This window comes from Pleurodeles waltl, chromosome 8 (genome assembly GCF_031143425.1).
Source record: "Pleurodeles waltl isolate 20211129_DDA chromosome 8, aPleWal1.hap1.20221129, whole genome shotgun sequence".
Lineage (NCBI taxonomy): Eukaryota > Metazoa > Chordata > Amphibia > Caudata > Salamandridae > Pleurodeles > Pleurodeles waltl.
In genome coordinates, this window is record NC_090447.1 from 1499816822 (window position 1) to 1500333984 (window position 517163).

The following is a 517163-nucleotide window of genomic DNA, read 5'->3' on the forward strand; positions in this document are numbered from 1 at the left end:
ATGAATTCAAGGTTTCAAAGGAACAGTGAACGGCGTAGGGGTTGCACATTTACATGTTTAGGACTATCGGTGAGAAAACAGGCATAGAAATCTAAGGACACAGTCAACTTCCGGTGTAAGTGCAAGGATAATTCTGAAAGTCGAACCACCACAAACGGGACTTTGCCTTTGAAAAACATGTTTAAACAGCATACAAAAAATGTACACGCGGAAATAAAACGATAAACTACGCTTATAAAAAAACATTAAAGGGGAAGCAAAGAATAAAAGGAAAAATAAATAAGGTTATTGAATACCGTGTAAATGAGCTTGGTTGTACTGTAGTGTAATAGCATTAACATAGCTCTTAGTACCGCTGGCGAGGCGTCGAAGCGCTTTCCTCCGGCCAGCCCGCAGCCCCGGGACCCTAGTTTAGTGTGCCCACTTCTGACTCCCGATTCACGGAGTGAAATGTTTTTGCTACACATGAGAACGCATCACAGGACGTCGCTTCTACACAAATATCTTTATAAACCGCGGCCGAGCTGCGCTGTGTAAAGCTTCTGCTATCGCAGGGTTACGGAGGGCACACAGGGCACCGATAAGCAGCCATGTCCGAGTTTCTGAACAAATATCTGCTTCCGCCTTGTGACTTTCAGGCGACACGTTGTGCAGATTAAATGTTATTTATTTACCCGGAGGGTTATCAGTTCGGCTGGCACTGATCAAACAGACTGGGGGCAGAGGGGCACTGCCAGGGCGGGGCAGGTCCATGCAAGGGGGGGGGGGGGGGGGGGGGGGGAGTGGAGGCTGCCAGGGCGGGGCAGGTCCCTGCAGGAAGGGGGGGGGGGGGGGTTGGAGGCTGCCAGGGCGGGGCAGGTCCCTGCAGGAAGGGGGGGGGCAGGTCCCTGCAGGAAGGGGTGGGGGGGGGTGGAGGCTGCCAGGGCGGGGCAGCCCCCCAGTAGGGTGGGAGGCATTCCAGGGGCACCCACCTGCCAGCAGCAGCGCCGCGGCTGTGATGCTCCTCTTGCTGCCCATGTCTTCCTGCGCCCTCCTTCTGCTGGCAGCCGCTCTCCTCTCTCTCCACCGCAGGCAGAGGAGCCGGGGCAATGTCTGCCCAGGTAAGCAGCGGCTTCCGGTCTCACCTGGGCCCGCCCCTCCCACCTGGACGGACAGCGGCTCTCAGCCAATAGGGCCCCCGGCTCCTGCCTCCTGCGCAGGGGGCTCCCACTATCGCAATGACTTTTAGAGGTGCAAAGGGCTATATTTTCTCTTCCTTCCGCACTTTCTTCCCTTGTTATTAGTTCTGTCCGTTTTGGGGTTCGTCTTTATGTCGCTCGGAGCACCTTGGCCCAGCTGTCAAGTCGTACCTTGCCTAGAGGCTTCCAGTTCTGCGGAAAAGTCCGAAAAAGTCAAAATCCGCAGAGAATGTCTGAAAACCTAGAGAAATGACAAACAGAAATAATTAAACTTTTATTGTTTAATGTGCAAAATACGAAACTTATTTCGCGAGACTGGCTTCAGTCTATGCATTTATTTCCCAAGTTGCTGACTATTTAAACTATAATTTTCATTAATTCTTCGATTAATTCTGATTGAGCTGCACGTCCCCTTTAATATGTATGTTTGTTTAACTGTCAATGTACGTTATTTTGTTTACAAATAGACAGACATTGTAACTCATTAATATTCACACGAGCAGTATGCATAATTTAAAGACTTATGCATGGTATAAGGAGAAAAAACAGACAAGATATAACATGTACTTTCATTTTGTAACACATATTGTTCCGCGAATTTTAAATGCTGTTAAGAAATGCAAACACGCGGGAGCTGTTTCCTTCTGTCTGAACTTGTCTTCAGTGAAATCCTTCATTTGCAAGTTTAATTCCCGCCTCCTGCAGACATCCAACACTAGGGCGTTCATTCATTATAAACCATGGCACAGGCTATTGTAATAGTGCGTACTAATGAATAACTCTGAACGAGATTTAACAGTGCACATTTGTGACATCATTATGAATCAGGAGGCAGCCTGCATGTTCATTAGGTAATTAAACGTTCCCCAGCAGGCAGACATGCTAAATTAACCAGAGATGCATCCTAAATAAATGTGCCTAGTGGCTTGCCCGGGTGCAGACTGTCACCGCGACTTTGGATTTTTGACTGGCAAATGAATCAATGACTCCTGGCCAAGCTGAGAGTCAGAAAGTGAGGGTCACAGCGAGGGTTGTGCACAGTTAAACTTCAAAGGGATTGAGGAAAATGGAGCATTTTGGACTGTCTACTCACATTAGGCGTCTCATCTTCACAGAGTCGATGCCTTTTTAGGCAATGACGTATCAGGCTCTGGGACGTGCAGTTTTGCTTTTAACAATTTAAGTATTTGCGAAAAAAAACAACATGCAAAATTCTCTAGGACTCAAAAGCCTGGAGGAGGCCCCCTCCCACCCGGACCCAATCAGAGGCCCGCCGGCCAGTGCACAGTGTACTGTGCTGACGGGGCCCCCTGGACTTTGCTCCCTCAGCGGGGGCTTCGGGGCCTTTGTTACGCCACTGCAGGATTGGTTCAAGCCCTCACACTAGACATCTGGGCAGCTGTGCTGCCCGCAAACCACCTTTAACCAAGGAACAGCTCTGAGTGAAGGCGTCAGACAAGACATTGTGCATTTTGGAAGCTGTGACTAAACCATGTAAAAAAAAAAAACTCCCAAGGTAAAGATTTTATATAATTAAATAAAAAAAATAGAAAAAAACACATGACTGTGATCGAGAAGGTAGAGATCGGGAGAAATACATAGGGTTTAACAAATTAAATAACCAAAAATGAAAAATCTAGTTATCAGTCGGTACCTTTATTTCTGCATGCTGCTAACGGTACTCTCGGAAATCATGTGCTATCTCCATTTGTGTGGCCAATTGCGTTTTCAATGTAGCAATGTGACAAGCCCCCCAGGGATAAACCGCCTCTACCCCTAGATACACTTTCAACCCCTGATACACGTCAGATGACCGTATTCAGGACCCCTGTGAACTGAAATATACACCATGAATCCATTTTCTATTAGCTGGCTGGCTACAGTATTTACCCAGCTTGAATTATCGATACTTTAAACACAATATGCACATTGTAAACATTATCAGCATTTTGAGCTTAACTTTGCTTAACTTGATAGGGACCCAAAAGCACTGAGAAACAGGGCTCGGGCATTTAACGCGGGATCGGGCCTTTAAAGGCCGGTAGAGCCCGCTACGGTGGGTTCTAAGGCTATAATAGAATACACATGAACAGTATAATACCTGCCCCCCAAGCCATTGCCATATTTTTGGGGGCCTGCAATAGCAGGAGTTGTCACACCTGTTAGAGTATGATGGTTAGTAGTGGGGGAGGGATTGTCCTTAGCAGCACTGGTACAGGGGGAATGGATGGTGAAAGATGCAGTGGCCTCTGACGAGGGCGTGACACATTTTTTTGCACCAGCTGGTAATTCTGGATGGTACTGCGGCCAGCATACACTGACACTAGATGCGCAGTGAATACACAGATCGAGCACAAATACACCCAAGGAGCCCTTGTTCTGAAGGCCAGCGAGCTGCGTCCAGCACAGAACTGAAAATGCAGCCCAGTGAAAAGCAAGTGTCATGTTCGTGCCCTGAGTTAGACAAAGCACTATAACTCCCTCAAGCTGCTCTGCGTGCCCTGCTGGTTAGCGTGTCTCCTTTTACTTTTCCATCTTCAGAGTGGGGCCTTCTGTCTGTCGCGGTCGTTCTGGCACCTTCCTGTCCCAGTGCTTAATTTGTAAATAATAATGTGCCGGTGCCTAAAGTTCTCTGAAACACAGGGCACTACAATTAAATGTGCGAATGCGGAATACTGAGGCAGGTAATCCTGAAACCACCTCGGGCCTCTTTATTCCATTTATAGTCACTCCCTGCCCCTTCAGCTCACTCTTGTAGCTTTCTGCTTTTTTCCTTTTTGATGCATTTCCGTTTTTCTCTTCCTGCGACTTTCCCATATGTGTCTTTTGCTCTCAGTAAATGCTTGAGGCAGAAAAAATAAGTGCCCGCCCTCAAAAATAAGCCCTGGTGCCCTGCGCCGGAAACCACCGGCTCAAATTAAGCACTGTCCTGTTCACAGGAGCACAGCGGGGCGGGGGCATTTTAAGGATTCAGAAAAAACTTTGAATGTATAATCCAAATTCAGCTCTTTCATGCCCTCTTTGGCCAGGTCACTGACAATGCACAGGCACACAGGTCCTAATTCTTACACCTAATATTCAGGGATAGTGACGTGATTTTTCAATGTTGTAACATAGCAGCTCACTAATCTTACTGCAAATAGTCTCCATGACACCCTACCTTTTCTCTAATGTGGGGTCTTGTTTTGATCTAAAATAAAGTTTTTAATGGATGTTGCATGAAAAATAGACACATTTCTCTGCAAAATGTCTGTAATAGACTGTCCCACATCAATCACATTAAAATAAATTACATCACTCAGATTAAAATAAACTAAAGGTAAATGGTATTTAAAACAATCTGTTTAAGAATTATTAAAGGTCATCTGTGCAGAAGAGAGCTGGCTCTATCGGGGCCCCCTGAAAAGCTGGGGCCCCGGGCCAGAGCCCACTTTGCCCATGCGTTAAAAGGTCTCTGCAGAGGGGTTCCTTACAGGTAGTGGAGGGCACAATGTGACTGCTGGCAGTAGCCCTTCGGACTATTTTTAGGTATGTGGAATGATACATTGGAGTTTTTTTGTTAAGGATTAAGGATTCCATGAGTTCTTCGTTGAAATCAGAGTTTGGTCTTTTGAAGTGTCCAATCTAAGATGAGGGACTTCTCAATCAAAAACGTGGTAGATTCTCTACCTCTGAGCCCAGTTTCTGTTAATTACATATAAGTTAATTACGTGTAAAAGGCAGCGCTTGCAAATGGTGGGTTCGCTGCAAAGCATTTTTTCTGACTTTTTGTCGCACTCAATGCCTCCTTGTTATACATGATTTCTTTGTACTTTCACCAGATTTTGATAATTCTTTGTTCTTTTTTTCCCTTTCTGTTGCGTGGTGTAGTTTTTGCTATTTTTGTTTTTTTCCTGACTCTGTGCCTATTATCCTGCTTGTCTCTTTTCTTCCTCCTGACATCAGGGTGAGTTTGGTGCCTTGGTGATTATCACCAACACAACCTACATCATCAATCAAGATATGCACAAATTGCCAAAGGGGTTTGTTGTAAACTAGTGGGTTTTTGCTCCTAGCTGTGACTATCTTAAGTAAACACCTCTCAGCATTTCATGTATATTATTCTATGCATGTTGGCACTGTGGCTACGGGCAGGAGTCGCACTTTCCTTTGGCAATCATGCATGGCACTCAACAGACCTACATTGTTTCAATACTTGACGCCAAGATGCCATGTAATCCAGCCTTACACTTCCACCCCAGCTAGTCCAACAGCAGACCTCCATCCTCAGAGCTGGACCCAAAGACACTGATATCAGACCCCCATCCTATGTGACCAGGAGGGTGTTCTTATATCAAACCACCATAGGGCTTTTGTTTGCATTTTTTTATATAGTGCGAACTCTGCTTAAGGACACTAAAACACTTTATATTAGCACCAGTTTCATCACAGAAGGTACATTTTTTTGTTTGTTTTTCAGGCACGGGGGGATCAAGTCATCTGCCCATAATCACAGGATGTTGAGCTGGCGCTGGGACTTGAACCTGCTGGTCCCCTTGTTCTAAAGTCGGCAGCTCTGGCTGTAACACCAAGGGCATGATTTAGATCTTGGCAGAGGGAATACTTTGTCGGAGACGTGACGGATATCCAGTCCGCCTCATTACGATCTCCATCGGATATCATGGGATCGTGATAAGGAGGACGGGAAATCCGTCACGTTGGTGAAAGAGTATTCCCCTCCGCCAAGACCTAAATCAGGCTCTAAGACCCTTGGTGCAGTGTTCCTGAGACAATTTGCTTCTCATTTTCTCTTCATGCAGACCCGGTGATAGGACAAATCAAATCAAATCATTAACATTTATAAAGCGCGCTACTCACCCGTGCGGGTCTCAAGGCGCTAGGGGGGAAAAAAGGGGGGGTTATCGCTGCTCGAACAGCCAAGTCTTTAGGAGTCTCCGGAAAGCGGAGTGGTCCTGGGTGGTCCTGAGGCTGGTGGGGAGGGAGTTCCAGGTCTTGGCCGCCAGGAAGGAGAAAGATCTCCCACCCGCCGTGGAGCGGCGGGTGCGAGGGACGGCAGCAAGTGCAAGGCCAGCGGAGCGGAGGGGGCGGGTGGGGACGTAGAAGCTGAGGCGTCTGTTGAGGTATTCCGGTCCCTTGTTGTGGAGGGCTTTGTGTGCGTGGGTGAGAAGACGGAAGGTGATCCTTTTGCTGACTGGGAGCCAATGCAGGTGTCTCAGGTGTGCGGAGATGTGGCTGTTGCGGGGTACGTCGAGGATGAGGCGGGCCGAGGCGTTTTGGATGCGTTGCAGGCGGTTTTGGAGTTTGGCGGTGGTCCCGGCGTAGAGGGTGTTGCCGTAGTCCAGGCGACTCGTGACAAGGGCGTGGGTCACGGTTTTTCTGGTGTCGGCGGGGATCCAGCGGAAGATCTTGCGGAGCATGCGGAGAGTGAGGAAGCAGGCGGAGGACACGGCGTTGACTTGCTTGGTCATGGTGAGAAGAGGGTCCAAGATGAAGCCGAGGTTGCGGGCGTGGTCTGCGGGGGTCGGTGCGGTGCCGAGGGCCGTGGGCCACCAGGAGTCGTCCCAGGCGGACGGGGTGTTGCCGAGGATGAGGACTTCCGTTTTTTCAGAGTTCAGCTTTAGGCGGCTGAGCCTCATCCAATCTGCGACGTCCTTCATACCCTCTTGTAGGTTGGTCTTGGCGCTGGCGGGGTCCTTGGTGAGGGAGAGTACAAGTTGGGTGTCGTCGGCGTAGGAGGTGATGATGATGTCGTGCTTGCGTACGATGTCGGCGAGGGGGCTCATGTAGACATTGAAGAGTGTCGGGCTGAGCGATGAGCCTTGAGGTACGCCGCAGATGATCTTGGTGGGTTCTGAGCGAAACGGAGGGAGGTAAACTCTTTGGGAGCGGTTAGCGAGGAAGGAGGCGATCCAGTCCAGGGCCTGGCCTTGGATCCCGGTGGAGCGTAGGCGGGTGATTAGGGTGCGGTGACAGACGGTGTCAAAGGCAGCCGAGAGGTCGAGGAGAATGAGGGCGACTGTTTCACCGTTGTCCATCAGGGTTCTGATGTCGTCTGTGACTGAGATGAGGGCGGTTTCCGTGCTGTGGTTGGTTCGGAATCCGGTTTGTGAAGGGTCGAGCAGGTTGTTGTCTTCCAGGAAGGTGGTCAGCTGTTTGTTGACGGTCTTTTCTATTACCTTGGCTGGGAAAGGTAGAAGAGAGATGGGGCGGAAGTTTTTCAGGTCGCTTGGGTCAGCCGTAGGTTTCTTTAGTAGGGCGTTGACTTCAGCGTGCTTCCAGCATTCGGGGAAGGTAGCAGAAGAAAAAGAAGAGTTGATGACGGTCTGGAGGTGCGGGGCGATGATGTCGTCGGCTTTGTTAAAGATGAAGTGCGGGCAGGGGTCCGAAGGGGCGCCGGAGTGGATAGAGTTCATGATGGATTTGGTTTCTTCCGTGTTGATGTGGGTCCAGTTGTTGAGGGTGATGTCCGGGGAAGCGGGTTCAGTGGTGTATGGTTGGGTCTGGTGTCCGAAGCTGTCGTGGAGGTCGCTGATCTTGCAATGGAAGAAAGTGGCGAGGGATTCGCACAAATCCTGTGAGGGCGTGACGGCGTTGGCGCTGGCGCTGGGGTTGGAGAACTCTTTGACGATGCTGAAGAGTTCTCTGCTGTTGTGGCTGTTTTTGTCTAGTCTGTCGGTGAAAGTGACAATGACCTGTAACGAGTGAAAAACTCCAAAATTTTAACTTTCTGAAGCATTTAGACCTCTGCTGTGTGATGAGCCTCCGTAAGAGAGGAGTAAGAGTTGCAACATCTAGTGCCTGCCTTTTAATATAAGGTCATCAGCCAGGGAGCTGTTAGAGTGAGGGACTCTGAGTAGAGGCAAGTCAACATGTATAGAGATTACATGTGGTCGGTGTGAGCTGTGTATGTTAAACAAGGTGCAGTGTTGAGCTTTACTATGTGGGAGCAGGAATGAATATTGGGTCTCCTAAGAGTGGATGGTAAACACAATGGAGGATGGCGGGAGCCTGCAAGGCAAAGATGTAAATTGCAGAAACAATTCTGAAGTCCTCTGAAGTGCATGAGGCTCCTTTGAAAGGACAGAGGGATACATGGGCCCCTTTAAAGCGCAGTTGCAGCCTCCTTCTTCTTCAACACTCGCCAACTACAAACAGATCTCCGTGCTGCCATTACTGACCAATTACCTCAACGACAACCAACTGTTCAACACCACTCAGTCTGGTTTCAGACCCACCCACAGCATGGAAACTGCCCTAATCGCTATCATGGATGGCATCTGCATGGAGAGACAGCGGCACTCATCCTCTTGGACCTCTTCACAGCGTTTAACATGGTCTCCCACCCCATCCTTATCCAACTCCTATACATCATTGGAATCCAAGGACACACTCTGATGGTTCAGCTCCTTCCTGACTAGGAGGACCCTGTCAATTACACCTCAGATGCCCATGACCTAATCCACGGAGTTCCGCAAACATCCTCCCGGAGAGCAACCATCTTCAACGCCTATATGATCCCTCTAGAGAGCATCATCCACTCTCACAACATCAACACCCTTTCCTATGTTAATAACACACAACTCATTCTCGTCTTCGCGGACAAGACACCCAGTATCCGAATCAAGTTCAGTGCCTGCATAACGGAACTTGCCCACTGGATGAAGACCAAATGTATGAAGCTGAACACTGAAAATACAAAAATCTTAATCTATGAGAAGAGCACTTTACTATAGGTCTCCACCTGGTGGCCAAGAGAGCTAGGTCCGACACCCACCACCACACTTGCATACCAAGAACCCCACGATCACGATCAACAGAAAACTCAACTGGACTGCCTAAATCAACTCTATCACTGCCTCATGCTTTCATACCATGAAGATGTTGAGGAAAATTTTCAAATGGCTCCTAAATTACACTCAGAAAACCATCATCCACGCTCTTGTCACAAGCAAGATGGACTATGGGAACACCCTCCATGCATGGATCAACAAAAAACTCACCAGAAGGCTGCAGACCACTCAGAACTCAGTGGCCAGAATAACTCTCAACCTCCCACGCTGTACTCACATCCCACCACACCCGGAGGAACTCCACTGGCTCTCTATACACAAATGAGCACAAATGAAACTCTTCGCCCACCATATCTAGGCACTTAATCGATTGCGGAGTTGCATCCTGTCACATGAGACATCAGTTCAGGAGTGGTGGAGCGGCTGCAGCTGTGTTGCTTTGTGTCACGTCGTTTTGTTTATTCCCCTGTTTCCCCCATGCCTCTGAAGCCCGGAGCCAGCGCCGAAGCCCGGAGATCAGGAGCCAGGAGACCGATTCTCCCTTGATTGTTAGCAGTGCGGCGTGACAGGCTCCGTGCGGCTGTAAGGGCTAGGGAGTAGCGGGGGACCTGAGGACAGAGACGTGGAGTGGCGTACCTTTTCCCTGGATTTTCCACAGCCTCACCATTCGGGCCAGGTCATTGAGCAGTTTTGACACAGACAGGAGGATTGTTCAGCATGTTCACGCAGTAACACCGAGGCTGGAGAAGGAGGCAGCAAAGCCACGGAGCTGCGGACTAGCGATGGCTAGAGAAGCTGAGAAATGGAGAATGGAGAGAGCTGGAGCAGAGGTGGTTAGCAGTGGTAGGGGGGGTGAGAAGGTGAGGTATGCTGTGGTGAGTGGAAGCGAGTTGAGGGTGCACGCTAATCTCACTATCAAGTGATAGGCACTACATAGCATGGGCCAGCATACCTCAACAATCACAAACCTTCCCGGCACCTCCTCTCATCCGGAATCCTACTTACTCAAATCCAACGTATACAGAAAATGAGATCTGGTAGTCGAGCCTTCTGCTACAGCACTTCTAAAGGGTGGAATGATTGCTACCACTCGTAAGAGCCTCTTCCTCACTTCTTGAATTGTGCAGGAATCTGTCTTTTGGAGTAGTCCTGTCTTGTGTCTCTTATTCTGGTAATAAGACGGCATGTTTAGGGCAGCAGCACCACCAAGTGTGGGAGACTAGGTTAACCCCACACGGCCTGGAAACTGTCAGTCTAACTCCTGGCTAGCCCGCACTGCCTCACCTAGCCCAATTAAGACAATGGTGATTTGTGGCAACCTAAACCTGACACTCAGGGAAGTCGTGGAAACAGATCACACCCCTTTCACTACATTACTCAGTGACTCACACATGCCAAGGCAGGACACGAGATGTGAACTGGATTTCAATGCATTTATTGAAGCAATTGCATCCCAGTGTAAAAAGCACTAACGGCGATGATAAGGCAGGTGAAACATAATACAGTGACCATCATTACAACCAGTATAAAGAGGATGAACAACCCCACCATTTATATGGTTCTAGAAAGTCTAGTGATTCCTAGTCTAGATCTGAAAGCATAGTGGTGGTAACCCATCTGTCTGTCCTGATCTAGGGGAGTAACCCTAACCCCATACCCAAATGGAATGGCAAGGGTCTGCCTATTGTCTGTATGGCAATCCTCTCAGGAAGCTGAAGAGTCAGCACCAGGATCGTCAAACCTGTCTGCAATATGGTGTGCATCCCAGAACGTCATGACTTTAATGCCCCCTACCCTCCTTAGGCCTATGTGGCATTTATATGATAACTCATAAAGAGTTTGTAGAACAGGCCTTATGTTATGTAGTAGTGTCTTGTGTATAGGAACTGTCTCCTTGGCAGGCAATACAAGTTAGTATATCATGTTTCGTACATAACAGCCTTGGACGAAACACAGAGGGCACACTGTACAATGTCTGATAAGAATGTACTGCATGAACTCCGTATTCTTGGAAAGAAGCTACATGATTAAAATATAAAACAATGCACTAAAAGCAGGCTTGCTAAAATAAATGAAAAGTAAATGAAAAATGTATATGTCTGTAAAAGGTGCAGGGCATGAAACCACACTAAAATATGGGTGTCCAACCTAGGCACTAAAGGGCCACTACAGCAGTCCCACTAGGCCATTTGTTTGGCTATATTCCCAACTGCTCAGGTACTGTACCTGGGGTCTGTGTGACTCTGTGACTGGCCCACACTCCTTTGCAAGTGGCGTCAGACTGTTGCAAATGACTCTGACAAGACGTCATGATAGCCCCAGTTAAAGCTATTGTGTTTCTAAGTTCCATACTACATTGAATCTTTAAAACATTGAATCTTTGCTTGTATATGTTGAATCTTTGTCATTTTTGGTCTTGTTTTCTCAGATAAATATTGGTCATTTTTCTAAACTGGTGTGGAGTACTTTTGTAGTGTTTTCACTGTGGTGGCACATTTGGTGGCACATTTGCTCCTGTCAGCATTGTTCTGGCTCACTTTCCATTTGTGCTCCAGTTGTTTGCAGTGGCGTTTCGTCAATCCGAGGTCCTCTGTGTAACAACTGTCCTGGGATCTAGATCTTGTTGTATTGCTGTCTTGGAGGGGGGCAGGGAGTCAATGCAGCAAGTGATTTTGTTCCAGTTTTGTTAGGCTGGTCTGACAGTGGTGCATGTATATTAGGCCAGCAAAAGGATGCTGAACTTGACAAGGTCATGGTCAGTCCAGGAGACTGGTGTAGGCTCATCGAGTTGAATGTTGTCAAAGGTGCACTGATAATTACCTTCAATATTACACCACTCAATTTATGTTCTATGTCACCATTGATAACATCACTGTAACATCTGAAGTGACATCATTGGTGATAACACAGTGCATGGCAGGGGTGCGGGTTATAGTTACTTTATGGCACAAGTTATAGTTACTTGAGAAAATATGCCTGGTGAACTTAAACAGGACAACATTTAGAAACTCAAAAGTTATACTTATAGCTTTAATTTATAATGTACGCAACACCTTCAAAGTATTATAGCTCGTACATTTCAAAACACAGTGGATTCAACCCAGTAGCCACAATATATTAGCTATAATTCGTGCCTTCTCCATGCACTGTTTATACCCTTCCAAATTATATCATTTATACCATCTACAATTATAACATTTACAACAACACTTATTAACAGAGTGCATGGTAGAATGGCAAGTTGTAGTTAATGTGCACTGTGTATGGAGCTGTGAGTTATAATTATTTGAAGGCGTTGCGGAAATTATAAATGAAAGGTATAATTGTGACTTTAGAATTGTTAAATTTTGTGTATTTTAAGTTTTGTATGTGTAGAAAGAATAAATAAAGTTGTATAGGGCCTCATTACGAGTTTGGCTATCAGACTGCCAGACCACCATGTTGGCAGCCATACAGACCGCCGTATTACAAGGTGCACAGGGAGGACCGACAAAAGCCAGCCAAAAAACCGACACAGTCAGTACTTTGGAGGGTTGGAAATAGGCAGTCCAAACACCAGCACCGACAGCCCGTCAACCAGCCACCGAACATATTAAAAGTACAAAGTCGCGGTGGCGGTCAGCAATGGAGGTCCGCCAATTGAGGTCCAAACCATAGCGGTTCGCAGTCAACAATGAAATTCACAACACCATGTTGAATGGATTTGAAAACAACACAGCTGACACACATTGCCACACTTGACACAACTGCAAAGCATACTATATAACACACCCCTTCACACACCACAATCCTTTCCATCTACAACACAACACACTGTAGCCAGAGTGCATTATAAAAAAAAGATAAAACCATAGAATAGGTACCCCTTAAACTTTCACTAAGCAGTTATCCAACACCCTCAACACACTCTTATCACATCCATTTGCTGCTCTTAACTCTATTTACTCCCCGTCACCTGTTTATTTCCCACCACCTATCAGTTTATTATCACCCCAGAAAAACCCTGTTTCACTGAAGATGAGTTAAGTGTCATGGTGGATGAAATCATTAGAGTAGAGCCACATCTATTTAGAGCCCAAGTCCAGCACACTACTATCGCCAGGAAAATGGAAATGTGGCAAAGGATAGTCAACAGAGTGAATGCTGTAGGCCCCTCCTCGTGCACAAGGGATGACTTCAAGAAGAGGTGGAACGAACTCAGGGAGAAAGTCCATTCCATGGCATCGAGCCACAAGCTGCATGTCCAGAAGACTGGCGGTGGTCCCCCACCTCCTCCCATACAACTCACATCATGGGGGAGAAGGTCTTGGCCATCCTGCATCCTGAGAGCTTGACAGGAATCCCTGGGGGGATGGAGTCTGGTAAGTCACAATGTAAAAATATCACCAAAATATTTTTCCATGCATGCTCACTGCTCACCTTTTGCTAACTTCACTGTCACCCCACTCAACAGCCCAGTGTCCACGTGACCATAGACCCCTATCTGGCCTCCAACATATGAACTAGAGTCACCTAGGGGAACAACATCTCTGTAAAATGTGTATGTAGTACTGAGATTGGCAGCACTACAATTCCCAGTAGGCACTGTTCCACTATTACAAAAACCAGAACAATGTATCCAACTCAAAATTACCTTGTTTGTCAACTCCCCATTGGAATGTACACACCTAAGAAGATGACACCAGTGTAGTGTGTGTACGAAATGCACTGACAGGACTGCTAAGGCTAGGATGCACTGGTATTGTCACTCAACTCAGCCATAACAGTGTCATATGCCCCAATGCCCCTTCTCCCTCTACTCAGCCATTGAACTGTACCCACCTGAGAGGATGACCTATATGGTGTGTGTAGTACTTGGAGTAACATGACTGCAGATCCTAGGAGGGCCGGTCCCTGTAACTCCAATAACCACGCCAGTTTCCATATGATATTGTGCATCTGTATGTGAACTCACAAACACAGTTTACCCACCTGGGAGGGACCAAGATACAGATCATGGTACACTCGGTGTGTGGCTACCACCTAGATCCATCTTGAGCAGTTATGCCAAGATGGAAATATTGTGGACAGGAAGGACAGCTCAACCTGTGTGCAAAACAATTTGAGACAGATCAAAGGCCCCAAGATGCATCATATGAATGGTATTGGCAGCAGACACATTCACAATGCACTGACCACATGATCACAACAATCACATATACAACAAGGTTCTGGGTCTGCCTGCATAACAGTCAACTTGGTCTTAAAATGACCTAGACCACATCCTGCCCAGCTACTGTTTAGCCAGCACTTCTGGCAATAAATAAGTCTGTGACCACCCTCCCAAGTGCTAATAAACTCGGACATTCTGGCTTGTTGACTGAAATGGAATTGGTATGTTACTCAAATGTCAGGTCAACAGGTCTAGCTGCCACAGCAGATACCGAGACAACTGAAGAGATTGCCACTTTCCCCATGTGGATGCTGAGGACAGTTCTGGCCGATCCGGGCAACCTGGTCAGACGACAACAGGGAGCCACACCGTGACCATATCAACCCCTAGTCCTGTTGCTTCAACATTTCAGGCAGCCAGTCGCCCCCAAACCTGTGTCCCGAGGACAGTTTAAAACATCTTGCACACTCCAGTCCAGGATCCTGAGTCACAGCAAAACACCTCTGACAATGATGGTCCTGGAACCAGTGGTATGGGACAAGCTGTTGCAAGGGTGCAGGTGTGTGGGGATAGGGTGCGTGGGAGGGATGTTGTGGGCCTGCGGCATGAGGCTACTGGGAATGGTCCTGGCCAGGACATCATTAGCCAAGTCTTGGGAGCCTACCAACAATAACAAGGCTTGATGGGCCAAGTACTTGCTGAAATCCAGGAGATGAAGCAGCTGCAGAGAGACTTCCATCGGGAAGCCATGGAAAAGTGGGAGGCCTCCAACACCATCTTGGCCTCCATAACAGGGGTGTTCAGGGAGATCAGTAGTACCTTGATCAGGGACAGTGAGCAACACAACACCCCTTCCTTTGGCCAAGCAACACCAGCCCCTTTAGCATCTGTGGCAGACTCTGGAAGGGAGGCACTGTCAGGGGAAGGACCCGCCTCAGACACCCTTGCCTCTGTAGCAGCAGACACCCCCGCAAACGGGGACGTCCATCTAAGCATCCAGCAGGTGTGGCTGGCAAGACATCAACCACTGCCAGCAAGTGACCTCTTCCTGAAGGAACTCCTTTGAGTGCCACAGATTCACTCTGTTGACTGTTCTGTAACCACTTTCCATTTTCCATGGTAGTGGACAAACTGGGCTTTGCACTTCAAATGTTGTGGCACCTACTAATTTGATTTCATCCACTTCACTTCACCTTTTTGTTGAGTCTCACAATTACTTCCTGTGCATATGTAAATAAACATACCTGTCACAAAAACACTGCTTACTACCATTTCAAGATTTTGAGATGTTGAATTGTAAACCGATATGATGGACATGAGGAAGACATAAGATGATAGTAGAAGGAGGGATATATCTCAGTTAGTTTCAGACTGAGGATAATTAGCAACACAATGACACAAGTGTCTGGTCATACCAAACATGTTATTACACAGTACAGCACACAGGCTGTTCAAAAGTGTGGACTTTCATAGCCAAGAATGGCAGACCCATATTGAGTTAGGCTAGATGCTCGACAACCTCTCCAACCTCAGCCTCAAACAGCTCGTCATGACACCAACCTACTCCGCAGAACACACACCTGACCTTATTTTCTCCGCCAACAATCACGTCTCTTTCAGCCACACCACTGAGCTCCACTGGACAGACCACCACTGCATCCACTTCTCCTTCAAGAAACCCACAACACCACCACCCATAACGGATCCCCCACCGCAGTTGGAACAAGGTCACCGAAGACCAACTTATCGCGATCCTCTCCCAGAACCCACCCATCAACACCACCGACACTGGTGCAGCTGCCCGCAACTTCAGGCAATGGGTCAACACCTGTGCCAATACTCTAGCCCCAATCAAGAATCCCTTCAACAGACGCACCAACAGAAAGGCCTCCTGGTTTACCGCCGACCTCCATGAATCTAAGCAAAGCTTGCGAAGACTCAAAAGAAAGTGTCGACAAGATCAGACTCTGGACAACCTCACAGCCTTCAAAAACGCCATCCGCAGACACCACCAACTCATCCGAGCCGCCAAGAGAACTGCCTTCAAAGACCAAATCAACAACAACACACACAGCCACAAGGAGCTCTTCAATGTCATGAAGGAACTCTCCAACCCCAGCTCCAACGCGAACAACATCCCGCCATCCCAAGACCTCTGCGACTCCCTAGCCTCCTACTTCCAACACAAGATTGCAGACTTCCACGACAGCTTCATCACCCAGGCTCCCCCGGCAACCACCAACACCACAGATTCACCCCCGACCAACCTCCTGCTCTCCTGGACCCCCATCAACAACAACGACACCATCGAAATCATGAACACCATCCACTCTGGCTCTCCATCTGACCCCTACCCTCACCACATCCTCAACAAAGCAAGCTCCATCATCACACCCCAACTACAGAAGATCATCAACAGCTCTTTCGAGTCCGCCACCTTCTCGGAGAGCTGGAAACACGCCGAGATCAACGCCCTCCTCAAAAAACCCAGGGCTGACCCAAAGGAACTCAAGAACTTCCTGCCTATCTCCCTGCTCCCCTTCCCGGCAAAAGTCATCGAGAAGGCTGTCAAAAGACAACTAACCCGCTTCCTCGAGGCGAACTGCACCCTGGACTCTTCCCAATTTGGATTCAGCAGCAACCACAGCACCGAAACCGCCCTCATCGCCACCACTAACGACATCAGAACCATACTTGACAGCGGCGAAACCGCAGCCCTCATCCTCCTGAACCTCTCGGCCGCATTAGACTCCATCTGCCACCACACTCTACGCTCACGCCTCAGCAATGCTGGAATCCGTGACAGAGCCCTGGACTGGGTCACCTCTTTTCTCACCGGCAGAACCCAGAGAGTTCGCCTCACCCCATTCCGCTTGGAGGCCACTGAAATCATCTGCGGCGTACCCCAGGGTTCGTCCCTCAGCTCGACCCTCTTCAACGTTTGCATGGCCCGCTTGCTAACATCGCCAGCACCCACAACCTCAACATCATCTCATACGCCGACGACACCCAGCTGATCCTCTCCCTCACCAAGGACTCCGCCAAGACCAACCTCCACAAAGGAATGAAGGCCAGCGTCGAATAGATAAAGAGCAGCTGCCTCAAACTCAATTCCGACAAGATGGAAGTCCTCATCTTCGGCTCCACCCCCTCCGCATGGGATGACTCCTGGGGGTCTGACACTCTCGGAACCGCTCCGACTTCCACCAACCACGCATGCAACCTAGGATTCATCTTGGACCCCTCACTATCCATGACCCAGCAATCCAACGCCATCTCCTCCTCCTGCTTCAACACCCTCAGCATGCTCCGAAATGGATACCCACCGAAACCAGAAGAACAGTCACCCAAGCCCTTGTAAGCAGCAAACTGGACTACGACAATGACCTCTACGCAGGAACCACAGCCAAACTCCCTAAGAGGCTGCAACGCATCCAGAACGCCTCTGCATGCCTCATCCTGGACATCCTGCCACTTCACAGACCACCTGAAAAACCTGCACTGGATCCCAGCCGACAAGAGAATCACCTTCAAACTCCTCACCTACGCTCACAGAGCACTGCACGACAACAGACCAGAATACCTCAACAGACGACTCTCCTTCTACACCCCAGCCCGGCATCCCTGCTCTGCCAACCTCGCCCTCGCAACCGTCCCACGCGTCCGCAGAACTACACCCTTCAGTAGATCATTCTTGCACCTTGCCGCCAAAACGTGGAACACTCTTCCCACCCACCTGCGCCAGACCAAAGACCTCCTTATCTTCAGGAAACTTCTCAAGACCTGGCTGTTTGAGCAGTAGCAGCACGTCCTTCCCTCTTTCTCCCACCTCCCCTCCTCAGCGCCTTCAGACCCTCACGGGTGAGTAGCGCGCTTTACAAATTCCTGATTGATTGAGTCAGGCTAGATATCTCAAAGGTACAATCCCACAGACCACAGAAGAAAGGGCTTTGTCAGACCTTGTCCCATAGAATAGGCGAACAGATTATTGGATATTTTCACTAGCTTGACCCTTATCATATACCAAAACCATGTCTGCCAACTTAACATACACCATGGCACAAACAGAGGGCAGTACAACAGTCTTTGATCATAGAGGACCACCCTATTACAATGACCAAGCATTTGGTGGCATGATACAAACCTATGTCAGTGATGTGGCACAGGCACTGTGGTCTGCAATGCGGAACCACATTGACAGCTACACAAAGGTCATACAGGAACATTTTCAACACAATGTGAAGGTAGAATGCATCAACTGCACTTAATGACATGTTTCAAGGCCAAACGATCACACACATGTGACAATTAGACCAACACACCAAATCAAGCAAGTGTTGTTACGTACTGCGCTGGACTTCTCACCTCCGGATACTGGGTTGGCGAATACAGCAAGTCTTCTACAGGTTCTGGATACTCCCAGATAAGGGGGACCCCTTCTAGTAGCCACGGTGTTGCTTGACAGGCTACGCCAAAGCAGACCGTACCTTCCAGAAGGAGTCCTAGAGAGAAAAAAAAAAACAACAACTTCAAACAGGAACTCCTGAAGAAAAACAAGAAAAAACAGGACTTGAAAACAGGAAACAAAAATAGGCAAAATCTCCCAAGGCAAAAAGCAGGAACAAAGAACAGGCAAAAATCTCCCAAGGCAAAAAGCAGGAACAAAGAACAGGAGCGAACAGCACAACCAGAAGGAAGTGTTTGCAACAGAAGGTGGAACAAGACTGACTGACTTGTATACTGAGAAAAGGGAAGTGACATCACAGGAAAAGGAAAGAACACCATCTTGAATTGGGAAGAGCCCATAGACCAGTATAGGAAAAATAAAGTACTATAAAAGAAAAACAGAGCATGCTGGGACAAAAACACGAAGAAGACAAGATGGACACAACATGGACAGAGACAGGAAAAAAGACCAGACAAACCCAGCATCAACAACAAAAAGAAGAAAAAAGAGCTACAGGTAAGTGTAGCGCGACCGTGAGCGAAATATATGCTTCCCAGAATGTGTAGTCAAAAAAAGTGGGGAACGGCGCTCCGAGGACCAGTAGCGGGTTCCACCCGCGAAAACAGAAAGAGACATCTTGTCTGAGCGCGGCATTACAAGTGTATTGTGCACTTCAGAATTCCATCCACCCACTGTCCAAGTTGCTTTGGTACAGGACTCATACACCCCATATCTGTGATCAACATTACCTGGATCAATCTATGTCCACTTCATCTGTCAGAACAGCAACAGCTACCTGCCAATATCACAACTCAGAAATTCCCACATGAGGATGGCATGATGAAGAGACCTGGATAAAACACAATACAAAGAGGCTTGAAAATTATGCATATGACCCAAACCTCATATCAAACTTCAGTAGATCCACTCACATTGCAATGAGACTGACACAAAGAAAGCAGATCATTAAAGTAGTAACATTTACAAGTCTGACTTAGCAAGCAAACCTTGGCTGTATACTGCATAGGATGAGACCCCCTATCTATTGGAAAAAAATACACTACTCAACAGATCCTGACCCCTAAAGTTCCACATACAGTCACAGCAATCCCATGACATTATATACTTACACTCAAGTAAAGTGGTGATTGATGAGCTCTGCCCCAAGTCTTCACATTCCTCTGTCATCCTCACTTGGCATTTCAGGATTCTCACCTGGTGGCACTGATAGCTCCTCCTCAGCTGGAATATATGGGATAGCTCTCCTCAGGGCAATGTTGTGGAGCATGCAGCAGGCCACAAAGGACACCTCACCTAGCTTTGTGCATCCAACATAAGGTGCAACAGGGTACACTCAAAACATGCATACACCAAAGTCTAAGGACTCAACATCTGGCACTGAACACAGGTACATGCACATTGACTCCCCCATTGAAGCCACACCACCTCCACCTCCATGGCCTTGACTTCACATTCTGGCACACATAGGCACAATGTAGCCTATGAGGAGGGAAAATATGGTGAGGTAGAGTGAAAATAGGTGGACATGAGGCACTTATCTGCTCTTCTGGTGCACCATAAAGCTGTCCATATAGTGGTAGGATCTCCTCCACTAGCCTCACCAGTTCCTCTGAAGGCAGGGAGGCAGTACACAGCAGATCATGCAGTGGAGACCTTGCTGGCAGCAGTGTCAGGAGTCAAGTGAGGGATTTTTCAGAACATGGTGGTCACGTCCGCCCCATATGCCGCAGTCTCTGCCGGCAGACACAGCCATTGGCCTGCAACCGCCACTGGCAACATTGTTAGCCTATGCCTGTGTCCACCCCGGTTGCAACCGCCATGACGACTTTTGCGGGTGGTTCCTAATGTCCAGTGGAGTAGGTCAGGCACTTGCCATTTTAGAGGCACATTATGCAATATATGGCTAAAAAAAAAAATCAGAGCTCTGAAAATGTTGTTTATACCATTGATAAATGCTTGTCCACCCATGTAGATCCTTCAACTTAAACACCATTTGTGTACATTGCTAGGCACATATGGCAGCTTGCTTTGGGACACAGTAACCTCCCGGCTCCCCCAACAAAGGTCATTTTAAGTCTTGGGACATCAAGTCACAGTCTGAGTGGCAAGTTTCATGCACAAATTGTTGCTGTCCAGATAGATTACTTGAACACATTTGTGGCAAAGCAAGGGGTAAGCATGTTGTTAATTCTGTGTTGTTTACAGTGGTGGTGCGTACTGTGTATCATGTCCTCAACCTATGACTTGCTTTCTCACAGTTTGTCATTGACATGCATTATGTATGTTGCAAGGGACAAATTGAATGATGGCTAAACTCATTACTTGACCTACATAGGTACCCCGGGAGAAGAAGGATCAGACATCATCCTGTTTACCACCACTGCCAGACCTTCAGGCCATGGAAGAAAGACACATTATCCAGACCTACTGTCTGAATAGGCAAACAATTGTGGATCTCTGTCATCATTTGGAGCCAGACCTGATGTCTGCCATTCATCATTCAAATGGCATACCACCCATCTCACAAGTCATAGCAGTTTTGCACTTCCTGGCTACAGGGTCCTTCCAAAATACAGTTGCCCTATCTGCTGAGATGTCTCAGCCTATGTTCAGTCATTTTTTGGAGGATGTACTCTCAGCAATGTTAAAACACCTGGACAGCTACATCCTGTTTTAGGGATTGTGCCCATGTGAAGGCTGACTTCTATGGTTTGGCACACATCCCACATGTTGTGGGAGCCATTGATGGTACACATGTTGCCTTGGTTCCAACGCATGGCAATGAACATGTCTATCGGAACAGGAAGAACTTCCAATCCATCAAAGTCCAAGTTGCTTGTTTGGCAGACTTCAGCAATTCACAGGTCTGTGCCCGTTATCCAGGTTCAGTTCATGATGCCTTCATCATGCAGAACAGTGCAATTCCACAGCTGATGTCACGACTGTACCCAGAGAGGGCATGGCTCTTTGGTAAGCCACTTATGACATGATTGTTTATACGAAATGTCTGCTGCAAATATTCTGATGAGAGGGACTCATGGTTGCACATATGTCCCATTCCATTACAGGGGACTCTGCATACCCAACCCGTCCACGGTTGTTGACATCGGTGAGGAACCCAACTACATCAGGGGAAGTCCGCTTCAACAATGCCCATATAAGAACACAGCATGTCGTGGAGCGGGCTTTTGGGCAAGACAGGTGGGGCCCTCCTCTACTCATCTGAAAAAGTATGTAAGATCTGTCCTCCCATTGTGGGCGGGTGCCCATTGGACCATGACCCTCCTATTGGCCCGCATTCTGGTGGCGGCCTACCCCGAGCTGGATGGGCATTTGAGGGAGGCACAGCAGTCACAAGTGAATGAGTAGACACACATTTCCTGCTTGTCCCATTGCCAGGTGATTGAGTGGGGTACTGACTGCTCCCCATGACAAATTAGGGATGAGCCATGTGTCACACAGTAGATGGGAGATTGTTTGTGTTGACATGTCATGTGTATCAAACTGGTGTACCTGGCCTTCTGAACCTGGTACCTGGTACAAACCTGGGGGGAATCCTCAACCAACTTTCTCAGCAGGGATCACAAATGGCTGTGTACAGTGATCATTCATGTACTTTTTGTTTTTTGTTGTGGGTGTAATTATTGACCCATAGATCACTTCCTCTGAAAGTCACAGACAAAAGGTAAGTGGGTTATGGATCAGTGTCCTCTGCCATGTGTTTGGGCATATGTGTACAGAGACATCTGCCACCCAGAAGCAAGTTATCTTCAGTGTATGATGGATGCTGGTGCCTCACTGCAGTTTGTGATGTGTTTGTGCCCTGCCTAAATGTGACATGTCTTACATGGCTACTGGTTTGCAGATGTCGCAAACTACTTTCCCTTGGTAAGTGAGAAATGTCCATTGAGTAGAATTATGTCCCATGACTGTAGCCAACAGTCCTTGTGCCTACATGTCAGCATGTATCCTTTGCGCTTTACTTTAGGAAACATCCTAAGTCTGCAATTTCATGCATCTTCTACCCATGTTCCATGTGATGGGATGATGTCTGTATTCCCTCACATATATGTGCATGAAAAACTGCTAGTGGAATAGTACATTTACAATGGTGGTCCATTTCATGTTGTGCCAGACAGAAGTGTGTCAGCATTGTTTATAGTCTGACAAATACCTACATGTGTCATAGTGTGTCATTTGGCATGTAGAACTGCAGTAGCAATGAGGGACATGACAGGTGGGCCCTGATGTGGAACCACTCTGTGTTTATCTATGCCCTTGATGTGGCATCTTGTGGAAAAGTGCACTGAACATGTTTAATGATAGAGAATTGTTCTACGACTGTTGTCATGCATCATGGAATGACTTGCAGTGATATTGACATCACAAGTGTTTGGGTTTGGGCATTCATTCGCAGACAGATACCAGGGTTGGCATGGCTAAGATGTGGATAGTGATGCTCCTTCTCATTGGCCAACAGGTTGGGGTTCTTCTCTTAGTCCTTGCAAGTTCTGTGTCTCTCCAACATGCAAGGTACATATGTTTACTACAGACACACTCAGATGATGTCATTGTAATGGGTGTCAGACATTAGTGGACTCTATCCTGGGGCTTCCTGATTCATTGTTGAGTGTATTCTGTAGACGTCTCTCCCTGACATATTGCACCTAACATAAATATTGTTCCTTTCAATGACACATGTGAGGCCTATCTGAGTGACATTGATACCAGTTGCTTGTGCTTGACTGTGTTGTCACTTTTTGTGCTGTACATTGTTGAAATGTGTCCATTGTGAAATGGGTATTTCCACGTCAGCTACTCCAGAATATTGCACTTTTGTATCTGAGATAGCTGAATTTCATTGGCATCATCTCAAATTGTTGGTACATCATGTAAGTGCTAACAAGATGTGTGCATAAACTTATGTGTGAAATATGGGATGATACTTTACAAAGGGATACTATTGTTGGCTACAAGTTAACTGGGGTCTGCTGCATGTGGCACAGCTGTGAGGATGGAGAGGTCACCTAGTTGTTGTATGGTTATTGTGGTTGCAAGACTTCAGCCATGCAACTGTATTTGTCTGAGATCCTGATAAGCCTGTGGGTAACTTTGGTAAGTTCTGATGGCAATCACACCTAAGTTATGGCACATGAATGTGTCACTTAGGTGAAAGTTTTTGATGGAGCCTATTTGACAATATGGTATTGTCTTGTCAATCAGAGTTGTGATTGAAGTGTTATCATGTACATGTTATGACCCTATTTATAATTATTTTTGCAGCATCAGCACAGGTAGGTGAAGGAGACGGGGCATAGCTGAGTGGGGAAGCATGTGGCCACGGGACCTTGGGTCAAGATACCACTGACACAGAGATACCCAGTGGCCAGGAGGGCAAGGCGAGTGCTGCAGCGAGATGGGATCTACATCCTCATTGGATTCCTCCTCCAGTGGCCACTCCTTAGTGGTGGTGGACCCATCGTGGACCCCCCAGTACCATCCTTGTGCGATCCCCCATTCTATCACAGCCCTTCCTGTTGCTCCCCACCTATTTGATGGAGCCCACTCACCCAAGAGGGTGGGCGTCTCCTTTGCTGCAGGCATCTCTGCCTTAGCCCGTTACCCCTGCTGCGGTCAGTGGGGAGGCTATTGACCTCCTGAGAAGTATCTCTGTGGGTCATACAGCCATTGTGAATGCCATCCAGGGATTGGCAAGTCAACTCCAACAGACTAATGCATTCCTGAAAGGCATTCATGGTGCAATGTCCGGCCTACAGAGATCTTTTCAGGCTCTGGCCTCCACAATGACGTCAGATAGTCACCCCCACCTTCTGTCCCCCCTCCAACTCCCTCTTCTCAGTCCAAATCCCCCCTTCCCTCACTTACGCAAAGCCCACAAACAGATCCTCATGCATCCACCTCAACAGACAAACGTAGCACACACAAACACAAGCACCCCAAGACACACCGGCATGCACACAAGCAATACCCATCCACAGACATAGCAACAGTCACAACTTTCCCTGACACCCCCACCAACCCCAGCATCACACACACAACATCAAGCATACCCACAGACACCACTGCAACAGTCACTGACATAGCCACCACACCTACCATCCTACCCGCAGACACCACCAGAGCAGACCCACAGACATCCACCCCAAGAACCACACCCGCAGACACCACAACTACAGACACACCTACATCGACCACGTCCACCATACCTGCAGTCACAACCCCACCACGGCATTCCCAAATGCCTCCACCCCCCAAGCCCAAAACACATAAACACCCTCACTCACCCGCCCAACAGACACCCACCACACACAAGCATACCTCCCATAAGCACACACCCAAGACATTCACACCTACACAGCCTACAACTCCCAAATTCCATTCCCCTTCTGGTGACCGTCCCTGTGTATCCAAAAAAGTTTTCTTACTTGACCATATTTGACCATAACCTTTGCCCTGTTTCTCCCACCCCCATCCCAGAAGGACCCCACCCAGTTCCCAGTCTGTCCCTTCCACTTCCAAGGCCTCCCCTGCCAAGTAGCCATTCCTCTCTCCCCGAAGAAGCACACCCCTCCCAAAAAGAAGCCCAACATTCCCAAGCCCAAATCCCACCTCCCAAATTGACCCCCCCCCCACACCCACAGAAAATCTCTGAGGTGCCTCCTGCCCACTTGATGCCCCTTCCTGTGGAGGTTGCATGGCAGTTAAGAGTGTGCCATTATTGGACTTGTTCATGGACTGGCAAATGGCCTTTGGTTTTTCAAGGTAATAAACCCAACAGTTGCTTTGTTTTGGGTACACCTTTGTCCTGCAATTCATTTTCTAGCTTTCTATTGTTCCTGAGTGACTTTGGTTGTGTGCCTCCAGTTGTGTGTGTTTGAGCCTGCTTGTTGCTCCACTTGCTGTTGTTAGCAGTATGTGAGTTTGCGTGCAGTGCTATTGTCCCCCAAGGGAAGGGTATATGTTGTGTGTATAGGTATGTGTGTGTTCATGCAACGGTGGTGTCATGGCATTGTACACTGTTTGGTATGGTAAGTATTTATTTTTGAGGATGTCCAATGTGAGCATGTATGGTGTAAGACTTACCCCCTTGAACTGGCTTATGTATACATGTGATGTGTGTCAGCTTGAGTTTTATATGTGCAGGCATGGAGTGTGCTACCTTTGTTTGTATTTGCCTGTGTCCATTTAGGTGTGTGTCCCTCGCAGATGGTTCCTGTAGAGGTATGTCCCATGAATTAGGAGTCATGTGTGCTTTGTTGACTTTCCTTTCCCAATTGTTTAGATGTGCATGGCAATTAGTTTTGGTATTGTTTGTCCTTGAGACCCGTGTAGGGCCATTTCCTGTGGACATGTTGTTTGATGGTCATATTCAAAGAGTTATATATCCCAGTGCAGTCTCCTTCCCTGTGCGTCCCAGATGATGGTCCCATCCAAATTGTGTAGGTATGGTTGTTATGCTGTATTTGCCTATCTGTGTTTTGTGCATGCCATTGTGCTGTGATGTTTGTAATGTATGTGTCCACTGCAGGGCTGTTTACTGGTGGTGTTGTTTGTGTTCTATGCCACATCGATATATATGTGTGTTGTGTGTGTGGACAGTCCACGGCCAGTGTGGAATGTGAGTGTGTGTGCTGTATTTGTATGCATGCTGTAGGTGTGTTGTTGTAGCTGTGTGTGAAAATGTTGTGTAGCCTTCCCTGTCCCTGTGCCTGAGCTGTGTGGCTTAGTCTATTTGTGTAGTGTTGCAGTGCAGTGTGAGTGTGCTGGCCAAATGTGCGTATTGTGTGTGTGTACGTGTCTGTGTTGATGTATGTAGTGAGTGTGTGTTGTATGAAACGTGCACCTGCTGCCCGTGGCATACCACCCAATGATGTGTTTGTCAGTGCTACAAGCTGTTTTTAAAGGTTAATGATACAGGCAGGCGTGTGAGCTTACGGTTGATGGCATCCATGTTGACGTTGATTTCGTTGTCTTTCAAAGAGCAGCAGCGGCATGATGTTTGTGAATGGCTTCATGGTGGCCCCGGACATGTAGAACTGCCTGGTGAGTGTCTCCCTTTATACTGTCTGCTTCCACCAGCTTCTACATGGTGGTTGGACCACCACGGTCACATTGGCAGTGTGCAACTTCGTAATGGATCCGGCGGAAAAACGGTCTCTGCCGGCCTATTTGTGCTTCCTTGTGACCGTGGTGGTCTGTGCTGCCTAGCTGTACCGGTAGACCACTGGCAGTCTTCTGTTTGCCCGGTCCGCCAGACCGTTAGCGGTCAGACCGCAACCACCAACATGGCGGTCACGGGACCACCAAATCCGTAATCAGGCCCATAGTAATTTTAAAGATGGGGGGTAAATTATATATAAATTTAAGGAGTAACTATCACTTTAGCCTTTCTTATGTGTGTGTTGTTAAGTTTGGTTTGTATAGAAAAAGAAATAACATTTTCCTAACTATAGCAAAGGTTTGATCTTTGTTTTTTTTCATTTAATTTTAATGTGTTGCAAATTGTAGTCCAGTTTCGTTGAGTGGAGTGTTATTAAGTGGAATCATATAGTACAGTGGAGGAGAGTGTAGTATATTGTAGTGTCGTAGAGTGGAGGAGAGTGGAGTAGAGTACAGTGGACTAATGTGTCGGAGTGCATTGGCATGTTGTGTAGTATAGTGCTGTGGAGTACACTAGAGTGGACAGGGTTAGCATACAGTAGAGTAAACTGTTATCAAATGGAGTGGTGTCTTATACTGTATAGCGAAATTGTGTGTTGTAGAATGTTGGAAAGTGGAGAGGAGTGTTGTACAGTGGAGTGTAGGTGCATAGAGCGGACTAGAAGGTTGTACAGTGTAGTGCAGGGGCATAGAGTGGAGTACACTGTAGTACAGTGGGGCAGTGTGTAGTGGAGTGGAGTGTTGTACAGTGCAATAGAGTGGGGTAAAGTGTCATTCAAAGGGGTAGAGTGGACTGATGTATCATAGGGTGGAGTAGCGTGTTATAGAGCAGAATGGCGAGGAGTAGAGTAGAGTGCACTAATGCACCTCACAGTGGAAAAAATTAAACCTAATACCTATATCTAAGGGCCTAACTCAGAACACAACAAAAGCGTACTTACAACAACATGGCTGCCTTTATTTTTTGTAAAGACAGTCATTAGCCAATCACATAATGCCTTGTCATCAGTATGAATCGGGGTAGTTTTGCAAAATACAATGGCATTTTATAAAAGTACCACAGCAGATATCACTAAGTTAAAATGCCATATAACTTAAAAATGCTTACCCTACTTCCTGTACTACCTAAAAGGATCTTCTGCACATCATCATGTATAATCCTGCCAAATTTCATGAAACTCCATGGCTCCAGACCCCAGTTAAAAAAACACATTCACCCACTCACAGACCCACCACCAACTCACAGACTCACTCACAGACAGACCCACTTACACACCCTCGCAACCACTTAAACATCCACTCACACACCCAAACAGCCACTCACAGACCCACAAAACCACTCACACACCTATTAACAGACCCACACAGCCACTCACACACCAACTAACACACTCATACACCCACTTACAAACTCACACAACCATTCACACACCCACTCACAGACCCACAAAACCACTCACACACCGACACAGCCACTCCCACGCCCACTCACATACCCACACAAGCAGTCACACATGCATTCACACACTCACCACACACTCACACGCCCACTTATACAACACTCACACACCCAGGTTACAAGGACATTATAGTTAGGGAATAGCATTAAAAACATTTAAATTCACTGAAAGACTAAAGGTTACAGAGACTTTATAGTTAGGAAATATTTTTTTGTTTTACTTAGAAATTCACTGAAAAAACAAGGGTTACAGGGAAGTTAGTTAGGTTCAGATTTTACACACACAAAACCATGGAAATTCAGCAGTTATATTTATCTCAAGTAAAGTAATTATAAATCACGCCCTCACCATGCACTGCTAATTACCCAGCATATTATATCACTCATAACATTTTCTATGACATCATTGATAATATCACTGCAACATTTGCAGTGAAATTATTGATGAGAAAACTGTGCATGATGGGTGTGCGAGGAACAGGAGGTAAGAAACAAAGAGAGTGAGAAAATGGACCCTGGGGATATGCAAGATAACAGAAAGAGAGCAGAGACAGCATCAGAAATAGGGAAAGGAGGTTGGAAAAGCATCATGGAAAGAGTGGCAAACTGGGGGATAAAAAGTAGACAATATGAATGACATAATGGAAAGAAAGGAAGACTGGGAAAAGAATGGAGAAAACAAGGGATGATCAGAAATAATGGAAAGAGATGGGAAGAGAGAGAGAGAGGGAGGAAAGAGACATGAAAGAGAATTGAGAGTACAGGGAGAAATGGAGTTCATAAACAGGGAGGGTAAAGAGAAAAATATAAAAATGAGATTGGAGAGTACAGAAAAAGAAAAGATATTTGAATGAGTGCATGGAAAGAGAATGAAGTGAGACTGGAGACTAAAAGAGAAAAAGATGAAGACCACAAATTAAGGAAGTAAGAGGATGGGAAGCAAGAGGTAGGAATAAGATATGGAGAAAGTGAGGGAGAGGGGAGATTTGCACATAGAGTGGCTGACATGAATATTTAATCTCTTTTAACCACACCCACTGCATGCCCATCACCATCACTCGTACATGGTCTTGCCTTTCAAAAATCCTTTGTTATCATTGGTAAATGCTTTCTGTTTGTTCCGTCTTAGGGCAGTTTTGTTACCGACTTGGCCATCGACCCTGTTACATGCACGTTAGCCAATACGTTTGACTTCAAGCAAAAAATTTTTTTCCTTTTGTGTCTCTTCTTTGCACTCATGCTCATGGTAGCTCCAACAAAGATCATAGGTTGTGCATAACTTAAGAGCGACCCCCAACAAGCATCATAGGTTGTGTATAACTTAAAAGTGACCGCATCAAGGATCATAGGTTGTGCATAACTTGAAAGCAACTCCAACAAGGATCATAGGTTGTGCATAACTTGAGGGCGACTCCAAAAAGGATCATAGGTTGTGCATAACTTAGGAGCAACTCCAACAAGGATCATAGGTTGTGCATAACTTAAGAGCAACTCCAACAAGGATCATAGGTTGTGTATAACTTAATAGCAACCACCAACAAGGATCATAGGTTGTGCTTAACTTAAGAACGACTCCAACAAGGATCATAGGTTGTGTATAAATTAATAGCGACCACCAACAAGGATCATGGGTTGTGCTTAACTTAAGAACGACTCCAACAAGAATCATAAGTTGTGCATAACTTAGAAGCAACCCCAACAAGCACCATAGGTTGTGCATAACTTAAGAGCGACTGCCAACAAGGATCATAGGTTGTGCATAACTTAACATTGACCCCAACAAGGATCATAGGTTGTGCATAACTTAACAGTGACCCCAACAAGGATCATAGGTTGTGCATAACTTAAGAGCGACCGCCAACAAGGATCATAGGTTGTGCATAACGTAAGAGCAACTCCAGCAAGAATCATAGGTTGTGCATTACTTAAAGGTGACAGTCAACAAGAATCATAGATTGTGCATAACTTAAACAGCGACCCCAACAAGGATCATAGGTTGTGCATAACTTAACAGTGACCCCAACAAGAATCATAGGTTGTTCATAATGTAAGAGCAACCCCAACAAGGATCATAGGTCGTGCATAACTTAAGAGCAACTCCACAAGGATCATAGGTTGTGCATAACTTAAGGGCGACTCCAACAATGATCATTGGTTGTGTATAACTTAAGAGCAACTCTTTAGGAAAGAACCCTCTTTCTTGCCATGGTTATCCCCATTTTCTGCCTGTTATCAGTGTGTTTGACTGTGTTCATTGGGATCCTGCTAACCAGGACCCCAGTGATTATGCTCTCTCCCTTTAAACTTGGTAACTTGAACCACATACACCCACATTTGGCATACTGGTGCCCCCATGTCAGTCCCTAGTATATGGTACCCAGGCACCCAGGCACCCAGGGCATAGGGGTACCAGGGGATCCCCATGGGCTGCAGCAAGTATTATGCCACCCATGGGGAGCCCATGTAAAATGTGTCTGCAGGCCTGCCATTGCTGGCTTTGTGAAAAGGTGCATGCACCTTTTCACTACAGGTCACTGCACCAGGTCACTGTAAGTCACCCCTATGGTAGGCCCTCCTAGCCCCGAGGGTAGGGTGCAACTACCCATGTGTGAGGGAATCCCTGCACTAACAGCGGTGCCCCAAAAAATTCCAGTTGTATTTTCCTGGACTTCGAACGCCCTTTTATGTGTGTACTGGACATATGTCACTACTTATGTCCAGCTACATAATGGTAACTCTGAACTTGGGCATGTTTGGTATCAAACAAGTCGGAATCACACCCCAATACTGTTGGCAGTATTGGAGGTATGATTCCATGCAGTCCGGGGGCTCCTTAGAGGACCCCCAGCATTGCTCCTACCAGACTTCTGGGGTTTTCTGGGCAGCCCATGCTGCTGCCACCCCTCAGACAGGTTTCTGCCCTCCTGCTGCTTGAGCTACTCAAGCCCAGGAAGGCAGAACAAAGTATTTCCTTTGGGAGATGGGGTAACACCCTCTCCCTTTGGAAATAGGTGTTACATGGCTTGGGAGGGGTAGCCTCCCCAAGCCACTGGCATGCTTTGAATGGCACATTTTGTGCCCTCCTCGCATAAATCAGTCTACACCGGTTCAGGGACCCCCAGTACCTTCTCTGATATGAAACTGGGCAATGGAAAGGGGAGTGACCAATCCCCTATCCATCACCACCCCAGGGGTAGTGCCCAGTGTTCCTCCAGAGGGTTCCTTGATTCTGCCATCTTCAATCCAAGGTGGGCAAAGGCTTCTGGGAGCATCTGAGTGGCCAGGTCAGGCAGGTGACGTCAGAGACCTCTCCTGGTAGGTGATCATCTGGCTAGCTGACCAATCCCCCTTTTAGGGCTATTTAGGGTCTTCCTCTGTGGTGGGTCCTCGGATTCAGCTGGCAAGATTCCAGCAGGACTCCTGCAACCTCTACTTCGACTTCTATCCACTGGAACCGGACTGGGCCCTCCAGGAACCGACAATCTGCATCCATGACGAAAACTCTGTTTGCAACATTGTTTCCACGGCTCCTTCCAGCTTCTGCAACATTTCCCTGGCTGTGCATCCTCGAAGGACAGCAAGTCTTCAGCCTGCATGAGAAGGAAGAAGGAATCTCCCTTGGAGTGAAGGAGTCAGTTCCCTGCATCCGCAGGCACCAACTGCAACGACGATGGGCTGTGTGGATCTCCTTTCATCCTGAGCTGCATGGATCCTGCATCACAGGTGGTGGTCTGGAGTGGTCCCCTTGGTCCTTTCTACCAGCTGTCCAACTTTGGTGAAGGTAAGCCCTTGCTTTCCGACGTAGGACTGTACCCCCTTGCACTGTGTCTCTTGCAGCTACCAAGGCTTGTTGGCATCTCCTCAAAGGGATCTTTAGGCTCCGTGTAGCCCCAGCCCCCAGCACTCTTCTCTGCGATGCACAGCCCTCTGCATGCTTCTCCTGCAGTGTGGGACCCTTCTTCAGTTGTGCTGCATGGGCTCCTCTGCGACTCCTGGTTCCTCATCCAGTGGGTCTCCTGTGGGGGCTGCCTTTTCTTCTGTGGGCTCTCTGCCTTGCTGAGGCTCCCCATAGGACTCCCCTTCATGGGTTGAGTCCTACTGGACCTTGCTGGTCCCTGGCAGCTCCACTTTTGCTTCATCCCGACCTCTGACTTTACCAAGGCTTGTTGGTGGTTTTTCCACACCACTAACCAACTGCAATCCCCCATCCGGCATGGGACGTCGACTGCATCCTCCAGGAACTCTCCTCTGGCTCCAGCTCTGCATTCCTGACCGTCTTCGTCCTATTGTCGACCAACTCCTGCAACCAAAGGCTGGTGTGTAGTGGTTCCTGCCCCCACCGGACACTTCTGTGACTTCTGGACTTGGTACCCTTCTTCAGGAATCCACCACAGGTTTCTTGCAGTCTTGTCTGGGAGTTGCATTATCTTCCTTTTACTCCTTTTGGGTGGTTTGGGGAAAATCCAGTAAGTTATTCCTTTCTTCCTAGTCGCTGGGGGGCACTGTGGTACTTACCTTTGGGGTTCCTAGTTCCCCAGCTCTCCTCTACACATTCTACTTACCTAGGTGGGGGTCCTGCATTCGCATTCCATTTTTTTTAGTATATGGTTTAGGCTCCCCCCAGGGTGACTATTGTCTACTGCTATTTGCACTGTTTTCTACCACTTTTTATGGCTATTACTGATTACTAGTGTACATATTCGGTGTGTTTACTTACCTCCTATTTGAGTATTTCTTATCTAGGGTTTTGATACTGTGTTACTGTAATAAAGGACCTTTATTTTCGTAACTGAGTGTTTTCTTTCATGCATGTATCACATGAGCTTTGTATGTGTCCTAGATGAGCCTTGGCTGCTCAACTACTCCTAGACAGCCTGGCTTCTAGACACTGCCTACACCGCACTAATAGGGGATACCTGGACCTGGTATAAGGTGTAAGTACCTAAGGTACCCACCACACACCAGGCCAGCGTCCTACAAACTCCAACAAGGATCATGGGTTGTGTAGAACATAACAGCGACTCCAACAAGGATCATGGGTAGTGTGTAACTTAAGAGCTGCCAACAAGAGGTGTCTCTTGAAGTCTTTTCAATGCTTCGCAGGGCCGGACTGGAACCCAAAGCAGCACTGGCAAATGTGTTCAGACCAGCCCCCATACGATGCATAGTGAGCAAGTGTGACTACTACAATGGGGCATGAGGGTTCTCCGCCCAAGAAAATTTGGGGAACATATTTTAAATTTTCACTATATTTTAAAGCTCTGCTGGACCCGTCAAACACTCAGTGAGTCTCTAGATTAGTTGTCTCCAAACCTTTTAATGCTGCGCCTAACCCAGTTGAAAAATAAAAATCACTAGGTCCCCCTCAGAATTTATCACAAATATTTTATAAAAATGGCAATGTTTAAATATGTCTAGACGTATTTAAACATTGCAGTTAAGTACTTTTACCTTTTTTTTTAAATGCAATAACATGTTTTGCTTAAAACACTGTTATCTGTGTAATGCTTCTTTAGGCCAGAGTCGGGCGGGCCCCCTGGGAGCACTTGAGGTCCCCCTAAGGGGGCCCGCCCCCCAGGTTGAAGACCCCTGCTCTAGATGCTTTACACGCCCTCCAAAGGGAGCTGGTAATCACATGCTGAGTAGGCGAAAAATTCAAGTTGCCTTAAAAGTACAACATTCCGATGCTTGTGCACAGCTACTTCTATTTCACTTTTTAAGACTCGGCAAAAAAAAAAATCTGCATATGTTGTCATAAACGCCGAGGAGCGTTACCTGTCAAGACAGGGACGTTTTTGCCGTCTTTTTGCAATCTGTCATGGGGGAATGCCAACTTCAAACTGTCTCTGAAAGAAGAGACTTTTTAAAGGCAGTAATTGTGGTCACGATCTTCAGTCAGGCAGCGCTGGTTAGTAGAGTGTTACTTGAAACATGGGATTCAAGGGCCTTGTGATTAAGGGAGTTAAAGGCTTTGCTTATTTTTCTGCACCAACCATGGTTTTGCCAGTGTTTGGTGAGCAGCACAGATCGTTTCACAATACAGGATGCTTAGTGCACCAGGATTTTGAAATGCACCAGGATCTTCAATGACAATGTCACTGCTGCACAAACACAGCATTCGAAGATTCCAATCTGTACATAAACAAAACAGTTCCACCCCCCCCAGGTAGTACGTCCTTTCTGTTCACGTCATCAAGGCAGCAGCGAATCAGAGCGCACTCAGCAGCAAGACAGACATGGTGAGGGGAGGGGGGGGGGAAGCAAGCAGAGCTGCTGGGACACACCACGACCATGCTCATAACCAGGGGCGCAGCTTGGTCAGTAAAATGGGGGGGCGGGGGGGGCAAACTTCAGATTTTCTGGCAATCCGGCTTTCATACAATGGTTAAACACGTTATACGAGAAGAAGGGTGCATGAGAGGGGCATACGGGGGAGTGGAAGGGGAAAGGAATGTGGGTCGGTAGGAGTACTAAGAGAGAAAACTAAATATTATATGGATCAATCAATCAGGAAAGAGCGGCTACACCCAACAGAGTATCTATTATTAGGACGATCTGCCCCCAGGGTGGCAGAAACCTCTAGGGCACCAGGGATCATTTTTTGTTTTCTATTTGTTTTGTTTTTTGTTTTTTTTAGGTGGGGAGCGACCCCTTAGGCAAGGGTCGCTCCCCTAGGGGGCAAATTTTATTTAGGCCATTTCTGCCCCCTTTGGGGGCAGATTGGCCTATTTTATTGAGGCCAATCTGCCCCTCAAGGGGGGCAGAAACCACTAGGCACCCGGGATTTTTTTTTATTTTTTTCGTTTTACAGATGGGGAGCGACCCCTTGGACAAGGGTCGCTCCCCTGGAGAGGAAAATTGTATTTAGGCCATTTCGGCCATTTTTTGCTACGCCAATCTGCCCCCAAGGGGGGCAGAAACCACTAGGCACCGGGGATTTTTTTTTTGGCGTCAATGTCACGCAGGGGGAGCGACCCTGTAGGCAAGGGTTGCTCCAGGGGGGGGGCTTGGAGGGGGCAGGGGAGCAAATTTAATTTAGGCTATTTCTGCCCCCCCTGGGGGCAGATCAGCCTATTATTAGGCCGATCTGCCCCCAGGGGGGGCACAAACCTTTAGGCGCCAGGGCAATTTTTTTTGTGTGTTTTTTTTGTTTGTTTGTTTTTTTAGAGATGGGGAGCGACCCATTAGGCAAGGGTCGCTCCCCTGGGGGGCAAATTGTATTTAGACCATTTCTGCCCCACTTGGGGTTAGATTGGCCGATTTTAGGTCAATCTGCCCCCAAGGGGACAGAAACCACTAGGCACCGGGGATTTTTTTTTGGCGCCAATGTCACGAAGGGGGAGCGACCCCGTAGGCAAGGGTCGCTCCCGGGGGGGCGGGTTTGGGGGGGTGGGGGATGGGGGCAAATTTATTTTAGGCCATTTCTGCCCCCCCTGGGGCCGGCTGAGCTAGAGGCCAAAATCCACAGGTAGGCACTTTGCAAAAAACACCTCTGTTTTCTGTGAAAAAATTTGATGTGTCCACGTTGTCTTTTGGGGCATTTCCTTTCGTGGGCGCTAGGCCTACCCACACAAGTGAGGTACCATTTGTATCAAGAGACTTGGGGGAACGCTGAGTGGAAGGAAATTTGTAGCTCCTCTCTGATTCCAGAACTTTCTGTCACCAAAATGTGAGGAAAATGTGTTTTTTTAGCCAAATTTTGAGGTTTGCAAAGGATTCTGGGTAACAGAACCTGGTCAGAGCCCCACAAGTCACCCCATCTTGGATTCCCCTAGGTCTCTAGTTTTCAATAATGCACAGGGTTGGTAGGTTTCCCTAGGTGCCGGCTGAGGTAGAGGCCAAAATCTACAGGTAGGCACTTTGCAAAAAACACCTCTGTTTTCTTTCAAAAAATGTGATGTGTCCACGTTGCGTTTTGGGGCGTTTCCTGTCGCGGGCACTAGGCCTACCCACACAAGTGAGGTATCATTTTTATCGGGAGACTTGGGGGAACACAGAATAGCAAAATAAGTGTTATTGCCCCTTGTCTTTCTCTACATTTTTTCCTTCCAAATATAAGAGAGTGTGTAAAAAAGACATCTATTTGAGAAATGCCCTGTAATTCACATGCTAGTATGGTCACCCCGGAATTCAGAGATGTGCAAATAACCACTGCTTCTCAACACCTTATCTTGTGCCCATTTCGGAAATACAAAGGTTTTCTTGATAGCTACTTTTCACTCTTTATATTTCAGCAAATGAATTGCTGTATACCCGGTATAGAATGAAAACCCACTGCAGGGTGCAGCTCATTTATTGGCTCTGGGTACCTCGGGTTCTTGATAAACCTACAAGCCCTTTATATCCCCGCAGCCAGAAGAGTCCAGCAGACATAACGGTATATTGCTTTTGAAAATCTGACATTGCAGGAAAAAGTTACAACGTAGAGAAAATTTGCTGTTTTTTTCACCTCAATTTCAATATTTTTCTTTTTCAGTTGTTATTTTCTGTAGGAAACCCTTGTAGGATCTACACAAATGACCCCTTGCTGAATTCAGAATTTTGTCTACTTTTCAGAAATGTTTAGGTGTCTGGGAACCAGCATTGGTTTCACGCCCATTTCTGTCACTGACTGGAAGGAGGCTGAAAGCACAAAAAATTGTAAAAATGGGGTATGTCCCAGTAAAATGCCAAATTTGTGTTGAAAAATTGGGTTTTCTGATTCAAGTCTGCCTGTTCCTGAAAGCTGGGAAGCTGGTGATTTTAGCACCGCAAACCCTTTGTTGATGCCATTTTCAGGGAAAAAACCACAAGCCTTCTTCTGCTGACACTTTTTCAATTTTTATTGAAAAAAAAACGAATTTTTCACTGTATTTTGTCTAATTTCTTGGCCTCCTTCAGGGGAACCCACAAAGTCTGGGTACCTCTAGAATCCCTAGGATGTTGGAAAAAAAGGACGCAAATTTGGCTTGGATAGCTTATGTGGACAAAAAGTTATGAGGGCCTAAGCGCGAACTGCCCCAAATAGCCAAAAAAAGGCCTGGCACAGGAGGGGGCGAAGGCCTGGCAGCGAAGGGGTTAAAAATATTTTTGAGGACTATTAAAACAGAGAGGGAGAGAGTGTGTGTCAGTTTTTGTCTGTGTGTGTGTGTAACAATTCCTGGTGAAATCCGACAGACATCTCAACATACCCGACTGAAAGCACCTGTATCCAATTATTTATCAGAAAATACATTTATTAGGGGGGTGTCACACCCCAACACCCCCCTTCAAGCTACATCCCTGCTCATGACATTACAAACACAGAGAATGGGCTTTAGGTCAGCCCTTGCTCATTATTGGACCGCTTTGTTGTATAACTTAGTTGATTTGATGGCTTTCCTTTCTTGTGTTTGCCCTGTCCAGTATCATTTCAGTCTCACAATGTTCTCATTGGACAAGTCGTATCCTTACACAGTATATCTTAGGGGATACCTATCTTTTTAGGAGTTACTTATTTTTTTTCTTTTTCTGCACTCCATAGGAGTTTATATGTTTCCTTGCTATCCCACATTTTTCTCCTTATTTCCACCCGCCTACAGTCTTTTCCCTTCCTGACCCTCCTGACCCCTGGTCTGCGTCCCGTCCTGCTTTCCATTCTGCTAGCCATGTTTTGTTTGTATTTATTTTGTTTCCAAGAGCCCAGAAGCTACAAAATGATGATGATCTGCTCACATGGTTTTCTGCCCCTTGTGTGCACTACTTCTCTTTTTGCACATTTTAATTTACTATTCTGCATGGCAATCCATCATGTTCGAATGGCAAATTAAACATGGCTACTGTGCATCATGATATACAGGTATCACTCCACTGTACACTGGATTGACGTGCCATGGGTGCTGCTGTCGTGGCCTCATATTACCTCCACAATTTGAGAGAGAGAGAGTGATGCCTGGTGCACATCACTGCAGTGACTAGGTGTAAGTTGGTGCTGCCTGGGGCACACAACGGGGCACCACATAGCATTGATTTGTCAACAGTGGGAGCAATTCCTAGAGCAGAACATCACAGTGAGTGACTGGGCAACACTTACTTCATATTGGTGTGTAAGGAAATGCCTCTTTTTGCATAATCAACCCCAAAGGTTTGGGATGACACTGCTGGTTCTTCGACTCAGAGTGCACTGAGGCCTGGTAACCAGACATCAGTGCCAGTGCTTTTACCCTTAAAAGTGTATAAGTTTGATTAGCTTATACTTAATTGGCTAAGATAACTCACTTATGGGTCCCTACTATATGGTACCGGAGTACCCAGGGCCTGTAAGTTAAAGTGCCTCTGGAGGGAGGACTGCCCTGCTGTTTCCTGGCCTTGATTTCAGAGGCTGCACCAAGAGCTGGGCTGCACCTTCTGATCCTTGGGTTAGCAAAGAGAAGACGGTGCTGTGGACCTGGCTTGTGTAAAAATCATCCCTGAGCCCCAGACAGGAAAGGTGAACTCCAAGAATCAGTTGGCTGACTTTCTGTTACAGCATCAAAGCCATAAAAGCGGAAGAAGCTTGTCCTGGCTAGTCAGTAGCCACAATCTTTTGACTGCCTCCGACCGTCAATGTGTAACTCAGACGAACGAGTCCCAGTGCTCAAAAGTTGTACCAGAGTCTGCTGGACATGGTTGAGTTGTCAGAGAGCAGGTTGGTCACCCAAGATGGACAATAGCCATCAACAAAATAATCCACTGTTTTCGTTGTGACCGGAGACCAGTAGTCTAGTGACAAGTGGACTTTTGCTGGAGCAAAAAAAACTTCAAGGGACATCGACCCCTGTGGCCAAAGTTGCCCCACCAGCACAGTGGACTGAGGTTTAGCCCCAGGAAGCCTCCCGTCACAGCACAACAACCTCAGCATCATACAGCATCATCACCCTCCGGTATCCCTTGAATCAGGACCACTCCATTAATGTCTATGGTGCTTCGCTCATAGAGCCTCGAACTGGACTTGAGACTGCTTTAGTGACAAGGTATCTGTCCTAGAAATTTTTACAGCTCCCCTTGACCTCCTCACTGTCAGAGTTGGTCACCGCAAAGCAGGCCACAATAGGTAAACACAACTTTATAGAAGTTTTACAAAGTTTCCAAAGTTTCTGCTATTCATGGTAGTTACCAAAGCTTGTTGGCTTTTTGAGTGAAAAGTAGTGATTTATGCTTTACTTAAAAATCTGTATTTCTGGAACGCTTCAAAGGATTTGTTTCACTTTGGTGACTACAAATTCATAAAAATAAGATCTATTTTTATAAATCGGTGTCAGATTTCTTTTGTTTTGTGTGACTTTCTTAATATGTTGTTTTAGTGCTTCTAAGAGCTTTACACATTTTCCTTTGTTTTAACCTGACTGCTCGGAGCTTCAGATACCCAGAGCTGAGCTAAAGATTTTACAAAAGAGCCTGGCTGGATACAAGACGGTAATGAGGTCTCACAACCACATCATGTATAATACATCACTGTCCTCACACGAAGGGCGTTTTCTCCATATGAGCATAGGGGCGTTGAACTATCTGCGAGCCGATGGCCACAAATACCTATGTCTTTTGGCAGGCAAGGCGTACTGCCGTCCTAGGCATGGTTTACTGCAGCGACCAGCTGCGGCTGTATATCTGAACTGCGCCTGTCTGGTTGGCTGGTATTTTGCCTGTGGCCAGCCTAACATGCGTAGTTCAGGTGTCCCCAGTCATCACTGTAAGTGTGCTGTAAGCTGTAAGCGCTCCATCGGAGACCAATGTGACTGTGTGTTCACCTGTACCAGCCAATCCTTGCACTGCTCTTATGCTGTTTACTATTATAAACAGCATGAGAGCAGTGCTTTCATTGGCTGAGGTGGCTAGTTTCACTTTCTGCATCCCCGGCATGCTTAGCACTTCAATGCAACCAGGCAGCATGCATGTTGCTGGTGGATTTTGAAGAGTTGGCCTGCAAGAGGATCTCCGACTCTGAGGCAAGATTAAGAACTTAAAGCATTGTGTGTGACATTCACTGTCAAAAACGTGGTACCCTCCTCCCCTTGAAATTGTCAAACAATGAGTAATTCATAAAACTCCATCAAGAGATGAGAACCTGGCAACAATCCAAGGCTATTATGGGGAAATTGTAATTTATTAAAGCAGCGCACGCCTGCAGCCTTTCAAACTGATAATCACATTTGTTTTGGGACATTTACCTGGAAACGCTGGAAGGTCTTTTAATACTTTTATTAAATGCACTAAATAAGATGTATAATTTAACTCCCTTCGGCGGGAAAGCTGGACGGCCACCAGCAGCAGATCCCTATAGGGTTGACTCAACATGAATGCCACCTGCTGGTCCAGTACAAATAGGCTCATTAAAACCTATTATAAAAACTGGTCACTGCTAAATGCTGGATATCAATTTGTCTTCTAATGGCTCCATTTATGCTTTGCTTTTCAACAAACAGCCTAGGAGTCTGGGCACCAGGGATGGTATCAGTGGGTTTTGCAAGCACGTCTGCCTGCATCTGATGGAGTGGGCAGAAAAGACCCACCGGACACCCTAATAACCTCGTCTCATTCTGATTACATCGGTACTGTATGCCTTATGAAATAGGTCCATGTATTTATCACTTAGGGCAAAATTACAAGTGGGCCCGTCAGCCTATTGTGGGTGAAAAGTCCTGCTTTCTGCCAAATTGGGATTGCATGTGTCCCGGTATTAACGGGTACATTCCCACCTGCAAAAAATAATATTAAAATCAGCTACTAAAGAAGGATAGAATTCAGGAAAAACATGTTATTACCCATTTCAAATTACAAAACTCTTAATCCTTTGGGGGAGGTGCGGTAGTATTGTCTTGTATTGGTAATACTTGGTGCATATTGCTGTTGAAATGTTGTTGCACTAACTACTAAACATACAACCTACTATAGCAATCTTTTAATTGGGCTACACTGATGCATTAACCAGAAGCTCTTGCATCGCAGAGAGAAGGTGTGTGCGCTCGGCAAATAGGCGTGATCTTCCAAAATTGCTGTGTATGTAAAAATTTCAAGGAGACCGACGCGCTCTGTGCAGTCATTAGATGCCAGACGGGCTAATGCCCCACCATTTCCTAGAGTCACCAGCCGCCAGTGCTCACATGGTGCATGCCAGTGGGCCTCACCAGCACTTATTGCAGGGGACCAAGTCTCTTCAGTCCTTCCTGCAGACAATATTCCCACTTGTCCACAAAGCTTTTTTGCCCACCTGTCCTTCTGAAGCCAACACAAGCCCAGGCATTTCTGTCCGCAGTCACGTCACCGGTGGTGATATTGGATGAATCATCCTAGTGGGGTATCTACTTGTCCTGCGAAGTAAGGCCCCGGGCATGAATAAGAATGTGCATCCTTTCTCAATCAATCAAAGCATTTGTAAAGCTCACTACTCACCCGTGAGGGTCTCAAGGCGTTGGGGGTGGGGGGATGGAGGGGTGCTGCTACTGCTCAGACAACCATGTCTTGAGGTGTCTCCTGATGGTTAGTAGGTCTTGTGTCTGTCGCAGGTGGTTAGGAAGAGTGTTCCATGTCTTGGCAGCGAGGTGGGAGAACGATCCCTGTTCTTTCAGCAGAGAGGCAGATGGTGGCATTGGTGTCCCTGTTTTAGGGGTCTGTCCGGATCAACATTGAGTCAGCCAGGATTTCCCCAACACTGGGAAACAAAAGGTACAGACAGACTCCAGCCCACACATGATTTGGTCCTCTCTGTCTCATTGTCAGCTTTTTAACTCGTTTGAGTGTCTTATGTACACTTTGATATATTTTAAACTCAACGGATCCCTCCTAGAATATAAGTAATGTGATCCATTCTGGCGGTTGACAGGGTACCACTGACTAGATCAGTGATTCCCAAACATTTTAGACCCATGACCTAATTTTTAGAATAACAAACTTTTGAGACCAACCTCGCTTTAATGGACATAAGGCGGGAGATTTTTTAATGTAACTAAAACATCGTGTGGTAGCACACTGTTCTTTACAGAGAAGCACATTTTTTAGTGAAATTGCCACTAAATTAACAGAGACATACAGTTTGCTCACAACTATATTGCACAAAATTATAATGTTTGGAAACTGGGTTTCAGTAAGTATTTATCATTTGTACATCACCAAGTAAAATGTCTTTGTTGTGATCCAGTTAAAATCTTTGTTTTAAATCACACTTCAGAATTATAAAAAACTATAGGGCAAATTTATGGGCAGTTTGTGCCATGCTTGCACCATGCAACGTGGTATATGTGTGGTGCAAACCATTAAGCCATACTATTGAAGCCACGCAAAACCACTTTGCGTGGCTTTGAATGGCCTCAAAAATATGGAGTAAGGCAAGAAGCGCAAACCGCTGCATTGCCTAACTTTTACCCTTGCACACCAGTCCCATGGTGATTGACGCATCACCAGATTCACCAAACCTGGTAAACATGGGAATGTCCCAAAACGATATGCCTCCCCAGGAGAGGCATAACGAGGAGAAATGTTATTTCTCCTTTTTACTTCCTCTTTCTATGTGTTCTACATTCTGCAGCACACATAGAGGAATATGCCTTTAGGTATTGTTTTTGTGTGTGGAGCAGAGAGTGCCTCTCTTGTGTGTGCCTATGTTGGCACTATGTAGCCCATTGTGCACTGTATGCCCTAAATAAATATGACGCATTCCTGCTCTTTCCCAGTGACGCAGTGCAGCACAGCAGGGTGACGCGCTGCATTGCACCACTTCCCCATAAATATGGGCCTATGTGCTTACTTTTCTCTTTGCTAACTGCTGGGTGTGTACAGTTCATTTACAGGTATTTACATGTTGTTTTTTGTAACCAAAAAAATGACATCCTACAGCCTTTCCTTTCGTGTGCCCTATACCCCAGCAAGATTATCACGTAATTCACTTTACTTTTCATTATCTGGCTGCAAATTGAGAGGCCCTTGTAAACAGAAATCCCCATGTTATAAAACATCAGCAGCAAATTTGTCAAAAGCCATAGCCTGACATTTGAACTCTGTCTTTGCAGAGCAGCAAAAGTGACAAGAATAATACAGAATTTAAAGGCATCTTTATTTAATTCTTGGACTTTCTGGACCCACCACAACTTGGCTCAAGACCCATCGTTTGGAAAACACTGCTTCATTTCTCCACTTTTTGCTTTGCGTTCTGGTAGTTGTGGTTCTGCATTTTTAAAGCACAGTAAACTACAAAGAAGAAGCTAACACTGAATGAAGTGCTGGTATGGACCAATTGAGTTCTGTGCCACGAGGGGTGTAGACTGCTCCTGCAGATAGTTATGAGATACACTACGCCCTGTGGGTATACAAACAATCCAGTCTTGGCTGATGAGGATGGGATAACTGGAGGCAATTCTTTTAAATTATAATACATATTAGCATGCTTGTATTATGGTCCTCATTTATAGGAATTTGGTGTAGGGCAGTTCAGCAAGTCAGCTTACTGCGCTGCCCTAAGCCAAAGTGAAAGGGCAGGAATGCACCGTATTTACGCAATACAGTGCTTTCCTGTCCTTTCCCCCTGCACAGGCGCCCTTGCAATGGTGCCTGTGTTGTCCCACAGGATTGTTTTTGTGCAGGACGGGGCACCTTCCTGCACAAAAACAATCCTGAGAGGCGGTTTCCTATTTTTATGTGTGCTGCAGAATGCAGCATATATCGAAAGAGGAAAAAATGAGGAGAAATAAAGTGGTATCCCTGTCATGCCTCACCTCAGGAGGCGTAAAGTTTTGACGCATCCCCAGGTTTACATGGTTTTGTAAATCTGGGAAAGCGTCAAAATCCATGGGTGTTGCATGGGAAAACCCATTGCATTGCCAATGGCATGTCCCCTCGAGAGCAGAGTAAGGCAACACAGCGATTTGAGCTGCCTTGCCTTACTCCATATCTTTGAGATCATTCAAGGCCATGCAAAATGGTTTTGTGTGGCCTCATAAATACGGCGGAGAGGTTTGCACCAACGGAGCGTCACAAAAAGTGACCCAATGGCGGTGCATGGGGCTCATAAACATGCCCCTATGAAACTGCTGCAGATAATATGCATTATAAATAGTATGGGCACTGGAGGACTGAATATCCTTCGTTGCCTACTGCACAGTGAGAGGTGAAGCTGATGTTAGGCTTTTGGCAGGCAGTGTAAGTCCTTCACAACATGAAAGCGCCTCGAGGGTCTTCTGTGCTCTATATATACAAGGTCCTATCTAACCAAAGTGCCCCGTCGGAGAAGTGCCTTAAAACTGTGCTTCAAAATACCAGATAAAAGTCCCAGTCTTTTCAAAGCAAGTGGAGTTAGGCAGCCTCGTTCATTTTACACCCCCTTTGAACTAAGATGAAATCTGGGTTTTTAGAGCAGGAGGTGCCATTTGTCCTGGGGTAGGGACTGGAAATACATTTCAGACTCAAAATCAAGATGAACAGCTCACTTAGACTTTTTACGACCAAGTTTAAAAATGAACAAATGATCTTAAAGAATTTTAAAAGAAGATAAAGGATGGAAGGAAAATAACAGACAATGTATTCGTTCACCAGCCCTGTCACTGGAGTACGCTTTTTAGGTTGAGCATAGAAGCGCGCACGCGCTGCTTTTCTGACTTATTGGTATGTATCTGGGCTTTTAACCACACCCGCCGCACACCCATCACTATCACTCATTTATGGGCTTGCCTTTCAAAAATCCTTTGTTTTCGTTGATTATTGCTTTACGTTTATCCCTCCTTAGGGCAGTTTGGTTACCACCTTGGACCCTGTTACATGCCTAATTGCACTTTTGCTGATAACTTTGACTGCAAGCGAACTTCTTTTTCCTTTCGTCTCTCTCTTTGCGTTCACAGCAGCACTTTGAATTGGCTCGCTTATGTCAACTGTTTTACTTTTTTATTCTCAGTTTGTGTGGCAAGAAAAGTCCAGTTAGGAATTTACAATGCTAATAGCTCTACCTCAAGCAAACGCAAGACTCAGTGCATTGCAAATGCCTGTTTTATTTTAGGAGGATGTGCACGTGCTTAGTCAAAATGTTATCACTCAGTGCAAGGGAGCCAGGGGTTGAAGCTTGCTCACACATTGCCCTTTGCTGTATGCTGTGGTGGGTAATCATTTTTGTGACACTGTTCTGCCCTCTAGTGGATAACCCAGTGCAGTGACTCGTGTGCAAACATTATATCTGCTATAGACTTGTTATAGATTCCAACTGAGACTCCATCTTGTAGTGAGCGTCATAAAAACATGAGATTGGCGCCCTTCATCCAACAGTAGAAAGTGGTAAACCCCTACCTCCTGTATGTTGATGATAATGTAGGTGCATACTACAGTCCTGTCTCTTGCCTGACCAATCAGTCTGTCTGCCCAGTGCTTAATTTGTGCCAGTGGTTACAGGTGGGGATACTCCGCCACTTATGTTTGAGGGCCAGCACTTACTTTTCTGCATCAAACATTTACTGCGACCAAAAGACACACGGGAAACACGGAGGAAGAGAAAAACAAAAAAGTGTCACAAAGGGAGAAAGCAGAAAACTGCAAGAGTGAACTGAAGGGGCAGGGAGTGGCTGTAAGTGGATTAAAGAGGCCCAAGATGGCTTTAGGCTTTAGGATTACGCTGTCTCAGTATTCGGTGCTCACACATTTAACCACGGCCGTTGTTAGTAAAATAGGGTAAAAAATTCTGATGCTGTTGCGGCACTTTGCTACACTAGCGTCAAAACTTTTGACCCTAGTGTAGCAAAGTGCAAGGAGGCCCATAGGCTTCTATGGGTGCGTCATTTAAACGCCTGCTCTGAGCAGGCGTTAAAAATGACGCCAAAAATGGCGCAGTGAAATCTATTAAATTTCACTGCACCATTTCATTTTTGCAGGTCGCCTGGTTTCGGAATGCCCCCCTTGCATTCATTATGTGTGACACAGGCATTTTTACGCAAGGGGTTACATAGTGGCACAAAACATGCATTGTACCACTTTGTAAATATGGAGAGGGGAAAAGGCCCCTTTAGCGTCAAATAAATTATGCTAATGCGGTGCAAGGAGCTCTTAAACATGCCCTTAAATATTTTGTTACTTAACATTTATTAAGAACTTCAAAACAGAGAGGAGAGAGCGGGGGACACCTCACCATACAATCAATCAATCAATCAGTGCTTGTATAGGGGAGAGGATGTAGCGGAGCAGTCAGAGCGACCGCCTCGGGTGCTAGCGATCGGGGTTCGATCCTCCGTGACGGCGCTACATCCTGTGATTCTGGGCAAATCACTTAATCTCCCTGTGCCCATGGACAGCGCCTTGAGACCCTCACGGGTGATAAGCCGCGCTATATAAATCTACATTAACATTTTACATTTATAGCCATCTACACACCCGTTAGGGTCTCAAGGCGTGGGGGGGAAGTGTAGCATATACTGGTGAGGTGGTTCTTAACAAAGCCATGTCTTCAGTTCCTTAGTGAAGATGAGGAGAGAGCTGGTTTGTCTGATGTGGAGGGAGAGGGCGTTCCAGGCTCTGGCTGCGAGGTAGGAGAAGGAGCGTCCTCCTGTTCTGGTTTTCCTGATGCGGGGTACTTCTGCAAGAGAGAGCTGGGCTGAGCGTAGGGTCCTGTGAGGTACTTGGAGGTTGAGTCGCTGGTTCAGGTAGGCTGGTCTGGTATTATGGAGGGCTTTGTGAGAGTGGGTGAGGATCTTGAAGGCGATCCTTTTCTCTTTGTGAAGCCAGTGCAGTGTACGCAGTGTGTTGTGAGATGTGGCAATGTCGAGGTAGGTCGAGGACCAGTCTGGCGACGGCATTCTGGAAGTTTTGTAGTTTGCGGGTGAGTTTCTTGTTGATTCCGGCGTAGAGTGCCTTGCCATAGTCCATTCTGCTGGTGATGAGGGCATGTGTGACAGTCTTTCTATGTTCGAGGGGGATCCACTTGAAGGACTTGCGTAGGGGGTGGAGGGTGCGGAAGCAGGTGGAGGTGACTGCGTCAATTTGATGGTTCATGCTGAGGTTGGAGTCTAGGATGATTCTGAGGTTGTGGGCTTGGCTGGTGGGGGTGGGCGGGTTTCGAGGGTGGGTGGCCACCAGGAGTCGTTCCACGCATTGGGTTTAGGGCCCATGATGAGTACTTCTGTCTTGTTTACATTGAGTTGTAGGGAGCTGTTTCCCATCCAGTTGGCGAATTCTTCCATGCCTTGGTGGAAGTTGTCTGGCTTTGTTGGGTTCGTTGGAGAGTGAGAGGATGAGTTGGGTGTTGTCAGCATAGGAGATGGTGTTTATTCTGTAGCTTCTGACAAGGGTGGCTAGCGGGGCCATGTAGGCGTTAAACAACGTGGGGCTGAGGGAGGATCCCTGGGGCACTCCGCAGGTAGTGAGTGTGGGGTCTGCGAGGAAGGGAGAGAGTCTCACTTGTACCCGACCATACCCGACTTGAAGCACGTTCCCAACTATTTACTACACTACATAATACATTTATTAGGGGGATGTTCCCTCCCCCCTCGCTACGCCCTCCACCATGGCACGAGAGCAGGGCTGTGAGGATGGAACTAGCAGTGTATTCTCATGAGCAGGGAAGCACGGGCGCTCCTCACACTACGAATGGAAAGGGAGCCCTCATGTGGTGAACAATGGAACAGCAGTGTTCGTGGTGAGGAGATTTTGCATTTAGTCAGGCACACAGGCGGTCAGTCTTATGAATAGAATGGAAGGACAGCGAAGAATCAAATGCAAACATTCTTGTGCAGAAAATGGGAAAAGAAAAGGAGAGTTTTGTGAGGAACGGAGGCGGTCACTCTTGTTATTAGATGAGGAACAGTCTGGAACCGCTCCTGTGGTGAAGAACACAAGGGGGGCAGTCATGGAAGAAAGAACGGAATGGGAGCACTCGTGAATATGAATGGAAACGGAGCATTCTCGTGCCGAGACAAAGAAAATAAACACCTACTGAAGAATGTGAGTCGCTCTAGCCATGAGGAGTGGAATGGAAGCACTTCTTGTAATGAGAAAAAGACGGACATTCTTGTGAGCAATGGAGGCGGCCGGGGTCTTGGGGGGAATGGGAGGAACCCCCCATGTCTTGGTGGAGGCGCTCATTCGGCGGGGTTATTCTTTGTGTAGTGTGCAGCAAGCCCCTCTGGTCTCGCCTCTGCTTAATTTTCTCAAGAGGGGACTCTAACGAGGGTCATCAGTTGTACATGACGTATGAGTGACTGTCTAGTGGTGTCACTGATTGGTGTGTATCTCCTCATTCAAGGCCTAGCACGAGGAAGCACGATAAAGTGCTATTATTTTCTTCTCTTCACAGTCCTAGGCCTTTCCTTCAGCGACATCTTAAGGATTTTGGGGGCCCTGGGCCTGCTGTGGGGGCCCCTGTTTGGAACAGCTTTCAATTTTATGGCAAGAATGGAGGCTCATATTATGCTTTCTCTTTTCCATTTAATTTAACAGCAGCACGGTCAAAACTACAAAACCCAGAAGGCTAGGAACATTAGCCAATGGGAACAAAAACGCAGTCCTTGATAATGAACCAATGAACGGTGAGAGCGCCCCCCTAGTAGTTATCTTGCCTGCGAACAGCCGTCTTTTCTTGCTGCTCACGGTCAAGATAAGTACTCTACATGTATTTTGCTTATATATCGCATGGTCGTTTATCTATAATATTTATTGTTCTTAAGTTTATTTATAACGCGCTGTGCACTCGTGCGCTCCTGACAGTCGGCTTGTAGCCGCATAACTCGTTCGTTTCTCTTCGCGCTTCGCTCGCGCGCTGCATTCCTTTTGAAGTGTTCCCCTCACGCGTCGCCATTTTCAATCGGCAGCGCCTGAGATGAACACTCGATATTATAGGCTCCTTTTTCCTCACCTTAACGGAGCATTTTTGCAGCGATTATTCAGCCCCCAGCTGCCTTTTACTCCGATGCCCGTCTCCTAACGAAGGCTTCTTCCTTTCTCCGATTACAGTTACTCCCTCTTCCCCACCCATAGGCGGAGTTTCAGTCTTGCTGCCAGCCAGTGGAAATGTTAGCCCTTTCTCCACTGTTTGAGGCACTGTTTTGTCTGGATACATTTTTTCATTATGGAAATTGACAGTTCACCTTTGGCTGACAACCAAAATGAAGAGGAGGAATTTGTTAAAGACAATTTAAATGATTTTATTCAAGTCTCAGTGGAACAGGCAGTTTCTGCTTCTATGGATAAGTTATCAAAAAATTTGGAAAAGTCTGTTTTCAATCTTGTGTCCAAGACGATTTTGGCCCAGTCTGCGGGGGATAGCAGAAAGCGCCCTTTACCCCAAAATTCCTCAACTATGGCGCTGTTGTTTGGTGAGTCTTCCTCACAAAAGACAGAGGATGTGGTTCCTCACAGGCCTCCCTTGAGGGAGGGGAATTCCAATATAAAATCGTCTATTAAATTTTCCAAAAAGACCAAACATATTTCCTCTCCTATAATAATTTCCAAGATTATGGACACAGATGATGAGCTGGGTGATGCAGCCTCGGAGGCTGACAAATCTGATGAGGACATTGATGATCCTTTTAGTGCTCCTCCGACGAAAAAGTCCAAACCCTCCTCCTCAGTTCCTTTGAAGCCTGTCTTAATTTCGGACTCTCAAGGGGTCCCTATGTTTGATCCAAGTGAAATACATCACCCTCATTCAACCGAATGGTTTCCCGCTGAACATGTGGGAGAATATGTTGCCTCATGTCTACGCACCCCTTTGGACAAACAAACCAGAGCGAAGTTACGCTCTGAATGCCCTCGTCCATCTCTCCATTAAAAAATGTCCTCAACTCCATCTATCGACCCTTCCCTACTTACTTTTTTCACCAAATTTGGCAAGGATCCACGGAAGGGGGTGGGCAAGGCCTGGTCCACCTGCCAAGACAAGCTCCTAGATGTGATTGGCCCGTTGACATGCATTTTTGACTTGGCGGAATCAGCCAGATTAGAACATGCCTCAGTTAATCCGAAGGAACTGTCTTTATGGGTCCAACGTGCTGTCTGCCTACTAGGCAAAGCTAATGTGGCTATAACGCACGAACGCAGGAAGGGACTCCTTCTAAAGCTGGACCCCAAATTGGTAAATATTGCGGTGTCTGACCCAGGTATTAAAGCAGAAGGTCTGCTATTCGGAGACTCCTTCATTAAGGAGCTTAGTAAATATGTGGCCACATTTGTGTCTTTAGACAAGGCCCAACAATCCTTGAGGAAAATGTTTTCCGGTCGTGTTTTTGCCAGGGCTGGCAGAGGAAGGAACCGCTTTGCCGGCCGTTCATATAACACCCAAGGTTCCCGTGCCTCCTACCAATCCTCGTAAATACAATTCCAAATACAACTCTCAAGCAGGTAAGTCACCCTTCTGGCCTTCCTACTGCAGAAGGTCACCTAAAATATTTTATTCCAAAATGGCAGACTATAACCACAGATCTCTGGGTTCTGAATACTATTCAGGGTTATGTCATAGAACTCTACTCAGAGCCCTTTCAGACAACTTTCCCTCATCCTCCATGTTTTTCTACAGAAATGACAAATTTGATTTCGTTGGAAGTCCAAGCTCTCCTTCAAAAACAATCTATTGTTCCTTGCTCTCCAGACCCCTCTGGGTTTCTCAGTTCCGTATTCCTCGTTCAGAAGAAAAACAAATAGGTGCGTCCAGTCATCAACTTAAAAAATTCAACCACTTTGTAGTCTACAGACACTTCAAGATGGAAACTATTTTCTGAGAATCTCTCTTACAAGGAGACTGGATGGTTCGTTTAGATCTTCAGGATGCGTATCTTACCATATCACTTCATCCCCAATACAGAAAGTTCCTTAAATTCCAATGGCTGGATCAGACTTTTCATTTTTGCTCTCTCCCTTTCAGTCTTTCTTCCACTCCATGGTGCTTTGCCAAGCTCATGAAACCTGTTGTAGCTTATCTCAGAGCTCAAGGAGTCAGACTGATAATCTATCTGGATGACATTCTTATCATGAACCAAAATCTATCCCTCACTCCAATCTCAAATCCTTCTTGTTTGCTCTCACCTATTCGACCTCGGTTTGGTTATCAACCTAGAAAAATCGTCCTTAATTCCATGGCAACATATAGAATTTTTGGGTTTCCTCATAGACTCTGTCTCCGCAACTCTTCACTTACCCTCGGCAAAGGTAAAATCCATCAAATCAGAAATCCTTTAGATTTTGCGCTCAACCAGATTCTCTCTCAGAACCTTAGCCAGAATAGTCGGTCTACTCTCTTCTTCGATCCAGGCTATTTTCCCAGGACCTCTTCATTATCGGGCTCTCCAAAGATTAAAAATCAGACATCTTCAAAAAGGTCTCGCTTACTCAGATGTCATCTCTCTGGACCAAGAATCTCAAATAGAGTTACAATGGTGCCTAGACCATTTGGACGCCTGGAACGGAAGAACCATTTGCGCATCAGCCCCAGATCTCGTATTGGAATCGGACGCAAGTCTTTCGGGTTGGGGAGCCCGATGTGGCCCGATTTCGACTGGAGGTATATGGTCACTGGAGGAGTCCAGGTTGCATATCAATTGTTTAGAGATGCTTGCCGGCTCCTTTGCAATCAGAAGCCTTGCAAAAGACAAAGGGGGTCATTACGACCTCAGCGATCTTTTCAAAAGACCGCCGAGGCCGCAGGAGACAGAATACCGCCATTGCCGGCGGTATTTCTGTCTCCCTATTATGACATTTCCGCTGGGCCAGCGGACGTTAACAGTGTTACTGTCCGCTGGCCCAGCGGAAATGTCACATCAACATTGCAGCCGGCTCGTAATAGAGCCGGCCGTCGCGCATTTCACTGCCCGAAATTCGGGCAGTGAAATGCGCGACGGGGCTATGCATGGGGGCCCCTGCACTGCCCATGCCAAGTGCAGGGGCCCCCAGGGGCACCCCAAGTCCCCTTACCGCCGGCCTTTCCATGGCGGTGTGTACCGCCATGGACAGGCCGGCAGTCGGGGACTCACAATCTCCAGGGCAGCGGTGCTTGCACGGCTGCCCTGGGGATTATGACCACCAGGCGGAATCCTGGTGGGAAAATGGAGGGGCCGGCGGTATGGCTGTGGCAATTCCGCCACGGTCATAATTGCTGGCGGAACCGCCAACATACCGCCAGCCGCCAGGGTCGTAATGACCCCCAAAGTCTCTTGTTCTGTTCTCCTCAGGATGGACAACATTTCTGCTGTCCGTTACATCAACCACTTGGGAGGCACCAAGTCCAAGCCCTTGGCGGATCTGGCAAGGAGTTTTGGGGGTTTTTGCCTCCAAAACAGAATCTCGGTACGTGCAGAAAATTTACTCTACACTGTAGCGGACTGGTACTCACGTCATCTTTAGGACTCAAGCGACTGGAAACTTCATCCAGACATTTTCAACTCTATTCATCAGAAGTGGGGTCCCTTCAAAATAGATCTTTTTGCTTCCATGCTCAATGCCCAACTTTCTCAATTCTTCAGTTGGCGCCCAGATCCATTGGCCTTAGCATCCGATGCTGTTTCTCAGGACTGGTCAACTTCTCTCAACTACGCCTTCCCTCCTTTTATCATGATCAGCAGATTACTGGCCCAAGTCAGACGCCAAAAAACAACTCTTGTCCTCATAGCCCCTTTCTGGCAATCTCAGGTGTGGTTTCCCACCCTTCTGGAACTCTCAGTAGAACCCCGTTCATTCTCCCTTCTTTCCCTCACCCTCACCTTCTCTCAAATCCCCAGGGGCTCCTTCACAACCTCATTATCGACAATCTTTTAACGCTCTCCGCTTGGAAAATTTCGGGAATTCTCTTTCAGTCCTGATTATTTCGGAAGCTTCAAACTTCATTAACCAATCATGGGCTCAGGGAACTAAAAAAGCATACAGATCTGCATAGTCCTTATGGGATAGCTGGTGCATGGGAAGGCACCTCGATTCCCTTTCAGGGGATGTGTCCCCCGATAGTCAATTTTCTAGCTGCTGAAGCTAGCAAAGGCAAATCATATCGTACTATTAACCTCTACTGATCGGCTATTTCTTCTTCTCATCCTTACATCAATGGAAAACCAGTAGGAGAGCATCCACTGATCTGCCGACTTTTAAAGGGAGTAAAATTTTGTAATCCTCCTTTACCAAGGTATAGTTGTCAATCTAGTGTTAAACCTTTTTGTGTCATGGCCTGATAATACACTTCTCTCATTGAAAATTTTATCTGCAAAGCTTACCATGTTGTTATGCCTCGTTTCTATAAAACGTCTTTCTGATGTCAAAGCACTCGATGTTACTGCTCGCCAATTTACTCCTTCAGGTGTTACATTTTCAGTCCACAGACGTACTAAAACTAATCTGTCTACAGTGTTCTATCCATATTTTCCAAACCAACCTAAGTTATGTGTAGGCCAATGTTTAAAGGTTTATGAATTAAAGACAGCCGATTTGAGACCGTCCGCTGCTTCCCAACTACTCATTTCCTTTAAGAAACCGTTTAAGCCTGTTTCCTCACCTACCCTTGCTCGCTGGGTTAAGTGGGTTATGTCCCTAGCTGGCATTGATACCTCTTCTTTTGGAGCCCATTCGTCCAGGGGAGCTATGGCTTCTAAAGCTTTTTGGGTTGGTTCTCATTTGGAGGACATTCTCAAATCGGCTTACTGGTCTAACGATAATGTTTTTAAAGCTTTTTATTGCAAGCCTGTTCCGCATGCTTCATTTTCTGTGATTAATTTGCTTTGAACAAGCATAATATGAGCCTCCGTTCTTGCCATAAAATATAGATTTTCCTAGTAATTTATGAAGGAAATTCTTAATTTTATTAAAGACACGGAGGCGAGTATTATCCCACCACACTTTATTTACTTCTGTTTTTTTCTCCCCCCCAACAGCATCTTCTACCACGACACAACCTTCGTCTTAAGGCTGATCCCACTCTTTGTTTCCAGAATCAGAGCTATATATTCTCCTCGAACCATCTCTTCATGGCTGTTCCAGAATCCGTGGATTTCTTGCAAAGCCTGTATCAAATAGTGAACTTTCTTCAAGGACTTTTTTCAGTTTTAATGGCTGTTTGTATCATTTTATCTATTGTTCCCATGTTTTTTACTTTCTGATCCCTCGCACAAGAAAAGAGGGCTGTTCGCGGGCAAGATAACTACTAGGGGGGCGCTCTGACCGTTCATTGGTTCATTATCAAGGACTATGTTTTTGTTCCCATTGGCTAATGTTCCTAGCCTTCTGGGTTTTGTAGTTTTGACTGCGCTGCTGTTAAATTAAATGGAAAAGAGAAAGCATAATGCTTGCCTCCGTGTCTTTAATAAAAGTAAGAATTTCCTTCATAAATACTAGGAAAATCTACATTTATGATCCAATTTCATCTCTTTCCTGTCCTCTTTAGCCAAGTCACTGACAATGCACAGGCGTGCTGTCCAAATTCTAAATATGTCTACATCTGACTTTCAGGGATAGTGATGTGTGTTTTCAATATTGTAACACAGCAGCAGCTCACTAATATTAGATAATCTCTGTGACACCCTCCCATTTCTCATATGTGAGGTCCTGTTTTGATCTAAAAGAATCTTTTTTATGGATGTTGCATGAAATAAACAATATTTTTCTTCAAAATGTCTATAATGGACTCTCACACGTTACCCACATTAAAAAATAAATCACAGGTAAACCGTATTTAAAACAATCTGTTTAAGAATCATTCAAGGTCATCAGGGCAAGACTCCCTGCAGAACAAAGCTGTCTCTATCAGGGGGCCCCCTGAAAAGCTAGGGCCCTGGGCTAGAGCCCACTTTTCCGTGCCTTAAAACATCTCTGCTTTCCTTCCCTCCATTCAGTGTTCCACTCCCTTTGGCCGCACTCACCCATCTACTGGTGGACACGCCTGCGCCCCACACACAGGAGAACAGGAAATGAGAGAGAAGCACACAGCAGTGCTATAGGTTTGAAAAACGACAACACAGCTGGGATATGCAGGTGCGACGATGAAAATGGCCACCTCTTGGGTTAACTTGAACAAACCTCCATTTGGCTTGTGTGTTACGATTAGGCAGTCCAAACTGCTTATAGTATCACATAGAAACGAAACACTGACTACAGAGGAATAAATCCATAAACCATTTTGTCTACAATAATATCTCAATTATTATTGGATCAAAGCTATTTTTATTATGCGCTATTTTTCTTTATATAGTATTTACAAAAATAATCCCAGACACTGTACGGAAAAAAAGGATCAAAGCCATTACTATACTAGGCATGTACTCTAAACAAAAAAAACACCTAGTTGTTAGCAAACATATGTTAAAATCAATACGCTTTTCCATGCAAATGCTTATATTACGAACTTTCAAAGGAGGACGGCTATATATATATATAGCCCAACTTGTTTGTCATCTGCAAGGTAGTCCATATTCTAAAGACTTATTGCCTGATGACCCAATTATCTCACACACACTGTAGATTGTGGCTGATGATCTTTTTTCTTTTTTGCAATGTCTTAACTTTTAATTGAGGACTCCTTGTATAAATGAAGGTGTTGATGCGTTTCGGCCTGGTTGTTATTGGCCTCTTCAGGACGGTATAAGGAGCGTGTGTTCCTTTAATTAAAGTGAGACAAACTCAAAACGTATTTGCCATCCACCAGGTGCTTAAACACTTGATTAAAAAAAATGGCTGAAAACCATCTCAAAATCAAATGAACCACCTAAATCTGCACATGCAACAGAGCAGTAAGAAATGCATTCAATATACTAGCTCCACATGCATACAGGTAATCACCAAAATAATCACCAAGTGTCTGTCAATGTCCACGTTGTACCTATGTGAAGTATACTAAAGCCAATGTATAGCAGAGTCCCTGAGTGGCCAATGAATAGGAAAATGGAGGACACCCAAAAGTTCCAGGCTACCAGTGCTTTGAAAAATCTCCTACATTTCTAGCACGTGGCATGGGAAAGTAGCCATGCGAAAAAGGGGTCAAAAACTCTCCCCATGAATTGTCCACCACTACTCAGATACATGAATGCACTCTGTGGGAGCAAAAACAAATGCATATAGCAATAGGACACAGATTAGGGAGGGGAGCTAAGGGAAATCAATCACCCAATCCGTTCGTAGCAGGCACTTACTTATAACTGAAATTAATTGGCATTGGATCGCGGTGCAACCTGTAACTCCACTCTATTTGCCCGCTTTAACAAAGTCACTCTGATCGTGTCCCAACAGGTCCACGCTGGTGTGCCACGTGTTTCATGAATGCACTGCAGTCACCGCATTACTTCCTGTCTTTCTTCGATGACATTGCGGGGCCGCGTACGAGATACTAGTGCGCTTGAGTGTCATATTTCAAAAAGGCGTACTGCCTCTGCCATATTGCGGTGTGCACTCTACATGGGGAAGTTGATTCCCATGGTGTGGTTCTACAAACGTGTTAAGGGGTAAGGGAATCACCTTGTAGGGGTCATCTTGGCTGACCTCATCCAACTGATGCATTTAAATGGGCTCCGTCTGTGTGCCACCATTATTAAAGATGCATATATCTATAAGTACAGAGTGGACTAGACCCAGCACTTTGCCACCAATATTTCATTCTATGGTATACATCATGCCGTAAAGGCTAAATACGTGTATACCAGTCTATTGAACACATTGCAAATTACACATGCACCAATTATAGATTGAAAAATATGCAGAGAGAAGGGTCCAAGCCAGACGCACGTACCAGGATTTGGTGATCTACTGCTCATACATTTAACAAAGCCCAAACTTCCTCATGATCATTCAATCCCTGGCAGACTGTATGGAATCTTGCTATCAATCTTGCTTCAGTTCTCAGAAGATTATTCTCTATCTGTGATTTCTGTACTGTCTTGGATATTAGATATAGAACAGTCCATTCTATATCATTTTCACTGTGTCCTGCCTCACTACAATGCTGTACCAAAGGCGTCCCTTGTGTTTTGCATTTTATGCAAGATCTATGTTGCAGAATCCTGTTTTTCACTAGCTGGGTGGTCTGGCCATGGTATACCTAATTGCAGGGACATTTCAAGGAATATACAACGTTTCTTGTAGTGCAGTTGGAGAAAACGTTTTGATGCCATATCTGTTCACCAATCACTACCTCTTTGCTGTTATTTGTAAGGTTACACTCTATACACTTGGTACAATTATAGTGTCCTAATATGGGGGTAGTCTTAACATTTGTGAAAGCAGTGGATCCCTCTTGTTGTGAGTTGTCTTATTCAAATGTTGGGGTAGGTTTTTATCCTTTTAAAATGAAAACAATAGTCTGAGGATCTCAAATGTTTTGATCAATTTGAGGTTAGAATTGATAATTCTCTTAATTTTGTTGCCAACTGAGGAGTAAGTCAGGACACGTTTGTCGTGTTTCTTGTGTTCTTTCCTTAGGAGATAATATTAATTCCATGGAGGTGAACCATGCTGTCTTCAACACATGCCTTACTAGTTTTTTGGACACCCCTTTGTATTAATTTCTTCTTAAAATTTTCACCATTCTCAAAATAATACTCTTTATGTGTGAAATTTCTGTGGATTCTAAGACATTGTCTGTGTGGGAGATTTTCTTTTAAAGCTCTACAGTGATTACTTTGAAAATGGGAAAGACTGTTTCTGTCCGTAGGTTTAGTGAAAAGATTCACTATGAGTTTGTTATGTTCTATGGTAATCCATAGATTTAAGAAGTTGAGTTTCTCTCTACTAATAGACATAGTAAAATGTAGGTCACTGCATCTTGTGTTTAGCAACAGGTGGAATTCCATTAGGACCTCGGGGTGGCCTTTCCAAATAAAGAAAATGTCATCAATATATCTATTCCATGTTCTGATATATTCTTTATAGATATTGTTTGGCCCATATATCCACAGGTCTTCAAAATAAGACATGTATATATTTGCTATTTCTGGTGCGAATGCACACCCCCTTGCTACTCCTTTTGTTTGTAGAATCAGCTTCTGCTTAAACAAAAATAAGCTCTTTTTCAAACAAAGAGTTGCGAGTTCTATGAGAAAGTCTGTTGGTACTTGATGGAGAATGGCTCTTTTATTCAGGATGTCCTTCATAACAGCTAGAGCCTCATCCTGAAGTATGTTTGGTATATAATGACTCAGGACCTCATTATGACATTGGCGGTAAGTCCCGCTTACCACCATGCTGACTGCCGCCAACATACCGCGGCGGCGGCGGTTTAGCGCTACCCATATTATGACACACACATAGCAATCCGTCACTATACAGCCACACACACAAGTCCGCCAGCCCAAAGGTTGGTGATAAACTGGCGGTAGCAAACCCCACACCGTTACATCAACAGAACTGTGCCCACAGCATTATGACCCACGAATCACCGCAGCGGACATTCAATGGCGCTAAACCATTGGCAGTACATACCGCCGCGCTCAAAATACACACAACCTAACAAAACAACACTACATTTTACAATTCAAACTACACACACCTGATACACATACACACACCACACACGCACACCAATATAAAACACACACACTACCCATAACCCTTCATGACTAAAAAAAATTGACAAGAGAGAGAGAGAGACACCAAGAGCACCCACAGAACCAGAGTCACAGAACACCATCACCCATACACTATCCACGCACCTTACAGCACACACCCTAACATATCACCCCACACACCCTCACACACACCACACACACTACACCCATGGCACCACAAAGACACCCCAGATTCTCTGAGGAGGAGCTAAGGGTCGTGGAGGAAATCATCCGGGTAGAGCCACAGCTATTTGGATCACAGGTGCAGCAGACATCCATTTCAAGGAAGATGGAGCTATGGCAGAGAACCGTGGACAGGGTCAACACCGTGGGACAGCACCCCAGAACAAGGGATGACATCAGGATGAGGTGGAATGACCTACAGGGGAAGGTATGTTCCGTGGTAGCAAGATACCAGATAGCTGTACAGAGGACTGGCAGTGGACCCCCACCTTCTCCCCCTCAACTAACAACGTAAGAAGAGCAAGTCTTGGCAATACTGCATCCTGAGGGCCTGGCAGGAGTAGCAAGAGGACTGGACTCTGGTAAGTCAACTCTTTACTACTTTCACCCCCCCCCCACCTGCATGCCATCACATACCCCCACACCTACCCTCACCCCCATCACTCCACCACCTCACATACACCCCACCATCACAATCCACCTATCCCAATACCAAGCCCTGCACTTAACACCAATGCATGGACCCCCATCACAGACCTACATGGACACACATCACTAAAGCATGCACATTAGAGACAATTACCTAGCCCACAAAATCACTACTCACACAAGGCAAAGCTGACAGGGCAATCACAACCATAGAGGGCAACATACCCATGCACAAGATGTCACATGCAGAAACAGTAACACTGCATTTACATCCCCACAGGTCCCCCACACAACGTCACCGGAGAGGAGGTGCCAGCAACATCCATTCCCCCCACGGAAGAGGCCCATAGTGATGACAGCAGCTCTGGACACCTGGATTTGGATGATCAACATGGCCCATCTGGGATCTCCGGGCAGTCGGGTTACCCAGGCACAATCCCATACCACCACAGAGCCTCCCCATCAGGAATCACCAGCACAGCATCCACCCAGTGGGCCCATACCTCTGTCCACAGGACACGACAATCAGCAGTGTGTCCACCACTACAGGGACCCCAGGGCAAACCACAAACACAGGACGATCAGGGACCTGTAGGCAGTGGCAGTGGGCACACTGTTCAGGGGACAGAGGCACAGGACAACAGGGAAGCTGGGAGGACTGTTGTGCGACAGGAGGAGGACAGGCCCAGGGAACTGACTCTCCAGGAAGCACTCACCAACATCCTGGGAGCATAATACCATTCCCAGGAGACGATGGGCCTGATAGGTCACTGGGGAAAGGGCCCCTGCCTTCACTGCTGTGGAGTTGGAGAGACTGGTGGATGGGGTCCTACCCCAGTACCGAATGCTGTATGGGCCTCCAGACCAACAGGTGAGTACACTGTGAGCACGATGCAAGGGGCATGAATGCATGGAGTGCTGTGTGTGAGGTGAGGGCCTTGTATAGTGTGGGGAGTTGGTGATAGGGTTCTGGGCAGCGTGATGCATGTATGGTGCACAATGTCTGTGCGTAAGGGGATGTGAGGGCCATGAGTGTAACAGGCCGGATGGTATGACTGATACCTTTTTCTATGTTTATTTCTCTGCTGGTCAGCACCCATCAGAAAAAGGGTATATGGCGTGCCATCGCTAAGGACGTGCAGACCCTGGGGGTCTACGGCAGGCGGAGCACCCACTGTCACAAACGGTGGAAGGACCTGAGACGCTGGGCAAGGAAGACGGTGGAGGCCCAGCTGGGGATGGCCTCCCAACGAGGAAGGATGGGCGCTTGAGGGCATCACAGCAGCCACAAGGGGGTGAGTACAGTTTCCCAATATACTACTTGTGCGTGGTGGGGTGGTCTCCTGGTGGGGGATGTGGGCTTGTGGGTGCCCCTAGGCCAGGCTAGACATTGCAGGGTAGGTCTCATCTTGGACAGGGGTCTATGGGTTCCAGGTATGCTGCTATTGGCGTTAGGTATTCCTGTCCATGGCCTGGTGACTAGCATTGTGACTGGTAGTGTATTGCCTAGTGCGTAGGGCTGTTCCCTGTGTGTGTGTGTGCCGTGTACGCCAACGGTGGTGTTGGATCAGCCATTGACCAAGTGTATCCTTTCCCCCCCCTTTTTGTCACCCTGTCCTTATGTGCATTAGCGTCATCTGGCGGAGGAGAGGCACCGGCGATGGAGGGAGCTGCATCCCACAGGGCCCATGAGGCCGAATCCACCGACGGTGAGGGCACCAGTGGGACAGGGGGTGAGGGGAGCACCACAGCAGGCACAGGTGGGGACAGTTCTGACAGTGATACCTCCTCCGATGGAAGCTCCCTGCTGGTGGCGGACACCTCTGTGCCCACCCCAACTACAGGTAGAGCCGCCACCCCCGTACCAGCACCGCCCTCCCAGCAGCCCCTCAGCGAGTTTCCTGTGCCCACTCACATAGGAGGGTTGGCATCTCCTTTGCCCCAGGCACCTTAGGCCCTGCCCCAGTTAGCCCTGCTGCCCTGAGTGGGGAGGCTATTGACCTCCTGCGATCCATCTCTGTTGGGCCGTCAGCCATAGTGAATGCCATCCAGGGACTGGGGGCCCATTTGCAACAAGCAAATGCATTCCTGGAGGGCATTCACTCTGGCATGGCGGCCCAACATAGATCAATCCAGGCTCTGGCTTCCTCCCTGATGGCAGCCATTGTCCCTGTTTCTAGCCTCCTCCTTCCAACTTCCTCTACCCAGTCCCATTCCCCTCAACCCCAACCTATACCAAGCTCACAGTCAGACCAGCATGCACCCAAGACAACACACAGGAGTGGCTCAGGCAAACACAAGCACCACACATCATCCCACAGGCACTCACACAAACGCCATCCAGATGTAGACAAACCAACATCTACTGCCTCCACTGTGTCCCACTCCCCTTCATCCTCCATCTCCCTCTCAGTAGCGTCTCCACTCACACCTGCATGCACTACATCCTCATCCACTACCTCAATCACCATCACGCCTATGACTACACACCCCTCACTGACAGTCACCACCCTCACATCCATGCACACGTCCCCTATGTCCTCTCCCACTGTGTCTGTACCTCCTCCTCCCAAAGTACAAAAACGCAAGCACTCAGACTCCCAACAGCCATCCACCTCACAACAGCATCCAGCCCATGCACCTGCTCCCAAAATCAGAAGACAGACACCTCCTACAACCACTCCCAAACCTTCACCCACTTTCTGCCCCAATGTCCCTAAGAAGCTTTTCCTCTCCACTGTTGGCCTCTTCCCTACCCCTACCCCCGTCCTTCACGTCGGGCCAGGGTGATCAGAACCCAGGCGAGCACCTCAGCCACCCATTCCACGGCCACAGTAGTCTCAACAGCTACTGCAGGTGAGAGAGGCTTCAGGGAATAAGCCATGAGCACTGAAAGTGTGCCTGCACCAGCTGCCAAAGGGAAGGGCAAGGAGGCACCACCAGCTGCCAAAGGGAAGGGCAAGGAGGCATCACCAGCTGCCAGGGGAACGTCAATGAGGCACCACCAGCTGCCAAAGGGAAGGGCAAGGGGGCATCACCAGCTGCCAAGGGGAACGGCAAGGAGGCACCACCAGCTGCCAAGGAGAAGGGCAAGGAGGCACCACCAGCTGCCAAAGGGAAGGGCAAGGGGCTTGCACCTGCAGGCAGGAAGGACAGGAGGCCTGGTGCTAGGACTGATTCTGAGCCCACACCACCAACCCTGGCGGTTCAGCCATCCGAGGCTGCAGGGGAAGGGCTGGAGCCTCTCCCCACCCCTGGCATCACCAACACCAGCACCACCACCAGCACCACTGCCAGCAGTAGCAGCCCCAGTGGGAAGCCGTCCGAGGCTGCAGGGGAAGGGCTGGAGCCTCCCCCCACCACTGCCTACACCGCCACCAGCACCGCCGCCAGCAGCAGCAGCCCCAGTGGGAAGCCATCCGAGGCAGCAGGGAAAGGGCTGGAGCCTCCCCCACCACTGCATGCACCTCCACCAGCACCAGCAGCCCCAGTGGGCAGCCGTCCGAGGCTGCAGGGGAAGGGCTGGAGCCTCTCCCACTACTGCCCGCACAGCCACCAGCACCACTGCCAGCAGCAGCAGCACCAGTGGGCAGCCGTCCGAGGCTGCAGGGGAAGGGCTAGAGCCTCCCCCCAACACTGGCATCCCCGACACCAGCACCACTGCCAGCAGCAGCAGTCCCAGTGGGCAGCCGTCCGAGGCTGCAGGGGAAAGGCTGGGGCCTCCCCCACCACTGCCTGCACCACCACTAGCACCACTGCCAGCAGCAGCAGCACCAGTGGGCAGCCGTCCGAGGCTACAGGGGAAGGGCTGGAGTCTCCCCCACCACTGGCATCCCCGACACCAGCACCACTGGCAGCAGCCCAGTGGGCAGCCGTCCGAGGCTGCAGGGGAAGGGCTGGAGCCTCCCCCACCACTGGCATCCCCAACACCAGCAAGTAGTGGGCATGTAGCCCCCTCCAGGACCAGTGGTGTTGTACCATCTTCCGGCTGAGGTGCCCCCCCATTCCCTGTCCCCCTGAGGTGCCTGTGTATTTTCAACCTGATGCCCCTGCATTGTTCTCTCTGTGTTGTTGCAGGAGTGAGGTGGGGCCTTCGCCTATGTGTGGTGGCCCTGTGGCCCACGGACATTGTGGACTGGGCAGTGTCCCTCCATTTGTATATATGTATATACTATTTTGATATAGAAGCACATATTTATACTATTTTATCTTATTACACTCAGTTTAATCAATTCCTTTTGTCCTTGCATTATTCCTGAGGAGTACGGGGTGGATATGTTATGTTATTGCATCTGTTTGTGTGTAGGGTGTTGGGGGTGGGGGTGTTGCATGTTGCATGTGTGTGTCACTCTCTTTTTCCTACCCCCTCCCTTGTGTGCTAGGCGGCAGTACTTACTGTGGTCGTCTTCGTCGGCATTGATGTTCGTAATGCATGAAGAGATATACAAGCATGGGGAAGATATGCAACTCGGCCTCCATGGTGTCGTGGTTGTTTTCTGAGTGTCCAAAGGTGAGTCCTTTGACTTCTGTGTACTGTTTCCGCCGTGCTTTTGATGTTGGTTCCGCCCCGGAAAAGGTGGCAGATAGGCCTGTCTTAATACAGTGGGCGGAACATTGTCTCCCGCCTGGCTGTTGGCGGTTACCGCCGTGGTGCTTGTTGCTACCGCCGTGGCGGTCGGTGTGTTAAAGTGTCTGTCTGTCTGGGTGGTTTCTGCCATGGTCATAAATCCTTTTTTTTTTACCGCCGGCCTCTTGGTGGTATTACCGCCGCTTTATCACCGACTACCAGGGTTGTAATGAGGGCCTCAATGTCTAATGATACCAATATTTCTTCAGAAGGATCACATGTTAAGTTTTCATACTTCCCTATGAAGTCCATTGGGTCACAGATGAAGGCCTTGATTTCAACTACAAATGGCTTGAGGAGGAGAGCAATGTATTTGGTTAGTGGTTCCAAAATGGATCCGCACTCGGGTATGATAGGGCGACCCAGAGGGGCTTGATTGTGAATTTTAGGTAATATATTAAAAGCAAGTGTCTATAAAGATGATAACACAGCACAAAATGTTCTTCTTCTTTTTCTTTATTCAAGCTTCAAGTACACGACACCTCCAGCAGAGCTCCTTCCTTAAGCTCCCTTTCTCCTCTTCTTTATGCAGTCTCCTACATTCCATATTTCACCTCATAGAACCTAAACATTCCATCCCACTCCCAGATTCACAAGACATCTTCACACATCTTTCCCCTTATAATGTTGAATAATAATAATTAAAAATATATAAAAAACTTTATACTTTAATACTATACACCTATACCATATTATATGAATCACAAAATGGAAATGCATCAACATTTAACACCTATACCATAATATATGAATCCAAAATGGAAATGCATCAACATTTAACTTTACACACATTCCTAACACTCCACACCGACCCATTTTCAAGGATCACTATATTATGGTTGATTTCTTTTACTTTATGAGGAGTTGAGTACTTACTTTCCCTTTTTTGGACAATATCCCCCTTCTTTATGTCGACCCAATCCCCCACACATATGTGGCATTGTTTGGCAGCCATTTTCCTTTTATAATACATAGTAGCTTCTCTTTGTTTCCCTTCAACTTTCTTCCTCACAAGCTCAGAATCCACCATCACCCTTCCTTTCTCCCTTAGCCACACGGGACACTCTTTCACTCCAGGCTCCCTACCTTTCAAGGACACAAACGGTGATACTCCTTTTACTGAATGAGGCATCGTCCTGTGGGCCCATTTTTAATTTGCGCATCCACAGAAGATGATTGGCTAGTGACAATTGAATATTCTCCATTACAATGCGATTCACCCTCTTGACTAAGCCATTAGCTTGCGGACGGAACAAGACAACCCTTTCATGAGTTATTCCCATCCTAGCCAAATAGTCAGTCATCTCCCCAGAGACAAACTGCACACCGTTATCCGACACAATCGTCTTAGAAATACCTTCCTCAACAAAAGCTTCTTCAAAAAAATCAATAACATTTGACGTAGTCACCTGCCCTACAGCTTTGATCAAAAACCACTTGGAATGACAGTCCACCAAAACTATTATGTACTTGCTCCTCTCTCCAAGTTTAGCGATAGGACGTATAAAATATATAGCCAACTTCTCCCAAGGTTTGCTCGGAAATGGCACCGCCCTCAAAGGAGGCTGCCGCACAACTTTAGTCTTATCACTATTTGCACATGCCGTACAATTACTTACAATTTCCTCCACCTCCCGATCCATTCCTGGCCACCAAAAGAATTGTCTTACTTTCCTCTTCATCATCCCCCTACCCAAATGGCCTTTGTGAACAATCCTAATTATGTGCTTACGAACCCCAACCGGCGGAAATAACTGTTCTCTTCTCATCAATCTGCCACCTTGTAAACTCAATTGATCTTTAACTTTAAAATAGCTAGATAACTCACCCTTCAATCCATCCTCATCCTTCCAACCATGCACAACTCTCTCCTCTACCTCATCCATGATTAAATCTTCTCTTCTAGCAAGTTCCCATTCTTCTTCACTAACCGCTACACTCCCCAAAACGTCTCCAATTTCCTGCACTACAGTATCTTCCTCCTCTCTTTCTCCTATTTTCACTGGCATTCTTGATAAACAATCCGCCACTACATTCTTCTTTCCTCGTAAAAATTCAATTTGGAAATTATAAACCATTACCGTTAACAACCATCTCGAGATTCGTGGAGTGATACTTCCTTCCAAACCCTTACCACCTTTGAAGATATATGTCAAGGGCTTGTGATCTGTTCTCAACTTAAAAGGTATATCCCACACGTAAAACCTAAAATTATTGATCCCCCAGCAACATGCCAAGGCTTCTCTCTCAATAACCGAATATGACATTTCCGCACCTTGCAACCTTCTAGAAGCAAATCCTACTACATACTCCACCCCATTCTTGATCTGCGTTAGAATTGCACCTATGCCCACCTTGCTGGCATCCGTAGTAATATAAGTTTTCGCCATCACATCGAAATGTCCTAACGTGGGCACATGTGCAATACATCTTTTGATATCGCTAAAAGCACACTCACATTGCTCATCCCATACATATTCTACATTTTTCTTCATTAGTCTCCTCAAGGGTTCCAGCACCTCAGAGAAATTCTTCACAAATTGTGAACAATATTCCGCCAGACCAAGAAATGATTTCAGTTCATCCTTACTACAAGGTACCAGAACATTTTCAATTGCAGTTGCAATACTTTTCTTCGGTTTAATTCCTTCACCACTCACAACATGTCCCAATACGCTGTCTAATTTGACGCTTTTCCATTTTGTATGGTTAAGCCATATTCTTCAAGTCTATTCATCACTTCCTCAACCAACAAGTCATGCTCCGATTCATTCCTCCCCACAATCATTATGTCATCTTGAAAGCATAGCATATGTTTCATATCTCCAAAAATATTTGTCATCACTCTCTGGAAAACAGAGGACGCCGAGGATAGACCAAAAGACATTCTTCTATAATGGAACGCCCCCAATGGCGTAGCAAAAGATGTTAAGTGTCTGGACTGCTCATGCAGCTCCACTTGATGATACGCGGATGACATATCCAGGACACTGAATACCTCACCTTTCCCTTCCATTGTTAGCATTTCAGAAATATTAGGGAGTGGTTGTCTGTCAACCCATATGTTTTTATTCAAGTCTCTAAGGTCAATGCATAAACAAATCTTTCCTCCATCCTTTGGCATCACTACAATTGGCGCTAGCGACTCAGAAGCTTCAATAGATTCAATAATGCCCTCATCCAATAATCTGTCTAACTCCTGTTTCAACGGGTCCCTCATCATGTAGGGAATATTGCAGACTTTATGAACTACAGGTTTAGCCTTGTCCTTCAATATAATCTTATGTGAAAAACCTTTCAGTAAACCTAACTTAGTAGAAAAAACTTTTGGATATTTTTCAAACAAATCTTGCCAAAGTACCTCACTAAGGGGGTCATTACAACATTGTTGGTAAAAGCCGCTTACCGCCGTGCAGAAGACCTCCAACACAGCGCTGCGGCAGTGGAATTCCGCCACGGTCATTATGACCCACTGCTCGGAATCTGCCAAAATTCAGACACCCACACAAGTCCGCCACACCAAAGGTCAGTGATAAACTGGCAAAAACAAAACCTCCACCGTCACGCCAACAGAAATACGCCCACACTATCACGACACACGAACCCACGCGGCGGTCTTTCAACCGTGGTATTCCATTGGCGGTACACACCGCTGCGCTCAAAATACACACACATTTACAAAACACCACCACATTGGACAATTCAAAATACACATGCCTGATACACATACACACACCACTCCCACACACCCATTACAATATAAAACACACACCCACAAACCCCTATGACAAAATTACAGAGAGAAGGCCAGAGAGAGACACTACAAACAACTACCAAGCATCCACAGGCACACAATACCATCACCCACATAACTTCCACGCACCTCACACAACACACCACTAAATATCACCCTACTTATCACTACACACACCACCCCACACATCACCCACACCACCCCATGGCACAGCAAAGACACCCCAGGTTCTCTGAGGAGGAGCTCAGGGTCACGGTGGAGGAAATCGTCCGGGTAGAGACACGGCTATTCGGATCACAGGTGCAGCACACCTCCATAGCTAGGAAGATGGAGCTATGGCGAAGAATAGTGGACAAAGTCAACGCAGTGGGACAGCACCCAAGAAATACAGATGACATCAGGAAGAGGTGGAACGACCTACGGGGGAAGGTGCGTTCCGTGGTTTCAAGACACCACCTTGCAGTTCAGCAGACTGGCGGCGGACCCCCACCTCCTCCCCCACAACTAACAACATGTGAGGAGCAAGTCTTGGCGATTCTGCATCCTGAGGGCCTCACAGGAGTAGATGGAGGAATGGACTCTGGTAAGTCAAATCTTAACTATTACATCCCCCACCCTACTTGCATGCTATCACATACCCCTACCCTCACCCTCACCCCATCACTCCAACTCCCCACAAATGTCCCAACATCACAAACCACACATCCTAACACCAAGCCCTGCATGCAACAACAAAGCATGGACACCCATCACCAAAGCATGGCCACTGCACATACCCATACACCCCCCTAAACCACCATCACACAAGGACCCACACAGGAATGCAAGCACTGGGGTACACGGTCACCTACCCATTACACACCATGGCACACACAGGTGTAATAAACATAATTTTATACCCCTGCAGGACCCCTACCCAACGTCACCGGACAGAAGGGTCCACACATGTCCACACCACCAACAGAAGAGGCCCACAGTGATGACAGCAGCTCTGTCCAACTGGATCTAGATGACCAGCCCGGCCCATGTGGGACATCTGGACAGTCGGTTCCCCTGACACAGTCACAGGCCACCACAGAGCTTGCCCCTCTGGAAACACAAGCACAGCACCCACCCAGCGGGCCCATACCTCTGTCCCCAGGACGCGTCAATCAGCAGTGTGTCCACCACTACAGGGAACCCAGGCTAACCCACCACCCCAACAACAACAGGAACCTGGGGGTAGTGGCAGTGGGCACACGGTCCAGGGGACGGAGGCCCAGGAACACAGGGGAACTGGGAGGGCTGCTGTGCGATAGGGGGAGGACAGGCCAAGGGAACCCACTCTCCACGAGGCCCTCTCCAACATCATGGGAGCCTACCACCATTCCCAGGAGACGATGGCAATGGTACTGGCCAAGTTTCAGGAGACCCAGCGGCTGCAGGAGAAACAGTATTTGGGCTTCAGGGAGGAACTCAGATCCATCAATTCCACCCTGGGCACCATCGTAGGGGTGCTGAAGGAAGTCCTCAACACCAGGAGGGACACTGTGGCACAACAAGGGGCCCCTGACACTAGTCTGGACGATGAACTGCCCACCACCTCCGCCGGCGCTAGTGGACAGGAGGCACCACCACAGGACCACCACACCAGCACCCCACCCCCTGCAGAGGGAGAACCACCTGGCAAACGGTCCCTGAGATCCAGGACAAAGACAGAGAACGATGCCAAGACCCCCGCCAATAAATGAGACCACCCTGAATGTCATCCTTCTGTCCCACTTTGTCACCCTGTCCATCCTCAAACTGCCCCAGCTCCACTTCATATGCCCATTTGGGCAATGCACCTGTGAGACTAATAGACTGGACTCTGCCATGGACATTCCTCCACCATCACCCCTCACCATTTTACAGCATTCTCCAATATTGAGCACTAAAATAAACACCCTCAAAGCATAAAACAATCTGGAGTCTGTCTGTGATTTCGAAATAGTGTATTAGCAATTACAGTGACAAAATGCTCTTTCAAATGTAATGAAAACATACCTATGTCACACAGCTCAAGTCCATGAGGAAACAAAGCAGATGTCACACAGTGGGACCCACATCTGTGAAATCGTAAGGAAAAGTAAAAACTCAGTGACCATACACTGGGTGAAAACGACAGACAGTAGAGAGGTAGTTGTGTTAAAGTACATGTAGTAGGCAGGTTTGTATTCTTACCTGTGTCTCACTGGAAATATTGCAGGATAACCGAGTTCCTGTTGTCGATGTCCTCTTCTTCTGCTTCCTCGTCTTCACTGTCCACAGCCTCCACAGCTGCCACAACACTGACATCTGGACCATCCTCCTGGAGAAAAGGCACCTGTCGTCCAAAGCTAAGTTGTGAAGCATACAGCAGGCCACGATGATCTGGCACACCTTCTTTGGTGAGTAGAATAGGGATCCACCTGACATATGGAGGCACCTGAACCTGGCCTTCAGGAGGCCGAAGGTCCGCTCTGTAATCCGCCGAGTTCGCCCATGGGCCTCATTGTAGCGTTCCTCTGCCCTTGTCCTGGGATTCCTCACTGGGGTCAATAGCCATGACAGGTTGGGGTAACCAGAGTCACCTGCAAATGGCGAGGGCAACTGTTAGACACACACTAAACTGTAGGGATATCCCCAGACCCAGACAACCATTCCCACTGACTTGCTTCCAGGTGCTCACCTAATAGCCACACACGGTGCCTCTGGAGTTGCCCCATCACATAAGGGATGCTGCTATTCCGCAGGATGTAAGCATCATGCACTGAGCCAGGGAATTTGGCATTCACATGGGAGATGTACTGGTCTGCCAAACACACCATCTGCACATTGATGGAATGATAACTCTTCCGGTTTCTGTACAGCTGTTCACTCCTGCGGGGGGGTACCAATGGCACCCATGATGTTGGGGATATGTCCCGGGGCATAGAAGTCACCTTTCACTGTAGGCAAATCCTCCACCTGAGGGAAAACGATGTAGCTCCGCATGTGTTTCAGCAGGGCAGGCAACACTCTGGACAACACGTTGGAAAGCATAGGCTGGGACATCCTTGATGCTATGGCCACTGTTGTTTGAAATGACCCACTTGCAAGGAAATGGAGTACTGACAGCACCTGCACTAGAGGGGGGATTCCTGTGGGATGGCGGATAGCTGACATCAGGTCTGGCTCCAGCTGGGCACACAGTTCCAGGATTGTGGCACGATCAAGCCTGTAGGTGATGATCACATGTCTTTCCTCCATTGTCAAATGCAAAAACAAATGCAAAAACATTGTCGACAGATCCACCAGCGGTCTGTACACCGGAGGATGCCGCCATCTCCTCACATGTCCCAGCGGACGGTGCCTATGAAGGACAACAGCGAGCACAGAGTCAACCAACTCAGAGGTAGGTACCCACAGCTTACAGCTTACACAGAACACGAATCATAATCCGAAATTTGGCCTGTATGAGTGTTGAGGCAAGGCCTAGGTATGTGTGACGCAGTGAAAAATTAAGCCATGTGGGCCCCTGAAATGGTGGCTGCCTGACCTGTAAAGTGGGACAATGGGATGTGAGGTATCTATGCTGGCGATGTACACCGTCGGGGTAGGCGGTCGAAGACCGCGGCACAATTCTGCATTGGTTAACATTGGACCCTATGGGTCCCAGGAGCCAATGACGATGTACGCCGGCAGTGACGGTACGCACCGCCGCAGACGTGACCGCCATTTTCTATCTGTTCAATCACTCGATACCTGATTTTCGACAGGAGATGACCTACACTGCAAGTGGTGCTGTGACCTCGGTCTGGAAGAGACAATGGCTTGTGCATCTGGGGAAAGGGCCCCTGCCTTCACATCGGAGGAGTTGGAGAAACTCGTGGATGGGGTCCTCCCCCAGTACACGCTACTCTACGGTCCTCCAGACAAACAGGTAAGTACACTGGGAGCATGCTGTATGGGCTATGCCTCTGTGGAGTGGGGTGGATGAAAGATGGGGGGGGGGGAGATTGAGGCGGGCATGAAACGACGGTGAGTGCATGTGCCACATGGCAAGGGTAGGGAAGGGGGCCAATGACTGTGACGGTGCGGACGGTTATATCTTCTCCTTTTTCCCTGTACTATTCCTGTAGGTCAGCGCCCACAAGAAGAAGGATATTTGGTGTGCCATCGCCAAGGAAGTCCTGACCCTGGGGGTCTACCACAGACGGAGCACCTACTGCCGGAAAAGATGGGAGGACATTCGCCGCTGGAGCAAGAAGACGGCGGAGGCCCAGCTGGGGATGGCCTTCCAACGTGGGAGGGGTGCCCGTCGCACCATGACCCCCCTGATGTTCAGGATCCTGGCGGTGGCGTACCCGGAGTTGGATGGGCGCTTGAGGGCATCACAGCAGCCACAAGGGTGTGAATACACTCTCATTCTGCTGATTTTGCGCACAGTGGAGGTGTCTGGGTGGGGGAGGTGGGCTGTGGGTTTCCCTAGGCCAGGGCGAGTGTGCTAGTTAGGTTCCCTTGTTCTGGCAGACCCTGTGGCACCCCACCCCACCTGTGTACAGTTTCAACTACACCTAGTCAGGCTCCTGTGACATCCATGTGTGCAGATGTCGGCCATAGCCTTGTAGGCCATGTCCCAGGGTTGAACAGTGGACCCCAAGTGCGCGGTGTAGTGCAGGGGGCTTCTGTGTCTGTTGTGTCCGCCAACGGTAACGGTAATGCATGCACTCAACATGTCTTTCTTCTGTCGTTCCCCCCCTTTTTGTGGTCTCCCTGTTCTTGTGTGCATTAGCATAATCAGGCGGAGGAGCAGTGGCACCGGAGCAGGAGGGAGCTGCATCTCACATCGCCCTGGAGGGCGAGACTACGGACTCCGAATTCACCAGTGGGGCAGAGGGCGAGGGGAGCTCCACGGCGGGGACAGGAGCTGACACCAGTGATACAGACTCGTCCTCTGATGGGAGCTCCCTTGTGGTGGTGGCCACATCTGTGCCCCCCGCATCTACAGGTACAGCCGCCACCCCCCTACCAGCACCGCCCTCCCAGCAGCCCCTCAGCCTTTGCCCCGTGCCCGCTCACCCAGGAGGGTGGGCATCACCTTCGCCCCAGGCACCTCAGGCCCTGCCCCAGTCACCCCTGCTGCCCTCAGTGATGAGGCCATTGACCTCCTCAGGTCCCTCACTGTTGGGCAGTCTACCATTTTGAATGCCATCCAGGGTGTAGAAAGGCAGTTGCAACAAACAAATGCATTCCTGGAGGGCATTCATTCTGGTCAGGTGGCCCTTCAGCGAGCTTTTCAGACTCTGGCCTCAGCACTGATGGCAGCTATTGTCCCTGTCTGAAGCCTCCCCCCTCCAACTTCCTCCACCCAGACCCAATCCCCTCTACCTCAGCCTATCCCAAGCACACCTTCAGACCAGCATGCACACACATCAACACATCAGGGAAGCTCTGGCAAACATAAGCACCACACATCCCACAGGCACTCACACAAGCATCACACACATGCAGACACACCAACGTCCACTGCCTCCACTGTGTCCCCCTCCTCCTCGTCTCCCTCCTCTCTCCCAGTCTCGTCTACACTCACACCTGCATGCACTACATCTACAGCCACTACTTCCATCACCAGCACACCCACCACCACCACACCCCGCTCACGTGCAGTCACCACCCCCACTACCATTCACACGTCCCCTGTGGTGTCCTCTCCCAGTGTGTCTGTGACGCCACCTCCCCAGATACACAAACGCAGCCACACACCCACCCAACAGCCATCCACCTCACGACAGCCTACAGCGCATGCACCTTCACCCAAAGTCACCAAACGAACACCTCCTACAACCACAACCTCTTCCTCCACTCCCAAACCCTCTCCAGATACCCGTCCCAGTGTTCCCAAGAAACCTTTCCTGTCCAACCATGACCTCTTTCCTTCACCTCCCCCACCCCGTCAGTCTCCTAGGGCCCGACTCTCCAGGTCCCAACCTAGCCCCTCAGCCACAACATCTCCGGGACCAGTGGTGCCTGTAGTCACCGGAATCTGGAGTGCACCGGGCAGCAGGGCACCCAGTGTGGCACGGAGCCACAGCACGGACAGTCCCGCACCTGCCAAACATCAAAAGTTGGCCAGTGCCCTGCAGGAGAGAGGGAAGACTCCAGCCACCAAAGCCGCTCCCAGGGGTACAGGTGGGAATGTGGAGTCAGCTGCGACACCTTCCAAGGTGGGGAAGGGGTACAAGAAACTCAGCAAGTCTGGGAAGAGCAGTATAGCGGAGAAGACAGCCATCATCCCCACAGCCCAGGAAGCCACCGCCAGCACCAACCCTGCTGCCCAGGAGGCCACCCCCAGCACAAGCCCTGCTGTCCAGGAGGCCACCGCCATCATCCCTGCTGCCCAGGAGGCCAGCACCAGCCCTGCTGCCCAGGAGACCACCGCCAGCACCAGCCCTGCTGCCTAGGAGGCCACCACCATCATCCCCGCTGCCCAGGAGGCCACCGCCAGCACCAGCCCTGCTGCCCAGGAGGCCACCGCCAACTCCAGTCCTGCTGCCCAGGAGGCCACCGCCATCATCCCCGCTGCCCAGGAGGCCAGCACCAGCCCAGCTGGCCAGGACAGGACCACCAGCACCAGCCCAGCTGGCCAGGACAGGACCGCCAGCATCAGCTCCGCTGGGCCATAAGGGACCGCCAGCACCAGCACCGGTGAGCCATAAGGGACCGCCAGCACCAGCCCCGCTGGGCCATGAAGGACCGCCAGCACCAGCCCCGCTGGGCCATAAGGGACCGCCAGCACCAGCCCCGATGGGCCATGAAGGACCGCCAGCACCAGCCCCGCTGGACCAGACAGGACCACCAGCAGCTGAGTGACTGCCAAGGACCCCGCAGCCACAAGCACCGCTGAACAGGACACTGCCGCCACAAGCACCGCTGAACAGGACACTGCTGCCACCAGCACCACTGCCAAGGACACCGCCGCAACAAGCACCGCTGAACAGGACACTGCCGCCACAATCACCGCTGCCAAGGGCACCGCCGCAGCAAGCACCGCTAACCGATGAGCTCCAAGGGCACTGACGCTACTGAGTCCGTCACGAGCACGATGAATCACTCTGGGCACAAGGCCCCCTCCAGAACCAGTGGAGAGATACATCCACTACCTCAGTCCTTGGCAGGATAGAGCACTCTGGGCACAAGGCCCCCTCCAGAACCAGTGGAGTAAGGCATCCACTGCCTCAGTCCTTGGCAGGATGAAGCACTATGGGCACAAGGCCCCCTCCAGAACCAGTGGAGAGATACATCCACTACCTCAGTCCTTGACAGGATGAAGCACTCTGGGCACAAGGCCCCCTCCAGAACCAGTGGAGGAAGGCATCCACTACCTCAGTCCTTGGCAGGATGAAGCACTCTGGGCACAAGGCCCCCTCCAGAACCAGTGGACTAAGGCATCCACTACCTCAGTCCTTGGCAGGATGAAGCACTCTGGGCACAAGGTCCCCTCCAGAACCAGTGGAGACTGTTATCCACTTGAGAGACTGTGGCTTTTCACTACCCAGGATGGTACAGTGGGCAACCCACCCACTGTAGAGACTTGAGAGACTGTGGCTTTGCATTCCCAGGATTGAACAGTGGGCAACCCACCCACTGTAGAGACTTGAGAGACTGTGGCTTTGCACTCCCCAGGATGGACTTCAATGGAGCACTACCTGGACTACTATTCTTGGTGTATGTATTTGTTTATAGTGTATATATATTTTAGCGTACTGGATTTTAATATATTACAATGGTTACACTCATTTCCTTTTGTCTTTACATTCTTCCAGGGGATTTGGGGGGTGTAACTGTAATGTATTTTGCTGTATTAGTGTGTGTGTTGTAGTGGGTGAGGGTGGGGGTGGGGGTGGGGGTGTTGCGTGTGTGTGTCCCTGTTTTTTCCCTCCCCCTCCCCTGTGTTGTAGGTGCAGTACTCACCGTGGTCTTCGCCACCGGCGTTCGTGCTCCTGGTAGAGGAGCAAGAAGATAAGGGCTGGCAGGATCTGGAGCTCGGGTTCCATGGTGACCGGATTTCTCGTGGGGTGTGTAGAGGTGAGCGTTTTCCCTTCGAAGTCCTGTTTCCGCCGTGTTTTTATTTGTGGTGAATCCACCCCGGAAAAGGTGGCGGATTGGTAGGTAGTGATACTGTGGGCGGTACATTGTCCTCCGCCTGTCTGTTGGCGGTGACCACCAAGCTGTTTGTTTGTACCGCCGTGGCGGTCGGAGTGTTAAAGTGGCTGTCTTCGTTGGCAGTTTCCGCCATGGTCGTAATTCAAATTTTTTTACTGCCAGCCTGTTGGCGGTCTTACCGCCGCTTTAACACCGACCGCCAGGGTTGTAATGACCGCCTAAATTCCTTGCTAGCTTCAGTTAACATCACTGGTTCCTTCGCATTAGGATTTAAAATTATGCCCAGGTCCTTTTGATGACGCCACCCTAATAAGTCTGTTCCATAATCAGTAATATACACCCTTCCATAGACAGCCCTATCTTTGAAGGTAATTGTCATCCATTTAATTCCCAGAATTTCTATTCATTTTCCAGCATACCCCACAGCCTTTATATCCGGTTCATCAAGTTGAGAATTTTGTGTATTTGGCCATTTCGATTGATATGCCTCCCTAGAAATAAGTGTAAACAAACTCCCAGAATCTATCAGTACACTGACATACACATTGTTCAGACTTAATTGAGCATGTGTTTTTTTCAACTCATCAGTACTCTCACTTCTTATTTGCGTCTTCTCCATTGTTGAACCACGCACACATTGAACACCCGACATACTGTCCAGAGGCTCCCCATTCACAGTCAAAACTATCTCACAAACATTCTCGCACCTATCTTTGGTTTCTTGATCAACTACATGAATTTTCTTACCACCACTCATCTCCGATTTGAATCTACACACTTTAGCAAAATGCCCTCTTTTCCCACAGCTTCTACATAATGCATTTCTTGCTGCACACATTTTACTGGAGGCAATATGTCCCGGAGCTCCACACCAGTAGCATTTACTCTCTCTCCAATAAAATTTTCTCAGGCCCTCAGTTCCCTCATTTTTCATTTTTCCTCCTTCTACACTCGGTACACTCCTTCTATCCCTCATATTTTTGTTCAACTCAGACTTATTTTTTACCTCTTCAACAGTACAGTATGTTCCTCGCGACGGCTTATCAAATTCTTGCAACCACATGGCTGCATGTTCCATTCTTTTTGCAATCTGTATGGCTTCTTCCAAGGATGGATCCTTCATCACAATTTTTCCCTTATCTATTTTTCATAAGAACATCTCACAATTTGATCTCTTATCAATGAGTCAGTCAATTGTTCAAAACGGCACAAATGATGCCATATCCTCATCGACCTTCTGCACTCTTGAAAAAAATTTGGGGCGTTCCAAAACTAAATTTGTTTTAGGAATAAATTGACTGTCCAACATTTGCACTTACATATCAAACACATCCATTGGTTGCCCATCACCCATCCCCAAAGACACTTCAGGCAGATCCTCATAAATTCTTCTCCCTTCAACTCCCAAATGATGCAAGAGAACAGCTTGCTTTCTCACTGGGCTATAGCGATCACCCTCAATTGCCAAAATGTAAGTTAAAAACATCTTCTTCCATTGTTTCCACGTTATTGGAGGTTCACCCGGAGTTGATAGAAAAGGGGGTGGTGATGTCATGCTTTGATCCCCATTGTATTGTATATATCCTCAATATATTGTCTCTTTTACCTAAATAATATAATGAATACAAAAAACTAACACAAATAATTAAAATAAAAAACTAATATAAGTTATTATAACAAGCTAAAAAAAAAATATATAATAAACTCCTTTTAGTCTTCTTTTTATGACTGTTTCCTGCTATTATTCATAGTCCTCTTTCCATCTTCACTTCCTTGTTTCACTTACTGGATAATGAAGCTCGTGTTACTTCAGGTACTGTGCTGTTGTTTTAACTTGATTAATGCGCGCATTCATTTTGTACAATTTCCCTAGCTCCGCAACATTTAAAGTACTTGTTTTGATCCTCTGTATTTTCTTGTATAAGCAGCGCCTCGCTGTGCGGCCGCACTCGAGCATATGTAAAACGCTGTTACACTGCTGCTCTCGCAAGGTAACTTCACACGGGCGCGCTTGAGTGCATGGCAACCGTTGCCACAACAGCGTGGCTACTCTACTCTCGAGTTTAGCAACGGTGCCGCACGAGCGGAGAGATGTCGGCCATGCTCTGTTGCTTATTAAAAAAAAAACTTGCTATTTTAAACGAGCGCACTAGACAAAAGCGCATCCAAAACGCCTCAGCAGTAGTTTGTCGCCCATCCAAAATGTTTCAATTGTAGCTTGCCAAAACAAAGCAGCGCTGCACGCGTTTTCAAAAATATGATAACAACAATAAATAATACGTTCAAAGTGAACGTCTGTGATTGATGATCCTCAACAATGTCATTAGGGTTTCAATAAAGTGGTCCAACAGTACGCCAAGCTATAGCCATTAAATAAACTTGCCTTCATTCTTTAGGTTCTACGGTTTCAATGTAGATTTGGAAGGACAATATTTCCAGGGGTGGGGGTGTCCCTTGTAATTAATCCGCCCCCTGCGCAGACTGTTCCCTCATCGCCAGTATAAAGATGATAACACAGCACAAAATGTTCTTCTTCTTTTTCTTTATTCAAGCTTCAAGTACACAACACCTCCAGCAGAGCTCCTTCCTTAAGCTCCCTTTCTCCTCTTCTTTCCCCAGTCTCCTACATTCCATATCTGACCTCATAGAACCTACACATTCCATCCCACTCCCAGACTCACAAGACATCTTCACAATGTCCTTGCATTTTTTGTATTGAGAAAAATCAAATTCCTTGTCTCGTATCCAGCGCCTCTCAAGGGGTGTTTAGTGATTAAAGTAATCTGATGCTTTAGATCTATCATAGGGTTATCTTCAAGTCTCCGGTTATGGTTGATATTGTTCAATTCTTTGAGGGCTTCCTTGTCATATTTCTCACTATCCATTACTACTATCCCACCTCCTTTATCTACTTGTTTAATCACTACATCAAGGTCAGTTGACAAAGACTGTAGTGCCAATTCCTCCTTTTTTGTTAGATATTTCATTACATATTTTTGTCTCTCATATAATGCGTCAACCTCTCTCATTATGGTTTCCTCAAATATCAATATTTGTGGAGGCATATTTGAGGAGGGGGAGAAAAATCAGATTTGTTTTTTTAAGCCTGTGAAACGTTCTGTATAAAATTCTAAAACTGCAATCTTATTTTTTTAAGAAATTGTAGAGTTTCTATTTTTGAATAAACTGGATCTTGTTGTTTGGCAGGTACAAAGGATAATCCTCAGTTTACGAGTGATATCCCTGCTTAAAACAGTATTTTTTGGGAAAAGTTATATGTAGGAATTTCTGACATTTATACCGCAGGTTGGGTTTCCCACGTGTTTCGATTTCCCCAGAGAAGGAGGCTCTTTCCCTCCCTCTCCCTCTTCTGGGATTGCCCCTATCCCCCTTTTGTTACTCCTTCCTGAAAAGGTTCTTGTCTAGTTGGTTTGTAGTACTTGGGGAGAAAGGAGGTGCTTTAATTCGAATCTGAGTTGGAATCTGACGAGGTTTCGCAAAAAAAGTAAATTTTCGTCTAGATCTATCATATGGAAGTAAATTATTTTGAGAGTGGGGTTTGTAGAAATTCCCCCCTCAAATATGGGTATGTTGATTCTATGCTGAAATGTTTAATATCTTTCACCACTTTTGTAGTTTTCTGATTGATTGTAATATTTTTAAATTCTGTTATCTGCTTGTCTACTTCTTCAATTAGCATCCGAAATGGAGTCATCTTCCAGTATCAATATCTGTAGAACATCATCTTGTTCGCTTCTTTTTTATGCTGTTTCAATGGACAATGCAAGCCAATTGCGTAAACACTTAGGGGGTCATTCTGACCTCGGCGGTAAAAGGCGCTTACCGCCGGTCAGATGACCGCCATAACACCGCCGCGGCCGCAGTAAACCGCCACGTCATTCTGACCCGCAACTGGCAAACCGCCAAAAACCTGACATTCACAAAAGTCTGCCACACCAAAGGTCAGCGCAAAAATGGCGATGAACAAACCTCCACCGTCACGCCAACAGAAATACGCCCATACCATTCCGACCCACAAATCCACGTGGCGGTCTTTCAAACGCGGTATTCCATTGGCGGTACACACCGCCGCGGTCAAAATACACACACACATAGAAAACTCAGCCACATTGGTCAGTTTGAAACACGCACACCTGATACACATACTAACACCACTCCCACACACCCAACACAATATAAAACACACACCCACATCACCCACAAGCCCCTACGACCCGAAATTATTGACGAAGGCTAGAGAGCGAGCACAGAATAGACAATCCCACAACACAGAGGCACACAACACCATCACCCACACAGAATCCACGCACCAAACACCACACACCACCACACGCACCACACTCATCACCACAAACGCCACCCCACACCTCATCCACACCACCCCTTGGCACCCCAAAGACACCCCAGGTTCAGTGACGCCGAACTCAGGGTCATGGTGGAGGAAATAGTCCGTGTAGAGCCCCAGCTCTTCGGGGCACAGATGCAGCACACCACAATTGCCAGGAAGATGGAGCTATGGCAAAGGATAGTGGACAGGGTCAACACGGTGGGACAGCATCCACGCAATCGGGAGGACATAAGGAAGAGATGGAACGACCTACGGGGGAAGGTGCGTTCCATGGTATCAAGGCACAACATTGCGGTGCAGAAGACTGGCGGCGGACCCCCACCTACTCCCCCCGAATTTACCGCATGGGAGGAGGAAGTCTTGCACATCCTGCATCCTGAGGGCCTCGCAGGAGTAGGCGGAGGAATGGACTCTGGTAAGTCAAATCTTCACTACTGCTTCCCACCCCCACCCCACCTGCATGCCAAATCATACCCCCACCCTCACCCCCCATCACACCAACACCTAGCAAAAGGCTCACCATCACAACCCACCCATCCCAACACCAAGCCCTGCATGCGACCACAAAGCATGGACACCCGTCACCAAAGCATGCCCACTGCACACACATATCACCCCCACAAGCCACCCTCACAAAAACCCTCACAAGGAAATGCCTGCACTTGGGTACACGGACACCCACCCATTGCACGAAATGCCACATACAGAAGCAATAACCATACCTTTATACCCCTGCAGGACCCGAACGCCACCACACCGCCACGGAGGGTCCATCCCACCCCCAGAAGAGGCCCCCAGCGATGACAGCAGCTCTGTCTCCCTGGACCCAGATGACCAGCCCGGCCCATCGGGGACCTCTGGACAGTCGGTTCCCCACAGACAGCCACAGGCTACACCAGACCCAACCCCCTCTGGGAACACCAGCACAGCTCCCACCCAGCGGGCCCATGCCTCTGTCTCCAGGACACGTAAATCAGCGGTGTGTTCACCACTACAGGGCACCCAGGTTGGCCCACCACCCCAACAACAACAGGGACCTCGGGCAGTGGTATTGGGCACACCGTCCATGGGACAGAGGCCCAGGAACACAGGGGAACTGGGAGGGCTGCTGTGCGACAGTGGGGGGACTTGCCCAGGGAACCGACTCTCCAAGAGGCCCTCTCCTCCATCATGGGAGCATACCACCGCTCCCAGGAGACGATGGCGACGGTACTGGCCCGGTTCCAGGAGATCCAGGAACTGCAGGAGGAACGGTACATGGGGTTCAGGGAGGAACTGAGGAACATCGGTTCCGCAATGGCCCTTACCCAGATCGTCACCCTTACCCAGATTGTCACCACATTGCGGGACCATGTGGCACCCCAAAGGGCCCCTGTCACTAGCCCAGGCCAGGAACAGCCTACCACCTCCGCCGACGCTAGTGGACAGGAGACCCCCACACAACGACAGGCCACCAGAACCCCACCTCCTGCAGAAGAAGAACCACCCCGCAAGCGGAACCTGAGATCTCACAAGAAGACAGAGTAGGATTGCAAGACCCCCGCCAGCCTAAGATACCCCCTGATGTCATCCCACTGTCCCACATTGTCACCCTGTCCAACCTTGAACTGCCCCTGCTCCATCCTTCCCCAGGCATATGGACAATGCACCTGTGCGACTGAGAACTGGACTCTGCCATGGACATTACTCCACCCCCACCCATCACCGTTTCCCAATCATGTACCTATATGTAGCACTTAAAATAAATCACTTATTGCACTTAAAATAACAGGAGTCTGCTTGTATTCTTAACAAATGTATTACACATAACGGTGCAATAATGTCCAGTTACTTTGTGATGACAACATACCAATTTCAATAAGCTTTAGTCCATGGGCAAACAAAGCTGAAGTCAGGCAGTGGGTCATACAGCTCTGAAAAGGGAAGGGAAAGTCACAAATCAGTTAACAGGAACTGGGGGGAAACACAGACAGTGGAGACACATGAGGCCTTAAGTAAATGTAAAATGGCGTGGGTGATTCTTACCTGTGTGCTACTGAAAATATTGTTGTATGACTGTATCCCTGTTGTCCGTGTCGTCCCCGTCGTCTTCCTCCTCTTCACTCTCCACAGGCTCCACAGCTGCTACAACACCACCATCTGGACCATCCTCCTGCAGAAAAGGCACCTGGCGTCGCAAAGCAAGATTGTGAAGCATACAGCAGGCCACGATGATATGGCACACCTTCTTTGGTGAGTACATTAGGGATCCACCTGTCATATGCAGGCACCTAAACCTGGCCTTCAGGACCCCGAAGGTCCTTTCTATGATCCTCCTAGTTCGCCCATGGGCCTTATTGTACTGTTCCTCTGCCCTGGTCCGGGGATTCCTCACTGGGGTCAGTAGCCACGACAGGTTGGGGTAACCAGAGTCACCAATTAGCCACATACGGTGTCTCTGTAGCTGTTCCATCACATAAGGGATGCTGCTATTTCACATGACATACACGTCATGCACTGACCCAGGGAACTTGGCATTTACATGGGAGATGTACTGGTCAGCCAAACAGACCACCTGGACATTCATCGAATGATAACTTTTTCTGTTTCTGTACACCTGCTCACTTTCTTTGGGGGGAACCAAAGCCACATGGGTCCCATCAATGGCACCAATGATGTTGGGGATATGTCCAAGGGCATAGAAATCACCCTTCACTGTAGCCAATTTGCCCACCTCAGGGAAAATAATGTAGCTCCGCATGTATTTCATCAGGGCAGACAACACTCTGGACAAAACCTTAGAAAACATAGGCTGAGACATCCCAGATGATATGGCCACTGTTGTCTGAAAAGACCCACTTGCCAAAAAATGGAGTACTGACAGAACCTGCACCAGAGGGGGAATCCCTGTGGGTTGGCGGATGGGGGACATCAGGTCTGGCTCCAGCTGGGCACATAGTTCATGTATAGTTGCTCTGTCAAGCCTGTATGTAAGTATGTTATGTCGTTCTTCCATTGTCGACAGGTCCACCAGCAGTCGGTACACGGGAGGATTAATCCTTCTCCTCGCAAGTCCCAGCGGACGGTGCCTAGGAAGGACAACATGGAGCACAGAGTCAAGCAACCCACAGGTTCGTTCACACAGCTTGCACAGTACACGAATCGCTATGCATTGAAAGGCTTGTATGAGTGGCAATGCAAGGCCTAGGCCTGTGTGACGCAGTAGAAATCATGCCATGTGGGCCCTTGAAATGGCGGCTGCCTGACCTGTGAAGTGTGACAGTGGGATGTGAGGTCACTGCGCTGGCGTGGCACACCGTGGCGGTAGGCGGTCAAAGCCGCGGCGCAAAGCAGCATTGGTTAACATTGAATCCTATGGGTCTCAGGAGCCAATGACGATGTGCGCCGGCGGTCGCGGTACGCCGCGCCACGGTACGCACCGCCGCGGGCGTGACCGCCATTTTCTATCTGATTAATCACTCGAGACCTGATCATCCACAGGAGAGGACCTATACTGCAAGTGCTGCTGTGACCTCGGTCTGGGAGATACAATGGCTGCTGCGACTGGGGAAAGGGCCCCTGCCTTCACTTCCGAAGAATTGGAGAAACTTGTTGATGGGGTCCTCCCCCAGTATGCGCTACTCTACAGTCCTCCAGACCAACAGGTTAGTACACAGGGTGCACGTTGAATGGGCTATGCCTGTGTTGAGTGGGGTGTATGTAAGATGGTGGGGAGGGGAGCGAATGAGGAGTGCAACGCACGAAAGATGAGAGCATGTGCCACATGGCAAGGTTGGGGAGGGGGGGGCCACTCACATTGACCAGGCAGAAAACTGATGCGATTTCCTTTACCACCCTGTACATGTCACATAGGTCAGCGCCCATCAGAAGATCGACATTTGGTGTGCCATCGCCAAGGACGTCCGGGCCCTGGGGGTCCACAACAGACGGGGCACCCACTGCCGAAAGAGGTGGGAGGACATCCGCCGCGGGACCAGAAAGACCTCCGAGTCTCTGCTGGGGATGGCCTCCCAACGTAGGAGGGGTGCCAGCCGCCAATTGACCCCCCTGATGTCCCGGATCCTGCCGGTGGCCTACCCCGATTTGGATGGGCGCTTGAGGACATCACAGCAGACACAAGGGGGTGAGTATCAGCACATTCTGCTATCTTTGCGCACAGTGAAGGTGTCTGGGTGGGGGAGGAGGGCTGTGGCTATCTCCAGGCCAGGGCGCATTCTGTAGGCTAGGCCCCTCCGTTAGACACGGCCCTGTGCCCCCGCCCCCCACCTCTGTAGGGTGCCAAGTACAGCTATCCATGGTCCGGCCTCACCCATGTGTGCATTTGTCGTCCATAGACCTGTAGGCCTAGTCACAATAACTGAGTAGTGTACCTCGATTGCGCGGCCTAGTGCAGGGGGCTTCTGTGTCTGTCCTCTCCGACAACGGTGTTGCCAATGCATGCACTCAACCTGTCTTCATTTCTCCCCCCCCCATTTTCTTTGTCTTCCTGTTCATGTGTGCATTAGCATCATCAGGCGGAGGAGAAGTGGCATCGGCGCACGAGGGAGCTGCATCTCACATGGCCCCAGAGGGCCATACAACAGACTCCGAGTACACCAGTGAGACGGAGGGCGAGTGGAGCTCCACAACGGGGACCCGTGGAGACGTCAGCGACACCGACACGTCCTCGGAAGGGAGCTCCCTAGCGGTGGCGGCAACATCCGTGCCCACCGCCACAACAGGTACAGCCGCCACCCAGCGCACCAGCCCCGCCCTCCCAGCAGCCCCTCAGCCTTCGCTCCGTGCCCGCTCGCCCAGGAAGGCGGGCATCTCCTTCGCCCCAGGCACCTCAGGCCCTGCCCCAGTTACCCCTGCTGCCCTCAGTGAGGAGGTCATTGACCTCCTCAGGACACTCATTGTTGGGCAGTCTACCCTTTTGAATGCCATCCAGGGTGTAGAAAAGGAGGTGCATCGGAGCAATGCATACCTGGAGGGCATTAATTCGGGTCAGGCTGCCCATCAGCGATCTTTCAACGCTCTGGCCTCAGCACTGACGGCAGCCATTGTCCCTGTCTCCAGCCTCCTTCTTCTGACTCCCTCCACCCAGTCCCAGTCTCCTGTTCCTCTGCCTATCCCATCCACACCATCAGACCAGCCTGCACACACCTCTACACCCAAGGGCAGCTCATCCAGACATAAGCACCACAGATCCCACAAGCATTCACCCAAGCAACATCCAGATGCAGACATGCCAACAGTCACTACCACCTCTGTGTCCCCCACCTCCTCATCTCCCTCCTCCCTCCCTGTGACGTCTCCACTCACACCTGCATGCACACCACCATCAGCCAGTACTTCCATCACCAGCACACCCTCCATTACAGTCCGCACACGTGCAGTCACCACCCCCACTGCCATTTACACGTCCCCTGTGTCCTCTCCCAGTGTGTCTGTCACCCCCTCTTCCAAAGCACACAAACGCAGGCAGCCACCCACCCAACAGCCATCCACCTCACGACAGCCTCCGTCACAAGCACCTACACCCAAAGACAGCACACTTGACTCTCCTACAACCACATCCTCTTCCTCCACTCCCATACCCACTACACCTACCCGTCCCTGTCCTTCCCAAGTCCTTTTCCTTTCCAACCTTGAGCTCGTTCCAATCACTGACCCACCCCCTCCATCTGGTAAGAGTAAAAAAAGCACCTCAGCCACCACCAGCCCTGCATCTACTGTGACCATAGTGCAGGGCTATTGGAGTCCACCAGCTCCTAGGGCAGGAACATCGGCCAGCAGCAAGGGGACAGCCAGCCCACCCCCCGGGAAGAGGACAAAATAAAAAAAGGCCCGGCGCGACAAGACTGAGACGGCTGCCACCAAGGACAGTAGCCTTGCCCCGTCACCTGCCACATCATCCAAGGGAGGCAAGGGCCACAGAGCTTCAGCGAAGGAGGGCAAGGGCAGCAGGGCGGAGAAGTCAGGCAGCAGGCGAGCTGCCCAGGAGGGCCCCACCAGCCCCATTCCGGTTGTGACGGACGACACCCACGGGCCCAGGACTCCATCACAGGAGGGCCCCGCGACCGCAAGGTCGGATGGCGACTGAGCGGGAAGTCTTGCCCAGGTCTGGCTCCCTAGACACACAGGACAAGCATCGCTGAACAGGGCCCCGCCATGAGGAGCACCGCTGAACAGGGGCCCGCCGGGAGGAACACCGCTGAACAGGGGCCCGCCGGGACAAGAACCGCTGAACAGGGGCCCGCCGGGACAAGAACCGCTGAACAGGGCCCCGCCGGGAGGAGCACCGCTGAACAGGGGCCCGCCGGGACAAGAACCGCTGAACAGGGGCCCGCCGGGACAAGAACCGCTGAACAGGGGCCCTCCGGGACAAGAACCGCTCCGCTGGGCCCGTCTTCTCAAGCACCGCTCCGCTGGGCCCTTCCTGTCAAGCACCGCTCCACTGGGCCCCGCCGTCTCAAGCACCGCTCCGCTGGGCACTTCCTGTCATGCACTGCTCCGCTGGGCCCCGCCGTCTCAAGCACCGCTCCGCTGGGCCCTTCCTGTCAAGCACCGCTCCGCTGGGCCCCGCCGTCTCGAGCACCGCTCCGCTGGGCCCTTCCTGTCATGCACCGCTCCGCTGGGCCCCGCCGTCTCAAGCACCGCTCCGCTGGGCCCTTCATGTCATGCACCGCTCCGCTGGGCCCTTCATCTCAAGCACCGCTGGCCCATTGACAGTGCCGGTTCTGTGTCGAGCAGGGCTTCACGAAGCACTCTGGGCACCATGCCTCTTCCATTAACAGTGGAGTCGGTAATCCATCTGATGGACTGTGGCTTGGCACTTCCCATGATGGAACAGTGGGCAAGCCACCCACTGTAGAGACTTGAGAGACTGTGGCTTTGCACTCCCCAGGATGGCACAGTGGGCAAGCCACCCACTGTAGAGACTTGTGAGACTGTGGCTTTGCACTCCCCAGGATGGGGCAGTGGGCATGGAGGCCCCTCGTGGATCTGGCATCAAGGACTCATGTGGCTGAGGTGCCCCCCCTTCCCTTCCCCCTGAGGTGCCTGTAGTTTTATCATCTGATGCCCCAGCAGTGTTCTCTCCAATGGTATCTGGTCTCCTGTGTGGGCTTTGCCCATGTGTTTGTGCACATTGGCCCACGGACTATGGAACTTTGACGGAACTTTGACGGACTATGGAACTTATTGCCTATGTATATATTGTTGACTATGTTCATTCCTTATTTTTGTATCTTTCATATAGCATATTTCCCATACCTTTAATGGAGCTATTTATACATATATTTTATAGATCATTTTAATTGTGTCTTTGCATTATTCCGGTGGGTTTGGGGGGTGTCACTCTGACTTGTTGCTCGGCATTGGGGTGTAGGTATTTGTGGTGAGGGGGTGGGTGTATGGCGCATGTGTGTGCCCGTAAGCTTTCCTCCTCCCCCCTCCCCTGTGTCGTAGGTGCAGTACTCACCGTTGTCGTCTGTGCCGGCGTTCGTACTCCTGGTAGATGAGCAGGTAGACAATAGCTGGTAGGATGTTTAATTCGGGTTCCATGCTGTCCTCATTCCTCGTGGAGTGTGTATAGGTGAGCGTTTTCCCGTTCGTAGTCTGTTTCCGCCGTGTTTTTATCGGCGGGGCTCCCGCCCCGGAAAAGGTGGCGGATTGGTGAGTTGTGATAGGGTGGGCGGTACATTGTCTGCCGCCTGCCTGTTGGCAGTGACTGCCGCGCTGTTTGTCTGTTCCGCCGTGGCGGTCGGAGTGTTAAAGTGGCGGGCTGTGTTGGCGGTTCCCGCCAGGGTCAGAATTCCTTTTTTTGGACCGCCTGCCTGTTGGCGGGTTGGCCGCCGCTTTATCACCGACCGCCAGGGTCAGAATGACCCCCTTAGTGCCCACCCCACTGAATTGTGCCATGTTTTGTTTATCGTCTGTGAAAATGATAGGAATGTTTTTGTCTTGTAGTCCTCAAGGGATGGTATTATTTTTAAGGTGCTCTAATAGTACTTGGGCATGTAGGTGAGTGTGTATCTGTTTTTTCTTCAATCTTTTGAGTTTTTCAATACTCTCTAACTTGTTATTAGTTGGAGTATCATTACGTCCATTCAATAGGGATGGATTATCCAACAATTTTAAAATCTGTTCTTCAGTATAACTCACTGTTAGAGGTTCAGACATATTCTGACTGCACTGTGTATGGACTGAAACCATTCTCCTATATGCTCTGATATACTTATAGGGGGAAACACCTATATACCAAAAGTGTAGCTAAATTTCTTCAATTCATGCCCTCACACCTTACTAGGTGTACATTACGGTCTAGAAACACTAGAGGCCACTCAACTTCACCCTCTAAAGCCTTGGGCAACTAACCATGTAGAAACTAAATGCCGACTACAGAGGGAATAATCCATAAACCATTTTGTCTACAATAATATCTTAATTATTTTTGGATCAAATCTATTTTTATTATGCTCAATTTTTCTTTATATAATATTTACAAAAATAATCACAGACACTGTACGGAAAAAAGGGTCTGATTTATCAGTCAGGAGATGTGCCAGAGAACAGAACATGTTATGCCAATCTGCAACACACCAAAGCTCCCGTGCCCCACCTTCCTCTTTCCACTCTCATAAGATAGTACAAGGCGACACAAGGTGCATCTGAAGCAGAGCACTCAAATCCAATGCACAATGTTTATTAAAAGCATTACCAGCCAGTCAAGTGGCTGCTTTTCATATTTCATTTACTAAAATATGCCGCTTGCAAGCCTGCTTCCTTGGTCCTATCAGTATCTAAGTGAATGATTATTTACTGGTAATCTTTACTCATACTTTTCGTCATCACATCCCTTAAATATGAGGCCTATCCAAGTCCAGGACAGAAGCAACCGTCTACTGGTTTACCTTAAATAGAAAAATGGAGGCCCTCACCAGTGTTTGAGGACGTCAATACCCAGTTTGTCACAGGAAACCCTGGCCCAGATTTACCCAAGGATTGCCTTGTACTAATGTCACACAAGCTGACACAAGGGCAACACAATCCCTAAGTCAGATTTACCACAGGGGCCACTTGCATTGCTTGGTAAACCTGGAATAACGGAAGGCAGTGCCATTTGCTGCCTTGCGTTACTTAATTCTGGAAAGGCGTTCCTTGGGCGGAGCGTGGGTCTTCCCATGCATCTACCCATAGATTTTGGCACATTTGCAGATTTACCATGTGTGGTAGAACTGGGAATATTTCAAAATCTACACCTTCCCAGGGGATGCGTAACAAGGAAAAATATCTTTATCCTCTTTGTTTTCTCTTTCTATGTTTGCTAAATTCTGACGCACACGTCTAAAGAGGAAAAAGCCTCAGAGGATTTTTTGGGGGCAGGATTCCCTTTCTCTTTAAAATAATCCTGCCTGCAATTCAGGCATCCTTGCACCATGGTGTTAGGGTGCCTGTCTTGGTGCAGGGCAGAAGATTGTGCACCAGTGCAGGCAAAGAGTAGGAATGCTTTATATCTTGATAATAATGGCACATTCCTGCCCTTTCTGTTTCACACAGCGCAGCAAGCTGTCTTGCTGCGTTGCGTGAAAGAATGATCAATCTGGGCCCCTATTTGTAATACCCCCGCAATATCACAACAGTTAAAGACCTCACGAGAGGGAGTGAGGAATTCAGGACTGTGACAAGGAAGTCTTTGACATAGTGGCGCAGCAACAACTCACTAGACATTCCACTCATTGATGTAAAAATTCAGCTTGTGCACGCAGGAACCCATTTTTACTCCTAACAGCTGGGTGCACGGCTCATGCTTGCTCCCAGGGTGGACTTCTTAGTGTATTGCAAAACTTGCTCTTTGCTACAGTACACAGTGCAACTTGCTATTCTTCTTTAATGTATTTACTGGAATGCCAAGTTTTGAAATGGTTTTTAGGCCACTCCTAAAAAAAATCAATTCTTAAGAATATAGTTTTCTTTTGTGACACTGCTCTGCCCTCTAGTGGAATAACAGAGTGCAATGACTTGGAGGCAAGAATTTTTGTCTGAATAAAGTAGTTCCAGCGTCCAACTGAGAGAGAGAGCGTCCTCCCCAGCCTGGGTACTCATAAATGACTATGCCATACATGGAGCTTGGTCTTACACATCTGCTCTGCGTATAACTGCAAACTCAACATTCCAAATGAAATCCATTCACCACACTGAACACATACGTCACAGTTCTACAGAGTCCATCAGAAACCAAAAAGGTCCTGTCATCGCTAACAAACAAGACACTACATCTCCCCCTTGTTTATAAAAAATATATTTTTTTACAGATATATATATATTATAACGCCTCCAAAAGTTGTTGTGGAGATCTGACTAAACACCCAGATCATGTCCTCTGAGGCAGTGAAGAGAGAAGAGAAGCATCCATGACTGGCACCGGTGATGTAGGGTCAGATGCAGCCAACGCGCTCTCTACAATCTTAATTGAAACAGACTCATCTTTGACATCAGAAACTGGTGAATGAGGCAGATGCCTCACCTAATGTACTTTCCAGGACAGTGAGCAGTACGTCTAGTTACAACTTCAAAAGGTTCGGCATCAAAGGGAGCATGAGATTTGTATTTTCTCTGGTGTTGCACCAATAATCGATCTCCTTCATGGAAAACAATGTTCTTGTCACATAAGTGCTTGTGGGCGTATACTTTCATATTTTGTTTACAACACAAGTCTGTTCGACGTAGATCTTTTGTTGGTCCATTGTGATAACTTGGTCTTAATGGCTCTCCCGAACATCAGGGTGGCAGGACTTACAGCTGTCGCTGAATGAGGAGTCGACAGATAAGCTTGAAAGTAGTATGGAGAGCTGACTTCAGATCAAGTTTATCCAAGTTGGCGTGTTGGACAGTCTTTTTCATAAAGCTTTCAACAACACCATTTGCTTGTGGCCGCAGAGGTGTGCTTTTCTGATGCTTCACATTAGGATGATCAAGAAAGTCCCTGAATTCTCTACCGTTGAGAGGGGGTCCATTGTCAGACTTCAGAATTGAAGGAACAACCCATATCTCAAAAATGCCATCTAACTTCTTGATGACTCTTTCTTAAGAAATGGACAAGAGATCTTTTACTAGTGGAGAATGAGAGTATGCATTGATAATCACCATCAGGTGATGTCCATTGTCAATAGGACCAAAAAAAAAAAACGCCATTCTCTCCCATACATATTTTGGTAAATCCAACATGTTTAAGGTATGTTGAGTGATTTCGGGAGATAAGCAATTGTGCAAATGACATGCCTCCAGCTACCTTTCAACTCCCTTGTTAAGATGAAGAAACCAAACTCGGTATCCTAGCGCTCATTTAGTGGCAACAATTCCACAAAGTCCTTCATGGGTCACTTCAATTACTTGTTGTCACCGACTCTCGGGTATGACGATTCTTGAATGACGTAAGACTATACCTCAAGGGCGGCTGGTGAGTTTTGAAAGTGGTGGGGCATAAAGGTTGGGGATGAGTGTTAAGTCATAAGTGAGCAAAGCAAACAAGCCCAACTGAGCAAAGATGGGCTTGGGCAATAGGGGGAGGCCCCTCCCCCTAAAAAAATATTTGAAAAAAAGAGTGGTAATGGGGCATTTTGAAGCAAATTAGAGAAAGCAAAAAGTCTAATATAGCAATTGTGACATCTAGTCTTGAAATATTTAAACCCAATAAAAATAGCCCCATATCTTTCCACGTAAGGGATTTGCTTGATGGTAGACAGGTAGATGGCAACTGATCTGCTTACATGACATTTGAACATGTTGACTTGGGAGATAACATTGTTTACTCCTTGGGGACACCTATGCCAATTGCAACATCAAAACTCCTGTTGAGTTACCCATGGTCAATTAGGATGTGAACTTGTGGAATTTTGTTATTACACAGTTAGAATTCTCCTTTGGCTGCATTTTACAGCACAGTTTTGACTCAGGTGAAAGGGTATTTCTGGATGGACAAGCTACAAAAGGACCACTGTGACAAAAATCCTTTATTCTACCCACTATGACAAATCTATGGTGTAGGAAACTGGCCCTTGTTGCAGCTACCCCTTCACCTTTTGCCTGATATCTAACGCTAACTTGACCGAGTGTGTGCTGGGACCCTGCTAACCAGGCCCCAGCACCAGTGTTCTTTCCCTAAAACTGTACCATTAACATTGTGTCCACAATTGGCACACCTCTGGAACACAGATAAGTCCTTTGTAAAAGCTAGCAGTGGTACCAAGGGCCGTGTGGCCAGGGAGGGTCCCAAACGGCTGCATCATTTGTTGTGCCACCCTGAGGGACCCCTCATCAAACACTTGCACACTGCCATGGCAGATTGTGTGTGTTGGTGGAGAGAAAAGGGCAACATTAACATGGCATCCCTCTCAGGGTGCCATGGCCACAAATCACTGCCTGTGGCATAGGTAAGTCACCCTTCTAGCCAGTCTTACAGCTGTAAGGCAGGGCGCACTGTACCACAGGTGTGGCCATAGATGCATGAGAAATATGCCCCTACAGTGTCTAAGTCCATTTTTAGATAGTGTAAGTGCAGTATGGCCATATTAAGTACAAGGGTTGGGAGTTTGTCATTATGAACGCCACAGCTCCATGATGGCTTCACTGAAGGCTGGGAAGTTTGGTATCAAAGTGTTGGATTTATTGTAAAAAGCACACAGAGGGCATCTTAGAGATGCCCCTTGTATTTATCCAACCCTCTAGTGTAGGGCTGACTTGTCTGTGCCAGCTTGCCACTAGCGGACAAGTTTCTGTTCCCATGGGGTTAGAAGCTTTGTGCTCTCTGGGGACAGGAACAAAGCCTGCTCTGGGTGGAGGTGGAGGTGTTTCTTGGTTTGGAGGACAGGGACCAATAGGGTTAGGAATGTGCCCCTCTCCCCAAAGGGACTGGGCAGAGGACGGGTGTAGCCACCCTCAGGGACAGTAGCCATTGGCTACTGCCCTCTGACCCCTGTAACACCCCTTAATCTAGGATTTAAGGGCACCCCTGAACCTAGCTCACTAGATTCCTGGCGGCCTCAAGACAAGAAAAAAGAAGAAAGACTGCTAAGCAAAACTCAGCAGAGAAGACTCCAGACACCAACTGACTTGGCACCAGCCCTACCGGCCTGTCTACAGCTTCAGAAGCCCTGCTGCAAAAAGGCAACGCATCCTTCAGGACTAGTAACCTCTACAAATCCCCAGAGGACTGCCTGCACACCAGAGGACCAAGAAGTCCTGAGGACAGCGGCCCTGTCCACAAGAAACTCCAAGAAGGACTCCAGAACTGCCCGGATCTGCGAGTCCTGCCCACTCTGTACCCGACACCCACAGCCTGTGTCCAGTTGGCCCACTGGTCCAGAGCAGGTCCCCAGGTGATTCCAACCTTGTGTCTAACCTGGGTTGACCCCTCCTGGACAACACGATGATGCCTGCAGCCTAAATCCAGAGGACCCCTAGAGAACCAGACGAAGATACCCGACGCTCAAAGGTACCCCTGCACCCGCAGCCCCCTGGCCTTGGGGAATTTGACCAATGGTCCAGCAGCATTCAGCAGGTGATCCTCCTCCTTGTCTAGCCTTTGGTTTTCCAGAACAGACCCCCTCGACCCAGCCTGCAGCATCTTTGTGACCCCGATTGAAAAGCATTGGGAGCCCGATGCTGTGTTTGCACCATGCACCCGGCAGATCCTGTGATGCTGAGGGTGTGTGTTTGGTGCTAACCTGTTCCCCCCCGTGTGCTCACCTAAATCCCCCAGGTCTGCCTTCCGAAGTCGCGGGTACTTACCTGCCAGCAGATCTGTTTCCGAGTGCCTCCAGTCTCCATAGGTTCCCATTCTAAATCCAGCACCAACCTTGACCTCTGCACCCGACCCACCCCGTGTTGCTGGTGGTGTAAACTAGGAGTCGTCTTGAACCTTGACCAGTGGACATCCTAATCCCCAGAGACTGAAACTGTAAGTCGAGTACTTACCTCAAAAGTGCACCCCCCACCCCCAGGTCTGTTCTGAAAATTGCCTTGTCAACTTTTGAAAGTGAAAAGTGTTACGTGCCTGTAAACTGTTTTATGTGCCAAACCCAAACAAAGTACAATTGTTTGTTACTTGTGTTTGATACTTACTTTCAAATGTACCTATCTGCAACAATATCCTTTTGGTTCTAGAAATAAAGTAACAAAATATATTTTCCTATATAAACACATTTGCCTGTAGTTTGTCATTGAATGTCAGCCTCATTTCTTGACTGTGTGACTACAACAAATGCTTTGCACTACCCTCTGATAAGTCTAACTGCTCAATCACACTACCACGAAAGAAAGCATTAGTATTATCTACTTTAGCCTCTGTTAAGCCTCTGGGGAACCTGAGGACTCTGCACACTATATCTCATTTTGATATAGGATATACAGAGCCAGCTTCCTACACATGGACTCCGAGGAAGCCTGAATTAGGAGGAAAGTGTTTTCATTTATAACTGCTGCCCCATGAGAAGCACTGCCACCCCAAGAGGCAGACAAATACAATCAGATCTGGTTTACAAGGCTGCAGCTGTAAAATTAAAATTGTGGGTTTTCTTAAAGAGTTCAAAACGCATGGACACAGCCTAAAAAAAAGGAGAAACACTGCTATTCATTAGCAACTTTGCTCTAACAGTTTACATCACCGCAGCAAGTTGTTAGGGAGCTCTAAGGCCTGCAAAGCTGGCTCAGGGAGTTAAACTTTTTTTTTTCATTTGTGTGTCAGTAACGGTCACCGTGACCTGATAGAATCGGAAACTAAAAATTGGGAGAAACATCATAATAAAAGAATGCACAATAAAAAAAATCTAATCAGAAATAGGGAAGTAATAACAAGTAAGAGAAAGAGTTAAGTTACTAATGGAAAAAAATTAGGACAGGTGGTGAAATTTTAAGAAAAGACGGTCCGGCGGCTTTTTCGTAATCACAGCTCAGAAATGGTGCTTGCTTATTTATGGGCCGCTAACTACACCCCCTATATCAATCTGCAAGGACCTAAAGTTTGCAAGAAAGTGCCCCCCCCAAACAAACAGAAGATTGTCAAATAGGTTCAGAGCATCAGTACTACGAACAGGATTACCACAGCCTTTTAACCAGGCCAACAAACTTCCAGGAAAATTATTAGTCGGAATTACCAGAGAACTTTAGTCAGCAACCAACAAATGGCAAACGTCAATCTTCACTTCGACTGAGGCACAAGCAGTTTGCAGGATCACGGCAAATTCTCTGGGAGAATACTGTCAATCTTCAGGTTATGTATCCCCTATCTTGAAGCCAGTTATAGCATCCTCACCAGCCTGGGTAATCATAAATGACTACACCACATCCAGAGCTTGGTATTACATGCATTTATTGGTCTGCATGTAACAGCAAACTCAACATTCTAACATGAAATCTATTCATCACACCCAAACACTTGCATCACAGCTCTACAGAGTCGCAGCTTTACAGAGTCCATCAGCAACCAAAAGGGTCCTGTCATCGTTAATACACAAGACACTACAAGAGGAATAGACACTGTTGCAGTCAGTTGCATAAAAACAGTGACATCTTAAGAATATGTGGAGCCCTGGGCAATATATATTTTTGTGCACTCTGTTTTGAACAACTTTAAATTTATAAACCATATTCTGCTCACTCAGGCCACTTGTGATGCCAAATAATACTGAATTATATGTTAAATCTTCGGAAACTGCTAAACGCAAAAACAGTCTAGTGTTCAATGGGCAAACAGGATCAAAGAAAGCTTGACCAAGCCCTAGCAATTTGAGTTTGGATATATATTGTTTGATCTGTAATACTTAGGCCCTCATTATGACCCTGGAGGTGAGTGATAAAGTGACGGTAATACTGCCAACAGGCTGGCGGTAACTACCGTCAAATTATGACCATGGCGGTGATAACTCCCATAGACAGCCAATGTACCACACCAACCTCCAGGGCGGAAATAACAAGCCAGGTGGAAGACAAAGTACCGCCCACCATATTAAGACACTACAACCCACCACGTTTTCCGGGGCGGTACCAACACCATCAAAAGCCTGGCAGAAGTGCATCACAAAAGAGAAAAGACTCACCATCGGAGACACAGGGAAGAACAATGCCGCCATGGAACCTGAAATGCAAGTTTTTCTGCTGATCTTCTACGTTATGCTCCACCTGGAACACTAACGCAGACGAAGACGGCGACGGTTAGTACAGCCGCCTAGCACACAAGGGAGGGAGGGAAGAAAACGAGAGTGACACACACACGCGTGACACACACCCAACACACACACACCATACACACAACCAGCTGCACATGAAAAACAATTTGCACCCGATACACGGTAGAATACTGCAAGGACAACAAGAATGCACCAATGTGAATGTATTGATATCAACAGCTAATAAATCATCGAACTGTCTGTGAAACAGATATGTACAGTCATACACAAAGGGACACTGCCCAGTCCAATGTATAAAGGGCCTACATGGCCACAGGGCACAGTCCGAGGCCTAACTCGAATCCTGACTTCATCCAGATAGAACTCTGCAGGGGCATCAGTTTGCAAGTGGGCAGGAACCGCAGGGGGATGTGGGGTGGGTGGCACCTCAACCGAAGTCGGGAGCTAGCCCACTGGTTCTGGAGTGAGCTCCATGCCCATTTCTCTGTCCTGGAGAGTGCAAGGCCACAGTCTCTGGAGTGGGTGACTTTCCCACTGGTTCCCACCGTCCTTTAGGAGGTGGGTACAGATAGGGTGGGAGAGAACACAGGGGATGCGTGCATGGATGTTGTGGAGATGTCTGCTATTGAGGTGCCTGTGCTGCTTGGTGTGGTAATGCTGATGGTGGATGTTGGTGCAGTGCCTGCAGGTCTGAGTGTTGACGTGACTGGGAGGGATGTGTAGGAGGAGGGGGAGGGGAAAACAGTAGAGGCAGTGGATGTGGTTATATTTGCAACTGTCTGGTGTTTGCATGAGTGCTTGTGAGATGAAGTGTGCTGCCTGTGTTTGCCTGTGCCACTTTTGGGTGTTGTCTTGTGTGCATGCTCATCAGTATGTGTGCATGGGATGGGTTGGGTTTGAAAAGACTGGGACTGGGAAGTGGAAGTTGGAGGGGAGACGGTAGAAACAGGGACAATGGCTGCATCAGAGAGGAGGCCAGAGCCTGAAACGATCTGTTGGGCCGCCAATCCACTGTGGATGCCCTCCAGGAATGCATTTTATTGCTGCATCTGGGATGCACAATGGTTGACTGCCCTACAGAGATGGATCTCAGAAGGTCAATAGCCTCCTCACTCAGGGCAGTAGGGCTCACTGGGGCAGAGCCTGAGGTGCCTGGGGCGAAGGAAATGCCCACCCTCCTGAATGAGCGGGCATGGGCAACTCGCTGAGGGGCTACTGGGAGGGCGGTGCTGGTATGGGGGGCTGCTGTACCTGCAGCTGTGGTGGTCACAGAGGAGATATCTGAGACTGTGTTTTCACCTCCTGTCTCCTCCTGTCTCCGCCGTGGTGCTCTCCTCGCCCTCCGTCCCACTGGTTCCCTCGGCGTCGGTGTACTCTGCCTCTAGGGTCCTGTGGGATGCAGCTCCCTCTGTCGCCGGTGCCCCTGCTCCTCTGCCAGATGATGCTAATGCACACATGGACAGGATGACAGAACAAAAAAGGGGGTGAGAGAAAAAGGAAACACTGGGTCAATTACTGCACCAACACCACAGTTGGCATACACAGCACCATCACACACAGGGATCAGGTTTAAGCGCTATGCATTGCACTGCCAGTGATTTGTCTAGTTGCTTCAGCAAGATGAGGGCAACACACCGCCAACTACACCCCTCCTGGTACCCACAAAGCCCTGCCTAAAATGTAATGCTAACAAGCTAGGTTAACTGCATTTGCCAGACACCCATTACCCTAGAGTTGACCCACGCTGCAATGTTTGGCCTGTCCTTAGGGGCACCCACTAACTCACATCCACCACCCGGATCCCACCCCACCTGCCAAATTTTAGAATAATACCCACTGTACTCACCCATTTGTGGCTGCTGTGATTCCCTTAAGTGCCCATCCAGCTCTGGTTAGACCACCACCAGTATGCGGCCCATCAGGGGGGTCAGGTTCCGACGGGCACCCCTTCCTTGTTGGGAGGCCATCCCCAGCTGGGCCTCCGTGGTCTTCTGTGCCCAGGGTCTCAGGTCCTCCCACCTTTTCTGACAGTGGGTGCTCCACCTGCCATAGATCCCCAGGGTCTGCACGTCCTTGGCGATAGCACACCATAATCCCTTCTTTTGATGGGCGCTGACCTGCAGAGGCAATACAGACAGGAGAACACCATTAAACAAACAGTCCAGCCTGTCACACATATGGCCCACCAATCCTGTTTCCATCCCCATTGGCACACACATCGCCCGGCGCACCCCATGTACATCACTACAAGACATATCCCCTCACCCTCCCGATGACACAATGCTTGCACACACATCTCCATGCATCCTTCCCACATGCATTGTGCCCAATGTGTACTCACCTGTTGGTCTGGAGGCCCATACAGCATTCCATATTGGGGTAGGACCCCATCCACCAGTCGCTCCAACTCCTCCAAAATGAAGGCAGGTGCCCTTTCCCCGGTCACACGGGCCATGGTAGGTTCCAAACACAGGTCACAGCAGCAAATGCAGTGTAGGTGTTCTCCTGTTAAAGGCCAGGAAACAAGTGAGGAATCAGATAGAAAATGGCAGTCACGTCCGTGGCGGTGTACACCATCACTGCCAGCGCAGATCCCCATTGGCCAATGTACTCCATAAAGCCCCATATTATCCAATGAGGAATTGAAAGACCGCCTTCCGCCACAACGCCCAAGGGGGGACAATGGCCATATCAACATTAACTGCGTCAGAGACTAGATTAGCACATACCTCACCTTTCCCACTGTCCCATAACATAAATGCACCATGTACACTGAAGTTGTGGTTCCATTGTTCAAATTGTGACAGGCAGCTCACTCTTGTGTCCCTTAAATACCTACCGCTGCAGATGAATAGGAGGTGGAGACCCCTTGTGGACTTGGCTACACTGGAGGACAGGCACATAATACTCACCTACAGACTTGACAGGGCCACAATCACAGAGCTGTGTGCCCAATTGGAACCTACCTGATATCTGCTATCCATCATCTGACTGGGAATCCCCCCTCTTGTGCAAGTGCTATCAGTGCTCCATTTCTTGGCCACTGGTTCTTTCCAAGAGACAGGGGGCTTGGCAGCAGGAATGTCACAGCCAATTTTCTCAATCGTGCTGGCAAGAGTCTTGTCTGCCCTGGTAAAACACATGTGCAGCTACATTTCTTTCCCAGAGGTGGAAGATTTGGCCACTGTGAAGGCCGGATTCTATGCAATGGGACATATCCCCAATATTATTGGGGTGATTGACGGGACACATATTGCGTTAGTCCCTCCTGCCGAAATGAACAGTTGTTCCGGAATCGTAAGAGTATCCACTGACTGAATGTGGAAATGTTGTGCCTGGGGGACCAGTACATCTTCCACGTCAATGCTAAGTATCCTGGGTTGGTGCATGATGCCTTTTTTTCTGAGGAATAGCAGCATCCCAAATGTGATGGCCCAACTACAGAGGCACAGGGTGTGGCTAATAGGTGAGCCTTGGTCCCCACCCACTGTTTGTTAGTGTATGCCTTCAGGTGTCATCGCCAAATTATTGTGTGAGGCTAAATGTGATCCCTCAATACTTGCAGGTGACTCTGGCTACCCAAACCTATTGTGGCTGCTGACCCCTGTGAGGAATGGCAGGAGAAAGGCTGAGGAAAGTTATAATGAGGCACATGGGCGAACCAAAAAAGATAATTGAGAGGACCTTCGGGCTCCTGAAGGCCAGGTTCAGGTGCCTCCATCTGACAGGTGGATCCCTGTGTTACTCACCGAGAATGTCTGCCAGATAGTAGTGGCATGCTGCATGTTGCACAACCTGGCCCTCAAACATGTACCCTTTCTGCAGGAGGAGGAGACTGGAGATGACCCTGAGGACAGTGAGGATGAAGAGGCTGAGGATGAGGATGAGGACAACAGAACATCAGTTATCTGTCAATACTTCCAATGACACACAGGTGAGACAGAGCAACTGACCATTCCTATGACTATTTGTATATTCTGTGTGGCTGTAGCATGATGGCATTAACTTCCTTTGCATCTCAACTTACTGTCACCTATGGCTTGTCATTTTACAGTTGTTGGTGACACAACAACTGTGTATTGATGTGCTGACTACAGACAGCTACAGGTCCCTATTTCTATGCTCTCATAGTGTTCAGATCACTTGCAGTAGATGTGACTGTTTCCATGAATGCACATTTTCAAAACATAAAACACTTTTGGTCAAGTTGTGTTCAAAGGTGTTCATTTTAGTGCTAAGAAATTGAGGGGAAAGATCAATGGAATGCGTGATGATGGAGGAAAGTCCAGGGTATTGTTCCAGTCTGTTTGTAGCACAGGTCCAGTGTCCAAGTGGTCATAGGAAGGGGAGCAAAGTCAGTTCAAAGTGGACAAGGTGACAGTCTGGGACGCAAAGGGGACAGTCAGGAGAGTCTAATTTCCTGGTGGTGGTCTTGGCAAGTATCTCTGGCTTCTGTCTGGTTCGTAGGGACCGTTTGCAGGGTGGTGCACCTTCTGCAGGGGGAGGAGTGCTGGTGTCCTGTGGGTCCTGTGGTGGGGCCTCCTGCCCACTAGTTGCAGCGGAAGTGGAGGGCTGGTCAATAGACTGGCTAGTGGTAGGGGCCCACTGCTATGCTGTTGCCTCCCTCATGATGTTGGCCATGTCTTCCAGCACCCCTGCTATGGAGATCAGGGTGGTGTTAATGGCCTGCAAGTCCTCCCTGATCCCCTGATACTGTCCCTTCTGCAGCCGCCTGTTCTCCTGCACGTTGTGTCCTGGGGATGTTGGTAGGCTCCCAGGATCTCCGAGAGTGCCTCCTGGAGAGTCGGTACGCTGGTCCTGTCCTCTCCCTGCCGCACAGCAGTCCTCCCAGTGTCCCTTATGGCCTGTGCCTCTGTCCCCTGAATGGTGTGCCCTCTGCCACTGACCCAGGTCCCTGATTGTCTTGGGTATGAGGTGTGGACTGGGGTCCCTGTATAGGTGGGCACACTGCTCACTGACGTATCCTGGGGACAGAGGTGTGGGTACGCTGGGTGGATGCTGTGGTGTTGGACACTGAGGGGGGATGCTCTGTGGTGGACTGTTAGTGGGCTGGGGTGACTGGCTGTCCAGTGGTCCCTGATGGGCCAGGTTGTTGGTCGAGATCCCGAAGTCCAGAGTTACTGTAATCACTGGGGGCATCTTCTGTTGTGGGACTGGATAGTCATGGCACCTCCTCTCCACTGACATTGGCTGGGGCACCTGTGGGGATGTAAGTGATGTATTATGCTTCATGTCTGTGACATATTGTACATCCCTGGCTTCCCCTCTATCAGTGGTGTTGCCCTGCCACCTTTTGCTTGTGTATGGTGATGTATTGTGTGATTGTTAGTTTCCCTATGCTGTGCATGTTTTGGTGATGGGTGCCCATGCAGGGCTGGGAGGGCTGTTCATGCATTGGTATAGTATGCAGGATTTGGCATTGGGGTTAGTCATATGTGTGGGTGCAGTATGTGGGATGTATTGGAGAGATGGTAGTGAGGGTGAGAGGATGAGATGGCATGCAGGTATGGCGGGTGTCTTATCCAGGTGACTGGTTGACACCTGTTCGGTATAAGTCAATAAGGACGCTCAATGAAGGACCACACGCCAATTATGAATACAATTTAGCTTTACTAGAATTTCAGGTAAATGTATGCATTTAGCATATCAACAATAGTAGAATAAGAATAGCAATGAAAAGCATCTATTTATATATGAGTACACTACAAAGAGCATCTATGCATATATTTAAGCAAAGAGTTCATTGACAGATATAAACTTTTATTAACTGTATACCAAAATGCATCACACTACGATGTTCAGGAAGCAAAATATAAATGAGTTGAATACTTCAGATAAGCTTTGAGTTACTGCACACCAAAATGCATGTTTCAATTACTGCAGCAGGCTCACACTACAATGTTCAGAAAGCAAACTATAAACAAGCTGAATACTTCAGATTAGCTTTGATTAACTGCATACCAAAATGCATGTTTCAATTACTGCAGCAAGCTCACACTACGATGTTCAGAAAGCGAAATATAAACAAGCTGAATACTTCAGATTATAAACACAGTGCAAGCATAATAATCAATCATAATAATAGAGCAGAGAAACAAAGGCCTTTCATCCTGTGTGGAATTTAACTTAGTCCACGAAATGCTGGGAAGCCCTCTACCGCCTGCTTGGACCTCTCTCCCCCTCAAGTGTCACGGTCTCTGAACAGCAAACAGGGAGGCAGCGCTGGGCCATGGCAGCTTTCACAACCCCATCTGCGAGCTTCAAATCCCTCACCCGCACTTCAGTGCTTAAAAAACTCGAAGCTTGGATTCTAGCCCTTTCTGGCATTTTCTAGCTATGTTATCAGCACTTGTCTCTTGGCTGCTCTGCCCTTCCCCAGCCTTTGTTTTCATTCCATCTTCTTCCTGCACTCTCGTTCTCAAGGTTGAGACGGAGTCTCCTACACAAACAAGCTTGAAAATAACATCATGAACTTTTCCACGTTGTTCAGGGGTTTCAGCAGGCATCATGCTCATCTACACTGCTCAAGTTAATTAACCCTTCGTGTCACAATGTCTTCCGCACCTTTCCCTCTACTGATCACTCCACCCCTTAGATGAGCGCGATGCATGCGAAACAGATATCATTTATTTTGACATTCCACTAGCTAGGTTGCTACGAGTACTTGTCAGCATTATTCTAAGCGCCTGTATCTTAGTATAAAGCTGTTTTGTGCATACATATAGTCTACATAGTATAGTCATTAGCGTAACACAAACAATCAGTTACCAAATTAGCGGATGTAACACTATATTCATATCTCCTAGTGCCCAGCCTAAGAAGATGTCATACCAATGATGCTCAGTTATTTGCTGGATACGTGAAGCAGTGTGCATAAGCTGTTTAGCGTCTATGTTCATCTGAATGGCTGTATCCTTGGTGTATTTAGCTGCCATATCAAATTTAGCAAAGGTAACTTGTGCGTAGTGCCTGATTGCCTCTAATCTGGGTAGCTTAACAACAAGCGAGATGTTCCACTCTAACTGCGCTCGCATTTGCGTCTGTAATGTGGTTGTGGTGAACTTAGTCGGTCGGTACAAGATGTGAGTGCTTATGTCAATAATGCTGGTAATATTGCACATACACATTACTTGCTCTCCGGTGGTTTGTATAAATCCGTTAATAAGTAAGGGATGATTAGTGACATAACATATGCTCTCTGTCCCTATCTGATATAAGTCTGTGCCATTAATAGGATAAGGTAACCATTCACATTCTCCTGGTATTGTGTGGAGACGTGGATCTAGCACCCGTCCAGTGTGGGTACATACCCACCCCTTAGACCAATCTGCACATCTAGTGGGATCTACAGTGTGATTTGTTTGATCAATCCACTTTTTGTCAGTGTGAGGTATCCACCATTCTTTACCTATCACTACGGGGCGCAATATAAAGGGGCACCATATGTCAGGAGGAAGATCACTTCTTGCTATATCAAAAAGAGCATTACACATTTTTTCCTCACAGTGAAACTGTATGGGCTTTACCCATATTTCTTCAGGCAAATGCAATTGTTGTCTCCAATATTCACCCTGAAGCTGTCCCCATTCTGCTTTAAAGTCTGCATACTGCTGATTAACAATGCTTTGCCATAGTATGCACTGGATGCCCTTAGTCACTGTTTGTGTGTTTTGAAAGCTTTTTCCGAATTGTTCATAAGTGAAATTATGCCATTGCCATTCGCGATACAACCCATGCAGGACTTTCCATACTTCTTGTGAGTGTGTAGGCCCCCATTGAGAAATTAATTTTATGGCCTCTCCTGTACTATATTCTGTAGAAGATAGCTTATTCCTAATGGCTTCAATATCAAAAGAATTCAGGGCCCCTACCCCGATTCCAGTGGCCCCAGCTATCAAGGACCCTAGATCTCTTCTAATGCGTAACTTTGGCAAGGGCCATAACTGTGGTGTCCATGGTGCACATAATGGATCATACTTTGAGACATTCCCCTTAGCAATATTTATCTGTAACACAATACGGTTAATTATGCTTGCTTGCAGAGCTTGCTTACATCCTATTCTATATCGAACTATGGAAACGTAGCCTAAGTTGCTGACCATGCGTCTTTCGGTTACATAAAACATGAAGGCTGGTGGTTTGGAGTATCGAACTCCTTTGGTTCCATTGTTCATTGTAACAACCACCATATGTCCTGGTAAAATAATCTGTTTGTCGGAGCAATCATAAGGTTTACGCAGGTATGCCTGTGCTGGTGTAAAAGGTACAATGGTATCACAATATTTACATATGATGTTTAGCATATAACTCAAAGCCTGTACTGTTGCTGGCATCCCCTGCAACTCGTTCAGTCCGTTGGCATGTCGGATTTGCTGTCCAGTTACCTTCCAGGTCACAGCTTTGGCAGCCATCCACTTGCCTCCAGGTACCTTCACGTTGCAAAGTGAAACATTACCCTGGTCATCAGTTACATTAGCTGCTTGAGGTGCACAACTGACATGAAGGTCCGCAACGACATTCTCTGCTATATTCGGTTGGACCCACACACCTCTGCCGGTTGTAATTATGACCGCAAACAGGAACCACGTCATCGACGCAGATGTCATCAATTATGACCGTGAGGTAAGTCTCACTGCAGGTACAAATACAGGTACATTAGAGTTCTTTAAAAGTACAATATACGTACTCCCCACCCCTTGACTCAATATTTCTCCTGCCTCTGGCTTTTTCCCTAGATGGTTCACCCATACTTTTCTTCCTGTGCTTCCAAATCCTCCCTCACCTCTCTGGGTGTTATCGGGGGGCAGATCTTTCTTCAATGTGGGGGGTGTATGCTTGTTCACAAATCAATTGTGCAAGTCTGTCATGTGCTGATAACTTATTTAGCTGTTCTTTCACCAATCCGTTATATCTCTTAATCATGTCTGCAGCTTGTGGATAACAACTAAGGTACAAAATCCACCAAAATTCCTTGTTCCTGCGCCCAGCCCTGCACTGCTTTCCCTGAAAAGTGTGTGCCCCTATCTGTTTGTATCTCATCAGGTGCCCCATAATGTTTTATCAGGTAGTTTAGCCCTCGCAAAGTGGACTTTTGATCTGCAGACTTACAGGGCATACCCAACATAAGGCCAGAGTAGGTGTCCACCATGGTCAATACGTAGCTTTTTCCTCCTTCTTTTGGTAGCGGCCCGATATAGTCCAATTGCCACACCGTAGCAGCTGCAGTTCCTCTTCTGATATGGCCGCTAGGCTTCTTTTGCAGGGGCATTAGTCTAATCTGGTTGCATGTGGGGCACTCCTTTACTGCTTGTTGCACTTGTTCTTTAGTAACTGGAATTTGTCGTTGTTGTGCCCATGCATAAGTGCCATTCTCTCCTAGATGTCCGGATGTTGCATGTGCCCTGTTTGCTAAAGCAGCTTCAGCTTCCTCATTGATGACCACCATTCGTGTTTTGGCCATTTGATCTGCGGTGTTGTTGAATAGAGATGCAAGTGAGGTATCCAATGGGCAATGGGCATCCACATGTCCCACATAGATTTGACATTTTTGCCCTTTCTCCCACATCTCTTCCCATAGCTGCTCGCCTCCCGAAATGGAGGTGCCTTTAATTTTCCATCCATCCTTGCGCCAAGTCGGGGCCCAGCTTACTAGTCCTTGGTAAGTGGCCCAACTGTCAGTGTACACAAATGTTTTCTCTCCGATGGGGGCTTGTTCGATCACTGCTGCTACCCCCTGCAGTTCTGCAAGATGGCTTGATCCATTATCCCCTCCGCGCAGCAACATCGTTTCTGTAGCAGGCTGGAATGCGACTGTTTGCCATTGTCTTTTTCCTTGATATTACCAGGCGGTATCATCTGTGAACCATGCATTTTGCTGTTCTTCTTCAGTGAGTTGTTCAAAAGGCGGGGCTGTCTTAAATGGTGAGGATTCCATTTCAGAGGGCTCTGGCGCAGGGGCCATTGCCTGCAAGTCCACTGCCCCTAGTGTATCTTCTTGTAACTTCGACACTCCTGCTGGTCCCGGTTTTGCCCTCTGCTGCAGATACCATTTCCACTTCACAAAGGTAAACTCCTGCGCCCTGCCTACTTTATTGCCAACCCCTCCTTCTCTTGTCCAACCTAGTAAGGGGACCCATGTTCTTAAGGTGACCGGCCGATCATCAGTTATGCATTCTGTCTCCACTAATGCCCAATATGCCCCTGCTAGTTCTTTTCCTAACAGGGTGTAATTGCTCATGGATGGTGTTAATCTCTTTGACCAAAATCCTTGTGGCACCCTCTTTTTTCCCTGCCTCTGCCATAGGATCCACATCACTACATCATCTACATCATCCTGTACTATCATTTCCAGCTCAAACAGGACTCCTTCTGTGATGGGACCTAACGTAAAAGGATTCTGTAATGCATCTTTTGCTCCAGTGTCCCAGAATCTCACCAACCATTTAAACAAAGGCTCTGCAGGCATCTGCCCAAACATACGGGTTATCTCCAACAACTCACTCTGCGTATAATCTCTCACCAAACGAAAATTCTGTATTTGCCCACCATTCACTCCCTTTGATTTGTTTTGCACGAGTGAGCGAACCTCTATTACACTTCCTCTTCCACCTTCAACTTCACCTACACTTCCTTCTCCACTTTCAACTCCACCTAGTTCTGTTACATGTACTTCCACCTCATCCTCCCAATTCCAGTCATCATTATCTGAGACTGTTCCATCCCAATTATATGGATCCCAATTTTCTTTGCGTACCAATGCCCTCACTTGCACAGTTGAGGGTATTTTAGGCTTCTGCCTACTCTTCTGTTTGCGTACCAGTGCCCTCACTTGCACAGCTGAGGGCATTTTAGGCTTCTGCCTACTCTTCTGTTTGCGTACCAGTGCCCTCACTTGCACAGTTGAGGGCATTTTAGGCTTCTGCCTACTCTTCTGTTTTGCTACTCGTACTGCTAATGCGGTGCACCTTGCCTCCATTTGATCACCCCGAGTCACTGCACTTTCTATGGTCTCTTTCATAAGTAACTGCCTTTCCTGCAAGGCTGCAACCTCATCCCGCAGTTTTGTCTTCCTGTATACCATACGGAGCGCAGACAGGAAAAGCCATCCCACTTGCCCTGCCGCTTTCAGCTCCAGCTTCGCCCCTCTTAGTTTCACACTCTCGACCGCATCTTCCACTAAGAGAGGAGTCACTTTCTCATCTAGTGCTTCCCATAAAACCAGCGCTGCCCACCTGTTCAGGAGTCCTGCCACACCAGAGAATGGGTCAGTTGCTAACCACCCGGGAATGGATCTGGCTTCTGCCCCATGCTGCCTTCCGCTCTCTGTCCCATTTTTCTTACGTCCCCAAAGAGGCATTATTGACTTATGCCCCACTCCTGGTACCAAAATGTCTTATACAGGTGACTGGTTGACACCTGTTCGGTATAAGTCAATAAGGACGCTCAATGAAGGACCACACGCCAATTATGAATACAATTTAGCTTTACTAGAATTTCAGGTAAATGTATGCATTTAGCACATCAACAATAGTAGAATAAGAATAGCAATGAAAATCATCTATTTATATATGAGTACACTACAAAGAGCATCTATGCATATATATAAGCAAAGAGTTCATTGACAGATATAAGCTTTGATTAACTGTATATCAAAATACATCACACTACGATGTTCAGGAAGCAAAATATAAATGAGTTGAATACTTCAGATAAGCTTTGATTTACTGCACACCAAAATGCATGTTTCAATTACTGCAGCAGGCTCACACTATGATGTTCAGAAATCAAAATATAAACGAGCTGAATACTTCAGATTAGCTTTGATTAACTGCATACCAAAATGCATGTTTCAATTGCTGCAGCAAGCTCACACTACGATGTTCAGAAAGCAAAATATAAACAAGCTGAATACTTCAGATTATAAGCACAGTGCAAGCATAATAAGCAATCATAATAATAGAGCAGAGAAACAAAGGCCTTTCATCCCTGTGTGGAACTTAACTTAGTCCACGAAATGCTGGGAAGCCCTCTACCGCCTGCTTGGACCTCTCTCCCCCTCAAGCGTCACGGTCTCTGAACAGCAAACAGGGAGGCAGCGCTGGGCCATGGCAGCTTTCACAACCCCATCTGCGAGCTTCAAATCCCTCACCCACACTTCAGTGCTTAAAAAACTCGAAGCTTGGATTCTAGCCCTTTCAGGCATTTTCTAGCTATGTTATCAGCGCTTGTCTCTTGGCTGCTCAGCCCTTCCCCAGTCTTTGTTTTCATTCCATCTTCTCCCTGTACTCTCGTTCTCAAGGTTGAGATGGAGTCTCCTACACAAACAAGCTTGAAAATAACATAGTGAACTTTTCCACGTTGTTCGGGGGATTCAACAAGCATCACGCTCATCTACACTGCTCAAGCTAATTAACCCTTCGTGTCACAATGTCTTCCGCACCTTTCCCTATACTTATCAGCGGGTTATAAGTAGTAAATCCTGATTTACCAGTGTCCAGTCCTCCGGCTACTCCAGGAAGTCCCTCAGGGTGCAGTATTGCCCATACTGTGAGCTGTGGGGGAGGAGATGGGGGTCCACCACCAGTCCTCTGGATGGCGAGCTGGTGCCTTGCTGCTATGGAACGTACCTTCCCCCGTAGGTCGTTCCACCTCTTCCTGATGTCGTCCCTTGTTTTTGAGTGTTGTCTCATGGTGTTCACCCTGTCCATGATTCTCCGCCATAGCTCCATCTTCCTTGCAATGGATATTTTCTGTACCTGTGCTCCAAACAGCTATGGCTCTACCATGACAATTTCCTCCACCATCATCATCAAACTCCACATCAATGAAACGGGGGGGCCTTTGTGGGGACATGGGTGTTGTGTGGTGTGTGTTGGTGAGAGTATGTAGAGTAATGTGGTGGGGTGTGTGTTGTAGGGTGCGTCAGGGATGTATGGGTGTAAGTGGTGTGTGTGTCTAGTTGTTGCAGTGGTCTTGGTGTCAGTCTGGTGGCAATAATTTGTATTCGTAAAGGGTTGTCATGTGGGTGGGTGTTTTATAGTGCTGTGGGTGTGGTGTGTGTATGAGTGTGAGGTGTGTGTTTTTAGTATCGGCCAATGTAGTGTTGTTTTGTATCTGGGTGCCCATTCTGAGCGCGGCGGTATGTACCGCCAATGGTTCACCGCCGTTGAATGTCCGCCGTGCTGATTCATGGGTCATAATGTGATGGGCGTTGTTTTGTTGGCGTAACGGTATGGGTGTTGGGACTGCCACTTTATCACTGATCTTTGGGCTGGCGGATTTGTGTATGTGACTTTATTCTGTTGGATTGGTGTGTGTGTGTCATAATATGGCGAACAGATATTCGCCACCGCAGCTGTATCTTGGCCGCCGTCACTGGGGCGGTATGTGGGATTTATCGCCAATGTCATAATATGATATTTAATGTCTAACCAGTTTTTTACTCACATTCTAGGAAAACACGCTGAGGGAGACTTAATTGATGTTTAGTGGACCTGTGCATCAGATTAAAATAAGACATATGTGCATAGCACTGGAAATTGTAACTTTAGTTGCTGAATATTTGTAATCACAATTACAACCTCATTGATTACTGGCATCGTTGCTGCAATAGTGATCCTCAAAGTGCTGCTCTGAGGATTTTTATCATTCCATTGGCTAAAATCTAATAACTTTCTACTAACTTCACTTCCCTTTCCGTGTCACTCTTCTCTTTATATCTGTGCATGTCTCTGGCTAGACAGCTACCTGTGATCCTGCTGCTTAAGACAAATGGGTTGGGGAATGATGCAAGATACAGACAGAGACATAAAGAGAACTGTATAGTGAGATGCGAAGTAGAAGTAAAATTGGCAATGAGAGAGACGATGTAGAAAGATATAGGGGGTGGGCAGAGAGTAAAATAAAAAGAGAAAAGTGAGATAGCCAGAAAGAAAGATAAAGAGATGTAGAATGGGGACAGTGTAGGTAGAGAAAGAGAAATAGGGAAATAGGCAAGGTAGAGATAGTGAGAGACACAGACAGGATGAAGGAAATGCAGAGAAAAGCAGAGGAGTACAGTACTCCAAGGAGTGAGTTAGAGAGAGAAGTAATGTAGAAAATGATGTGCATTAGAAGGAGGTAAAGGAAGCAAGAGGTAGAGAGACTTGACAAAAACCAAACACAAGGTAGAGAGAGAGAAAAATGACAGGTGACATAGAAAAAGGGGATCTGGTAAATAAAACTGCGGGGAAGGGAGAAAGGCGGAGAGGGGGGTGAAGGGTAGAAACAGAAATGTGATGTAGAACAAAAAGACGAACATGAGAGAGATACTTGAAATACTGAAAGAAGTAAGGTTTATGTAGAAGTAAAGTTTTGTGAGAGAATGAGATTATGCGGTAGAGAGATCTCTGGAGAACGTTGCTAAGTGAAATAGTTGAAGTGGAGGCATGACCTAAACCTGGAGAAGGAGATCCAGAGAGATATGTGTTTGTGTGAGAGAGAAAGAGAGATGAGTTTATAATAGAGAAATGGGGTTAGAGGGAGAGAAATAGAGATAGCCTGAAAGGAGTAACATGTTGAGGGCCAGATGTAGGAACATTCTGAATTGCGACCCGCAAATTGCTAGTCAGAGCAACTCGCAATTTTGCGCTTCGCAATTCGGAATGTTGGATGCTGTCCCTGACCAAGGGGGTCGCAAAGCCCCACCTCATGAATAATCATGAGGTGGGTCGCAATTTGCGACCCCTTTGCGAGTGGCGGCTCTCACAGGGATGGTGGCCTGCTGCGGACAGCAGACCACCATGTCTGTGACTGCTTTTTAATAAAGCAGTTTTTTTTTTTTGAGTAATGCAGCCCGTTTTCCTTAAAGGAAAACGAGATGCATTACAAAAATGAAAAATGAAACGTTTTTGTTTAATTTTTTCAGAGCAGGCAGTGGTCCATGGGGACCCCTTCCCTTTTGCGAATGGGTTACCACCCATTACAAAAGGGTGCAAACTGCGATTGGTTTGCGACCGCGTTCGCGGTCACAAAGCAATCCTGCATTGCACGGCGACTCGCAATTAGGAAGGGGACACCCCTTCCTAATTGCGACTCACAAACCCGTTCTGCGATTCGGTAACCAGGTTACCGAATCGCAAAACGAGGCCTGTGCATTGCAAAGTGCATTTTGCACGTCACAAACAGCAAAATTCGCTGTTTGCGACGTGCAAGCTGCTTAGTACATCTGGCCCTTAGAGACCTGTAGGAGAGGGAACAGAGGTTGCGGGAGAGAGAGGGGGGTTGGAGAGGTAGGGTATTGAACTAACTTGAGGTAAATGAAAAGGTTAGGTAGTGAGAAATAGTGGCAGAGTAGAAGAGGAGGAGGTAGGGAGGTAAATGTGAGGTAGAGGTAGAACTGTGATAAAGTTGGGGAAGTGGTGAAGCTGAGAAAGGGCCAAGAGATGAAGAAAACGAAGACAGTAGAGGCATGGAGAGAAAGACAGAGGTGATATAAAGATATCAATGAGGTTGTTTGAGTAGTGCAGTAGATGGAGGAGAGATACAAGGCCACATGGAAAAAGAGCACAAAGATGGAAGAGTTGGAGAGAGAGCTGAGATAAGAAGAGGGGATTGAGAATGACAGATAGTGATTCAGACACAGAGTGACAGACTGAGACAGAGGGAGGTAAAGGCGAGCAAGGATACAGAAACATGAGCATCCTAAGATGGGGCCTGAACTCTAGTCAAGAACAAATGGTGGCATATTATTCATCCCTCGGCCATATATTCTGCTATAGTTGCTAGTACTTTTAACACATTCATTTTGCATTAATCCCTGTAGTACTATGCTGAATTTCCTTTGCAAGCCACAAACTCACAGGTAATTTTCATGCCTTAAAAATAAATACCCCCTTCTCTCTATCACTGTGGCACTGGTCCCACACCTTTCTGCTTTCCCAAGAATATTTCGTTATAACTCATCCCCGATATTAAGGGTTTACTTTCACAACAAACCAAGATCCTCTTTTGCGTGTCAAAGCATATCGAGGATGTTTGACATGTTGGTTCATGTCTAACTGTGCTAAAAAGCTGGTCAGATGGTGCCAGTGGGTGTGTTTTGAAATAATCCTCTTTCAGGTGGGTAAAATAATTGTAATTATAAAAAAAACAATAAATATTTAAAGGTTGGGCTTGGCCTCTGGTCAAAAGTCATACAAATTTAAATCAGTATCCACCACTAGGGTGCTCTATTACAGTCAGCAAAACTCCCGACAGAGTGGTCGCCGCCATGCTGGCAACCTCCGCACCAGCCCCATTAAGACTTTACCACTGGGCTGACTGGTGGAAACCAAGGTTTCTGCCGGTCAGCCCAGTAGGAAAGTGGCGTCAGGATTGTCATATTTGAGCTGGTGGCAATGCTGCAGCACGCTGTGGGAACAGTACCCTCGAAATACGTACTGTCTGCACAGCAGATGATGCGCATTTCAAGGCTGCTGGGCAGGGGGACCCCTGCATTGTTCATTCCATGGGCAGTGAAGGGCCTCCCCTGTGGCCCCCTGCACCTGTTCTCTGCTCATGGTGGTGGTACCTGCATGAAAAGGCTGGCAGAGAATAAGGTTGTAATGTGCGCTGCCATAGCTGATTACAATCTGCATCCTCCGTCAGCCCGTCAGAGCTCAAAGATCCTGGCGGGGACGGCAGTAGTGTGGCGGGTCTGCCCTCCAACCTCGTAAAGTGGCGGTTGGACCGCCGCGGTTGCGGCAGTCTGACCACCACCGCAGCATTGGCCGGCCGGCGTAACTGGACCCTAGGTCTGCTAATCTGTTATACTAGCTAGCTAAATGGCTAAAAGTATTTTTCACAAATCCATTTTGCAGTAACCTTTGCTATATTGCTGTTCTGAATTGTCTTTATGTGCCACAAACCCACAAGTGTTTTTTTATGCCTTGGAAACACTGTTAGACTCCTTCCACTTGAATTTAAGCATTTGGCTTTGCTGCAATATTATTGCAGTTTATGTCTGAGTTATGTCGTGCAAAGTGGTGCAGAGTTTGTTGTGAAAAAAACCTTTAATGTGTGAAGTGAGTTATCATGGAAGAAGCTGGAAGAAGCAGGAATGTGTCGTGTTAGTGCCACAGGGAAACAGAAAAATGGTTACTTCTGTTTAAGATGTGAAAAAAACGTGCGAGTTTGTAGCATTGGAAAGACATGCATCACTAATAGAAGATTTGATGGAAAACGAATCTGTTAAATGTACTTTTAACCTACAAACAGATACAGCAGATTAGCTACCCTAGTGATGCAGGTTTAAATGGCTGTTGGCCAGATTGCAAGCATGGATTGCTGTTATTTACGTTTTTTAATTATTGTTTTGCCCAACTGAAAATGGATCCCTTCGAGAAGCTCCCGCCGGCACTGTCTGGGCCGTTGTTGGCACGGCCAGGCACGAGACAACTTGCCGGAGACCCGTGGCACGCTGTGGCACGCGCCACTTTCGCGCTGTGATGTCACCGCCTGGCCAGATGCTCGTGATGAAAAGACGCCAAGGCTGCCGAAGCGGCCCTGGTAACATGAAGCTCGAAAATATAGACCCGTCTGAAAACAATACGAAGCAGCTGCCAGGACAGGGCATCGAATGTGTTCTTACTTTAGGGCTCTGGGCTGCACATTGTGTCCTATTAAAAGGAACAGAATTTATTTGGTACAAACTGTACGGCTGGATTGGGGGGGGGCGGAGGAGGATAGTTGTTCCTGTGCCAGCACAGTACACCGAATATGTTTTCAATGCAGCTTGCCGGATGTAGGGTCCCATTAAAAGGACCAAACATTACTTGGGTCTCAGCAGTGCCAGGTGGTTTCAAACCCTTTGTTATTTAACTACAGCCATCATTTACGGGGATTTGGCGCAGAACACTAAGTCACCTTGTCGCGCTGTCCTACGCCAAAGTGAAAGGGCCGGAACGCACCGTATTTATGAACTACAGAGCATTCCTGTCCTCTCTGCGCTGGCGCACAATTTGCTCCCTAGTGCCAACTCACGCACCCTTGCACCACGGTGCAAGGGTGTTTGCATTGCATGCAGGATTGTTTTTGTGCAGGAAGGGACACCTTCCTGCACAAAAACAATCGCTAGAGGCGTTTTCCTCTTTCCATGTGTGCTGCAGAATGTGTGTGCTGCAGAATGCAAAGAGGAAAGAGGAAAAAAAGACGAGAAGAAATAAAAATGTCTCCTTGTTGCTCCTGACCAGGGGAGGCGTGCGTTTTTGGCGCTGCCCCAGGTTTACGTAATTTAGAAAATCTGGGCAGCTTCAAAATCCGTGGGTGTTGCGTGGGAAACTCACCGCAATGCCCATGAAACGCCCCATGGAGCAGAGTAAGGAAGTGGAGTGATTGCACTGCTTTGGCTTACTCCATATTTATGAGGCCAAGAAAAGTCAAGCAAAGTAGCTTTGCGTGGCCTGATAGGTATGGTTGAGAGGCTTGCTCTGCCGAAGCATCACAAAAAGTGTGGCCTTTCATAAATAAGCCTCATACATTTCTAATCCACACTTTCCCGGCACACTTACAGACAAGCATCTCACACTTCTCACTCACACACAGCTTTCTCCCCCACACTTTACATTTTTTTCACTGTTATCCTAAAGTAATATTTATTTTTAATACAGCTCCCATTTCAAGTGCATTGACAGCATTGGTAGCAACAGCCATCTCCCTATTAGACAACACTAATGATGCCGGATGCTTGTAGCATCTGTGCAACATTCCCCTGAAGCTACAGGTACCTCAGTTAATTCCCATGCTCCACCCTCCAACATAGGTCCAGCTCCTGTCTTCTCTTCCTCTACGGACAAGGAACTCGCTTTCACTCAACAGTCTCCCTCCCACAACCTCCCAGACGTTAACCCTCTATGTAATTAACACCTTACAGGTTAGACAGCCAGGCATGCAGGGGCATTTTCATGGACAAATCCTTCTTCTGGGAAGATCAGCTTGTGCAGCAACAAACATCTGTGAGGGTGGTGCAACAAATTGGAGGGACACTTTGCAAGATCTCATCTCACCAGGAAGATGAACTAAGGCTGAAGGGAGAGGCAGGCCAGTGTCTTGGAAGAGAATAAAACATCCACCCAGGACATGGCAAAGAGGCACCAGGAGCCTTTGTTTGCCAAAGGAGGTAGATGTAAGGAACAATACCTATGTCATGCAAATGATACAGGCCATATCTTATCACACAGGTGTCTGTCAACCTGCAAGGCCAACACATTATCTTTCGTCAGCTGGGACAAACTACCGACTTGTAATGCCCATCTCTACCAGATGAAATCATTTTGATTGGAAACCAAGGCCCACATATATGGGCTTTGTGTCGCAGGACAGCACAGCAAGTTGTACTTCCCTGCATCACAGTCAAAGGGCAGGAATGTGCCATATTTATCCAATGTGGCGCGTTCGAGTCCTTTTCCATTGCGCTTGTGCCCTTTTGGCAGCATAGCCCCAATGCAGGCACTCTTGCACCCTAGTACAGGGGTGCCTGCGTTGCATGCAGGATTGTTTTTGTGCAGGAGGCACCTTCCTGCACAAAAACAATCCTGAGAGGCTTTTTCCTCTTTTTACGTGTACTGCATAATGCAGCACACGTAGAAAGAGGGAAAAAACGACATGAAATAAATATATTTCTCCTCACTACGCCTCTCTTGGGCATATTAATGACTTCATAAATCTCACTTAAGGTTTGCGTCACTCTTGAAGCATGTTGCGCGGTGCCAACCAGGCCATACATATGGCCCCAGGTTTTTTCATTCTCTGCAGCATCCAGACAGGTGCCTGCTTATCAGAGGAAAATATGACCATTTTTAAATTTTCAATACTTTAGACCCAATGCGTCCCCACTACCAGTGTAATGGAAGAGGTGGCCAACCAAGGGCATTGAACATGTTTTAACTCTAGGGTGATGTGCACTACATTGTGCCCCAATATAAGGATCAACATCGTGCTGCCTGCTGGCCTTGAAGTGGCAGATTACAGAAGCAGACCATGTCAAAGAGCAACAGCTTACCACACACTAATGATGATAATGTAAGGGAACATAAAACTCAGGACTATGAATGCATTTTTCTTGGAAATAAAATGCTTTCATACTCTGCAGGTGCCAGGCCTTGAATCTTGGTTGCCTGGTTGCCATGTTGCATGATTTTAGAAAACAATGTAGACTCCGGTGGCCGTGCGCGCATTGGCATGCTGGGAGAGAAACAAAGCATGGGGGGGTGATGGTTTATTCCCAAAGCTGCAGGACCCAAAGACCTTGCCATTGCTGGCATGGAACAAGGGGAAACCTGCTTGTAGGAGGGTTAGGGCTGACTTCTCCGTACGACTGTAGCCCTGGGCCTGCCTTGTAGTAAAGAATGGCCCAGAGATCAGAATGCTGGCACTCACTGGACTAAGGGCTTCTGCAATCTGGTCTTTTTTATTAAATGTCAGGGTCACCTGACTGGTGATGCCTGTGGAGGGATGAGTGTATGCACAGTGTAGGACAGTCTATTGAGATAGAGGGCAGCAGTGACATGTCCTTTTTGATAAGGATTGTAGAAGGTGGGTGTGATGAGAGGATTTCACATACAGTGGGGAGCTCTATACCATACACAAGAAATCCACAAACATACATGGATAGAACGAGCAGCCCTGTCATGCATAAACCTTCAAGTGGCTCATTGACTGAGCAGCATGCCTACAAACAGTGCCTTGAGACCCTACGGGTGATTAGTCGCGCTTTACAAATCACTGGCCTGTCACGCGTAAACCTCTCAGCCGTAACAGCTCAAGGTCCTCAGGCTGAAGAATAAGCCAAGAGGTGGCCTATTTGGATGAAGGAAGGTCCATCTTCATGGCTCTGGAGAGCGTACCACCCGGCATCGTGTTCACCACAGCAAGATGGGGTGCTTTGACCCTCACCCAAATGGGTTTCTCTGGTCAGAGGGGCACACCATGTGCACTCTCTTTGCACGGTGCGACTGGCACCTTGGTGGGGAGTGACAATGGTGGCACAATACTGATTTTATGGATCAAATCTGTTTATTATTTTGAACGTATAAACATACAAAAAAACATCATATCACAGGGCCGCGAAATGAGAAAAATCTTATGCAGTAAGAACTCAAGGCTACGGATAACGTCCCTCCAATTAGTCCTGCATCATGCCCGAAAGGACATCACCGCCCGCCCCTCCCTTACAGTCCAGCGAGCATCCAGGCAACGTCCAATATTCTTCAGACTGCAAGATCCCCTCATGGGCCCCACAATACTGATTTTAGTAAGCAGGCCAGGGCTTTTTAACTGGCATCTTCTAGAGAGAGATCCTACTTCCATCTCCTACCTTTCTCAGTTGTCTGCCACTCCCTACAGCCCAGTCCTTTGTCCACATATTTGAGAGACAAGTCACCAGTGTGAGCACATATGTGAGTCACAAGTGTGCTTAAAGTATGCGTGGAGCACGTGATCATTGCCACACTGGCTTCCATTTTGTAGAAGGGCAAATACAAAGATGGAGGCAGGCAGAGAGAGCCCGGACCGCCAATATGAATTGAAAGGTCATTTCAGGCACTTCTGGGATCTTTGCAGTGGCCCAGACTGAGTATTGAAGAGAGGAGACAGTGAGTTCCTTTGAAGTCAGAGAGTACCGCCCTGCTTTTTACTGGCCATTGTTCTCTAGGAATGCGATCCCAGCTGCTTAACAGGAGGCAGAAGGGAAGAGCCTGCATATCTCTAGTGTGCCTGTTTGGGATTCTGAAGAGAAGAGACTCCCAGCTCAACCCCACCTCCATGCTCACACTTTTGGCAAAGAGTACGACTGGACCAGTCTGTGTGGAAGTCACAAAGATACTGAACTAACTAGAACTTGACACAGAACTAAACTACTGGAATACACAAAGGGGGTGATTCTGACCCCGGCGGTACAAGACCGCCGGGGCCAGGGTCGGCGGGAGCACCGCCGACAGGCCGGCGGTGCCCCGCAGGGCATTCTGACCGCGGCGGTTCGGCCGCGGTCAGAAGAGGCAAACCGGCGGTCTCCCGCCGGTTTACCGCTGCCCTTAGAATCCCCCATGGCGGCGCAGCTTGCTGCGCCGCCATGGGGGATTCTGACACCCCCTACCGCCATCCTGTTCCTGGCGGTTCGCCCGCCAGGAACAGGATGGCGGTAGGGGGTGCCGCGGGGCCCCTGGGGGCCCCTGCCGTGCCCATGCCAATGGCATGGGCACGGCAGGGGCCCCCATAAGAGGGCCCCGCAAAGTATTTCAGTGTCTGCTAAGCAGACACTGAAATACGCGACGGGTGCAGCTGCACCCGTCGCACCCCTGCAACTCCGCCGGCTCAATTCTGAGCCGGCGTCCTCGTTGCAGGGGCATTTCCTCTGGGCCGGCGGGCGCTCTTTTGGAGAGCGCCCGCCGGCCCAGAGGAAATGTCTAAATGGCCGCCGCGGTCTTTTGACCGCGGTGCGGTCATTCAGCGGCGGTACCTTGGCGGACGGCCTCCGCCGTCCGCCAGGGTCATAATCAGGCCCAAAGTCTGTCTACAACGTGGTTATAGAGACGGGACAGAAATTTCCAATCAGTGTGCCAACTTTTCCCAGCCAGAAGATGGGTATCCCATACTACTGGTGACCGGGATAATCCTCTGAATTCCAGGGTTGAGGTATTGACTGCTAACTCCCCCCACCAGGCTTGGGACCAGAACTTGGAAAAGGTCTGGCTAGCTTACCAGGAAGTGCTGCGTGCACCCAGTGCTCGGGAGGGACTTTTGGAAGTGGCTTTGCAGGAAGAAGATGCTCCTCAGAAGAAGTGAGGACTGCGAGGTGCTGAGGCAATGCATGCTGGATGCACCACTGTGGAGGGGGCTCAACCCACACCAAAATACAAGCATGAGACCCAGTTCCTGATTATGTGTCCACAACAGTAGCCAAAACAACCACCTGTGATTAAAGGTGTCCTGGGACTCAACCAAAGATGAGTTCCTCTGTGAAGCATTGCACCAAGAAGTGCAAACGCCCCACAACAAGGCACCTGCCCTATGCGGCTGGGCTTGCAAGAATCTACAAGACAAGCCTGAGGAGGGGCACAACTGCACCAACGGATTGGCACTGGTTTGTTTGAGTGGGAGGCTTTGCAGTTGGGTCCAAAGAATATTCAAGTGGAAAAACCTCCACGACTGCAAACTCCAGCGTAGCCTGCACGCCCACAACAGACCTACCGGTGGCTCTGCCACTACTCACCGAAAGCTTGAGAGCACTGGCGTTCCTCGCACACTTCATTGACTGGGCCAGAGTTGGAGTATTACTGCATGGCAGGCTGTGCACAGATCAGCGCCTGATTAGACTGGCTCCCACTAACAGCGACAAGGCAAGCACAGCCTGCAAAGAGACAGTACAAACTTACCCGACATCAGTAACAGTGAACATAACCATTGAACGAGCAGATATTGGTCAGAAGGGAAGAACCAGTAACTTGGTGTGGGATAGGGGGCATCTTGAAAGGTAGGGGCCCTTGGCCAGAGCCCACTAGAGGGACTGCAATGTCCTATGCTCTTGGAAGACCTCCTGCCATCAGAGGCCATTGTAACTCAGTGAGCCATTCACATTCAGTATGATAAAAGACAATCACACACACCGCCTTCAGTGTCTTGGCTGCAGCTATGAAGATAAGCTGTAGTCGGGAGAGTTTGCCATTGGAACTGCAGCACTCTGGGACCAGTGGGGAAGCAAGTGTGTCATGGGCCCTAGTTCAAGGAAAAAAAATCCCCCCGGCTGCTGCTTGAATTGTACAATACTGCAATAATTTGGGTTCAGCTGGCCCTTGGGGTCTCTGGGCCCATGTGCTACTGCACCTGCCGCAGCAATGAAAGTTACACCTGTCCCTGGTGAGACTGAGAGTGAAATCAGAGCAAACCACAAAGAATCATCCTGTTTGTGCCCAAATATCAGGACTTAAATGTTAGGCCAAGACCTTGCATGCAGATTTTTACTGGTCAGTTATAATAATGTTTTTTAACTTTCTCCGGCAGCAGATAGTAAAGGCTCTGCACATTCGCCAGCCACACGAGTAGCAGCACCGCAAGCAGTATGTAATCTCTGGGCCTGATTACAGGTATGGCTTTCCATAGGACCGCTGTTCCTGCTGTGGCGGTCCGCCCGCTGGATCTCTGATGGTCCAACTGCCAGATTACGATCCTGGCGGTCGGACTGCCATGAGATCCCTACCATCGCCAGGATCGGGGATCCGAAAGGGTTGGCGGCGGTGAAAGTCATGGCCAGCCACAGTAGTGCTGCGTTCGGCACCGCCGTGCTGATCATGTTTTTCCTTTCCACCAGCCTTTCCATGATGCGGTCCCCGCCATGAAAAGGCTGGTGGAAAGGCAGAGTTGGGGCCAGAGGGGCGGCCCCTGCACTGCCCACGTTTAAGGCAGCGAGTGAGCATTCTGAGGGGGTTCTGGGGGCACTGTCTGTGAGATTGCATTGGTCTCGGCTCCCTAAGGGACAGGTCAGCCTGGCAGAAACATAGTAATACGACGGTGGTGAGGCCACCAGTTTGACGGCCACCTCCCCACTGCTGTATTGGAGTTCGGGCAGTCCAACTGCTTGACTCTTAATTAGGCCCTCTGCTGTTTACCCAGAAACCAGCAAAAATCTATTCTATTTACCCAGATGATGACTAATTATTTGGAACTAGTTTTTATTTGGCCGCAGGCTTAATAGCACAGATTATCTACTACTTGACTGTTGACCAGATAAACAGTGTGAAGGAGATTAGTATGAACAAAAAATAGACTCCATGCAATGGAAGGGTAGTGGCCATCGTATAACTGGGGTGCAGGAAAGTGCAAAAAGGACTTACAAATACCTGCATAAACAAACTCTTAAAAATAAGTGCACAATTTAAGCTAAGTATGGTATAAAACTAAAATATAGAAATCAAACTTCTGATTCAGGAACTTCAGGCTACGGGTGGCAAATAGACATTTTGGGCCTGATTACGACTTTGGAGGACGGTGTTAAACCGCCCCAAAAGTGGCGGATATACCACCTACCGTATTACGAGTCCATTATTTCCTATGGAACTCGTAATACGGTAGGTGGTATATCCGTCACTTTTGGGACGGTTTAACACCGTCCTCCAAAGTTGTAATCAGGCCCTTTGTGTTTCATTCTGGGAGTATTTGTCTGCATATTACTCTTTAAAGTTAGGTCTACAAAGAATAATGAGTATGCTCTAAAGTATATTACACAAATGTTTTCTTCACTCATAGAAAACATTGTTTTTTTAATGTTCATGGCCTTTTTGATGATTTATGCGGGCTGAACTCTTTTGGGTTTCTTCTGGAAGACCTTGTAATTGCTTTGGGCTATATTTCAAGGGGCATTTTGCTTGCACAGTAATTCAGACCTGGCCACCAAGCAGCAGCAGCTGACAAGCAGCGCCGTATTCGAAATAAACTTTATTTAGTTGCAATCATAATCATAAAAGTAAGCAAAACAAAAACAAGAAAAAACACACACATAATACATCAACAAGATTGGTGAATAAAAACACGAAAGATAAGATTCAAATGGCAATAAAATAACGTAGCCATCATACAAAACCCTAAAAACAAGAGGGCAAGCAGCACCAAACAGGGAGTGCAGAGAAACAGGTGTGATCTGAGCCGCAGGTTCAGGGACAATTGCAGAAAGCAGTTGGTGCCAGGCACAATGTGTGTTGGGGCGTTGGCAGGAGATACATTTGGTGGACACACAGTAATGGGTCTTCTTTGGGAAAGAGGAAGGGAAAACTTCTGTATAATTCAGGAGCTGCCAGCTGAACAAACACTTTTTCACACTATTCACCCAGCAGAGTTGGTTTCAGGAGTAGATGTTTAGTGATCCTATTTCGTGAGTGGTCCGTTCAGCTATACTGGCATACTAGTCAACCCCCTCAATGTATCTCCAGAATTGTAGTTTTGTTTTTAAAGTGCAAAGTATTTTTTCAGGAAGGGTGTGTCCTGTCTCTGCTAGGGTCTCATCCTCCCTTTGACAGCTGCATCTCAGTAAAAGAAATCTGGAAGCAACAAAAAAAAGTCTGCGTGGAAGGTTTGGAGGCTGTACCCGCATAAAGTCATTGAGCAGGGACGGTACCTGCGGAAGGAAGGAGGAGACCGGTAAGAGGGGGATGATGGCCAGTAGGAGAATAAAGACCAGAAGGTGGAACACCAGAAGGGCTGGAATGGCCTGAGCCATGAGGATGAAGGCAAGAAAGACCTGGATCAAAGAGTCCTTATCCACTAGGACCAATCTGACTAAGGCCAGAGTGGATCAGGAACAAACAGCTAAGGAGGAACCGGACCAGGAGAAACAGGATTATGGCTACTGGTACCAGAGTGAGAAGGATCGGGAGAAGCAAGAGGATGTGGAACACAGGGATCAGGAGGACCAGAGCCAGAAGGAACAGGGGTAGGAGGGCCTGGAGGGAATGGATTAGCAGGACTAGGAATGTCTTAGAGCATCAAGCAGGGCTAACTAGGAAGGTTCAAGAGTATCAACCAGGGGATAGGGAATACCAGCGCCAAGAATAGCAAGCTCAGTTGGACAGACCTCTGCCTGCTTTGTTTGTTTCCAACCCCTTCTTTTCCACGGTCCCACCACTGCTGTGTTTAGTTGCTGTGTACCGTGGTCTGCTATGTCATCCACAGTGTAGTTTGGTTTGGATTCAAGGTCAACTCTCTGTCCAGCCTCCGGACACAACTGTTACGCCTATTGGAGTCGATCCCAAATAAAAGTTCCGGGTAGTTTCACTGAAGCCAGCTACAGTGTCTGCTCTTGGGTTCCACTTAAGCTCTTCCTTCTATATGCCATACCTTGCCCAGTGTTGTCTTTACCAGGGAAGACTCCCATTAGGCAGGTCCTGTTTGACACAAGAAACCAAACCACCCCACTTTCTTTAAGGTCAAAGTTTTTAATGACCACGTAAGTGAGTGCTCTGCAAAGTACTCAAAGAGCTGCTGCATGACCAGGATAAGTGACTGCATGACAGACAGTGTCGCAGAGGTGAGGGGACATCAACTGAAGTCTGCAGCTCTTGCTAGAAGAGCTGAGGGCCTGGCTAGCCTGCCTGTCTCTCTCGGTAAGAGATGAAGAGTGCCTAAAGACTTTGCAGGAGGAGAAGCCTCACTTTTTGCTAGGATGAAGAACACCCAGAAGAAGCTGACTGCCATTTGAACTGAAGCCAGGAATTGACCCATGTTGTGTGAGGTCTCCTGGTCTCCTTCAATGGTTCCTGTGGTAAATTGCACCAAGACAGTCAACTAGCGAGCAACATCATATCCGGCATTCCTGCTGTGTGCCAAGTGTCTGGTACTGCCAATGCCCAACATTGGGCCTGCAACACAAAAGGAGCCATCATCATTGAGGCGGAAGCCCTGGTCCAATCAGGAAAGCCACTACTGCCGAAGACAAACACCCACTGGGGAGCTAACCCAGAGGCTGAGACTGAGCACCTGTCTGCTTCGGGCCAGGGAAACCTTAACTGCAGAAGGCGAGCGCCCTCCATGCAGACCTGCCATGCTGATCCCCGCCTGGCATCCTATGTGCCGAGTGAAGCTGCCACCACGGTCTTGCATCATCAACTGCTGCAGGAGTGAGTTGGAAGAATGCTCCCACCAACCCTACAAGAGCCGATTCCCACCAAGATGGCAAAACGGGGCCTAGCCTAGAAATGAGTGACAGACTGGACCAGGCACTGCACATCTGCTGTTAAGAACCGTGGACCATTCCTGTGTGCACTTGCAGGGGTCCGAACTACTGAAATGATCTATGCATTAGCCAGTGGGGCCATCTAGAGTGAAATGCCTCTGTGCCCAATCATTGCCCATGCCCATACTTCATATGAGGGACCATAAACATTAGGAGCACTCCCAGAGCTGTGTAGTACTTCACTGAGATTTGTAGATGAGATTACAACCTGGTCACTGTATTCCTAGTAGAACAATGTGGTATTTTGGTTTGCTATGAGATCAAAGTAACACAGTCTTACTGATTTACTCGCTGGGCTGGTTATTACGTTACCGTGTCTGTCGGCTGACTTGAGTTTAGAGCTATCTTTCATAAATAGGACTAATGTATAATGTCTTATAAAGTTTAAACAAGGATGTGCATTTAAAAATGAATATGTTTCCTAATCAGATTCATATTTCCAGGGGGTTGTATTCCATTTTGTGATTACAGTATTAACAATCAGAATGTCATTATCAGCCATGCAGCCATTTAGCCTAGACAATGTTTATGTACCAGATATACCTGTGAAGGCATCTAACAAAAATGTATACTCGCATTTGGCTATGTAGGTGGATGGTATGTCTTTAAAGATATATAATGTTTCTTCCTTCTGTTTAAAGATTGGAATTACACCACTCAATGTTACTGACAACAACATGCATAATGGGCCTATGTAAATAGTTCTCTTTAAAAGGATCACTGTGGGTCCTATCTTGTTGTCAGGTGGCATTATTCCACTGTCTACTGGGATACATCATTACAAGTTCTGGCCTTCACTTCTATAAGGCATTGTTTACAGGTGTTTTAGTCTGATTTGATATTGAACTGTTTGTGCGCCAATGCTAAAAAGTCCCATGTGATGTAATAGGCCCAAGAGTACTAAATCCAGGAACATTCTTTTCAAAGATACCCCTTTCAGCAAAGTGGAGTTGTTTTCTTACTTGGGAACATTGTTCGATTCCATGCTTAATTAAACCCCTTTACTGGAACAGAAAAGATTGAGTTTTGGGAGGTCCTATAATTGCGTATTTGATTTTGCAAGGAAATTACGTCACAAATCCATTGATACTATGATTAGAATTTATAATGCCAAGTGTGTTTCAATGTTGTCTTACATGAGCAGCATTTAGGGTTACACAGCAGCACCATTGTTACAGACTGTTGAAAATAACTTTTTGAGAAGATTGCTTACCGTACCACAGTCTTGCCTCTGTTGTGGTGTACGAAGAACTGGGAATGTCTTTTATTTCTGACGTGTTACAACCTTTGCCATTGATATTATGGCTCAATGTGTGGCTTAAACCTGAGGCTAAGTTAAACCAGTAAATTAAGGAGGATTGTATAGACCTTAACCGTATCACCATATCATGGGTGAGATACATAGAGGAGAGCTTTAATATTTTAGGACATACTGACCTTTTTTACTGCCCCTCTCCCTTCACTAATCTGTTCTTTTTGCACTTGCCACCCTAAGTGGGAAAGGTATGCCCAGATATGGGTCCCGTGCTCGCTATGCCACTGGATTCAGCTAACCTGGCTGATGAGGGGCGATACCCCGAAACAATCCCATGATGCCTGGCAGTTCAGGCTGGACTGTTCCCATGGGGAGCAAGGTCAAGACTGATTTGCATATGGCTGGATCTAATCATCTTTATCATTATAAGAAGATAGGTGGGAGAGAGAAGCAACCAAAAAAGGGGACCACCCTCAGCTTCCCTTCAATATTATCATCATTACACAAGAGAGGGAAGCCCTGCAGCTAGCAAACCAAGTGTTATAAGAGTTTCCAAATCACTGGTCTCAATATCTGCCGTGGAAAGGAATCTGCACAACGTGAAACATGTGACCCTTGCACACCTGGATATATTAGGAGGATCCTCGTCACCATGCTTCATCGTTGGACCCTCACCCACTGCGCCTAGTGTGAGTGGGTGGGCTCAACGCAGTTTGTGAGCAGAGCTCACACAGGTGAGGATCCTACTAATATATCCACGTGCTGCAAGGGTCACACCGTTTCATTTGGGTGCAGATCCCTTTCCATGTTGGCATATCAATCAATCAGCAACATTTATAGAGTGCAACTTATCACCTATGAGGACCAGTGATTTGGAAACCCTCATAACACTTAGAGTTTGCCAACTGTGTGATTTCCCACTCTTGTATAATAATGCATCTTTTTCATTAGCGATCCTTGCACATAAACCTAAAGCAACGGGAACATATGTGGAATAAATGACAGCTCCATAATGGGCCTCCCAGGCTGCTGTGCCTTGGGCCTTCATATCAACTCTGCAAAAATAACTTGGAAAAACTCAAACATGCTCCTCGGTGACTATCATGGCACTAACCCTGGAGTTAGTAGTGTTCGAGCGCATAATAAACCTGTTTTAGCACTGACTTGCATGAGGAGATGGGCGCCACTTGTGTTCGCTCCTTGTGTGCAGTTCGCCTTGGTGACAAGCCCTTGGTGAAAGATTTACTAGGCATATTAAAACGTAATCTCAACTATTTAGAGAGAACGTTCATAAACAGTGAGGTTTCTCTGCTGTTTGCACGGTCACCTGCCAAAGGGCGCATGACCTCTGCTAGCTAGCCAGGCGCTACGTGAATAATGACATTTCTTTGCTATTTGCACCGCCCAAAACACACAAAATGTCTGCTATTTACTTAGCAAACTAGTAAAAATGTAATTGTCTTTGCTATCTCCCTCATCTGCTATTTATCCGGCAGCCGGGTAAACAGTGAAGTCTCTGTAATAGATGCAAAGCCACTAACCAAATAGTTTATAGTCTCTGTTTATCCAAAAGCTGAGTAAATAGTGGTCTTCTTGTAATTTGCACGGCCTCCAACCCAAACGTACATAATCTCTAGTTCTAAGCCAGCTGCCAACAGATAGTGAAGTTTCTCTACAATTTGCAAGGCCGGAGGCCAGATAGTAAATAATCTCCATCACATAGAAAGCAGCCAGGGAAATAGAAGGAGAGATGCACTGTTTACCCAGCAGCTGTTGATGGTTGGCTGGTGGTTTCCAAAGCTATTTGGGCCTGTTTTGTGAGGGTAACTTTCCCACAGGGCCTATTTTAACGTGTTATGGATCAATCCACTGCATGGATTTTACCTATTTCAGCCCTGCCAAGTTTCCCAGGTCCATGCAAGATGTGATGCTCCAGTCCAGATTTTTCCCTTTGAATTCTGTAAGTTGTAGTTGTATTTATTTTATTTTAAAACAGGACTAGAAGTCCCAGATTTCAATGGAAAAAAACCTGGACTAGAGCAACAGATCACGCATAGATTTGGGAAACGTGGCAGCTATGCTATTTATATTTAGTGAGCACGGTTCGATGTGAACTGAATGTGCAGTGGAAATGTTTTCCTTCTTTCATCCAGTACTTGCCTTCAGTCAGAAAACTGAGCATGCTGGGACATGTAGTTTCACGTTTCCCATTAATTAAAATGCGAGGGGTCGTCTGGTTCTAGCATGCTTACTGTTGATGGCTGGAAAGCAGAAAAACAGGACAGCTTGCGACATCAAGTTAGCTGAAATCGGTTTATACCAATTTTTTTGAGCATCTGTCACTTTTCAGAGACAGGTGGGTTTCTAGTGTGCACTTCTCAAGTCCCAAAAGCAACTGCAACGTGACCCATGTCACCTGTGACCGCTTGAGCCCTTCCTGGAGCTTTAAGCCAGCAGCCCTTGGGCAGTCCAAACCGAACATGAGAGGGGCAAAACTACCAGTCCCAGAATGCACAGTGCTTATAAGTAAAAAAAAAAAAAAAAAAAAGCCAAGCCTGGCTGCATCTGACTGGCACGGGAGATGGAGCCGCTCTGCAGAGGAGCAGACGTGAGAGCAGCCCTGGGGTGCTTTGTTGGCGGAGGCTGGGCACAGCTTCTCGCAGAAGGTTCCCTGGCGTCCCCGCCTCTGCGCCTTGAAGTAAAGGGCTCTTTTAATATTTCCGCTCTCCGCTGCACGCACCATCCCCTGACAGCCAATTATTTGCCGCTCGCAATATATAGGCCAGGGCCCCCCGAGGGAGGGCGGGAATGTGGCAGCGGCGGTGTCACAAATGCTGCGGGGTCCGTCTCGTCGCCAGCCGGGCTCTGGCATCAGGTAAGCAGGAGTGTCGCAGGGCGCTGCGCCTAGAGGGGGTGCTGGTATATATATATATATATATATGGGCATGCCCTGCTCCGTTTCAGACAGCTCTGAAAGCAGCCTGCTCTCTCCGAAGCAGCCGGTGGCAGAGATTGCTCGACGATTGGCGCAGACGAGGGGGCTCGCTCCGCACTTCATCCTTCAGGGGCGGATGAAGTGAGTGCCGGTGGTGTTCGGACCTCCAGTAACACGCAGCGGAAGAGCAAGTGCTAGATAACTAGTGACTGGTCCTATGAGTTTGTAATACGTATCTAAGCGCCTAAAAGCAGCCCCACTAACACCGTGAGCTATACAGACGACCACCCCTGCCATTTTCATCATCACAGCCATTATTATTTTATGGAGACATTTTATTCTTGTTGCTGATGCCTTTTCCAAATGTATTTATTACTATAATTATATCATCAACGTCTGTAATGTAATGCATTTTATTCAGTTCTCTCTCTCTTTTTTTTTTTTTTTTTTTTTTTTTTTGTTTAGTATACTATTTTTAAATGTTATTTATTGTTGATTAGCATTACCTTTTTGTAATCGGTTTATTTTTTATTCTCATTTTTTTATTACATCGTTATTAATGTTTTTATAGTCCATTGCGTTTTTATCATAATGCTAATTTCTCATTATTGTTTCTACAGTTGTATATTAATACAGCATTGCTTTTGCTATCGTCATAATGTGTTATTTATATGTGCGTGCACTGGGAGCTGGCTGTGCCCTGCTGCCTGCCTGCTTGTGACTGTGATCACCGTGCCAACATTGAGAGCTCAGCCCCGGTGTCTGTAGCAGGCTGTCGCAGCCTCTTTGTGTCATGTGGTGCGTGCATCGTATTTCTGTTTACCGCATAGGTGCGTCCTCGGGGTTATACGGCACTGACAAGGTCCCATCAGGACAGGAAGGGCGTGTCTACAGAACCAGCAGACCAATAGGAATTAGGGCCTGTGGCAGAGCCCTGGCTGAAGAGAGTGGGTTAAGCTGTCTCCCATTGGTTCCCGTGTCCTGGTATCCAGGAGGCGGCCCCTTGTAGTTTGGGAACTTAAGGAGTCTTCAGGAGAACTCCTGGCTGTGGCTCTGGGCTAAAGGAGTCTGTCACCCCTTGGAGCCCACTGCCTGTTCTCTGCAGAAGAGCTCCTTGGGTATTTAAATAAAGCACCCTGTAGTGTAACTGATGCTGCCTCTGTAAGGCAGTGTATTTTCATTTTTGGTGCACCAGTGGTCTTCAATAGCTGATTTTAATCATGCACATAGACTGACTGACTTTTAAACTCCTATTGTTTACAAAGGGTGTTTTTTGACATTGTATAAAAAAATTAACGTATCCTGATTCCTTCCTCCCCTGCCTATCCGTTTTTTGGTTGCATCTGTCTCGTTTGCTAAAGCCATCTTGGGGACATTCAGAAAGTTGTCCTAGGAAATGCATTCTGCCCATTGCTTGCTAATAGCTTTGTGGTCTGGAACTCCCATTGCTTTGCTTTCTATTTGCTGAATTTATTTGTTTTAGGCTGTCCAGCTTGAGTTTGGTGCTTCCCTTAACACCACCTAATTTTATAGAATCCTTCCCACTGCTCCCTTCCTGTAAACGGGCCTGAAAATCTTCTTCTTATCTCGTCACATTTGCTGTGCACACCTGACTAAGGTCAAGTGTCAGGCGCTGTCTTCTAAGGGCACTTGTTTTCTTTCTCTGACTCCAAAGTGAGAGGATTTATGTGACAATCTTGCTGGGACTCTGGAAGGCAAGAGTTTTCTAGCACATGACAACATTTAAATGAACTGTGTAAATATTTCAGAATTGGGAAAACATTGAAGCACATTTATTGTTATTTCTGAAGTATGTTGGAAACAAATACTTTAATATGATCAAAACAAATCATTATACTAGGTGATACATTTTCGTCTGTGGGCTACAAAGATGAGTAAAACTGGATGTCTGTGCAAATGTAATGGTCATTTCAGTTGAAAACTTGTTGTCTGTGATGGCAGTGTGCTACCACACTACGAATAGTCCACTCAACACTGCAGTCTACTCTGCACCGCGCCACGCTTTGCCCTCTGCACCGCTGCAATCTGTCACGTCACGCTAGGCCTCTCTACTTTACCCTGTACCACTCTACTCTATGCCTTTGCTTTCTTGGCCACTCTACTCTATACCACTGCACTCTACACCACTCCAGTCTAGGCCACAGCAGTCTGCTCTGCACAACTCCATTCTACCCCGCTGTACTCTAAAATACTCTTCAGCACTGCACTCTATGCCAATACACTTTACTCTGAAACACTCAACCCTATGCCCCTGCACTGTACTCCAATCAACTTTACACCGCCCTAATCTACACTGCACTCTGCCACGCCACCCGACACCACTTTACGCCATTAAACTCTTTGCCAGTCAATGCAACTGCACTCTATCCTGCACCACTCCACTCTAGGCCACTCTACTCTACAATGAGCGCAATCTACTCTATGCCACGCCACTCTAGGCCACTCTGCTCTAGCCACTCTACTCTAGCCACTCCCCTCTATGACCCTGCGCTCTATGCCACTCTACTCTGCAACATTCTCTACCAGCGCACTCTACACCAGTCCACTGCTCTTCTCAGCTGCACTCAAACACTCTACAACACTGCACTGAATTCTACACTACTCCACTCAGTGCCACTCCACTCTATGCCACTGCAGTGTGCAGCACTATACCCTCCGCGATGGCACTCTGACATTCAACTGTACTCTGCACTCTATGCCACTGTACTCTATGTCACTCAACTCTATGCCACTCCACTCTGCACCAGTCTACGCTGTGCCACTCTACTCTATGCAGCTGCATTGTCTGTTGCTGAATTCAGTGCCACTGCACTCCGTGCGACTGCACTGTATGCCACTGTAGTCTACAACTGCACTCAACACCAGTCCGCTCTACGCTACTCCAGTGTATGCCATTCTGCGTGACTCCATACTATGCCACTCCAATACACAACTTTCTCTGCAACTCTACTCTACTCTTTGCCATTCCACTCTACGCCACTCTCCTCTACGCCACTAACGTTTAGTCATGCTGCACAGCAGCCACTCTGGTGTACAACATGGCAAAAACACATTCGCAAAGCCAATAGCTCTTGAATAGGCAGGGCCTATTGGCTTTGCCAATGTTTGTTTGTTTAGGTCTTTTTCTAATCATTAAATATTTCTTCTTTTTACTAAACTAGTTTGCTGAGTTCCTCCAGCCTCCCCTCATTCTTTTTTATTTTTAATGTGCTATAAATTAGTTGTTTTGGTGCTGCTTAAAGTAGTCGTATTTCTCTGCTGAAAAGCCGCCTGCTTTCTGCGATACTGCCATGGGTAAGCCAAGGTTTTCTCACTGAAACTGTATTTACATAGCAAGGGAATGGTTTACCAACTTTGTGGGAGTTCTTTTCTTTCCCTTCCTCCAGCTAGTAATTCCGGTTCTACAGGGGGCTGTTTAGAACGTGCGTGACACAGTAAACAGCAATGATGTTGAGCACTCATCATAGCACTTATTGTCAATGGTGTGTAAACAGTGCCTGTAAGAAATTGGGTTGTTAGTTGAAGGGTGGAAGCGCCACTCAAACACAATATTTATCATGATGAACCACAAACTTCACTAAATTAACTAGTGCTTAACCCCCTGGTAGCTTGGCATAAAAGCAGCCAGGCTCAACTTGGAGGCAATGTGTAAAGTATTTACGCAGCACTCACACAGTAATAAAATGAAAATACAACACATGAACAATCTCAAAACAATTTAGAAAGACATTTTTAATAAATGAAATGAATCCAGAACCCAATCAGTAGAACCAGGGCTGTTATGTTTTGAGGTTTTAGGTAAATATAGCACCAAGAACTACAAAGTGGCACTTGTGGTTATCTGGTCACACTGGACCGGGGCAAAGTCATAAGTTCAGGCAGACTAGTGGGATTAACCTGGTGTTTGAATCCATTGCAAAGAGTTACCTTCTCACATCCCAAATGAAGAGTTCCCATCTCTATGGAGGAGGCTGCAAAGTGAAGGCTTTTGGAGCTAGGAACAGGTTTAGCATTGCAGACTCTCATTGCTGTAGCGTGAAGAGTAAACCATCTTTGGGGCTTCTAATTGGTTGTTTGCCACCTACGGTATCTGTATGCGTGAAGTGCAGGTCTTACGCTGCTGTTCGTCGCTGACGGCGTGAAGAGCAGTCTGGTGGAGCTTTGTGTTCGGGGTCATCATGGGCAGTCGATTTTCGGTAGGAAGAGGTTACTCTGCATGCAGAAGCAGCTCAAATTTCAGGATTTTCAACTTTTTCTTGAGTAGTTATCACTGATGCGAGTCAAGTGTCCAGGACCTGGGAGGCACCTCTTGGGGATCAAGACTAGGCCCAGCAGCAGGGAAACAGGCAGTTCATGGTAGGTCCAGTTGGTGCAGAGCAGTTGCGAGGATGTCTATGGAAGCTTGTTGTGTCACTGTAACTCACACAGGAGGTCAGCCAACTGACCCCTGGCATTACTCAGAGTAGCCTGAGATTTGTAACTCAGCGGAATTCCATGGAGTTAAGCTCCATGAGTTCTGCCCACCCTAAGTTTTAAAGGGCTACTTTAGTGGGTGCTACAATCAATGCTGGCCTTGGATATGTGTAGTTCCAATTACTAGGTACCTACAACTAAATTAAATGTGCCAGTTAGGTGTACCCCAATTTTAACATGTTTAAGGTAGAGAGCACAACAAATGTAGCAGGGGTAAAGCACACAGAGTTCAATAAGTACAAGAGTGAAGGCAAACGTTTTGGGGATTACCACACCACGGGTGTCTGGCATAACAGTGCCCCTCCCTTAAATAATCCTCAATGTTTATTTTGTATATTTGTTCTTTTTAAACACAAAACAAGGGTTAATTTATAGCGCACACACAGACATGTGATGCAAACAAACGTGCATTGTTTATCCAGTTTAGTGTGACAGCCACGTCTTTTCTCCTACTGAGAACACCCAAATGACTTAAAAGAAAGGGAACAATGCAAGGGGGCGGGGATGCAATAACTGCTGACAAACCCTCACACTGTTCAGTTATAGGTGAAGGAGCACTGCAAAGAAATGGAGGTTCTGAAGCCTGTGATTTACCAAATCTTAACAAGCAGGTGGCAGGGGGGTCACTTCCGTTGCCACCCCTGACCACCCCCGTGACGTCTGATTATGTCGGCACACAATTGTGCTCTGACCTCATCATAGGTCGCCCCATCGTGCTGGAAGCATGTTTTCCAGCTCAACCCCGAGGAGAAACTAATTTGGACAGGGAAAGTGGAGGTTGGGTGGTAGGAAATTAGTGCTGGTAATACCACCTAGAAATGTGATAATGTGGTGTTTTTTTTTTTTTTGCTTGTTTTTTTTTTTTAGCTAAATTTGAGGTTTGCAGAGGAATCTGGGTAAGAAAACAGTGGGGGATCCACACAAGTCACACCTCTCTGGACTCCCTTGGGTGTCTAGTTATCAGAAATGCCTGGTTTTGGTAGGTTTCCCTAGATGGCTGCCGGGCCCAGGAACAAAAATGCAGGCAGCCCCCCTCTCCTTGCAAAAACAGGTAGTTTTGTAATAGATAAATTTGATGTGTCCATGTTGTGTTTTGGACCCTTCCCTGTTGCGGGCACTAGGCCTACCCACAGAAGTGAGGTGCCATTTTTATTGGGAGATGTGTAGGAATGTGGGGTGGAAAGACTGTGGCTCCCTTCAGATTCCAGAACTTTGCAGCACCGAAATATGAGAGAGGTGTATTTTTTTTTTTTTTTTTTTTCTTTAAGCCACATGTTGAGGTTTGCAAAGGATTCTGGGTAACAGAACCCAGTTAGAGCCCCAAAAGTCACCCCCCACCCTGGCTTCCCCGAGGTGTCTAGTTTTTAAAAATGCACAGGTTGGCTAGGTTTCCTAGGTGCTGGATGAGCTATAGGCCAAAATCCACAGCTAGGCATTTTGCAAAAAAACAGGTCACTTTTATTAGAAAAATGTGATGTGTTCACGTTGTGTTTTGGGGCATTTCCTGTTGCGAGCACAATGCCTTCCTACACAACTGAGGTACAGTTTTTATCGGGAGACTTGGGGGGAATGCTGGGTGGAAGAAAGTTTGTGGCTCCTCTCACGTTCCAGAACTTTTCATTACTGAAATGTGAGGAAAAAGTGTTTTGTTTTTCTTTTGCCAAACTTTGAGGTTTGCAAAAGATTCTGGGTAACAGAACCTGTGAGAGCACCACAAGTTACCCGATCTTGGGTTCACCTAGGTGTCTACTTTTCAAAAATGCACAGGTTTGGTAGGTTTCCTTGAGTGCCGGCTGAGCTAAAAAACACGTCAGTTTTCAACGTAAAAAAGTGATGTGTCCATGTTGCATTTTGGGGCGTTTCCTGTCACAGGCACTAAGCCTACACACACAAATAAGGTACCATTTTTATCTGGAGACTTGGGAGAATGCTGGGTGGAAAGAAGTTTGTGGCTCCCGTCAGATTCCAGATCTTTGCAGCACTGAAATGTGAGGGGGAAAGTATTTTTTTAGACAAAGTTTAAGGTTTGCAAAGGATTCTGGGTGCCAGAACTTGGTGAGAGTCCCACAAGTCACCCCATTCTGAATTCCCCTAAGTGTCTAGTTTAAAAAATGCACAGGTGTGCTAGGTTTCCCTAGGTGAAGGTTGTAGTAGAGGCCAAAATCCAAAAGTAGGCACTTTCCAAAAAACATGTGATATTTCAATGTAAAAATGTGATGTGTCTATTTTGCGTTTTGGGGCGTTTCCTGTCGCGGGCACTAGGCCTCCCACACAAGTGAGGTACCATTTTTATCAGGAGACTTGGGGAAACACAGAATAGAAGAAGTGTTATTAACCATTGTCTTTATCTACATTTTTTCCTTCCAAATGTAAGACCGTGTGTAAGAAAGAAGTCTATTTGAGAAATGCTAGCATGAGGACCCCAAATTCAGAGATGTGCAAATAACTACTGCTTCTCAAAACCTTATCTTCTGCCCATTTTGGAAATACAAAGGTTTCCTTGATACCTATTTTTCATTCTTTATATTTCACCAAATGGATTGCTGTATACCCCGGTATACAATGAGAACCCATTGCAAGGTGCAGCTCCTTTATTGGCTCTGGGTGCCTAGAGTTCTTGATGAACCTACAAGTCCTATATATCCTGCAACCAGAAGAGTGCAGCAGACGTAATTATATATTGCTTTAAAAAATCTGCCATAGCTGGAAAAAAAGTTACAAAAGAAAACGTAGAAAGAAATGATTTTTTTTTTTTTGTTCAATCAAGTTCAATATTGTTTTATTTCAGCTGTTACTTTCTGTAAGGAAAACGTGAAGGATCTACACGAATGACCCTCTGCTGGATTTAGAATTTTGTCTACTTTTCAGAAATGTTTAGCTATCCGGGATCCACCATTGGTTTCACACCCATTTCTGTCACTAACTGGAAAGAGGCAGAAAGCACAAAAAATAGTAAAAAATGGGGTATGTCCCAGTAAAATGGCAAAATTGTGTTGAAAAATGTGTTTTTCTGATTCAAGTCTGCCTGTTCCTGAAAGCTGGGAAGATGGTGATTTTAACACTGCAAACCCTTTGTTGATGCCATTTGCAGGGAAAAAAAACACATGTGGGTTGCAAATTGTGACCTCCCTCATTAATATGCGTGAGGTAGGTCTATATGTAACCCACTAGGAATCACTAAGGAAACTCAAAGGAGTTTTATTCATTGTGAATACAGATTCTTCTTCTTCTCTTTCGTCTTCTCTTTCGTTTTCTCTTTCGTTTTCTCTCTTTCTTTTTTTTTCTTTTTCTCTCTTTCTTTTTTCTTTCTTTTTCTCTCTTTCTTTTTTCTTTCTTTTTCTCTCTTTCTTTTTTTCTTTTTCTCTCTTTCTTTTTTCTTTCTTTTTCTCTCTTTCTTTTTTTCTTTTTCTCTTTCTTTTTTTCTTTCTTTTTTTCTTTCTTTTTCTCTCTCTTTCGTTTTCTCTTTCTTTTTTCTTTCTTTTTCTCTCTTTCTTTTTTTCTTTTTCTTTTTTCTTTTTTTTTCTTTCTTTTTCTCTCTTTCTTTCTTTCTTTCTTTTTCTCTCTTTCTTTTTTCTTTTTTTTTCTTTCCTTTTTTTTCTTTCTTTTTTTTTTCTTTCTTTTTTTTTTTCTTTCTTTTTTTCTCCTTTCTTTTTTTCTCTCTTTCTTTTTTTCTTCCAATTGGAATTTGGAGAGAATCGCAATGAGGAAGTTGTTGTTCCTAATCTTGGTACATCTAGTCCTCTGTCTTTCCTGAAAAGTCTGGTAATCAATCTGTCAAATGTTGTACCAGTTGCAGTCTGTGTAGGTCGAAACATAGGGCATCGGATATAATCAGGGCCACTGGAATTGTGCGATTTGGGGGGCCGTGGGGATTTTCACATAATTAAAGATTTGCCACATAATCTATAATCTGCAGATTTTAACAAAAATGTTTCTAGCTCAAATTGTTCAAAAGTTACGAAAATGCAACAACATGCATTGCCGCGTAGTGAAAGGTCCTTTACAAAGTTACTTTTTTGTTGCTACATTGCTTTAATTGGGTGGTAAACTGGTACTGAGATGAAGCAATGCACAGACAATGTTAACAAGTTGGCAAATGACAAATTAAGGAAGTAAAACTATCTAAAAAACGAGCCGCATTACGCTGCATAATTTGCCTTTTCTTGCCACATAATTTATTCAATCCTGCCGCATAATTTGGCCCTCCCCTGCTGCATCATTCCAGTGGCCATGGATATAGGGATCTGATATCTTGGATAATTCATGCCAAATGGTGCGTTTTAATTTCTTTTGACTGGTGCCTTTTAATTGCAATAAGGTGGAATTTAGCATCCTAATTACATAGATTTTGTATCACCCATGTGCCAGGAGTCCTGTCGCCTCCATAGTTTTCTGAAAACTCACAGCATTTTTACTATGGACTGATGTCGTAGTAATTTGGCCTCCAGCACTGGGGGGTGAGTGTACGAGCTTTAATTTCTGCCTTGAAAAAGTGCTCTGATTTTCTGATCTAAATGGGCTACCAATTAACAGTGCTAAAACAAAAAAGTAAGAACAATTTTTGGGGTTTATTTTTTATTTCATTTTTTGGGGGGGGGGGACGAAAATTGAGAGGGATTTTGAGATCAAGTTTAAGACCTGTAATGATGATCGAGTGTTTGGGTTTGTAGTTTGTGATCTTGTGGGTGGGGCAACATTTGATGCTTGGAAGAAAAGCATGCATTCGCTGTGTAGGGCCCTCTGAGGGCTGAGCTTCAGTAAATGGGGGATTTCCATACATTTAGGTGAAGCATCTGTGGCATTCTAAACCTCAGTCTGGAATGCTGCATTCAAGCAATGTTCAAAATGTTTGTAAGAGTTTTGCACAGTGCCATTCAAATGCTACTTTGCAGCACTAAAGAGTGGTGTGTGTGGATTTCTGCACGTGGATTAAAGCAGGCTCTTAGGTTTGAGGATGGATGATGGGCGACCATGAGCATCGTTGGATGGGGTGTAGTTACTTCATGGCTCTTAGTGAGAGGGACAGGGACTATTTTAGCATGCCTGTAGCCACTGCACTGCCCTCCATATACTCGGATCCTTACTGGTCAGGCTGACGTGGGTGAGAAACATCACTTACAACGCAGCAAATACAATGCAGTGCATTTACCACAATGCCCTTACCATACATTTACCATGCATGCCTTTACAACGAAATTCGTTGTAAAGGCATGCATGGTAAAGGTTTATTTGTGGTAAAGGTGAATACGTTCCAGACGGGTCCAGTACTCTTTCCAAATGCCCATATATTGCTTTTGGAAGAGGTTATGGGTTACCAAAGAGGTGTGAACCCCTTATATTAACCTCTGAAGGTGTGTATCAGCAACAAAGTATTGGTAAGCCCATTAACTAACCAATATATCTATGTTTGCACATCAAGATTTTCTTTGGAATTAACATATCCAGCCAAACCAGTAAGTCCATTGGAGTTTATTATGAGATGCATGAGTGGAACACACAACGCCAATAAGTATACAAAGATGAAGCCGTATGGCGTGCAAGGATGGAGCAGACACGTGTTTCGCCCCCTAATGGTTTGTAAACCTGGGGCTTTCTCAAGGCTATTCCAATATTATTAAGGTAAATTATTGTATGGCTTCATTGGCATGTTGTAATGTTTAGGGAACAAATCACTGGCGATAATAACCATATTTAGTATAGTCACGGGGTGAATCCCAAATTGAAACAACAGTAGTCATTGATGTGAAGACATAGATTAACTAACCGATATATGGGCTTACCAATACTTTGTTGATGAATGGTAAAGGTGTATGTGTGGTAAAGGTAAGTACAGGTATTAGGTGGGTTGAGTATATATGTGTCTGTGTATATCCATTACCCAAAATATATATATATATACATATATATATATATATATATAATTTTTTATTTTATTTTTTATGGTGGGTAATGGTTTTTGGGTGGTAAGGGCTTTTTTAGGTATGGGTTTTTGGGGTGGTAAGGGAATTTTTAGGGTGGGTAGGGTTTTTGGGTGGAAAGGTGTGTTTGTGTGTGTGTATATGTGTTATAATTGCCTCTTTACTTTTTACCACACACATGCCTTTACAACGAAATTTGCGTGGTAAAGGCATATGCGTGGTACAAAAATGTAATTGTAAGTGCATGCGTGGTAATGACGCATGCGATGTACTTACTGCATTGTATAGGCATGCGTGGTAAGTGCATGTATTGTTCCATCATACAACCACGTGTGCCAGTCTACCACCCTGAGTCAGGTGGGAAGTCCAGGGCGGCTTTGCTGGTTCTCGTCTGAAGCTTTATTCTCTGAGGAATCCCTACCAGAGCAGTCCAAGCACACATAAAGGATTAAGTCCACAGGTTGCATGGGGTAACTCTCCATCTGCTATATTCCTTAAAATCCTGCATAAACTTTAACTTTCACTTACTTCTTCCCTCCCTTATTTATATTGAATGCACCCCTTCTTCCCTTCTACCTTCTGCATGCCTCTTCTGTATATAAACTACTTTACATCTCATGTCTGTCTTAAACTCATTTTTCAAAAACCATAACAATATCTAGTCCAGCAAGCCTGTAGCCCCCTCTAAAGTTCAGACCTAGGTCACTGAAGTATCACAAAGTCATTGGCTAAATGCAGAAGAATACCAACTAGCAATTTGTGGAATAAGTCAAAATACACTGGTGAAAAGCAATAAAGCAACTTGTAAGGTTAAATTCAATAATGGTCATACTACATCCTGATAGCAGTTGAGGTGAGAAGAGGTATATGCCTAAAGTATGTCAATAATTTTAATAGTTCCAACTTCAAACCATCTTACATTATACATATGGTATCTACTATATTCTTTGTTTATACATCTATAAAGTCCAGTCTTGACCGAGAGATCCCATTCGGACCAACCCCATCCACACTTATCCATTTTCACAACTCCATCACAGCCTCCTTCCACAAAATCCCATCAATTGCCCCTTATTCATAGGCCATGTAAGTCTCTTTGGCTTTACCTTTGGTCAGCCCTCACAGCTCTTCTCCCAGGCAGCAGAGCCTGGTCTGTCTTTTCTGTGGGCACCCTAACCTTCAGATGGCCTTCAAACCTTCTGCTAATTTCTGTCTTACTTTCTTCACCCCCTTTATATGAGGGCCATAAATATCCGTCAGCTGTTATACCCACTAAACTGGAGACCCCCTCAGGCAGAGCCTGAAGGCCTCTTCCAGAAGCCCTACGATTGGCCTTCAGACGATTATCCTGATTGGCTTTAGCATCTCCCACTGCCAGTAAGAGATGTCAACCTCCTATGATGTCCCTCGGGCCCAGAACTCATCTCTTCTGGTACCCACAGCCCGGATATCAATACTCTGGGCATCCACTAGCTCAATGACCACTTCCACTAAGCCACAGAGCATGCAGACCTGTGCTGCTCTTTCTCAGAATCCCCTTACCAGCCCACACTGTCCCCAGAATCCTCCAATATACATTTTCCAGTTCTAAACACATATCTTATCTGTGCTGCTCTTTACCACATTCCAGAGCCCAGTCTGGGTCCTCTGAGATTGCCAGACCTTCCTGCAAATACTGCCATCCCAATCCCTAAGCACCCATATGCTACTCTTTGCAAATGTTAATTACAGCCCTGTCTATATAGGCTATCATGCAGTCCTCTATGTCAGAATTACAACTTTTCAGCTGGCCCTCCAACATTTTGTCAGCACCCAGAGCCTCTGTACCATTGCTCAGGACCCCCCCCCCCCTAATGTTACATTTCAGCACTAACTCTTCTTACCCACTGAGCCCCGTAGCTGACTCTAAATTTATCTCTCTGGACTGTCCTTAGCTAGGCCTCACAGCCACTTAGATAGCTCTTAAATTATGTATTTGATCTTGATATTCGGACTTCCCTGCAGTTCTGTCAAACATCACATTATAATGCCAGCCCTCAAGTATTCAACTTTGCCATTTTGTACTCCTGAATGATTCCTATGGCCCAGGCTTGCTGTTCCTCAAGAGTCTGTGCACCCCTTTGCCAGCCCTCAAACACCACCGAACCCCTCTGGCACCCTTCAATGATCACAAAACCCCCAATTATAGCTTTCATAGCCTCCCTTTATGTCATCTGAGCACCTCGTGTGGCTTCTAATTGTTTTCTATTGGACCTAAGAGTCAATTTGGCAGACCAATTCTGTGTGAGCTATGCTGGCCGCACGGCCATTGAAGTCCTTTCCCAGGCTTAAAACCCCTCTATGCACCGTAGTCAGTGCTTTATAGACTAATCTATCAATCTTGACACTTTGCTGGACTGCCAAACCATCTTTGCCCCATACACACCTCCACCATCCTTCAACATGCCTTCAGAGCTTTGGAGACCACTCTTCCAGTGCTCGGGCCTCTACTGCTGGCATTGGTTCCTAGTGCAAGCACAGCTGGTAATCCCCTCACTTTTTTACTCCGCGTCACTCAGCTGGCCTATCTGTGGCTTCTCTGACCATTCTTCCCCTTATTGGAGCCTTCCTCTGATCCTGAGAAACCCTTTGCCGATCTCCTCAGCCCTTGCCCTCCACACCCTTGTCAGTGCCAGGCCCCTTCTGGGGGTGCCACAGGGCACACCGTGGGTACAGGGCTCTAACCATGGTGGCTGTGGCCACTGGTGTCATGGGGCCATTCTACCAGTACACTTACCAAGGCAGTTGCATCCCTGACTGGTTCGCTGCAGTACAAGCAGCAGATGCAGCCCTCAACCGGCCAACTCCTCACAAAGGCTTAAACCCGTCCTCTCCAGGATGACTCTGCAGGATAGGTCACTTCTGGTTTTGCTTTTCACTCGTTGTATGCTTTTTCTGGGTGTCCCTCAGCCCTTGTGTTCAAAATTGGTTGTAGTGGCTCTGCTTTTAAGTGGCCTTCTCAGGCTGCTCTCCCACAGACTTTGTTTAGAGCAATGCCTCCTACAGCTAGTAGCACTGGGGTTGTATCTCCATCACCAAAGCCTGCTTCTGGACTCTCAAAGTTTTGAAAAGTTTTTCCATATTTACAAAAGGAGCTCAGAATTACGGTGTCCCTTGCTGTGGTGATTTCCAAAATAGACTATTGTAATGCCTTAATGCCTAATATTGACAAAACCTCGCTCAGTAAACTCCAAATAATTCTGAATACAGCAGCCCGTCTAATACTAGATCTTCCCTGTGTAAACCTCAGCCAGTGTAAGTCTGAGACAATTACATTGGTTACCTATCAAGAAGCGCATTATCTTTAAAACAATAAGTCTGACACATATGTCCTTGTATGTGCACAGATCTGAATACCTGTCGTCAAAGTTACGCTGGTATGTCCCAAGTCATCAGCTTAGATCATCAGGATCTTACCTGGTCGCTGTCTCTCGCACTCGTATGGCCAGATGGGGTGCTAAAGCATTCATAGTGGCTGCTGCCAAACACTGGCATATGCTTCTATGACGATAAGAAAGGAACACCATTTTCTGGGCTTTAGGAAGCAACTCAAGACTTTGCTTTTTCCTCAGTAGTATTATTGTTTTCTCGCTGTCTTTTCTTTTGGTCATTCAACCCACTGTTGCTTAGCGATTCGATGCCACGGCCGGAATGCGCATTATAAATACAAAATACATACATATCTAAACTGGAGGCCCTACAACACCAGCACAATGAAATGTGACGCTTCTGCATCTGGATGTCGTCGGCCTCTTTGGAGCAGTAATCCAGGAGAGCAACGTGTAGGCCTGACCTAGAAACTCTCACTTAACACAGAAGAAACAGCAGTGCTACAATTCAAGGAAGAACTAATTCAGCAGCCCCTCACAATCAAAAGTCCTCGTGGAATTTTTAAGGATGGCCCTGTGTCCATCCCCCTCACTTCACTGTCTAGGTTTCTGCTCACCAGTCACAGGAATGCAGGCAATACACCTCTAATGTCTGGGGAACTAGTCTTTCTATTCTATTTTGTACTCTGCTAAACCAGGGTTATCCACAAAGGAACCCATTGGCTTACTCACTTAGCCACCACCACTACTACTGGGCATGCACATACCAGTGGAACCTGTGACTTAATAACCACTGTCTTAAAAACCAATAAAGATCTTACTGCCAGTTTTATAGGCCTCTTTTGTTACTGAACAAGGAAAAGAAAATCTTGGCATGAATTCTCGCCAAAGGACTCAACCAGCATGTGGGAAAACTACTCCTACCTGATCAGGCGGGGTTTATCCCCAGCAGAGCCACATCCAGTGATTGGTGAACACTGTATGTGATCTTGCATAGGGTGTGACTAGCTGTAAGGAAATGCATCCGTGGCATGGTTACCCCCTGACCTTTTGCCTTTGCTGATGCCAAGTTATGATTTGAAAGTGTGCTGGGACCTTGCTAACCAGGACAGTGTTCTTTCCCTAAACTGTACCTTTGTCTCCACAATTGGCACAACCCTGGCACCCAGGTAAGTCCCTTGTAACTGGTACCAAGAGCCCTGATGCCAGGGAAGTTCTCTAAGGGCTGCAGCATGTCTTATGCCACCCTGGGGACCCCTCACTCAGCACATGCACACTGCTTGCCAGCTTGTGTGTGCTGGTGGGGTGAAAATGACTAAGTCAACATGGCACTCCCCTCAGAGTGCCATGCCAACCTCACACTGCCTATGGCATAGATAAGTCACCCCTCTAGCAGGCCTTACAGCTCTAAGGCAGGGTGCACTATACCACAGGTGAGGGCATAGGTGCATGAGCACTATGTCCTTACAGTGTCTAAGCAAAACCTTAGACATTGTAAGTGCAGGGTAGCCATAACAGTATATGGTCTGGGAGTCTGTCAAACACAAACTCCACAGCACCATAATGGCCACACTGAAAACTGGGAAGTTTGGTATCAAACGTCTCAGCACAATAAATGCATACTGATGCCAGTGTGCACTTTATTGTAAAATGCACCCCAGAGGGCATCTTACAGATGCCCCCTGAAAACATACCCGACTTCCAGTGTGGGCTGACTAGTTTTGCCAGCCTGCCACACACCAGACATGTTGCTGGCCACATGGGGAGAGTGCCTTTGTCACTCTGTGGCCAGGAACAAAGCCTGTACTGGGTGGAGGTGCTTCTCACCTCCCCCTGCAGGAACTGTAACACCTGGTGGTGAGCCTCAAAGGCTCACCCCCTTTGTTACAGCGCCACAGAGGAGATAATGAGAAAAACAAGGAGGAGTCACCACCCAGTCAGGACAGCCCCTAAGGTGTCCTGAGCTGAGGTGACTCTTACTTTTAGAAATCCTCCATATTGTAGAAGGAGGATTCACCCAATAAGATTAGGGATGTGCCCCCTCCCCACAGGGAGGAGGCACAAAGAGGGTGTAGCCACCCTTAGGGCCAGTAGCCATTGGCTACTGCCCTCCCAGACCTAAACACATCCCTAAATTCAGTATTTAGGGGCTCCCAGAACTGAGGAAGATAGATTCCTGCAACCTAAAGAAGAAGAAGGACTGCTGACCTGAAGCCCTGCAGTGAAGACGGAGATGACAACTGATTTGGCCCCAGCTCCACCTGCATGTCTCCCTACTTCGAAGAAAACTGCAATAGCGACGCATCCAACAGAGTCCAGCAACCTATGAAGCCTCCGAGGACTACCCTGCATCTAAAGGACCAAGAAGCTCCCGAGAACAGCGGCCCTGTTCAAGAAACTACAACTTTTTGAAAAGCAGCATCTTTTAAAGACCACACGTTTCCCGCAGGAAGTGTGAGACTTTCCACTCTGCACCTGACGCCCCTGGCTGGACCTGTGGAAAACTAACACTACAGGGAGGACTCCCTGCCGACTGCGAGCACGTGAGTAGCCAGAGTTGACCCCTCAGCCCCCACAGCGACGCCTGCAGAGGAAATCCAGAGGCTCCCCCTGAACGCGACTGTTTGCTTCAAGGAACCAGATGCCCGGAATCCACACTGCACCTGCAGCCCCCAGGACCTGAAGGAACCGAACTCCAGTGCAGGAGCGACCCCCAGGCAACCCTCTGCCTAGCCCAGGTGGTGGCTACCCCGAGGAGCCCCTCCTGTGCCTGCATCGATAAAGAGACCCCGGGGTCTCCCCATTGATTCCTATTAGAAACCCGATGCCTGTTTGCACTCTGCACCCGGCTGCCCTTGTGCCGCTGAGGGTGTACTTTCTGTGCCTGCTTGTGTACCCCCCCCCCCCCCCCAGTGCCCTACAAAACCCCCCTGGACTGCCCTCCGAAGACGCGGGTTCTTACCTGCTGGCAGACTGGAACCGGGGCACCCCTATTTCCATTGAAGCCAATGTGTTTTGGGCACCACTTTGATCTCTGCACCTGACCGGCCCTGAGCTGCTGGTGTGGTAACTTTGGGGTTGCCCTGAACCCCCAACGGTGGGCTACCTTGGACCCAACTTTGAACCCTGTAAGTGTTTTACTTACCTGTGAACTTGACATTTACTTACCTCCCCCAGGAACTGTTGATTTTTGCAGTGTCCACTTTTAAAATAGCTTTTTGCCATTTTTGTCAAAACTGTACATGCTATTGTGATTATTCAAAGTTCCTAGAATACCTGAGTGAAATACCTTTCATTTAAAGTATTGGTTGTAAATCTTGAACCTGTGGTTCTTAAAATAAACTAAGAAAAGATATTTTTCTATATAAAAACCTATTGGCCTGGAATTGTCTTTGAGTGTGTGTTCCTCATTTATTGCCTGTGTGTGTACAACAAATGCTTAACACTACCCTCTGATAAGCCTACTGCTCGACCACACTACCACAAAATAGAGCATTAGAATTATCTCTTTTTGCCACTATCTTACCTCTAAGGGGAACCCTTGGACTCTGTGCACACTATTTCTTACTTTGAAATAGTATATACAGAGCCAACTTCCTACACCAGCTCTGAAGGCAGAATCTGTATTTTTGGATGCCGAAAGAATCTTTGACTTATTCGAGTGGGCTGCACAGAAAGGATCTGGACAACTATTTTTTTAAAGACTTGTCAAACTGTTGTATATGGAACCAAAGACGAGAGTTCACAATAATGGCTAAATATCTGCCCCGGGTGGAGCTTTTTGTCTCTTTTTTTTGCTTTGACTATTAACCCTATGGGCTTCTTTCTGGATGAGAGACAAGCAGAAAAAAGTATTGTTCCCTTAATGATTCATTGTATTGCTTTATGCTGACAATATCCTTTTGTAAAGAACCCCGAAGAAAATCTGGGACCTATGAGATTTGTAGGATACTCGCGTATCCAAATCAACTGAAAGAAGTCAGAACTGTTACCACTGACTTCTGTGACTTCTAATCCTACCCTAGAATATCTCTTGAAAAGGCAAGAGGATTCTGGAAAATAGTTAGGTATATGGATTAACAGAGACCATGAATTAAAGTTGTATGAAAACTACTGTGACTGAGAAGCTCTCCCAATAGATGTACAGATAGATTTGTGTATCCCCTATCAATGCTGGTAGAATCTCCCTGGCTAAATGATTATTTTGACCAAGATTCTTCACCTGTTTGTTAATACTCTTATACCTCCTAATAGGTATAGAGTTGCTAAATTTTATATACTTCTTTCCACATTGTCTTTGGGAGGGAAAACCATGCAACTCAATCGAACGATGGACACAGCCATGCAAATAGGAAAGTCTGCCATGCCAGATCCTAGACATATTTTCTAGCTTCTCAATCGCACTTCACTATACATTGGATTGCTCCTTTTAGGAACTGCTAATCCTCTTAACAAAGAGGAAGGTGAAGATGGATCTGGCACATTGACTACTGCCCTGTCTCTTCTACTCCTCAGATCTAGTAGACCTTTAGCTACGCTAATATGAATGAACTGGGCCAGGTGGACAGTGGCACACAGGGCAAGGAAACACCCTCTGTGTGCTCCTGAATTGCCCCCGCATAACAACCTAGATTTGCCGCAGGCACAAGATAGCTCTGTACAAAAGACACTGACTGTACTACGCCTATGGAAATTTGGGCAACTCTTTCCAGAAGGAAATTCCTTGCACCTCAAGAGTTCCGTGGGCTCGACAAGTCAACACTTTAGAGACATCCTCATATTATCAGATAAGACAGGCTTTTGCTTTGTATCGGAACACTTTCTCGGATTTACCTAAGGAATTTTCCCATATAACACAGATGTTCCTCTCCTCAAACACAGATGCTGGGGCCTCAACACTTTACAAGGTATACACTAAGCTTACTATCCCTTCCATTCATATAGCTAAGGTACACTGGGAGGCAAACATGGGGGGAGAGATCACGCCCAAATTATGGAAGTCCTGCTGTGCATGACGAGAATGGTGTCATACAAACATACATTTCCACTTCCTAAATAGGTTATTCTTTGTTCCTAAATTGTTACATAGTTTAGATCCATCCTGTGCATCTTGCTGCTCACTTTCTACATCTCAATTGCAGCTGCTCTGCTGTACACAAATTTTGGACAGTTAGTATAAAACAAATTCAATATATTATTAATTGTCCGGTTTCAGTTAAAACTGATTTTAACTAATAAAATGCCACCAAATGGAATATTTTCTTTTCAGTAGAAGCTGGAAAACAATTGGAATTTGCTGCATTTTTTACTGCTTTGGTGCCCTCTGGTATCAAAACAGAAGTGCAAGCTCCACCTTGAAGCACTTTTCTATGATGGATGCTCCACTAGGGCCATCTTGGGCCCTGGCAAACCAGTTAAGTATGCCTTTTTGACAATCCACAAGGTCTCTTAGCAGCCTGGACCTACTTCCACGCCTACTTTGGGAGCATGGATCACCTTTTATGGATGCAGCTCCCAGTTCACTGCAGATTGCTATATGGTGGTTAGCAGGTCCACATCTGAACTGTAAGCAGGGTCTTAACCTACGGCAAGAGGCACCACAATGATGCCATCCTCCTTTACAGAGATCTCTGGTATCTTGATTGTGGCAACAAGGATCACTGCACTTATGGATGCCTGTAGAGCCAATGTTCCCCCATAACGCTCTCTACCTAACAGTCCTGGTCTTAGATTTACACGGACATGGTGTGAAAAATCATACCTATCGAAGCCACATCCCCCTCATGAACATCTTTGGCAAACAGGAGGAGGCTCACGAGGTCTATGCTCCAGTTCTGCTGAAACGGAGCTGCTTACAGACGTACAACATGTTCATGCGTCAGCCCCAGGGTCACCAAGTTCACCATTGATTTCTAATGCCACCATCTCAAAATGAGGCTTGGAACCTATGTTGCTGAAAGAAGACCTAACGCTTGATAAAATCACATGTATAAGCTGCGGTGATTTATTTAATGGAATCATAGTGAGTTTTGTGTTTTTTTTTTTTTTCCTCAAGATGGACAATGCCCTAGACCAGTGAATGCTGCATAGAACACAAAGGTAAATCCTTGAGCAGCTCACCGATGCCTGGGAGGAGCACAGTCCCCCTCACTGCTTTCAAGTAAACAAAGGCCCTCCTGCTTGGTAAAAAATCAATTCTTAGTGGTTCTTGTGCTGGCTTTCAAATAAACACAGAATCCAACATGCGTGGCCCACCCATATAAAATGAACATAATTCATGGTGTGAACTGCACAGGCGAACAACCTAAGGCTTCCTCTCAATCATGAAGTTTCTTTACTACCACAGCAGCAGAATTTGCTGTCATCAAATACCGAATAGCCCACACATTAAATCCTTCGCAGATGTCTCCCCTATAACTTGAGCCAGCAGGAATATGGCTGGATCAGACGATAGTACTACATTTAATAATCCCAGTCCTTTCATGGTAGCTCAAGATAATGAATAAGGAAGTGACACTGGTTGGCAATAACAGAGCACGAGCACCTTGTAGTGTATCAAGTAGAAAGTCTTCATTCAGTCTATCTTTATCGTTTGTCTGAAAAAAGAGCCCCAGGAAGTTGTGTTAAATGCTCACCATTAAGCTTTTATCTTCTGCAGTAAGATCTTAATGGTATGCAAGCATACGCCTAACAATCTGCATGGGGTGGTACTGGGTTGCTGGAAAGAGGAGTTTGAGTGATGAGAAAGGGAGGGAGGAGAGATGCATCTCAAAAAGCTAATTGGAAAAGCAAATTCAAGGACAAAGTGGGGTTAGGCGACGTAGGATCAGGAAAAAAAGGAGGGAAGAATTAAGAACCGGAATGGAAGGGAGTGAAAAATCAAATTCCTTACAAGCAATTCGGACCCCCCACCTCTTAATGGTTTTTTTTTTTTTTTTTTTTTTTTTTACAATTTCTGAAAATATTGGAAAACATTGCAAAACCTCACCAGAATTTACTACAAGAAAGTCTAGATATTAACACGGAACTAAACCATACAACTCTCACCGTGACACTAGGATACAACGATTCTTTACAATTATCTTTTAAAAGGCTACCAGCCACATTGTTGATACTAGCTAAGTGCAGAGTGGATAAGGTGTGGATAAGGGTCTATGCTTAGGGTCCAAGTTGGACTTAAAGATGCCGCCATATGTGATGAGAGGGGAGCACTACACAAAATTGCCACCAATCAACGCATGACCAAAGGGTATCTGGAATCCCTTTAAAGAATACATGACACACACGCGAACAATGATACCATCTTGGCCTCCTAATAGAAAATAACGTTATCACTCCAGTCTAGGCTTCAGGTTTATGCGAGGAGTATATATGTTTTCTGTTATAAAGCTAATATCATTCAGTTCCCATATATTTCAAGCCCAAAGCGATTTAGAGCAAGTTTTACTACTGTTATCAAGATGCCAAAAACCCTCTGATTACACACTGGTGTATGATGAATCAATGTGCCTTTTAACTATTACTTGACAATGTCCCTCCCATGATATTACAAAATGCCAAGCAGTTTCTTTTCTTAAAGTACTTTGTTTTGGGCTTGTTTTCTTTATTTTCTTTTTATATATGTAAAATTAAACAAACGCTAATAAGAGTGAAGAATAAATAATAGCAGAGCTTTTCACAGGATGGGTCTCGAAGACAGTCTGTAACACAAAAAAAAGGTCTAGTCACACCATTGCTCTCAAAATCCTGGTTTGCTGCCACTATCATTTTATATGCTATCCCCGGGGCCGGACAGTCTTCTGTCCACTATCACTATGATGATATGCTTGGTGCATACCTTGAGGTCACAGGACAGGTCCAGGACTTCAGATGTTCGGGTTCAGTCCCAGGCCTCTGTGCACATACTAAATTAGTGTGATGCTAGGGTAAAACAAAATAATACCAGGGGCTGTATTATAGAAAGTGCCCAGGCGTCGCAATGGGCATGTGCGCCCACTTGGTGTGCCTCCGGGGCACTTTGGTACTATAGAAGGGGCCACAGACACTAGTGCAGCCCGTTCTGTAATACAAAGATTGGTGGTGCACATGTAGCACCGGCGCTATCTCAGGAGGGCGGCCCCTCATTTTCAAGGAGACTTATGCAAATGGGGGAATCTCTTTACCTCTGCACCTGCTCCTTAATATGGGCATGGGCGCAAAGGCAGAAAAGCTGCCGGGAGACACACAAAGTGCACTGCAAAATGGTGGCACTCTGGCCCCTTGATGGCAGCCCTTTAGAGGAGGGGGAACAGGGATCCCATGGACCCTCCCCCACCCCCACCCCCCCAGACATCCCCTTGAGGGTGGGTGCAGCTACTGACTGCACCCACCTGCAAGGGATCTCTTACCCCTGTTTCAAAGTGCAGGCAGGTGGCTACCTGCACAGTGAAACACAGAGGTGCTTTGAAGCAGCCGCTTGGTATTTCACTAGAATGTGCTGCCTGATTGTGGGCTAACATTTCCTCACAGTCCTGATCCTCCTTGTTCTGGTCATCCTATTTTTCCTCCAAGCCATCCTGGTTCTAGTCACCAGTCATGGTCCTCTTTGCTCCTGATGTTCCTTTACCCTTACTATGACCACCCTCATCCAGCTATGCCAGGTTCCAATCTTCCTGGGCCTCTGCGACCTGATCCTCCTGATCCCACTCACCCTCCTTGCCCTGGTCATCTTAGCTCCTTGCCTTTTTTTGGCTCTGGTAGCCTGGCCCCTGCCCCTGATTCTCCAGGTCCTCGTCTTGTCATCCGCCTCATCCTGATTCTGGTCTGCCTCGCACCAGTCCATCTATTCGTCGGAATAACAGTCCTTATCCTCCTTCTTATATTCTGCCTACGTCACTTGACCCTGGTGTACCTTGCTCAGATCTTTGTATGTCTATACCTCATAACCTGGCCCATCCAGGCCACCCTACAGCTGGTTCTTCCTGGTCTACCTTGTCCCCTTGAGCATGATATTCCTTTTCCTCCTCACCATATTCATCTTGGTCCTTCTGGACCCATTGGTGCATCATGACTCTGATGCCTTGGTCCTCCTAGGTGTGATGCTTTTTGTACCCGCCCTCCTGATTTGTGTCATCCTTGCCCATTTCTTCTTGATCCTGGTTCTCCTTATTCTGGTCATTGAGGTCCAATCCCCTTGGTCATCCTGGCTGTGGTTGTCCTGGTCATGCTCACCACAGTCCTGCTACCTTTTGGTCCTGGTATTTGTGCTCCACTTCACACTCTGGGCCCTGATCCTGAGGCTTTTGTTAATTTGGCAATACTAGCCATATTCATGGCCCTTTTTTGATTCTGATCCATGTAGTCTTCCTTCTGGTCCTTATAGCTGTGGTCCTCCTGGTGTCCTTGGCACTGGCCTCCTTCGTCTTCCATGCTTATTCTGTTCCCAAGGTGCTACTAGCCATGGTCCTCCTGAACCTAATCTTCCTAGTCATCCTCAATTTAGTCCTGATCCTCCTGGCCCCTGTACTCCTGATTATTGTTCTACCCAGCTAGCCGTGGCCCTCCTTATTCTAGTCCTCCTTGAACTAGCCATCCTGTTTGTCACTTCCCTCACCATCCTGATCCTAGGTCTCCAGCCTGGTCATTCTGATCCTCCGGGTGCCAGTATGCTAGCTTTTGGTCTTCTTTCCTCTGGTCCCCTTGGCCTTCTACTCCCCCACTCCACCCCTCCCTGGTCTTTAATTTTGGACTATCACTGAACTTCTGGGTCCTGATTTCTCCCCTCTAATTCAACCCTCAGGGTGCACATCCCATGATCAATCTCACCCATGGTATTCCTAGCCCTGTTTTTCTTCAGCCATTTGTTTTTGGTCCTCTCTGGTCTTGATCACCCTAGTCCTTGTGGCATAGGTTTCCCTGGTCCTTCTTATCCTGGTCCTCTTGATTCTATTTGTCCTGGCCCTCCTAGTAGCATATCTCTAGGTCCTTCCCCCCTACCAGCCATAATCATCCTACTCCTTTGAGGCCCCCTTCATTCTGATTTTAGTCAGGTATAGTCTCCTTTACTTTGCATTTTATTTATATGTGTTTTTTGGCTTCCAGAATATTTTACTAAGCGAAATCTGACATGGACAGAAAGGAGGGCCCTGCACAGACCGGAAGCAGCCAATTTATCATTTTAAAAACCAAATTACAATTCTCAAAAGTATTTTACGGGAGTAAGTAGAGTATTTAGTTACCAATGGCCAGATGTATCTAGCAATTTTGCATTAGCAGATGGTGTGAATCACAAAATTCAGCCGTTTGCGAATACAAAAATGCCTTTCACGTTGTATGAAAGGCATTCGCTGTGCAATTTTAAGGAATAGCTAAAATAGTGATTCCTTAAAATTGCGACCCCCCCCCCATTCAAGAGAATTGCAAATTGCGATTCTCTATATAGGAAATTGCAATTAGGGAATTCGTATTTTTGATTTCCAAAGCACATGTATCAAGCATTTCCTAAATGCGAATTGGGCATTTTAGGAAATGCAATTACCACCAAATCCAATTTTGTGGAAAGCATGTGCAATTTTTAAAAATGCATTTTAAAAAATGACATGTAGCGCACACATGACCCTAGGGGATGTGTGTGCTTCACATGTCCGCAAATATTTTTTGGGGGTGCATCAGCGCGGGCCATTAGGCCCCCAACACCCTGGGATTTGCATTACCTAATTTGTGAATTCCTAACTGGAATTCGCAAATTGGGAAATGCAAAACCATTTGCACCTATGGACCATAGGGATGAATGGAGTCGCATTCTCTAACTGCGATCCGGTAACAGCGATTACGAATTTTAAGAAATCGCTATTAGTGAATTGCAAATTTCATACATCACATTTTGCATTTCTTAAACAGCGATTTCTTAAAATTCGCTGTTTAAGAAATGCAAAACAGATCTTTGATACTTCTGGCCCCAAATCCGTAGAGTGCTTTGTCCTGGTGACTAAGGCCATACACCATATCCGTGGCAGTTATGGTCTTCCTCTTGGCATGCTTGGTGTAGGTGACGGTGTCCCATATCACACTCTCCAGAAACACCTTGAGCACACTGCTGGCCTCCTCATAGAGGCTTGGCTCTTCCACAGCGCACTGGGTGGTGAATGGCCAGCTTGGTGATGCCCTGGATGTTATCCCGAAGCCCCATCCTGTGCCTCTTGGCCCCACTTTCCCAAGCCCTTTCCTCCTTTGCTGCGTCCAGACATGGTCTTCTCTCACTCAGAACTAAGAAGCTACATTGGGCAGGGGATTGAAATGCTAGTGTGGCTGGAGGGGTCCGTCATAAAATGGGACCACTTACAACCTATCCCTGAAATCCTTTCTGCAGGGTAAATAGTGTAAAAGAAATGAGTGTTTATAAAGTTGTCAACTAACACTCCTTCGTGAATTATCCAGATCGTTAACCTGTCTCCTGCTGGCACTTTCCCTGTTCCAAAGATACTCCCCTGCTGTGTCCACACCCAGTATACCTCTGGCACATGCACAAAGCACCATGGCTCCTAGCACAAACTGATTATGTAAGTGCCCCCTCCCTCTGTGGCCCAGATCCCTCCCGCCTCTCTGCGCCCCGTTTGCTGCCGTGTTGCCAGGTCTGAAACTCTAATCCAGCACAATCCAATTCCCCTTGAAATGAATCCCAAAGCAACCACAAGGTCTTACATAAGAAGCCAACAACAATTCCACCTCCCAAAAATCATTTAACTTGGATCACGAACATTAAAATCGATGTTTTCTTGTAAGAAAAGAAAGCATTGTTTTGTATGTTTTGGTATTTATATTAAACCTAGCTGTGAAGCATCGTAGCTCGATTCGTTAAATTCGGTGTGTCCAAACGATTTACAAGATAGTGTACTTCAAGCACAGGCACAGAGAGAGTAAGGGATTTACCCAGAATCACACGAGGTTCCGAGCCTGGGATTCGAACCTGGGTCTTCAGGTTCAAAGGCAGCAAGCAGCTCGAGCTGGTAGACCACATTTATAAAATGCATGCATTCAAACAGACTCCTTATTCTATTCTTTTTTTAATTTTATGCCCACATAAATACACTTATTCAAAATTGATTTTTGCTGTTTTTGAATCTGTAAACAATTTAGCTTAATTCACAAACTTACTTGTGTACTAGTATATATGCAGTTACTTTCAAACGTTTTACACATGTTTTTCTGCAATCCCCCCCCCCCCAACTGTAAGATCACCACCACACTAGAGTGTCTTTTGCATGTCTAGCTAACTAAAGACCTCCTGCACACTGATCAAATGCTACATTATCTCTGTGGCCTGATAAATAGTGAAGTTTCAAACTGCTGATTACGTAGCGGAGAGGATGTAATATTTAACAGGTGGCTGGAACAAGCATTGGCAAAGCTGATAGGTCTCGCCTATACAAGAGCTATTGGCTTTAGCAATCAGTTTTGCCATGTACATCGGTGTAGCTGCTGTTCAGCATGTCCAAAAGTTGGTGGTGTGGAGTGGGGGAGTAGTGTTGTAGAGTGGATTTGCTGGAGTGTCATGGAGTAGGGGGAGTAGAGTGTTGTTGAGGTAAATGGAAGTAGAGTTCAGTGGCAGCGAGTGACGTGGATTGACGTAGTAGGGTGGATGGGATTGGGATAGAGTGGGGTGAATTGAGTGGAGCGGGGTGGGTCGTTGTGGGGTAGATTGAAAGGCGGTAGGTGGATTTAATTGGGGTGGATTTGAGTGGGGTGGATTAGTTTGGATTTGGCTGGGTGGTTTGGACTGGTGTGACATGGCTGCCGTGGATTCGACTGGATTGGGGTGGGTGGACCAGATTGAGTGGGGTGGAATGGGATGGGGTAGATTGGATTCGGTGGGGTGGATTGGAGAGGGGTGGGCTGGGTGGCGTGGACTGAACTGGGACAAGTGGATTGGAGTAGAGTGTGGTGGATTGGAGTGAGTGGGGTGGATTGGAGTGTGGTGGACTGAAAAGGATTGGATTTGGTTGTGATGGGCTGCAGTGGATTGGATTGGGATGTGTTGGATTGGAGAGGGGTAGGCTAGATGAAGTGGGGTGGATTGGACTGAAGTGGGGTGGAATGGATTAGATCAGAGGTGGTTAGATTGGGGTGGACGGGTGAGTGTGGTGGATCAGACTGAGTGGGGGGTGGATTGGGGTGGATTGAAGTGGGGTGGATTGGAGAGGGTTGGACTAGATTTGGGGTAGATCTGACTGGAGTATGGTGGATTAAAGTGGGTTGCATCAGAGTGGGATGGGTTGGGTTGCTTTGGACTGGAGTTGGGTGGATTGAGGTTATTTGGATTAGAGTGAGGTGTAATGGATTAGGGTGAGGTGTATTGGAGTGAGGTAGATTCCTCATTCCTCCTCAATCCCTGGATTGTGGTGGATTGGATTGGATTGGGGTGGGGTGAACTGGATTGTAGTGTGGTGAATTTAGATGGAGTGGGGTGAGGTGGTTTGGACTGGACAGGTGGGGTGAGGTGGAATTGGAGTGGGACAGATTTTTTGGGATTAGAGAGGGGCAGATTTATTCGGACTGGAGTGGGGCAGATTGGAAGAGGGTGGATTGGAGTGGGAAAGATTGTTTTGGATTGGAGTGGGGCAGATTGCTTTGCAGTGGTGAAAAATTGTTTTGGATTGAAGGGGGGGGGGCAGATTAGATTTTGGGGGGTGGGAGTGGATTGGATTTGGGTGAGTGGTTTGGACTGGAGTGGGGTGCATTGGGGTAGATTGGAGTGGAGTGGGCTGGGATGTAATGCACCATTATGTGTTAAAGCATCAGTTCAGAAATTACACATAATAAAGAAACCATGTTGCTTTGCAAAATTTAGAACAAGATAATAGGGAATAGCCCCCAGTAGCAAAAACAAAAAAACATGAGCGCAAAGTGAGAAAAGATGACTTGGCAAAATCAAAAAGCTATAAAAAAAAAAAATAACACTTTGCCATTTAGTTTGCCCTACTGTGTACGTTTTTGCCAATCACAAGCCTTTTTTTCAGGGTACTAGATATTAGAAAGAACAAAATAATACCTCAATCATGTAGGGCGCAGCGGACGGGCATTGATAAAGTTGAATCAATCAGTGCTTGGTCCCTGCTCCACACAGAGGAATGGAAATGATGCCAGACCTACAGTGACATATTAGGAGGCTGTAAAGCTGAGTGCCATGCGAGCCCACAAATGGTGAGCGATCGGCGGGCTCCAGGCCCTTTTAATGAACACATCAGTCTTGCAAGCGAGACGCATGTGCTGGCGCATGCACTCACAGGCTCAAACGTAAAAATATCCACTTCCTTTAGGAGAACAGAACCAACAGGCCTGAGCGTAACGTATAACTTTGTCCTTTGCCCATCATCACCCACTTTCTGATTATTGGGTATTTCTGATAATTGCTTACAGCTCCCAGAACAATACCAGCTGATTATTGGGTCGCTAGTGGGCAGCGGGGTTTAAGTGATAGAAAAATCCTCAAAATCAGTTATTGCCTGTGCTGCTGTAGTGTTAGATTCCTAATATAATACTGAGAATGGTACTTTACATGTCTCTCTGCATTAACTCTCATTCCTCAGCTGTTCTTCGTCTGGATTAATTTCTGTTCTCTCTACATAGTTCTTAGTGTCAGAATCGGCTTGTCTGGTTATTTTCATGCTCATTTTTATGTATGCACAAAAATTCACCCACATTGCCTCTCAGCAAGGAAGTGTGTGTTTAAAACCCATAATTACAAAGAAGTGTGCGTCTGTTAATCCTAATGTGTTCACCCTGCAGTGTCTGACATTAACGATGTGCTGTTTGATCTTAGCCTTTTAAATTAGTGCATGCTCAATAAAACAAGCATTTGCAAAGCAATGGGTCTTGTGTTTGCTCGAGTTAGAGCTATTAGAGTTGTAAATTCCTAACTGGACTTTACTTGCCACATAAATTGAAAATTAAAATTAAAACAGTTGACAGAAGCAAGTCCATTCAAAGCGCCACAGCCCACATGAGCTTGAACGGATCACGGCTGGGATGAAAGGCAAACCAAAAACAGAGGAGGGGCTATCACATGGTGTAGCAGGAGGAAGCGTGTGGTGGCCAACAAAAATGTTCACTTAGTGAAATCTCCTGGGAGAGAACTCAGCACACAAAGGAGGGACACTTCACAAATGCACCAATAGAAATGAAGGATTTAAGACAAATACAACAAAGAATGAATAGCAAGAGTGGGCGTGGTTAAAAGCCCATAGAAAGATTACAACAGGCCATAGCGCTTGAGCGCTCGACCCTAAAAATGGAGACTAATTTTAAAGACTCCCAAACCATGTACCCACAGACAATTTTATAATTCGTTGGGAGAGAAGTCTACATATTCTCTTGCAAGTTGGAAATAAATACTATTTATTAGCTGGCAGTTTAATAAAAACTTTAAAAACAATAATAGGGTTCATTGTATCTGCAAATGTAAATTACTTGATTTCTATCGCCTTTACCAGTGTACATACTTCCGTTTAACAGAAATCATTTATATCTTGACAGGTGATGCTAGCACAAGAGGTTCAGTATGACCATTTTCAGTTTCAGTTTGACTGCTTGCACCTTTTCCCATACACCAGCCAGAAAAGCAAAGGCGGGTGAGATTCTTGATTCATTTGGTCCTGATGAAAGCCACAGATCCCATGGGGGAACTCTAGGAAGGTGGCTGAAACATGTTGACAACCAAATGAGAAGGATAATTACTTCCCTCTACATCACAATTTTTTTGTTTTAATGTTATCGTACAGAGCATTAATCATATAATTTTGTTCACCTACTAGTCATGTTAACTGCTTATCGATAGAAACCCACTTTACAACATTCATTTGAGCATTTACAAAAGACCTGTGCCAACCACGCCAATATTGGCACGCACCAAGACAGAAGCTACATACTTCAGCCAGTTGAGGTGCAGATCCGATGATGAAGCATGCCACCTCTGTGGGTGAGGGTCTCCCATTAAGCGATAATCAGCACAACTGGTCCCTTCAATTAAAAACGTCAGTAGAACACCAGTAAGGTTTCAAATGAATGCAAAGGCCATTCAAAAGAAATAAATGTACGTCCATCGCAAGAAACTTTTCAACCATGTACAGAAAGTCCATCGTAGTCTACAAAAAACATAAGCAAAAAAGCTTTTGGTTATTTGCACTCATCGGTTTGAGGAATATTTTGACAGTAGTTACTGTTGTCAAGGATAGGTGGGCCAGTTGCATTTTCATTTGCGTTACATGCATAAGGCAGGATATCTAGCATGCCTAGTGCATTTCCTGTCCCTCCATCTTGTATTGACTACGGGATCTCCTTACTTTCTAGCATTCCAGTAATTCGGTCCTACATGCCTGGTGTCAAGAACCGAAAGCTTTGCACCTACCAACCTGTTGTAACCACTCGTCCGTGGTTATCCACTGAAGCTTGGGACACTCTCAGACTAAGGGCCAGATGTAGCAAAGGGTTTTTCCCATTCTGTGTCAATGGGAAAATGTGTTCGTACATATGGCCCTCAGTGTTGAATACAACACTCTCCCCTCTAGGGCCTGCTACAAAAGATGGCAAAGTCAAGTCCTGACCGCCTCTTTCCTGAAGTACTTCGCTTCAGAACAATCACACTTTAAGAATCCTTTCACAGGGAGTGTCTCTAACATCTGACACTGTACTCCCCCCCCCCCCCCCCCCCTAGACACTGTTAAAAAAGGTCCCAAACACTTGCTATTCCAGCGACCCTTTCAGAAATTATGTATTCTACCTTTCTTATGGTCCCTGATTTGCTGACAAAGCTCTACCCCTGTGGGTTTGCATAATTAATGTGATTGTGGTCAATGCATAGGTTTATTTTTTAATTTTTTATTATTGATATATATATATATAGTAGGGTCTCTCACTTGTCATTTAAGTGTAAGTACTTAATTGCAATAACATACACTCTTAAGAGCGCTCTCATAACCCTGTTGACATTGTGTAAAACTGATGACAAACATAAAATTAAATTGATCCAATTGATTCATTTGTGCTATAATGTGATTGTGACAGATTAATGACCACGTTATAAATTAATGTGACAACACTAACGATGTTACCACATTTTTTAAAACCCACATGAAAAAAAAATGTTGCTTGGAACACCCCAAATAGCAGGACAAATATTTTCTCACAGTGAAAGGGGAATACAAATTATTCATGCAAACTAAAACGACTGAGATTTGGGATCCCCTCCAAGAAATTATTCCATAAAATATTTTCCAGAAGTGATTTTTCTTTCAACACACTGGGAAGGTTTGGGCGGGGGAAGTCTGAGGAAACTTGGCAAAAATCTGGTAAGGTGTAGTTACTTAATGGAAAACATTGCAGCCTATGGGGAGAATATTTCACTGGGACGCTGAGATAATATCCTGCAAGATTGCTTTTTGGCAGAAATGAGTTTGTGTTACCTTTCGCAACACAAAATAATATATTTAGTATAAAAACATTGTGTGCAAACTTCTAAAGTGAGTACCCTTGCCCTGAGCTGGTGCTGGTTTTGGAGATACTTGCCAAGAGACTGAGGCAGCCCCAGTCTTTGGTTTTGCCAGAGCCTGGCAGTCACTCAAAAATACTGAAAGGGTTGCCTAAAAACAAAGACCATGACCCGGATTATGGCCCGGTACCGGACTATTAGAAGGTACAAGTTATTTTCCTACGATAGACCTTGGCTCAACCAGCAGACCTCTTCAGATGCCACTGAGCGCTATCCCGGGAAAAACCTATCGACCGGACTTACCCCAGGTTGGCATGTTCCCTTTTAGGAATGACTTCCCAGCACAGTGCTTAGTTGCCCTTAGCTTCCAAGCGCTATAAAATAACTTGATTGACCTTTTGCTGCTGGTTGGCACTGCCTGCCTCTCACTTGTTGGTGTTGCCCAGATAGACCTATTGGGGCAGTATACCCATCAGTGGCCTTGTATCTGTGGCCTCCATCCAACTTATATTCTGTCCTGGCATACACCTTTAAACCCAGTAATCCAATTTCTCCTCTGGCTGCTTTTTCACACATGCATGTTCTGAAAAATCTTCAAATGTCTTCCCTGAACACAAGATGTTCCATCATTCACGCTCTAATCACCAGCCGTCTAGACTATGGCAATGCACTCTACACCAGGATCCCTAAACCCCTTCTGTAGAGACTCCAGACCATACAGAATTCCACTGCCAGACTCATCCTCTACCTCCCCAGATGGACCCACATCACCCCCCAACCTCAGAAAATGTAGCTGACTCCCTATGCAGAAAGATGTACCATTTAATCGCCTCAACTTCCAAATACCTACCAGACAACTACCCTCCACCTCCCTCTCACTCGCCCACACCCCCTCCGTTCACTGATGCAACAGCAGAGGGCGCTCCTTCTCCTACCTAAAGCCTGGAACGACCTCCCTCTGCAGCTACAGCCCTCCGCCTCACTACTGGCGTTCCGGAGAGCACTTAAGACCTGGCTGTTCAACCGAGTCATCTGAATCCTCCGGACCTGCAAGCACCTGGATCCCCTCTTGGGAGACTAGTAGCGCTATATAAATCCACTGATTGATCTCCTTGCATTTTCGCTGTTCGGTCCTTGCACGATCTTGACATCAGGTTGACTCCTGTCTGTACGGGTGCAGTGAGCACAACATAATGGACTGGAATGTGTCCGAGATTAATGAAAACATTCCACCCATCAATTGTTTTGTTTTATTCGGTGAGACACCCTAGAGGTGACTGGTGTGGCCTAACACTGGCCTGTGCTCACTTTGCCTCAGGACTGAAGCTGGACTTAATTGATAAGTCTCATTAAAGATGAAATTAGGCTAGAGTTGAATGTTTCTGGTTCCAAGAGGATAAAGCCTGGCAGTTCTCGCAGGACTGTTCCATTTAGAGCTGGACCACAGCTGACTTGCAGGAGTTTGGTCCGTGTCTGCAGCAACACAGAAAGCTACAATACCTGCTAGTGGTCCAGGTTAATGCTAAATTTCCTTTCATCACATGTATTGTTTGTTCCCGTTGGCCTACATATTAATTGCTTAATCTCTGGTTACATCCTGGTTTATGCATCAATCAATGACTCAATCAATCAGGATTTGTAAAGTGTGCTAATCACCTGACAGGGTATCCAGACGCTGAGACATAACACTTACAAGACTTTGAGTCTCAGGTTTTGTTTAGAAATGTATTTCTTTGCTGCCCTCCTTTTGCGCTTGTCGCCAAAGGGTGAGTCAGGAGTAGCATGTGGCAAGAAAGTGATCTTTCTTACCCTCTGCTACTCCCGGCTTACCCTTGGGTACCCCCTGGAAGTACTCTTGCTCAGTGCTTAATTTGTAAATAAAAACGTGCCGGTGCCCCAAGTCCTCTTCTTAAGCTGCTGCAATTAAATGTGCAAACACGGAATACTGAGGCAGCGTAATCCTGAAGCCATCTCGGGCCTCTTCAATCCATTTACAGCCACACCCTGCCCCTTCAGCTCACTGTTGCAGGTTTCGCTATCTCCCTTTGTGACGATTTTTCGTTTTCTCTTCTTCCGCCTTTCCCATTTGTGACTTATGTTCACAGTAAATGCTTGAGGCAGAAAATTAAGTGCCGCCCCTCAAAAATAAGTGCTGGTGCTCCGCATCGGAAAACAACAAGCACAAATTAAGCACTGCTCTTGCTACCCCTGGTATCTGGGTCTTGAAGGCTCGGCAAGGAACAAAAGGTAGGCAGGGCTGTAAAATCCCTATACCCGTACTATCGCTCCATACCCTTCACCTTACCTCTCTGCACCATTTTGGGGGTGTGGGTGTGGGGGGGTGGGGGGTGGATAAAGGTGTCACCAAGCTGACCAATAGGATGCATTACTGTCAGGGCCACTGGAATTGTGTGGCAGTTGAGGGCCAAATTGTGCATCAGGGTTTAGTATATTATGTGGCAAGAAAAGCCAAATTATGCAGCACATTTTGTGATTGTATTACCTGATTATTTTGCCATTTGGAAATTTACCACTGTCCGGGCATTAGTTTCACTTCGTTAATACCAGTTTAACACCTAAATTTAGCAATAAGCTACAGAATGCAGGCCAGTCAACCTTTGCCCAGGGCCTTCCACTGCGCAGAGGCACGTGCCGCTGCATTTTTAGTATCTTTTGAACCATCTGAGCTAGAAACAAAAATGTGTTTTTGTTAAAATCTGCAGATTATGCATCAGATGGTGGATTAGGTGGCAAATCTACAATTATGTGACAACGCCACTGCCGCACAATCGCATAATTCCAGTGGCCCTGACTACTGTCTCCCAGGTCATGCCCCCTGTGTAATCTATAGGTGCTGTCTTTCATGCTTATGCCAGGTGGGGATCGTTCTGAACTCCGAACCAGAAGCCAAGACTCACTCCTGCTTCCTGTAAGGCACGACCGATCAGTAACTGCAGCGCCTGGGGCTCCGGAGGACGAATGTGGACTAGCTGCCTCCTAATCCTTCCCGTGTCGGGTTAACAAATGTGCTTCTGGGCCGGGAACAAGTGACAGGTGTGAAGAGTGCACTGCCAACAACGAATGGCTGTCATGTGGGTGACCCTTCCAACAAGCAATGTCACACTCACCCTGGCAGTTCACGTGCATCCGCAGTGCCTGCTGGGAAATGTGGGTGACCCTTCCAACAAGCAATGTCGCACTCACCCTGGCGGTTGACTTGCACCTGCAGTGCCTGTTGCAACGTGTGGGTCACCCTTCCAAAAAGCAATGTCACACTCACCCTGGCAGTTGACTTGCACCTGCAGTGCCTGTTGCAACGTGTGGGTCACACGCCCAACAAGCAATGTCGCACTCACCCAGGCAGTTCACGTGCATCCGCAGTGCCTGCTGGGAAATGTGGGTGACCCTTCCAACAAGCAATGTCACACTCACCCAGGCAGTTCACGTGCAATCCGCAGTGCCTGTTGCAACGTGTGGGTCACACGTCCAAAAAGCAATGTCGCACTCACCCAGGCAGTTCACGTGCATCCGCAGTGCCTGCTGGGAAATGTGGGTGACCCTTCCAACAAGCAATGTCACACTCACCCTGGCAGTTGACTTGCACCTGCAGTGCCTGTTGCAACGTGTGGGTCACACGTCCAAAAAGCAATGTCGCACTCACCCAGGCAGTTCACGTGCATCCGCAGTGCCTGCTGGGAAATGTGGGTGACCCTTCCAACAAGCAATGTCGCACTCACCCAGGCAGTTCACGTGCATCCGCAGTGCCTGCTGGGAAATGTGGGTGACCCTTCCAACAAGCAATGTCACACTCACCCAGGCAGTTCACGTGCAATCCGCAGTGTCTGTTGCAACGTGTGGATCACACGTCGAAAAGGCAATGTCACACTCACCCAGGCAGTTCACTTGCATCCGCAGTGCCTGCTGGGAAATGTGGGTGACCCTTCCAAAAAGCAATGTCGCACTCACCCTGGCAGTTCACTTGCATCCGCAGTGCCTGCTGGGAAATGTGGGTGACCCTTCCAACAAGCAATGTCACACTCACCCAGGCAGTTCACGTGCAATCCGCAGTGCCTGTTGCAACGTGTGGATCACACGTCGAAAAGGCAATGTCACACTCACCCAGGCAGTTCACTTGCATCCGCAGTGCCTGCTGGGAAATGTAGGTGACCCTTCCAACAAGCAACGTCACACTCACCCTGGCAGCTCACGTACACCCGCAGTGCCTGTTGCAGCGTGCGGATGACCCTTCCACCATGCAATGTCACACTCACCCTGGCGGTTGACTTGCACCTGCAGTGCCTGTTGCAACGTGTGGGTCACACTTCCAAAAAGCAATGTCGCACTCACCCAGGCAGTTCACGTGCATCCGCAGTGCCTGCTGGGAAATGTGGGTGACCCTTCCACCAAGCAATGTCGCACTCACCCAGGCAGTTCACGTGCATCCGCAGTGCCTGCTGGGGAAATGTGGGTGACCCTTCCAACAAGCAATGTCACACTCACCCAGGCAGTTCACGTGCAATCCGCAGTGTCTGTTGCAGCGTGCGGATGACCCTTCCACCATGCAATGTCACACTCACCCTGGCGGTTGACTTGCACCTGCAGTGCCTGTTGCAACGTGTGGATCACACGCCCAACAAGCAATGTCACATTAATCTTAGCAGTTCACTTGTAATTACTGTGTCTGTTGCAACATGTGGACTACTCTTCCAGCAAGCAATGTCAGAAAAACCCCTGCAGCATTTGGTAGTAAGTAATGTTTAATATGCATAATTAATTAAAATCCGTGCATACAGTGCCATATCATAGTGCAAAACGTATAACATTATAAAAGAACACCGCATACAGTACTAAATCACCATCCTAAAAATATGAAAGACACCAGCATAAATTAAAAGAGACCTGAGTTTGAAAAACGTGTGGCAGCTGTTACTGGCAAGAGAGGCCTGTGGTCTGTCTGATGTGGACTCGAAGTATCACGGACTCCTCAGCTCTTGATCAGCCCTTAAATAAAATGTGGTAACTCAGCAGTTCGGGGTCGTGTAACCGACTAAGAATCATTCTCTGCATAAACGGACGCCCCATTGGTCGAAATGCACTCAAAGGGTCCCGGGAGTTCAGGGCAGATGCCGAGGGGGTGAAAAGGGCCTCTTTAGCAGTTCTGCATGAACCACAACAACACTGAGGGCAATTGACCCAAGGAAGAAATCTTAACTTTTTGCTTTAAAAACATCAAGGAGCCATCCTCGGGGTAATATTGTTGTTTGAGGGTTTCGCAGTTGTTTAATAGCTTCCAGCCCTGAGATCTGTCTGCCAAGCTCACGTGATCCTCGACCACAGACTATTTCCTCATTGTGCTGTTAATAACTTTTGAAGGCGCTGTAGGGCTTCGGTGGGTCCCAACGTGATCGCGTGCCAAAAGCCTGGATGGCAGAGTCCGGAGAAAGCCTTGCCGCAGGACTTTGGCTTTTCACTATTTCTGTCCTTAACATCATCCCATCATCTTTTAAATAAAGCTTTTTCAGTCTGTGGCAGCATTTAATATAAGACCAAATTGCAGACATATCTGCGCTGGGGATGCTTTTGCCGGGTGCTTGAAGGGATATCCTCATGGGGGTATTTTGTTTGTTTTCTTGTGGTTTGTGTGTGGTGTGGTTGTGTGTTTTTTTTTTTTTTTAGGTGATTGTATCAAGTAGGACCTCATCCCGGGCAGGGAGGTCTTGACTGCCAGGTGTCAGAGTTGGAAGTAATTTAACAGAAATAATGGGGGGGGGGGGGGGGGGGGGGGGTGTGTAACACCAGTACCATCTCTTGGTTATACTTGATTTTCTTGTTGAGCCCAATTTTTTTTTTTTTTTTTTTAAATAGTTCATTACCATACAATTCACTAGTGCTTTACGTTGAACTGTGTCTGAGTCGCCGGAGACCAGATTTGGTTTGACTGAAGTGGATATTGTCGTGAGCGTAGAGCAGGTTGGAGATATGCATTGTAATTTTGGGGATGTAAAGTTACAGCATCCAATGCTGGAGTCGTATCAGCCAGAAAAATATTGCATAAATACGGGAGCAGGATGCACCTTTGTTTCAAACCCTGCTGCGGAGAGGTTTTCCCGGGCAAACCGGTACCATCTCCTATTTGGTTGGTATCCGGTGTTAGAATATGGCAACTGTGTTGCTTTTAGGAGATGAGCCCCATTGTGCATGTTTGTCCCAGAGAACATTACGTTGGACGCAATGAAAAGGTGACTTAAAATCTACGAAACATAGATGCAGTGGTTTTTTCTCTATTAATATGTGGTCTGATAGAAAAGAGCGTGCCAGGAAAAGAGAGACAGGCACGCACATACGCGTCAATTCTGGCTGCCCAGTATGTAGGGCTGTTATTTTTAACTAAGTTCGAAAGTCGATATATATTTTTTCCATGAGTTCCGAGGTTGTACAGATATCCTCACTTACGATAATTTGAGGTTGCGCCGAAGGGCTTGGTTGAGTAATCTGCCCAGCTTGTTCTCATTTCAGAGATATTAGGGTTATTTATAGGAACGGGAGCTCTGTTTTTAAGGCATTCGTGAGCCTTCCAAAGTCCTTCAAATTTGATTGAGGTGTGTGTTTTTTTTTTTTTTTTTTTTTTTTTTTTTTTACCTTCTTTCTGTTTTTTTTTTTTTAATTAATAAATATGAGGCCAGCTGCATCGCTGTTCACTTCGCTCCAGAGCAGTTTCCTGTATATGTGGTTTTTTTTTTTTTTTTAATATATATTAATCCTTTGCAGCTGCACCGCATGTTGCAAAATGTGGATGGCAGTTCCAACAAGCTTAGTCACATTAAATCTAGCAGTTCCCCCTTTTTCTGGATGGACTCCCGGAGCTATCATTGCCCCTGCAGTTCACAGCACAGAATGTTCCTTCTGATGGGAGACCTTGGCTCTGGGTAGATAACTCCGATATTAAAAGTGCTTCAGCTTCCTTGGAAATATATTAGCGCCGGGGCTCAGTCAAACGACCAGTGGCCCACAGCATCACTGGCCTCACACTAGGTGCATGGAGTATCCGTGATAAGCAGGCTGGCGATTGGCTGAGCTCCCTCCCCTTCCCGTGGGCTCCGATTGTCTCAAAGGTCGCATCCTTTCTTGTTGTTTTCATCTTCTTCTATTTATTTCTCAAGACGAAACTCTTGTTATTGATTATGAAGCGCCGCGATACCCCTCGCGGTAGAGCAAAAGCACTGAAATCTACCAGTTATCCTTAGCTCTAGTAACTATGACTCATGCCCCAGCCATGCTCAGATTTCTTATCAATAATTTAATTGCAAATTTTGCAGCGATATTATGAATGATGTAATAAGAGATGTCCGGAATGATGTAATACGTTGGGTACCTAGTAGTGCATGGCATGGGTGCGCAAATTAGTTACCAGAGCTTAACCGTAACTGGTGAAATTCAGTGGTTTTGCACTTTTAAAACATAACACTGTCCCTGAAATTCTCACCTAACTATACCATTACTAGAACTTTTAGTTCAGTGAATTTCTATTTTTTTATTTTTTTTATTTTTTATGTTATTATTATTATTTTTTTATGTAAAGTAATATTTTGTTACCATACATCAAGCCAACACCCTCTGCACACGACCTTTAGCCTTGTGTGGTAAGGTATTGGCCAAGGGACCTCTGGCCCATACCCTGCAGGAAGGCAACCTCACTTAGTGCACTTCCTTTGGTCATGATTGACGTGCAGTTGGCCGCAGGTCCTGGCTTGCAGCCAGACCCTGCGTTGAAACCCCTGCACGCAGCCAAGTCCACGCTGTGGCCAGCTTTTGGCTGTGCACAGCAGGGGTTGGCTACAGTCAGCCAGAGAGGGTGCACGGGGGGGGGGGGGGGTTGGCGACAAAGCCCGCAGGTAGCTATCCTCACAATGTGCATGGCCTTCGGCAGCTTGCAGCCAGGCCTTGCGTCTAACATGTGGGAGTCCTGAGACACCATCAGGGAAGCGGGACACCGTGTGCACTGTGAAGGAGACCATATGCTCCGCGCAGCAATCTACTCATAAATCCAGACACCTACAGCTGAGCCACAACTACGTACGCCTAGAATCTGACGTTGGAAAGTTCAGCACAAACTCTTCAAAGGAATTGCTCAAGGATGGATATTTTTTTTTTTTTTTTTTTGTTCTTACCATTTGAGAAGCCCTGAAGAAGAGGATCACACCTCGAAACAAGTGTTGCCCATCTATGATTATTCAAATAAAGGTTGAGTTTTTTTTTTTTTTTTTTTTTTTTTTTACACACGAATCCAGTTTTGAATTTTACTGGATTTGATCACATTATGCAACAGCTCAAATCAGTTATTATGTGTGAAGAACATTAAGATAACTACTTACCTCCAAATAGGTGATATAATCTAATTAACCTCACACCATGAGGTTTGGTCTTGGAGGAAATGACGCCGGACCAAACATCCATTTCACCCTGAAGCGGTGTGTTTTTAAGTCCATATAGTATTTGTCATAAAGCCTTCGGACCGCACATATTTACATGCTGACCCAAGGGAAATGGAGGGGAATGTACTGGTTGATGACCATTCCCTGCCTAATAGGGACGGGTTAAAGTCCTACCTGAAGCAACACTGTTTACTTCATTGGATTGGTCATCGGCTTGTCATGAGTTCAAGCTAAGACCTGAAATCTGGTGGTATACTGCGGTCATACTCTCTGAAGGTTTCAGTATTGCTGATTTTTGCAGGCTTGGTTTGAACTCAACTTTGCACTTGTCTAACATTTCCTCTTTCCAATTAGGCAAAGACTGAAATTCTCTGAAGAAGGTGATCGTGTGTGGTAATTTATTTGGACTGGCACAACTGAAGATTCAGGCTTTCTAGACCTTTAAAGCTAGACCTCAGTCCCTGGACTCCCAGGAATCCAACAAATCCACCTGGTGTTTCAGCCACTTGAATCTTTATTGGATTCTCAGATGTCAAATGTGCATTTCTGGAGCTTAGGTGCAAAGAGAAGAGCTAGTTTTTGATGTTATGGTGTCTCTTTACCTTCGTAGCCTTTGGACTGGTGAGGAGAACCTTGCACTTGAGGTCGCAGCTACTGGACGTCACTGAGACATTTTAAGTCCAGCACATCCAGACCACTTGGTTCTGTAATCTTCCACCCTTGAATTAGTTTCTTAGGGGACCCAAAGAAGAGGCTGCGGTATTATAAGTGACTGACCACCAAAGATCCGGTCTACATTTTCCAGTGGCTGGTTTGAAAAAGTGGGAGTGCTGCAGGTTGTCTCGCTTGAGCCCTGCACTGACTTGGGAGATAGCAGAGCTAGAATTTGAATAGGACACCCAGATACCCAACTTAATATGAATTGGGTAGTGGCATAGCTAGGACTAGCTTTAAAGGTCTAGAGAGCCCGAATGATATGTGATGGGTAGCACAAAATAAAACTTCCATAGGAAAAGAACACAGATCATCATTCCAATATCGGAAATGCTAAATTGCTTGACATCATAAAACAAAAGGCAACCTTGACATTATTTTATTTTTTTAAACATTGAACCATATGTACCACTCGTTCACCAAAATCTTTGCAATACTTTAGATTCCTCACTTGCATTATGCATTTAATTGCATAAGCTTAATTTTTTTAAAAAAAATAGCTAACACAGATTGCACTATTGGGCTTTTCTTTCAAGATTCCGTCCCTGCTTGTGCTTTCACTTAAAATGCTTGCAGTGTGTTGCACGTTATATATATATTTATTGTGATTACCTAAGAAGCAATGGCAGTTTCTGTCTCTTTGGTGGCGGCAGTGCCCTAGAGCACTTTCACTATTTACTAATACGTATTAGCAAATTCTATGAATTGGACACCTAGAAACCTTTTCACTAAAACATTGGGCTGGTTGTAATGCAGTCACTTAATCACTTTAGGCGACTAACTTCAGTAGAGAGCCAGCCAGTGGGACCAGCATGGGCCTCAGAAACAGTTAACCCCACAGATGAATCAATCTTCAGGCAGTTGGAGGCACCTTATCCTCTTTGTAATGGATTCCTATGGAAGTGGTCCTGATGCAAGGGATGGAGAATGCTGAAGTTGTCAAGGATGCTGTGGATGCGATGCAGTTGACCAGAGAGGATGGTGGGGAGTGGTCTTCCTGCAGTTACTCGATGCACAAAGGGGGTGAGGCAGTCGTGGTCAGTTGACATCCTTCAAAGTCCTCTCAGTGCTGGTGTAAGTCCAGTCGCCACTGGGATACCAGATGTCTGGTATTGCGGTCACAGCCAAATCCTTCCCTGGGCAATAATTTGCCTTCTTGGTGACGTAGCTGCACTCCGACTCTCCCGAGCTCAGCAAACTTGGGTGCAACTTTGAGCGTCAAGTCCTGGTCTCCGGTGCTGCATGGGAGTGGTTGGTGGGGGCTTGAAGATTCTGGGCTACCAACTTGCCCCAGCAGGCTTCTCAGCTGTTGTGGCCCTATTATTGTGACTAGGAGGTCAGACAACTAACATTTGGAGTCTAGTCTTTGGCTGAGTTCTGGAGGCAAATTCTCCTCGAGTAGAACACAGCAAGCACAGTCCCTCTCTTATGCTAACCACTAGGATGAGCAGACGCAGTCCTCGTACATCATCTCTTTGCCGGTTCCACAGTGCAGCAGGTAAATCCTTCTTCCAGTCCATATGAGGTCTGGGTGCTTGGGGTGCCCTATTTAAGTTAAAGTGCCCTCAGGGTAGATTTAGTCAGTAGGTAATGGGCTAATAGGACTCCTCTCTTCTGATGGCCACTTCTGGGAAATGTGGCATCCTAGCTATCCCAAAGTACACCATTGTGCCCACTCCCAAAATGGCAGAACCCCTCTCTTGGCTTGCAGAGTTCCCTAGCCTAATCCAGATGTGTGGCTACCAAGGTTTACCCTCTTCTCAGGTGCCAGTAAGTCTGCCTAAACAATGGGACTGCCCCGATCCCAAGTGTTGCCTATTTGCCCTTCAAAGGTGGCTTTTCCTTTGATACTCGCCTTTTGGGCTAACACCCATGTGGCTTCCTGCAGGAGGGAGAGGACGCCTCTCACCAGTGCAGGCCCCTAATGTCTCCTTTCCTGGGTGGTGTTTGCACGTCTCTTTGGGAGTGCAGAAAACTGTCTTGGGTTCAGTCTCCTTGGGTAACCTTTAAGCGCACAGGAGATTGAAAGCAACAAAAGTGGCAACTTTGTAAAAGGTGCACACTGTAATTTGTTACATTAATTTTGACTTGAGGATCTAATCGGGCTTAGTGTAATCAGTTGTTTGATACCTTGGTGTATCAACTTTGGCTGCATAGTTCAGGAGTTACCACAACTGAGGGGGTCAGCGTGTGACACTGCACTTGACCATGTTGTTTTTTGTTTGTTTTTTATCTCTTTTGGTGGCCGCCTTCCTCAGATTCCCTCACTACCACCCGGCAAAAGTGCCCCTCATTTCTCCATAGTCCTTCTGTCACATACATTTCATTTGTTTTAAAGCTCTGGTAAAGGTTGGCTTTGCTAATCCACTCCGTTATCCACATAAAACGCAGATCTGTTCTTTGCAGCAGGCGTATTAACCCTTTGCGCTACTTTATGGTGAGTCAAAACTGCCACAGAACAAAATTCCAATTTCAACGCTCTACCAAGAAGTATCTTGACATTCTAATTGCTGCTTCAAGGCTTGTCGCTCAAGGAACATTTGAGTGGGTGCTTTTAAATCATAAGTTTCATAAGTTATTGCTAAATACAGTGGCCCCCTGAGGTCAGCGTCTCTTCCACCCCCACATCATTCAGATCAGCACCCGTTGCGGCCATACCGGTCGCACTGCCTTAAAGCCGGCCTTGCTTACACATGTTTCGTGGGGAGATTTGTCTTTGCCATTGCTTTATATGGCAAATTCAGGCTAGCAGTTGGGAACTGCTCTTCCAGTCTGCAATGGCGGACTGGGAGACTTGTTTTAGCTGTGTCACAGTGGGTGTGTTGGGAGGGGGAGCTCTAACTAACAGGTCTTGGGTACCATACACTAGGGTCTTACAGGTAAGTTGGCTTGAGCCAGTTGTGTACAGCCAATGTAATGTACACATTTTGGGGCCAGGGCACTGCCACTGAGGTCTGGTTAGTAGGCCTCAGTGTACCAGCAACATTAGTAAAAAAAAAAAACCTAGGGGTGACCATACAAAGAGGTATTTCCTTACACTTCTTTTAGCTTTCTAGCAATATTTTACAATTTTCATGTTAATTGTGAGATAATCTTTCATTTAGTAGCGCCCTGACCATATTATTTTACACAAGAGACTCTTGATGTGAAAGTTTGAAGAATGCTAATTCATCAGTAAATCCTGTTTCATTTCACATATTTGATTTACACAATAATAGTTTGGGGGCAAAGGGAGATTTAGGGCTTGATGTATAAAGCCATTTTGTGGTTGCAAACCCTGTGATTCACAAAATTGGATGGCTTTGACTGCAAAATGGCATTGTGCTAGCTCCTAAACCCATTTGCATGTTCAAGTATTTCTGACTTGTGAAATTGGTTTACCATCGCATACCAAGATGCTGTTAGGAAGGGGTGTGGAAAGGGTGTTCCCTCCTCACTGTGATTTGGTATGGTATGTATGCTTGAAACCGCAATTGCAGTCAGCTGCAAACCGTCCAACAGTTACCAACTCCTCAAAGGACGTGGTGAGTGATTTGCAAAAGGGAAGCTGTCCCCATTCGACATCTTCCTTGTTGGACAGCTTCCTCTTTGGGGAAGGGATTGGAGTTAAACAGATTTGTGTCAGCGGTATTAACCCCTTGTCCGCTGCCCCTCCCAGTGCTGAGCCCTTTTTTTGGCTACTTGGGGTGCTTGGGGTTCCATAATATTATTATTATTATTTTTTTTTTTTCCTACATAATTTATCCGTGACAATTTGCATCCACCTGTGTATTTTTGAAATGGCCACAAGATATGGAGTTTAGGAACAGTGGTAATTTGTACATCTCTAAATTTTTAGGTACCGGTACTAACATATGATTTACAGGGCATTTTTTTTAAAATGTCTTCTTTCACAAAGTAGCTTACATCAAAATACACAAATGTGGCAAAATACAATTGGTCATAAATGTTCTACTATTCTATGCTCCTACAAGTCTCCCGATAAAAAATGGTACCTCACTTATGTTGGTAGGTTTGGTGCCTGTGACTGGTAAAACACAACATGAATCCATCACATTTTTTCCATTCCAGCTGAATCTTATTTGCAAAGAGGATTGCTGTAGGTTTTAAACTTTAGCTCAGCCGGCGCCTAGGAAACCAGTCAACTTGTACAATTTTGAAAAACAGACACCTAGGGGTATCCAGGGTGGGCTGACTTACCTGGCTTTCACCAGGTTATCTGATCCAGAATCCCTTGCAAATTGTGACAAAAAAAAACTAATTTTCCTCACATTTCAGGGATGGAAAGTTCAGGAATCTGCAGGGAGTCCCAAACTTTCACCCAGCGAGCATTCCCCCAAGACACTTGATAAGAATGGTACAGCACTCTAGAACCTGCGACAGCAAACGGTCCAAAATGCAACATGGACGCATTACATTTTTCCACTTAAAATGGACCCATTTTTCCCAATGTGAGTAGCTGTAGATTCTGGACACTAGCTCTGCTGCCAGCTAGGGAAATGTTGGAAATGGCCCTTTTTGCAGGGTCACGCCCAGTCTTTTTGCCTTCTTCCTCCTATTTTTCTGACCTGTTTCTGTTAGTTTTAGGACTCTGGGCACTTTACCACTGATAATCAGTGCTAAAGTGCATATGCTCTCTGTGTAAAGTGTACTGTTGATTGGTTTATCCATGATTGGCATATTTGAATTACTGGTAAGTCCCTAGTAAAGTGCACTAGAGGTGCCCAGGGCCTATAAATCAAAGGCTGCTAGTGGGCCTGCAGCACTGGTTGTGCCACCCACATTAGTAGCCCTGTAAACATGGCTCAGACCTGCCACTGCAGTGTCTGTGTGTGCAGTTTTAAACTGCCAATTCGACTTGGCAATTGTACCCACTTGCCAGGCCTAAACCTTCCCTTTTACTACATGTAAGGCACCCCCAAGGTAAGCCCCAGGTAGCCCCATGGGCTGGGTGCATTGTATGTTTAAGTTAGGACATATACTAGTATGTTTTATATGTCCGAACAGTGAACTACTGCCAAATTCGTTTTTCACTGTGTAAGACCTATTCCTCTCATAGGTTAACATGGGGGCTGCCTTTAAATATCATTAAAGCACAGATTCCCTTTGAGAGCAGATAAAAATGTGGAGTTTAGGATCTGTGAACTCACAATTTAAAAATAACTCTTTTAGTGAAGTTGGTTTTTAAATTGTCTGTTTGGAAATGCCACTTTTAGAAAGTAGGCATTTCCTTGCGTATACCATTCTGTGACTCTGCCTGTTTGTGGATTTCCAGTCTAGGTCAGTTTGACAGTTGGCCTGATCACACCTCTCCTCTAGACAGTGACACAAAGGGGGCTGGGGTGTAGCCTGCATATCTTGATTAGCCATCTGTGCTGGAGGGGAGGGGAGGAGAGGGAAGGAGTGGTCACTCACACCTGAAAGGACTGTACCTGCCCTCACACAATGCTTTCTCCAACCCCCTGGTGAGTGTCTGGGGCCTGGCCTGGACAACGAAGGATCCTGCAAACACTTGAGACTTTGCTTTGAAGTTTGCCAACTTCAAAGGCAGAACTGGGTATAAGAAGAAGACCCAAAACCCCAGACCTTTTTTAATCTTTCTGGAATCGAGAGGAACCTCTGCAAAGAGAAGAGCTGGAGGAGGAGTAGTGTCCCTTTGCTGTGTTGCTTTGCTGGACTGGCCTGCAGTTGCCGCTTCTGCCTGAAAACAATGCAGAGGGTGAACTTTGCTGTGTGTCCTGCTTAAAAATTCTCCAAGGGCTTGGAGTAGAGCTTGCCTCCTTTTAGAAGTCTCAGGGACACCAAAGACTTCAGTTTCCTCGACCTGCAGCACTGGGAACTGTGTGTTTTGTGCTTTTCAAGACTAGAAACCACTGACGCCGCCAACGACACCGCTGGCCTGCACCGTGACCTGCTGACGCCACACGGAGTCGCATTGCCCCACTTTGCACTGTAACCCTGGTCTCCCTGACGCCGTCATCGGACGACTTCACTGAGCAGCTGCCCGCACCGTGACCTATGGGCCCCGCACTCTGGCATCACCTGCTCACACTTCAGCCTGGGTATCCCCGACGCCGCTGCTCCTGCTGACACCAGTGCCACTGCCTGCACCGTGGCCTGTGGACACCGCTTAAAAGGCACACTAAGCACTGTCCCGTCCCGCTTGGCAGCCCCGGACCACCGACGCCAGCACCATCGACTCCTGTGTCATCACCAGGCATCCCGCCTGCACTGTGACCTGTGGACACTGCTCGTGAGAGTCACGAAGCACCATCCCGCCCCGTCCCGCAGCGCTGGCTTGGGCATACCGACGACAAATCAACACTACTGGCTCTAGGTGAAACTGACGGGGAGAGGGGTTCCTCCCAGGTAAAAGTTCTGGTTATGGAGTGTGGAGACATCCCAGAAGAGTGTGGGTTGAGTGTCAGGGACAGTCAGATACTGTCTCACCACTCTCAGGAGGTGGATGTGGGGTGCTTTTTCAAGGCTGAGTCATTGGATGGTTGGGTGAAGGGTAGTTTGGTTAATTTGGTTAATTCATGTGAGGGACTGAGTGCAATTGCTGGAGAGCATATGTCTAGTCCTTATTTTCCAGAGCTACGCCAACACTAGGTGGAGTTTGAGTTATCTGACCCCATGGAACTTACACTGGAGGCAGACCTCTGGGTGAGTACCAGAGAATCTGAGAGGCATTTGGGGTGCTCCTGAGGGGAGTGGGCTAGGTATTTCCCAACAAGGTGAGGTGGGAAAGGATTGTAGTGTCCCAGGTTGGTCCCAGTGTAGTGGTATGGGTGAGAGATCCCAAGTCCAGTCTCTGATGAGAGGGAATGGGGTGGGCCGAGGCCCAGGGTGCCAGAGATCCAGTCCCAGGTCCTGGAGGGTTCCATGAGGGGAGCCTAGCCTGTCCCATAGGGTCACCTGCTGAGGGAGACCCCACAGTGTCAGGAGAATTTGGGGGGGGGGGGGGGTCGGCTGTAGCCAGTGTCCCATCAGTTCTGGTGTCTGGCAGTACCACTCCTAGTGAGGGGGTGCAGAAGTCCAGACCGAGGGTTAAGAGGGGGTTGCGGACCCCAGTGAAGAACCTGGAGGGTCAGGGGTTAGCTCTAAGGTAAGAGCACCCCAGGAAAGACCTTTGTGAGACCATTTCTGGGTTGGGGGAATCCAGACTCGGGCAGAGGTCGGGAGACCTGCGCCAGTCAGACTCTTGTATGGCCCTTAGGGAAGATGTTTCTCTTGTGGGGGGGATTAGCTGTGCACCCCAGGACATCCCGGTGCGCCAGGCAATGGTTCAACTGCAGGGTGGTGAATCTGGGTTGGATGATGAGGTTCAGGGGGTAAACTCTAACCTGATGGGGAGTAGGTGTGCTCCCCAGGAAGTCCTGGGTTGCCAGGCAGTGGTCCAGTCTGAGGGTACAGACTCTAGACAGGAGGATCAGGTGCAGGGGGTAAACCCTGACCTGAAAGGGGGGGGGGGGGGGGTTTGCCCAATCACCCCTCCCCTGGTGTGACTTCTAGGGGTACTCTCCATGGTTGGGGGGGGGGGGGGAGGCAGAACCCTGGGAGTAGGGGCAGGGGAAGGAGAGACTCACTCCTGACCCCAGTTCAATCTAAGGGTACAGACCCTGGCTTGAAAGGTCAGCTTCAGGGTGTCCCCCCTGACCTAGAGGGAGGGGCTACTGCTAACAGTGCCCCTACCGTGTTGTCTTCTGGGGAAACTACTCCTAGTTGGTGGGTGTAGGAAGTTGGCTCTGTACATACAGTCCAAGGGTTCTCCTTAGAGGTTGATAGTGGCAAAATCGGATAATGCTAATGCTCTATTTTGTGGTAGTGTGGTCGAGCAGTAGGCTTATCAGAAGGTAGGGTTAAGCATTTGTTGTACACACACAGGCCATAAATGAGGAGCACACACTCAAAGACCACTCCAGGCCAATAGTTTTTATATAGAAAAATATATTTTCTTAATTTATTTTAGAACCACAAAATTCAAGATTTGAGGTAAGTACATAAAATGCAAGGTACTTCACACAGGTAAGTATAGAACTTTGATTCAAAGCAGTAGTACACACAGTTTTAATTAAAATGGAAATAAGCTATTTTAAAAGTGGACACTGCAAAAATCAACAGTTCCTGGGGGAGGTAAGTTTGGTTAGGTTTTTCAAGTCAGTAAAGCACTTCCAGTCAGTCTCCTGGGCATAGGCAGCCCACTATTGGGGGTTCAGGTCAACCCCAAAGTCACCGCACGAGCAACACAGGCCCGGTTTGGTGTAGAGGTCAAAGGAGGGCCCAAAACGCATAGGTGCCTATTAAGAACAGGGGTGCTTCGGTTCCAGTCTGCTAGCAGGTAAGTACCTGCGTCCTCGGGGAGCAGACCCGGGGGGGGGGATATTTATAGAGCACTGGGGGGGGGGGACACAAACAGGCACACAAAACACACTCTCAGCGGCACAGGGGCGGCCGGGTGCAGTGTGCAAAGTATGCGTCTGGTTTGCTATTGAAAGCAATAGAGGGACCCGGGGGTCACTTAGGCAATGCAGGCAGGGCACAGGGGGGCTTTTCGGGCCAGCCACCGACTGGGTTAGGAAGAGGGCCGCCTGCTGGTCACTCCTGCACTGGAAGGTGGTTCCTCTCGGCCCTGGGGACTGCAGGTGCAGTACTTGGTCCAGGCGTCGGGTTCCTTGTTACCAGGAAGTCGTGGTCGGGGGGGGGAGTGTAGGAAAGAACCATCTTGCCTGGCATGTTACCCCCATTTTTCACTGTATATATGTTGTTTTAGTTGTATGTGTCACTGGGACCCTGCCAGCCAGGGCCCCAGTGCTCATAAGTGTGCCTGAATGTGTTACCTGTGTTATGACTAACTGTCTCACTGAGGCTCTGCTAACCAGAACCTCAGTGGTTATGCTCTCTCGTTTCTTTCAAATTGTCACTAACAGGCTAGTGACCAATTTTACCAATTTACATTGGCTGACTGGAACACCCTTCTAATTCCCTAGTATATGGTACTGAGGTACCCAGGGTATTGGGGTTCCAGGAGATCCCTATGGGCTGCAGCATTTCTTTTGCCACCCATAGGGAGCTCTAACAATTCTTACACAGGCCTGCCACTGCAGCCTGAGTGAAATAACGTCCACGTTATTTCACAGCCATTTTACACTGCACTAAAGTAACTTATAAGTCACCTATATGTCTAACCTTTACCTGGTAAAGGTTGGGTGCTAAGTTACTTAGTGTGTGGGCACCCTGGCACTAGCCAAGGTGCCCCCACATTGTTCAGGGCCAATTCCCCGGACTTTGTGAGTGCGGGGACACCAATGGGGACAATGGTAACTCCGAATATGGCCATGTAACATGTCTATGATCATGGAATTGCCCCCTCTATGCCATTCTGGCATAGTTGGCACAATCCCATGATCCCAGTGGTCTGTAGCACAGACCCTGGTACTGCCAAACTGCCTTTCCCGGGGTTTCACTGCAGCTGCTGCCAGCCCCTCAGACAGGCTTCTGCCCTCCTGGGGTCCAGCCAGGCCTGGCCCAGGATGGCAGAACAAAGGACTTCCTCTGAGAGAGGGTGTTACACCCTCTCCCTTTGGAAAATGGTGTGAAGGCAGGGGAGGAGTAGCCTCCCCCAGCCTCTGGAAATGCTTTCATGGGCACACATGGTGCCCATTTCTGCATAAGCCAGTCTACACCGGTTCAGGGACCCCTTAGCCCTGCTCTGGCGCGAAACTGGACAAAGGAAAGGGGAGTGACCACTCCCCTGACCTGTACCTCCCCTGGGAGGTGCCCAGAGCTCCTCCAGCGTGCTCCAGACCTCTGCCATCTTGGAAACGGAGGTGCTGCTGGCACACTGGACTGCTCTGAGTGGCCAGTGCCATCAGGTGACGTCAGAGACTCCTTCTGATAGGCTCCTTCAGGTGTTGCTAGCCTATCTTCTCTCCTAAGTAGCCAAACCCTCTTTTCTGGCTATTTAGGGTGTCTGCTTTGGGGATTTCCTTAGATAACGAATGCAAGAGCTCATCCGAGTTCCTCTGCATCTCTCTCTTCACCTTCTGCCAAGGAAACGACTGCTGACCGCGCTGGAAGCCTGCAAAACTGCAACATAGTAGCAAAGACGACTACTGCAACTCTGTAACGCTGATCCTGCCACCTTCTCAACTGTTTTCCTGGTGGTGCATGCTGTGGGGGTAGTCTGCCTCCTCTCTGCACTAGAAGTTCATAAGAAATCTCCCGTGGGTCGACGGAATCGTCCCCCTGCAACCGCAGGCACCAAAGAACTGCATCACCGGTCCCCCGGGTCTCTTCTCAGCACGACGAGCGAGGTCCCTTGAATCCAGCAACTCTGTCCAAGTGACTCCCACAGTCCAGTGACTCTTCAGTCCAAGTTTGGTGGAGGTAAGTCCTTGCCTCCCCACGCCAGACTGCATTGCTGGGAACCGCGACTTTTGCAGCTACTCCGGCCTCCGTGCACTTCCGGCGGAAATCCTTTGTGCACAGTCCAGCCTGGGTCCACGGCACTCTAACCTGCATTGCACGACCTCCTAAGTTGTCATTCGGCGACGTGGGACTCCTTTGTGCGACTTCGGTGACTTCTCTCCACTTCGTAGTGCCTGTTCTGGCACTTCTGCGGGTGCTGCCTGCTTCTGAGAGGGCTCCTTGTCTTGCTCGACGCCCCCTCTGTCCCCAGACGCAACTGGTGACATCCTGGTCCCTCCTGGGCCACAGCAGCATCCAAAAACCCTAACCGCACGATTTGCAGCTAGCAAGGCTTGTTGGCGGTCTTTCTTCAGGAAAACACTTCTGCACGACTCTCCACGGCGTGGGGGATCCATCCTCCAAAGGGAAAGTTCCTAGCCCTTGTCGTTCCTGCAGAATCTTCAGCTTCTACTGTCCAGTAGCAGCTTCTTTGCACCCACAGCTGGCATTTCCTGGGCATCTGCCCATCTCAGACTTGCTTGTGACTTTTGGACTTGGCCCCCTTGTTCCACAGGTACCCTCGACTGGAAATCCATTGTTGTTGCATTGCTGATTTGTGTCTTTCCTGCAGAATTCCCCTATCACGACTTCTATGTCCTTTGGGGAACTTTAGTGCACTTTGCACTCACTTTTCAGGGTCTTGGGGTGGGCTATTTTTCTAACCCTTACTATTTTCTAATAGTCCCAGCGACCCTCTACAAGGTCACATAGGTTTGGGGTCCATTTGTGGTTCGCATTCCACTTTTGGAGTATATGGTTTGTGTTGCCCCTATACCTATGTGTCCCCATTGCATCCTATTGTAACTATACATTGTTTGCACTGTTTTCTAATACTATTACTGCATATTTTGGTATTGTGTACATATATCTTGTGTATATTTGCTATCCTCATACTGAGGGTACTCACTGAGATACTTTTGGCATATTGTCATAAAAATAAAGTACCTTTATTTTTAGTATATCTGTGTATTGTGTTTTCTTATGATATTGTGCATATGACACTAGTGGTACTGTAGGAGCTTCACTCGTCTCCTAGTTCAGCCTAAGCTGCTCTGCTAAGCTACCATTATCTATCAGCCTATGCTGCTAGACACCCTATACACTAATAAGGGATAACTGGGCCTGGTGCAAGGTGCAAGTACCCCTTGGTACTCACTACAAGCCAGTCCAGCCTCCTACAGGGAGCCTCTGGATCCTCTCTGCAGACGTCGCTGTGGGGGTGTGGGTCAACTCAGGGTACTTACATCATCGTAGTTGCGTGGGTGTCCTCTATGCAGTGTTGGTTCTCCTGAACTCGAGCCAGGGGCGTCAGGTGCAGAGTGAGAAGTCTCACGCTTCCGGCGGGAAGAGAGTTTTCTTTGAAAGTTGTTTTGTTGTTGCAGGTTTTGAACAGAGCCGCTGTTCTCATGAGTTTCTTGGTCCTTTGGGTTCAGGGCAGTCCTCAGAGTCCTCAGAGGCTGCTGGTCCCTGTCGGATGCGCAGCTGTGCAGGTTCTTTGAGTCTGGAGACAGGGAGGTAGGGCTGGGGCCAAGTCAGTTGTCGTCTCGGAGACTTTGAGGTCAGCAGACCTTCTTCATGTTGTAGGTTGCAGGAATCTGATTTCCTGGGTTCAGGGGTGCCCCTAAGTACTAAATGTAGGGGTGTGTGTATAGGTCTGGAGGGCAGTAGCCAATGGCTACTGTCCTGGAGGGTGGCTACACCCTCTTTGTGCCTCCTCCCTGAGGGGAGAGGGGCACATCCCTATTCCTATTGGAGGAATCCTCCAAACTCAAGATGGAGGATTTCTAAATGCAGGGGTCACCTCACCTCAGCGCACCTTAGGGGCTGTCCTGACCGGTGGGTGACGACTCATTGTTTTTCTCATCTCCTCCAGCCTTGCTGCCAAAAGTGGGGGCAGTGGCCGGAGGGCCGGGCATCTCCACTAGCTGGGGTGCTGTAACAAAAGGCCTGAGCCTTTGAGGCTCACCGCCAGGTGTTACAGTTCCTGCAGGGGGAGGTGAGAAGCACCTCCATCCAGTACAGGCTTTGTTCCCAGCCACAGAGTGACAAAGGCACTCTCCCCATGTGGCCAGAAACTCGTCTGGTTGTGGCAGGCTGGCAGGAACTGGTCAGCCTAGCACTAGGAGTCGGGCTGGTATTCAGGGGGCATCTCTAAGATGCCCTCTGGGTGTATTTCACAATAAAACCCACACTGACATCAGTGTGCATTTATTGTGCTTAGAAGTTTGATACCAAACTTCCCAGATTTCAGTGTAGCCATTACGGAAACTGTGGAGTTCGTGTTTGACAAACTCCTAGACCCCTGCTAACCAGGATGAAGGTGCAAAAGAAGAACCACCGGTGAGGAAGAATAGTCAGTACTGCACCCATGAAGACTGATTCGGGTTCCTGGTTTGTGCAAGTGATGTACCACGCCGGTTGGAGGATTGCAGTCTGGTTTGCGTCGCTGGTGTCTGCCAACAAGCGTTGGCACATGCAAAGCTTGCAGTTAGCAGAAAATGGCGCTGCCCGGGACCAGGAAGGACCAGGTCGACTCTATCCAGGAGGGGGGGGGGAAGTGAGACTGGGCTCTCACCAACTCTGAGAGTCCACAGAAGACCAGGAAGCATGCACAGGAGTCCCACAGCATGAGGACAAAGGAAATGCAAAAAGAGGCCCACAAAACACTACGACAAAGGCTCCCACGCCGACGGAGAACCACTCAGGAAGATGTGCGTCACAGGATACAGTGCTAGGGGCCGGGGACCCCAGTGATTATGCTCTCTCTCCTCTAAAATTGGTTGCTGCATACTGGTAACCTAGTATTTCACCCACAATTGGCATACTGGTGCCCCCTTTTAAGTCCTTAGACCATGGTACTTAGGTACCCAGGGCATTGGGGTTCCAAGGGGTCCCTATGGGCAGCAGCATATCTTTTGCCAACCCATAGGGAGCCCATGCAAAGGCTTCTGCAGGACTGCCATTGCAGCCTGCATGAAAGGGTGCATGCACCCTTTCACTGCACCAGGTAACTTATAAGTCACCCCTATAGCAGCCCCTCCAGCCCTGAGGGCAGGGTGCAAAGTATCTGTGTGAGGGCACCCCTGCACTAGCAGAGGTGCCCCCACGACCTCCAGAACCATTTTCCCAGGCTTCGTGAGTGCAGGAACGCCATTTTACGCGTGTAATGAACATAGGTAGTGACCTATGTCCAGCAACATAATGGTAACTCCGAACAGAGGCATGTTTGGCATCAAACCTGGTTGTTTTTATCCACTCTGCCCATGTACTTGTTGTAATCAAGTATACAGGTGGACATGTGAACTTTTACCACAAACTGTGATGAGGGAAGTGTTCTCATCATGAATTGTTGTGAGCACGCGCATATCATGCCTATCGGAGAACTTCACTGCGAGCAGTTTCTTGGAATGCAGTGCTCTGGGATTTCTGGAGCTTCTTACAAACAAGCTCCTGCAGGGATCCTTTGTGACCACCACAAACAGTACTGCATGCCAAAGTGCAGCTTTGCACAGCTCACTGAACAACGCTACTCCTGGAAAGAAATTGTCCACATAAAGGTTATAACCTTTGTGAAGGAGTGGCTGGACAAGCTCCCATACAATACTGCCTGTCCTTCCAAGCATGGGAAGGCAACCTACAGGGTTTAGAATGGAGTCCTTCCCTGTATACACTCTAATGCTGTAGACACAGCCAGTAGAGCTCTCACAAAGCATTTACAACTCGATGCCTTGGAACTCTTTTGATTGCAATGTACTGCCTGAACAGCAGCCACCTTTTGTACAGGGTCAAGGACTCCTCGATGGCTATATTATTTCCAGGAGTATAAATCTCTGGAAACCTGGCAGGCAAATGTTTCACGACAGACAGAATTTTGAACAACCAGTCATGGTCTGGATATTTCTGGGACAATGCAGCAGAATTGTCATTGAAATGCAGCATACGCTGCAAAAGCAAAAAATGATCCATGCTCATATACGGCGTGGAAATGGGGTTTACCCAAACCGTGCAAGTAGACCAGTAGAACTGCAATGTTGGTTACTGCGTTAACCCCATTTTGTGCTGAAGGCCCAAAAATATCTTCAACTACTCAAACGAAGTGGGAGTCCAATGACGTGCCCTAAAAAGAGGGCCATAGAGTGCCCCCATGCTCCCTCAAAAACTGCTTGTTTATCAACCAAATGCAGATATAAGCAACTTAAAGAACTAATAAATGTGTGCAAACAAGTTTCCACATTCATCAGTATATAATGTGTATGCCACATAAATCTACCATCTACTGCATTATCTGCAGATGGTAAACATGTGGTCTATGCAGTGTGCTTATATAACCTAGTGGCAGTCGTAACTAGATAGTTTATACTTAGGACCTAGTTTCTAAAGAGGTTTTTTTTTTTTTTTTTTTTTTTTTGCTGATACCTTTGGCGCTATTTTAATCTTTACGAAATGTTACAAAAAAAAATACAATTCTCACTTCAGCTGCTGTCTGGAATGTTTTGGGGTGATCTGTCAAGTGGGGCTGAGAAAAGGGGGGGGGGGGTCCCCGAAATGCTTCCCCCCCCCCATGCATTTTTCCATAGGGATTTTGAACACAAATAGCACCCGAACCACTGGACGGAATTACACCAAATTTAGCAGAAAGGTAGATCCTGGTTCAGAAAGTGACCTTTTTCTTATCTGGTGTAAATCTGCTCTGTTGTTTTTTGAGCAATTAAAGAAAAACCGAATATGGATATATGGGGACTTGAAGGCTCCACAAACCCTCCCGATCTCGTGCTGAGATCCGACCGGCTGCCAACACTTCAGCAAGAAAATGTTGGCAGCCATTTTTGGGGGGAGGGGGTTAAAAATGTTTTTTTAAAGTGTCCAGGTTAGGGACACTCTGACCCCTTAGCGCTGGGACCCCAGCACCACAGTAAGGGGTCAGGGAGTCCATACCTTGGCCCCTTTTCTTCACCCCCCCCCCACTCCCTCCCGAGAGACTAACCTTCCCCAGCGCAAAGAAGCATTTTTTTTTTTTTGTTTAATTTTCACCGAGAGTTATGGTGGATCCTGGATACATTATATTGTGCAATACTGTAGTAAGACCGACCAGGTGTTGCAAAACTTATTGCTGATATTAAAAAATTACCAGAAACTTTTACTGCAGACCTATTCACAGATGTATGTCAGAATATTGTCTACAAAAATATCGTCTTACATAAGTATTGTTATAGATATCATTTACAAAAATATTGTCCCATTGCCTGCACATTTTAGTATTTAACTTTGCTTGGGTGATGTTTTGTAGATGGTATATAGGACACAGTATTTATGCAGAGATGGGTGTGCCAACAAATTAACGAGGAGCACCAAGCCATAGATTTGGTGTCGGTCCAGCTATGAAAATGCTTGGCATGCAAACCATGCAACATCTCTTCAAAATTCAAAAACATGTATTTAATCTGCATAAACATGTTACCTTTGTACATCAGATTATATCACTGCACTGAGCGGCATTTATTAAAAATTATAGTTTTTAAATGTGAACTTGAAAACATTCATATGCCCTAACTCCCCAGCTGGATGCCTTCAGCGAAATAAGAGGTAAGTAGGTTGTCGTGCACGCTATATGTGGCCTTGAGTATTCATATACACGGAGAAACAGATCTATTAAACCAAACTAGATGTTTTGGTATAGTGCACATCCAGAACTCGTTTATTTGAAGATGGTCATGTACAATAAGGAAGAAAAAGGAGACACGATGAAGTAAAATATTTACCTAGGATAACCCAATTTGGTTTTGAGGGAAGGCCGGGATTAATCCCAGGCTTGGACTGGCATCTCTTTCCCTCTGCTGCTTTACGTGAAAGGTTCATGTTTGCATTTTAATTCTTGGTGCACGACACTAGAGTGTGGGCTGCAGGCCGCATGAAAACTCGGGTCGTTTTGGGCTCGAGTGCCCAAGGGGACCTCCAGCGGAGTCATCTGGCTCGACTTTCAGTGCCAACCTCCGAGTCCTGGACACGCAGCAAAGTAATGCACAACTATAACCCCCCCGGAAAATTCAGATGCGGGTGCCTTGCGTTAGGCTGAATGTGGGGGTACTTTAATGGGCTGGGCGTCTCCTGGAGGGTTGGACTAGGGGCCTGCGTTGCGCCACAGGTCCAGGGAGAACTGAGCCTCCTGAGAAGTACCGCAGCTCCCCGGGCAAGGGTGTAGGGTTGCCACCGTGAGTGCGGGGAGGCGGGAAGGTGTCGGGATGGCGTGCGCGGCTCCTGAGGTGCACACACGTGGAGGGCGGGGAAGGGGCGGCCGCGGCTGCAGGTGGGCGGGGCTCGCGCGCACCTCCGCCGGGGGATGGACCGAGGGATGGGTTACTGTGGCTCTGCGCGCGTGCTGCTCACCCACGTCTGTTTGTTTGTGTTGCAGGGAAGCATGCTCTCCACGGCGGTGATCTGCGCGCTGCTGGCCCTGGCCCCCGCCGCGCGCCAGCCGGCCACCGTCCACGAGGCTCCCGGACTGACAGGTAAAGCGCTGCAAGGGCGTGTGGGCGCTTATCCGCGAGTGTCATCCGGCGAATGCAGAGATGCCAAGTGGCCGCGTGTCTTGCATGAAAGCGTCGGTAGGAGGCACCGTCTGGTTTTATTTTTTATTTGTTTATTTTTTAATCCAGCTCTACTTTATTTTACTTGACGTGCTGCGTCTCGCACACGGAGTCTCCTGTTGACTCCGTAAGTAGCTCACCAAGTCCTGTTTTTTAAAATGTGTTTATTTGCATTGTCACATAGCTTCATGATTTTTCCATTCGGCATAGATGCAGCTCACCCTGTCCAAGTGTCTACTTTGTGTTCTGGTATTTGGTGTTCTGTTTATTCCATAATAAATTCAGGACTACGACTCCCAGAATTCAGTGAGGGAAAATGAGTCTGGAAGAGCTTCGTTCCTGTGGTTTTGCGTTTCGTGTACACGTTCAAAACTCTAAGTCCCAGAATGCAAAGGTAAGAACAGGACTGGAAGTGCTAGTCATGCCTCACATGGTTCTGATTAGGAATACCAGACTTCTACTTGCATCTCAAAGCTTTGTATTTATCTTCCTACAAATCACGCACAGATTCCAGTGCCAAGAAGACAGGGCAGTCCAAGGTGTCGCATGTCACGCGTGGCGACCTCTTAGCACCGTAACTGGGCTCACTGGATAATTGTGCAACAGTCAAGTGCTTAAGAAGATTACGCGTGTTGGCATGATTTTTTGTTTTGTAACCCTCCCTACTGTTCTGGCCACATGCGCTGTGTTGTATATTTTTACCTCGCCAGTCTGTTCCTGTAGTTTGGTTATACAACAGCGAGCTTGTAAAGTACGGAAACGTTCAAATCCCAAAGCTATTTGCGCACTTCTCACATGGGCAATACAACGCACTCAACTTGAATGTTTGTGTTTACAAATCCTTTTTTTCCAGATAGTTTGACGCCCTGAAAGTTGTTGGAGCTGTACTCCCTTAAATATCAGGATAACATCCGTTCTTGGGTGTAAAATGCGAGGACGTGCTTCCAAAACTGGCCAGGGTGCCTATCAGAGAAGGGGCCTCTCCACCTGCAGCAATATTTTTGCTCTGCAGAAACAAAAGTACAGTTAAACCTTGCAAAATCATTTGTGCTGTATGCATACGGGAAGATGGACTCGCTACATTTCTTTTAGAATGTTATTTGCAATAGTTCATGTCTTTATGGTCTTTGAATATTCATTTGTAGGTAGGTTTGGTGTTTGCTCTTCGCGCTAAATTGTATCTATTCTGGTGAGGGATGCCCTTATGTCATGTCCGGGGACATCCGCGAACAACACTCTGTGGTCATTCGGGAAATGCAGTCATGGGTCAGCCGCTTGGAATAGTTGTGGTCAGTGCTTGAAATGGGCATCTAAAGTGTAGCTCACTCACAGTTTTAAAATATCAGTTAGTGAAAAGTGCAGGTACTCTCCCAGTAGGAGTGCTGCACTCCTGCTGAAAAACAGTAGGTACTCTCCCTTTCAAATTGAGTACCGGCCTACTTTAAGCACTGCTTGTGGCGTAGTATAAACCACGCTTCGTCTTGTGATCTCTACTTGGCATGAACCCACGACACACGCTGGTGACAAGTGCGATATTTGGCTGGCACACCCTCGGAGCATGAGAAGCCGTCACGTGACCACTTCAGAAGGTGGCACAGCTTCAACCGCGAACTGATGAGGGAGCTGTGGCCATGTCACGTGGCTTCTTTCGAACACTTTCAGGAAGGTCCTGCAACGATGCAAGCAGGATCCCAATGAGCTTTGGTGTACTTAGACCCACACAGTGAGGCAGGCACCCCCTCCCTGCTTTAGCAGTTTAAGTAGGACCACCCTCTGCCCCCGCTGGCCGGATGATCTGGGTACCACTAAATTATGGGTGAGCGCATAGCACTCTGTCCCATGCTGTAATCTCTCTTTGGGCTTCCAACCACGCCCATGTCACGTCAGTCACTTTCATTGGTTCCTGGGCTTGCCTTTTAAAATCTGCTTGCTTTCATTTGTGAAAGGCATGCATACGTCATGCCTTTTCCGGTGTTTAGCCCACCTACACAGCACCGGTAAACTACTAAAAACATACGAGGCTCAATGTTTTAAGCATGGTTTCTGGGCTACTTTAACTGTTTATTTTCCACGCAGCACGATTGCGCTGTGATTTTTTTCGTTGTAATTTGTGTGGCAAGAAAAGTCCGTTAGTAGTTTACCACGCTAATAGCTCTAACTCGAGCAAATGCGAGACCTGTTGCATTGCAAATGCTTGTTTTCTATTTGGCCTCTTCTGTTTGCGGGCCTGCATACAAAGGCTCCCAAAATAAGCAGGGTGGCGATCAAGAGAAGCTACGTGATCCAAGTTCATAAAAGGACCCAAATAACCAGCAAACAGTGGGGGGTAGAGTGAGAATGGAAAGAGGACACAAGGGGCGAAAGGAAGGCAACAAGCAACAAAGATAATATTGAAGAAAAGGTGAAAACATCAAAGGAAGGGTGCAAGGATGAGTCTTTGGCAGGATGAAAGGTTGGATGGTGGGGTAAAAAGACTAAAGAAGGGTGACGGATGGATGGGTGAACGGAAGGTTAGATGAATAGCTGCTTGCACAAATAGTTGTAAGAGTAAAAGGATAGATGATCATTTTGTGAAGGGAATGGTCATTGGATGGATGGATAGGTGGTTGTAAAGGTGAAAGGACTGATGAACAAATTAGTATTCCGATGAATGGAAGGAAAGTCAATGGATTGTTGGGACAATGAAAGAATGGGGTGAAGGATCGAGGATGAATGGATAGATTGGAGGACGTGCATATGAGGAGAACTGACCTAGGATGTGTCAGGCTTTCTGTTTCTCTCATTCAGTGTCACAGTTTTGTTTCAAAGTGGGGGGCAGTTTTTTCTGGCTACTCCCTTACCACACACAGTTGGGTGGTGGTGTTTTTTTTTTTTTTTTTAAACCCTTTCAAATTTATAGCGCTTGGAGCAAACTTACTCCCTGTTTGGAGTGTGCTTTTCTGACTGCAACAGTGATGTTCTGTTGGGAGGAGTGACGCTTGGATGCCAGGCCCGCGATCAATGTTGCCTGATATTGAGACTTGTGCCAAGCCCAAAGATATCCAAGTTCATGCCAAATTCTGCCCAATACAGACCAGTATCAGCCCAAAGTTGCAGCTCTCAAATTATGTAAAACTAGCATACAGGAACTGTTTTAAACAGAATTGTGATATCTGTTCAATATGGGACACCTAGGCACTTCTGCAATCATGTCCAAAATCTATTACTCGTTTGAAAATAAGTCTTACTGTGACCATATAACTAGCAGCTTCCTCACCACAAACATTAACCTGAAAATACAATAGATGAATGAACTCGAGAAAAGCAGATTACAAGCATTGTGGCTTCTAAAATGGTACATTAATCGCATCCTTCGTGATCAACACCGTACTTTGACACACGTATAAAGCAACCACCCTGGTGTGAAAGTAAGTCCAGCACAACTTACTTTGCAAGGTTTATCTACGTGACATTGGATGCATTTGTGACAGTATGGTTCAGAAGTAAAAAATCAACAATTCGAAAAGCAGTTTTCCTGCAAAACACGTGTCCTTAAGTGTGAAGCAACAGTGTGAGAACTTGAGACTCGAAGAAGGTGAGGCGCCCTGTCGTAGTGCTGGAAGGGTCATCGAAGAGACCGCCCCTTCTCGGTCCATCCCGTGCCCCCGGTCTTTCACCGCGACCACCTACTCGGGCGCTAAATGTTACACAGGACATATGTTGTTGCAGCAAGGACTAGACTGAAGCTGCCAGCTAGGCAGGTAGCAGGTGGGTTTTTTGGGGTACAAATGAATCCAAGGATATTGGAGCAGAAAGGAAAAAAATAACCCTTCTCCACAATTCTTGGTGATAACCTATCCAACATCACAACATTAATGCTCACTCAGTTCTACCATCACTGTCCTCACTCTTGTTTCTTCCCACTCCATAGCTCTTCTTCATTAGCTTTGTCCCCCTCACAGCACCCCTGAACTGTGCACTCTTATCAGGCGTGCAGCTGCTTTACACCTACCACCCTCCCAGGGCTTTAAGTGGGGCAGGTGCGAAAAGTGACTTGGAAATGGACTGCCACTGGGCCCTATATTCAACCCCCTAACTCTAGAGGCAACAGCATTGACTGAGTGTGCAACCGTGACTGTAAAACCATAAGCTAATCCATGTCAGCAAAACATTCTCTGATTACAATTCTTTTTTTTGTTGTTTCATCCTGCTTTCCCTTTTCCAGATGTGTTTTTGTCATTTTATTTCCATGTTGCATATGACTGGTGAAATGCTTATCGTGAACCAAGTGGGTGCCAGGTGCCTCCGAGTTAAAGTTGTGGGTGGGAGTTTATCACTGGGCATGATGCGTATGATTGAGGATCTTAAGAATGAGTGCTGTGTGGGTTTCTCTGTGCCTGCCAGTGGGTTATTGAAGTGTTCAGACTATATGTATGTCCAATGCTTGCCCTCTCTGCAGAGGTCACAGAGCAATGGTCACATACACGTAAACTGTAAATGAAAGCAGCACCATACATGTGAAATCGGATGACGGGTCACAGTCACTTTTGCATGCCCGTGTGGGTGAGGTGATGCATCTCCCCCCCTCCCCCCCCCCCCCCCCGTGGGTGAGGTGATGCATCTCCCCCCCTCCCCCCCCCCCCCGTGGGTGAGGTGATGCATCTCCCCCCCCCCCCCCCCCGTGGGTGAGGTGATGCATCTCCCCCCCCCCCCCCCCCGTGGGTGAGGTGATGCATCTCCCCCCCTCCCCCCCCCCCCCGTGGGTGAGGTGATGCATCTCCCCCCCCCCCCCCCCGTGTGGGTGAGGTGATGCCTCTCCCCCCACCGTCTGGGGGAGGTGATGCATCTCCCCCCCTCCCCCCCCCCCGTGGGTGAGGTGATGCATCTCCCCCCTCCCCCCCCCCCCCGTGGGTGAGGTGATGCATCTCCCCCCCCCCCCCCGTGTGGGTGAGATGATGCCTCCCCCCCCCCCCCCCCCCGTGTGGGTGAGGTGATGCCTCTCCCCCCACCGTCTGGGGGAGGTGATGGCTTCACAAGCAGTTAAAAGGAACTCATAATTTAGAAGCACTTTTGACTTTGTTTACACCCTGCATGTAAAAAATATGCATCATCTTCCGGTATGTGTAATTACACGGATAAAGACTTAAATAGCACCTATTACTTTTTATAGTGCTGCTCCTGTCAGTGCAAGGATCAGAGCTTTATATCACACGCATTATTCAAAGAATAAGCCATGCAAGTGTGTAAATCAATGCACAGTGAACGTTATGTAAGGTTGCAAGGTGTATGAGCCACATGTCCTCTCTACTGGGAGACATTATATGTTGGGTGCTGGGTCTGGAGAAACAAAGTCCAGATTTAAACCATGACTGTGGTTAGGGTTATCTATGCTAATAGCACTTATTACCCAAAGGGTCCCTTTTTAGAAATCTTAGAATAACAACTGATTGAGGGGGGGGAAATACATTTTTCTAAACCGGTGCTCTGCAGTTTGCATGCAGCTCCTTGAAGCTGGTTCAACATTCACTGTGCTATATTGGGATTGTAACTTTTGAACTCTAAGGCACAGATATATGAAAGGGCAGAGCAGTGCCACACGTACTCAAGTATGGTGCTGTTTTCCGCTCACCCTGCACTGACGTACCTTAGGTTGCCACACACCACTGCACACACATTTGCACCACAGTGCAAGGATTTCTGCATTGTACAGGGAATAGTTATTGCACTGCAAGGAGACCCTTCCAGTACAAAAACTCCACGGTTGCATGAAATGACCCTCTACCACCCATGAAACTCCCCCTCAACGCTAAGTTGCACAACTATGGGAAACTAGCCAAATCCTGGTTTACTTTGGACAGTAAATCTCAGCGCAACACTTTGCATCGGGTTTGTGTCACAAAAGCGATGAGTACTTGGCACAAAGCGCCAATAAATCTGGCCCCTGGCAGTCCTGCAAGCTTTTTTGCAATTTGCAAATTTCCCACGACTATTGGTAACGTCCTGTGATCTCTAACAAGCCCACCGCAAAAGAACACACAACAAACTAAACTGTCCCCCAGTGGGGCTTGATTTCTTAACCTGCTGGTGCTGCTACAGACCAGCATTTTTAAGAAACTTGTTGGGAAATCAAACGCCACGCGGGGAGAGAATTCTTTTCAAGCGTGGGAGGGCTCCTCCTAAATGATCGGATCAGCAGACCAGGCGCTGTCACTGTGCTGTCAGGAAAGGCGGCTAGATGCCTCCCACAGCGCCATACTTTGTGAGTTGCTTTGGTGGCCCGGAAAGAGAGAAGAACGCTTGGCTCGTGCATGTTTTAAAAATCTGCGCGGCAATTCGGAACTGCTAGACACCATGCTTGTAGACAAGAAATTTCCATCCGTTTTCCTTATTAAAAGTGTCTTTAAGCGCTATAGAAATACTATTACAATACAATAGTCATCCATGTGTCTTGCAAACAGGTTTTTTCTTTCTTGTTTTATTTTGACACTTCCTCTCCTTTTACTTAGCGCTTCGATGCCATGGCCGGAAAGCGCTTTATCAATACAAATACAAATAAACGTCATGGGAAATGGTTATATTCTGCTAACCAGCTGTTTGCTGCAAGACACCAAGACAGGGCCTTACAGCCGAACGCGGGCTGCTGGGTAGAGTTCAGCATTTGCTACACCCTGGACATGCTAACAGTAGCCTTGAATGGAAGAAATGAAACTTCTAAGGCAGAGTTCTTGCTTTCTCGGCCTCTCTATGGAGGACTGAGTCCCACTGGGACTTTGACTGAGTTCCACTGGGAGTGCTCCCTGTATCACACGGCTGGCTGTTGGAGGCACCAGTAACTCTAGCAGCTATAGACAGACGAGCCACTACAAGCTAGGGGTGTGCTAAAATCGCACAATTACACGTAATTTCAGTGAAATTACTTGCAATGCAAATTTATCATTTAGAGCTATATTTAAGAGTGAAATGCACCCTTGTGTCAATTTCTGTTGCGAGAACGCATTTTTTGCTAAAAAGTGCAAAAGCTGTGTGAACAACGCCTACTCACGTCTGTTCTTTCCATGCATTTGCAGTAAAAATGTTTTACAGCTAATGGCGCATTTGCTGTAAATTGGAATACAGCATTTGCGAATGCAGATAATTGCACAACGTTATTTCTGGAATTTCACGTAACAAGTGTAACATGAAAGTCCCAAATTTACGTGAACTATGCTGGTGTAATTTAAATTTCTCTGAGGTTTACTGAAAGCTGGAGCCAGGCTTAAGAAGATTTCTGGCTTTGTTTCAGCATGATCTTCTTGGACCCTCAAGCCCAAAATCAGCCGAACTTTAATGTGGATTCTGCCTGCACCTCCTGTGACAAGAATTAAAAACAAAGCAGTGACCTTTTTTGATGTAAAATAGGCGGGGGATAGAGATACTCCTCTATTGGCCGAATTGCACAATGTGAAAGCAGAACATCTGGCTTCTGTCCTGGGTTCTTTGGCTAACCAGTGTTGTTCTTGGACACAATTTTTCTTTGAGTCTCCATTTTCACGTATGAAAGTGCCTTCAAATATGTGAGTTAAGGATATGAGCTGTACTTAAACCTCTTGTGTTCGATTTGATAGACTGTAATGTTGCTTCATCTGCACTAATTTACGCCACACGTGGGTACACACAACAGCTCACTTGCCTGTTACTTCACTAGTGGCATTGTCGTCAGGGGAGAGGCATGAACGTTTCCAAGTTCATGGTTAAGAAGTATTACTTTTAATAAACCACTCTTAATGCATTGATATAATGTGATTTACTAAGGTGAAACCCTTCTACTTGCTAAACAAATAACCTATTTTTAGGTTTAAGGGGAGTTTGATATTTCGACTTGCTGTTTGTTGAATGACCCTCTTAGAGTCCAGCCAGACCATTGGCTCTGCTCCGTCCTGGCTTTCCATGTTAATTTGTTGGCCTACCCACCTCTTATGGTAACAGCAACGTTTTGGACAGGTGCAGCACCTAGGCTGGGACTGCACTGTTCCTGGTGAGGATTCATTCAAAACCTTTGATAGTGGGTGGCCCCAGGGTGCTTGAGTACAGCATAGTTACTTATGCTGTGACTGGGATGCTTTAAATAAAAAGGACCTGTTTGGCTTTTCAATGTATCAAGAAGCAGCCACAACCTAAGCATCGATTCAAACAGCATGTCCATGAGTAACTGAAGTGGGGCTTTCAGGGGGCTGCTGAATATTCCCTCAGGAAGAATGACGTCACAATTCCAATATATTCCCTCACCCACCTTGACGTTCCTTTCAGTGAGCTGAGCACTGACTCCACAGAGCTATTCATAGCCATGTGTCGCTCATACCTGAACTGCACAGGTTCTGTGGGTGAGTTTGTTCCAGCCTGCCCTGCCGAACCTCCTCTGTGGGGGACCAAAGGTTGCACTTGCTGTGTTCTGTGAGAGCAGCTAGCCTTTCTCCTTCGGTGCTGCATCGGTTCTTTGAGGAGGATCCATGTGTATCATTGGATTGGGAGTAGGCCGCGTGCAGGGGTTTTGTATCGGTGACAACTGACCCACTTGCAACAAGGCAGCTCCGATCATGTCTTTCTACATGTACGTATCATGGATCAGTAAGTATGAAAGTTATTGCAGGTGCTTGATCTGAAATAAGTGTTCTTTCAGATTTAACATAAAAAAAATACTTGATACATTTGTATTTGAAACCAGATAATGTTAGCTCAGAAGCATTTGACGCATCGCACTAGATGTGCGTAGTTATATTTTTTGATGCGTTACGCTTCATGTATGTTGAAGTATATATGAAACTATGTCACAGTGGAAGAACGTGAAATTATAGGATGGCAGGATCAGGCAAGACTGGGTATAGTCCTCAAGCCTGATTCTGATAATCCAGTTACTTTGGGTGAGTTGCTAGATTTGAATATAGTTTTAGACAAGCAAAATGTAAAAGCATGTGTAAAAATGTGCATATAAATGTACGTTAATATAAAGAAAACAAAAAAGTTTTATAAAGTGACATGTCACTTTCATGTGGGCGGGGCATAACCTTCGAAGTTTACTTGTAGCAAGTAACTAGATAACAGGGGCCCTGATGAGTATTAGTGACCATTTTGACTGTCCAAGTTAAGGAAACATGATATGTAAATAGAGAAAGATGTTCGGAGCTCCCTTCTTACAAGTGTGTCAGTTGTCACGGATGCAAAACCCCTGTACGCGGCCTATTTGCAACACACTGATACACATAGGTATCAGTGGTAGGTTTGGAAAACATTGGCAGCAGTTTATTAAACATTGATTTACTGCATGTGGCCCTCCCAAGTCTTTCATTAGGGGTCATAAATCATTCTTGGCAGGTCTGTCATAAATTACTTGGACAGGTTTTATGACCCATTTAAGGCCATGAATCTTTAGGGACAGCCTCTCATAAATCACTTTGATTGTTTTATGATGCACAATAAATCTGCAATACGTAAATCATTTTCTGCATCATTGCCTTGTCAGCCCTAAATCAACTAGCCATAAAACAATCAAACTTTTTTTGAGAAAATGTGAGTCTTTTGGCTGGTGTTTCTCCTTTTGTGTGTGTGTGTGTGTGTGTGTGTGTGTGTGTATGTGGGTTAGGTGTACCTTTCATAGTTTGTTGCGTCCTGTTACTTTGGGTAAGTTGCCAGATTTGAAAACACCCTTCTACAAACTAATAGTAAAAGTGTGCATATATAAACGTACATTTATTTAAAGAAAACATAGTTTTGCAAAGCGACGTGGCACTTTCATGTGGGTGGGGCGTAAGCTCTCGAGGTTGCTTGTAGCGTGTAATTAGACTGCAGGGGCCCCGAAGAGCATCAGTGACCAAGATGGCTATCCAGTTTGAGCTAACATGATACCTAAATGGAGAAAGACCTTTTCGGAGCTGCCTTGTGACAAGTGGGTCAGTTGTCACCAATGCAAGTCAAGTAGAAGAGAGCTGGCCTCCGACTGCACGTGACTCCTTTGAAGTCTGACACTCCTTCAGCTCCTGCAATATTCAGACTTCAAGGCACAACTTGAGCTCTCTTAGTGTTAAATAAGACGAAGGACCATTGTCTTTGTTACTATTCACTTGGCTTTCGAAGAAAAAGCCAAGCTGTAATTACAGCTGCAGCTGACTCCTCGAGAGAGGAAGATTTAAATCTGAGGAGGTGTCCCTCCCAGCCCCCTCCTTGTTTTTCTGTTGTGAAATTAAGGAAACCGAATTTTATTGCATGAAAACGCTCTTCCTACTAGTAGGATTGTTCTGGACTTCTTGCAGCAAAAACGGATGTGGCGAAGCGGCCTGAGCTGCGGATTTCAGAGCTGAGGGAACCAGGTTCGAGTCTCTGCGTCGGCTCAACATCCTGTGATCCTGGGCAAATCACTTAATCTCCTCGTGTCTACAATTCAGCGCCTTGAGACCGTCATGGGTGATTTGCCGCACTTTACAAATCCTGGATTTATTATTTATTTATTTAAAACCTTGACACATTTGAAAAACACAGTTTAAAAATGTGTATGTGATTGTGGGTTTACCTACGCATGCAAGAAAGGCGAGCTGGCCATCTTCTATGCAGATTGAAGTTCCTTCCCTGGATTGGTTGCTTCACTTCTCTGAAAGAAATAGCCATTTGAAAACCTGCCTTGTTTACGTACTACATTAGCAGCTTATCACATGCTAAGAAAGTAGAGCGCTTTTAATATACTTTCCAACACTAGTGATGTCTAGAGCTCTGTGCTCACCAGTCAAACATCTGTTCCTAGGACAGTCCGTGGTGTGACATTCACTGCCCCCTCTTCTGACTATACTGCGCACTGGTCACTTTGTTTACCAGGACTTATCCATTCCTGAAAATCATATATGACCGATCACCTACCTGTAACCATGACAATATACTGTAACTCCTTTTTCTGCTGATGTTGACACGTAGCCTTGAAAAAGTCCCAGGCTTGTGAACCAGTGAGAGGCAAAACACGTGTTGGCTGTCCACTTCTCAGAGCGCTTCCGAAGTACCTTATTTGAATAAGACACCAGAGACCAAAAACACACTGAAGAGAGAAAATTAACTGTACAACGTGTGTGAAAGGACTCTCTATTTTGTATGCTTTCTTCATTCTCAAAATTTTAAGAATTAAAAAAATTGTTGCTTTGAAATAGTCGCATTAAGGTTTACACATTTACTCTAATAGTGGGATAGTGTGCCCATTCCACATATCAGGAATGCGCTTAAACACCCAACTAAATATCGGTCATATGAAAAAAATCTTGGCTTCTCAGTATGACAGAGTCTTGCAGGGCCTCCTACTGAATCTGTGTAATAACTTCGCCCTGATTCTGGTTGCTGGCATGCAGGGCAGAAGAGCTGCATGTGTTTGCCTGGCTGGTTTATTCTCTTTTCTGCCCCTAGCACTGCCTGCTTCTGGAAAAGCAGCCTGGTGTCTGCAGTGAGGTGTTCCCCCATTTCCACTGCTTCCTGGTATTGTTCTCTACTGTATTACAGCATTCCTATAGCGCTTAAAACCCATATGTGGGGACGCTGCAGCACTTGCTTGCAAGGGCAGCAGGCCATGTACAGTTTGTAGTTAGAAGTTTGTTTCTTTGTTTTGTGAACCTATGTGGGAAGTGTTGCCATGTTTTGCATGAGGTGCGGTTATCGTGTTTTGTGACGTAGCGCTTAGCAGTGTGGAGGATGATGAAGTGTGAGAGTAGACGCACAGTTTATGGTTTTCAGGAGGCCGGCAGCTGTGAGTAGCTCTGCAGGTCCCATCATGGTATTTCTTGCAATCAATGTCTACTTAGCTGGTTACTGAACTGGACTGCCCAGCCTGACCATGTGCTTAAAGTTTTGATCCAGAGTTGGGATGGTTGGATGGAGCGCAAAAGTGGAGAGATCTGCTGGGATGGTCTTAGCTACTATCATCCCATAGCGGAGCGACCTTGTGAGAGGTAGAGTCAGTATCATGTTGTGTTGCAGGGGCCTGGGGCCAAGTCCGTAACAAGTCGGACAGCAGTGCTGGAGAGAGCCAGTCACGTGATCTAAACACAATAGTTGGCGAAGAATCAGTTAGACGTCAGGAATCATGCTGCACAGTCAGTCACATGTCGGAAGATATTGTTTGGATAGAGGTAACACATGCCACAGACGACTGGGACAGTCAGTCACACGTAGGGAATGGGGGGAGGAGTGGCTGGTACAGAGTCCGTCAGGGAATAAAACTGAGACATAGTTGGTCACAAATTTAGCAGTGATGACTGAGTCAGTCACAAACTATGTTGGAAGTGCTGGGGCACAGTTGTCATCTCCATAATGCTGCGAAACACACTTCAGTTTCATGATAGGATAGTTCAGTGGGTTTACCCATATATTTCATGATTTGTGTGTCATTTAAATTTTGGGCCCAATCAATCGCTTATTCTTCTAAGTGCAGCAAAATAGGTTAGGGAGCCTAAAGCAATACTATAAGGGCCAAGACACAATGCAGCTGTAGTTTGAACAAATGTATATGTGTTGGGACAGAAAGTCCACTGCATGGTTATGGACACATATCTATGCCCTGAGTGCCACCCTGTACTATTGCATGGATCCCTAATGCTATTTTTTGTTGTCACAGACAAACACGGATCATGCACCATGCCATAGGTATGTCCGTGGATTGTGACACCAAAGCGCGGCTCTCATAGTGGTGGAAGGCTGCTGCCTTCACCAGGAGTTAAGCTGCGTGAGTCTAGTGGTGGCAGCATACAGTGTAGTGATCAGTAGGCGTGAACAGGTCCTTTTGAACCTGTCCCTGGAGTGAGCCCTACAGGCTCGCTCACCTTTCTAAAGTTCAGCTGCTTTGTGCTTAACTCACCCTTGGCCTTTATCAGGTAGATGTAGAGTTCTGTGCAGCGCCGTGGTGGTGGCTTTCCACTGGATGCATGTGGCCTGGGCAGGGTACAGTACAGGGATAGAGCAGTGCTGTGCAGAGCATGCATGCTGACTGCCTGTACTGGGTGTATGTAGACCAGGGAGCATTACATTACATGAGCGAAATAGTGCGTGGTTAATTAAAGCATGTGCTGGGTGTATGTGTGCTTGTGACAATACATAAAGGGTGAAGTGTTGTGCAGTGTGTGCATGTGGAACGTGTACTAGCAGAGTGTGTGATTGCATGTAGCACACCTTGGCACAATACGGAATGGGGGCAAGACCTGCTAGTCTGACTGCTGGGTGAGGGGACATCACCCAGGAAAACCAAGACCACCCGCTCTGGATCCTGGAGCTAGTCTGCTCTGTGAGGAAGAGGAGAGCGTTGGAGGGATTGAGGTCTAGTGGGTAGTCTTGTCAAGAGGACCCCTGATGTGAGTTCTGAGGAGACGGCTGCTGCACCAAATAGGTTGTTTCCCATGTACAGGATTAGGTTGGTGACTCCCTTGTGCCAGAAGAGGGCTGCTGTGAACGAAGTGCAGTGCGGGGAATTTGAAGCCCGTAACGCACAGCTGCAGTGTACAGTATGCCAGGACGGCACAGGAAGTGGACACTGCCAACAAGGGCTGAGACAGCTGCTGGGCTTAGTGGCGTCTGTGGAGTAGTCTACTATGTAGGAAGGGCCGATACCTTGTGTGCAAGTACTGCGACAAGCCTGTATGCTAGGAGGGGCTGCAAATACTAAGTATCTTTTGGGGTTCAGGCCTCGTCCCATGAACTGAATTGAGTCATAGATCAAAATCAAGCATTGAGTAGTCGCCCACAGACCTGCCCTGTGGCTAGCAGAGGATGCTATGAGTGCATTGACCTTACTGGCACCAGATCGGCAGCACCAGCATCAACCAACACACTTCCACGGTGGAGAGCGTAGAACTGACCTTGAAAGAGGAACGACCAGAACACCTTTGTACTTGTGCGGCTGACTCCACCAGGGATCAGAGAGCTTCCACCTGCTGGATGCTGCTACGCCTCCTGTGTGCAGCCCGACTCCACCGAGCAGGTTTGGAGTATTGTTGGTGCCTACAGTTGGGGCACCCACTGAGACAGAGAAAGCTTACATGCTGCTGAAGAGGGTAAGAATTGATACAGGCCTATAGGGCCCGGGTACTCACTGCCAAAGGTGCTGTGGCACCAAAGACACTTGACTACTTTCTAAGAGTTGGGGTGGACTATTGAGTAAGACCTACTAGTGAGCATTCTCTGGATGTGGCCACCAGTGAATGGGGAATAACTCCTACCACAGTCTGAGAAGCGGGTGGGACAGGGATTTCCCATTGAAACACTAGAGACCCAACTTTAAAGAGAATTGTGTTATTGCTTATGAGAGGCGTATTACTTCTTTGAATGTGTAGAGTTAGAAATAAAATACTACTTTTTAATGTGAAAACAACTATTTGACTTGACATTGATTTATTGACCCTGCTGTGTTCTTTTTGAGGGATGAGTCTTGTTCACTTCACTATCTACACTTCGCCCACTTCAAAAGAGCCTTGTACTGCTCGACCATAGCTACCACTGAGAGTCAAGTGTAGAAGGGATACTTGGTCCAATTTCTCAGGATCCATGGTAAGTCAGGTCCCGGTTCATCAGGAGTAAAAGACCTCAACCACCACGGTTGGGCCCAGTAACCTCTGCATTCCCTGTGGCCCTCTGGAGGGAGTTTTGACAATGTTTACTGCTTTTGTGATCTCCTTAATAAGCAAACATCAGACCCTCCTATCCACGAGGTGGAGTTGTGTGCACTTTTCACTGGCAAAGCATTTCATAAACCTGCAACACATGCTAATGGCAAGTACAATTTGTGCCAAGCCTGCGGTCTACAGGTTAACGAGCTGAGAATGTTTTATGGCCAGGGTGTGAATAGGTCTGCACAAAGCAAGCTTTGAGAAGTATCTGTTATGACTGAGTGACTTTAAAGGAACTTGTAAAAATGTGCTACTAAGGACTGTAAACAATTATTTAAAAAACAAAAACACTGGGAAAGACAATAGGCCTGGTGTAATGGTACTCATTTAAAAAAATATATATATATCGAAAGTATGCACCATAAAAATATTAAGGAAAGAGGAAAATATTTCATCAACTAAACACGGCTACATTATGCTTTCAATAGCACTTTCAAATGTAAAAAATATGAATGTACGCCACTAGGGACTTCTTTCAGATAACAAGCCTTTCAGCTGTATAATGCATTAGAATATTATTTTTGTTTGTGAAAGACTCCAATAAATCAACACCTAACCAAGAATTCAAATCACAGGGAGCTAAAATATTGCAATATCACTTCTACATTTTATAATGTAGACTTTAAAAGGGAAAGCATGAAAAATAAATAGCCTACATTTAAAGTTAAAATAAAAATAATTGAAGTAAAAAAAGCAAATTTTGAACACGCTTTGCGACTGAGGAAGGAACTATTTTTATACTCGTATGAGCACAATGTGCATAGGCCTTGTGCAGTCACTCAAACTGAATGGAGCCATGAGTGGGTAAAGTGGGCCGACCGACTGCCCGCCCTGTTTGGCGGAAGCAAAATGTGAATGAGAAATTAAAAAATGCAGTGGATGATGCCAGCTGACCGAAAGCCCCTCTTAGTGAGGATATTATGTTTGTTTTTTTTTGGGGGGGGGGAACCAATATTGTGGCTAGACCTTCTTCTTTTTTTTTTTTTTTTTTTTTATACGAGACGTAAACAAAAAACTGGACCTAAGTGTCAAACAAGTTTTTATGTGTGGTGCTTATTTTAAATTCAACTTTTAGCGACAACAGTGCCCTTAATGTAAAGGGTGTCCCAGAAAGAGTTACTGAATATTTGTTTTCCGTTTAAAAACTCAATTTACTCCGCAGATTCCATGTGGAGTAAAGTACAAGTTGTCAGAGACAAACAGGTCTCCAGATGGGATGAATAGTGTCCTCTCCAGGCTACCAGCTCTCCCTGTAAGAGCTGTGGTTTCTGGAGTCTAATTGGATGTGGACTACAACAATCTTCCATTTAGAGTAGAACAAAATACTCTTAAATTAAGGGTGATTTTTATTTGTTTCAAGAGTGAATTGCTGCTAGAAAATGAATAGGCCTACAAAATAAAACCAGCACTGCCAGAGCCAGTAGGCCTGGGTTCAGTGTGCGAAAGAATGCAGCGTAGGCACATAACTGCTGACGAGCGCTACATCACAACGCAGTAACCCTGCACTTCAGCCCCCAGAATCCAGCTAGCACTCCTATGACTTGTTGACTGTATGCTTGTCTCTGACCCTGTTCATAGCTCTACTGCCTTTTGGCCAGGTTCACACTATACAGATACAACAAACATTCATAATAATTTATGAAATGGAAGGCCTTCTATATTGAACACTCCCTTTGGATTCAGTACAGTATTGTTTTTATTTCTAGTTCAAATAAAAGTTGGATGGTAAGGGAGCCTTCATTGCAGTCCTCCAATTGTTAATTTGAGCCCGTGGTTTCTGGCACTTATTTTTGAGGGGCGGGACTTAGGTTTCCATATCAGGCATTTACTTTGAGCACAAGACATATGGAAAACGTGGAGGAAGAGAAAAATGAAAAGTGTCACAAAGGGAGAAAGCAGAAAGCTGTAAGAGTGAGCGTAAGGGGCAGGGAGTGGCTGTAAATGGATTAAAGAGGCCCAAGATGGCTCGCACATTTAAATGCAGCAGCCGCGTGTTTCAAAAGAGAGCTTTGGGCACCGGCACGTTTTTATTTACAAATTAAGGACTGCCGTCCTCCTTTAGCTTCTATGACATAGTGGGAAACGGAATACTATAATAAAGACCCCCTTTCCCCCTGAAATTCATTTGGCAATGAAACAATAGGATGGACTGCATTGAAGGTAAAGGAGGTGTACATGTACACAGTCGCTTGTCTTTAAAAAAAAAAAATAATAATAATAATAATAAACCTATCCAGCACTCCTATTAGTACTGGGGGAGGGGCAGAGAGGTACAACAGGAATGGGTGGCTAGTGGGGTAAGAGAAAGGAAGAGCATACAGGAGAAATGTAGTGGCAGAAAGGAGAAATGTGTGGGTGGCGAAACAAACTGCACACAGAAAAGAGTGCGGGAAGGTAGAGGAGTAAAACTAGGAGCACACAGGAAGGAGCGAGGAGTGGTGGGAGAAGATACAGCAGGATGGGAAAGAACTAGGGTTGGAGGGAGCGTTTAGGAGGGGACATAAAGCCTTTATATTCGTATAGTAGTCCCTCATGCAGTTCAGTATGGCACTGCATTGGAGGTGGAATGATTCACCCTAACAGCCAATAGCATCAGGTGAGAGTGTATGCTCCTCTGGTCTGAGTCAGGCGGTGATAGACAAAGTCCCAACTTAATTAGTAAAGAAAAAGCCAGTGATTGAAGGGGGCGGACCCAAAGCCCAACCCAAGTAGATTGGAAGCAAAAAGGTCTGTACGACAGCCGCGATATCACCACAGACCTAAAAGCAATCTCGAATAGAAAATCTGAAAGAGGTGGTCATTACCAAACATGTTTTCTTATGGAGTGTCCCCTATCTCAGGCACTGGTAGTCCTACACCAAAGCGTGAACTTTTTTTTGTTTTTTTTAAAATCGTAAAGCGTGTTATTGAGGAAATAGTGGAAACTCCAAAGCACAGCATACAGATTCCCGGCCTAATCCAGGGCACCTGCACATATGTGCTGTTTACAGCAAGGAACTTTCCAAGAGCCCTCACCCTGCAAGGAGTGACCTCTGACCGGTGTGAGAGACACTGTCCTCCAAGGAATGATGTATGACTTGTATGAAGGTGGTGACCCACAGGGAATGACAAGGAGACCACCCCACCCGCAGTGAGTGTGCTCTCGCTTGCAGTGAGTGACACTTGACCTGCATGGAGGGATCCCTAGTCTACTTAACCTGGCCACTAGTTGGAAAGCTAAGAATCGTGGAGTGCCCCTGGTCTGTAAGGAGTAATTCCGGACACACATGAGGTGCCTTTTAACCTAAGAGCAGTGCCCCCCTCACCCTGAACAAGACCCTTTCCTTCAAGGAGTCCCTCCTTCCCAACAAGTTATCTCTGCGTCCACTCGGTGCCCTTTGATCTGCGACGAGTGATTCCTGGCCAGAATAGTGGCCTCTTCTGTGAATAGGTGCACCTGGCCTGAAATCAAAGGCATCTGTACTTAGGGAGGGCCACATGGCCTTCAGAGAGTGACCCTGTGCCACACATGAAGTGGCATTTGGGCTGGATGGTGCCACCCCATGCCTACAGAGCGTGCACTCGTGTCCGCAAGTAGTGACTGCTGTCTTGTAGGGAGTGATCCCATGCCTGCAGAGAGTAAGTGCTGGGCTGCAACCAGTGTGATGGCTTCTTCCAGCTGCCCCCTGGCCTCTCCTGGCTGCTAAGGATGAGAGAACCACACCCCTCCATCGTTCTCGATGTTTTCTTTCTCATCATCGCTTCACTGGTTCTTGCTGATGCCAAGCAGATAAAAAGGCTGTGTGTTTGGTCTGTGAAGTTATTCCCCATTCACCTCGCTATCATGGTTTCCTACACTCCAAGCACCGAGAACAGTAGTTGACGCCCTGCACATTAATCCCTCAATAGTTAACAATAGTGGGGAAAGGGTGCTCCAGCTCGGATGCATCTGAATGCGTTAATGAACAACCAAAACTCTCGATTATTGGCAACATACAAACCTTTTGTGTGGACTTTCCCATCCTTGAAGTGTACAGAGGTTTTCTCCTGTCGAGGACAGGACTCTAATTAGTGTTCAGAGTATGAATAGAAAGGGAATAGCTTTTTGCTACACAAGGAAACTATTTTTCCAGTTGAGAAATTAAAAAGAGAAGAGTCGCATTGTAAAAAATGATCTGTACACTCGAGAGCAGTCAGAAAATTGAACTACCTCCTCCTTTGAACCAAAGCTCTTATGTCAGCAAGCGAAGCTCGTCATCGTGGCCCTCCACAGAAGAACTTGCTCGTCTCTTGCATCCATCCACTCACCCTTCCATCCACTGCCACCATTTCAACTCTACATTCTATCATCCATTCAGTCTTTCGTCCAGTATTCAGTCTGCCACCATTCCCTCCGTCCACCCATATCTAAACCTATCCATCTATCTTCCAACCTATCCATCCACCCTTTCACTAAGTCTTCCACCCTTTTACTTATTCTTCCCCTTTTAATCCATCCATCCATCCATCATTATTTATGAGCCCTTGTCTGCCCAGGTGCAGACAGTAGAGGCCCATCAAGAACCCCTCCCCCGCTGTAGATGCTAATGCAGTGGTTAATGAATCCCCTGTGCACACTACTGGAAATCTTTTAGAATCGCCAATTCCCAGGAATACTTTTAGATTTCTTTCAAATTCAATAATTGCCAGAAACTGGCAGAAAATGTAGGGGCAAGCCGCAAGCTGTAAATCTACAACTTCCGGGGGGTGGGGAGGAGGGGATCGGGTAGGGTGACCATACGTCCCTGATTTCCCCGACAGTCCAGGTTTTTAGAGGACTGTCCTGACGCTTCTCTTAATTTTAAATAAATGTCCCGGTTTTTGGGACAAAGGTCAGATCATTCAATAAATGTCCCGGTTTTTGGGACAAAGGTCAGATCATGTAGGGAACCATAACTAAAGTATGAAATAATTAAAGTAATTTATCTGTTACTGCCAGGCAGCACAGTCCCCTGCCTGCTCCCAGCAGAGAGACGGAGTGGGGAGCAGAGGGAGGTGGATGGGGGCGGGTTGGGGGTGTGGAAGGGGGGGAGGGGGGGGTCAAGGCATAACTAATTTTATATATGTAGTCTTGTAAATGTGTGTGTGTGTGTGTATATATATATATATATATATACACACACACGTAGAGGCATACATTCACAAAGCTACACACAAAAAAACGGGACAGACCAGATATAAAAGTGAGTGTAAAGTCTTTAGTCCTTCTTTTATTTCTGACTTGTCCCGGGTTTTGCTCCTCAAAATCTGGTCACCCAGGTTGTTTGAATCAAGCTCCCTCCCTGTAGCTGCCGAATGAAATTAAAGCTGAGAGGACAACTTTCGCCAGATGGGTTCGAAGGCCTGTAATCTAGGTCCAAGGCACCTGGGATGATGTACAATTTATATTCTGACAAGTTTCTAATGAGATGCTGGAAGGCATGTACAGCAGTGTGGAGGTGGGTACCGTAAAATCTGTGTTTCTGGTGAAGTAATCTACATAGTTTTGATGTGCTGGATGTGCGTGGCCAAGATTATCACTCTGAGCGTGACACACCTCACACATGTGAGTTAAAGCATGTTGCCACACAGCACGCCGGTGATGACACCACCCACTTGGGAGAGCTTCCTCTAGGGGCTCCTAGCTGTCCGCACCCCTTTCTCTTTTGCCAACAAAGGATACCAGATGCTTTCATGGGTGTGTAAAAGCTGCAAATTATTGAAACGTTGCCATGCTGGTCGTAAATCATCACAAAATCATGGGTTATTAGTATAATTAAGGCATGCAAAATTCTTGTACTTAACCAAGTTAAATAATCTTGCCATCGTAAGTCATTCTGGTCTGCAGCTTTCCATCTTCATATATCTGTTCTTTGCTCCAGGGCCCTCCTTTTGCCTTGAGCGCTGTGGCTTCTAGGCCTCCCTTGCTATTGATGTGTGGTGTTCCCGCCTCACTGGGAAGCAAGTGCCCAGCCTGCCCTGCACTGTCCCCCTCCTGCCTGTGTATTTGCCCCCAGTGTCCCTCCTGTGAGGCATCTCAAGGTACCTGTTTTGGCAGCTTCACACTGTCATTCTTGGATATCCATAGGTGCTGTGTCTTCACACTGCTACTGGTTCCTGGACCTTGAGCAACTCCACCTATTGCTCCAGTAATGGCCGCCCTAAGAAAATACTAACTGCACGAAGACACCTACTTTGTTTAGCAAGAACATGTCCATCCTGGTCCCAGATAAGTGCGCCCTGTCCTCGGCGTAGTAGCCCGGAACTTTGAGGTTAATGAGATCGTGCTGGGCAATTTCCCAACCCATGTTCCTGCAGAATTTGCTCATCGAAATGTTAAGTTCCCTCCTGGACATTTCTCCTGCACTGTGGCTCCGTGCCCCCCTCTATTCTGGTCTCGCCATCAACTTGGACCACAGGATGGCCGCGGGACGGACCAGCCTGGCAAAGGCTGCCAAATCTGCAGCGTTGCGCAGCCATATTCCTCTGTAGCGCTCCCAGGAAATTGTCAAGAGCTCTCACGATGTAGGAGTGGCCCAAGATCCACACCATCCGTTGTCCGTCTGTGATCCTAAGGCCAGATAAAAAAAAAAAATCTGCTTTAAATGCATGCTGACCAGATTTAAGACTGGAGTTCCCTGGATTTCCATTTTCCGACCTGCTTGGTCCCTTCCTCCTCCATGCCGTGTACTGCTGCTGTCACTGCAGCCCCTACAAGGAAAGAATGGGAGCCATATGTCTGTGGTGGAAAACCTGCACACACTAGGGCTGAATGCATCCCTGCCATGAACTGGAACTTGCTGAGGCATGTTCCATCCTGATGCGTGAACAACGGCAGACCAAAGTGAGGTCTATGGTGCAGGTAGGCCTTAGTCATGCAGACCGGGCAGTACTCTGGGGGTGCGATGCAATTCAAGCGCGTGGACTTGCCCTTTCGTTCTTGGTCGGTCTTCGACCTTCTCAGCCTTCGCATCATGTGACTATCCCCTATGGATACGTCCTCTACCCTTAGACATGTGGCCACCAGGTTGGCTTTGGAGTGGGCCAACCGGCTCGCTAGCCCTGTACACACAGAAGAAAGCTACAGAAAAGGTGACTTTGAAGGGAACTGTTTCGCCGCTAGACGCGCAGACACCAGGCAGTGCATCCAACAGCGCCTTCAGTCCGGTGAAATTGATCATCTGCCTCCTGTCCCTGCTCTTTGCATGGATTCTTCCCCAACCCCACATTGCTGCTCAACAGAAGTAGGAATTGGTTGGGTCTGTTCCAGTGTACAGCTTCGAAAAATAGGCCACCGCGCCTACGGTAAGTCTGGGCCCATGTTTTTGTCTTCCCGGCCATGAATGCCCAGTGTATACATTTCTCCACTGGATCGCTTGTGGAAGTGGGCCCACCACTTACTGTAGGTGGGGGCAGTCTTGGGTGCAAGGGCCTTGTCCACCAGGAATCCTCGGTCCGTTTCACCGGATGACATAATCCCTGGGGGAATGGCGTAATCTCCTTGCCCACTAAAAACGAGAGGGAGCATCCACTATTGAGTCCATACATCCCAACACATGCCTTGCTTTTATGGCCATGTTCGCACTCAGCTGGCAGGCGAGTAATTGGCGTGGCAAACCTAAGGCCTCGGGGCACTTTGTGTTGCCCAAGTTGATCAGCTGCACTACTGCATGGTTGTCAGACCAGAGCTTCACTTGCTTGTTAGCTAGCCTCTCCTTCCAAAGTGAGAATGCCACAACAATGGGGAAGAGTCCCAGCAGTGTTGAACGTCTCATCAGGGTCTTTGCGCGACAAGAGTCCGACCACTTGCCTTCACACCAGCCTGCTCCTAAGATGCCCCTGAAGCCTTCTCCCCGCTGCGTCTGTGAAGAGCTCCAGCTGTGCCGTGGTCAGTCAGGGTTTCAGCCACACCAGAGTCGCATTGAAGTTGGTAAGAAAAGCCACGTTTGGAGGTCTTCCTTTGCGTCAATCACTAGCCCGATCCTAGAAAAGCTAGAATCGTTCTGCATGCCTCTACACATTCTGAGCTGCTGCAGCTTTGACTTGTATTGAATTTTTCTTAATATCTATTTGCCACAAATAGCTAACAGTTTTTTTTTTTTTTTAGTTCCATTCTGCACTAGAAGTTTTATTTCTATTCTTTGTTTGCAAACATGCTTGCCCTTACACATGGAAGAGCTACGCACCAAGGTTGCAAGTGGTTTGAGGGAAAGTTGGTGATGTGACTATGTATTATATGGAATAAAGTACTCCCTGGCATACATGATAAGGATATTGTAAGTCACCTCGGAGTTCCAAACCTTATAAGGGAACTCTGCCTTCGCCCTGATTCATCTATATGTTTATGGAATTCCTCTGTGACTTGCAATATTGTTATAATGCACGACAGGAGTACTTTAACCCTAATGTATGGAGATATGTATGTGTATCAAGTAATACCTTTTTAAGCAAACTGTAAATTAAAAATTACTGTAATCTGGGAAAGGAACAAGGTCCTTGGAGTGTCTCAATCACTCCCGTTCTCCTCTTCTGCAGTCCTTCTTAGACATTTATGCTCTTTTTCTCCTCCTATCTTTGTGAAACATTCAAACGGCATATCTCATCCTCCTCTCTTTCCTCTGCATCGCCCTCATTTCACTCGCATGCGCATACTTCCTTGCATCTGTCACTTCACCATTGCTCCCACGCACAGTGCACCCACTCACCTGCACCCAGTGCATTTTCTTTGACTTTTGCCCTGCCAATACTTGACAGCTGTACCTCCTTCACATCCTTTCGAATAACATTGGAATTGCTCGCCTGTCCATTGCCCAGTGCGATTTGCAAAGAGGCCAAGGTTTGGATGAGCATGTATTCTTAACCCCTTTATGACCCACAGACACTGAGAAACTCAAACTGAGTTCTGCCTGATGTCCACAGCTCTCAATCGTGGCCCATCCACAGCATGAACTCACACGGCTACATAGGAGCAACTGTGTGCGCACTCTGCATGAGTAAAATGTTGCTTGAAAAGAATACAGAAACACACTTCAAATTCGCAAATACACTTAGGGCATGCAAGAGTAAGTAAAACATGAAATGTAAATAGATTTAATGCTGCTTTTCCCAGGCTGAGATGGCAGTGTCTATTTTTACTGACTGTGGCTGTCGCTTGGGGCGGGCCCAAGGGTAGGGGGTGCCAGGACATTTACAGATAGGACACCAGTGCCACACCCCTCCCCCCACGCCTTGCCGTTACCTCTGGCAGAATCCACGTGCTTTGGATGTTGGTCACCAACTGTGCGCTGGGCACTCCTGGGCGACCGGTGCACATGCAAAGTAGTACTCCTTTCACCATGGGTGATCATGAATGGCCCGCTGGCACAACTGAAGACTGGTAGGAGCTGCCCAGTAGATGAGTGGTACCGTCCTGTTGTCCCTGCACAACAGTAGAGCGAATGCTTATTGGCTCTTTGTGTAAATTGATGTATTCTGCTGTGAGGGCCTCTGACTCCCCCCTCAGAGTAGGAGTAGTGTGTGATTAGTGCTTGGGTACATGCAGCTTTGGATTGGCCTGTTCAGCATGTTGGCACTGCCAGCAGGACCAGCTTGAAAGGACTAGTGTCTAGGCATTTTTTTTTTGTTGTGCCATCATGGCCCATGGGACCAAAAACAAACTCACACTCTGGTCTTTCAAACTGCTGGGCCGCCTGACTGGGCCAAACTGTCCGACAGGCCAGTCCAACACTGGTTACATGAGTGGTAGGGTGACCTAGATGAGGGTCCTCCTGCACGTATGTAGCCACTTTAGTTTTAGTGGTAGTTAAAGGAGCTTTTTCCCATTTCCATGCCTGCCTGCTTGTACCACCCTCCTATCTTTCCTCCTGGCAGAAACCATTGTAAAGTTCAGAGTATGTGTCTCTTTTGAAATCACTTAAACTTGAATGGAGTAGATAAGATTCTTTGTATTTGCCTTTCAAGGACCCAGCAAATGCCAGTCATCCTGCCTGTTGCCTGAGATGTACAGCAAGAACTGTAGCCAAGGGAGTAGCTAGATACATACAGTTATATGTTGAAACAACAAGTGCTTCAACCACCCATGGCTCAACAACAAGTTCGGAACAACAACCTCGTTGTTATCACTAATGCCTTAACAACGATTTTTCATTGTAAAGGCATTCCTGTTAAAGGCAAACGTGATCAGCATGCATGGTTCCAGCATGCGTCTCCCCAAGCCCCACCCCTAAAAATTACTGTGACCCCCAACCACCCACCCCCAAAATTACCCCAACCCCTCCCCTAAAACCTAAAGCCCCCCGCACCTAAACCCTAATCAGTCCGAGCCCCCCACCCCCAAAAACTAAAAATACCTGAGTTCCCCACCCCTGTCCCTAAAGCATCCCAACCCACCCCTAAAACCTAAACCCTGACACCCCCCACCCCACCCCAAAAAAACAGCCCCAGTCCAAGCCCAACTTACCACCTCCTTCACGGCGTCGACTCCCTTCTTCTGTGCCTTAACCACGCATGTACGTGGTTCACACATGCGTGGTTAAGGCCCTAAAACCAGGAAGTCGTGGAAAACAAAACCGTTGTTTCGCTTTTGTTCTCCACGACTTTGTGGTTTAGGACTCGTTATTCCGGGGGTTTCCCGATACATACATCTGCTCGAGGGTTTGGTGCCTCCCACCCTTGTTAGCCTGTGTCCTAAGTTTCTGAAACAGGAAAGTTCCCCTTATCTTAATCTGTGTAATATAGCAGTACTATCGTAGTATGACTGTACACCTTTTGTAGATGGTTGCCATGGAACTGTACCAAAATGTTCCCTCAAACTTTGGAAGATTTTTAAATCTGAGTGGTCATTTGGCCTGGAACCGACTGTTGCTGTTTCCTGATCCCAGCTGACTCCTTGTGTGTATTACCTTTTTACTTGGAGGCCCCAGTGCTTAATTTGTAAAAAAAAATATAAATGCCAGGGCAGCACACATTGCTCCTGCCAGCACTGCCAGTGCCATAGTAGGTAGTTGGCAGTAGTGCCAACACAACTGCTAACAATCCCACCGATAATTCAGACTATTCCAGGCCCTCACAAGATATTGGAATGGCTTGGGCAGCAGGTAATAGTCATTTTGATGTATATTATTAAGTTAATAAACAACTCCTGCTATGCTCATCTCTAAATTTGACAGACACCATGTGCCAGACTGCCACAGGCACTGGTGTTGTCAAGTGCCAAATCTGGAAGCCACCGGCTCAAATTAAGCACCGGGAGAAGCTCCGTACACCAATGCAAAGATAGGCTGAGCGCAGAGGCAGGATAACCTGACCGTCTTCATGAAGGGGTACGGAATAGACACCAGGACTGGGGAAAATACTTTGCTGCTGCGCCCTGAAGTAGAACAGGAGGTAAACCACCTTGACCCAGAGAGCCTGCATTATTTAGGAATAGCTGTTGCGGGCTTGGCTTTGAACAGCTTTGTTATTCAGATGGCTGAGACCTGATGCGTGCAACAGAATCCCAGCGTGACCAAAATATTGTCACCAAGGGAGCGACAGGTCATGTGGAAAAAATTAAGATACTTTTGGGGCAAAGTACATCTTGTGTTTACTATTGTAGTACCATTTCTGTGCGTCTGCAACCCACTGTGACTGCAAATTGGGACTTCACAGAGCACAAGACATCTTGCCATCAACTGGACAAGGCATAAAAAAAATCCAGTGGCTCGATTCTAATTGCCAATTTGTTGTCTATCATCCTTTGACCTTGCAATCAACCATATATTGGCAGCACCATCAAACCTCTTCGTACTCCTATAAAAGAACTTTGTAGGAATATTAATAAATTCTCCTCAGGGCATCCACTTGCAGATCACTTTCAGAACGCACATCCTCGCAACAAAAGGTTTTCTTTCGCAGGCATTGAAATTGTTGCTAAAACCTCAGAGGGAGGAAATTGTGAACTTGAAATACGTAGACGAGAAAGTGAACTGGTTTTGAAATATCAAACAACTAATAAGGGTCTGAATACAGATGCTGAAATGCACTGCTGGCTTTACGATGAGGAGAGCTGTGCTGCCACACGCTGCTTCGATGACACATAGAATGGCTACCTGTCAGGAACGAGCACGTGCTCCGTGGGCAATCTTGCATAAATTCAGTCTTTCTTGCTTACCCATGTGGGTCTTATTTACTTTATAAAGAATGCTTTAACATCTCTAGGACTAGGATGTCCCCTTCATACAACTTGCCCCCCACATCCACCAACACTCTGTCCCTCTGTCCCTCCTCTTACACTTTTTCATGTCCCGCGGCTTGGAAGCCTTTTGTGTTCTTATGACCCAGTCGAAATTCTGGGTCATCCCACCCTATTCTGGTTTGCACATTCAGAATGTCAAATTTCTTTGCTTTTCCGGTTTGAACATTGCATTGTGGTCTCCATCATGACTAATTCAGCATGCTTTTCCAAATACCTTGATGGTCTCATGTCAGTCACTGTGACTGATCAGCTGTAAGACATAAATTTGCTTGTTTGGACCTTGCTGATCGATCTTTCCTACGTTCTTTGATCGCTTTCCTTTGTGATTTCTCCATCTCTTTTTTGGACTAAGCATATCTTTTTTGGACCTTTTTGATATATTGTTTTCCCTACTTTAAGATGGCTGCCTTGTAGGTGGCTTAATTTTGCAATTGGTTACATCTGTATAAAATTGCTGCCATTTCTGCCAGCTTTATCTTACATTTCTATTTACTTCCTTACAATCCTCATATCTTGCGGTTTGTTTATGTGTATACATAGGTATTGACTGAGATTATGTGTAATAGACGTTTCCCGTCCTGATTCGGGTCCAGGTGTCTCTGACCGTGACCAGTGCTGTTGTTCTGTACTATCAACATGATGTCTTTAATTTGTCTACTGCCAATGCTCAGGCGCGGTGCAGTAGTTTCCACGCTCACCGTCTCCAAACGTATTTAAACGTATCTGCTTCTCGCTCTGCATGGTACCCCGTACGAGCCTGACCGTGTTGACATACATGGACCTCTGGAGTCCATGTGACTACAAGAGGTAATTTCTTCATCCTTATCTTTTCTCTTACTTTGCTTCTTGGTCCCCCTTAAATAGTGGCCGCCTTACAGCATAACGCTGTTTATTTTTCCCTGCACTCTAGACTAAAAAGACTTTCGCTTTATGCCAGACATGGCTAATTTGTAGCATGGTCCACGTCTTCGCCAGGACCTTTCACAGGTATCATACCATCCATGCTTCTTACTCCAGGCACTTTGACATATTGTAGGTTGCACCACCACTTTTACATGGACAACCTTATCCTTTCCTTTAGATTGTTTCCGAGCAACTTTATGAACTACTAACACTGTGGCCATTAGTTTCTAATCGGTAAGCTCATACTACTATCTGCCTTTTCCGGTCTCCCCTTTTTATTTTATTTCTTCTGGCTGCACCCCCTTAAACCACCACACTGGCGCCTTTTGGACTATGAGTCTATTATGGCCTTTCTGTTGTAAAAAAAAAACCAAAAAAAAACTAAAGGTGTCTTCTTGAGACTGTACAAACTTTCAAAAATCTTATTGGTACCACTAACACACTGGGTGTAATTACCTTCCAGCACAACCACTATCTGGGCTACTATGGGTTCTGGAAGCATCAAGACTATGATTCTCCACTCATGGAAATATGTGTTTTTCCCCCCTTTAAAAAAAAAAAAAAAAAAATTCTAAGCGGTATCTTTTACAGTGAACATTTTGATTTGTAATAACATTTGGCCTTGTGCTTGTATATTTGTAGTGTATGATATCTTGGACAACTATTATGCTCAATTTCACGAGTAACACATTGTGCTTTTAATGTATAATATTATGACTATGGCTTTTTGCAATTTTTGCACTTTTTTTTTTTTGGATGATTCTGACTTTAATGGGCACACTGATTTTGATTATATGATGTCATATACTCGTACTGTAATTGCCTTTTATTGTTTCCTTTTACTTTTTTTCACAATTTTTTTTTGGTTTGTCATTTTAATTGTGGGGTGCGTAGGGTTTCCTGCGTTTCTATAATTTGTATATTATTCTTGTATGGTTGTTATAAAGGTTTTCTTCAAATTGTACTCTTACTTTGATAATAACACCAGCCTTAAAAAAGCACCAGGCTTGCTAGCCACCAGGGGTTGCCCCCTGAACCCCCCTAGTCACTTTGTGTGGTGACTTTCCAGCTTCAACTGGCCTTCCACCACCAGACTGGTTTCTGACCCCCTGGGGGTGAGAGCCCGCACTCTCGGAGGTCAGAAACAAAGCCTGCTCCGGAGAGGGGTGTTGCCACCCACTCCAGCAGGATGACTAGGAGATCTGCATACCAAGGCCAGGGGCTTCAAAGACCTTGCCGCCTTTGGTATGCAAACTCCCCAGCTTTGGTGCAGCCACCCCCTGCCCTAAGGCCCATTTGGCACCAGGACATGTGGGAAAAGTAGCTAGTCGGTAGGCGTGTACCACCTCTAGGCTGGCCATACCCCCTAAGATGGCTACTTGAGGTGGTCATTCGAGTAAGGGTTCCACCATCTTGTTGTAGGTTGTAACTAGGCCTTCTGGAATAGGAATATGCATTTGCCCACTCCCCACAGGAAGTGGTCATATGGGGGTGTAGACAATCCAACGATAACTAGCCCATTTGCTACCACCCTGCAAACCGCTAATTGCCCTTAATTCCAGTACTTGGGTGGTTCCTCAACACCAGAAGACATATTCTCTGGACCGACAAAGAAGGACACTGAAGAGCCACAATAAGAAAAACAGGAGCAGCTACTGAATTGGCCCTGAACCTGCCAGCCTACCTGCCGTCCTCAACCACTGCACCAAAGTCGTCTCGTCCTGCAGCTGCTCTTCCTCTAGGAGCCTGGCTGGACTGTCTGCACTTGTAAAAGCACCAGGATCTACATGGAGTAGCGGAGCTACCTCCCTGCACCCAAGAAGAATCTTGAGTTCTCCGGACCGCTTAAAACCTGACACCAGACAGCACCAGTGCCCCCTGGTCTGAGCTGAAGGTGTGCCAGTGCGGTGCCCCAGCCCTCCAGGACACAAGCCCACCTTGAATGTCTCAACCCTGGACTTCCTGAAGCGGCCTGCAGGTTCCCTGAACCCTGACCACCTCTGGTGACAGACTTGAAGCCTAAGGTCATCTCTGCACGTGGCTCTCCTGAACCAAGGAGAAGAGGACCAAAGGTGTCCCTACGTCCTCGCATCACAAGACTTGAGCCACCCTATTGGTTCAGTCGAATGCTCCCACCAACTCCCCCAGTCCTCACCTGCAGCTTCTGTTCCCCAGGACCATTTCCCATTAAAAACCAACGGGGCACCCAATGTCCTAAAGCACCTCTGCCGCTGGTTGCCCCAAGGTGACTTGTTGGTGCTGTCTTGGACAGTGTCCTGCACTTACCTTAACCCCTGAGAACTGGTCCCGTAAGTCACTGTTGAATGCCTGTATGCAACACAAGTGTTTTTTCTCCATAGGGTTGCATCGCTGCTTTAAAGACACTTCAAGTATCTTTCTATTTTACTTCAAAACTGCAACAGTATTTATCTTGGTTAAAGTAATGTGGTGTTGAAACATAATAGAAACAAAGTATCTATTTTTTCTAACAATTGGTCTCGAGTTCCTTTGTGAGTGTGTCTCATTTATTGCCCTCTGGAGAACAACAAATGCTTAGCACTACCTCCGGATAAGCCTAACTGCTTGCCTATACTACCACAGAGCAGAGCTTTTGGGATTGTCAATTGTAAAGCAGTAGGGGTCGCTTGGACTATCTGCATGGTGCCCCCATACATTGGTGCACTGCATAGCTAACCAGCTTCCTCCTAATATGAATTGTGAAGACTTCTGAAAGTAATAGCCTCCGTAAACCCTATGACGTTTGCAAAGTTTGCCATAGACCTTTTGTGAATGATGTGCAAGAAAAAATGTACAGAGCCACAGTTATGTGGTAGTGCCGAATGTCCCATAAATACTATTACAAATTATGTATGCCTCAATAGTATATCTGAGGATTTATATAGCACAAACCTAGCTACAAGTAAAGGAGCATTACACAAAGGTCGGTTAGAGAGCCAAGAGTACAGGGGAGTGGGATGGGGGAAGAGATGCAGGAAAGGTGGGGTGTGGGATTCCCAGCTAGGTTCCAGCATCCAGAGGGTTCTACGTTGGCTGAGATGGAGGGTCTCCAGTTCCTATGCTTCGCGCAGCTGGCTGAGTCTGGGAGAGGGCAAGGACCGTATTATTGGAGCGTAGCAAGAGAAGGCTTAGCACAATGTCTTCTGAAATAATGATCCTCCACGCATGACTTGTGGGCGGATGTAGTTATTTTTCACAGGCAAGTAAATGTCCTCTGCAAGTCCTTCAGGTGGAGAAGCGTCTCAGGGGGAAGTACTGGCACAATCCAGAGCACAGGGACACCCTCCCTCCCTCCCATCCCACTCCACTGCTGCTCTACCATTGCCTTAATTACTGCTCCCCTGGGCCTTTAATGTTCATTAGGCTCTTGTAACAAGCACAGGTCACTGTAACACCACCTGGGCACACTAATCCCTGCACCTGCGCACCAGCTCACTGTTGGAAAGTCTGATAGTCGATAGCATAGCACAAAAAGGGGAAAACAAGAAACCATGTGTAGAAAGTGACCGAACCAATGTCTCCTTTACAAAGCTAAGAAAGCCAATTTGGAAATAGGAATTGACCGATGCAGTCATTGTATGCCACAAGTTAAACAGTTGGAGCTTCTAATAATAAGTTACACATCACTATGGGTGCTTAATTCAATACCATGGCATAATTTTATGCAGTTAAAAGTATTTCTCAATATAAAGTATTCGAATACTTCAAAATAAAGTGCATTTTTAGTGGTGTTAGATAGGAAATGATTTGAAATGACCTGGTCTTCCTTTGCTGTGGTGGGATAACTGTGAGTGGACTAGAAATGCCAAATTTACAGTTTGAAGCTAGAAACTTGATGACTCAACTCTGGAAAGGACCGCCCAGTGTTGGATAGTTTGCATGTTCTCAGATTCTGAGAAAATTAAATGAAGGTGGTATAACTTGGATGTTAAACTTAATGAGAGGAATTCCTGGAGAAATATCCTGGAGAAACACTGTCCTTAATTTTGTAAAATAAAGTGCCAGGGCCCAAAGATGTTCTCAGAAACCAGGAGCCGACGCTGTTGAATGTCGTGAATGCCGAATACCAGGGCAGCGTAACCTTGGTTCCACCTCATGCCTCGTTCTTCCACCACCAAGCACTTCCTGCCCCTTTAATTCACTCTTGAAGGTTATTTTTTTCAAACTTTGCTTTCTCCCTTTGTCACTGCATTTCTCCCCTTTCCTCCTTTTGGATTTGTTCGCTCTCTTGTTCTGGGTCGGTCTGATGAGGAAAAAATACACGTCGGTCCCAAAAGAGTGCTGGTGGTCCCACCAGTTCAGATTAGGCACTGGAGATACATAAGGTCACCGAGAATGACTCAAGAGCGAAAGGCTGTCAGCCCATATCGGACCTGGACACAGCAAGAGCCACCACTTAGCTGTAGGTCTTCATATATAATTTAAATATAGGCAGAATCCTGGAGACCGACTTCATCTGCTTGGTAGATGTTTCACCAATAAGAAAGCTGCAATGCAGTGGAGAAATGACGTGCCTTGCAGCAGTCCATCCGTATCTAGTCCATGCATTCATTCTAATGTTTTCCGCAGCCAGAACTAAGAAAATACATATCGATAATAGTAATGCAAGAGCAACGACCCAGCTGGAGACCGTGTAGGATGTTTGACTGTGCAGCAGTCACTGAACTGGACTATCGCTGGTATTAATGACTCTATATAATCCAGTGGTGTCAGAAATTAGGTTAATTATTTTGGAGGGGGTGTCCTTGCCAACTCATTAAGCCCACTTTGGTTAGGTCAAAACAGTTCTCAGAAACTCTCTGCTCATCCTAGCTCTAGCAGAATCAGCAGACAATCCCCAGGACGTGTGCTAAGTTCAAGCACTGCCCACAGTTTGAGCTAAGAAAGCAACACATTACAATTCCCAAACCAATTTAGAAAATAGTCCATTGTAATCCGCAAAAAAGATGCCAACATCATCAAAATAGGTTAATGGGAACCCGAGACATGACTTTTTGAACTTTTAAGGCAAGTTCCTATCCATGCTGCTTACAATTTGGTGCACTGCTCCATCCACCGGATGGAGCAGTGCACCAAACTGCTTCCTTTCAAAGTGAGATTTTTTTTTTTTTTTTAAATACAAAATATAATGCTCCCCTCGCCATGGGATTTGTCTCCCAGGACAGGGGGGGTATTTAGTGTCCTGGTGGTAACAGAAAGTGAAATTTAACCTCTAAATCTGCCCATCTAAGTTAGGAGGGTGGAATCCAGTGTCTGTCTCCTATGGCCCTTACTCTGTAAGGCCGTCAGAGAGGTTTTATTCTGGCAGAGACGGAGTAGTTGCCCCCAGGATTCAGTGGTGGCCGGCAGCTTTAGGAGGGAGGGGGTGGGCGGGAAAGCACATTCTTTCACACACGCACGCACATTCTTACACGCACGCACATTCTTTCACACACAGACACATACGCACGCACATTCTTTCACACACAGACACATACGCACGCACATCCATTAACAACACTCATAACATTCAAACATGCACGCACCAAACATTCATTTTAAAACATCACACACACACACACACACACACACACACACACACACACCCTCCCCCTCTTCAGCCTCCAGGTCCCAGGAGGGTTGGGACTGCTGCCTTCCCTCGCTTGCTGACTTTTGGTCAGCCAATGAGGGAAGGCAGCAGTCCCAGCTTCGTCACAGAGTGGGATGGGGCCAGTGAGATTGCTGACCCCACCCCACTCTGTGAAGAAGTGTCACTGATTGACACTCGCCCTGGGCACTTCAGGGCTTAAACCTGAAACGCTCAGGTCAAAGTCAATGGGTGACGCTTTCCTCGTCACCCGGGGAGGGCCTTGAGGCACATTTCCTGAGCCGAGGAGGTCACGCCCATAGGAGCTGTGACCTCCTCAGCCCAGCAATGTTCACCTCAGGCAGCCAGGAGTCTGCGCAAATTGCACATGTCTGCTCCTGGCTGCCTGAGCCGAGCATGAAGAGTGTCTGTCAGGCTGACCTTTGTTCAGCCTGACACACTCTTCATGAGGGGAAAAAGGTGGGGGGGCGTGGCCCCTCCGCCCTAAAGGACGGGCTGCGCCTGCCAGGATTAAACCTAAGGCCTGCGTACACATAAATCTGGCAGGCCATGGCTTGGTGATGTAGATACTCCATCCAAATTTCCGCCTACATACAATTTATAAAAGAGATTTACACTTTGTAACATGCACACGTGTGTCCCCCTTTACAAGAGGGATTAAATAACCAGGTGAAGGTGCTGGACAACCATCACAAGTGGGAGCACAAAACAGTTCAGCCTTCTTCCCCTTTTGTTGTGAGACTTTGAGCCGCACATCAGCTGCCATTGTGTGTCATTCATGTGTGCGTGTATGTGTGTGTGATTTTTGGGACGTTCAATGTGTAATCGATTTATCTTTGATTGTATGTAGAGTAGTATTAAACTCAAAAGTAGCCATTTTATAAATATTGTATTTACAATTTGAAATTTTCCAAGCAACTGCATCTGTAATGTTGGTGTAACCCTGTAATACTGAGGGCTCTGTTGTGAGTCAGTACATCAGTTACTACCGCAGAGAATCTACATTGTTTTTCTACAGTTACTTTGCGGTGCACTACACCACATGGTGTAATATAGATATGTAACTCAGCGGTGGCTGCTAAAGTGTAGTTGAGGTTCAGCAGCACTTTCCATTGAAAGATATTTTTTTTAACTTGTTTATAGCATTTGTCCCTAAAGGCAGGTCTGCACCTAAACTGGCAACCACCCGGCGCAGTCAGCTAAGGCCCACCATGTCCATATTTGTGAAGACCCAGGCAGGGTGAAAAAGTTAAGGGTTGGGTGTAAAAGTTACTTTTTCTCATTTTGGTTCCCATTGGAAACCTTGCACGACTACAGCCAAAACCAGTGAATAGACTTAGACCAAATTTGAAACGGCAATAAAAAAATGAAATTGGATTTTTCACTTTATGAACAACAACAAAAAACACCCTTTATCAGCAACCCCAGAGAAGTGTTTGGGGATACCCTGAGGTGTAGAAACGTGCAGTAAAAACAGGGTGCAATGATAAAATCACAATTGTAATGAAAATCTCGATTTTGTGGCTGCCATTTTGGGACAAGCCTTGTCACTGTTTTGTGGTGAAAATTGTGATTTTCATTTAAATTGCAATTTTTTTTATTAAAAAATGGGCCAGTAACCCACTGTGCACAGCCAAAGGGTTTAGTGGCCGGGGATGGCTGTCTGCATTGGCAACCAGTGATGTTTGGCTGCCGTGGTGGATTGGGGGTAGCAACCTCAGCTTGGTGCCTGCGGCTAACCCCTTTGTTTGCCGACCTGGGGATCAGAGCTCAGTTTTTAACTTTTTTTTTCTATTAAAAAAGACATGCATGTATCACACATACATGCATGCACCACTGTTGTGGTTCTTCTAACTAGTCCAGAGTTTCCATAGGTAGAGATTTCTTTTTTGTTTCTTTAATATTGTCGGCACCATGTGTTTAATCTGCCCACATTTTCAGGATGCCCAAGCAGATTGGGCCTATTCCCAGTTTATAATATGATAAAAAAGCACACGTATTCACTGGAAAAACCTCCTTAAATTTGCCAGTTATAGTTTGGAGAGCTAATTATTACTTGAGTTCATGTCATGCATTGTTTATGACCTCACATATTACATCACTCCTGACATGTTAAATGACATTGATGAAATCACTGAGGACATCTCAAATTACCTTATTTATGACATCATACTTTCCCTGTGACATCATTGTATAAGGATTGTGTGGTGGAAGTAATTCAGCATGCTGCACCTGTGCCTAATTTTCTATCAACATTCAAGTGGTAATGGACATATCTTGCGACCACATGCTGGACACGTAGTATATCTGTCAAGTCAACCACATTTTGCAGATGATACCTTAACAAGCAAAATACTTCCATGGACCTTAATAGGCTCACAGTCTATGTAAACCGTAAACACTCACCAAAAAAGAGTTTATACCTTTATTTACCTTAACAGGGGTCACCCTCTTAAAGACTCCACAGGACCTGCAGTCGAGAGGTTAACAGGTATGGTTCTGTCACTGTTAAGACACCTTCTGCCAGGCCATACGGACAACCCTTCCTAGTTTGTTGAAATGTCCTAAACACATTTCTAAGATGAGTACTTTGATATACAACCTTAAAGCAATGCTTACAACCCAAATTTGAACACTCAAAGTGGGTTTCCGCTATATACTGCAATATTCAACAGTCTGTACTGCCTCAAAGCCTTCAGCGTATTCCTGGAAATAAATATCCTCTTCCCCTACACAAACATCCTAGTTACATAGAATTTATCTATAGCACTGTATTACAACTATTTAACTTGGGCATGTGCCCAGACATCCACTGGTGGATAATCTACTGTCCATATAAACTTTGGCTTTTCTCGCGTCTGTTTTGCAACAGGCTTCAGGTTTAAGCCTCCGCCTACTTTGAAACATTCTTCTGCAACCCACATGAAGTGCGCTCAACCTTTAACTTGTTGAACATGAGTATTACTTGCACCCCCAAACTTTACTAGTTTATAAACAGTGCAGCACTTCACTTTCCACATGCACACTCCAGGGCTTACACTATTTCTATTCTATGCATTCACATGTGTGGACGCACAGTAGTTCTGTGCTGAATAGGACTATATGCCCTTTAATGACTTACTTTTGAGGTTCGAGCCTGTGAGTGTGTGCTCTAGTGCATGCATTTGACTTGCAAGACTCTTAGCAAAAAGGGGTTTAGAGCCCGCCTGTTGTTTACCATTTGTTGACACCAGTGCCCTTCTTCTTAGCAGCCTTCTAATAGACCAGCGCACTGCCAACATCACATCCGTTCCTTACAGTGGAGCAGGGACCAAGAACAGATTGATTCAGCGTAGTATGTGCCGGTCCGCTGTTCCAGACGTGATTCAGGTACTACTCCCCCCCCCCCCCCCCCCCCCCCAAATCCCCCTGCTACTGCTCACTCCATAGTGTTTTTTTTCTGGTTTACTTTCTAGTTGCTCCCCTGCCCTCCCTTCTCAAGAATGGTGGGAGTCGCAGGCTCCCTTTCTCCAGGCTGCCGGTCATTGAGTTGCACTATGAGATGGTTCTACTCTCCTCTTAAGCAGGCTCATGTTCCGAGTTCTTTCTTTCACAACCACCAGGCCCTTGAAGCTGCTGTAAATCTAAATCTAACTTGAGCAAGATTCCCGATGCCTAGTGCTGCTTTGAGCTGGGTACTGTGGCCCCTGGGTTCCCAGCTGATACCTGTAGGCTGCACATTCAGACGCCTTGAGTGCACTGTGCACGTTGTCATCATTGCCCAGGTCTGGCAGCCACTGCAGTGCTTCTCGCAAGTGAGGCGTAAGGGGTGCAGCATCATGGCTTTTCTGTCCCAGTACGTCTGTGCAGGTGTGGCCATCTCACTCAGAGGCACATCCTCTTCAAAAGGGGGGGGGCGGGGGTGGGGTTATGAGCTCTTTACAAAGTAACTTCATTGATAAACTCTCCACATGTTCAGGGGTTGGGAGCACCACCTCAACATCGCTCAACACTAGCAGAGCACAGCTTTAGCACCACTGCAGCATCAGCGCAGCACCACCTGAGCATAACTGGGCACCAGCGCAGCACCACCTCAGCACCACCTCCGCACCAGCGCAGCACCTCCTCAGCACCTCCACGCACCACCTCAGCAACGCTCAGCACTAGCAGAGCACAGCTTTAGCACCACTGCAGCATCAGCGCAGCACCACCTGAGCACAACTGGGCAGCAGCACCACCTCAGCACCAGCGCAGCACCACCTCCGCACCAGCGCAGCACCTCCTCAGCAACTCCATGCACCACCTCAGCATCGCTCAGCACTAGCAGAGCACAGATTTACCACCACTGCAGCATCAGCGCAGCACCACCTCCGCATAACTGAGCACCTGTGCAGCACCATCACAGCACCACCTCTGCATCAGTGCACACCACCTCAGCACCAGCGCAGCACCACCTCCGCATCAGTGCACACCACCGGAGCATCACTCTGTACCAGCACAGCACCACCTCAGCATCATTCAGCAACACCTTAGCACAGCCACAGCACCACCTCAGCATCATCGCAGCACCAGAACCTCATTATCCTCTCAGCATCAATACAACATCACTCGGCAGCACCTGAGCACAACCTCTGCACCAGCGCAACACCCCCTGAGCACCATCACAGCACCATATCAGCATTACACCAGTGGCGTAACGAAAATTGAGGGGGGTGTCCCCTGCAAAGTACATGGGATTTCTCCCAGACTCAGGCAACCTAGGGCCAGGGCACTGTGCTGAGGAGGCCCCAGGGAGCTGAGCTCGCCCCCCGCACTGCAGGAGTTCCGGAGTCCTATATTACATCACTGCAAAGCACCATCTCAGCATTACCTCTGCATCAGTGCACCAACACTAACTCGCCACCAGCGCAGCCCCACCACAGCATCCACGCAGTACAATGCAGCATCAGCACAGCATCATCTCAGCAGTCGCTCAGCATCACCTCATCACCAGCACCAGTGCAGCTTCACAGCAACATCTCCGCACCAGTGCAGCACAATCTCAGCATCACTCCAACATTCAGCACCACCTCAGCATCACTCAACATCAGCACAGCACCACTTTAACAGCACATAAGCACCAGTGCAGCACCACCACATCAGCACAGCACCACCTCACACCAGTGCAGCACCACTTAAGTACCAGTGCAGCATCATCTAAGCCCTACCGTGGCAATAGCACAGCACCAGTGCATGACCACATCAGCACCATCTCTGCAACAGTGCAGCACCACTTAAGTACCAGTGCAGCATCATCTAAGCCCTACCGTGGCAATAGCACAGCACCAGTGCATGACCACATCAGCACCATCTCTGCAACAGTGCAGCACCAGCACAGATTCAGCACAGTACCACCTCACCACCAGTGCAGCACCCTTCAGCACAGCACCACAGCCTCAGAATCAGTGCAGCTCCACTTCAGCACAGCTTCACCCAGCTCCACCTCCGCATCACTCTGCTCCACCTGAGCATCAGCATAGCAACACCAAAGCTCCAGCTCAGCATCAGCACAGCACCACCTCTGTATCAGTGCATCACCACAAGTGCAGCCCCACCTAAGCACTAGTACGGCACCAGCGTAGCACCACCTCAACACCATTGCATCATCACCTGAGCAGCAACTCAACACCAACGCAGTGCCACTTCAGCATCAGTGCAGCACCAGCTTAGCATTACCCGCACACCCGCTTAGGATTATTTAGTACCACCTGAAACCCAGCGCAGTACTACCTGAGCACCAATACAGCACCGGTGCAGCACTACTACCTCAGCATGACTCAACACTGCCTCCGTATCACTCAGCACGACTAGTGCAGCAGCCACTCGGCACCACCTCAGCACGACCACCTCAATATCACTCAGTGCCACCTCACCACCACTTGAGCACCACCTCAACATCAATCAGCACTGCATCTTCATCACCTCCGCACCAGCACAGCATCACTGCAGTACCAGTGCAGCAGTGCCTCAGCACCAGCACAGCGCCACTTCAGCTCCACATCAGCACCAGTGCAGCACCACCACCTCAGGATCAGCCCAGCACCAACTCAACACCAGTGGAGCGTCACCTCGGCACAGCACCACCTAGCACCAGCAGAGACCCACCTCTTTATCACTCAGCACCAGCACAGACCACCTTAGCACCAGCAGAGACCCACCTCTTTATCACTCAGCACCAGCACAGACCACCTTAGCACCAGCAGAGACCCACCTCTTTATCACTCAGTACCAGCACAGCACCACCTTAGCACCAGCAGAGACCCACCTCTTGACCCCTCAGCACCAGCACAGCACCACCTTAGCACCAGCAGAGACCTACCTCTTTATCACTCAGCACCAGCACAGCACCACCTAGCACCAGCAGAGACCCACCTCTTTATCACTCAGCACCAGCAGAGACCCACCTCTTTATCACTCAGTACCAGCACAGCACCACCTTAGCACCAGCAGAGACCCACCTCTTGATCCCTCAGCACCAGCACAGCACCACCTTAGCACCAGCAGAGACCCACCTCTTTATCACTCAGCACCAGCTTAGCACCAGCAGAGACCCACCTCTTTATCACTCAGTACCAGCACAGCACCACCAGAGACCCACCTCTTGATCCCTCAGCACCAGCACAGCACCACCTAGCACCAGCAGAGATCCGCCTCTTTATCACTCAGCACCAGCACAGACCACCTTAGCACCAGCAGAGACCCACCTCTTGATCCCTCAGCACCAGCACAGCACCACCTTAGCACCAGCAGAGACCCACCTCTTTATCACTCAGCACCAGCACAGACCACCTTAGCACCAGCAGAGACCCACCTCTTTGTCACTCAGCACCAGCACAGACCACCTTAGCACCAGCAGAGACCCACCTCTTTATCACTCAGCACCAGCACAGCACCACCTTAGCACCAGCAGAGACCCACCTCTTTATCCCTCAGCACCAGCACAGCACCACCTTAGCACCAGCAGAGACCCACCTATTGATCCCTCAGCACCAGCACAGACCACCTTAGCACCAGCCGAGACCCACCTCTTTATCACTCAGCACCAGCACAGCACCACCTTAGCACCAGCAGAGACCCACCTCTTTATCCCTCAGCACCAGCACAGCACCACCTTAGCACCAGCAGAGACCCTCCTCTTTATCACTCAGCACCAGCACAGCACCACCTTAGCACCAGCAGAGACCCACCTCTTTATCCCTCAGCACCAGCACAGCACCACCTTAGCACCAGCAGAGACCCTCCTCTTTGTCACTCAGCACCAGCACAGCACCGCCTTAGCACCAGCAGAGACCCGCCTCTTTGTCACTCAGCACCAGCACAGACCACCTTAGCACCAGCAGAGACCCACCTCTTTATCACTCAGCACCAGCACAGACCACCTTAGCACCAGCAGAGACCCACCTCTGTCACTCAGCACCAGCACAGCACCACCTTAGCACCAGCAGAGACCCACCTCTTGATCCCTCAGCACCAGCACAGACCACCTTAGCACCAGCAGAGACCCACCTCTTGATCCCTCAGCACCAGCACAGACCACCTTAGCACCAGCAGAGACCCGCCTCTTTATCACTCAGCACCAGCACAGCACCACCTTAGCACCAGCAGAGACCCACCTCTTGATCCCTCAGCACCAGCACAGACCACCTTAGCACCAGCAGAGACCCACCTCTTGATCCCTCAGCACCAGCACAGACCACCTTAGCACCAGCAGAGACCCACCTCTTTATCACTCAGCACCAGCACAGCACCACCTTAGCACCAGCAGAGACCCACCTCTTTATCACTCAGCACCAGCACAGCACCACCTTAGCACCAGCAGAGACCCACCTCTTTATCCCTCAGCACCAGCACAGCACCACCTTAGCACCAGCAGAGACCCTCCTCTTTGTCACTCAGCACCAGCACAGCACCGCCTTAGCACCAGCAGAGACCCACCTCTTTATCACTCAGCACCAGCACAGCACCACCTTAGCACCAGCAGAGACCCACCTCTTTATCCCTCAGCACCAGCACAGCACCACCTTAGCACCAGCAGAGACCCTCCTCTTTGTCACTCAGCACCAGCACAGCACCGCCTTAGCACCAGCAGAGACCCGCCTCTTTATCCCTCAGCACCAGCACAGCACCACCTTAGCACCAGCAGAGACCCTCCTCTTTGTCACTCAGCACAGCACCGCCTTAGCACCAGCAGAGACCCGCCTCTTTGTCACTCAGCACCAGCACAGACCACCTTAGCACCAGCAGAGACCCACCTCTGTCACTCAGCACCAGCACAGCACCACCTTAGCACCAGCAGAGACCCACCTCTTGATCCCTCAGCACCAGCACAGACCACCTTAGCACCAGCAGAGACCCGCCTCTTTATCACTCAGCACCAGCACAGCACCACCTTAGCACCAGCAGAGACCCACCTCTTGATCCCTCAGTACCAGCACAGACCACCTTAGCACCAGCAGAGACCCACCTCTTGATCCCTCAGCACCAGCACAGACCACCTTAGCACCAGCAGAGACCCACCTCTTTATCACTCAGCACCAGCACAGCACCACCTTAGCACCAGCAGAGACCCACCTCTTTATCCCTCAGCACCAGCACAGCACCACCTTAGCACCAGCAGAGACCCGCCTCTTTATCCCTCAGCACCAGCACAGCACCACCTTAGCACCAGCAGAGACCCGCCTCTTTATCACTCAGCACCAGCACAGCACCACCTTAGCACCAGCAGAGACCCACCTCTTTATCACTCAGCACAGCACCACCTTAGCACCAGCAGAGACCCACCTCTTTATCCCTCAGCACCAGCACAGCACCACCTTAGCACCAGCAGAGACCCTCCTCTTTGTCACTCAGCACCAGCACAGCACCGCCTTAGCACCAGCACAGACCCGCCTCTTTGTCACTCAGCACCAGCACAGACCACCTTAGCACCAGCAGAGACCCACCTCTTTATCACTCAGCACCAGTACAGACCACCTTAGCACCAGCAGAGACCCACCTCTGTCACTCAGCACCAGCACAGCACCACCTTAGCACCAGCAGAGACCCACCTCTTGATCCCTCAGCACCAGCACAGACCACCTTAGCACCAGCAGAGACCCACCTCTTGATCCCTCAGCACCAGCACAGACCACCTTAGCACCAGCAGAGACCGCCTCTTTATCACTCAGCACCAGCACAGCACCACCTTAGCACCAGCAGAGACCCACCTCTTGATCCCTCAGCACCAGCACAGACCACCTTAGCACCAGCAGAGACCCACCTCTTGATCCCTCAGCACCAGCACAGACCACCTTAGCACCAGCAGAGACCCACCTCTTTATCACTCAGCACCAGCACAGCACCGCCTTAGCACCAGCAGAGACCCACCTCTTTATCCCTCAGCACCAGCACAGCACCGCCTTAGCACCAGCAGAGACCCTCCTCTTTGTCACTCAGCACCAGCACAGCACCGCCTTAGCACCAGCAGAGACCCACCTCTTTATCACTCAGCACCAGCACAGCACCACCTTAGCACCAGCAGAGACCCACCTCTTTATCCCTCAGCACCAGCACAGCACCACCTTAGCACCAGCAGAGACCCTCCTCTTTGTCACTCAGCACCAGCACAGCACCGCCTTAGCACTAGCAGAGACCCGCCTCTTTATCCCTCAGCACCAGCACAGCACCACCTTAGCACCAGCAGAGACCCTCCTCTTTGTCACTCAGCACCAGCACAGCACCGCCTTAGCACCAGCAGAGACCCGCCTCTTTGTCACTCAGCACCAGCACAGACCACCTTAGCACCAGCAGAGACCCACCTCTGTCACTCAGCACCAGCACAGCACCACCTTAGCACCAGCAGAGACCCACCTCTTGATCCCTCAGCACCAGCACAGACCACCTTAGCACCAGCAGAGACCCGCCTCTTTATCACTCAGCACCAGCACAGCACCACCTTAGCACCAGCAGAGACCCACCTCTTGATCCCTCAGTACCAGCACAGACCACCTTAGCACCAGCAGAGACCCACCTCTTGATCCCTCAGCACCAGCACAGACCACCTTAGCACCAGCAGAGACCCACCTCTTTATCACTCAGCACCAGCACAGCACCACCTTAGCACCAGCAGAGACCCACCTCTTTATCCCTCAGCACCAGCACAGCACCACCTTAGCACCAGCAGAGACCCGCCTCTTTATCCCTCAGCACCAGCACAGCACCACCTTAGCACCAGCAGAGACCCGCCTCTTTATCACTCAGCACCAGCACAGCACCACCTTAGCACCAGCAGAGACCCACCTCTTTATCACTCAGCACCAGCACAGCACCACGTTAGCACCAGCAGAGACCCACCTCTTTATCCCTCAGCACCAGCACAGCACCACCTTAGCACCAGCAGAGACCCACCTCTTTATCACTCAGCACCAGCACAGCACCACCTTAGCACCAGCAGAGACCCTCCTCTTTATCACTCAGCAGCAGCACAGCACCACCTTAGCACCAGCAGAGACCCTCCTCTTTATCACTCAGCACCAGCACAGACCACCTTAGCACCAGCAGAGACCCACCTCTTGATCCCTCAGCACCAGCACAGCACCGCCTTAGCACCAGCAGAGACCCACCTCTTTATCACTCAGCACCAGCACAGCACCACCTTAGCACCAGCAGAGACCCACCTCTTTATCCCTCAGCACCAGCACAGACCACCTTAGCACCAGCAGAGACCCACCTCTTGATCCCTCAGCACCAGCACAGACCACCTTAGCACCAGCAGAGACCCACCTCTTGATCCCTCAGCACCAGCACAGGACCACCTTAGCACGAGCAGAGACCCACCTCTTTATCACTCAGCACCAGCACAGCACCACCTAGCACCAGCAGACACCTCCGCACCACTGAAGTCCACGGGCACCGCTTCGGAGTCTGAGACCCGCAGACTATGGACGGCATCTTTGGGGCGCAGCAGACTCTGCGTCCAAGGCTTGGCACCCACCTGGTTATCGTGAGGTGTGCGGCGGGCAGCGGGGTTGTTGGTACTAGTGAGATTCTAATTCGAATCACCTTCAGTTAAGCACATATTAATGAAATCTACATTGATTAAAGTATCTTAGCGTCACCATGAAGAAGTCTGCAGGTAAAGCAATGTGGCAACATTTGTGTGCTTGCACCCAAATACATGGCATGTGCTCAAGAAACACACACGAGCTCCGCCAGCGACAACACTCGCCATGTGATGTCTCTGATATTGTTAAGTTTCCACACCCCTCGGTTTTGTTACTTTTTCAAAGCACCCCCCCCCCTGCAGTCACGTGCTTTAATGTCACGTGTGCCTGTCAATCAGCCCTGATTTGTCAGAAACTCAAACTAAGACACAGCTGTGTGAAGGAGCAACTCCCCATCAGCGCAGCACCGGGACTTGTGGAGCTGCGGGTCCTGGCGTGGTTAGTGTTCACTTAGGACTGATCTTCTGCCAGTCGTGGCCTTAACACGGGGCGTGTCCACAGCTGTGGCCTCTTGGAAGTCCTGTATTTGTTTCTAGTCGAGGCACGAACGTCTTTAGCATCTTATACCCACCACACATTGTGCATTTCAAAATTCCTTCCTGTGGGATGTCATTTAAGGTTTTATGCAGAGTTGGTAATAAGGTCCGAGGAGAGATGGTCAGCGAGGCCTCTTTTGTTTTAGGCTAGCTCTTTCATTTTAAGTTCAGGAATGCAAATTGCAAAATGCAAATTGACAAGCATGTGGAAGACATGTACTAATATGTTTTGCTTTGTTTGGCAAGATCTTGCTTACGCTCTAAGCATATTTTAGACGGTCCACTCTCATGAAGTAAGTAGAAAATAACCAGTATGAACAGTGTGTGGTGTGTGTTGTGTTTTTTTTTTTTTTTTTTTTTTTTTTTGTGGTGGTTATTGAAAGCTTTAGCGGGACCGAAGAAACGTTTTGACCTGTGTTTCTGTTATAAGTTTAATTTGTTGCAGGTAGGCTTCCTCCCTGTGTAATCTGTAACACTATATAAAAGCATTTATTTATTTATATATATATATATATATATATATATATATATATATATATATATATATATATATATATATATTTTTTATTATTTATTCAGAAATATGTAATCTCAATGACTAACTCATTGAGGAAATGTGATTTTCACAGATCATTTGAATCCTGTCCAATAATGTTTGATCACACATTAGTCAATGACAGAATACTGCCACTTGACTCAATTCACATTAAAAAAAAACTTTCTACAGTCGCATTGTGTTACTGTAGTGTTAATGACTGGCTCCAAGGCCAGTAATTGGTTTGTTTCGTAAAAACGTCGTTTGCTTGTGCGTATTACATAAGCATTTTGAGCAATTTTAACTACTGACAAACACATTTTTGTTTCTTTACTTTGACAGACGTCAAATGTCAGTTGTCATACTTTTTAGGTTTCGCCTAAGATAGCGCCTTCACTGCCACTTACAAGACATTTCGCTAGAATACAGCGGGCTTAGAGCCCATCCGTGCTTCCCATTGATTGCTCTCATTTGTTGGAGCCTCTTTGGTTAGCTCGTGCCAGCTTCACTTCCTCTTGTGTTCGGCCCTCCCCTGGAGCATAGCCCAAGTACTTGTGGCCGCCACCTGTGCTAATTTTTGTCTCTCGCTCATGTGCCTCTATGCCCATTCCACTCCCTGTGTTGCTTTTGTTAGTCTGCTGCTCTACTCCGTATTGCTGCTCTTCCCCTCCACATCTGACCATGTTGTTGCCCTCCCAGGCTCACTACTGCACCCTATTAACAAATAAAAGAAATCTGATTAAGTGGCTGCAGGGCTGCATCTTTTTGTGGGTGTGCATGCATATTTAAAGCATCCACCTGCCTACAAAATGATACGGCCCTGCAACTGTGCTGCTGTACTTTTTTCTCCTTTTTCTGGATAACCCCTTGCTCGCAATCTTTTTATCACCCTATTCTCCTCCTCTTTGTAAGATTCCAAGGTACTATAATTCCTTCTTGCCCCGAGTAATTCACAATATGGAATATTCCACTTCAAGTTAGTAGGGTGATGACTGCTCGCATGCAGGATATTGTTGCCGGCTGCATCTTTACGATATAGCCTCGTCTGTAGAGTATTGCCCTGAATTTCCAATAATACATCCAGGAATTGCATTCTCGTTGGATGTATTTTCCTAGTAAATCTTAAATTTAAAGTGTTATCGGAAATATGATCCAAGAATTCCTCCAATTCTTGATGATAAAAAGATTGCGAGCAAGGGGTTATCCAAACAAGGTATTATGAATAGCCAGTGAGAAAGTAACCAGAATCAAAAGGGAAACTTTGCTGATAAAAACCCAGAAGAAGGAGAATGTAATCCCTGAGATGAGGATAATTACATTGTATAATAATGTGAATCCAGTAATCAGGAAGGCAGTGATGAAGCATTGGCATTTAGTTAAGAATGACCCTATAATTGGGAAGACTTTGGCTTCTCGTCCACAGTTTACGTACCGGAAGGCAAAGTCTTTACATTATATTTTGGTTCATAGTTATTTGAGTGGACCGAGTCATAAATACCTTGGTTGGTTTAGTCAACAAAAGGGTTTCTATAAGTGTGGTAGGTGCAAGGCATGCAATAATAGTAGAAATGTAAGACATACAAGACAGCTCTGGGTGAGATTAGGAGGATCAATAAAGCTATCTCTTGTGTTTCCGATCATTGTATTTATGTTTTACAATGCCCCTGTGGGTTACAATATGTTGGTAGCACAATTGGTCCTGTAAAGAAGAGGATTTTGGAACGCTATAGAGCCATTAAGAATTATGATGCTTCATATCCGGTTGCTAGACATCGGTCAAAAATGCGTAATCGTGACCATAACTGTTTGGTATTTTTTTGGTATTGATAAAATTGAGAGGAACATACGTGGAGGGGAATCGAGAGACTCCTGAGGATAAGGGAGTCAGAATACATTAGACTCCTTGGGACTAAGACACCAGGGGGTTTAAACGAGCATAATACAAAGGTAGTGGTTGAAATTTGTGACATTCTCATGACTGTCTTAATATTGAATGGTTTCATGAGTCCAGTGCTATTCCAGTATGGGTACAGTTTAATTGTGGCCACTTGGCCAATTTTGAGACTTTGCAGTGGAGAATGTACATATATAAGAGGTTGTATACATTAATTGCTTTCTTCCTCTTTTTCCTTTCCTTTTTAATATTGATTTAAAATTCCAGCAATTGGGTATTAGATCATTCTGACTGGAATAGCCAACATGATTCTGTTAAACAGAAAATGTAGCAGTTGATGTCAATTTAGTTATACACTAAATGTTTTATATTGGATAGCTTGTCTCAATATTTATTTTCATTTTATTTCACGCATTTTTATTTAATTTAATGTTGGTTTTGTTAGATGTAATTAATGTGTATATTGTGGAACCATTTGGTATTTTCCTGTATGGGATAGTGTTTCTTTTATGTTTATGAATTGGGAGCATAAAATGTCAGAGGGGAATGGGCACAGTTTAAAAAAAAAAAAAAATTGGCCATGATGAAGACGCTGTTGTGTTGAAACGCGTTGCCATTTTAGAAGTAGTTTTTGAACTGTTTGATTAAATAAAGCCCTTGGCTTCAGGAGCTGACACGTTGGGTGCGTCTTTCTTTTTCTGCCCTTGAATGGAGTGGCAGAAATAATATATTCACATGAAACGGATACCACGACCGTTTGTCTGCACCAGCCTCGTTTGGTGGACGTAGCCGGTTAATCATGGGACTTTGGAGTGGCAGAAATAATATATTCATATTATTGTATATATACATATACACATACACACACTGTAAAGGCACAATCTGTAGGTATATTTAGGTACGAGTTTCAAATAGCTGTGTGAGTTATGGATTGTGGTCCTAATCACAATTTAATAATTTCAGTGGTTTTTTGGTTTTAATTGATAACTGTAACTGCAATTCAACTGTGATTTATTTTTGTTTGTGATTTGTTTTTCAAACGTATGTTGTTATAACTAAATCTAACCATAACTTCACTTCACTTGAACTTTTGCTTTACGTCACTGAAAATATATGTATTCATCGGAAAAGATTAAAAACATGAACAGATCTGAACAAGCAATGCAATTCTAAGTAAATTAGGGCATACAAAACTATGTTCATCAAATATAAAGAACATTTAATGTAATTACATTGTAAAAGTTCAGATTCAACTGGTACCTAGTTCAATGATGAAAATAACAGATTCAGCTAAATTAATCTACCTGCAAAAATAGTGTTAATTTACTAGTCTTGATATTGCCTGACCCACCAGTTTGCTGAAGTAGAGGTCTTAAAGTGATGGTAACATATTTAGGTGATGCCTTAACAAGGGCACCTGATGAAGATTGCACTTGCTGTATGTCTGTGACATTATTAAATTAGTGAGTTAATTAAATACCCTTGTCTTAACTGGATTTGCTTATGCTGAAGTACTGTTGCTAAATTTGAGATTTTTATGTTTTGCCTCTCTAGTATCATGAGCTGAATACATTGTTCCCTATACTACATCATGTACATATCGATCGCAATACAAAAAACTAGGTATCATTTAATTGATGACATGTGGTATATGACATGTCTGGAGGCAGGACTTACTGCGAGCTTTGAAGTGAATACACAGTTGTCATGTTGAGACTACCCACGCTTAATGGGTGAGAAGCTGGTGGTATAAAACATGGGTCGGCGCAGCCTGGAGGAAGGCTTTACACATGTGGAGGTTGCCCAATGTTCCTTTGCCCTCTGTGGTCCAGTGAAGATGGTGTTTGCCGTCCTGGAAAATAAAGCATATCTTCCCTTGTGCATCATGGCGTCCTTGCTAGGCATCAGGCTTTGCTGCTGCAGCCCAGACCATTGCTTCCTGGATTGTGGTTCAAGGTTTTGGGTGAACTATTTTGTATTTGTAACCCAAAATGTTTCTCAGTGACTTCTCAGAGAAATACATGGATAGATGGAAAACAAACTTTGAACTGTTATTTCAGCTTATGTTTAGTGGCCAACGACTTGGGGACAATTACATTATTTAAAAACTTGAATTCTTTTGTCAAGGGTCCATGATTATGATTTGTTTGTGTGAGGAGCACTTATGGTGTAAGAGGTGTTGAATAAGTGATATGTGTTTGTTGAGATTAGGAATCACAGTGAGAGAATGATTGCAAATTATGTTACTGTTGTTTTGCAGACCAATCAGAACCTAAAGGATATCATATCAGGAAGCACCCATATCTAAAGGATTATCTTATTAATAGGGAGGAGACATAATACATCTGTAAATGATTAGTTATGTTTTTGCTTCTCTTCACCTTCAGGAGTGTCAGTACATATACATTAAGATCTTGGATACTAATACTTATCCAGGGTTTGATATGAAGCTGTCACTGATCAGCTCCAGTATACCCTCCCAGTTAAGTGTGCCCTACAAATCTACATAACATAACCTTTAAGAATGCAGTCCTTTGTGCAAAAGTTTATATATACTTTTTTAAATATTTAGATATCCTTGCCAAGTAAACGTCTATCTCCAAAGTCTCCTGCAGCTAGTCAGGCACATAAAGTACAATGTTGAAAAATGTATTAATCATTGTGTGCTTCCTGGAAAGAAAGCTACAGTATCCGTGATGAGGCATTAGGCATCACAAACCACCTGGATATTTAGAGAGTAGTGACGTCTATAATTTCTATAAATGTACTCTGTGATGGACAAATGAGGATATGTGTTCTATCCACACAATGGATTACATTAGGCAAATGTGCTATAGAACGGAGTGCTTCCTTTGTGGTTTGTATATCAGCTAGTGTGTTATGGGGAAAAACTATGGGCATGAACATGTTGACGGATTGTATCCAGAAAATGTTGGACTAGGCACTCTGTGAGTATCCTTCACTAACTGCTAGTGTGATAACTACCAGATGTAAGGCGGAGAAGGCTACACAGGACCCCACACTATGTATAAGTATACCCACACAAAGCTGGATGGATCTTTCTAAAGAAGGCTGTAACTCAGAAATTACATTTAAAATCAATCCTTACTAAGGTCCTCATTTAGAGTTGGGTGCATGGTACTTTGTCTAGCAGAAAGTGTAGGACCCATCAGCTCCAGAACCCCGACAGATAACTGTCCACCAAATTTAAGGATGACCACCAGCCCAGAGATCCCCTCTGTACGTTGAAAGGAGCCGTCATCGTGGCAGTTCCTCTAATGTTCAAAATGTTTGATGGACTGCTGCTGTTGGTTTTAACCACAGTTTAAAAAAAAAAAAAACTTTTCAAAGTTTTTGTTTTTCAGTAACAAACTCCTAAAGTGGGAGTTTGTTGCTAAAAAAAAAAAAAAACGAATGACTCCACTGCCTGGGAGTTTTCTCCCTGAGAGTGTGGGTCTTTATTGGGTCTTTTCTTTTTTTTTTTTCACTGCTAGATTTTCCCTGCAGGTGACAAACAAAGACATTTACCCTAAATAAGGTTGGTGGTGTAAGACCTTCCTTCGATGGCCCCTACTCGGTCAGACCATCAGAGGAAACTTCCATTCAAAGGAGCCAAGGGCCAGTGATAAAGGCTGTGGGCCTGATTGGTTCAATGAAACAGTTCTGACCGGTACGATAAGTCTCATATGTTTATTATGAAGTTATGACAATGCCAGTAGCCGTAACTTACTTCTTGTGAAAACCATGTGCTCACGGAAATAGGCTTTGAATGGGAAATTTGTTTTTAGACTTCGGTAAAGCCTAGAGGTAGGTGTGGTGTGTGTTTTTTTTTTTTTTTACATGGGATCTCACAGATTACCATAGTACACAAGGGATTTGGTGACCCACTTGATCAAATGGCGAGGGTAGACGTTTTGAACTGTCATAATGATTGTAGCCCCTTTTAAGAGAGATGATATATGGTTTTGACAACTATCATTTTGTACAAATTTGTAATTGTACATCTTTTTACCTGCTGGTTCCCATCTGGGAGATCTTGTACTCAGTACAGTAAGTCTAGGTTGGTTATGGTGACTATTCAATGATAATAGCCATAGGCCTTTTTGGCTCATTAAAAAAAAAAAATTAAACAGGATGCAAGGGACTGATCATCATTATTATAAAAAGTCACAACAAAGGCAATAGGTCTCTTTTTTATTTTTTATAAAATGCAGATATTGAAGCCAGTTGGTCTTTAAGGGTGTTTTGTTGTTGCGCATGGTTAAAGCTGCAGACGTGTATTTTGTTACATGAAATACCAGCTTATCATTGAAACAGTTATTTTGATGGTGAGTGCTTCATTCGAGAAACCTTCAAGTAAAACATTTGCACTGTGATAATTCTTGCTAAAATCTTTTTGGAAGGCCTGACCAACTTAGTTGTCAGCCAGGATTTTGAAATTAAAGAAAATATATAAAAATATGGAGGGTCGGCCCTCTTGTGCCATTGATATTTATGAGTACCATATACACTCTGCTTCTATCAACAAAAGCACAAAGCATGGGGCAATGTGTCAGCATTTGCCTTTATTGTCCTGCGCATGATGGCATTTATCTGATCATATATGCACATCTGCATGAGTGCTTCGGTGCCAAGACTGGTGGGCCTGTCCTTTTTTTTTTTTTTTCTTTTTTTTTTTTCTTCTACTTTTGTAGGTCCTCTTTCATTTAGTTCCTTCTCCCATACTCCAGATCACTAGTCAGTGCTTGCTTCTCCTCATTTCAACTGTCTTGCATCATATCATTCCCAGCCACTGCTTCTAAACCAGGCATTGAATGTTATTGTCCATTGCGAATCATTGTTTTACCATTCCAAGATGGCCACCACATTGGTTTTAAATGTGGCAGTCATGCTATAACATTAACACAACGGAACACTATACCATTGCGATACTGCCACCTGCTGCTAGGTTTAATGTTTTTTTTTATTGAAAGCATATGCCTACTATGTTTAGGAAGCATTTGTTTTCTTTTTTTTATATTTTTAATTTATCTTTCATGTGTTAAGTTTGCACTTGTTAGTTTGTGAATCTAAAAATGAAAGAGGTTCATGGGATGAACGAATGGATGCATGAATGCAAAGATAAGTGACAGTGTGCATATAGGATTACTTACTGAGTGCCTAAACCCATCAAAGACAGCTGAAGAGGTGCTTTTATTTATAAGCCAGGCCTTTTTACGTTGATTGTGTTTTTTTTTAATGTCTGATTTAGGGAGTAGGATAAGGCACCCAGATTCCACCCAAACCAGATCTCATATTTGTCCAGTTAGCCTACAAATTGCCAGAACTTTGCAAACTCTGCTTCATCATGCATCAGTTCTATATCGCACACGGCCAGCTAATGATAGATTTCAGGTATTCTAAGCACTGTTGGTCTAGAACCTGTAGCTTAGAAGAGCAGAGTGTTGAACTGACTTGTGATGCTTTAAAGGTAGATGTTTCAAGCCTCAGGAGCTTTTAAGATAGGACAGAGTAATAAGCACCTGTTTAGGACAAGAGGATCCGGGCAGGTTGTCGGAGATCAGATATTTAAAAAGTTACCTGGGCCCATTTTACAAAGGTAATTGAAAGCAAGGCAATGAAGTTTATTTGAAATCTTGAAATGTTCCCATATTGCATACAACCTCAGGACAGGGGGTAACGCCTAACAGAATGCATTTGGTAAGTGATCTTAGTTTGGGTTTGTTTAAATAATTAAATGTTTAGATTATATTTTACTTTTTTCCACTGGATTTTCTGATATAAAGTGCTGCTGTGTTTCAAACATGAGTGTATGACTGCACCAAAAATCAAATATTGTAATGACTCTCAGTCTTCAAAGCTGAAATGGTGGCATCTAACTAAAATACAGATTCTTTACTTTATCTGCTGGTTAAAAAAAATCAACAAATATTGACTGGAAATTGTCACTGAGGACCCTTCTACTTTTATATCTGAGCATAAGAGTTTTGGTCCTTTCAAATTAATATCAACTAGAGAAGGTGACAGCCTGCAGTACTTTTTGGTACCATTAGAGATGACCTGCACAGCCGTTCACTGCTGCTAGTACTGATGGAGTTAAGGTGCTTCCTCGCCACATAAGTCACAAAACACCACCACCACCACCACTGGGCCAATTGTGCTCAGCTCTGCAGCTCCCCAGGGCCAAAACTTATTTTCTGTGCCAAGAACTGAAACTACCAAATTATAGACCAATTGCTTCTAGGAGCTTGGAACTTGGGATCCACCTATTCGGTCCAAGGCTGGGCCAGCACACAGTCTGCAAGGCACTTATCAACCTACTCATGCAGTCCTAGATGCACCAGTTGTAATAAAGACAGTCATAACAAAGTGCCCTTGGAAAAACTGACTAATGCTTAGTGTTGCAATTGTGTAGTCTCTGTTACTATAAAGAGCATTAAATCACTCATAGAGACTTTAGCCACGTATTTATGCCTTTCAGCAGTGAATTCTCAAGCAAACTATCAACTTCCTAGTAACCCAAATAATTCTACGTTGTGTCCATTGATTGTTTATAGCTGTTCACCTGGTAGTACTGACTTATTTCACCGCAATACATTGATTTGGACTTGTCCTTTGCAGTTCAGACTGCTGTTCAGTTAGTATGAATGCAGCAATTGCTGAAAATAAGTTAAACTCAGCTGGGGAGTGGCTTAGTGGTATGGATTGGCGTATGTTCTAGAAGCACCAGTCTCTTCTGTTTAGTATGAATGCTTTGTGTATCTCTCTTATTGAAATGGCTGAAGGCTTTTCTTAATTAAGGGTTCCATTTTTTTTTTAAAGAACACTTGTTTTTCTTAGATAGAATGCGCAACAAATCCAGATTTCTAAAGTCAATTTAGGAATGAGGTGGCGCAACTGGATGGGGGCTACCAAAATTGGTACTCTTCGTGCAAAAAGATAAGGTTTGATTAAGCAGCACATTGAAAGCCAGAGTGACTGCAGTGCCGTCTAACAGGACTCTATTTGCCACAGTGGTGGACGAATGAGATTCCAACTTGGAATAATTTCACCTGGGAAGACACGGGCATATGGAAAAGACTTATACGGGAAGATCTCCCCAGCCAACGAAGTGCGGTAGAACTGGAGTGCCAGTCAGATTTGGATCCACTGCTAGAGTCTGAAGGTCTAGTGCCCGACTCTATTACCGGGAAAGAATGACGCATCATCAGCAAGAATGCTGCTTATAGGGCACTAATGGTGGGTGTGAGGATGCTGGTTATAGGGCGCTAATGGTGGGTGTGAGGATGCTGGTTATAGGGCGCTAATAGCTGATGGAGAAACAGTTACTGTAAGATAGATAATTTTTTCTCAAAATCAGAAATATTGCCAAAACACGGTAATAGTGCTTAGAACTGACTTATTTATTTGGAGTTTACATTGTGTGACAATATTGTGGTTCGTGCCTAAACGGGTATAAATGGATATTTAACATAATAGTATCAGATTGTGACTGGTCTCCTCAGCTTTGAATCAGACTTCTTTCTCTACCTGACGCAAGGATGCATAAGGTCCTTTCGAGTCACGCACACACTTGTTTATCACCGTTAATGAATGCGCATGACAAATAACCACAGGCACAAGGCAACTATTGTAGCAGTCACACGCGGCAACTGGTACAGCCAGCGCCCAGAGGTGACTCTGTTAGGATCGTTTGTTGAGTCTGTGCAGTGTGTTAGAGGTTGCTTTAGTGAGAATAGGTCCCCTTTCACCTGTTAGAGTCCCTTATAACCATATACATCCATCCTCACTAATAGCATCAACATCCCTTAACCCTGCCTTCTTTCCTCCTCATGATGCATCATTGACCCCACCTACCCTTACACCCAACATCTCTGCCTGTTCGCATCCTTTCAAAGCCCCTGTATTCGGTCTGTCTTTTCTGCAGACAGAGGCACCCCAAAATCATAATTAACCACTCAGACCATTCCAAACCTTCTGTAAACTTCCCCATACCTGCCACACCTGGAAAAAGAGAAATGGTTTAAACAGTCACTCACCCAAAATCTGTAGCTACGGAGAAGACCTATTTCAGAAAGCCCCTTCACAGTTCAAAAAGTTTGCATGATACTGAGCATTCTATTGACAATCCCTTGTAACCTAAACCCAGGCCTTAAACTGCTTCCCTAACAACAAACTCTTCTGGATGCACTGGCAATAACCGAAACGCCGACCTAATGTTCCAGTTTGCCATTCCAGCCCCTTGTAGACACTTCTTAATCCGCATCATGGTGTCGCCAATGCTTGCATACCGTACTGTTCTGTCTTCCTCCGCTATGCAGACATTGACTGATTGTTCTTCTAGCCACAACAGATGATGGGTGAGGCAAAACTTGCTGGGTGCTTTTTGGGCACCATTCTCATTGTGTTATACAATTCTCACAAGGCCACCACTCAGTTTAGCCAGCCACCTTCCCTTCCTACTCCTATTTCTCCAACTTCCTTCTCATGCATCCGGCCAACATTCTGCCATTCTCAAATTATCTGCTTCTCTTTTTACTGTCAGTTCTGAATACTATAGCCTGAAACCTACTGCGAAACTGTCCCTTAAAACCTTCCCCTATCTACTCATCTGGAGAGCCCTCCCAGCTTACACTCCAGCTGCTCCATCCTAGCCCGTGTAGAAGCCCTTCCCTCCAATGTTACCAACCCTACTCCTTCCGGCGTACCCATGTCTAGTTCCCCCAAAACTCCCCCGCAATGCAAAATGTGATGCTTAGTCTTACATTTTGAGTATTTGTGCTTAAACAGTACACTGGAATGAATAAAAAAATGCAGATATCTAATTCTGTAGTGTCACTCGAACTTTAAGTCTCCTTTCTAAGTTCCACTCCGATTTCTTTGCCCTAACCTCCTTATACAAAAACTTTAAAAACCCACATTCTCCCCCTTTATTTTTTTATTTTTTGTTGCCTTCTGGTGCTCTAGAGCTTCGTGAAACCCATATATGGCAATTTTTTACATGCCTTCCCCTCACTAAGGTTGCCCTCTTTCTTGGCTGCACCTCCTCCTTAATCTCGCTCTTATCCTTTGCTCCATTGATTTTCCCCCACCTCCCTCCCCCCCCCCCCCACCCCATTCTTAGCTTGAGACTCTTATTCACTCACTGAACCCTCTGTCTCTGCTCTATTTCTACCCTTTTGGCATCCTTTTCCCCTCTCACCCGCAGCCTTACACCCACTTTCCCTCACCCTTTTAGTGTTTGCCTTCCCAACACTAAGGCCCTCATTACGGTTGTGGCGGTCTTAAGACCGCCACACTCGCGGTGGCTTTCAGACTGCCACCATAGTAGCGGTCCGACTGCCACATTATGACTGTGGCGGAGTCGCCACGGTCTGACCGCTGGCACTGCCAGGTTGCCGCCAGTCAACAGCCTGGCGGTCTCGGCAATCGTAACTATCAGGGCAGTGGTGCCCTCTGGATTACGAGTCCCCTTCCGCCAGCCTTTGCATGTCGGTCGGACTGCCATGCAAAGGCTGGCGGAAAGGGGGCGTAGGAGCCCCATTGGACACTCCGCAACATTGCCACCAGCTCAAGTACACCCGCCGGCCCAGCGGGAAACTCCTAATGTGGCCTGTGGAAAGACAGCCACATAGGCTGTCATCCCGACACAGGACTTTGTTGTAGTGAGCTCCTAAGTCCTTTTCAACCAAGAATTCCACCAATTTCTCTTACCCTGGAGAAGGGGTAACATCCTTTTATCTCAAAGCTTTGCTGCCCTCCTCATCTCCTTCACTCACCATACCTCTGACTTTAACCGGGCTCCTGCTCCTCTCTGAAGTATGCACAACTCCGCCCTTCCTCTGGTTAGCCCTGCGGCTCCTCCTCATCCCCCCCAAACCAGTCTGCTGTCCACCAGGCCCACCTGGATACACTTGCTTTCTTACCCTTCCTGGTCTCACCCTGCTTCTCTCCCAGTGCCCCTCGTTCCATGCTCTCTGCCCCCTGTCCTCCTACTCCCCTGCATCATAGTCCAATTCTTAGCCCCCGCTACACTCCATAGCCACCCCCAACTCTTTCCTGCTCATTCCCTTTCTTCCGACTCTTCGGTTCCCTTGATCTTTCCCTCTCTGCTGGCCAACGAGGCTGAGCTTCTTTCCTCCAAACCTCATACTGATCTTTTCTTTCCCTCCCAACACTACAGTCTCCTCAAGGCCTTGTGCCTCAGTGCACATCATAACACCCTCAGCCCCGTTCCCTCCCCTTCCACCTACACCTCTCCACCTACCCCTAAAAACCATCAATCCACCCAATCCCTCCTACTTCTTTCTCTTGTTCCCTGGCCACCTTCTTTCCCCCATGGCACCTCTGCCTCTCTTGCTTGTTTGATGTCTTTCTTTTGCCCACTGTGGGCTTCTGCTGGTTTCGGCAGGCACCAGACCAGCCTGTACCCCACTGCTGCCCCCTTCCACTCTTTGCCCGACTGTCCCTGCAAAGGCCACTCTTCCCCCACTGCGCTCAGCCACTGCGATTCCCTTACCTGCCCACCCATGCCCTTGGCCACCCTCTGCTGGCCCTTGCACACTGCTGTAGTCAAGCAGCCAAGTGTGCCACTATCTGGGCTGCCATCCTCCCCTACCTGCCTTGGCCTTCTATGTGCCATACACTCCTAATCTCCAGCCACGTTTTGACCTCCACACTGACAACCCCCTCCATGCTCCCATCCCTTTCCTGCATCATCTTTGAGGCTGGCTGATAGCTCCACTGAACTCGCCCGGCACATCTGTGGTCCAGCACCCTCTCCTACCCCTGGCTTCTTATCTGCCTCTTCTTCCTCACCCACTCCCATACATGCCACCAGACCCTATTCAGGGAGGGGACTCCAATGTTGAAGCAAAAAAATGCTTTATTTATCTGTCTCCTACCTGTAATTGCCTCTACTTCTATAGAAGTCCAAGACGAAAATACGTAATTATTTTTCAAAATCTTCTTCTTTCCTGTTCTGAAACTTTGGCATGTATGTTCTCATGATCTGGCGCATGGCAGGAAACATGCCAGCCTGTATCATTCTCATAGTGCCCACCGCCACAGCCTAACTCTACCACCCTCCAAAAGCTGTTCTGCACCAGGCACCAACAAGTCTCCTCTTCCGGGCCTTCCGAGTCACCTTCAGCATTGCCACTATGATAGTTTACACCATGGTTCTTCTCTGCTTCCTTGACATCAACCCTGATACAGGGGTGTGGAATTTATTAAAATATCTACTTGTCCAGGGGACAGGTTGCTTCTCAAATCTACTTGTCCTGTAAAAAGATCTACTTGTCCCTTTGGTGCCATGAAGTGTGGCGACAAATTATGGCAGCAATTAATAGCCTCTCTGATTATGCCAGGGCTACTACCATAGTAGGGCGTGAATACTTGCAGTTTCAATCCCTACTGTAGCAATTTCCTTATTTTGCCACCTTTCTGCAGATCTGCATACTGGGGCTGGAGGAAGCAGTAAGCAATAGTTCCAGGGCCGGAATGCCTTTGAGTCTGCAAACCTACTAACCTGCATGTTTTAAAGATTTTTACCAGCTTATCTCTAATATTTTCCCATAATAAGAAAGGTTGGACATTTACTCCTGACAATGGCAGAATTAGAACTTCTTCCAGGGTTGGGAAGAAAGTGGCTGGAGGGAAAATGAACTTGCAAATGCTCAATAGATTTTCACATGAGCAAATCTACACATCGTATTTACCCATGCTAAAATACAGCAGTACATGCTAAATATTTTATAGGGGTACGACATATACCATGGGTGCACTTTTGTGACTTTCTTTAAGAATTTGGGGCCACATGTAGATAGGTTCAGATTTGTGACCTGCAAATTGCGAGTCGCAAATCCGAATGTAGGATGGTGTCCTTGACACCATCAGTGATTCGCAATTTGCGACCCCCCCGCGAATGGTGGCCTGCTGGAGACGGCAGACCACCATGTCTGTGACTGCTTTTCAATAAAGCAGGTTTTTTTTTGTAATGCAGCCCGTTTTCCTTAAAGCAAAACGAGATGCATAACAAAAATGAAAAATGAAACGTTTTCGTTTAATTTTTTCAGAGCAGGCAGGGTCCGCAGGACCACTGCCTGCTCTGAATTTTTTTTTACAGTGACATTCACAATGGTGAAGGGGTCCCATGGGGCTCCCTTCTGCGAAAGTGTTAGCATCCATTTGAAATGGGCGCAAACTGCAATTAGTTTGCGCCCGCGGTCACAAAACAATCCTACATTGCACTGCGAGTCGCAATTAGGAAGGGAACACCCCTTACTAATTGCGAGTCGCAAACCCGTTTTGTGATTCGGTAACCAGGTTACTGAATCGCAAAACTGGGTTTGTGCATCGCAATGTGCTTTTTGCACGTCGCAAACAGCGAAAGTCGCTGTTTGCGATATGCAAAAAGCTACCTACATGTGGGTCTTGGTCCCTAATTAGGTCTGGTGTTAACAAAGACATTTTCTTTTTATTAAACTTCTATTTCTCTCTCTTTCGGCTGGCTTTACTGTGAGTGATCGCATTCTGCTCTTCCACAAGGAGCATATTGCCACACAAAGTAGTTTTGTTCAGTGTCAGAAACTACAGTGGCAATCAGTGACTTAACGAAACTGGAGGGTGCCCCCTTGCAAAGAACATGGAGGAGCCCCCTCTCCAGACTCACTCAGGGCAGGTGCTGTGCTCAAGGGGCCCCCTGGAGGGCGGCTGCCGGACATTGTTATGCCGCTGGTGGCAACGTGTGCTTTTAGAGTTCAAAAACTTTTTGGGGGGGTTTTGCCAGTGTTTGTTACAATGTTGAGGGCCCGGTAGCTCCCACAACAATAAAGTGTTACAAACAAAAAACAAGACACGCATTGATGAAACCTAAAAGACTTATAAAAATATGTCAGATCAGTTGGCTTTGTCAGTGTTTGTTTATTTTCATGCTTCCCATAATCGTGTTGAAAATGGTTACACTGATTTTCCATTAGAAATATTTTTGGGAAATATTAGCATGCATCAACACATTTTACTAAATGACACTTCATTTGCATATAATCAGAGAGCATTCTGGGAGCATTATACTTAGCCTCTTAGCCTAAACTTTTCAAACATGTGTGCACTTTTTTTTTTTTTGTACTGGAACCAACGTCAGTAGTGAAGTGTGACCTTGAAACATTTATTAACAGCACTCACCCTAATAATGAAGGCTTTCAAATAATGAACCATAAATACAAGTTCGAACAGCATTATCTGTTGGAAACACATTACCTCAACAGTTCCACTCTCTGTAAACAGGCAGCCAAAGGGTTTGTGCTGCAGGGGGTTGGGCCTAATTGTCCCAAGGACAAAGTAAACATAAAAACTTGTTGCCCTTGACCCCAAACAAGATGTCCCGGGCGTTGGGCGATAGGAATTCCACATCCCTGCTGATAGTAGGCTCCAATACCTTCTACCCATGGGGTGCAAAAAACACATTCCCACAGGGTGCACAGGGGAGTGAAAGAAAGAGGATGTCCTTCCCTGAGCACCCACCCAAAAACCCACTAATTCCACCCAATAGGACCCAGTCGGCCCAACACCTCAGCCAGTCTTTTCCACCTCACCCAAAGCACTGGTGTGGGGTTAGAAGGGGGCTAGAGGGAAGGGACAGCTCCCACTGGGCATCATGATTGAACTGAACTCTGATGTATGGCTTAAGTCCAGTACTACATTAAGGCCGCTTTGGGTATTTGCCTTAGAGTGACGTCACAATAGGCCACAAGAGGGTGCACGAAATTTTGTTAGAAGAGAGAGATCTACTGCACAGAATGTAATTTTACTTCAGACTGTGAAAATCCTTTCCCAAGAACTGCATGGTTTAAACTGCAGTGCTAAGCCCGTTTAGTATGTCTTTTCCTGCCCAGCTTAGACCTGAAATCTCATGTCTCTATTGGGTCTATGCCATTCTAGCTACATCACTGGTAAAGGACCTTGTGCAGGGCATGTTGCATCTCGGGTAACGTGTATCCCCCTTGGTCAGACTCTGTTTTGAGAGAGGGTGGGTTAAGGCAGTTACGATCAAAACCAGCAATCCACAGGGAAAAGAGCTTGGAAAATAAAATGTGGTGATAGGTTCAATATCTTTTTAAAAGCATGCCGTAGGACCTCGCCTGCTCTGCAGGGTCACCCCCATATGTTTTTCCTTCATTCCTCCTGTTTGACTGAATTAGCTTTTGTTGGCTTTAGGACTGCCAGCCAGTGTACAGTGGTTCTGCCCTTTCTCCTTTAAACATGATAAAATTGTCTTACACCGAATTGGTATATTTAATTTACTCATAAGTCCCTGGTAGAGGCTGGTAAATTAAATGCTACTAGTGGGCCTGCTGCACTTATTGTGCCACCCAATTAAGTAGCACCTTAAAACATGTCTCAAGCCTGCCATTGCAGCCTTTGTGTAGTTTTTAAATTGCCAATTCAACTTTCTAAAATGAACTCCTTGCCAATCCCAATACCCCATTTGTAATACATATTGGTCACCCCTAGGGTAGGTCCTAAACAGCCCTTACCGAGGGCGCAGTGTGTTTTTAAAAATAAAAAAATATAAAAAATTGAACATGTACTTTTTAGTTTTACATGCCCTGGTAATGAAAAACATTCATTTTCACTACTGTGAGACCTACCTCTCTATTGGATAACATTGGGTTAACATTACTTTTGATTAGTTGACAACATTTTGCTTTTTGTGCTAGTAGTAATGTCATGTTTGGTGTCTAAATAATTGTAATTTAAAATCCTCTTTAATATTAAAGTTGGATTTTACGTTATAATTCTGAAAATGACACTTTTAGAAAGTTGGCATTTTATTATCCTGTTTGGTGCCTGCAGCTTATTCCTGGGTCACATGACTGAGTACAGTTTACATTTGCCCTTTGTATATTTCTCAGACAGCCACACAATAGAGGGACTGAGAGCCGACAGGATGGGCCATCCAAGCAGTGTGGGGGAGCAGAGCTTGTACAGCCCTACTTCAAAGACTCTGCCTCAGCACACAAACAAAGAACTTCACGCTAGGCCATTGTTACTTCAGACATATTGAGATCAGGGCAGGGATGCAGAAAATCCAGACACCTCTGTGGGCTGAACACCAGATGTTTCTTCCAGTTCTAAGCTGGCACTAGGTATAAAGCTAGGACCGTCAGATACATTCTTCAGTACACGTCTGGACCTGTGGACTCTCAGAAGGAGGCCTGCCCTGCTTCTTGAGGCCTGCATCTGGACCTGCTACCTTAATTTCAGGCTACCTGTATGACTCCAAGGGACATTTAGCTGCCCTCCTGTTCTGAGCTGTAGGGACAAAAAAAGCTGCACAAGCCTTAATGTGACTGCCCAGCTGACCTGCTGCACTGGAGCTATGAAGCCCTGCTGACTGACCTCTGCTGGAGTGAGGTCCTAATCCTTAGGAGTTGCCTCCAAGGCCCTGGACCCTTGGTGTGGCATCAGGTGAAACTGTCCTGGGGGAAAAAGGAGAAATCCCGAAGTTTTGGGCTCTGTGATTGCAAATGGGCCTGTTTCTGCCAACATCTTGCCACCCAAAGAACCGGACTCTTCGCACTACAGTCACTTCCAGCAATGTGAGATCTGCACTTCAATCTACAGCATTGACAGTCTGCAGTGACGGCAAAGCTCCAGCACCAACCACTGCAATGCCTCTCCTGTTCTTCGCACTACAGCAATGACCATCTGCAGCGCTCTTTGCTCCTCACAGCCCTTTCCACTGCAAACTGGAATCTTCAAACCAGACTTTGAGACCGTACCTTTTTCAGCAGGTCTACCCTGCCCCCTTATCCCACCCGCACTCTGTCGTGACTTTCACTCAGTCTCACACGACCAAATAACTAGAAGTGGTGCTTTGTTCTTTTAGGCACTATACCTACCTTAAATCTCTGAAATTGTATATCTCTGGTTTTGCTGATAGCTTTTTTGTTGTTTTGGCGTAAAATAATGTATAAAATTGTAACTCTTTTTCAAAATTTGTGTGGGATTTTTCTTTTTTGTGTTTTCACTTCATTACTGCTTGTGTGCTGCATAAATACTTAATGCATTGCCTCTAAATTAAGCTTGACTGCTTTTTGACAAGCTTCCAAAGGGTAAAGTACAGGTTGTTTTAGTGACTTTTGTGTTTCATCCTGACAGGCACTGTGGTTGTTAGTTGAAGAGCCCTCTCCCCCCTCCACCAGTAACTCAATTTGCGCACATGTGCTCACCCAGGGTGTTTTATTGTGCAAAGAAAGAGGTCCGTGATCATCTGAGACAGACTCTTTGCATAGGCCAGAAAATGGGCAGTTAACTGGGGATGTGCATAATTTGTTTAGGAAAATGGGAAAATCTTGTGAGCTCCAACAAAGGTTTTTTGCAGAATTCAGCACAGCCCATTAGTTTAAAACTTGTGCCCAACAGTGAATGGTGTAGTCTTTTCTTCCTGGGGTACCCTGAGATGACCCTTTCAAAATTAGTTCCGTATTAAACCATACATGTAATAGTATTGCATTGTATTGCAACATTTTATGTGGTGTTTACTACTCCTATGTGGAGCGCTGAAACCCTTGCCTACATAAGGTGGAGAAGTGTGGCTCAATGGTTAGAGCGGCAGACCCTGATGCAGAAATCCGGCCCGGGACCAGGGTTCAATTCCCACGTTGGCGGGTCTTGGGCTCAATTTCCTCTGACCTGATCATTCTCACATCGGTGCCTAATCTAATTCATGGGTCCCACTCTGTAACTCTGGGCAATAGCTTGCTTAATCTCCACAACGGCCCCAACAGCGCTGGGATGCCTGGCTTCACCTTGGAGGTTGCCCAGGAGTGGGGACCTCACAGGGAAAAGCCAGGAGGGGTTCCACAGCGGTATGCGTACAGCGCCTTGAGACCCTAACGGGTGAGTAGTGCGCTATACAAGTACGAAGTTTTACATAGGTAGCATGCTTTGGTTTGCTCCTATGCAGGAAGTGTTTCCATGTCATGCTTTATGACCACGGAGTTGCAGTTAAGGTGTTGTAGGACGCATCGCTGAGCAGTGTGATAATTGAGGAAATGTGAGAGAGAGAGGCACACTGTTTGTGGTTTTTAGTAAGCTGGCGACTTTTGGCAGCTCCACAGATCCCTTTATAGTATTTCCTATAAACCTAATCCACTCAGCGTGCTACTTCACTGGGTTCTCCATTCTGAAATATTTTGTTTAAAGTTTATAGCCCTGAGAAGGCAGAGGGTGGATGAAGAAATGGTTGAGAGATCTGATAAAATTGAGTTTGGTAGAATTATCCCATATGATTGCTTTTGTGTGGTGTCAAGAAGCCGTCCGCGTGTAGCTTGTCGGGACCTTCAGTGTTGGACTAAATAAAAACCCTATGTTGGCCAGCGGCACGTGGCAGTGCTCTTAAGTTATTCCATGCCCGCTCATTTGGTGATGGGTGGTTTAATGATGTGGACTGGTACAGTACTGGGTGATGGACATGAACCTTAGCGGTATTGGTTTATGTGAGTGTGAGAATGTCAAGCAGTATAAAGTGAAGCCTGAGTGAGCAACAATTGACTGCTAAACTGCTGGGTGTTATGGTATTAGTATTAGTGTCGGGCAGTAGGGTTATACATTGGTTTGTGTTGTAATTGCGTTTATGTAGTGCTTAGTACCCTTGATGAGGCATGACAGTGCTTTACTCTGGGTGGCACACTTCTCCAGAACTCAAGGTTAGTTTTTTCCAGTGATTCTTGTTGGTTATTGGGATTAGTTTTATGCTCCTAAGGAAACTCCAGTTTCTATGTGGGAGATTAAATTACTAGGGCCAAGTTGTGATCTTTAGTGGGAGAGGAGGCATGTGAGTTCATGCAGATGGTTGGCGATATTAATAGATGAGGTATGGTAGATAAGGTATTGTTAGATTGTAGGGATATTAAAGGAGAGGTTGTGGCCTTTGAAATGAGGGGTGGGCAATTTACATAAATACAATAGGGATTAAAGCAAACCTGCACGTGACCTAGAGTAAGCTGTGCTCAGAGAGAGGAGGCTTGCAGAGGATGGAAAGTAAGTAGATGGTCACTTGAAAGAAAAGGACAGGCAGCAGTTCAAAGTTATAAGGTAAGATCACTTTTCCAGTGAATACCAAGAATGTTTTTTGAGATTGAATGGAATCTGAGAATGCAAACCGGTAAAAGGAAGCCACCTTGTTCGGCTGTAAGACAGAGCTATAGTAGGGACATGAGAATCAGGCCAACATTCTATCCACTGCAAGGCCACTTCTAAACCACTGCTTCACCAAGAACAGATCTCAAGGGCTGATTCACTATTTACCCTGGTAACCCGATGTAGGATGCTAATTTGGAACTTTGCAACTTTTCCTTAATAACACTTAACATTTGATGCACATTGAATACACATTGCTAGCTCAATCATATCTTGCAACATATTTCCGTTGGGTTTTTACTGGCCAACAGTCCTTTCCAAAAGTATTATCATGACTAAATAGAAAAGCTATCAGTAGGGTACAAAATGTGAAAAATGTTCTAACAGAATCGGCTAAGCATCCATCAGGAGAGTTGGTCTAAGACATCACTTGTAGATAAAGTTCAGAATGGACGCGCAGGGCATGCAGCGTATCAGCATAATGGAAGAATATAGTCTGTCTGTGACTTCACTTACTGATGAAGTTCTGAGTGAACACATAGGGCAGGGCCTGCGGCGTATCAGCAGGATGGAAGAATTGGTCTGTGACATCACTTGTAAATGAAGTTCAGGATGGACGCAAAGGGCAGGGCCTGGGGCGTATCGGCAAAATGGAAGAATAGAACTGTGACGTCACTTGCAGGTGAAGTTCTGAATGGGGACACAGGGCAAGGCCCATGATATATCTTCAAACTAGAAGAATGTGACAGTGATGTCACTTACACATGAAGTATTAGCCAGTCAACATGTGAGTTAGGCGCTGCATGCTAGTGGGTGCTATAACCTGCAGGCCATGAGTTCACATCTATGCAAGGTTAACCTGTCTCTTTCCGGCCTCTGAGTATGATTGCGAGTAGTTACATTGTTCAATAGGAACACGTTACTTGAAGCGTGGTGAAACCGCAAATGCTGCAACATTAAATGCTACATTCAGTAAGTTCAATAAAATGGTCTCACTTTTGTGACCAATAGCAGTTTATGCTGGGTATGATTGCCGGTGCTGGAATGGGGAACAAAATTACTGTGGTAACCCATAAACCAGGGATCCAAACGTAGCTGTGGAAAGTGGGTGGAGTCACTTTTTATTAAAAAAAAAATATCTGCAAAGAAATTGGCAACAAGGGCATATTTGCACAGAATGAAGGTAAATATGCCTTAGATTACTTAATTGGTCATAAAGATGTTTTATTTTTAAATATCTTACTGTGTTAAGACACCTGCTGCAGAGATCATTGTGTGCCCAGCAATTTTGAGTGGATTATAATTGTGGTAAGATAACTCTAGTGGTAACATAGTTCTGGTAGAGGTCTGTGTTTTGCCCACTCATTTTTGACTCATAAAACAGCATTCAAGGTTAATGTGCCTGCTGCAAACCCATCTGTAACATGCAGTTCATATATCTGTGTTTTTATTCAAAAAAGTAAGTGGGCTACTGCTTTTGACACAGATCATTTTGTTACCTCCAGTTCATGAGCTGCAAGCCTTATACTGTAGCACAGTGTTCTATTTACCACCATTAAGGTGCTACCTGCAAACTGTAAGTCATGAGTTAAGATCCTTGTTGTTTTTTCTCAACTATGAGTATTTAAAGATTGCAAAGAAGGGTTCCTTTGGAAAGTACTGAAGTCTTGTTAGTACAGGCCACCACAATCACAGTGTTGATTTTTGTATCCTGACTTTGTGTTTCCCCCGACCATTCACTTTTCACATATAATAGCTACAAATACAGATGATATACGATTCCTACACCTAATAATAACCCTCATTGTCTTGAGTAACATTTCCTGTTCATTGATTTACACAGGTGTATGATTTATTGTGCCTCTGTGTGTGATGCAAAGCACTCTGGCTCCCCTACACTGGGATGACTAGTGCTATAAAAAATCACATTAAAAAAATAGTAGGAGCTTTTACATCAATATTTGTGTAAGTACTCCTACAGACGGATATAACCCTGCCTGTAAGTAATAGTTTCTTTTAAGTGCTTCTGCAGTGATAATAAGATGTGCGTCTTTGTTACCTTCGAGTGCTTAACATCTAGGTGTTAGGCTCCAGCTGGCTCCCATCCAGTATCCGACTCGAACAAAAGCAGGGCTGAGAGCCTGTAGGAAGTTGACTCTGTAAGTACTATTTCAAAGTAAGAAATAGTGTGCTCGGAGTCCAAGGGTTCCCCTTAGAGGTAAGATAGTGGCAAAAAAAGAGATAATTCTAATGCTCTATTTTGTGGTAGTGTGGTCGAGCAGTAGGCTTATCAGAGGGTAGTGTTAAGCATTTGTTGTACATACACACAGGCAATAAATGAGGAACACACACTCCAAGACAATTCCAGGCCAATAGGTTTTTGTATAGAAAAATATATTTTCTTAGTTTATTTTAAGAACCACAGGTTCAAGATTTACACACAATACTTTAAATAAAAGGCATTTCACTCTGGTATCTTAGGAACTTTGAATCAACAAAATAGCATGTACTGTTTTGGCAAAAATGGCAATAAGCTATTTTAAAAGTAGACACAGTGCAAAATTCAACAGTTCCTGGGGGAGGTAAGTATTTGTTAGTTTTTCAGGTAAGTAAAGCACTTACAGGGTTCAAGTTTGGGTCCAAAGTAGCCCACCGTGGGGGTTCAGAGCAACCCCAATGTTACCACACCAGCAGCTCAGGGCCGGTCAGGTGCCGAGTTCAAAGTGGTGCCCAAAACGCATAGGCTTCAATGGAGAAGGGGGTGCCCCGGTTCCAGTCTGCCAGCAGGTAAATACCCTTGACTTCGGAGGGCAGACCAGGGGGGTTTTGTAGGACACCCGGGGGGACACAAGTCGGCACAAAAAGTACACCCTCAGCGGCACAGGGGCGGCCGTGTGCAGACTGCAAACAGGCGTCTGGTTTGCAAAAGGTTTCAATGGGAGACCCAGGGGTCTCTTCAGCGATGCAGGCAAGGTGTAGGGGGGGGTCCCCTCTGGGTAGCCACCACCTGGACAAGGGAGAGGGCCACCTGGGGGTCTCTCCTGCACTGGAGAGACCCCCAGGAGGTCGGATCCTTCAGGTACTGGGGGCTGCGGGTGCAATGTGTTTCCCAGGCGTCGAGTTCTTGGAAGCAGGCAGTCTCGGTCAGGGGGCGCCTCGGGATTCCCTCTGCAGGCGTCGCTGGGGGGGCTCAGAGGGGTCAACTCGGGCTACTCACAGGGTCGTAGTCGCTGGGGAGTCCTCCCTGTAGTGTTGGTTCTCCGCAGGTCGAGCCGGGGCGTCGGGTGCAGAGTGGAAAGTCTCACGCTTCCGGCGGGAAACGTGTGGTCTTTAAAAGTTGCTTCTTTGTTGCAAAGTTGCAGTCTTTGTGGAACAGTGCCGCTGTCCTCAGGATGTTCTTGGTCCTTTTAGATGCAGGGTAGTCTGAGGCTTTAGAGGTCGCTGGACCCTGGGGGATGCGTTGCTGTTGCAGTTTTTCTCAAAGTGGGGAGACAGGCAGGTAGGGCCGGGGCCAAAGCAGTTGGTGTCTCCGTCTTCTCTGCAGGTCTTCAGGTTAACAGTCCTTTTTTGTCTTCAGGTTGCAGGAATCTATCTTCCTAGGTTCTGGGGGCCCCTAAATACTCAATTTAGGGGTGTGTTTAGGTCTGGGAGGGCAGTAGCCAATGGCTACTGTCCTTGAGGGTGGCTACACCCTCGTTGTGCCTCCTCCCTTGGGGGGGGTGGGGGGGACACATCCCTAATCCTATTGGGAGAATCCTCTAAAACCAAGATGGAGGATTTCTAAAGGCAGGGGTCACTTCAGCTCGGGGCACCTTAGGGGCTGTCCTGACTGGTGGGTGGTGACTTCTTGTTTTTCTCATTATTTCCTCTGGACTTGCTGCCAAAAATGGGGTCTGTGTCCAGGGGGCGGGCATCTCCAATAGCTGGAGTGTCCTGGGGCATGGTAACACGAAGCCTGAGCCTTTGAGGCTCACTGCTAGGTGTTACAGTTCCTGCAGGGGGGAGGTGTGAAGCACCTCCACCCAGAGCAGGCTTTTGTTTCTGTCCTCAAAGAGCACAAAGGCCATCGCCACATGGGGTCAGATACTCGTCTCTCAGCAGCAGGCTGTCACAGACCAGTCAGTCCTGCACTGAACAATTGGGTAAAATACAGGGGGCATCTCTAAGATGGCCTCTGTGTGCATTTTTTTATAAATCCAACACTCATCAGTGTGGGTTTATTATTCTGAGTAGTTTGATACCAAACTTCCCAGTATTCAGTGTAGCCATTATGGAGCTGTGGAGTTCGTTTTTTACAAACTCCCAGACCATATACTTAATATGGCCACAACTGTACTTACAATGTCTAAGAATAGACTTAGACAATGTAGGGGCATATTGCTCATGCAGCTATGCCCTCACCTGTGGTATAGTACACCCTGCCTTAGGGCTGTAAGGCCTGCTAGAGGGGTGACTTACCTATGCCACAGGCAGTATTTTGTGTGCATGGCATCCTGATGGGGATGCCATGTCGACTTTGCCTTTTTCTCCCCACCAACACACACAATCTGCAATGGCAGTGTGCATGTGTTAGGTGAGGGGTCCCTTAGGGTGGCACAACATATGCTGCAGCCTTTAGGGACCTTTCCTGGTAACAGGGCCCTTGGTACCACTGGTACCTTTTACAAGGGACTTATCTGGGTGCCACGGGTGTGCCAATTGTGGAAACAATGGTACATTTTAGGTGAAAGAACACTGGTGCTGGGGCCTGGTTAGCAGGGTCCCAGCACACTTCTCAGTCAAGTCAGTATCAGGCAAAAAGTGGGGGGGGTAACTGCAACAGGGAGCCATTTCCTTACAGAGCCCTTCAAATCACACCTTTGCTTTGGGCCCGGCTGGAAGTGTAAATAAGAAAAACCTTTGCCACCAGCATATAGTCCCCATTCCACTGCTGAAATGTGCCCTGTTGTCAGAAAATGTCACCAGGACAAATTCAGCACGTTTCCCTAGGTCAACAATGGCTGTTTGGACAGGGGTCTGGCAATAGCCAGCTACTTTCAGGCACTGATGATAGTTAAATAACCATATTGTACTTGGTAAACATATGACCCTTATAAGTAAGTGACAAAATGTGCATTTTTCGGCTGTATATGTATCTACGTTGCAGTGGTTTACCTACTCGTGTTTGGTATTACATTTTCATCCTTTTAAGCTACCTCTCCAAGAACAACTTTTCAAGTCCTTTATGCAGTGCTTAATTTGAGCTGGTGGTTTCTGCTGCTCAGCACAGGCACCTATTTGTTAATACAGCCTCTTATGACAGTCTTCCACATGGTGGCGCTATCTAATTTGGAGATGAGCACAACCACAGCTGTTTTATTAATTCAATTTACACTAAAAAAAAGTATTCCTGCCGCCCAAGCCAATCTCATAATTTTGGGGGCCCAGATTAGTCTGAACTGTCAGATTTGTAGGGTGTGATTGTTTAGTAGTTGTGCTGCTTCTGTCTTTGGAGGTGCTAGTAGGGGCCATGGGTGGTGCAAGCCGGCCTCTTGACAAGGGCCCTGGCACTTATATTTCTACAAAGTAAGCACTGACTGTTCAGGTTTTGGGTAAACAAAGCACATCATAGAGACCTCTTTTAACAAACAGTGAGAGCCTAATGAGGCTTATGGCAAAGCAATGCTTCGTTTTGTCCCTGGCTAACAAAGCAATAGGCCGGATTCACGAAGGGAAATACGTACATGCGCATGTGTATATGTATTCAGGTGTAGCCCACTGTTCTGCTATTCACTATTTCCAGGTTGTTTTTTATACCTTGGTGAAGATTTGCATGGCCCTTCTTCAAGCAAGAGGATGGAGCCACCTACAGCAGAATTTACAAGTTTAAAATGCTCAACCTGTCAACAATCCCTGTGGTCCCCAGGTTCATGCGTCCTACTTCAAGCACAGGCGTCAAGTATCTAAGTTGTAGTCTGCACTTAGGCCTTCATAACTTTTTGTCCACATAAGTGACCCACACCACATTTGTGTTCTTTTTTCCCCCAACATCCTAGGGATTGTAGAGGTACACAGTGTGTGGGTTCCCCTGGATGAGGCCAAGATATTAGCCAAAATACAGCTAAAATTTCAAGATTTTTTTTTTTTAATGGGGGTGGGGGGAGGACTGCAGAAGAAAACTTGTGTTTTTTTTTTCCCCCTGAAAATGGCACCAACAAATTGTTTGTGGTGCTAAAATAACCATCTTCCCAGCTATCAGGAACTGACAGACTTGAATCAGAAAACCCTGTTTTTCAATACAAATTTTGCATTTTACTGGGACATACCGATTTTTACTATTTGTTTTGTTTGTTCTTTTAGTCTCTTTCCAGTTAGTGACAGAAATGGGTGCAAAAGGTTTTCCTAGAGAAAGTAACAGCTAAAATAAATAAAAATATTGAAATTGCGGTGGGGAAAAAAGCAATTTCTGTCCAAGTTTTCTTCTATAACTTTTTTCCAGCTATGGCAGATTTTTTAAAGCAATATACCGTTAAGTCTACTGGGCTCTTCTGGTTGCGGGGATATATAGGATTTGTAGGTGTTAGACTTGGCATCAATGGCATGGTCTCCCCTAACTTTTTGCTTCTACTTCCCAAATTGCTTTTGTGTGCTGGACTTTGTTTTTTCTGTTTTTGTTTGCTCTGGACACTTTACCACTGCTGACTAGTGCTAAAGTGTAAGTGTTTCCTGTATAAATATGTGTACATTGGCTATCCATGATTGGCATTTTTGATTTATTAGTAAGTCCCTAGTAAAGTGCACTAGAGGTGCCCAGGGCCTGTAGATCAAATGCTACTATTGGGCCTGCAGCACCGGTTGTGCCACCCACATTGGTAGCCCTGGAAACATGGCTCAGATCTGCCACTGCAGTATCTGTGAGTGCAGTTTTAAACTGCCAATTCGACTTGGCAAGTGTACCCAGTTGCCAGGCCTAAACCTTCCATTTCTATACGAGTAAGGCACCCCTAAGGTAGGCCCTAGTTATCCCCCTGGGCAGGGTGCAGTGTATGTTAAAGGTGGGACATGTACTTATGTGTTTTACATGTCCAGACAGTGAAATATTGCCAAATTCTGTTTTCATTGTTGCAAGGCCTATTTCTCTTATGGGTTAACATGGGGGCTGTCTTTAAATATTATTTCAGCGCAGATTTCCTTTGGGAGCACATAGACATGTGGAGTTTGAGTCTCTGAAATCACAATCTAAAAATACATATTTTAGTGAAGTTGGTTTTTAGGTTATGTGTTTGAAAATTCCACTTTTAGTAGGCATTTTCTTGCTTAAACTATTCTGTGACTCTGCTTGTTTGTGGATTCCCTGTCTGGGTCAGCTTGACATTTGGGCTGTTTGCACCTCTCCTCTAGACAGTGATACAAATGGAGCTGGGGTGTAGCCTGCATATCCTGATGGGCCATCTGGGCTGAGGGTCGGGGAGGGGAGTGGAGAAGTGATCACTTACACCTGAAAGGACTGTGCCTGGCCTCACACAATGCAGTCTCCAACCCCCTGGTGTGTGTCTGGGGCCTGGCCTGGGCAAGGCAGGATCTTGAAAACAACAGAGACTTCTCTTTGAAGTACCCCTACTTGAAAGGCAGAAAGGGGTATAAGAAGTGCACCCAAAACCCTTGAAAATCAGATAACTTCTGGAGCCAAGAGCAACCTCTGCCAAGGAAAAGAGCTGGAGAAGCTGGAGGAGGAGTACTGCCCCTTTGCCTTTGACTGTGGTTTGCTGGGTTGGCCTGCAGTAGGTGCTTCTACCTGAGAGGACAAAGACTGACTTTTTGTGTGACTTCCCACTGATGAAGAATCTCCAAGGACTTGGACTGAGATTGCCTCCTGTTGTTGAAGTCTCAGTGAGAACAAAGGCTTCTCTCTGCCAGCACTTGGGCTTTCTGCTGAGTGTCCTGCCTGCCAAGTGGTGCCCTAACCTGTCTCTGGGCCCTTGAAAGGTGCAGCTGGTGGAAAAGGACCGAAATCCACGCAAAGACCAATGTGCGGGGAAACTTTTGATGCACCACCCGCCCCGGGGCTGAAAAACAATGTGCTGCCGGCCTCGCGGCTAAAATCGACGCTTCACCTGCATCGCAGCTGGGAGATCAATGCGGCTGGAGAACGACATGCAGCAGCGGCTGGTGTTAACGATGCAAATCCCCATGCAGTGCGGTTTCTTGACACTGTGCGACCGGATTTCAACGCAACATTGCTAGGTGCGGAAAATCAACGCAAAGCCTGCCTGGACCCGAAGTGCCCATCCAGGATCAACGCATCACTATTTTGCAGGAGAGAAGAAACGACGCAAGCCGACCGGAGGAGGGACGACGCACGGTCTCGCTTGCGAGAGAGAAATCGACACACTGCTTGCCTTTTTCAATGCACGCTTGCCCATGTGGCTTTATTTTGACACTACCCATTCTCACTGTTTTCTATGGATTAATACTCTTATTCTTTTTTAAATTCATATCTTGACTTATGTATGTTGGATTTTTTTCATTTTTCGTCTTGTTTTGTTTAGATAAATATTACCTATTTTTCTAAACCTGTGTTGTCATTTTGTAGTGTTTTCACTGAGTTACTGGGTGTGTTGGTACAAATACTTTACACATTGCCTCTGAGGTTAAGCCTGTCTGCTCGGTCCAACAAGCTACCAAGGGGGTGAGTGAGGGTTAACTGAGGGTAAGTCTCCTTGACCCTTACTAGAGTGAGGGTCCTTGTTTGGATGGGGGAGGGTGACCTGACTGCCAACCAAAGACCCCATTTCTGACAGTAGGTTCATCAAGAACCCTAGGTACCCAGACCAATAAAGGAGCTACATCTTGCAATGGGTTTTCATTGTATACTGGGTATACAGCTGTTCATTTGCTGAAATATTAGGAGTAAAAAATAGGTATCAAGAAAACCTTTGTATTTCCAAAAGGGGCACAATATAAGGTGTTGAGAAGCAGTGGTTATTTGCATATCTCTGCACTCCGGGGTCCCCATACTAGCATGTGAGTTACAGGGCATTTCTCAACTAGACGTCTTTTTTACACACAGTCTTATTTTTGGAAGGAAAAAATGTGGAGAAAGACAAGAGCCAATAACACTTGTTCTTCTATTCTGTGTTCCCCCAAGCCTTCCCAATACAAATGGTACCTCACTTGCGTGCGTAGGCCACATGCCCACAACAGGAAAGAAAACATGGACACATCACATTTTTACATTGAAATCTGACGTGTTTTTTGGAAAGTGCCTAGCTCTGGATTTTGGCCTCTAGCTACGCCGGCACCTAGGGAAACCTAGCAAACCTGTGCATTTTTTAAATCTAGACACCTAGGGAATTCAGAATGGGGTGACTTGTGGGGGGCTCTCACCAGGTTCTGTCACCCAGAATCCTTTGCAAACCTCAAAATTTGACAAAAAAGAACACTTTTATCTCACATTTCGGTGCTGTAAAGTTCTGGAATCTGAGGGGAGCCACAAACTTCCTTCCACCCAGCATTCTCCCACATCTCCTAATTAAAATGGTACCTCACTTGTGTGGGTAGGCCTAGTGCCCACAACAGGCAATGCCCCAAAACACTACGTGGACACATCAAGATGATCAAATACAAAACTACCTGTTTTTGTGGGGTGCACCTCCGTTTTTTTGTCTTGGGCTCAGCAGCCATCTAGGGATACCTACCAAACCCAGGCATTTTTAAAAACTAGACACCCGAGGGAGTCCAGGGAGGAGTGGCTTGCGTGGATCCCCCAGTGTTTTCTTACCCAGACTCCTCAGCAAACCTCATTTTGCTAAAAACAAATCACATTTTTCCACCATTTCTGTGTGGGATCACCACAATTGCACAAATTTCCTACTACCCGATGTTCCCCTCAGCCTCCCGATTAAAAATGATACCTCACTTGTGTTGGTGGGCCAAGTGCCTGTGACAGGGAAGAGACAAAAACAAGTTGAAATTCAGGGGGATCCAAAGTGGGTCCAAAAGGGCAGTTCAAAAAAAGACGAAAAAAAAAAAACATTTTTAGGCTGACAAGTGGGGGCAGAATTTACATCAGTATAGATGTGACAATGCTAGGTGGTAGGAAGTTTGTGATTCCTGCAGATTTCGGAAGGTTCCATCATAAAAATATGGGGCAAATGTGTGATTTCAAGCTAAGTTGAAGGTTTGCAGGGCATTGTGGGTAAGAAAATGGTGCGGTGCATATGAAGCACACCACCCTCGACTCACCCAGATGTTTAGTTTTCAACTGTGTCTAGGTCTCGTAGATTTTACTACATGGCAGCATCTCGAAGTCCAAAAAGTGCAGCCCTCACCATTCCAATTGGAACAATTTTGAGAGTTAGACCAGCTCTCACGGTCCAAACGTAAAACCAAAACCCCAAATAATCAAATGTCCTCTTGCTTACCATTTGGATAAGATCTATTAGTGTGCAGGGTAGAACTGAAAGACTGTTACCCCCTTCAGTTGGGGTGGGGACATAACCATACTAGTTGGTAGCCACCCTAGCATCTAGTAGGCTTTCTTCCCCCACCCCACCCTCCTGGGAGAGGATCGGGGGCAAATGCCCCATCTGCCAACCAGTGGGCAGAACAACTTTGTCCCCATTTGACCCTCCTCCTCTTTTTTTTAATAATTTTTTATTTTTTATTTTTTTTATTTTAACCCCTTCAATGCGGGCGTCGGCCAGTGGCCGACGCCTGCACTACCTCCCTGGTGCGGGTCACGACCAGTGGCCGACACCAGAGAGGGGGTTAATAAATGGATTAATTTGTTTTTATTTTGGTCCCAGGGAGACACGGAATTTCTCTTTTTTTTTTTTAAACAAACAAAAAGAAAATAAATGGACAGAGGGAGACCCCCTGTGGGGGGCAATATTTTTTTTAGTTGTTGTAGGGTTTCCCTGGGGGCCATTTTGGCCCCCAAGGAAACCATACAACAACTAAAAAAATATATATATATCTATATAGATCTATATAGATATATCTATGTAGATATATCTATCTACATGGATATATCTATAGATCGATCTATAGATATATAGATATATATATATATATATATATATATCTATATATCTATGGATCGATCTATAGCTATATCTATGTAGATAGATATATATATATAGAGATAGATCTATATATATATATATATATATATATCACTTTTGGCAATACGTGTGTGGTTTCCCTGGGGGCTGCGATCGGCTTGGGGGAATATAGAATAGCAAAACAAGTGCTATTGCCCCTTATCTTTCTCTAAATTGTTTCCTTCCAAATATAAGAGAGTGTGTAAAAAAGACATCTATTTGAGAAATGCCCTGCAATTCACATGCTAGTATGGGCACCCCGGAATTCAGAGATGTGCAAATAACCACTGCTCCTCAAAACCTTATCTTGAGCCCATTTTGGAAATGCAAAGGTTTTCTTGATACCTATTTTTCACTCTTCATATTTCAGCAAATGAATTGTTGTATACCGAGTATAGAATGAAAACCAACTGCAGGGTGCAGCTCATTTATTGGCTCTGGGTACCTAGGGTTCTTGATGAACCTACAAGCCCTATATATCCCTGCAACCAGAAGAGTCCAGCAGACGTAACGGTATATTGCTTTCAAACATCTGACATCGCAGGAAAAAGTTACAGAGTAAAACATAAAGAAAAATGGCTGTTGTTTTCAGCTCAATTTCAATATTTTTTTATTTCAGCTGTTATTTTCTGTAGGAAAACCTTGTAGGATCTACACAAATGACCCCTTGCTGAATTTAGAATTTTGTTTACTTTTCAGAAATGTTTAGCTTTCTGGGATCCAGCATTGGTTTCACACCCATTCTTGTCACTAACTGGAAGGAGGCTGAAAGCACCAAAAATAGTAAAAATTGGGTATGTCCCAGTAAAATGCCAAATTTGTGTTGAAAAATGTGGTTTTCTGATTCAAGTCTGCCCGTTCCTGAAAGGTGGGAAGATGGTGATTTTAGCACCAGAAACCCTTTGTTGATGCCATTTTGAGGGAAAAAAACACAAGCCTTCTTCGGCAGCCCTTTTTTCCCATTTTTTTGAAAAAAATGAAATTTTCACTGTATTTTGGCTAATTTCTTGGTCTCCTCCAGGGGAAACCACAAACTCTGGGTACCATTAGAATCCCTAGGATGTTGGAAAACAAGGACACAAATTTGGCGTGGATAGCTTATGTGGACAAAAAGTTATGAAGGCCTAAGCGCAAACCACCCCAAAAAAGGGCTCAGCACTGGGTTGGGGGGGGGGGGGGGGAGGGAGGAAAGGCCCAGCAGCTAAGAGGTTAAAGAAAAATTCTACCCTGGTCTCTGGTGAGCCTTACAAAAATAGGTCGATCTGCCCCCAAGGGGGGCAGAAATGGCCAACAGTAATGTGCCCCTTTGAGAGGGACCCTTGTCCAAGGGGCTGCCCCTCGAACAAAACACACTCACACCATTCCCTGGTGCCTCAGTGGTTTCTGCCGCCCCACCTGGGGGCAGATTGGCGTTCTAGAAATAGGCAGATCTGCCCCCCTTGGTGAAATTTTCATTAAAAAAAAAAAAAAAATCCCTGGTGTCTAGTGGTTTCTTCCCCCCCTGTGGGCAGATCGGACTAATTTAAAATAAATGGAGTAAAATAAATTTGCCCCACCCTTGCCTAGGGGGTTGCTCCCCTTGTGTGAAATTGGCACAAAAAAGTAAATCCCTGGTGTCTAGTGGCACACCCTTTCCCCGCCTTGGGAGCAGATTGGCCTAACTAAATTGTGCCCCCTACATTGTTTATTTAAAGAAAACAAAAATCCCTGGTGTCTAGTGGGCAAGCATTTATCTTCCAATTGTGCTGGAAGCTGAACTTCCAGTGTGATAGGGGCAGCCTCTGATGAGGTCAGAGCTCGATTGCGTGCTGCCGTCATCAGACGTCACGGGAGCGGGGTGGAAGGGGAAGCAATTTCTTAAAAAAAAAAAAAATGTTTTTTTCCTTCCATCCCTTCCTTGGGGGGCTGGGGTGGAGGCCCATGGGGAGGAGCACTAGTGCTCCCTCCATGCTACAGTGCCAAGACATAATGGTTACTTCCTTGGCACAGAAGCACTGTGCCGCCTGACGTGACCATTACTTCCACGGCACACAAGCGGTTAAAGGTCCACTCCAATGTTAAAGGCCCAAGCTCATCAGGCAAGAATGTTCTAATTAGTACAACAAAGGCTTTGCAGAGCCCAAAAGGGTTAAACTCCCCTGGTGCTCCATGAGGCCTAAAGGGGTTGCTGTGAAAAACAAACATTGGAATGTTGGAGCTCTGGGCTTTTACCAGCCATTAGAAGCTCAGAGCTACTCCATTGTCTCCAATAGAGTGCTCAACATTCCAGTGTTGTAATTTAGATTCCTCATGTCTGAGTTCTGTCTAGTTCATTTTATCATTGGCCTCCAGGGATCAGCACAGAGATCGTGTTGCCAATAAAAGGCAACTTGGATCAGCTTTTTTATTACATCAGTTTTGGCAACGATTGAGAGGCCAACACAGCGTCGGGACCCTGCTGCTTTCAACAAACCTATAATCATTTTCCTGTGTCCTGCCTGCTGTTCGTTACACTCTTCCCAGCAGTCCGGGCTTTTGTTTTTGTTTTTAAACCGTTCCTGTTTTATACTGTCCATAGTCTACAAAAGGGTTGTAAATCACCACTATATCTTATTTTGGTGTTATCTTCCTGAAGTAATTTTATAAATGCCAGCATGTGCGCTTGAGATCAAGTGCCACCTTTTTCAAAGGTGAACTCCCCCCCCCTGCAGAGTGAGCTGACATGTGCCACTCACGAGTGAACGGCACAATTATTGTTATTTTCAGCCAGATACCATGCTAACCTTGAACACCCTACATTCCTAACAAAAAAACTAATTTCTTGCTCCTCTCCTTTCTTACGTTGAACTTCCTACTTTGCTACTGTTTGTATTCACTCGGTTACCGTCACACTGGCACCTTCTGTCAAAAACATAGAACTATGCAGTTCCATTATCCGTAGGCGGTCATCTATAGAAGTTGTTCCCAACCTGTAGTCTGGGGACCCCCGGGGTCCGCAAAGCCTCCTCAGTGGGCCTGTGACTGCTTGGAACATTAAATAATATTAAACATTAGGTCCCCAGCTTTCAATAATGACTCAGTAGGGGGTCCCCGGACTCCAATAATGATTCAGCGGGGGTCCCCGAATTCAGTGTAATAATAACGTGGGGGTCCACAGAAGTCAAAAGGTTGGGAACCACTGATCTATAAGAAGGACACACTGTGAAGTGATTTTATTTGAGGTTTATTTTAAAAATCATAACATGTCATCCTCGAGCAATACTGAGGCTCTACCTACATTTCTTCCACAGCCTGGATCTCCCTCCACTGGGAAGAGGGATTGAGAACTTTGAAAACTATTAAGAAGCCACTGGTGGGTTGAATCTTCCATCTAAAAGGAAAAAAACATGCCCCTTCTCAGTTCTTTAGGCAAAGAGGGACAGCATGCATTGAATTTTTTTACTGCAGGCTGTAGATGCACAAGGCAGTGCAGTACAGGATGTGTATAAGGCCGCTAAGTACAGACTGGAATTGAAATTTGCAAACTTCATTATTATTGTCATGGCTAGACAGAAATTCTATATGTTCACACAAAGAGCTGACAAAACAACCGATAAGTTTGTGACAAGACTGAGAGAATTGGCTACTAAGGGCCAATTTGTTACCTCGGCAGAGGAATTCATAAGGGATCTGCTAATAGTACAATGTTTTAGTAAGGAGGTACAGGACCGCTTGTGGGCGGCTAGTACTCCCACTCTCAGGACGCTATTACCATAGCGAAGGTAGTGGGATAATCTCAAACGTGCATGAAGGAGATGAAACTTCTAGAATTAATGAAGTTTCAGCAAACAGCAAAGGTAAATGACATTCATTAAGGCTTGGCTATTGCAGTCAATGTAGTGGGCACGGGAAACCACGCTCAGTACAGTAAGAACATAAATCCAGACAATGAAAGTTGGAAACCATAACAAAATAATGGAGGGTCAATCCAAACTCAGAGGACCTACAGCAGGAACAGTAGAGCCTATTACGGCTCGGAGCATACCAACTTTTTCATCATAGGCAAAGAAAGCAGAAAATGTGTCAGAAGGGGTCAGTTTGCTTGTATTTTTTGTGTTGGAAGAAGAAGAGTAGCAGCTGTGGAGTCTGATCATGCTGTCAGCTCTAACAGGATTCTGGGTATAGAATAACAGGAGGATGTAATGGATACAGCCAGGAAAACTGTTGTGATTGGATTTTTTTTTAATTAACATACTTGATGAACACACCCAAAGCTACATTTGTGATCAGGAACAAGGAAATGGACTTAAAGGTCCATTCAGGCGTATGTACCATAATATCAGGCGCTTTGTTCAGAAGCACTAGACTATCTATAAAATTGCTGTCAATGAACATTAATTTCAGAAGTTATCAAGGGATTAATATTGATGTCATAGGATATATGTGGTCAGAAATTGCTTTTTGTGACTGAGGTAAAATAGATGTGGCCCAGACTGTCCTTGGGATGGGTGCACCACTATGACCCTAACATTATTATAGATCCCAGGTCTCCTGATCAGATTATGGTAGGAATGAGCGTGGGAATAGATGGTGTGCTGGGAAGCTTTCAAAGGTCTATGAAGACAGTCAAAGAATATGAACATTAATTCCAGAGGTTACCAAGGGACCAATATCGATGTCCTGGGATATATGTGATCAGAAATTGCTTTTGTGACTGAGGTAAAAGGAAAAATGTGTTGCCTGGACCGTCCATGCGATCTTGGTATGGGTGCAACACTATGACCTTAACAATATTATAAATCCCAGGTCTCCAGATCAAGTTCTGGTGGGAACGAGTGTGGGAATAGATGGTGTGTTAGGAGGCTTTCAAAAGGTCTATGAAGACAGTCTAAGATTATGAACATAAAATATTCTTTAAAAAATGCATTGCCTGTGGAGCACAAAACTCGGGAGGACTCCAGTTGTGATATGAAAGGAGGTTAAAGAGATGTTTCACCAGATGGAGAGTGATAATGTCATTGAGCCGGTGGCAACTTCGGAATGGCTTTCACTCTTTGTTTTGACAAAGATAGCTGATGACGCCCTAAGACTCTGTAGACCTCTGGCCACTTAATGAGAATATTGTGACAGATTGTTTCCCTCTGCCAAATATCCTTTAAGGTCGGCATCCTCCACAAGCGTATTTCAGTGAAATATTTCTGGTATTTTGAAAGATTTCCAAAACGTAGCCATTTTCCCAAATGGCATGTTAGTCTTTGGCAACACCATGGATGAGCACAATGTGGGGTTAGGAAAGGTGTTAACCAGACTGTCTGATGCCGGTGTGAAGCTCTACAAGAGAAGTGCTGATTTGTGCTGCAGGAGGTGGATTACTTAGGATGCTGCATATCTGCAGCAAGAGTTAAACCTAAAAAAATGTAATTGGTGCCATTGTCAATGCCATCACTCCCTGTGATAGGGATCAAATTAGATCATATATTGGACTGATAGTGTTACTCAATTTTTTTTTGTTAATTTACCCCAAAAAACAAAGGGTGTAAGGTTGTTGTTGAGGAAAGGAGTGGGGTCTGAGTGGCTGGAGAGGCAACCACAAGCTTTTCAGACTAAAAATGAAATAGCACAAACAAGTGTCTTCACACCATTTGATGCCAATGGGACGTCTATTGTTACAGTGGATGTGTGTACCTCTGGCATTGGTGTGGTACTTTCCCAGAAAAATTACATAGGAGAGTTAAACTGTTGCTTTAGCTTTTTGTGCTCTGAATTTTGCTGATAGAAATTACTTGGTCATAGAGAGCAAAAAATTTGGCATCATCATGGGGCTTGGAATACTTTAAGACCTTTGTGAGGGGGAACTAATATTATCCCAGGAACAGTCCACTAACTGTTGCTAAAAGTATTGAGACTGGGACGGGTGGATTTCAAAACAGTGGAAGTTGTGCTGGACTAAAACAGGTATTTGAGATAATTTGTTAGAGGTGTGGGGAGAGAGAGTTCTGTGGCAGTGGGTGTCAGGCAAGCGGTTAATTAATTATCTTTGTCTAATGAACATCTGGTCATGAGAAGAAAGAGGTTTGTTCCGCCCTATGGTGTCAGAAGCAAGTTGCTTATATTGATGCACCAGTGGCATTTGGGTTAATCCATAACAAAGAAAATACTTAAAGGTCGGTTTTGGTGGTCAGGGATGGAGGTAGAAGTTACCTGAATGTAACTGAGTGTTCAGTGTGCAAAGAAGGGGAGAAGAGACTGAAGGTTGCAGTGGGTGTAGAAGAGTGACACACTGAGCATCCAGGTGCACTGTGGAAGAAAACCTGTTTTGATTTTCTTTGTCCCCTGACAGGCTTGCTCAATTGTCAGAGACTTGCTGTTGTGATTGTGGATGTGCAGTCCAAGTGTTTGGAAGGGATTTCTAGGAAGACCATCACCACCATCAGTACCATAAATGACTTGAAAAAACATGTGTGAGAGAAGGTGTGCCTCAGTGTTTGGTGACGGATAATGATAGTCCATTGATTTCATAACAAATGAGTGTGTTGAGGGGAAAATTGTGTAAAGCAAATGAGAACTGGACTCTAACTTCCAGTCGAATGGACAAGTGTAGAGGGCCAAAGGAAAAGGACTAGGACTATCCTACTATTCACTATAATGGAGATGAAGCATCTTAGTTCACATACAACATTAACAGGAGAATTTAATGTGAATCTGTTTAACATTTATGATGACTTCCAGTTTCTAGAGCAAGATCTTCTGTGGAATATAGCAGAACACGTGGTCCCTATTAAACATTGCTATGACAAAATTGGGAAAGCCATGTCTTTGAATTTATCCCAGGCTGGATTAAGAATATTAATTGGTAGGCATAAAAAGGACCCGTCACCATTGTGGACTTATATTTCTACCTCAAAACCATAGTTGATTATACAATAATAAATCTTGCCTTGTGGAAATGCTTTCAACATTTTGAGAATGTGCCCCCTTTAGAAAGTGATCATCTCCCACAGTTTGAGATAAAAATTGATTTACTGCTATTGGAGGAGACTGATTGCATGGCTGTAACACCATACCTAGCAACAAACAGGAGACTTAAATGGAAAGTTTGAATAATTGAAAATGTTGATTCCTGTTGCAAAGAATGGTTACAGACCCTGGATAAACCTGAAGGAAATACAATAATAGCCTGGGAAACTTTAATAAAGTTTCTAAGTAAACAGTCCAACAAAGACCAGCAATTTGGATCAAATAAGAACATGGGGTGTGCTCAAACTATCCATTAAGCTATGCAAGACTGAAGTGAATTCAGCATTGAGAAAACTTAGACTGAATCCAGAAAATGATTTGTTCATAACTAATGTGAAAGAAAAGTGAAAAAGCTAGGGAAAGAAGGTTGGTTGGCAAACAAACAGCAAGAAGAGACATATTGAGTGAAGATTCTTTATGCACCTAGACAGAAATTCTAAAACATTTAGGAGGATGGTCAGTCGAGCAAAGAAAGGTGAACTATTACCAAATAACATTAATATATCAGAATCCACCTGGTCTTCATTTCTCAGCCTAAAACACTCAGTAAATAAAACTGAAGAAAGTGACTTTCATAGCATCAAAAACAGAGTTAATATGTAAACAGTTAAGAGGGAAAAACTTCATTAGATCAGTCAAAGGATCTGGAACAGGAAAATCAATGACCATTCTGGTCCAGCAAATAGCTAATATCCTTAAAAAAAAAGTCACAAAGATAGCGCTCCTATCTCAAACTACCTTCTCCAAGCATTATTCAAGAAGAACATAGAGTTCTGGTCAGAATAACTTGCACAATTGTATATTTCTTTTGTTTACAAATGAGATGATATCAGACTCATGGCGGGGAGATATTGCGCACTCCATCTATAAACTGGTACATAAGGCTGAAAATGATCATTTAGTCACCCTCTTGGGTAACAATGCCAACCATTTTCCATCCCTCATGTTAAAAGAGCTACATGAGTAGGCAAAGTCATCCCAGTTATTGCCTTTGAATTGAACAGGATTTTCTCAGGATACAGGGATGCTTATGAACCTGCTAGCTCTCTTGCTCCCTATTGACAAAGTGCTACTGACAAAAAGCTTGTTGTTCTTAACTTTTGTAGATTTTAAGTTAGCCTTTGATAGTGTGGCCGGAACCCAACCAAGTGTCAAGTTGGTCAACTGGAAGATGTCTGAAGGACTACAAAAGCAAAACAATTGTTATATTGTAATACCTGGATCAGAGTGAAAATAGGAGACAGGAAATGTATAATGCAAAATTAAAACCTCTACAGGGCTTAAGCAAGGTTGCTTGCTCCACTATCCGATCTTACAATTGCAGTGGATCAAACGGATTCTCACCCAGCAAAGTCAGGCAGCAAGTTCTATCTCATCGTCTGTATGCCAATGATTTGGTCCTAATAAATAAAACCCAAATTGGCCTACAAAGACCTCTTACCCAACTAGATGTGTAAACTAGTATCAACAAGCTGGAGATCAATTTAAGTAAAACTAAAACAATGACAATCAATGGAAAGATATAAAAAAAGAAGGGTGCCTGGTTTGTGCAAAATAAGCTAGTGGGATAAAGTTTGAGAATATAAACATCTGGGTGTGACAAATGCTAGAGGATCACTTCTGTCTCACCTCGAGCAGTTGATTAGCTTTAACTTCAGCTTCACTCTTTGCAGATCCCTGAATGGTCCTGTATTAACTCGGGCTTTGAAAGTTGTGAATGTAAAATTAATTACTACAATCAATTATGGCAGCAAAATACTCTGAGGGTGCGACGCACACACTTTGGATAAAATTGTGACAAAATGTTACAAAAGATTATTCGGGTTACCAAAAGCAGCGTCACCTGCACAAGCTGACTTGGAGTTTGGAATTGTAAAGCAAGAAATTGCACTCCATGGTGCATTCCTTAAATGCTGCTTCAAATTTAGGTCCGTATAAGAGCATTGCCTGAATAAACTGCTATGGGTAGAACTTATCAGTAGCAATATAATTCTTGCTGCATGTCAATATATGGAAGAAGCTTTGACAACTCCTTAAGCGACAAGCTTATGGAATGCACCAGTCACTTTAACAACTTAAAAAAATATATTAATAAAAATATGAGGAAATTATCACGATGTGAGGACTTGGTCATTGAAAAAAAACACTCACATGCCTGGATGTTAATCAATTGTCATGCAACTTTGCACGTTCAAGCATATTGTTCGACACTGCATAAGGGGTAAGCTATTACTATACCACCTTGACAGTCTGCCTTCCCTTGATCATGAAATTAGGAGCAAATTAGCAGGGAGGGTAAAATGTGCAGATCCTATTAAAAAAAAGAAATCAGTGGAAACTTTAATTCACTTGGTCTGCATTTGTCCAGTTGTACTACCACAAAGGAGAAGGTAGCAGATTGGATCAAGATCAAGTATGGGAAGTTTGAGTACATAGTTTAAGTAGCCATTCCAAGTGACAAAGACTTATATTTCTCCAAGAAAGAAGTGACTCAAACAGATGGTCTCACCAAAGAACAAATATATATATCCACTACAACGTTTCAGCTTTCGCCTTACTCGGGTAGTACAAGATGGTTTGCTCAGTGGCTGCACAGCTGACACTGCTGGGTTTTCAAAAAGCATCATGAGTGAAGATTCCAGTTGGAATGTGGAATCCGTGCAGCCTGAGAACTCTTCAGAAATGCAGAAACCAAGTGGTATTGTCAGTGATGTTTAGTCCAGTGAGTTTAAACTGTACCTCCAGACGTTTTCTCTGATGTCCTGTAGTTCTTCCTTTAAGACATGTTCCACAGGGCAAATCTGATAGTAAATGGTCCACAAGGTTAAAATGATTGGCTACAGGCTGGCCAAGTTTCTTGTTAAATATTGCTGATATGTGGTTCCTGAATCGTGTACGGAGGTCATTCACTGTTTGACCTACACATTGATGAGCAAGTTGTGGATTCGTTACCATTCGAGTGGTGGTTGTATGATGATGATGATGATGATGATGATGATGACTGATGAGATGCTGAGGTGGGAGTACCCTATGATGTGTGATGTTCATTTTGCAAACAATAGAGGTACATTGGTGTATGGGCCTCGGGATACTCCAGCTCTGGGCCACCAAGGTCCTCGAGACCAAGTTCAAAGGTCATGCAAATCCCCTCTTTAGCTGAGAGATTTTGTAAGATAAAAAAACAAACTTGGTGTTCTCTGCCTATTTTACTTCTTTTTCATTTCTCCATTTTTAAATCTTATTTTCTGTTTGTCGTTCAGTTTTTGTAGGTTCATATTTTTAATTGTTAAGGGAAGGAGATCTGTTGTGACTTTAAGAGTTAAGAATGTGAATTAGAATGTTCACCTTGGATTCCTCTTGTGTGGTTCTCAGGAGTTCAGTTTGCTGCTGCCCTCCAGCCATTAAATCTTACAAAGGCAACTTGGATCAGATTATTTATTAAAACAGTTAAGTGAATCTGTACCTTGTTGATCGCATATTAAATGCTTTTGCCAGTAAGTTTCATAGAGCTTGGTAGTCATAAGGGAAAGAATATACAGAGAGAAAACACTTAAAGAACACTGCATACATTATATTTTTAAATATATATAGCAATAAGTAAACAGAGCAGACTATTATGAAGAGACAGAGACTGGAGTTTGAAGCGGTATGTCTCTACTGCAACCCACCTCCAAGCACCTGCCGGAGACCACCTACCACGATCTGTTGCTGCCACCACCAGAAACCACCACGGGCAAGGTTCAAGACAGCATTCCAATTTCAATGAGATGGACATCAACTCTATAATAATAGAATGCTCAGAGGAATGAACGAAAGAGACAACGTAACAACATTTCAAAACAATAGCTATCAGGATCATCTAGCCATTAGTTGAAATAAGAAATTTCAAACCCAATAGGATTGTCAAGTAAGTAAAAAATATTTGAATAGGTCTCATAGTATGTAACCTGCCCTTGCACATGAGAGAAGGGCAGATGAGGTGATGGTTATCTGGTCTGGCGTAACCTCAACAATAATCTTCAATGATGTGAAATTGCGAGGAACTGGGCCAGCCTATGGCACAACGGCCAGCAATGGAGTGGGTGATGGGTCTAGGGGTCCTTTCACTTTGTGGGTGGGTGAAAGGGAGTCTTACGGGGCCCTTAGGAGAAGGGTGGATTTTCTTGTTTGCAACAGAGGACTGATGCCTCCAGTTTCACCAAGGACCATAGTCCCCCAGACTGATTTTTATATGTTTGTATTTTGGCCTGAGTCTAGGCCATTGCATTGAACATCTGGGCCTACTTTTGCCTCTTCTTGATGGAGGACTGCAGTGTATGCTGCCCCCGCATAGAATATGGGCTGTGCAGGACATTCGAGCTAGGCTGCCATGTGACTGATCATCAAAAATCTTGATTACTTTGAATCCATAGTCTTTCTCTCTACAGTCCTGCGTTCATGGGTGTAGCTACCATTGGTGCAGCAGATGCGGTGGTACTAGGGCTGAGGGACCGAAAGGCCCATTGCACCCCAATAATTACTATAATTTATTTCCCCAAAAGCAGTTAAAGGGGCCATTTTCCTTACTTGTATCGCATGGCATTCTTGCTGCGCTAATGCATGCGTCCCGGTCTCTCATGCCGTCTTTCTTCTTGTCTTAAAATGCATTTGTCTAGAAGGGGGCGGGGGAGCTCCCTACAAAGTCACCAAGGTAGAGTAAAAAAAATGTTCTAAGGGAAGAATTGTCTTTCCGAGGGCGTGAGTGAGTTGCCTGTCTGCAACATGAGGCTGCACCTCAATGCGTAATGACCGTGACCAGGAAAACCTGGACTTGGAGTGATTAAGATTGCTGGTGAGTAATCGGACAAATGGACAAGCCCAGGTTCCCGTGACCATCCGAGGACGGTGCACTCAAAGGCTCTCTGCATTGATGGGGGCTTAGATCTCTGGTAAGAGCCCACAGGTGTTCCCTGCTAGTTGACCATGCACTCAGACTGGAGGCAAAACATCTTCAGGCTCAAACATGAGTGTCCGTTTCCTGGTGTCAGGAAACACTTTCTCACCTGGAGTTCATGAAAGAAAGGAGGTTTGCAGGTCCCAAAGTCATATCTTTCTCTTTGCTTCAGAAGCTCCTTTTTCTACTCTGTTTGAACTTAGGAAGAAAACCTCCAGGGACCCAACAAAATTCTTTAATACCTTATCCTGGCCTCCTTACCAAATTATGTGGTGATTGGCAAATGACCTTACCCCTCCGTGGACCTGATGCACGAAAAGGATTGGTCAAAGCACAGTTTTTTACCTGTCACTTTTCCTTACAAGAGATGCTGAAATCGTTCATGCAGCAAATAATACTTTCTGCAAAGAAATTCAGTCCACAACCTCATGAATACGAATGAGGTAGGAATCAGTTTGCAACTCCTTGCGAAACAGCAGATGCTGGGCTGGAGCCGTCAAAGGGACACCTGAGCAACTTCCCACCATTTGCATTCTCCACGTGGTTGCATCACGACCCCTGTCTAGTAAAAGGGCCCAGTCGCACTGCTACTAATAGTGGCACATTTTAAATGCTGCATTGAGGCGTGCACGCAGTGGCCTGTGGAGCAATTGCATGAACTCCTAATGTCTGCAGCCTGCACAAGCAGAGCTTGACCTGTCTAATTGTCAGTACTTACAATGTGCGTTTACTGCGTGCTCTGGTCAGTTGCTAATCATTCAAATCAAATCAGGATTTATAGAGTGCAACTACCCATCCGTAAGGGTCCCAAGGCGCTGTCATTCGCGTTGTGCAGCCTCAAAAACAGTTGTGCATTCCCTTGTGAATCACGAGGGAGAATGATCACCCTTGATCTCCCCTTTTCCCTTGTGACTCATGTCTGCCTTCTGATATGTAATGTCCTTTTGTGCATTGCACATTAAGACCTTGTATTCACAAGGGAATGCCGTATCTTTGGTACATCAGGTCCCATATCCAGCACTCAATTTGTAAAATAAATAAATGATGACCACGGGGGCCCAAAATATTTCTTAGGGTCCCAGCCCTTGCCATGGGAATGCCAAAAAACTAGGATGTTTAGTTTTTTATATATATATATATATATATATTTTTTTTTTAATAGTGCGAACTTGACCCAATGGTATTGGAGTGTTTTACATAAGCACCAGTTACCTTACACGAGGACACATTCATTTTTTGGTAGGCATGGGAAGATTAAGTGATTTTCCCAGAATTGCAGGATGTTGGGCTGACGCGGAGACTCGAACATGGTTCCACAGCTCCAAAGTCAGCAGCTCTGGTCGTTACTTGATCAATCTACACTTCTGTCTTTTTAGCTCTCTAGTAAGATCATTGCATATTTGCTTTTTCCATTTGTCACCGTTTTCCTGTCATTCTCGTCCTCTCTTTCTCCCTTTACCTTTCTCTTATTCTAGATCAAAGTCTGATGATGAAAACCAAGTCCTGGTCCCCAAAAATGGTGCCCACCACCTGCAAGCAGGCGCAGCAGAAGGCTTTAAGTACCACCCATATCTCATGTTCACTATCTTGCAAAATGTAAAATTCTTAATAGCAGGTTAAGCCCTATTTTTAAGTGATTCTCTGTATTATAGCTTTTACATCACTGGTTACCCCCTTGCAATCTGTATTGTGAACTTAGTTTTCTTCTTCATAAATGCATCATTTCCAGCACCAGAGTGTGATTAAAAATCTGCGCCCGTTGTGCAGCAGGAGTGTGGTGGGCCCTGATGCAAAGTAAATGGACTCAGCATCTCATGTTTAGGTATTAAAACAGCTATAATTGGGGTGCAGTAGACCCCTAGGGCTCGTGGGAATGTAAGGGAGCTATAACTGGGGTACCCCAGCACCTCCTGCACACTTGATAGCTAAGATCCTGGCCTCACTCCTATGATACCAGGGCTTTAAATGGGGCGAGACCCACCAGGTCTCAGTTCCTGCCATAATTTAAAGTTGACTTTGACATGGATCTCTAGCTTGCCTTATATCCGTCCATGGTCTTAACTCTACAGTATAAATAAAACATTGATCGACATCTTGCATTCCCTGGGACTATTTGTCTTTTCCAGATGCTGTGATTCTGCAGTGACTTGTGCAGCACATCATGTGAACTGAGTTGCCTCTGAGTGAGTTCAAGGTGTGGATGGGCCTACATTACAGGACATGCCCCAGAGCTCTGGGGCTGAGGCTGAAGGCAGTGACAATTTCTCACAGTGCCTCTAAGTGGGCCATAAAGGTGTTCAATGGATCATTCTCTCTGTAGAGCTCAGAGAACCATTATCACCTATACATGCCACTGCCATTTCATGTAGAACGTGTGAAGGAGTTACAGAGCTGTCAGAATAGTGACCGCATCAAAGGAAAAGAACATGCTGTGTTAACAGGGAGAACAGAGATGGAGAGAGGTGTCATTGTGAAAGAGAGGTACCACAAGTAGATGCAGAAGGACAGAGTGAAAAGAAGTGGTGAAGTGAAAGGAAATGATGGTGTGAGGTATGCTGGTGGAGGATTTCAGAAAGATGTGGGGAGAAAAAGGGCCTAAGTGTCTAACCGCGTGAGAGTCTGTAGGCGAAAGTGGTGTGAAGGGTAGAACCGGAGCGACGGACATCCCAAAGACCAGTATCCCTTTCACAGACCTTAGCAATGTTGGTCAGTCTCATGTTTTTAGAGTGGAAACATTTTCAGTTCTAGTTATTAAACATGTGTCTCCTTCCGCTAACAAGCGGTGACCAAGCCAATGGGCTGGCTTACTCATGGTGTATGTTTGTTATGTGCTATGTTTACATAAAATAACGGAAGACTCGGAGGCACCCTAATAGCAGTCAGGTAGCACCCTGCATGAATGAGTGGATTTCAGTTGCTGGGCTGTAAGCCACTTTTAATTACGTAGGCCATGGATCTTGAAAAGGTTTCCTAATAGCACTTCCTTGGCCACACCCCTTTTAAGGACCCACCACTACCACACTTTTCATCCCACTTAGAGCACTGCATGATATGGGACAGCGCAAGACATTTAGAGCCGGATATACACAATTGCAGGTTTGCTATTTCGTAATTGAAAATTGTAATGATTCACTGTTAGGAAATCGCAAACAGCAATGTAGTACAGTGTGTTCGGCACTGTTTGCAACTCTCCGCGGGTAACAAATGGACCTGCCTCATCCGCATTCATGAGACCGGTCGCAGTTTGAGACCCACTGGGAATGGCCAATAGTCACGGGGATGGTAGCCTGCTGGGGTTAGCAGACCACCATGTTGATGATAGCTTTTTCAATAAAGCATTTTTTTTATTTTAATAGCAGCCCGTTTTCCTTAAAGGAAAACTGGATGCATTTCAAAAAGAAAAAGCTTTCTTTTCATTTTTTAGGAGTAGGCAGTGGTCCATGGGACTACTGCCTACTCTTTAAAAATGTTTTCTCCCACATTCACAAAGGGGAACTTATTGATGTTAAGCGCTGCATATTGTTTAAATGCAGCCTCACACCAATCCCGTTATAGAATGGAGACAAAATACATATGAGCCTGATTTTCAAACTGCACTTGGTAGTATGTTTTCTAGTCCTACAAAACCTACTACAAAATGCAGTTCACAAACTACCTGCAGAGTTTTACGAATTCGCACTCCATATACTGATGTATGCGCATTTTGCTGCCCTGACTGAGGAGACTTCGGGTGCGTATAGCTACACACATATATAGGGAGTGTAGAGTCGTAAGGCTTCGCACGTAGTTTGTGAATACCGGAAATTAGTAAACTTACTATGAACTGTTCCATAGTCGGGAACCAGAAGTGACTTACTCAGCTGTTAGGCGTGTAGCCCCTTTGCCTGTTAAGTGTATTTGTTTTGTTGTTTGTCCCACCACATTGGATAGGGCACTGCATTAGCCTTCAGAGGCCAATAGGTCCTCCACAGAACAACACTCTTCACTCAGAATGGGATATATTCTAGTACTGATGAAAGCCCGTGGACTCTTCTGGGCATTGTAGCATAAAAGGGCTGAAACATGTCAACTTGGTGATAGGGTGCAGGGTCAATCTCCCTTGTGTACCCAAGATTAGTTCATATTTGTACCTAGAACACCATTTATTCAAAAGAGATCCCTAGGTGTTTTTAGGGTATTTTTTATTCCAGATCCCGGCAGGACAATATTCTCCAAAGTGCTCCCTGACATATGGTTGAGCCCAACCTGGTTTTTAGGGACCAGGATGACGCATGACACTAAAGGAGTGGGTGCGAGTCACCACAAGAACAACTAGGATTGTTGGTTTATTGTCACAAGGAGGGCCTATCATGCATCATCTCTGAAACACCACCTTCTGGGTCACAGTATAACTTGGTAGTAGGATAGCTTTAGTGTGATTGATTATGCTAGGAAACCTGTCCCACTAACACCATTTATAGCAAACCGAATTCCTTCTCCTCTTCCTGATCAAGCCATTTTTTTCACTTGGGTATTTAAGAGCTAAATACAATATGACTAGAAATTTTATTAATGCTAAGAAATAGTTAAAAATCTGAATATGTTGTAAATGGAATAGAATTATTATATGCATTAAAGAATTGCACAATATAACATTATGAAATTCAGACGAGGGATTATTAAATTTAATGTAATTGTGTAAAAATTTTAACATGTTGCCTTTGCATACATCTGCAATATAAGACATACCAGATTTAATCTGTTTCCCATTAAGTAGCGTGTGAAATTTAATTAAAGGATAATGCCCAAGGATATTTTCTTAGATGACGCAACTCTAATATGAAATTTAAAATCTAGCTCCAATAAAGCAAGAATATTCTATTCTTTCTTTATAGCCTGAGTAGTGAGCAGGGCAGCTTGGTTTTGGACTTTTTTTGCAATTTGCACAGAGGTTTCTTAAGAACAAATGTCCAGGTGGTGTGACACCTCTGCTAACATCAGTACAGTTTTATGGAGAAGTAGGAGGGGATGTGCCTTGTACCACAACCTGGAATGGAACGTGTTCTTGTTGACAGAGTTTACTCGATGGGTGAAGGTGAGATCCTTTAAGAAAAAAAAAACACACTGAACCCAATTCTTAAATCCTGGAAGCTGGGGCAGGTGGAGAGCCCACTGAATTTGACCAAGTGAGAGACTGTGGATTCTCAGAGCCCACAAGGAGTGAAATTTGCTGCAGCCACATCTGGACTTACTTCAGGCAGTTGGTTACATGCTCTGAGGAGAAGAGTTCTCTGTTAGAAATTGGGTCTCTAGTTGGCAGAGGTGTGCACCCGGTCCAAGTAGGGACCACAATCCTACAGGACAAGTCCCCACGCAACCTAAATTATCCTATTCTCACTCTCTGGTAGGTTGGCACAGAGCAGAAAGGCTTAATTTAGAAGGCAATGTGTGAAAATATTTGGGCAATAACTTATACAGTAACAACACCACAAAAAGACCCCACACCAAGTTACAAAACTAGATTACACTTTTATAAAAAAGAATAATACTAGAATGTAAGATACTGAGCAAAGTGCTGGCATGGCGGCTACTTCCCATGTCACTGGACTTAATACAGATCAACATGGGTTTGTCCCAGCCAGAGCTCCTCTTTGAATATCCGTCGCCTGTCCCAGGTCATAGACAGGCAAGACCTCATCTCCCCCCTGCCGGTTGCCTCTCCCTTGACCTATAACAGGCGTTTGATACTCTGAGATGGGCACACATATTTGCTGTTTTGGGATCCTCCAGGTCTATATTAGCTGTGTCCGACTCATTTACACAGACCCTACTGCGAGGGCTCACACATATTCACTCCTTATGCAATTCACTGAGGCACGAGGCAGGGATGGCTTTTTTTTTTTTTCCCACTCCTTTTCATTCTTGTGAATAAACCACGAGCACAGTGACTGTGGGTGGTGAGGTGAGAAGGGAAGAAGTAGTGGTCCTCATTAAATTGCAGCTCCCACTATCGGAGGGTGGAAGGGGTGCCCCAAATTTTCAGGCCTACTGTTAGGCGGGCCGATTGCAGTGGTTATCTTATTGGCTGGCTGGATTTCACTTCACAGATTGATTACGTGCTTCAAATGCTATGAATGGGCAAATTACATGCCTTAGGATCGTACTGCCTCAAACTACGCAGGCTGTTCCCCATGGTTTCTCCACACTGCCCTAGATGTCATGCAGACCCTGCAACTCTACTACATATGCTCTGCCAGTGCCCTTCCCTACAATCTTATTGGGTACTTCTTCACGCAACCCTGGTGGATTTGGCCCAGGTCCCTCACTGGAATACTGGAGAATGCTGCCCGCTAGATCTCTATCCATACCTGAAAACCTCCAAAGCCCTGTCATATTTTGTAGACCTAGCACCTCTTACTAGCCAAGCGTCAAATTACCAGACTCTGAAGGTCCCCTACACCCCCCCCACTTGCCGACAGCTAGTGCAAGGAGGTCTTGCGCAGGTGTACTGCAGAAAGTTATGCACTGCATGGAGAGGAGTATTGGATACTCCGTAGGTGACCTATTGCTACTGTGTGGGATGACTTCCTTGAAGCATAAAATATTATACAGTCAGCGATTAATGGATAACGAATGCACATGAATGTTAATTCAATAGATACAGTTCTCCCTCCCTGGATACAAAGTAGAGATCAGGGCAACTACGCCCTAATCCGATCAGATACGACCTGAGGTGACCTTTTTATACTGCAGGCTCTCTTCTTCCCTTTCCCCCAGAGTGGCTATTGCTAATCAAGAGACTATAAGCAGAAGACCAGTTGGGGGTTAAGGTGGAGGGGGTGGCATTGTTTGTAACCGCTACATTCAATCTGCTACTTTTCCAGTGCAAGTGTGTAACTTGCTAAATATACACTGATAATAACCAGCTTTGTTGACTTATGTGCTATATCACAGGAATTTTGTAGATTCTGTTGGCAATGTACATCTTGGGACAACTTTATGCCTGACTCTTTTCCACTTTCCCCTGTGATGTTTCCAGGAATATAATGGAAATTCTTTTATATATCCTACTCAAAGTTTGTTATAAAAAAAAATAAGACCATATGATTTTTTAAAGAATAGATGGCAAATAGTGCTTTTAGAGGTTACTTTAGGTCACGCTGGACCGGGGCAAAGTCAAAGTTCGGGCCGACCACGATTGAGCGCAGGCCGGCTACAGGACCCACACAGGCCCTGGTGAACAAAGTACCTTTGCTGGTCGCAACAGCGAGGTGCATCTAACGAGTCCAGGGAGAGATGGTGATGCGTCAATCTGTCCCAGGCAGTGATGGTGATATGTCAGTTTCTAAGTCCAGTGCTGGAGCTGAGATGCTTTGGTTCCGAAGTGCGATACGCCGGGCTTCTCCATGCAGTAGGGGAATGCATTGATCTCTGTAGACTGCTGCAGTGGCAAAGCATGGTTCTGATGTGTCCGGCTCTCATTTGTTCCAAGAGCAATGTGCCAATTCTGCTCCAGCAACTGGCTCGATGCTCTGGTTCTGCTTCACGCAGACAGGAGATGTATTGATTTCCGTGATGCAAGTATCCGGGTCCACTTCCAGTGAACCAGGCACAGGAGCAGGGGTAGAGACTTTGATATCTGTGAGTCTAAAGCAACTGGAGGCAAGACAACAAGCCCTTGGAGATCACTTGGGGTGCAAGACCAAGTCCAGCTGTCCCTCAGCAGGGTCAGAGAGCAGCAGGGCAGTAGAGCAGAAAAGCAGTCCTTCCAGGTCAGCAGTCCTTGTTGCAGCACAGCAGTTCTTCTGACAAAGTCCAGTTGTAGATCGAGAAGTGTCTCATGTGGTGGGGTTAGAGACCCAGTACTTATACCCAGTTGTGCCTTTGAAGAGGGAGAGACTTCAAATAAGGCTTTGAAGTTAACGGAGGCCCTTTCTTCCCAGCCTTGGCTCCAAGTTATTGGTAACGGGGGTAATCAGCCCTTTGTTTGGGGACAGGCACCGCGTATTCAGGCGTGTCATCCCCTCCCACCCTTCCTGCCCAAGAAGTCATTTAAATGCAGATGAATACTCAGACACACCTAATCTTCCTATGTTTGTGGCTGTCTAGAGGGAACGCACAAAGTGTAACTGTCGCCCACCTCAGATGTGTATTGGAGACAGGCTGCAGGCACAGGCAGCTGTAAAAGCAGAGAAATGTCTACTTTCTAAAAGTGGCATTTCTAAAATAGTAATTGTTAAGTCTGATTTTATCAGTAAAGAGGATTTATCTTATCATTCCAAAGATATGAAACATGACATAGCTATTCCTTCTCAATCACGAAATACAACTCAAATGGGTCTCAAGGAATTCCCAATTTTAACCTATGAGAGAGGTAGGCCTCACATTAGTAAAAAACAGCTTTGGGAGTTATTCACTACCAGGACATGTAGAGCTTAAAAGTACATGTCTGACTTTTTACTTACACAGCACCCTACCCTATGGGTTACGTAGGACCTACCATAGGAGTGACTTATGTTTAATAAAAGGGGAGTTTAAGGCTTGGTAAAGGGGTTTATATGCCAGGTCGATGCAGTCCTATAACTGCCTACCTAGGCTCTGCAGTGGCAGGCCTGAGACATGGTAAAGGGGTAACTTGCGTGGGTAGCACAATCAGTTAAATGCTACTAGTTGGCCTTTAGCACTAACAGACCCTGGGCACATGTAGTGCACTTTACTGGGGACTTATAAGTAAATTAAATATGCCAATTGGGTATGAACCAATGTTACCATGTTTAGGGGAGAGAGCACAAGCACTTTAGCACTGGTCAGCAATGGTAAAGTGCACAGAGTCCTAAAACCAGCAAAAACTAGGTCAGAAAAAATGGAGGGATGCAGACGAAAAGTTAGTGGAAGACAATCTCCACACACACTTCAAAGACTTCAAATTCTTGCCAGCCAGACTGTGCTTCAAGCTGCAGAAGCCTAACCACATAAAAGCAGCCTTGAAAGCACCTCATAGACTGGAGGTGATGCAGGAATCAAGTTCAAAGTTCTTTATTCCATACATATAGCTTGTTGGGGAAAAGGGCCAAGGAATCTGCAGAAAACAGCAACTCAATACACACTGAACGTCATCCTATGCTCAGTGTATGTACATCTGATGCAACATACAGCCTTCCAAGAGGTGAAAGGCAAACCCTGGGAGGCCAGGGCACCCGCTTTGCAAAGTGACCTGAGCCCGTGAAGGAAGTAAGAGCCAAACTACATGTTCTGTAAAATCGGCAGTCCCTGGACTCTTCACCTCACTTTATGCAAAGTACACTCTAATCCACCCCCCCCCCGTCCCCCAACAATGTACAATTTATGGTACAGTTACGGCACTCTGAAGTGACAAAGATGATACTCAAAACTGTATAAAGTTAGTGTGTGTGTGTGTGTGTGTGTGTGTGTATATATGTGTATATATATATATATATATATATATATATATATATATATATATATATATATATATATATATATATATATATATATATATATATATATATATATATATATATATATATATATATATATATATATATATATATATATATATACACACACACCACTGTAGCTAATAATGCCATAAATTTCCCAGGCTAGGCTTGCAGCTGTTTTCTGTGTTTGAATGGTGTACACCCAGGGGCACTAGTGTCTTGCTCTAGGGGACTCTGGCGTCCCCTGATTTGGCTAGTTGATCAGCCACAAGGTGATGGCAGGAATGCCTACAGCTAGCCTGACCACTGGCAGTTACTCTGGGTAGCATTCCAACCTGTCATTTTTCACCCAGTGCGCCAGTCTAGACAGAGGCCCGCCTTATGCAAATCGTTGCTGACCCCGCTCCATATGGGAGCACGTCATCCTGAACTGTCAGATCCGTCCTCCAGAAGGAACCCCATGCAACCCCAGACAGGCTTTGGTCTTATTAGGCCTCGTCAGTGAGTTACAGCTTAGATCTAGTCGTACAGCAAGCAATGGACTGCCGTCAGGCCATACACTCAACCTCGTAGGTCATTACATCAAACACACAAAAGGTGATGAGAGGAATGTTTTCAAATAGTGTAACCTCTGGCAGTCACGCTGGGTGGCATCCCAACCCATCTCTTTTCAACCCCTAGCAGATCAGTACTGTCCCTGCTCCTCCTGGGAACAGTTCGTCCTGAATTGTGAGTCTAGTCCGCTTTGAGAAGGGACTACAAGCAACCCCAGGCAGTTTGGGTCTTTTGAAAGTGCCACTGTGATGAACAACGATGGTATGGAATGCTAACCCAAGCCACTGCCAATGGTTAAACTATTTGCAAGCATTCCTCCTATCAGCTCGTGTGGTTGACAGGTCAACCAGGCACGGGACTGCCAAAGCAACAGGACCAAGAAAGAATAGTCACCATTCTGTTCACTACACGCTTAGTGGTAGTTTCTTGAGGCATTTGGGCTCTGGTCTCTGGTTTAACACAGAAAGGGCTTCAAGGCAGTGACTTGTATTCACCACAAAAATCTATGAATTTTGTACTGTGTGATATATGTAGCTATTGTTAATGGGAATATGCACCATGCGCTTACATTGAGCATTCTATCAGAATGGCCCTAGGTACATCTAAGACGAGCCTAAAAAATATCTCCCTTTTGGGGCAATCTGTTCGCCCAATCGTAATCTGCTGCGCGTTCCTAAAGTTCGGAAAGCTAGATCTGGTGGCAGGTCTTTTTCCTTTTTAGCTCCTGGTTTATGGAATGCTTTACCATCTCACTTTCGATACATCTCTGATGAAAGTCTGCATAACGCCCAGGTGGAGACCTTCCTGTTTGGTGAGATGTAATTCTGTTCCTTCCTCCATTACCGTCAAAGCACCAGGACGCTTCTAATGAAGCAGCGCAGTACAAATGTTTCATCATTCCTTCATTCATTCATTCATTCATTCCTTCATTCCCATAATCATGACACATAGCTTGTAATGTCTACATAGCTAGCCCTTGTTCAGATCATGAACTCGGGAAGAGAGGCTGCAGAGTTTGTCCTTGGTGCCCCTGGGCATGGGGGAGGCGTGGTCGTGCCCACAAGCGCTCCCTTTGATATTTAACAAATATTCCCAGTTGTTGATAATTTTGCTAATCCCTTAATTGCTCCAGTCTCTGGCTTGTTAGACGCCCAACACCAGCCCCACCTTCCTAATGGGACCAGTCCCTGGCTACCCATTCTAAGGCTTTATCACGCACTTGCCATTGTTATACAGTGCTTTGATCTATCTAGGTGGCTTGCACCATTCCACAAAACTTCCAGATAAAAAAAATTGTTAGAATGGTTAAAATGTTCACAAATATCTACTGACCCTGATCAAGAACTGATTGCGATACCAACACTTGAAAACACCGGAAAACACAGAATTGTTATCCTCCCATCAAAACCGAGGAAACTTTGTAGCAGATCTGCAAATCTTTAGTATCCACAGCACAGTCGAAATGATCACGGACACTGAAACGAAACTGGAAAAAATGGAACTGGATGGTACTCGAAAGTACAGTGTCCCAGCAGAAACTGGGAGGTTGGGGAAGTGAGGTAATGTACCCAGGAAGATCAGGTTATGTCCTGGTTTAGATCAGGCAGTGTCTGTTCCTCAGACCGGTGCTATCCCATAACCCGGGGCCATAGGGTCTCTGGTTTGGCACCTTCTTTATAATGTAGGGTGTCAGACCACAGTCTTGGGTAGAACATAGAGTGCACACTGACGGCACACTGCTTGCTGTAGGTCACATGGCCTGTCTTGATCTAGTTGGTTGCCAAGCCGGTTAAACCTTGGCCAACCACCAAAGCAGTAGGGTAAATGAAGAACAGAGTCACCACTCTGTTGGCCTTCGCTTGTAGTTGTGTATTTCTTGAGGTAGTCGTTCTCTGGTCTCTGGTGAAAGTTATTACTCACCTCAAAGTAAGTCTCCATGTCTCTGGACTTCTTGCCTGGTTGGGGGCTTTCACGCAGGCAAGATCAATAGCAGCAAGCAGGAACTGGCCATCAGTTTTCAAGCTTGTTCCTTGTTCCATCAGGGTCCAAACTGGTCTGCTGTGCCAAGAGGTGTTCATTTCCAATTTCTGGCTTTTTAGTCTGCTGCCCATTGCCATTTGGAATCAATACATTAAAAAAAGTAAGACACAGACTAAGCTGGGTGGGGAGAGTTTTCCTCTTTACAGAGATTTTGGGACTGACACTCCATGCCCTCTTTCCAAACTGAACTGCATGGTCAATATCTACGTGCAGCTCATACGTTACACCCTTCAGCAGGATCCACCCTATGTCTTGCAACCAAACAGTTTCTATAGGACCTCAACAAGAGGGAATAGACAGTCTGCACTTATTGTTGAGTATATTCCGGTGTGGAACCCAGATGACTCCTGCTCATACGCAGCAGAGAGGGTGCAGTACAACCAAAAACTGGTATTTGCCTCACCTCTGTGCGCCCCTGTGTTGAGGAACCTGCCGCACACCTCTTCCTACTGCGGAAGTCTATCATTAATGCCGTATATTAGTTTCTCGAAGGTCGCCGTTTCTAATATTTCCTCCAACCATTCATGATATGTTGGGATTCTGCTTATTTCCCAGTATCTCATAAGCTTAATTTTTAGGGCAGTGGCTACCCATTGCGTGAAGCGGGAGGGTAAGTCTGAGAGAATAGCTATTCTAGTCTAGTCATGGGATAAACATTTCTGTTTACATTCAGGCCCATATTTGCCTTCAATAATTTGTGCACATTTGAACATGAGCACAAAATATGTAAAATGTCAGTCATGGGTTTTACATCTCATTCATTTTGAGACTGGCCATAAATTGGCTCCATGGAGCCATGCGGGGGAGCAGTGCCATCTGTATATTTCTTTGTAGTAACTGTATTGCAGATGGGATTCTCATAGACCCTTGTTGTAACCACCCAATGTTGCCTCCCAGTCTTGACATTGTAGCTGTAGTCTCCCATCCCACTATGTACACAACTCATTTGACAAAATTTTAGAGACTTGAAAGTCCATCAACAGGAAATAGAGGCTTAATATTGTGCCCTTATAAACCTTCCACTCATCTAGAAAATTGGCGACGGGTGACTCTGGTAACACAATATTGGAGTAGCATAAAAGACCACGGAAGGCATGTGATAGTTGTACGTATCTTCAGAGTTGCAATGGGGTATGTTTTATCCTTGGTGGAGTTCTGGGAAAATGTTCATGCCCGACAACTTCATTTAACCAAGACGTAGGGGTTTAACCCATTTCCAAAGTATACAAAAATATTTGTACTTTTCCTTGTTACATCGAACAGGCAGGGAACCTGTAGAAGCATGTGTGGTGGAGCCAGTTAGTGGTTGGGCCTCACATTTTAACCAGTTTATTTTGTACCCAGAAAAACTTGAAAAGAAATCAGTCATTAGGGCAGTAGCCGATTCAAGTAGGTGAGCCAACGTGGTCGAGATGTCACCAGCATTGGAAAAAGCTTAGTGTTCTCCTGCTGATGTCAGCATGGCTTTATTATGATACTTTTGTTGTATGTCAATGATAAGGGGTTTCTGGGTCAATAGAAAAAGTAAGGGGGAATGTGGGTAGCCTTATCTTGTAGTGCATTGAATTTTAAATTTTGAAGTAGGGGGAGGCAATGGCCCCTGTAGATGACCAATGCAGTGGTATTACAGTACATACTCTCAAACTAACGTAATTAAATTAGCACCTATGCCTGTACTACTTGGGCTGACTAAGTGTCGGAATATTTCTAGTATCGGTAGTTTGTAGTGTTACTTATTGGTCATTTGGTTTGGATTACTTTTGCTTGCTGACTTTTTCTTAGTTTTGCCTTTGCTTACTTTTGCTTAGTGCTCTGTGCGCCTGCTGTTTTTTCCTGCCTGCTGTTTCCTGCTCCATCCTGTCCTGCTTCCCTGCCAGCCCCTCCCTCCTCACTGCACTGCTTATGGAGGCTGTGCGCCAAAGGCAAGCCCATCTGCCCATGCCAAGCCTGGACCGCGCACAGTGCTGGGTACCTTGGCCCTCCTGCTACCTTGCTGAGGAGCTCAGAGCCCTGGACCCTGGGTGCGACAACAGCAACTGCTGCACCTCCTTCAGTCGAGCAACTAAAGGATCCTTCACCTACGGATGCTGCCATGTCTCCTGCAACAGAGCTGCCAGCCCACACAGGACATTGCACCACACCCATCCGGAAGACCACAAACAATCCGGAACCACTCCATTTCATCCTGCTCAACGTCTGATCCCTCTGCAAACACAGCATGGAAATCTGGGACAAGAGCACCTCCCTCTCCCCCGACGTGGCCTTCATCACTGAAACCTAGCTCAACCCCTCCTTGAACCCGGACATTGCCACTGAAACACCCAACTGCTGCAAAATAATACATTGAGATTGCACCAATAAGCACGGCGAGGGCATCACCATCATCTTCAAGAACACTATCCAATGCATCACCACCAACGACAACTCTACACCCCTCATGGAACACCTCAGTTTCGAAATACAAACCGATGACAAGACAACGGTAAGAGGCACCCTTGTATACAAACCCCCAGGACCTCGACCAATCTTCTGTGATGCCATCCCCAACATAATCTCTCCCCTAGCCATTGACTCCAACACCTAAATCCTACTTCAGAGACCTCAGTTTCCACATAGATGACACCAACAACAGCAACTCTACCACTCTCCTCGAACATAAGCAACATAGGCTTCGCCCAACTGGTCCCTGTACCCACACAAAAAGCCAGACACATGCTCGCCCCCCATCTTCACCTCCAGCGACAGTCAGATTAAGCCACATCACAGAACTCGCCTGGTCTGACCACAGCATTGTCCACTTGACCATAGTAGGCGTTTAACACGCCACCACCAAGAACCACTGCTTCAACTACCGCAGCTGGGGAAAAGAAACAGAAACACAGTGGACAAAGGCCCTCGGCACCTCCCCGACTGTCCTGAATTTCTCCACCTGGATCACCGAATGAGCCGACAGTTGCTCTGCTGAAACCTGGCAGAACCAATAAAACCTCGGGACAAGCCAGCTGGTACACCCTGGAGCTCCGAGTCACCAAGCGCAGCTGGTACACCCTGGAGCTCCGAGTCACCAAGCGCAGCTGGTACACCCTGGAGCTCCGAGTCACCAAGCGCAGCTGGTACACCCTGGAGCTCCGAGTCACCAAGCGCAGCTGGTACACCCTGGAGCTCCGAGTCACCAAGCGCAGCTGGTACAGACTTGAGAATCAATGGCGATCCACCAGGAATCCTTCTGACCGAGTGTCCCACAAAGCAGCCCTCAGCAACTACCACCGGCAAATTAAGGAAGCCAACAGAGCAGCCATAACAGCCTGCATAGACTTGGCAGATAACCGCATGAAATAACTATTCAGAATAGTCGAAGAATACTCCAACCTGACAGCCACAGAAAATGCTATCCACCTTTGCCACGAACTCTGCGACACCTTCTCGGACATCATTTACAACAAGATCATCACCATCTACAATAACTTTGACTCCCAACCCACGATATCCAACCTCAACTCTCTCGTCCTACCCTATCACCCCTTACCCCCACCCACACACCAAAAGAACAATCACCATGTGGACAGCAATCCCCCACACAATCCACCTTGGACATCATGCTAACCATTCACTCCAGGGCGCCCACTGACCTATGCCCTATCACCTGTTTAACCTCCGAACGGACCACATCAGCACAGAACTCACCAGCATCCTCAACACCTCCATCACCTCAGCAGTTTGTCCTGGACAAAGTCAAACGCACTGAAATCAGACCACGCCTAACCAAACTCTCTGCCAACCCCAGCAATCTAAAAAAATTACCGACCCATCTCTCTGCTACCCTACCCTGCCAAAGCACTCAAGAAGGCCATTAATCAACAGCTCACCAACTACCTGGACAAAAATACCCTACTGGAAATTTCCCAGTAAGGATTCTGCGCCAACCACAACACAGAGCACTCAGACATCAGAGCACTCCGTGATAGCTGTGAGACCACTCCCCCGATCATCCCCGACCTATCAGCTGCATTCGACACCATCTCCCACCACACCTTCATCAACACTCAACAGCATTGGCATACAAGAAGATGCACTAAAATGGATTGCCTCCTTTCTCACTCACAGCGTCTGGCTGCCTCCCTTCACATTCAAGAACATCATGTGTTGGATCATCCCTCAGCCCCACATTGTTCAACATCTACATAATCCCCCTGGCTGGCATTGTGTGGTCCTGCGGACTTAACACTATATCCTACTCAGACAATACGCAGCTCAACCTCTTGCTCAGAGGAGACCCCTCTACCACCAGGACACACTTCTGCAGCGCTGTTACCAACGTAGCCGGCTGGTTGAAAACTAACTGCCTCAAACTCAACTCCGACAAAACGGAAGTGCTGATCTTTGGGAGAAACGCATCCATAGGGGACCATAGCTGGTGGCCAGCCAAACACAGACATTCTCCTACGCCTATGGATCACACACACAACCTCGGCATCATCCTTGACAGCGAACTGACCATGAAGGGTCAAATCAATGCAGTCCTCTCCTGCTGCTTCCAGACCCTCTGCATGCTCCGCAGAATCTTCAGATGGGTCGCAGTCACCTTCAGCAAAGCAGTCACCCAGGCCCTCGTCACCAGCCTCCTCGACTACGGCAACACACTCTACATCGGCATCTCCACACAGCTCCTCAAAAGACTCCAAACCATATAGAACACTGCACCAAGACTCATCCTGGACCTCCATAAATGTACCCACATCACCCCCACCTCAGAAATCTCTACTTTCCCCCTGTCCAGAAGAAATGCCAGTTCAAGCGCCTCACGCATGCCTACAAAGCCCTACATGATCAAGAACCGGCCTGCACACACACACACACCCACCCTTCTCTCCCTTTGTGTATTACTTCTAGACAGTGAGGCAAAAGGGGAATAGGTGTTGTTAGGATGGGCCAGAACTGTTAGGATGATTGGGAGGAGCTGTCCTCTACCACACTTAAACATCACAAAGGCTCTGCCTCGGCGCTCTCACAAAGGGTTTCTGACTAGTGTTTTGTGCCCCCCAGACAGGCTGGAGCCAGGGAAGGGAGGTGGGAAATTCAAGATGCCTCAGTAGGGGAGGACTATAGAAGCTTCTCCCACTTCAGTGGGGGCACCAGGTATAAATAGTGGACCCTCAGAACCAACTCTTCAGTACTCTGTGCTGCTCTCCTGCCCTGATACTCTGTTCACCTTCTGTCTTAGTGAGGACTAGACCTGCACCTTGAACCCAGGGCCACCAGACTGACTCCAAGGGCTAGTTGGCTGGTCTCCTGATCAGAGCCTCAGGGACAGAAAAGACTAACCCTGCACTGGGCTCTGCCAGCTATGTCTTAACTCCCCAGATGATGCCCTCCTGGCATCCTAGACTCTTGGAAGTGAAGCTAAAGGTACCCTGCCAGCCCAGCTGTTTTCTCATCAGAACTAACGTAGACCAATACAGACCCAATGCAGCGCCACATCCGAACCAACACAGTGTAGCGCAGGCTCGGTGCATGCTTGCCTGGCAGCTTTCATAGCTCATCGCTATCACTAATGTGCAACACATCTCCATCGAGGACCTCTCATCACTTTGCAACCAGTAGTTAAGGTACATTTCTCAGTGGGACCAACTGGGTCCCTGTGTCCGGCCTGATCTCCGTTGTGGGTCGGACAGAACTTGTGACTTTGTCCTGGTCTGATGCAACCAGATAACCTACTCTGGAGCGCTCGTGAGATGCGGCCTGCTCTGGAGCGCTCGTGAGATGCGGCCTGCTCTGGAGCGCTCGTGAGATGCGGCCTGCTCTGGAGCGCTCGTGAGATGCGGCCTGCTCTGGAGCGCTCGTGAGATGCGGCCTGCTCTGGAGCGCTCGTTAGATGCGGCCATCGCTCTCCGGTGCCTGGGACTGTGAGGTCATTTCCACTACTCTTATGATTTTTTGAATGAAGTTACTCCAGTGCTGCTGAGGAGAAGCAGAGCGTGAGGAAGTCCTCTGCCAAATGAAATTGTTACACTCATGGGAGAAACTTTGCATTTTTATTTTTTTATATTTAGGTACAATGGAGTTGCACTTTAACAATGCTTCTTTTTCTTGCACTTTTATAGTCAAATCGCATCAAATCAGTTTTTTGTGAAATGGCATTTGTGAGTAGTGAGCAACTATCGCCATTTTTTATCAATTGGAGTATTTCAGGGGAGGTAAGAACTGTAGTAAATAAAAATTAAATACCGTGTTGAAAATGGTGTACCAGTTGTTCGTTTTTTTGCTCAGAATTAATAGCTAGATAGTCAATATAGTTCCGGGAAAAAAGTGTACATTCTGATTCGCAAGTGAGTAGATTTGTTTATCTTTTTGGAATTAGCAGGCGTAATTCAGTGTTCCTTTCAGTGTTTACAACATTCACCAAGACGACTTGAAAGCCATCCAGCTTTGTTAAATGGATTAAAGGATTGAGTCGGCTAATTGAGCAAAACGATGTAATTACTCGGGCTTTCTTAGAACAATGAAGAAACTGATTTTGGGAACTGAAACTCCATACTTTTGGACGTGCAGGCTGCAGTGGTGTGCTTTTTTTTGTTGTTGTGTTTTTTTAAAAGAAGGCACATTCGATACCCTGCAGTGGCAAGCAGCAGGTGGGCACGGTGGCGGAATGGGAGATCTGGGTATCCAGATCAAAGCTTGGACCAGCCAGAATTCTTTATGATTCACTCGGTAGCTTGTAGATGAAATTGACAAACAGCAGGCACAGAATACAACAGGTGTGGAGGAAGCCAGAAGGGTGCCAACCTATTAAAGTTAGACCCATTGCTTATTCTCCTTTCAACGCAGGGGTGTGGCTTTAAGGGGGTGTTTGGGGTATTACACCCCTCTCCTCCCCAAATAAATACATTTTATGATAAATAGTTGGGCACAAGTAGTGCTTTAAATGGGTCGCTACTGAGTACGAGCACTTTTTTATTTTGAGAGGGAGGGTACCTGCACTTTGCAAGAAAAACGTGATACTTTTCATTGGAGAGTACCGGCACTTCTCAGAAACAAGCAGGTACTCCGGTACACAGGACCGGCACTTCTATTTTTCCATTTTAAGCACTGGGTACAAGTAGTTTCCGCGGGAATGGTGCAGTGTCTGTCGGATTTCACCAGAGATTTTTACATAAACGCAAACAAAAACTCACGCACGCTCTCCCCCTCCTGAAAGTTTTTAAAAAAATGTTGGTTATATTTTGCAAAATCTTGTGTTTTGTCTAATTTAGTAATCCCACCAAACCACATTGGCAAGATAATTAAGGGCCTTAAGGGGTGGCAGCGGCTAGCCCTGGTGTGTCCTTTGTACCTCTGGTAACCTCTGACCTCAGGGTCATGAAGGCGGCTTTATTACTCACCGGCTGCACGCGCTCCTTGCTTCCTAGCCATGTGCAGGCTCTACAAACCCTTACACAAAGTGCTTGATTTGAGATGGTGCTTTCCGGTGCTCAACAACGGCACAGTTTGTCAAACTTAGCCATGAGCACGACAAGAGTTGTTTATTAATTCACTATATCTAAAAAATGACCAATACCTGCCACCCAAACAATTCTTACAGCTTTTGGGGGCCTGGACTAGTCTGAATTCTTCCACTTATAGGTAGGAGTGTGATGCTTAATAGTTGTGTTGGTACGGTCATTGGCAGGGCTGCCAGGGGCAATGTCTGGTGCAAGCTGCAGCGGCCTCCTGACGAGGGCCCCGGCGCTTATTTTGTGACAAATTAAGCACTGCGTTCACATACGTATAGACTTGCATTGTTTACCCCTTTGCTTGTAGTTCTGAGCTCACTACCACCTGCCATTTATTTTAGCAGTGCAAAACATAACAAATCAGATCCGGTCTGCTCAGTCCGAGTGAGTTATTCAAATACTCCCTGTGGAGTTCTGAGACTGACCTGGAGGGGCCTGGATCCCACAGCACCCCTGCCATCCCATAGACTCACCAGGAGGACTCCAAACCCATCATATGAAAGTGTCTCTCAGACTAACCATCTAACCTCATTGCAGAGTAGATCCTTGAACTTAGGACTTTGTCTTTCATAAACCCATCCGGAGACTTATGCCAAGAGCTTATCGATCTGTTTGCAGAGCCAGATCCGGAGGTCGGGCCTTCCCTTTATTGCCCCTAAAGTGTGGAACAGCCTGCTGCTACACATCAGAGTTTCCTTCTCTCTTCTTGAGTCCCACAAGAAGCAGAAGACCTGGCTCCTTGAATAGGCTTGCAGACCCGCCCTCGATGAGGTTAGAATCTCACCTGCTCCGCACAGGGATTCCCTCCCGGATGATGGCACGCTTTACAAATACTCAAAACGTAACATTCTTATTCTTGGATTGGCAAACTATACATCCTTGACCTTCTTGGGTGTTCTTGAGCTTCATGAGTCAGGACATAAAAACAGGGTTTCCGTTCCTGAGTGTAGGTCGTGCCCCAGACCTGCTGCACTTGACACATCAGGACAAGGTCCAAGGCTGAAGGAAAGCTTCGGCGAGAGAATGCAGGATGCTCGTGCTGTAAGAAGTATGATAAGTATGTGTGTGTGTGTGATTTGTAAGCCCATTCCCTATCATTTTCACCCTTTTTCCACCATCATTTGTATCGCTGATCAAGACTAGACCCCAAAAATTTGATGCATTTCATTAAACGTCCTGATGAAGGCTGTTGCCAGTTTGGCAGGTAGGCAGAAACAACATTGTTGATGTTTCTCTGTTTTTGACCGGCATTACAAAAACTAATTGTGTTTAGTTAGAGATACATTCACCCCAAGACTCATATATATTGGAATCTATTTGTTTTGGTCACAAGTTGTATGTGTTGCATGATGTAGCAGTGTAAGGGTGTATATATACATTTAGCAATGATATGAGTGAAAGACTGGGAGTGTGAAAAAATCCTTATAATGTAAAGCAGGGGATACTTTATCCATGCATGACTTTGCCTACAAGAGTTGAAAGTGGGTTAGACAAATGTATACAAATACACATAACCTCATGTGGAAAAGTGTAAGTACATTGAAAAAAGTCCAAAGTCTCTACAACAGAAGGCCTCTTGGTGCTTAGTGAGGATGGGGATATACAATATTAACGAACGTCCTATAAACACAGATGACTTAGCAGATGTTGGCATCTGGTTAGGTAATATGAGGAGAGCATTCTCTGCACCATAGAGGAGTGTAATGAGGGACAGGTGTCTTCAAGCACTAGAATGGCAATCAGTTAATGATGTGATGAAAGGTTCATGCCACGCTTGGCTCGCCTCACGAGGTTCACTCTCTACAACCATCTTTTATAGTTGCCACGTGTGCGTGCCCTCTTTCGAGTTCATAAACTACAAGACACATAATGGATTCCAAGGTGGTATCCTGACTAACCAATCCCTTCTTCACATTTCAGGACCTTCCGTAGCGCTGCCATCCATCCGACGCTGCCGTTCTGCCAACAAGGAGACGTTCACCTGCTGGTGGGGCATTGATGGCGATGGACAATCATGCAATGCCAACTACACCCTTACCTACACCGTGGGGTAAGGACATTTATGGGATTTAATGGTGCACTGAAAATATGCCAAACAGGCAGCTCTTTGAGAGCGTGGGCAGAATGTCCACTTTATGGTCACCGATCAGACTTTGTCCCAGATTTGTCTCCATTTTGGACTATCCTTTGCCTCCTTCCTTGTTGCTTGTCTTGACATGAAGATCAACAGGGCTGGATTTTCAGATATTTCCTTTAGAGCATGTGAGATGCCTGTAGCATCTGAAATGTACATATATCTCATGGCCTATTGACAGTTATGTGCACTGGAGCAAACATGAGCATGATGTTTGTAAGTCTCGGATTTTCATTTAAAAGATGTCAGCTGTAATATATAAATATATATGTACATATATGTGTAAAAGATGGCTGTAATTTATATGTGTGTGTATGTGTATATGTGTGTGTGTGTATATATATATATATATATATATATATATATGATATATCTCACTAATATGAGTGGCACCAACCTTTTGCAAGAGTTGTTTGGCTGTGAGTAGTTGTGACCATTTAAACGGTGTGTAGCTGGACTCTGTCTCACCTTTCCACTAGAACTAGAAGATACCAGAGTAAAAATATTGCGCTTTGTTTCATGGTTTCACACGCTCACTAAGAGATAAACCAAGTCATTAAATTGTTCAGCTTCCACAAGTACTCTTTAAACAAACATTGGCAAAGCCAGTAGGTCTCGCCATTTGCTGATGCTGCACAACAATGATGCGACAGCGGTTGCTAGTCATGTCATTGTGCCGGTCATCACTATGCATATACATGCTTACAGAATAACATGGGCTCCACTTTCCTTTTTTTCTGTTTACAACACTTGGATTGGTAAATAAATAAAAAAAATAAAAAAATTAGTGCGAAAGAGCAATGTAAAAAAATACAAAGGCAGCAGAGATGAGGGGGACAATGGAGGAGTAGGTGGGGGGGGGGGTAAGGGAAAAAGCAGCCCACAAAGGACAGGGCAACACAGGATAGAGCGCATACTGTAGCGAACAATGTGGAACACAGGAGTTTGGTGGAAGAAGCATACGGGAGAGAGCAGCACATGAGGTAGTGAACAACGCAAGGCACAAGGGAGAAATGCATAAAGGAGAGATTAGCACAGTTTGTGGGGCAGAGGAGTTCACGGCGAGAAGCACACAAGAGAGCAAGCGGCACAGAATGGAGAGAGCAATATGGAGCTTGGGAGAGAAGCACACAAACAACATAGAGAGCTGAAAAGAATATGGAGTGCCCAATCAAAAAGAACAAGCATTTGTAATGCAATCGGTCTCACATTTGTGAAAGTTATAGCTCTTGACGTTGAAAATGGCATTTTTTTAAACTTTTTTTTTTTTGTATGCAGTTGAGTGATGATATTTGCATAGCAATATTACTATTCGTGTGACTTTGCAGTGCTGGAGAACCTGAGAATGGGAAATAGGTTATGAGGGAGGGGAGACCAGAGTAATATGCTGGTTGAAAAAAAAAAAAAACACTCATATAGAATGCAAGAATAAGCAAAGCATGCCAAATGTAAGGAGGAACATCATGGTTACATTAGCTGAGAGGAAGAATGCTGTGGAAATAAAAAGGGATGCTTCGCCGAACACTATCAGGAAACCAAGAAAAAAATGTCCCCTAAAGAACAGATAAGCACGACAGTGTAATTATACAATAGTTAGTCCCTGCTCCCAAAGAGAAAAAGGAGGGACAAAGAGGCATGAATGACCACTAGCAAGCAAGGATTTTTAAATGACACTGAAACAAACAAATGAAATGGCTTTAAGCCCACAGAAGTATACTAAAAGTATATAAGAGGCCGTACGCTTACGCTCAACCTAAAAAAAAGTATATAAGAGGCTGTACGCTTACGCTCGACCTAAAAAAGGAGATGGGAAATTGAAGCTTATTTGGAGCCCACTAATCCCTTCTAAACTTACTCCTGATCAGGACATTAGTGACAAAAGATGTTATCGATGGTCCATTACCACATATCCACTTAGTGTTTTTCATTAAGTCATAGCACTGGTTTCATCATGATGTTCATCTTAGCCAATGTCTAGAACCCGTATATGTTTTCAGTGGGCCTGCAGGGGTCTTGCTGCTGGTTTTAAGATCTCTGCTTGAATCACATACCTGTCTTAAACTTGCATCTCAACTTCTCAGACCTTGGCTAGCTCTTGAATACCATGATTGCCTGTCCCGGTGCCATTTATCATGACAGTAATACACGTTTACATTCAAACTCACAAAGCCACTCAAGACTGGGGGCACGTGTCTAACTAGTACCTGGACTTCTTATGCAACAAGCATTGCAGTATCTGGCATTGAAGCATGTACTTTGTTTTACTACTGTTTGTTTTGTTATGATTTTCATTGATCCTTAGGTACCATGGCCGCCTCAATGCTGCTGGCTGAATTTTCTCAATCCTTCCTGCGCTTTAAGATTCTTCTTATGTCTTTGTTCTGTGCGCCTTCTAGTTTCTGCATTTCTTTTACTCCTTCACACCATGAGACTACCGATGTGCAGGTGTTTTAAGATGGAAATCAATATTCTTTATTTACTGTGTGTATGCCACAGGGGTTTTCTCACTCCGCTACGTGAAGACGAGCCTCCTAAGGACTGGTAGGATGTCCATCTTCATTCAGCCCATCTCCATCTGAGTCAACTGGGTCCAGAGGAACGCTTGCAGCCCCTTAACATAACCTTGGAATATCTCCAAGCAGTCCTCACTGTGCATAAAACACACAAATGGCACATTGACGTACCACACTGATTATCACCATGCCACCAGTGGCCCAAGTAACAAGACAAGAGAACAGCACCTCTGGTTACTCACACACTTTCCAACAGAGGCGCACGACAAAATAAAATACTTGTCCAATTAAACACTATCCCAAGATATAGCACGGAACAGAGTTAATAGCTACAGAGAGAGATGGCACATGGAAATCTTGAGAACACAGATCCACCAAGAAACCTCAACCTGAAGCAACAGTGGCAAAACGAAGGCAGTGGTCAACAGGCCAAATCCTCCCTAGGGCACCCAAAGAGAGCACTGCACTACTTGGCAACATAACATGTATATCTTCACAATGTTCAGGCACCCTTGCAAGCACTGCGTTTGTCACATACAAAATGAAAATATGATAAAAAGGGAACATGTTGCATAATCTACTAACCGGCTTTGAATGGTAGGCCGAGTACCTCTTTGTGCATTTGAGGCAGCTGGTCGACAACTCCAGATGTATAATTTGAGAAAGAAAGAGTAAGTGGCATGAGTGACATTGATTTAGCTGATAAATTCTGATAAAAAGGAGGGACAAAGAGGCATGACTAACTATTAGCAAGCAAGGTTTTTTAATTGACACTGAAATGAACAAATGAAGTGGCTTTAAGCCCACAGAAGCATACTTAAAGTATATAAGTGGCCCATAAGTGTACCCTCGACCTAAAAATGTTCTCTAAAACTAAGCAGTGGAAGGATATACGTCAGCCAGTCAGAAGGATGGCGGCGAGGCTATGCTCCAGGGCCAGTACAAATACAAGAAGAGGTAGGGAAGCCATTGACTAAGAAGCAAAGAAATTAGTGTCAAAGCCAACAATGGGTGGGCTATAAGCCCACTGTAAGTTCACAATTGGTCTTTTGCAATCAGACCGCTTAATTGTTGGTAGGTGAGACTCACAAATGACATACGATATTTGAAGAGCGGGTGAAGTAAATTTATATACTTATAATATGAAAGCAATGAGAAACTGCAGGAAGTGTTACAATATATTTTGCACAGTCTTTCACATAGGCATGGAAAATAGCATGTCCACTAATCACATATTATGCTTCATATGTAGTATGTTTGTAAGCGTCTGTCTACAATTATATAGAAGTAAAGACCTTTTATTTAGGACACAAAAATCTACACGGTTTTGGCAGTTAGCGAACGTTGTTGTTTGCTACCCAACTCACTAGTACTCAGTGGTCCTTCTATCAGTAGTATGAAAGTTTGATTATTTTTTTTGGAGTAATTAAACATACAGCAGGTGATCAAAAACCACTGAGCTATTTTACATGTACGTTGCACATGGATCCAAAACCCATTAAACCATTGACCTATTTTACTTGGATTTTAACCGGTCTCCTGCAGATTGCCTGCAGTGCTTTGCAAGGGACACATTTACCGCCTCAAGTGCTGTATGATGATTTACATTTCTGAGCAGTAGATTACATCTGACACACCCCTTTCCTTCTGGGCTTAGCCTTTCCTTTTTTCCTGTTGCAGGCTCTAGGAATATCAATATAGGTAGAATTACCAATAAGAGGATGCAGTAACTACCTAGGAAACCACTATTATCATTTAAATCATGCTGGGTGCATGTAGATTAGGCCTGCAGCCCCCTTTACCAGCTAAGCTATTTATGCCAGAGGATGCCCTTCGCCAGCTGCAATAGCTTGCAAGATAGCTCAGAGGGTTATTGCCCCTACTGCAGTAATCTGAAGGACACCTGAAAGTCCCAGGCTTCAATCTTGTTGTGCCAACTCAGCATGCCATCTTGCTAGCATGGATAGAATGCATAAAACAGGGCAGTATCAATAAAACTTGGTTTTATACACTACAAAACACTATATAGAAGGCACATTACAACTGTCTTTTTCATGGCATTCTGTGAAAGCAGAGCGCTATTAGAATGGGTGGTTAATTGGGTGGCCCCAGATCTATCGACGTCATCAAAAGGGTGTTTCCGATAATGGAGCTGGGAGCTGCTCCCCCATCATAAACAGTCTTTCACTTCCTCTAACAGGGTAGCGGAGAGTAGAGGTGGACCAACTGGTTACCAGCAGTTTTTTGGAAGGCGACCAGTGTTCACTTGCCCAAAAATGAGGCCAGTAGTGTAGTCACAAGTCCACACTCTTGTATGATTTCTGAGTTGCTTGCTTTGCTCCCTGTATATTTAACAACAATGAGTTGCACCAGTTGCTTGATGTAGTCTTTCTCTACAGTGGTTAGAGACACCTTCACATTGGGGCCAATTCTAACATCTACCATGTGTGTCCTTCTCTTACCAAGTCATGGCCAGCCACAGGAGTGCCCAGACTACACCACCGGCGGGGACAAGAGCTGCTTCTTCGATAGCCTGCACACCGAGGTGTGGGAGCTGTACTGCCTGACTGTGACGGCGCACAGTCCCTGCGGCTCTGCAACCTCAGAGGAGCTCTGCCTGGATGTGTTTGACATTGGTGAGAATCTGTCGGCGTTCTTGTGGCAAAGGGTATGTTATAGTAACGCAGTAGTTAGAGTGGTCTATTATAGTACCTTAATGTTATACCCTGAGGGTCCCACACTTTTTTTGGTCTGGTGTTAAAACAGCTTTAGCTGTCTTGCCAGCATCATGTTTTCTAAAAAATAAAAATGTTTTTTAAAAATCAAACAAAATTACATATTTGTAAAGGGGCCCAGATCAACATGCTTTCTCCATTGGTCTGAGATGTCGCTCAAATTATGCTTCCCCACCACAGCACAAAGTATAGAACAACGCACCAGCCCACTCCAACCAGTGGGTGCTTTTGCTTTGAATGGCTGCACTTTTCCTTGCACATGCATAAAAACATCAAAAAAGAAAATGACATTTTTAGACTCTAATACTTCCCGGTGACTGCTAGTCCCTATGTATGGTAGTTTCATCAACTATTTCCATAGCTCTCAAAACATTCATTGTGTTTTGCAATATTGATGCTCACTACAAACCAGCTTTGGCATATTTATCCTACATTAAATGAGCACAGAACATTAGAGTAGCTAGAGTGTGTATGCACATTTCTAAGTTGAACCCACACCCCCTCAGGTTTGTGATTGACATTTCAAGCACTTGTACTTGACTTGAGAGCAACCTCTAGTAGCAACTTGTGGAACTGCAGCTTCATGAAAGAAATGGAGGCTTTTGTATCTGTATGGAGAGGGACCTCTAGTAGCAACTTGAGGAACTGCAGATTTGTGAAAGAATTGCAAAGCTTAGGAGGGTCACACAGAAACGAATAGTGGCACTGAAGCTTTATGAAGGGATGCTTTTGCATGAGACTGGAAAGGGACGTCTAGTAATGACTTGGAGAGGGGGTGGTGAAGCTCCCAAAATGTATTTTCCTAATGCAATTTTCCATAGAAAAAGTAATCCGCAATACTGGAATAAAAACAACTGAATGATATTGAACCAACCACGTTTTATTTTAACTTTGGGGTCACAAAGGGAAACCTCAAGGGCATAGCAACCCCTGCTGGCTCTCCAGCCTGCACTGATGCTGAGTGCTAATAGGAGTCAGCCATTATTGTGCCATGGGCGTCCTGGTGCCACCCTGGGCTCCCACACCATTAGTAAGTGATGGGGAGCGCCATGGTCCCGGTGGACCCTGCCAGTTCCACAGCCAGCACCCATCGTGGGTGCCGGCGGGAGCTGGCCATTTTTCTTTTTACCATCGGTACTCACCCATGGCACCAACACCTGGTTTTAATATTTGGGGCTTCGGGAAAGCACCATCACCCCTGCCAGCTCACCAGCCAGTACCAATCCTGGGTGCCATGGGAGCCGGCTCTGTTCCTGATGAGTTTAAGTTTTGTGAAGATTCGGCAAACTGTGCCAAAGTCATAAGCAAACCAAAAAATCCTGCTATATATGAATGGAAGAACCTTTCATATGTTTAGGGCAGCAGGCCTTCATATATGGAATTGGGATTATTGGCAAACATATATGGTGTGACTCAAAAGCCAGTTTGCTTGGAATACATTTGAATGCTTCTAAATTTACTAGTGGCTTCTAGTATTTTATACTTGGAAGCTATCAGCTTCTAATTTTACAAAAAAAAGTATAATAAAAATCTATAAGCATATTTAGTCAATCAGTTCTATCCATTAAATTGCTCAGTTGTTATTTAAATAATGCCAACTCCCAATACAACCTATATTATTGGCTAAACCCATAGTCAATAAATGCATACATTGCTTTCACCCTAGGAGGCTTGACTGTCTTCACAAGCCTTCTATAGTAGTCAAGACGTTTACTGAAAGTTGAAATATTGATTCATCCACATATACCAGCATTTGCCTGTTTAATAGATTGTGCTTGCTTTCTAAAGGATATGTAGAGTGGAAAAAGTGCATATTTACATGTTCATGTTGACATTACAAAAGTGTATATGTATATTTTCATGTTGTAGCTACACCCCCTCTGCTTTGTGAAGGCCTTTCGAAACAGATCTATCTGACTCCAGAGGAGCATTTAGTAACACATTAGTTATTGCAGCTTTTGGAAACACTTGTAAAACAGTTGCTTCTCACTTCAGGGGGACATCTAGTAAAGTTTTGAAGGGCTGCAGCCTTTTAAAGACCAAGCTGATGCTTATGCCTCGAGAAGGACATCTAGTAATTACTTCAGGAGCTGTAGCTTGTGAAAGGCCAGACTGGTTGGCTTTGCAAATGCTTGTTTTAATGTTTTAGCTTTTTATGCAGTATTTTCCCGCAGCTGCTACTAGTCAGCCTCATACACTATATCTGCATCTTACCAAAGTAATATAATATCCAAGGGCAAAGAGTGCTCTTGGTTCTGCCTTTGAAATGATTGATGCTTATATGGGTTCCATTTCCTAAATTCTTGATTAGCAAAAACTATGAAATTATTTGTGCATAAATAAAATCAATGAAGAAATACCACAGCACAGTATATTAAGATAGTAAACTTTTAAAAAACAGCCTAGAAAAGCATTGCAGAATTTTATAACACCACCTCTGGTCCTTTCCTAGCATCATGGCCATGGATGGGGAGGACCCGCTCATCCTCAAATCAATTTTTGCGTCTCTAACCTGAAGCAAAAAATAATTTCACAAAAAACACATTCAACACACACTCGAAGAAGAAAAAAAAAACAATGTTCTGGGGTAGCGCTGTAGGCCAGGATTCTGCTTTTTTGTTTTGTTTATTATGAATGGTCAACAGCAACAAAATATCAAAACAACAAACCACACCTCTAGGCAACCCTTGGGAAAGAACAACTTGCATAATCTGAAAACAGCCACCAGTAAACCGAGTGGTCAGTCACATGTAGTTGTCAGTGGAGACTCCGCCTCTTTCTTTGCTGCTCAGCTGCCAGTAAAGTCTTTTTTTCTACCTTTTCATATCGTATTGTGATGTCATTAATTATATGCTCCTATTTGCCTTTGTTAAATACACATTTTAGCAGTGCACAGTTGACATTGTGAGGTTTTATAGTGGGCTTATATCTATGTCTATCACTGACTGCTGATGTTGGTCAGGAGAGTGTGAGCTGCTGCTGCTCTGTAGTTGGTGTTCTGGCCTAGGCAGGCTGCAATGCTCTCCGCATTTAAGGTCTCTTGGGTGAGTGCTGTGTTCATGCCACTGCTTAGGGTAAGCATTCAACTTCTCTGTGGCCCAACCACCTCAGGATTAGCAGCCATTTTGTATTCAGCAGCTGACAGCACAAGTAGCTCCTCTTAAACACCGCTGTGCTGTGCTGCGTTGGTTGCGCTGGCTGTGTGGGGCACCATTCAGTTCCACCCGCTCTAACGCTCTGGTGTGCTGTACCCCATTGAATACAACGCCTTGTGTCGATTTCCTGGGATTTCCCATTGTTTGGGGCCCATTCATACTCGTTTTTCTTATTTAATGCACCTACTTCTTTTTAGGTTTTGCTTCCAGTTAGTTTTTTCCACACTGTATGTGTTGCTATTATTCAGTGGCAGAGGTTAGGGTGTTGCATCCTTTATTCAGAGTGAATACATTGAAGAAGAATACTTTGGGCCCAGAAGTTCTGGATCCAGTCAGTAATTTTTACACAGTAATGAAAGCAGTGGCAGCAGTAACTTTGGGCAAACAATTCTATCCACTTTCATATTTCTGTCTCCTTCACACAGCAGGAGAATCAGCAAGGGGGTGTTCTCGAGCCTGATGGTATGCGATACTCCTACCCAGATCCCTAATTGCAAAAAAGATGGGTCCACTGATAAATTTTGATCCATTTAAGAAACTGAAAAGCCTTCTTGTCGGTTATACAGTCAACGATGCCACACCATGCGCAAAGTAGGACAGTAAAGCAGACTCTAATAGTATGGTGGATCCTGCAGAAAAAAGGGGTAGAAAAAGTGACCATCTTCAGATAAGAAAGAGGACATCTTTCCGGAGATTTGAGAGAGGACTCCAGAGGAATGAAAGATTGTCACCTGTCGGACAACACACAAAAATGCAATTATGCCATGCGCTCAAATGAGGACCCTTTGCTAGGCATGCGATATTCAAGTAATTTGCATTTGTATAATTACATTTAATTTCGAGAACATATCGCAAAAATTGTGTAATTATGTGAAATGCAATTCTGTCGTTTAACGCTATATTTATTGTAGTGAAATGCAAGCTATGCAGGTTCAATTAAGTCATTACACAAAGTTGGTGGGGCCGGCTTCCTCCAAGGTTGGGCCCCTTGCCAAGGCATGCTTTTTTGTAAGGATATGTAGGGGAAGTTAGTCCAGACATTTGTGGTCATAGATAAGGCTCAGTTTTTGCATGAAGAGTTTTTTGGCAGGGGTGAATGCAACAAGGGATGCCCATGTGGCAAAGACGAATGTCAACATCCCTCAAGACAGCAAACACAAGAAAAAAGGTTTGGGCAGGACATCCGTAGGTCAAACCCTTTTTTCATCTCAAATTATTGATTGGGCTGAAGAAGGTTCCAGAGAGACAAAGATTATGATGCAAGCATCTTGCAGGTGAGAGTGGGCCCTTCTTCCCAATAAAAGTGGGCAGAAGGGTGGGTGCATCCCTTTCCAAGTGGAAGCAACTTACTTCCAGTACTTTAGTACTACAAACTGTAAATGCTTCAAGATCGAGTTTTATGAGATTACTATCTCTTGTGTAGTTAGTGCAACCCCTTGCATTGTGTGTTTCCAGGGTAATAGGCCATGGTAGAAGTCGAGGTTAATACGTTGATTCAAAAGGACGATTTTAAACCTCTTTTGTTCACCCTTCTGGTTTTATAAGCAATGGATTTGTTTTTTTTAAGAAAGAAAGATAAGGGTCTGCAGTCCACCATAAGCTTGCAAGATGTCAACACCTGAACAGGATACAAAGTAGTTCAAGTTTTTGGGCCTGATTACAACTTTGGAGGAGGTGTTAATCCGTCCCAAAAGTGACGGATATACCATCAGCCATATTACGAGTCCATTATATCCTATGGAACTCGTAATACGGCTGGTGGTATATCGGTCACATTTGGGACAGATTAACACCTCCTCCAAAGTTGTAATCAGGCCCCTAGGGTTCACAGAGTCTGAGGGGCCTATTGTTGAAGAGTAACTTGGGTGGCCAGGCTGGATAATTTACAGTACCAATCTTTGGGCCACATCTAGAGTTTCTCCAGTTTTCACAGAAAGATCAGTTTTGGGAATTCGGGGTTTCTTCCATTCAAGTTCTCCTCTGCCCCTCAGTGTTATTCAAACTCCTGAGGCCAATATTGTCTCAAAATGATACTCTAGCTCGATTATGTTTCTGTGGTCCAAGAGAGGAACGTTTAAATCAATACCTACTGATGGTTCTTTATTGCAGGATCTAGGTTTTATGATAAATGAACAGTTAGTCTTAGAACCAAGAAAATGACCGCGCTGCTTGCATTCACTATAGATTTGTAAAAGCCATTCTTCAGTTGCTGGAGATGAAAATGGCAGTCAATAGGAAGGTACTGAGGCAACTTCTGACGGTAAAGAGGGTTTTGACCAGGATCATTGACTCTTTGGTCCCCCATGTTTGAAGAGCATGCATTTGTGGAATGGCATCCCCAGATTGAGGCCCCTTCTTTTGGAGATTGAGTGATGACTGGATCATGTAGGGGCTGCCAGGACCAGGCAATTTTCTGCACCTCCTCAGACATTGGGATTAAGTCCCACACCAGCAGACTTCAACGGGGCGACTACTGTGGAGCTCCTGCAAAGGTGCAAGATTGTCAGAAGGCAAGCATCCATTTCATATGAATTACTTGCTACCCCTAGCTAGGTCACTCAAGCTTATTGCATGTTGGCTGACGGGGTTCCTTTATTCATCCTCTGGAGGATGGTGTAATATTTCAGTAGTCAGATACATGAGATCAAGGTAGTGTCTCGGTGAAGTTAGCCAAAGATTTCTGACTCAAACAGGAGCTGTCTGTTAATAATAGATGTAAACACCAAAGAGGTCAGTGTCCAATGTACTCCACAGTAACAAAAGGGGTTTTTTATGGCTCAAAACTCTTTGCATCAAGACTGAGCATTCTGGCCTTCCTTTTCTTCAGGTGGAGGCCAGACTCAGTCGGCAGCAGCTTGTGCCTTACTGCAGGATTGAGGGATTAGTCTGAATTCTGCTTTTCCCCACTTTCCATTAAATGGTAGTATGGTAGTCTGACTCTGAAGACCACATTTAAAGATTCTTTTGATCCCTCCGAGTTGGAGATTGCAAGCTTAGTTTACAGTTATACTGAAACTTTCTTGGAATTCTCCAATCCGACTACCCCGCTGTCAGACCCTTGTTTAGAATCCTGGTCAACCCAAGCTCTGTGGGTCTGCTATCACACAATTTTTCTGCTGCTATACGACTTTGGGCTCTTCCAACCCACATTGTTCCTAGGGACTCTCCTAATCCAATTATTGCTGGTAAATTAGGCTACCGGCTAAACTGAGATTATAGTCCAAATCGTGATTGACCCCTGTGTTGTGAGATATTTGAAGGAATAAAAAGCTTTTAACAAGATGTTTAGGCCTGTTTTAGCAATCCAGTTGCGTGTTCCTTTTCATAAATATTTTACACTCATATCTTCCTCGATGTGTGCATGCTGGGCTCAGTGAGTGATGTTTGAGGGTTTAACACCTTTAACTTTAGCGGTCCTTCGGCTCAAGGAGCCACTGCCATTTAGGTGTTCCTATCAAGGGCCGATTAGAAGAAATCGTAAGAGTGGCTGATTCCGCCGAATTCATCCTTAACAAAGTTTTATTTTAAAATAGTGCTGGGTTTTGCCTCTTCAGTCAGACATGGTCTAATCCTTTTTTATGGTTTTGCCATTGAAGGTAAAATGTCCTTCCTAATGTGAAGGACAGTTACTATAAAGTACATAGAGGCAAAAATTAGCTTCCTTTCTTAACTGCTTAACTGTGATACATGTAGTGGCGGACCCTCTGCGGTTGTGCAGTGGTTACAATGGATGTGTTTTTATAGAGGTGGTATAAGCGAGTATTGTGCTTTTTCACTGAAAGTAGACTCTAAACCTATGGTGTCCTATTATTTAAGTGCAGCAAATGTACTTCAGCTGTGCACCATCGTTGAATACATAGTAAGTTAAACTTGCAATTTTAACTCACACATTCACATAGTATTTTTTCCAATGTGAAACCACATTTGACATTCACAAAAGTTGGTTTTACAGTCCTGAAAGACTTTACCTACACAAGCATTGGCAGAGAGTGGGTGGGAAGTGTGTGTTAAAGTAATTAAATGTGCAGGAGACTACAACACCTCAGATACCCTCATTATGAGTCTCGTATTAATGGGTCTGGTAAGTGTGGCCCCTCAGAATACCATTATTAGGGTGAATGTTATTGCCGGGGTCGGAAAAACTGGCCCATTATGAGTTGGATCCTCCAGATCCTATTAGGAATAGGGAATTATCAGGGAAATTCATTTCATACATTTGATTCCCCAGGTTATTTTCCTCATTCATGTTTGGATTACCACTGAAGGATTTCAGCAGCTTTGAGTCCTAGGGGAACCTATCTGAGCATGCAATACTTAAGTCATTCATGCACCTGATGGTTTAAGCACCCCAAAATGAGGATGTGTATAACAGGGTAGGATACAAGTTTGGTTTAGGAGGTAGACTCTGGGTTTACCATAAGTGGAAAGGCTGTAATTTGGAGGGTTGGGCAGCTGGAAGGATATAAGTTTGCTGGTTTTAGTTTTTTATCAATTTTATTGTGTTTACCTAGAGGTTTTGAAATTTTGGCATGTGTGCCTTCTTGGGAGAAGATGTTACATTGAGGGTCTCCTTGTGATGTCACAAGGCATTCCTTGCAGTCTTCAGTTGGAATGGTGGAGAAGGGTGGGCTAGGAGAGTCAGTTGTCCCTAAGTCTTAGTGGAGACTTTGGTTGACTACATATCGAGTGTGTGCACGTCCTTGGCTGTTTCTCCAGGAGATGGCCTTTTCATGTTATTGAGAATGCTCTTTTGTTTTTAATAGGTCTGCTTTCAAATTTGCTCATCTGGAGGGCACGGTGAAGAGCCTATAAAACATTTTTGAAGTAGTCTCACCCTCAATTATCACTCTCATGTCGCATGCACCCTTTTTAAGTTGAGGCTTTAATCCACTAGTCTTATGTCACATTAAAAAAACCCTAACCCCAGTAACGCACCTCAGTCTTGTTGTCCAGAATTGTATACCCACAGTCACAACCACATCATGATACTCATGTCAAATGGAAATTCTAGCGCCGTATGGAATTAACTTCTTGCTACTATACCAAACCCTTACCCATGCCATTACTAATATGAAGAAGGTGGGTTTGGGTTCCAGTGCACTTCAGCTCATTAGGGCCATTCGTCCAAAAATAGCAGATTCTTGACAACCCCTAGTTAGGAAGGAAAAGGCAATAAACTATTAGCATCATGAAGGCTTAGTAAGTGGCAATAACTACTGTTTCCCTTCATCGTAAGTTTAGTTAGAGTGAGGGACATGAGGCATAGAGGGACAGTAAGCTAGCACGTGTGCTGGCTCTGCAATGAAGACGTTTTGAAGCTGCCTGGTATCTGGGCAGAGGCAATCTGTCGCAAGCACGACCTGGAATCAATTGGTTTTGGCCTGTTCTGGTCTTAAAGTTTAATTGAGCATCCCTTTCTTTTTGTCTAGAGTGTGAGCCTGCAGTGCTGCACTATGTTCATTCTTAAAATTAAAACTCTGCAGAATCCAGATTTGCAATTTTGAATAGTCTCACTACACAGGAAGGATTAACATGACTTTCCCTAAATTTATACAGGTCCAGAGAGCAAATGAACCATGTAGTTGATCATATTTTCACTCCTTCGTGCTTTGTCTTTTTCAATATTTACTTTAGCCAGCCCTAATGTGATCCAGATTTTGAACTATCCCGATGGGCCAAACTAATTCCTCTGTTGGTAGTTCAGTGCCTCTGTTGGTAGTTCAGTGCCTCTGTTGGTAGTTCAATGCCTAGGCAATAGGCACATTTTGTTGGAATTAGCCCTAGAGGAAGAGTGGGGGAGAAATCTGAAAAAGGAGATTAGCTGATACTCTATTGAAAAGCCTTGACATGTCCTTCTCACAGGGACCACAAGCTAATAGGTGCAACTCTCCAACCAGTCTCACCCATGGGTTCCCATTGAAGCCTTGAAAGGAAGGAACCCGTTTCGGATTGTTGGTCAGGGGTGAAGGTGTGGCCCAGAGAGAGAGCTGGCAGACATCTGCTTAATTCTGTCATCTTGTAAACACTCAGAATGCTGTGCAGGGATTTAGGCCACTCTGTAGGCTGCTTCTTAGAAGTGTATGTTGGTGTTGAGGAGTGAAGCATCATCTCTGGATTGGGCAAAGGTGCTCACCTTGCAGAACTCACTCGCCACCACCACATTTAAACCCCTGCACAAGGGGAGAGTGAGAGAGAAGAGGGATGGATATGCCCAATGTGTATGAACCCATATCTAGAGAGGACTTGAAGATTTTACTTCTTGAGACTGAGTGGGGAACACGGACCCTGAAAATCACATCACTCGGGGACAGTAGAAGGTGGGCTTGTTCGAGATCTCAAAGGAGGGGAGTCCCTCAAGCTTGTTTGGACTAGTTCTAATTTCAGGTGCCTGTTAAGAGGTCTCCAGACTACTGGAAGACACACAGGTGCCCTGCTAGTGTCCTGGAGTCAATGGGACCGGGGAAGTGCAGGCACTCAATGTGTAGCCTGCCTGGAGCACCGCAGGGTGATGTTGCTGCTGGGGGACCCCAGGCCAAGGTGCTACCAGAAGAAAGGGCACAAGGGCCGGTCCATGAGACTCTGGACAAACTGGGAGAGAAGTCTAAAATGAGATCCCAACAACAAAGCAAAACATTTATAGGCTGGGCGGCGCTAAGTGAACCCCTCATTACTGCAGCACATGATGAGGAGTCAAACAAAGCGAACCTCTTTGAAACTGGCCCATAAGTCGTGAAATCAATCAATCAATCACTGCATTTGCAAAGCGCGCTAAATACCCGCAAGGGTCTCAAGGTGCTGGGGAGGGGGGGGGGGGGGGGTGCTACTGGTCGAAGAGCCCGGTCTTGAGGAGTCTTCTGAAGGCCAGCAGGTCCTGGGTCTGTCGTAGGATGGTGGGGAGAGTGTTCCAGGTCTTGGCAGCGAGGTAGGAGAAGGATCTGCCGCCGGCGGTGGTTTTTTGGATGCGGGGGACTGTGGCGAGGGGGAGGTTGGCTGAGCGGAGGCTTCGGGTGGGGGTGTGGAAGCTGAGTCGGTTGTTGAGGTAGGTGGGTCCGGTGTTGTGCAGTGCTTTGTGTGCATGGATCAGGAGCTTGAAGGTGATCCTTTTGTTGACGGGGAGCCAGTGCAGGCCTCTCAGGTGGAGTGTGATGTGGCTGTGGCGGGGGACATCGAGGATGAGACGGGCCGAGGCGTTCTGGATGCGTTGGAGTCGTCTCAGGAGCTTGTTTGTAGTTCCTGAGTAGAGGGCGTTCCCGTAGTCGAGTGTTGGTGATGAGGGCCTGGGTAACAGTTTTTCTCGTGTCGAGGGGGATCCATTTGAAGATCCTGCGGAGCATACGGAGGGTGTTAAAGCAGGACGCGGAGACTGCGTTGACTTGCCTGGTCATGGAGAGAGTGGAGTCGAGGATGACCCCCAGGTTGCGTGCGTGGTCTGTGGGTTACGGGGCTGTGCCTAGTGACCTGGGCCACCAAGAGTCGTCCCAGGCTGATTGGGTGGGTCTGAGAATGAGGACCCCTCCGTCTTGTCTGAGTTCAGCTTCAGTCTGCTGTCCTTCATCCAGTCGGCTATGGCCTTCATTCCTCGGTGGAGGTTAGCTTTGGCGGTGTGGGGATCTTCGGTGAGGGATATGATCAGCTGGGTGTCGTCTGCGTAGGAGATGATGTTGAGGTTGTGTTGTCGTGCGAGGGGGGGCCATGTAGATATTGAACAGTGTCGGGCTGAGGGAGGATCCCTGTGGGACGCCGCAGATGATCTCAGTGGTTTTGGAGCAGAAGGGTGGGAGGCGGACGCTCTGGGTTCTGCCGGAGAGGAAGGATGCGGTCCAGGCCAGGGCCCTCTCTTGGATACTGGCGTCATGGAGGCGTGCTGATAGGGTGCAGTGGCAGACCGTGTCAAAGGCTGCTGATAGGTCCCGGAGGATGAGGGCGGCTGTTTCTCCTTTGTCCATCAGGGTCCGGATGTCGTCAGTGGCGGCAATGAGGACGGTCTCGGTGCTGTGGTTACTGCGAAAACCGGATTGGGAAGGGTCCAGGATGTTGTTAACTTCGAGGTAGCGGGTCAGCTGTTTGTTGACAATCTTCTCGGTCACTTTTGCCGGGAAAGGGAGCAGGGAGATTGGCCGGAGGTCCTTGGGGTCCGCCTAGGGCTTCTTCAGAAGGGCGTTGATCTCGGTGTGCTTCCAGCTTTCTGGGAAGGTTGCTGTCTCGAAGGAACAGTTGATTGTTTTCCGGAGGTGGAGCGCGATGGTTGCGCTGGCTTTGTTGAAGACGTGGTGAGGGCAGGGGTCCGAAGGGGATCCGGAGTGGATGGAGTTCATGGTTTTGATGGTGTCTTCGTCGCTGACGCTGGACCAGATGGTCAGGCGACTGGTGCGAGTGGTAGTCGCAGGGGTGGTGGACTCGGTGGTGGGTGCGGGGGGGGTCAGAGTTGAAGCTGTCGTGGATGTCCGTGATCTTGCGGTGAAAGAAGGTGGCCAGGGAGTCGCACAGGTCTTGAGATGGCGGGATGTCGTTGGTGTTGGAGCTGGGGTTGGAGAGTTCTTTCACGATGCTGAAGAGCTCTTTGGTGTTGTGTGCGTTGTTGTCTAGGCGGTCCTTGAAGGCGGTCTTCTTGGCGGTCCTGATGAGTTGGTGGTGTCTGCGGGTGGCGCTCTTGAGGGCTGTGTGGTTGTCTGGTGTTCGGTCGTGGAGCCATTTCTTCTCCAGCTTCCGACAGGTGTGCTTGGAGATCCGGAGGTCCTCGGTGAACCAGGCGGCTTTCTTGTTGGTGTGGATGATTGTAGAGGTCTTGAGAGGGGCGAGGGTGTTGGCGCAGTCATTGATCCACTGTGTGAGGTTGGTTGTGGCGGTGTCTGGGTCGGTGGGTGGTCTCAGGGTGAGGGCGGTAGTCAGTTGGTCCTCGGTGACCTTGCCCCAGCAGCGGCGTGGTAGCTGTTGGGTGTGGTGGTGTGTGGTGGGTTTTCTGAAGGTGAAGTGGACGCATCTGTGGTCGGTCCAGTGTGGTTCGGTGGTGTGGTTGAAGGAGACGTGGGGGCTTGCGGAGAAGATGGGGTCGAGCGTGTGTCCAGCGGCGTGAGTAGGTGTCGTTACGAGCTGTTTGAGTCAGAGGTTGTCGATCAGGACGGTGGAGTTGGCGTCGTTGTTCTCGAGGTGGAAGTTCAGGTCCCCGAGGAGGATGTAGTTTGTGGAAGCGAGGGCGTGGGTGCTGATGAGGTCGGCGATGGTGTCACTGAACTGTAGGCGGGGTCCGGGAGGTCTGTAGATGAGAGTTCCTCTGAGGGTGGTGTTGGGGTCGGTGTGGATCTGGAAGTGCATGTGCTCGGCGGTGGTGAGGGTGTCATCGGTGTTCGTTGAGATTTTGATGGAGTCTTTGTGGATGATGGCGATTCCTCCTCCCACTCCGTTGGTGCCGTCTCTGCGGGAGATCTTGTAGCCCTGTGAGATGGCTATGGCGATGTCTGGTGCTGAGGTGGCGTTCAGCCAGGTCTCCTTCAGGAAGGCGACGTCGGGGCGGTGGAGTCTAGGAGGTCCCAGAGTTCAATGGCGTGCTTGCGAGCGGAGCGGGTGTTGAGGAGGATGCAGCGGAGGTGGTTGGGTTCTCTGGCTGGTGGTGTGGAGTGTTGGATGCTGGTGAATCTGCAGTTCCGGCAGGTGAAAGGCCCCTGGGTGTGTTTCGGGGTGGCCCGGTAGCAGGGGTGGTCTCGTCTGGTGTTGAGTGCGTGGAGGGTGCTTGTGTCGTAGTGCACTCTGGCGTTGGGGGGGGGGTGCGGGTTCCAGGGGTTCTGGTGCTGGGTGTGGTCCAGGCGCAGACGGGCTTGCCTTAGGCACTCCAGCGGCGCGCCGCTTCGCCGCCTCCATATGAGGGCAGAGGGAGGGAGGGAGGAGCAGCTGGGAGGTGGGAGCGGGGCGGCCAATGGGAGTGAAGGGGGCGGGGCAGCAGGGGCTCAGCGGCGAGGGAAAAACCTGGGGAAAAAACAGCGGGAAAAGACGTCGGGAGAGGGACAACATAGCACAGGGGTACAGAAAGCAAAACACAGGGGCACAGAATGAAAAAACAAAGTGGCACAGAAGCCAAGCGCCGGGGTACAGAATAAAAAAGGGAGCGAGTAGTCAGGCGGCAAAAGCGGCAATGGAGGTTCAACCCACAGGGGGCTGCGTGGCAGATGGGGGGAGCGACCTGCCTGGTGACAGGGTCAAAGGTCGCAAATAAATGATTTAACCTAGCTTCAAATGCATGCCATTTGTCACTGGTCTGGCTAGTCCTCTGAGGGCTGTGGAGATCTCTGGGCCTGGGTCAAGCACTTCACACGTAAACCCCCTGTGAATTAGCGCACCGTTGGATCCACCACGAAAAGAGTGTCGCTTTTGCACCTCTTTGTTTTGTTTTTAATGCACCCCCAGGGACGGTCAGTGCGTCAGGTGACGTAGGCAACGGCTAGTAAACTGGGGAGCCTCTTCTGCTTAGTTGGCTGTGTCTGAAGGGAGTGGGATATCGGGACCACCAGCTGCTCTCTCTGCCTCGACACAGACACACAGACACACAGACACACAGACACACAGACACACAGACACACTCTCTCTCTACTGGTGGGCGGGAGAAAGAAAAGAGGAGGCGCAGGCTACCCAACCAGCAAGAAAAGTGCTGGGAGCCAGAGAAGCATGGCTTCTCGTTCCCTCTGTTGATTGTGTGCGGGAGCCTCAGTAAAGACGCAGGGGCATCCACAGTTAAACGCTGAGGTGGGTGCTTAAAAGTTGAAACCAGAGATGAGCAAAAGAGAAAGGGAGGCGTTTAGCAGCCTGCGGTGGTGGTATGAAAGGAAACCTCTGTAGGCTGAAATTGCACTCCCCATAAATCCTTTCTGGTCTCTTAAATTTGCAAAGCTTCCTTTTGGTTCTCATTGAGTGACACATAGCACCCATCTCTTCCTGGGCAAAGAAAACGTGTTCTGGACAGTTGTCCTCCTGTAGGTCCAGACACCAGTGGAGCTTTGACTTTTGCCTCAAAGCTTTGAAGTGCAGGTATATGTATTGTTAAGCCTTCTGAGTGTTTGGCAACCTTGGTTGAAGTCGGAAATGAAACACTACACTGAAGTGTACAACATATCCAAGTGTTACTGTTGTGTGAAATGAAGGTTAAGAGCAATGCATATTTTTGATGTCAATGAAAGTTACAAACAGCACTTTATGGCAGTGGTGCAGAGCTTAGGTTTTACATTTGGCTCTTGGGGAAGCACCATGAAAAAAACAATAAGCCTAACCTTTAATAGTGCAGCCCCCATGTTGTCCTATGCACATAGGAGTGGGATTGTGTTAGCGGTTAGGAGCCAGGGATTGGTGGGGCACAGACCATCAGACGTGCATCAAATGTAGGGTGCCCAGGGTACATTTAGTGGGTTACTTGTCCCCTTCTTTTGTGTACACCTCCTGTAGGTTGCAAGTCCCCATAGGTATTTCTAACTGACATTCTGCATATACCTTTGAATTCATGCATAGTATTTAGGTTTGAGAGTAATAAAGTAATTGATCTAAAAACAACAAAAAAACACTGACACTGAAATTTATTAACAGTTGTTTGTTGGATTTGTAGGCCAACAACACCTCCCCTGAGTAAGCCCTGAACTACCCAGGATCACTGCTCCTGAGAGCCAGGTGTTAAAAAGGGACACTTAGTTCCCAATTTGGGTGTCTGGGGGTACAGAAACCCCAGGACACTAGAGCCGCAAATTGCCTTTTGAGTTTTCTGGGACCCTCCAACCTGGATTTTCACACTTGATCACAGCAAAACCAGACACAAGAGTTATACATCTTAGCTGAACAAAAGCTGCTCCAACCAAGATCAAAAGACTAAAAAGAAAAATTTTGACAGAGTAGTTTTGTAGCTGGATTTCTCACAAATGCCATTTTGTATTTAATTTAGGACGTACAAATACCATTCGTTGTCTTTATGTTCCTCTTTTCATCTCTCTGGTGATTTCTGCTTTCCAGTGGAACCAGACCCTCCTTTGAACCTAAGTGGCCAGATTGTGACCAGGGAGAATGTTGCCTCTGTGCAGATAACCTGGAAGCCCCCAATATCAGCAGACGTTCACAGCGGTTGGGTCTCACTGGTGTACCAGCTGAATTTCAGACCTGCTGCTCTGCAAGAGGACTGGAAGGTGAGAATCAGATGAATACGTCTATTGTGTTGAAATAACAACTGTAAATAAACACCCTCTAGTTTTGGAAAGTGGGTGACTTGGATTTCATTAAATGGCTATATTTTGTCTTCAAAGTTTTGCAAAGGCAAATTACAAGTAGGAAGAGGCAGTTCATTGGTAGTTAGAATTTATAATAAAAATGTGTGGTGTGACTCTCGGGGACCAGTACTCCTCAGCTTCTGTTTTTATCACCACATATTCTCAGTTGAAAGGCAACCTGATTGACCATCTTGGTTTTCAGGAGTTTCTGAAATGAAGATCATGTGATTTGGCTATCAAGTAGAGTTCAGGACATCCTAAGGTTTGGCACCCTGTATTCCCAAGAACCTGCAATGTCCTATTTGTAAGACCTATGTTTGATATCTTGTCATTATAATACACTAGCTTGGTCCTTCATGAAGAAAAGCAGTGTAAGACGGTGGACGTTGTTGCTTTATTGCCTAAGTAAGCTGTACTAAAAAAACTTCTATAATGCAATGGCAAATTTCAAAATACAGCACGATGTTTACAAATTGTATATTAACTGTAAAATGTAGGCTTTTTTTGTACAACCAATGTCGTGTATTTGTAAGAACCTTACAGGAAACTTGAATTCATCCCCTTTCAGTCCATCTTTATGAAGCCAGTCCTGCAGGGGTCCACAAATAGGGCTGGTGTTTTCCATTCCATCTCTTGCAAAGGCCCTTGTGACATGGTATCTTGAAGAGTGATCCGAGGAGAGACACGTCAGGACCTCTAGTGAGGGACGACACACAGTACTGCCCTCTAATCCCATGCCCTGCCAATGAATCTTAGAAATTGTGACGCTATCTGGGGTTGTGAAATGTCTTATTTACACATTACAACTGCCAACATGGTATAAGCGTAAGTAACAACTTGTTGACCTGTGTAGATGGAGGTGGATGGGAAAAGAAGTAAATATCCAACAGATATGAATTAAAATGTCTCTGCGACAGGTCAGATTAGCATTGAGTGTTGACGATAAAGTAAACTTTGAATTGAGGATGCCACGCTTGCTTTTATTTAAAAACAAAATGAATAAATTGCTGTGAAAATCATGAATAGTGATTTTCGCAGCAATTAAAACATTTGTTTTTTTTTTTCTTTTTAGCCCTGCAGAGTTCCCTAAGGGACCCCTGCACCAAGGCTAGGGGTGGGTACAGTAACGGTACCCTGCCCCTTTTCATTTTTAATTTTTTTATTTACTTTTTCGTTTTGTTTTTAGACTCTGATGAAGCCAAGTCTCAAAATGGCTGCTAATACTTCCTGGTTGAAGTGTTGGCAGTCAATTAGAACTCTGCACGAGATTGTCAGTATTCACAAAGACGTTGCAACCCTAGATATCCAAATTTGGATTTCGTTTAATTTCTCCTAAACTACTGAACAGATGTACACCAGATAAGAAAAAGTCTCATCGGCGGACCAAGAAATACCTTTCTGCCAAATTTGATGTAATTAAGTCCAGCGGCTGGGGTTGCAGGTGTCTCTAAAGGGTCTATGGGAATTAACATGGGAAAAACACTTGTTTGCCCTCCACCCCTCTTTTTCATCACCCGCTTGACGGATCACCCCGAAACTTTCTGTGCACAACCGGACTCTTTATTTTCCAGTTAATTCAGTTACAAAGTAGAGGGCTAGAGTATCTACTGAATTGCACTGATTTATGTTGAAATCTTTGAAATCTTACTGTGGTGATGATACCTGTCAAAGGTAATGGTTGAGGGGGAAGCATTAGCCACTCTTCATTCGTGACACAGATTTACAATTGACACAAGAACCAAATCATTATCCCCAGAAGTAAATGGAGTCAGCTTTGTTTACCAAGCTGCATGTAATTATACAATGTTTAGCTTTGTGTTGTGCATTGTTGTGCACTCTGCAGTGAATTCATGTCACATTGCAACTCCTAATCTTTCATTACTAATCCAGGGTAATTGTGCCTGCACCCGTGCACTGATCGGCTCAAGGGAGTGACTTGCCCACAGTTTCTCAGTTCCAGTAGTTTAAGTGCACGGTGCAGAGCGGTTTGTATTTGTTTGTCAAATTGAGTTAGGGCCTGAATTAGATTTCGACGGACAGGTCTCGCCCTCACAAAGGTGGTAGATAGCCCGTCCTCTCAAATATAAATCCCACAAGATATATCGATATTTATATTTCAGTGGACGGGCGATCCGTCACCATTGTCTGCAGACGGGCTATCTGTCACCGTTGTGGCGCAGTAACCCGTCTGCCAAAATCAGGCCCTTGGTAGAGTCTTCTTGGGTGAACAAGTTTCTTTGGTTTTAAAGACACTTGGCTGGTCTGCTTCTATAGTAAGTCTACTTAGCTGCTATATCTGCTATAGCAGGTTTTTGGAAGGTCCTAGGAAGTTACCCAAGGTTTATCATGTAGGGTTTAGCCAGTAATTTCCCCTTGAAATGGGGTATTTGTTTAAAGGTGTCACCAAATAATGCACATCTCAGACAATCCTCCTCTGCACTGCACGTCTATATCAGTGGCAATGCCCTAGATCAGTACTGACAACATCTACTGTTGCATTTTAAATGGAGTAACGTTACATTGCCCTTTTCTAGCACCAGGGTTGTCTTGTGGTCTGTACACCTCTGCTTCTCCTTTTCATCTCCGTCTTGTTTGCCCGACAGACCTTTGACATTCTGCACATTTGGATGAAGCAATGGTTGGATGAGGCACTTATGATTTGCACACTTTTATCCACACACTGAACAGTTTGCAAACTCCTCAATGCAGGTTGTGCTACTTTGAAGCGTCCCTTTCATTGAAGGATCAACTAACTGCAGGTTGTAGCACAAGACAGAAGACTGGACCTCAGTACCCAGTGCGCACCTGTACTGTGGATCTCATCATCAAACTCTGCTATCGAGCAGTTCGTTTTTGCTTGTTTTGCAGTTTTATATAGTGCAAACTCAACCGGCAGGTATTGAAGCTCTTTACATGAGCACCAGCTACTCTACACCAGTGTGCAGGGACTCATTATGTTGTTTAGGCATAAGGAGGTTGAGTGACTAGTCCATAATCGCAGGATGTTGAGTCGGCGCCGGTAGTTGAACCTGGTTCCCCAGTTCCAGAGTCGGCTGCTGGGCCTGTTGTGCTGTTGCTTTGCACTTAAAGTTGACAAAAAGGTACTAATCCAGGCCTGTGGTTACAAACATTTATTATAACTCGAATTAGATAAAAGTAATTCACTATTCAATTACTGAAACGTTGAGGTCCCATTTCACCAGGCTCATCCATCAGGGGCATTACTTAGTTTTACCAAGTTTTGTTTTTGATGTAGTCCTGTTTAGGAAAAACATATTTGGAAACATCCTCCGATAGGCGTCATAGCTCAGTGAAGGCACATTTTACACTCTTGGGTTTCCCCAGAAATCACAGTAGGCGAAGTGTTGTGGTTGTGATTAGAGGGGACAGTGTTGACCGTGTATGTGTGGAATTGTCTTACTCCATAAAACACTGCACTCTGTTTACCATGTGGCCTCAGGATGTGTATACCACACAGACACACACACACACACTTACAGAACCTTCCAGCTTTGTAACAATACCTTTGCTTTAAACGTGTTTTTTTTCAGTGACTGTCTGAGGAGCTTTCACAGATAGATTAGGTCTTATTCCCAAGTTAACCATAACTTCATTTTCACCTTTGTATTTTTAAGCATAAATGCAGCTGTGCAGAGTGTAACATGTTGTGTAGTAGTACTACTGCTATGTATGGGGGCGGTGCCAGGACTGTGGATAGGAGATGCACACAACACACACAACACACCATCATTAATGCAGCTGTGCAGAGTGTAATATGCTATGTGGTGCTACTGCTAAGTAAGGGGCGGTACCAGGACTGTGGATAAGAGATGCACACAACACACACAAAACACACCAGCATAAATGCAGCTGTGCCGAGTGTAACATGTTGTGTAGTAGTACTACTGCTATGTATGGGGGCAGTGCCAGGACTGTGGATAGGAGATGCACACAACACACATAAGCATAAATGCAGCTGTGCCGAGTGTAATATGCTGTGTAGTACTACTGCTATGTATGGGGGCGGTGCCAAGGCTGTGGATAGGATATGCACACAACACACACACACAAACACACACCATCATCAGTTCAGCTGTGCTGTGTGTAATATGCTGTGTAGTACTACTGCTAAGTATGGGGTGGTGCCAAGGCTGTGGATAGGAGAAGCACACAACACACACACAACACACCATCATAAATCCAGCTGTGCAGAGTGTAACCTGTTGTGTAGTAGTACTACTGCTAAGTATGGGGCGGTGCCAGAACTGTGGATAGGAGATGCACACAACACACCAGCATAAATGCAGCTGTGCAGAGTGTGCGGTGCCAGGACTGTGGATAGGAGATGCACACAACACACACCAGCATAAATGCAGCTGTGCAGAGTGTTATATGCGATGTAGTGCTACTGCTAAGTATGGGGCGGTGCCAGGACTGTGGATAAGAGATGCACACAACACACACACAACACACCATCATTAATGTAGCTGTGCAGAGTGTAATATGCTGTGTAGTACTACTGCTAATTAAGGGGCGGTGCCAAGGCTGTGGATAGGAGATGTACACAACACAGAAACCACACAAGCATAAATTCAGCTGTGCAGAGTGTAATATGCTGTGTAGTGCTACTGCGAAGTATGTGGCGGTGCCATGAGTGAGAATAGCAGGTGTGTGTGTGTGTATGTATATATATATCTACACACATATCTCAACCCCCCTTTTCCGTTCACACATTTATTTCACTACATTGCAAAGGTCACATTCCAATGCATTACCAGAGTAGAATAACCTTTCCAAGATTTTATTTAACAGTTAATTTACACATGGAAACCACCCTGCTAACACCACCAAGGGTCCTTCCAATGCATTTGACTTTCCTGCACAAATGTAACCGCTTGCATACCGGAACGGGTCGAGTACTGTTTCTGAAACAAATGAATACACATTAAATGCCGAGGCTGAAACCGTACAGGCAGGTGCACTGTGTAATCACCTTGTTGCTGTTGAGGGAGTGGAGGGGCACAGTGACCCACTCAGGGCTGCTTCTCGCATGAATCACCTCCCATTGCCACACTCGACAATAGCAAAAGAGACAAACAAGTGAATGTACCATGTCCCGGACGCCGAAATACGGGGGGCCCTTGCCCTGCGGGCCGCCCCGCACCTGCTGCTCTTTGTGAATCAAAGTTTTTAGTTCTGCCTCAACAGCATATTTGTCTGCAAAACGTGTACAGATTGGACTTTGGCATCACGTGCCATAGGTTGTTTGGTGTCATTCCGCCTCCGTAGCAGTGCCAGCACGCACGAGGAACTGTCAAAAGTAAAGTGACTCGTTATTCATCTACTTCTTCCTCTTAGATGCGTTTTATGCAAAAATGCTTTTTTTTTCTTTTTTTCTTTTTATTGCAGAAGGCATTTTCAATGGTTTAATGACTCAAGATTTAGGCCAGAACTATTGGGTTTGCCAATGCATGTTCAGTCCTCTTTCTGCCAACCAGATGTATTCTAATTTTAGGTTTAATGTTTGGAACACTGTTTTATTCAGGCTGCAGAGCATTGAGATTAGCCAGAATCCGACGCAAACTAAGCAATGCCAAACATGGATCTCCTTTGTTGCGTAGAGTAGATGTTTTCTTCCTCATCGCCTCCACTGGCATTCCAATTACAAATGCATGAACTGGTCCTTTGCCATTTAAAACAGACTAAGTAGCCTTTCCCTAGCCACCTTCCTAGCCTAAGTGGCCTTTCCCTAGCAGAAAATGACACTTCAAAGAATAAGCTGTGCACTGATAGGGAATGAAGCTGGAGTGACATTTCCCAAAATTTCTGGCACTACTGGATAGATTTCTACTTGGCAAAGAGATGTCAGTCACAAAAGGTAGAAAGTCAGTCTTGGGTTTTTTCACAGTTACTAATATTTAGACAAATATTTAAGTTACTAATGTTTAGACAAATACTTTATTTATTCTTTATTTATCCCCTCAACAGACCAGGGGACCCTTAACTGAGCCACAACTTCAGTTTCATGATTTGGCCCCAGGAGAGTCATATCTCTTTCAAGTTCGCTGCAAACCAAAACTATCTGGCCGCTGGAGCGACTGGAGTGAGATCATAGAACTGCGGATCCCGGCTGCCGTAACTAAAGGTAAGCCAAGCAGTAGGAAAACTTTGGCAGTGTGTAAATTTAATTTCTTCCCATTAGGTTACAGCAATTAAATCCACAAGTTACTTCTACCAAATTTAATTTCTATTTTATGAGTCAGAAAGGTTACTCTTGTTGTACTCCGAATAATAAAAATGGCGGATCCAGGACCAGTGTCCGCATTGCTGTGTATGGGATACAAATTATTTGTTAATATTGTTATGTTTATATTGTTAATTGCATTGCACTGAAGTACTTGTGCATTAAAGAATCTTTCTGGAAATTACATTGCTACATCTCATAGGTGAAGGAATGGCAAACTAAGCAAAGAAGCTACTCTTTGTGCAGCTGCGAATAGTTTCCGGAGGGTTGGTTCACATACAGAGAGTGTACAGCCTTTCACTCTGAACATGTGAACCATGGGTAGACCTGAAGCTGCAGATAGTTATATTGTGACGGTACTAGGTGAGTGTCTCATGTTCATGAATATTTTTAAGTAATGCCTTAGACTGGGGGGCTCCAATGTTGAGCAACAAGTCTCGGAGCCATATCAATATTTTAGCACACTAATGAGTTTAACCTGCACTCCCAGCAACTAAAATGTGGTTTTGAATTGTTTAAACACTTTTGTGCAAATGTTGCTTGCTGCAAAGGGATGTGCCCTGCCAGAAGCCTGTTAGAATAATACTGGCTGTTTACCGGACCACTAGCCGGAGACCCAATGCGTACAGCAAGAGGAAAAAATTCTCAAATTTGACAGTTTATCCAAATATCAGGAAGCAATCAAATGACTTAATGACAACACAAATTGCACAATACACTTGAGATTGTATTGGTAATTGTTTCATATATAGTACAACATAATGTATGCTTGAGTCAGTGGCGGTGTCTTCTCGAGGGCTGGTGAGCGCCCACCCCCTTCCCCACCTGCTGCGAGCTGTGCAGGAAAAAATAAAATGACATTGAAATCTTTTCATTGCCATTCTATTCCTCCCCCCCCCCCCCCGCACATCCTGGGCGTGTTCTCTGCTGCGTGCAACAGAGGTCTGACTCTGCTTCTGGCAGCAGAGGACTGGAGCAGTCCCGGCAGGGGCGCTCCAAAGAGCGCATGTCATTTTGGCCGGCTGCTTTGCGCCAACCAAAGTGTTTTGCACACTTTGAAGCTCTCCACTCAGCTTTCTAAGACAACTGGGTGGAGACCAGACACAGACCTTCAGGGACCGAAGGAGCGTCCAGCCAGGATGCTCCATCCAATCCAGGCACTTCTTTCATGCTGGTTAACAGCATGATAGCAGCACCTGGATTGGTTAGGGGAGCTCTTCCAGCATCGGAGAGCAGAAGCACACGGAGGAGGATGTGCAGCCCATGGGTATGCGTTTTTTTTTTTTTTTAAGTTTCCTGTTTGTGTAACGTTATGTACGTGTGTAGTGCATGTAAGTGTGTAGTATATGTATGTGTAGTGTTTGTGTTATTTGGGCTACGAGAGTAGCTGCACTTTATTCACGGCGTGACTGTTTTCTTTTTCGTTCATCTTTTTTTGAGGCAGGTTTGGTAATACGAGGCTATTGAGCCTGTGCAAACATTGATTAACAGTGAGCAAGTAAGCTTTTTTTGTATAAGATGGTTTTCCATGCATGTTTGGCAGTGAGCAGTTTCGCATGTGAGGGGGTTGGCCACTCTGGCCTCTGGTTAGTTTCATAGTCGCACATGGTTCATGTCAGAGGCACTTTTCGTCATGCTTGATATCACTGGTTGATAGCTAACACCTAGGAGCCGCTGAGCGGTGTGTAACCAACATGAGGAAGGCTCTGGTACACACGGTGTAGAGGTGGGGCGGATGAGGTTTGGGAGTTGCTTGGCTGACACTGACTAATATCTCTGTCTCCTGTTTTTCTTCCTTTTTGCTTTTCCTTTCTTTCTTGTCCTTTTTGAGGAGCTGCATCATCCCTGAAGAAGGGACACTCAGTCCCAAATGCATTGGGTATCATTGATCATCATGGATGTTGCTTTTTTGATGTAATTTGGAATTTTGAAGACTAAATCATGTTATGTTGTACTACAGCTGAAACAATTACAAATACAATCTCAAGTGTGTTGTGCAATCGGTGTTGTCATTAAACCACTGGATTACTTCCTGATCTTTGGATAAATTGTGTTAATCTTGAGAATATTTTTCTCTTCTGCTGTGTGTATTGGGTCCTAACTGTGCTAGTGGTCCTGTATTCAGTCAAATCTTTAGCGCAGTCACATGAAATACATTTGAATACAGTGCGTGCGAATGCTAAATATTTATGTAGGTGTTGCTGTCTTGTAAATGTGGCTTGGCGTTGGGCAACCCTACTTTAGACCTTGAAATTTAAGACTTTACTTACTGGCAGCAGATGAGCAGCTTTCAGAGAGACTGAAACAGGCTTCCAGCCGAACACACCCAAGGAGTGGCAGGCCTCTCCATGGCGAAGCACGTGAATTTGTGTGGGAGGTGGTGAGATATCCACGCATACATAACTCTTCAGTAAATCGGATCATCTAGTGAATATTTAAACTACTGCACGCAGCTCTCTGGAGAGCAGCAAAGTCGGAAACGTTTGTAAGAATCAGGAATCTTATGACAAGGAAGCAGTGACAAGTTATGATCTTGGTTCAGTTACTTTGGGATGAAAAAAACTTGTGATATTTAAATCGTAGCATCAGAAATATGGGATAAGAAATCTGGTGGGTACGGCTAAATACTAAGGATAAAGTCTAATGGTTTAAAAAGGGTAAAATATATAAGACGTATTTTAAGGGAATGGGGGCTTAACCCTCTCCCTTCTGTTAATAATTAAAACAAAATCATAATAATAGGTATAGGTAGTTATTTTCAATGATAGTTAGAAAAGGGAAAAGGTAACATTAGGGAAAGGACTGTGGATGTAAGGTGGGGGTCTTTGTCCAATTATTAGCATTATTAGTAATATTGTTAATATTATGTATGTATATATATATATATATATATATATATATATATATATATATATATATATTTTTTTTTTTAAGGGTTTTTCTGGGATCAGCCTCAGAATTCCAATTTTAAAATCTCAGATTTTTGAAGAATTCATGTAGAATATAGAAGCCAGAAGTTAATCACTCTGAGATTAAACATCGATGAGTAAACTCTGTGTTAAATACTCCTGGATCAAACACATGCAACAAAAAAAGTCACAGAATTGACACAAATAAACTGCTGTGCCTTGAGCACACTAAATTAAAATTAAGATATTCGCTGACGCTTATTCAGGCAACGAATATTTTGACTTTTGTAGCGCTCCAGAGTATTTTTTAAATTTTATAATAGCATACGAATAATAATGAAAAAACACAAAGTCACAGGCAATGAAAAAATGTTATAAATCTTGTTGGCTGAAAAGTGCCGAGCCCTGAGAAAGGTCTTTATTTACACTCGGCAGCAATGTTGTTAGTGTGGAGCGGGCAATGACGTGGCTGAACTTTGAATACGTTGGGGATCATATATATCCCAATACGCAACAAGAGTGATGTAACATTTGTAAAAACACAACTAGCAACTCATTAAATCATATTACGTAATTGTTTCAATCTTTTTTCAGCATTGGGTCATTGGATTTTTTGGGATATTCTGATTTATATTGTTCACTGTGAAGCTTTAGCGCACCAGCTGTACGTGTTGCCTGGCACACTTCGGTGATCTAGCTTTGCCCAATTTGTTCCACGGACCTAGGAGGGCTTGTTACGTCACTGCACACTAAGTTTGTTTCTAATATTGAAAATGTTCGATAATTATATTTAAAATTGAGTGCATTTCAAAAACTTCTGCATTTGAACTTTGACTACACCAGAGAGCAGTGTTGCATGCAGAAAAAGAGGAAATGAAAGGGGATAAAAAATGTCTTTTATGCTCAAACTGTAGGATCAGACTGTGGCAGAGTAAACAGCCACTAAGACACCACATGGGACACTGCTATAATGAGAGGGATTTACAAGTAATTAAAGATCCGAGAGGATGTGTTGTAGGCCAGAGGCTTGATCATCAACACACCCCCAGAGTGTGCTCAGCATGGTAAAATGCCATCCGTAGTAGACACTGAAGGAGTGATCCAGTGTGTTTGTATTGGTCCTCCTCAATGATTATTTAGGCACTATCATTCTGTGCTACCCTTAGGTAAGTTAGATTTTCAGTGAGACCCTCCTATACTCCCCATTACTCTCCAGAGTAAGGTTCTCTTCCCAGTACAGATGTTACTCTTCAAGTGCTGTTTTGGGGTTGTTCACTTTATAATTTTAGATTTAAGATTTTTTTGCTTTTTCATATCCAGACCTGTAAGTGGAAGGAAACTTCACCTTCACTTTTCTTTGGTTTCCTTATTTGCACTTTACCATTGTCTATGAATTAATTTATTTCTTAATGTATTTCAATAGCTATTTATTTATGTTGCAAGAATTCCTTATTCATTCTCTTTTTCCCTGCTCCATTCACTTTGGTGATCTTTCCTTTATTTTTCCGAGGCGGTGACGTCCCCTTTGCTTGCTTCCTTCCTCAACCTTCTTTCTACTGCATTCATTGCCAATGAAAACATGTATGTGCAGCAGATGCACCAAAATCAGGAGGCCAGCATCATTTCTAATAAATCCAACTCAGTGACCAAACTATCCACTGGAGTCTTGATCTCTTCCTTCCCTGACACTCTGATCTTCATCTTACTGTGTCGGAAGCTGTAGTTCCTCACTGTTTCCTTCTCAAGAAGGATCGGCACTTCACCCACTCGTGTGGTGATGTTGTGTGTATCTATTAACAGTGTATGGATCGTCTACCAATATGGGAATGCCAACTGCTTAATTTTAATTGCCTAATCTCTTCTAATGGTATTTCTTGCCCACCACATTTGCGATGTGGCAATGAATTTTGTTTCTCTTATCTGAAAGTTTTGCCTCTTTTGCCTCCCTCTGCCTTGCCATTGACAAAATCATATATATATTTTTTTAATAATACTTACTACCGCTGATGAGGCGTTGAAGTACTGTGTGGTGGGTAGGATGTTACTCCATAGCCCCAAGTTAGTGGTTAATCCAGTAGTTTTTGTTATTATTGTCATACATGTTTGTTATACATTTTTCGTTACTGAGCTACCCTTATGCTCTGAGGAGACTGAAAAATAACCTACATTTTCAAGTAGTGATGTATTACCGTAATAGAAATTAGATGTAATTATCAGAGTGAGTTAATGTAAGGGGAAAAGAGGAGTGAGGAACTAGGGTCGAGGAAACGGAAAGTCTCTTGATTTATGGGAGAAGGATGAGTAGATAGGTTAAGTAGCTTTTGGTGTTGCAGGCACAATTAAAGCGAAGGACAGTATATGCTTTGTAAGGAGGTGGTATGGCTATTTCAGTTTGTTAGAGAGTAAGGCAGCAGGCCTAGGCAAGGATAGGGTAAGCCCAGAGGCACTAAGATATGCAGAGGATGGAGAGTAAGGAGAGTACCATTCAGACAGGAATACAAGTAAGAACATAATCCTCTGCTGTAAAGCAGGTTATTTTCATGCAGTGTTTTTTGAATGTTGAGCTAGAATACAATCACTGAAGTATAAAGAGTGGGAGGGGGAAATGCTGAAAGTTGATGACCTGTGGGCAGATTGTATAAGTTGTTCCATCTTCGGTTTCTCCATCTGACTCCTAAGGCGTAGACACTGCTCCCTTCCATATAGATGTTGAACATCACTGAAGCTGGCAGACTTTTTTTTTTTTTTTTTGCGGGGGTATGTCTGGATATTAGTTGCTAGGTATGTCTAGTGATATTTTGGGGAGTTGGACAGTCAGTGGGGTTTGCACTGGTAGTACTGTTATATGGGTGTTGAGGTTCTCAGGTCATGCTGTTCACCCTGATGTTAGAGATTGTTTGTTAAGGGATGCTACTGATTTAGCACTTTTTTTTACCTTAAAGTGTCCCGGCTCTGGTTATGAAGTGAGAATATGTGGATTATTTATTGAACCACACTGGGAATAACCAGTTTTTAACCATCCTTCTGGGCTCTAAGTGATCTTTGCTGGTAGGGAATTCCAAAGTTTTGCTGCTTGCCCAGATGAAGCAGTACCCCATATGGTTTTCTTACATTGTCATTCTGTGGGTGGGCAACTACATTCTATTGCCTCAGGAACCTATAGTTGGAAAGTTGTGGACAGCTTTCTCCGTGGTTAGTCATGCCTGCTGCTCTGTCATGGTGAGAAAGTATTGACATAGGTAAGCCATAATATGTACATTCATTTACCTATTGCCAGGGAGAAGGGTTGCACATACAGTAGTTGGGAGAAGAGCTGTTTCTCAAGGAGTGGTGGGAGGCCAGATGGCAACATGTCTGGTATATCCACTGTTCATGTGAATTTCATATCCAAAGATTATAATGGCTGTAGATTTGAAAATCCACACTTATTCAATAGCCTTGTACTGTGTTGAGTGGTGCCCTCCCATTAATATGCCTTGCTATCAAGGGTCGTAACCAAAAATGTCAGAAGAGTCAGACATCCCTAATAGTATCCAGAATAATGGAAGAACACGAGGATCAGTGCTATGAGAATAAGTTTCATAATTAAATGTTCAAGAACACTTTTAGAATCACATAGCTGGTTTCATCCAGATTTGATAAACTCACATCAGTTTGTGACACAAACTAATATGGAATCATCAAATCTGGCTGAATCAGCTATGTGAATCTCAACGTGTTCATTAACATTTCTTACTGAAAGTTATCCTCATGTGTGCTCCCATTATTCTGGATACTTGTCTGCCTTGGAACCACATGTTGAAGAAAATCCTGTTATTAACAGCTGCCCATCTACAATTTTATGTTCTGTATGAACTTCAACTTATTGTTTTCCTTTGCAGAGGTAAAGTAAGGATGGTGGAGCTACGACCAATATGGTCCTAACCCAAGGTCGTGCCTTTCTCCCATACCATCCGCCTAATCCTTCCCTATGCCTATTAAACACTTTCTCCAAACAAAACCCAATGTCTATAGTGTTTCATTCCCCCACCATCCTTGCTATAACTGTTGTAATATTTGAAAGAATTAGCATCATTCCCCAAAACCCTCTGAACCTTTTTCAGTATGTAAAGAATACCTGACCTCCTGCCACACTGTGCTCTGCAGCCTTTCTCCCTTCACCCATTTAAAAGGAATGCCCTTCTGCTGGCCAATTTGAAGCTTTTTTCACCGTCTTGTCTGAGGCTACGTTCTCCGCTCTCTTCTGGATGCAGAGAGCGGGTGCTGAGCTTGCAAGCTGTATGAGAGCAGCTGTCAACATTGCCTGGAACCAGATGTCCGTGTGGGTCTGCAAGACTCTCCCTGGCTGGAATTTCCCCACCACTCTCAGGCTTGTAGAGACCCAGAAACCAGAGGACCAGGCGGACTGTCATCTGCCATTCCACTTCCTGCGTAGGGTCTCTGAGGACCCTGTGAGGTGTAAGAACACAGTGTAGTGATTGCTTGCCTTGGTGATGTAACAGCAGGAAAATCAACTTTTGTTTTCCATTATTGTTACATCATAACAGTGAATATCCGGATTCAGAATTAGCTGGTAATGCCAAGAGCTCTTTATGAGAGTTATATGTAACACAACCATTGCCATTGTGTTGGCCAATCAAAAAGGAATCAATTGTTCAACTTTGTACTTTTGTGGCCATGTACAGAAGTGTAGACCAGAATTGTGTATCTTGTTTGTAAGGATGGTGGAGTATTACCAGACCAGTTTATTTGTTTAGATCTGCCACACAAAGCATTTATTTTGCTGCTCCCGAGGTATGAGGATGTATAAAATATTTGTTGTACCGAGGTGATTGGCGCCCAACTTAGGGTTTCAGATAGTAAATAGTGTGAAAACACTTAAATGCGTATTGAATTCCTAGGAGAGAACATTTAGGGTATAGTTTATCTCCTTTAAAATGAAGTTATTCCCTTTGGGGAACCTCTTTTTCCCTCCACAGTTTCATGGTAGACACTGCATGATCACAGATTCCCCTAGTATTGGATGGGTAGCCATAAACTGAATCGGTTTAGCTCCGGGTTGCCCCAGGGGACCTGACAGTAAGGAAGTCTCCAGCACGGACCAGAAATAACCCTTCTCTGTGTTTGCCCTTTTCATAGATGGAAACCTGCTCCTGATGCTGCTGACAGTCATCGCTCTCATCTTCATTGGACTCAGTTTCCTGTTTCTAGGAGGAAGGTATTGTCATAAACCACATCCATTGTACTCCACGTTGCCGGGGGCTGCGTTTCATACAATACACCCCACATATCATATATTGACCATTTCATAAGGATCAAAACTTAACATGTAGCTTGTTTGCTTTGCTGTTAATCTTAAATTTAGTTTTTGGAAATTTTCTGGAGAGGATATATATGTCAGTTTTAATTGTGACGTCCAGTCCTAACTAGGCAATCCTACATTTTCTATAACATTGCCTGCGTTTTGCTTTTGAGTCTTTTTGTTCAGCAGAGGTCCTGTGTAATGTTGAAGGGCATATCCTGTATGTGACAGCATCTCACTGCAGACATGCATGGTTGCTCAGTTGAATATAGCCACAGCACTGTAAGAAATACAGAGACAGTCACAGACATCTTCAACTTCTCAACCTCCTGTCTGAGCTTTTCACAGTTCTTGTCATTTGGAGTGCTGTGAACTACAAATCAGACTCTCAACTGTGTTGCCAGGAGACCTGGGTTCTAATCACGACTCCCCCAATTGACCAAATTATGTGACCCTGTGTATATAATGATCTCACTCTTTAGCACTGGCCAAGTTCTTGATATGCAGGCTAAAGGTCAAATTAGACACTATTTTAAAAAAACACTAAAATTTGGGCTTTTACAACAGGGCAAATGGGCAAGTGATCCCTTAAGCACATGCTCTCGGCTGAGTTGGGGTGTACACAGCCCAAAGCAGGAGAGCAGCACAGGCAACGGAGAAGCTCCTTTTGCACTCTGATGTCTGCAGCAAACACTTAAGTAAATATACAGCCAGTGTCACAACCAAACAATGCAGTACATATGTAGCTAAACTGTCATTGTTCACTTACATATGCCCACACATTAATATTTGACGTATATTTGCAGTCCATGGTGGCATCTATAGGCGTGTGTGTGTGCGCGCATGTATAGAAACCTACCACATGTCTGACGCTAATTCTTTAAAAAAAATGTTTTATATCACATATTCACAACGATATGCTATATTTTAAACTGATGATGAGCTATTTGGCACTTTCTTACTTTTAGACTTCTGAGCCCGTATCTCGCAAAGTGCCCCAGGACACAATGGGTGTGTGTGCCCAGTTTGTGCACACACAGGGCACTTTGGTATTACAGAAGGGACCATAGACTCTTGTGCAGCACCTTCAGTAATGATGGCACTGGCACACATGTAGCACCAGCAGTATAGTAAGAGGACCATCCCTCCTTTGCATGGCACGTAGCCCCATGCAAATGAGGGAATCACTTTGACTCTGCTGTAGTGCCATATTACGGATACGGTGCAGAGGCAAAAATTCCCTTAGGAGACACACTGACAGTGCACCAAAAAAAGGCGGTGCACAGTTAGTGCACTGTTAGTGCACCGTCTGAAGGCAGCCCTATGAATGGGCTAAAAGGAGTTCCTTTGACCTCCCCAAAGAAAATCCCCCTGCAGGTGGGTGCAGTGACTAAAGAGGGCACAGAGATTGTCAAAGTGCATGCAGGTTGCCGTCTGTACTGTGAAACATGGAGTGCCTTGGATGCAGCTGCTCCATATTTCACTGAATGCGTTGCACCTAAGGCAGCACAAGTTTGTGGTTACTCTAGGGGCACAATTTTTATCATAATCTGGTGCACTATCCCGGTCTAAGCCAGACGTGCCTTTCGAAAAGTGCGCTGTGGTGCAAAGAGGGACAGTATTCCCCATGTATAATACAGCCCAAGGTGGTACTTACACTCATATTAGTTTACTTTTTCTAAGATGCCAGTTTAAAGGATGTCACTGCACAAGTAGTCTGCTCTTATCTCTGCAGTGTTTGCAAAGGAATCATTGCTCATCTGCAGAACAGTGTATAAAGTAGCACAACAGTAAGACCGAGGATGTTGCTTTTCCTGCAAACCTCTGGTTATGTATAGGACTGGGTACTCCATTTTATATTAATTTTATACTTTCACTGCAGGAATCCAGCTGTAATTAATTGAAGAACGATGACAGCCTTGCTCTGAACATTGACATTATGGAAAGTAGTTTTTCATCAATGTGGCCTTGGCTCACCTTTGGTAGCTTAGACTGAGCAACAAGGCAACTTCTGAAAATCATGAGAAGCATTTAGTGTAACAAACTGATCTAACAACAATACAGCTAAAATGTTGTGCATGAGGACCACGAGGTGCGGGTTTCATGTTATGGAATGCAAACACTTAAAAAAATAATGGACACAATGATGAAGTGTGAGAGATAGGCGCACAGTTTATGGTTTTCAGTAAGCTGGCTGCTTTGAGCAGCTAAGCAGGTCCCTTTTTGGTATTTCTTATGTTCATAGTCCTTCTAGCTAGTTACTGAAATGGGGTATTGAGTCTGAGATAGTTTGTTCAAAGTGTATGGTCCTGAGCAGGCATAGGTTAAAGGTAGAAGTGGGGGAGAGATCTACCGGGATGGATTTCCCAAATCCGTTTTACACTAAGAGAGGCCAAGAAGTGGTCATAGTACGTTGCTAGTTGGGACCTGCAGCGTTGGGCAAAATCAGACTCCTTGGACCAACAGTACGTGGCAGCTCTCTTCAGTTATTCTTTGCCTGTTCAGTTGATGATGGGTGGTTTATTGCTGTGGTTTTTAAAGTACTGTGTGGTGGATGTGACCTTAGCAATCTTCTCTCATAGACGTGTAAGAGTGTCCGGCAGTAAAAGGAAATTATCAAGCAGCCTATAGGAACTACAGTCTGATGTCTGACAGCAGTGCTATGGAACTAGTTTTAGTGTGGGTAATATATTGTATTATAATTGCATTATACAGCACTTACTACTGAAAAGGCATTGTGGTGCTTTTATGCCGAGCTGCACGCTGCTCCAAGCCGCAGGATTATCTTTTTTTGGTAGCTATTGTTGGTTATTTTGATTAGTCTTGTGCTCTATATGAACCATTCCATGTCTTACTCCAGGTTCTAGGTAGCAGATTACATTAGTGGGCATTTGCATTTCTTAAATAGCGACTTCATAAAAATCGCTATTTAAGAAATGCAAAATGCTATGTACAGAGATTCTGAGTAGGAATCGCTATTAGGAAATCGGGATTAAAAAATCCCATTGTGGTGCACCTGTAGAGCACACACATGCCTAAGAGGCATGTGTGTGCTCTATTGCAATTTAACCTGATTACCACCGACTTCAAGTTGGTGGTAATTGCATCTCCTAAATGCCCAAGTTGCATTTAGGAAATACTTTGTATATCAAAATAGGGATTGCTAATTGGAAATCCCTATTTGCGATTTTCTATTCTGGAAATCGCAAATTACGATTTCTACGGGATAGAAATCACAATTTGTGATCTCTTAAAGACCTTTGTACATAAGAAAAGGCAGTTTTGCATTTCTTAGCAGCCCGAAATACTGATTCGGACCATTGAGAAATGCAAATGGGCTTTGTGCATCTGGCCCTAGTTATGATCTTTAGTGGGAGAGAAGGATATGTGAATTTCATTCTGGGAATGGTAGGACCATGGAAGGCTCTCTTGACAGGACAGATCTCTGCTTTAGCTGCCAACCATGACCCTTACACAACAAATGCACCAGATGCTTCCAGCAGTACTACAGGTTTGCCTTTCCCATGTAAAGGGAGCCAAAGGGTCTAGGAAATATTGTAAGCTTAAAAGATGAAGGTGGTGGGAACCATTCATATTCGACACTGGAGGCCCACAGACTCTGAAATGCTCTTCCTACTGACCTCCTGACTTTGCCTAGCAGATCCCTGAAGTTTGGAAGCTATGGGGGGCTACTCTACTGCAGAGCCACCTTCATTAATGGAATCTCCTCACAGCTCAAAAGTGAATTTAACTGTGAATTCACCTTTGTATGCAAAGTATGACAACTTACATCTTTCATAACTCACAAACTATGAGACCATTGAAATCTGATTTGGACACATTGACATTAACTTTCAAAATCTGAGATTTCCACCACCCTTAAAATATGAACCTAAGGCCAAATTATAGCTTTTATGATAGAAAGTCACAGAAAGGCAAATTTGGATCTGGGAAAAATATTGTATGCTCGCAACTACGCGTTTCAAGCAATATAAGCGATCCATATGTAACTCGTGGCCAGCAGTACCACAGTTTACATGTCCCAGTTATTAATATGTGACATCTCCCAGTGTCGGCCGACTGTCCTGACAGCATAAGCCTAGGTTTTTGTTAACAGGGCTTGCACTGGGAAGCAAAGGAGAACCATTTTGACCGAGCACATGGGGCTGTGGTCTTGTCAGCAGGCTAAGGTTGCAGCTGAGGAAAATAATTAAGAGGTTACGAGGTGAAATAAAAACACAGAGAACACCATAGACAGATGGAATAGCTCCCATTGGCACTCCTGTTACCCCCCACATACAAGAGTCTATAATTAAAGTTTATTTTTCTTTGAGGTGTTTCATAAATAATATAGTGAAAACGTTCCCTACTTGAATATGCACATTTGTTTCCTATAGCAGAAAAGTAAATAGTTTTTCTAATTTGATTTTGGAATTCCCAGAAGGTGTAATCACTTGTACGATTGTAATAGATGGAAATCGCATTTTTCCATATTTATTCTCAAAACGCTGATAAATTCTGCAGTGAAACCAGTTGTATTGATAATATTATGGAATTCTCAGAAATTTCACTCTGAAAAAGATTCCATAGAACAAACCTTTTTCGCAAATATTTGTAGGCCAGGAACCTTGTTTCCATAATGACAGAGCCATACATTTAGTGATGATAGAGGTTTGGCAGCTGTAATAATAATAATAATTATTATTATTTATTTATTTGTTGCTAAAAGTAGTTAGCAAGTGAAGAGATGAAGACACCATAAACTGTGTAAATACCCAAGGCACAATGATAACCCTGTCCAGCTAATAGGAATGCACAGTGTTCTGCAATAACTAGCGTTATCCGCTGGCCACCAAGTCTGCTGTCAGTCCATGGGGCATTATTGCAGTATTAACGCCCTCCGAGCTGCGTACAGCCACTGATACTGGTTTGCCTGCTCATGCGGTTTCTTCCACCCCTCTGTATATGCAAGGGACCCTGCCTGAGAGTAGGTGCAGCAGGAGTGAGACACTGTAGGGCTGGGACCTTTAGTTGCAAAGAGCACTATAAGGTGTATGAACTTGGTTGATGCACATGAGGTGTAGACAGGTTTTGTTTGAGGTGCAGGGTTGTGTGACAGAACAAGGCATTATGAAGAACTGTAGGGTAAACTGAGGTCCATCTTGGCTTCTCTGGGGTGGTTTTACAGCCTTCTTGCCTCATGCTGGTATTCATTGCCTCATGCTGTAAAGCAATAGCAGCTTGATAATTGCCCATCTACTGTTCATATTCCCAGAGGCAGGCAACAGCCTTTAAATATACACCACTAGCAAAGGGTGGACTTGACTTAACGTGAGGAGGATAAACACATTCATTATGTACGAATGCTTAGAATCGTGTGGCAATCACCACGACGAAGGGATGCATAGTGAATGGATCTTTGCTCATAATGAATCTCACTATTATTAAAGTTGAGGTTTTCATGAATTACTTTGAGTAAAGCTGCCAAAACGCCTCCACAGCATTTTTCCTGCTTCATTACATTGGACTTAATCCTACACACGCGCCCTTTTTAGGTGAAGAAATGCCCTGAGAAACCAGTACCCTACTCTCGAAATGACTTCTTCATGCTGACTCCTAGCTGGTGAAGTTGGATGGAAGCCTGATGGCACAAAGTGCGCTTGACAGGGTTCCTGTGTTGACACGAAGGACGCATTGTTCTGTCTTTTTTTCTTATGATCGTCATCTGTACTAAAGTGCAGTAAACTCTTTTTCAGTTTGTGTTTTTAATTTTAAAGAAGCATGGGCTCAACTTGATGGCACAACTAGTTTGGGTCTTATCTGGAGCAGGAGAGTAACCCTGTTGTTTGCCAAGTTATATTCAGCAAACAAAGCACAGACCACAGCAACGCAGATCATGGTTTAAAGGCATGGGTCGCAGATCATGGTTTAAAGGCATGGGTCGCAGATCATGGTTTAAAGGCATGGGTCACGCAAGTGACATTGTGCATCCTTCGACACACAGTACCATCACAGGGATGACTCCTTGCCCCTCTCTTAGCTACATAATAGTTTTGTATTTGTCTGTTGAGGACCTAGGGAAAGGACACGGAGTTGCAGCTGTTAGAGCCCGGTTCATTTTCTGTTCCGGCTGGTGCCTTCAAAACCTGAAGACTTTATGGCCAGGGATGCAACCCAAACTGTTTCTGAAAGTGCAGGCAGAGAATCCACATCTCCTGAAGAACCAAGGCAGTTTTAGAGTCCTAGTGCTGTGTGGGTCCACTTGTAGAATAAAAGAAGACTGGGGAGAGCAATCTGCAAGCCCTGAGGCTTGTGGGCAGCAGTCTGTCTGTGAAAGCGGTTCCAGAAGGAGAAAATCAGTCATTGCCGCCTCTAATGAGAAGTTTCTGTCCTAGACCGAGCATGTTGACAATATGAAATGTGTGCCAGAGAAGGATTCCAGTGCCAAGAAGTTTGTACTTGAGGTGGAGTTCACCACTTAGAAGTTTGTGCCCAAGGTGGAGAGCACAGCTATCCAGAAGCTGTGCCAAGATGGCCCATGCCACCACTATCCAAGCTAGTGCCCCAGTTGTGCCAGGCCACTGCAACCAAGACCGCGCAGAAGCTTCCCTCCTCCTGCTACCTTTGGCCTGAGTGTCCTACCTATCGAACCTCCCAAATTAGGTTAGTTTCCAACACTCCTGTACAGAATTGCTAACTCCAAAGTTATCCAAAAAAGGTTCACACAATACCCAATACATTGAATGACAGCAGTGAGTTTGAGCCCTTCCGTGCACTGTTACCTTCAGCGATGGACTACTTGGCAGGAACCCAACGTGCTTAACACATACACCTGCTGGATTCTTTTGAGGAGTGGTGGCAAAATTAGGAGACAAGAATCTGGAGGTTGCGCTGGTGGGCAAAGACAACCATTTGCTCTCCTCTCCAAAGTAACCAAAAGAAAAATAATTATTGCCACATCCCACCCATAGAGCCTCCTCTGACATCAGCAGGGTCTGACTAATCACACCAGCCACTCAGCTTCCAACCCTGGAGTCCCATTCCAAGGCTCTATCCCAGCTACACAAGGACAATGAACAACTATGCCAGTGTTAGACTTTTCATCCTTGGCGTGGTCTCCCTTAACTTTTTGCCTCTGTTCCCCATGTTGTTGATGTGTGCTGGACTCTGATTTTACTGTTTTTGTTACACTGGGCACTTTACCACTGCTAACCAGTGCTAAAGTGCAAGTGCTCCTTTACAAAATGTGTATGTAATTGGTTTATCCATGATTGGCATATTTGATTTACTAATAAGTCCCTAGTAAAGTGCACTAGAGGTGCCAGGGCCTGTAAATCAAATGATACTAGTGGGCCTGCAGCACTGGTTGTGCCACCCACATAAGTAGCTCTGTAATCATGTCTCAGACCTGCCACTGCAGTGTCTGTGTGTGCAGTTTAAACTGTAAATTCGACTTGGTAAGTGTACCCACTTGCCAGGCCTAAACCTTCCCTTTTCTTACATGTCAGACACCCCTAAGGTAGGCCCTAGGTAGCCCCAAGGGCAGGGTGCAGTGTATGGTTAACGTAGGACATATAGTAATGTGTTTTATATGTCCTGACAGTGAAATATTCCTAAATTCGTTTTTCACCTTTGCAAGGCCTTTCCCTCTCGTAGGAGGTTAACATGGGGGGCTACCTTTAAATCTGATAAAAGTGTAGGTTCCCTTTGGGAGCGGATGGACATGTGGAGTTTGGGGTCTCTGAGCTCACAATTTAAAAATACATTTTTTAGTAAAGTTGATTTTAAGATTGTGTGTTTGAAAATGCCACTTTTAGAAAGTGAACATTTTCTTGCTTATACCATTTCTGTGACTCTCCCTGTTTGTGGATTCCCTGTCTGGGTCAGTTTGACAGTTGGGCTGGTTGCACCTCACACTAGACAGTGACACAATTCAATTCAATTCAAATTAATCTTTATTCGGATTTTACTCAATAAAAGATAAACGATCTCTTTAAAAATGATAATAATATACAACAAAAATACTTCAAGAAAACATTACTAATGAGTAAATAAATAAAAACCTTTGCTGCAACAAATTGGACGATTATTCATTCTCATACCGGAGGTTTTCTAAATACGACAGCTTTTTCCTTTGTTCTATGGCATATAGGATACATTTTGTTACTGAATCACATTTCTCATTAGTATCCAATTTAAATAGATAATTAAAAGCTTCTTTACAATAAAATAATTTGTTAATAACAAAGGTTTTAAATAATGTTTCCTAATGTCATGATAAAATTTACAAGATATAATAAAGTGCATTGTAGATTGTGCAAATCGTCCCGCACAGGGGCACTTCGGTAGGTTTTTACTCCAAATCCTCACCTTTGGGAAAGCTACCAAAAAATGCAACATTCTAAAGCGCATTCGAGTCGGATAAAATCTATCCTGAGTGTTTGCAACTGTCAGTAAATTATTTGGCATTACCTCGTTATTTTCAGTCATATAAAGTGCTACTGTTGATTTCCTACATTTTCTATTTTCTCTATCACTATCCCTCCATGCCATTAATTGGTTTTTCAGTTCTTTCTTGCTAAATTGGAGGATAGTACTTGGATTGTCCAAATTTGAAGCTAGATTTATGCCTTTCAACAAATCTCTTAAATGCATGAAGCATGAAATTCTATCCCAATGTTCCAGTGTAAGGCAATCTTTAATAATCTTTTGGGTAAATTGCATCCCTTCTTTAGACCAGATGCCATGCCAAGCCAGCAGCGCGTTAGTATATATTAGATCTTCCACGTAAGGGCAGCCCAGTTCCTTATGTGCCATAAATGTGGAGGTGGTATTTGGGACTGCAAGTAGTCTACTAAAAAATTTGTTTTCTAGCACTTGTAATGAATGGATCTCGGGCATCATACCCCAAAGGGCAGAACCATACGTAGTGCTACTAATTGATTTGCTTTTGTAAATTTGCAGCATTTCCCTAAGGGGTTTGTTACCAATTCTTTTTGAAAATCTAAAAACAGCCTCAGTTGTCCTAATATACTTCATCTTGATAGTTTCTAGATGTTGTTTCCAATGGCCCATATTAGAAAACTGTATACCCAGGTATGTAAATCCATTCACCTCTTCACATTTATGGCCCTTAATAAAATAAGTTTTCTTCCTGGCCTTTCCCTGTCCACAAGTCATTACAACAGTTTTGCTCATATTCAACAACATATCTCTTTCCTCCATGAATTCCACGAAGCCCTCGATTAGCCGCTGCAACACATTTGCAGTTCGTGACAGCAGTACTGGATCATCTGCATATAAAAAGACTGGGATAGAACATTCTCCTATTTTAGGGGTATCAATTTCTATATTTTTTAAGTGGGCATCTACTCCATTTATATAAAGGGAGAATAAAAGGGGCGCCAAAACGCAACCTTGGCATATTCCTCTCCCTATCCTAAAACCTGGGGTACACTCACCATTTCTTCCATATCTCACCCGCGCTGTTAAATGGTTATATAATTGCGCCAAGAAGCTTATTATATCTGAGGGCGCACCCATAGCTATTAAGACTTTCCAGAGCTTTGCATCATTCACCAAATCAAAAGCGCTGCTAAGATCTGCAAAACAAAGGAACACATGACCCTTCCTTGCTATTGAATATTTACTTATTATTATTAAATTAAGGTTTCTATATTGTTCCAGAGTACCAACCCCAGGTCTAAATCCCAATTGAGCCTCTGAGAGTATATGATTGTTGGTTGCCCATAACTCTAGTCTTTCTAGGAGTACTCTTCCCAGCAGTTTAATAGAGGTATCTAAAAGTGAAATTGGTTGATAGCATTTGGGGTCACCTCTATCTCCCTTTTTGAAAATAGGGACAATTATACTTTCAGTCCATGATGTTAAAATATATCCCTTTGTCACACTCATAAAAACTTGGGTCAAAATAGGGCACCATAGATCGACGTGTGTCAAATAGGCATCTATTGGCACCCCATCAGGGCCCGGTGCCTTTCCTTTCGAGCATCTTCCTATAGCAGATTTCACTTCCCCTAAACTAACTGGTTTCAAGAAGGGTGGCTTGATCTCAATTATCCCAATATTCGATGAGTGAATAGTCAGATTATCTGGGTTAAAGATTGAGGCAAAATGAGAAAGCCATTCCAATGATGGAACATGTACTGTTATTTCGAGTGCATCACTGTTTTTTAAGAACGGTTGGTTAATAGTTTTCCAGAATAGAGTACTATCTCTTAGTGTCGTTGCTTGCTCAAGGTTAGCCCATGCCCTAGCTCTGTTGTGCCTTCCTGGTCTTTAGTGCATGTTTGCAGCTAGAGCGTTTAATAATTACTTCTTCCCTATTTCTTGGTCGAGTCTGCAGGGCTTGTTTTAATTCCTGGCTTGCTAATGAACAATTGTGATCAAACCACCCCACTTTTTCTCTCTTTTTATTCCCTGATGTTCTCACTAAGCTTCCTGCAATGGCGTTTCTAAGCTGGTTGAAAGATCCTAAAATCTTGTTTGGACTTTGATTGTATTCTGTACATGTGAAAATTTCTTGACGGTGTCGTGTCACAACTTTTTTCATCACATCTATTTCATTTACCCCAGTCCATTTAATTACAATTCCATTTTCCCTTCTTATTCCTATATTCGTTGCTAATCGTTCACCTATATTAAGGGGTTTAGCTAATCTCATAGTAAGTAACAAGGGGTGATGATCACTATAGATGGTTGGCTCAATCTTCAGAGATTCGACCATATCTGTTTTACTCTTAGAAATTAGTATGTGGTCGATTAGTGAAAAATGTCCTCTTCCTATAAACGTTGGAAGCTTCATTCCATTGAGCCCATCTTGTTCCATCAATTCTAAATCATGTCTGGAAAATATTTCATTCAGTACAGTTCCATAATTATTATGCAAAAAGTGCAATTGAGCTCTTCCCCCATCGTCGATAAATCCACATGTCTTTCCTATAGTATTCTGGCATGTCCCGATATTAAAATCTCCAGCCCATATTATTGAATAGCTAGAAGTTATATCATTTACAAAGATCTGTAGATCATCCTGAAGGGTCGATGCCACTACTCTATTGGTGCCATCAAATTTATTATTGTAATAGTTTATTAATACAATTCCTAAAATTCCATCTATCCGAAAGTATAAAAACTGATAGTAAGGGGAATCAAGGGAGGATTTCACCAATGTATACGTTACCAATGTTGATCAGTGTTGCTAATCCTCCCTTTGCCCTACCACTGGCTGAGGCAGAAGCTGGTGTGGAGAATATGGTACAACCTTCAATGAAAAAGGATCCCGTATGCCATGTCTCTTGTAGACAGATTATAAGTGATGAGCTTATTATGGTCTGCCATTCCTTCTCAACCATTTTCGTTTTTACTCCAGCTATTTTCCATGACAGGAGTATAATTGAGTCTCCTGCTAGGGACCTCCCATCTGACTCAACCATTACAGCTTACAGATGTTGATTTGGGCATATTACAGTGATAGATTGTGTTTTGTCAGGTAGCAAGATCCCTTTTCTACTCGTGTCCTCCTGATGTCAGTCCAAGTCCTCCATGTTACCCAGGGGAGCGAATCGATTGGAACACTCTAGTATGTTTTGCCTATCCAAATTACTGGGTATATTCCTTGTAGCCCCTGTGTCTCTTGTACCTGAGATATTCATCATTCTATAAAAATATCCTAGGGGGACAGCCGTAATCTCCCTTCTCAAGATTTTACCAGTACGATGTCTTCTATCCAAGTCCACTAGTAGTTGACCCACAAAACGAGGATTACGGAAGTTGACCACTATTCAATCTCCCTCTTCTTCCTCCAGATATCCCACCCAATTTACTCTCCTTGCATATAAAATTTCGCAAAACAGTTTATCTGGTGTACATATATTCACTGACATCCAGTGTACTACTTTATTGCGTAAATCTGGCCAGGTCTCAACAATGTTTGGTCCCAATTTGGGAACATTTTTAAGAATGATTGTGTATGGAGTAGCATCTGGCGGTAGTTGTAATACCTCTTTCACAGGTCAATTTATAATCGAAGACTGGCACCTATGATTTCTATCCAATTGCTCCCTTTGATTAATCATAGGTACCTTAGACTGGGGGATTTCTTCCTGTATGGGGTACCGGCATTCCATACTTCTTTTATTAGAATCTGCTTTCCCTGTCATTGCACTGTTCCTTATATCTACAGCCGCTTGACTCTCATTTGATATATTGTCACTGTCAAGGGACAACATTTTCTCTTTAGTCACTGAATTAACTCTTACTTCTATCTTAGTTAAGCGTTCTTTCATCTCCTTGAATTCCAATAATACTTTTGACTCTATATGGTCTAACTTACCATGCAATTTCTTAAAAAGAATTTCCATACGTTTTTGTAAGGGACCATCATTATCTGGTGATGGTGCTCGCTGTTTTCCATCGGGCTCGTGGACTTTTTTTTCTCTAATTTACGAGCACGATCTCGCTTGGCAGAAGTCGAGCGCTTTACATAGTTAATTGCACTTTTTCAGTTACGTATATAAATGCACTTTTGCCCGATAGGTGAAAAGTCGGGTTAGGAGTTTCAACGCTATCAGCTCTAAAATGAGCAAACGCGAGACCCGTTGCATTGCAAATGCTTGTTTCTATTGTGTCTGTATGTAATAAAGGGCCCAAAGAAAATCTAGGATCCGCTCCAGTGGATTTTTCCTTTGGGGATTTTAAGTCCGAAATTAAACCTACAGCCTCTGTGCTCACTTCGATGATGGCCTCATGTAAGACATTTTGTGTTGCCACTAAACGTGCTTCGACGTTGATAATTTCTTCATTAATTTTCCCCATTGCATCTGTAAGATAATTAGTAATCGTATTAGTACTTCTCTGGGTTTTTGTATTGATACCGTTCCCCATTTGATTTTGCTTTCTTTTCCCCATTATGTATATGGGGTTACTATATTAGACACTCTTTGATAATCACGGCACAGTATATGCAAACCTCCAAACCAGATATCAACAGGGTATGCCCTGCCCAGCCTCCTCCCGACTCTAAGAGGCGCCCGGCGGTGGCACGGAGGAGTCCACAGACCCGGCACCAGCTGCAGCTCAGAGTCCTTGAACATCTCCTTGCGACCCTGTAGCACACTGGATCATAAAGTCCATAGGAGAGTCCGCCTGGTGAAGAGCACGTCCCAGCCCTATATAGGTGCCCAAACCGGTGGTTGCAGAAAGATGTCAGGGGGGTGGCCCAGCCCAGCCTCTGCCAGGCACTGACGGGCGCAGGATGGGCCTGCCCTTGGCCCGGGCTTTGCCTGGGCACCGCCCGCCCGCGTCCCGCGGAGTGGGAGCGTGAGCTCTGATTTAAAGGGCTCCTGCCCTTGTTTGGATTTGCCGCCGCCTCCTCCACCAAATCGCGCTTCCCCAGTGACACGAAAGGAGCTGGGGTGTAGCCTGCATACCATGATGAGCCATCTGTGCTGGGCGGGAGGGGAGGAGTGGTCACTCACACCTGAAAGGGCTGTGCCAGCCCTCACACAATGCAGTCTCCAACCCCCCTGGTGATTGTCTGGGGCCTGGCCTGGGCAAGGCAGGATTTCACATTCAAAGAGACCTTACTTTGAAGTAGGCCTACTTCAAAGGAGAAATTGGGTATAAAAAGGGCACCGAAAACCACAGACTTTAGAAACACTTCTGGAAACAAGAGGAACCTCTGCCTGGAGAAGAGCTGAGGAAGAAGCGCTGCCCTGCCTGTGACTGTGCTTTGTGGAGCTATCCTGCAGTTGCTGCTTCTGCCAGAGTAAGAGGGCAAAGACTGGACTTTGTGTGCCTTCCATCTTGAGAAGAAATCTCCAAGGGCTTGATTTAGAGCTTGCCTCCTGTTGTTTGAAGTCTCAGGGACGGCAAAGGCTTCTGGCTGCCAGCACCTGGAGTCTCTGGAGAGACTCCTACTCTGCCCAGTGGTGCCCATCCAGTTCCTGCTACCCTGAAAGGAGAAGCTGGCAGCCGAAGAAAAGAAAATCCACGCACAGAGCGCTGTGTGGGAAAAAGATCGTCGCAACTCCGATCTGTGGCTGAAGAAACGACATGCTGCCAGCTCCATGGGTGCAAATCGATGCTCGGCAGAAATGCGACCGAAGAATCGCCGCACGGAGCAGGAGAAACAACGTGCAGTATTGCTGACGGAGGCTGGGACATCGCAACCCACGCTGCGTGGTTTTCGGATCATCGTGCGGCTGGATTTCCGATGCAAGTACTGCTGGGCGTGTAAAACAACACAAGGCCTGTCTGGACCCGAGAGTGCTGACCGGGTCGACACATCGCTTTCCTGCAGAGAGAAGAAACGACGCGCCCCGATCCGACGAAAGGAGAAACGATGCAAGGTCCCACTCATGAGTGGACCGCCGCATCGCAAGCCCTTTTTGACGCACACTCGCCCGTGCGGGGTTATTTTTGACACACCATAGGTACATTTTCACGCTAACAGGGTTAGTGTGTGTTTGAAACTACTTAAAGACTCCTTTTGATTTTTAATTGATAGCTTGACTTGTGTATTGTGGATTCTTGTCATTTTGGTCTTGTTTTGTTTAACCCAATATTTCCTATTTTTCTAAACCGGTGTTGTCATTTTGTAGTGTTTTCATTGGGTTACTGTGTGTGTTGGTACAAATACTTTACACCTAGCACTCTGAAGTTAAGCCTACTGCTCTGCCAAGCTACCAAGGGGGTAAGCAGGGGTTAGCTGAGGGTAATTCTCTTTTACCCTGACTAGAGTGAGGGTCCTTGCTTGAACAGTTGGTAACCTGACTGTCAACCAAAGACCCCATTTCTAACAGGCAGCATAAATATATTTTCCTGTTTGTCAAAGTAACACTATATATTCCCACAATATTTTCACGTAATGAAGTACACAGACCCTGTTATTGTTTCAGATTCACAAACCTTTCCCTTTCCTATGCGCAACAATATTAGCACAATGCATAGCAAACCGCTCACCAACCTAGTCCTCTCTCAGCTAACTTCAATGAACTTCAATATTTTTTTAGTAAAAGTAAATTAAGGGAATAAAGGTGGCCAGACAGGCAGGCCTCATTGCCCATCATCTATAATTACAGAAAGTGGCAGAGACGTTTTCCTGGGAAAGACATCTGAAAAGATGTTCTCTTGCCTGGCTTCTTCTTTTAACATCAAGCATATTTGCAGAAAATTATATAATTTCACTTCTTCCTGAAGCCTCCTCACTAGTTCAGTTAACGTCAGTTTGTCACACCACTCGGACATCCCCATCTAAGGGTGGGCACACATATAAGGGTGTGTTCTGTTTAGGTCTGATACAGCCAGGAATGGCCTTGGCCCAGAAACTTTGCTAGAGTGCAACCACAGCGAGCACCTACAAGGTAAGGTGTCATCATGGCCTTAGCCAGTACCCCTCAAAAACCCACCCTAACAATCACACCCAGATATAGACCACAGGAATGTTCACAACTATACCTTATCAACATTCTGATACAACCTCATACACACCCCAAGAATCACCACACAACCACAGACTGCCAAGCACATACTCCAACTCATATTTAATAACATGCTCATACTTCTCGCAAAAGAGGTCCTAACGTTTGGACGTTTGGGGGGGTATTGAACACAACAAATTATGAATGTGCTTCTAGCACAGTATTACCAACAAAGTCTTATGTGATTGACAATATGCATTTTATTCTTTTCTTACATCACAAAAATCATTTAGAAATCCAAGATCACATTTATACAAAAATTAAATTCCAACCCCTCCATTCAGAACTCTTTAACTTTCATCTGCATGTGAAATACGGTATTTCTTGTCTGGCAACTGTATTTCAGTTACAATATTTGTTCTCAACGTAGTCAATTGATATATATACATTCTCTTACAAAAACAAAGGTTACAGGGACGCTATAATTAGGCTCACATTTAAAACGTACAAAACCATAGAAAATCAGCTGTTACAGTTAGTTATTTCAAGTAACTATCACTCGTGCCCTAAGGTAACTATAACTCACACTAGCAGTGCATGGCGAGGATGCGAGATATAGTTACCTAAGGGCACGAGTTATAGTTATACATTTTATCCTGTGGAGGTGATGGACCCTTGGGCTTTAGTAAGCCCCTTTCCTGTTTTAAGCCTGCAGCTCTCCCTGGACTGGCCCCCAGGGAAGAAAGCATTTTTAAACGCGGGAGACTGCATTTTTTATTTTTTATTAATTCACAAAGAACTCCACGGATCTAGCTGCGGATTTCTGTGACTCCTGGACCAAGGCTAGGGGGATAGGGTATATACACCCTGCCCTGTTCTTCTTCTTTTTTTTTTTATTGGTACTCAGCTGAAGCCAAGTCTCAAAATGGCTGCCAACATTTCTTGTTTAAAATGTTGGCAGCCAATCAGATTTCTGCAGGAGATCTCCCTGGATCTGCAGCGCTCCATATAGAAATTTCTCTTCCCTTTAGTATCTCAAAAATTACTGAATGGATTTACACCAAATTTAAAAAAAAGTTCAATCTGCTGCCCAAAAGCTACATTTTTGCCAAATATTGTGTAAATCTGCCCAGTCGCTTTGGCTACAGGCATGTCTAAAGAGTCTGTGGTAATTAACACAGGAAACACACATTTCCTCCCCCCCTTTTTCTCAGCCCACGCTTGACGGATCACCCAAAAACCTACCATGCACAGCAAGACCCTTGGGCACACCTTTTCTGGAAAAGATTTGTCAAGTGTCACCAAAGATATAGCGAAGTCAAAAAATGCTTTTTCTATGGAAAGAAGTCCTAACTAGAACAACCTACGAGTGACCAATACAGTTAATATATATGTTCTGTGCGACTGACCATATCGCTTCATCTATCTAATTTGACACATATAATTGGTTAAGTATTTTCAATGTTTTCTCATTTACATTAGCACCATTAGTGGCAAAAACATGGGTTAGTGTTAAAACCTCAAAATGAAGGATTAAAAATAAATAAACTGAAGGCTCAAAGGTAGAATTGTGTAAAATAATTATAGCCAGCAGAGTTTTGGAAGCACATCACAAAGAAAATCGAAAAACGTTTCACATTTAACAAGAAAAAACTGCAATATACCTTGAAATGGCCATTTATGTGATGGATTGGGAAAGCTCAGCATAGCTTAGTGCATGTGAGTATGCCCTGAAAAGAATAGGAAATGGTATTGAGGTATAATTGTAATTCAATATTTGATCAAAGATTCTATCAACGTATAATGAAATCAGGCATTGCAGATATCACCTTTCATGTTGTTAACACACACTCGGTCACAGAAATACGGCTATCCCCACATCCCTGACCAGTATGACATCTTTTTTTCTCAAGGCTACACCATCTATCATGCAAACTGCATACATGTAAAGAGAGGGTACCTTGCTGTCATCCGTAAAGTTGTAAACACCCACACTCTCACTAAAAACACACAACTTCAAGCCGAACCCTTCAGCACTCTGGAAGATCTGTCTTGCCAACAACAAACACTTCATTGACAGAGAAGAAGGAAAAGAGAAGGCCAGACCCTCTGATTACCTTATGCTACTGAAGTCCCACTTCACAACACACAGATATAGCATCACATCAGCCACAGCCAAGAACTAGAACAACCCCATCAGTGAGGCTGCCAAACCAAAAAGAACACGCTTTAAGACAAACATGCTCTGCATCAACCCTGTCTTACCCTAAAAGCAATTTTTGTCCAATAGTTTTATGTCAAAAATAGCTGAAAATATTGTGAATAATCAGTTTTCAGCATTGATAAGGAATAAGGCATACTAATATGTTGGATGACCAAGGGGAGTAGCCAGAAAATTAAAATACCCCCAGCTTTTGAACCAAAGCTCTTATGGCATCAAGCAAGCAAAGCAAGTCATTGCGACCCTCCACAGAAGAGCTTGCTTGTCTCTTCCATCCAAGCATCTATCCACTCACCGGTTCATCCTTTCATCCACCAGCTGATATCCACCATTTCAACGTTACATACTGCATTCATTCAGCCTTTCATCCATCATTGTCTATTACCATTCCATCCATATCCAGACATATCTATCTTCAAATATATCCATCTGCCCACCCAACCTTTCATTCAGTCTTCCATACTTTCACTTATCCATCCCCCCCTTTACTCAATCCATATATGCACACTTCCTTCCCCTTCACGTCATTAATGAGCCTTTGTCTGCCGAGTTGCAGACAGAAGAGGTCCATCAAGAACCCCACCCCCGCTGCAGCTGCTAACGTGGGGGGTTGATGATGCCCCTGTCGATGACTGCCAAATGGGCTTTATAGTCTACCATGCAACTGAAACCACCAACTTGGCAGCGATGAACAAGCTGCAGATCATCCAGAATAAAGGAGGATTTGTTCTAAACCTACTGGATCCATCTGCAGTTTTTGACCCGATGTTCGCTCCATTCTCATCTCACAACTCCTGAGAGTGACCTGGCGCTTCAGTATCTGAAACCACTTCTCCAGAATTGAAGCCAAGCACAGTCAGTGCCTCTGTTCACTTCCATCCATTTCAGACAAGTGTGGAGTGCCGCAAGGGAGCTCATTAAGTTTCACTCTGTTCAATGTGTATGTAGCTCCTTTTTCAGATTTTATAATCTAGAGGTGATGGTTTATGCTGGCACTCAAATAATATCAGATTGGACAGAAATAGTTCACTGTCTCAAGATACCTTCAGTAAATTATGACCTCCGTATCAGGATAGATGATAAACAACTATTAAATCGGAAAAGACTAGAGGTCCTCATTGTGAGGAGATCCCCCACCAACTTATTTAGCCATCTTCTTTAGAAAGCTCTTCAGAGCCTATATACTTCATTCGGAATATAGAATCCCCATTCAATAGAAATATGGACTGCCCTGTACAAATTGCAAAAGTAGCTTATTCTCGTTTTTTCATCTGAAACATCTAAAAAAAAATTGAACACATCTTTACCTCTTGAGCATAAATTTACATCAATTAAAGCTATTTTAGGTTGTCTTGATTGCTGTAATTCTCTGGTTTTGGCCCTCCCTAAACTTGCTTTACACAAACTCCAGTGTCCAAAAAAGGCAGTTAGAGTTCTGCTAAATTTGTCCCAAGGACATACGCCACTCCACATTTAGATAAATTACACTTGCTGCCCATGTATAATAGATCTAGTTCAAAGTACTCACCATATGCCACAAAGCTATTTACAGAACTAGTCCTGTATTGCAAAGGAGTTAATTGAGATCCATATACTAGACTACAACTTATGCTCCTCCTCTGCCTGCCTCCTGAGACTTCTTAAAATATAGAGGACCAGACAAGGAGGTCACTTATTATCTTATGCGGCAGCAAGGCTGTGGCATGCATGTGCTTTTGAATTACATACTATAGGTGATCTCTTACTCTTCAGGAAATTTATCAAACCACAACTGTACAAATAAATGGTCAGCTTATGGTTCCAGGACACTTTATTGGTAATCACTCACTTACTGTGCCCAATTATAAATACTATTTGTGATTCTTTTGACCGAGGACAGTATCAAAATTCAACAGTTCACAAATGGCTCACATTTCTACTTGAAAGTCTCCCCAGCTCCAGCCTTGAACCTTCACAAGCACTGCCTGTACCCCAACCAGACTTGGATGTCCAGCACCTTCCTTAAGGTTAACCTGACCAAAACATGATTCCTGTTATTTGCCAAGAACAATATGCAACGACTGGCCCAAATCTGGCCCAAAGTCATTAACTTGTACAGCATCGAATTCCAGGTTTCACTCCGGCCCTAATAATGACTCCAACCTCACCTACAAGGAAGACTCTGCAAAGAAAAAAACATGCCTGGTACCAGCTCTCTCTTCAAAAGAAAGTGAAACTATTCCTCCCGGAAAGTAACTACAAACTACCTTCCAGCCACTTGTGCGCTCACATTTGGATGGTGGCAATGCACTGTTCCATGACCTAGCAGACTCTGACCTGCCCTCTCAAGTGCATTCTCCGTGCCTGCAAGGATCTCAGGAAATTTGACCACATCACTCCCAATATGTTGAACTCGACTTGCATCCATTGCTGGCTCATGTCATCTCCAAAGCCATCACGAACAGTACCCCTGCTTGTATGGCTGACAAGCTCACCCTTTTTGGTGACTCTTGATAAACCTGCAGCCAGGACATCACAAGACCAGAAACAAAGAAGTGCGAAATAGAAGAAACAACAGGCGAATTAGGCAAAACACTCAGGAGCTGTAACAGCGTTGTGCAATGGATCTTTCCATCTATGAATCCATTTGGTATTTCTATAGCTGACATTAACTGAAAGGCATCTGAGTGCTGTACAGGTTCAAATGCAACAATACAATCCACTATTGGAGGGATGGCTGGGTTTTACAAACGAAGTGATCTGTTACTGCATCATGATGAAGTAGTGTTTTTAAAGAGGTGTGTCTTCAGAGTAAATGGTCACTGTGATCTGCAGGTCACTTGTTCAAATCCCAGCAAGGCAAACTCTGCCTTCCACCCTTCTGAAGTCAATCAGTTGAGCACCGATAACATTTGCAGTGTGGTATGAAGTGTTATATAACATAAGTTATGTGACTGGTGGGAATAATGTGGTACTGTATGTATACCACACATGCAGTACGAATTGGGCCCCAGTCGTAGGTTGCACAGTGCTGGCAAGGTGAACACTCCATAACTGTAAGCAACAGTACCATGAGGTAACACCCAGGCAAGTACCATCTAATAATGAGTTGATCCCCATGAAATGTGTGGGTGTGTTTTTTGCAGGTCAAATTATGCATGGAATTCCCAACTTTCTGCAGATGAATGCTCCCATTTACCACCTTCTCTGTGCAGGTGGTAAATGAAAGTGATGGAATGGAGGATGGGGAAATAAGTGGGCAGGAGATTCTGGAGCCAGACAGGGAAGACATAAAAACTTCTCCCTGTAACAGAAGGGGATCTGGCAGGGTGTGGACTGCACTTACGCCTGCACCTCCTGCCCGATTCTCCTGCAATTTCCTGTGCAATCTGTCTGCTTATGCAAGAACGTATTCAGCATCATTTTGGTTTGAGGCTGCATGATATATATATATTTATATATATATATTTTTTTTTTGTCCAGCTAACATTAAGGAAAACCTTGATATCTGTTGGCTGAGTTATTTTCTTGAATTTATTTGCAATTTAGTAGTTTGCTTTATTTTTATATTTGCATTATGCATAAGCAGCCTCAAAGTTCACTATGTTTATTATAAGGAAGAGCTAAGGTGGATTTAATAAGGAATTAGATTTGGTATGCGCCAGCTAGACCAGACAACCATTTCTAGGGCCCTGGTCATCTCTTTCCTTTCTCTGGATCTCTGATAATAATCTTCATGGTAGTATCCAAAACGTCCCTTGATTCATGCTCCCGTGGTGGATGCTTCATTAAGGCCATGGACACTGCTGCCATACAGCATCCGCAAAAACGGCCACAAGAGGACACCGTATTTATTGCAAGAAATAGCCTTGAAAAGGCACTTGTATTGTTGGGGAAGGCATGTTTGAACAACAAAATGTAACTCGTATTAGGCTCCAGTAATTACTGTCTGTGGACCACAGAGCAGTAAACTTTTCTAAGGCTTTGAGGAACATCGAATACCTTGGGTAAACTGTACGCAACATTCGGTGAAAGTTGTAACCTGTCTTGCCTGAAGAAGTGCTTCATCCATTTTAAAAACAATCCAAGTCTTTGAAAGCCTTCCAGCGTGAATTCGTGAAGTCTGGTCCTGCACAGACCTGTTTACCATCATCCGTGAGACCTCCAAAGGCACTGCAAGATGGTTGCAGTTGAGAGACACCGTCCTACCCAGAAACCACAAGTCAATTTGTAATCCATCAAAGGCTTCTAAAGGCATTTCTTCAAGCATGTTTGTGTGGGAGATGGCCAACCTTGGGATGGTGCTAGGCTGAACTTGCTGAGGTCCATGCTAACCGAAATCAAGGGTTTGAGATTGTGGCCTGCTGCAGCTACAGAGAGGTAAAGCTTGGCACATGGAACTCCATCCAGAGGATGGGGACAATATACGTTCACGTTGGTACACGTGGTATTCAGCACAATCTGAGGAGTTTGCATTATTGAACTCGTAAGTGTATATCTAGGCTACACGTAAAGTCCCATAGGTGATGATCGAAATACCAATAGTAAGACGGCGTGTTCTGATGAAAACCCTGTCAATGACTGTAGGGTTGAAACGTCAATGCATTTCTGATTTTATTTATATACATACTTACCTTAATTTGTAACAGGATTCAAAAGATTGTTATTGGGACCAGAGATTCCATAAAATGAGTTGTTTTATCTTGTATATAGTCATTTCTTGCACAGCGCCACCTACTTTGTCACCAAAAAAAAAAGAAAACTGCTGCTGTTAGGCACCTACTTGACAATATATAATGGGAATGTGAATACAAACAACTAACTTTTTAAGAAGAAGACATGTTTCCAGTGTGCAGTGTGTTCACTGAATGGCTGAATGGATTCAGGACACCGCTGATAAGCACCTAACCATCTCAGCTTAAGAGTCCCACAGGACCAGTGTTTTAGCAATCTATACCCCCAGGTCCTGCGGGGCGTACTGGGTTGGTCTTTGTTTTAAATTGTATGAGTAGGTTTGTAAGCCTGTAATCCAAGGGAACAGTATACAGGATTTAATGGTGAAAGACGCTTTCTGCAGTATGCATTGCGCAAGGCCGTACTACCAATATAAAACCTAGCTCATCTGTTGCGCTTCTTGTTGATGTTTGTGCCAATAAAAGATAACAGAAAGCCTGACCCTGATGATATTTACAGAATCTGAAGTATATCTGCTGAAAATGAGAGCTGATTGGCACTAATGTGATCCTTAGTTAGCGATTCGCACGGTTTACAAGGGAGGAGCGTAGCATTCTTTGCTGTTCTAGAGACACTCTTCCCATCCAGAAGCAAAGGTATAGTGCACTCTTTGGCTCATTTTCCAAATTTCGACACCAAAATCCACATTTCCAAGTATTTGCCAGACCTTTTTTTCCTGTTAAAGTCCGGCAGGTTTGAGCTTCTGAAAAGTGCCCTGGGATGCCGACTTTATCACGCCCAGTAATTACCAGGTGTGCACTTGCTGCCAAGCCTGCACAAACAGGTGTTTGCCGATGGATTATCAAAAAAACAGAAGGCCACTCGTTATCAAAGCCTTTCTGTCAATGTGAACCTTAGGGCTGGGAGGTTCAACCATGTCATGTAGGATTTTGAAGTGGGTTTAGGCATCACTCATGGGCACAGAGGCAGTGCTGGTGGCTTTGTTGTGACAAAAATAGTGCCACAAAAGCTGCTTGCAGGTGTGGGGGGAGGTAAAATTCAAGTACAGTTCATCACATGGGGCCTGATTTAGATCTTTGGAGGTGAAATACTCTGTCACAAACGTGACGGCTATCCCATCCGACGTATTACAATCACAAACGTGACGGCTATTCCATCCGACGTATTACAATCACAAACGTGACGGCTATCCCATCCGACGTATTACAATCACAAACGTGACGGCTATCCCATCCGACGTATTACAATTGCCATAGGATTTAATGGGATTCTAATACAGAAGATGGGATAGCAGTCTCATTTGTGACGGAGTGTTCCCCACCGCCAAGACCTAAATCAGGCCCACGGACAGCTGCAGAGGAGAAAGAGGTATAATCTGGGTCCATCGTGTTCCCCGTACTTAAAGAATATCTTGACTGACTCGTAGTGAACACTGAGGGAAAGGATTATTAATTAGATGAAGTCATCACCAAAGAAAATTGACAGATCAATCAATTAAGCAGGTCTTCTCCTTGGGCTGAAGAGAGGACTATTCAAGAAAGGATCTTCACTGACCAGGTGGGACAGGTGTAGGTTATGATTTGAAGTTTGATTTTGGAGGACCCCGAAAGCAGAGAAAGCTAAAGGCTTCTGTTGAAGAGAGGGTTCCCACTGTCTTTGCCAAGGAGCTGGAACTGATCTTCGAGCTCTTGGCAATGTGGCAAGTGGTGGCGCCTTTTGGAATTCTGCAAAGGTGCCAGGTACCGTACATTGTTTGTGAAAGTGCGAAACATTCTTGCATTTTGGCACGCAGTGCTGGACAACATCCAGTGGAGTTGCACGGACCACACCTTCTGGCTCGACCTGGAGCAACAGGTCTGCTGAAAATCTAATAACCATGGAGCTGCCGTTCCTGTTGCTTCATGTTGCAGCTTGCTCACTGCTTCAGGTATGAATTGGAGTGTTTTTTCCATTCTGTGAGAAACTTTAAGAAGTTGATCTTTCTGGTACTTAAAGCTCCTTTTGCAGTGGAAGGCACTGCAAGTTTGGGGGTACAACAGGGGTTGATTGCTCATGCAAAGCATACATTTTTCTGCTCTGTAAAGATCACACTATCTGGAAGCATTCTGAAGAAATGAATAAAGGTTATAGGAAATATGAAATGTCCCATCTGCAGAGATCTGTGTAATCCAGATGTCGCTGCCACACAATATAGTAAAATAAGTCACTGGGTAAAAAAAACTTGGGGGTTTATTTACATGCCCCATGCGCCGCCGGAGCACCAGCAGCGCATAATGCAGGCCTATATCTAAATGGCCACGCAAATCCACTTTGCCTGGCTGTGCATGGCCTTGTAAATATGGTGTAAGGCAATGCAGTACAAATCGCTGTGTTGCCTTACACTGCGTCAAGGAGGCATTCCAAGGAGGTTGTGGTGGGTTTTCCCACGCAACACCCATGTGTTTTGGTGCATTCCCAGATTTACAAGCCATCTTACGCCTCTCCAAGGCGGGCGTGTTGGACTTTTTCCCCTTTGCAGGGTCACCTCCAATCTTTTTGCCTCCTACCTCCTATTTTTTTCTGACCTGTTGTTGTTGGCTTTAGGACTCTGGGCACTTTACCACCCCTAAACAGTGCTAAAGTGCATATGCTCTCTGTCTAAATTGTATTGCTTAAACCATTCTGTGACTCTGCCTGTTTGTGGATTCCCTGTCTGGGTCAGTTTGACATTTGGGCTGTTTGCACCTCTCTCTAGACAGTGACACAAAGGGAGCTGGGGTGTAGCCTCCATTTCCTGATGAGCCATCTGGGCTGAGGGGAGGGGAGGAGTGGTCACTTACACCTGAAAGGGCTGTGCCTGCCCTCACACAGTGCAGTTTCCAAACCACCTGGTGTGTGTCTGGGGCCTGCCCTGGGCAGGATCTTGAAATCAACAGACTTCCCTTTGAAGTAGGCCTACTTCAAAGGCAGAAAGGGGTATAAGAAGAGCACCCAAAACCCCTGAAAATTAGATCACTTCTGGAATCAAGAGGAACTTCTGCCAAGGAGAAGGGCTGAGGAGAAGTGCTGCCCTGCTTGTGACTGTGCTTTGTTGGGCTATCATGCAGTTGCTGCTTCTGCCTGTGAAAGGGGACAAAGACTGGACTTTGTTGGGCATTCCTGCTTGTGAAGAATCTCTAACTGCTTGAACTGAGCTTGCCTCCTGTTGAAGTCTCAGGGCCATCAAAGACTTCTCTGACGCAAACCCCACGCAGCACGGTTTTGTCAAACCGTGCGGCCGGATTTGATTTTCAGTGTAACATCGCTGGGTATGGAAAATCAACGCAAAGCCTGCCCGGACCCGAGGAGCTCACCCCGATCGACGCATCGCTGTCTTGCGGGAGAGAAGAAACAACACACCCCGACCAAAGGAGGAGCAACGCACATTCTCGCTTGCGGTTAATAAATCGTCGCATTGCTGGCCTCTTTCGATGCACACTCGTATTATTTTGCCGCTACCCAGGTCGTTTTGAGTGCTAACCGTGTTCTCACTGTTTTCTCAGGATAAAAACTCTTATTCTTTGAAAATTCATAACTTGACTTGTATTTGGATTTTTGTTGTTTTGGTCTTGATAAATATTACCTATTTTACTAAACCTGTGTTGTCATTTTGTAGTGTTTTCACTGAGTTACTTTGTGTGTTGGTACAAATACTTTTCCTATTTTTTCTGAAGTTAAGCCTCCCTGCTCATGCCAAGCTACCAAGGGGGTGAGTGGGGGTTAACCAAGGGTGATTCTCCTTGACTCTGACTAGAGTGAGGGTCCTTGCTTGGACCAGGTGGTCACCTGACTGCCAACCAAAGATCCCACTTCTAACAGGGCGCAACTAGGAGAAATATTGTTTCTCCTCATTTTTTCCTCTTTCTATGTGTGCTGTAGAGGAAAAAGCCTCCATAGATTATTTTTGTGCAGGAAGGTGTCCCTTTCTACTCCCTTCCTGCACAGAAACAATCCTGTCTGAGACACATTCCTCCTTGCACCATGGTGTAAGGATGCCTGCATCGGCACTAGGCAGCCTATTGTACGCCAGCACAGGGGGAGACCACAGAAATGAGCCGTATCTTGTGGTTACGATGCATTTGTGCTCTCTCCCTGTGATGCGAGGCAGCGCAGCAACGTCACCTGCTGCACTGCCTTGCACCACAGGGCTTGTAAATAAGCCCTTAATTCTAGGAACACTGCAAAATTAATTTCTGCCCTTGTCCCTCAACCTCTGTACAGGCTATGTGTTTGCAGCTCGCACTGGTACTAAGGAATCCTTAGCTAGCTGCCATCTGGAGTTGGTACCATAATGAGACTGCCTTCAGAGGTACTGGGGCTGTGACTCCCCTTGTATGATTTTCAGATTCACCAATCTCTGACAGGGAAGGAAATGAAAGATTTTAAAGAATGGGCAAATAAGAATCAGGAAGCTAAACTGCTAACCACCATGGAAGGTGGGAGCCACCAGAATGCGTACACTTCTTGGTCAATGGAAACAGAATATTATTTAACAGCCTTACAAACAACACTGCTTTCCTAGGAACAACTTTGAGTTATAGTGGCTCTCCACTTCCTTCATTTTGTTCATTCAATTCTGCACCCCTTATTTTTGTTGTTTTTGGCCTTCCTTGGTTCCCACAATATTCCTTTTACCTTGTGTGGCCTTCCTTGTTTGTTTGATCTTTGTTCACCAACGCTTGGGACCGCTGAGGAGTAACGCTGGTATCAAGGTCTGCATCCGCCTGGGATTCTGGTAAGCTTGCTGCATTTACTGGGGTGAGGGTTATGTATAAAATGACACCTGTACATCCTATCTGTTTACTGACATCCATCTTTCTTACACCTATTTAGTTTACTCCCTGCACATCTAAGAGTGAGTAACTGGGCCTTTCCACAATCTGATGTTGTTCCACTCCAGGGTTTGACATTGACCTGAGCTTCAACCTGCCGATATCGTCCTTCAATAGCAAGCACTGTTGCCCCTTCCTTTTCTGGTGAGGTATGTGATTGGTCAGTACCTCCAACGAGAGATGGGAAAGCCAGACCTCTCAGTGGTTCTACGTCGTTGGCCAAAGCTTGACATACCTCACCTTATGGATGTGCTGCCTCGGCTTGCTGCAAGGATCTTTATAGAACATGCAGGTCACTGGTTCCAACACCACAGAGCTGCCACAGTGGATATGTATATATCATATCTCTGTGTCCAAGCTGCAATCCATTGGTTCTTTTTTTTAGCCGAAAAGCTAGTTTCCTCCTGGCAGTTCACTGACCATGTGAGGCATAGAGTAAATGAAGAACAAACCTAAAAAACAAAGACATGGAAACATGCCCTTAAAGTGCACCAGGGATATCCCAAAAACCAACCCAAATCCTGCGCGTACACACACCACACACACACACTCTTATCTTATGTACGGTACTGTTGTCTGAAATTTGCCACTGCTGCACCATGAATGGGTTTTGTGGAAATGAGTTTTGTGACGAGTGTTTGTGCATGTTGAAGTAGACCTCCAGCTGTAGTACGTGTAAAACACAACACCATATTTTGCTTTTGTTGTGCTGTACTTGTGTATTGCACTGTACTCTTGTGTTGTTGTGTAGCACTATGTTCTTTTGCATTGTATTGTTGTGCTAATTCTTTGTTCTCCTGTGATTGAGTCTTAGTCTCTTTATTTGTGGTTATAATGTGGTGTGCTCTCATGTTGTTTTGAGCTGTTGTGTTTTATTTTTTTGTTGTTTATCGTGTTTTTGAGTTTTATTCAATTTCTTCCTTCACACACTTAAACAAATGCTGCTATATTTCCCACCAAATTGTTCCACAGAGGTCCAGCGCAAACTGAACAATAACCAAAGATGCTAAAATACCTATTTGTCTCTATATCAGCACATGATAACAATTAGCCCAAACCTTGGCTCAGACCATGTCCTAAAACGGGACCAAGCGCACGTTATATGATCCACACCGAGCATGTTAATTTTTCTAAGCAACCAACAAAGAAAAGATGATGAGATGCCTTTATATAAAGTATCAAAAGGTATTTCTTACCAACATATTCGTGCTCAGCTTTAAAATGAAAAGAAGTATCAAGAAATTTTGATCCAGTCTCAAGAAACTCTTTTAAAAGTGAAGCTCAGTGAAGAAAGACACAGAAGAGGTGCAACATCACAGGCCCCAAGGGAGAAATGGGAGGAGTGGATGAAGCAGCCTGGCACACAGCCTGCTCAACCTGCTTTGTTTCATACCCTTGCCACAGTTGTGGCAGACTCCTAGGCAGGTTAAGTGGATCAGGCCCCAGGATCTGAATAGGAAATACATCACCACGAGACCTAGAGGGTCACCTACAGAACTCCAGGTGAAGCTGCCCCAAGGGACCGCAGACTGCTTGTGCTGTCCCCAACCTGCACTGACCCTACCTTGTGGGGGCAAGTGGTTCAGAACAGAAGATCGATCCAGATAAGACAACATCCAAAGGACAACCTCTCCACCAGAGCGCACCACACAATACCTATACAGATGACACCCAGACTTGGGTGACAACCACAGACCCATCTGCTGAATCCTGTATGGCAATGGGCAGAGATAGAGGCCATTTGTCCCAAACCCAGGCCAAATGGAGTGCTTCACCACCTCTCTCGAGCTGGAAACCCGGACAAACCTGCTGGGCAACCCCTGATGGAATCACCCGACTCGGAGTCCATACTGCAAGCAAATCAAGCCTGAAGGGAAGTGCCAGAAACCATATTAGGAGTAGATAGTATTGACGTGACACTGTTCAGGCAGGACCTCCGGAACATAGTGAACCATGTCGCTGCGGCCGAAGGGCTTGTCTTCACTACAGAGGATGAGATGACCTCCCTCAAATGTATGGCCTCTAAATTGCTCCTGACGACGAAACAACTTGACGCCGAAGCAAATGACCTTGGAAAGCAAATTGTGGCGGAACAACCTCCAGTTTGTGGGATACCATGAAGGTGCAGAGGGAACAGACCCTGAGAAATTCTTGGAAACTTAGCTGCGATCCTGGGTCCCGAGTGACCTCCTCTCGCCCTGGTTTGTACTGGAGTGGGCCCACAGAACCCTAGCACGTAAACTACCAATGGGTGCCCCCCACAGCAAATGACTGCCCCCATAATCAATTTGCAATACTCATGCAATCCAGATGCAATACTCAATCATGGAAGGCAGTTGACCGCAAATGCCAATCTATGCGTTTTATGATTTTTACAGACTACTCAAACCTTGTTCAAGAGAAGCGGAAATCCTTCCGAGAGGTAAAATAAAAACAGACCCTTTAATACATTTGGCTGTTTTCAGCCACTCTGAATGTCCTGCACAACTTATGTGCTCACTTCTTCAGCACCCCAGAGGAGCCATGGGACTTAGTGGCAGAATGGAAGTCATTCAACCATGTAGCTGGAGCATACCTGGGATCCAGAGGTGGATGAAGGGAGCGGTATCAGTCTTTTCTTTACCCATGCCCAAGACTTTAAACAAGATCATGGAGGTGGCTCAATTTATCTCACAGATCCCCAAAGCAGAGAGTGACCCACCCCTCCTGGGCACTCTTGCAACCCAAACCTCCCAATGCTACCCCTGATGGGGTCACAGACAGCCCATTACCTAAAAGAGGTTGAATGGTCGGCCACTGACATGGAATGAGATGTTGACCTGTGGCCACCATGCTCCAAGTTCTTACCTTCAATTGCACTTCTTATGGCAGCGTGGTGCAGCAGCAAACTTGCTGCTTCTAAGAAACTGGAGGTGCCCCAATGAAACTTTCATGCAGTTGAAACGGTTTGGTTTTCTGGGAAGTTTAGTGGCGACAGATGTTTGTCTCTTAAGTATGGGGTGGGGGATTTTAGGGAGTTGAAGTTTTCTTTTGTTCATTCTGTGCTAACTGCACCCCAGCCCAAGATCAACTGACACATGCTTGTCTCGCACCATACGCTTATTATCATCCACCCCCTCCTCACAAGCATACACCCCAGGACTCCATTATACATGCCTTTTATGACAGACAAAATCACAATTAACTTTTCTGTACTGCCCTGGAATGTCAGTGGACACGATCCAAAGGTATGCTGTCCTTCGATATGTGAAAAGGAAACTTTTTGTGGTCCCCATGCTTAAGGAGACCCACGTGCTAGGTAGTCTTTGCCCCTTCCTGTGCTGCTTTGCTTATGACGGAGTGTTCCTTGTGAGCTTTACATGAGGCATAGCTATACGTTTTCACAGGTTCTTCCCACTGACCCACACAAAGACCCACCCACTCTGACCCTATGGGCAGATTTACAGGCATAGAGGGAACTGTAGAGGGTGCCCATTATAACATACCCATTCTTTTTAATCCCATTGGAATCCACTACTGGAGCTCTAGACGATTTTCTGGCTCTCATTCTGAAGTTCCCCCTTGAAGTAAAATCATAGGAAGGGATTTAAGTGCAGCCGGACTCCACAGCAGGACCCATGACACACCAAGCCAGCAGCATGAGGGCACTGACATCCTGATGACTTCCTTAGGCCTCTGTGACGAGTGGAGAGTGTGGCACCCCCAAGACACAGAATTTACACATACTTCGAAAGTCCATTGAACCCACTCCCACATTGACCTGCTGCTGCTCCCTGCCACTGATATTTTTCTCACAAAGTAGTAGAGCGCCTTCCCGAGGGCATCTCAGACCACTGTCCGGTCCTCCACCACGTGGGTACCCCTGATGTATCCCACAGGCCAACATGGCATCTTAACACCTGGTTCTTAATATATGAACAGTATTCTCACCTTTTGGAAGAGGCAGTTGACGCATAATTTAATATTAATCAGGGCTTTGTTCTGCCGCTTCCCTATGGGCCATGGATAAAGCAACAATAAGGGCTAAATCTCTACTACGTACACAAGAGGAGGCAGATTACTAACAAATGACCGCTCTGGAAGCTCAAATCTCACAACTCGAGACCCACAGCACGGGAGCTCCAATTCCTACCACCTTCCGACAACTGGAGCAAGCCAAAACCACTCTTCGCCCACTTGCCCTAGAGCAGGTCTGTCAGTGCTGGTGCGCTTCCTTTCACCGGGTGTATGCATTCTGTGACAAATTCAGCAAACTGCTATATTGGCTAGCCACTTGGGATATGTCATCTAAAGTAGCGCCTAAAAATCCATGACACCTTGGGAATAAAAACATACACAGCAACTGCGTTTGCCAAAACCTTTGTGGAGTACTACTGTGCCCTTTATAACCCCACGCCCGTCCCCAGAAGGAGCAATCTGCATCCATATTCAGGGCCGTCGTCCTTCCATGATTCTCCACGCCCCAAAGACTGGAACTGTACTCCCTCCTCACAATGGAGGAGGTTAACAAGGCCCTATCCAAATTAAATGCAAGCAAAACTCCAGGCCCCAACAGCTTTCCCTTGAAGTTTATTGCAAATATAGAGAGCTCCTCACACACCATGTGTTAGAATTAAACAGAAAACCGGAGGCTACAGGAGCATTCCTGACTGAACTTGACCTGACCACCGTAGTCGTCCTATATAAACTGGGGTGCCACCCTGACCAATGCTCCTCATACAGGCCAATCTCACTAATAAACTCACAAATTAAAATATTGGTGAAAGCCTTGGCCTGCAGACTCCTACGAGTTATCACAGACCTGGTTCATCCCAAAGAGTGTGGCTTTATGCCCAACTGTAGCATGAGGCATTGCATCAGGTGCCTGTAATTGACACTGGCCCAACGTGCGGAGCTTGGGGAACCATGCACTCTCCTACTGATCGCCTTTGAGAAGGCCTTCTACTCAGTCGACTTGACATTCCTGACGCAAGTTATGGAGTGCATGGGTTTTGGACCAAGATTCCATCAGTATGTCCAACTCTTACACTCCTGCCCTTCAGCACAGGTGCGGGTCAACAGCACTCTCTCTAATCCCTTCCCGTTCTGCAGATTAACCCAACAGTGCTGCCCCCTCTTACCCTTACTCTTCGCTCTAGCGATTGGTTTCGCTCATGTGTTGCAACAAACAAATACAAGGTTGGCAATAGCAGGTAGGAGTAGAGGACAGAATCGCACTGTATGCGAAGTATGTTCTCCCTTACCTACAAAACCCACGAGTCAGACCCCTAAGTAATGTGGAATCTATCCCTCTACAGAGAAGCACCCGGACTCCGAACCCACTGGTCCAAGTCCATCCTGATTCCGCTGACGAGAGGTTTAGAGGTAACAAATTGGCAGGTGAATATCCCAATTAAACAGCTCAGTTTCCTATATTTGAGCATATATGCCTTAGTGAAACGCGCACTTGCATGGTCCTTTAACATCTCTCTGCCTATTGCTTGAATGAAAAGAGACTTCAGCTACTGGGCACGCCTACTGCTCCAGATCCTTGGCAGGGTAACCCTATTCAAAGTGATGACCATGGCAAGGTTTCTGTATGTCCTCCAGATTTTCCCTTGGCATATCCCTGTAAACTGGTTCAGCAACCTCACCACGCTAATTAGATTCTTCCTCTGCATCTCCTGGGACGATGGATGCCAATCGACATGCAATGGTGGGATGGGTATGGCATATATTTGCCTTTTACTATTGGGCATTCCAGCTACTGATAATCAACTGGTTGAACAGGCGTTGGGGGTTCCGGCCTACAAACTGGAATTATCTCTCCTGGGTTTTGATAACATCCTCCATGTCCTTAATGGGGCCCAATCCAGGCATGCAGCACTAAAACAACTTGGCAGCTAAAAGTTAATTGCACATCAGACCTCATTGTGGAAAGGGCAATGACTAGGGAATGTCTCCAAACTGGCAGGCTTTTTACAAATGGGACATATTCGGAATTACCTTTCTGTGTGATGTGTGGCAGGACACATTGATGAAATCCTTCCAAGAGTTATATACCCAGTTCTTGCTTTCCACCACACAATTTGACAAATACAGGGAGTGCAGAATTATTAGGCAAATGAGTGTTTTGACCACATCATCCTCTTTATGCATGTTGTCTTACTCCAAGCTGTATAGGCTCGAAAGCCTACTACCAATTAAGCATATTAGGTGATGTGCATCTCTGTAATGAGAAGGGGTGTGGTCTAATGACATCAACACCCTATATCAGGTGTGCATAATTATTAGGCAACTTCCTTTCCTTTGGCAAAATGGGTCAAAAGAAGGACTTGACAGGCTCAGAAAAGTAAAAAATAGTGAGATATCTTGCAGAGGGATGCAGCACTCTTAAAATTGCAAAGCTTCTGAAGCGTGATCATCGAACAATCAAGCGTTTCATTCAAAATAGTCAACAGGGTCGCAAGAAGCGTGTGGAAAAACCAAGGCACCAATTAACTGCCCATGAACTGAGAAAAGTCAAGCGTGCAGCTGCCACGATGTCACTTGCCACCAGTTTGGCCATATTTCAGAGCTGCAACATCACTGGAGTGCCCAAAAGCACAAGGTGTGCAATACTCAGACATGGCCAAGGTAAGAAAGGCTGAAAGACGACCACCACTGAACAAGACACACAAGCTGAAACGTCAAGACTGGGCCAAGAAATATCTCAAGACTGATTTTTCTAAGGTTTTATGGACTGATGAAATGAGAGTGAGTCTTGATGGGCCAGATGGATGGGCCCGTGGCTGGATTGGTAAAGGGCAGAGAGCTCCAGTCTGACTCAGACGCCAGCAAGGTGGAGGTGGAGTACTGGTTTGGGCTGGTATCATCAAAGATGAGCTTGTGGGGCCTTTTCGGGTTGAGGATGGAGTCAAGCTCAACTCCCAGTCCTACTGCCAGTTCCTGGAAGACACCTTCTTCAAGCAGTGGTACAGGAAGAAGTCTGCATCCTTCAAGAAAAACATGATTTTCATGCAGGACAATGCTCCATCACACGCGTCCAAGTACTCCACAGCGTGGCTGGCAAGAAAGGGTATAAAAGAAGGAAATCTAATGACATGGCCTCCTTGTTCACCTGATCTGAACCCCATTGAGAACCTGTGGTCCATCATCAAATGTGAGATTTACAAGGAGGGAAAACAGTACACCTCTCTGAACAGTGTCTGGGAGGCTGTGGTTGCTGCTGCACGCAATGTTGATGGTGAACAGATCAAAACACTGACAGAATCCATGGATGGCAGGCTTTTGAGTGTCCTTGCAAAGAAAGGTGGCTATATTGGTCACTGATTTGTTTTTGTTTTGTTTTTGAATGTCAGAAATGTATATTTGTGAATGTTGAGATGTTATATTGGTTTCACTGGTAATAATAAATAATTGAAATGGGTATATATTTTTTTTTGTTAAGTTGCCTAATAATTATGCACAGTAATAGTCACCTGCACACAAAGATATCCCCCTAACATAGCTAAAACTAAAAACAAACTAAAAACTACTTCCAAAGATTTCAGCTTTGATATTAATGAGTTTTTTGGGTCCATTGAGAACATGGTTGTTGTTCAATAATAAAATTAATCCTCAAAAATACAACTTGCCTAATAATTCTGCACTCCCTGTACTTGCAACTGAGGCTTACATTATCCTCCCACAGGGAGAAAATGACAAACCCATCCGAATATCATCCACTCGAAGCTAGACTACTCCAGGGAACTCTGGGAAAGGGAGGGATCTGACAGATCTACAAATCCTTGATAACCAGCTCTACCAATACATTTGAGCCCCTTAAACAAAAGTGGGAGGTCTGGGTGGGAACCCTAGATGAGGTGGATTGGAGCGAATCCCTGATGACCCCACAGGTACTTGCCATCTCCTCTCACCATCAACTCCACCACCTACACACCACATACCTTTCTCCTTTATGCTTTTGGGAAGCAGGCTTCCGACCAATGCCAAACTGCACCCGACGTGCCTTCCCAGAAGCTGATTTCTGCCACGTGGTATGGACATGCCCAGCTGTAGCAAACTACTGGTCAGGGTAGGGATGGTATTTTTGGAGGTTCTAAAGCGGATAGTGGAACGTTCCCCAAGGGCAGTTCTCCTGGGCATACTAGAGGATCTGGGAGCATCCCGGTGTGAACACATACTGTTGGGCGTGGACGCAATGCTCCTCAAAAGGGACATAGCTCACCTTTGGAATGCCAAACAACCCCCCAAAAGTTGTGGATTGGCATAATGCAGTGGGACTGGTGCTCCACACTGAAGGAACCCATCTACCTGGCCAGGGGCTGCCCACTCTAGCATGCCACAATATTGGGGGTCTGTGGTGGGCTTACTCTGGGCTTAGTATTGGTTTATGTACTGGTTAGTGAGAAAACTTTTGTATAGTATGTGGAGGGGAACAGGTTATATGAGCTTAGCAGTGTTTCCTGTTTAAGATTATTAAAATTTGATTTAAAAAAAAATTGACGAGTTGGTTTTACACTAAGAACGGTTTGCTCTCACATGTTTTTGTATCGAGAAATCTACTTACAGGTTTGGGAATGCCAAAGGTTTTTGTACACACCCACAAACGTATGTTTATGGGTAGTCAAACTATTATCTGACATTCCCATCCTGGGAAGGTCGGAGTTTAACTACTCTCAAAGGAAGGAATAGATGCCGTTACAGGGCGGGAATGGAAAACCTCTGGAATTTACAAGTGAATAGTGGAAATAGTTTAGGAAAAATATTTTCTCTTCAAATAAAAAAAAAATATATATATATATATATATTTTTTTTTGCATTCACAGGGATTCGTTCAACCATAATTCATTGTACACTGTATTCATTTGTGTATTCAGGAATGTTTACACGTGTGAGTACGTGAGAATCCACAAAAGCTTCCCAGAAGTAAGTGTGGAAACCTGCAACTGTTAGAGGTTTCCATTTGTACCTTTGGAAACGTTTGTGATCCTAATGTGTGAACTTGCCTTTGGATTTAGAGCTTGTACATATTTCTTCCTGCACATGTGCAATCAGCAAAACTCTGGTGTTGGTGACTCATGTCTTCTTCATTGTTTGGTACCCAGTGGTATTCTAGTTGTGCATCATGGGACAATGAACGGCTGAACAGCACAGCTGGGATCCAAACTCAATTGGAATTCAATGATGGATGCGTAAACCCAATGAGCTGAGATTAGAGACCATAAAGGCACTGGGCCGGGTGTAGAGAAGGTTGATAATGTGAATTCATCAGCAGTTGTAATGTAACTTCTTCAGACCCTTAGTTCGTATTTATCAATCCACCTTTATCACCTGGTGACGGGAACACATGCTGAATTTCTCTTCATCACATTGTTCATTCCCCATCCCTCGTGTGTGCTTTGAATCGACTAGAAAGTGGCTTTGAGTGCTGTACAAACGAGCATTGGGAAAGCGGACCGGTGTGGCTTTAATGTGCTAATGCATGCAGTGTTAATACCTTTAAGTGAGGCGTATGGCAGAACGCCACCGGAAGTGCACTGAGGGCTATAGTTGTTAAGTAGTCCCTCATGCAGTTGAACGTAAGCACTTGAATGGAGATGGAAGGGTAAACCCGAACAGCCAATAGCATTAGGTGATCGATGAATGCTCCACTGGGCTGTGCCAGGAAGTGATTGCTAAACTCTCAAGCCAATGGCTGGAAAAAGTCTGGTCAAAGAAAGGAAATGGTCGAAAGAGTACCCAAGAGTCGAGGTCCATCAAAGGTGCAATGGGGGCGAGGCAGTGAGCATTGAGGCGGGGTCAAAGCATAGCCAAAAAGAACAACATGTTCTGTAACTATTCTGTTGGTCTTTCACCTTCAGGTAACTACATTTAAAATGACGAACATCTTAAATGAATAATAAATATGAGTTCAACTAGTCCATAAGAAAAGCACTATTTTGGGTTAAGAAACCTGTATTGGTTAATGCAGTCACTGTGCAGATTCCCGGTTGGTGCAGCAGGAAATAGTTTAGTGTTATGAGGTCCCAGCCTGTGACACAAAGCACCATGACTATGTAAATCATTATTCTAAACATGCATTACACACAGTAAAAGGCAGGCTGCCACAAACGCGTCAAAAGATTTAGATTTAGGATTTTTTTTTAAAGTGCTTCCTGAATATAGCTTTTTGTAATCCGCAGACTGTATCTAGTGCAAACATTTTTTTATAACTGTAGATTTAAAGCACACACTCCACATCTAAGCTGGTAACACCTTTACAATACCTCTAAAAAGAATACATTTTTGCTTATAAGAAGTTTCAAGTGACTCAATCAATTAAAGTTTATACGGACTCACAAAGCAGCCTTCACATTCTCAGATTAATCATTTGCCCGGATTAACATTTCATTCAAGCAGCAGGCACCCTGGCAAGAAGACTTTAAAAAAACTTTTTAGATGTCTGTTTCTCCCTCGGCACTTCCCAGAACTGGAGACTCCCTCCCTTCCACTTTACCTCAGGCATCTCAACTCTCAAATGTAATTGTTGGACAGTTGTTTTTTTAAGATAAATTAGGTGAACCTTTTTTGTTAAATTAAAGTATGGGCATGTTGTCCCTCAGACCTTTCCCACTTCGACCTCTGGATTTTCCCAAAGCTCACTAAAAGCATTAGGTCTGTTGTAGAGCTATACTGTCAAAACCCAGGCCTAAAAAATAATTTGTGACTGTTACATAATGAATTATTTCAAGGATCACATTTGCAATCCCGTAAGGGACGCTGAGTGCACAGGCAGGAGTCCAGTGCCTGGAAGGTGACTGTGTATTTACTCTGAAAGAGTAACTGAATATACAGGCCTTACTTGACGTGAATGAATACTGTCTGACCGTGCATGGTTTGCTATACATTCCAGTATAATTTCTAGGGGTGGGCGAATATTTCAGCTCCGCCGGCGGAGATCAGAGTTTTGCCCATTCTGTGCTCAACCGGGTGATGGAGGTTTTTTTTTTTTTTTCTTTACTCACAGGGGACTCGCTAACATTAAGTTGGTGAGCAAGAGCCATAATTTCCATCCCCTAGCTCACTTTTCCGGGGATATAATGCTTTCTGGTGAGATTTCTCAACGTGGGCAGTCACTGCAGGTCGTGATCGCCCGCATTAAGAAACCTGCCGCTCGAGTGCAAGATCTACTTGAGCAGCTGAAAGAAGCAGCCTGCTCTGGCGCGGTTCATGGTGCAGTGCTCGCTGATTTTTATGGAAGAAGCTTCCGGTGCTAAAAATCAATGCAAACAGCACAACGTGTCCCCGATTCGCCCGCTTGTGAAACAGCTGAATCTCGCAGAGTTTTGATGTAACTCCGTAGAATTCCACAGAGTGAAACTCCGCAAGTTCTGCCCAGGCCTAGTAATTACTGGATGCATGACAGAAGCAGACACATTATAACAGGCACTGCATGGTCTGTGATGGTGTAAGGTCACTCCTGCAGGACAATACTGATTTTATTGCTGATACAAGAACTCACAATTTGTAGGCCAGAACACTGCCTGTGATGACTGTCTCTATCCAGTGGATAGGAAATTTATATTGTATGGTTCTCATTCCATAACAGTCGAAAAAATGCAAAAGGTCCCATACAGTGGCACCCGGAAGTTGGCCAGGATGCAATTTGACTGCACCCCAAGGTGAAAGTGGGTGTCAGATGTATAATCTTTTCATTTTTTGGCATTTGACAGGGCTACTGTAATGGCTATTGGCCACTGAAGCTGCAAGTAGCCCAGGCTCTCTCACATCTAATAGGTGCTGGAGGTGCCTGGCCCCCTCTGGCTTATTGTTTGTTGCTGCTACGCCCCCGGTGCCTGGCGTAGGAAACTAGTGACAGTGATGACATAGAAAATTGCATCCATTTAAATTTGAAACGCAGGCAGTTTATTTTCCAAAGCAGGACAAGTCACTTTGAATTTCCAAATGAAAAAATACTTGTATTGCAATTCATTCAACTTCAGTCTTCTTTCTTGAGAGTGACTTTCTGTTTTGTTGTGTCACCAGGGCTGAACAGAGGCTGCTCTGAGCCCAGACAAGGTCAAAATCTGGGCAGGGGAGGAGTGTCCTAGTCCAGGGTTGGGGGTGCAGCCGGTGCAGGTGTCTGGGCCTCAGGCTGCTGCTGGTTTCGTGTGTTCCCTGGACCAGATTTTCTGCAGCCTAGAAAAAGAAGGAAAACAAAGCCCTCCGGTATGGAGCCAGGCAAAAATGATTAAGTAAAGGAATTTGCAAAGTGACCGTGTTTGGGCAAATTGGCGAAGAGGAGTGTGGGGGTACAGATGGGTGGTGAGGGTCAGTCATGTGCGCCTGAAATTTCAGAAGGTCTAGTGGGTTCGGGTTAGGGACCATCTGAGCCTCCTCTGCTGTTAGCAACAGGTGACTTGTAAACACACCAGAAAACACCTTCATAAGTGCTGGCTTCACTTTCAAGGTTGGTGCTGTGGCTTATTGTGTGAGGGGAGAGGTAGTGGGTCCAACAGGATGGAAATGGGAATGTGCTGGGATGTGGGGCACTCAGCACAGACATGCCTCTATGGTAGGCCAGTCCCATTAATGTTCCTTTGCAGACCTAGTAGGTGGTACAGGCTGGGGTCCTTCTGCCACAAACTACTGTATCTGGTAAGGCCTCCCATGATAGGACTCTGCATCAACCCCAACAGAAAATGAGGATGTGGGAAGGAGGGAAGTTCATTGTATGTGGAGCTAGCTGCTGCAATGCGCCAAATAAGCATGTCCGAAATGCTAATCTCAACAGGGCCTATTTACCTTTCCATCCTTCTGGGGGAAAACACCGAGTCCTGTTATTTATAGTAAGGTATACTAAGCAGAAGTGTCTACCTAGACTTTTTCTACAGCGACACACGTTATTTTGTGACTACTTCAGGGCGCGTTTTATAATCAAAATGCAGGTGGGGAAATCTGTTGGTTCTTGAGATATGAAATAACAAAACTGCAGGAGAAAGAACCACATACAAAACAATCACTTGGGAAGACAAAAAGGAGGAAATGGGGAGAAGAAGAGCGAGATGAAGAGGGGATGAGAAGGGCAATGACCATTGGGGGACAAGCGAGCAGCGCCGGCGACGGGATGAAGAAGGACGATGAGGCTGAGGGTAGGGAAATGGAGGATGCTAAGAGGTTGAAAGGGGAAAGGAAAATAAAACTAGTGAAGAGATGTTTATCTTACATTTTGAAAGGGCTTCCATCTAAAGTTATCTTTGACCTTTTTATAATTTGGAACCATTGGAATGAGGTAAATTGAGGACAACATCTGATTGACTCAATATGACCATCCTCCAGTGTGGTAATCAAGGATGTGGCATAGGAGTTTGGTGGTACCTTCTACCCTCTTCCTATTCATTCATGGGTCTTTACCAGTAGCTGTCAAGTTCCCAGTCCCTGTCACATTCCTTGTTATGGTCTCAATCCTTGTTACAGTCCATAGTCCCATTCCCTGTCGCAGTCTTAATCCCCATTACATTCCCTGTCATGGTCTCAATTCCTGTGACGGTCCCTGCCACAGTCTCAAAACCCTGCCACGATCTCAATCTCTGTCACATTCCCTGTCATGGTCTCAATCCCTGTCACGGTCCCTGCCACAGTCTCAAAACCCTGTCACGATCTCAATCTGTCACACTCCCTGTCATGGTCTCAATCCCTGTCACAGACCATAGTCCCATGCCCTGTTGCGGTCTTAATCCCTGTTGCATTCCGTGCCATGGTCTCAATCCCGGTCACGATCCCTGCCACAGTCTCAAAACCCAGCCACGATCTCAATCCCGGTCACGGTCCCTGTCGTGGTCTCAATCCCTGTCACATTCCCAGTCGTGGTCTCAATCCCCGTCACATTCCCGGTCGTGGTCTCAATCCCCGTCACATTCCCGGTCGTGGTCTCAATCCCCGTCACATTCCCGGTCGTGGTCTCAATCCCCGTCACATTCCCGGTCGTGGTCTCAATCCCCGTCACATTCCCGGTCGTGGTCTCAATCCCCGTCACATTCCCGGTCGTGGTCTCAATTCCCGGTCGTGGTCTCAATCCCCGTCACATTCCCTGTCGTGGTCTCAATCCTTGTCACATTCCCTGTCGTGGTCTCAATCCCCATCACATTCCCTGTCACATTCTCAGTCCTTTGACCCTGCCCTATCCCTCCCATTATCCTTGTCCCAGTATCTTTCTCTAAACCTGTGTGACCATCCAGTCTATGTAACACTCTTAATTCCTGCCGCACTAACAATCCATGTCTCATTTCCCCTCTCTGTCACAGTCTCTATCCTTCTTTCAGCCTGAATCCTTGACACCATCCCATGTGGTTGAGAAACACTAGTAGAGTTGTGTATGGGTCTGCTCTTCACTGCTGGAATACCAGGACTGCAGCAGATGCGCACTGATGCATAAACAAGCTTTGCTCCAGGTGGGATGTGATGCGTTGCATCATGCGGACATTATAGTGACGCAACTATCAGCGGTAGAAAAGTGATGAAATTACCAATATACCCCCTTCCACACACACACATGCTCAAATAGGGCTCAGGTAGAAATATCAGAACATACAGCATGTGCTGTAATGGGGGAATTCCAAGCCTGTGCTCAGACTCCCTTTGAGGTTGAACTTCATAGCACACCTGAGTAGGAAAAGTAGTGCCTGGTGCCTCTCCCTGGCTTAGAAGACTTTCATGTATTGTAGTGGTCCGGGTGACGAGGAGATTGTAAAGGTATTGACAAGTCTCTCTCAGGGGCAGGGCTGTTTGTACTATAGTCCCAGGCACACACAGATTGCTTATACTTGGGAGAGATTCCCTCAGGCTCCAGAAGACCAGGCCTGTCTGCACCTTGAACCAATGGGGTAGGCATCCAATATTCATTTATCTTGGAAACTAGAAGCTCTGTGTACTAAAGGGGAAGGTTACTAACACATCTAGGAGGCCCTCAAAGGTTCCAGAAGACCAGGGCTGGCTGCACTCTAAATTGAGGGTAGGAGTACAATATTAATGGACCTTTGACTCTACAAGGGGTTCAGAGAGAGGAGAGTTCTCTGTACTATGGGGACATGGGTGACATATCCGCAAGACTTTCCCTGGTTCAAGATGCCCATTCACTCTTCCCTGTAACACCCACTACAGCAGGAGATGGTCACTGTATTTAGGCGATTCCCTTGGTCAGGCCACTCTTTCCTGTCAATACTATTGACCTCCCCTCCCCCGCATTCCCTAACCCCCATCCTTGTGCCTGTGCAGTGACCATGTTTATCCACATTGTGTGCACTGTATCTGGGCAGTGGTCATCAAATGCTAATGTCCATCAATGCCAATGGACCTTAGCCAGGATTAGCAGCTGCAACCCCTTTGATATTCCTGGCTCGTTCCTTGTCCTACCTGGTCTCCGGTGCACAAAGACAGCAACAGGTATCACAAACAAACCGGGCTCAAAAAGCCCACCTGTAATTCTAAAGGTTTGCAGTAAAAGTGTTGTGGGAAAAAGTAGACCGAGAAAAAGTTGTCAGAAATGTTGTCTATTTTAAGAACAGAATGAAAATAAGTTGTGTCTACAAAAAAAAATGAAAAATGTGGATTATAGTGCAAAGTAAATGCAATAGGCTCAAGGGCAAGGGGCAGCCTCCTGCTGAAGTAGAGAGGAGATTGGGATTGCGGGACGAGTCCATTAAATGCCAAACCTCAGGCGACCACGCAATCATATGGTCATGCTTACGGATGCCCAGACGAGTCTTTTAAATGCCAAACCTCAGGTGACTATTCAATCATAAGGTTATGCTTAGGGACGGCCAAGCCTCATGGAGAAGAAAAAGAACACCTCCTTCAATTACTCAGTGGCATACCCGGTTGTGGCAAGCCTTGATGATGAAAAGAATGGCTGACATAGTCCTCCATCACTTTAAGAATTTTGAATATACCTGGGGTCCTTTAGTGGCCTTCCTGTCCATTGGCCCCCTACTCGCAGCTTGCCCCACTGGACCACGGGCTCTTCATCTTTTCCAAATTTAATGTCATAAGTGGACTGATGAAGGGCCTGAGACCATTTGAGACCCACGGGGAAAGCCCCTCAAATCTGGTTCACCTACACCCACTTCAGTCTATGGCTTCGATTATCGCACTCATGGTTTATAGTTTACTGCGCTTTTTTGGGGAGGGCGTGGGTTGATCATTGTTGGGCGATAATTCAGAATTTCTGAGACTAATAGTTAACTGTGCTTTCACTGGAGAATTTGACCACAATAGGGGATGTCAATACACATTGGAATCTGTTTGTATCAGTAGCATACACATTTATATTGCTGATGATCTCATTGTTGTTTGGCATCACTGTACAATGTTGTGCCCTATTAAAACTCAATAGAGAAAATTTGACAAAAGTAAAGAGGAGCATTTACAGTGAGGTGGGGAGGGGGGGTGGGGACTAGTAAGGGGATTGTAGGATCCAGAGATGGGTAGCGTTAAGGAGAAGTAAGGGTTTCGTAGGGTTCAGAGATTAGTAGCTTTACAGAGTGGTTAGGAAATTTTAGGCTCCAGGGAACAGTGTTGTTAAGGAGTAGTTCGAGGTAGTTAAGGTTCAGAGAAGTGTAGCGTTATGCGGTGGTAGGGGCTTCTAAGGTTCAGGTAGGGTGGTGTTAAGCTTAAGGGTTGTTAGAGGCCAGTAAAGGTTAGCATTAAGAGGTAATAAGGACTTGATGGTGTTCAGGGATTGGTATCATTGATGGGTAATTAGAGATTTTAGGGTTCAGGGAAGGGTAGCATTAAGAAGTAGTAAGGGCCTTTAATATTCAGGGAAGGATGGCGTTAACAGATGAGGGTTTAAGGGTACAAGGATGGCGATTGGAATGGATTACAAAGTGGTTATTAGGGTACAGTTCGGTAAATTATATAATGCATATAATAAAAACGACTTTCAAAATTTTAACATTTTGGGTATCGTCATAGTTAATAATAAAGGACACACCATTATTGCCCTGGCAATTCCAACTCGACTTTAATGTAGCTGACATTTTAAAAGTCATCTTTTTACTTACAACTGTTTTCAGGAGTGTATGCCAAGCCAGAAACACAATTCATGCAAGACTTAGCACTATATTGCTTACAGCACTATGGGCCATATGTACAAAGAATAGGAAATGTGATATCCTAATTTTCATTCTTACTGAATTGCAACTAGAAAATCACAATTCCTAATGTACAAAAGAATGAGTTCCTAAATAGCGATTCCCAATGGGTTCACAAATCACCATTTCTCATGAATATTAATGGAGTAGGTTGCACTGTGCCTGCTCGAAAAAAATAATTACATCTATGTTCGCAAAGTGAAGGGTCCCTTTGGAACTCCTTCCCATTTGTGAATGATTACCACCTCCTTTGAGTTGTCGATAAAATATGTTTTGCGATCGTAATTCAGACGCAAAACATTCATACATACCACTGTGATTCTGAATTTGGAAGGGATGCCAAAAACACGCCCCTTCTAAATGTCAAATCTCGAACACAGATTGCGAATCCATAACGTATTACCAAATTGCAATTTGTGCTTTGTACATATGTAAAATCATTTTTGCAGTCAGAAATGGCCAGACCATGCCATTTCCGACCACAAAAATGCTTTCTACATATGGCCTTAGATTACTTATGAGTACTATCAGGGGAACCGTGATTGCAGTGGACACTATGGTGCATATTTACAAGCCCCTAGCATCACCTTGAGCTGCTGTAGTGACTTTTTTTTTTTTTTTAACACCAAGGTGGCTTTTCCACCATGCCATATTTACAAAGTGGTGCAATGCTTGCATTGTGCCACTAGGTAAAGCTTTTTGCCACATGATGCCTGCGCCAGGCATAATGTATGCAAGGGGGGCGTTCCGATGCAGGGAGGCCCGAAAAAATGGTGCCGTGAAATTTACATTTCACTGCGCCATTTTTTTCAGTCATTTTTAAAATGACGCACCCATTTTCATCAATGTGCCTCCCTGTGCTTTTTTGCACTAGCGTCAAATTTTTTACACTAGTACCGCAAAGCGCTACAGTAGCGTCAAAATTTTGATGCTATTGTCCTAACAACCGCAATGGTATGCCATATTGTAAATATGATGCAACCTTGGTGTCATTAGGTGGGGCAGGGTCAACACAAGAAAAGTGGTGCATTGGGACCGATGCGCCACTTTCTTGTAAATATGCCCCTTTGTTTGGCACAACCCATGCCATAACTCACGCTCCTCTCCAACCTCAAAGCATCTCTTTACCAAAGACATATTTAAAAAAGATATTTATCAACAGCAAGTTGTGAGTAATGGCGTGGGTTGTGCATTGCATACCGTAACTGGAGAATTTCACAGGTTTTTAAGTTTTGTGCTCGCTGAACCATAGGTAACCTTTAACTGTGCATTTTCAGGGAATGCCTGTTTCTAATGCTACACAACCTGTGGTCCGCAGACCCACAGGGGTCCGTGACACACTCCCAGGGGTTCCGCAGGCCTGAGATGGGAGAAAGGCACTTCTCCAGCCGGGGCCTCTGACAGAAACACGAGCATGTTTAAATTTGTGCAGCAGTGTAAAAGCCCTCAAAGTTCCTTGTACAGCCAGCAGCTTTCGGGAAGAAATAAACTAAAAGCGTCAAGATAACTGGTGATTAATGTACCTGCTGGAGCGAGATGGGAGTTTGTTTAGTGGCAGTTTTGACTCATCTAAGGTAGCGAAGATAGTTAATATGCCTCCTACAAAGAACTGTATTTTATGTGCATAGCACAGTGGGTTTTTGCTTTTGTTACAGAGATTCTGCTGTTACTGTGCAGTTTATAAGTTTGTCATTATCAAGCACAGTGCGCTATGAACTGCCTTCAAAGAGCTGCATGCAAACTGCATGGTACAGGTTAGAAATAAAATGTGTTTTTCCCAGTCTCTGATTATCCTTATGCTGCTAAAAAAAGGATTTGCTTGCTTATAAATACATTCTTATTATTAAAATCAACACTAACCACTGTTATGTTGTGAATCCTGAGTTTGTGCTTTTCCAAACCAAACAGTCTTAGGGAATGCCTACCAGTATGGATGATGTGAACCCTACACCTTGTAGTCCCCTGTAAAGTGCACCGCGCCCTACACTGGTATGAGAGGTGCTATATAACAAATGAATTGCATGTGACGGAGAGGCTATGGAGGTATGACCGGCCCTCATGGTTTTACTTCCTTTCCCCACCACATATTTCTGTGAAAAAGCTTTCTCAGATCTTATAAACCTAAGAAATAAAAACAGGAATTGCTTGGGAGATGTGAAATCTGACCTGAGGATTACGCTTTCCTAAATATAACCAAATATTGAAAAGTTAGTTGCCAAGATGCAGCAGCAACCTTCCCATTAAACATTTTTAATTTGTGCATATTTTTTCAATATAAAGTAATTATATAATTAGCAATTCGAGTATTTTTTTGATGTGTACTTGTTTGTGTATGTTTTGCTAATTTAATGTTTGAAATTTAAATTGTACAGATTGCTTGGGTGTCCCCGGCTTCTAGTAGTGATTCAGTGGGGGTCCTCAGGAGTCAAAAGGCTGGGAACCACTGCTGTACAACATTCTGCATCCATGTGTTTGTTCTGTGATGCACAAAGCCTTTGTCTGTGCACAGTGGCCAGAGCTCCTGATCCTTCCTTCTGAACTTGCCTTTCTGTCCCTCCTTTTATTGCCCAGATATTGCTGACCTCCTTCGACTGGCTTCCTCTTCATGCTTAACTTTCTCCAGGCAGGAGGGGGCAGCAGCACGACTAGTAAAAAGACCAGGTCCTTGCAGATCCTACAGATTGGCCACAGACAACTCATGCATACAACCACTCTATATAACTTGTAATAATATCTGACCTTTACTGTTCCCACAGGATTAAACGGTTCTTCCTGCCTCCTATTCCCGTTCCGCATATCAACGGCATAGATCCAGCCCTTCTAAAGGTGAGTGATAATGGATATTTTTGTTGTGGATCCTTTAGTTCCTACTTTAAGTGGGCCAGCAGGTGTAGGCTACAAGCAGTTTGCTATCAAGCCTGGGGGTTCTGTAAGGTGGGGTACGGTCTTAGGGTGCCACCCAGTGGTAGTGTCAAAGTACTACAAAAAGGCTCCATTGCATCAGGTGTCATTGTTTCGATGGGAACTCTGTTTTATGTTGACAGTGGTCGAGTGTGGCGTTTGAATTGTCTAGTGCTGAAACCTATGCATTTAACAAAGATTTGTTTCCTTGGAAAACAAATCAAATGAAAAGAGAACTCTTTGGATTTCAGTAATGGGATACTGAAATAGGGTGTCTCTTGCAATAGGAACATGTCACAAACCAGTGGCTGGCTATCTGAGGGAATGCATTGCTTTATGTTGAGCTCTGTGCTATCTAGAACAGGTAGTTCTGGTGCAGATTGCTGCATAATGAAAGAAAGGGACTGATGAAATTGTCTTCTGAGATTTTTGAAGTGTGACTATACTGTATTTTGGGGAACGTTCCTAAGTGTGCATCCTGTTTAGCATATGCATTATTACCTAAACACATTTTGCATTGCCATTGCATAGTATATCTCATTATCGTCCTTACTAAATGAGTTATAGCTTCACCCTGGAGAAGAGAAAAATGTAACGTATGAAATTATTAAATTAACTGCAGCCTCTAGTCTACTCTGGCCACATTTCAGTTCTTTGTTCTTTTGCTCCCTGTGCCTTCACAGACTGGGACCAACCATATGTAAATCACTCCAATAGGGCCAGACCTACCGAAACCAATAGAACACTTTTCCTCTACAGTGAAACACAGGCAACCCTGGGGATGCCGGCTGGTTGTGTTGCTGTGCAGAGGGCACAGTTATTGTGAGATCTATCCATTGGTGGTTTGCACATATCTGCTGTTGCATCATGTGGAAACAGACTTGGCGAGCACACTGCATTCTAAAGAATCTCCTTCTTAAACAAACATTTTAAATATCAGGCTATCTGACCCACAAATCTTGATACAGAAGTTGATCAATCATATAAAAAAATAATCAGAGGGCAGTAAGCCCCGCCAACTCCTGCATGAGAGTTTTTCTCGTGCGTGGATTGTCAATGTTAACTTAGCGAGAAAAAACAAGCCCTAGACTGCTTCCTGGCGAGATTTGTCAACGCAGGTGGTCCCGGCAGGGCGCTACAGCTCGCATCACAGAAGCTGGCGCTCGAGTTGTCAAAGCTGCCACTGTAGTTGAAAATCTGCTCGGGTGGTAGTAAGAAGCAGCGTCCTCTGGTGTGCTGCTTGGTGCAGTTTGCAACTGATAGTGCAGTGCTGGACAAGCTCCCAGCACTACAAATCAGCGCAGGCAGCCAACGGACTGGAATTCTGCCTCTCATGAACTCTTGGGAATCTTGCAGAGTTTGTAGGTAACTCCGTGGAAATTCACTGAGTAAAATTCCACAAATTCCATCCAACCATGCTCAGAAGTTTCTTCTCTGAGGGGTCCAGAGGACCCTTTCAAAGTAACAGCCATGGTTCAAATGCCCTCTCATTGAGTATGTTACATTCCAACTTTTGCTCCTCCTTTCCAAAGTCATTACTATCCAAACAGTCACCAGTCCTTTATCTCTTTCAGTTATATCTTTGTCATTCTTTGCTGTCCGTTGGGAAACATTAGTCTCTAGTGTTTGGTCAGTCATCCCACTGTCAACCATCGCTAGTTCAGTAGTGCAGATTCAAGGAAGAGGCCATGTGGTGCAGCAACCTGGGCTTTTTGGACAAAAATATTAGCCAAGTGATTTTAGAGCGTGAAGCAGAAGAAGTGCATGTACTTAATTCACTTTTTGGTCCAGTAGGTGACACAGGTTTAATGGCCTGTACTGGATTTAAAAATAATCAACCGGTTTTCGATTCCCTTGCTGTTCGGTATGGAGACACTTCAATCCGCCATTCACTTGAGTTTCTTCTGAAGTACTTTTTTGTTGCCTTAATTTCTCCGGATGCCAACTTTCATATCCTCATTCATCCCATCTTTTCCAGACTCTCACCACAGAGAAACCCTGTGCCTATCACGATTCTCCCGGTTTGTGCTATCCTGTATCTAACAGGAAGCGATGGCACAGCAGAGTACCTTTGAGCAGTCTACAACCAGAGCTCTACTCTGTATCTAACCGGATATGGTGCCACAGGAGTGTGTTTGAGCAGAATACAAACAGCGATACTCTGTATCGAGCACGATGTGATGACAAGAGTGTCTTAGATAAAGAGTAGCACTCTGGTTGTGGACTTCTCAAACAGGTTGTGGTGACACAGGGGTGCCTTTGAACAGTATACAAAATACAAACAATGGTACTTTGTATCTAACAGAATGTGGTGTCTCAGGAGAGTGTTTGTAGCGGTCTACAACCAGAATGCTACTCTGTATCTAACAGGATGTGGTGACACAGGATCATCTTTGATGAGTATACAGTGGTACTCTGTATCTAACAGGATGTTGTGGCACAGGAGTGTCTTTGAGCAGTATACAAACAGTGGGACTCTGTATCTGACAGGATGTGGTGACACAGGAGCATCTTTGATCAGTATACAAACCGTGGTACTCTGTAACTAACAGGATGTGGTGACACAGGAGCATCTTTAATGAGTATACATTGGTACTCTGTATCTAACAGGATGTGTTGACACAGGAGCATCTTTAATGAGTATACATTGGTACTCTGTATCTAACAGGATGTGTTGACACAGGAGTATCTGAGTATACAGTGGTACTCTGTATCTAACAGGATGTTGTGACACAGGGGTGTCTTTGAGCAGTATACAAACAGTAGTACTCTGTATCTAACAGGATGTTGTGACACAGGGGTGTCTTTGAGCAGTATACAAACAGTGGGACTCTGTATCTGACAGGATGTGGTGACACAGGAGCATATTTGATCAGTATACAAACAGTGGTACTCTGTATCTAACAGGATGTGGTGACACAGGAGCATCTTTAATGAGTATACATTGGTACTCTGTATCTAACAGGATGTGTTGACACAGGAGTATCTTTGAGTATACAGTGGTACTCTGTATCTAACAGATGTGGTGACACAAGAGTGTCTTTAAGCAGTCTACAACTAGAGTGCTACTCTGAATTTAAGTGGATGTGGTGACACAGGAGTGTCTTTGAGTAGTATACAAACAGTGGGACTCTTTCTCTAACAGAATGTGGTGTCACAGGAGAGTTTGAAAGCAGACTACAACCAGAATGCTACTCTGTATCTAACAAGATGTGGTGACACAGGGGTGCCATTGAATAGTATACAAAATACAAACAATGGTTCTTTGTATCTAACAGAATGTGGTGTCTCAGGAGAGTGTTTGTAGCAGTCTACAACCAGAATGCTACTCTGTATCTAAGAGGATGTGCTGACACAGGAGCATCTTTGATCAGTATACAAACAGTGGTACTCTGTGTCTAACAGGATGTTGTGACACAGGAATGCCTTTGAGCAGTCTACAACTAGAGTGCTACTCTGAATTTAAGTGGATGTGGTGACACAGGAGTGTCTGAGTAGTATACAAACAGTGGGACTCTTTCTCTAACAGAATGTGGTGTCACAGGAGAGTTTGTAAGCAGTCTACAACCAGAATGCTACTCTGTATACTGCTCAAAGACGCCCCTGTGTCACCACATCTTGTTACATACAAACAGTGCTACTCTGTATCTAAAAGGTTGTGGTGACGCAGGAGAGTGTCTATAAGAAGTCTACAACCAGAGCGCTACTCTGTATCTAACAAGGGGGGCTGACACAGGCAATTGTTTTTTAACAGTATACAACCAGATACTATGTATCTAACAGGAGGTGAGTATTTCTGAGCAATCTACAACCAGAGCACTACACTCTCTCTAGCAGGAGGTGACAAAGACTTGACTTGTAGGTCCTTCAAAGCTTAATAAAATAGCTTCCTTTCTTGAAAGCGCCACACAAACTCGAAAGCGTTGTAACAACAAGTTGTGTTGCACTCCTGAGAGCCATCTTCTTGTTAGTTGATTAGTCCAAACAGCAGAAAGATGTTGTAATGGAAGAAAAAGTGCAATTTTTTTTTTTTATACTGATGACTTGTACAGCGCCATATAGCACTCTAAGTTTGCCTTGAAGCCCTGAAGGGCCCAGGAATGATAGAAAAGAAAGAGCAGGAGAACACAAAGGAGGGGACAAGATGGGAGAGGGAATGAGAAAAAAGCACAGTGGATGGAGTGGTCTTTTCCAAACTGTTTGCGTCTCACCAGACAGAGGTAGTACATTATAGGAACTATGCCTCGGCCATCGAACCGCCAAGGGAGGCTAATGGGAGCAAGAGAGGTAACCAGAGAAAAGAGCAGGAGAAGAAACGGGGTAGCAGTCCGGTGGGGATTGGGGATGTGTGGGATGAACTAGAGAATGACTGAGTTCAAAATCAGTGTTGAACCCTCTTCAGTAATTAACAATGTAACAAGTCGCTTCTGGTCACACCAAGGCACCTATACAGTTAAAGACTTTGAACTCATAAGAGTACTGTGGCTGCAGCATATTACTACAAATTAGGGGTGTGCTACACATTCTACGCCTTGGTGCATAATCTGCTGCTTTCAGCAAAAAAATGTTGTTCAGGTTCTACTGGATCAAAGGTGGTTAAAAACAGGTTGTGTATCTGTTTCTTAAGTTTAGTGTTAGAAATGGGGTCTCTAGTTGGCAGTCAGTTTACACCCTGTCCAAGTAGGGACCCTCATCACTCTAGTCAGGGTAAGGGAGATACACAGCTCAGATGACCCCCTGCTAGCCCCCTTGGTAGGTTGGCACAAGCAGTCAGGCTTATCTCAGAGGCAATGTGTAAAGTATTTGCACCAACACACACAGTAACACAGTGAAAACACCACAAAAGGACTCCACACCAGTTTAGAAAAATAGCTAATATTTATCTAAACCAAACATGACCAAAACAAAAAAAACTCCAACATTCACAAGCTAAGATATGAATGTTTATAGTAAAAAAAAAAGTCTTAATCCATAGAAATCAATGGGTGCATTGTTTTAGCACAAAGTACCTGGTAGGCATAAAAAATAAAGCCTACATCGGAAAAGCAAGCGATGCATTGATTCCTTACTCGCAAGTGAGACCATGCATCGATTCTTTCTCCATGGGTAAGCGATGTGTCAGTTTCCGGACCAGCAGCCTTGGGTCCTTGCGGTGATGTTGAAGATTTTGATGCCCAGGAATTTTCAGCCGCGGTGCAGTCGCTGCATCGATTTTTCTGCTGCTTAGCTCCTGTGCATAGATTTTCTCTCTGGTTCTGCCAGATTCTTCTTCCAGGGACTGGATGTGGCATCACTTGGGAAGTCAGGAGGTCTCAGCAAGAGAGCCCAGGTGCAGGCAGATGAAGTCTTTGACTTCCCTGAGACATCTTAACAGGAGGCAAGCTCAGTCCAAACCCTTGGAGAATCTTCACAAGCAGGACACTCTGCAATGGCCAGTCTTTGTCCTCTTTAAGGTAGAAGCAGCAACTGCAGGCTTGCCTAGCAAAGCACACACAGCAAAGGGGTAGTACTCCTCCTGCTCTTCAACTCTTCTCCTTGGCAGAGGTTCCTTTTGATCCAGAAATGTTCTAAAATTCTGGGGTTTGGGGTCCACTACTCATTTCTGCTTTTGAAGTAGGCAGACTTGAAAGGAAGTCTCTGTTGTTCACAAGATCCTTCCTTGCCCATGCTTGACTTCAGAAACATTCCAGGGGACTGGAGACTGCATTGTGTGAGGACAGGCAGAGTCCTTTCAGGTGTAGATACTAGCTCGTCACTCCCCACTCTAGCCCAGGAAGACTCATCAGGATATGTGGGACACACCTCAGCTGCCTTTTTATTACTGTCTAAACGGAATTCACAAACAGCCCAAATGTCAGTCTGACCCAGGCATGGATTCCACAGGCAGGCAGTGGCACAGAATGGTTAAGCAAGAAAATGCAAATGCCCACTTTCTAAAAGTGGCATTTTCAAACAGACAATCTAAAAACCAACTCTACCAAAATATGTTTTTCTAAATTGTGAGTTCTGAGACCTCAAACTCCACATCTCTGTCTGCTCCCAATGGGAAACAGCACTTAAAAGGTATTTAAAGACAATCCCCATGTTAACCTATTGGAGAGAAGTCTTGCTATAGTGAAAACCGACTTTGGCAGTATTTAGCTATCAGGACATGTAAAACACACCAGTACATGTCCTATCTCTTAAATACACTACACGCTGCACATGGGGTTACATAGAGCCTACCTTGGGGGGGACTTACATGTAGTAAAAGGGAAGGTTTGGTCCTGGCAAGTGGGTACACTTGTCAGGTCGCGTTGGCAGTGCAAAACTGCACACACAGACAATGCAGTGACAGGTGTGAGACATTTTTACAGAGCTACTCATGTGGGTGGCACAACCAGTGCTGCAGGCCCACCAGTAGTATTTGATATACAGGCCCTGGGGCACCTCTAGTGCACTTTACTAGGGACTTACTAGTAAATCAAATATGCCAATCAGGGATAATCAATCGTAATCACAATTTATACTGGGAGCACTTGCACTTTAGCACTGGTAAGCAGTGGTAAAGTGCCCTGAGTACCAAAAACCATTAAAAACAAAGTCCAGCACACAGAAAAAAAAATAAAGGAAGCAGTGGGGAAAAGTCAGGGGAAACCACGCCAAGCCTCAGGTCTAACAGTTCTAATTGTTTTACATTAGCTGCAAAGTGTGTGGTTCAGGAGTCCTATATATTTTTGCTTTGGTGCTGTCTTCATGAAAAGTCATTGCTACATACTCTTAAGGTTTATTACGATTAACACCAGTCTCTACCAGTAGAGACCAGGCTGACAACACTGCAGCATATTAGGTGGGGGTTAGGTCCCATGCTCAGGGTCTAACACTTGAAACCATTTTCTTTTATGTTATATTACCATTTTTTGTGTCACTCATGTTCACCGATTACTTAGCACTTCGGTGCAGAGCATCTCTGTGGTCTTGAGTTTGACTGGAGGGTACCCATTGACAGGCCCTTGCACTATTAATCCGGGGTGGTTCCTCCTAAAGAGCAGAAGAGCATCGACCCGCTTGATGTGAGCGCAGCAAGCAAACACAAATAAATAAAATGGCATAATAATGGCATTTTATTTTGCCACCAGCTTGCGCTGTGTACAGCGTGACGGCAGGGTGCAGGGCTTAATCCTGCAGTTGCAGGATGACTGCTGCCCCTTTCAGTGAGCATGTCGGGTTGGCCGGCTGTCTTGCTACGGCAAGTCCGACATGCGCACCGTAGATCCAGCAATCTCAGGGCTATCCAACAGCCGGGGGATTGCTGGCACAGGCCCCCATCCTCAAAATGAGCACTGAGTTAGCCTGCTCCCACCAAGCCTCGAGCTGCTCTCATGCTGAAAATCCAACCAATTCTGGAGCTGCTCTCATGCTGAAAACAGCATGAAAGCAGCTCCAGCATTGGTTGGATTTGCATTCCATTGAGCAGGAAGGAAGTGCTTCCATTCCTGTTTGTGGACGCGGGGGAGAAGTGCTGCACTGAGGGGAGACGCAAATATGGTGAGTTTGAACCCATCGCGCCCTGCCATATTTTAGTCCCGCAGGCTGCCACTGCACATACGTTTAGGTTTTACCCTGTTGATAGGGGCCATTGGGTGGGTGTGGCTCTTGCCACCTGGCTTTCAACCCTTGTGGAGTTGGTGTATGTTAGGTTTGTCTCCTTGGGGTGCATCTCAGTTGATTTGCTGGTCTTATGACCCACTATGTAAGTCCAAATCCCCTGCGGAGTTGTAGCCCGCCAATTGGGGTCTCATCGGACCCCAAATTTACCGGCTGACTACTGCCTTTCCTGTATTTTTGCATGTGGTTATACTTCTAGTGGTGGAACAGTGGTGTGAGCCGATATTAGTCCCTGTGCTGTTGCTCTTTAGCTGGGCATTGAGGTGCATATTAGGAGAGAAATCTGATCTTTTATTTACGTATGGGATTAGCTGCATTACCTAGCTTGGTTAAGGTGCTCAGATCCTTGCTGGGGTTTAGGAAACCGTGGTCGTGGATCGTGCCAATCCCCAAGCAACAGACTGAAAGCGTTAGATCAAACGGAAAAACATATTAGGTTTCTTGACATTGGTATACAGCAGTTATAAGCACACAAAACTGGGAATCAGTGGAGCGCATGTATAGTGAAGTTAGGTGCAAAGTTCTTAGTTATAAAAAGTGAGGGGGCAATTCATAACCCATATCCAATGTAAAGTAGGAAGGGTTGTGCAGAGGGAGCCGTTTTGCTGGGTTGTTGGGCAGAGCAGCTTGATGGAATACTTACTAAAGTTCCTTTCTGAATTTCAGAGGTGATGCTGCAGTCAGGATGTGTGTGGGATGTTCGTTCCTGGGCACATGTATATCGAGAACGTTTGTCTCCTATTTCTTTCCTCATGCTTCTCATGAGTGCGGTGATGCTGTTGTGCCTTAAGTCAATCAATGAAACAAATTTCTTAAGCGCACTACTCACCCGGTAGGGTCTCAAGGTGCTGGGGGGTTGCATTTGACTACTGAGGGGGATAGATTTCGGGGAGGTGGACTCGGGTAGGTCTCTCAGGGTGCTGGAGATTGTGATACCAAAGCCCTTCGTCCAGTCAGGTGGCACTGTGGAATACACCTTCCTGTGAGTCCAGTGTAGGAAACCTTTAATGTGTTTTTATTGTGGACCACAATGATTATTTGCAATAATGTCAGACGTCTTGAAGAAATAGGGCATGGCTTGCTTAAGTTGTGACAACAGGGACCTGTGTGGACTCTTCTTGTTTCTAAGTGGGCCTTGCTTGTCCAGTTGCCCAGTCCTGCCCTCTAGTCAATGAAGGTAATTTTGAGAGCACAAGGACAAACCTTGCAGAGGGCTAAATGTTTATGCACTCATTTTGCGGGTATTGTAAATTGGACCCTTCAATCAATCAATCATTAAATTTATAAAGTGCGCTATGTACCCGTAAGGGTTTCAAGGCGCTGGGGGGGGGGGGGGGGGGGGCTGCTGCTATTGGTCGAAGAGCCAGGTCTTGAGGAGTCTCCTGAAGGTGAGGAGGTCCTGGGTCTGGCGTAGGGTGGTCGGGAGGGAGTTCCAGGTCTTGGCGGCGAGGTAGAAGGATCTGCCGCCGGAGGTCTTGCGTTGGAATCAGGGAACCCTTCAGTGTTGTTTATAGCCAACCCTCAGATCTTACCCGGTTTATTCAGCCTGTTGTTTCCTTTTTGGTAACTACTTCTGTCCCGTTACCCCAAATTGTTGGGATCACACTCAGCAGATTTCATAAGATTTAAAAGGAAAATATGACCTTTTTGGAGAAAAGGGCAACTTGATATGATCACTTCTTCCCTACTGAGCTCTGCTCACATAGGTTTTGGTTGACTCCTAACACTCTCCCCTATCTGAGAATCTTTGATCTGCAGGTAACATCTAGAACATCTCCCCATATTCCAAAACTCAACATACATTATAGCTGCATATCAGCCATGGGGTTTTGGTCTATCATAATATACCAAGACATGTAAAGCATCCCTGTATACATTATTGTGCCTTTAGGCCTGATGTCAGAACTATAGGGGGTCATTACGACCTCCAATGCGGCCGAACTCCTGCCGCGGCAATCAGGAGATCCCTGCTGGGCCGGCGGGCAGAAACCTAGTTTCCGCCCGCCGGCCCAGCGGGGATCTCGGCTGCAACACCGGAGCCGGCTCCAAATGGAGCCGGCGGTGTTGCGGCCGTGCGATGGGTGCAGTTGCACCCGTCGCGCTTTTCACTCTCTGCATAGCATAGAGTGAAAAGCTGCACGGGGCCGTGGCAGGGGGCCCCTGCACTGTCCATGCCAGTGGCATAGGCAGTGCAGGGGCCCCCAGAGGCCCCGTGACTCCCCTTTCCGCCAGCATTTTCATGGCGGTGCAAACCGCCATGAAAAGGCTGGCGGGAGGGGGACTCGTAATCCCCTAGGCACCGGCGGTGCGACCGCGGCGCTTCCGCTGCGGTCGTAATACCAGGGATTTTACCGCCAGCTTGCTGGTGGTGAAATCTGCCAAAACAACCCTGGCAGTCCAAGACCACCAGGGTTGTAATGAGGGCCTTTGTGTTTTAGCATCTCTTTAGGAATCAGTCTGTGTAACCACACCAGCTTCTGATACTTTTTTTTTTGCATGGTGCTCTATGGACCGAGGGGAGGCCATCTCACGCTCCGCTCCTGTTTAGTTACACAGGATAGTAATGATGCTTCTTGTTCAAATATAGCTATATTGAGAAGCTTACTGCTACTTTTATTGCTTCTTCCCACAAGACAGAACTCATAAGGCAAGCTCACCTTCTAGCCACCTTTAGGTTGCTGTGGTTATGAAATGTGCATGCATCGGGGAATGGGGATTGTCCTTGCCTGGCTAGTTCACTGAGTCTCAGAGAAACCCTGCATTCAAGCACATGTTTTATTAGCTTCACCATTTTTAGCCAGTAGGCTTTCTTTCTAGGTGTGGTACTTGCACCACAAACTCCAATACATTTATTACACATTGACCATATCTCAATGCAACTAGACCTGTACTGTGTGTAAAATTAAAGATACATATAGATGCCATGCCACAAACATCACTTCCGGGCCTTTGTTTGTACATTATAGTCGTGGGCTTCTGACGAGAGAGACATCTGTGATGATGTCCTTCAGGAATCCTTTTGTGCACAGGGAGAGAAGCTTATAAGTCCTTCATCAAGACAAGCACCTCCATCAACCGCTCTGTGCCATGACAGACCCCCCTCCCCTTAATCACGTCTTCTTCGAAAGCTCCACCATTTCAGCTCCATTACCTTGTTCCTCAGCATCTCTCCCTGTGACTTCCTGCTCCTCAAAGTTTCCATCCCTTTGCACCTTTCAAGTATTCTGTGCTATCACATACCTTTTCACTCACCATTATTTGACGTGCATCTCTGGCTTTTCAATGATATTAAGCCTCATACATGCTCCCAGAAACATCCATTCGTTTGCTTTCTGTGCAGAGCATCAGCCTCCAAATGTGCCTTTTTTCTGCATGTATTGTAATGGGATAGGTCCCTTAACATCTGGCCTCACCCTTGTTCATGAGTCAACAGGTTCAACAGAAATGTTGTTATTGTTGGAATTTCTTGTGACTATTCACCTACTTTCTTACTAACCCCTTCTCTGCCTTTCATCCTTCAATGCAGTTAGTACCCCCCATTCTTCACACAATTTCTCTAGCTTTCTCACTCTCTTCCTTGGCCTAACTCTTTTTTTCCTTTCTTCTTCAGAAGGGGCACTTTGAGGAGATTGACAAGATTCTTATGAAGCCACCTCTGCGATGCCATAAGACCCAGTCGAGAGAAGACCTATCCAGTGATACTGTCCAGTTAGTCGTGGACACATCATCGTATTATCTTGGGAGCGAGACCAGCGGAGAAGTGGAGGAGGACTACGTCAACCCAGAGATCCCAGGAAGGCAGCTCACATCAGTAAAGGGGTTCACTAGCGAAGAGACTCCACTAGTCCAACTCTGTGTGGGTACTAAAGACGGAAGATCTTCTCAATGGGACATTATATGCCCAGGTCTTGGCCAAAGGTGCACGGGTGTCAACAAAGTTAATCCTGCCATTCTGGGTAGGGAAGAGTATTGTACAGTAAGTATAATGGAAGCTGCTGCTCAGAATTCCCCAAGCTCTGAGAAGTCTTACATGCATGTCACGGATATTGGTGACCATGGGACGGTGAAGCTTAAATCCTGCAATTTCATGGCAGATTACCTCCTGACATCCCTGAGCTGCCAAGGAACTGAGAGACCTAAAACCAGTGAGGACCTCCATGTGGAAAAGGTCCATAGCATATGTGATACAGGAGCGGAGTCTATAGTAACGGGCTATGTAGACTGTTCTAAGATGTCTGACATGCATTCCTGCAGCAGATCCACAAATGACATTTGGTCTACAACCGTGACGGAGGTGAAGCCACTTATTTTAGACTATGTGTCAGTGCAGCAACTGGTTTTTAAACCCAACAGTATTGCAGAAGTGAAGAGAATTGCACCCAAAGTAGTGCAAGAGTATATTGTTGCATAATGTCCATTAAGACTCAAAGACCAAGGTTCGGATGTTCAAACATAAACACTGAGGCCACCATTGAAAGGACAGCTGGATCGTCTTAATGTTCGATGGACTTAGAAGACGAAAAAGCCTCAGGTGACCCTGTCACAGAAGCCTCTTACAGAGAAACCAAAAATGGGAAGAGTTCAACTGACTTGTATATAGGTATACGCGTTTGTATTGGGAGTAGCCAGGTTCATCTAAAATAAGCTATAATAAATGTTACTTCAGGTATTATACATTCTCAGGTCTGTTGTAGAATTTGTGGGCGTTCTTTTAACGCCCTCTGGTGCGGAAAGCACGTTCCATGTGTAGAAGAGTTGGGGAAGGCGCTAGTATTGGTGAAGTAAGGGACAATGTGGTCAGGTGTGGCAATCCCGTGGGCTGAGCCCAGAGAGCGTAGGTGTTGATTAATAGGAAAGACCTTGATTTGAGAACTGCCTTTAGGTGATGTAAAGGTCTGTTCCTCTTACCTAGTGATCTTCCTCAGCGCTGGGAGGCCTTCAGGTAGCCATGCGCTCCTCAAATCCTCAAAACTAAACTAAACAAAGGGTTTGCAAGGGAATCGGAATCTGTAAAAGTTATTTTGGAGGTTGGCTGGAACAGTGTCTACCACAGCAATCCGGGAGGTCAAGAGATGGGTTTCTGAAGGGGTGTCATGAAACAGTTAAAGGAAGGCATTGTCCATTAAAAGCTCTGCTAAGAAAAGATGTGAAGCGAAGGACAGTAGGGTGATGGGCATGAAGATCCAGGGACATTGTGGAGATTGTGATATTCAGAAGCTTCTGAGTAGAGAACACGAGTACTGGTGCGCACAGAAAGATCAGAGGTAACTTACAAATTGAATGTGGAAGAAGGGCCCACTGACGCAGAGAACCAGGTATTTCTCCAGATAAAAGATTTTATACAGGTTTATCTTTCCAGACTGGACCAGAAAATGGACTCCGAAGGAAATGCACAGGGATGATATTGTGTACATTGAATGAGATCTGCAAAATAAAAAAAACTCAGTATGCCATGGAGTGGAAACTGGGGCTGAGATCCAAAGTAAGGAAGTTACAACTATCATACAGCACACACTACTGCAGCCTTGAAATGTGATACTCTTAGTATAAAGTACTCCACTGTGCCTGGAGTGTGGAGCTCCTTAGGATTGTACTTCCTGGTCAGGGCCATATCACTGCTAAGGATTTGTGTTCTTACCTGATGCTGCTCACCAAGATGAGTACCAATGAAGAACACTGTGAGGTTCATGAGGCTCGGTGAAGGAGGCAAGGCCTGGTGGAGCACGTCTGTGATGGGATTCCTGCAGATGCAGTATCTTGTTGTGCAGAATGGCTGTGTGCCTATATTACATACCATATGTAGTAAAGACAGGCCTATGGGACATTGGTTTGGTTCCATTTACCTAAATAAAATGCCTTTGAGGAACCTTGGCATCCTTATAAAGGTGTCCATTAGTACGATAGGAGGTAATATATAGGAAAGCATTTGTGAATACAGCGTGTGGGGGTTACATGGAGGCTAGTGCTTGTGGGTGGCCAGTAGAGGTGTCTGGTGTTGCTGGTTATACAGACCTGTTCATGATTTCTAGAACAGTTTCACTGCTGCAGGTTGAAGACAGATTGATTCTGTACCTCCAGATTACTGATGCAGACATAAAGCTCCAGTCCTGTAGAAGCTTTACATGTGTATGGAGCCCTTCAGGGCAGATGCCCAGATTTACAGCTGACAGATTTGCTAGTCTGATTGATGAAGGAATCAGTGTAATGGTGAGGGAGAATCAAGGACCAGGCCCAGCCCCTGATGTATCTGGCCTTGCATGGGAATGGAGAGGTCTCCAGGGAATGCTGACTGAGTTGTGAAGCAGTGATTCTGAAGGCGCGCCCCAGAGGCCTAAAGTAAAGAATCACGAGCTTGCAAAGGAGGTATTCTACCAAAGCAACTGTGGAAACCTCACCTGAGTGTTCTCAAATTAGATTCCTCAATCACACGGTATGGATGCGAATTGTGGGCAGTGATTGCGAAAAATCGGGACACAATTTCAAGGCGAAAGCTCAGTTTTACAGATCTGTTTGAGGAGGTCAAGCAGTAATAAAATATAGACCGCTGAGGCAGGGACGGGGCAAGGAAGTGTTGGCATAAAATGTTTGCATGTATGTGGGCTTCTTTAAAGATTAAAACAAAAGCAGATGTATGCACATATCGCTTAGCCTGCTTTCCTATCTGATTCCTTTTAGGGAACACGTACCACTGACTACACTCGCCTCATATAAGCTTGAGGGCTAAGACCTTTTCACCATAGTAAACTGCTAGAGTGAATACTCACCAAGTAAACTCAGATAGGGAAATGATAAAGTACTCCTCCAATTGTGAAATGGCATCCAGAACCAAGGATGACACCGAAAGAGAAACCTATCACAGGGACCCAAACAACAGGGAGACACATGCCAGAGAACTCTCTTGCAGGTTAATGCATGCTAGGAATCTACCAACAGGAAAAAAACACTCAAGGTCACCAACCAAGAAGGCAATGGAGTCCTTATTTGAAGAACTAGAATTGCAGCTCCTGTTTCAACACCAGCATACCCTCCAGCTCCAGGGTGAGTTGTGTGCTATACAAATAAACATTTCACATCTCTTAAGAGTTGGCACATCACCCTTACTGATGAGCAGGCTGCATCCACACAACAAATGTGCAGTGGCTTAAAAACATTAAACTATCATGCTGATAGACTCCCTTATAACACTGCATCATCTACCTGCTATTAGAACTGAGCAGCGCCACGGAGACCTGTACGCACCAGTCCATAGGTAGTTCCTCTCATCTCTATTGGCAGCATCATCAAAATCGTTAGGTAATGCAAACTTCACTTCTTTCACCTCCCCCCCCCCCACCGCCCCACCCCCCCCTTCCCTCCGCCCACCTCTCCCATCCCTCACCCGGAATAAATTTATATATATATATATATATATATATTTATTTTACCTACTAGCGGTTGCCATTAGGTAGTTATAGTTAGGAGCATGTTTCTATAGAAAAGGCGTTTTTTGACCCGTCTATATCTTTGCTGCAGTTTGACAAATCTTCTTGAAACTTTCCCAAAAACAAAGTGCCAAGTGATTCTTGTACACAGATTATGCTTTTAATTATTTGGTGTAAATCCGTCCAGTAGTTTTTGTATATCTAGGGCCGCGGATCCTCCCCAACGACTTTGCGAATAATGACGACCTCATGCAGGGAAATGCGCAGCTCTGATTGGCTGCCAACACTTCAAACCAGGAAGTGTTGGAAACTATCTTGGGACTCTGCTTCAGCCGAGTCTCACAAAAATGTTTAAAAAAAAAAAAAAAAAAGACAAGGGGCCAGGGTAGAGTCATCCTGACTCCTCAGCTCTGGTGCTTTTATTTTTATTAATTTTAAAACAAAATTACAAGCCCCTTGATGGGCCAGGTCACAAGGGCATTTACATTTTCTATGTGGGGGAGGGGTGGGCGCCCTGGGGACTGCCACCTCCCTGGGGCCCTTGATGTAAAGAATGGAGGGGACCACCCGTCCCCCTTGCAGCCCGGCACCACCACCTCCCAGGGCACTTAACCAAAATAATGCAGAGAATGTCATGTGCTGCGCGGGGTTGGGTGCTGATAGGGAATAGCTGCAGGGCCTGGCTGCAGGCCAGGTCATGCAGCCAACCCCAGCAGCGCACTGTCGAAGGTTGTGCGTAGTGCCAGGTTGGGTGGTTATAGGGGTTGGTCGCAGGCCCTACGGCTGACCTCAGCTGCACACGGCTGACTGCTGTGCACAGTGGCAGTTGGATTAACGTATAGTAATGAAAATTACTTTACGTTAAAAAAAACATAGAAACTCACTGGAAAAAAAAACAAAGATTACAGGAACATTATAGTTAGGAAATAGAAGTTTCAAAAACAGTAATTCAATTTAAAAAAACAAAGGTTACTGGGACATTATAGTTGGGTTTACATTTCACACATACAAAATCATAGAAATTCAGAAGTTAGTTACCTCTGCTAACTATAACATGCACCCCCTTAATGCACTGCTTATGACCCCACATATTACATCACCCATGATGTGGTCAGTGACATCACTGACATCACTTTTGGCATCATCCACAGAACCACTCACATACCCACTCATACTCCATACAATCTCTCGTGCATCCACACACAGCCACTCACATACTCATTCACAGACACATAAAACTACTAACACGGACCCACTCTCTCACACAACTGACCACTCACTCACCCATACAGTACTAACCCAGCTATCCACACACTCATACAGCTATTCACACCTACTCACAGACCCATACAGCCACTCACACATCCACTCATACACCCATGTAACCACTTACACACCCACACACTCAGCCAGTCACTGACACAGCCACTCACCGATAGTCACTTACCCAACCATTTACTCACACATGCAACCACTCACACCCACTCACCTGTACAGGCACTCACACACCCACTCACCATAACAGCTACTCACACATCCACTCACTCTCCCATACAGTCACTGACACAGCCAATGACTTATGCATACAGCTACTCATACACCCATACAGTTGCTGATTCACCAGCTCAATCACAGATACCGTCACTAACCCACCCAGTCACTCACCCATGCATGCAATCACACACCCACTTAGTCACCCGTAGAGCTACTCACACCTACTCACTCAATCAGTGGAGCCACTTACACAGCCAGTTACTCACCCATACAGCTACTTACACATCCAGTCACTCTCCTATATAGCAAATGTCTCGACCACTCACTCAACCATAGACCCACTCACACACCCATACAACTAATTACACTCACTGGATGATCTCATCAGTGATGACTATAACTACTGAATTTCTATGGTTTTGTACGTGTGAAATGTGAGCCCAACTATAACATCCCTGTAACCTTTAGTTTATTTACTGAGAATATTTTTATATATATATATATATATATATCAACTATCTTCAAACTTGGCCCGTCAGTCCTTTGCGCCTTGATCACAAAGTTGGTCAATACATTACTCCAAGTAGATAATGCCCCAAGCAGTGTGTGTATGTATGTATATATATGTGTGTGTATGTGTATATATATATATATATATATGTGTGTATATATATATATAATAATATACCATTCTGACCCCTAAATTGAAGAAGCACAAAGCTGACCCTGATAACTTGTGGAATAACAGAACCCTCTCTGGACTGCCCAGTGCAGACATGGTGCTTTGAACAGTAGCAGCAATGCAATTGTTCTTATCTTGAACTAAATGTCTGTCTCCTGTATGATGTCCCATGAACAACTCATCCTCAAAAGGCAATGAAAAAGCATTCTGCATCAGAGAGAAACTCCACTCCTCCGAGCGCTAAGCTGTACCATCAAGTTGGGACTACTTAGACCTGCTGGTGCCATGCGGCTACACACAAATATTCAACGTACTTTCTGATGTTATACAAAATGTGCTCATACCGATCTGACACCTCTGACCCTCACCTGCAGGCCACCTCATAACATGAGCGTATTCACTAGTTCCATTGCCACACTGACAAGGACATGGAGATTCCAATTGCTTTTCCATATGTGAATCAGCTCCCAGGTCGAGCTTCACTGGCATCAATGCTCTACTGATCACCATGTGATTGCATGCATGGAACTGGCTTTGAGTAAACGTGCATAAAACTGAGCCTCAACTACTTACTGTTTGGCTGCCACCAATCTTCGTTCCATATCCACCGTCTATCACAAAAAGTTCAAAACCTTGGGAGTCATTTTTGAGTATGGCCATTTGTCCTTACAAGTGAATGCAACAGTGAAGAATGCTTTCCAGCCTCTGTAACTGAACCGCTGGATGTGGCCTCTGCTGCTTCCCTTCTAGTGCAGCCGCTTGATCCCTCGTGATTCTCGCCATGCACCGATAATTACTGTATCAACATCTAAGTGGATCTTTATAGCCAAGGTAACTGGAATATTAGAAAAAGTCCAGAAGATGCAGCTAACCTCGTCTCTTTTTCTAGATCATCTCATCTCCTTTATTCTGAAGACTCTGCTCTGGTTTCTATTAAGCCAACATCCAAGTTGGAAGTCCTCTGCCTAGTGCACATGGTAGGAAACAATAAGGTTCTGCGTCACTTTTCCAACTTGTTCGAATCCAAGACAACCTTAGAACACTAATTAGTACCAGCTCCCTATTGAACCGAGTAAGCCTTAAGAGATTCTGACTCGGTCCAGGAGGTACCAGTTCACCACAAGAAATGTATAAAAATGATGCACAGTGATTCATGTTACTGAACAGCTTTCGTAATATATTGCCTAAAGTGGTGTATGTGTAACAGGTGATTTCAAAGAGAAACTATAACATAGTCAATGTTTTAGTAGGTGGCAGAGGTCCCAGGAGCAATGTTTATCTACTGTAGCAAATCTTGCATGTGCCCATACTGTAACTCTGTGCTGAACCCTTTGGGCTGTTCTTAGGGTTGGATTGTATGAGGACCCATGTGTGATCTGCCCCAATGTCCACCAGCCCACCATGGTTTTGTTTGTGTTCAGTATGGTTAGTCCAGCCTTGTTAAGCACCTACCTTTCCTTAAACCCTAGCTAATGTGGGCATTTTAATGTTTCATCCTGGTTGTTATGGCCAGTCTGCTAGTTTTGTTTCTCAGTCTACTGGTTGTGTTCCTCTAATGCATAATGTAAGACATTAGTTTATTGTGAAGGATGTGAGCCTTGCATGAGTTATAATTCCACAATTGTCTGTTTACTTGGAACCAAGTACCCCACTGCAGCACTTCACTCTGCGAGAGTAGCTACGCACAGCAGCCCAAGGCCTACTCAGGGAAGGAAGTGTGCACTAGAAATCACAATTCATTGACACAACAGCACTCAATAAATTGTCCAGTCATTGTTTTTCCTTTTACAAAAGGAGAAGTATTTTACTACACACACTACTAAATACTATGCATTCAATTACAAATATCTCATCAGGTAGATGGAGATAACATTGACACTTGTGTCCTATTACACAGCTAGTGGGTCCTAATCACAATACCCCCACCCATGCCAGATGCACCATCACAATATAAAGGGGTGTCATCAGGCCTACAGGCTCTTTCAATGGTGACCACATTGATATATCGAAGGCAGGCCTACTCTCCCTGGGTATCACCCCAGTCATATATAATGCGGCCAAACTCATTTTGTCAAGGGTTCGCCACAATAATGTGTGTAAGGCAGCCCTCTGGCTTTGTCCGCATACCACAATAATATATATAAGGCAGGCCTACTGATGATGTCAAGGAGCCACCAGATTTATACCAAAGCTACATGTTATACTTTGCCAATATACCATTATTGGCAACCATTTTTGTATCATACAGCACTGATTATATAAGCATTAAAGTGTTCTTCAACAATATTGTAAATAAAACATTTGTACTCAAACAACTATAAAATGTAAGTTTTTCTTCATTTGTTTCAGGCCATGTAATGCAACCATGAGCCCAACCGCTTAAGGTCCTCACACTTCCAAGTTGAAGAGCAAAAGCTTCAAGTTGGGGAGTGCTTGAAAACAACTATAACCTCTCTTGGGGTCATGCTTACTTAGGGTTCAGGAGACTTGGGGCTATTTTGATACGTTCGTTGTGGGGGCTGCTGAACTCCTGCAGCTCAAATCCCCCACCCCCCCCACCCCCCCCCCCCCCCCCCAAACACTCCATTATACACATCAGTGGTGCCCCTGTCCATTTTGGGGCACCACAGAAGCCAAACAAATATGCAAATTAGTCCATCTGGGGCATTATGGGATATTCCATGCCGGCATTTAAGAATAAATGAGCAGCTTTGCCTGCTCTGCTCACTTTGGAAAAAAACAGCCTTGCGCTGTAGTATTTCTTTTTGCTTCTTTTTGTTTTTCGGTGCCACAGTTCCACCCAGGCAACCCACAGTTTTTCACTTATTGGGGGCTGCAAGAAGAGCCCTTTGGCATGCGTGACCTTGCCGGCTCACCATGGCCAGCTCCCGTGTTGTGCAGGAACCAACATTTGCTTTGTGCTCCCTCTGGGTGGGAGCAGTTTCTTCTCTAGGCTCCTCCCTAACGCCGAAGTAAGACAGAGTCCCAGGCAAGAAGGTGAGAGGTCGTTGCACCCGGCTCTGTAGCTGGGCCTGCTTTCTTTCTTGTCCCAGGGTATGGGGTCCCTGGGGCATTCTTGCGTTGGGCCACATGGGATAAGATCTTCTGGGCCGAAGTCTGTCTCGGGGTGTGGGGCCCCAATAACACTCCTCTCCGCAGAAAGTTTAACAATGGACTGGGCCCTGGCCTACCCTGGGTGGGGTATTTCTCTTGCAGTACAGTGAAACCCCATGCTGCCATTTTCAGAGTTATTTCTTTTTATAACAGCAGATTTTTGAAAATGCATAACTCAAGTCCTGTTAGACTGTTCTTCACCATCTTGTGCTCATTTTGCTCCTGGTGGGCAGCCCTACCGACCAGAAGCATTTCTCCTCTGCCTGGCTCCTGGTGCTCCTCCCCTCCTGGTGGGGACATCATGCACAACCTGTCCACTATCAGCCTGCAGAACACTCCTTCCCACCCCCCGGGCCCCAGAGCTTCCTGGCTGTCTTGTGTGTTGCAGAGCACTGTGGGTGAAGGGGGGGTATGTATGGACTTCAAGTGATTCTCCGCAGTAGTCCTCCTGGACATTTCACGTTAGCACATCCGTTTATCTCCCTATACTGAGAGGCAATTTTAACAGTTTTAATGAATGCCTCAATATAATGGTATAAACAGATGTACTAAAGTGAAACGCTCCGCATGTTAAAAGCATACAAGTGAGGTGCCCTGACATTTTCAAATTCCGCCATCACCACTGGTTGGGAGGCCTCTGCCCCTCTGCTAGGAAGCAGAGTCCTTACCCTGGCTCACGAGGTTGGAACAAAGGCCTGGAGCCTGATTATGAACTGAGGAAGGAAAATATGGCAATTGCTGAAGTCCCATAAGATGTAGATATAGGGGGTTATTCCAACTTTGGAGGAAGTGGTAATCCGTCCCAAAAGTGACGGTAAAGTGACGGATATACCACCAGCCGTATTACAAGTCCATTATATCCAATGGAACTCGTAATACGGCTGGTGGTAAATCCGTCACATTTGGGACGGATTACCACCTCCTCCAAAGTTGGAATAACCCCCATAGTGTGTTAAAAACCTGCAAATTCAAACTCGGCGTGCATGTTTTGCCCCAATTTCACACTTTGCTGAACTGTGTACAATTAAGTGGATCGAAACTGTACTTTAGAGCAGATTTTGCCTATATAAATAATACAGTGAGAGCACTACAGATTTCCCAGAAAGCACAATAAACCTATCTATGAATGCCCACTAATATGATAAGGCCTACCCCAGGTCAGCACCCATCCCTGCAGAGTCCTTTCTGCGGCAGGCTGCACAGTTACCAGGCTGTGCAGAGCAGTAGTCTCACACATGCAGCCTGCATGCATGCAACCAGCTCAGTGCCCCTTACCGTAGCTGTGCAGGGGCCTTATCTTAAAAGATGCAGACTGGTAGTTAACATGCTCCTTCCAATTACCATGATTATACTGTGAGTGAGACGCGGGTAGTGAGAGTCGCTCACAGTGAAACAAAATGTTAAACAGGTAGTAAAAAGTGAAAGCTCCTGGTGGACCAAATGGGAGGACCTAGTTTGCTACTAGTTAGCTCTGATTCAGGAATGTTAAAGAAGGAATGCTTTCCCATTCAGGCTTCCATTTGAAATACCAGTGTCAGCTTCTGAAAACACATTTACTTTCTGAGGAAAATGAGTTAAAATTTAGAAAGCTGTGTAAGTCTTCCCTACTGCTTATTTCAGTTTACTAACTGATCTGAAGAAAAAGCTGTGCTGTTCTTACTAACACCAAAATTCCCCATCAGATATTTTTATTTATATGTATAGGGTATTTCTATAGCAGAAACATAGGTAAAACGCAGGGGAGTGCTTGACAGGGGCGAAAAACTAGTGATAGGAGAAGAAGTTGGCTTATGGATGTTGAATGTATTGGGATGTAGTGTTGTTGAAATAGGTGAGTTCCTAAATTGGAGAAAAGGTTGATGGCCTAAATTGGGTTTTAGCAGTTATTCCACATCTTGGGTTCATAAATACAAAGGGCCTGCTTCCTTGTTGTTTTTAGGGTCGAGCCTGCGCTAGCATGAGCTTCCATATGCGTATTGCTTGCGAGACGCCGTAGTAGTTAGAAAAGGGCTCTGAGCCCCGTCCATGTCACGTCAGTGTCCTTCATTGGTTCGTAGGCTTGCCTTTTAAAATCTGCTTGCTTTCATTAGTGGATGGCATGCATACGTCATGCCTTTTCTGGTGGTTAGCCCTCCTCGAACGCAGCGACCAAGTCCTGAAAACATACGAGGTTTGCTATTTTCGGTCCGGTTTGTGGACTACTTTTTCTCTTTTTTCGCAGCACGATCTCACTGGGCAGAAGTCGAGTGCTTTGCAGGACATCGACAGGTTTCATTACGAGTGAACTGTATCAGCGCAATCGTGCTCTTTTTTTCCATTTAATGAGGCAAGAAAAGTCCAGTTGGGAGTTTACAACTGCTAATCTCTCTAACTCGGAGAAATGCGAGACCAGTTGCATTGCAAATGCTTGTTTTTCATATTTTAGTGCCTGATTATGACCTTGGCGGATGGGATACTCTGTCACAAACGTGACGGATATACCGCCCTCTGTTTTACAAGTTCCATAAAATATAATTGAACTTGTAATATGGCGGACAGGATAGCCGTCATGTCTGTGATGGAGTATCCCATCCGCCAAGGTCATAATCAGGCCCTTAGTCTGCAGTCTGGTGTCCTGGCTAGAGGTGTGGGGAGAAACCACTAAAGATGGTGAGCTTGTAAGATAAGTGGGAGTGTTGGTTATGGTGGCTTTGTAAATTGTGCCTCTGGGTTTAATGTAAAGATAGTACAGGATGGCAAGGGGAGCCAATGGCGTTTCATCAGGATGGGGGTGATATGACCATATTTCTTCAGGCCTTGAATGAGGCGTGGTATGTTTAGAAATTTACAAACGCACCTAACATATATAAAGCTATGTAGCATAAACCAACATTTAGGGATTCAGTCTCACAGTATAAACGCAAAGCAAGGCTTGTTCACTTATGAGGTGGACTAGTGAAAATTAGAGGCATAGAGATTACTGTAAAGGGTGAGGTGTGACGTACCTGTGTCAATCCATTATTCATTCAGTTCTATTCCGTCTTTAGTGTATGCTCGTCTGCAAAGCTGGGCTCAGCAGGGTCGGAATGGAAATGGTAAATGATGGGATATAACCACTCCCAAGAACAACACTAGATGAATGGCACATGCCCCTTCTATATTTTTTACCATCTATATGACATACCAGTCTTGATCTGAGGTTATAATAAATCCTCCCTGCTTAGTTATCTCACTAACGGTAGGCATATTTGATTTTTATTTTGTAGAGCGCAACACATGCCCGTCGGCGACTGGGCGCTACCATCTACCTGAAGGCTGAAACTGCCTATAGTTGAAGCTACATGGGAACAGTAAACCGGCAAATTTGAAAATGTGTTCTAAAAATCCGTAGATTAGGCCGACTACTCAAATGCCACAGCATTTGATTCCAGTGAAGGCTATACATGAGAAGCTTCTACCACCCCAAGAGGCTCTAATAATTTTTGGAACCGTCAACTTCTTGGATATTGTTGAACGATTTGGGGTGTACCAGGTGATTTTCTTCTTGAAAAAGACCGGGCTGTGGTGATTGAGGGCTTTATGTGTGATGCAAAGCGCTTTAAAAGCTACTCTTTTTGACGGGAAGTCAATATAGTTCTTCTATAGCCTTCAAGACTGGTTCACACTTCCTAATGTTCATAAGGAGCTGGACTGCTGCGTTTTGTAGCTTCTGAAGTGTTGTTTTTTAGGATGCCTGGCTATTCACCAGTATATAGGGTGTTACAATAGTCCAGCTTTGCTAGAACGAGAGTGTTATTGACTGTTTTCTGCAGATCAAGAGGTAGAAAGGGAAACATTTTCTTCAATATTTTTAAATTGAAGAAACAAGAAGATGCTAGTTGACTTGTCTAAACTGTAAAAGGGAGGTTAACATAAAAAATGATTTCCATGTTTCTTTCTTTCAATACTGGGGTAGGGAGAAAACTGAGGGAGTGAGGCCACCAAGAGTGATTCCAAAAGGACTATCCTGTCCAAAAAGGAGCACCCTTTACACATATGAGGTACAGAAGCAAAGCATGAGTGATGACCATTTTAAAGACAAGGTGCACTTCAAACCAAAAATTCTTTCAAAGCGCATCCTTGTATTTACAAGATGGGCAGATGATGGGGGCTCTTTACAAATCAGTCACACAGAAGAATTGAGCAAGTGCTCCTTCACTTCCAATATTTTCTAGGATAAACCTTGTTTTTTTGCATATATTGTTGTATTAGTGAACTTGATGAACTTGGCCTCTCCTTTTCTCCATGGTGTCAGCAGCTTGTAGCGATGTTCAAATGTCTTGGATCAGCAACTAAGGTGAGACCTGTGGCTTTTCAATCACTGTTATACAGACCTAAGTTATATTATATACATGCACAATATAATAGATATATATTTTTCATTGAAAACAAAAAGGTTAAATTGACATTATAGCTTGGTGTTGAAATAAGATTAAAACTAATGTTTAAAAACAAAAAAAACACTGAGATTCACCAGTTACAGTTTACTCAACTAACTATAACTTGCACACCGCCATGCAGTCCACCATTGATGATCACTTTTTACATTTCAAATCTCAATTAACATGAAATCAACATTTTGGGAACTCCCTTTTTATTTGGGCCCTACTTAGCAGATCACTGGTTTGCTGTTTTTTTTTTTTTTTAAGTTTCGTGTAGATTTGTCAAACATTGCCAACGTTATTAGCAAGGCAAAAATTCTTTCTATGGAAAATCTGACCAAATTGTGGCTACACAGTGGCAATAAGATGGATAGATAGATATGATCAAGGCAATACCATTTCAGTCTTGGAGTGGTGTATAAATTATGCAAAAAAGGAAGCAGGGAACTCTGCGTATTTCCCAAGTTTACACTCTGAATCAGCTTAAGTCCATGTTGGCTTGGATTGTATTTTAGTAATCCAAAGCTTTACTACGGAGCCTTGAGTAGTAAAAAGCTTTTGTTATTTTTCAGACAGGCATTGATGACACTTGCTAATTTTATGCTTAAAGACTTTGCTGTAAAAATGGCAAAAAGGCGAAGGGCATCAAGATGGCGGTCGCACTCTAAGAATGCTCCTGGACCCCTCCGTCATCCGTCCTCACAGCCATCGATGTCCTTGATAGTGCCTTGATTAGTCCTCCACGCTGTTCCCTACTTGAGCCCTATGGTGTAAAGGACTTTTTCAGCAGGGTTACCCATTTTACAGATTTCTGTTGGAGGGACATGCAGCCGAGTCAAAATGGCGGACAGCGCACTTTGGGGGCTCCTCTGAGTTGGGGGAGGCTCTGCAAAGTGGAACAACACAATACTGAGTTGTGGCGATTGGACCCTACCGAGGCACAAGTGTTGCGGACACCCTGGGGATCCTCTCTTTTCGCACCACCCACCGCTCATGGCCTACGGAGCGGACCTGGAGCTTTACTAGTGAGTGCGGCCTGTGATTGCACCCAGCTCCCCCTGGCGCAACATCACCAGTTACCACCCAGGACCGTGGGATGGAGGGGAGCTCCAAGGCTGCTGTACACCTCCCCTGCCTATAATTGTCAATCTACCCATTTTGGTGACCACTGGCTACCCGGGCTGCCTCCTGCCTGCATCCCAGGATATGTCTGAGGTGCACATCCTATTGTAGAGAAGGAGTTGCTGGGGCCCCGGGTGGGGAGAAGACCCTCACTGAGCCCCTGCTGGACCACTGGGTTCCTGGAGGGGACGCAGGAGGCCGGGAGACCAGGGCCGTCCATGAAGTGGTGAGGAGACCTAACAGAGAAATCATGGGATATTTCTAACTCACTTCAACCCACGCCATCGTCACTTCAGACACCACCAACTCATCCGAGGTGCAAAAAGAACCACCTTCAAAGACCGAATCAACAACCACGCACACAGCCACAAGGAGCTCTTCAAAGTCGTGAAGGAACTCTCCAACCCCAGCTCCAATGCCAACAACATCCCAAGACCTCTGCGACTCCCTAGCCGCCTACTTCCACCACAAGATTGCAGACATCCACGACAGCTTCAGCACCCAAACCCCACTCCCCCCCAACCCGTCCCAGAGAGCTGGAAACACGCAGAGATCAACGCTCTCCTCAAAAAACCCAGGGCGGATCCAAAGGACCTCAATACCTTCCGGCCTATCTCCCTGCTCCCCTTCCCAGCAAACGCCATTGAGAAGGGTGTCACCAGACAATCAACCCGCTTCCTTGAGGAGAACCGCACCCTGGACCCTTCCCAATCCGGATTCCGCAGCAACCACAGCACCGAAACTGCCCTCATCGCCGCCACCGACTACATCAGAACTATACTGGACAGTGGTGAAACCGCAGCCCTTATTCTCCTGGACATCTTGGCCGCGCTCAACACTGTCTGCCACCACACCCTATGCTCACGCCTCAGCAGTGCTGGAATCCATGACAGAGCCCTGGACTGGGTCACCTCCTTTCTCACTGGCAGGACCCAGAGAGTCCGCCTCCCCCATTTTGCTCGGAGGCCACCGAAGTCATCTGCAGCGTACCGCAGGGTTCGTCCCTTAGCCCGACCCTCTTCAACGTCTACATGGCCCGCTCGCTAACATCACCCAATCCCAATCCCACAACCTCAACATCATCTCATAGGCCGACGACACCCAGCTGATCCTCTCCCTCACCAAGGACTCCGCCAAGATCTACCTCCATGAAGGAATAAAGGCCATCGCCGAAGAGCAGCTGCCTCAAACTCAATTCCGACAAGATGGAAGTCCTTATCTTGGGCTCCACCTCCTCCGCATGGGATGACTCCTGGTAGCCTGCCACTCTCAGAACCACTCTGACTCCCACCCAGCACGCATGCAACCTAGGATTCATCTTGGACCCCTCACTATCCATGATCCAGCAAGTCAACGCCATCTCCTCCTCCTGCTTCAACTCCCTCCGCATGCTCTGAAAGATCTACAGCTGGATACCCACCGAAACCAGAAGAACAGTCACCCAGGCCCTTGTAAGCAGCAAGCTGGACTACGGCAATGCCCTCTATGAAGGAACCACAGCCAAACTCCAGAAGAGGCTGCAACGCATCCAGAACACCTCCGCACGCCTCATCCTCGACATCCCCTGCCACTGCCACATCACAGACCACCTGAAAAACCTGCACTGGCTCCCAGTAAACAAGAGAATCACCTTCAAACTCTGCACCCACGCTCAAAGCACTGCACAACACCAGACCAGAATACCTCAACAGACGACTCTCCTTCTACACCCCGACCCGGCATCTCCGCTCCACCGACCTCGCCCTTGCAACCGTCCCACGCATCCGCAGAACTACAACCGGCAGTAGATCATTCTCGCACCTCGCCGCCAAAACGTGGAACAATCTTCCCACCCACCTGTGCCAGACCATAGACCTCCTTACCTTCAGGAAACTTCTCAAGACCTGGCTGTTCGAGCAGTAGCAGCACCTCCCCCCCACCCTTCTCCCCCCCACCCTTCTCCCCCCTCCCCTCTTCAGCGCCTTGAGACCCTCATGGGTGAGTAGTGCGCTTTACAAATTCCTGATTGTTTGATTCACAAAGTGAATATGGGTCTCAATGAGTCCCTGGTGCCTGGGTGCTGAATGGACAAGGTACATTTAATCCTCTATTGCTGGGAAGAGAGACTTCCCTAGTGTCGTCAGCTGCAAACCTCTGACAGCCTGAATTGGTAATGAGACAAATTCTTCTGTGAGGCCCAAGCTGAATGGTTAGTCGAGTAGGTGGTGGAAAGCCACAAGTGCACACCCCCGGATCACTCCTGGGACACCCCACAGGGGAAAACACTCAATTAGTGAAACACGATATATACTTACGTGGAGACCGCACCTTCTAGGCCCGGATTGACTACCTACCCTGTAACCTTTATTGAGTGGCTGCACACTCTGTGGCTGGTGAGGGCATTGTCTCACACCTACCACCCACTCAGGGTATGGAACTGACCCTAAGACTCACTGCCACCATCAGATGTGACTGCACAATCATTGACAACAGTCCTTAGGGACTACCTACCCTCTCTAGTGCCTGCCGAGTTACTCTACAGGAGGATCGGAGGCCGAGGATCTTGAGGCTTGACATTCATCATCCGAGAACTACCCTTTCCTCGACTGCTTGGCTGCTCGTGCTGCCACAAACATGTGGCAAGTGGGCCACGGCCCCGGGGAGGAGGAACATCGTCGGCTATGGGCAAGGACACATCAGCCTGTTCGACATCTGCGCAAACTTGCATGAACCAATAAACCACTAGCCCTGTTACCGGTGTTGTTGAAGAAAGCACAGAGGAGAAAAGCCTATACTCCCACCAGCTACCTTGTCCCCATCCTCCAAGCTATTCAATTCTCTCATTCGGCAGTGTAACCTAAAATACGCAAAGTATGAGAGGATGTGGCCTTACTTTGACAAGATCTTCGAAATGCTGCAGCTAGATCACAGAAGCTGAGCCCCGAATCTCTACAGTGGAGGATGATGTCTCAACTCTTAAAACTCAAAGGACAAGCCTGCTTGCGTGTGCAGACGAACGCCATTGTCGTGCTAAAGATGCAGAAAACTGATCTTGGCGAAACAACATACATGTGATTGACATACCTGAAGGGAAGAAACACAGCAAGCTGCTGACTTTTTGAAAGCCTGGATTAAAGGCTGATGCCATCTGACCAGCTGTTGCCCTGGTTTGCATTTGAGCAAGCCCACCGCACCATTACTCCTAAGCCATCACCTGGTGTGCCTCCTAGACCGATGATTACTTGCATCCTAAACTTCCAAAACAGGGACACTGGTCTTCTTGAGGCCTGTAATTGTTCGTACCTTCGCTGTGGCTATGCCAAGGTCCTCCTTTTTCCAGACTATACTTGTGAGGTCCAACAGCAAAGATGCTCTTACATGGAGGTCAAGCAAAAACTGAAGGCAATGGGACTCCAATATTGCCTCCTTTTCCCTGCAAGGCTTAGAGTGGTGATCCACGCAAATAAAACTATTTTTTGGACTCCGTAGATCTGGCTGGGCAGTGGCTCAAAGAGGAAAACTCCTACCGAAACCCTGCAGGGACCTCCACATGAACCTCGGATGGCCCAGTGGCAGCCACCAATGGATCAAAGCCTAGGACTCAGTGACGTCAGACCCGCTTGTGGCAGTGACACCATGGCCCAGGTTCTGACTCCTCCTTGCGGTCTCCCTGACCCTAGGGTGGCCCTCCATCTTTATCACTGAGCCAACAAATTCCTAGTGTGGAAGATCGTCGAACACTCTGTAGGGCCGTCCCCACTGGGAAACCGCAGGCATCACTAGACTGCGACGATGACTCTGATCTTTCTCACAGCCCTACATTATAATCATCCGGCAATAATCCATCGGAGAGGGTGCTAAGGACAATTTCTATCTGCAAATTCCCCTTTTGTCAAATTCACTTCAATGTCTGATATTTATTCTTCAAACAGAAGGGGTCCACCACTCTCCCCTGTTTCCTGTGTTACAGTTTTCAAGGGGGGGGGGGGGGCAACAGATGCTTCTGGGAGGGGAAGTATGGAGTGGGTGCTGGTAATATTTTACTTTGTGTTATTGGTACAACCTTATACGTTAACTGCTCTCTTAGGACTTGGTTACATACAGGCGCACTATACATGTATCCTATTTCACAGCATAAGTTCTGGATGGCACAGGATGACACGCAATACTGTTTTATCAACCACTTGCTGGATGAGTAGAGATATCTCATACCGCCCCTCTCTGCATCACTACAATTTGCAACACCTCCACCATGTCTACCTTCTGAGCCCCTTCTTGGAATGTTAATGGACTGAAGTGAAACGTACAGCAGTTCTCTGTTTTACACACTGACAGTCTCCAGAAGTTCTACTGCTCCAGGAGACTTACCTCCTGGGCAACTGCTGCCCATTCCTAGCATGTAAAGGACACAATAGCGTCTATCATATAGGACATACCAGGGGCTCCATAGGGGTGGCCATAATGCTCTGAAGGTCCTTTCCCATGGTGGTCTCCCACGAAGTGAGAATTCCCACCCCTCCATCCCCCCTCCCCCAAAGTCGCTACCTAGTCCTCACTGGCACGCTCGAGCGATGCACCGTTAATCTTGTGAATATATATGCTCCTCCATTGGCCCTTTATACCTTCCTCCAGGACCTCTCTGCACGGCTTAGATCTTCCACAGGGTCTGACCTTGATAGGGGGCCTCTGGACCCCCTTCCACATCCTAGCAAACTAACGCTCATCACCTTTCTTACTGGGACACCTCCCTTGGCTTGTGTGATGTGTGGCAGACATGGCACCCAAGACAGTCACAATTCACACACACCTCTGCAGCACATCCCACTCATTCACTCATAGATTTGATTTTTATGCAGGCGCTGGATTGCTGTTGCGTCACCCAGATCCAAACCTTACAGAGAGGCATTTCTGATCATGCTCCGATCCTCCTTCACCTCGGCTCCCCAAGGTACGGCTTGCGCCCGATAAGGCATCTTAATGCATGGTACTTACAGGACAAAACGTATGCCCATGCAGTCCATGTAGAACTCCAGAGTTATTTTAGCACCAATGAGGGCTTAGTCTCGTCTGCTGGACCCTTATGGGCTGCCAGTAAGCCAACCCTGCGAAGATTTGCCAAAAGTTATCTTCGTGCACGCGAACGGACCCGCCTGCTATAAATCACTGAGGCGCATGCCCTTCGTCTGGAAACCAGTCTCGCTGAGGACTCGGGTGAGGACACAGTCCGCAAACTTGATCTTCTAAGAGATGAAATACACCACCAATCTCTTGAGGCAGCCAAGCATATATGGCGAGCCACCACGGCCAACATATATGGATGGCGAGATAACTGTTGTACTGGCTCATCTCCAACCATCAAACTACTGGGATTGTGCCTGAAATTGTAGATGACGAGGGCAACTATTATTGTAAACTATATGCGGCCTCACAAAAGGGAGCTATAGACTACTCTTTGCAATTCCTCGCAGATTTAACCTCTCCCTGGACTATCCCAGACAGAGGCTCAGATATTAGATGAACCTCCTACAGACTTAGAAATGGCCTAAGCTTTATCCATGATGACCTCTGGGAAGACCCCCCTGGTCCCGATGGTTTTCCAACTGAATAATACACCACCTTCGGAGAAATTCTAGTTCCTAGATTATTGGCCCTCTACACCCAATCTAGACACTGCAACCGTTGTGATGATACCAAAAACACAACCTCACTCTACCTCTTGCGCAGCCTACTGTCCTATATTCCTTACTAACTGCAAAGTTAAAATATTTGCCACCATATTAGCCTCTCGGCTTAAACGAGTCCTTCCCACCCTGATAGAACCAGATCAATCCGTCCTAATGCCATCCTGAAGTACAAGGCACTGCATCCGACGTCTACACGTGGTCCTTGCCCACTGACATCGCCTCACAGCTGACCTAGCACTTCTTTTCCTTGATTTTCAGAAGGCGTTTGACATGGTGGACTGAGGCTATCTGAGAGCAGTTTTTTCATGCGTTACGGGCTGGGACCCCAATTTTGCAATCTTGTCCAGGCCCTTTATTCCAATCCTACAGCACAGGTACAAATTAACGGGATCCTATTGTGCAACTTCCCTATCAGACGGCCCCTGTCCCCTCATCTCTTCTTGCTCATGATGAAGCCGTTAGCACATCTGATCCGTGGTGATGCCCACATCCAAGGTTGGAACTGTGGGGAGAGAAGTGAAGATTGCATTGCTCTATATGTAGATGTCGTCCTCCTCAGCTTGGCAAACCCTGCCATCATGGATCCCCGATGCCTTCACATCCTTTGATGTTTTGGAGAGGCCTTGGGCCTCCAAATTGACCCCTCCAAATCAGTGCTGATGCCCTTAGCCCACTCCATGGAGTGCTTGTATGGGCAAACTGATATTCCTATCCATAGGCTTAGCATCAAGTACCTGGGCCTCTGGGTGACTTTACACCCTAAACTCTCTTGGAACCTAAACCTAGAACCACTGATAAAGGAAACCAAACAGGATCTCACTAAGTGGCAATCGCTCCCACTAAACATGATGGGCCTTATAGCTCTCTATAAAATGATAATCTTGCCACGGTTTCTTTGTGTTCCAGAATACTTCACTCACTATACTACAAATGTGGTTCTGACTTCAAGAAAGGATCGCAACCTTTTTCCAGTGGCGAGGCGCTCGATCCCGACTTGTCCTTAAAACCTGCCAGCGTTCCCCATCTGAGGGAGGCCTAGGAATGACCAACTTGTACCTATAATACTTGGCCTCCCACCTTCTCATGATATACAACTGGTTCAATAGTGGATGGGTAGGCCCTGCTTACTGCTTAGAGCTGTCCCTCATGGGTTTCTCCTGAGTCCTACCTCTATTATATGGCTCCCTGATTCCTTAGCTTACTGCCCCATCATCAAACTATTCCTGTCCACCGGGAGAGCTGCCCAATAACATTCAATGGATGAAGAAACACACACAACAAACTCCCCTCTGGCACAACGCTGGCTTAGAGAATCCATGAAGTGACAGGACTTTGAGAAATGGGACCTTACGGACTGTCACACCTAGGAGATGAGGTTGCTTTAAGACCTTCAACATGACTATTCACTCACAGCCACACCATTTTTGTAGATATCTGCAATTACGTCATGCCCTTCACACTCATCTCTCCCATACTGATCCCTTTCCTGAATTCAGCCCCCTGGAAGCCAAACTCCTCGTGGGGGCAGTAGGCAGAGGAAAGATGTCACAAATTTACCAAACACTTACCATGAATACCCCAAGTGATTTAGGCCACCTCAGAACCCGCTGGGAGAACTGGATAGGCCCCTTTGAAGATGACAATTGGAGGGATGCCTTAATGACACCTGGAACCTTACTATCTGTACCCATTTGCAACTGATTCAATCTTAATACCTGCATGGGGTGTACCTCTCCCCCATAGACTTCACCAGGCGTGTCTCCTCTCGGAGTCCAGTTGCCCCCGTTGTGGTGCTACCACGGCTGATTTTTACCACATGGTTTGGGTATGTCCTCAGATTCAAAATTGTTGGTCTGATATAACAGATGAACTCAATGAAATAGTGGGGTGGGAGGTTCCCCATCCCCTCTGGGGATCTTGCTGGGGGTCCAGGAGTGTATGGGTGGCACGAGAGCTGACAGGGCATTCTTGGGATTGATTGCTGAGCAGGACATTGCTGTCCATTGGAAGACTCATGCCCCTCCCACTATCTCACAGTGGCACTGGGAAGTTGATGGTGTGCCCATCAGGAGAGGTCGGTCTATGAAGTCAGGGTTTACCCCCGCAAACATAATCGAGTGTGGGTGGAATGGTTGGGGTAAAGTCCATAAGGCTGTATCCATTGAGGGAGATGGTAGACTATCTGGTAATGTCATATGTGTTATCTGATGACTTGTATAATCTTACGATGAACAGTAACAGCTGTGTGCCAAGTGAGACCTGTGGATGTCTTTGCTACCATGATGAAAACTTAATAAAGTTGGTTAAAAAAAAAACTGAATTGACAAAAAGGCTATGCAACTTTCTTGCTCAACATGGATGGCAATGTTCTAACCCTAGGCTTAAAAAAAAAAATATATGAAAATATGAATAATATTAAAAAGCTAATAAGATAAAGAAATAACTAAACGAAAAAAATCAATTAAGGAATTGATGGAATAATTTGAATAAGGTAGAAGAATTTAGACAGTAGTGTAAATATAGGTGGGATGTTAGAAAATGTATGACAATTTTGACATAGGCCTTGTAATTCAGAGAAAGAAGTCAAATTGTTTCTGATAGAATGATATTCTTAGTTGGATTTTGAGTATATTTGTTGAATGGTTTATCATTGTGTTGAATTGTATCCTTTTTTCGTGAATTTATTTTTGTATTGATTGACTGAACATGGTAAGAAATAGTGTAGAGACTTTAACATGCAACGTACATTTCTCTAAGGAGGAGCTTGTTAGTATTTCTTCCATGTTTAGTAAATTAAAGGGTATATCATACTGGGACAAGAGTGGGGGCATTTGTAATAACTGAGGCTTTTGAAGAAGACCGTTTGGTTGAAACGTGTTAGCCACTGAAAGCAAGCTTCTTCTGTTGAACATCATGAATTAAAGACTACTGTTGTTTGGAGTGCCGCCTGGATTTCCTTTTCATTAATAATGATTTACGGGTCCTGTGCCCGTAGCAGTGCACCGACCTCGTTTGGGGGAACCAGGAAGAACAGCAGGGAGTGTTTGGACAAGTGTTGTCACAATTTCCCTGATTCCGCCGCTCGCTCCGTGTAACACGGCGGGAACAGCCGGTTTGTAATTTGGAGGGAAGAGCAGAGGTTCCGCTCCGCACGCAGTGAGCAGCAGACAATTAACTGACATTTTGGGTAGTCCACAGTGAAAGAGACATTTTTCCTTCGTTTGGTGAGCTAAACAATTCTATATTTTTTGGTTGGCAAGTCATTAGAAGTCGTCGGACATCATAACGGAATGTGACACAGACGCCGTCTTTAATAGTAACTTGCAATATTGTAACACTGACTGAAAGCAGTGCCCGGCTTTTGGAGGAAAGCGATGGGGTTCCGGGCGTAAGCATTTCGAGTGTTGGTTTTAAATACGTTGCAGCTGCTGCATCAAAAGTGACACATTAAAAGAAAAATTTTTCTTCATGTGGTGAGTTAAACAATTCCATATTTTGTGGCTGGCAAGTTACTATTAGGTGTCGGACATTAGAACGGAATATGAAATGAATGCCGCTTTTAAAGTAACTCGCAACATTGTAACACTGATTGAAATTACCGCGCGGCTTGCGGAGGAACGTGATGGCGTCCAGGGTGTGAGCAGTTCAAGTGTTGGGTTCGAATATGGTGTCGCCGCTGCATCAAAAGTGATTTATAACATTGTGTTGGCTATCGCCCGGTCCTTTAAGAAAAACAATACCGTTTTGAATGAAGTCAACTTACTCACAGCAGGGTTTCGGCAAGTTACAAGCGAAGTCAACATTGCTTTAATGTCATTATTTTTTCTTATGCTACCTGACGGCTTTGAATGAGAGGAAAGAACATTTCTCTGTTTGGGAATCAGATTAATGCCCTTGTATCGCTGAGGGAGTAGCCGAGGGTCATCCCTGGAAACGACCTGAAAATTTGAATAAGAAGGTTACTGTTATCGGAGCTCTTTTTGAACTCGACAGATACACACAACCTAGAGTCAACTTAAAAGTGAAGTGCTGCCAGACTAATTTTTCCATAATGAATGAAGCAATAGGTTGGAGGTTGCGCGCAATCTTTTTGGTGAAAGCATTTCAAGTGCAGGATCAGAGATTAATATTCCAGGAGAAACTGCAACTGAGGGCGTCTTACCGCTAAAACAACATCTGTGGAATTTGGAAAAACTTTGTAAAAGGGAGATTAATATGAGTTGGGAGGTTATTTCACTTAACAATTATATAGAGGTGGGCCGGGTCCCACGTGGTAATAACCCCCACGTACGCAAATCCACATCCCAAACTCTTGGGGTCGGCCTTAATGGCATCCACGTGTAAAAACATGCTGGAACTTCTGTCAAAATATGCGGCAATAGAGCTGAGTAAAATTAGTGAAGAGATTAAGATTGCCCGCTCTGCCTTGGACAACAACTCAGCGCAGGATGAAATAAAAAGCTTTTATAAAGAAATAGAGGTATGACTTACAAAATATGAGGAGCACATAAAGTCAAAAAATAAAAATAAATTTTTGAGGGATAAAATTTGACTATGCTACAGGTGGTATACTAACCTTCAGCAGAATGTTTGATTTGGTGAGGAGGGACTTTCGACAAAGAGAGTCCTTGCGGCAACAAGAAATACTTTAATCTGAGTCAAGTGTGGAAAATATCTCGGATATTGAGGAACAACCGGGGACCAGTGGTACTTTGGGACAACCCTTTACCACATTGGAGGAATATAGTTTTTTTTTACAATTAAATCAACGCCCGCCAAGGAAACCCACGAGAGGAAGGGGAGAAGGCAGAGACACAAAAAGAAGTGGAGAGGGGGAATGGCAGCAAGAAAACGAGAAATCATTTGGGAGAAACACTCGACAAAGCAGGAGAAAGAAATAATGCTTGAAAAAAGCCCACTGTACTTAACATTTCCTCACATGTACTTACACAGGATGAACATACTGTACTGGAATTCGGATTATCTTTTTGCCCAGTGGCTAATTTTAATTATACTAAAATTCATATTGATTTGTTCCATTTTGTGAGGAAACTTAAGTTACCGAAAATCTTTACACAGCAGACGAATATCTACTCCCCACCGTGTATTGCAAACAACACTGAGGACACGGATGCGTCCTCTGAACTAACTATAGGTGACTTTGATGGATTACTGTCCCTTTATGAATTGGAGACGGGGGAGGCCTTGGGATACAGAGATGGATCTATTGAGAGATATGCAGTGGACAACAAGTGATACGAGTGGGAGTAAGTTCAAGCCTACGTCAAGATGTAATCCCAGAACATCCCATGATAATATTGACACTTTCCACGAGGCAGTGACCTTTGACCTGATCGAAATATGGAAAACTAGCAGGACAAGGTTTGCCAATAATTTAACACTGGGACGGAGAACTGCCTTGGTTTCACTTAGTAAGGCAACTTCCTTTGTGATTAAACCAGCTGACAAAGGTGGTAATATGGTATTACGGGATTTGACAAATTATCAAAAGGAAGCAAGAAGACCATTATCACTCTCGGGATGCTAGCCTATCGGACATCAGTCATTTCATTCCAGGACTTGTTAATGGAAAACTACAATTTGGGTTTATTGACAGATGATGAGTTAAGATTTTTAACAGTGAAAAAGCCGGTTGCGCCTTGCTTTTACATGTTGGCAAAGATTCATAAGGACATTGATAACCCTCCGGGATACCAACAGTATCAGCAAGGGGTAGTCTCTTGGAAAATGCTTCAATTTATCTTGATCACTTTATTCGCCCGTATGTATTCAATTTAGCATCATATTGTAGAGATAGTAAAGATTTCATTACAAAGATACAGAGTATACCATGGAAGGCTGATTACATCATGGCCACAATAGATGTGGTGTCTCTGTACACCTGTATCCCACATGATTTAGGCATTCAAGCCTGTGAGCACTTTTTTAGGGACAACCCCATAAGAGTTTGAGCACTCTAAATTACTTCTGAAAATATTGAGGTTTTGCCTGGAAAACAATTTTTTTCTTATTTGAAGATCAATGGTATAGGCAGATTATGGGGACTACGATGGGAAGTTCCTTTGCTCTGAGCTATGCTTGTCTTCTTATGGGATGGTGGGAGACCAGACTGGTGATGACAGAGGAAAATGAAAAATGGTGCAGACATATAATTTTTTGGACGAGATACATTGACGATATCTTTATGATCTGGGATGGCCCGGAGCAAACCTTGAAAGATTTTTTTAAATCGGCTTCCTAATAATAATTGCCACCTACAATTTACACAAAAATTCCATAGACAAGTCATGGAGTTTCTTGATGTAGAAGTGGAAATTGAGGGCAATACGTTACAAACTAAACTGTTTAGAAAGAGCACGGCGGGAATCAGTATTTTACATGCCCTTAGTCACCATCCACCAAGTTTAAAATGGAGCATACCATATGGGGAGTTATTACGAGCCAAAATGAACTGTAGTACACAAAGGAGTTTCCAGAGTGAACAAAGTGACATGATCAAGAGGTTTCAATTTAGGGGTTATCCGAATCAGGTAACTCACAATGCGTGCCAGAAGGTGACCGAAGTGCAGAGAGATGCCCTCCTGATTACAAATAAGAAAAGGAAAGAACAGGACAACACCTTGAGATTTATTACAACTTATAATGTGTACTCACACCAGGTCAGGAAGGTTTTAATTAAATATTGGCATCTAATAAAAGCAGACAGAGTGATTGGTCAAATAGTTACTCCTAATCCACAACTCACATGTAGGAAAAGTAGTTCTTTACAGGACATGTTGGTACACAGTTATCAGATACGAAATCGGGAGACTTTTCTTGGAAAACAACAAGGTTTTTATGAGTGTATGAAATGTAAAGCCTGTAAGAACAGTCCAAACTGTAAAGAGTATGAATTACCTACAGGAGAGTTAGCTAGGATCAAGAAGTTTTTGAATTGCAACACTAAGTTTGCTATTTATGTAATAAGATGTCCATGTGGTCTACAATATGTGGGTAGCACAATCTTTCCTTTAAAGAAACGGATTCTGGAACATTGGCAAGCTATTAGAAAGAGTGATGTAACATATCCGGTAGCACGTCATTGTTATTTGGTACATGAAGGAAAGGTTGAGAATATGGTGTTTTTTGGAATTGACAAGGTATTATCACCACCTAGAGGGGGTGACAGGGAACGAACTTTGAGAAGGATGGAATCTGAATATATAATTTGATTAAATAGTAGACACCCATGGGTCTCAACAAGGATGAGGAACTCTTTGTACATTTGGGCTAAATCTATAGTTCTGGATTTGCCTAGAGAATGCTTTTATTGTGGTTCAAAGAAGGAAAAGGTTTAGAATCTAGAAAGAAGATGATGATCTGTTTTTGGATCTTTAATTTGTAATTTTGTTATTCAGCCCCACTCACAGTATGATTGGATGTGAATGGCCACTTAGCCAGTATAAGATGTTGCAAAAAAAAAAAAAGAATTTGAAGAAATTAGAAAAATAGAAAAATATGAAAAGATGAATAATATTAAAAAGCTAATAAGATAACAAAGTAATAATGAAACAAAAAAACAATTATGGAATTGATGGAATAATTTGAATAAGGTAGAATAATTTAGACAGTAGTGTATATATAGGTGGGATGTTAGAAAATGTATGACAATTTTGACATAGGCCTTGTAATTTAGAGAGAAAAGTAAAATTGTTTCTGATGGAAGAATAATATTCTTGGTTGGATTTTGAGTATCTTTGTGGAATGGTTTATAATTGTGTTGAATTGTATCCTTTTTTCATGAATTTATTTTTGTATTGATTGACTGAACATGGTAAGAAATAGTGTAAAGACTTTAACATGCAATGTAAATTTCTCTAAGGAGGAGCTTGTTAGTATTTCTTCCATGTTTAGTAAACTGAAGGGTATATCATACTGGGACAAGAGCGGGGGAATTTGTAATAACTGAGGCTTTTGAAGAAGACCGTTTGGTTGAAACGCGTTAGCCGCTGAAAGCAAGCTTTTTCTGTTGACCATTATGTTGAACATCATGAATTAAAGACTACAGTTGTTTGGAGTGCCGCCTGGATTTCCTTTTCATTAATAATAGGATTTACGGGTCCTGTGCCCGTAGCAGTGCACCGACCTTGTTTGGTGGAACCAGGAAGAACAGCAGGGAGTGTTTGGACGAGCGTTTTATTTATTTATTTTTATATATATATATATATATATATATATATATATATAAGTGAGTGGGTCTGTGAGTGGGTGCGTAAGTATCTGAATGGGTGTGTGGGTGGGAGGAAGATTGAAAGAGAGAGCGAGACAGTTTTTTTTAGGTTTTGATGTATGATATACATACAATGAGGTATTTCTGCATAATTTGAAAAGAAAATGTATTTGTCATTTAAAAAGAGTAAGATCACCTTTCAGTATGAGCCTTAACCATTTGCAGTTGAAAGAAAAATGAAAGAAGGGAAATGACTACCCCTGGATTTGAACCCTGAGCTCTTAGTGTGAAGGTCTGCGAACTTCACCATTACGAGAATTATTATTATTATTATTTATTTTTTTTTTACTTTTCCATTTTTTAACCCTTTATGGGCTATCTGGGACCAAAGGGAGAGCCTGAAGGCCTCCCCTGCTGATTATTATTATTTTTTCATTATTTTTATCCCTTTATGGGCTATCTGCGACTGCGGGGGGAACCTCAAGGCCTCCTATGCAGTCTCATTGCTCCAGCAAGCAGGGAGCTGCTAGTAATAGCAGCTCCCTGCTTGCTGGAGCAATGTTTTCATCAGTCTTCCCTGCACACCCTGGGACATAGCAGGAGCCGGCCCTGGGGAGGGTGGTCCCCAGGGGCAATCAGCGGCTGCTTGAGGGGGACCGCGCGGCCCCCTTTCAACGTGGAAGAAGCCCCAGGGAGGTGGTGGTCCCCGGGGCTGTGGGGGCAGGGGCCATGCACCCCCATGTTTTAATTGTTTAGAGCTCTGGGGAGGTGGTGGTCCACAGGGCTGTGGGGGGAGCACACACCCCCCTGCACATAAGTTAAAGATAGCCCCGGGGAGGTGGTGGTCCCCAGGCTGCAGGACGGTCAGGTGGCCCCCGGATTAATCTTGCTTAAAGTCCCGGGGAGGTTGCGGTACCTGGTACTTTGGGGGAGCCAGACATGCCTCCCCAACAGAAATAAAACAATTAGACCCAGGGAGGTGGTGGTCCCCGAGGCATGGGAGCCATGCGGCCCCTCTGCCCATATTTCCTGCATCGCACCAGGGAGGTGGCCCCCGTTAGAAATAAACAATGCCCCCGGGACTCAAAAAAGCCGAAGCAAGCGCGGGAGCCCGTGCTTTGTGTGTTTTTTTATTTATTTACAGCAGGTCTGCCATGAACCCTGCCATAAATTTAAAAAAATGCTTTTTAGCACTGGAGGGTGTCACTCTGGGACCCCACCACCACAGCCCAGGGGTCTGTACCCAGGCCCCTTTTCTTTTTGTTTTTACTTTTTTGTCAGGGACTCAGCTCAAGCAGAGTCCCAACATGGCTGCCAACACTTCCTTGTTGAAGTGTTGGAAGCCAATCAAATCTCAGCACGAGATCAGGAGGGGTTGTGAATCCTTCACGTCCCTATACATACACATTTGGATTTTCTTTCATTACTCAAAAACTACTGAAGGGATTTACACCAAATAACAAAATGGGCTATTTCTGTGCCATGAGCTACATTTCTGCCAAATTTTCTCGAATTCCATCCAGGGGTTTGGAGCTATCGCTGTTAAATTTTTCCCATGGGAATTAACATTGGAAACACTCTAAATTTCACCCCCCTTTATCTCAGCCCCTGCTTGATGGATCACCTCAAAACTTTCCAGACAGCAGTTCACGTGGCTGTTAAATGTGTTGGGAAATTTTCGTGAAGATTTGTCAAGCGGCTAGAGATCTATGTAGTAAAAAAACTGCTTTTTTAATGGAAACTAGTTCCTAACTACCACTAGGTTTTCTATATATATACATATATATATATATCAGTGGCGGCTGGTGTCTGTTGAAAATAGTGGGGCATACCTAGGATACTTGCTTACCCCGGTATTTACATAGCATGCGCTTAACGTGAGCACTTGTTACATTTACATGTGCTCATGTTAAGCGCTCCCATACTGTAAGAGATGGAGTTTGCGTTATGTAAAAACCAGGGGAGAAAACAATAGACGTGTAGCGGCTACACGATGCTTCTAATGGCCTTGTCACATCAAAAATGTCACACTTCTGATGTCACAAGGCCATAAGAAGCATGCGGGTGCTACACATTTCTGTCACTTTTCCCCCGGTTTTTATGTAGTGCTTCTCACAGTATGGAAGCACTTAACATGAGCACTAGTTACATTTACTTTACATCTGTAAATGGTGCTCATGTTAAGTGCTCCCATACTGTGAGAGATCGAGTTTGCGCTATGTAATTTTGTTTTTCCCTCTGTATTTACATAGCGCGAACTCCAGCACGGCTAGCAGAGCTCAGGCAGTTCCAGTTGCAAGTCCAGGGAGCAGGTCAGCCGGGCAGGTGCAGAGCTTGTTATGTCCTTGTAGCTCAGAACAGGAGGTCAGTCAGTTTACCCTTGGAGTCACTTCAGCCTGGGATTTAAGCTGCAGGTCCAGTCTTCCTTCTAAGCAAGCAGGGCGGACGTCAAGCAGAAGGGCAGCAGGGTGTCCTTCTTCTGTAGAATTAACAGGTCCAGAAGTGTGCTGAAGTGGGAATGAGGGTACCCTTTGTATACCTGGTGCCCACTTTGAAGTGTTGGAAGCTCCTGGAGCTTCCCCTTACAGAGATTCTGGAATTTCCTGCCTCCCTGTCCTGCTCCATGTCTGTCTGGAGGCACAATAGCCACATGTGAAGCACCTTGTGTGTGAGCTGCTCCTGTGCCTTTGAAGTGCAAGTGTGGTAGATGACAACTCCACCTCCCCCAGTCTTGGCAGAGATGGCTTATCCTGCCAACATCTAGCCCCCATATTTGATGCTGTCTGGGAGGAATACACAAAGGCCAACTACCAACTACACCTAGTTGTGTCCCAGGAACAGGCTGCAGGTACCAAATAGTTAGGACAAGAGAATGCCAACCTTGTAAAAGTGGCATTTTCAGAATTGTGACTTCAAATCTGACTTAACCATTAAAGAGGGTTTTAAACTACCATTCCTCAGACACCATACATGACCTTCCTACCTGCTTCTAATCAAAAGGTATCACTTATTAATATTATGGGGCTTATTTACAAACCTGTGGCACAGGGCAGCGCAGTAAGTGACCTTGCTGCACTGACCTACACCAGAGGCAAAGGGCAGAAATTTGCTTTATCTGCAAAATGTAGCACATTTCTGTCCTCTCACCCTGCACTGCCACACAATGGGCTGAGTAGTGCCAATGCAGGAACCCCAAAACCATGATGCAAGGATGCCTGCATCGCAGACAGAATTGTTTTTGTGCAGTAAGATACAACTCCCTGCACAAAAAGAGTCCATGGAGGTTTTTTTTCTCTCTTTTTATGTGTGCTGCCGAATTCAGCACACATAGAAAGAGGAAAAAACGAGGAGAAATAAAGATATTTCGCCTTGTTGTGCCTCCCTTGGGGAGGCATAAGAATTTGATGCATTCCCAGGTTTACAATGCCTCGTAAATCTGGAAATGCACTGGGTGTTGCATGGGAAGACTCACCGCAATGCCAATAGAAAGCCTCCCTGATGCATTGTAAGTCAATGCAACAATTTGTGTTGCATTGCTTTACTCCAGATCTACAAGGCCACGAAAAGCCACGCAAAGTGGCTTTGCATGGCCTTGTAGATATGTGCCTGCACAGTGCACCGCCGGTGAGTCACAAAAAGCGACACACTAGTGGCGCACAGGGCTTGTAAACAAGCCTCTATATGTAAAAAGGTAGCCCAATGTTATCCTTTGGGAGAGGTAGGCCTTGCAATTTTGAAAAACAAATGTGAGAGCTTTGTCATTACCAGGCCATGTAAAACTTAAAAGTTAACGGTTTGTCTACATTTTTAAATACAACTTGCACTGCCCTATGGACTGTTTAGGGCCACCCTTGTTGCGTAAGTTACAACTTGGGTGTTACTCTACAAAGGGTGCGTTCCCACCCACAGGTGGACTTAGTTCAGTGCACCAGCGATTAATGTGAAGGACAGGTAATTGTAGTGAAGTCAAGTTAAGTCATGCTTTAATTCGACCATTGGTCATAAAAGGTCACATATAAAATAAAAAGAAAGTGCATTCATTGTCATTGTGCTCTCGAAGTGACTTAAGATAAGATTTAGGATAAAAATAACTTTTCTAAAACCTTCGGATACTAACAATAAAAGACGATCATAGGCGATAGTCTGCAATAATCCAGCAATGTTCCCAATACATAATTCGACATTTAGATTCCAGGATTTCTAAAGCATCTTTATCAAAATGAGAGAATAATTTAGTTGTTTAAAAGTTATCAAAATAGTTAAAAGATAGTTACAGATTCAAATTTCCCAACTAACACCATCGTCAATATAAAAACCAGACGGCCCAGCCCAAGGTTTAAAGTGCTAGGTTGGCACAGTTTGTAATAATTTAGCAGTGGCGGCCCGTCCTTTAGGGCAGAGGGGCCACTCCCCCCACCTTTTGCCCCTCATGAAGAGTGTCTGTCAGGCTGAACAAAGGTCAGCCTGACAGACACTCTCCATGTTCAGCTCAGGCAGCCAGGAGCAGACATGCGCGATTTGCGCACACTCCTGGCTGCCTGAGCTGAACTTTGCTGGGCTGAGGAGGTCACAGCTCCTATGGGCGTGACCTCCTCGGTTCAGCAAAGGTGCCTTGAGGCCCTCCCCTGGGTGACGAGGAAAGCGTCACCCATTGACATTCTCCCTGGGCGCTTCAGATTTAAGCCCTGAAGTGCCCAGAGCGAGTGTCAATCAGTGACACTTCGTCACAGAGTGGGGTGGGGTTAGCAGTCTCACTGACCCCATCCCACTCTGTGACGAGGCTGGGACTGCTGCCTTCCCTCATTGGCTGACCTAATCTCAGCCAATGAGGGAAGGCAGCAGTCCCAACCCTCCTGGGAACTGGAGGCTGAAGGTAAGTGTGTGTGTGTGTGTGTGTGTGTGTGTGTGTGTGTGTATATATGGGTGTGATGTTTTAAATTGAATGTTTTGCGCGTGCATGTTTGAGTTTTATGAGTGTTAATGGATGTGCGTCCATGTGTGTGTGAAAGAATGAGTGTGTGCGATCTTTTTAAATGAATGTTTGGTGCGTGCGTGCATGTTTGAATGGTTTGAGTGTTGTTAATGGATGTGCGTGCGTGTCTGTGTGTGAAAGAATGAGTGTGTGTGTGTATCCCACCCGCCCCCCTCCCTCCTAAAGCTGCCGGCTGCTACTGTAATTTAGATGACATGATTTGACAAAAAGAATCTTCTGCCTGCACGGTCATAAAAGCTAGTTTTGAACACGGTCGAATCATTATAGACACATGCACGGTGTAATGAAAACTTATATCATAACTTAAAACAATTATCAAGTTTGTATTAAATTGGCACAGAAATCAGACAGATACATAAAAATAGCTTTTTACAGCTGACGCACGTGAAAAAAATAGCAAAAACAGAGGAAGACTGTCTGCGTGTTACCTAAAAGAGATCTATTCCAAGGACCTGCCCAGACCACATGGTCAAATTAATTTTGCATGAGGTGCGGGCTAGGCACTAGGACCTGGCACTGTGATAGCCCTAAAGCGAAAGGACAAAGCTGCTGACCGATATTTGGTAACCGCACTTATTACTAAAGTGGAGAGGGCATATTTGCAAATTCTATGAGCATCTGCACGATCATACAAGAGAAGAGCCTTACACAATGGGATGATCCATCTTTCCCTTGGGCTCTTGTATAGGGGACAAAAGAAAAGCACATGTTCAGTTGACTCCACACATCGATTACAATTTATACATTTGTCGGCCTCAGAACTATTCTGCGACCAACGGGCAGTAAAACTTTTAACTGGCAAGGTGCCATATCTAAACTGGAGGAATAGAGCACAAGTGCGTGCAGCTATTGGGAGATCTTGGAATTGCTTGGGACATGGCTCCTGTTTAACGAGCAGGAATTCTGATGTTAAACGACCCACCCTGTTACTGTGGAGAATCTGTTCATTAGCCTTCTCCCAATATCTCAATTTGACCAATGGGATACCATTAGCTGGGACCAACTTGGGCCTCTCCCAAAATTGGAGGAAGCCCAGATCGTCCCAGACTGATTTCATCTCCCTCAGCCGTCTGACCTTTTCCCAGTTGCTTTGGTTCCTTGTAAGGTCTTTGATAGCCTCGCAAAATGGTTCTAATTCCTCTGTTTTCCAGAGGCGGATCCAATATAAAAGCGGCCTCAAACCTGCTATGTCTTTGATGCTGTTCATCCCGAGATCATGTCTGAGAGGGATCATCGGGGTACCTTTCCCTATCCTGACTATGTGCCTGATGAAGTTGTTTTCTTTAATGTGTAGTACATCCTGTTCTCTTTGGAAGCCCCATAGCTCTGTGCCATACAGTGCAGCTTTGTAGATTACTGTAATGGGATTTAGTTGGGGGCTAACTACCCCCCACTGAGGGCCAGATGGAGCAATTTCCGAATTGCAAATTCGGATGCAGAACGGTGTCTCAGACACCGTCTGCGAATCGCTGTGGGGTCGCAAAGACCCACCTCATTAATATTAATGAGGTGGGTCGCATTTTGCGACCCCCATAGCGATTCCCTGCACTCACAGGGATGGTGGCCTGCTGGAGACAGCAGACCTCCATGTCTGTGATGGATTTTTGAATAAAGTAGTTTTTTTTTTGTATTGCAGCCCGTTTTCCTTAAAGTAAACGAGTTGCAATACAAAAAAATAACGAAACCATTTGTTTTCGTTTTTTCAGAGAAGGCAGTGGTCCATTGGACCACTGCCTTCTCTGAAAAAAATTTTTGGGCAACATTCACAAAGGGGACGGGGTCCCATGGGGACCCCTTCCCTTTTGCGAATGGGTTACCACCAGTGTGACACTGGTGGTAACTGCGAATTGCTTTGCGACCGCGGTCACAAAGCAATTTAGCATTGCGGTGCGAGTCGCAAATAGGAAGGGGATACCCCTTCCTATTTGCGAGTCGCATTCCCATTTTGCGAGTCGGTACCGACTCGCGAAATGGGAATGAGCATTGTGATACGCATTTTGCATGGCACAAACTGCGATTTTCGCAGTTTGCACCATGCAAAATGCTACCTACATCTGGCCCTATATCCCATATGAGACCGTCTCTGGGAGAATCTATGGCAATAATCTGGGCGAATGACCTCTCTCTCCCATTGAACAAGTGATAGTCCTTATATTCTAAATCTTATCACCTATTGGAGTTACTGACAGTGCAGGAATGTCTTACATAGAATATGTGCATCAAGGTGTGCATGTCTGCTGTTTCTTTATGGGCATATAGGGAAAAAGTGTGTCAATTCAGACTATACTATTTTGATTAAATACCTATATTAGTTGTTAGTTATCCTTGACGTCATAGGAAGTCAACATTTGACCCAATTAAATGTTGCCTTAGATGTTATACCTATGTTATTGACCAAAAAACTTGACGAGATTGCGCTTCCTACAAGGATAAGCTCCGCCATGTTAAAAGGCGGATGTGGTAATGATTCTGCAAAAACAGGGATCATTGCGATGTCCTGTGTTCAAGATGGAGAAGTTGGCTGCATCCATGAGCTATGATGGAGTCAGGGCCTATTGAAGATGGAGTCAGACCTTAGGGTCTTCACATCACCCTAAGGGTGACTTATGTATTAAAAAGGAAGGTTTAGGCCAGGCAAAAGGCTTATTTTGCCAGGTTGAAATGGTCGTTTAAAACTGTACACACAGGCTGTAATGGCAGTCTGGGACATGTCTTAAAGGCTACTTAAGTGGGTGGCACAATCAGTGCTGCAGGCGCACTAGTAGCGTTAAGTTTACAGGCCCTGAGCACCTGTAGTACCACTTTACTAAAGACTTATAAGTAAATTACATGTGCCAATTGGGTGTAAGCCAGTTTTACCAACTTTAAAGTAGAAAGCACAAGCACCTTAGCAGTGGTTAGCAGTATTAAAGTGCACAGAGTCCTAAAGCCAACAAATATTGATTCAGTAAACAGTTGGGGGGTGGGGAGCTTGCCGCCTTCTGTGCGTGGACAGGGAAGAAGGACTATGATTCTGGCTTCATGGAGAGTTCTCACTGCGCGTTTGCTCTGGATTAGAGTCATGGATTTTTTTTTCCAGAAAAAGGGGATCACCACACCAAGGAGTCAGCTGGTCTTCTGACCTCACTGTAACTGTAGGAAAGTCAGGAGGAAGCCCTGTGTGGTGACTTACTCTCAAATCAGGTTAAGATGGCCAGTACACAGCTGCTGAACTGGGGCTGGAGAGCAAAGATGTTGTAGAGTGCAGACCAGGCAAACCCCAGGGAAAGCATGAGCAATTATTCAAGGCCAGAGGCCCAGCACCTCAGGAGACTCCAAAAAGCGAAAAGTACAGGCAGAGAAGGCCCTCTCAAAAGACAGGTTAAACAAAGTCTTACTTGTTCTGTAGGTTTCAGATACAGTCCCATGCACCTGTGACAGCGTTAGGTATTCCAGAGAGGAATGATAGAGAGGAATGGCAGTGTGTCGGAGTCCTCCATCTTGCGCTATGTTTGGAGGAGGCTTGTTCTTAAGAACTGTTATCACTTCTGACTGTTACCTTCTATTTGCACTGATCTCTATCTTTTGCACTAAATGAGAGCCGGCGCCAGAAATTTGCTCATTACATTTTTACAAAAAGAAATACTTTGATTCTGCTGCTATTTTTTGAAATTCTATTTTTTGCTGCTAAAAATTTGAATATGAGTTTTTAAAATAAGGAAATTCTCTTTTATTGTGTGGGTACGGAGTAAGTGATAGGGTTTTTCTGTTTGGGACACAGAGTAATGGCATCTTGTGTTGGGCATGCTCTAGTGATTCTATACCCTAAGGAGGAGGCTTCTCCCATCAAATCATAGCCGCAGCGGACGTGCTCAGTGGATGCGCCTAAGGCAGACTTGTCAGATGATCAGTGGCGTAACTTGTCCTTATGCTGGTCTTACAGAAGAGGCTTCGTCCTAGAAGACCTACACTTGAGTGGAACTCATACGTATGAGAAGGAGAGATTCATTAGGCCCAGTCTTGTTAAACTGTGGTGGTCCCATGTCATGTGCCAGTTGCAAGCAGAGTTTTTTCCCCATGGAACCGCTTGGTTACGAATAGGGTTGCCCCCAGTAAAAGCTAAAGGGCACCAAAGGCAGTGTTCTTTTACACAAACATGCACTAGACCTATTTGACTTGTTAAGATGAGACTCTGGATGTGTTTTTCCTGACTGAGACGTGGATGGATGAGGATGTTTGTCCTGATTTGCACTTTGCTGTTCCTGAGTCCTGTGTTTGTGAGCATGTACGCAGGATGGGAGGAAGAGGTGAGGGTGGCTCTGGCCTACAAAAGCACGTATAACTGTGAGACCTTTCAACCTGATGGGATAATAGGAGCTGAAGCTTTGGGCTTCAACCTAGCCAAGGATGGCCAACACTACTTTTATGAGGTTTTGGTTTACCGCCCCTGTGTTATGCTGGAGATTTTATTGCATCCCTTGATCAAGTTCTAGCCCCGAACTGCATCTCCTGTGCTAATTTCAACTTACTTGGTGATTTTCATATCCAGTTGGATGGGGCAGAGGATCCCCTAACGATGCCCTTGACAGATACTTTAGCTTCTTTTAATTTAGTAGGAGTCGGGCACTAGGACCGCTGATGAGGCTAGCCATGCTATCGATGGCATGTTCTCACGCAAAGCTGTCGACTTTTTTTGGCTCCTTCCGGGAAGGAGGTGGCAACATCTTTTGGGAAGTGCAGGTCTGGGTCCCTTACGGATCACATACCTCTGCACATCTTGAAGTCCATTTTGAATATTGTTGCTCCGGTCTATCAGGAGCTATTTTGCATTTCCCTCCAGTCAGGTGTTTCACCAGATAGCTGGAAAAGAGATAAGCTGATCCTGTTACTAAGAGAGGCCAGTGCCGATCCAGAACCATTGGAGAATTTCAGACCAGTTTCTCTGCTTCCAGCAGCCTCAAAGGTGCTGGAGAAGGTGGTAAACCAACAACTCACCACCTTTCTGCCTGAGAACAACCTACTACACCCTTCTCAATTGGTGTTCAGAGCCCGCCACATCACCGAGACCACTTTATAAGAGGTTTCGGAGTCCATCAAATTTAGCCTGGATGCTGGCCTTAATGTGGCCCTGGTGCTGTTGGACCAGTCAGCAGCATTTGATACTGTTGATCATAACATCCTGCTGTACAGGCGAGAACATCTGGAACAACAGACTGCGCTAAGATGGTTGGGCTCCTTCTTTGAAACACGTGAGCAGGTGGTCTGGATGAAGCCGTATGCCTCAGGAGGAAAGAGTTGAGGTGGGGAGAATTGCAAGGTTTTTCCCTGAGTCCCAAATAATTCAACTTTTACGTGTTTCCTCTGGCTTACTTGGTGCAATCCTTTAACATCAAGATCACCTCTTATGCAGATGATGCCCAACTCCAGCTCACATACGATGGGAATCCAGCTGAGGCAAGGGTTGTGTTTGCCCTCTGTATGTCAGCCCTGCTTTGGTGCACAGGTGTTTGCTGCGGTGAAAACATGTTTTTGGATTCCCTGCATGTTGTAGAAGTTACTTTATCTTCTCCCTCTTGAGGCCCAAGTTACTGTTGTCAGGGCACTGAACTTATCTAGGTTAGATTATGCCAACGTCCTGTACCTAGGTATTTAGGAATATCTGATCGAGCAGCTACAAATGATGCAGAATATGGCAGTCTGGCTACTTCACAAAATTCTGAAAAATACTCCAGTATCGCCAATTCGGAAAATACTTCATTGGCTACCAGTTTGCCCGCGCATAAAACATAAAGCTCTGACCTTAATGCACCAGGTCTTCTATAACAGGGGTCCCTGCACCTCAATGAGCACATTCAGAACTCTAGACCTGGTAGATCCCTGCGTCCCTACACAACGGGTTCTATGGTGGTTCCCCGCTTTCTGAAACAGTGGAGGGGGAGGTCCTGCCTACAATCAATCAATCAATCATTTCATTTGTAAAGCGCACTATGTACCCGTCAGGGTTTCGAGGCGCGGGGGGGGTGAGCTGTTAGCGGTCGAAGAGCCAGGTCTTGAGGAGTCTCCTGAAGGTGAGGAGGTCCTGGGTCTGGAGTAGAGAGGTGGGGAGAGAGTTCCAGGTCTTGGCGGCGAGGAAGGAGAAGGATCTGCCGCCGGAGGTCTTGCGCTGGATCCTGGGGACGATGGCGAGGGCGAGATTGGCAGAGCGGAGTTGACGAGTGGGGGCGTAAAAGTTGAGTCTGGAGTTGAGGTAGGTAGGTCCAGTGTTGTGTAGAGCCTTGTGAGCGTGGGTGAGGAGTTTAAAGGTGATCCTCTTGTCCACGGGGAGCCAGTGGAGGTCCTTCAGGTGAGGGGAGATGTGACATCGGCGGGGTATGTCGAGGATCAGGCGGGCGGATGCATTTTGGATACGCTGGAGTCGTTTGATGTCTTTTGTTGGGATGCCTGTGTAGAGTGCGTTGCCGTAGTCAAGTCTGCTACTGACGAGGGCTTGGGTCACCGTCTTTCTGGTTCCTGTTGGGATCCACTTGAAAATTCTGCGTCCCATCAAGCTGGCAGGCTTGTGGAACCTGTGCGCCTGAGACCCCCCCTGGAAGCAAACAGATTAAAAAAAGAGATGAAAGCATATTTCTTCAGTTGTTAGTGGGAATGGAGGGCTTGTAATTCACTTGAATAATCTAATGGTACCAATTTAAAAAAGCGCCGAGACACTCTTGGGCCCTTTTATATTGCACAGAAGCTTCTCACGTCATTCATTCACCTGAGTGGTGGGGATGTTGTGGCAGTAACCTTTGGCTCCTCACAGCTGGAGGCAATAAGTTATGTTTTTGCTATAGATATTTTTTCCATTTAGTGTTTCCTCTATGCCTGGTTTTGTTGGTTTGTTCTCCAGATGTGAACTGTCGGAAGTTTTCTGCTCTTTCTTTTGCCCCAGCGTGTGTGTGTGTGTGTGTGTGTGTGTGTGTGTGTGTGTGTGTGTGGGGGGGGGGGGCAGGGGGCACTGTCTCTAGAAGTCGGGCACGGTCTGCAAATGAATCCAGCACAACCCAGGAGAAGCCCTCCTGCGGGCACTCCTTCCGTGCCTTCCTCCATGTCTCAGGGCGGATAGTCCTCAGTGGGCCTCAGCTGCCCTCCAAGGACGGCAGGGTGGATCCCCTTGTGCCCAGAACCTGCAAACACCTGGCATAGGCCTAACCATCTGTTGTTATTAACGATAGTAGATAGTCTCGCGCCCGACATACGTGTGTGAGGAAAATAACATTCACACACTCGCAAAAAAATGTTTTCCTGTTCATCTTAAGGTGCACACTCATCTCAAGAGGCTAGAACATTAACAACAACAAAATTACTGATAAACGAGCACTAATTATCAGCGTAATGTATAACCTATAATTGCTTTGCCAATAAGTGCATTTCATCCATTTCTAAGGACTGGTGACCCTTGCTGCGCCCCTCCTGTCCGTATGAAAGGATCAGGAAATCCAAAGGGGCCTCTGCACAAATGCATTTTGGGGTCTGAAAAGGAGTCCTAGGACTGTATTACAGGAAGTGCGCTCTTTCTCTGCTCGAGCTCCGGCGCACCTGTGAACAGGTGCACACGAGAGGCAGCGCGCTGTATTACAAGGAATGCACCGCTGGAGGGCGGCCTTGTCCTGGGGCAGCGCCTGCAGTGAAATACTCAGCGGCCGTTCACAGACCTCTGCGGTTCACACTGGACTTTCAAGAGGGGAGAGAGATCCACTGCAGGTGGGTGCAGTGACTGACTGCACCTGCCTGCAGGAGGGCTTCTGGGGGTCCATGGGACCCACATCCCCCGCTCCAGAGGGCTGGCTTATCGGGGCACACTCTGCGTAATAAGGCTCCTGGAGTACTGTTTGACGTATTCTTACATTTCTTTATGAATCGGCACCAAAACATCTGAAGTGGGGATTCTCAACACAATTAGTACAGCTGGAAAGGACTGTGTTATCCGGGCACTGTTACTAATATGGACTTGGGCATTACAAAGGCATTAAAGAGCAGGGGTGGCCCGTCCTTTAGGGTGGAGGGGCCACCCCCCCCCCCACACCTTTTGCCCCTCGTGAAGAGTGTCTGTCAGGCTGAACAAAGGTGAGCCTGACAGACACTCTTCATGTTCAGGTCAGAGAGCCAGGAGCAGACATGCATGATTTGCGCAGACTCCTGGCTGCCTGAGCTGAACTTTGCTGGGCTGAGAAGGTCACAGCTCCTGTGGGTCTGACCTCCTCGGCTCAGCAAAGGTGCCTCAAGGCCCTCCCCCGGGTGACGAGGGAAGAGTCACCCTTTGACTTCGACCTGGGTGCTTCAGGTTTAAGCCCTGAAGCGCCCAGGGCAAGTGTCAATCAGTGACACTTCGTCACAGAGTGGGGTGGGGTGGGGTTAGCAGTCTCACTGACCCCATCCCACTCTGTGACGAGGCTGGGACTGCTGCCTTCCCTCATTGGCTGACCCAAGGTCAGCCAATGAGGGAAGGCAGCAATCCCAACCCTCCTGGGACCTCCAAGGCTGAAGGTAAGTAAGTGTGTGTGTGTGTGTGTGTGTGTGATGTTTTAAAATTAATGTTTGGTGCATGTATGAGTGTTGTTAATGGGTGTGCGTGCGTGTGTGTGTGATATTTTAAAATTAATGTTTGGTGCGTGCGTGCATGTGTGAATGTTATGAGTGTTAATGGATGTGCATGCGTGCGTGAAAGAATGAGTGTGTATGTGTGCTTCCTGCCCGCCCCCCGACTCATAGAGCTGCCGGCTGCCACTGTTAAAGAGTACTCCAGTTTTCAGGGCAACTTTAGGTCACTGTGACCATCGCCGCTGCACCTAGCGCCGAGCTTTGGGGGTGTCTGCTGTTTAGAATTAACTTATAGTTTAAAAGCACCTGCTGCAGAGTTCCTTGTGGGTCCAGCAGTTTTCAGGCAACAATAACAATGTCAAGATAACTCTGGTAATTAATGTTTCTGCTGGCGAGAGATAAGATTTTTGTCTAATGTAGGTTTTGACTCATCATAGAGTAGTGCAGAGGGTTAATAGGCCTGCTGCAAAGAACGTGTACCATGCAGATGCACGTATTTACGTGGATAGCTCAGTGGGTTACCGTCTTTGTCACAGAGACTTTTTTTTTGGTACTTGCAGTTCATAAATTCTAATCTAGCACAGTGACCTATGAACTGTCATCAAAGAGCTGCATGCAAACTGCAAGGAACAGGTTAAACAATTATGTTTCTCCCCCAGTCTTTCATTATCCAAAAAGTGGTAGAAATCCATTCTTATTAGGAAAGCCAATCCCAACCACTGTGATGTTTTAAATCCTGAGTTTTTACTTCTCCAGAACAAACGCAGTTAAAATATACCGCCTAGCAGTAAGAATGTCATGTGAGTCCTACAACGCGTAGTCCTCATTGTTTTATCTAATATATCCTATTAGACTAATTTACACACACATGATTAATTGTCTCTGCATAAAGTGTGTGTGACGTAAAGTGCTCTGACGCCCTACACTGGTAAGAGTAGCGCTATAAAACAAAGAGAGGTGCTATGGAGAGATAAGGGACACTGGTGGAGGTATTGAGGAAATCCGTGGAGAAGCAGTTTATTTGGGGGGCGTGGGGGAAAGATCGTTGCCCCGGGCGCCACCAGTGGTAAAGCCAGCCCCGCCTTTTTATACCACTTCCTGTATTCATTAATGCTTTTGTGAATCGGCTCCATAATGTTTTCAGCAGCGAGTATCCCCATAAACGCCCTGTAACCTGAGTTACCGGGAATAAGTGACACTAATTCCCCCGTGACCTTCACCTACCCGGATTTATTCTCATCAGCCACACGTGCAAGCGGTGTAGGTTATGCACTGCCCGAGGCACCGTCTGCAGTAGTCAATGAACCCGCCAGCACCTCATCCCTTCTGATTATATTAATCGCCACATAATCCATGCACATACAGATTAGCATTAGCTCACAGCTCACTGGAAAAAGGCACTAATTGGGGCTGCCTGAATCTACCGAAATGATGTAGCTGGACATAAATGATTAACTTTTTTTCATTGGAAATGTACCAACATCACAGACCATTTAAATCCTCTGACCCAGGGGTAAAAATACAGTATTTCCCTCAGATGAAGTAATCGCTGTCTCGCATAAACCTTGGCATAAAAAGGTCTCACAGGAGACTAATCAGAGGCAAAAATGTTTCTGTGACATTTTCTGCGCACAAGAGGCTCAGGTGGCAAGAAATTACCCAAAACTGCCTAATGCGTAAATTTCACGTTACGCAAAATTCGCGAAATTGTGAATGTAACTAAACTTTTACTGAAGCCCAATTCAAACATGATGCAGTTAGCTCTTCCTGAGAGCGATGCACACTCCTCACGATAGTGGGTGTGTCCGCATTGAATGATTCTCTTATACGGAGACAGATGATCAGTGGCGTAACGAAACTAGAAGGGGCCCAACTCCGGTCTCACACAGGCCAGGTACTGTGCTGAGGGGGCCTCCGCTGCCCTTCCACCCCCACCGCACAGCGGGGGCTGCAGAAGTCTGTTACGCCCCTGCAGAGTTTGTAGGTGTGCTCCAAAAACCCAACTTGCAGTCGCAGGCCCTAAAATTTTAACTACATGAACAGATCAGCTGAGATCTACCCTTGAGGAATACGTTTTTTAGGGTCAAGCGCAAAGAGCTCTGTCCCTGTTGTAATCTCTCTATGGGCTTTTAGCCACACCCATGAGCTTGGTTGATTCGTGAGCTTGCCTTTTATAATTCGCTTGATTTCATTAGTAGAAGGCATGCACACGTCATGCCTTTTCCGGTGTTTAGCCCTCCTCGAGCGCACCGGCCAACTACTGAAAACATGTGAGGCTCCATGTTTTCTGTATGGTTTCTGGACTACCTTTTCTCTTTGTTTCACCGGCAGCGCGATCTCGCTGGGAACTAGTCAAGCGCTTTGCATGACATCGACCTTGTTACATGGCTAATTGTACTTTTGCCGGTAACATGGATAATTGCACTTTTGCAGATACGTTTCACTGCGAGCAAACTTATTTTCCTTTTGTGTCTCTCCTTCATGCTTCATGATGGCCATGGGCTCCCTTATGTTAAACTGTTTTCCTTTTCAGTTTATGGGGCAAGAAAAGTCCAGTTAGGAGTTTAAAGCCCGAATAGCTCTAACTCGAGCAAACGCGAGACCCGTTGCATTGCAAATGCTTGTTTTTAATTGTAGTGTTTAGTGCCTTAGAAATCACACCGAGTTTGTTTTTTTCCCATTTTGACAGTGACACTGTAATACACCACGTGCTGTTGTTTTCTTTGCTGTAATAAAGAATTGTGAGCTTTACTCTGAGAGGCTAAAGCTTTCCCAGTCACACTGAACATGATGTACCTAACCAAGGACAGCCTGGCTGTGCCCGGCTGGATGACATACTCATTTTACCTGATTAGACTCTGAAACCATCAGAATGTAATGTAACAGTATTATGAGAGAATCTATAAATGTATTCTGCAGTAAAGTTTCTTCTTGCTCATGCTATACAGTTCCTGCAAGGTTACTAGGACTGTGTGTATAACAAGAACTTCATAATATAGAGACATAGGGGAATATTTGTGAGTGGTTTGATTCTTGCTTGCACCACGCAACGTGGTACATGCGTGATGCAAACCTTAAATCATATTTTTGAAGCCACTCGAAGCCTTTTTGATTGGCACTGTCAGAGTAGTTGCTTCCTTGCGTCCAGCACAATGCTCTACAACAGTGGTTCTCAACCTTATGACTTCTGTGGACCCCCCAATTCATCATTACTGGAACCCAGGGACCTCTCCTGAATCATTATTAAAATATGGGGATCCCCACTGAGTCATTAATGGAAGCCCGGGTCCCAGGCCTATACATTGTTCATGATTTTGAACCACAAAACATACAAAAAAAGCATTTCATCAAACACATGCATAAATGATAACACATTTTACTTAATATGCAAACAAAGAAAATAAAAATAAAAAAATTTAATAAGAAGATTGGCACTTTTGTAAGTTCGATTGAAGCCACACATTGTTCATAGTATACTCTGTTTGATGCTCCTGCGCTGCTCCCACAAACCAATCTGAGGACGCTAGTTTGATTTTTAGCCTCCAATTTCAGATTCCTTCACATTTACATTACGTTTTAAAATGTTCAAATGTACATTTAGCCACTGTATTTATACACACTTTATTAATCTGCTAATATTAGTTAATTTTCTAAGCAGTCGTGGACCCCATTAGGAGGCTTCACAGAGACCCCCCCCAGGGGTCCCCGGCCCACAGGTTGGGAACAACTGCTCTACAAGACCACCTCTAGGCAGCTCTGCCTCAGACAGCTGTTGTAGCACTGAGTACTGGAGTGGCCAGGTGAGGGGAAGGGTGTGGGAAGGCTATCTGAAAAGCAAAGGACAATGCAACACAACAAGCAACACACAATCTAGCTTGTTAGTAGGCTGGTTCATAAGTTCCGTCCAATGTCATAGTTAGCAATTCAATTCATTTATGACCTATTCAACATTAGACTGTCGTACTTCTATATGAGATAGCCAAATATCACTGTAGATAGCTAAGTGTTTTGCCGGAATGGTTCTGCTCTCATCCAGCGATATCACCCTCACTGCACTCATAGAAACTATGCGCAGCATCAAAGCACTCCAAATGTGTTCAACAATCAACTCACTCGCGCATTGTCAATTGCTTATTAGGAGTACTTCTGTATAACTGAGCCCCAGGCATGAGGCTCACAATGACCAAAGTAATCAATAAATGCTTTATTTCGACATCCAGTGCCATAAAAGGCTTACAGACAACAAGAAATAAGAACTGCATAAAATAATACTACAGTAAAAACTTAGAAAAGATAACATTTCATCTTCAAAGCCAGCAAAATTTTGGAGAAGAAAAAAACATGAAATGTGCAACAATACGACTCAAATATACAATTCATAGACATCAATTGAAAATGAACACTCAAAAGTGCTAGTGCAAACATTAAAAGGAATTTGATGGCTAAAGAGCCTTCGGTAACTTCCTTCTAATGTGCCACATGCCCCCTAGGAACTTGGCAACTGCAATGGCAATAGATACGCTAGGATCCAATTTTGGAATAACCAGTGCTATAACATAATCGCAAGTCCCCAGTCACTTAAAAGATGGGGCTAACGATTTTGCGCAAAGAGAAGCATAAATTGTCCAAGCAAAAAGAACACAAACAATTGACTCTGATTCTGCTTTGCAACTGGGACACTAGGAGTTAGAAATATCTCTAGCCCGCAAACTAGACATTAGTGAGTTAAGTGCAATACCACCAAATTGAAACTGCATATAGAGCTTTCTATCGCTCGGGACAGTGATAAAGTCAGGATAGGGCTCCAAAAATCGAATGCATTTGAAGTTCAAAAACTCACTTGGCTACAGAGGAAGAGGATGACACAGTCTGTTGCACCCACTCCCAGTAGCACAACTTCACCTTTTGTTTGAAGGGTAAAGGCCCTGAAAGGGGATAATTCCATGCCTCTCCCAGCCCAACAACGTAATTTCTTTACCAAGCATATCCAAGAAATCTTATTAGAACTGCCCAGAGAACAAACTTGCCTAAATGCGATGGCATAGGAGGACAGTTCCAGTGTTGCTATTATTCTCTTCCAAAAAAACAGCTGTCTTAACTTAGCTGTATCAGCTATTGATTTTAGGGCCATATCCAAATACAGGAGAAGAAGTGGAGTACCTGGAGGCAGAGACACAAGCTTCCTCAGGAACATATGTTCGATGAGCACAAGGTCCTTTAGATTCTCAAACCCCCATAATTCCATCCCGTAGAGAGCAGCACTAACTGGTTTCAAGTCATAAATCTGGAGAGCAGCGGCTAAAGGTCTATATGCAGATAAATGGTGCTCCCTCAATAAAACACCAACCAATCGTCTAAACTTCAAAGACATCGAATTCACATGTGTTTTCCAAGACATTCTATCTAACAAAATATTGTTTTCGCTAATCCAATCCTGAATTCTGAATTCTTGATAGGAGAGCACAGCAAAACACCTTCTGGATTGAATCAATAAGGCTTATTGGCCTACAGTTACCAAGTGAGGACCTATTGCTTTTCCTATAAAGGGATATCACCTCTGCTCCCTTCCGAGACTCGGGGATCATTTACCAAAGTAACCAAATGCCAAATTTAACCAAACATATTTAGGTGAACCTGCTCTGCTTCAAATGCTGCCAAAGTGAAAAGAATCATGCGCTGCACTTTGAAATAACCTTACCAGGTAGAGCACCCTCAAGATTTCTCCATAACTTGGTGCACAAGGAGAATGCAGCGGGTCACAGTGTTGTAGAGCCATTTTAGTGATGTCTGATGGCATGTTATTTTAACAAGGCCTGCCGCTTGTGCCCTTTAGCCTGGCAAAATTTTAATCTATTTAATTTTATTCTTTTAGAATAGGCTACATTTATGGTGGAGTTTTATTTTCCTTATCTTGTTGTTCTTTCACCTAGGAAAGCATTACATTTCCTAGCACAACATTCTTTCTCTCTGTGCTTTCCTCAAGGCTGCATCGAGATAGGATTGTTGACACAAGTGGTACGCTGTGTCTCTAACATTCACAGAAACACACGTATTTTGACATGAGAACATCATTTGTTTTAATATAAAAACATTTCCCTGTCCCATGCACGTCAGAGGGAGGTTCCAGCCAGATGACTACGACCGCATGCTGTCTGACTTCGTTACAGCTGCTCGCGGAGACTACCGGTTCCCTGGTCCATATAGGGATGGTATCTCTATAGATAACAGGCTTCTCCACTACTGTCCTACTCGGGTATGGGGGATGATGTCTTCCCAGGGGGGAATCCTGAGGGACGGATTAGGGCTTATCCTGCTGTGCTCTAACATAGCACATATTGTACATAGTGACATTATGGCGGGGCTTTTCCTTGATTTCACTTTCCTTGTTACCATTTTGCTTCTAGGATGTTTCACCATTCTGATTATTGCACTTCATGCTATTTTATCTAAGACACAGCTGATTCAATAAATCATATTAAACCGTTTCCTGCCTCTGTTTGTTTATGCATCTGTGAGGATGAAATCTGATTCACCACGATTTCCCTGAGAAGTCACAATATCATGCGCCTGGTTGCCACAAATTGTCCCTGCTCTTGGGCCGAGATGAGGTGTTGCTAGCTGGCCGGAAACTGATTAGGCCCACAGTTGTCACATGGTGTGGGATTGGACTCTGTTCCCCACAATTCAGGAGATGCTGCCACCAATCCAGCAGCCCCGTTGCTACAATGAGAGCCAACGCGACAACAGAAGGGATCCAGGAAATAGCCCCCATGCAGAAAAGCAACCCAAAGTCTGCACTAAAGGCCTCACCAACACTGCTGTGCAAAATCGGGATCGGAGCAACCGCACCATCACCATCAGGGGGGAGAAGAATAGTATGCACGGTTTCCAAGGCGTGGCTGGTCTTATGGAGATCTGCCACACCCAAGATAGCTGCTGCTGGGGCATCTGGGATATGTAGTCCAAAGTGACTACCCTTGTCTGTTGGGACAGGAAAGGCATCATAATACATGCTATCATTATACAATACACACAACAGTATACAGTAAAAAAACAAGGTCCCTAAATGGATCTGTAAGAGCAACGTGACCACCAACGTACAGCAGTAGCTGCTTCATGAGGCTTCCCTCAAGAACACCACCCAAACACTGCGTATTTGCACATGGGGGCATGAACCTGCAGAATGACACCACAAGGGTGGGTGTGGCAGGCCCCAGACAGAGCACTTACACAAATCTGACAGTACTCCCCCGTTCCAAGGGCGGTCTAGGTCCTGGCTTTTGAGGATTCTGGAGGTGAAAGCATCACACCAACCAAGAAGCACGTATGTTCTTAGCTGACTGCCAAAAATCGTTTGCAGGACCGTAGCCTTTCCAGGGCACCAAATTCCATGGAGAAGACCCCCTCAAGCGTGAGTCCAAGATGGCATGCATCACATATTCCCACTTCCCCTGAACCAACATTGGAACTGGACATTCCAGACAGCGAGCAGAAGCTGGCTTAAGGTGGGACGTATGAAACACTGGGTGTATGCACTAGGAGCTTGGGAGTTTTCACTTGTATTTAACTGGATTCACCTGTCGGAGTATTTCATATGGGCCTATGAACTTGGGATGAAAAACATTTTTTTTTTTAATGTAAAATTTATAGTGGAGAGGCACACTTTGTCCTTATGATGGTACACTGGCCCTGGGCTGATGTTTATCATACTGGGTCTTGTATATATTTTTTGCGGTTTCAAGATGATCGTGTTGACATGTTTGCACCTGATGTACGTGAGTTAGTGTATCTTTTACTGCTTGTATAGTATGCATAGAGGCTGGCAGTGTCACAGGCATGGTTTTGTGATGAGAACCATACCAACCAAAAAACTGAGCGGTACCTGTTGAAGAATGGTATGAGTTGTTGTACACTAATTCTGCCAGCCAGAGAAGATCCAAGCAAGAATCAGTGGCATCACTAGCATTTTTTTAATAATACATTTTATTGTGATGGTAATCGATAAGACAATGGATTTGACAATTAAGTACATACAAAATCGATGTCAGTGTTGTTATTCAGGTTGTCTGTGCTGTTACAGTGGTAGATTTCTAATGGTATGCATTTTATTTTCCACAACATAGAGATATTGTACCAGATGTTCTAGAGGAAGATAAATCTGGTGAATATTGATATTAAGTACTGAATTGTGCATTATACAGTATATTAATACGAACAACCATACAAGAAAGGATAATATATTAGAACAATAAACAAAACATTTTGACTGTGTAGCCCTCCGTTTGTGTAATCTATTACCTTGTCCATTGTCAGGAGTACATACTCTTTCTATTGTTAAAAAGAGTGAGTGGGTAGAGATCAATGACGAGCGAGTATGTGTTGGACATGGATATGACTGAATCGTCTATGGGGAGGAGTGTTCTAGGGTACTGGAGCATCCCATATTGGGAGAGATTAGTCCGCAACTTATTCTTGTTCCTTAAACTGTTCCAGTAATGTATCCCAGGTCATTGCTACAGGGTAGTTGACTCTCAGCTGAGCCCCCATTTCCACACCTCATCCCTCCAATCCTGAACGTTAGGTGCATTAGGAGATTTAAATCGTCTTGTTATCTGTATCTTGGCCAAGAGTAGCACTAGGTCCACAAATCGTGTTGTTGCTCAAAGCCCCAATATACTTTGTTCCATCGTGTCCCAGTGTGTTGTATTCGTCAGAGATCTAAGGGAGTTTCGAACTTGATTCCAGTATTTACTTAGAAATGGCAGGACCAGAGCATATGTAGTATGAAAGCTTCCTCAGCCTGGCAACATGGACATGCCACTTAAGCTGTGGGGAAAATTCTGTGGAGTCGGAGTGCTGTTAAATATGCTCTGTGTAGAAGCAGGAATTGAATACATTTAAACCTGGTATTACGGTGTATTGTGTTAGGGTATTCTCAATGAGGCCCAATGTTTGTCATTTAGAGTGCGGCCCATGTCGTATTCCCACTGTGTACGCAGGGAGAGGAGTGAAATGTGCAAGTTGGAATGCAGGCTATTGTATAGCCATTTGATCAAGTGTTTTCCAGTTCCCATCTCATATACTGCTTGAATACACTTCTGTTTGACAGGTTCTTCACCCATAGGTGCCCAGTATTTATGAACATAATGTAGGATATTAGCATATGTCAAAAAATGAACACCATGGAGAGGTCGTATGTGCGTATAAAATTGTGGTGTGATACAAGTTGCCCATCCTCAAACAAATTGCCAACCGTAACAATACCTCACTCCTCCCACGGTTGCAGTTTGGAGGAAGTCAGGGTACCAAAAGTGGTAGGTATGCCAGTCAGTAGAATATGGCGGACATATGGAATAGTGTCCTGTGGAATAGAGTATCTGTTTCCTGTTCATGACAGTGTTTTCAGAAGGAGAGGAAGCCAGGAATGACAAACCGCTCCAGGGACTGGGAGCTTGTGTAAGTAGCTGGAGCGTATCATCGATTGGGTGTAACCAATTTCTTGTAGATGAAGACAGGAGAGCGATTGTATTTGAGCCACATGATAACAACAACGGAAATCCAGAGCTCCTATGCCTCCACTTGTTGTTGGTAATTGTAACTTCTAGAGACTGACTCAGCATCTCTCAGGGCCATGTACGAGGTCTATAAGGATAGTGTCTAGAGCTTTAAACGCTGCCTCAGGGATTATGATGGGCAGGCTAACAAAAAAATACAACACTCTTGGAAGCATGACCATTTTGGATAATGCAAGGTGGCCAGGAACAGACAGTGGGAGGCTAGTCCAGAATTTCACTTGGGAGCGTAAGGTATTTATGGCTTTAATTAAGTTGCTGTTTAGCAGGTCATCTGATGTCCTGTATATTTGTATTCCAAGACAGCGAAACGTGGCGTGTGCTACTGGTATAACTTGGCTGGTGTTGTGAGTTGTAATGTCATGGAAAATGTGGCATCACTACCATAACATCCCAGTAATTGTTTTAAAGTCTGGTTTAGTCTTTCAGCTTGACCATCTGTCTAGGGATAGTGGCTGGTTGAGAGTGTGGAAGAAATGTGTAAAGCCTTAGACCTGGTTTGGCAAAATCGTGCAAAAAACTGAGAACCATGGTCAGATAAGATTATTTTTGGTAAACCGTGAAGACAGGTGACATGTTGGAGGAGAAGTAAAGCCAATTGACTTGATGTTGGAAGGGTTCTTACAAGCTATGAAGTGTGCATCATTTTTTTAACTGTCCACCTCCACAGAAATAACTGTGTGCTGATGTACTCTAGGAAGCCTAGTAATAAAATTCACGGTGATGTGTTTCCATGGAGTGGATGGAGTTGGTAATGGGAGTAACAACCCTTTTGCTTACTGTGAACAGTTTTGCATCTTGCACAGATTTCACATGTGTGGCTTATATGTGTTACATCATGTTTTAGAGTGGCCACCAAACATATCTTTGCATCAATTTTATAGTCTTTTGAGGACCTGGATGTCCAGCAAGAGGTTTGATGTGTAACCAATGAAAAGCTGTTTGTCTTAGTTCTTCAGTAGGTAAAAATGCTCGAGATTCATACTATGGCAACCTTTTTGCAACTTTGTTAAGCCATCTGGCCAATCAGTTATGTGAACATAATCTTGGATGTTATCAAAAACCTCCTCTGTGGTAGTGAGACAAAGAATCATAGGGGGAGCTATTATAGACTGTGGCATTCCTGCTGTATGCATGACCAAAAAACTTGCCAGGCAAGGCATCTGCCTTTCAATTTTCAATTCCAGGCCACTAATTTATGATGAAGTCATAATCTGCAAAAAAACAACATCCATCTTAATTGTCTGGGGGTTAGCATTTGTGATGAACTCATGAATTATAGATTATTGTGATTCATATATACAGTCACTGTGTGCTTGGCACCCAAGTAATAATGCCCCCATTCTTTAAATGCATTACAAATGGCCAACAATTCTTTCGCAGGGATGGTGTAATTTTGTTCCACTACATTGCGTTTTCGTGACATGTAAGTCACTGGATAAAGTTGTTCTGTTTTGCTATGTCATTGAGAGAGAAAGGCCCCTATTGCCACATCAGAAGCATTAACTTCCACTATAAAAGGTTTTTCAATGTATAGATGTGCCAGAATAGGAGCGGAGGTAAAGCTTCTTTAAGCCTTTGAAAGGAAATGTCTGCCTCTGAGGACCATGCAAAGGGGACTTTTTTTCCCAATAACTTGGTAATGGAGGCCACAGTTTGTGAGAAGTAATCGATGAAACAGTGGTAAAACTGTGTGAAGCCAAGGAAACATTGTACATCTCAAACAGATTTAGGTGTTTACTACTCTACTACTGCTTGTATTTTTATTTCTGCCATCTGCATACCCGAGGGGCGCTAGAATCACACCTAAAAATCCTACTTGCGTCACATGGAATTCGCATTTACTCAATTAGCAATACAGCTGATGTATTCTTAAAGCTCTCAACACTTTCATCACATGTTCTTCGTGGATGGTTACAGTTTCTGAGTAAGGGAGGATGCCATCAATATAAACGATGATGAACAGATCCAAATCCTCACGTAAAACATAATTCTAAAAGAATTGAAACACCGCTGGAGCATTGCAGAGACCAAATGGCATTACCAGATACTTGAAAAGGCTATGACATCCTAAAAGCTTTTTCCATTTGTCCTCTTCCCTCGTGCGGACCAAGTGGTAAGCCCATCGCAAGTCTTACTTTGTGTAAATCACAGATGATTTAACCTGACCTAACAAAACTGGAATGAGAGGCAAAGGGTACTTATTCTTCACTGTAATTGTATTCAATGCCCTATAAACTATGTAAGTCCTCAGGTCACCATTACCTTTTGGGACAAAGAGGAGAGGAGAGGAGAGGCAGCTGGAGATCCTGAATGGCGGATAAAGCCATTGGCTAACTTATGGTCACAATAATGTCAGAGGTGTTGATTCTCTTTTTCCAATAGAGCATAAATCTGACAACTGGGTACACCTGTGCCTGGCAATAAATCGATTTGGCAGTCATAAGACCTGTGTGGTGACAAGCTATAGGCTTCTTTTTCAATGAATACATGATACTGAGGGGGTAAGTCAATTTATTTTTCTGCTGCTGTAGCTACCTTTAACTGAGGATTTGTCAGCATCTCTCCAGCATTCTGATGTGCACAGTGCACCAGATAGTGTGGGAAAAGAAACTGGAGCATTTGAGCTCCCAGTCAATGAGTGGGTTATGTAGGATCAACCAAGGCATCCCTAGAATAAAACCAAATTGGGGAGCCTGAATGACATCGAATTGGGTTTGTTCTTCATGTTTTCTCCAAGTCAGGTCTTCATAAGACATGTGAATCTTAATCGTTTGCATGGTTTCAGGACCTCCAGACAACACGTTGCCTTCAACTTCTTGAGCAACCTCTGGGACCCCGTTTTTAACACAAGAGACGTGTAGATGTTGCGCAGTCTGCAAGTCCACAAAATTTCCAGTAGCATCTGAATCTACAAGGATGTGCATCACATGCCTCTGTTCATCAAGTAGAATTGAACTGTTAGCCGAAAATGTGCAGTTGCACAAGAATTTACTGAAGGGATTGAGAGAGCACTCAAGAGGTCCCCTTCCTTTCATTTTGGATTTTATAGTTTTTTTTGCCACTCCATCAAGAGTTGCTACACTGTTCTTGGAGGAGGGGCCATTAACAGTCTTTCCTTTTGGCTTCTTAGGACCTTCCTTAACAAAATTACCTTTATGACCACAATACAAGCATTGTCCATTACGACAATGTGTTTCTTTTTTTTCCTTTGCTAAAGGTTGGCAAATCGTTACAATTTCCATTGGTTTTGACATCTCAGAGGAGGGTGCTTGCGTTCTGGGCACCAAGTTGATCTTGCGGGTCTCTTTCTACCTCCTTTCCTCTCTGATAAACGATAAGATGCAATGTTAAGTTAATCAGATCAGAATAAGAGTTGGGTTGAGAGCCTGTTTGTGCAAGAATGGTAATTAAATCATCCTTTAATCACTGATAAAACAAGGCTGATCTTTTTATTTCCGACCATGAAGATTCTGCTACTAGCAGTGGCAGCTGCCACAAATCTCAAGGTGGGAATCAATATAATAAAAGATTAAAAACAAACTTACTTGTTCTGCTGCCACTATCGGCCACCTTGCTTCTTTTTCGGACACCAGCACAGACTCCCCCATTCAATCCTGGTGCCGGTCTCATGCTACACCTAGCATGAGAGCAGCACCAGGGTTAGTCCGAGAAGCTTGGTTTGCCACTCAGACAATGCATTGGAGTCTGTGCTGTTTCTCCAACCCTTGGAGAAACCAAAGTGTGCATGTTAGTTTGGCTGGCTTAAGACGACCGGCCAAACTGACATGCGCACTTAAGTACACTCCACTCCCCCTCCTCCCTCCCATGGCCCAGCCCTGCCCCTCCCTGCACATGCTAACTCAGCCAGCAGCAGAAAAATAAACTGATGATAAAATATAGTTTTCTTTTTCAGATGCTGGCTTGCAACCAGTGAAGCGACGCTCCTTTGCCATTGCGGAGGAGCTGCCCCTGGCTACTAGGTGGTTGAAATGAGATAGATGGCTGATCAGATCCTTGTTTCCCTGCTTTAATTCCAATAATTGTTGGTCTGCCGACAGAGCGACTGTACATCTGTCAAAGACCTTCTCAAATTCTTCCACAAATCGTCGCCAGTCCTATACGAATTTACTGTCTTGTCAAACCAAAAGTATTACCCAAGTAGCGGCATCGCCTGACTAATATGAAATGAGGAACGCAATTCTAAATTGCCAGTCAGGGAAGGCGCTAGGCCGGCATGTGAAGTGTAATTCAATTTGTGTGAGAAAAATCTGTACCTTAGCGGGGTCTCCCAAAAATCTGTTTCGTGCAGCTAGAGGTATTTGTGTTGGCACACTCTGCACCCGTTAGTGGGTGGAGGCATGCTAGTACCTTGGGCTGGGATGGTGCCTGTTTGACTTGGAATCCCTCCCACCTTCTGCTGCAACTCAGCGAATACCGCCATGGCATTCTGGGGTTCTACTAAATCTGCATTTGGGTGATCACCTTCATGAGATCATCCAAGTTGGCCATTGTAAGCTCTCGTGCAGACCAGGAGGAATATAATTTGTGGGCTCACTATTCTGTCAGAGTAGACGTTTTCACGAGATCTGAAAAATACTCTGCAAGGCCCACCTCCAGGAAGCTCCAACTCAGAAAGTTGTTATAGCGCTGACTATTGGAGTGGCCAAGTGAGGGGAAGGATGTGGGAAGGGAACAACCAGGAAGGAGACCTAAAAAGCAAAGGTTAATACAACACAACAAACAACACACATCCGACTTGTTAGTAGCCTGGTTCATAAGTTCCTTGCAATGGCACTGATAGTTAGCAATTCACTTACAACATATTCAACAGTGGACTGTTGTACCTGTATATGAGATAGCCAGATATTACAAGATATATTCAATCTAAGGCACTCGTATCAAACAAATACAGTCAATACCAGTGTCCTGTGTGTTCTTCAGATCCACTTATTTTTATTTCATATATTCTTCAATTCCAGCCAGCCCAGCCAACACGTGTTTCGTCTTGCGAACAATAATCGATATTTCAAAAACACACAGGACACTGATATTGATTGTATTTATTTGATACGAGTGCCTTGGATTGAATATATTTGTTATTTCCCTAGGGAAAATTTGGGGGAGTTGGGTAAGTCCTCTCTTCCAGGAGCACCGTGTATACTTTTGTGTATTTGAGATTTTGGTGGGATATTGTGAGCGCCATTACCTATTAAACACCCTTTCGTATTTCTATAAGATATCACCAGATAGCTAAGTGTTTCTCTGGACTGACTCTGCTCTCATCCAAAAATATCACACTTACTATTCAAAACGCTCACAGAAACCGCACAGCAGCAAATAACTAAAAATACGTTCAACAATCAACTCACGCTCTTCTTGTGAATTGCTTATGAGGAGTACTTCTTTTTAAATGAGCCCCGAGGCTCACATGTCCAAAGAAATCAAATGCTAAATGTGGTCATGAATCTTTAGGTGAGCACTCTGCACTTGAAGTGCTGCCAAAGGGAAAAGAGTCAAGCGCAGCACTCAAATAACCCTACCGGCCAGAGCACGGCCTGCTCTGCACAAGCGCACCTTCAAGGTTTCTCCAAATCTTTGTGCGTGAGGAGGATGCAGCAGCACCAAGGGATACAGGAAATACCCCTGGGCAGAAGTGCAACCCGAGGGCTCTTGGCACATGGGGGCAAGAACCTACGGAATGACGCCACAAAGGTGGGTGGGGCGGGTCCTAGACCACACACCGCCACAAAACTGACAGGCTCCAAAAATATGGCGTGGGTGTTCCCACTCAACACCCATGTTTTTTTGCACATTCTTATATTTATCAAACCTGGTAAACCTGGGAATGAGCCAAAAACATACGCCACCCCAGGAGAGGCGTAACGGCGAGAAATATCTTTATTGCTTCTACCTACTTCATCTTTCTATGTGTGCTGCATTTTGCCGCACGCATAAATATAGGAATATGCCTCTAAGGATTGTTTATGCGGGAAGATGACCCTTCTAGCACAGAAACAATTCTGCATGCAGTGCAGGGGCCCGCGCTGGTGCTAAGAAGTGCACTGTGGTCCAGCACAGGGGGAAAGGACAGGAATGTGCCGTACGCCTTAAATACGGCGCATCCTGCCCTTTCCCAGTGACGCAGTTCAGTGCAGCAGGGTAGCTTGCTGCACTGCGCCACTTTGCCATAAGTATGGCCCCTCGTCTACATATATAATCAGTACTTGTTGGTTTGTTTCAGCTACCGCAGAATACCACATCCAAACGCCTAAGCTGACCAGAGTAATAGATGTTAATGTCAACCTCCAGTGTGACAATCAGATTCCCAAGGAATTGGTGGAAACATATCTAACGCTTTTGCTTGGTTACTCTTGCCTGCCCAAGGTAAACACAAGAAAGGTACAAAATTGCATTTTCAAACATTTATTGAAATTATCGTAGTCTTGGAAATAAAGCATGAGCTGCGAAAGATAAGACATATTACTGTAATCAGCATTGTTACAACGGTGAACAATGTAAAAATTCAACAATGTTCATTGTTTCTAATGTTGGTTCACTCCTATCTGTATCTAATACTATACTAAAGAGAGCATAGCGAGAGTACCCTTCTGCCAGATCAGTTGGGATAGCGTAACCCCCATTCATTGGTCTTAGGTGTCAGGGAGCTGGTCTGAGTGTATAGGTTATCTTCCTTTGCAGGATGGAGGTTGGAGTCAGCTTAGTCACAAATCACAGCGGTTCCATGATCAGCTGGTATGAATAGCTCCTCTCAAAGAGTGTAGCACAGAGGCTGTTTGTATAATAAAACACTCTACCTGTCACACTGTGACAAAGGTGCAGAACTGATACTGTGGTTTGTCTAGCACAAATTGGTTGTCTCCTAATGAGCACAGAAAAGAAAAAGCATTGCTTCCTGAATTTTGGTACCTAGACTGAATGTGCAGACTACAGGGTGGCAATGCCTTTCAGGAATAAATACATGAGCAGCATACAATTGTGTTAGTAGGAAACTATGTGAAAAGTTACCATTAGAAAAAGATATCAAGCTTAAAACATGAATCTAAAATGGGGACCTAATGCAGGCCATGAAACACACCTTCCCCTGTGGTGCACATCATGGGAGCCATGTCCTTGTGTAGCCAATGTAGAAATTCCTCTGTCTCGAGTCCTATAAAAACACTTGCTTACTCACTGTTAGAGAGACCTCTTTTCCTCACTTTAGAAGGCAAATATATACTGGATTTTCTATTGAACTTTGCCTGAGTTCTTTGTACCTATGATTAATGTACCAATCATAACAACTAATCAATGGTTTAGCTTATGTATTTCTGCTTTTATATTCTTTAAGTAAACTGTTAAAGTTTAACATACTTTCTCATAGATACTTAATTCATGCTGTGAAACTCTGTTGGTCTCCTACTGCTCCATTTATTTGTTTGAACTTGCACTATATGTAATTTTTATGCTGTTTCCTTTACCTCATCTCCCGTCCACCGCGACTTATGTCGTTTGAGTGGAGAGAGTCTGCTGTGACCTTACTTCCTGTTTGCCTGCTGTACCAAGAATTAGCATTCTAGTTGTCCACCCTGGTCTTCTATTTAAGATGAGGCTGGCGCAGACGTGCAGTTCTTCCTCATAGACACTTAATTCAGGCTGTGAAACGGCGTTGGTCTCTTACTGCTGCATTTATTTGTTTTAACTTGCATTATTTGTAATATTTATGCCATTTCTTTTACCTCCTCTCTGGTCCACCATGACTTGTGTTGTTTGAGTGGAGAGAGCCTGCTGTGTCCTCACTTCTTGTTTGCCTGCTGTTCCAGAGGTTAGTAGCCTACCTGTCTGCCCCGGTCCTCTATGTAAGATGAGAATGGCACGGACATGCAGTGGATGCATGAAGTGGGTGCACAGTTGGCACACCAAAGGCAAGCCATCTTCGCCCATCCACTTCTGCCCGTCGCCAGGACCCCTGATCCTTTTACATCAGAACACAGCTCTCAGGTTAGAATTTCTTATTCTGTGGTTGGACTTCACAAACTTGTCAGCACACATCCGGATTGCATAAGTACTTCGTGTAATGCTGCTTTTTCACGTCTGTTGGAAAAGCCCATCACTTGTAGTAAATGTAAATTTCAATGTCCTTAGGAGGGTCCTAAGTTCGAGAGAGCAGCTTCTGCAGCTGCCACCAGTAACTTAAGAGTTCCCTCTAGTAGTATTCCCTTTACAGACTCCTGACGTTAATCTTCTGCACCAACACCTTCTCCCAGTGGCGTAGTGTGGGGGAACAGGGGGGGCCGGCCGCACCGGGCACAACATCTGGGGGGGGCGCGCTCGCACTCGCGAGTGCTAAAATCCACGGGTTAGGGGGCGCAAATTACTTGCCTTGCCCCGGGTGCTGACAACCCACGCTACGCCACTGCCTTCTCCTACCTACTCCCATATTATGGGCTTCCTTTGTGACATCAGGTCTCTTCCTAAACATGCGGTCGAAGTCTGGGACCTGCTATCTTCACTTACACCGGACAATGGTTTCCTCACCGAAACCTGGCTGAACTCTACCGCCTTACCCGAGTACTAGCCATATAGCTAGCTCTCCCAGACAACTAGCGAATGTTGAGACCAGACAGAGAAGGGAGGGCTGGTGGTGAAATTGCCATCATTTTTAACGACACCTTGAAAGTCTCACTTATAGATAGTTTGCATGCAGATTGGGCATAGATATGTGTCTTTAGAGTTGAAACCTCTCCCAAGGGCTGATGGAGGGTCGCCCTACTGCATCGCCCTCCAGGACCAAGAAAAAAGTTTAGCCAGCTTCCTATGGAATACATCGCTCTCCACGTCATCGCATCCCAACACTTTCTTCTATTGGGCAATTTCAACCTTCATGGTGAAGATTCCACCAATTCTGAAGTAGTTCAACTTATTCCTCGTTAGGCCTTCAACAGAAAGTGATAGGTCCCACCCATCTGCTGGCCACACTTTAGATCATACTTGTACAAACTCTCCCGCTCTGTCCTGTAGCGCCCCTCAGTCCCTTCCCTGGACAGACGACTTCCTAATATGCTTTCAGATCACCAATCCCAAGGTGCCTGAAGATAAACAGAAGATGTCGCTAAATAGTTCAAAACACTGGTGCAAAATTCCTTAGGATGCCTTTTCTAATGAATTCTAACTCACACCTATTTCAGCAGACTCCGATGTAGACAAAGTTCTAACAGATTACAACTCTGCTGTTATGACGGCTTTTAACAAGATTACCCCTACAAACCTTGCTCTAACTGCAGCCATGGAGCACACGCACCCTGGTATACATCAGAATTGAGCACGGCCCATATTTATACTGTTTTAGCGCCGCATTTGCGCCACTTTTTGACGCAAAAACGGCGCAAACTTACAAAATACAATTGTATTTTGTAAGTTTGCGCCATTTCTGCGTCAAAAAATGACACAAATGCGGCGCTAAAACAGTATAAATATGGGCTCAGTGTTCAAAGCTTGAGAGCCGATGGCATTGAAAAAGAGGCATATAAATTAGTCTTAACGAACTATTATCACAATTTAAAAAAGCCCGCAAAGCACATATTTCTTTTCAAATTAATCAGGCAGGCAACTCTTCCAAAGGACTCTTTAAAGTTTTGAACTCCTTATTAAACCCTCCGGCCTCTTCTCAGGAGATTGTACCATCTCAAGCTCTATGTAACTCCCTTGGGAATCACTTCAAAGGTAAAATCAACACAATTTATCAGATCTTCCCCAAAATAACTGAGCAGGATACTGACCAATTCAATTCCTATACCTCGCCCACCCTCAGTGGTCTCACCTTAAGCAATTTTAAGCCACTCTTGCCTGAATCTGCTCAGAAGGTACTTGCAACTGCTCAATCGGGGTCTCCATCAGATAATTGCCCACCCCGTATTGTCGCACCTTTATCCTTTCAGCTTGCCTCTGCAATTTGCACATTATTTAATTTATCCATTTCTACTGGGAAATTTCCTCCTGCCTGGAAAAGCAGCACTGGTCATCCATATTAAAAACAAGCCCAGTCTGTCATCCATGGACCTTACCAACTACTGTGCCATTTATCTTCTCCCTTTATTGGGTAAGCTGTTGGAACATCTTCAATCTAACATTCTTTGACCCGTCTCAGTTGGGTTTTAGACCCATGCCTAGCACCGTGACCACATTGGTTGCTGTGACTGACATAATCAGATGTTCGTTAGATAAAAACATTCAATCATTGCTTGTGCTGCTAGACCTCAATCACGCATCTTGAAACTCGATATTACTGACAAGGTGGCAAATCCCTTTTCAAAAAAGCAGAAAGACGTAAATAAGGAAGAGAAATTCCCACTCAAAGGCAAACCAGCTAGGGAAATGATTACAAAGAGAGTGCTACATACGCACAAGTGGCTACGCCAATGGCATAAATATACAGCCAAAGATGGGGAATTCCGATTCCCATTAAGAGGTACTTTCCACATACTGAAAATTTGAAAAGGAGAAAGTACGATGTGAGACCTCAGTCTTGACCCACACAATTTGAAGCCCTGCATCGTTGGAAGCAGGTTTCAATCAAAAAGAAAAGAAAGTTTGCATTAAAAGTAACTGATAGGGCTTATTCACTGATAAGCACACAAGACAATGAGAGGCAAAAGATATAGCAGGAGGAAGTGATTGAAACACTAGGAACTTACCCATTGATAGAGAAGGAAAAGCTTATCTATAAAAATAAACTGAAGTATGAGGCAGAAATAGAGAGTGAAGAGGAGAACACTTTCATTGACAAACTCCGTAGAATAAGACAACCCCATATAATGCAGCACCAGACGCTACAGCTCCGGCTGCTGCCAACAACTGAGCAGCCAACATGAGCCCTCCAATAGCCAGCGCTCCTCCGAGTTACCCTGAGACTACTGCTCCAGCCCCTGTCCAGATCTCAACACCCACCAAGTTGGCCATATCACAATCTTCAGATAATCCAAGCACTTCTGAGTTAACCCCTCCGCAGAGAGAGGCCACAGGAACTACTGTCGTAGGAAGTAACACAACAATTTTGATTCCATATATCACCTTACAAGGTAAAAACCAGAAGCCTCAGAGACTTAACGTCACCCAACTTGAAGCAGAGTTCAAAGAAATTGTAAAAAAGTATCATAGGCATAGACTTCTTAGGGCACAACAGTGAGAGTGAATTACTTTAAATGAGCAAAGCAAATAAACTGCAAGGGTGGAGCGCCATGCATATGCAAAGGTTGGAGAAAATGGTGGATGAATGCGGAGTTGATCTAGTGCAGAGAAAGAAGTTGAGAAGGAATATCAAGATGATGATGGGTGACAAGGAATTGGAGCTGTTAAAACTGAGAGTACTGAAGATGCAGGTGAGGGAATTTATCAAGAACATGAGATATTGGAGTGAGCTGGAAAAATTCAGGGAGTTGTGGTCTAAGAAAGAGTCAAAGTGAAGCTAAAGAATGAGCCTGCGAGGAGTGATGAGGGAGAAGTCACACAGGGTGCAATAAAGGAATTGCCCTTGACAGAGGTACAGGGATGAACATATGTACATGTCCCCTGGTCACTGACAGATCTTTTCTACTACACAAAATCTCTTCATAGATTGAGGGCAAATAAGGATAAATGGTGCACGAGAATTAAGCAGATTATGACCATCTTGAAGGTTTTGTGGGAGGACCTGGTTGTACTGTTCGAAGTGACAGTGGCAAAGGACATTTGGTAGGAGAGCTGTTGGCTGGCTGGCTGACTCAGGAACCGCATCACCATTGGTCAGAACTAAATATGACAGCCATTGCCCACCTTAAGACCGAGGTTCTCCCAAAGGAGATTAATTGGCCTAAGATTTCCGAACATCCCAAAAGCCCAAAGAATCTATGCATGCCTACGTTGTAGTATGAGAGACTAAAGCAGGTGTTCAGGGAGCATAGTGGTCTGACTGATCCGCTTTGAGACTCCTTTCTGCAAGGGATGCAACCTTAAATTAGTAATTGGATCAGTCAAGGCATTCTCTGCTGGCATAGCAAACTCAAAGATTAAGGGCCATATTTATACTTTTTGACGCACAACTGCGCCAACGCAGTTGTGCGTCAAAAATTTTAACGCCGGCTAACGCCATTCCAAAGCGCCATGCGGGCGCCTTATTTATGGAATGACGTTAGCCGGCGCAGCTGACTGCTGTGCATCAAAAAAAATGACCCACACCAGGCAGCGCCGGCGTAGGGGAAAATGGAGCTTGGGCGTCAAAAAATGGGGCAAGTCAGGTCTGAGGCAAAATATTGGCCTCAACCCGATTTGCGCAATATTTTTTTACTCCCAACCCCCATTGAAATGACTCCTGTCTTAGCACAGACAGGAGTCATGCCCCCTTGCCCAATGGCCATGCCCAGGGGACATATGTCCCCTGGGCATGGTCATTGGGCATAGTGGCATGTAGGGGGGGCACAAATCAGGCCCCCCTATGCCACAAAAAAATAATAATAATAATACTTACCTGAACTTACCTTAAGTTCCCTGGGATGGGTCCCTCCATCCTTGGGCGTCCTCCTGGGGTGGGCAAGGGTGGCAGGGGGTGTCCCTGGGGGCATGGGAGGGCACCTCTGGGCTCCTTCCGAGCCCACAGGTCCCTTAACGCCTGCCCTGACCAGGCATTAAAAAATGACGCAAAAGCGGCTGGACGTCATTTTTTTTTACCCGCCCACTCCCGTGCATCATTTTTGCACGGGAGTTTAAATAAGGCGCACATGCCTTGGAGTCATTTTTTAGATGGGAACGCCTACCTTGCATATCATTAACGCAAGGTAGGTGTCCATGCTAAAAAATGACGCAAACTCCAAGATCTTTGGCGCTAGACGGGTCTAATACTAAAGTATAAATATGGAGTTAGCTTTGCGTCGGATTTGCGTTAAAAAAAAACGACGCAATTCTGGCGCAAACAGAGTATAAATATGCCCCTAAATTCTCCAGTATGTGAAATATTGTAGTGACGTGCTGGATGCTTTGCGAAGAGGGCTGAAGGAGAAATTTATGGTCACACAGATCCAGCTCGTGCAAAATTGAGGTGTGAGAGGGTTAAATTTACCCCAGTGCAGGAACAATCTTTCAGGGAGTCTCCATGTCATAGGGAGAAAATGCCCAAGGAATGGGGAGAGGTTAAGGAGGTATGCTAGGAAACAGCATACATGCTTTAAAGAAGATTACCTTCTGTCACATCTCTAACAAGGTCATTGGAAGTGGGAATGCCACTACAATCCTGACTGAGCAATAATTGATGCCCAAGTCGCCAATTCCACAATGCAGGGAGAGCTTCCCCCAGACCCCACACCACCTATAACAACTCCAAGGATTCTGAAACCAGGTTTATCACAGAACCCCCTTGTGCCCATGCACATGAAATGAGAGAATCCCCATTTCCAACTCAGCAAGAGAGTTCCGCACAACCCATTTCCCCTGCAGACTGCCTTCATACTTATAATGCTTGGGAGTTCTGTAGAGCTTGAACAGGCACAATGATGCTGCCTGAGGAGGGAGGAGTAGCGCTTGCTTAGCGCGGTCCTGGAAGTGGATCAGAGAGGCCCGTATGTAGATGGAGAAGTTAATGGACATCCTGTGTCCTTTCTCATATATACTGGAGACACTTGTTCGACTGGTAGAAAAGTTGATGTCCCGCACCTACCCCTCTCGGGAAAGGAAGTCCATGTTGTTGGCATTACAAATCAGCAATGTTGGAATCCAGTTACTGCCCCAGTCCTAGTGAAAAGTGGGGACATCAAGGATCACTACCAGTTTGTTGCATGTGATTTAAGTCCTGTAAATTTGTTGGGAAGGGATCTGCTCTGTAAACTCATTTGCATCATATATTGTACACCCTCCGAGGGGAGTTGGAAACTAAAGCAGTTGACGCTGAGTCCAGATTGCAGGCACCTCCATGTAACTTTCGGATTATGGCTTTGCAAAAAGCAAATATAAAGTGGAAGATAATGCAGAATAAAAAAAAAAAAACTAAATAGTTGTTCCATGCTGTCCCAAAGTACTGAACCCTGCCTGAATCCTATTCCAAATTCTCCCAGAAGCAGAACGATTCGTGGTCATTGACGTTTGTTAGGCATTCTTCTCAGCCCCCTTCACAAAGAGAGCCAGTTTCTCTTCACGTTTCAGTTCTAAGAGAAAACTCTTGTGTGGTGTCGTGCTCCTCAGAGGTACACCGATAGTCCATTGTATTTCAAGCAGATGCTCACAAAAAATGTAGAGACTTTGTAGTTTCCGCACAGTTTGACCCTAATTCAGTACATCAGTGATCTACTCATTGCACCAATGACAAAAGAAGATTTAAAGCCAAACACCATTACTCTCCTCACCCATTTAGTTGAGAAGGGCATAAGGTTTCCCATGAAAGGTAGCAGTATTGTCAAAAAGAAGTCAAGGCTCTGGGGCATCGGGAGGTGTGGCCTGGCGAGAAGGCTGACAGGAAGTAGAGCTCGCCGATTGATCCAAGAGGAGGGAGAAATCCGCTGTGGTTGCTTGCGGCACCCTGCCTTTTGAGGTGCTCGCTAACTGCTGACGGCTGCTTGTTTAGACTGAACTGCGGTGCGGAGGCCTGGATCTGGGCCACCGTTTTGGAGTGGGGCACAGGTTCTATATGGGCTCTTGGTGGCACCGAACTAGGCCTGTAGGAGGCTGCAGCTCAGTTGCGGTGCTGCCTGCTCGACTGTGGCGGTTGGTGGTGGCCGGACCCTGAGCGTTTGCGATCCTGCGGTGAAAACACGCTGCTGCACCTCGGAGGGGACCTGCTTTCTCTCGTGGTGGCTCCCTGGGGTCCTGCACAGCTTGGTGCAGCCGGCTAGTACCCGCCTCAGAGAGGGGGCTGAGGATGCCCTCTGATATGATGCTTCAGCCTTGAGGGCCTGCCTTAGGATAGATGGCCTGACTAGTGGACCCCTGATCAGACTTTCTCAGGTATTCCACCCTAAGTGGCAATATCTACAGGGTACTGCTCTTCCCTACTACACATGGACATGCACAGGGTGCCTCTCACTGCTTTATCTGGTTGGCTACTGCAATTGACTGAACTTGTGCTGGATACCAATCTTTCTGCTGTGTGACACTTAGTGGTTTTACATTTTTGTTGCAGGCATTTGGACCCAAGGTTTTCTGGGTTGCTCGGGTTGGGGTGTGCCTGGTGGCTCTGTTTCTCTTTTCTGCTCAGGCCTGCATGCCTCTGGGTAGGAAATACTGTCAGATGGCTTTCTTTTGGGAGTGACGTTGTGTCACGTTTTTATATGATATGTGTTAGAAATGGGGTCTCTAGTTGGCAGAGGTATCTACCCTTGTCCAAATAGGTCAGGGTAAGTCACACACAATCCAAATTAAATTATCCTGTGGCCACCCTCTGGTAACTTGGCACTGAGCAGTCAGGCTTAACTTAGAAGGCGATGTGTAAAGTATTTGTGCAATAAACCATACAGTAACACAGTGAAAACACCACAAAAGTACAACACACAGGTTTAGAATTAAGGTCAAAATGATATAGATTCAATAAGCACAAGTTGAAGTATCACTTTTGCACGATTAAAAAGAGTCTTAAATCTTAGAAATCAACAGTTGTCTCTTGGTTTCACAAAGTACCTGGTTTGTGTAAAAAATAACATGCACGGAGAACACAGAGCAGGAGATGTGTGAAAAAATAGGGTGTGCATCGGAATTTCCGGCGCAGCACAGACGATGCGCTGTTTCCTTCCACGCTGCAAGGGGCTCTGCGTCTAATTCCAGTGTGCAGTCTTAGTTCCTCACTGCGATGCGGGTATCTTTTGACGCCCTGGGACGATGCAGGGAAAATTCTGGGCATGCGGGAAGAAGTCACAGGCATTGCGTTGATCCGGTAGGCGATGCGTCTGATTTTTTGTCACACAGCAAGCACTGCGTGGATTCTTCACTCAGGAAGTCAGGCTGCGCCATTCCGGCTTGGCTGTGCGTCGAACCGGTAGGGCTGTGCGTTGAATTTCCAGTCGCAACGCATGCGCTGCTTCAATCTCCGCTCGGGAAGTTGGGCTGCGTTGTTCCGGTTCAGCTGTGCGGTGATTTTCTCGTCACAAGGCAGGCTGTGGGTTGTTTCTGGCAAGCTGTGCATCGATTTTCAGCGCACAAGGAGTTTCCTTGAAGAGATTAAGGGGGTCATTACAACCTCGGCGGTCTTGTAAAAAGACCGCCGAGGCCGCGGGAGACAGAATACCGCCATTGCCGGCGGTATTCCTGGCTCCCTATTATGACATTTCCGCTGGGCCAGCGGATGGTAACAGTGTTACCGTCCGCTGGCCCAGCGGAAATGTCACATCAACATTGCTGCCGGCTCGTAATAGAGCCGGCCGCAATGCTGATGTGCAGCGGGTGCAGTAGCACCCATCGCGCATTTCACTGCCCAAAATTCGGGCAGTGAAATGCGCGACTGGGCTATGCCTGGGGGCGCCTGCACTGCCCATGCCAAGTGCATGGGCAGGGCAGGGGCCCCCAGTGGCACCCCAAGACCCTTACCGCCAGCCTTTCAATGGCGGTGTCTACCGCCACGGACAGGCTGGCGGTCGGGGGCTCATAATCCCCAGGGCAGCGGTGCTTGCACCGCTGCCCTGGGGATTATGACCGCCAGGCGGAATCCTGGCGGGATATTGGAGGGGCCGGCGGTATGGCAGTGGCAATTCCGCCACGGTCATAATTGCTGGCGGAACACCGCCAGCCTGTTGGCGGTGTTACCGCCACCTTACCACCGGCCGCCAGGGTCGTAATGACCCCCTAAGTCTTTTTGGCCATGAGGCTTCAGAAAATAGGAGGCAAGCTCAATCCAAGCCCTTGGAGAACACTTCTCAGCAAAGTCAGAGGGTGGTAATCGTTCACAGCAAAGCAGTCCAGATGAGTCCTTTGGGAAGCCAGGCAGTTCCTCTTGACAGGTTGCAGGTTCGGTCAGAAGTGTCTGATTTGGTGGGGTCAGGGACCCCGTTTATATACCCAAGAATGCCTTTGAAGTGGGGGAGACTTCAAAGAGTGGTTTTGAAGTGCACAAGGCCCCCTTTCAGTACTGGTCTGTCTGCCAGGGTCCCAATATGGGGTTAGGCAGTCCATTGTGTGAGGGCAGGTCACTAGCCTTTCAAATGTAAGTGTCAGGCCCTCCACCCTTCCAGCCCAGGAAGACCCATTCAATATGTAGATGGGTGCAGGTGTGACTGAGTATCCTGTGTTTGTGGTTGTCTGGGTGAAATGCAGAAGGGAGCTGTCAACTAGCCCAGCCCAGATGTGGATTGGAGACAGGCTGTAGGGCACAGGTGGATTTTAAGTGCAGAGAAATGCTCACTTTCTAAAACTGGTATTTCTAAAATAGTAATATAAAATCCAACCTCACCAATAAGCAGGATTTTCTATTACAATTCTGTCCATACTAAATATGACCTGGTTACCCCTTTCTGATCAGAATCTACCACTCACACAGTATATGAGGGTAGCTCTAATGCTATCCTATGAAAGGAGCTGGCCTCACAGTTCGGAAAATTAATTTAGGAGCTTTCCACTACCAGGACAAATAAAACATGCATGTACATATCGTGCCTTTTACCTACATAGCACCCTGCCCTATCAGTTACCTAGGGCCTACCTTAGAGGTGACTTAGTTATGTAGAAAAAGGGGAGTTTAAGGCTTGGCAAGTACTTTTATATGCCAAGTCGAAGTGGCAATGAAACTGCACACACAGGCCTTGCCATGGTTAAGTGGCTAATTATGTGGTCGGCACAACCAGTGCTGCAGGCCCACTAGTAGCATTCAATGTACAGGCCCTGGGCACATTTAGTGCATTTTACTAGGGACTTACAAGTAAATTAAATGTGCTTATTGGGTATGAGCCAATGTTACCATGTTGTTAGGGAGAGATCACTTGCACTTTAGCACTGGTTAGCAGCTTAGAGTTAGAGTCCTAAAGCCAGCAAAAAAAATGGTCAGAAAAAGAAGAGGAGGAAGGCAAAATGTTTGGGGGTGACCCTGCAGAGAGTCCATTTCCAACAATATGCTGTTGACATTAGTGTACATTGTTTACTCCAGAGCTTGCTGATTAACCACTGCGGTTCAGTGCTGAGGTGCTGGTTGCGCTGTGACCCTGGGCATGTGGTATTTTGTACAGGTGCTGGTTAAGGGGTTGGTAGTTGTTGTACTTATCCTTGTTGGGTGAGTAGGGTGTAGTGTGTTGTCGTGGCACAAGTGTGGGTGGGCTTACGTAGCATGACAGTTTTACTATGTTTGTCCTAGGGTATGAGGGTTGGTTTGTTTATAGTTGTTTTTAGTTGTTTGAGTACCTCCTTATGCAGCACTTGGCAGGTCAAGTGGGTAGTGGAGATATTGGGACTCTGGGGCAATACGTTACCTCAGGATGGAAGGTGAATTTCAGATACTTACCTGGAATGTCCGGGGAGTGAGATATTACACTTAGGGGTATAGAGTACTCTTGCTTTTGAAACACCACAGAGTTGACATAGCCTGTCTCCAGGAGACGCACCTCATGGATGCGGAGGGTGATACGGTGACCAAGAAGTGGAAGGGACAGCTGTTTCATTCCTCTTACTCCTCTTATGCCTGTGGGGTGTTGGTGTGGGTGGTCCCAGGGGTTCCTTTTATGCCCAGTTATATGAAGGCTGATGTGCAGAGGAGATATATACTCCTACAGGGCAAACTGGATGGGAGGGCTCTTTTAATTCGTAATATCTATGCACCGTATGTGGATGATCCTCGATTTTACTTTCGGTTACAGGACAAGATGGGTTCTGAGTTGGACGGCCATTATATATGGTTGGGAGACTTCAGTTGTGTCCTGGACAGAGAGCAGGATGGGTGCCCTCCTAGGACATACACGAAGCCATGTATGACAGCGGCACTGGGGGAAATCATGTTGAACTTGGAATTGCTAGATGCTTGATTGGTTCATAGCCCGAGACCTGTAAATGTCAGTCACTTGCACCCCATACTTACTGTCGACTGGAAAGGACACTGGCAGCTCGATTGCCTGTGGAGAGAGTCCCAAGGGTACAATACTTGGCCCTTTTTCTGTTGGATCATATGTCAGTACTTAGGTACTGGACTGGACTGTCTGGACTCAGAGTTGGTGCTTCCCTGTGGATGTACTGACTGATGCAGTGGATAACGATACACTGTTATGTTCTATGGCTGAATACTTGCAGTGTAATTGGAGCACTGCTGGTTCCAGGGTGATGGAGTGGGACACTCTGAAGGCAGTGAGCATTGCTTGGGCTTGACATGTGGGGTGCACAGGCAGCTACTTCGTGAGTTGTGTGTTGGGGAGGGTGAGCTGGCGGAGTTATAAAAGGCTGCCTTGACTGACCCAGTGACTCCTGAGTAAAATTGCAGAGGCACCACAGTATAGCGGGAAAATGGGACGGGTTGGAGCATATACGCTTACGCAGCATAGACAGAAGAAGGGTGATAAATCAGGCAAGATGCCTGCTTGGTTGCTCAAAAGAGAGCCCCGGGCCCCAGTAGTCCCCTTTAGGAAACAAGTGGTAGAACTGGGTCCTCCAGGGTGGAGGTGGTGGCGGCTTTTCAGAGGCATCTTGGAGGGGTGTACATGGGAGGTGCCCGTAGCTCAGTGGTGCAGGTTCATGCCCTTTTGAACCCGCTGGAGCTGGCCGGTTGGGTGCAGTGGCTGTTGAGGACTTGGATGCTGAAGGTACTTTGGAGGAGTTTAGGGCTGCTTTGCAGCTCCTCCCTGGAAGCAAGGTGCTGGAGGAAAGGATGGTTCCCTGCGGAGTTTTAGCAAGGTTTTACAGCGATGTTGACCCAACCCTTGTTGGAAGTGTTCCTTGAGGCTAAAGAGAGTATGTGTGAGGTCCTTATGTGTATGCTGTTGAAGCTGATAGGGACTTGTCTGATCTTGCATCATACCGGCCTCTCAAGATGATACACACTGACATAAAAATACTTTGCAAGCTACTGGATGGTCACTTGAGCCCAGTGGTGTTGGGCTTAGTCCATGTTATTCAACATGGATTCATCCTTGGACGTAGCACTACGATGAATCTGAGGCACCTAACACATGTCATGGATGAGGTTGAGTGTCGTGAGGAGGATTTGGCCTTGGTATCCATTGATAATGCGAAGGAATTTGACAGTCAATTGGGAGTATCTTTTGGGGGTCATGAAAGTCACGGCCTTTGGACCGCAGTTTAGAGCTTGGATCTAACTGTTGGTCCGGCGGTGCGAGTGAGGGTGGCACGTCTTAGCTCTGATTGTTGGGAAATAGAATATGGTACTCAATAAGGGTGCCCCTTGTCACCCTTGCTTTTTGCGTTGGCTGTGGAGTCTTTGGCTGTGATGGTTCTCATGTTGCTGGATGCTTGGGGGATTGAGGTGGGGTATACACAACATGTCATCTCGTTTTATGCTGATGATGCCTTGTTTTACCTCAGACAGCCTGATGCATTGCTTCTGTCCCTGTTTGGACACCTTCAGGAGCTTGGTGATGTGTTGGGCCTTCATATTAACGTGCAGAAATCTACAGTGTTTCCCCTGTTGGTGCTGACTAGTGTGCCCAAGGATCAGTTGCCAGTGTTGGGGTTGAGATGGGAAATGGAGGTTTAATATCTTGGCATGGTGGTGGCCCATGCACATAAACAACAGTTACAATACAACATTGAGCGGGTTCTTGACTCCTTGGGGGATTCTGTCCAGTTCTAGAATGCTCTGCCGTTGTCTTTAATGGGCAGGGTGGCGGTTTCCAAGATGGTGTTTTTGCCTCTTTGTCCCTACGTAATACAGAATTCTCTGTGCCCTTTGCCTGCAAAGGGTTTCTCACCTTTCTCAGTGGAGAAGTGTGGCTCAATGGTTAGAGCGGCAAACCCTGATGCAGAAATCTGGCCCGGGACCAGGGTTCAATTCCTGCCTCGGCGGGTCTTGGGCTCAATTTCCTTGGACCTGATAATTCTCGCATGGGTGCCTAATCTAATTCATGGGTCCCACTCTGTAACTCTGGGCAATAGCTTGCTTAATCTCCACAACGGCCCCAACAGCGCTGGGATGCCTGGCTTCACCTTGGAGGTTGCCCAGGAGTGGGCACCTCACAGGGAAAAAGCCAGGAGGGGTTCCACAGCGTATGCATACAGCGCCTTGAGTAGTGCGCTATACAAGTACGAAGTTTACACAAGTTTACACCTCGCCCCTTTGTGCAGGGTAAGCATTCTAGAGTAGACTGACTATGATGAGAGGATATGAAGATGAGGGTCCTGGGGTGCCGAATCTGGAACATTATGCTTCTCACATGCAGCCAAGTTGTTGGATGAAGGTTTTAATTAGGAGAAGGACCTTCTTGCGGGTTTTGGGGAGGGGCATGGGCTCCCTAGGTGTCTGATGGCAGTGGTGTTCCCCGGAGGTGCCTTGTGTGCTGCAGTAGGCTGCAGAGTTCTGGCACAGGGTGGTGAATGTGTAATACAGAAGGCCCCCCTTCACAGGGAACTCCAGATATGGACATTGGCTCAGTTTCGGCAAATGGAGGAGACTATGGGGGTCATTCTGACCCCGGCCGGCGGCGGAAGCCGACGGCCTGGCTGGGACCGCCAGAATACTGCTGCGCGGTCAAAAGACCGCCGCGGGTATTCTGTGTTTCCCGCTGGGCTGGCGGGCGACCGCCAGAAGGCCGCCCGCCAGCCCAGCGGGAAACACCCTTCCATGAGGATGCCGGCTCCGAATGGAGCCGGCGGAGTGGAAGGGGTGCGACGGGTGCAGTTGCACCCGTCGCGATTTTCAGTGTCTGCATGGCAGACACTGAAAATCTTTGTGGGGCCCTGTTACGGGGGCCCCTGCAGTGCCCATGCCATTGCCATGGGCACTGCAGGGGCCCCCAGGGGCCCCACGACACCCCATACCGCCATTCTGTTCCTGGTGGCCAAAACCGCCAGGAACAGGATGGCGGTATGGGGGTCGGAATCCCCATGGCGGCGCAGCAAGCTGCGCCGCCATGGAGGATTCCCCAGGGCAGCGGGAAACCGGCGGTACACCACCGGTTTTCCGTTTCTGACCGCGGCTGTACCGCCGCAGTCAGAATGCCCATGGGAGCACCGCCAGCCTGTTGCTGGTGCTCCCGCGGTCGTTGGCCCTGGCGGATTTTACCGCCAGGGTCAGAATGACCCCCTATGACTTTTAGAGCTTGGAGTGAGGGTGGCTGTGTATTGATGGGGGATTTGTACCCATCTGAAGTTTCCATGTCATTTGACGAGGTCTGAGAACAGTTCAGGCTCGGTCCGGGCATTTTCTTCATTATGCTGCTGCTTTGGTCACAGTGAGGGAGCTTTGGCCTTCGTATGTGGCGGCCCCATCCGCCTCGGTCACTCTGGGGGCGTTGTTGACTCTGGAGATGGGGAGACGTCTCATGTCATTGCTTTACAAGCCGCTGCAGGCAGACTGTTCGGGAACTCTTGAGGGTGTGAAATGTTAGTGAGAGGGATCTGGGGACCCCTGTCTGAGATGTGGATTGGGTTAGAATCTGTGAACTGCTGAGGACTGAGTCCAGTAATGCATTGGTTTTGATTGATTAATTTCAATTTCTGCATCGCACATATGGGAAACCGGTGAGTCTCAATAAAATGAATGCGGTGCAGGATTCTTCTGGTCCCTGGTCCTGGGAGAGGGGTAGGGTTGGGGGCATTTTATGCATCTTTCATGGGAGTGTGAGAGGTTTTTGGAAGAGAGTGTTGGTGTGTTTAAACCGGGCCACTTCCCTAAATTGTGAGCTTTCCCCACAACTGTGCCTGCTCAGGCTTCTTGCACTCGCCAAGAAACGAAGAATGACTGTTCGCTTTATGCAATTAACTCTTGTATTGGCGTGTCGGTGTGCTGCCATCACTCAAATGGGTGTTAGGGCTCTGTCGGAGAAGCTCTGGGTCAGGGATACTTCAGGATGGGCAGTGGAAGAGGAAACATACCTGCATCGAGTCCGAACTGATGACAAACTGCCTATGGACTTAAAGGTTTGGAGGTTGCTCTGCCAAAAGTTCATAGACCAGGGGGCGGAGGCGGAGGAGGGCACTTCATCAGAAAGTGTTGAGTAGTGTTGTGATGTGGGATGTGAGTCAGGTGGTGTTGTGCTGCATGTTTATGTCCTGGTTCATTACCCCTGAATTTACACTGTGTTGTGAATTCTTCTCCAGGATCTGCTTGTACTATTCTGTTTTAATGTGGGCTATGCTTGATCCAGCTGTGTATGTAAATTACCCTGCTCAGCTGCTGCTAATTGCTGTTAATTTTGTTCCTATCATGTTTTCCTAAAATGACAAATAAAGGTTTTAAAAAAAATTATCTGGGACATCGAATTGAAAAGCAGTTCAAAGAGTGTCCCACAAGCGCATTGAAACAGTTCTTAAGATGAAGTTCCCTACCTTACAGAGAGAAGTATGAATGTTTTTGAGTGTGGTGAGCTACTGCCGGTAATGAATCCCAACCATTTCCTTTGTTGAATGGCCTTTGTTGAGACTGATGCACACCAGTGTCAGTGATCCAGTACCAAGGGATGACAAAGGGATGGAAGCCTTTTGGGAGCTCAAAAACTTTCTTTGGAGTGCACCCACTCCTGGAATACTAGACTACACTAAAGAGTTCATACTATTTTGCTTCAAGGGATATGGATGAGCTTTATTTGAGTTGACACAGATGCATGGGGCGATCAACATTCAATTGGCTACTTTTCAGCAATCCTTGATTCTGTAGCCACAGCATTACCTGGTTGTCTCAAAGTGGTTGCAGTGATTGGTCTAAGCATTCCTCAAACTGAGGGAGTCATAATGGGTCATCCACTCATTGTGATGGTGCCACACTCCATTGAAATTCTCATGACTCGTACCTGCACATAGCATTTGACCAACAGCCATTTGACCCACTATGAGAGAAAGATTCTGGCTGCAGACAATGTGTCCATAATGAGGTACAACATCCTAAACCCTGCTTCTTTATTGCCCATCACAGATGGAGATGAAAAGGGTGATTTTGATAACAATTGTGTGTCACCAACTTATACACAAAGCCCAGATCAGACATACTGGATGTTCCCCATCCTGAATCTTACCATACCATGTTTGTCGACAGCTTTTGTTTGAGAGACTGATGAGGCATTTTGAGAGCCACATATGCTGTATGTATCCAAAGTGGGACATGAATGCATCCTCGCTGTGCTGGGTGACCTCTGCATAAGTAGTACAATTGATTGTCCCTACCGAAGCCTTTTGTACATCAGAAGGCTCACGAGTTATCATTTACGCTGACAGCCAGTATGGATTCGGTGTTGTGCATGACGTTGGCCAGCTGTTTTCACAGAGAGGAGTCATGACCTCTGCTGGCTCACCAATAAAAAATAGGCTGTACATCTGCAATTTATTGGAGGCCCTTCAATTGCCAGGTGAGATTGCTGTGGTAAGGTGAGCAAAAATGATTTAGTTACCAGAGGCAACTCTTATGTGAACAATATCACTCAATATTAAGCTCTTGAGTCTAGGGCCTTCCACATGCGATGCTGAGGGAGAAATTGGACCAAACATGCTGTTGAACACTGAACAGACTTTCAATGAGTCGAGAGAATTGCAACATACCACCCCAGAAATTGAAAAGGCAAAGTGGGAAATGATGGGATTTGTGAAGGATGCTAGTGACATTTGGGTATCAAGTGATGGAAAGCCTGTGCTTCCAGACTCTGTTACCCGCTGTGGTAAGACACAGGCATGGACCGACACATATGAGACGAGACGGTATGGTGTTGACATTTAGACAGTTCTGGTATAATCCACACTTTCGTGCAATTGCAGAAAATCTGTTCCAGTGCTGTGCCATTTGCCAAAAACAAAATGTGTACAAAAAAATTGTGGTCACATAGGGAAGTCTAATGGCCCATTCTACCTCCTCCAGATTGATTTTGTAGAGATGCGCTGATTTCACCAGTTACAGTATATCCTTGTAATTGTATGCCTGTTTTCTCGTTGGGTGGAGGCGTATCCCACCAGGAGATGTGATGGACTGACAGTTGCTAAACTACTGTTGTGGGAATTGATACCATTTTTTAGGGTATCTGTTCATCTCAAATCAGATCAAGGAATTCACTTCAAGAATAAAGTGATACAGCTGTTATGTATGACCTTTGGGATAGACTAAAGATCCCATTGTAGTTACAGATTTGAAGCTTCAGGTATTGTCAAAAGACTAAATAGGACTAGCAAGGCTAAATTGGTCATAACTTATGCGTCTACATCACTCAAAGGCCCTGATCCACTTAAATCTGCTATTGGTGAGCATTCAAAGCACGCCATGCAAGCAAAAAGAATTGTCTTCTCATGAGGTGTTGATGAGGAGAGCTATGAGAAGTCCTTTCATTACAGATGCTGCTCTTGTGAATATCACAGATGATCTAGTTCTCAGATTCTGCAAGTGATTGACTTATTGTGGTGCGTTCTATCTCTCATCAGGTTGATGCTGCTGCTTCAACTGGGCATGAATCTCCTTGTCATGTTCTGAACCCAAGCAATTGGGTTCACGTGAAGAATCATGTCCACAAGTTGTGCTTAAAAGAGCATTGGAGAGGCCCATCCTATTCACCAGTACTGCTGTGAGGTATGCTTGACTGCTGAACTGGATACATGCCTAATACACCAAGAGTGTGAGACAAGAAGAGGACGGTGGCAGCATCCACTAACTCCTCGACTCTGCCTAAGTTTGAGATTTCTGAGGCATCAAAAGAGGGAGAGGAAGACCAGTCCAGAACCTTGCAGTCCTCTGTAGCAGAACAGTGGTGAGAGCAGAATGACGGTACAACTGAGACACCATACTCTGGACTAAGGCTGAGTCTTCTCTGAGATAGTGAGAACTCGTGGTGAACTGATTCGAATCACCTTGGATCAGTTGCACCAGAAGCAGAGTGAAGTTCAAAAGGAAGTATTACCTCGGAAAGTGAATCAGCTTCATCTGAACCAGAATTCACAACTACATCCGAGAATCAAGCACCGATGGAAGAAGCTTGGCCAAAGACAGACTCTAGACAAAAGAGACTGTTGACAACTACTGAAAGCCATAGATGATAAGAGAAGTTAGGCCCTCACTACAACAATGGCGGTAAAAAAACGCCTACCACTGCGGCAACGACCGCCAAAAGTCCGTTGCCGCGGCTACCAGCTGTCCGCCATATTATGACCACAGCCGGATTTCCGCCACAAGAAGGGCGGAGATCTGGTTGTGGCCATACTGGCGGACGGCTGTAAGGTGGCGCTGCTACCACCACCAGCAGCGCCACGCCAGTAGACCGCCGCCAGCCGTATTATAAGAAATAATACGGCCTGGCAGTGTTCTGCTGGTGGGAGCTGCTGGCGGTAGCAACGCCCCGTCCTGTCCCCTGCCCGAAGACCCCTTGGATCCGGGTAAGTCTGGTTTCCGACAGGGGAGAGTGGTAGGAGGTGTTGTGTGCATGTGTGGGGGGGTGTGCATGGATGTGTGAGTGCGTGCGTGAATGGGGTGTGTGTTTAGTGTTGTGTGCGTGCGTGTAAGTAGGTGTGTGAGTGCGTGAATGAAGGTGTGTGTGAATAGAAGTGTGTGAGTGCGTGTATGTTTCGATGTGTGTGTGGATGGGTGTATGTGTGCGTGGATGTATGTGTGGATGAGTGTGTGTATGCACGTGTGTGTGTGTGTTTAGGGGGGATGTGGATCTAGGGGGTGTGGGGTGTCTGGGGAGTGTAGGGGTGTGGGGGCTTCTATCAGTGACAGGGAAGGAATTCCCTGTCACTGGCAGGGCCTACTGCCATGGTTTTCATGACATTACGAACGCCACGGAAATCATGGCAGTAGGCAGGGTCGTAATACTGCCAGCGGCACAATAGCGGCCGCCTGGTTGGAGATGGTTATCTCCAGCCCGGCGGCTGCTACCGCCATGGCGGTCGGAGTGGTACATTGGCGGGTTGGCTCCAGCGAACCCGCCAATGTCATAATGTGGCAGTAAGTACCGCCAGCCTGTTGTCGGTACTACCGCCACATTAACACCGACCATCGGGGTCATAATGACCCTCTTAGTGAGTTAAAGGAACAAGAACTTCCTGAACAACAAAATACTGGTGACAAGAGCCTATGCTCAATCGTCGCTAAAATACGCAGGAGAGAGAAAAAGATAAATTGCAAATATTTAAGGTCCTGATTGAGCATACTTTGCAAGAACTGACACCAAACCTGCTGAATGTCTGACTGACATAGACGAACCTACTGGAGTCCAAAGCAAACAAACAGGGTTCAACTTGTGAGAACTGTTGACCACGTCAATGAGGACAGATAGCTAGGGTGACGGTCAGAGAACTACAGCTCCTTAGGCCTCCGGTTGACGCAGACTCAACATCACTATAGATTTAGAGACAGGGTAGTGACAATAGGGTAAAAGAACTGATCTCTTCAAACAAAATACCAATCCTGTTCTTTGATCTGATTTCAGGTATCATGGTGCAGCCATGGTACAAAACCGCTTATAGTTTTGATAGTTGCTATTTCTGTTTCTGTAGTTGAGTGGATATTAGCTGGTCCGGAGGCTGCTGCAGCTCCCACCACCCATTGCCCCCACTAGCGCTGCCAATGACAATACCATCACAACTAGCCATCGCACTCCTACAAGTGTGACAGTTCAGACTTTAAATATACATTAAAATTTAGTAATACAGGCCGTCCAAGCTATTCTTATAGCTTCGGGTGGCAGGCATTAGTGTTTTAATGTATAGGTACTTACTAAACAACTGTTATTATGCTCTTCACCAGGTGGCAGACTGTTGTAAGAGCCGGTGTTGACAATAAAGTGCTAGTGCCGAGCACCGGAAACCACCGGCTCAAATGAAGCGCTGCATATGCTGCTAAATCTAGCTCTTACATCTGCTGTTAGTAAGTAAATGGATGAAGTAAGAATCCTACACACCTCCCCTTCCCCATTCTGAAAGTGTCTATAGTTATATTGTCTATTTTCAGATGTTTGCCAAATTTGTCAAAATAATGCAGGTAGAGAATTGTTTTGTGTTCCTATCTTCCATCCTCCGCAGAGGAGGATCCGCACATTTCGGTTTATCCCTGTCGTACTCCTTCTCTTGTAGTATCTTTCTGAATCTGTTCTATCAGCAGCACTCTATTAAATTATTTCATACTAATTATGAAAAGCCTTTAGTAGCACCAGCACCCTCTCCTTTGCTCTCTTTAATATTTATGTAAATCCTTCTGCGATTTGTCGGTAAAATGTGTCATTGGTGTCGGAAACTTTCACCTTCATTTAAACTCAAAGGAAGCCCTTCCTCAGATTCCGAAGCCCTAAACCACCACACTTTCACCTGCATAGTGTCTTGCATCCCTAAGTTTTAATACATGTGTATCTTATCTGAAGGACTGGGGGGCATATTTACAAGAAAGTGGCGCATCATAGAGGGTGCGCCTCTTTTCTTGCGCCCCCCTATTGGCACCTAACGACACCTAACAACACCATGGTTGTGCCGTATTTGTAATATGGTGCACCATGGCAGCAGTTAACACAATCGTGTCAAAATGTTTGATGCTATTGTGGCGCTTTGATACATTAGGGCCAAAAATGTTGACGCTACTGCAGCAAAGCACAGTGAGGCCCATTGAACGTAATAGATGTGTCATTTTAACGCCTGCTCCGAGCAGTGGTTAAAAATGATGGCGCAGTGAAAACGTATAGATTTCACTGCCTGATTTTTTGGGGCCTCCCAGCTTCAGAACAACCCCTTCAATACAAGTGGTGCAATGCATACATTGCGCCACTTTGTAAATATGGTGCGTCGGAAATGCCAACCTAACGCCATATCAGTGTAAAACAAAATTGGCACAAGGCGGCGGTAGGAGCTTGTACATATGCCCCTAGAAGTTGTATGCTGTGAATTTCTGCTGGTAAGCACAGCGATGACACACTGTACAAAGGACTCTAGTTGTGGAAATAAACACATCATAGCAACAAGTAGGAAAGATGGCTCAATGAGTGAAGCACTCAATGTTGTCACCTGCAGCTCCCAAGTTCGAATCCTAGGAGGCGCTGATCAACCAGAAGTTACTATATTGGAATGCATTAAATTGTGGCTTATTAGCACTAGTAATATACAGAGTTTAAACGTGGCGGGAATGCTGCATTCACGTTATTACTATTAGAAGGCGGGAGTCTAGAATGCAGAAAAGGTGACACAAGCTGAACAACTGCTTCGTTTCCCCCGAGTGTGTGTGTGATTTGGGTGTACTCTAAAACAGCTGCTGCTGCCTCATCTAGCCACCAGATGGCGATCTCAGGCTGTCACCTGTTTCTGAAGTGCACAGGCTGTGCTGGGACAGCCGTTAGAAGGAATACTTACACTGTGTGGAGGTAAAGGGAGAACTTCTGTTTCTTTTTATATTTGTGCATATCTAATGGTTCATTTCGGATCACAAAAAGAACACGGGATTATATAATGTGTAATGGAGAACATATAATTAAAGCCGCACATTTTTCTATTCATGCAAAAAATTACTGTCGAGATACTACATATAGTTTAACCGCTGCCACCCTCGACAACCTCACTGTATGGCATAACTCCTAGGAAAAAAATACACAGAGACCTTTGATCTCTGAGAAGGAAGGGACATCAGTGAAAGCGATCAAAAAATTAAAATAATACCAAGACATCTCTAAAACAAGCAAGCTACCAAAAATGTGACTAAATGGATAACAACTTTAGGTATGGTCATGAAATGTGAAAAATATATCCTCTCCCAACAGTTAAATGTTATGTCTACGTCATTAGGACGTACTAGCTGTGCGGGGGTGTGCTCACAGCGTGTGATGTAACACGTGTGAGAAATCACCCTGTGAACGGAGGGGCAGTTGGTATAGCCCGGAGGCAAGTAAAGAGTTAATAAAAGAGCCGGGGTCTCGGGCGCGAAAGTGCAGAGATACGGGGCATGAAACAGAGACGTGTGTCCGTGTCCTTTATTTCCCCAACTAGCGCGGCGGCCTTCAAATAATAGTTCCCAGCTGGTGCGGCTGGGAACATAACAAACTGGCGACGAGGTGAGCAGAACCACGCGGCTGATCGAGCGGTGCCGCTCCGCTGCGGGCGCCGCTAATAAGCACTGGGAACGAGAGAAGCGATCATTACACCGCCCGGAAGAAAAAAAAAAGGGGGCTTACTGTCGGAGCCCGAAAGGGGAGTGTGCCAACGAGGCGTGGCGGCGCGAGAACACACCCGCCCCCCACTGATACCGGCAGTTCGCAGCCGGCATCTTCCGCATTCCAGAGGAAAGGAGAAGGCAGTGTGTCCACGAGGCAACCCACAGGAACAGCTAATTCTGAAACAGGAGAAACAGCAAAGGTGGAATCGACCGTAGCATATACCGAGGGCGGTGAGTGAAAACAGTCCCAACTAAAAAAGAGGGGAGAAATAATATAGAAAAGGGGAAAGAAAACACACTGGAAAAAAAAACAAAAAAAAACACGGAATTTAAAAGAAAAAAGAAACATAATAAAAAGAACTATATGCAGGAAAGAGAACAGCCTACACACAGGTGACCTTAGGCACAAAAAAAAAAAAAAAAAAACATCAAAAGATTACTCACCCAAGGACAAAACCAACAATATGGCCACAGTCCCAGCGTTGGAACCTTTTATTATGGAAGGGCCCCCATCAGCGCAAGCCGCCAAATGGAAACTATGGGTGGAACGTCTAGAAAACTATTTTGCAGCCACCGCACTACACCCGGAGAGACAAAGGCCCATGCTGCTTCACATGGGCGGAGTGATGTTACACAAAATCAGCAAAACAGTGACGGAAGAAGGACCCCCATTCAACTACCAAACTCTAAAAAGAGCGATAACGGCGTACTTCGAACCAATGGCAAATCCTGATTATGAGCGATTCATCCTGCGACAAGCCAGACAACAACCAGAAGAGTCGGTAGATACCTACTACACAAGATTAAAGGAACTGGCTAGCACGTGCATGCTACCAAACTCAAATGATGAAATAAGAGCGCAATTTATTCAAGGATGCCACTCCACAAAACTGAGAGAGCACATTTTGCAGATCCCAGGCATGACAATGGAGGACATGCTGACCATGGGCAGGTCAAAAGAACTATCCAGAGTTAGAGCTGCCCATATGGAGTCAGCGCTTGCACAAAACATTAAAACAGAACCGGTAAATGTTGTTGCCTCAGGGGTCGCGACAAGAAGAAAAGACAAGATAAAACCAGCTAACAACCATAGATCTTGTTATATGTGCGGAGGACAGTTCCCGCATCAAGGCAAATGCCCAGCTCTAGGGAAACAATGCACGAAGTGTCAAAAATTAAATCATTATGCAAAGGTATGCCGTTCAAATTACAGAGCAAGGGGAGACACTCAAAGGACAAATCAAGGAGCAAAAGCAATCCAACCCCCAGATCTCATCCCCGACATGGATGATGACGATGAGCCAGAAGGGACAGTGTACATTATTCATGCCGCTGAACCAGGTAGTCAAATCCGATTTTTTTTTCCAAAATGCAAGGTGCAGGTAGCTGGACACAAAGTAACTGCCCTAATTGACACTGGGGCCTCAATCAACATATTAGCGCAATCAACACTGGGCCAAATGCCACATCATCCGCCTCTCCGCCGTACGGCAGTACAGGTATTTGCGTTTGGGTCGACAAAACCTCTCCCAATGGCAGGAGTATTCAGAACAAGCATCACTCATGAAGAGACAACGGTGCAAGCCAAAGTGTATGTCACCAAGATCGGGACGGGAATGTTACTCAGCTGCCGGACGGCTGAAGAACTGAAGTTGGTGGCGTTTGCATTCAGCATACATGAGGAAGAGTTGGAGAGTCTACAAGAAGAATATGCTGATTTGTTCAGAGGTATTGGCTGCCTAAAGGACCGTCAGGTGAAGTTGCACATAGACAATTCCATAGAGCCGGTAGCACTCAAGCACAGGCGAATAGCTTTCCACCTAAGGCCACAGGTGGAGGCTGAACTAAGAAAATTGGAAGAGGCAGACATCATTGAAAAGGTGGAAGGACCAACTCCATGGGTGTCGCCCATTGTTGTCACCAGAAAACCAAAGCAACCAGGGGAGGTACGCATATGCGTAGATATGCGCCTTCCCAATGTGGCCATTCGGAGAGAACGTCACCTAACTCCCACGGTTGACGATATAGTGACCGAAGTCAGTGGATCAAAATGGTTCTCCAAAATGGACTTAAGAGCAGGATATCATCAGCTCATGTTAGCTCCTGAGTCCAGAGCAATCACCACTTTTTCTACTCATGTGGGACTGAGGAGATATCGACGCCTAAGTTTTGGCATTTCCAGTGCGGCAGAATTTTTCAGGACACAATAAGAGGGGTTCTGGCCGGTTTAGAAGGGGTCATTAATGTGAGTGATGATATTCTAGTGCATGCATCCACGGTGGAAATACATCTACAGAGGCTGAGAGCGGTGTTCCAACGACTACACGCAAATGAACTGACATTACATTGTGAGAAATGTGAATTCTTGAGAGAGGACATTGCATTTTTTGGATACCATTTCTCCCAGAAGGGCGTTCGACCTGATCCAGAGAAAGTGGCGGACATCAAGTCAGCGACGGCCCCCACATCGGTCACAGGTGTTCGTAGCTTCCTGGGAATGGTAACGTACTGTGGCAGATTTATTCCAAATCTGACCTCCCTCACAGCCCCGCTACGTGAGCTGACAAAATCACATACTCTGTGGGAATGGAACCGGACACACGAAAAGGCATTTCAGGATACAAAACAAGCACTGTCTGCAGAGACAACCTTAGTCTTCTTTGACCCTGCCAAGGACACAGAGCTGTCCGTAGATGCCAGCCCCGTCGGTCTAAGAGCTGTGCTGTCACAAAAAGGGAAAAAAGGCAAGTGGGCACCCGTGGCATATGCCAGCAGAGCTTTGACGCCAACGGAACAACGATATTCTCACATAGAGAAAGAGGCACTAGCGGTAAACTGGGCATGTCGTCACTACCACTTATACATATATGGTCACCCATTTGAAATATACACCGACCACAAGCCGCTCATACCGCTATTCAACAAAACAGCGTCACAGCCTCCCCGAGAATCGAGAAATGGATCCTTCAGTTACAGGGATACCAGTTTTCCGTCATATATCGCCCAGGGACCCAGAATCCCGCTGACTACTTATCGCGACATGCTCGACCAGTCACAGCACGCGAAGAAGAGGAAATAGAACATACAGAGGAATATGTGAGGCTGGTAGTAGAGAGATCTCGCCCCCTGCCCATATCGTTGACCGAAATACAAGAGGCCACCAAAGAAGACGAGATTCTGCAGATGGCGATATCACGTGTCAGTGATGGAAGATGGCACCTGCTGAAACAAAATCTGTCTCTGAGAACCGCAGAGGCCACCAACACATTGCAAGCTCTATTCCGAGTCAGACATGAACTAGCAGTTTCGTCAGAACACTGCCTGTTGCGAGGTAACCGTCTAGTTATCCCGGCAAGCCTGAGACAAAGGACAGTTGACTTGGCCCATGTTGCTCACCAGGGTATTGTGAAAACCAAAGATAGACTGAGAAGTAAAGTGTGGTTTCCAGACCTGGATGCACGTGTTGAGGAGACTATAAAAGGGTGCCATGTCTGCCAACTGGTGGGGCCGATGGAGCCACCACCCCCCATTATCACGGAAACCATCCCGACCAACCCATGGCAGAGAGCCAGTGCCGACCTAGGAAGCCTACCCGATGGACGACACATGCTGGTAGTCATAGATGACTTCTCAAAATACCCTGAGGTGGAATTGCTGGAATCCACTGTCACTGAGAGGGTTGTACCCTGCCTGGAGAAAATTATGGCTACCCATGGGATCATACAAGAACTAAGGACGGATAATGGTCCCCCATTTTCAAGTCAGGAGTTTGCATCATATCTGGCATCACATGCGATTCAACACAGAAAAATCACGCCGCGATGGCCCCAAGCCAATGGGGAAGCAGAGCGATTTATGAGGACCCTAAATAAAGTATAAAGTATAAAGGAAAGAATATAGACTGTGCCATTTTTGAATTCCTGAGAGAGTATCGTCTGACGCCACACAGCACGACGGGGGTGTCCCCGAGCTCGATCTGTATCCAACGGGAGGTGAGAGATACCATCCCTCGTGTGGGAGAAACAACAACGAAACAAAGACAAGTGGAAAAAAAATTGCGAAACAGATATGCTCACAATGAGAGAATGTCCAAGAAAAGGAGGGCTCGGATGAGGCATTTGAAAGCCGGGGACGTGGTCCTCGTGAAGAGCAGACATCCGGGTGGTAAATTCAAAACACCATTTGAACCTGAAGTATGGACAGTTGCCCGAGTAAATGGAACTCTAGTGACTGCAACGCGGAAAGGTGAGACGGTAAAGAGGAACATTTCATGGTTCAAGCTAAACCACGGAAAGCCACAGGAGTCTGAAGGGACAGAAGTAAATAATGGACAATCATTTGCTGATGAGGGAGAGTTGCTGGATAGTCCCTTCCAGGCCAGCGAAGAGCTGAAAGAAAGAGACAACCACTCGTTGAAAGTATGTGAAGGAAGTGAGGAGAGAATTGCAGCCGAGGTGCCATCTGCAATCATCAGGAGAGAAGGTAGGGGCTGATATAATCTACGACCCCACATTTCCGTCCCCGAAAAGCTGAAAGACTATGTGCTGTCATAGGTGGACTGGTGAGGGTCAAGGGTGGTCCTGCGAGGGAATTTAGGAGATCATATGTCAGAAGGTCAGTCATGGTGTGTATTTTGCCATTGTTAGTTTAGTTTAAATCCAAGTTGAGGAGGAATGTTATGTCTACGTCATTAGGACGTACTAGATGTGCGGGGGTGTGCTCACAGCGTGTGATGTAACACGTGTGAGAAATCACCCTGTGAACGGAGGGGCAGTTGGTATAGCCCGGAGGCAAGTAAAGAGTTAATAAAAGAGCCGGGGTCTCGGGCGCGAAAGTGCAGAGATACGGGGCATGAAACAGAGACGTATGTCCGTGTCCTTTATTTCCCCAACTAGCGCGGCGGCCTTCAAATAATAGTTCCCAGCTGGTGCGGCTGGGAACATAACATTAACTATCTTCCCTCGAACAGTACACGCAAAACTAGCACCACAGAATATATGGATTATTAGCAGGGCAGCTGGAATTACGCGGCATTGGAATGCCAAATTATGTGGCAGGGTTGACTAAATTATTCTGCAAGAAATAGCAAATTATTTTATTTTACAGTTTTACTTCATTATTTTGTAAGTTTTACACATGGTAACACAGTCTGGGCAAAGCTTTTACCGCAGTCACACCTCTAGGACCCCCTTATAGGAAATGGAACAAAATCACCAACAAGCAACTCACCTCATCGCTTGCCAAATCCCTCCCTCCCACCTCTGACGACACCAACACAGCAGTGCGCAATCTCAATGCATGGCTCACCAAATGCGCCGACACTCTAGCCCCTCTCCGGCTGACATCAGCCAAACGCATACCTAAGAAGGCCAGCTGGTTCACCACCGAACTCCAAGAATCAAAGTGTACCCGCAGAAGTCTAGATTAAAAATGGAGGAACAGCCACTCCAGCAAATACCTCGCCTCATTGAGAGCCGCAACCGCCGCCCACCGACGTAAAATCAAGAATGCAAGGAAGGACGCACTCTGGGAGCGCATCAAATCCTCTGCCCACAACTTGAAGGAACTCTTCTCAGCCATCAATGATTCACAGAGCCTCCCTCCGAAGTCACCAGCATCCCCCCGTCACAGGACCTCTGCGACAAATTATCCTCCTTTTTCCACCACAAGATCCAGGACATCTACAACAGCTTCCTGTCACCTGGCACCAGAACCTGCAACCAACCTTTCCCCCCAGAACCCACCTAGAGCATCCACGACTGGTCCACACTCACCATAGAGGAAACAGTCAACATTATGAACAGCACCCACTTCGGAGCCCCATTGACCCTCTGCCCGTACCACATATACATCAGAGCCAGCGCATCCATTGCCCCTGAGCTTCGTAACACAATCAACTGCTCCATCAGCACCGGCAGCTTTCCCTGAGGACTGGAAACACGCCGAAATATGCCCTCTCCTGAAGAAACCTTTGGCTGACCCAAAAGCACTAAAGAATTTCCGGCCCATCTCGTTGCTACCCTACCCCACCAAAGTACTAGAGAAAGCAGTCAACGCACAACTACGGAATTTCATCGAGGCCAACAACTCTCTGGACAGCTCCAAGTCTGGCTTCCGCAGCAATCCCAAAACGAAGACAGCACTCCTGTCAGCCACCGACTACATCCGATTACTCCTAGACCGCGGCCACACCGCAGCACTCATATTCCTCGACCTCTCAACAGCTTTTGACACGGTCTCCCACAGCACTCTGCGCACCAGACTCCATGACATAAGAATCCGTGGAAGAGCCCTGGAATGGATCCACTCCTTCCTCTCCAGAAGGACGCAGAGGGTCAGACTCCCACTCTACACCTCCAGACCCACAGGAGTCAACTGTGGCGTCCCCCAAGGATCCTCACTGAGTCTCACACTGTTCAACGTATACATGGCCCTCTTGCTGCCATCGTCGGAAGCCAGGGTATGAACATCATGTCATATGCCAATGACACACAACTCATCATTTCCCTCACCGAAAACCTGACAAAGCCAAAAGGAACTTTCACACAGGAATGGAAGCCGTCGCCACCTGGATGAGAGAAAGCTGCCTCAAGTTCAACTCCGACAAGACTGAGCTCATTATCTTCGGAAACGCCACCTCAGCTTGGGATGACTCCTGGTGGCCCTCATTCCTCAGCGCCCCCCCCTGCACTGACCGAGCACCCCCGCAACTTAGGAATCATCCTCGACTCCTCCCTATCCATGACCCGCCAGGTAAACTCAGTCACCTCCCCCTCCTGGCACACACTCTGCAAACTCCGGAAGATCTTCAGATGGATCCCAGCAGACTGTCGCAGGACAGTCACCCACGCCTTAGTCACGAGCAAGCTCGACTACGGCAACGCCCTATACGCTGGCACCTCAACTAGGAACATCAAAAAACTTTAACTTATCCAGAACGCCGCCTCCAGACTCATTCTGGACCGCCCTCGCAGAGAACACATCTCTCAACACCTGAGGACCCTTCACTGGCTACCGGTCAAGAAGCGAATCACCTTCAAGCTTCTCAACCTCACGTACAAGGCCATACACAACACAGGACCAGCCTACCTGAACCACCATGTCTCCTTCCACACCCCTGCCAGATCCCTCCGCTCCTCCCAGATGGCCTTGGCCACCACCCTTCGCATCTGCAAAACCACCTCCAGAGGACAATCTTTCACCTACACTGCAGCAAAGAGCTGGAACAACCTCCCCCTGCACCTCAGACAAAGCTCGTCGCTCACCATCTTCAGGAAGAACCTCAAGACGTGGCTCGTTGGATGAGGCCCCTCCCCCCCCAGCGCCTTGAGACCCTCATGGGTGAGTAGCCACACTTTACAAATACTGATTGATTGATTGATTGACTGACCTTTGCGAAGGGCCTTCCATTGTGCTCAAGCACGTTGCCACGTTTTTAGTAACTTTTGCTCCATTTGAGCTAGAAACACATTTTTGGTTAAAAACTGCAGATTATGCAGCAGATGAGATGATGGATTATGTGGCAAATGCAGCAAATCCATAATTATGCCACGGCAGCAGAACCACCTAATTCCAGTCGCCCTGATTATTAGTCTCTAACCGCATACAAATTAATATCAGAGAGCATGTATAGAATACTGCCCTCTGGCAGCCAGTGGATCAGTTACCTAGATATGTCATGCCGTCATTGCTTGCAGGGGGGGATGCATCAGTGGCTGCAGACAGTAATGTGCAGATTGCCAGACTTATATGCAACAATGTCACAGTCATTCTCTGCATTTATGAACATGGACAGGAGTGGTCATCATACTGGTAATCCCCAAAGAGAAATATTTAATTAGTGTTTCATTATTGTATCCAATAGTTTGCTATGATTACGACTCCAAAAAACTGATTGAACCCTTTCGAGCAATGCAGTTTGAAGTCACGTTAATGCAACAAGAATAATCTACTTGGATGGCTTAAGATGTATGCACAATATAATATCTTTAGGATATAATCATGATACAACAATCAATAACATTATTAATGCACAATCAAAAAGGCATGAGTAGCTCATGCAGCCCAATGATTCAATGTTTCGGTTCAAAATATAATCAGTACTTTGAACCATCATCAGGACAAATAGGGTGTTCATTCCTGAGTAAAATGCTCTAATAAACCAGCTTCTGCAATAGTTGTTTGACCATCATTGAAACAATGCATTGTCTGTTTAGGTTTTTTAGTCATTGCTTTCAGTGTGAACTGGTTCAGGAATTCATAGGGTCATATGAAAATCAGGCAAGGACTGGCATGTCTACCCACGGCAGCTGCTGTGTGCAATGAGGTCAAATGGTTGAGTGTAGAAGGTTGTGGCGTAAAAAGGTTTCGGTACAGCATCATCCCTCCTGCTTCGTCTCTCTTCTCCATGAGGAAAGTGAGAGCGGGTTTGATGATACAGAGGAACTCATAACTGCTAAACTAACACACAAGCACTGTAGGGGGCATCTTCTTGGGCTCATTGGTGGCAGCACCCATAGGCTTTAGATTGTTCCAGCATCACTGGGTGTCCACCTATGGCCTACAGCTGCTAGCAAGATAGCAGACCTTCTTTGCTATAACAGTATCTCTGGATGCGGGAGAACTGGACCCATTTTTGTTATAAGGGTAATTAATAATTGTTTGCATTTCTTCAAGGTTCTCACTACAATAAAACTGTCCATTTTGCATTCCACCTAGGATATGTTATTGCAATCTCTCCTGTCACTAGCTTATAAGCATCCCTTCACTTGCAGATGCTGACATGGAAAAAAAATTAGAGAATTTATTTTAACGAAATGCTGAACTCAATTATTTAATAACAGTTTAATTTTGGACCGGTTTTACATCAAAAACTTGAACGAAAACATAAAATCCACGATTTATAACCAAATCAAATTTCTTTGATTATCACATTCATAGAGCCATCACAATGAACAGCTGATCTTCCCACCTTAAACCTGGGTCTGGGTATCACGATTACGGACCACAGGATGCCAATTTCAATATCTCAGGTTTGCAGCTTCAAAAAATTGTAAGTTGTCTACCAACACATTTAGATGACATTTAACATTTTAAAAATAAATATTGCCTTAATAAAAATGCCCATCTACTATGGGATGGAATCAAAGTAAATTTTAGAGGAGGGTGGGGTGTTTGCACAGGGTGGATTCCACTTCTTAGGGTCAAGCCTTGCGTCTCGCTTGGGAGACACTGTTGTGTTCAGTAAAGGGCTTGGAGCCCGCCTGTCGCTCACCGTTTGTTGGTTTGTGTGGCACTCTTCTTTACAGCCTCGTAATTCGTCAGGGCACGTCTGGCATCATTTCCGCTCCTCTGTGAGGAGCAGGGATCAAGCACTAATTCAATGCAACAGGAGGCACATCCATCATTTTGTGAAGAGCAGGAGACCTGAATGTGTGATACTGTTGTTTACAACTGTATGGAGGAGAATTATGGCAGAGAGAGGTGGAGGAGGGATTCCTGGACCATCTTCTGCTGCTCCAGAGGAGGAAGAGGTAGCATGCCTTGGGGAGAGTAAAAAAAGCAAAGTAACACACCAAAGAACATGATGTGTTGGAGTTTGCAAACATTCAATAGAGAAGAACTGGCTAAATAACATTGAGGGGGAGGGGGACAACCTGCAATTCTGCAAGTTATGTGAGCAAAGGTTTAGCAGGGGGAAGAGGGGACTATAATCCTTTGGTACATCAACAATGTGACGTCACTTCGAGCTGTAACATAGCAAGGAGTATGGTATGTCCCTGCAGGAGCAAAGGAGAAAAGAAACAGGAGTCAGCCGGACCCCAGAAACTTCCACAAGAGATGCTGAAGGAAATGGAAGAAAACTATCCCTAACTCACCATCTTTGCAGCTCTAATGCATGGAGTGTAGGACCAACATCAGGTGTGAGAGGAAGAATCCAAGGATTGCATCATAACAAACAGTAAAGAAAAAATGAAAAAATGTTTATATGTGACAATTTGTCCCTAAATTTGCAAAAAAAGAGTAAAAGCACAAAGTAAACAAAAACATATTCCATACATAAGTCAACCTCCCCCCCCCAAAAAAAACTGTTCTTTTGAAAACCACCAAAAACAAAATAAAAAAGAGCTTCTCTTTATAAAGAACTAGGGCCCATATTTATACTTTTTTAGCGCCACATTTGTGTAATTTTTTTACGCAAAAGAGGCTCAAACTTACTAAATACAATTGTATTGTGTAAGTTTGTGCCGCTTTTATGTCAAAAAGCTGCAAATGTGGTGCTAAAAAAATATAAATATGGGGCTAGGTGCTGCTGCAGTAGGCTGGTTACAGGGCCTTCCCATATGCCAGACCTTGCAGTCAAATCCCACTGGGCACAACCACAGGCTTGTTGCAATGGGGGTTGGCCTCCCATGGCAGTCTAGGAGCCATCCTTGGTTGAAGGATAAGCACCGCTTGTATAGCCAATGACCATGCACAGCAGGGGTCGCCCGCTTTTACAAGACCAGGTAAAAGGCCACATCCTGCAGACTACCACCACTGGTAGAGTCTTTAGTTATGGGCGACAAGGAAAGGAACTAATTCGAAGAGGTTAGAAGTATAATATCTACAAAAACAGAATTCACTAAAAAAACTACAGTTTAGAATTTATTATGCCACCTTAACGTATGTTTAAAATGCTCTCTTAAATTAAATTCACAGTTAAAGTGAAGTTATGTTTTCAAAAACACTGAAATTCACCAGCTATGCTTAACTCCACAATTTATAGCTCAGGTAGCAGAATTGTAAACCAAACCTCCCACACCTAATGCAGTGCTTCTGACCTCACAACATTTAAACCAATAAGTAACAACTAAAAGCACGGCATAATTTAATAACAACTTCTACTCAAATCAATAAATAATACAACATTCAGAGTCATCTGAAGGGAGGCTTCAGAGCCTGCCAGTCCAAAGTGACCTCAACTGGGGCATGATCTTTAATTGTGATGGGGTGGATATTGCAGTTATGATGGTATGTTGTATAGTTTGGTTGATACAAATATGGTTCAGTCTGGGATATGTGTGGTGGAATTGAGAAAAAAGGTATAGTGCCAGGTCGTAGTGTAAATAGTTGTCCAAGCGTCCAGCAAGCCAAGCTGTCTAAGCACTTGTTTCGTGGACTTGGTAAGGGTGCCTGTGTGCGTCCCATGTGGTGTGTACTGTCTAGGCCAGGATCCAAAATGAGGCTGAAGTCACCCATCAGTACAATGTCCCCTTCGGCAAACCCTCCTAACAGGAAGAGGAAGGAAAAGAGAAATTCTGTGTGGCCTGAGCTTGGGGTGTTTGAGCATGAGTATTCTACCTTCTTTATCGGGTTTGTAGCCCGTGATTTGAAAATTTAGGGATAAGTGGTGTTGTGAGGTTATTTAAACATTTACACTGTCACATTATTTACCTCTGGGTCTGAGCCCTCTCACCTAGTTACATTTCACTTTTATTCCTTTTATTATTTTAGCAAAGCTTCATTTTAGTGGAGATGTTTTTATTATTTTATGAGTTGTTCTTCCATGCAGAATTTGTTATTTATTTCTTTGCACATCTTCATCCTGTGCTCAACCCAAGGCTGTATATGATAGTTTGCCGGGTATTGCCGGTCCAAAGAGTACATTGTCTACCCTACACAGGAAATACGTGTTGTCACGTCAGGGCACATCTTAGATCAACAGATGTGTTAATATAAAACACCAACTGCCCACACCATCTGAGAGGGGGCATTACATCCAGCTTGCCATCTTATGCTGCATGTTGTCGTCACAGTTTCTGCTGAAACTCTGCTTCTCTTCATCCATGCATGAGGATTCACAGCAGACCAACAGCCCTTTTCTCTACCTATAGCATAGGTGCAGGGATTGGGTTTCTGTCCAGGGACAGGATGGGCAGATTTGGGCTAACACTGCTATTGCTCTCATTAGAATCTTAGTAGTGCAGGTAGGGATTTTAGAATCATTATTGTGACAGTATGGTGAGGCTTTTCCTCTGTTTCACTTTTCTCGTCGCCACAATAACCTTGTTGTGTTTCATTATGCTGATAGTCGCAATTCATGCCTTTTTACTTAGAACGCAGTTGCTTTAATAAATGTATTGAATCAAATCCTACTTCTGCATGTATAAGATGCAATTAACTGTGAGAAAGGGGTAAGATATGTTCCACCATGACTTCCCTGAGGAGTCTCAGAGTGGCATGCGATAGATTGCCACAAATCATCTTTACTCCTGGGTACTGGTGAGGTGCTGCTAGCAAGCAGAAAGGGTTAGGCTGACAGCTGTCACACGGCACGGGATCAGACTGTAGAAACTGGCAAAGGAATCAATTTTATTATCCCCCTAGGCCTGACCTCATCCTGTGATACTCAATGATGAACAGGCCTGAAAAACATATGCAGAAGGTTGGATGACCTTTAGTACATTAACCCTGACAGGCAGCTTGCAATGCAAGGCTTGCTTACAAGGGACAGCTCATGCGACATGCATTGCTTCATTCGCCCAGCAACAGACAGACATCTTGGTGTCCACATAGGTCTGAGGAGAGGTTATGAGGAAGCTGGATTGGTGACGCCTTGGAAAGTCCCAAACGTCTAAGAAATGTGAAGGTCAAGCTTGTGGTCATCTTGTATCACGCTGCCACCATGAAATGTTATTCTACTGTGATTGGATAGATGCCTAATATATGTGTAATACCATGCATCTCCTGATCAACATCACGCCATGTACTTGATGAAGAAATTATCTTTCAGTTGTTCTGATTGGATGATGTATTTTCACCCTTCTGTGGTTTTCATGCATAAAAGATTGTATTGGAGTTCCGCAATTCAGACTGCTTGGCCTTGGCCTTTCAAGCCACAGTCTCCGTGCATGTATTATTAAATATTTCTGCTTGTACCTTAAGGCTGGCTGGTCTCTGGTTTGTTCCTGAGGGCAGATAGAAAAGGACGCTTCGACATCTTGGTGCAGAATGCGGTGTTTGGATTGACGATCTCCCCTGCTTGGCTTCCAGCTGTTTGGGAGGGCCCCTAGCTCTTGTGGGTTTCCCTGCTATGCTCGGAGTGCCCTCCCTGGAAAGGGTGCCAGTGCTGTTGTGAGTCTCTGTCACTTCCTGGTCCCCTCTGGTTTTGCCTGTCTGCTTTGGTCTGTGTCTCAATAAGTGGGGAGTGGAGTGATAAGGGGTGAAGTTGCTTCTGAGTTTTCCCATCTCCCTCTCCCTGAGCATTGTTTTTTGTTTCTGGCTCTTTTTCTGCTCTTCCTTCACTGGGATGGCGGTAGTGCCACTCCTGTTCAGGTGGCTACTCCTGCTTTTCCATTGCTGGCCGTGCGCCACGCGTCGGATTCTGGGGTTGTATGCTACTTTCCCTCTTCACTTGTCACTTCCTTACCCCTTTCTTTCTGGGCTAATACTGGTGTTTGTTTCCTCTGCTCCGAGGATGCGAGCAGGTGTCATGTTTTTATGAATGTGTGTAGCCGGTGGGGCTGCAGTGTGGTTTTCTGGACAGCTCAAGGGCTTGTCCAGGGTTGCAGCCTGAGGGGCTGGAACAGTGGAGCGGTCAGCCGGTGGGGCTGATGCGCGTGTTTTCCGGGACGCCCAGTGGGGTGGTCTCTGGTCACAGCCGGAGGGGTTGTGACTGTTATGTACCCAGCCGGAGGGGCTGTGGGGGAAACCTGGCCAGGGGGGCAGTAGTGGTCTGCCTCGGTACAGCAGGCAGGGAATGCGCTGCTTATTTGCCTGTCACCTCCTTGGTTTGGATCTCCTGTGAACCACTTTTCCAGACGCCTGGTGCCTGGGGGCCTCCGGATTGTCCCCAGGGACTTTTTCACCTTGGGTACAAGAGGTGGGTGGCGGGAGGGGTATTTGTATTGTTTAATAGTACCTGTGTTTTGCATGTTGCCATTTATCACATTGTAGCATTGTGTTGCTTTCCATACTGTTCAGTTTTGAGCGTCTGTTCTATCGTGGTGAGGGCCTCTTTTTGACATTGCAATGAAACTGACAGTATTGTTACTGTGGCTTTGCGGACATGTGTTGTGCTTTACAATGCCGCCTACACGACTGAACTGAAGAATGGTTTCCTCCACATGGTGGGGGGGCTGACAAGGGCAGGGAAGATTGGAGGACGAAACAATTAGAGATAATAGGGGCTTGCCAAGCTCTCTTCCTGTGGCGAGTGCACAGTCACGGGAACAAAACATCGATTTAGCTTGAGGACATTTGGGAAATACACTACAGCCTGAGGGCACCACAACAGGGACCAAACACTCTGAGCTGCCTCCACAGCAGCAGGCAGAGACGGAACATGAAAGCCGCACCCTGGCATGGCGTTTGATGGATGAGGAAGTGAAAAATAAAAGCAAAAAAGTAAGAGACCTTATGAAAGAATTAGACAGTTATTCCATAGCCAGGGTAAAGAGGAAGTGGCTAAAGCCATCAGAAAACATGAACAGAAGTACGAACAGATATCAAAGGAAATGTAAGGGTGTATTGGCAAGGGGCGTGAGGGATGACACACATTACTATGGGATATGTCCACGTACGCTCATCAAACACTCCATAACATCAAGATGTGGTAGGAGGTGCTCAGCAATACAAACACACAGCTGGAGATCACAAGACAGTCTCTCGGTATACAAAAACAAATATTAATAATAATAATAATAATGTACAGAGTTAAACAGAATAATAGCCATAGGAGGGCTGCTTTGGAAGGATCTGGATACATTGTTTAGCATTATTGTACCAAGAGATTTGTGGGAGGATTGTAAGAAAGTGATATACTGGCCTGAAATATGTGACCACTACTGCAATTACTACATTATCATTTGGCACTAGACTAAGTATGTGAAAGGTTTGCAAATAGACAATGGATGGTTGTAACATGCTTACACACTGTAGAAAATGTAAGGTCAATTGTTAAGTTATCACAACTAATAAGACACAAGCTTCCATTCCCAGGGGGTCCGCAGGCCTGGCTGGGAGGAAGTCACTTCTCCAGCTGGTGCCTCTATAGAAACATGTGTGTGTGTGTTTTTATATTTATTACTTCCTTTCTTCAGCAGGTTTAAAAACACTGCAAAGCTCCTTGTACAGCGAAAATAAAAGTGTCAAGATAACTCTAGTGATTAATGTACCTGCTGGGGAGGAATGAGAGTTTTGGACAGTGGCAGTTTTGACTGAAAGGTAGTGCAGATGGTTAATATGTCGGCTGCAAAGGATGTGTATCATGCAAAGAACAGTATTTTATGTGGATGGCACAGTGGGTTACTGCTTTTGTCACAGAGATTCTTTAGTTACTGTACAGTTCATAATCGTAATCTAGCACAGTGAGCTATGAACTGCAATTAAGGAGCTGAATGCCTTTTGCATAGCACAAATTAGAAAGCTGTTTTTTCCCAGTCTTTCATTTTCCTTATGCTGCTCAAAACAACAACAACAAAAAAGGTTTGCCTGTGTAGAAATACATTCTTATTATTAAAGACAACGCTAACCACTGTGTTGTGTTCTGAATGCTGAGTTTGTGCTTCTCCAGACCAAGAACTCTTAGCAAAATGCCTACCAGTGTGGGTGCCATGTGAATCCTACACCTTGTACTCCCCTGTAAAGTGCTCCGACACCCTACTCTGGTATGAGAGGTGCTATAATAAAAATTAATTACATGTGACAAAGAGGCTAGGGAGAGATGAGAGGCACTTATGGTTTACTTCCTTTCCCCACCACATATTTATGTGTAAAAGCTTTCTTAGATCTTATGTACCTAAAAAAATAATAACAGAAATAGCCCCAGAAATAATTAAAGAAATTGTCCGAAGGATTCACCTTTCCTAAATAAAATTAAAAATTGGAAAGTTAGTTGCCGAGATGCAGCACCAACATTCCCAATAAAATGTTTTGATGTTTGCATATTTTTTAAATATAAAAAAATTATATCTATAGTAATGTTAGTATTTGTTTGGTGTGTACTATTCATTGCAAATTACTGTTTTCATGTTTGAAATTTAAATTGTGCAAATTGCTTGGGGGTCCCCGGCTTCCAGTAATGTTTCAATGGGGGTCCCCAGGAGTCAAAAGGTTGGGAACCACAGGTGTACAACAAATAAGAACGTTCTTATGAAGGGATTACATTTAAAAATATTTGACCCATGCAAAGGTTGCCAAAATTCTTACAGTGAACAAATTTAGTCTTGAGGGAACGGAGGATTCATTTGCAGCAGTTAACAATATGTTGTCAGGAGTGTGGAATTTTATAAAATGGCTACTTGTCCATGGGACAGTTTGTGTCATCAGTCTACTTGTCCTGTAAAAACACATGCATATTTTCTCCTGCTAAAATGACGTTTACAAATATTGTCTAGGAGTCCGATTTCCTGGTCTGCCTCGGTAAATGCTTGCTCATGCATAAAAGCTGTAAGTATGCACTAATGCAAGAACAGATACTAAGGGTGCACTTTGTGATTTTCTTTAAGAATTCTGCCACAAACTGGTTATCACAGACCTTTTGTTATTTGAATTCTGTCTTTCTGTTTATCGACTGGCTTCATTGGTAGTGACACCATTCTGCTCTTCCATACGAAGCATATTGGCACAAAGTAGTTTTGCTCATGCCAGGTACTACTGTGGCAATGTGTGCTTTTAGAGGACGGGAAAAAGAAAAACATATTTTTGCTTTTGCCAATGCTTGTTTATTTTCATTTTGCCCATAACTTTGCTGAAAAGGTTACTGTGGTAGGCTACTTTAGGTACAGAGGACGCAAACACAGTAATACGGTAAGATGTGTTTATTTAAGTGAGCTTTGATGCAGTTTTGTGGATGGGGAAGAGAAAAGGGGACGGTTTTCCAAAAAAAAGGACTTATGGTGTCTTCTTTATCCCTTCATCAACTGTCTCTTCATCTGTGTTCTTTTGAAGGTGTGGTGGATGTCTGCGCGTCTTGTCCCCGATGATACCGGAAAGGAAAAGAAATAGTAGGAGCAGGTAAGTCAACTGTGGGTTGTTCTGGGGTTCAGTTGTTAGTAGCATGCAAGGGAAAGGTATTCCGGGTTGTAGGGAAAAGGTAAAACAGGGATTGTCCAGCGGTGCAGGGTTTAGGTCACACGTGCTTTTTTCTCAGGCGTTGCTACTTTCTTTTCTTTGTTAGACTGACTGTGCTCTTAGTGTGCACCCCGTGCCCTTGTCCCCGCTCCCCTCCCCAGCCTTCCCCTCGTGCCCGGTTTCCCTTCCTTGATTCCCTTTACTGTGCTTTATATCAGGGAGTCCTATAAAGGACCGTACCTTGTGGAGCCACGACCCTCCAGGGTCGTGGCTGGGCTCTTTAGCGTTGGTTCTGGGGCTCTTTGGGACCGTCAAAGCGCTGTCCTCGGTACCGGTATTCTGCTTCTCCTCTGGATCCAGGGACCTTGCTTCTTTAATCGGCGTCTTCTCCTTCGTTCTGTCCACGTCTCCTGTCTCCCGGCGTTCCACCTCCTTTGGCGAGTCCGTCGTTTCTTTTCTTGGTCGGACCCGGAAGTCCGGGTCCGACGCGTCCGACAGCGTTCCCATGTTGTCATGGGAACGCGCCCGTCGTATCGAAAGGAGGGGCAATGGCCGCCAGCTTTGTGAATCGGTAGACGTGGTCGAAGAGACCCGTCTACACTCCCCATCCCAAGAGCGGGACTGGTAGAGGACCAAAGAGGTAGGAAAGCGGGATAGATAATCTGCAGGACCCTGTTGTGAACCCGGGATGTGGCGGACCTGAAATGTAAAAGGTTGGAGCTCAAGGAACCAGCGAAGGATTCGAGAATTTGTGTCTTTCTGAGAGGCGAGCCACGTAAGAGGAGCATGGTCCGTATAAAGAATGAAAGGCCTGCCCAAGAGGTAATATTGTAAGCTTTCCACAGCCCACTTAATGGCGAGACGCTCCTTTTCAATAGCAGGGTAATGACACTCGCGAGGGAGGAGTTTCCTGCTAATAAAAACAACTGGGTGATCCTGACCCTCCCCATCAGGCTGGGCGAGGACCGCACCTAGACCAACATTAGAGGCGTCAGTACAGAGATGGAAAGGGGCGGAAAAATCCAGACACTGAAGGACGGGTTCGGTGGTAAGGGATTGTTTTAAGGTTTCAAAACTGGACAGTTGAGAGACAGACAACGGGACTAATGTCGAGGGATGTTGTTTTTGTAGGAGGTCGGTAAGTGGGGCAGCAATGGTGGAGTACTGCGGGATAAACCTACGATAGTACCCTACTAAGCCCAAAAAGGATCGTAGATCTTTCTTAGTCTTTGGCGTTGGTACTCGTGAAATGGCCTAAATTTTGCTTTGTTGGGGTTTTAGAGTTCCGTTACCAATTGAATACCCAAGGTAGGATATTTGGGTGTTTCCCAGGGTACATTTTTTGGGATTCGCCGTGAGTCCTGCGTTGGTCAGGGCTCTAAATACCTCATCTAGGTGGTGTAAGTGATCTTCCCATGTATCACTGTAGATCACAATGTCATCTAGGTAGGCAGCCGCAAAGTCATGGAACCGTTTTAATAATCGGTCCATGAGTCGTTGTAAAGTAGCTGGGGCCCCGTGGAGCCCAAACGGAAGGACTGTAAAGTGGTATAGGCCTGATGGGGTCGAAAAAGCGGTCTTTTCTTTGTCTTCGGATGAGAGGGGAATTTGCCAGTACCCTTTTGGGAGGTCGAGGGTAGACAGATATTTAGCTTTACCTAGTTTTTCGAAGACATCGTCTACCCGAGGGATTGGATACGTATCGAAAAGCGATATGTCATTTAATTTGCGAAAATCGATGCAGAATCGCACAGAACCATCGGGTTTTGGAAAAGAACCACTGGGGAGCCCCATGGACTCACCGAGGGTTCGATTACTTCCAGTGCCAGCATTTTTTTAATTTCTTCCTCAATAAGGTGTTTCCGGGCTTCTGGAATCCGATAGGGACGGAGTCGCACAATTTTACCTTCTGGGGTTTTGATTTGGTGATGTATTAATGTCGTCCTACCGGGGGTCTCAGAAAGGAACAATGAGGGATTCTGTATGAGGGTGGACAGTTGTGATTTCTCCCTGTCTGTAAGCAATTTGTTTATCTCTGGGTCTGTTTCCTCTTTTATGCGCGTCGTGGGGAATAGCTCTAATCCTAGTGTCGTGGATGGTGTAACGAGGAACCCGGTAGCGATGGGATTACTGCAAATGTCTGGCTGTTCCTATTTCTTTAGCAGATTGACATGGTATATTTGGGTTTTCCTGGGATGTTGGTTTACCTCAATGAGATAGGTGATGGGGGTGACGGCTTTTATTACTTTATAGGGACCCTGCCATTTTGCTAACAGTTTGTTTTCCGAGGTTGACCGCATTATAAGAACCTGTTCCTCGGGGTGAAAGGACCGTAATTTGGTTCCTTGGTCATAATACGTTTTTTGGTTGGTCTGGGCTTTTTCTAGATCAATTCGTACATCTTCCCATATGGACTGCAACTGGGACTTCAGTTGGTTGACATATTCCAATAGGGGTTTCCCTTCCTCCGTTTCTTCTTCCCAGGTTTCCACAGCCATATCCAGGAGACTACGTGGTTGTCTCCCAAAAACTAATTGGAATGGACTGTGTCCCGTGGAGGATTGTTCATGAGTCCGGATGGCGTAAAGGAGCAGGGGTAATTTCTGGTCCCAATCCCTTCAGGAATCATCCACTATTTTTCGCAATAGGGTTTTAATGGTACGGTTATATTGCTCTACCAAACCGTCTGTTTGGGGGTGATATACAGAAGTTTTTATCTGACTGATCCCTAGTAATTTGCATATTTGCTTCATAAGGCCTGACATGAAAGGGGTGCCTTGATCGGTAAGAAGTTCCTGGGGAAAACCCGTTCTGGAAAAGACCGTTATCATGGCCTGAGCTACTGTTTTGGTAGTCATACTAGATAGGGGAATAGCTTCTGGGTACCTTATGGTGTAATCTACGAGTACCAAAATGTATGTGTGACCTCGGGAGGAGGGTATGAGAGGACCGACGAGATCCATACCCATGCGGCTGAATGGAACATCTATAATGGATAGAGGTTGTAGCGGGGCTCTCTTAGGAACTTCAGGTTCCGTCAGTTGACATCTCGGGCACTGAAAACAATAACGTCTCAGCTGTGCATAAATCCCTGGCCAATAGAACCTTCGTAAGAGGTATTTTTCTGTCTTGTCCCGGCCGTAATGACCACCCCCTGGCTGGTTATGAGCTAGAAACAGGACCTGTTTGCGATAGGATTCTGGAACAACCAATTGCCTTTTTTCCCCCTTTGTAGAGTTAGTGACTCTATATAGAAGGTTTTTTTGAACCAGGAAGTAAGGACCCACCTCAGTAGATGGTTCTGTTTTGGCTACTTTCCAGGCATGGCTGAGCGTAGGGTCCTGTCGTTGGCTATCCCTGAAGGAAAGAACAGCGTCCCCAACTTCTGCTACCACTTTACTAGAGCTGTGTTCACTCTGCGATTCTTGATATTTTAATTTTTCTTGTCTTTTCTCCTTTCGTGTTAGTTTGATGCGAGCGGGAGGGCCCTCGATGGCACTAGTGGCGAAAGGCGCCTCTGCCCACCAGTCCGGGTTTTGTCGGGGTACTTTTGTCTTCTCTAACAACTGAGAAAACCTGATATAATCAGTGCTGATAATACAATCTTCTATCAGCCTGTCCATGATCCCTACTGGAAGGAAATCATAGTAGTTATCCCATTCTATCCTGACCAAGCCTAGGGGATACTATCTCTTGTCTCCATGAATACAACAAATAGTGACACTCTGATTTGATGCCTGGTCTAAGGGTTTCACAAGATCCTTCCTTATCACTGACTGGCTACAGCCTGAGTCCACTAAGGCTTCAGTGGGTTGGCCATTGATCTGTAAAACCTGTCTGAACTTATAATGGCCCCCTCCTGTGCATAGCACTCTACGCCGAGTAACCCCGATTTCCATGGGTTCAACCCCTTCGTGTTTCCTGGGACACATTCTCGCGATATGACCCCATTCACCACAACTGAAACATTGGGGTTGCTGCAGGTGGCTACCATCCCCCTGTTTATATGTCATTGTTTCTTCCATAGAATGCCTGGGCGTATATTTAAGTGGAGCAATGGGTGGTTTCACAGGGGGCCTGGGAGTCATTGCTTTGACATCTGTAGATCGGTGATAGGCACAAGCTAGGTCTATGGCCACCTCTGTGTCGACCTTGGGATGCTGCCTAATCCATTTCCGGGTGCTGTACGGGAGCGAGTCTAGGTATTGTTCTAGAATAATTGTTTTGATTACGTCTTCTCTACTCGTTCCCAGAGGACCCAGCCACTTTAACCCCAGATCTTTCACTCTGAAATAGAAAGTACGGGGATCTTCACTCTGTCCCCACTTCACTTTTCTGAATTTCATTTGGTAGTATTCCACATCATGTCCAACCCGTTCTAGGATGCTATGCTTGATATCCTTGTAGGGTGTGTTGCCTCCTGGATTAGCGTCCTGGTAGGCCGTCTGTAGGAATCCTGTTACCTGTCCCCGCTCCCCTCCCCAGCCTTCCCCTCATGCCCGGTTTCCCTTCCTTGCTTCCCTTTACTGTGCTTTATATCAGGGAGTCCTATAAAGGACCGTACCTTGTGGAGCCACGACCCTCTAGGGTCGTGGCTGGGCTCTTTAGCGTTGGTTCTGGGGCTCTTTGGGACCGTCAAAGCGCTCTCCTCGGTACCGGTATTCCGCTCCTCCTCTGGATCCAGCGACCTTGCTTCTTTAATCGGCGTCTTCTCCTTTGTTCTATCCGCGTCTCCTGTCTCCCGGCATTCCACCTCCTTTGGCGAGTCCGTCGTTTCTTTTCTTGGTCGGACCCGGAAGTCCGGGTCCGACGCGTCCGACAGCATTCCCATGTTGTCATGGGAACGCGCCCGTCGTCTCGAAAGGAGGGGCAATGGCCGCCAGCTTCATAAATCGGTAGACGCGGTCGAAGAGACCCGTCTACAGTTACATTGATTTTTCTGTTATAAATATAAATTTTGGAAATACCACCATGCATCCGCACATTTTACTAAATGATGCTTCAAAGAAATGGCACCTAAAATGTCATGGTAGTTTAGCAAAATGTTTCTTTACTAGTTACATGTTTAAACGCCTGCAGTACATGTAGTATGTTGAAGTCATGTGAGCGCAACTAAAGTATCAAAGGGGCAATAAATAAATAAAAATGCAACACATTTGTCACAAATGTATTTTATTTTATAGCAGTAACGGCAATACTGCTTATATTGTATCAGGACAGTAGATCTCTTGTAAATATTAATGGATTCTTTAATGGATCCACCTAATTAATGTGCATTGCACTTTGTACAATGTCTCTAGCTATAGGAATATGTTTTGAACAAACAAAGTGAATGTGATGTTTTAGGGTAAAACATTCTGGTTGCACATATCTTCTAAGACACACAGGGTGAATTCTGCACTCATAGTTCACGAAAAAATATGAATATGAAAGGAAATGCATTTATTGACGAAAAAAAAAAAAGAAAAGGAGAATAACACTATCTGGGTGCAGTGAAGCAATGTTGCAGGTTATGTCTCCTCCACAGGTAAAAGAAGAGTGCGTGGTTTTTTTTCCCACATGTGTCCACTTACTGGATGGTATTGATCCAATGTTTTCACTGTAATTTTATCTGTGGCATTAACTGATAAGCTCTGGCAACAAATTTACCATTTATCTGCGAGGTTTCTGCATTAGTTGTGGCAGTTAAGATTACCTTCCCCATTTCTGAAAACCACAGACTCTGGGCATGGCTCAGAGGGCAAAGCCACGGATTGTTGCAATATGTCGCCATGACAGACAAAGTAGAGGTGTGGTGCACACGATGATGGGATAGTGTGCTGGATTTAGCATGATTCTTTGAAGTATGGAATAAAGAATAAATGTACAGCTTAATGTTGATGCCTAATAAGTATTTGGATACTGTTAATTTTAAAGTTTATATGACTTTCTTATACACCCTGGACGCAGGGATGTATGTATCTACGTATATATATGTACATATAATTGGCTGCAGGAGGAGTATTTTTCTATCTGTGTTTTTTCCTAGGTTTCAGAACATGGACGAGAAGATGTGTTTTCTGTATCCGTCTGTCTATGTTCCGTTTTATGTTTTCATAATTAATAGGAGTCTTCCGGGGTACATCTTAATGTGCACAGTGACATGGATTGCCTTCATGTGTTGGTAGATTGCAACTATATATTTTCCATACTGGTTTTGAGTATTGAACATACCTATATTAGGATAGAGTTATTACTACCTTAAGATGTGCTATGTAGTACTGGAATACAGCTATTAGTAATATACTTCTGATGATGAGGGTGCCAAATATAAATTGCATCCTGTTTGTGTTTTTGCACTATGAAAGAGTTTAGCGAAAAGACAACTACAGATTGAGGGCACCCAGTAAAGACTGGTGTGTGTCCCATGCCCATATTTTATCTTAAAGGAACATCTGAATTTCACAACATCACACTTGTACGAGAAAGGGGAAGTGACTTCTGATGGCGGTGATGCCTGCAAGGTCCCAACCCCTCCAGCCTTGATTCAAATATTCTGTGTGTTGAAGGAGAACAATAGGATACAATGCTGTGTTCCAAAAATACTGGCTGTATACAGGTGTAACATGTGTTTTCTCCTGACCTTTGGATTACCATTTGTTTGGTGAAATAGTTTGTGTGAATATTCTACTGTTACTGAGTGTCGTTGTTTATTTTTTGAGTGCTGATTTCCGCTTAAGAGTGTACTAGTATATGTGATAAGAAGGGCTATCCTATAGCATCTATTTGTTCATACTTATTAAATGTCTCAGTGATGGGACTTTAGATACAGGGACAGTAACAAAATAATTAATATAATGTTATCAGTAGATCTACAATGTCACTTCCGAATGTATGTCCTGTGTTACACTTACACTAGAAGAGAAGGACTTGATGCATTGATTATACACCTGACTATACAATAATGGTTGGCTATTACTATTAACATATGTTTTCCAATTTTTTTACTGCATATTATTTTTGAAAGTATAATTAGAGAAGTTTATGAAGTTTATGTTGCAAGTGTGAGGCAAGGATGAGAGGGAGAGAAATTTTAGTTCTGTGTACAGATTTATGTCATGTTTCAATATACCTTTCTTCTTTCAGAAGCATGTGGTTACACACAGAGTAGAGAGCTTTTCCCCCCACGTACCTCGATTGGGGTTTCCTTTCCTGATTTAAAAAATTTAAATAAGATGAAAAAAAAAAAGATAATAAGGAAACAAAAACATTTTTAGATGCATATTACCCCTAGCTCCACTTTAGCCTCACGTAGTTGAGTGACAGGTTTCCGATGTAGCACATGTATGGTTTGCAGTGATAACGATTGTGCCTTTGATATGTGAATATTACTGTCCTCCCTACATTAGTTGAATAGAATGGTGCTACTAACGGTGATGTTGTATGTTACATGTGTTATGATGATCCAGTTTTTGATATGAGTAACAGCTGACAGGCGGTACAATAGAATGGGGGATTAGGTGTGCGCAAAGAGGAGGAGGTGAAATAATTTATATAATTTAGTTACCCCATAAACGAGTCAGATATGTCCCTTCATAAGATTTTGTGCATCTGCTGAGCGGTTCTGGATTGATGCACTACTACTTGCTTCATTGGTCAAGAGAGGCACCATTGACAAAGTTGTCAAACTGAGCACCGACTGAAATACTGTTTGACTGGCCTATAAACATGTCTTGTGCTGAGAAGTTATTATATGATAAGACATTTTGACAGCAGTTTGCATTGCCTTCAGAATTAGGTGCTGCAGTCCCTTCCTGGCTAGACAACACTACCTGGACATGATCTCCAACAGGGAGATTGGGCTTGGGTCACCTGTAAAGTAGGAGGGACTGACCTCCTGGATCCACAGCTCTTACACCAAGAAGGTAGCGGAACATGGACATCCGCAGCAGCAGAAACGAGTGGAACAACTGGTGGACCCACCATCACGGTAGAGTCTCCGCTCAACAAGGGCTGCTCATGCTGCACGCCTGCAAGAGACCGAGGGTGTAAGTGGGCCCTGTTTGGTTCTAATACAAAGTAATCAAGTTATCCTTTGATGCCACACTGAGGGGGTACCACCGACTGGCACAGCTGACTGCCGTTCCATGGTATTGTAACTGCAGGCTGTTGACTCCGGGAATAGGGGCCCTCTACAACTGCAACATTTAAGGATCTATTTGTCTCCTCCAAAGAGTATAACTGCAAGGACTATGGGCACCGTCAACCTCACCAACTGTCAACCTCAACTTCACAACCTTCATCTCCTGCAGTTCTGTCTGAAAGACCTCAGTAAACCTTCAGTTCTAGAGTACCTGGCCTCCTTTCTACAATACCTTTTGCCTCAAGTACTGGTGACCTCTGGGGCAAAATATAAGGTATAGGAAATTTATCATTTTGAAATTCTCTTTTGAAATTCAATAAGGCAACGATGTCCGACACCCTTTCAAGGCCCACCAAGAAATAGACCTGGGCACTAGATTTTTTGTTTTGTTTTGTTGTTGTGCTTCTTCTCATGGAGTCTCCTGATTTCCCACGGATAACCCTTCCTTCGAATAGGAGCATTAAATGACAATGAGACTTTGAACATTAAAACTTTGAACTTTTTTCCCAAATTATCAGTAGAAGTAAGCACCACAGAGATGAGCAAAGATGCTTTGAGGGACAAAGAAGAATGTTAGAAGAATGTTAAATTGAAAGTGAAGTATGATGCAAAGCTAAATATATTGTGTCATTTGATGTTTGCGCACACCTGCTCCAACAGTGCTTAGTAAAAAAAAAAAAAATACAGAGTAGTACCGTACATCACCTTTACCAACTATAGCTGTGAAAGACATAGAACAGCATCAACATTCCATTTCCTGTCAAATAAGAGTTGTCATTGATAATAATGCATAATATCAAGTACAGGTGTAGTGATAATAATAGGAGTAAAGGGTTGTTGTTAGGTTAAGACTAGATTAGTAAGTAGTGGCCCAACTTTGCTTCCCAGATTCCAGGTAGAGGAAACAAATATTTGTTCCTAATTACACACACACCAGATAACAACTAAGGTTAATGTCCCATGTGCAACATTGCTTACACAAAACAAAAAAACACATATAGTGATATATCAGGTATCCTCTGAAGTTTGAACAAGAGGTACAAAAGATGACAAAAGACAGCAATAGTAATGATTCCCAAGATAGCAACAGCATGCCTACCAGACACAATATCTAGACCTAAACACTGATGGGTGGGAGACAGTTCCAGGGGGATTGGGAAAACCATTTCATCATTGATTATCAGAGGAGGGAATGTGGAAACTGGCTAAGGAATCCATTTTATTATCCCCCCAGGCCTGACCTCATCCTGTGATACTCAATGATGTACAGGCCTGAAAAACATATGCAGAAGGTTGGATGACCTTTAGTACATTAACCCTGACAGGCAGCTTGCAATGCAAGGCTTGCTTACAAGAGACAGCTCATGCGACATGCATTGCTTCTTTCGCCCAGCAACAGACAGACATCTCGGTGTCCACATAGGTCTGAGGAGAGGTTATGAGGAAGCTGGATTGGTGACGCCTTGGAAAGTCCCAAACATCTAAGAAATGTGAAGGTCACGCTTGTGGTCATCTTGTATCACGCTGCCACCATGAAATGTTATTCTACTGTGATTGGATAGATGCCTAATATATGTGTAATACCATGCATCTCCTGATCAACATCACGCCATGTACTTGATGAAGAAATTATCTTTCAGTTGTTCTGATTGGATGATGTATTTTCACCCTTTTGTGGTTTTCATGCATAAAAGATTGTATTGGAGTTCCGCAATTCAGACTGCTTGGCCTTGGCCTTTCAAGCCACAGTCTCCGTGCACTTATTATTAAATATTTCTGCTTGTACCTTAAGGCTAGCTGGTCTCTGGTTTGTTCCTGAGGGCAGATAGAAAAGGACGCTTCGACAAGACTTAGTCCCCCACGATCTGTGGTCTTGCTGTCCAAAATCCAACAGTCTCATTCTTACAACAAGAGTTCTACGACAGTGGAAGGGCAAGGACACCACGTTATGTGTAGTAGTGGCCAACCATTTGTAGATCAGTGGGTAATATGTTTCAGCCTATGTTTCTCACAACATTTTAGGTGAGTTTCCTGTAATACAATCACATCAAACCATCAGTCCTGTACATATTTCCAAAATTTGTGGTGTTTAGCCGAAGAATTAAGTCCCTTCATGTTCCTGGAGATAATGTTTAGAGCCGTGGGTATGGTATATACGGTTATCATGTTTCAAGCTTGCCTCTTTGGGAGTTTCAGTAGGGCCTGAGTTTCTTCCCTTGTAATGTTTCCAGCCCAATCCACCTCTCGCTGATCCCCGCTTTCCTCCTTCCACCTCACACTCTGCCATCTCCAAACATGCAACAAATATAAAACTAGCAAACCATAAAAACTTGGGAGCCAAGGATCCCTAAAATAACAGAAACTTATATCAAATGACATAAGGGCAGGGATCATCGGTCCATGTCTACTATTGCACTCTGCAGGTTTCTTTGAGCGGCATAAGTGTCCAATGTCTGGCTGATAGTTCAATCACTCATATGTACCTAGAGGGGTGTGTCCCTAATCAACCCCGGTCTGGCCCGTCTCTTGACTTCTGGTAGCAGCAGTCCCAAGGTGTGTTCAACTGATTACCTTGCAACATCCGCTGCTGGGCTGAGTTTACAAGTGTGTCCCATGAGGTTTCACTCACCGGGGTGTAGAAGAGACTTAGGAAGTTCAAACAAAAGTGTTTCATTTGCCACTGCGTCTCCCTTTTCGCTGTGTCTGCCATGAGTCTCTGGTCTTTGTCCTCACAAGGTCCACAGGGGTTCCTCCCTTCTCACTATCAGAGCTCTGATGCGTTGCCACAGCCAGGCCCAGCAGGATTCAGCATCCTCCAACCCAGTGAATGCGTACATTCTAACATGTTACTCAAAGGCTATGCTAAAGGGATACGTCCAGCGATATTTAATATGTTCCTTGTGTAACAGGTCATTTACGAGTTTGAGCTGCAAGCGTTTCACTAGGGTGACTGGGACAAGGTCTTGGAAAAAAGAGCATGTAGCTCCTTGAAACGTGATCATGTTTCAAGGCCGCCTGAAGCATCAGTTCTTTGGTCTTTAAAGAATGGAGCTTGGCGAGAATGTCTCTAGGGCACTTCCCCTCCCCGATTGTCTGTGGACCAACCCTCTGTACTCTCTCCAGTCTTACTTCTGCATGATCATCTCACAGACGTTCAAAGAACATGCCGACTATGAAGGCTTCTAGATCTGGTCCCTCTGCATCTTCTTTCAGGCCATAGATCTGGATATTGTCACATCTGGTGCAATTTTCCAGTGTTTTCACATTTTAGTAGGGCAGTCTGCAGCTGCGTCAGTAATTGCTCTGTTGAAGTTTTCAGCAGGGTTGCTCTCTGGTCTAAGTCTTGGCTTTTGTTTAGAGCTTGAGTGCCTGCATGCCCACGGAGTCCATATCGGCCTGTAGTGAAGATAGTCGGGAGTTGATGTCTGCTCTAAGGGTCTCCAGAGAGGAGGTTAGATCTGCTTTCAGTTCTTCCTGAGTTCCTTCTTAAAGTCACACAGAGAGCAGGTCTTCTTTCATCAAGGTCATAGTTGCATAGGGGTTAGGATTGTCACTGAGGTCTTTTTCTTTCATTGGAGAGAAGTAACTAGATACCTGCCAAGCACCAACCTGTTCGTCCCACGGAGACACAATGCTGACCCAAGTTGCTTGTTCTTCATCTAGACATTGTATGCCTCCCATATACTTGTATGTAATCGGCACAGGAACATTCCGAGGAAAAGGGGATGGATGAGAGAAAGAGAAAGAGAGAAAAACACAGACGTCGCCTGGCAGGACCAGGATGGCTAGCAGTATTCTACAAAGAGCAGATATCTCCTATGATGAATTAAACATTTAGGGGGTCATTTTGACCTCGGCGGTCTTTTTTGAAGCCCGCCGAGGGACTGCCGTGCGGAAGACTGCCAGTGGTGGCGGTTTGCCGCTCGGCCTATTATGACCGTTGGCAGCTCTCCGTCCTTTTACGGACGGAGAGCCGCCAACAGCCATACTGGCGGGAGGCGGGGAAGTGGAGGTTGCTCCACCTCCACCGCCACGCCAACAGAACACCGCCCAGCGAATCACGTCCTGTGATTCGCCGTGGTGGTGTTCTGTTGGCGGTGTGGTGTTGGCGGAGCTGCCCCCATGGATCCCGTCCCCTCCTGGAGGATCGTCAGATCAGGTAAGTCGATCGTCCGTGAGGGGAGTGGGGTGGGGGGTGTTGTGTGTTGTGTTGGTGCTTGGGGGTATGCGTGTGTGTGTGTAGAGGGGGTGTGTGAGTGCGTGTATGCTTGCGGGGGTGTTGTGTGTATGGAAATGAGTGTGTGTATGTCTGTGGGTATGTCTGTATGGATGTGTGCGTGTATGTTTGAATGTGGGTGTGCGTGTCTGACTGTGTGTGTGGATGTAGGCATGCGTGCATGCGTGTCGTGTGGATATGGGTGATGTGATGTTGGGGGTCTTTGGGTGGTGGCAGGGGTGGTGGGGGGTGTAGGGGAGGGAGTCGGGTTGGGGGTGGAGGGTGGGGGAGAACCCTATCAGTGCCAGGGAAGGAATTCCCTGGCACTGATAGTGCTTACCGCCATGGATTTCAAACCGCTGGAAATCCACGGCGGTAAGCCGGGTCCATATACCGCCGGCGGTCTAGTGACGGCCGCCGGGCTGGAGACCCAGGTCTCCAGCCCAGCGGTCGTCTCCGCCCGGGCGGGCGGAACGGAGAACCGGCGGATGACCATGGCGGTAACCGCCATGGTCATAATTCCACAAGGTAAGACCGACAGCCTGTTGGCGTTCTTACCGCCGGTTCTCCACCTTCCGCCAGGGTCATAATGACCCCCTTAGTCACATAGCACTTTTCATGTAACCGATAAACTAAAACTACTCTTCACCAATTTCCACAAATTAGGTGTACCTGTAGGGGTCCCCTTTCCCCCTTTTGATGGCTCTCCCCTTTCTCTATGGAACTACAACCAGATACAATGTTTAGCTTTCTATACTATCTACATGTATTTCCACCTTGTTCCCAAGTCAATGTGGCCCCACTGGAAGACCTGCCTATAGTGTTCCAGAAATTCAGTGTATGTCTTGCTCCTTGGGTCTTAATGAGACTTTCTAAAACACAGTCACACTCACAATTATAGACATATAACAGGCGATAAAGAATGAACATCAATTCTTAAGTATTTAGGTTTCTGAAATATTCAGGGATTAAACAGTGTAGCGTGTTAGTATCGGAAAGAACACAGTTCAGTGTTTTAACCACACTGAGAGCATAGGGTTAATATCCTAAAACTCACTTTCGTATGTAATTGGTTTCATCACTGTTACATCACTGTGCTGTCATAAGGCTTTCCAGTCTCCTTTAGAATGGTAATAATAATAGGGTAACCAGCTTGATTTTGGAATAGGTGGTGGTGAAGGCAGCGCGATGGCCTCCTCGGCTGGGAGCACCAGTAAATTTGATATAAGGAATGTGCTTGCGCACTTTGTGATCTCTAGGACTTATTACGCCAGGTCTGCCATGTAATACATGATGGCAGTGGTCAGCTCTCCTGATTTTAAGGTAGGGTGCATGAGCCAGTTGAGGAATGCGCCTTGTCACTTTGTCTTCTGTCAGCAGCTTCTCATGCCCCCAAGGCCATAGATGTAGGTGTGTGCGGTACCCGAGCCATGCTGGTTGCCATTACTGAGTCAGACATCAGCACTGTCGGGCGCACACAGATTATTGGCCTTCAGTCACTGCCAGGCAACTGTGGTGGCTCCCAGAGGTCCCTCCGAAAGTGTTGGCAACCATTTTGGGACTTGACTTCAGCCGAATGCCTTCAACCATTCAGCCTAATGCTAATATTAAGCGGGAGCCACATGGACCGCACTGGGCCCTGAGGACCACCCTCTCCCCAAGGCCATTTACTTTTTAAAAAAGAAGGTGGGGGGCTGCGGGCCCTTTAGAGGGACATATACTGCCCCGGGGACCACCACTTCCCTGGGGTCGGACCATGCAGGACAAAGGACGGGGCCATGCAGCCCCCCTTTTGGAGCCATATATGGTCTTGGGAACCATCACCCCACAAGGCTGGCTCCTGCTATCTCCTGAGGTGCCCACCCTCGGGAAATAGCTGTTTGCTTTAGTTTTGGCAGGAGCTGTGACAGCTCCCACCAAGCAAAAACAAACATAATTCTGCTCCCAGCAAGCGGGAGCGGAGTTTTCATCTCTTTCTGTCAATATCAGAGCAGTGCGCGCTCTACGGGTGACTAAAATGCAAAAACCCAGTCTTTATGCAAGAGCATAATTCATGCATTATGTTTATATGCAGGTTGTTTTTTAAAAAAAAATCTGTTTATTAAACATTATGCACATACAATAACATATTTAGACGTTGATAATTTTTCAAATTGTTTACACGCATTGGTAGATCACTACAGCGCGGTTGCGCGATACAGTTCCAAAAACACCCTTGAAAATTATGCAACTAATTAATTAACTAAGGTCACAGGTAAACACCGCTGGTATTATTCCCAATGTTGGATACACCAACCCTGGGAGGTGGGATTAAATAAAGAGAAGATCCGATTATTATGCTTAGAGGTCGGGGTAACACAGTTGAGATATTGGTTGTGAGGTATAATAGGGCGTAGAGCCATTTTAGGGATAAACAAAGTAAAGCATGTAATGCGTGAAGACGTGGTCCCTGCGTAAGCATCCAAGAGTGCCGCCACATGCCGTTAGGAGGTGACATGAGGGGATTAATGTACAGAGAAATTGTGGGTAGGGCGTTTGAGGGTATCATACTGTAATTATTAAACCGGAGGGTGATGTCTTTGCCGTTGTTATTTTATTTTATTTCAATTGTTAAGGAGGGTATGTGTCATCCCTGTTTTCTATCGTTACCACGAAAGTGTCCCAGACTTCGGGGCCATCCTGTAGTAGGCTCTTGTATTGCAGTAAGCGTAATGTCTGAGCTTCGGCTTGTGAGCGGCTGTGCAAGTCACGTAGCCAGGCAGAATGAGATGGTGCGTGTGGGGCTTTCCAGTGTGTGGCTATTAGGCGTTTGAAGACAACAAATGCCAAATCGATAAATCTGTGCCGGTGTTTATCGCCTTTGGCGCGTTGGCGTATGCCAAGTAGACATGAGTCAGGGGTGGGTGACAGAGTGTGAGATGCAATGTCTGCTGTGGTATTTGTGACCCGATGCCAGGCTGAGTTTATGGGGTGACAGCTCCAGACCATGTGATAGAAATCTGCTGCCGGAGTAGAACATCTAGGGCATGTCGGGTTTGCGTTTGGGTATATTTTTTGAATGCGGGCCGGAGATAAGTATGCCTGGTGAATATAATTGAATTGGGTGCAGCGCAACCGAGGGTTGCGGGATATTGACTTGATCGTTGTAAGAGCCGCAGTCCATGTTTTTTGTGATAGTGTTGTAGGGAGGACAGAGTCCCAGCGTGCTTTAGCGAGCGGTAACGCAGAGAAGACTTCCGCCATCAGTACTGTGTATAATTTGGTTATGATGCCTTTTGCGCTACCCATAGTAAGAATAACAGTTAGTAGTTGGGATTCGGGTGGTTCATTATTGCCGGATCCCCAGAGGTTGTTAAGTAGTCGTTTAATAGCATTGTACGTCAGGAAGGCTCCTGTGTGCATAACCCCAGCGGTCACTAGGTCTGCAAAGGTGCGTAGTTTAGAACTCGAGTAGTAGTCACCAACGTTTAGAGTACTTATGTCCCGTGTATCGTGGTGTAATGCTTGGGTGTTCGGAAGCTGGAGCAGCGGCAACAGAGGGGAGTAAGGGGGTAGAGGGGTCTTACTTTGGACGTATCTGCGCCAGCAGAAGCGAGCTGCCTCTAGCAATATAAGTTTTAAGGGTAGGCGGTTAGGACCAGATAAGAGTGAAGACAGCAATGTTTGCGGGGCCAAATATGCCTGCAGCATTATGCATTCAGGGGAGGGGGTCTCTTTGAGCCATGTAGACACCCAAAGCAGCTGAGAGGCTGCGTAATATCTCTCGAAGTTGGGCATGCCCAAGCCTCCTGCCTCTTGCGGGTATTGTGTTATGGCTAGCGCTACTCTGCGTCTGTCTCTGCCCCATAGTAAGTCAGTCAATAATGAGTGCAGTTTGTTAAAAAACACCCGTGGCAGACACAACGGCAGGGCAGTAAAAAAATATAAGAACCTTGGAAGGATGAGTATTTTAGCTATTGCTACTCGACCCATAGGAGATAAGGGGAGCGAGCCCCAGAATGACATTGAGCTGCGAGTAGAGCTGAGTGCTCTATCAATATTTCCTTCTTTCAGGTCAGCAATGGAGTGATAGATTTGGATCCCGAGATACTTAAAATTATTGTGTGACCATGGGAGTTGATATTGCGGTAGTGTCATGTGAAGGTCTGCTGGTATGGGGGTAAGAGGAAAGGTACTTGATTTGGACCAATTGACCCGTAGACCAGAAGCCAGGGCAAAGGAGTCAAGCATTGATAGTACCCCAGCCATGGAGGTGGAGTGATTACGCAGGTATATCAGGGCGTCGTCCGCATATAAGGATATAATATGATGTGTGTTGGATTCGGAGATGCCCCATAGATGTGCGCAACTGCGTAGTTTAATTGCTAGTGGTTCCATAGCTAAGGCGAATAATAAAGGGGATAATGGGCATCCCTGTCTGGTGCCTCTGCCTACGGGGAACGCCTCAGAGATAACACAACCGTTTTGACTCGAGCTGTGGGTTTAGAGTAGAGCGTTTTGATCCATTGTAGAAACCGGGGCCAAATCCAAACGCTTTAAGCGTGCGTAGAAGGTAATCCCAGCTCAGCGTATCAAACGCTTTTTCAATGTCTAAGGAGAGGGCTACAGCTTTTGGTTCTGTGTTACTGTGCATTATGTGGAGCAGTCTTCTGATGTTTAAAAAGGTGCTTCTCCCAGGGATAAACCCAGACTGGTCCGAGTGTATTAAACTTTCTAAGTGGGGAAGTAATCTGTGTTGAGAAGAGAGAGTGGCCTGTATGATGTAACATCTAAAGGGTCGCGGCCTGCTTTTGGGAGAACAACTATTAGGGCTTTGCGCATAGATTCTGGTAGTAGTAATTTATTGCATGCCTCATTGAATACTTCTATGAGTGGCTGTAGAAGATGTGTAACATGGGAGTTAAAGTACTCCACCGGCAGGCCATCTGAGCCAGGGGTTTTGCCTCGTGCCATTTGTGTTAGTGCTGCGCGCAATTCTTCTATTGTAATGGGACTGTCCAGGGTATTGACATTGTCTATAATATGTTGGTTGTGAGAGACTAACGTTAATATATCAGTTAGTTGCTGCTCTGACGGGTGGGGAGGAGGTGTATATAGAGTACGGTAGTATGTTGAGAAGGCGTCATTGATTTCACATTGGGTATTGACAATGCCGCCAGATCTTAAACGTATTGCACCAATAGGTGATGATTGCGAGGGTTGACGGGTCAGCCACGCCAGTAGTCTACCTGATCTATCCCCCTCAGCGTGTTGTCGTGTCATGTAGTGTCTGTAGTCGTGCTTACCCAGTCTAGTGTCTGCTTCTTTGTAGGCAGCTTTAAGCGAGTTCAGTCCAGTTAGTGCGGCCTCACCTCTGGAGACCTCGATCTCCGCTTTACGGAGCTTAACCTCTAAGTCTTGTAGTTCTTTAGTGAGTATCTTCTTTACCCCCACTGTGGCTGCGAGGCAGTGGCCACGTATCACCACCTTGTGGGCGTCCCATTCTATAGCGCAGAATGCTGTTGTGTTTTTATTTAGTAAGAAGTAATCAGCCAATTGTTTGGACATTTCTGTATGGAAGGGGGGATCTAAGAGAATTTCTGGCTGCAGTCGCCATGTTGATATGCGGGTATGCATGTGGCCCCAGGCCATTATTGCGCATAATGGGTTATGGTCCGATATAGTGCGTGCCAAATATTCGGTACTGCACATCTTCTGGATTACAGTTGCGGATACAAAGATCATATCTATTCTGGTGTATAATTTGTGTACTGGGGAGTAGTAAGAATATTCGCGGTGGGTAGGATGACCTATCCTCCAGATGTCTCTTAAATCATTGTGAGAGGCCCATTTTGCTAAAGCTTGAGAGGCTCGGTTGGATGAAGCTGCACCAAGAGTGGGGAACGAGCGGTCCATTTGAGTATTTAGGACGCTATTAAAGTCGCCCCCCCAGATGCACTCTAATGCAGGGTCACTGAGGCTGCCAGTGGTAAGCGTTTTCAGGAAGTCACCTTGACTAGAGTTAGGGGAGTATAGCGCTACCAACGCTAGTGGAGATCCGTCTAGGACGCCTTCTAATATCACATATCTACTTTCTGGGTCGCATTGTGTGCGAGTCGTAGTAAATGGGACCCCAGGGGCAATCCAAATCGCCACACCACGAGCAAAGGAAGAGGAGGTGGTGGCGTATAATTGTCCTTTCCATTTTAAGCGTGTATTCTCTAATGTGGATTTAGTGAGGTGTGTCTCTTGTAGCAGGACAATGTGTACTTGTTGTCTTTTAAGAAATGTATGAATCCTTTGTCGCTTTTGCGGCGCTGCCATACCCTTGATGTTCCATGTGAGTATCTTATATTTCAAGATTCCCCGATGTGTTTGAAAAGCCATAATACATTTGTAGATATAACTAAAATGGGGAGGTGTTTGTCCCCCGGTCCCATTATGGGAATATTACAACGATTACCCTCTGACACCAGCCAGGCAGTGTTCCCAGCATTGTTAAATGTGAGCCTATTGGTGTGGTGTATGCGGGGTGGGTATTTGCGGATGTATTTGCGGTAGAGTAGCGTGTGACAAAGCCAGTAACCAAAAAGAAAACAAATGCACTTGAGAACAGTATATAACAAGAATAGTGAAAAAATGAAAAAAATTCCAGCCATTGCCGGCATGGGAGAACAGTCCATATGGCGCTTGGGGGGTGCCAAAAAACGTTTGTGCAAAGTGATAAAATAAAATTACCCTGCCCAAGTTGTTTATGATGCTGAGTGCGCCGCCCAGGCCCGCGATCGGGCCGCTCGCCGCGCCCAAGGACCTGCATTGCAGCCAGGTTTCACTCGGACATCCGGGGGGGAGGAAGTCCCGTTATCATTTGTAAGAAGCAGGGATGAATGAATCTCAGTTAGTTTAACAAATATCGTCTGCTGTGCGTGACGTGAGAGTAGGGCCACGCGTGGAATCCGCCGAGTCAGAAGCAAGGTCGTGGTCTGGTTCCCCTTCAGTTTGATTAGACAGGGCGGTTGGTGATGTATTAACGAATCTAGACGTGGCTTGCAGGAGAAGGGAGCGTTCAGTTTGTGATTGTTCCGGTGAGGGTTTAGCGCCTTGTTTTTTACGTTGCTTCCGCCTTGTCTTAGTTGGATACCAGCTGTTGCCTGGAGTTTCTGTGTCTATCGGGTCGGCAAGGCCCTTGGCGTGTAGCCAGGTCCAGGCATCTTCTGGTGTAGTGAAGAAATGTACACAAGTGTCATCTTGTACTCGGAGTCTAGCTGGAAACATCAACGCATATTTGATGTGGTGTTTGCGAAGGCATTCTTTGACACAATAGAAAGAGCTCCGTTTCTTCTGGACTTCCGCTGTAAAATCTGGATAAGCAGTAATCATTGCATTTTCAAAACGCATCGGGACGGATTTGCGAAACAATTGTAGAATGAGGTCTCTGTCTCGGTAGTTAAGGAGTTTCGCTATCAGCGGGCGAGGTTGAGCGCCAGGCGGAGGGTGTCTTCCCGGAACCCTATGGGCACGTTCGACAGAGAAGAATTTCGGGATATTGTCTTTGAGAATTGTGTCCGTAAGCCATTGTTCTATGAATAGTTCTGCGCTGGGGCCTTCAACCCGCTCGGGAAAACCTACCAGGTGTATATTGTTGCGTCGGGACCTGCTCTCCGCATCCTCCGCTCTGCGTTTTAAGAGGTCCACCTCCGTTGTTAGGTATGATAATTGCGATTGGAGATCCTTCACAGACCGGGGTAGTATTGCAGAGTCTTTCTCTAATTCAGATACCCTGTTAGATAGTGCGTGTTGATCGGTTCGGAGTACGTTAAGGTCTTCTGCTACCGAGCCTATCTTGGCTTCTAGGGTGGACTTATTGTCTAGGATAGCTTGCAGTATCTTCTCGAACTGCGACGTGTGTGATTGTAATGTGATGTCCATCTTTTGTAAGGCCAGTTGCATGGACACTTGAGTGTCAATGGGAGGGGGGGTGTCAAGATCCATTTTACCCGGAGGTGCACGTGGGCTTTTTGGTTTGACCATTTGGCAAATTGGTTTCAGAAGAGTCCAGGCAGTATAAGACCGAGTGGAGGCGATGCAGGAGGGGCGTTAGAGACAATTCACACGCCACCGGATCAGGTCTGTAGACGCGTGATTAAGATGCGAGCTGGTAAATATCTGGTGGAGAAATGGGTGCACTGCTGTTTTGGATCGAATTTAGCACGTGTTGCAATTTCTGGTAGCAGATGGGATGTACACGCTGTGTCACTTTAGACAAAAGAAATGGTGTTGTTCCAGAGTCTCACAGGTGTAGCGGGACAGTAGTATAATTGAAAGTGACACATTTGGGCAGGATGAGGAGCACGACGCAGGTCGGTGCAGCCTGGGTGCGAAGGGCAGGCTGCCCAGTTAAGGGTCAATGAAGAAGAATGTGTGGGTAATGGCCAATTATATTAGCAAGTGTTAATGCAGGTAGAAGGGCCGCTGCACCTCCACCCCTGGCACACCACTCCAGCAAGCCCACACTCAGAACAACGGCATGGCCTCAAATGATGAGCCCTATAGGATTTCAGACGTGCCCACTCTCAATGGTGACAGCCCTGCACGGGAGGTTGTTGATGTGCGGAATGTAAGCACGTATCCACATGCGTAGCACGCAGTTTACAGCTCAATTAAAGGTGCGCACCCACCTCAGTCATGGTCCGCAGGGCTGAGGCTTTTGCAGTGTGATCTCCAGATCGGACGTGAGTTCAGTCTCCGATGCGGGTCTTCTAACAGCGGGCGTTATTATATAAACCACAGGCACGATCACGGGCACTGCCGCAAAGCTGTACGCGAGCCGACGGCGCAGCGGGCGCTTCGTTCAGTGTACCGTTGCTGCTGCTGGTGTAGGTCCCACTACCAACCAGAGTATCCAGGGCACATCAATGATGAAGCTTGTCCAGCGGATGGCAGGAGGAGTGCGCCATAGGGTGGGGCAGCAGGCCCCTATCCATGGAGTATTGTTTGAGTAGCGGGCAGCCTCGTCCAAAGCGGCTGCCCCGAAGCGTGGGCAAAAGTGTGGAGCCGCTCCTGTCCCCACCAGCCAGAGCGATATTACCGCGGTACGACCTCCGGGCCGGCCGCGGGTGTAGTGGTTAAAACGGGCACTAGCCTGGCAGTTCACGTCCACGCAAGCCTCCCGGCTGCGGTTGTGGATGTGAATCCGGCCGCACGGCAGCCCGCACGCAGCGTCCAAAGCGGGTGCGGCGGCCGGAACACAAACGCGGGGATCAGTGGAGGCAGAGCCGCAAATGGCTCCAACAGCAGGCGTACGCGCGACTCAGCCTCCGGATCGGTCGTTGATGTGGCCGCCAACGCGTGGGCAAAGGTGTGGAGCCGCTCTTGTCCCCGCCAACCGGATCGATATTACCGCGGCGCGATCTCCGGGCCGGCCGCGGGTGCAGTGGTTAAAACTGGCACTAGCCTGGCAGTTCACGTCCACGCAAGCCTCCCGGCTGCGGTTGTGGATGTGAATCCGGCCGCACGACAGCCTGCACGCAACGTCCAAAGCGGGTGCGGCGGCCGGAACACAAATGCGGGGATCAGTGGAAGCAGAGCCACCAATGGCTCCAACAGCAGGCGTACGCGCGACTCAGCCTCCGGATCGGTCGTTGATGTGGCCGCCAACGCGTGGGCAAAGGTGTGGAGCCCACGTTTCCGGGAGACCTCAGGCCGTGGTCACGAGCACAGCTGCGGCCTCCCAGGATCTCGCTCGCGGTGCACAGAGCGGGTGTGTTGTCCGGATTCAGAACACGGCCCGCAGCGCGGACCCGGGTCAGCAATTTAAGGCGATGCCCGCGACCCTCTTCCAAGGTGCAGGCACTGCTGACAGGATATTTATTTGGGCCAGGGATCGGAGCTGCAGTTTATGCTGCCGCTCCGGTCGCCATGTTGGCCACGCCCCTATATGCAGGTTGTTAACCTTTTGCATTGCAGAGATTTAACTTGAAACCACTATTAATGATGTTTGCAAATAATGTTCATTTGCAAAGTATTGCTGCAGGCTTACAGAGTGTATCAGGGTGGGGTCCCTTTCTCTGACCTTCTAGAAGCTTTCCCTGCAGCATGACTGGGTGTGGTTTGTGGGCTGGGCCAGACTCTATATAAGGGAGACAGCCCAGCTCCACGTGCTCACTATACAGAGGTCCCGGGGCAGAGCAGCAGCAATTTCCTGAGCTCCTGTTCCGGAGGCCTACCTTAATGTTCCAGGCCTTTGCCCTTCATTGTATTGGTGATCCATGATCAGGGCGGTAAGACTGAGGTCGGGCTGGGCCCCCGATCCCGTTTTCAAAGGCATTCTAGTTTTTGGGCCTAGTTTTCATGTTGGAAGATTTTTCTTTGTGCGTCTGAATGTGCTCGTGGTTTCTGGCATTTACATGTCGACATTCGAATCGGCAAGACGCACGATTCATTCCTTGCATTCAACTCTTGACATTCATTGTGCGCAACCATTTCTTGGCATTTGCATGGTGGCATTCGAATCGGCAAGACACGCGATTCATCCCTTGCATTTAACTCTTGATATTCATTGTGCGCAACCATTTCTTGACATTTGCATGGTGGCATTCGAATTGGCAAGATGCGCGATTCATTCCTTGCATTTAACTCTTGATATTCATTGTGGTCAACCATTTCTTGGCATTTGCATGGTGACATTAGAATCGGCAAGATGCGCAATTCATTCCTTGCATTTAACTCTTGATATTCATTGTGCGCAACCATTTCTTGGCATTTGCATGGTGACATTTGAATCGGCAAGATGCGCGATTCATTTCCCGCATTTAAATCTTGATGTTCAGATCGCTTACAGTGTGCACAATCATTTCATGGCATTTGCATGTACTTGTTGGAATCGGCAGTGTGCACAATTCATTTTCCGCATTTAAATCTTGATGTTCAGATCGCTTACAGTGTGCGCGATCATTTCATGGCAATCAAACCTTTGATGTGTAGTGTTTCCTGAGGTGCACACAATTATACAGGACCCTTGAATTTTCTGCAAAGGTGTTAAATTCAAGATGTTACATTCTATGTGCATGTTAAGTCCTTAGTACAATTCCTGTTGTTTTCCAGGGAACGTTTGGATTGCCTTTTGTCCTCATGTAATGAGACAGTGTTTGTTCTGAGACATTGTTCTAGAAGGTTCTTGTATTTCTAGACAGTATGTAACAACTCATGAAAAGTCCATATGAAACACTGTATTAACCATTCTTAATTCTTTTCCAGGTACCTAGATTTCTTGAGGCCTAGTTAGAGTCTAGTTCTAGGCCATTCATGTTTCTTCAGTCTAAATGTTATTTCATGTTCCGAGTATCTTTGAACTCTAGATTCAACAGAGTGTTACTTCATGTTCCGAGTATCATTGAACTCTAGATTCAACATAGTGTTACTTCATGTTCTGAGTACCATTGAACCCTAGATTCAACAGAGTGTTATTTCATGTTCCGAGTATCATTGAACTCCTAGAATCATAGTCTAGTGAAAGTCAATGTGATTATATTCTGATATAGTGTTAAACATTTTGCTTCCTAACAGGTCTCCTTCCCAGCTGTTCCCTTCCTAATCCCCTTTTCCCCACTTGGATTCTCTTAGGCTCTGTGATACTTCTATCAAAGTTTTGGAGCTGTCTTGAGGTGGGCATGTTGGGAACGTGCGCAGACTCCGAGGATCTGGTCTCCCTGACAGAATAGTGAGCCCACAAATGTATTATCCTCCTGGTTTGCGTGTGTTCTCAGCATGGCCACATTGGACAAGCTAGTCAAAGTGATCACGCAGCTCCAAGCAGAGGTAGTGTCATCAAAGTATATAGCAGCCAGCTTAGCTGAGAAAGTGAGTCAGTTGCAGGAAAGAGTGGGAAAGATGGAGCAAGGTCCTTTGGGTGTGGGTTGGCCTGGTCCTCCTCCTCAAGATACAAGAGGTAATCCTCCAACTAACATTTCTCTCAACGTTCCCTCAGCCATTCCTCTGGCTCCTCCAGAACGCTTCTCAGGTGACCCTTTGAAAGCGCAATCCTTTTTGATGCAAGTAGAATTGCACTTTACCTGTCGACCAAGTGTTTTCCCTGATGCCCAATCCAGGGTGGCCTTCTTGTTATCATACCTGACTGAGGATGCAGCCACCTGGGCAATTCCTCTTGTGCGTAAAGACAGTCCCCTGCTTTACAATTGGAGAAATTTTGTTTGGGAGTTTGAACGAGTGTTTGATCGTAGAACTGTGACATTGTCAGCAGATCGTGAACTATTAGACTTGCGACAAGGTAACCAAGATCTAGTTTCTTACTTAGCTAATTTTAATCGGCTGGTAGCCCAAACATCCTGGCCTGAAGAAAAGCAAGCAGCCTTGTTCTACCAAGGACTCAAGGACGAGTTAAAAGACATTCTTGCTCAGATAGACCCGCAGCCTACTGATTGTCAAGATCTAATAAACCTTGTTTTGAGACTGGATCATCGTCTTGCAGAACGAAGGGGAACACGCAAAAAAACTGAGAAATATTGCTGGCGTGTTCATAATAACAGAGAATCACAAGTTCAGAAAGAGAACAATGAGGAACCAATGGAAATTGGAACTTTCAGGCGGTCCTTAACGAATGCAGAGAAAGACCTATGCCAGAAAAAGAGACAATGCTTGTATTGTGGCCAGGAAGGTCATTTTGTTAAAGATTGTCTATTAAAACCAAAGAGCAAATTGGCCGTTGCCAAAAAGGTTGTGACAAAACTAAAATCCCCAGAGTGCAAGGAAGGGTTAGTCTTGGGAGTTACCACAGACCCTTCTCAGGAAGAGACACAACCGTTAAAAAAATCACGGTATTTGAAATTGGATCTAGAAATTCAAGTAGAAGGACACACCTACCTAAGAGAAGCTTTAGTGGACTCAGGTGCTACTGAAAATTTCATAGACACTCAATTGGTGGAAGCATGGGGTATCCCGTGTGAGAAAAAGAAAACACCGGGGTTAGTGGAGACCGCAGATGGCAAGCTCCTAATTGGAGGTCTAGTGACTCTACAGACCCTGCCCTTGTCAAAAACTTGTGATGGACAAACTTATGACACTAAACACGTCGAGTTGGTAACCTTTGATGTTATTCACGCTCCTCAGTATGGAATCATCCTCGGAATGCCTTGGTTGAGTTACCATAATCGTCGGATAGACTGGGAGGAGAGAAAGATAACATTCCAGTCATCTGTTTGTAAGACAAGATGTCGCAAAACTTTGAATTTTCTAAATCTGAGTGAATCTCCGTTAGCTATAGTCGCTACAAAGGAAATGACATTGCCTTCACAAAACATATCATGTACTGGTGTGGAGGGGGCAAGGAAGAACGGAGAGCCCTTCTTGTGGTCCCCAGAAGCCGATAAGGCCTTTTCGGTTTCAAAGGATGTCTTTTCTAGTACTCCTATCCTGACTCGTTCAGAGGCTGAAAGTCTCATTGTCACAGAAAGCTGTCTCCAGACATCCAGTGGTATAGATCCTCAACAAGCCCACACAACCAAGGATGCTGAAAAAGAAGACTTCTTCACTGTCCCAGTCTTGACTCATCCCGATCTTGACTGTCCAGTCACAGTAGAAACAGGTGCTTCAGATAGAACAAGTGGTGGCGTGTTATCGCAACGCAATAAAGACAGACAAAAGCATGCAGAGCATCACAACAAGAAACACTGTGAAGGACCTCAATATAAAACAGGTGGTAGAATGTGGCTTTCTACACTACATATGTTCCGAGTACCATTGAACTCTAGATTCGACAGAGTGTTATTTCATGTTCCAAATATCATTGAACCTTAGATTCAACAGAGTGTTATTTCATGTTCCGAGTATCAATGAACTCCTAGAACCATAGTCTAGTGAAAGTCAATGTGATTATATTCTGATATTGTGTTATTTAACCTTTTGCTTCCTACAGGTCTCCTTCCCAGCTGTTCCCTTCCTAATCCCCTTTTCCCCACTTGGACTCTCTTAGGCGCTGTGATACTTCTATCGGAGATTTGAAGCTGTCTTGTGGTGGACATGTTGGGAACATGGCCGGACCCTGAGGATCTGGTCTCCCTGACACTTTCCTTGCCAGCTGTCATGCAGGCAGGGAAAGGAATGAAAGTATTGCTCCTGCACACAGGGAGCTGCATTCGTAGCAGCTCCCTGCATGTTGAAGCAATGCTGGCTGCTGCAGGAGGCGGGTATCTGGTTGGGATGTGGGGGCCTTGAGGCTCCCCTGCTGTCCCCAAAAATACACACTGGGTGCCCTGGGTGGGGCCAAGGCACCCAGGCATCAGTGGCCAGGCCTCGGGGCATGGGGTCCCCGGTGCTGAAAGCAGCCCAAGGAGGGGGGAACCTCCCCCTTTTAATTATGCATTTGGCCCCAGGAGGGTGGTGACCCTTAGGGGGTCTGTGGGGCCCCTCAAATTATTATTTGGGGAGCCCCAAGAAAGTGGTGCTCGCCGGGGCACAGAAAAGTCCCAGGAGGGGGTCAGAGCTGCCCCACTCATTTATAAAATAAAGCTCCTGGGAGGTGGTGGTCCCCGGGGCTCTTAGACTCTAATGGAAAGGGGTCTGCTCAGCCTCCCTCCAGTTTGTTGTATAAAGGCCCGAGAAGTGGTGGTCCCAGGATTAAAAAGAGCCCTAGTACCGGGGCACCACGCACGCCCCTCCTTTTTTTTATTGTTATAGTTCGGCATGCCCCGGGACCTGCCCTACCCGGGAGCTTTGTAGAAAACCCCAGGACCAAGGTGAGGTGGCTAGGATATTTATACCATGCCCCCTTTTCTTTACTTTGGCAAGGCTGTGCGTGGCACTGCATTGACTGCGTATAGGGGGTAGGCCAGCGGCAAGACCCTGTGACCAACCCTTGCCAAAGGCTGTGGGTTGCGTGTTATTTGGTGCTTAATGGGGGGTTGGCCGCAGGGGCAGTAGCTGGATTAAAGTAAAGTAATTAAAATTACCTATTGTTGAAATAAACAAAGAAATTCACTGAAAAAAACAAAGGTTACAGGGAAGTTATATTTAGGAAATAGAATTGTTTAAAAGCCATAGAAATTCACTTAAAAAACAAAGTTATAGCCATCTCAAGTAACTATAATTCATTCCCTGAGGTAGCTACAATGCGCATCCTCACCATGCACTGCTAATTACCCCACATATTACATCAGTCATTACATCTTTTGTGACATCATTGATAATATTATTGCAGCATCTACAATAAAATAATTGATGAGAAAACTGTGCATGGCGGGGGAGCGAGTTATGATTACCTTATGGCACAAGTTATAATGTATTTGAGACAACTATAACTGCCAAATTTCTCTGGTTTTGTGAGAGTTAATTCAGAGCTTAACTATAACCTCCCTGTGACCTTTGGTTAGCACATCCTTCAGAAAGGAGGAAATGGCCACTACCACTGCCTGAACATTTGCAAATACAGGAATTGCCGAAAACCCCTTGACTTAAGTTTGGCAGCAAATACTTGTGAAGCAAAAAATCATAATAGTTGCAAAATAAGAAAAAATGCTCCAGTGTCTGAGGTGAGCAGCCATCACAGCAGCACACTAGGATCTTATTTGGATCAAACTGACCAGGGGGAAAACATATATGGGCACGTATTAAGCCCAATCGAAACATGGTTAAAAGAGATCTGTCCCATGGGTGCTTAACTCAGCTAAATAAGGCTCAGGCCCAGCTGCCATTTTCAGAAGCAAGAAGGAGCGCATTGCGGGTTTAGCAAGAGCCTTGTGTTCCCTTTTTTCCCCTTGCATAGGTCAAAAACATGTCCCTGATTGTCATTCTGTCCTTCGTGGTTATATACTAAGGGTTACTGAACAAATCAGGGTGACCCAGAGACTGAGGCGCAGACTTGACATACTTTAACCATGGGATCTCAGACTGTGTGCTCACCCAAGACCTTCCTTAGTAACATCCCTATTAAAGGCCGTAGCCTCGCCACACCACACTGAAATCCACAGTAGCAGAGGGCTACCACATGATCCTCAACATAGTCAAACCCAATTCCTCGTGCACAAAGAACGTGGACTTGAAGAGCACACCCCCAACAGTCCCCTACAAAAACAATTCCCTTCATTCTGGATGATCCTGCAATTGCAGATCCCCCAAATAGCAGCTCCATACAGAAACGCAGGGAGACCCTTCATTTTATATATCTGTAAGAGGGGCAGAACGGGTTTGGTGCCTAACGTTAGAGCAAATTTAAACAAAGCACTGCGGGCCTGGCTAAAGCGGGTGCAGTGATTGGAAAGACATGGCCACCAATTTCCTAGTTTGTCAAAAGTGACCACCAAATAGGAGACTGATGATTCCCCAGTTACAATCTTCCCCATGATAACTATAGATCTAGTTTTAGCATGCTGGTTCCCATATACCATATAAGGGGTTTTGAGTGTTCGTATCCAGGCCTAGCTGTCCATAAATCTAACAAACAGATCCATGAGCTCTTTAAGGCCATTTGCAGTACGGGACAACAAAAGTTTGTCATCCACATATAGCACAGAAGGT

General features: G+C 45.9%; 2 protein-coding genes across 4 annotated transcripts in view; one reads left to right on the top strand and one right to left on the bottom strand.

Annotated features, from left to right (window-relative positions):
- The window catches only part of GPA33 (glycoprotein A33), a 107833-nt gene extending 106704 nt beyond the window's left edge, over positions 1–1129 (bottom strand). The window contains exon 1 of the mRNA XM_069202742.1: positions 972–1129. Coding sequence (XP_069058843.1) covers positions 972–1017 — 46 coding nt within the window. The 5' untranslated portion in view covers positions 1018–1129. The remainder of the gene's footprint in view (positions 1–971) is intronic.
- Positions 1130–127929: 126800 nt separating this feature from the next.
- Positions 127930–393115, top strand: LOC138248817 (prolactin receptor-like). 3 transcript variants are annotated; one of them, XM_069202744.1, is made up of 10 exons: positions 128203–128243; positions 168331–168356; positions 185570–185666; positions 295670–295799; positions 300863–301032; positions 316269–316438; positions 322508–322664; positions 330812–330890; positions 378033–378102; positions 389435–393114. In XM_069202744.1, the coding sequence occupies exons 3-10, from the start codon at positions 185576–185578 to the stop codon at positions 390233–390235; spliced, it is 1668 nt and encodes a 555-aa protein (XP_069058845.1). In that variant the 5' UTR covers positions 128203–128243; positions 168331–168356; positions 185570–185575; the 3' UTR covers positions 390236–393114. The 3 variants fall into 3 exon arrangements, with proteins under 3 accessions (XP_069058844.1, XP_069058846.1, XP_069058845.1); XM_069202743.1 differs by lacking the exon at positions 168331–168356 and having other exon boundaries at positions 127930–128243; positions 389435–393115; XM_069202745.1 differs by lacking the exons at positions 168331–168356; positions 185570–185666 and having other exon boundaries at positions 128162–128243; positions 389435–393115.
- Positions 393116–517163: the final 124048 nt, after the last annotated feature.

What these genes read in the sequence shown, in the direction of transcription:
- LOC138248817 (XM_069202743.1), top strand. Translation starts at nt 127,950, where the DNA reads ATGGAGCCGCTCTGCAGAGGAGCAGACGTGAGAGCAGCCCTGGGGTGC. An exon ending in CCTGGATGTGTTTGACATTG is followed by an intron (nt 301,033 to 316,268) that starts GTGAGAATCTGT and finishes TCTGCTTTCCAG; the next exon opens with TGGAACCAGACCCTCCTTTG. An exon ending in CTCTGCAAGAGGACTGGAAG is followed by an intron (nt 316,439 to 322,507) that starts GTGAGAATCAGA and finishes TCCCCTCAACAG; the next exon opens with ACCAGGGGACCCTTAACTGA.